This window comes from Taudactylus pleione, unplaced genomic scaffold (genome assembly GCF_031769625.1).
Source record: "Taudactylus pleione unplaced genomic scaffold, aTauple2 ptg000487l, whole genome shotgun sequence".
NCBI lineage: Eukaryota > Metazoa > Chordata > Amphibia > Anura > Myobatrachidae > Taudactylus > Taudactylus pleione.
The window spans coordinates 6,520,107-7,094,602 of NW_028284889.1; the positions used below are offsets into that span (position 1 = coordinate 6,520,107).

At 43.1% G+C, this 574,496-nt stretch overlaps 3 protein-coding genes and 1 non-coding gene across 6 annotated transcripts; 1 reads left to right on the forward strand and 3 right to left on the reverse strand.

Moving 5' to 3' along the window:
* The first annotated feature begins 76,974 nt into the window (after nt 1–76,974).
* LOC148502681 (U6 spliceosomal RNA) lies at nt 76,975–77,081 on the forward strand. Its single transcript, XR_015869989.1, has one exon. It is a non-coding gene; the product is annotated as a U6 spliceosomal RNA (small nuclear RNA).
* Nucleotides 77,082–81,924: 4,843 nt separating this feature from the next.
* Nucleotides 81,925–317,416, reverse strand: VPS53 (VPS53 subunit of GARP complex). Of its 2 annotated transcripts, XM_088449555.1 has the most exons (22): nt 317,283–317,416; nt 307,016–307,096; nt 287,876–287,925; nt 282,680–282,746; nt 252,834–252,920; nt 246,964–247,079; nt 246,159–246,278; nt 226,543–226,621; nt 225,797–225,940; nt 222,929–223,071; nt 217,829–217,970; nt 201,578–201,673; nt 200,327–200,421; nt 187,959–188,201; nt 179,488–179,635; nt 177,854–177,936; nt 168,907–168,985; nt 144,742–144,890; nt 138,356–138,425; nt 125,397–125,534; nt 103,748–103,852; nt 81,925–85,437 (listed from the first exon to the last, which is right to left on the reverse strand). In XM_088449555.1, the coding sequence occupies exons 1-22, from the start codon at nt 317,364–317,366 to the stop codon at nt 85,270–85,272; spliced, it is 2,487 nt and encodes an 828-aa protein (XP_088305681.1). In that variant the 5' UTR covers nt 317,367–317,416; the 3' UTR covers nt 81,925–85,269. The 2 variants fall into 2 exon arrangements, with proteins under 2 accessions (XP_088305681.1, XP_088305682.1); XM_088449556.1 differs by lacking the exons at nt 307,016–307,096; nt 317,283–317,416 and adding an exon at nt 295,531–295,630.
* Nucleotides 317,417–342,502: 25,086 nt separating this feature from the next.
* LOC148502683 (multidrug and toxin extrusion protein 2-like) lies at nt 342,503–475,835 on the reverse strand. The gene is made up of 17 exons (XM_088449504.1): nt 475,752–475,835; nt 467,574–467,675; nt 442,340–442,408; nt 441,537–441,685; nt 434,749–434,791; nt 431,971–432,015; nt 425,961–426,058; nt 423,995–424,092; nt 421,806–421,919; nt 415,027–415,094; nt 408,959–409,067; nt 400,986–401,061; nt 389,748–389,817; nt 363,831–363,963; nt 354,596–354,690; nt 348,694–348,739; nt 342,503–342,936 (listed from the first exon to the last, which is right to left on the reverse strand). The coding sequence occupies exons 2-17, from the start codon at nt 467,673–467,675 to the stop codon at nt 342,725–342,727; spliced, it is 1,527 nt and encodes a 508-aa protein (XP_088305630.1). The 5' UTR covers nt 475,752–475,835; the 3' UTR covers nt 342,503–342,724.
* A 5,342-nt stretch (nt 475,836–481,177) lies between these two features.
* Nucleotides 481,178–554,552, reverse strand: LOC148502684 (multidrug and toxin extrusion protein 2-like). 2 transcript variants are annotated; one of them, XM_088449505.1, is made up of 14 exons: nt 554,407–554,552; nt 552,722–552,764; nt 551,489–551,533; nt 536,677–536,774; nt 535,048–535,145; nt 534,126–534,239; nt 532,927–532,994; nt 532,269–532,377; nt 530,605–530,680; nt 501,451–501,520; nt 501,234–501,366; nt 488,263–488,357; nt 485,676–485,775; nt 481,178–482,735 (listed from the first exon to the last, which is right to left on the reverse strand). In XM_088449505.1, exons 1-14 carry the CDS (start codon nt 554,535–554,537, stop codon nt 482,473–482,475), a joined length of 1,443 nt encoding a protein of 480 aa, XP_088305631.1. In that variant the 5' UTR covers nt 554,538–554,552; the 3' UTR covers nt 481,178–482,472. The 2 variants fall into 2 exon arrangements, with proteins under 2 accessions (XP_088305631.1, XP_088305632.1); XM_088449506.1 differs by lacking the exon at nt 536,677–536,774 and having other exon boundaries at nt 535,034–535,145.
* Nucleotides 554,553–574,496: the final 19,944 nt, after the last annotated feature.

Below are 574,496 nucleotides of genomic sequence, written 5' to 3' on the forward strand. Positions count from 1 at the left end.
GCCCAGAACGTACGCACTGGTCCTGTGTAGCATAGGATATATTTGCTTTGATTAAAAAGTGCAGAGCATGATATTCTACAGCACAACTGGTGCCTTCTTTTTAATAAAATCAGTTCATTAAAAGCAATGTTGTAAATAGCAAAAAGGTTGTTAAGTGATCAATTATCTATTTATTGATTAGTGAGGAGATAAATGTGAAATGGTGAACAATGAAAGATGAAGTCTAACCTTTAGACATGTTAAGAAAATACAAAAACCAAACAAAGTGATGTATCAGGCCTTTCATTTAATGTAAGATAAACCAAAACAGGTTTTCTTTCAAAATAAAGACCTTATGTTTTTGATTTGCCCTGCCCTTTACATCTAAGCAGTGCCACATCACAACCAATCATCCATGCATATGTCACTTATACATACAGCGTATTCTTACCTTCTAGGAACAGGTCATACAGATACACCTCCCATACCTTTGTCACATAGTATTTCTGTCATGCTACATTAACATCACAACTACCAACAGCTTCAATAGCTCTAGCACTGCCTTCACTAGCCCAACTTATCAGCAGGTACTATGACGGTAGGTGGCAGCGGTGTGCGAAGGGAAGTTAGTCTACATGGCAGATGACTTAACCAGGTGAAGGTTTATTAACCAGGTACAAACAGCAGGTACAGGTTATCTGGAATCTACAGTTGCAACCAGGAGCGTTTGTAGGGTTACTGGGAGGTGCTGTACGCCAGGCAATTCACACAATGTATGGAGATGTAATCAGTGATTGCAGCAGAATCAGTTAATATAATATGCTGTGGTGGCATATAGTATATGGGGTTTCATGGGGATCCCCACTTAAGGAGTTATTCAGGGGCACATCTACTATGGAGGACAGATACAGGAGAAAGACGCGACAGGAAGCGGCGCATGCACAGAAGGAGCAAAATCAGGCCTCCCGCAAAAAGCCTCTCCAGGTCCTAGTGCCCCCTGGCTGGCACAGGCACCAAAGAGGCAGCCCAGAACACTCCTCTAACACCCCCTTCTGATTACATACATTTTATCATTAGCATCTCACATTAGGATGTCTCACCTGCCACCGAAAACATGAGGGTGTCATGCAAAACATGACTTGACAAAATGCATCAACATTCATTGGTATTCCAGTCTGCATTTCTGCAAGAAATAATTCAATACTGTACATGTGATGTCAGACCTTTTGTTAATATGTCAGCGACATTTTCTTCACTTGTCACATGAAACACTCTGACTAAGGCACTTTCTACCAGCTACCTAATGAATAGTGTCTGATAGCAATATGTTAGACTTATCTACCAGTGCTAACCACCATGGTAGATCCTATCTCATATGCACAAAGCTTTCCATAGCTTGGAGCCAGTGGGCAATGTTATCTTCATATGGTATTGCCCAATAGAAGCCTATGGGCTTCTTATCACGTTCTGAACTGAGAGGGATCCAATTGGATCTCTCCCAGTGTCTCCCGTGGCGCTCGTATCATTCTACGCATGTGGAGAAGGACGCCAGAAGGCCTTCTGGGTCATAAACCTGGAAGTCCTCTATCTCAAAGGACATCTCTTATAGGGAGAGCTGTCTTTTGCGATTTTCTTCATGCATGCTGGCATTATTAATGCATGCAATGAGTGCCAAGATGCATCGCATGCAAAATGCGATGCTTGGCGTATCCCGCCTATAGTTTCCTTTAGCCAGAATGCTTCTTTGGCTGTGTCTGTAAGAGCCATCCATGTATTCCACCTAAGTGATAGATAAGGCAGCTGTTGGCTGCTCTCTACTTGCCCAGATGATGGCTGCACCTGCCATACCAAACAGGGCATCTGGTGTACTATCGCCTGTCATTTTCATTCGCTCCCCAATCAGTGTTGCAGAATTCTTAAAGCTTCAAAGATTTCTGTTTTCTTGTACTTCAGCTTTAAATAACTTTTTCCTTTCAAGTATTATTAAAGATGCTTTTGAAGGCTGTCCAGTGCGCTTTCCATAGATTGTTTGCAAATTGACTCACATGGCTGACAATGTGGGTGATGTCTGGTTTTGTGCCAATGCTTGCATGCATCAAAGTCCCAATTGCACTTTGGTTAGGAATTTTTCTCATCTCTTCAATTTCTGCATCTGATGTTGGACACATAGCTTTAGAAGTTTTCATACTTTTGTCAATTGGCGTGCTGACTGCTCTAGCATCTGTCATGCCAAACTTGTTAACCATAGCTTCAATGTAGCCTTGTTGATCTATGGTAACAGTCCCAGCACTTAGATTCTGTAAGATCCTCAGACCTAACAATTGGTGCAAAGGCCCAAGATCTTTGAGCTTGAATCTGTCATTTACTAACAGCTTGACATTGGCTACTTGGTTCTCTTTCCTCCACTCGTAGGACATTCAGTGTCATCTTTTAAATCTATGGCAGATTTCTACTTTTGCCAATCGCTGCTTGACTTTGCATCTTGGGGGGTTTGAGGCTCACGGCAAACAAAATTTGCAAATTCCTCTCTGTACCTTTTAGGGGTTTTTCCTTTGTTGCTCCTTATAGAATGCCTGCTCTGCGGTTGATTATTTGAGTATGTGATTTCAGTCTCTGACATGCTCCCAGCTGCAGGCATATCTAGCATCACAACTTTTTCTGGTCTTTAGCTGATTTGGTCTAGTGAAACACTATTGGGTAAATTTACTAAAGGTAGGATTGCTATCGGTTTCAATACAGACAGCATGTTGCAGTCTAAAAAAAATGCAGATTTAGTATCCATCGGATTTCAGCTTCATTTGAAACCTGACGTCGATGTTTGTTGCTGTTTGCAGCTCTAAATGCTGAAAGCTCAAAACCGACATATTATATAAGTTACAATATGTTGGCAAACCTGTCCAAACAGAAGTACTGCACAGATCACTATGATCTGTGCAGGATTCTTAGCTCTAAAAAAAAATGAAATAGTTAAAAAAAAATAATTATGTGGGGCCTGTCTTAAATATATAACCAGCCCCAGACCTTTAAACCTAGTTTGGTACTGGAAAATCAGGAATATATGGCGTAGGGTTTCCCTTGATTTTCCAGTAACAAGCACTGGGCTGAATCAGCTGGGGTCCCCCTGACCTAATGTAAACCAAGCCCAAAACTGGTCAGCCCAGTGTAGGAAATACTCAGAAAGTCGGGATCAGCTATAGCCTGAAAGCCCAGAGCTATTCCCCACACCCCTGGTGACGGTCGGCGCAGGGTTAGTGGTGTAAAAAATAGATTGGAATATTGTTCTTTGCAGTGGATCTACATGTCCCAGCAATCCTGCCCTGTCATGCAGGCACTTGTGGAACAACAAGTGCCTGCATGCCTGCTGGCACTTGCAGTGCCATTATAAAGAAAATATTAAAATAATTAAAGGACGAGAACATCGTAGGTAAAATTACTTTATTATTTTTTTAAAATCCATACTAATTAACAACTTGGATCGGATCATCTTGGGTCCATATGGAAGTCCATAGGTCTTCTGAAAACAAAAACTTGGATTGGATCCTCTTGGGTCCATGTAGAAATCCATAGGTCTTATGAAAATAAAACAAATGCAAACCCGAGCCCAGCCGGACATGCACTGTAAATGGTACAGGGTCAGGGGAGCAGAGAGGGGAGGGGGGGGTACTAATTACCTGGGCCCCCCTCCCTCTTACATCACAGCACACGCTGCTGTGCGCTGGGCTGCACTGGGAGACTGCTCGCGGCTGCCAAGCAGCAGCCGCAGCAGTCTCCTGTGTCTGTGGGGGGAGCGATCACACTGATCGCGCCCCACTGGCTACGTGCCGGGCTGAGGGGGCTCACAGCAAGCCCCCTCCCAAATGTTTTCTTTATTTTATATTTTTTTTACTAAGGGGGTGTGTCCACACCTCCCACAATTAGACCACGCCCCCTTTTACCCAGGCACGGCTTTTGGCTGGACAGTGTCACCCGTGGACATTACCACTGAAGTCAATGGAAAAGCACTGATCGGCTAAGGTAGGGTTTTCTTTTTATTTTACTAAGCATTGAGTTCTAATACCCGGCACTTCTAATTGTGTTTATGCACAAAATTTAAAAGGACAATGATTTTACTAGCAAAATACAGCTAGTAAAAGCATTGCCCTTTTAAATTTTGGGCAGAAGCACAATCAGAAGCAACGGGTTTTAGAACCCGACACTTAGTAATAAACCTCCCCCCCCATGTCCAGTATATTTACTTGTTAGCACCAGGTTGCTGCCACAATTACTGTCCCTCTTTTGTTGTACACAACACATTGCTCCTCTTTGAGTTGGACTCTGTGGGGTCTATTTACTAAGCAGTGTTAGGAGACAGAGTGAAAAGTGATAAGGTGCCAGCCAATCAGCTCCTAACTGCCATCTCACAGGCTGTGTTTGAAATATGACAGTTGGGAGCTGATTGGCTGGCACCTTATCACTTTTCACTCTGTCTCCTAACACTGTTTAGTAAATAGACCTGTATCTCTTCATCTCCAGTACACTGATGGTATTTAGATTGGTTCCTAAATCTGGCACAAATAGTATATCTTCTATGTCTGTGACAACTATTTTGCCTTTAATTCTTAAGCATACAGTAATTCTCCCAACCTTCGTGGCATTTAGGACATTATCTCCTATTCGCCTGACGTTAACAGGTTCACGTGGCTTTAGTGACTTGTACTAACTCTCAGGAAAGCCAAAGTGCCTTGTGGCTCCTGAGTAAATGTACCAACAATCGATGACTGCAGACCCTCCAACATCAGGTACAAAATACTCTGCTCCTGGACTTCCCACCTGATTTATGATTACAGCCACTTGTGATGAAGTTCCCTTCTCATCAATTAACTAGCTCAACACAGGTGGCTGTAATCAGAAATCAGGTGGGAAGTCCAGGAGCAGAGCATTTTGTACCTGATGGAACAGGTCACGTTGGAGGTTCTGTGACTGTCTGCTACATTCCATACTGACTCGTTCATTCAATCACACTTACAGGGCCGGCGCTACCATTAGGCAGCTTTAGGCAGCTGCCCAGGGGCGCTGGCACCTGCGGGAGCGCTGCTGAGTTTACCTAGCACTATAATGAAAAAGACATCCTTATTCTACATAGTGTTGACGCTGGTCACAGAATTTACATCCCGCCCCCCTTCCCCTGAAATGGCTGCATATGGCAGCTGACTGGCTGTATTGAGTGTGAGTCAGGCACAGTGTACGTCACTGCCACTGCCGCTGTGTTCAGGAAGCCAGGCACTGGAGCTCTCCTCTGCTTCCCCCGCCCTCTCTCCCTCCCTCAGTCACTCCCAGCCAGCAGTGACTCAGTAAAGCTCCACCCCCCTCCAATGAAGAGCTGACAAGGAGCTGCACTGCTCCAGGAAGAAAGAATACTACTGGAGTGCTGGACACCTACAAAATGAGATACACCTCCTAACATTTAGGCTGATGGGATTGAGATGCCACGTGAGCGCCAATGGTACATGTGCAGAAAAGGGGGCGTGGCTCCCTGGAATGCAAAGCCATGCCACCATTGTGTCATTTAAGCGGTCATGCCACCAGATCAGGGCCGGCTCCAGGGGTCGGAGAACACTGTTCCGGCTCTACAGTGCGCCCCACCGAAAATGGGGGCATGGCCTAATTTCCATAGGCCATGCCCGCCCCCCCTACATGACATTATTTGGAGGCGTGCTCGCATGGCACACCTCCAAATAACGTCAGGCTGGGAGGAACCTCACTAGCTGGGCTTCCCCCAGCCCTCTTCCATCACTGAATGGATGCCGCGCGCATGCACGCAGCATCCATTCAAACTCCGGGGTCCGGCACCGCCGCACAGCTGTGGCGGTGGAGGTCCCCAACCTCCCGATTTGACCACCCGCGGGCCACGCCGGTCCACGGGTGGAACAGCGGCACAGTGCTGTCCCGCTGAATTCGGGATATTGGGGAGGGGTGCGCCCTCTATGGGTGGTGCCCCTGTTCGACCACACTGCTCGAACACCCCTAGAGCTGGCCCTGGCTCAGGTAATGCTGCACACATCCTTGTCACACTGGCTCTCTCAGCACTGTGTGCATGCAGCATCCATTCAGTGCATAGCAGAAGGTGACAGGGAGTGTGCCCCCAAACTGCCCCTCCCACACTTGTGAGATACTGGCCCACAGGTGAAACAGTGGGAAAGTGCCCAAAAAGTGGGTCTGTCCTGCGAAAATTAGGACAATTTGGGGGTATGCACTAGGGCTCTATTCAAGAATGAACCATAACATCTTTAGCACTCACTAGAGATATTCTTACCACTGTTGTTTGTGACTGTACCACTTGCACCATCTATAGATGACATTAGCGGTACAGTCCCCAATGCTGTCAGTGAGGAACCAGCAAAAGCCTTTACAGCTTCAGTGAACCTTTTCAGACTTTGCTGTGACCCCACTGGTTTAAAGCGCAGTGCACTTGCGTAGGCAGCAGTTGCGCAAGGGCTTTAGTCATCAACCCACAGCTGGAAGTGGTAAGCTGCTGGCAAATCAGCTGAAGACACCTTCGAGGAGGTGGACACTGCTGGACGTCACCGGACAGGTAAGTAATGTTAATTATAAGTGACATACTCGTATCATTGTGCAAGAAGTAATGTTAAATGGAGACCTAAGTAACATTAGCTGTAAAAGTAAAGAGTATTTTTTTATATTAAATAATCCTTATTAGGATTAAGGCATTTGGGTCTCTGTGTACCAGACAGTAGATAGCCACACAGAGAGAAAACCTTTAATATGTAGTACTAGGAGTACATGAATTATATAGCGAGCTCTTATCCTAATCATATTAACCATTCCTTAAATACTTTATGTACTCCTTCTACTAGAGATGAGCGGTCTCTTTTTTACTCGGTTATGTACTCTCAAAAATGGCATCATATTGGCTATCCAGCTCTCACGCATTTGGATAGCTAATCAGATAAATCCAAAGTTGCAATAATTTGGCGAATCGAACGGAGTCAAAACCAAACTGCTTATCTCTATCTTATACTATATACTATACATTTTCTCTCACTGCGGCTATATTTGTCTTTTACACAGTAATACATTAATGCCAGTTATATTCTGATATAGAGATGTAAGGAAAAATGCTTTGTTTATTATATATCTTCAGTGCACCTGTGTGACTTGGAAAATCCCTGATTGGCCTGCAATTTTGCCTGTATCGCAGGGGAGCTAACGCATCACTTTATTATTATTATTATCCTTTATTTATATGGCGCCACAAGTGTTCCGCAGCGCCTTACATAGTACATAGAACTAATAGGTAAACAGAAAACAAGTAACATACAGTACATTACAGTGTACAATAAGGACACGATTTATATACATTACTGCAATAGCGATTAAAGAACTCACAATAAGCAGCCGGGATTTGGTGCACATATGGGGACTAAAGTGTTAGGTGCACTTATGGGGAGTAAAGAGTAGAAGAAAATGTAAAGAGAAGCACATGAGGGAAGAGGTCCCTGCTCGTGAGAGCTTACATTCTAAAGTGGAGGGGCAGTCAGACAAGCATGACACAGAAGGGGAAGATATGTAGTAAAGAGCACGAGGTGGGTTAGGATGAGTGCTGGAAGGCCTTGATGAAGTAGTTGTTCCGAATCATAAAATTTCTACTCCCCTCCCCAACTAGAAATCCTGCATGAGAACCATGGACATCAGAAGAGCCTGAGCAGAGTTTTGCACCATACATCATTGCATCTCACCAGCCAGTCAGGAATAGGTAAGATTTATTACTTTTATTTTACAAAAGACAAGTGTACAAAGCATTGGGAAGTGTGTGGATTAGTGTATGCAGGGGTGGTAGCCTAGAGATTTGCCTAGTGTGGGGTGAAACCTTCCACTGGCCCTGCACACTTATGTGATGCTGTACCACTTGGTTCACTTGCTCTGCACTCTGAGGCCTTATGTCCCAACTTGTGACCCTTGAAACATTTGTACTACAAACTTTTATGTTCTTCTCTCTTTGACAGCAGAATAGAATTCTCAGCATTAGTCTCTACATGTATGCACTCTTGAAACTGCAGTAGCTTGGCCTGTACAGCCTCTGTTGATACCTGTAGCTTTGTAGCACAAGACTCCAAAGCAACTACTAAGAAATCATACTCTGGTGTAAGGTTTTGCAGCATCACCATTGCAACCTCCTGCATGCATTGAGCTTTGCTCCATATAAAGTATGCACTAGGTTGATTCCACTTTAACTGCATCTCCATGGCTTCAATGTGGCATTGTTTTCTCTATACTGGTCCCTCCAATGTACATTTTCACCCATATGAATAAAGGTGTTGTGGTCTTACATTGCCCTTCCCCATTCCATTTCTAAAGACACAAGGAGGCACAAGTCAGGAATTAGCAAAACATATAAGGTGGACACAGAAATGCATAATTTTCCGTGCATATTTGAGACTGACTCTAAAATAAGGCTCTTTGAGTTGAGTCACACGTAATGCCGCTTATTACGCAAATGGTCAATGATTTTCAACTATGCATGTGTCTAAGCAGCTAAAAAGTCACACAGCACATGCATCCCACGGTGTGTACAGTTGCAATTGAGACGCAAGGTATCCAAAGTATCTTGGGAATGTACTGGGCATTCTGGGTGGTGACTGGCAGGTGTCTGTTCAGACGCACAAAGATGGACTGTCTTATGGGCATGTTGTGTGAGTGTCGCAGAACTGGTTGCAAACGCTCACATTGGAGATTATACTCAGACAAGAATCTGCACCTAGCATAGGCATGACCAAAGTGGGCATCCAAGACCTTGCACATGCACGGAAATATTCACCAGGGAAGGGCTTGCAGTGGTAATAGCATAAAGTCGTACATGCTACACTGGCAAAGATGCACACACAGAGGCTGCAGCATCAGAATCAGCCCCTCTGTGTCCTGTTATGATCACTGCTGGTGAATCATTGGCGGCCACTTCTTATTTTAAATAAATATTTAGAATAGTTTTTTTCTTTGCTTTGATGGTCTTTTAGCTTTGTGTAAAATTTAGCAAGTAAAACTAAAGAAGTGTTCAATAAATAAATTACCATTTAATGGTGTCACTATTATATGCTATTTCCCCAGTATATAAACAGGTGTTTTGTATTTCAATGTAAAAGTGTGTTCTATAACAAAAGAAGAAAAGGAAAAGGTAAATCACCTTTGCAATGGGTGCAGTCCATTCAGATATTTTAGTCTGATTATGCCTCTGTATCCTTTGTAAAAACAGAATTGGAAGCCAAAACAAACATTCAGCTGATCTGTAACACACGCACAGAATGCCTTGATATGTCCAGCACAAGTGAACTGAAAATCCTGAGAAAAAAAGAAATTCTTCTGCGACCAAAATGAAAAGCAGACTAGAGCCCCGGGCGTCTGCGGTTTGCAGTTACGTTCTGACAGTAACTGCTGATACTTCCTAAAGGAATTTACATTCTTTCTAGAAATACTGACAGGCGGACGGTTATAGACTGCACATCCTGAACACTGAAAAACTAAAGTTGCTTATATAGAAGGATCGTTTTAATTCAAGGTTTGCGGAAACCTTCTCCCCAAAAACTCTACATAATGGCTGTAAAGTAGGTGGTTTGCCAAAAAATCCCAGCAGAGGCTTTAATTCCTGCAGAAGCTGAAGGCTTACGTTTCCCTTTTAGTTCTTCAGAGGCAGAACACAACAGAATACATAAGTATAGCTAATATTCTAGCCATGACACGTTATCGTACTTATTTAGTTCATACAGTATATTGTTACAAGACAGTGGCGGATTTTACAGGGTTGCTGCCCGCCCATTAATCCACTGCCCGCAGGGACTGCCTAGCAGTGGCAGTGACTTCCCATTAGAAGTGCTCCCTGCTAATCACAGCCATACAGGTAGACCCAGGAAGAGATGTTTTCTCCCCCTGGGACTGGCGGTCCAGACTGTGATAGCAAATAGTGATTGCTATGGGAAGTCACTCCACTGCTATTACGGCAGCGCTTATCAGCCTCTAGGTGCTGCAGCCGAAGTAGTCCCTAGAAGTCAACCAGTTTGCTAATTTGTGCACATGCACAGGACTGCGATCCTGAACATGCGCACAATTACAGACCCCCTGACAGGTAAGGAGCCTACGCTGCATGTAAGTAGATTGAATAAGGATTACTGTACATAGAATGCCTGTTAATCAATCACAATCCATGTGGTCATACAACAGCAGATGAATGAAGAATGTGCCGCCTACCTACAGGCACATATGCTTTACTATCTTCAAAAGAAATAATATTTTCAAGTTGCAGATGTAAAAACATTGGACTGTACACTTGTCAAGAGATCAGACCATATAACGCTGCAGGTATTTAGAGCCAGTATGCTGCAATATTTTCATTGTTTTTAAAGAAATAATATGAGACCAAAAATTAAATTGATGTTTTTGCAAAACACAGTTGTGTTGTGTAACAGGAATGATATCAGGCACCAAAACGGACTACTGGAGGCACATTTACTAAAGTACAAGTTATTAGAAGTGGAGTTGTTGGGGTCGTAGATGTATAGCCCATATTACAGGAAAGTTGAGTTCTCCAAGGCTGTGGTATAGATCACCAAATATACTTATTAAGTTATGGAACCCATATTGGTGCCAGTCAGTGCATCCCTGTGCCATTGTGAATTAGATATGGTTTAAGGTGACTGGCAATAAGTTTGGTGAAGATTTTTTTCCAAGAAGGAAAGGGGTCAGCAGCTGTAGCACAATATGGGCTTCCAAGTTTGTGAACAAAGGAAAGAAATTGAAAGTTTGGAGTATCATGGATACAAGTTGGTCCTTAAAAGTTTTGCGGTAAGACATTGCATACCCCATGTGGGCATGGACTTTTACCATTCGAGGGAATATTTGATTTTTTCCTCCAGTTCTTGTGTAGTGATAGGGATAGCTAAAGATAATTAATTGGACTATTTTTTTGTTAATAATAATAAAAAAACAAAAACACTTAATATATATCGTGAGGGTCTCACAGATGGAGAAGAGACTTGAACCATATCAGTGTTTGCTTACTTTTTACATTGATGAATAGCTACTGAGTGGCAGATCTAGATTTCACCACTCTTGCCCTAATTTTACCAGCCCTTCTTGCAGGGCTAAAAGTGGTCCTGGAGAGGTGATGGAACTCATCCTCCCCGCCGCCTACTCCCCCCATCCCCTTTCCACACTAGGTGGAGCTACTCTGAGAGGCCAGAACAACTGTGAAAACATTTTTTTTTTTAACACACACACTGTTGTGTATAGGAAAATGTAAAGAGAATGGCCTAAGCCCACGGAAACTTTGTGGGTTATGACAGTGTGAAATACATTTTAGATGCTTTTTTTTAGCACTCCAGCCATCAGCTGATACTACAATGTTAGGTCACTTAAAAAGAAAAAAAGTATAACTCTTAATTGTTTTTCTGACGTTCCTCTGATTTTTTTTTAATGGGGTCCCCACAAACAAGTCTATGTCATTTCGATGCCCCATGTTTTTTTGTAAACCCTATGTATCGCCTTCGTTTGAGTCTTTTCTTACCTACAGTATATGCAGGTTTATCTGCAATGAGGGACTAAATAAATTGAGCCTCCCTAGGCAGACAGTGTCTTGAGCCAGTATTCAGTATGCATATAGGAGATCACATGGTACGGTAGCCAACTGCTTGGGTATGAATAATATTTCATCTTCATACAAGAGATTCAACCAGATACTACATAGCGATATACGCTTAAGGGTAGGGAAAAATGTGTACTTCCCTGATCAAATATCCCTGAGACAACATCCTCTCTCATCTCTCCAGCATCAACCCCCTGCATATCTACAGTGCCACCCCTCTACTACTCATCAGCACCATCCCCCCTGCGTCTCACCAGCTTAATCCCCCTTGTGTCTAACCAGCTATATCCCCCCACCGTCTCTTCAGCACCATCTTCCTGTGTTTCACTGCATCTCACCAGTGCCATTCCTGTGTCTTCACTCCAACACCATTCACCTGTGTCTCTCCAGCTTGCCCCCTTGTATCCTTCCAGCAGCTCCCTGCCCTTGTGTCCCCCACCAGCAGCTACCTGCCTCTGTCTTCTCTCTCACCAGCAGCCTATCTCCTCCCCATGCCCCACTAGCAGCAGCTCACCTTCACGTCTTCGTCTGGCCCTGGCCCCTGCTCCTCTTCGCGGCTCCTCGGTGCACTATACAGCGGCGGTGATGGCACAACGTCACATATGCCATGCCGCAAAAAGTGCCACTGAGACGCAGGCAGGGCGGGATTAAGGTCTGTGGGGGCCCCTATTAAATGTGAGGAACTGGGGGTATGCGCAATGGGGACCTCAGTAGTGTCAGTGCCCACAGTAGTGGTGCCTTTTATGCAGGGCACCCAGTAGTTGTGCCCCCTATGCAATTCTCCCAGTAGTCATGCCCCCTGTGGTAGTGTCCCCAATAGTAATGCCCCCTGTATAAATGCCCCCAGTAGTAATACCACTGTAGTTGTGCCCCCAGTAGTCATGCCCACTAGTAATGCCCCCTTTATAAATGCCCTCAGTAGTAATACCCCTGTAGTTGTGCCCCCAGTAGTCATGCCCCTGTAGTAGTACCCTCTGTATGATGCCCCCAGTAGTAATGCCCCTGTATTAGTGTCCATAATAGTAATGCTCCCTCTGTAGTAGTGCCCCAGTAGTAATGCCCCACCTTCAAGTAGAGCCCCCAATAGTAATGCCCCCAGAAGTGGTGCCCCCAATAGTAATGCTCCCCAAGTAATGCCCACCGTAGTAATGCCACCCCCCGAGTGATGCCCCCCCAACCGAGTAATGCCCCCAGTACAAAAGCCGCTTGCACTAAAAAAACAAACTAATACTTACCTTAAGCCCCACTCCCGCTGCTGCTGCCATCCACATCCAGTCCGCTCGGCTGCTCCTCTGCACCATGAGAGAGCCGTCATGATGTCTCTCCCATAATGTACTGCTTGAGCTGGAGCCCGGAGTTCACGAGTGAGCTCCAGTCTACGGCTGCCGCTGTGGGGTGGGAGGCGGGCGCCCACTAGTTACAATCTCAGCGTGCATCTGGCAAATGGTGCCTCACTGCGGCGCTGGGTTTAGGTTGGCCGGAGGAGACAGAACTGGTTCTGTCTCCTCCGGTTCACTTTAATCCCGATGGGTGTGGGGGCCCCTTCAGGTGTGGGGGCCCAGGGACGATCGCCCCTGTCGCCCCCCCGTTAATCCATCCCTGGTCGCAGGCACACAAAGTGAGTGACAGGAGGGACAGGCTGCAGGAGGAGGAGGAACATGGAGCCGGAAACCGAGGAAGGAGAGGCAGCGGCCGCCAGACAGAGTCTATCTGTGGGACTTCTGTGCAGGGACGTGGTGGAGGCGTAACTAGTTCCATCTATCATTAGAGGTGATGGAACACATTTCTGCCCCGTTCTGGCCCACTTTAACCCCTGCCTTCTTGGAAAAAGTCCTAGTGGAGGGCTATGTTTTAAAAATTGTGTGCCTGTTAGCTTTTTTACCTTCAAAACAATGTGTGGCTTCAGGAGTGATTTACAGTTTCAGAATACTGTGTTCTCTGGCTGAAATAATGTAATGTTCAATTGCTGGTTGACTAGTTCAGCTTCAGGAGCACCTTCCCCCCTGAATCCCACAATCTTTATGCCTCACACACACACACACACATACCAATCAAACCCATGTGGTGAAGCTGTGTTTTAAAGGTATCCAGCAGGGACATCTTTATCCAGTCCTGTTCTTTATAGCAGAACAAGGCAAAGAACTCTCCTTACCACAATATATATATATTACATACCCATTTAGATATTTCCTTTCCAAGTGCAGAGACATTGTAGAAACCTTAAAAGTTAAACTAATTCATTCTCCCTATTCCATTACTTCTCCTTGTTGTGGTTTAAAGCGTTAGAAGATTGAATGAAAACAGAAATTGGCAATGCTTCTTTAGTTTTCTGTTAAATCGCATGTGTCTGATTTAAGAACATAAGCATTAATGTAGTTGTACTTTGTTTATTGAATTCAATTTCCTAAACATAAACTACAGTTTGTAGCTCAGCATATTTCCTTCATGCTGGCAAGTATGGCTTTTGTTGTCTCCCTCCAACTGACACAAAAGGGCATTCATTAGTACATCACTGCCGTGTTTATATTATAGGCCGGCTGTCTGCAAAATTATGGTTTCATAATTAAATTCAGTTACTCCTAAGGGAGGTGTCTTATGCCAACCTGGTCAGTAATGATGTTCTAGTGCCAGCTGGGCTTTTACAAAACAAACTTATGAATTCAAACTGAATAGAATTTTTTACAGCATTTAGATCACCAAAGGCATTTTACCAATGTCATAGCATTGTATACATTGTCTATTAGACATTATAGATTGCTATTTTATTTTTAAACAGAACACTTAGAGATGTGCGCGGACCCCCATATTTTGGTAAAACCACCCTGAAATATTATGGTTTTGGCAGAACCTCTCAAGTGTTTTGGTTCGGATTCAGGGCCTTATTCACTACGGATCGCAATGCTGCTTATACGCACGCACCGCAGTTGCTAATATCAGTGGTGGTATGTAAATTTTTACATTCACATGGCGAACGCAGCCCGACATAAGGACTTCCCTTTACTCACATCCATATACTAGGACAACATAGCAAAACAATCGGTAACATCGAACCCATATGCACAGTTAAGGAAGCCCAGACCTCACTCAGGAACTGCTAACTTCTGCGCAAGCTAGGAGTACTCAGGGGGCGTCTGGTATCGCAGTGGATAATTTGCACGCCCATGCAACGGCGCTGAAATGCACTGGCACGCCTGCGTTCGCACGGCCACCCCCCCATCACCACCCACATACGGCACTTCCTGTAAATCACTCTGTCATGCGTCTGCACAGCCTCTGCTTAGGCAGTTCTGACCGCAGGGTCTGGTTAGCGCACTGCAATGCATGCGCAGTGCAAATTAATCAACTGATTGCGTGCGTATTAGCAACTGCGTTCCAAGATGAATCAGGGCCTCAGTTTTGATTTTGGATTTCTTTAAAAATTTTGAAAAACAGCTAAAATCATGCAATTTGGACATGTTTACATGCAATCCAAAACCGAGATTCGGTTATTCAATCCGAGTTTTGAGTTTACAGTAGACCCGAGCCGGGACTCGGTTCTACTTTAAAGCTCAAAAGTGATCCAAGCCAGGACGAGACTCGATTCAACTTGGATCTCCTAAATTCGGGTATGTTAATTTTTCAGGAAAACCAAACCGCACATCTATATTACACATGAAACTGGAGCTATTGTGGCTATTCACAACGGAATTCAGATTTACTTAATCCGGCCCTGGATATAAAATACATTGTACAGTTTGAAGCCTTCTTATATTTCTAACAATCAAAATCCAGTCAAATTATATATAACCAGCCAATATATAATATCACCACAGGTGGGGACCGCTATAGCCAGATATGTAAGGTCAATTGGGAGTTGTTAGGTGGAGCTTTTTCATTCTGGTCTTGTGGTAATTCTGCAGTGTCAAGTGCAGGATTATCAAATAATATCTGTCTAGATTTAATTTTGCATAACTGCTTCTAATTGTCCTCCCTGCATGTTCCATTGACTCCCTTGTCTTTGCATATTCCATTTACTCCCTTGTCACTACATGTTCCATCGACTCCCTTGTCTCTGCATGTTCCATCGACTCCCTTGTCTCTGCATGTTCCATCTACTCCCTTGTCACTGCATGTTCCATCGACTCCCTTGTCTCTGCATGTTCCACCTACTCCCTTATCGCTGCATATTCCATTTACTCCCTTGTCACTGCATGTTCCATTTACTCCCTTGTCACTGCATGTTCCATTTACTCCCTTGTCACTGCATGTTCCATCTACTCCCTTGTCTCTGCATGTTCCATCGACTCCCTTGTCTCTGCATATTACATCGACTCCCTTGTCTCTGCATATTACATCGACTCCCTTGTCTCTGCATGTTCCATCGACTCCCTTGTCTCTGCATTTTCCATTTACTCCCTCCCTTGTCTCTGCATGTTCCATCAACTCCCTTGTCTCTGCATGTTCCATCTACTCCCTTATCTCTGCATGTCCATTTGTTCCCTTGTCTCTGCATATTCCATGTGGTCCCTTGTCACTGCATGTTCAATTTACTTCCTTGTCTGTGCATGTTCCATCTACTCCCTTGTCTCTGCATATTCCATTTACTCCCTTGTCTCTGCATATTCCATCGACTCCCTTGTCTCTGCATATTCCATCGACTCCCTTGTCTCTGCATGTTCCATCTACTCCCTTGTCTCTGCATATTCCATTTACTCCCTTGTCTCTGCATATTCCGTCTACTCCCTTGTCTCTGCATATTCCATCTACTCCTTTGTCTCTGTATGTTCCATCTACTGCCTTGTCTTTGGTGTTCATTCCTCATGTAATGTATGGCCTTTGTTTATGTCTGCCATTTTTATCTTCCTAATTTGTCATCTGTCCCCTAGATTTATATTTGCCTTGCTATGTCATGGGATTGCCTCCCTCTTTGTTGTTTGGCTGCACCTCTTGCCTCCCCATGTGCCATTAGATTTTTTCTGTCACCCCAAATGTTTTCTGCTATTACCTTAGAGCAGTGGTTCTCAAACTGGGTCCTCAGGACCAGGGCCATTTCCACCCATACGCATTGGCTGAAGCTCGCTCATGAGCTCCATCTTCCAGCTCCCGCAGTGGGTAATGGGAGAGATGTCATGACATCATGATGTCTCTCCCATAATGCAGAGCAGCATGGGAGGACGGACTGAGGAGCGAAAGGCCGCGGCGGGAGCAGGAGCTAGAGAAGGGATTCAGGTAAGTGTTTGTTTATTTTTTTTATTACATGTGTGTCTACTCGGTGGGGGGAGGGTCAAGGGGGGACTACTACAAGGGGCACTACAGGGGGGTGGCTACTACTGGGGGCACTGCATAGGGGGGAACCTCCACTAGGAGCACAACAAGGGAGGGACTGCTACAAGGGGGGACTATTACTATGGGCACTACAAGGAGGGGGACTACCACTGGGGGCTCTACAAGGGGGGGACTACCACTGGGGGCACTGCATCAGGGGACCACTACTGGAAGCACTATATAAAGGGCAATACTGGGGGTACTGCATAGGGGGGGAATTACAACTGGGGCCACTGTTTAAAAGGTACTGCATAAGGGGTACCACTATTGGGGGCACTGCATGAGGGGGACTACTACTGGGGGCACTATATAAGGGGCACTGCATACGGGGTAACACTACTGGGGGCACTGCATAGGTGGACTACTACTGGGGGCACTATATAAGGGGCTTACTACTGGGCGGCACAAGGGGCACTGCGCAGGGGGACACCAAAAAATATACTTGCTTACCAAAAAATTTGGGCTAGGGCCGTCCCTGCTCAGGACACCAAACAGTTCACATTTTGCAGGTCACCAAGCAGGTGCACAGTTGCATTCATTACTCACTAACACATTTTAAAAGACCCACAGGTGGAGCTAATTATTTCACTTGTGATTCTGTGAGGAGACCTGGAAAATATGCACTGTTTGGGGTCCTGAGGACCGAGTTTGAGAACCTGTGCCTTAGAGAACCACTCTTCCAGGATTTAATGACTATATATCGACACTTGCGCACTGAGGTCATGTGCAGGTGAGCTTCAAATCTCAGAGGTTTGTCCCCTCTGTAACTACAAATGCTAAGAACAGGGTATCCCTGAATTAGCTGGGTTGATTGAGCTCAACCCTTATGTACTGCCCAATTAGATGTTTATAAGAAAAATTCGAACTTATGTCTTGAATACAAGATTCACTTTAATGTAACATATCGTAATGTGTGATGCAGGAATAAAACGATACAACAATAACTAATAAGTAGTCCATTGCTTTATTGTAATTAAACCTTGTAACACAACCTTAAGCTAACTTATATAATAAAAATAACCACACAGACACTAGTGCTTTGATTTAAGGTCACGGTATTTATTAATTGAATGACCATATTTTAATTCCTAAAAAGGGTGGCAAAGAAGGCGCTACCAAACCCAGCTCCAGCCAATTGAAACCATAAAAATAGGGGGGGGGGGAGCGACTAATATGGTCCCCCCTATATATAGGTGTAACCCACGCTGCAAAGGTCTCACCACCCTTTAATATGGCACAGTCCAGACGCTCCTGCAAAGGCAGCGCCCACTGTCCTGCCCGCATGAGTGGGACACCGTCCTTCAAAAGGGCAAGTGCCCCACAACGACTACTTACACCAGATGTGGCCGCTGGTTAGCAGTGCCTTCCCGCCAATGCCAGGTTCTAAAAACCGCAGCCCGCCACCCAACAAAATGAACAAAGCAAAAACAAGCCAACCAAAGCAATCACTTTAATCAAAAAACGAAAAAAGAGCCTTAAGAAAAATCCTCATACCTAAAGAAGAAAGGTGCACACCATCTGCCCTAAAATACTGAGGACTTTGCAAAATTAAAGAAGGATGCTTCACTGTCACACCTCCAGAAGATGCCACAAAGTTGGAAATGACTGAATTAATTTTCTTTCTAGCTTTCTCCAAAGCCCCTGGATCCCTAGAACCTCTCCAAACGTATCTGGGTACGATATCTGACCAGACTATTCTCACCAGAGGCCAGAGAGAACAAATTTCCATCAAATCAGCCTTAACCCTCAATATAAGGTCAATTCCCTTTATCTGACTGACATCATTCCCACCGAGGTGTACTATCAACCAATCTGGCTTCCCCCAAAGTTACTCCTGCTTGCAAAGTAAATCCAACAAAGCCGACCACTTCAAACCCCTTATACCTAACCATCTAACCCTACGCCCCTTCAATAAAAAGCACTGACAACAGGTCCCGTAACAAATTTAAAATCGACAGGTCGATGGGCATCGGCAGGTGTTGGGTTCTCTCTGGCCCAGCCTTTGAGGGCCTTGTTAAGAACGAACGACCTAGTGGGGTCATGCACATGGTGCAATTTGGAGTGGAATGAGATACCAGCTAATGCCGTGGACATAGCTGACCTTGACCTGCCCTGCTGATAGTGACCCCATACAAAAGACAGCAAACATTGGTCCACTGACTCACCTTTTTGTTCGTACCTAAGCCGATAAGTCTCCCAATCTTCCCATGCTGCTGTATAGGCACGCAGGGTGGATGGCGCCAAGGATTTTCGCGCAAGTCCAGTTATGCCTGATCGATAATCTGCCAGACATAAGAAGGACATGTTAAACGGAGGGGGTCAGCCCCCCGGCACCAAAACGTGAAATCTATCAAAGTTGAAACACCCGGCACATGCTTTGCCCTAAAATTTAAGTTAAACCGAAAACAGGTAAAAACTAAATGCCTCAAAAGCCGCAAGGCTTGAGGTGACGAAGACCGCTGATTATTAACCACATATACTACCCCTAAATTGTCGCACCGAAAAACTATGGTTCGGTTCGACAAACTCTTAGCCCATAATTCCACCGCCACAATTATCGGAAATAGTTCCAACGAAAGTAAATTAGCTGTGAAACCGCAGGAAATCCACGAAGGAGGCCAAGGGGCAGCACACCATTTCCCTTGGAAAAAAGCCCCAAAACTGAAAGAGCCAGCCGCATCAGTAAAAAGCTGCAGCACATGATTAGATACTGGTCTAGAATGCCAAATTAATTCTAAATTAAAATTAACAACGAAATCTACACATACTTGCAAATCTTCCTTAATCTCTCTAGATAATCGTATGGTATGGTGCGGCTTGGTGACTCCTGCAGTTGCTCTCTCCAGCTTTCGGCAAAACACCCTCCCCATAGGGATGACCCTGCATGCAAAATTAATGGAGCCTAATAGCGATTGTACTTGGCGCAACCTCACTTTATCTGCGCTTACACTCTTCAATTTGCCCCAAAAGCTTATGCACCTTATCAACAGGTATGTGGCAGCACCCTGCCCCTGTATCTACCTCAATACCTAGGTATGAGAGACAAGAAGTGGGACCTTCTGTCTTATCCCTGGCAACTGGAACCCCAAGAACCTGAAATAGAGCACTGGCAGAGAACAAAAGCTCATGGCAAATGTTACTATCAGTTGGACCTATAAAGAGAAAATCATCCAAATAATGGGCCATGCCCTGATACCCGGTGCCTACTTGGATGCACCAATGCAAGAGGGAGCTGAATTTCTCAAAATAGGCAGAAGAGACAGAACAACCCATGGGAAAGCATTTATCAACATAGAATTGCCCCTCTATTTTAACCCCATAAAGCGCAGGGAATCGGGGTGTAATGTAAAAAGTCGGAAGGCTGATTCAATGTCTAACTTCGCTAATAATGCCCCAGTGCCAAAACTCCAGATCAAATCGAGTGCCTCCTCAAATAACGAATAACGAACCTTACAATATTCCCCTGGAGTAGCGTCGTTCACGGAGCCGCCATGAGGGTGGGACAAATGCTGGATTATCCGAAATTTACCCGGAACTTTCTTGGGCACCACCCTGAGGGGAGAAATGCACAAGCCGGGCAAAGGAGGTTTGGGAAAAGGGCCGCACATGCACCCTAATTAAATTTCCACATCCACCTTCTGCCTCACCACTTGTGGCCACTCCCTGGCCGAATGCAGATTCCTACACTATTGATGGGTAAACGGAAACCTGAAGTAAAATCATCTAACAAAAACTGGGCGTCATCCCTAAGGGAGTACTTACTTAACCACCTATACAACTCTGCCAGCACCACCAGCGATGAGGCCTTATTTTGCATCACCGCCGGTATGCTGTCTGTGTGCTCACTACCCGCTGAGGACTTGCAGTCCTTGGCTGGGTGGGATGCCCCGCATACTCGGCAAGAGTGTCGAAAACGACAATTGGAGCCCATGTTACACTTTCCATCATTAAATGCAAAACATTTGCCCTTTGCCACATACCCTGATCCTCCCTTAGCCCCTGCTGCTGGTTTCTTGCCCTGTACCTCATAAGCGTTCCTGGTCTGCTGAGTGACCTCTAGCCAAACCTCTACATCTTTAAAACCCTGGGGCAAGGTCAAGTTCCCGTCCTGCTTTCTGCGGAATTTCTCATCATAGTCCCGCCAAACATATCCCTTGGATTTCATGAACATCTCATGCTTCAAGAAAATGTACTTGATCACATTGGAATGCTCATTGGGCTTGGTCTCTAAGTAGCAGGCAGCAAAAACCCCCTTAACCAATGATGGTAACTCCTAAAGGAGTTATCTCCCATACCCCCTGACTTTTTTGCCTTCTCAAAACTTTGTCTCATGTCCTCCGTAAGTGTAAAAACATCAACATACTTCCCCTTTTTAATCTTTTCCCGCATCCTCTTTCTCAAACCCCTGGTTACTGCCGTGTTAGAACAATGGACCTTTTCTGAGTACAATGCTGGTTCCGCTTGCTTGGCAGAAGAATTAGAACCTTTACGCTTTGTACTCTTCTTCACTAGCTGATGCACTATCAATTTGGCCAGTTTACGCGGGCGCTTAGGTGATCCTGATGACTCACTGGTACCACTAGAAACAGATGAAGAATTGGAAGACAATTCATTCATAACCTCATGCTCACCAGATCCAGATAGACCTGGAAGCTCGGACCCTTCCTCTGCAGCTCCCGTCACCGGGCAGGATAAGTCCCCCGCTATCTCCAACTGCACAACCTCGGGCTGTCTCCTCTTCTGTGTTCTTGCCAACTGAACTGCTTGTCCAGATAAACTGCCAGTCTAAACCTCAGGAACCAAAGCAGAAACCATTAAGGGAGGGAGAGGTGGGGCTCCATGGATGGAGGGGGGTGGGGGAGGGGGTGAAGCTACGTCTGTTGGACTGGGCTGAGATACAGGTGGCTGAGCCACTGATTGGGTATAATTGCCTGTCATGTGACTCGCAGCACCAGAAAATTGTGGCATAACTGAGGCCGGGTAATCCTGTAACCAAGGGCCGTGGGGACCATATGCAGGCTGCCGTGGGGACATATACATGTTCGATGGTTGTGGCGAAGGGGAATAAAGAGGCTGCCAATAGGTAAAATGCCGACCACCGAAGTAGGTGAGGTGAATAACGGATATGAACCCGGCCATGTAGCACTACCCTGGGGAAGGGTCACTACCTGTCTAACTGGCGAGGACCATGTGTATTGAACCTGTGCGGAAGAAGAAAAACTTGGAGATGTTTGACCGCTAAAAGAGGGGTTATTCGATACAGGAAAATACGGCAGTGTTGAGGTGACAGAGGAAGAAAAAGCTGGGTAGGGATAACCCGCAGCAGCCCTGGAAGTGACAAACGGAGCTGGCTGAGCAGGTAGATTAAAAGAAGTAGCTATACAGTGATGTGATACAGTAAATTGGGAAACTCCTACAGGAGGCGCCTCCCCCAATGAAATCATGTTGTCTGACCTTGAAACAACCACAGGAGCTCCTGTGGTTGACACAATCAAACCTGAAGGAGGGACAGCAGCAGGGGGCGCTGTAAGCACCCCTGCAACTGACAGCACAGACCCATGCTGAGAGAAAGCCACAGGTGCTGCTGAAAGCGCACCCGTAGATGCCAGCATGGACCCTGCATGATTTACCACTATGGAGGCTGCTGGAAGCACCCCCATAGCTGGTATTATGAGCCCTGCCTGAGACACCAGAGCAGGGACTGTGTATGAAGTCCCTGCTAGTGGTGAGCTGCTGGCCGGCTGTGCAAAGGCAGGGGCAGGTCCCGCGACCTCCTCACGGGGGTCCGGAAAACCCGAGCCCAGCTTCATGGGGGAACTATGCTGCGACACGACCGGGGGTGCCCAATCCCCGGCCCCCTCATCATTAACTAAAATTTCCCCAGCCCCTGTTGCCTCCTCGCCGCGCTGTCAGGGGCGGGTCCCGTGACCCCCATACGGAGACCCGGGAAACCCGCGCTCAAACTCCCAGGGGTCTCCTGTTGCGACACTGCCAGGGATACTCTGTCCCTGTCACCCACATCAGCAACAGCAAGGTCTCCGGCCCAGGCTGCAGTGTCGCGACTCGCAAGGATAGCAGCGCCACGCTGCACACCGGAGACAACCGTTGGAGCTGGAGCCTGGTAAGTGGCCTCCCTCTCCAGCAAGCCAGCAAAGGGAACATGCACGCCCACGTTGGGGCGCCTGAAACCCACAGAAGCCAAACGGGCGGGCAGCTGGACTAAATTCAAACTGGCCCTTAAATACCCCTGTAAACTATACGCCCCCTTGCTAACTTCTAATTGGCTACCAAGCACCCATGCAAAACCTACTACCCTGCCTAGCAACAGTTACTTACACTACACAATTACAAAAAAATGAGGACTCTTAAATAGCCCCGTGCCTAAACAGCCCTCATCTAGTCTAAGCATAAACAACAAATGATAAATAATAAATGTTAAATTTAAAGCAATGTCAAGTGTACCCACTGATGTGGGAGATGAGTTATATTATTATTAGTATTATTATCGTTTATTTATATGGCGCCACAAGTGTTCCGCAGCACCTTACAAGGTACATAACCAAAAAAGTGACTTACAGTAAAATACAATACAATGAAGGACAAGGACATGGATAATATACATTGATACATTGGTGGCCATAACACCCATTTAAGCCATAGAGCATAAGCACCAAGTGTTAGGTGTTTTAGTGGTGAGTAAGAAGTAGATGAAAATAAAGTAAGGAGAAGCACAAGAGGGTAGAGGGCCTTGCTCGCAAGAGCTTACATTCTGAAGGGGAGGGCAGACAGACGGGCATGATACAGATGAGGAGGACAAGGAGGAGGGAGCATGTAGTAGCAAGTTAGGATGTGAGCTGGAAAGCATTGATGAAGTAGTGGGTCTTGAGAGCCCGTTTGAAGGATTGTAGAGAGATGGAGAGTCTGATAGGGAGAGGGAGAGAGTTCCAAAGGTGGGGAGCAGCACGGGTAAAGTTGGAGGCGAGAGTTGGAGGAAGTAATCAGTTGGCATGAGAGGCGGCGTGTATTTGTTGAATGAAGAGGACGGACAGGAGAGTGAAGGGAGATGATGTCAGAGATGTAATGGGAGAGGAGTGTGTGAGGGCTTTGTTATACTAATTGACTCGATTTTGAACAGTTATGCTCAAGCAGACATTAGTAAGCAGTTGCTCCTTCAATAAATAAATAAATGGTCCTGATATGGTGATTTGTATAAATTGCTTCCTGATACGTGTGCCATAACATTATGCATAGTCAATAATGAAGATAGTTGGTATAAGTCTTTATTCAGATTAGATACCCGGAGTGTCCGGTGTCTGAGTGTGCTGGTATTTATCACTAGTTCAGGAATCTTGCTTTGGTCCTCTCCCCATATACCCTGTAAAGAAGACCAAGGCAAGATTCCTGAACTAGGGATAAGTACCAGCACACTGGTGTAAAAAAAAAGTTAAATAATATTTTTTTTAAAAGTATAAAAAAAAGTAAAATAAAAAAATTAATAAAAATAAAAAAAAAGGTTTTTTGTGCTGTATCTCACTGTGTACTGTTGACAAGCACTGTGAGTTCTTGGGCCGTAGCCCTCTGTGTATTCTGTATACAAGCACTGTGACTCCTGGAGCCGTAGTCTTCTGTGTATACAAGCACTGTGACTCCTTGGGCCTTAGCCCTCTGTGTATACAAGCACCGTGACTCTTTGAGCCGTAGCCCTTTGTGTATACTGTATACAAGCACTGTGACTCCTTGGACCATAGCCCTCTATTTATATAAGCACTGTTACTCCTTGGGTCATAGCCCTCTGTGTATATAAGCACTGTGACTCCTTGAGCCGTAGCCCTCTGTGTATACAAGCACAGTGACTCCTTGGGCCATAGTCCACTGCGTATACAAGTACTGTGACTGTAATTTTAGCTTTTTAAAAAAAAAAAAAAAATTGGGAAAAAATCCAAATCCAGTCACAGTGGTTTGGCAAATCCAAATCCGGATGACGAATCAGAGCCAAATCAAAATCCAGCAAAAATGGTCTGGCGCACATCTCTAGTCTACATGCTCTTGCTAAACTTGGCCTATACACGAATGCCCACTTATCACACGGGGCCTGATTCAGAAGTGGACTCAGTGTCCATTTCAGTTGCAAGCAGTCAATGTGTCAGGGAGGCACTGCACATGTGCTCTAATGGTTTTGCGATGGCGGTCGTGGTGTGGATTAGGCCGAAGAGTGATTGACAGACAGTGATCGTTTGGGGGAGGTAATGGGAGAGTGGCATTTAAAACGCAGGCATATCAGGGGCGTGTCACAGCTAGTGACTGCGCAAACAGAAGCAGTTTCACTAGTCCCAGCGGTTTAGTTGCGATGAATAATAGGGTTGCTCTGACCGATGGTGACCGCTGTTCGTTCGATGCAGTGTCTTTGTACGCAAGCAGCCAGATTTGAGAAGCCAGCGGCTGAGACATTTACATATCTTATTAGAGCCACTGAAGTGACGCGATTAACGGGCATCTTTAAATGAGGCCCACAGTTTTGCCCATTCAGTCTCAAGAGGAGAACTTTATTTTTAAATACAGAGCATGAATCCCTGTATTTGTCTATAAATATGTTTCTGTGTATCCAAATGGTAATTATATTACTGATGTGAGTTGTCACGCTTTAAGCTTTATAGACCATTTTATTTGTGAATAGTATCAAGAGAAATGGTTTTCAATATAAGACTTCCTTCATAAATCACTTACAACCTTATAAAGTCCTCTATACTGAAAAAAGTGAAAAGCACTCCTCTCTCCTGTTGTATTTGTCCAGTTCAGTCAGAAGCAAAGTATACATATTACCATTGTGTCAGACAACCACAATGTATTTTCTCTGGGAACATGTTTTGAGATGAATCATCTACAATTCTACACTGTACTGTGAGTGCCATATTTATTAGCTCAAATACATAACTGTGTGTTCAGCCAATCAATGGCCAGTAGTACAGTTGAAAACAAACATGATCTAATTGCTATACAGCTCTCATATCAGACAGTACAAAGCCTCCAAAAAGCTGACTAAAATATCAACGTCAATTCAGAAAGAGATATTAAAGATACTACCAGCTTTTTGTAAAAAGATTCCTGGGGCAAAGATAGGAAAAGTAAAGTCACGCACAGGAAACTTACATGATGGGAACATGTCTCTGCATATTCTAGTCACATCACATAGTTGCATAGTGAGACTGAAAACATACACAAGATGATCAGTCTGTCTTTATATGGAGAAAAGGAAAACATAATACCCAATTAAGTAGTGTCGAAGCTGGATAAGTGGCTGAGACGGAATCAGCGTAAAAATTAGCGTGCGCGACGCCATCTTGCGAATGGCAGCTAGACTCCATTTTAGAAACAAGAATCTGCAAGACGCCATTTTGCGACCAGCGCCATTTTAAGTTACAACTCACGAGCTAAGTACAGATAGCAATGTTTTTGATAATCTTTTTAGAAGCCATGACAGGCCCATTCTGGGGACAACCTTGCATAGAGAAATAACAAAACAACTAGAAAAACAGCCTCCTGGGAAAAGTAAATAGTATAGACAATACACCAGAATACTGTGAGTGTTTTACATACAAATTGGGAATCCCTGTATATAGACAAGTATAGTTGTGGCAATTGTAATATAACCCAGACATTGATCTACACAATTGAATTGGTCTGAATCCTAAACAGGTTTTAGTCTCACTCCTAGACAGAATGGCCCTAGCTTCACAGCTGGGGGTCTCCACCTTGTTTGAGAAGTGAAGCTCACTGCCCATAAGACATTTGCATTGCAGTTTGAAACTGTTAGTAAGGAATGAGATATGTGTGTATATATATATATAAAATATATATATATATATATATATATATATATATATATATATTAGGGGTGTGCACCGGCCACTTTTCGTGTTTTGTGTTTTGGTTTTGGATCTGGATCTTTCTTCGTGTTTTGGATCTGGATTAGTTTTGCCAAAACCACCCTTCCGTGTTTTGGGTTCTGGGTTTTGTGTTTTGGATCTGTATTTTTTTTTAAAAAAGCATAAAAACAGCTAAAATCACAGAATTTGTTGGTTTCTCTGCTCCTATGCTATTATTAACCTCAATAACCTTAATTTCCACTCATTTCCAGTCTATTCTGAACACCTCACACCTCACAATAGTGTTTTCATGTCCAAAAGGTTGCACCGAGGTAGCTGGATGACTATGCTAAGCGACACGAGTGGGCGGCACAAACACGTGACCCATCTAGGAGTGACACTGCAGTGGCAGACAGGATGGCAGTTAGAAAAACTAGGCCCCAAACTGTACATAATGCAAAGAAAAAAAAGAAGTGCAAGATGGAATTGTCCTTGGGCCCTCCCACCCACCCTTATGTTGTATAAACAGGACATGCACACTTTAACAAATCAATCATTTCAGTGCCAGGGTCTGCCACACAACTGTGGCTGAAATGATTGGTTCATTTGGGCCCCCACAAAACAAGCTGGCAATTAATGTGTCCCTGCACAAACTGGCTCTACGGAGGCAAGATGTCATCCTCATCCTCCTCATCCACCGATTCCTCACCCTCTTCAGTGTGTACATCCTCATCCTCACAAAGTATTAACTCGTCCCCACTTGAATCCACCACCACAGGTCCCTCTGTACCTTCTGGAGGCTGGTCTCCCTGGAAGAGCTGATAATTCATTTTGATGAACATCATCTTCTCCACATTCTGTGGAAGCAACCTCCTACGCCTTTCGCTGACAAGGTTCCCGGCTGCACTAAACACTCTTTCGGAGTACACACTGGAGGGGGGGCAACTCAGGTAAAATAGAGCCAGCTTGTACAGGGGCCTCCAAATTGCCTCTTTTTCCTGCCAGTACAGGTATGGACTGTCTGACATGCCTACTTGGATGCTGTCACCGATGTAATCCTCCACCATTCTGTCAATGGTGACAGTATCATATGCAGTGACAGTAGACATGTCAGAAATTGTTGCCAGGTCCTTCAGTCCGGACCAGATGTCCAAACTTGGTCCTGCCTGCCCTGCATCACCGCCAGCGGGTTGCTTAGGATACCTAAGTTTTTTCCTGGCAGCCCCAGTTGCGGGAGAAAATGAAGAAGGAGCCGTTGACGTGTCACGTTCCGCTTCAGCTGACAGTGTGTTCACCAGCAGGTCTTTGCACCTCTGCAGGCTTGTGTCGGCCGGAAAGAGAGACACCACATAGGCTTTAAACCTAGGATCAAGCACGGTGGCCAAAATGTAGTGGTCTGATTTCAACAGATTGACCACCCTGGAATCCTGGCAAAGCGAATGAAGGGCTTCATCCACAAGTCCCACATGCCGAGCGGAATCGCTCCGTCTTAGCTCCTCCTTCACTTTCTCCAGCTGCTTCTGCAAAAGCCTGATGAGGGGAATGACCTGACTCAAGCTGGCTGTGTCTGAACTGACTTCACGTGTGGCAAGTTCGAAGGGCTGGAGAACCTTGCACAACACGGAAATCATTCTCCACTGCGCTTGAGTCAGGTGCATACCCCCTCCTTTGCCTATGTCATAGGTGGATGTATAGGCTTGTATGGCCTTTTGCTGCTCCTCCATCCTCTGAAGCATATAGAGGGTTGAGTTCCACCGCGTCACAACCTCTTGCTTCAGGTGATGGCGGGGCAGGTTCAAGAGTGTTTGCTGGCGCTCCAGTCTTCGGCACGCAGTCGCTGAATGACGAAAGTGGCCAGAAATTTTTCGGGCCACCCAAAGCGTCTCCTGCACGCCCCTGTCGCTTTTCAGAAAATTCTGCACCACCAAGTTTATTGTGTGAGCAAAACATGGGACGTGCTGGAATTTGCCCAGATGTAATGCCCGCACAATATTGGTGGCGTTGTCAGATATCACAAATCCCCAGGAGAGTCTAAGTGGGGTAAGCCACTGGGCGATGATTTCCCTCAGTTTCTCTAAGAGGTTGTCAGCGGTGTGCCTCTTACTGAAACCAGTGATACACAGCGTAGCCTGCCTTGTAACGAGCTGGCGTTTCTGAGATGCTGCTACTGGTGACGCTGCTGCTGTTCCTGCGTAAGGTGATACATCTACCCAGTGGGCTGTCACAGTCATATAGTCCTTAGTCTGCCCTGTTCCACTTGTCCACATGTCCGTGGTTAAGTGGACATTGTGTACAACGGCATTTTTCAGGACACTGAGGACACTTTTTCTGACGTTTCTGTACAGTCTCGGTATCGCCTGCCTAGTGAAGTGGAATCTAGACGGGATTTGGAACCGGGGACACACTACCTCCATCAATTGTCTAAATCCCACTGCACTAATGGCGGATACCGGACGCACGTCTAACACCAACATAGCAGTCAAGGCCTCAGTTATACGTTTTGCTTCAGGATGACTGCTGTCGTACTTCATCCTCCTCGCTAAGGACTGTTGGAGGATCAATTGTTTAGTAAAAGTAGTGGTGTTCCTACTTCCTCTCTGGGATGATGAACGACTCCCAGCAGCAGCAACAGCAGCAGCGGCAGCAGTAGGCGTAGCAATGCAGGATCCTCCAGAGGAATCCCGGATAGGAGAGTCAGTCATGCCAGTGACATGGCCTGCAGGACTACTTCCGATCCTGACTAAGGAGGAAATTGACGAGGAGGGAGTTGACGGTGTGGTTTGCAGGCGCTTGGATACAACAGGACAACGGGATTTAGGTGTCCCTGGACTGCTTACGGTCTTAGCCAAAGTTTCTGAACTTGACAGTAACTTTTTATGAACGCGCTGCAGGTGCCGTATAAGGGAGGATGTTCCTAGGTGGTTGACGTCCCTACCCCTACTTATTTCACCTTTACATATGGTACATATGGCAAGACAGTTGTTGTCCGGATTTGGATAGAAATATTGCCAGACCAAAGAGGTGGAATGTTTGGTCTTCTGCCCAGGCATGACCGTGATGGGCTTTTTCATCCCACGGACAACAACTGTCTCCCCCGGAGCCTGATTTAAACAAACCACATCACCATCAGAATCCTCCTCGCCAACTTCCTCCTCAGCGCCAGCTACACCAGTATCCTCATCCTGTTGTACTTCAACAGTGACATCTTCAATTTGCATATCAGCAAGTGGACTGTGGGTGCTCCTTTCAGCACTTGCAGGGGGCGTGCAAATGGTGGAAAGAGCCACCTCTTCCCGTCCAGTGCTGGGAAGGTCAGGCATCGCAACCACCACCACACTTGGACTCTCCTTGGGGATTTGTGATATCTTCTTAGAAAGCACAATTCTTCGCTGTGCTTTTGCCAGCTTAACTCTTTTGATTTTTTTAGTGGGAGGAGGGCTTCCATCGTCATGTGAAGCTGAACCACTAGTCATGAACATACTAGGGATCGACCTTAGCCGTTCCTTGCCACTCCGTGTCGTAAATGGCATATTGGCAAGTTTACGTTTCTCTTCAGCTGATTTAAATGTCTTTTTCAAGGTCATTTTCCTGAACTTTGCCATTTGGGATTGTATGTGCCCTCGACTATGACATTGGGCATCGGCCTTGGCAGACGACGTTGATGGCATGTTATCGTCTATGTCATGACTAGTGGCAGCAGCTTCAGCACTAGGAGGAAGTGGTTCTTGATCTTTCTCTATTTTATTTTTATCGGAGAAAGTTTGGTCCTCCATTTATGTTATATCGATTTGATATATACGTGCGGCTAAACACAGAAAATAATTTTTTTTTTGGTTTGGACTGGAGTGTACTTTGGGGGTTACAGCACCCTTTAACGGTCAAGCCAGCCGGCCCTTTACTTATGACACAGGCGCACTCTTGGCACTACTTTGTTGATGCACGTGCGGCTACTGCGCACACAATTCACAAACACAGAAAATATATTTTTTTTTGGTTTGGACTGGAGTGTACTTTCGGGGGTTACAGCACCCTTAACGGTCAAGCCAGCCGGCCCTTTACTTACGACACAGGCGCACGCTTGGCACTACTTTGTTGATGCACGTGCGGCTACTGCGCACACAATTCACAAACACAGAAAATAATTTTTTTTTGGTTTGGACTGGAGTGTACTTTCGGGGGTTACAGCACCCTTTAACGGTCAAGCCAGCCGGCCCTTTACTTATGACACAGGCGCAGGCTTGGCACTACTTTGTTGATGTACGTGCGGCTACTGCGCACACAATTCACAAACACAGAAAATAATTTTTTTTTTGGTTTGGACTGGAGTGTACTTTGGGGGTTACAGCACCCTTTAACGGTCAAGCCAGCCGGCCCTTTACTTATGACACAGGCGCACGCTTGGCACTACTTTGTTGATGCACGTGCGGCTACTGCGCACACAATTCACAAACACAGAAAATAATTTTTTTTTGTTTGGACTGGAGTGTACTTTCGGGGGTTACAGCACCCTTTAACGGTCAAGCCAGCCGGCCCTTTACTTATGACACAGGCGCACGCTTGGCACTACTTTGTTGATGCACGTGCGGCTACTGCGCACACAATTCACAAACACAGAAAATATATATTTTTTTGGTTTGGACTGGAGTGTACTTTGGGGGTTACAGCACCCTTTAACGGTCAAGCCAGCCGGCCCTTTACTTATGACACAGGCGCACGCTTGGCACTACTTTGTTGATGCACGTGCGGCTACTGCGCACACAATTCACAAACACAGAAAATAATTTTTTTTTTGGTTTGGACTGGAGTGTACTTTTGGGGGTTACAGCACCCTTAACGGTCAAGCCAGCCGGCCCTTTACTTATGACACAGGCGCACGCTTGGCACTACTTTGTTGATGCACGTGCGGCTACTGCGCACACAATTCACAAACACAGAAAATAATTTTTTTGGGGGTTTGGACTGGAGTGTACTTTCGGGGATTACAGCACCCTTAACGGTCAAGCCAGCCGGCCCTTTACTTATGACACAGGCGCACGCTTGGCACTACTTTGTTGATGCACGTGCGGCTACTGCGCACACAATTCACAAACACAGAAAATAATTTTTTTTTTTGGTTTGGACTGGAGTGTACTTTGGGGGTTACAGCACCCTTTAACGGTCAAGCCAGCCGGCCCTTTACTTATGACACAGGCGCACGCTTGGCACTACTTTGTTGATGCACGTGCGGCTACTGCGCACACAATTCACAAACACAGAAAATAATTTTTTTTTTGGTTTGGACTGGAGTGTACTTTCGGGGGTTACAGCACCCTTAACGGTCAAGCCAGCCGGCCCTTTACTTATGACACAGGCGCACGCTTGGCACTACTTTGTTGATGCACGTGCGGCTACTGCGCACACAATTCACAAACACAGAAAATAATTTTTTTTTTGGTTTGGACTGGAGTGTACTTTCGGGGGTTACAGCACCCTTAACGGTCAAGCCAGCCGGCCCTTTACTTATGACACAGGCGCACGCTTGGCACTACTTTGTTGATGCACGTGCGGCTACTGCGCACACAATTCACAAACACAGAAAATAATTTTTTTTTTGGTTTGGACTGGAGTGTACTTTCGGGGGTTACAGCACCCTTAACGGTCAAGCCAGCCGGCCCTTTACTTATGACACAGGCGCACGCTTGGCACTACTTTGTTGATGCACGTGCGGCTACTGCGCACACAATTCACAAACACAGAAAATATATATTTTTTTGGTTTGGACTGGAGTGTACTTTGGGGGTTACAGCACCCTTTAACGGTCAAGCCAGCCGGCCCTTTACTTATGACACAGGCGCACGCTTGGCACTACTTTGTTGATGCACGTGCGGCTACTGCGCACACAATTCACAAACACAGAAAATAATTTTTTTTTTGGTTTGGACTGGAGTGTACTTTCGGGGGTTACAGCACCCTTAACGGTCAAGCCAGCCGGCCCTTTACTTATGACACAGGCGCACGCTTGGCACTACTTTGTTGATGCACGTGCGGCTACTGCGCACACAATTCACAAACACAGAAAATAATTTTTTTTGGGGTTTGGACTGGAGTGTACTTTCGGGGATTACAGCACCCTTAACGGTCAAGCCAGCCGGCCCTTTACTTATGACACAGGCGCACGCTTGGCACTACTTTGTTGATGCACGTGCGGCTACTGCGCACACAATTCACAAACACAGAAAATAATTTTTTTTTTTGGTTTGGACTGGAGTGTACTTTGGGGGTTACAGCACCCTTTAACGGTCAAGCCAGCCGGCCCTTTACTTATGACACAGGCGCACGCTTGGCACTACTTTGTTGATGCACGTGCGGCTACTGCGCACACAATTCACAAACACAGAAAATAATTTTTTTTTTGGTTTGGACTGGAGTGTACTTTCGGGGGTTACAGCACCCTTAACGGTCAAGCCAGCCGGCCCTTTACTTATGACACAGGCGCACGCTTGGCACTACTTTGTTGATGCACGTGCGGCTACTGCGCACACAATTCACAAACACAGAAAATAATTTTTTTTTTGGTTTGGACTGGAGTGTACTTTCGGGGGTTACAGCACCCTTAACGGTCAAGCCAGCCGGCCCTTTACTTATGACACAGGCGCACGCTTGGCACTACTTTGTTGATGCACGTGCGGCTACTGCGCACACAATTCACAAACACAGAAAATAATTTTTTTTTTGGTTTGGACTGGAGTGTACTTTCGGGGGTTACAGCACCCTTAACGGTCAAGCCAGCCGGCCCTTTACTTATGACACAGGCGCACGCTTGGCACTACTTTGTTGATGCACGTGCGGCTACTGCGCACACAATTCACAAACACAGAAAATAATTTTTTTTTTGGTTTGGACTGGAGTGTACTTTCGGGGGTTACAGCACCCTTAACGGTCAAGCCAGCCGGCCCTTTACTTATGACACAGGCGCACGCTTGGCACTACTTTGTTGATGCACGTGCGGCTACTGCGCACACAATTCACAAACACAGAAAATAATTTTTTTTTTGGTTTGGACTGGAGTGTACTTTCGGGGGTTACAGCACCCTTAACGGTCAAGCCAGCCGGCCCTTTACTTATGACACAGGCGCACGCTTGGCACTACTTTGTTGATGCACGTGCGGCTACTGCGCACACAATTCACAAACACAGAAAATAATTTTTTTTTTGGTTTGGACTGGAGTGTACTTTCGGGGGTTACAGCACCCTTAACGGTCAAGCCAGCCGGCCCTTTACTTATGACACAGGCGCACGCTTGGCACTACTTTGTTGATGCACGTGCGGCTACTGCGCACACAATTCACAAACACAGAAAATAATTTTTTTTTGGTTTGGACTGGAGTGTACTTTCGGGGGTTACAGCACCCTTTAACGGTCAAGCCAGCCGGCCCTTTACTTATGACACAGGCGCACGCTTGGCACTACTTTGTTGATGCACGTGCGGCTACTGCGCACACAATTCACAAACACAGAAAATATATTATTTTTTTAGCACTTGGGGGGAGCACCCCTGATGGACAGAGCACCCCCTGGACAACACTACAGCACTCCTTTAGGACTGGGACACTGCACAGGACTTTGGAGTGGACACAGCCCCTATGGAGAACTGACTGCACAACACAGTCCAGCCAGCCCCTATGGACTTTGAAGTAGTGGACACAGCCCCTATTAACAACAGCAGCACAGCACAACACAGCCAGCCCCTATGGACTTTGAAGTAGTGGACAACAGCAGCACTACACTACACTACACTACACTACACAGCCCTAACTCCCACCCTCCCTCTTCACTGTCCACAGCCGAGTGAGAAAATGGCGCCGACGCGGATACCTTATATAGGATCCAAAACCCGCGAGACTCGGAAGGCGGGATGATGACGTTTTGCCTCGATTTCAGATCCGAGTCAGGCGGGAAAAGTCGAGCCTGACTCGGATCAGACTCGGATCGGGGGGGCTCGGGGGGGTTCGGATTTCAGAAATCCGAACCCGCTCACCCCTAATATATATATATGGCATAAAGCTTGGCACTCCTCCTCAGTCAATGATTTCGGGTGCCCTCCGCAAGTAACAGAAAACTGTAGTGTAGAAAGTGGTAGCAGCGGCACTCCTTAGTAATAAATCAATAAACAGATGAAGTTCTAAACTTCTTTACTTCAACGTTTCAATCTTTTGGATTTTCGTCTTCCTGACGAAAATCCAAAAGATTGAAACGTTGAAGTAAAGAAGTTTAGAACTTCATCTGTTTATTGATTTATTACTAAGGAGTGCCGCTGCTACCACTTTCTACACTATATATATATATATATATATATATGTTAAATCCATCATAAATAGAATCTCATGCATAAACACCGCACATTACGCACAGTTGCGCTGCTAACATGATGCACAGTAGCGAATGCACAATATCCTGCATGCGAACGCTGTTTATTAGCTGCATGCGTGCACATCTGCCCCAAATCAGATAAACCTAACTAGCGTCTTTTCCCATATCCCTAATACTTACATAATGCACACTTACACAAAGGTTCCATAGTTATAAAGTAAAAGATCCAAGTTTTATTCATTTATTACAAATGCTGTGAAATAAAGACTATTTGGTATCTAAGGTTTAATACATGATCTGCACTTTATCCACAGCTTTCTGGTATCATCGGTGTGAAGATCGGAACATGCGTTCGCAACTTATGAACCATAAAGACATAAAGAACCAAAATGTACTTTGTAAAACCAACAGTCTAGATTTGCATGAGGTGGGAAAACAAAGGCAACCAGCTGTTGGAGGCTGGACTGTGGCCATTTGAATCAACCTGTTAAGTGCCTTGTAACAGACGCACCGTGAAGGAGAGCCAATGGAATCGCAACAAGACCTCTCTTCTGTTCAGCTTATTTCTGGGGGGGTATAAATATGTGTGCTCTGACCCTGGGTTTCTAGTCTATTCTGCTGATTGACGGAGGTCTCTTGCTGATGCCGGAATCTGGTCCCAGAGCGCTTGTGTCTGTATAATTTCTTTGCGCTAAATTGTACTTAGATCACAGCGTGTATTATCTGTACTTTGGTTGAATAATACTTTGTGCTTTGGAAACACATGTTCAAGGTCTAAGGTCTTTATTTTACTGTATGACTGCGTACGCAAATAGCTTAAATCTTACAGGTTATAGGTAGGTTTTAGAAGGTATAGGTAGGAAGGTATATAGCCAGTATCCTTAGTTGGGGGCTCATAGTGAAGTCACGTACCTAATCACACGATATATACACGGATATCTATATCTCAGCAAAGGGTGGATAGTGGCCACAAGCAGTCTTACCTGCAACCATTCAAAGCTGAGATCGCTACCCGTTATCGTGTGACCAAGAGACGCTGACTAGAATCCAGGGACAAGAGAGGAAGAAGTTTGTTTTCCTTTGTTGATCATATTTTGCGTTTAAAAGGGGTGTCGCAGTATTGCGTATGCGGCTACGTCGCATATTTCCGCGCACAATAGGGACGCACTTTTGCATACGCAGCTAAGGGTACGTCATACGGTTGTGTGGTAGTCGCATCATTATGTATGCGACTAATGGCACAATAGCGTATACGCATTTTCCGGTTGTGCTGCCACGTGTTTAAACAAAGCCATTGAGTTTACATTATCAATTGTTGCTAATATCTGGGTTAACGTGTATTTTTCTGCGCAGGAAAAAAGTGTGTATCAGTGAGTATTTGTTTAGGGTGTAACACGGGACCTAAATGTTAAGGGTATCGTAGGACCCTTAAGTGCTAGGCGCAGGAGTTGGCCTAGTGACTCGGTAGCAGCTTACCGTTTACTTTACATAAAGCAGGATTATGGGTTGTTATTTTTGTTAGGGTTCGGCCCCCAGCGTGATTATAGCGTTCAGTAATCAATGTGTGTGAACTGTTTGGCTTATTTGAACACTATAATTGAACCGCATAATTTTGGTTAAATTGTGATTGTGAGCTGGTCGGAGGGTGGACGAAATCAACTGGAACAAAAAGGGTACTTTGGTGCCCCCTAGCAGTTGAAAGGTAGTCAAAAAGGGATTGCTGAGCGGAAGCGGCCTTTACTTCCGTAGGTGAGTGGAAGCGTCTAGAAGTCCTCCATAGGGTTTGCGGATACACCCTTTTTCAAAGGCGTCCGCAGGTAAGTGAAAGTATCTTAATTGTCTTTCACCAGTTTAAATTTTTATTGAAAAACGTAGGAGTTGTCCCAAGATGGGAGCCACGCAAACAATAGAAATGTTAGACAATGATGTGCTGCTAATGGAAGCGCTGCTTGGATTGGCCCGTCGTATTATGCATACTAAGTACGGTACTTATGCAATAAGGTATTGTGACGTATGGTTTAAAATAACAGTGAAGTGTGTTAGACCGTTTCCCAGGATAGGTAGTTTTGATAAAGATGTATTGGATAATGTCCGGGATCACATAAGTCTGATGTGTTCTCGAGAGAAAAAAGTAAAATATTATGAATGTTTAAAATTGTGGCAGCATGAAGGGGATGCGTGGCTTAAAAATGTGCAAGCGACACAAACTAACGTTGCGAGCGCATTGCCAGTAAATACACCCACGGCGATGGATTGCAATGCGTGCGAGCCGCAAAATGGCGCGCACATGCGGCAAGGTAGCGTTGCAGAAGGTATTGCCAGTAGTTCACGCACGCCACCTTATGTGGATGGAGGTGCACATAGAGGCCCTCATTCAGAGCCGGACGCTCTGAGCAGAGCGCACGCTCTGAATGAGGGCCGTCCTCCATAATTATGGAGCGTCCTCCTGGCCACTCGTATAGCTGTGGGTCACCACCCACAGCCTATACGAGCGTGCAGGTTGATGGCCGCGATGGTCTTGACCATCGCGACCATCGCCACTGCGAGCCGGAGCCTGCGGTTGAGTTTCTCAACCGCAAGGCCCGGAGTGATTTTGGCTCTATCAGAGCCAAAATCACTCCCACTGACATCACTAGTGATGTCAGTGGGCCGGCTTCTGACGGTAGGCGTTCCCTTGGGAACGCCCCTGTCTGGGAGGCACGCCCCCGGCACGCCCACCAAAGGGGGCGTGCTGTCAATCAACATCGACAGCACGCCCCCTTTGATCAGACACAACGAGCGAAGGAAAGTCCTTCGCTCGTCGCGTCTGGCGCATGCGCACGACGGAGCTCCCTCCGTCGTGCGCATGCGCAGTGCACACCATTGACCCACTTGCGAGCGGACAGCCGCTTGCGAGTGGGTCTGAATCAGGCCCAGAGTCAAGAAAAAAACTCAGAAAAATGTAACAAGCAACTTGTACCCTCTCTTAAGTAACCATAAAGAAAATGTTTATGATGTGGATGATGAGCCCATTGTTATGTCTCCCGTTTCCCATGCTGTGCACATGTTAGATGCGACACCACGACAAGCTCAAGTGGTGCCACCATCTCCATCTGTAACAGCACGGGAAGTGTTAAACTCCTCTGCGCCCGTGGAGGAAGTTGTTAATACTATATGTTGCAGCAACAGTTAAACCCCCAGCCAGGTAATAAGGTCAAAGGTAGCACTGCGGCCGGTCTGCATCCCATTCGGACAATCACTGTTCCGAATGGGAATGCGGACGCGAACGGAGTTGTACCTACAAGGGATCTGGTAATGCATTGTCCTTGGACAAGAGCAGAGCTAAATTCCATCATAAATGATTTCCCCGATCCCAAAAAGGAATTAGCCAAATGTCAAAGATTTTTGAGAAATTTGGGCAGTTCTCATGAGCCCACCAATAAAGATTGGCGAGTGGTGTTAAGGGCCTGTCTACCACGCAATATCGACGTGACAAAATTTATCACGGATTGTGTATTGAATTGTGGCGTTCCTTTAACAGACCAAGTAAACCAAGGTAATATTTCCCGCATTATAACTCAATTGGGTATATATTTTCCAGTAGTAGTTAACTGGAACAAAATTTTCACCATAAAGCAAAAGGAGAGTGAATCTGCAGAAGATTATTGTGACCGGGCTCTGCAGGCTATCACCCAGTTCACTGGGTTAGAGGATATTAAAGATAGCATTCACCACAGGGGAATGATTGTCACTATACTCATGGATGGTCTTAAAGAGAACCTAAAAACCCGGGTTCAGATCTCACAGCCTGGCTGGTGGGGAGTCACAATAGATACCCTCATAGAATCCGACATAGAACATGATAAAAACATCTCAAAGAAGAGAGAGACCCAGAGCGAGAAACTAATGGCTGTCAGTATTCAAGCTCTGGAAGGAATGACGGTAACATCACAGCCAGCAGATACACCTGCACCCACACACACACCTGCACCTGAACAGTTACACGCCCTCACTAGTCCCACACCACTGCAAACACAACCCTATCCCACTTACCCTGCACAACCACAAGTCCCATACTATCCACAAACTACATATCCCCAATCATATCCTTTCCCTCAATATCCTTACCCATACCCACCACCTCTTCCTCCTGCACAACTCGCACAACAACCTTTTCCTTCATCCAATCCACGAACGTGTTTTAATTGTAACCAGCCAGGACATGTAAGTAGAAACTGTACGGCAAAAAGGGTAGGACCTCCAAATCAGGGAAAACCTGGATATCCCCATAAGGGATATGCACAGAGACCAACAACTGTCCAACAGGTACCAGCTCCATTCGTGGCTATTAATGCTTTATTGGAGAGTGGGAGCCAACGCTAGGTGTCAGGTCATACCTGTAGTCTACAGATAGTCAGGTTAACGGGAGGTACTAGGGAAGAACCAGTCATGATGGTTGATGTAGCTGGTACTAAATATCCTTTTCTTGTAGACACAGGGGTGACCAGGTCAGTGATAAAATCTCCCGTTAATTTACAGGTAACCAACAAGACAGTACCAGCAATGGGCGTAACTGGTAAAGTGCAACATTATCCTTTAACAAAATCCACAGAGGTTACTATCGGGCCGTTGCATACCAGGCATTCTTTCCTTCTGGCTGCTGCAGCTCCTACTAACCTACTCGGAAGAGATTTGTTATGTAAGATGGGATGTGTCATATATTGCACCCCTGATGGTGTATTTCTAGATATCCCAGAGAGAGTTGTGCACGAGGTGAGGGATATGTTGGTCACGCCCCAAAGGATAATGTATCACTCTACCAGTGTAAATGGAAATCCATCTCAGGTAGATCAAATGTTATTCCAGATTCACTTTGAACCAAGGACGGACAGGACACTGGATTAATGGCAAACGTAAGCCCCGTAATGGTAAACTTAAAAAGCAGTAGGAAGGCTCCAAAAATTCCTCAGTACCCACTAAAACAGGAGGTAGAATTAGGAGTATATCCAATAATTGAACGATTATTACAACAGGGAATTTTAGTTCGTACAGCTAATGTAGCCAACAGTCCCATCTTCCCGGTGAAAAAAAGTGGTGGGAGGGGTTACAGGCTGGTACAAGACCTTAGAGGTGTTAATAAGGTGGTAGAAAGCCAATTTTTCCATAGTGCCAAATCCAGCTGTCATTCTTATGCAGATCCCACCAAATGCAACCCATTTCACTGTCATTGACCTCTGTTCTGCTTTCTTCTCTGTACCTCTTCATCCTTCATCGCTTTCACATATAGGGGTGTACAATATACATGGACACGTTTGCCCCAAGGTTTCATAGACAGCCCCAGTATCTTCTCCCAGGCCTTGCACGACTGTTTACAATCTTTTCAACCTGCCAATGGGTCTGTTCTAATCCAATATGTGGACGATTTATTGCTATGTTCTGATTTGTTTATGTCATGTTTAAATGATACTAAACTTTTGTTGCTTCACCTCTCGCACACAGGACATAAGGTTGCTAAGGACAAACTACAGCCGTGCCAATCCAGAGTAAAGTATTTGGGACACTGCCTAACTCAGGGGTTACGACATCTCACAAATGACAGAATCCAGGCCATACAGAACATGACACTGCCGCAGAACCAACAGCAAATTTGTACCTTCTTGGGAATGTGTGGATACTGTAGAATGTGGATCCCAGGTATTTGTATTCTGGCCTTGCCTTTACAGGACTTAATCTCTTCCTCAAAGCCCGACCGTGTCATACACACAGAGGAATCAGAGCAGGTTTTCCTTAATCTTAAGGATAGTCTGACAAAAGCACCTGCATTGGGAATACCTGATTATGAAAAACCCTTTGATTTATACTGTACAGTAGCCGATGGTTGTGCTGCAGGTGTCCTCACACAAAAACATGGTGATGCCAGTAGGCCCGTAGCATACTACAGTGCCCAATTCGACACTGTAGCAAGATCACTCCCAACGTGTTTAAGAAGTGTAGCAGTGACAGCTCTATTGGTGAGTAAAAGTGAGGACATAGTATTGGGCCATGATATAATTGTCTACACTCCCGACGCTGTATCTGCTCTGCTGAACTCTGCCCAAACCAGACATGTCTCTTCAGCTAGGTTTACCAAATGGGAACTAGCTCTAATTGCACCTGCAAACATCACTGTTAAACGATGCAGTACGCTGCAACAACGTATTTACCATATGTACAACATGATGTACAAAGGGTGGAAGGAGACAGGTTGCTGGCGGGAAGTGAGTTCAGCGGACATAATGATACACACGATTGTATGGAATATCTGAATCAGACCTTTACTGCTAGACCTGACATACGTGACACACCTTTAGAGAATGTGGATGTGACATTTTACACGGACGGGAGTTGTCATAGACAAACAGACACAGGTGAGTTATGTACAGGTTATGCTGTTGTAAATGACACAGACATCATAGAAGATGAACCTCTTGGTCCTCCTCACTCAGCCCAGGTGACAGAGTTTGTAGCATTAAGAAGAGCGCGTGAATTGGCAGCAGGCAAATCTGCTAACATTTACACTGACTCTAGGTATGCGTTCTGAGTCATGCACGATTTTGGAGCTCTATGGCGTCTGAGAAATTTGATGACAGCAGCAGGCACACCAGTTGCACATTCCAGACACAAAAAACATCTTTTAAAAGCAATCCAACTGCCCAAAATGGTGGCAGTAATTAAGTGCAAAGCCCATACATGTGAGAGTGACCCGGTGTCACTAGGCAACAACAGAGCCGATGAAGCTGCAAAATGGGCAGCAGGGTTAAAAATGGTTTTACCAACAGAAAAAATTATGTCTTTCCAAACAATTTATATGCTGAAACTAATTGAGATGCAAAATTTGTGTTCAATCCAGGAAAAGTCCATCTGGAAGTCCAAGGGATGTGGGCAAGAGTCCTCCGGGCTCTGGAGGAATGGACAAGGTAAGCCAGTAGCCCCCAAAGCATATTACCCCAGCCTGGCTGAGGCAGCACACGGTCTGACTCATCTGGGAAAGCAAGGTATGTGCAAATTGGTGAGAGCATACTGGTGCGCACCGGGTTTTTCTTCACAAGCAGAAAAGAGAGCACTGTCCTGTCTGACCTGCTTGAGGAAGAACATAGGGAAAGCGATCCCTACCGAACCACCCCACATTCCACCGACTGATGGACCTTTCCAGGTAATACAAATTGATTTCATCCAATTACCACCCTACAGGAATCTCAAGCATGTATTAGTGTGTACTGTCGTATTTTCTAACTGGGTCGAGGCCTACCCAGCAGACACTAATACTGCTGCATTTACTGCCAAGAAAATAGTACAGGAGTTTGTATGCAGATATGGTATCCCTAAAATTATTGAGAGTGACAGGGGTACCCATTTCACAGGTGATGTTTTTCAAAATATGTGTAAACTGATGGGTATCAATAGTCGACTTCACACCCCCTACCAACCGCAGACCAGCACCAAGGTAGAGAGGATGAATGGGACTATTAAAAATAAGTAAAATCATGGCAGAGACTGGACTAGGATGGCCCGAAGCATTACCGTTGGTCCTGTATAGTATAAGGACCACTCCTAGACCCCCTCTAAATCTGTCCCCCTTTGAAACACTGTTTGGTAGACAACCTCATTTGATTATAAGTCCACAGGAAGACTTGAAGAGTAACAACGAGGTAACTGTAAAGTATCTTATATCAATGAGTAAACAGTTAAAACAGCAACAGCAGAAACTGAAATTGTTGTCCCATGATATGCCTGAAACTAACTGTCATGATGTTGCACCAGGAGAATATGTTATGATCAGAAATTTCTTGCGTTCAGGTTGTTTGACTGATCGGTGGGAAGGTCCGTACCAGGTGCTGCTGACAAGTACTACATCTTTGAAGGTGGCTGAGAGAGATACCTGGGTCCATTCCACTCACTGCAAAAAGGTCAACCAACCGGTGGAGAAACAAGGCGGAGACAAGGCTGATAACATGGACCTGTCGATCGCAAACTTGTTCCGGGAGGATTGAAAAGGTCATAGTGAGATACCTGAACTAAAAGAAATTTGCAGGTCTTTGTTGTGACAATGGACTGGCCTGCTGTGTTCATTTTCATATTCTCTTCTAGAGTGTTCACCATCCTGGTTGGTTCGGGAATGTCCAGTTTCTGTGTTGGGGGACTGATAGAGTAGATGGGAGCTGATGGCAGCGCTGATGGAGTGGAGTCAGGAGGAGTGCTATGCCAATCAGGGGAGTGTTTGACCAATCTTAGTACTGTAATTGTTAAAAGAGCTTTTATTTCAAATACTCGGGAATGGTGTGGAGGTTTATCGTCTGAAGATTCCTGTATTTGTGAGTTTTGGGGGTCCCTAGTTGATGAGAACTGTATCCAAAGGTGCCAACCTAAATATAACCCGTACTGGGGTGGGTATCCTTTAGAGGATTATCATAGCATGATAGGCAAAGTTTTAAATCAAACTGATTGTTGGGTGTGCTCACATGTGCCACAGTAACATAACATAATGTAGGGTTGGTGCCATTTCCGCTGAATACCATGGAAATTTTAGAATTGCAAAAAGGGAAAACCTTTAATGAAAAATTCCTCTCATCCAAACCACCTCATTTCAAATTATATCAATTCCAAGCAGATAGATCACTTTTGCGTTTGAACATAACCAACCTCAATAAACCAAGGAATTGGGAAGTGACGGGGAATAATCAGACGATGACCTTCTCACTGAGAGCTAATAATGAATCTACGAATCATGATCTGTTACACTCAATTAAATCTAATGGGAGCAGCTTTGGGTATCGTTATACATTGAGTTCCACCAAAGAAATTATTGGTAAGGTACCAGATGGATATTGTGCTAAGATAATACAACCAGAAACTTGCATGTACAAGATGGAAGAGCCTGAAATAGGACTATTTGCAAGGGAAATGTGTTTAATGATGATGATGCATTCTATCCCTTATGTTCTCCCTGATAATGTATATTTTTTATGTGGAAGAAAAGCATATAAATGTCTCTCCCCGAGTTCCGAAGGTTTGTGTTACCTGGGAAGAGTAGTCCCAGAGGTTATGACCCTCACACATGTTGAAATACTCGGTATTCATAAAAACACACCTTCACCATATCTTCACACACAGTATGAACACAGAGGCAAAAGAAATATGATACCTGGTGACTTGCATAAAGCCACTCAGTTAATTAGTGAGACAACTGGCTTTCAAGTTTTAGTAGCATTGGATCCAACCAGGATCGCTCGGGGTACACTAAATTTTAGATATATTCAAGATCTTGCTAAATTGATAGATAATATCACCGAGATGTATGATGACACTTTCAGGTATACAGGTAGAGAATTGCAAGCGTACAAGAAAGAACTGGTGCAACACAGACTAGTGTTAAATTATTTAACCGCTGTCACTGGAGAATATTGCATAACCTTGTCCACCCAATTTGGAGTGAAGTGTTGCACCTATGTCACCAATGATACCAGCGATCCCAAAGAGGTGATAGATCGAAAGGTGGATGAAATTCTGCAGCTGAAATGGGAATTTCGGAAGAACCATAATGCTTCAGTGGCTGAAGTAGAGGAAAAGGTAGAGGAATGGGTGTCACGGTTGAACCCTGTAAAATGGTTCTCAGTCCTAGGGAAATGGGCCCAGGAAATGATCGCAAGCGTAGGCAACTTCCTGATCCTTATACTGGTCATCATCATAGTAATTGGCATATGTGTCTGGTGTGCTCCTATTGTGTTGAAGTGTGGAAAATGTAAGAATAAAGTAAAATGAAGGAATGAAATTATGATGGTGGTCAGTAATGACAATATGAAAACTGAGGTAAATATAGAACTGCATTACAACCCTGAACTTGGGAATACCATCATATAATGTATTATGTTTAGACGTGCATGAAATGTATTATTATTAAAATGTTATTTTCAAACATCTCAAATAATATAAGTCCCTGATCCCCCTCAAGACTTCCTTTATAGGACTGGTGCATCCCCACATCTTTCACATGATCTCTCAAGGTCCGCGGTGTGCGTATAATGGTAGTTTTATGTCCCCTCCTAGAGACACATTATTGATGGATTAAGAACCACCTTATGCCATCCCATAATGACATTAAATAATATATGTATGTATGCCTAAAATTAATTTTAACATCAGGATGTGATAGCATGTTGTTCACTATCAAAGGGTGGACTGTCGAAGCTGGATTAGTGGCTGAGACGGAATCAGCGTAAAAATTAGCGTGCGCGATGCCATCTTGCGAATGGCAGCTAGACTCCATTTTAGAAACAAGAATCTGCAAGACGCCATTTTGCGACCAGCGCCATTTTAAGTTACAACTCACGAGCTAAGTACAGATGGCAATGTTTTTGATAATCTTTTTAGAAGCCATGACAGGCCCATTCTGGGTACAACCTTGCATAGAGAAATACCAAAACAACTAGAAAAACAGCCTCCTGAGAAAAGTAAATAGAATAGACAATACACCAGAATACTGTGAGTGTTTTACATACAAATTGGGAATCCCTGTATATTGACAAGTATAGTTGTGGCAATTGTAATATAACCCAGACATTGATCTACACAATTGAATTTGTCTGAATCTTAAACAGATTTTAGTCTCACTCCCAGACAGAATGGCCCTAGCTTCACAGCTGGGGGTCTCCACCTTGTTTGAGAAGTGAAGCTCACTGCCCATAAGATATTTGCATTGCAGTTTGAAACTGTTAGTAAGGAATGAGATATGTGTGTGTATATATATATATATATATATATATATATGTTAAATCCATCATAAATAGAATCTCATGCATAAACACCGCACATTACGCACGGTTGCACTGCTAACATGATGCACAATAGCGAATGCACAATATCCTGCATGCGAACGCTGTTTATTAGCTGCATGCATGCACATCTGCCCCAAATCAGATAAACCTAACTAGCGTCTTTTCTCATATCCCTAATACTTACATAATGCACACTTACACAAAAGGTTCCATAGCTATAAAGTAAAAGATCCAAGTTTTATTCATTTATTACAAATGCTGTGAAATAAAGACTATTTGGTATCTAAGGTTTAATACATGATAAATAAACAGTGTTTGGTATTATACTGATCTGCACTTTATCCACAACTTTCTGGTATCATCGGTGTGAAGATCGGAACATGCGTTCGCAACTTATGGACCGTAAAGACATAAAGAACCAAAATGTACTTTGTAAAACCAACAGTCTAGATTTGCATGAGGTGGGAAAACAAAGGCAACCAGCTGTTGGAGGCTGGACTGTGGCCATTTGAATCAACCTGTTAAGTGCCTTGTAACACACGCACCGTGAAGGAGAGCCAATGGAATCGCAACAAGACCTCTCTTTTGTTCAGCTTATTTCTGGGGGGGGTATAAATATGTGTGCTCTGACCCTGGGTTTCTAGTCTATTCTGCTGATTGACGGAGGTCTCTTGCTGATGCCGGAATCTGGTCCCAGAGCGCTTGCGTATGTATGACTGTATCTTGGGTCTGTATAATTTCTTTGCGCTAAATTGTACTTAGATCACAGCGTGTATTATCTGTACTTTGGTTGAATAATACTTTGTGCTTTGGAAACACATGTTCAAGGTCTAAGGTTTTTATTTTACTGTATGACTGCGTACGCAAATAGTGTAAATCTTAGAGGTTATAGGCAGGTTTTAGAAGGTATAGGTAGGAAGGTATATAGCCAGTATCCTTAGTACCTACAAATTAAAATTTACCAAATCAATTAAATTCTCTCGATCATTCTAACTTTGTTTTGTTATTCACTAATTAGAGCTACAGTACTTATGCCTCTGACCTGCCCCAATGCTCAGCGGGATTCCCCAAAGCCATTCTGTTCCTATGCTGTCCTGTCTTCAGCAATAGATCATCAACAGGCGCTGGGTTTAGTTAAGCATTGTATACTGAATCAAGTGGCTCTTTGTGATGTCCTGGTTTCAGTTCTACAGTAACACTAATGATCTGCAGAGTTTATGAGCAAAATATTGAAGCTAAGAAAATCACTGGGCAAATTGCGCTGCCGCTATTTTCCAGAGATTTGCATATGCACAGTACAGATTCACTGGGAACAAGGTGTGGTTGCCATATTCCCAGAGATCCGCACATTAGGGATGGACATAGGAAGCCCACCATCATATGTAGGCAGTGCTTCCACCATCAAATCTTTCGATGCGATGGCAACTAACCATCAGTGGCGTCCTTACCTTTGGTTGAACCCGGTGCGGCGCAGGTAAAGGGAGTGGGGCCTTGGGGCAAGTGGACGAAGCCTCACGTGTGGGGGTGGGGGGTGGGGCCACACCCCCGAACCCTGATTTTAGTGTCTCCGGGAGGTCCAAGAGGTGCGGGATGCTCCCGGGGACCAGTGTGCTTGTAGTGCTGGCTCCCTCACTGTGACAGGAGCCGAGTGCTGCACGTAATTCTACAGTGCAGCACCCGGCTCCTGTCACCAGAGAGGGAGTCTGCACTTTGGTGTCACCCCTCGGCGGGTGACACCCGGGCGGCCCGCACCCCCCTTGTGACCCCACTGCTAACCATCACATCAAAAGAATTCGATGGTAAAAACTATTAATATCTCTAGTTAAGGGGTGGGATTGGGGGCGGGTTTCGGAGCTGGAGCTGGGAAAAAAAAAAAAACAGCTGAGGCCAGCCAGGCAGAGCTGAGGACTAGGAGGAGAGAGAAACACTGTCACTTCCCCTGCTGCTGCTATGTCACAGTTGATACTGGGAGTCTGGATCTGTGTGTGTTGGTGAGTGACTGCTGCTGCTGTAGGACCAGTGCTGCACACTGATTGGCTCTCACTGTCTCAGAGAGCCAATCAAAGCTAGCAGAAAGGGGATGGGGGAGGGACTGAGGGTCATGTCTGAGGCAGTGAGAGACAGCCTCCAACGATCCTAGCAGCATGAGCCAGAAAGGTTATCAGAGGCAGAGACACAGCACACAGCAGCCAGGGGAGGCATAGCTTTTAGTATTTAAAGAAAAGAAGCCACCATCGCAACATTGAATGATTACCATTTGATGGCAGCAAACATCGGAATGGTGCCATTTAATGGTGAAAACACTAATATCGAAAGAAAAACATCGACCATCGATGTCCATCCCTACCGCATATACGCAGTAGACTCTGACATATATGAAAATAGATAAGCAGAATAATAAAGCATCACTGCAATTAACATAATAAATCACATAACACACACAAAAAAATTATCATAAGACATGACAGGGATAAACATAGATGACAGAGTGTACATATATGACATGCAGGGGAGAAGGCTCTGCCTGTGAGAGCTTAAAAACTACAAGAATAGGGAAGAGAGACAATAGGAGCATTAAGCTAAGCAGACCAAGTAGAAGACACAGGAGATGGAGGACAAATATCATAATGCAGGCAGAAGTGCAGGTAACACAGATGAATACCAGAGTAGTTATATTACAGAATCAGATAGGACTGTATACAGAATACAATTCTGGATGTGGATGTGCAGAAGATTGGAGCAATGTTCTATGGCAGACTGATTTGGAAGGGGCATACCTCTGGCTATGGTCTAAATAATAGCACTGGGCTGAGTAGGAGGCTGGGTCATAAGGATTAGGTTGGTGTGCCTTCACTGACCCTTGTGAGTGAGATTCTTACGCCCTAATGCATCCACTGATGTTTTCCAAGGTCCCTGGACTAAATGGCAGTATAGACTGTGGGCCTGATTCAGAGCCGCTCGTAAGCGGCCGCTCTTTCGTTCCGACCGATGTTCGCACAACTGTATAAAATCGTTTGTTCGCTAAATAGCGAATGCCTGCTAACGAGCAAGAACATAAAATCCTATTCTATGTTCAGAACTCTACATCTTCTGTTGTCACCTCCAAATATGGACATTCAGGCCATGCAGGGCCGGCTCCAGGGGTTTGAGCAGCCTGTGCCAGCCCGGTACGTTGCGTCCTGCAATCGCGCGTGGCTTCGCAGCGCTACTGAAATTGGGGGTGTGGACTCATTACCATAGGCCACGTCCCCTAAGTGATGTTATTTGGAGGTGTGCCCGCATGGCACGCCTCCAAATAACATCAGGCTGGGGGTAAAGACCAGCCCATCACTGGCTGGGCATCCCCCAGCCCTCTCCCATCAGTGAATGGATGCCACGCGCTATTCACACTCTGGGGGTCTGGCACTGCCGAACAGTTGCGGCAGTGGGGGTCCCCAACCTCCTGATTTGACCACCCGCGGGTCACTTCGGCCCACAGGTGGAACAGCGGGACAATACAGTCCCGCTGAAATCGGGATGTTGGGGAGGGGTGCGCCCTCTATGGGTGGTGCCCCTGTGCGCCAGCACTGGTTGAACACCCCTAGAGCCGGCCCTGAGGTCATGGACAAGGTCCAATACTTATTCATATGATTTAAAATTAATAACTATAACCCATTCTTAATATGTTCCATTTATAACAACCCTAAAGGCAGTCACCTACTCGTACATCCTTGTCCCTTAGTGATAGTAAATTGGTACATAAGATGAGAATGCTATGTGCTATAGTATCTAATGTTTTTCAAAAATCCAAATGGCCTTCACTGAATTTCCTACTGTAGATCTCATGTGCAACTAACCTCATCATACAAAAATAATTACATTGGTTTTGCACACCTGATCTTTCATGAACCAATAATGACATTGTTTCATGAATATATTATCTATTACATACAGGATTTCTGAATAGGATCCTTTATAAAGTATTAAAATATTGTTCCGACAACTGATGTCAGATTGTCCTGTCTATACATTTCTGGTTTAGATTCAAGAAACCATTGACAGCTGCTGCTTTATAGAGGATGTCAGCCCCTAATAATAGGTAAACCAGAATAAGAATAAATACCAGCGCTGCTAAATGGAAACTATTAAACAAATACCAATGGACAGTTGATATCACAATTCCTAAAAATGTATTAAAAATGGCAACAATCCTAAAAACGCATTTGTGATTCATGATAGAGAGAAAATGTATAAATTCAACATTACTGAAATTGCCACATCTTAGTGTAAATGAACCATATCTGAAAGTTCCTTAATGGATAATCCTTCCATGTATAACAGAGTCATGTGCTGGCTAAAAAAAGAATTAAGACTTTACATGTCCCTTAGGCGATGAGATTACCGGTATATACAGTATGTTGGATAATTCACAGTCCTTGGCAACATGCAGTGGCCAGTGCAGAGAATTTCAGGGCTGTAGTGTTCCACCGAAAAATGGGAATGACGCCAAAGTAAACAGGGATTTGATAAAGTTCAGAAGTCAGTATAGCCAGTAAATGGATAGGAGTATCTCTGTAATTTAATAGGCTCAACGCGTTTCACTAGCTCAAATCGCATCCAGCTTCCTCAGGAGCATAAGCAATTTCCGTATTGTTGATTTTATACATTTTCTCTCTATCATTTTTAGGAATTATGATATCAACTGTCCATTGGTATTTGTTCTAATAGTTTCCAGTTAGCAGCGCTGGTATTTATTCTTATTCTGGTTTAGATTAATTCTGGAACCAAATCTCCTGGATGCCAGTTTTATGATACTGGCTCTAATATGAGGTAGTCTATAAATATAAGATATATTGGTAGTTTATTGCTCTTTATTCCATTAGAAAGTGTTTGTGGTCTGGACCAGGTGATTTATCTGTGTTTAGCTTTATTAGGTGTAATGTCACTTCTACCTGACATAAATAAGCACCACTAATGGTGTGCATTGATTAATACTACACTTTTACAAGGAATATATTTAAGAAGTCAATTTATTATTTTACTCCACCCACCAGTCTCCCCTGTCTATCATCTTGTGTACCAATACTATCCGTTGTTTTATTTATTAATTATGTTCTTTATAACATTTAAATAAAAAAAAAAAACAAAATCAAAAATAATCCTTTGAATTACCAATACAAATACAGTACTTTTTAACATTGGATCAGAAAAAATAAAACTTTCGGATTGGATTACAAATATGGAATTTTGTATATTTGGATTACAAGGAAATACTGTCTATGTTTTATTTACCTTTGATTATTTTGTGGGGGTGTTTTTGCAATGAAACAGGTTATAATGAACCACTAACCATTAAATGGCAGGGAAGAGCCCCAGTGCCTTTCAGCATGAGTCTAGTTGTCTGCCTTTCCCTCCAGTCCTATTCTTTTTTTTTTCTTTACGGAGCTTCTCACACTCATTTCAATAAGCCTCATTTTCCCTGCATGGGAAAAGATCCATGTTTCTTGCAACTGGACGCAAACATGAACAGTGCACCCCAAATTCACATAGGAAACTCACATATTCAGGTATGCTGACAACCTCCTGAAAGTTTTACATATAATTGTAAATATTAGCAGTATTTTATTAAACAAAAAATAATAATAATTTGGTCCTGCCACATATACACTGTCTGCAAAATCCAGTCAGAAATCACTTAAAGTGAAGGAAATTTAACAGAGTCAGGAGATTTGCAAAATAAATCAAAACCAAAGAAACATACTTAATTTCAGCATGTAGTATTTAAATAAAAGTTCCAATAGCTATATCTCCTTCCAGAATTATAAACACTACACTATACTGCCTTTGTGACCGTCCGATTTGTGATTACAAAGACCACATCACATAACCTCTTTCAGTTGCTTAGAATTTTTGGAGCAATTACTGACTCACTGGTTCCACCAGGTCTATCTATTATAATTAGCCTAACATCTAAAAGGTCATAAAGTAAGAATTTCTAACTGGATCCATCTGCTTCCATATTTAAATATTCCCCTAGTGAAAGATAACTAATATGATTAATATATAATGCTGATGAACATGCCATTATGGCTACTCAATAAGATCAATAAATAAGTCAGAAGACAGCAAGATGGTAAATGTACACTTAACCTATACATTTAAAATACAGCTCTAATAAAAACAGCAAATAAACATTGTAACCTAAATTTAAGAGCGACAGATGGGTTAATTAATATTAAATCTAGGTTACACTATATCTGCTATGGTTCCAGTCATTAAGATCTACACTAAAAAAGTTGACAATGTTAAGATAGACACTAAATGGTAGACAGTCAATAGGAAGACAGGGACAAAAGGTTGACAGGGACAAAAGGTCGACATTGAAATGGTCGACACAAAAATGGTCTTTTTAATGTAGATCTTTTATATCAAACCCATCTACTAATGCTGGAAATATTTAGTTATTTTTTATTTACAGTTATTTATATAGTGCAGCACTTTACAGGGAATATTTAGTCATTTACATCAGCACTTGCACCAGTGCAATTTGCTATCTATATTCACTATCACAAACACAGACACACTGGGGCAATCATTTGTTTGTCAGAGCAAGGGGTGTCAATAACCGCACCGGGCCCTAGGAAGGGTGTGGCCTAATTAAGGGAGGTGTGACCATGCCCCCTTTATGCTTAAATTAAAAGAAAATAAATAGTTTTTGCAGTGCGTGCTGGGCTGCTGTGAGATAAGAGTGAGGGGGGCTGGTCCAAGCCCCTCTAGCAACCTCGGGCCCGGGTAATTAGTATCCACTCCCCCCCTCTCTGCGATCCTGGTCAGAAGCCAATTAACCTACCAGTATGTTTTTGTACTGTGGAAGCCAGTACACCCCAGAGGAAACCTATGCATTAATTGTGAGAACAAAAACTACACACATATTGGGCCCTCCCTGGAGTACTGCCTATGATTTTGGCACTGTTAAACCTCAATGCCTATCACTATGGCACTGTGCTACTCCATATAGGTAAAAGGGAGACCGAAGATAGATTGCCTGCTTAAAAAATAAATACAATAATAAAAAAAAAAATACATAACACATAAATATTAAATTTTGAGATTAAGAAGATTAAAATTTTATTGATTCCATTTCCCCCAATATAAACGTTCACAATGACACCTAAATGAATTATTTATCTTTTAAATATACCTTCTAACTGTACTAGTAATGCTTCCTTCTTGACACCAATGAGAGACAAAACTCTCCAAATAAGGGGTCTATACATGTAGCAGTGAAAACCCCTTATCAGTGAAACACAGCTCTTTTCATTGCTTTGTCCCACAGATAGAAGGGGTTAACAGCGGTGCCCCAGCTCTGTGTCAGGATCACTTCCCCATACACTAGTATGGTGAGAGCGATTCATAGAAGTACATAAAGCTCTGCTTTTCGTTTCGCTTCTACAAAAGCATTCGCTATCTCAGAATAGCGTAAGCAGCATTGTTAGGGGAGAAGAGCAGTGAAGACTACTGTCTTCCTGCCTTTTCCCTGTTCTTTCTGCCCGCTTCTGTGACAGCAGCCAATCAGAGGAGCCCTGGGCATATGCATATGCTGGGTCACCTCCTCCTAACTGCCCAGCCAGTGCCCCCTTGCTCTGCCCTACCCCCATCACCATTAGTAAGGTGACTCGAGTCCCAACATATGCAGGGTCACCACCTATTGACTGCTGGTGGTCTCTGCTGCTGCTGCTATGTCTTAGTAAGTTGTGACCCGACATATGAATATGCCAAGTCACCACCTCTTAACTAGAGATGAGCTGAACCGAACCGCTCATGTTTGCTGCCCACTGCCCCTGCTCCCCCTCACACTGCACAATGCCCCCCGCTCCCCCTTCGCAATATTCCACACATGCTGCAGCACTGATGTCTCGTGACCCGGTGGCCGGCACATGCACAGAAGGGGAGAGCCTTACTGATTCGAGAGGACCGCAGATGAAGACTGCATTGCTGGAGCACTGAATAGTTGCGGAGTCTAATGTGCCGGCGGTATTCCCCAGGGACCCTCGCAAGAAGGTACGGACTTAGCTGCGTCCGACAGACAGGTCGCGGCCCTCAGGTTAGGTTTCCCTATACAGGTGCTGGTACTAGTAGAGTGCAGGGAACTTGTAGCGTAGTAGACTAGTCAGAACCAAACAGACGCGACAGTACCAAGGAGCAGACGTAAACGGGTCACGGAATAGCTGAGGTCAGAACCAGATATCAAACACGGAACCAGGGGTCAGGCAGAATCGGAGTCACGAACAGGCCAAGGTCAGAACCAATAGTCGGGATATACACAGGAACGTTGGAGTATGGTAATGGAGCCAATAGTCTGGCACTGGAGTGCTCCCAGGAACTTCCTTTTATACGGTTCAAACTAGCCCCAATCAGCGCTTCCTATTTTAAGTGCCTGTCACTTTAAATCTTTAGCAGAGTGGCGTGCACGCTCCTAAGGAAGCCGCGGCCGCCTGCACACAGCTGCCGGGGAAGGAGAGGAACAGCTGATAGCGGGTGCCGGGATTCTCCTGCTCGCTGTCCCACGCCAGCCAGGACTCCAGCGTCGCCGGACCAGGTGAGAGAGACCTGGATTCGGCGGCACTGTGACAGTGGGTATACATGAATTGCTACTTAGCCAAGCTATATATCACATCTAGTGATATATAGTCAAAAGTAACAATTCAATAACGCAGATCTTCATAAGAGAGAAGCAGGTTGAAGTTCATTTTAGAGCTGTGAAAAGAAATAAGGTCTATATCACAGTCTACCGCCACTAGAAAATTATAACATATCTATCATTAGCATATAATTTTTTGGGCATGTTTTAAAGATAGCAGAGTAGTTTTTTGTGGCAATGCCAGGTACTGTCTGTCACTCTTTCCTAGTCATCTGTGAAACCCAGTAACGGCAGTCAAGCGCTACAAATTTTCACCCTAGTGGGTGCATAAAAATAGACACAAACATCAATGTCACATCCCACAATACAGCACCTTCAGGTAATACTTTCCATTTTACATAGTAAAAGGAAATCTGTAGGACGCGTATAATTGAACCAATTAAGCTCACTCATCCCAGGATGACAATAGCAGCCACTGCAGGCCTATAAATCAATATTAATCCAAAAAGCATTCAACCTTAAGCGACCTGAAATCTAGTTATTGTAGCAAAGCACCATAAAATTAATGTCCAATCCAACAGGGATTTGTGGATTCCGGTAATTATTATACAAACAGGACAGGAGGACAACTTATGGCCTCCACTGCAAAACCTACCAGTGTCTCACTTCAAGAGTGCTGTGTCAGGAGTGAATGGCTATACAGTATGCATGCTCATATACATATTTCATTATAAACTCCTGAGACATCCACTTAATTAAAACATTTTGACTTGTTAATCAGAATATGAAACACATCAATTATTCAATGTTATATATCGCAGAGAAAATTAAAAAAAACAAACAAAAAAACAACAACATTCGAACAACGGTAACCATAAATAAGAGGAGACAAATTACTTATCTGTATTAAAGACAAATACAGAAATTATATGTATTCAAGAATCTGTTGCTAGCATTGGCATTAATTCTGCCAATTTGACATGTCAAATTGGTAGAATTAGTACAAATGCTTCCTTGTTTTGTATGGTACTGTATACTAGTTTAGTTAAAGTCGAATCTTCAGTTTTTGCCCACCATAAAATATTGGAAACATGGGTTATTTTGGTTGTTGATGTTGAAAAGCACGTCCTTACAGTCCAAAACACATTAACACTACTGTCATTATTTCATGACTATTTGTTTTTCTCTTTAATGGTGAATATATTTTTAGACAGAGCACACATGGAAATTTTTTATTTTCACTACTGCAATTCAAGCAGCTTCCAGTTTAGTCACTATATAATCCAATATAACATATATGTGGGCAAGACCAACTTCTTCTGCCTTTCTTATATTGACCTCCATTCTGTTCCACTACAGTTTGTGTACACAGGCCCTCTTTCAGAGCCGCTCGCAATTAGCGCTCGCTCGTTCATAAAAAGGGGGTGGCTATTCAAATGAACCGTTCGCTCTTTGCGGTCTGCTGCCGCCTCCATGTCTGAACGAGCGAGCAAAACATACGCTCGTTTATTTGATAAAAACGCCCCCTGGCCGCTCGCATCATACGTCATGTCCGCTATTTATTACATTAATCGAGTACATCGAACAGCGTATGAACTGCTCGCTATTCTTGTGGTTGGTTTTTTCAACCACAATATTGCGAGCAGTTCTGACTATAAAATAACCCAGTGATGTGGTGAATGACGCTGCTGTATTAATTATGCACACCCATAAAACGCCCGCTTTGACCTTTAAGCACGCCTGCGTTCTGATCTCCACTCCCCCTTTTCAAGCACCTTCCCCTGTTACCACCCACATACGCCTCATTTTGTCACTCAAATTAGCAGGCACTCGCTATATAGCGAACAAACGATTTTCGGCCGCACTGACTGGTTCGCGCATGCGTACTAAAAACCGTACGCATGCGCAGATGTGCAAATATCGCTCGGAACGAGCATACTGCCGCTTACGAGCGGCTCTGAATGAGGGCCACAGACATATTTTTTTTTACAAATCCAACCAATTTAACACCATATTGAGAAGTGCACTACAGTTCCAAAGTATACTATATATCTGTTATATAGTGACTTTGAAAATGTTACTACAATAGCTTAATTTTATATAATATTATAATGAGAGAGTATTCAACAGTAATTGGGAACAAACAGTAATAAAACAAGAGTAAAATGGCGAATACTGAATTATTACTTTGAAGAGAATAAATTTAATGAGCTGTTGAAATTAACTTGAAAGTAGTAGACACTTGTATTTTTATCCTTAAAGCTGCATACACACACAACGATTTTGTTACCAACGATTTTATGAACGATTATCTGTCAGATTTTTTAAAGTGTAATGAACGATTTTTTTGAACTACAAATGATTTTTGCATATTAACTTAATGAAAATCGTTGAGTTGACAAGTCTGACTGAACTACAAACTACAAATGTGAACGCGCATGAACGATAATTGTTCATCGTTTGACTCAGAAAGTGAACGATTTTTTCAAACGATTATCGTTAAACAATATCGTTTAACGATAATCGTTCAAAAAATCGTTGTGTGTGTATGCAGCTAAAGCCATACACACACTCACACAATCCCCATGTAGCGATCTATGGTAGTATACTAGTATTCAATTAGCGTTGATGGCTGTGGGGTGTTTTGCTGTACCAACTGTTTCTCAATCACCTCATGACCACCTGCACCCCTTAGAAGTGCATAGGAAAATGGGATGTTTTTTGTTAATGTAATCAGCTATGATGGACGCAGCAGCATATCGCTGCCAATTGAATACTCACTATCACTTAGTCTGATATGAATGAATAGCACATTTGCATATAGAACAGTAGCAATTGGACATGTAAACTAAACACATTGTCCACTCGGGTGATTTTATTGAGTAAATCCATGAAAAGAAACAATCGTGTTAGAGTGTATATATTATAGTATGCACTGGCACAATTTCATGTTACTTAGGTAGAGATGTACTAAGCACTGGAAAATGATAACCCACCAATCAGCTCCTAACTGTCATGTTACAGGCTGTTTTTGAAAAAATGACAGGAGCTGATTGGTTGGTACTTTATCACTTTCCAGAGCTTAGTACATCTGCCCCTTTATGGCATAAAGATAATACTTGGTAAGCTATTTTTTAAACTTACGAGTCAACATATTTTGTTTCCTGTTACATTACTAATCTGCAGTAGCTGTAACTATTTTATGTGTCTGTCTGTACTAAAAACACATTTGCAAGAGCTTAGTAATGACTCAGGCCCTGGCTATATTGCTCATTTACAACCAGACTCATTAGCCCCATTTTTGTTAGGCCAAGTCATCTTCAGCAATTAACTTAACAGATGATCATTGGTGTGTTTTATAACCACTTAAACTTCTGTTTCATTTATTGGCTGTGTGATGGAAAGCAATGAGGATGCTGGATAACCGTTTCTATGTTATAGGAGAAACCTTCATCTTTTGTAAAGCCCATTATTATGAGCATTAACAATGCCCACTCCTTCCAGCAAACAATAGTTTCATTGATATCCATCTGTAGTAAAACTCTTGAATTCAAATTTAGAAACCAATAGTTATTTGAGAACCGTGGAAAATCTTCTCCAAATGGTGAACTTTCCTGTACAGCGGTTACTGCTCTTTGCCTTAGGGAATACAGTTCCCTCTGGATCTGGATAATTGCTAGGAAGCTACAGTGAAATCAGAAAGTTAAAGTTCACCTACAACAGTCAAGCACATGTATACATTTCATTTTCATGTCTGCGTGTACATTCTTTACCTATAAAAAAGTTATGTATATAATCCTAAGAACATTGTGAAGCCACTGAACCCTTGAAATTGCTGTGTCAGCATTGTCCATGATACTGCTGCAGTGTGTTCCAGTTTACTGGGGTAAGCGCTACCAGCCACATGATTCTACAACGCTTCTAGATTAGCCGGTCTCATGACTCCTGCAATATAAAGAAATCGTTATTAAAGTAGATGGTGTAGTGATTAGCATTACTGCCTCACAGAACTGAGGTCATGATTACAATTCCTGACCAAGGCACTGTGTGGAGTTTGTATGTTCTCTCCATGTTTGAATGGGTTACCTCCGTACTACATACTGGTAGGTTGATTGGATTCTGGAAAAAAAAGATCCCCACTGTTATGTGGGTCCGTGTGATAGGGAATGTAGTTGTAAGCTCCACTGGGACAGGGACTGACTGAAATATTAATTACAAAATAATTAATAAGAACAGGTCAACAAGAGGGTTCAATAGGGTAAACCATACAACCTTTCAGCTAATTTTCTAACATAAGCTGACATGGATTGCAGCTGCAGATAAACCAGGATTCAGTGTTTATAAACAGTGACTGAATGCTGAAAAGTAATACATCACATTGACACACATATTGTCCAAATCAATACAACAAATAGAACTTGGTGGCGTTATTGGAATAATAAGTGTGTGTGTGTGGGGGGGGACATGAAATCCCAACACCTGGCATACCGAAAGTAGGTTAGCCGGGCGTCGTGACCTGTTAGCCACGGGGGGGGAGAGTTAGGTTTAGGCACCCCCAGGGGGACTTTGGGCTAGGCACCCCCGCAGGTGGGTTAGGTTTAAGCTAGGGCAAGGGGGGTTAGTGTTTGGCACCCCCTTATGAGGGTTAGGGTAAGGCTAGGGGAAGGTGGGGGGTTAGGATTAGGCACCCCCTCAGGAGGGTAAGGTTTAGGGTGCGGGGAGGGGGGTTAGGCACCACGGGGGGGGACTTAGGGTTAGGCACCACCCCCCGAGTCTTAGGATTAGGCACCTCCAAGGGAGGGTTAGGCCATTGTGGCTGACGTGATCCCGGCAAGTTGCAAGCTGCTGTATGCAATAGAGTGTGACTTACCTAAAAATTGCCAGAATGAAATGTGTCTTGCCATAAGTCGTCATCCCGATTTTTATAATGTTAGACATACTACACTATGTAGACAAACATGATTGGACAACCCCGCGCAAGCAAAATGCATACTTTTGCACACGAGTTCCACATGGTCACTAATGGGGCGGTTTCAACAAGAACAGTTTGTAGAAAGGCCCATGCACTTGCAGTTCTACAGAAACATCAAATGTTTTTACCAGGACGACAATGCCACCTGTCATGTTTCTAGGGTGACGCTGGACTGGTATACAGAAATTTTTTATAACCCGGATAGACTGGCCAGCTCAGAGTCCAGATCCTAACCCCACTGAGAACCTGTTCTAGGCCGACTCAACCTTCTTTAGAATGGCAAAACTTACCGCCTGCTGTCGTCTAGGAACTTGTGGACAGTTTGCCAAGAAGAGTGTCTGCAGTAATCACTGCACGTGCTGGACCTACAAAGTAGACATCAATAAAATTCTGTTGATCTATTTGCTGTCAGTGTCCAATTACTTTTGTCTACACAGTGTATATCTGTCAGATGCAATAGCCTGCAAGTTTTCAACTTGCTGGAAAGGCAATTTAAAAGTCGACGAAAAATTGGCAATTTATTACATTACGCCCTATATCTCATAACCAGAGCTGGGAAGTTTAAGCAATATCAGATTGAAATATATGTACAGAAATATGCAACAATATCTGGTGAAATATGTAGCTAAACATTTAGATAATGGAAAAAATGCGTAATATCAAATAATCTACTTCATGGACTTTTTTTTTAAGCTACTGAAATAGCCAGAAAAAAAAATTAATTACATAAAAATCTCAGCTCTAATCATAACTACCACTGTATCACACAGATTGATTAATAAATAATTAGGAACACCTTCAAGGAACATATGCCTCTTTGACTTGCAAAAACTATCACACAACTATCATACAACCAACAGCTTTTTCTTATTAATAAAATTTTTAAATTGTTGTCTTGTGCATTTAGACGGGTACACTCAAGGCAATTTAATTAGGGGATGTATTGTTCTAGCATGTCATTTGTATATCTGTGGGGGGGGAAGACTTATCAAAGCTTTGAGAGTGATAAAGTACCAACCAATCAGCTTCTGTCATTTTTTTCAAACATAGGGCCGGATTCAATTAGCCGTGAAAAGCAGAGATTGATGTTTTCCTAACCCTCCAGTTGGGTGCCTGGAGCCCCTAACCTAACCCTCCCCCCCGCGGCTGTCCACGCCTGGTGCCCGGCTTACCTTCGATCGGGATGCCGGGCGTCGGGCTCCCTGCATAGGTAAAATGAAAGGCGTCGGGATTTCGACACCTGTCAGACCCTTGCCAGGATTATACAGGATGCCGATGGTCGGCATTTAGACCATTGGCATCCCGACTGCATACCGTGCAAAGTGTTCTGAACCAAGTCCCAACATTTGTACCCCAAAATATGGATTTTTAACTTCTTTTCTCCTGCCTTTTGGTGGTGAAACTTTTGCCTGTTTTTGCCTATGGGGTTTTCGCCTAGGCGAAAACGTCCTGGAATTGAATAGGGCGATACTTTGTAAACAGGCGGAAACCGCGCATCGCAGAAAACTTTTCACCGATCTAATTGAATATGGGCTATAGGGGTAAATGTAATAGCCTGTACAGAGCTAAAACTAGGGATCCTGGTGCCCGATGTAGGCCACGTCTCCTCCACATGAAATCATATGGAGGGGGCAGGGTTACAATCCCTGTGAATTACATCAATGCCCGGAGTATCCTCAGGATGCTCCGATGGGCTGTAAGGGCAGCAGATGTGCAGGACTGAAGCGTCCTAAGGATGCTCCAGGTGACATTGCCACAGAGATTCTGACTGCAGTGTCTTTCCAGGCACCCTGTTAGCCAGATTTATTTTTTTTTATACATTCTTTATTTAAAGAAAGGTATATATAGGTGCAATCATACACTACATTGCAGATATAAAAATGCCAGACGAAGAGAGTATAACAAACTACAAGACAATATTTGTCCTGAGAAGCAGGCACTGGTAGCATGGCTCTAGCAGCATTGTTTATATACTCAAGGAGCAATTTCTTATATAGGGACACAGGCATTTCAGAGCAAGAGCGCAACCAAATAACCAAAAATACCCTGGTGCCTAATTTGACACCTGCTTTGAATAGATCTAAATAATGTTCCAGCAGCCAAGAAACCAGCATGAAAGGAGATTGCCACACAAAAAGACAAAACAAATCTTATACGGTGGCACTTAGAATAATACAAAATGTGATACACCAATAGTTTAATAAAAACAATGTATTAGAAAAAATACTTAACAAAATAACACTTAAGAAAATAAACTATTATCTCATGGGAGTATAAAAATTATTAGGTATTCATAAATACACAAAATCACTCATACACAGCTCCAGAGAGTTGGAGTACTATAATACTCTGAAACATGAAGATACAAAATTGCAATCACAATGTTCCAATAGAAATGTAACAAACTGGTTATAAAAAGTAGCAATATACTCCAATATAAAGTCAGCGCTTCAATATGTAGTGGCCTTAGGGCCTGGTTCAGGTTAGCGCGTAAGGCTGCGTTCGCACGCAGATGGCCGATGTTTGCATTCTGCGCATGCGGACGCTGTGATCTGGAACGCACGCTGTAAGCATGCAGTCCCATTACACAGTGATTGATAGGAAGTGACCGTTTGGGGCAAGAGAGTGGGGGGGGGCGGTGGTTGGGCGAACGCAGGTGTGCCTGTACGTTTGAACGCTGTTACAGGGGCATGCATAATTAAGCCCCTGTGTTTGTATACGTAGCCAGAGATCTAGTTGGTGACAGGAAGTTTAGCAGTTTGTGCGACAGGTCATGGTCAACCACAACTGTACGTATGGGTTCGATGTTACCAATGTTTTCGCTGATTTGCGGATGCATGTCATGGGAAGTTGGCGGCTTTCAACATTGGTGGGTGTCTTGGTATAGTGCTGCGGTTGCCGTGCGATTGCATTCATTAACATATTTTCGCAGCGAGCGGGTGCGTGTGAATGCAGCCTTGCGAACCAACCTGAATCAGGCCCTTAAGCTGATCCTCTAAATAATCCAGAGGTAGGAATAAATGCTGGCAGGTTGATGAATCAAGCGGCAGTCCAACTAAATAAATCTTTATGGGGAAGGCAGTTTATATAATAGTATTTAGTAAGGGAGAAAGTTTCCTCAGTAATACTCACTCGTATAAAGTCTACCTCCACTTACACCCACTTCAGTGTGAATTTCTATTGGCATCTATCACATTTATTTTAACACAATTATTTTTCTTTTTGACCACATGCACTACTTACAGGTCCTCGGTACAGCGATGGGGACAAGGTTTGACCGAGTTCTGCAAATATTTATATGTGCCGCGTAGAACATTAACTAATTGGGAATGCGCCCTTCGCTGTGAACCTGGTCCTATATGGACGCTATATCCATGACCCGTTTTTTTTATTTGGGAATTGGATGTTTCTTCTGTCACCAGTTTTTTTTTTTATCACAATAATTATGGGTTATCCTTCACTGTCACTCACGATCCTTCACAGAATCATTTATGGGATATCTCTCTAGAAGTGGTGGAGGGAATCATTTGTACCTCCACTTTTAAGAAGTCTGTCGATACTTTTAGTTTCATTACTTTTTCTAGTAATTATACAAAGAGCTGGCTCAATAATGTGCCAAAGAGCCAATTATACCGCTTACGTAGGAACTGTACCTCTATAAAAGTTTTTGAGAAACAAGCCTCGGACTTCTAGAGGCATTCACAGAACGTGAATACCCACAAATGGATTTAGAACAAGCTGTAGAGGATGCAAACGCTATAGATAGGCATACCCTGTTAGAAGGCAATAAAATTAAATCACGTAAGAATACAAGGGAATCAGCTGTGCATGAGTGATTTTGTATATTTACGAATACCTAATAATTTTTATACTCCCAGGAGATATTAGTTTATTTTCTTAAGTGTTATTGTATAAAATATTTTTTTCTAATAAATTGTTTTAAACTATTGGTGTATCACATTTTATATTATTCTAAGCACCACCGCATAACATTTGTTTTGCAAGAGAGCAACCAAACTGCTGGTCCTCTGGGAACTGGGGACCAGAGGATCTCTTTCCAAATCCAGTATTGCCATCCATGGAAGTGTAATAAGAGGACATTCCCACTATATATGGTAGGAGCCTTAAGCCCCTACATGCCTCCATCAAAGAGGGGACCAGAGGTGTTTCCTACCTTTTTCCATTGGGGAGGGCTGCAGTGAAGCAATCCGGACAATGGTCCAGCCGTCTCCTGTTGTCTTTGGCACCTGCCAGGTGTATTGCGCATGAGCAATGCTTCTAGCAGGGCCCGTGACTGGCACATGAGCAGAAGCACTGGCTTCTAGAGACTGCATCGGCTGCAGCCCTTAGAAGGCAAGGCAGGAGTGACTTCCTATTGAAAACGCTCTTTCTGCTAATCGAGGTCTTGATTGTTAGTCCCAGGGGGAGGAAATACCTGTCCGGCTGTGACTAGTAGATCACACTCCTAATAGGAAGCCACTGCCAGGGAACACTCACCGGGGGTGGCAAATTTTACTAGGGAAGGGGGCTACAGCCCTGCAGCCCCTAGGTAAAATCTGCCACTGGAATGGACATGCCCTAAGAGTATTTATGGATCATGTCTGGGCATCTATACCGACTTTAAATCCCCAGCACCTCGAGGCTAGAGGAACACACAGTGTGCTGGAAAACGCTATCCCAATTCACACGATCCCCAATGGAAGATGTCCCTGTCTGAAGCCGCAGTGTAAGGAGGGGGAGTAGAATAAGCATCCTGTGTAATAAGTTTGTACTCAGTATTATGTTTAGTAAAGATAGCAGTAAAAAGAAATGAAAAATTAGTGACAGTATAGGTGTTTCTCTTACGAGTCTAAATTAGGAACCAAAATGTATGTAAAATAAATGTATTTTATAGACACAAAATTTACAACTTGAGTACATGTATCATTCACATTGTCACCATGCCCCGGGTCCCGGTGTCCACGTACAGGGTCCAGCATCACTGGTGTCGGGCTGTGTCTTTGAGGCAGTGGGCAGGAGGTCCTCGGTGCCCGCTGTCCTAAGTACTAACCCGGAGTTGCCGTTATTACAGCCTTCAGGGGCATGCTGCGATCCTTCCCAGGCGGCTTCAGGATTGTAACTGTGGCTCCCCTAGGGCCGCGCGGCCGCTCAGTAAAGATTCTTAAAGGGCCATACACGCCTCCTGGTGACATCACAGAAGGCGCCTCAATTCAAGCCCTGCCCATATAAGGGAGTCCCTGGGAGCACTCCATTGCCAGAGTATAGGCTCCATTACCTTACTCCAGCTTTCCTGTGTATTCCTTGTTACTTATTCCTGAACTTGACTTGGTTCGTGACTCTGATTCTCATCTGACCCCTGGTACTGTGTTAGTAATCTGCTTCTGACCTTGGCTATCCTCCGTGACCTGCATACATCTGCTCCCTGGTACCGTCCTGTCCATTTGGTTCTGATTCGGCTTGTCGACTATGCTCTATCCAGAGTTCACCAGCACCTGTATAGGAGAACCTATTCTGAGGGCCACGACCTGTGTGTTGGATGCAGCCAAGTCCATACCTGCTTGCGAGGGTCCCTGGTGAATACCGCCGGCACATTAGACTCCGCGCCTCAGAAATAGGTCACAGCAATTCCTGAATATGGGTTGTATCCATTATCTACCAGGCAGTTGTGACACACATATAAATATAATTATAAATATAATTAAGCAATAGCAGTCAACATCAAAAGTATCGTAAACTCTAAAGGAGCGTACAAACTAGACGATATGCTCCCTGAGCGATATCGTCTAGTGTGTCCCCAGCAGGGTGTGCTCAATGTCGTTCATGACATTGAGCACACCCGCTGAATGATATCATTAATGATATCGTTCAGCGCCGGGCTCTCTCCCCCATTCCCCAACATGCAGCAACCTGACAATATCGTCAGGTTGGACTTCATGTTTACCTGATGAACGATAATGACGAACAACCTGCGGGAATGCGCATCGTCATTATCGTTCATCGTTTTGGTGTTAAAAATGGACGATAAAGTGGACAACTGAACGATAACAATATATTTTTATCGTTCAGTCGTCCAGTGTGTACGCACCTTAAATCATCAGATATGCAGATGTAGAACCCAGAAGTGATCTAAGTGGAGTCCGCTGTATCTCACTAGGAGTTAAGTGTTTAGATTCAACAATGCTGAAATATTTACACTTTTGATATAAACTGCAATATGTAGAAATAAAGTTTAATCTATAAATATATTAAATGTATTAAGCATGTCATATTACACAGTTCTTAAAATCTCAGTATTATGTTAGTAAAAATAGCTTTTGACAAGCCAGGAGCTAATCAACATAACTTACATAATGTGATAGAGTTGGGCTTCTAAAGGAAGTGATCAAACTAATGAGGTTTTTTACCAAGTAACAACATTTTTGAATAAAGTACAATACATCTCAGTTCAGGGCTTACAAATCTGCGATACTAACCATAGAATGACTCGTGTGTGGGACTGCAATTCAACAGTTTGTGGTTTAAATCTACGAGGGCTGATTGAAAAGTAATGGAGACTGCCTTTTGTTTTTCTGTCCCATAGGTAGATGTAGCAACACTGTGCTGGTTATTGTGAAGCTCATACATGGATGTGTCCGAACCTGCAGTTGGACTGCCGTAGTCTTCTTTGATTGGTCACAGCGAGTGGAAGATCTTCGTACGTTTCGTCATGGTGGATGAGGAAGACGTGTCTGTGAGATTACGTCAGATATGTGTAATTGAATACCGCAGCATACAGTGGAGAAACAATTAGCCGTGCTACAGTATTTCAGTGGTGGAAGCACTTCAAAGACTAATACGCGAGGGACTGATGAAACACGTTCTGGGAGACCATCCACCGCGGTTACAGATGTCAAACTTGACAAAGATGCGGAGATGTTGCAAAGTTACAGAAGGTTAACTTTAAGCAAACATTCGGCTTCACTTGGCATCTCATTGGAACAGGTTCAGCATATTGTGACAAAGGAACTGAAAATGCATCGCGTGTGTGCCAGGTGGGTAACCAGAAATCTCACAGAATCGTGCAAGAACACAGGGCCTTATTGAGCCTGGATCGCACGGCTGCGTTCGCATGGACCCGCTAGCTACGAAAATAGGCTAATGAATGCAATCGCATGACAACCGCAGCACTAAACCAAGACGCCCATCACTGTATAAACCCTGCCCACTTCCAATGACATGCATCCGCAAGTCAGCGATAACATCGGTAACATTGGAACCATTCGCACAGTTGTGGTTGACCTGACCCTACCGCAGAAACGGCTAAACTTCCTGTCCCCATCTAGACCTCTGCCAGTGCCTGCAATTGTAGGGGTTTAATTTTGCACGCCCCTGTAACGGCGTTCAAACGCACAGGCACGCCTATGTTCTGCTGAGCTCCCTCACTCTCCACCCCAAAATGGTCACTTCATGTCAATCACTCTGTGAAGGCTCTGCATGCTCACTGATCGAATCCCAATCGCAGCGGCCGGTTCGCGCACTGCGATGCATACACATGCGCAGTATGCAAACATCAAGCGGGCGCGTGCGAATGCAGCCTTGCAATCCAGCCTTAATAGGGTCCACAGTTCGAATGTCAGAGAGGATACCAGATTTCCTGACATCGATTGTGACGTGTGACGAATCGTGAATTCGTCATTATGATCCGGAATCCAAACAACAGTCCAGTGTTTGGAAACATTTCCGCTTTTTTCAAGTTTAACACAAAAATCAATCACACATCTCTGACGTAATCTCACAGACACGTCTTTCTCATCTGCCATGACCAAACGTACGAAGATCTTCCTCTCGCTGTGACCAACCAAAGAAGACTACGGCAGTCCAACTGCAGGTTCAGACACATCCATGTATGAGCTTCACAATAACCAGCATAGCGTTGCCACATCTACCTATGGGACAGAAATACAGAGGCAGTCTTATTACTATTCATTCAGCCCTTTATTTATTTTAATATAGTTATTGGTCTAACAAAGCTTTCATAGGACTGTTATAATTTTTATAATTCTATGCATTGTTTGACTTTTTAGAAGTCTATAAAAGTCTGTTGTCCCTTAGTGGAACACTATAGGAACACGGTCTATGCATGTGTCCAGTACAGAGTTATGAAGCAAGTGAATGTGGATATTGTACTAAAGAGGCTATTCATGGAAGCCACATAAATTTATGAAGGTGGAAAAAAGAAATATGTGGAGGAACTCCCATTACATTAACAAAGTAAAAACAGCAGAGCCAGAAATAAAAGTCAAATATAATTTATGTTTAGTCATCAGCAAGAAAACGCTGAGAAAATTGTGAACTGGACTCTCCCAGTAACAAAGTTACAAGGAAGAAAAAGTATCACAGGAGCCTGACTTTCCTACTTTATTTTCCATATTTTGTGCTTATTAATCAAATAACTGGACCTTCAGGTTAAACACACAGCTTGGTGGCTCGGCATGTAGGCTCACTAATAAAACAAAACAGATAAAAGCAGACATATTTTCAATACACTAAGAAAATTGGCCTGTCATGATGTTTTTGGAATGTCAGCATCATTTGTATCAACAAACCGTATAAAAGAAAAATAATTAGAAGCACTAAGCCGATTTCTCTCCCACCTGCAAAAAAGGTCAAACCTTTCAAAATCACTCATACTTATCCTAGCATATCTTACTGTACAAAAGTCAGCTTGCTTATGGTAATTGTTTGACATTTATTTAAGCATACTGTAACATAACTAAATTGCAAGTTCCTTTATGCATAGGGACTACTAATAACACAGCACTCCCCTGATAAAAGTTTTCAGAAACTAGATGCGTTTTGTAACAGCTCCCTGAACTGTGACTTTGCTTTAAAATGAAGGACATTACCTCACAAGTAGGCTGTGACACAGGCAAGCTGCCTGTTTCCAGTGACCGTGTGATTTGATTCAGCAGCATTGAGAGACTGACATTTAAATTCTAAATTGTGGCTTTTGAGTGAACACCACCAGAGCCAGATCAAGAGGGGATGGGAGTAACCCCGGGCCCCCTTCTCTCAGTGTAGGACTGCACTGGCAGCTGTAGAGCAGGAGGGGGTTGGAGACCGAGTTGGCGGCGGGGCTACTCAGCACTGTACATTCAGTGCCTGCTAGGGAAGGACTTCCAGCATCAAATCATGCGATGTGATGGCAACTAGCCATAGCATCGCAACAATTGTATAGTATAACCATTGCGACTAAGGGGTGGAGTCTGCGGGAAAGGGGTGGATCCTCGCAGCAACCCTCGTCCTCGTCACTGTGTGGGCGTGCCCAGCACTTTCAGAGATGCTGGGCTACCCCCAGGCTTCCCCTACACTGAGAATAGATGCCACGCGCATGCCATCTATTCTCCTGCTGCTTTGCTATGCTATGTGCATTCTCCCACCACAGCCAGCCATCGGATGGGCATTGGAAAGCTGCATCCGATGGCTAGCAACCACCACATTTCCGGTATTCAATAGAAAAAGTACTTCCATCGAATATGAATGCGACTATGTGTATATATGTGTGACTATGTATGTGTATAGTGTGTGATTTTATGTATGAGTTACTGTATGTCTGCATGCATGTGTCTTTAGGTATATATGTGTGTGTGACTGTATGTGTAGAAGTGTATGATAGTATGTATGTGTATTAGTGTGAGATTTTATGTATGTGTGACTATGTCTGCATACATGTGACTATACAGTATGTATGTACAGTATGTGTGTGACTGTATAAGTGCAAGACGATGTGTGTATGTATGCATACCATCAACTATCCCGATTTTGGTGGGACAGTCCTATATTTCAAGTACTTCCACAGCTAGAGGAAGCGAAATGCATGCACCCTGCCAGACATAAAAGGCTAGTGCACGAAAACCCAATTTCTGCATCCCAAACTTTGCTCTTTAGGGCCCCTCCAGTCTTAAGTGCCCCGGGTCCCCCAAGCCTTAATCCAGCTCTGACCACCACTATTACACTGAGAGTCCAGCTTCACAGCATTGTACATTCTGTTTATAGACCTACACAATCAGTTTTTGTGGTTGTCTGATTGATTTCAGCACTGCACCCACCAGGGGCGGATTGGGATGGAAAACCAGCCTGGGAAATTTCTGGAAGCAGCCCTTATGGGGGCGGGTCTGTTGAGGGGGTGGGTCTGTGGAGGGGCGGGGCCTGTGGAGGAGGGCAGGATACTCCCTCGTCTTAGGGCCTGGAGGGACTTTTTCAAGCCACTGAGGGGAGCAGGGTCGGCAACAGAAATTTTGGTGAACGATACACTCTTTTTAGGGACCCCCATCCCTCTGCACTAGGTACAGGCCAGTCAGTTTGGAAGTCTTTTTTCTTACTGATATGGTCTTTCCTATGCAACAGGGAACCTCTAAATTGTTTGACCCTCACTGGACAGCGTCTTCAGCCGGTATTCACTGTTCATGTAAATCACACTATCTGGAAGATGCCTGTTTACGTAGAAATATAACCAATGTCTTCATTATAACTAGATAATGTATAGTAACGGTAAAGTGTTTGTGCAGGGCAAAATGTGAATTTCCCTGAATGAACAAGTTCTGTATCTTTCCAGGCCCCTGTGTCTCTCCATCCCCAGACCCCCCTGTGTCTCTCCATCTCCAGGCCTCCATGTCTCTCTCCAGGACCCCCTGTGTCTCTCCATACCCAGGCCCAAATGTAGCTCTCAGCCTCATTCCCCCAGCCCATGTGTCTCTGCCCCATTCTCTCAGACCCAGTGTCTCTCTCAACCCCATTCTCTCAGACCCAGTGTCTCTCTCAACCCCATTCTCTCAGACCCAGTGTCTCTATCAACCCCATTCTCTCAGACCCAGTGTCTCTATCAACCCCATTCTCTCAGGCCCAGTGTCTCTATCAACCCCATTCTCTCAGGCCCAGTGTCTCTATCAACCCCATTCTCTCAGGCCCAGTGTCTCTATCAACCCCATTCTCTCAGACCCAGTGTCTCTATCAACCCCATTCTCTCAGACCCAGTGTCTCTATCAACCCTATTCTCTCAGACCCAGTGTCTCTATCAACCCTATTCTCTCAGACCCAGTGTCTCTATCAACCCCATTCTCTCAGGCCCAGTGTCTCTATCAACCCCATTCTCTCAGACCCAGTGTCTCTCTCAACCCCATTCTCTCAGACCCAGTGTCTCTATCAACCCCATTCTCTCAGACCCAGTGTCTCTATCAACCCCATTCTCTCAGACCCAGTGTCTCTATCAACCCCATTCTCTCAGACCCAGTGTCTCTATCCATCCCATTCTCTCAGACCCAGTGTCTCTATCCACCCCATTCTCTCAGACCCAGTGTCTCTCTCAACCCCATTCTCTCAGACCCAGTGTCTCTATCAACCCCATTCGCTCAGACCCAGTGTCTCTATCAACCCCATTCTCTCAGACCCAGTGTCTCTATCAACCCCATTCTCTCAGACTCAGTGTCTCTATCCACCCCATTCTCTCAGACTCAGTGTCTCTATCCACCCCATTCTCTCAGACCCAGTGTCTCTATCAACCCTATTCTCTCAGGCCCAGTGTCTCTATCAACCCCATTCTCTCAGATCCAGTGTGCATCTCTGACCCATTCCCCCAGACCCAGTGTGTGTCTCTCAGACCCATTCCCCCAGCTCCAATCTGTATCTCAACCCCAGTGTGTCAGCCTCATTCCCCCCCAGCCTGTGTGCCTCAGCCCCAATGTGTCAACCTCATTCCTCCAGCACCTATTTCAGCCCGTGTGCCTCAGCCCCAATGTGTCAGCTTCATTCCCCCAGCCCGTGTGCCTCAGCCCCAATGTGTCAGCCTCATTCCCCCAGCCCGTGTGCCTCAGCCCCAATGTGTCAGCCTCATTCCCCCAGCCCATGTGCCTCATTCCCCCAGCCCGTGTGCCTCAGCCCCAATGTGTCGGCCTCAGCCCCAATGTGTCAGCCTCATTCCCCCAGCCCGTGTGCCTCAGCCCCAATGTGTCAGCCTCATTCCCCCAGCACCTGTTTCAACCCGTGTGTGTTAGCCCCATCCCCGCCCGTGCAGATGCCCCTGTCGGGACTTTCCTGCCGCTGCTCGTTTTAGCTGCCCGCTGCTTCTCTCTTCGCCGTTGTCACTGTGCAGGCTGCTGTCCTGTCCCGGCGGGCGGGCTGCAACGAGCTGGACGGAGGCGGAGCCATCAGTGAAGATTGACAGGCTCCGCAAAGGCTTGTGGGAGGACCTGCTGCGGCTGCGCAGCGGCTCTCCCGTCAGCTGTTTATTTTTTTACTATTAGATGTTGTGCTGCCTGATCAGAGCTCTCCGATCGCGGCAATGGGGGTGAGACCGGCCAATGTAGGAACCGTCCCGGTTTCCCGGCACCCCAATCCGCCACTGGCACCCACTATGTATGTCATCTCATTTCCTTTTGATCAATACCTGATTTAGATAAATTCACATTTCATTACATCTAGTATGTGTCACAACCAAGAAATAATTAACTAATGTTCTGGCATGTGGATGGATGTTGAAGACGGCTGCATTTAATGTCACCTCTGTGTCCTACCTCCCACATACTCATCTTTTCACAAATATAGAGCAGCTAAAACTTTGTGAAGGCATTGGGAAATGATTGTGGCTGTGCCAAGGAGTGTCATCATACTAAGGAGAAGGTTGATTAGAATATCTACTGACACATCTATCCCAATCTCTAAGTACAAAAGATCCCTTCTTAAACATACTGACATTGTTGCTGTGGCAGTACTACCCACCCGCTGTCGCTCCCAAATACCCCCTACAACATGGGATTGGTGACAACGCTTGGACTTTTACATGGCCATTGATGATATATTTTATTCTGTTCCTGAGAAACACTCAGGGGTATATTTACGGGTATATTTACTAAAGTGAGAGTTTTTAGAATTGGAGATGTTGCCCACAGCAACCAATCAGATACTACTTAACATTTATCTAGCACCTTCTAGAAGAGAATAACTAGAATCTGATTGGTTGCTATGGGCAACATCTCCAATTTTAAAAACTCTCACTTTAGTACATATACGCTTCAGAGTTGGTGGCCCTGTGGTTCAATTGGATTGAATTTAAATCCACTGACTCATATAAGCCCCTTATTCCGAGTTCAGAATCTCATTCTGATGTTTAGTTAGGACGGTATTCCTTATTTCTTAACTGGAAGTTGGCTGAACCCCCCTCCCTTCTATTGATCTTGTATCTGCACCAGGGTTGTCTTAACATCAGTGTGGGCCCTGGCCAAAGCAATGCACTGGGGCCCCTACCCACCCATTCACGGGAAAAATATGTAAATGGTCAATAAAATCAAACCCTCCTGCATGCCCATCAGACCTCCCACACATGCAGAGAGAGTCTATCTGACTGGTCTGAAGCTGGCGGATGAACTGAAACTGGGACTGAGGTGAGTACTCGTCACGGGAGAGGGGATGGGGTGGGGGAGGTTAGATCAGAATACAGTGCACCGGCGGCCGGCTTATAAAAATATCACAAATTTACCAACTGGCCGCGGCTGCAGGGGGGTGGGTTGGCGGGCCCTTACAAGCTTCAGGCCCTTGGGCAACTGCCCAACAAGCCCAATGGAAGAGATGGCCCTGATCTGCACTATTTATTTCCCTTCTTTCCCCCCTTTCGTGTCTTTGTTTCCTGTTTTCTCTTTATTTTCCTCCTCTTTTCTCTCTGTAAAATTGGGCTATATGATTGTATAGATAAATATATGGTTGATGTTTCTGACTGGACTCAAAATGGCTGTTTTTATATATTTGGTAGACATTCTACTCCAGTTTTGGGATATGGTACGTGATTTATTTGTGTACAGTATACTGTATTTTCTATTACACAATCTGATGTATGTGAATTTTAAAAATGTTTTCTTTTGAAAATAAAGAATGTATAAGGAAAAGAATATCTACCGAATACCATCTTAGATAAGCTCCTGGGGGGTAACGGACCTGGCTTTTTGTCCATCAGCAATCATGACACTAAAGAAAAACACCCAAGTTATATACAGTTACTCCAAACTGACAGATTGGAGTGTCTGTGCAACACTAAAACTTCCTATAGAATTGCATGCAAAGAACACTTAGTTATGATACATAGTGAAGGACAGTTAAGATCTCTACAGTGACTGTTTCATGTTTCTACACTTTCTGCTGTTTCTCCTCCTGCCACCAGTAGCTGCCCTAGCCACATACACAATCTCCACCAATTGTTAATCTGCTACCTTCTGTACCATGTGTTCCGCACACCTCTTAAATTGCAAGCGCATTGGGCATGGTCATCTTTACCTTGTTTCTTATCTTTGTATATAATTTGTTTCTGTAGTGTCATGATCCCATCAATGTACAGCATTCAGGTTGAATTCTGTTGATGATGGATTTACAATGTATTTCACATAATTGTTCACTTGTTATTTATTACCAGTTATTTATATAGCACATACATAGTCCTCAGCGCTTTACAAAGAATATCTGCTTTTGTGGGTAGGTTTGACAGGCCTGTGAGTAGGTCTTATAAGCAAATGCGTATGTCTGATAGGCATGTGTGGAGGTCTGTGGAGCTCTTGAGCAATATTGAGTGGAATAATGGGGGGTATGTAGGGAGGGAGGATTTTTACAGTACATATAGGATCCAAGTGATTGTGGGGGCATTTTGCAGCAGGTAGATGCCTTATGGCATGCATGTCTATTTTGGAGTAAGTGGGAATCAGAGTGGCATGTTTGTGGAATATTATAGCAAGTGTGGCAATAAGAAATGAGGGTATGCCAATGCTGTTTTTGAACTTTTTTTATTTTTTAAATTTAAGGTAATGTGCAGCCCTTCTAAAGGTTGGAGGGTCACACAAATGCTTCACTTGAATGTAAAATGACCCATATAAACTTTGCTGCAGTGACCCAATTGTACAGAGTGGCCTAAATTAATTTAATAAAAGTTGAATAATAAAAAAATGCACTTTACTCTGGCTCATGACGCACAGTTTTTTTTTAAAGTTTTTTTTTTTAACTTGACTACAGAACCAAACAGAAAGGGACATAGCACCAGTCAAAGCATGTCAGCCGAGCAGAGCTGCTCAGCCAGGCATTCTGTTGATGGCCTGGCCCATCTGGCCATATGCATTTGTTCGGCCATTCTGGCATTTGTCCTGACCTGTCTTTCTATCTCTATATCTACAAGGATAATCCAGAAAGTAAAGATTGTTTGCGCATTCCCGCCATGCAGGTCATTCACCCTCCCCAATTCACGGTCATGCAGTCTTCCTAACCTGTTTTCTCCTTTATCCGCTAGGGGACACTGGAGCTAAAGACACTGGGGTATAGACGGTGGTAGAGTAGAGCCTGGCACTTTAAATAATTTAGAAGTGTGACTGGCTCCTCCCTCTCTATACCCCATCAGCCGCTGTTTAGAAATTGTGCCTGAGAGAGCCAGTGCACAGTGGGGCTGTGTGTGCAGCCATTTAGTATTTTATTTATTTGAAATTTAATTTTGAATCATTTTTCCAGTGAGGACAGGCAGACTGCGGACTGCGGCAGTCTGCCTGCTACATGGGAGCCACCAAAAAGGGACCGCCACGGCTACTGCAGCCTGTGTCCGATGCCCTGAGTGGGGAGGCCCTACTTTGAGACACCTGCCTCTGTGAGACCCGCCACAGCTGGAAATGGTTTGTGTCTGGGTTCCTCACCAGCGCCCGAGCCCAGCATCTCGGCCGCGGCAGTAGGATGCAAGTATTACCACCCACATCACCTGAGTAGCAGGAGCACTGGAGAAAGACTGGGCTCAGTGACAGCTTGCTTCATGCGGCTGTCACTGTCAGTGTGACCGCTGCTCGCTCCCTCCATCCTCCCGATACTAGTATTTGGAGGAGAGTAGGCTTATACAGTCGGTTATGACTATCTTAGCTTGTGACAACTACGGCTATCTCTATACAGGCCTCCTCCTCCCGCCTAATCCCCAACCGTTTACATGTGCCGGGGATTATTTCACATGAAGCCGTGGTTGCGGTTATAACAGGGAGGCTTAATTAAGCCACATTAGGCGGTTTTGTTTAAGCTACTGAACCAGATAGCGCAGGTATAGCACTACGCTACATGTTTCATCAAGTGGGCTGCTATAGTCAGCAGATAACAGCCAGCTAGTGCTAACGCAGTAGGACAGGCTGGACAACAGAACCTGGAGGCAGGACTTATATAGACAGCGCAGTCTCCAGAACGCTGGTCAAGGGGCATGCCTGGGACAAGGCTCCATCTCTATTCCATTAGCTGCTCCCTTGATTCCAGCTATTTTGAGAAAGGTGGCTCAATTGGCTGAGACTCTGGATTCAGTACCCTAAGTCGTAGGATCAAATCCTGAGCAGCTTACATTAACCGGAGGCTTCCCTCTGAGACCGGCCATCACGGAAGCCCTCTTCCAAGACTGGGTGTCTATCTGCTGGCGCTTCCCATTCCAGAAATGACATAAGGGGTTTATGGTAGGTCCTATGTGGAGAAAGAACGTCTGTGACATTTCAACCACGTGACCCGCTGGAGGAAGACTGGACCGCTCTTGCGTTACCATCCACGAGGGCATAGAGGGGGAATAAATATTTGTGGCAAGCGTAGCGAGCCACCATGCCCGATGCGTGGCGAGCGTAGCGAGGGGACACTTTTGGTCCCCCGTTAGCATCCCGGCCCCTCCCCCTTTCATGCCGGGTCACGTGGGTGTGACGTCACAGGTCCCCTACAGCCCTCTGTTCTAGTCATAACCCAGGGTTCAGATCCCAGTCACTCCGAACTACTACTGGATGTGGTGTGTGTATATATAATATGATGTATATACATGTATAATTAGATCAGACTCTTAGGTCTTGGCTCTCGACATTGACCTAAACTCAGGTGTAGCATTTGTTTTTATCAGTTACGATCTGATAACGCCTCCCTATCGGGGAGCCAGAATTTATACAATTGCTATACTTTAGCAATAATGTTTAGGAGCTTGAGCGGGAGTTTGGCTGTAGACCTATCCCGCTTAACACTCCTCTCCATATGAAAGAGAGTGACATCCTAAAACATTACACGCCCCTAGTTTAGGGCAGCAGAAGACTTCCTAACTAGGGCAGGGGCTCAGTATGTATGTGCATGTGTATATATATGTGTGCTGTGCATATATATGTAATAGTTATCCCCCCGAGGGGACATGATATGAATATTCCCTTACTCACTGCCACTTCTGTAGGCCTGAGGTCACTTTCCAGTGCCTATGCCACATCACTCTCTACATGTCTAATCTGATCTGAACTTGGAAGTTAAGCAGGGTCAGGCCTACTGGTTAGTGCTTGAATGAGACAGACTGTAAATTCCAGAGGCGGTAGGATTACAGTTACGCTGGGTCAGGCCAGCACTTGTCTTATATTGGTCATAATATTCACATAGTTCCTGCTGCTCATTTATACTGTTGTTTTGCAAGCCATATCTTATGACCGATGGCGTTCGTTTCGGCACCACATATACTAAAATTGGAATGATACAGAGAAGATTAGCTTGGCCCCTGTGCAAGGATGACACGCAAATTCGTGAAGAGTTCCATATTTTTTTTTTTCCACTGGTTCTAAATCCAGGGACAAATACCTTATATCTAGTGTGGCCGCTTGCATTCGAGATCCATGTCCTTTAACTGAATAGGAGTAGTCTCTAATGCAGTAACTCCATGTAGGTTCCAATCAAAACATAAAATTTTCGGGTTCTAACCCACTCTCAGAACTTCAGGTCTGGTTGGAATAATATGGCACAATTCTATTACTGGTTTTTAATCCCTTTCATTGGTAACAACTGTTTTATTGTCAGGAGTCACTGGTTTGGGTTCCAGTGTCAATTATGTGATATTCTATGTGGGCTTCTTAGCTGATAAGCACTTCACCATCCTAGGTGTTAGTGTTACACTGCTTACACTATGGTCTAGTGGGTTAAGATAGGTTAGGAAGTACTGCAGGAACAGTTCTAAATTTCTTGAGCACATAGAGTGTTTAGGCAAACCGTTTTTTGAGGTATATGTATATTCTTTATTCATCCCTAAAGTTATAGAGTGCAGTACCATTGTATGACTTAAATGTCTCCACTAACAATTCTACATTTTCTACAGCTTTTTCTAAGACAACATCTCTAGTCTGAAGTCCAAAATGAAGATCATTCGGTCTTAGACTACAGAACTTATTGCTAATCCCATGCTCCGAGATGGGAAAAGTCAGTGAGTTCCTAAAAAGCATCCAGGGGGCTTCTGGTCGCTCACAGGTAAGTGGGATTACCCCTCTAATGCCTTGGAAGATGCTCCTGATAATGCATACCTGAATTTTCACAACCGTATTACTCCCTCATGCACTCTAGCGGCTGTCCCAGAAAACTGCCTGACCAGTGGCTCAGTCGGTTCCTATTCCACCCATCAGCACGACCCGGGTTCAGGCTCCAGTCAGGTCAAATGCTCATATCATGTTTAGTCACCCACCCAGGTAGGGTCTGTTGGCTATACACCGTAGTGCTTTCCTAGTGTGTGGGTCCATAGTTCCCACGCGCTCTATTCCTCCTTCCCGGAGAGATCGGTTATCTGTCTCCATGGGTGTCGTTCGTTCTGCTCTTCCATCCTACCAGAGATGATGCCACAGATAGGTGTGAGCATTGTTGGTTGACACTTCAAAACACATTGGAGTTGTTTCTCTAGTGTCCCCTAGTTTATGAAGGAGAAAATAGGATTTTGGTATTTACCGGTAAATCCATTTCTCGGATTCCGCAAGGGACATTGGATGCCCGCCCAGTGCTGTTTCCTGCCATTTTGTTTGGTTCGTTTCTTATTGTTCTCTGCATTTTATGGTAGTGTGACTGAATGCGTTCCTTTAGTGGGTTCTCCTTCAGTCTGTCTTTTTCCGTTCTATGGATTTCTCCTTGTCTTCCTGTTACTCCTCCTCTCAGCTGTTTCTTAAACTGGGGCTGATGGGGCATAGAGGGGGAGGAGCCAGTCAAAGTGCCAGGCTCTACTCTACCACTGTCTATACCCTAGTCTTTAGCTCCAGTGTCACCTGTGGAATTGAAGAAATGGATTTACCGGTAAGTACCAAAATCCTATTTTCTAAGTGCTCTGTGAGTGGCGTGCGGTTATGATTATTTTTGGCAATGTTGTGCATTGTTATAATGAACCTTACAATACAAAATCCATCCAATAGTGAAGTGTGGGGTGGTCTTTGATTCTTCAATGTTCAGAAAGTGAGAACTGATGAAATTTGTCGTCAATTAAAGCAGGTGTATGGTGATGTGAAAAAGTGGTGTGAAATGTTCAATAATGTACAAACAGGCGTTCCCGATCAATCTAAGTCATGCATATCAATTGTCACAGTTTGGGGTGTTCGGTTTTCAATCATCCACCCTATAATCCGGACCTTGCTACACAGGATTTTCACTTTTTCACTAAGCTCAAAGAGTTCATGGTTGGAAAATGGTTTGGAAGTAATGATGAGTTGAAGCCTGCAATCAGCAACTGGTTCAATGGACTTGAGACAGTCAAGTACAACAAAGGGATTCTAAAGCTTGTGGGCGGATATGATAAATGCTTAAATAAATGGAGGCGATTATGTGGAGAAATAGGCAAACTAACTGTGTTAAAAAAACTATACAAAAAAGAATTTAACAATTATTTTTTTATTTAGGCAAACAGTCTTTACTTACTGGATTACCCTCATATCTCTCTATCTCCATTCATAACATTAAAACCACTGACATGTGAAGTGAATAACACTGATTAACTTGTTACAATTGCACCTGTGACAGGGTGGTATATATTAGGCAGCATGTGAACACTCATCTCTTAAAGTTCCTGTGTTGGAACCAGGAAAAATGTGCAAGTGTAAGGATAGGATTGAGCATCTGTAGGATGTCCTGGAAAAAAGTCTGATCCATGGAGGGCCCACCCTGCAACTTACAGGACTTATTATTATCATCCTTTATATGACGCCACACGAGTTCCGCAGCGCCTCACTAAGTAGATTAACTATTGAGAAAACGCATAAAACAGCGTCTTACAGTACAAGACAATACAGAATAAGAACATGGTTTATAAACATTGCTGCAGCGATCATAACACTCAAAAAAGCAGCAGGGCATCAGCTACCAAGTGTAAAGTGCCCTTGTGGAGAGTTTTGAGTAGATGATTGTATGAGTGAGGGAAGGAATAGCACATAAGGGAAGAGGGCCCTGCTTGTGAGAGCTTACATTCTATAGGGGGGGAGACAGACAGGGGTGACACAGATAGGGTAGACCGTGAGGAAGAAGCATGTAAACAATAGGTTAGGATGAGAGCTGGAAGGCTTTGAAGCAGTGAGTCTTGAGACCCCGTTTGAAGATTTGTAGAGAGGTGGAGAGTCTGATGGGGAGAGAGTTCCAGAGGAAGGGAGCAACATGGGCGAGATCTTGGAGGTAGGAGTGGAAGGAAGTGATCAATAGGCAAGAGAGGTGGGATGCATTTGTAGGAAAGGGAGGGAGATTAGTGTGATGTAGATGAAGGTGTGGTAAAGTGATAGGGACTTAAAGCATCTGTTGCTAACGTCTTGGTGCCAGATACCGCAAGACACCTTCAGAGGACTTGCGGAGTCCATACCTCGATGGTTCAGAGCGGTTTTGGCAGCAGGAGGCGGACCTACAGGCAGGGGTTTATCTAGGGATCCGAGCGCCCCTGGCAAGGTAATGGACTGGCGCTCCCCTCCCCATGTCCCCCTATGCAGTGCCCCCAGTAGTAGTCCTCCTTATGCATTGCCCTCAGTAGTAGTCCCACCTATACAGTGCCCCCAGTAGCGGCCATCCCCCCCCAAAACATGCCCCCAGTAGCGGCCCCCACAATACAGTGTCCCCAGTAGAGTCCATCCCCCTCCCCATAACGTGTCCCCAGTAGCAGCCCCCACAATAGTGTCCCCAGTAGCATCCATCGCCCTCCCCCATAACATGCCTCCCACAATAGTGTCCCCAGTAGCGTCCATCTCCCTCCCCCATAACGTGCCCCCAGTAGCGGCCACTCCCTATACAGTGCCCCCTAGTAGCCACACTCTCCCACTGTGCCAGGAAAAAAAGAAGCAACTTACCTGATCCCCGCTCCTGCCGACTACCGTCGCTGTCCACTCCTCCGGCCCACTCTCGCTCTGCACTACGGAATGGGAGAGACGTCATGACGTCTCTCCCATCACCCACTGCGTGGGGGAGCCGGAAGGCGAGCTCATGAGTGAGCTCCAGCCGGCTCCCTCCGTGGACGCAGCAGCCAATGAGAGTCTGACTCTCAATGGCTGGCTGCTATAAAAGACAGTCGCCGAAGGCTGCTGCGTGTTTGTAAACTGTGTAGGGCAGACTGCTCTCACTGCAGTCTGCCCTACACTTAGGGCCCGGGGGACTAGCGGGGTAGTCCACCCATTGGCTGCTGGTGGCACTGCCGGACGGCGCCCCCCCTTTGGCCGGCGCCCCTGGCGAGTGCCATCCTGACCAATGTGTAGATACGCCCCTGCCTACAGGGGCAAAGGCGGAACAGCTGAACAGGCAGTGGCCGATGGAGAGACGGAGGCAAGGCTGTCTCCGTCTCTGAAAAAAAAAACAATTGGTTGGTCAGGGGGTGGTTCTGGGTACTCAGAAACTCCCTGCATGCTCTAGTGACCTACACAATATTATGTAGGCTGATGGGTGTGTATATACAAAAAAATCAGTTTAATTACTTTTCAATCAGCCCTAGTATAATGTGGCTTTCTGAGGTACAAAGACACCAAGCAGTGAAAGAGTTTTAGAAAGTTCACAACAGATATTGCATTCCATCCTATTTCTAAGGCACTTCCTCCCAGGGCCTATTCCAAACTTCCCGCTGGGGTTATAAACTACAAACATAGTATATACTCATACAAATGTACAAAAAGGTGCTGATCACATAACTGATGTGGTAGTATGGGATGCAAACGCAGCCAGCTGTTCTTCAGCTGACAAGGGGCGACTGCACCACTCCGCTGTGTTTTTAAAGAGGAAAGTTGTTCTACACATGTGCAGAATGGATCTCCTCTGACTCCCCAAACTCTCCTGTGGACCCAGCAATTTCTGACTGGTTTTGCTGGAAAAATCGTCAATTACAGTAGGTGGTTAAACTCTAAACTCGGGCAGAGAAAGCCAGAAGGTGCCAAGCCTAAATCTAATAACGCCCTGGACACATGAACATCAAAAAAGAGATATATTGTCAAAAATGTTTTTGGTTACCAGTTCAGAAAATATTTAACATAGCTTTCGAAGTGTGTAAATAATGGACATTGCTTAGCATATATTAAATAAATATATATATATATATATTTATTTTTTTTACAAAGGTTATAAATAACCATTTTGTATCGTTATACAGTTACAGTATCACATATTTCAATACAATAAGTGTTTTTTAAAGGAATCTTTATTAGATAAACCTATGTTTTACACAATTTCTTGATGCACAAAGGCAATGCAATTCATATAAACCTTTACATACCAGATGACAATGAATAATTGATGACTAATACAGAAGTATCTACATTACTTTAACTGGAGAAAGTAATTTAATAATTTTAAAGAAATGTAATAATAAAGAAATTGAATAACTTAACATAATATGGATTATTGTTTTGTGCAGATATACAGCTGACACCACAAAGTATCAATTTCCATTATATTCTTGACATGAAACTGAAATACATACTATGCTGTTTTTTTCTCCCCACATAATTATAATTTTCTGGAACGTTTGACAGTCAAAAGAGAACTACAAACCTTTCTTTAATACACACACAGCCAAAATTCGTAATCTGACTTGTAAATGAATGGTATTTTATACTGTCTCCTACTCAAAAAATATCATATTAGGACACACCAAGATTCATTTCTGCTAATGAACTGCTTCACGCCACCTTATATAGGAAATGGATAAAAAAATTGCTTAACTGATAGAAACTGTGCAAAAAATGAACAGATAAGAGTAAATGCCCGCTGCAATGGATCATTAAGAGACTAAGGGGTAAATTTACTAAGATGGGAGTTCTATTAAGAAGTGATGTTGTCCATAGCAACCAATCAGATTCCAGGTATTATCATCTAGAAGGTGCTAGAGAAATGAGAATTAGAATCTGATTGGTTGCTATGGGCAACATCACTTCCTAAATAGAACTCCCATCTTAGTAAATTTACCCCTAAATCACATTTAGGAGAATGAGTGCTTAAAATTTCTTGTAACCTACCAACTTCTAATCAGTATATCAATCTACGTCCATATAACAATTTAGTAGTCATTCACTATTGTTAAATTTACCTTTTAAACTTTGTTGTCACAAAGCTGGAGGTCTTTGAAAATTAATTAACAGTACAGCAGAAAAGATATTTTATTTATTTGTTGTTTCAAATTGAAGGCAGCATAAAAACAATTAACAGTATTTGTAAATCGTATTCAACAATTTGGTGATAATAAAAAATGATTGAACATCTGATGTTATAGTGATTATATTAATTGTTATTCATTAATATTTTTTAAGAGCTCATAAAGGAAACATTTGTTTTAAATATTGACATTGATATGATTAAATCTGAATAAATATACTTTCGAATAGATGCCTGTATTTTAGATTTCTTGTGAAATTTAACTATTGTGTACAGCAATCCATACAAACACAATTTAATAAACCAAGAAAATATAAATAAAGAAAAATCAGCTTCAAACACCATTTTAAAAACCAAATTTGTAATGTAAGAAAATGTTAGAAAAAAATGCCCATTTAATAAATAATTAGTATATTATCTTGTGCATGTAGATATTCTCTGCTTTTAGCCAATTGTCACTTTGGAAAAATACATTAGTTGCAGAATGCATGTTATTAAACATTCTAAAATAAAACCCACTGTCGTGTATAAACAAAATTACTGAATAGTGTTTGCATTTCAATTTCAATCCCTAGCGCCCTGAAAAATAAAATCTACATCAAAAAGTATCAACTTACAGCTCTGCATCACCTGTAACACATAGTAATCCAATATAGCACTCACAGGCCAGTGACATATCTATACACAAAGTAATTCATATGGTATTTATCAGTATCAAGATATATTGAAATATTGTTGCAAGTGATCTGTACCCCATCAGCTTTCCTTGAAACAGGCAGTGATAATTCTACTAAATTCCATCAAATACACTAAAAACAAACAAACAATACTCATGAACTGATCATAGCTAAATGCAGTGAACACTTACTAGAGAAAATTAAAGGATGAAGACGATATAATATTTATATTCAGCTGATAACTAAGACAGTAAAGCACGGCTCCTTCAATCAAACAGTGAGAAAAGTTGAGAGGAAGTCCAACAAACAAAAAAGTTAAGCATATGGAGTATATGCATCAAGTATATTGTTTTACCATTAAAGTAAATTTTAAATGAGCAAAAAAATAAGTATTGTGCAGCTCGCTCATCATAATCGTTAAACTAGCAACCTGTTGGCAACAATACAGTATTATATATTGTATTGCTGTACACTCAGGTACAGTATGTGGTGTGATATGCTTACTCATTTTTGATTCATATCTGCCAATAAGATAAACAAAAAATGCTACTTTATGGTTAAAAATGCTCAGGTCCTCTGCAGCATTAGAGATTAGATATCACATCATGCAATATAAAAAAAAACAAGTGTCTTTCTATAGTTAATAGAAAAAAGTAGTTGAATGTAAGTGACCAGACTGTTAATCCATGTCAGCATAAATATTCAGTTAATAAGTAAATATTGTAGGTTAGAAATAATATTAATATAGTCTTAATTTTCTACCAAAGGGCAGCCCAAAATGCACTAACAACAATTTGCAAAGCATTTAATAGCATTTGGTGGATATGACTTGAAGAAACAAATGAAACAAATGAAGATTTCAATTTATCGTGATGTGTTTAGTTCTTTGCTTCTGTGTTCAGGATAAAAATCACACAAGACAGTGGCGTTATGTATTAAGAACACAACATCTCTTTATACCAGTATAAACATAATATTTTTCCCTGCCAAGTTGTAGAATTACTAATCTGGTGCATCTGTGTAAGGCAGATAAATCACACTTATCCGAATAAAGTGTCTAATGTTCATTTGGACTCCTCAGGAAACCAACAGGTATTTTATGGTCAGTTTGAACAGGGTTACCAAAACCCCAATTGGTCTTTAGAATGTTAGTCTAAGCAAACTCCAACTATTTGTACAGTGTACAACTTTAAGCTTTTAAAATGATCTTCTCTGACTCAAATCAAAATTGTATGTTGTGGCAATCAGTTTGATGTAACAGATAGAGAAAACAAAGCAATAGCACAAACGTTTGTTCATGCTAAAACCTGTTATGTGTTTTAGTGGTTAAACACAGCAGGAACAGAAGTGTCTGCCTAAATAGACAGAACTTGCGGCTATGTGCCTACATACAAGCCCCAGGAAAAACTAAATAGAAAAATTAGAAGGTATAATTCTGCGTGACCACAATACTCCCTCACAGTGTTTTTAACATGCTTGAGGGAATGGCTGATCAACATATGTTCTGTCTAGACAGAGACAAACTCATATCATTCAGTCAGACCCAATATGCTCTCACTGGCTCATTTCCTGCAGATCTGACACTTCAAAATATTGAATAAAAGGAACGACAACAAAACAGGATGGCTGTTAAAATGTTACACCAGACTTGCATTTAACACTACTAGCACACCACTGTGAAGTTCACAGGGCTCTGTAGCTGGTTTATAGCCGTTTCTTGATGAGTTTTTCCAGTTTCCGTATTCGTGAGGACTCCTGCTCAGGGGTTGGGGTTTGCAGAGTCGCAGAACTGTTATCAGCACCGGAAGGAGGAGTTGGAAGTCTTTGTCGAAACAGCTCAAGCATGCTGCTCTGCTCACTTCTTTTCAATCCCTGGAAAGAACATAAAATGATCAAAAAAACAGAATAGTATCAACTATGTATGTCAGCGCTTTAACTAGCTGACACTACTGTCTTATGTATCTCCTGGGAATCAAATAACATAAAAAGTGAGAACGCTCTCAAGAATATTGCAACGTAAACTACATACTGATGCTCCAGCATACATAAAAGCACCAGAAGCGTCTTACAGAAAAGGGTCTCTAGCTTGGATCAATGTCGCACTTGTGAACAGCAATTCTAAGCAGTAGCACAAGCAAAGTGCACATGGAAATGTGCTTCTCTGGTGAAGTATAACATGCAAGTGCAAAATGGGATAAGATCTAATTTATGCCAGCTCTGTGCTGATGTAAAATAGAAGTATCAAGTATGGATTTGCACAGGCAAAAATAGAAGAAGAAATTCCCTTTGAGGGGCACTTTTTTTTGTTAATATTATTGATATGGTTGTATATACTAAAACATTACTTTTATTGGATACATTCCTTATAAAATATTATATAATACTATCATTGTGATCGGAATTATTACGTATTAGGGAGTATACCATATGATAAAGGTTAATACTTCCTTATTAAAAACTTTAGCCTACAATTATAAATACATATATGTTGATATATACATTTTTACTTTCATTTGATGGCACCAACCGTGATTCACTAATTAATATTTTATAAGGAATGTATCCAATAAAAGTAATATTAGTATACACAAGCATATCAATAATATTAACAAAAAAAAAAAAAAAAGTGCCCCACAAAGGGAATTTCTTCTTCTATATCTGCCTGTGCAAAACCATACTTGATATAGCGATATATTAATTCCTAGGAGCACCACCAACACTGAGATACATTTAGAGATGTCCTCTAGTGACATTATAAACACTGTTGGTTCATTATATTTAATCAATTACGTCAGATAGATCCTGTGCATTACATATTTTCCCAGCCCCCCTTTTCCCGCTGACTTGAGTAAAATAGGAGTAACCATAAATTGTTTGCCAATGACGGTCGATGGTTTTGCCATCAATGGTAAAAGTCATATGGCTCTTCACTATCGATGGCAGAGATGTGGCAATGATTTTTCTCCCTGGTTTGTGGTGCTTAGCCCCACCCTATCGCTTAGCTGATAGCCCATTTCCTAGTTGGCACGCCAGTTTCTTGTAAATGACAGCAGGAATGCCCATAAATGGTTTAACCTATTGATGGTTTCCTGGTGATGGTTTGATGCCACTGATATAAAACACAGATGAGACCATTGATGACACACTCGTCGATGGCCATCCCTTGTGCAAAAATCAAATCCTATTGTTTAGAAGCAATGGGTGTGCTTGATAAAGAACACAACTGAAAATGCAAGCTTTCTGACCCCATTTATACTATTTAAATAATCTCACCCTACAAAATGAAACCTGGTTTCTGGTCTATTCCATGAGGCATGGCAGAAGTGTAGGTGCACAGAATGGAATGGCAATTTTTTCCACTTTGTAAATGACCACGGAAATATTTTAAATAATTTATGCATTGCTGTACATGCAATCAGTGGCGTCACAAGGGGGGTGCAGGCCGCACCCGGGTGTCACCCTCAGTGACAGGAGCCGGGTGCTGCACTGTATGTAAGGGCAGCACTCGGCTCTTGACACTGAGTGAGCCGGCCGGCACTGCACACAGGGCAGTTGGCACCTCCCTGCCCCCCAGTAATAAGCACAGTGATAGGACCACAGGGGTTCGGCTGTAAGGCAATGCCTCCTTCCCACGTGGCCACGGTCCTGCCCACGAGGCCGCGTCTCCTTTATGGCAGGGCACGGCTTCACAGCACGCACAACATCCCTCCTCGCATCGGGTGACACCGTGGAGAGGGGCGCCACTGCATGCAATGGGCCTCATTCAGAGATGTATGCAAACCTGACGGTTTCCGTACATCTCTTATGGTACGGGCGCCTGCGCATGACCCGTTCTGCCGGCCTCCATTCTGTTCATCTGCAATAAAAATGTAAAGTAAGAGTCACATGTACCATTCCCTAGTCATCTTAAACTTGTAGAACAGGGCAAGCTATTTGTCATACATTAACGTTCACTACAGTACAATAGATTGCAAAGGTAAAAGGTTATCACATAAACAGCGAGTGGAAAACTCATTAGAAACATATCATTAAAATAATTCTGAAGTGTGTGTGTAATCACGCATATTGTCCCATATGATGAACCTTCTGAAACTTTTGATCAGTAGTACGTGTGAATGTAAATTACTAGATTATATATACAAACTGCATTAAATGTTACCGCTGACTTTTCCCATACTGTTGCAAAGCTCTTAACTGTGACTGTAAGGGGAGACAATTGAAATCATCTATATATTTATGAAGTGGGGGAGCTTCATAGCTGAAGATTTTCAGAGCTTTTACCAGCGGCATTTATAACTGAAATTATACTGAAATCAAAACTATTGCATTTATTATTGTCATTTTTAATCCTGCTGAAAATCTGAGAAAATTCCACTGCTTAGTAAATATAGCTTTAAGTCTTTGAATACTACATTATTAGTAATGATTACAGTTTTTTTATACTGTTTTTTGCCAATATATCCCAGACCGAAGCCTTAACAACTCTGTGTGTGTTACTTTAAGAAAACCATTGTACAGTATAGTAAACCCTTATAAAGGTAGAAATATTGTAGCAATTACAAGCCCATTTGGTTCCCCCGAGCATATACCAATAGAAACCAATGATCTGCAATATAAGGGTATATGCTTAAATGAAAAATATATGGTTTATTAAACCAAGCTGTACTACACATTACACTACATGTATGCACTTTGGCTGGCCTCGAAATGTATTTAAATTAATTTTACATTTAACTTTGAAGTGCAATGCTGTCCACCAGAAAATGCAGATTCTAAAAAGCAATCTAACAATGGCAGAATAACGAAGATTTATCAGTGAGCAGATGTTTTCAAAAAGCAGGCAGCCATCAACAGCACATGGCCTATCAGGCAGACATCAACAGCACATGGCCTATCAGGGAGACATCAACAGCACATGGCCTATCAGGCAGACATCTGAAAGCGGTATTCAGACATCTAGTAATCACTTGCAGGACATTCTTTCTAATGCACATTTTTATGGCACGGCTATAAAACAGCTAACAAACTGCCTCTTTCACACAGTAAATTGTGTCCACTATAAGTAAAATAATGTACTGAAGCACTTCCCGTTTACATTGACAAACGGGACAAGATGGGATGTAAACTGGTGTAAACAGTGTTGCGTTAGTTTGTCACACAGATGCTGAATGCACAGAACTACAGATCTGTCCAATCAGCATCTTTGTTAGAAAGACACACAGCAGAGTTTGAATTTGAAACCAGCCAGGTTGTCAATGCACTTGGTGTAGCACTGGTGCTGGTGACATCTCACAAACTATATGATGTCTGACATGGTACCCCCAAAGATTTGTTATTGTGGGAGGAAGGATTGACTCAAATTTAACCTCCGACTGGACCATGTCCATTAACCAGAACATACCATTTTATTAACCACTTCATTAGTCACATGGGATGCAACAGCAGTCAGCTGGGATTTCCCTGATACAGTCCCATCCCATGCAAGCATGTCATCACGTGTGTCTAAAACGACAGTTTAGCGAACCCTGCTGTGTATGGGGCTCCGAAGCAAACGTATGGTCACTGCGCCTATGCTTACAAAGGTGCATCGGTGGAAAGGCTTCAATTTTCATGCCTTTATCGGAATTGGACCTCCGCTGATTGGCGAAGGGTTGCCTTTTCCGATGAGCCACATTTTCTGCCTCATCGAATGGATGGATGTTGGCACCTACTAGTATACGTACTGTATATAAGAATCCACCCAATATAAGTGAGAAGAAAAAGTAAATGATTCACAATTTATCTTGTATTTCGGCCTTCGGTCATGTGACCACCATATGGTATATCAGCATATATCGGAAAAAAATAAAGATACCGAACAGTGTGCACTACTCATAAAACACTGCAATGAAAACATACAACTCATCATGGGATATACCCATGATAAAGCCGGAATGCGTTGGATCGGATATTATACCTGGATTTTCTCCATGGACAGATAAAATTAGTGCTTATCCATCTTGTATGCGTACTACTAACAATTTTTTTATCCACTGCTAAATTTTAGAAAAATGCAATATTGTGATTGGCCATGCAGTGTGGATTATCAAACAATATCGTATTCGACTGCGGGAGCATGCAAAGTGGGCATACACACTGCACGATATGCCTGACTTGTCATTCTGATTTGGCCAAATCGGACCGATATCACTCCAGTGTGCACCTGTCTTTAGATTCGCTTTGTTTACAAACTACAGAGTACTAACCACTGCATATTGGGAACAGACAACAAGACCTGCCAGTTTGGAGATTCTCTGACCCAGTCAGGTAGCCATCACAAGTTGGCCCTTGTCAAAGTCACTCAGATCCTTACGTTTGCCCATTTCTCTTGTTCCAACACAAACATCAAGAACAAACTGTTCACTTGTTGCATATTATATTACACACCTTGCAAGGTGCCATTGTAATGAGATAATATACACTGAAGTACCCAAATTCATGGGATAGATGTCTAGTATCGTATAAGAACCCCTCTAGCCTGGCAAGGTGCAGCAACTCAATGTGGCACTGATTCCACAAGTGGACGGAAGACCTCTGGAGAGATGTTGACCCATGCTATCTGGATAGCTTGTAACAGCTCCCGGGTATATTTGCACGTGCAGGATCTTGGGTACAAATTGACCTATCCACCACGTCCCATACTCAATTGGGTTCATGTCGGGTGAAAGTGGTGGCATACCCCACCATTGATCCCAGCACCTGCATTGCTGACAGAATGGATACTCTTCGCTTGTGTAGCAGCATGTGTATCTGCTTTGATAAGGCCCCAATCCTCTTGCAGAAACACCCTTTGTGCCTGAGAATTTAGAAATGCTCTCAGATGTACCATCTGTTGTGTTGGAGAAAGTGATTATTTGTTCCAATTGATGATCCACTGTGCCTCTGTAGGCAGGCTATGGTCAGTGAAGATGGTGTTGCAAAACCACGGAGTCCGTGCCATTATCAGCTGGTTGTCCAGATATGGCAGAATTCTGACTCTCTGATGCCTAAGATAAGCCATCATGACTGATATTTTTTTGGTAAATATCCGGGGAGCCGTAGAAAGGCCAAAGGGTATAGCCTGAAATTGGTAATGTTGCTGAAGGACAGCAAATCGTAAAAATTGCTGGTGGGATGGGATAATTGGAATATGCAGATATGCATCCTGAATATCCAGGGAAACTATGTAATCTCCCGGCTCCATAGCCAAAATAATTGACCAGAGAGTTTCCATGCGGAATTTGGGAACATGGATAAATCTGTTGAGGGTTTTTAGATTCAATATAGGGCGATATGCCCCGTTCAGTTTCTGGACCACAAATAGATTTGAGTAATAACCCTTTCCTTGTTGGGACACCGGAACTGGGACTATTACCCCTGCCTGTAGCAGGGAATGAATGACTTCCTGAAAAGCCAAGGCTTTGTCCACATCTGATGGAGGCTGAGTGGCAAAAAACTTCTGGCGGGGATGTCTCTTGAAAGTGAGGGCATACCCCTGAGAGACTACTTCTCGGACCCAGGCATCTGTAGTTGTTTGATGCCAATAATCCGCAAACTGGAGAAGTCGGCCCCCCACCATAGGATTCCATAGGAGGAGGCCCGCTCCATCAGGCCGAGGGCTTGTTGTCCGGCTTAGAAGCTGAAAGTCTTGCCTTAGTTTGTAATTTTGACTTACGAAAACTAGTCAGCCTAAAAGAAGTCTGTACTTCTGAAAAGAAACCTGCCTAACTCTACTATTTATACTTAGATGGCAGACCTGCTGACTTTGAGGCCGCCAGAGTAGAAATTATGTTATCCAACTCTGCTCCAAAAAGTACCTTTCTATGAAAAGGTAAAACTTCCAACATCCTCATTGATCCTGTGTCAGCTTTCCAAGATCTTAAGCAAAGGGTGCGTGCTACTATGGATGCTGCTGATGCCTTAAGAGCTAAAATTCCAGCATCCACTGCAGCTCCTCCCAGAGAGGAGGAAGCCGCTTCCCATATGTGGGAGATATTCATCATCTGTTCTCTGGTAGCATTTGGTAGAGAATTTTCCAATGCCTCAAACCATTCTTCAACAGTCTTGGCTACCCAGGCTCCAGCTATAGCTGGACGGGTAACAACTCCGGATGATGAGAATATTGCCTTAAGACAGGTTTCAATCTTTTTATCTGTGGAATCCCTCAGAGAAGATGCTGATGGAATAGGCAATGTAACATCCACAGTAGGAGGTACCTCCCACTTAACACATACAGAAGGTGGGAACGGATACAAATGATTTTATCCTTTTATCTACATAAAATCGCTCATCAGGGTCACCCCATGCCTCCTCAATAAGCTCAGTGTGCTGTTCAGACACAGGGAACTCCGTTTTGACCACCTTTTGGTGGTCATTAAACACCGGAGTCTTCTTACTACGAGCTGGTTCATCATACTGAATATCTAGGACTGATTTAGCCACCCTCACCAAAGAAGTAACATCCACAGTAGATGGATGATGCTCCTCCCCAGAAATAGATCCTGGAGAGGAATCCTGTGCATCATCAGATTCCTCTGATGATGCGTCTGAATCCATATGTTGGACGGACTGAGATAAAGACAACTTGCGTTTAGGTGCTTTAGTCACTACTGGTTTGTTATCAACATTAGATGGTGCCATACTCTGACTAGAATGGCCATCAACCTCCCTTATTGCGGAACGCATATGAGGTGAAAACATGTGGACATCCCATCCAAGGAGGCATCGTTGGAGTAGCCAAACGATCCATCACCTGCATCATAACCTGGGACAAAGAGGTAACCCAAGATGGCTCTTGTCCAACAACAGGTAAACCAGACTGGTAATCTGGCACTTTATAACAGTCAACACACAAACCCTCCTTTATGTCCTGTGAGGACACACAAGCCTTACATGATTTACATGAAACCAGCACAGGTGGCTCCCCCTCCTGTTTCCCTTTATCTTTTGACACATTCAAAGTAAAGGCACAATTGCAAAGTTATGCGACAGCCTTCACAAAATCACAATGAATGTGAAGTACTTCAGAAAGAAATAACAGTGATCATTATAATTGACAGATAGAAATAAAAATAAAAAAACAGTATCAGTCAGCAGCTAGCAAACAGTCACATACAATGCACATGTAATATAATTACAATTGGCTCTAAATCAGCTACAGCAACACAAAGGAATGGTAGGACATAGAGCACTGTATACCTTAACCAAGGGAGAGGTATTCAGGGAGACTGACCCAGACCCTCCTGAGACAACTACCGGGTGCACTGCGTGGACTGTGAGCATCTCATATACGTGGAAGGTAGGCTGAGCAACCCAGAGGCATGAAACCCTTCGTAGGGACTGCGAATGGGTCGGGGGAGGTGCTGCCAGGGGAGCGCCTACCTCCCCTAAGCTGCAGTAACCAGCCACGTACGCTGGCCTCATGGAAGCAGATAATGCTGCCAACTCAAAAATAAATAAAAAAGCTTAGGACTGCCTGAGCAGTCCCCTGTTACAACAGTGCGTCTGAGTCCTACCGCACCAAACAAACTGAAGTCCTATGGCTAGGGGCGGGGTATATATGGAGGAGGACCTGGGGCATTCTGGGAGCCAAAGCTTTAACTGTTTGGTGCCTGGTCTTCCAACCATAATATCCCTCATGGTATCCCTGTGGATCCCTATGGACCACGAAGAAGAAAATATGCTGTTTGCAAACGCAAAACCAGCATAGAAACGCTGACTAGCGCTTTCTCACATCGGTAATACCTTGCAATCCTGTGTATACATGGGGAACATCGACCCCTCACGCACATTTACAACAGGCCTGACCTTACTCAGAAATCGCTAACCTCGTCGAACGCAGTAAGTACTCAAGCTGCGTATGTCGTCGCAGTGGCTAATTTATGCATTCCCATGTAACAACCTTCAAGCGGACAGGCACACCTGTGTTTTTCCGACCACTCCACCTTCACCACCCTCAAACGCTGATGTCCTGTCCCTTGATCTGCGATGCGTTTGTATCTGCGTAGGTGATCGCAGTGCGATCGCAATGCCAACTCACGCACGCGCACTGCAGTGCATACGCGCATGGGCAGTATGTACGATCGACCGATCTGCGTAGGCTGTTGCGGTTGCGATCCGTAGTTAATCAGGCCTGAAATACCATTGTTTCCCTGGACCATCTTGTAGAAAAAAATATCTAGAAACCCAGAAAAAAATAATTTTAAAATGCCAATAAAAACAACTTACTGAAATTGTAGAATTTCTGGCTATAAGTATGACCAAGTATAAGAGTATATACATGACCCTTCTGAAAAGATTTTGATTCGTAAATCCACTCTTTTAGATTCAGGTGTTATGGGTAATTTACCAGACCATGATAGTGTAGGACTGGTCTCACAGGTGGAAGGAGAGGTTCTCCTACCATAAAAAAAAAATACTACTTTGGTCTTATCTCGCTTGATTTAGAACAGCAGCTATGGTATTAATGCAAGTGGAGTGAATTTCACAAATGTCTCACTTGATTCCAGATATTTGAAGAGCATGCCACCCTTCTTAGGGATTGTACTGCTATTGCTGGTAGGATGATTCCACCTCTGAATCTTTTAAACTTCTGAAAAAAAAACCAACCCCAAGAAGTGCTTTGGACTCCTCTGGCTATCTTTCTGGTTACTGTTCTTACTTTGCAAATTAGACTGAACTGACTGAGTGTCCGATTCATAGACCGACGCTAATGCAATCGCAGCTGTGTTTTCATATGCAATACAGCTGCGAAAATATGTTAATGTCTGCAAAGATCACCTGAGCAAAAATACGCCCACTGCTGTCTTCTTACCTACGTGCGACGACGCATACCTGTGTAAATATCGGTACCATTGGTGGCCATCTTGCCCTTGTGGCAGGTCTGACCAGTCGCAATACACAGTAGTAAAATGGCTGCCCAATCTTTTGGAAACCAATCTATAGTATTTACTGTAAAAAAAACATTTATTGCCACAATTCCACATACAAAAAATATGTACACATGCAACAATATAAAATCACAATGGATACAATTTAGCATATAATCCTTTCACGAGATACTGTATTAAAATAGTTTAACATTGTCCCGTAATTGGATACTAATGTCTCTTCAGTTAGTGAAGAGTGGGAAATGACCACATCCATGCACTGTCTCCTCACTGGGAATTGGTGCTGCTGTATGGATCTCCGGCAATTCGGACTTGTGACCTGATGTCAGGCTCCAATGTCCAGAGTGTTAACGGACCGTTACACAATAAAGGTAAAAGACAAGTAAAGTCTGTTATATCCAGGCACCCAGCTAGTCTCCGGTACCCTCTGTACTTTGTACTCTGGCAGGGACAGGGCACCCGTGGTAATCAAAGTGCCTGATAGTGTGATTCAGAACCCAGCTTCTGAGGCTGAGACAGGCTCGAGGTATCACTGGTGCCTGGTTAGTAGATGGAAATTCACACTGCAGCGTGTGCTGTTAAGTCAGGTCAGGTAAAGCCGAGCCGGTACCCAGCTCTATCAAACAGCAAAAACCAGGTATAAGTGGCAAATGTTCAGTCCCCTGTGGGGAATAATGGATAAATATCCTGAGGTAGTTAGACCAGTTGCTGACTCGGGAGCTCTCCTCTCACTCAGAGCTGCATATGCACTCTCAGTGGCTAATTTATGCACATCCGTGTAACGGCGTTAGACGGACAGGCACACCTCTGTTTTTGTGCCACAGCCCCAAACGATGACAACCTGTGAAACACCGTGCGATGTGTTCCGAAGTGCATCCGTAATCGGAATGTGAACGAAGTGCTCGCGCTGCTTATACGCTTGCGCAATTGTAAACAATCGCTCTGTGTAAGTAATCGCCATTGCCGATAGGGCAAATAATGATTTTGAAGGGCTGTTATAAATTGTGTTGTGAACTGGTAGTGAGATGAGTTTCACTAAAGCAGTGGTTCCCAAACCGTGTGCCTAGGCACCCTGGGGTGCCTCGGGACACTTGCAGGGGTGCCTAAGGTTGGTGGTCTAGCACAAGATCAAATTATTTATGGTCAATGTAATTTAAATATGTGGACAAACAAAAGTGCAAACCCGTCCACCACCACATAACTGACCCTAAGGATGACAGGTAAGCACAATTTACTGTACTTCACTACATTTTTTTCCGAATTTCTCATCAACAACACTTGGCTTAGGGGTGCCGTGAAAACATTGCTGATACTCTAGGGTGCCGTGATTCAAAAAAGTTTGGGAACCACTGCACTAGAGTATGAACTAGGTAAGGATATAATGAGATGCCTATGACGGGCTGCAAAAAAGTTATTAAATGCAAGCTATTTGGTTGTTTAAGGGCATGTACCATCAGTGCTTAAGCATGACTGTGGGCGTATGCAGCATAGATGGTCAGTGCTTATGCATGACTGTGATTATATGAAGCACAGGTGGTCAGTGCTTAAGCATGACTGTGGGCGTATGCAGCATAGATGGTCAGTGCTTATGCATGACTGTGATTATATGAAGCACAGGTGGTCAGTGCTTAAGCATGACTGTGGGCGTATGCAGCATAGATGGTCAGTGCTTATGCATGACTGTGATTATATGAAGCACAGGTGGTCAGTGCTTAAGCATGACTGTGGGCGTATGAAGCATAGATGGTCAGTGCTTATGCATGACTGTGATTATATGAAGCACAGGTGGTCAGTGCTTAAGCATGACTGTGGGCGTATGCAGCATAGATGGTCAGTGCTTATGCATGACTGTGATTATATGAAGCACAGGTGGTCAGTGCTTAAGCATGACTGTGGGCGTATGCAGCATAGATGGTCAGTGCTTATGCATGACTGTGATTATATGAAGCACAGGTGGTCAGTGCTTAAGCATGACTGTGGGCGTATGCAGCATAGATGGTCAGTGCTTATGCATGACTGTGATTATATGAAGCACAGGTGGTCAGTGCTTAAGCATGACTGTGGGCGTATGAAGCATAGATGGTCAGTGCTTATGCATGACTGTGATTATATGAAGCACAGGTGGTCAGTGCTTAAGCATGACTGTGGGCGTATGAAGCAGATGGTTAGTGCTTATGCATGACTGTGATTATATGAAGCACAGGTGGTCAGTGCTTAAGCATGACTGTGGGCGTATGCAGCATAGATGGTCAGTGCTTATGCATGACTGTGATTATATGAAGCACAGGTGGTCAGTGCTTAAGCATGACTGTGGGCGTATGAAGCAGATGGTTAGTGCTTATGCATGACTGTGATTATATGAAGCACAGATGGTCAGTGCTTAAGCATGACTGTGGGCGTATGCAGCATAGATGGTCAGTGCTTATGCATGACTGTGATTATATGAAGCACAGGTGGTCAGTGCTTAAGCATGACTGTGGGCGTATGCAGCATAGATGGTCAGTGCTTATGCATGACTGTGATTATATGAAGCACAGGTGGTCAGTGCTTAAGCATGACTGTGGGCGTATGAAGCATAGATGGTCAGTGCTTATGCATGACTGTGATTATATGAAGCACAGGTGGTCAGTGCTTAAGCATGACTGTGGGCGTATGAAGCAGATGGTTAGTGCTTATGCATGACTGTGATTATATGAAGCACAGGTGGTCAGTGCTTAAGCATGACTGTGGGCGTATGAAGCATAGATGGTCAGTGCTTATGCATGACTGTGATTATATGAAGCACAGGTGGTCAGTGCTTAAGCATGACTGTGGGCGTATGAAGCAGATGGTTAGTGCTTATGCATGACTGTGATTATATGAAGCACAGATGGTCAGTGCTTAAGCATGACTGTGGGCGTATGCAGCATAGATGGTCAGTGCTTATGCATGACTGTGATTATATGAAGCACAGGTGGTCAGTGCTTAAGCATGACTGTGGGCGTATGAAGCAGATGGTTAGTGCTTATGCATGACTGTGATTATATGAAGCACAGATGGTCAGTGCTTAAGCATGACTGTGGGCGTATGCAGCATAGATGGTCAGTGCTTATGCATGACTGTGATTATATGAAGCACAGGTGGTCAGTGCTTAAGCATGACTGTGGGCGTATGCAGCATAGATGGTCAGTGCTTATGCATGACTGTGATTATATGAAGCACAGGTGGTCAGTGCTTAAGCATGACTGTGGGCGTATGAAGCATAGATGGTCAGTGCTTATGCATGACTGTGATTATATGAAGCACAGGTGGTCAGTGCTTAAGCATGACTGTGGGCGTATGCAGCATAGATGGTCAGTGCTTATGCATGACTGTGATTATATGAAGCACAGGTGGTCAGTGCTTAAGCATGACTGTGGGCGTATGAAGCATAGATGGTCAGTGCTTATGCATGACTGTGGGTATATGAAGCACAGATGGTCAGTGCTTAAGCATGACTGTGGGCGTATGAAGAGGTCAGTGCTTAGGCATGACTGTGCAAGTATGAAGCACAGATGTTCAGTGCATAGACATAACTGTGCGCAGTTGGAGCACAGGTTGTCAGTGCTTAGATTTGGCATTATAATCTCTACTCCACCTTGCCTGTGCCATAAGTGCTGCCTGGCGAGTATGATTTGCCTATCTTAAAATTGGTGTAAGAACTGCAGGAACTTCCACGATTGTCCTGTTTTGTAGTAGCAGCTGTGCCATCAAATCGTAGCACCTAAATTTGGCCAGATTTTTAGACTAGACATCTGTTAGTAGCATTTCTGTATTTCTGAGTCCAAGTTATTCATTCATACTTTCATAGTTCTATCCACTAAGACCATCAATACTGCAGGTCCAGAGTGGCTCTCACAGCAAAAGGAACCTTCTCAATTTTGTTTACCTACCCATAGGTAGGAGCACAATCCTCTAATGGAGTGATAGGTCTCCTGCAAAAGCTCACAATGATTGCACTCATTTCAAAGTCTGCATTTCAGTGAACCAATGAACGCAAGAATGCAGTCATCATTTTAAAATTCATAATGTCAAGCATTATGATGTTGATATTGTTGAAATGTTGATATGGAACATGTCATTATTTGAAGAATGTCGACATGTAAAATGTCGACATTAGCAGAATGCCGACAGGCTATAGGGGGAAGTTATACTTAGGCAGCAAAGGGGGGCATGATAGTTAGGCTGCTGGAAGTGAGAGTTATAGGTAGGCATTAGGAGGAGAGTTAGGATCAGGGTTAGCAGCGATACTCCCCGCTGGATTCCAGAAGTCATCATTGTGTCACCACCAGACTTGGAAGATACTGCTGGAGCCACCTGATACGCCAAATAAGGTAAGCCACTGCTGGACCACCAGGAACACTTTGATGACATTCTAATTGTGTCAACATGATGAATGTAGATGTAGTGTTCATTCTAGCACTCTGCACATGTCAAAACCCGTGCAGTTCCTCTTTCTGGCCTGGGGTGTCGCTCTCTGCTTTGGTGCTTCTAGCACACTGGTCTGTATCTCAACAGTTTGTTGCATCAGTTGAGTGTGCTAGAAGAACCTGTGCTAGAAGAACCTGTGCTAGAAGAACGCTAGTAGACGTGATCGATGCAGACATTACGACCATGTCAACATGATGCAGGTCGACAAAATATACCGAACCCAAAGATGCTTAAGATTGTGTAGCCTATTGTCTAATAGTTTACATTCTCAGAAATCACTACATGTATCATTGGGTAATCAAGAAACTTTCATCAAGGCTTAAAAACAAAAACACACTAACACCTAACTTTCAGGATATAATGTTAAAGGAAGACATCTCCCCCCTCTTACCCTCAGAATACTTACTTGGTAACTAGTCCTCTTTTTATTTACAATTACTATTCATGTGACTATTTTTTTTATCTTAAAAGCATAACAGAGAACATGTCCCAGGGTTTACACAATGGCGGTGATTAATGGATCTTTGGTAGCTGCTCTAGTGTCAAACTCCATGGCAGCAAAATGGTAATGAAAGAAGGAGGTGGGAGAGCCACCATTTTGAATCCCAGCCAAGTGCAAACCCTGCATGACCATCTGAAAAGAGTTTAGAAAAATATACTTCAGGGACACTAACCTTCCGCAATGGCTTTCCCAAAGAGCATAACAGTGTCACATTCAGCCGGGGGTTTCCTTAAGAACTGTACACCAGTGCATCAAGTTACCACTTCTGCTGCCTCACAAAAGTGTTTATCTAGAGCAGTGGTGTCAAACTCGGGCCCTTCAGCTAAAGTGGAACTACACATGCCAGCATGCACTGCCAGAGTTTACATATTAGAGCATGCTAAAACTGTGGCAGGGCATGCTGGGATATGCAGTCCCACAGCAGCTGGAGGGCCCGAGTTTGACACCACTGATCTAGAGAGTGCCTGCCCCAGCTAGACAGGAAAAAGGGCATGGGAGGAAGTGGTCTTATTCATCTGTCTATTTTCAGAAAGTATGGGAGTTAACCCAATACTTAATGTTGCCATGAAAGGATGAAGGGGAAATAACAATAGAATCCAAAACATATTTGACACAGTAAATTATTAAATATTCATTGTTTATCACAATTACTTTTTACGGTATATTTAGCTTTTATTCATATCTTTCTCATCCGTATTTGTGCAGTACTGAAGTGGGTAGAAAAAAACACTGGAATGTTCACCTCAACAGTGACCTATTCACTCATGTGATATTATGAAGTTAAGTCTGCATGTGACAGGAGGAGTGTCACGATGTGACTAGGGGAATAGTGCAAACAGACAGTTAAATAGCGCAAGGCATACAGTACTGTAGGTCTCCAATACATTGATGGAAGTCTCCAGGTCCTTATTATACAGCTTGAGTTCGACTTATATAACATTCTAGCAGTGTTTCAGATTCCATTTGTTAACAGGAAGCTAAAATATTAAAATAAAATATAAAAAGTAACAAAAACATCTACATTTTAAAAAGACAACTGGAATAATAAATCTGAAACAGTTATTTTTCCAGACATATTTTATGGGTTGTTATCTCCAAAGGACACTGAAATTCTGTATAAATACTTTACTTGAAATATGAGAGCCCTGCAGCAATCATTCTCTTGCTGGTCTAAGAGACTTGTATAACAAATTCAAACAGGAAAAGAAGGGATATCATCATATTACAAATGCAATAATAATACTGATAAGTAAAAGTTCAATTATGCATGGCTGTAATTAAAGGGGGCACAGGGGCATATTTATAATGGGTGCAAGATGTGTGGTGCACACGGGCCCCTGGGTCCAGGGGGGGCCCGCACACCACACACCCTGCACTCATACTTTTTTTTATACTTGCCTCTCTGAAGTCCCATAGAGTAGCGCTACACAAAACGCCTGGCAAATGGCGTTTTGCGCATGCGCAGTAGGAAATCACCGGGAAAATGGCTGCCGCATAATTTTCCCGATGACCTGTGCATGCGCAGTAGACTCCGCCTGGAGTCTACTGCTGTCAGTACGCTGATGGCAGCCAGGGAGAGAACCAGGGCCCCCTCCTCTCTTTATACGCCCCTAAGGGGACAGTAAACTGTTTACAAGTTATTCATAACTTGCCACATGTAGGCAGGTTATACTACTTGCTGTACTAATGCAAAAGTAAATATCTATTGGCATGAATAGATTAGTGTCAGTCAAAGGCCAAATTAAACAGTCACCATATTTGCTTAATGCTACTAATTGGTAAACTTCAAACAAAGCGTCTGCCTCCAGGACCAGAGAGAGCAATGACTGGTCTGGACGAACGGGGGAGGTGTGACCAAATCATGGGGTAGTGGCCAATTTGCCCCTTCCTTCATACCAAGAGCGTAACAACAACCAAATCAACCAAAGCCAGGGGCATTCCTCCCTCTGTGTCCCTGCTGGGCCCCTTACACAAACTCAAGCCCACAGTGTCGTAACTATAAATATTGCTCCTCCTGCCAAAAAAGTTTCAGGCGCCCCCCCCCCCCCCGCCCATAAAACATACACACCCAAAGACAACGTTTAAGGTGTGTGTTCATGATACAGTAATGTCCCTTACACATTATGACACTAAGTAATGCCCCTTATAACACATTATGCCACACCGTAATGCTCCTTATAACACATTATGCCACACCATAATGCGTCGCATCACACATGACACACAGTAATGCCCTTATAACAAATTATGCCACACCGTAATGCCCCTTACAACACATTATGCCACACATTATGCCCCTTATAACACACAATAATGCTTTAACACATTATGCCACACTAAGTAATACCCCTAATAGCACATTGTGCCACACAGTAATGTCCCTTACACATTATGCCACACAGTAAGGCCCATTACATCCCACCCTGAAAGATCTACTTCACCAACCCTCCTCTCCTGCCAGTCTGTCACCACCGCTCAAGACAAGTTGCACAGTTTCTATGTCCGTGTAGAACCAGATTATTGGGAACATAGCTTATAACCTGTAAACTGCGTGTATGAAATTAGTGCCCCTTATACAGTGCACCCTGTAGTTGTGCCCCTTATGCAATGCCCCTGGACTAGTGCCTCTTTTTGCAATTGCCCCCTGTAGTAGTGCCCCTTATGCAATACCCCCTGTAGTAGTGCCCCTTATGCAATACCCCCTGTAGTAGTGCCCCTTATGCAATGCCCCCTGTAGCAGCGCCCCTTATGCAATGCCCCACCCCCAGTACCTACCTGATCCCAGTATTTGCCTGACACCATGCAGCCGTCGTCTGGGCTGTTGTTCCCGCTGCCGTGCTGACTGGATCTAACTTGATCCAGCACTCCCGTCGCGGGTGACATCATGACGTCACCCGCGCACTGCATCACTGGGACCGCTGGCTTCTGAAGCGATCAGAAGGTTCCTTAGCCACTGATCACTCCAGAGGCCAGCGTTCACAGTTGCAGTGGTGAAGCAACAGCTCTTTTGGCGCCCACAAGCCCCCCGGGGGCTATGGGGCCCGTAGTTAAGCCACTGCAATTAGTACCTGCTTGCCCCCTCCCCATCTCAGCACCCCTGTCCGTCTCTATTATCTAATTAACTCTTAGCTTGGATTCTCAAAAATACTGCCTCACCTTACAAAGTAATTGTTCTATTTTTTGCAGGCAACAGTTGTTGTTTTCGCTAATTGAAGTAGATATGGACTCTCAGACAATCCTCCATAGTATTATAATGCCCTATTATTCTATGGGATATTTTGGGATCAAATTTAAAATAGAAGGTAAGCGATTATCTTCTCATTGCCGTATAGGCGACAATGATGATACGTACAATGATGATATGGGCTTTCTGGGTCATTTCAAGGCATTTTATATTCGAAGTGAGATGTCCTCTCAATAGGTACAGGTAATGCAAAGCTTGTACAAAAGAACAAACAAAAAATAAAGGAACCTTGCTGAGTCTTCCAGCATTTAGAGTGCAAATAGTCTGGTTGCCATGCTTATTGCTGCTCAGCTAACTCCTTGTTCCAACCAATTAATTGCTTTATACCAGCAAGAAGCCTGGGCATGGGGTTGGTGTAGGAAGGACAGAGCATTGCTTGCGGTAGGGTATGGTCTGCCACAAGTGCTGCAATCGCATCCGATGGTACTCGATAGTACCGATGGTTGCATACACTTCCTGGAGATGACGTGCGCTAGTGGGCGTCTTAAGACTGGCTGATAGGAGTCTGCATACACTGAGCGATAGCACGCCAAGACACAGTGGGCGTGCTAATGCCTTGCCGTGCGATCGCCTGCCTCCCCAAATTTGCGTTTTTTGTGGGATTCCTCTCATTCTTGTAACTTGGAGAGAAAATAAGGGACTGACTGGTGGGAGTGATTTGTTTTCACAGAAAGATTAACAGTTTTTCTTTACATTACATACATTTAGGCTGTCTTTAACCTTATTTGTAAGGATCTGAAATCTTAAAACGTAGAAAATGTATATTAAGTTTTATTTTCAGTACACCAAAATAATTGCATTTTTTCCACATATTTCTAGAATAAAAAACAGCCCTTGAAGGCAAATTCTCAGACAGTGTACTCTACGGCTACTGCATAGTTAAAATATTATATCCTCTCCAATTGCACAACTAGCTGAGGCTGAACCTCAATAACACATACAAATCATACATGTGGTTAAGGATCCATTCTATTGAATCAACAGATGGACTCTCTTGAAATGGCATGTTATTTTAAATGTGACATGAGACAGCTATGCTCAAACAGGGTATCTCAGAGTCCCTTCATGTGCTCCTCTTACCTTCATTTCCAATATCTTTTGAAAAGTCTCCGTGTTACAATCAGCGAGCAGTTTGATGTAATTATCCACAAACACAACAGAAGGTTCATGTGGCGCCATCACTACCTGGAGAGGCAGGAAACAAGCAGGTATAGAGTTACACATGTCACACATATGCATTCCAAATGGCATACTCGTGTTTTCTTCTTAGCTTGAGATTAACTAGAAAATGAAATTACAGATGATAGACACTTTTACAGTCCCATCTTGAGCTGCAGCATCATTGTTAACCCTGCACTTTCCTATTAATCTACCAATGTGAATATTGTATTTCGATATCTTAAGGCTGCACAGTTATCAGTCAAACCTTGCTCAGTTAGTAAAAACCTAATAACATGGCAAAATGCTGCACAGGAGTGAAAGAGTATAATGGATACAAAAAATATGAATTTACTCACCGTAAAATCTCTTCTTTGGAGTCCATCTGGGGGATTCCATTACTCCTGGGTTATGCGCAGTGAGGTGTGGTGTTGGACAGTAGCTTATTGAAACTGGTTCCTACTCCCTATATAATCTCTCCCCTTTCACCTTTAGCTCAGTCTATGTTTAAAAAAGACAGAGAAAGACCCATGGAAGAACTGAGAAACCAGAGACCAGCAGGTATCTAGCATGAAATCAAACAAAAAGAGGGATCCCGGCATCCCCCAGATGGACTCCAAGGAATAGATTTTACGGTGAGTAAAAATCTTATTTCCTTTTCCACCCATCTAGGGCACAGGTTCTCAAACTCGGTCTTCAGCATCCCAAACAGTGCATGTTTTCCAGGTCTCCTCACATAATCAAGTGAAATAACTCACTCCACCTGTGAAACTTTAAAAATGTGTCAGTGAGTAATGAATACACCTGTGCACCTGCTAGGTGACCTGGAAAATGTGAACTGTGTGGGGTCCAGAGGACAGAGTTTGATAACCACTAGGGGATGCCATCACTTCTGGGATATATCAAAGCAAGCCAATTAAGGGAGGGGGGGGAGGGCATAGGAACCAACTGCTCCATGAATTTTCTGCCAAACACTTGCATCCCTTCCGCCAAATATATGGAAGCGGTAACATTTTGTAAAAGGCACCATGCCGTACAGCCCAAGAAGCCCCAACAGCACGAGTTGAGTGAGCGCGAATTGAGGCCGGAACCGCACATTCGAGGACAAATATGCCTGCCAAATTGCAGAAGGGACCCATCTAGCGATGGATCCTTTTGAGGCAGGACAGCCTCTTTTTGGTGCATCAATCAACACCAACAGGGAATCCGCACGCCTCAAAGACGCACTACAGTCCAAGTAAATGCATAGTGCACGTACCACATCCAACAGTGCTAAGGAAGAAACTTCAGTAGTCACTGAATCCTGGCAAAAAGCGGAGATTTACAGGAAACAACCGCTAACCCAGATACCCTTTTGGCTGAGGGAATGGCCAAAAGGAAAACCACCTTCAAAGTAAGATATCACAATTCTACAGATTCTCAAGGCTCAAAGGCTGCCTATTGAAGTGCCTCCAAAACTAAATTCAAGTCCCAAGGAGGAACCGGTGGGACATAAAGAGGCTGAATGCAAAGAACCACCTGCAAGAAGGTCTGAACTTCAGGAATGGTGGCCAATTTCCTTTGAAACAGGATTGACAGGGCCAAAATTTGTCCTTTAAGAGAGGACAATCTAAGACCCTTAACCAATCCCTCTTGCAGAAAAGACGAGAGACGAGATACTTGGAATCTTTCAGGTTTGAACTTGTGTTGTTCACACCAAGAAATATATATCTTTCATTTTTTATGATAAATCTGGGAAGTAACTGGTTTGCGAGCCTGCATCATGGTTTTCACCGCAGATTCTGAAAACCCTTTGGCACTCAAAATATAGGATTCAAGAACCATGCAGTCAAAGCCAAGCGAGGCAAATCGGGGGACAGCATGGACCGTGAAGTAACAGATCTGGATGCAGGGGCAGACTATACGTAACGTCTGACAACATGGTGCGAAGAACTGTGTACCAATGATGGCCAGTCTGGAGCCACCAGAGTGATGGCTGTGCCACTGATAGAATCCACTGAATTACCTTTGGTAACACTACCAGAGGAGGAAAGATGTATCCCAGCTGGAACACCCAAGGTGCTGTCATGGCATCCACCAGAGATGCCTGAGGATCTCGGGACCAAGTCCCATATCTTGGAAGCTTCTTGTTGAGACGAGAAGCCATTAGATCTATGTCTGGAGATCCCCATCTGGCAACTATTTCTGCAAACACCTACTGGTGCAATTCCCATTCCCCTGGATGCACATTGTGGCATCTCAAGAAGTCCGCCTTCCAGTTGTCCACCCCTGGAATGTAAATTGCAGAAATAGCTGGAACCCAATTTTCTGCCCAATGAAGGATGTGAGAAACCTCCCTCATGCTAGCCAGCTGCGTGAGCCACCCTGTTTGTTTATGTAAGCAATTGCCATGGCATTGTCTGATTAATTTTGCACTGGTAAATTCCTTAAATGGCATTGAGCCTGAAACAATGCATATCGAATTGCCCTTAATTTCAGGATATTGATGGAAAGAGAGGCTTCCTGGATAGACCAAAGACCCTGCAAGTATCTGTCTAGAACCACCGCACCACAGCCTGTTAGGCTGGCATCTGCGGTGACAATGGTCCAATTGTTCAGATTTGCATCCTGTAGCCACTATCGGAGAGACTGTCGGGTAGGCAGAGATAATCTGAACATCTGCCTGATTAATCGAGGGTCTGGCTTCACTCATCAATGAAGCAATTGGTTTCGTAGTGGACGTGCGTAAAATCTGGCAAAAGGAACGGCTTCGAATGAAGCCACCATTTTTCACAGTATCTGCATAGCCCCGAGAACTGAGATAAGAGACATCTGTAAAATGGTCCTTATTCTGGATTACAGATCCAGAATCTTTGCCTGAGGAAGAAACACTCTGACACTGGGTGTCGAAGAGAAGACCCAATAATACCATCCTCTGAGATGGAATTAAATTTGATTTTGGAAAATTGATGATCCAGTCGAATCTTTGGAGCATGCCTAAAGTAATCTGAAGATGTTGTTGCAATAAGGCTATTGTGGAAGCCCCTAGGAAAAAATCATCCAGATAAGCCAATACATTTATTCCCCCACTACTAAGTAGGGAGATCAAGTGTAACCTTTGTAAAGACTCTGGGAGTGGTGGCCAAACCGACTTGCAGAGCCTGAAACTGAAAAGGCCGATGCCCACTGCAAAACGCAGATGTTGATGACCTCTCCATATAGGAATATGAAGGTAGGCATCCTTGATATCTATGGTGGCCAGATAATTCCTCTACCTCCATGGAATAAATGACTGACCTTATTGACTCCATCTTGAAAATGTCTAAATGGAGATAAGCATTTAACCCCCTGAGGTTGAGAAATGGACGAAATGACACGTCTGGTTTGTCTACCAAGAAAAGACTTGAGTAGAACCCCAGGCCTTGCTGTAGTAACGGAACCGGAATAATAACTCCAGAATCGGAAAGCAAGTCTAACCAATACAGATAGATACCTAAATTTCTATGGAAAAAGTGTAGCACTGATTGAATAGCAAAACCAAGGAGAGGCTAATTAAGACTCTAATTCACCCATCTGTTAAATGCAAAAAAAACCCCTGGACTCCTAAAAGTTCAATTCTTTGCAAAAACCAAAGGCAGGAATTTAGGCAGTTACCCTGTAGGTAACTGCCAAAATTCCTGATAAAAAGTGCAGTAAAAAAAAGTTGCTTATATACTATAAGCCCAGAAACCACCATGTTAACACTCATAAGTAATAATCCTAGTTAACTGCTTATCTTGTTAGTAAACAGCCATCCCCCTGTATCTGCTGTGAGCTCCCCCACACAGAACTTCAGCCGCTCTCATCAGATGTTAGGCTGCATGACATTGCAGGAGTGTGAGCTGCTTGCCAATGAAATACCTGGGAGAGTTGTGGCTGGGTGCAGCATCCTGCTCACTCAAGACACATGATGTATTCATAGCTACCGGCGTTCCCTGGAGACTATCAAGGGAATGATTACATCACCCACGGTGCTGCCACATGTGAAGCAGCGCAGTGTCCTGGAACTAATCAAGCCTCTCTAACCCCCAAAAGCCAGCATGTTGCTGCTCTGTAATTCCCTCCGGCGGCCCTCCAAGGAAACAGTCGGGGACTGAAAGCGGCATGGTGCTGTGGAAGCCCCGGGGAGGTGTGAGACATGCCGGCTCTACAGTGCATGTGAATAATAACAAACCTGGCCAATCTGCTCACAAGCAGTGTGCCAGGAAGCAGTACATAAAGGCAACAAGGTATTTTATACATATCTGTAAAAAGCTAACCTTCTCTTTGCCAGCTGCCCCCTCAGATGTGTGTCTGGTATGGAGAGAGACCCAGGGACTATGTAGTTTGGTGACTCTCTCAGGGGCAGTCTTTAGAGTGGGATACAGGATTCACACAAACCTCTATTCTACAGAACTCCCAGTGCTTGTCGCATGTTGCCAGGTACTAAGCACCCAAACCAAATATCACAATAAAGAAATAAAACCTAACTAAAAGCTAGGACCTAGCCAGTGCCTTACTCCAAGGCACTAAAATCAAGACTGAGCTTAGGGTGAAACGGGAGGGGTTATATAGGGAGTGGGAGCCAGTTTCAATTAGCTAGTGTCCAACTCCACACCTCACTACGCATAACCCAGAAGTAATTGCATCCACCAGATAGATGAAAAAGGAATAGTTTGTTTATTTCAGACTATTATTTAAATCAATTATACAAATCCTTATAAGTGTATTGAAAGCTAATTACACACAAAAATTAAAATGTAGTTTTGGGTATATGTAAGAGAAATTTAAATATAAAACCTCCAACCACTCCTGGGTGGAGGTTTCTATCAGCAAGAGAATCTTCAGTGCTGAATTGAATTCACCACATCAGGGAATTGCACATAAGTAACATTTTGGGGGAGATTTATCAAGTATTCTAAAGACAAGTGGAGGTGTTACCCATAGCACATCATATACTAGCTATCATGTATCTAGAACATTCTATAAAGAGAGATAGCATGATTAATTGCTATGGGTAACATCTCCACTTGACCTTCTTAGAGAGTTTAATAAATGTCCCCATTTGGGTTTTAACTTATGTTGTTTAATGTCACATAAAAATAACTTTCTTTTGGGGAGCAATAAGCCTTTAACATCAGATAGTGGCTTTCTTTGCTCTGTAAGTACAATGATTTTGTCCATTCTGTGCTCCTCTCCTCGTCTGTGACCCAGGGTTGGACTGGCCCACAGGAATACAGGGGAAACCCCCCGGTGGGCCCCACTTCTGAGGGCCCCACCCTCTCATCTCGGGGTCATGTTCCAGACTGTGCACTGAATTGTCTGTATACGTATAGATTCTAATCACAAAATCTAGAAGTAAAGAGGAAATCATTGCCTGCACACCTGCTGCATTATTTACAGTATTTATTCTTCCTAACTCACTTACACGTACATTGGATTACGCTCTTGTGGTAAGTAATGCTAGGTATAAACAGGCCGAAAAATGGCCGATCAATTGATTAGCCAATATATCTGTTTGCCATCGGCCAGTGTGTAGAGGCCAGATGTCTGAACGACTTCGTTCACAGACATATTGCACTGGCCGACTTACAGTACAAAATAGGACAAGGACATGGATAATATACATTGATACATAAGTGACCATAACACCTAGATATGCAACAGAGCGCAAGCAACCAAGTGTTAGGTGCCCTGGTGGGGGGTAAGAAGTAGGTGAAAGTAAAGTAAGGAGAAGCACAAGAGGGTAGAAGCCCTGCTCGTAAGAGCTTACATTCCAAAGGGGAGGGGCAGACAAACAGGTGTGACACAGATGGGGTAAACGGAGGAAGAAGCATGTTGCAGCAAGTTAGGATGGGAGCTGGAAGGCTTTGATGAAGTAGTGGTTCTTGAGAGCCCATTTGAAGGATTGTAAAGAGGAGGAGAGTCTGATAGGGAGAGGGAGAGAGTTCCAAAGGTTGGGAGCAGCACGGGCAAAATCTTGGAGGCGGGTGTGGGAGGAAGTAATCAGTTGGCGGCGTGCATTAGTTGAGCGAAGGGGGCGGCCAGGAGAGTGGAGGGAGATAAGGTCAGAGATGTAAATGGGAGAGGAATGGGTGAGGGCTTTGTAAGCAAGTGTGAGAACCTTGAATTGGGTTCTAAAAGGGAAGGGGAGCCAGTGGAGGGCTTGTAGGAGAGGGGAGGCAGATGTAGAGCGTTTGGAGAGGAAGATGAGTCTAGCAGCAGCATTGAGGACAGACTGGAGAGGAGAGAGATGGGAGTTGGGGAGGCCAGATAGGAGGAGGTTACAGTAGTCCAATCTGGATATGACCAGTGAGTGTATGAGGGTTTTGGTGGCATCCTGGGTGAGAAGGGGTCTAATCTTGGAAATATTTTTGAGATGGAAATGACAGGACTGTGAGAGGCTCTGGATATGTGGTTTGTAGGAGAGGGAGGAGTCCAGGATAACTCCAAGACAGCGCACTTTGGGGCTAGAAGAGATAGTTGTGCCATCAATTGTTAAAGAGATAGTGGGAAGTGAGGTTATGTTGGAGGGAGGGAAAATGATCAGCTCAGTCTTAGACATGTTAAGTTTAAGAAATCGCTGGGACAACCAGGAAGAAATAGCAGAGAGATAGTTGGAGATATGAGTGAGGAGAGAGGGGGAGAGGTCAGGGGAGGAAAGGTAGATTTGAGTATCATCAGCATAGAGATGATAATGGAGGTCAAAAGAGCTCATGAGTTCACCTAGAGAGGACGTAAAGAGGGAGAATAGTAAAGGTCCAAGAACGGAACCTTGGGGAACACCTACTGTAAGAGGCTGTGGTGGGGAAGAGGAGTCATGAGAAGAGACAGAGAAGGACCGGTCTGAGAGGTAGGACGACAGCCAGGAGAGAGCAGTGTCACGTAAACCAAGGAAGTGAATGATTTGCAGCATGAGAGGGTGGTCAACAGTGTTGAAGGCAGCAGAGAGGTCAAGGAGAATAAGCAGAGAGTAGTGGCCCTTGGATTTGGCAGCAAGGAGGTCATTGCTGACTTTTGTGAGGGCAGTTTCAGTGGAGTGGAGAGAACAGAACCCAGACTGAAAAGGATCAAGGAGGGAGTGGGAGGAAAGAAAGGTGGTAAGGCGTTTGTAAACAACACGCTCAAGGAGCTTGGAGGCAAAAGGAAGGAGAGAGATCGGACGGTAGTTGGAGAGTGTTGGGATCAAGGGTAGGTTTTTTAAGAATGGGGGAGACTATCGCATGTTTGAATGCTGAAGGGACAGTGCCAGATGAGAGGGAGAGATTGAGGAGGTGGGCAAGATGGGAACAGGCACAAGGAGAGAGGTAGCGGAGGAGACGTGAAGGAATAGGGTTAAGGGGGGAGGTAGAAAGGGGAGAGGACCGGATGAGAGCCATGACTTCCTCTCAAGATACAGGGGAGAAGGCTGTCAGAGACGGCGAAATGGATGGAGATGGGTGATCAGGGAAAGAAGGAGGTGTAGAGCAGGGGGACTAGTGGGATGTGATGTCCTGACATATGGAATCGATTTTGGATGTAAAGTAGGCAGCAAAGTCAATGGCAGTGAGTGAGGAGGGGAGGGGTGGACAGAGGAGGGAGTTGAAGGTGGTGAAGAGACGCTGGGGATTTGAGGACTGGGACGAAATGAGGTTCTTGAAATAGGACTGTTTAGATAGGGAAAGGGCAACACTGTAGGATGAGAGCATAAATTTGAAGTGGAGAAAATCTGCCATAGAGCGTGATCTTCTCCACTGTCGCTCGGCGGTTCTTGAACACTTTTGCAGATATCTGGTGCATTTGGAATGCCAGGGTTGTAGAGTGGATCTGCAAGGGTGAGTAGTGATTTCCGGCGCAACAGAGTCCAGAGCAGAAGTAAGGGAGGCATTGTATAGGGAAGCAGCTTGTTCAGGGCAGGAGAGAGAGGATAGGGGAGAGAAGCGAGTCAAGCAGGGAAGATAAAGAAACGGCATTGATAGCCTCAAAGTTACGCTTAGTGATGGTGGCCTTTGGAGGTAGAGGAGAGGAGGGAGAGAGATATAGGTTAAAAGAGAGAAGGTAATAAACAATGGAGTGAGCAGTATATACGGGCGCCTCACACACCCTCTTTGCTGCAATAAACTCGTCACAAACAGCACCACCCTTCGGTACTAAAACATATATGAAAAAACAAGTAGTGACTGGTCAAGTGCGCACGGTGCTTTGAAAGAGAAAACAATATATATGGTACTTCCAAATAGTTTCCTGTCAAGGTCCTGTGGCGAATCCCACCGATGTAATTGACATGCAAAACATAAGAATCATCCAAACATAGTGTAATTAAGTCAAAAATTCCAAAATTTATTCACAATATTATATAAAAAATCCAAGTGATTTTTTTTCTGTATTGCTATGTATGCACAGAAATCAACCTACAATCTTCTTAAAAACTCTATAGCATAAATATTCACATATGAGGATTGCTACTCCTCTTTCCAATAAAAATGGGAAATTACCAGAAGTCCCAAAATTAAGGGCTCGTAGTTTATTAAAGGTGGAGGTCTCCGGATGGCCTCTCCCTTTTGAGTCCTTACTGAGGGAACCTCTTTCCGTAATCCCACTCCAGGCAATGATCCTGTCACAGCTTTACCACCAACGCGTTTCAGGAGTTCCTGCTCCCTTCCTCAAGGCAATGTGACACTCATAGAAAATAGGGTATATAAGATGATCCATTTGTATCGACTTCCGGGTCATAGGTCATACTAATCATATCCTCTAAAAAATACTTTTCATTATACTCGTACTTTTTCTATATTCAAAGATGTTATAGCGCTATCTTATTTCAAGATATCGACTATATATAGTTAAAAAATTATCAATTCATTTTTCAAAGGTTGCCGCCGAACCGGAAGTGCGTCTTTCCGATTTCACTAACCCTGTGTACATCAACAGTACAGTCCTTCCGTCCCATCTCTTATGCGGCGGATGGTCACGTGTTCCTGTCCTCTGGAAGCTCTGTCTGTTCCTCCCTTCTGATTCAACTGCGTCTTTACTTCCTCCACACTTCCGACTTCGTCAGCCATCTTTTGTTTGGCACGTGTATTTCTAGTAGGGAAGATCGGCATCCATTTTAAAGGAGAAAACGTTCTTTTGTGAAGTCTTTGCATTTTATTTCCCAATAAATATATATCATAAACTGGTTTAAATGATGTTTCCTTTTGTTGTCGATGATTCTCATATCTGTATTCTCTCGAATCTCTTATAAATAAAAAAATAAATACGTATTGAAAAAAACAGATATAGAAGAAAAAAGCAGATATAGAAGAAAAAAAGGGGGGGGGGGGGGGCGGGGGGGAAGAACAGGTGTTTTGGTATCAGTGTTTGTATCTGTTCAAAATCTGAGGGGAGGGGTTTCATATGCAAGCTTAAAACACTGATACCAAAAGGGCTATATACATATTTTGAATTGAAATGGTTTTTATGAAACCCCCCCTCAGTTTTATCTCTTGCATATTTTTATATTTATATTTTAATATTTGTATATATTCTAAATATGATACCTCTTTTATTATTATTGCTATATGTGGTTTTATATCTGCACCAGTCACTTTTCTGCATGGGACACTTTATTTCCACTCTATCATATTGTAGGTGATTGATTAAATACATATTATAGGATGTGATTTCACCTGTTCTTCCCCCCCGCCCCTCCCTTTTTTCTTCTATATCTGCTTTTTTCTTCTATATCTGTTTTTTTCAATACGTATTTATTTTTTTATTTATAAGAGATTCGAGAGAATACAGATATGAGAATCATCGACAACAAAAGGAAACATCATTTAAACCAGTTTATGATATATATTTATTGGGAAATAAAATGCAAAGACTTCACAAAAGAACGTTTTCTCCTTTAAAATGGATGCCGATCTTCCCTACTAGAAATACACGTGCCAAACAAAAGATGGCTGACTAAGTCGGAAGTGTGGAGATTCAGGTGTGCGTTCCATAGGCAGGAAGTAAAGACGCAGTTGAATCAGAAGGGAGGAACAGACGGAGCTTCCAGAGGACAGGAACACGTGACCATCCGCCGCATAAGAGATGGGATGGAAGGACTGTACTGTTGATGTACACAGTGTTAGTGAAATCGGAAAGACGCACTTCCGGTTCGGCGGCAACCTTTGAAGAATGAATTGATAATTTTTTAACTATATATAGTCGATATCTTGAAATAAGATAGCGCTATAACATCTTTGAATATAGAAAAAGTACGAGTATAATGAAAAGTATTTTTTAGAGGATATGATTAGTATGACCTATGACCCGGAAGTCTATAGAAAATAGGGTATATAAGATGATCCATTTGTATGAGTGTCACATTGCCTTGAGAAAGGGAGCAGGAACTCCTGAAACGCGTTGGTGGTAAAGCTGTGACAGGATCATTGCCTGGAGTGGGATTACGGAAAGAGGTTCCCTCAGTAAGGACTCAAAAGGGAGAGGCCATCCGGAGACCTCCACCTTTAATAAACTACAAGCCCTTAATTTTGGGACTTCTGGTAATTTCCCATTTTTATTGGAAAGAGGAGTAGCAATCCTCATATGTGAATGTTATGCTATAGAGTTTTTAAGAAGATTGTAGGTTGATTTCTGTGCATACATAGCAATACAGAAAAAACATCACTTGGATTTTTTATATAATATTGTGAATAAATTTTGGAATTTTTGACTTTATTACACTATGTTTGGATGATTCTTATGTTTTGCATGTCAATTACATCGGTGGGATTCGCCACAGGACCTTGACAGGAAACTATTTGGGAAGTACCATATATATTGTTTTCTCTTTCAAAGCACCATGCGCACTTGACCAGTCACTACTTGTTATTTCATAAAAGAGAGAAGGTGATTATCAGAGAGGGGGAATGGGGAGTTGGAATAATTAGAAATATTACAGCGGTGAGTGAAGACTAGATCAAGTGAGTGCCCACTCACATGTGAGGGTGAGGTCCATTGGGAGAGACCAAATGAAGATGTGAGGATAAGGAGTTTGGAAGCAGAGGATTCTGTGGGGATATCAACTGGAATATTGAAGTCACCAAGGATAATGGAGGGGAGGTCAGAGGAGGGAAAGTGAGGGAGCCAGGAAGCTAAGATGTCAAGGAACTTAGAGGGAGGGCCAGGGGGACGGTAAATGACAGCTACTCACAGGTGTACTGGTTGAAAGAGGTGTACTGGTGTGAAGAGGTGTATAGTATGAACCTCAAATGTAGAGAATGTAAGGGATGGTGTACCCAGCATTAGAGTACTGGCTCACTTGCGCTTTTTTGTGCTCAGTGTACATCTGACATGGCAAACTGGCATTTTGTCTACGTGCTATGTCTGAACACTGCAGGCAATATATACACCAGGCTCATGTATGCAATAGGAAACCAAAGTTGACCTGGTCACAATGTGCAGGCACAAAGAGGTGATAAACAGCAAGTTGCAGATATATGCTAATTGCACAAAGCACCACTATACCAACTATCTTAAGCCTATAGTATACACGAGTACTTTAAGGTTCGGATTCGATTAGGGTCAATATCTTACCAAGAAAGGAAAAGGGCTGTGGCCTCTGACTTTTACGCCCGGAGCTAATCAATTACAACAGAGGGCCTAATTCAGAGATGTACACAATGCCGATATTTACTCTGATCAAGCGATTGTTTGCTATTGTGCATGCATGTAAGTCGTGCTGCGCACGCACAGCGATTGAATTGTGACTACGCTCCACACAGGAGTCTATCGCAAAGTGAATGACAGGTAGTCTGTGTTTGGCGGAGGTTACTGGGGTGGCTTGGAAAAAGCAGTTTCAAGGGCGTGCATAAATTAGCCATTGCGATGTCTTTTGTAGCATTATAGCTCTGAGAAGGCAGTAGTGAGCGTCCCTATGCTCGTAAGCTTTGAAAACATTCGCATAATTTCACAACTGCGTACTGTGCGAAATTGCAGCTGGAATTGCATTAGCTTACATCTCTGAATCAGGCCCAGAGTCTAGAGTTTACAGGAAATGCTTCACAATCAAAAAAAAAACATCCAGTGAGCATCAGTTCTGGGTATGGGATGCCGGCGCTCGGGATCACGGTGGTCAGAATCCCGACTCCGGCATCCCAACCAGGTTGCAATCCCAACGCCTCCAGGTAAGTAAGCCTAACCTAACCCTCCCTAACCGCAGCCTAAATCTACCCCCCCCCCCTCTGCAGGCCTAAACCTAATCCTCCCCCTAACTTCTGTACTTACCTTTGGGATCCCGGCGGTCGGGATGCCGTCGCTGGTATTCTGATAAGTGTCTGAATGCCGGAATCCCACCTGTCAGGATTCTGATCACATCCCCAAAAATGCCTTGTTAATGAGAGCGGTCAGGGAAGAATGACCAGGCTGTTCACGTTTATAGAAACTCTGATAATCATGTAACACACAGCACTGGGTTAAACTCCTGTCAACTAAGATCAGGAACCAAAATACTGGTGGGCACAGGCTCACTAAAACTGGACAGCTGAAGATTGTAAAAACATCTCCTGGTCTTATGAATCTCAATTTTTACTACAACATGCAGATTGCAAGGTCAGAATCCTCATAAACATGAATCCATGGATCCATCATGTCTAGTGTCAATGGTGGTGTGGTGGTCCAATGGCATGGAGTATCATTTAAATGCCATAGCTTACCTGTGTATTGATGCTGATTATGTGTAACCCTTCTACTGTAAAGGTTACTTTGAACAGGATAACCCAATATGTTACAAAGCACACATAATCTCAAGCTTGTTCCATGAACATGACAATGAGTTCAGTGATTTCCTATGGCCTCCACTGTCTAGAGCTTTCTTGTGATATGGTGAAACTGAACATTTTTAATATGAATGTGCAGTGAACATACCCGTAAGCAAGGGCATGATGCAATCATGTCAACATGGACCAGAATCTCTAAGGAATGTTCCCAGCACCTTGTTAAATCCATGCTCCAAGAATTGTGACTGTTGAGTTGCAAAGGGTGGGGACTTAACCCGGGTACTAAAAAGTTATACCTAACAAAGTAACCACTAAGGATCTCATTCAGCGTTGGACTAATTTGCAAATAGGCGCTGGGGGAAAAATAAATAGCATTTTGCTACCTAAAGATGTGACCAATTCTGCATAGGTAGCAAATGTGCTTCTCTCCCCTGCAAACAACATAAGTATATGCACATTAGGAATATGACAGGAAGAATACAAAAGATGGGTAAACAGTGCATATTGCATTCACATTACAGTAAGTTGCAGAAGCTGAAGATAATAAGTAACCAAGTCGCATGTAGTCTTTTAAAAACAAAATTAAACTGAACGAACGCAAACATAACATTTTTACTTGTTTTGAAGTCATCACTAATAAACATATCAGCAATCATCTCCTACCCAAGCAGAGTAGGAAACATGCTTTATTTTTTTAAGACGTTCAGTACACTGTAGTTCTACAATTAGATTGCAGCCACAGTAGTTATACTATATTTGCTGGGCAAATCTTAGATGTGTTTTGGCATGATCGGTATGTTATACCGCCGGACTTAAGCCCTGCGGATGAAATACAGACACCGGAATGCCGGCAGATGGAGATCCCAACATGGTAAGTATTCACCCTATCCCTACCCCTCTCCCCCCTTAACCCTCCCCTTAGTGGTGCCTAACCCTAACCTCCCCCCCCCCCTAGTGCCAAACCCTAACATCCCCCCAGGGTTGCCTAAACCTAACCCCCTCTCCCTGCACCCTAAACCTAACCCTCTCGGGGGGTACCTAACCCTAACCTCCCCCCAGGAGTACCTAACCCTAACCTCGCCTTCCCCCAGCCTAACCCTAACCCTCCCAGGGGGTGCCAAGTCCCCCCCGGGAGTCCCTAAACCTAACCATCTCCCCCCCGCGGCTAACAGCTCCTGATGACTGGCTTACCTACGTTCGGTATGCTGGGCGTCAGGCTAATGATAGGCGTCGGAATTTAGACGCCTATCATTAGTCCCATGCTGGGCTTTCACGGTTGGGAAGCTGGCGATCGGCATTTCGACCGCTGGCTTCCTGACTATATCCCTGTCATGCATGTGCATATAAAAAACAGAGCAAGTCGCATCTGGCGTTTATGTTCAAATCCGAATGAGGTCCTAAGTTTATATGTCATCAATATAACACTGGAAGCTGCTGAACAAACCTATGGATATTTTTTGATTGAACAGACTATGCAAAAGTAAAATAAAAAGGGGATTTTTTTTGCTTTCAGCCCCAGAAAAACATTATAAATTTACAAGCTTAGGAGAAAAAAAAATAGTTAATACTAATATCAAGGCATCACAAAGACAGCAAATAGTTAATGAGAGGCAGCACTCATTTAAATCCAATGTGCAGAGACCATACATTATACCCTGATATTTTGATCCCTTCTGTTCATTCAATAAATCTTTCTACATGGTTATGCTTACAAGTGAGTGCTGGTCTCTGCTTTGTCCGGATGGGGTAAGTGTTGTTATACCAAGTATGTTTAAGAAAGGAAATAATGATTGTAACTAGGTAGAGACAACAGGACTAGCCACGTGAATCCCAGGGCCACAATAGCACAGTTATGATGTTATACTTCATGCACAAGATGCTTAATCCAGCACTTTGGACTCTGTTGGGGTGTGTGAGACAAAGAATACCTCTGTGATTATGGGCTACTAGATGTTTGTATCCACCTAATGTACACGTACAAGGTATATATTATTCCTTGTAATTCTCAATTTCTTAAAGCCTCATTTATATTTTCTATGCTGACCAATTTAAGTGCATCCATCCATATACACCAATGCTTTTTTTCCCTACAATTATGTATCACACTCTGTCACTCTTGCTAGCCATGAATAATCACAGAGCTTTATACCCTGATGTCATAAGAAAAAGGGCTAAGGCTGAATTTATTTGGTGGAAACTTGCCCATGTCCTGAACAAACATGCTGACACCTTATAATCATATTAAAGAAGACCCATTGCTTTAGCAATTATCTTGTAGACATCCCTTTCCCAAAGCAGCTGGAAACATTTAATATAAGAAGAACCAGTTATAAAATAAATAAATAAATCTAAATCTGTAGACAGCCCCTCCCCAATGCATCCAAAATATATACACAAAGGTTCCTACTCACTTTCAACAAACAACACATTCACATCACCTATACCCAAATAAACTACTAACAAGTAATTCTCATAAGGTACTTTACATCTCTAAGTCCCTTTTATATATACAATAAATAGAAGTAGAACAGATCATAGTAACAATTTAAGCAGGGGATGCGAGTGCCTTTTGTGAGGGTTCTTGGCACTTTAAACGTGGCAGACTGGATGATCAGAATGCTTATGACCAACTTCATTTCTGGGCTGAAGGCCCAACCTACACTTGGAATGTACAGTGCAAAAGCTGCCAGCAGACTGAAAAGTTTCCAGAAACCCCCAAAGAGCATTCCACCTCCCTGGGGAGATCTTGTGGTCTCTGGATGGACACAAAACCTCTACACAGCATTTTCTCTGCCAGCACTGCCAGCTTAAATATGTAATGTAGTAATGTACACTTCATTCACAAGATTATATTATATGAACACAAAAAAATGATATATGTATTACATATTAAGTGTAGCATAGGATGCAGCTTAACATGGCATGTTACCGGTAAGGTAATGGTAATCAACACTACTCTGGTTGCACTGCTAAACAAGAAACAAAGTCAGCAGGACTGACTCTTCATTACTTATGCTGGGCATACACGGCCAGATAAAATGTCTGTCAGACCGACAGACATTTTATCTGGCAGCCTGCCAGCCGCAGATGTCGCCGGCATACACTGAGATTTCTCTCACAGTGTATCAGCCCGACATCCGCGCTCCGCCCCCGGGGGAGGAGACATTTCCCTTTTCCTTCCGTAGGAAGGAACACAGGAAATGTCTGTCTGTCGGCTGCGGCTGGGCATACACTGCCCGATGCGGCTGACAGTTTACCAGTAAATATCGCATCGGACGGGCATGCTGGACAATCCGGCATACCTGACCGAGCAATATTTCGCCCCCCACACGCTACAATTATCGGCGGATCGCCCCGATAATTGTAGCGTGTATGGCCAGCATTAGTATTTAATCACTGAAATGTTTCAATTAGCATACAGCTCTGTACAATGTTTACAGCAGAATAATGTTGTGCCTTCTTCATGTAAACCCTTTTTAGAGCCCTAGTTTTCTCATCTAACTATATGGATAATTAATGGACACAGTCAAAAGAAGCCTTGATACTCGACACGTTAGTGTCGTTTAGTAAAGTATAGTGACATGCCACAAAGCACATGGCAGTCAGTCCAAATTTTAGCTTTGATTTGGCAACATAGTTATAGTGTAGGTAACCTAAAGCTGGGCATTCACTATACAATTTTCTGTCAAATATCTGTCCAATCTGGCTGGTTGGAATGAAAACCTAATAAAGAATACGAGCAAATGACAGTCGATCATATGGTTTTACACACTGAAAAAAGGACAAAAAAAATTGTTCAATTGTTACATTTGTGTGTTTTAACCAATTTGTCTGAACAACCATTTTTGGCTATTTTCCAGTGTTTGTGAGCAAATGGACGATTGTCATTGGCTCCCATACATTACCAGATTTTCATTCCAACCAGCCAGATTGGACAGATCTCTGACAGAAAATTCTATAGTGGATGCCCAGCTTTAGTTATTTATCTAATAGCAGAATTCTCCTTATAATTTGCTTTGTATATAGCATGTTCACCTTAAATTAGCCAAATCAACATACTTTTATGATCTTTCATCTAGATGCAATACACATTTCATTTATGTAAACTTACATTGAAACAAAAACTTAACTAAATTGTATGCAATCTTAAAATGTGACTTACGCTATTAAACCTGGTAAAGGAGTAGTATCAGTGTCACTTTAATAACAATATGACACATTCATTTGGGTCCATGTCACCAGACATTGTCATGCTTACAAGGAATGAGGAATGTCACATAGCAGGAGGTAAACCCAACCCTAAAATAAACCTCACCAGAAAGATTTCATGATTCATAATGCTTTCATGGTTTCCGGTAAACGGACTCCTGACAACCACCTACATAGTTCCCAAGACATTCCTGCCACACGTCAATTCTGCACCCCTAATATTCAAATCTATTTTAGACAATATGTACATAGCTTGAAAAATAACTAATGCAGTGTAATTAAGAAAATGCCATCATTTATCTGCTTTATGTTAATTCTGATCAACGGGACTTGTCATATTTGACTGACGAATGTTAAATAAAATATCATCCACAGACTGGAATGGAATGCTACACACATTACTGGTAACAAATTCAGAAACTGAAAGAATGCTTCACTTTAAGTAGTAACTAAATAGGGATGCTCATCCTTTAAAATTCACTGCCATCATGAAACAGGTTCAAAAGTATATACAAAATTATACTCATCCTCATGCAGGAAATGTTTCCTCTATTGGCCATTATCTTATTTTAATATGTCTCCTCTCTTTTGGGCAAGTTATCTGTTACAATAACAGTCTCCTTTTAATCAATCAACAAAAGATCTACAAAAACCAAACCAAACCAAACAAACCAAACTTTACCTTTAAAATAAGTATTTTGTCAAAATACACTGCACAACAATGAAAATGTTTCCGATGTGAAAATAGTTACTTCTAATTGATTTCAGCATGCAAAGAATGAATATGACATTTAAAACTCTCAGTTAGCGCTGAGTTCCAAGATATAGCCCATTTATGATGATGTAGGGGTATAAGCTAGTGAAGTGGGCAGAATGGAGAGAATCTTACCAGCAATCTGCGTTCCGCACAGAGGGGGCGGGGCCTAATGACCCAATTAAATGAATCAGTAATTTGTCCCCTCCCCTATTCAAATATATGCGAGTTCACGGGATTACCCACACAAGATAACTGTGGTGCACTGAGTGACAAGCATAGTGAGCGATTCCACCAAGACATTCAGCAATGGAACAAAGATATCAGGGTAGGTGATCACTACTGTTGGACAATGACAAGAGATGCCCCAGAAGAGGAGTACAAGCGACAAGCAAAGAGAAAGCACCCCCATGAATAGGCCACTATATTAGATAGTACTTTCATATGCTGTATGTTTGTTTCATATGCTGTATGTTTGTTTCGTTTTGTGTTCTTATTTGTGATTGATTAAATTAAAACAACTGTTATTTATTTTCTATAAAGAAAATATCAGATTATTTTAAAAAAGCTTTTCACTATGACTATATTACTAATGTACATACAGTATAGTGCAAGTAGTGTAGCTCAAAAAATAGAGCTAGTAAAAACATTCTGAAATCATTTTAGTTTTTCTTGACCTCAAATTAGTAATGTATGACTATTTTTTAGAAAGGAAACAAATTAAAAGTATTAATTTGTTGTACAGTGATATTTAACAACTATTTATGCAGCGCATATATATTCCACAGTGCTTTACAGAGAATATTTAGTCATTCACATCTGCCCCTGCATCAATAGATTTTATAATCCATATACTGTACTGTAGGTCAGGTTTCTGACCCACTCCACTCCTTACACCAGCCTTTCTCTTCCCCACTATATGCGCTGGGTGCATATCTCTTTTCAATTGTTAGTGCAATTGCGGGTCTGGAATCCCCATGTACATTCTGGCAGCATTCTTTCCCAGCATCCCTCCCCATTATATACACTGATGAGTACCACTATTTCACACAAACACAGACTGACTCCAGTCCTCTTTGCTATATACAGTAAAACAATGATCAACACTGCATGGTTGTATTATACAACCATGCAGTGTTGATAATGATTTAGCATAATTGGAAATTCAAATATTTTTTAATTTTATAATTTTAAAATCTACTTGCATTTCATCTATTTTGCCTTTGTGCTTCTGCCTTAGCTATACAACTTGTATATATTGTTTATATCAAAGCTAAGGCAGAAGCACAAAGGCAAAATAGATGAAATGCAAGATGATTTTAAAATTATAAAATTAAAAAATATTTGAATTTCCAATTATGCTGAATCAAGCCACCTTTAGTACTTTGGCAGTTGCATCTACTCTTTAACCACACGTACAGAAGCTATTCTAGGTTCAGTGGTGCTAGCAGTGAAAATCTCTTTGCTCACTGACAATCAATCCTATTGTCAAAGGCTGTGACTGACTCATCTACCACATAGAACTCACCAAGCACTAATGTGATTGGATCAGAGAATTCTGGTTGATGTTTAAGCAGAGCAGGGATAATGTACGACATAGGGTACACATGCTGGTATACAGAGATTCCTTAATAGTTGCAGGTAAGCTTAACCCAATATAGCTACATTGTGCACAAAAACTCTTCCTTATGTATATGCTGAAACTGTTATTTATATATTGTTTGAGAGCCAGACTGTGTTTAACTTTACGGTAAATTTAGAATGATGTACCAGTCCATCTGAGTGATTGAACCGAGCCATTGGTTATCATTTACAGTAAATAACAGCAGAGGAACCCTTCAAGAACAAAAAGAGTATTTCTTTAATTACTGTTGTTTGTGGTGAAGGGTAAAGTAAAGGGGATAGCAACTATGAAGTAGAAACTGTAAATGTGTAATGTGCACCAACAGATAACTAATATATAGAGTTGCTCACTTAGTAGTACAAAATGCCCTTTGAAAGTTCTTTCTATAAACATCCGACACTTGTGCTGGTTAACGGGGGAAAAATTAATTATTTGATAAATCACTTCCATATGGTCCTTTCTTTATAATTGTAACTAAAGCTCCAGAATTCTGAATTGCTCTCACTGCAATATAGTAGTCAAAATAGTGTCCTGCAGACGGTTTATTTAAACTGGTCTGAGCCATCATTTTTAGACAATCATAGAAAAAAAACGGCCTGGTATTAGTTTACTTTTTTTGATACTTATAAATTGCTGGATAAGAAGCTTACTCTTCCAGGTTAATGTTAAAACATAAGCCCAAAAAAGAAGCTTAAAAGTTTTATTTTTTTTTAAATGAGAGTCCACTTCACAAAATAAAAAAGCAATCCCTAACTTCACCCCACCTTCCCAAACCATGTCCTTATTTCACATAAAACACCACGCTAACCAATGCTTATGAAACATGTTGCCATAATAGTGGCAGGCAGGAATAGAAAGGGTTTCCATTCAAAATATCAATACCAGAATGTCGACATGGAATGTATGTCGACAGTACATTTTATAACCAGATTTAGGGCTAATATTTAGGGTAGGGTTTATATAGTGAAAACATGCTATGTTGACAAGCAGAATGTCGACATAATGCTCATGTTGATGTTCAGAACAAATCAACATTCTGAATGTAGGCAGTTATTTATATAGCGCACACATATTCCACAAGCGCTTTACAGAGAATATTTGACCATTCCCACAAGTCCCTGCCCCAGCGGAGTTTACAGTCTATAATCCCTACCACATGCACACACATATACACTAGGTTTGATTTGAGCCAATTAACCTACCAGTACATTTTTTAATTGTAGGAGGAAAGCGGAGAACCCGAAGGAAATCCACGTAAGCATTGGGGAGAATGCTTACGTGGGTTCCCACACTTGCAATACCCATCTACCTCATAGCACAACTACTTTAATGCACTGCCTCAAAACTCCTTTACATCTGAGCAGCAAGAGAGAGTTAAGAGCCTGTGTGCAATAAGGAGCCATATAAGCTGTGTACTTACTCCTTCATTAGGGCATATGAGGCAACAGGCTGGACACAATTTATAATATGTAGCATCCTCAGGTATCAAATTCCTATTTCCCTTAATTGTGCTCTTGTGAGCAGGGCCCTCTTACCTCTTTGTCTACCTGTCATTATACCATCTTATTTTATTACTGTTTTGTTCCTGTTTGCAAAGTGCATTGTAATATGGTGGCGTTGTATAAATAAATAAATGAGCAGTACTCTATCCAGGCAATTTCAGCTCAGCCAATCTATATATATTTAGTTGCAGGCACACTTTATAGTGATAGTAGATAGCTCAAAAAAGCATCCTATCTTAAAATTTCAACTTTGATAGAAGTATCACATCCACTTCTATATGAATCGAAGATCTCACATTGAGATTATGCCCTATCTATGATATGGAATTCAATAGAACAACAACTATCAAGTATATAAGAGTTTGTATAGTTTTGAGAACCCAGTGCTTACACAGAGCAGGCAGGCAGCTTAGGAGTCAATGGAGAGATAAAAGTGTAAACACATTTACAGTACTATGCATAGACATGGGCGTAACTACCATAGGTGTATGGGGTGCAGCTGCTGTGGGGTCCAGAACTTAGGGGACCCAACTTCCTTGTCAAAGTTACATGTGTTATATACATTTTTCACCATTGGGTGGTACATAGGGGCCCTTACAAACTTTTGCTATGGGACTTTCAAATACCTAGTTATGCCCCCGTGCATAGACTTCCTATTCACACAATGTTCGCTGTTCACATGTATACTAAAGCAAAGATGGTCTCTAGTGCCATTGCATAAAGTTGTCTGTAACAGTAACAATGACTTCTGAGCGCTCACCTTCAGGATCATCTCAGCTCGGGTCATGCCTTTCACCACAATCTTTGTGTAACTTGCAGGAGCCTTCCGTACTACTTGAGAACCGATGGATGGCAGGTCAAGGAGGACAGTTTTCAGAGAGTGAGTATCAAGGAGAAGCTGTAAACAGAATAAATGATTGTTCATCACTTTACATAAATGCTTGACTAGAAAAGAATTAATCTGCAATACACCCACACATTTTTTTTCCCCATAAAAGTGAAAGCTTTTACTGTATTTATTGTTTCACAAATCACACTCACTATAGCAGCTGTTAAATTACAGGTATCTATGTAACTGAATATTGCCAATATTACAACTCAACTTCCATGGATGTGTCAGTATATAAATGCCATTAATGATAAACTCAGATTACAAGACTAACACACAATGTCATGAATGACGATCTTGCTTTTGATGGCTCAGCATATGTAGTTTACTGCATAAAAGAGAAAGTTAGAGAAGGCTATGGCCACTAATTACTGGATGGAAAGAATGCCCTACTTAGGAAATACTGCACTCCCGTTTTGCTTAAGACTTTCATAGCTGCAGAAGAATAATTTGAAAAACATGGTAAAACACCGAAGGGATTAAGAAACAACAGTGACAGTGTCTTGCGCTTGCAGTAAAATGACTAACCATCTACCACAGCCGAACTGAAGAAACACACAGTTTATAACTGCACCATGTGAGGACACCTGCAAGCAATGTCTGGGGAATGCTCATTCTCCCAGAAAAAAAGTCATAATTATCTTAAACTCTAGACCAAAATGTAATTTTGAAGCAGCTTAGATTAGTGGTGCATTCATGAATAAATGGAGGAAACAAAATGACTTTCATTTAAGATGTTTAGTCACTTTTATGTGGGGAGCCAGCTAACTGACAGTTCATGCACATTTCCCGTAACGGATTAACCAACCAGGTCTTTCAGTGTGTCAATACAGCTTGGAAGGGACACACTGGTGACTCACTGTCAAAGCAAACTTAAAAAGAAAAAAAAAAAAAAGTTGCACATATAACAATCATGGAACCTATATAATATTATTCACAAACTATGCTCACACCTATCTATACTGATATATATGGCCTGATTCAGAGCCACACTCAATTCCGAACTCCTATGGCGCATGCATTACACAGAGTGGACACACAAGAGCGCAGTTGCGAGTTAGACACACGGCATCAGAAATCTTCACTTTGGAGGCCATATAGCGTCCACCTCTGAACAGGCTCTAATTAAAATGAAGCAAAGTAGTAAACCTAAGGCGCTGGTAAGACACTAATGTAAACCAGCAGCTGCAGCAGTCTGTGCAAATACTGTGCAATCTGCAATATAAGTCAAGAAAGAGAGAAAACACACAGCACTGTAAGGTTGTTGCCAGCCACTTTCATTTGTTGTTAAGATTATGTAATAAATTTATTTTTTATATTGTTTTATAGAAATAGTGTGCATCTGATCATCTAATAAGATGGCGTGGTCACCGCTTACAGCGTTGTCTGGTTTTTTTTCTCCCCATAGGATCTTGTATGCTGCAGATTCACTATAAGACAACCCAACCAGAAAAAACTACATCAGAAAGAGCTAATAAGAGCACGGCTGACTAGCTGATTTAGGAAAGACTTGACATCAGCAACTAGTCATAAAAGGGGTTTCCACCATTGGTTGACTGAAGCTAATGGTTTAGCTTCAGTCAACCAACTTTTACTAGTTATTTTGCTTTTTATTTACAGCTTCTTTATATGTTTGTTAGCCATTTAATGATATCAGGCAAGGTTTATTTTCATTGCCAAGAATATGACAGTCTTCACTATGTATGATACAATTATATCCATACAGCAGTTTAGATTCATCCCAGGGCATTGAAAATAAACAGCATTGGTGAACATATAAGAGAGCAGTTGATGCTAATATGTATATGCACTTGTAAATTACTGCATCTTATGTTAGACTTATGGTGCTTACACACAGTCAGATAAAAAGGACGATAGAAACGATAATGATATCGTTTGATCGTTCATATCATCCTTTTTTTAACCCCTCCAACGACCAAACGATGGTCGATGCGCGGGCACGGATGGTCGATATAGATACCTATAGTAAACAGGCTATCCTGGTCGATATCGACCAGGTTGGCCTGCGTGCATGGGCGATGGTCGATATAGATATCGACCATCGCTCTTGCACGCAGGCCAACCTGGTCAATGTCAACCAGGTTAGCCTGTTTACTATAGGTACCCGCGACCGTTGATTGCGGGTCGTTACGTCGTTTGGGGGTTGGTGCATGTTGCTGGATATTCGATATCGAACATCCAGCACATGCAGGACGATCAGACAATGATATCTGATCGTTGTCTGATCGTCCCATGTGTACGGGCCAATAGACCTGACAGTGTAAAGTCTAGTGGTAACTGCTTATTAAAACGTGAACTTTATTTTGGCCAATCACTACATTCATACTAGAAGTCAATACACGTCCCTAACTGTGTGGAGTGTGTATATTCTCCCTGTGCTCGCGTGGGTTTCCGCCAGGTACTCCGGTTTCCTCCCACACTCCAAAAATATACTGGTAGGTTTTTTAGCTCCCAACAAAAATTACCCCTAGTGTGTATGTGTGTGCACATGTGGTAGGGAATATAAATTGTAAGCTCCACTGGGGCAGGGACTGATGTGAATGGCCAGATATTCTCTGTAAAGCGCTGCGGAATATGTGTGCGCTATATAAATAACTGGTAATAAATAAATAATAATAATGGTTGCTGTATTTCAATTGAATGATGTAAGATCCCTATAGGTATAAGATATGTAAAACTATTGTTTGGAACATCACTGTATACAAGTAATGTTGTGGCAGTAAACAACTACTAAATTGGTAAGATAAAAGTACACTTTGCAGCAGGGGTCAACCCATGTAGCATACCTTAAATAGACACTGCACTACGGAATGATACATATAACCGTAGGTCAACAATAATGGTCACTCAGGTATTACACAGTAATTTATGTGATACATCAGTGATTCCCAAACTGGGTGCCATAGTGGACTCGCAAGGGTGCCACAAACGTGTGGCTCAATCTCAAATCAAATGAATTGGCCAAGCATCCTTGCAGGCAGCCATTCACACAGGCTACACTATGTATTGCAGCACTACTGAAATTGGGTATTGTGACACATATCTCTAGTGTGTCAGGTAAAACTACTTTGTGCAGCAGATGTGATTGCTCCACTCGCAGTAATAGTGGAGAACTTTATAAATAAAGTCAACAAAAAAAACAAAACAGGCAGCGTGTCCTGCAGGACACTCTCAGCAGACACTCAGCAGATCTGTCTTTACTCTACAGCTGTCATTCAAAAGTGGGAAGAGGAGGAGACTCAGGAGAGTGTGCTCTCTCCCCCTCCGTCCACTCTGCTCCACAGGATCTATAGCTAGCTCCTAATCATAAAGGCTACAGCAACTAAGTTCTTGATGGTTATTATAAGGAACACATGAGGTAGTCTGTGTGTGTGTGGGGGATGGTCTGATGGGCATACATAAATAGCATATAAGGGTCTGATGGGCATTATAAGGTGCATGAATAGAGGTCCTTGAGGTGGCCTGATGAGCATATAAGGAAACATTTAGCCTTGGGATACCGTATAAGAATTGCAGAGATTTTAAGGCATCACGATCCAAGAAAGTTTGGGAACCACTATGATACATAACAATATCAATAAACAAGGGGTGTTTATTATGTTCTTATTGATGAATCCATCAGCATACCACCCAACGTTTCCTGTTGGGGAAGAGACAAATGTACCTCAGAAGGGGGTGTAACCAGCACTTCCCTTCCCCATAAAGGATCATTTGGATGCTGAACACATGCAGAAAAGCAGTGTTCAGACATACCTCTCAATCTTCGGACCACAAGAAGACAAAGCTATCCTGACCAAGTCAAAAGGGACTGTTCTGCCTAAACCAGTAAGTAAGTAAGATCAGAGTTTTACTGAAGGCCCCTTAAGGTCCTCGTACACTTTCCCTCCCCTCTGTGACTCCACTGCCTGTAGATTCTAAGCTCTCATGAGCAGGACCCTATTCCCTCATGTGCTCTTCCCTTACTCACTTTCAGTATACCATTATCACCTTGCTATTAGTGGAACCTTCTGGTTTGTCTGGCACTGCCTTAGAGTTATGATGGCTGTCATGTCTATATGGTTTGTATCCTCCAATGTCATGCATTATGTTTAATTGTAAGTCTTTATACACTTTACTTCTTGTTACACTTGCACAGAATTTGTATATGTATTCTGTAATACGCTGCGGACCCTTTGTGTGCCCTATAAATAAAGGATAATAAACAACAAATAAAAAAGGTCACCTTAGCGTCACATTAGAAAATATACATATTAAATGGATTTACAGCTTTCACCTAGGCAGAGTCACTTTATCAATATGGTGTTTCTTTAAATGCAGCTCAACATGGTAAGGTCAGATCATTTCTGACTAGGTGCCTGCCTGTGCTTTTATGTTTGCTTGGCACAAGCACCAAGTACAACAATTAAGTATAAATAGAACTGCCGGACAGGAAGCATGGATCAGTATACCTAGCCTGTTCCAAACCCCCGGAATGACATGAAATTGGATGCTTCTACTCAAAGTAAAAAAAAAAAAGTAATAGACAAATAGACCAAGGGAAGAAGAATGATTGATTGTATAAATGGTCATGTGGTTTTGCTTAAACTGCTTGATTTTTAGTATAGCATCTCTTTTCAAATAATTCCTGCTGAATATTAAGGTAAACAGTGCAGACAAAGCTTATTATTAAATTGTTATCCTTTATTTATGAAACCTCTGCTTTCCTGTAGTGGCTTTGTATGAAGAAAAAATACTGCTACATTTATTTTTTTCCAACTTAAGTTACATTGCAGATGCTGAAACAGTTCAGAAGCAGAAAGAGAAATAATTACTCAGAGACAGCTCAGTTACATGGACTAGTTACACATTTTAAAAAAGGTTTCCAGAAGCCCAGTTATCTCACTAACAGATTAGCAGTTTTAAATATTGAACAAGAGAGTGTTTACATTCTTTTGTACACATATTTTAAAACGAAGACTCAATGACAACATTTACTTTGATGTTAGGTACAAACGTACAGATTTTATTTATGGCCAAACTGGTTGATCACTAGTGCTAGTGCTAACGGAACTGACCAATCCAAGTGACCAAATTCTGGTTTAATTTCATCAAAAAGAATGAAAGAAAAAGCTTGCAAATCACCATTAATACCAAAACTGGCTCAACGAAAAGTGGGTTTAATATGGAGTAGGGACCTAATTTGTACAATTTACAAACTGGCCAACGAGAGCAGTTCCTCTCATCCACACTGATTATTTGCTCCCAATTACTGCTTACAAGAATTTTCTTGGGCTCCGCCAACCTTGTGGAGTTTCCTCCTTAATACAGTAAGACTTTCCACAGCCTCAAAATCAAAAAGTGTTCCCTTAAAAACATACCTCTTTAGGTGGGTTTATCAAATTTCCAGAGCATCTTCTTAACCTTCCTATGCTATTCTACCCTATTACCACCTGTCACACCTGAGGGCTGGAACAGGCGTGGAAGGCTGAAGATGGGATTTGAGAGGCATGGATGAACTTAGGTGGTTTGAGCCAGGGCCTCCTCATGTATAGGATGTGAGGAGGTAGAGATACGGCAGTGGATGAAGGCGCCCCGAAAGCGAGGACAGGAATAGAATGTCTTTATTGAACAGCAGGTTGGAATGGAACTGGATATAGAATACTGAATGAATGAGCAGAATCTGCTGGCATGCAGCCTGTGTTCCATCATGCTTGGAAGACATGCTGTGAGCAAGGGGCTGCGGAGAGCCATTTCCATGCAGTGTAACAGGACACTGGCGGCAGGAGCAGCACAGACAGACCTCAGCACCAGCCAGGAGCGATGTGCAGTGTGAGCGGACCTTTGTGCTATCCTGGAGTGATGCACAGCACAAGCGGACCTCAGCGTTAGCCTGGACAGGCACTGGAGTGGCAGTGCTCGCAAATACGCACGTATTTTACCTGGGATTGAGCACTTGGGATGCACTTTAAAAAAGTAGCCGGGTTCCCGGGGACGCCCTGTGTTGTGGCCAATCCCTGACAGCTGGCTGTAGCACAGCCTGTCCCCCTGCAGAGAAAGACACAACGCTGTCTGTTATAGCAGCCAATGAGAATCAGATAGACACTCATTGGCTGCTGATGCGGAAAGCCGTGCTGGGATCAAGTGTCTGATCCCAGTATTGGCACAGCTGCAGGGGCAGGCATAGGAGATGTGTCCCGCAGGGGACACATCTGTGCCTGGCACTGGGATAGTGTGTTTGTTCCCATCGCCGGGTAAGCCACCACGGCGGGTACCTGGTGGAGGTACCGCCTGGTCCCATCCACCAACGTCGGGGGTAAAGTGGTGGCGGGAGAAGCTTGACTCTGGGTGCAAGCTAAGCAGAGCTCGCGGTCCAGCAGCCAATAGGAGGCAGACGCGACGAGCCAATCGCGGCTTGTCGCATCATAACCCCGCCCACTCGTGGCATCTTGTATTAGACGCCATTAAGCGGGAATCTTCAGTACGGCGGCGGAGGGGTGGAGTGAAGACCTCCCGAAGAGAAGAACATCACGGTAACAGTTCCGGCGGCCGCGCAAGAGGCCAGAAGACGGCGTGATCAAGGAGGAGGAAAGGAAGAGGCGGCGCCACTGGCCAGGAAGGGCCAGTGGCAAAAGAATGAAGCTGAGAACCGGAGAGGACTGCGGAGGTGGAAAGAAAAAGAGCTAACGAAGTGCTCCCACGCAGCCGCTTCCACCGTATCGGTAGGCGGCCTTGGGCCACCGGTATTTAACCCCTCCATAGACCACCAAGGTTGTTGGCACTAGGCACTTGGCCCGTGGGATAAATTCATGCAATAGACCTGTGGGTATATAGGCTGGCACAAGGCCCGGGCTACATAAGGGGCATTAGGCGCAATTGAAGGTATCTGCCCCACAAATAGGTGTGAGTGACCTGGGCATTAGGCCCAGGTTACTAAAAGGCAAATAGGTGGGCCACTACTGGGGGCAAAGCATAGGGGGTCAAATACTGGGGGCACTGCATAGTGGGAGGATTAATACTGGGAGCACTGCATAGGGGGGGGATTAATACTGGGAGCAATGCATAGGAGGGATTAATACTGGGTGAAACGCATAGGTAGGGATTAATACTGAGGGAAATGCATAGGGGGGGATTAATGCATAATGTGTAAAGGCCTGGCATTGCTGTGTGGGACAATGTGTAAAGGGCATTAATGTGCGGCATAATGTGTAAAGACCGGGCATTGCTATGTGGGACAATGTGTAAAGGGCATTAATGTGCGGCATAATGTGTAAAGGCCTGGCATTGCTGTGTGGGACAATGTGTAAAGGGCATTAATGTGCGGCATAATGTGTAAAGACCGGGCATTTATCCTTTGATAAATATGCCTATTATTACCTAAAGCGTTATTCATAGGCTAACCATACTATCGCTTTAAAACGGGACGCTCATGAATTAATTACAAAGGTTCTGTGACTGGCTGACTTCATGCCTGGATTTCACCTGGTTTTAATGAGCCACAGAACCTATGTAATCCATGAGTGTCCCAGTTTAAAGGGATGATATGGTAAGCCTGCTTATTCACTATGGGTTTTGTGAACAGACAAGTCATATTACCTGAAAGATCAGGAAGGCATTAAAACATGCATTTAAGGGGCTTGTGGGGATATCTGATGCTGTTGGGGTTATCAGATGGGCATTTTAGGGGCATGTGGGGATGTGTGGTGGCATGTGGGGAGGTCTGAGAGGCATATGGGGAGCTCTAAAGCATAAATTATGATGGGACCCAGAAATGGTCAGGATGGACCCCATTTTTTTAAAGTAGTGGGTCCCTGGGACCCACATATTTTGTCACTCACCCCGATCACTGAGCGGTAAGTAGTAGCTTTCATAGTCTGGAGCGTGACAGCACCTCTCTATGCAGCTCTCTCAAAACAACACCCTGACCCCCAAACCTACAAGACTTAAAATACGCATAATTAAGGAATTTATTGATTGATAATAGTAATAGGTTTCAAACATGCAGATTTTCCTTTGTCAGCTCAGCTTCATCTGATCAGCCCAGCTACAGATCTAAAGAATTATTTTAATTACAGATTTTATATTATTTTTTGCCAGTAATTTAAAAATGCATGCAAGCATATATGACCAGCTCTAATATATGTAAGCTTCATTTTCTGTGCAAAAGATTTATTAGCCTCTTGACTAAACTGTCACGTATTGTTCCTGATTGTTTTATTTAAAATCCTTGAAAAAAGTATAATGAAATAATAATAATAATTGATAACAGTTAAAAACAAATAATCCAAAATTGAGGTCAGATATTAGGAATATGAATCTGAAATGTTAATAAAAGTATTATCAGTACCTTCAATCTCCTTTGCCAATAAAACAATGTGGAAATGAAATGGAGGAAGCATATAGAGTAATATGCAATCTGTAATTAATTATAAGAGGAGGATACAAAAATGATTTTCTGTTTGCAACACATGTAGACAAGCCCTATCCTAAAGGTGCGTACACACTAGACAATATTTTACACGATTTGCGTACCCGCTGGTTGTACATCGCATCTGCAGATCTTACCTACTGCAGGCAAGATTTGCCAATCTCATACACGATTTTGTGCAATAGATTTTGTGCACTATAGATATTTAGTCAGATTGGACACTATGTAGCACAATATCGTGTCCTGGAGTGCCGGGGAGCGTTCAAGGGAAATCGCTCACGATATCGCATCGTGAGCACATCATCTAGTGTGTACGCACCTTTATTTAATACTAGAGGAAAAAAAGTTATGCACTTTCATGTGGGTATGACAGATATACTTTATTAAATCAACAATAGAGTATATGTAGCTAATAATATAAGATGACTAGTCACAAGGGCAAGAATCTGGAAGGCTATTGAACATGTTTAATACATGTGATGCTTAGTCAGAGCCTGACGATTTTAGAAGTGTTTAATTTTATTTTTTTAAATCCATGTACTATTAAAATTATATATTTTTTGTTTAAAACAAACAAACATAAAAACCTCATCTGATAAGTTTCAAAATTTAGTTTCTAAACTGCTCAAAACAATGCCAAAGGCTGGAGTATCCTGTCTCTACCTCATCCACAACACTTTTTCCTAACCTAAAAAGTTGCATGAAATCTTGCCTCTTTAGGTGAGATCATCAAATTCCTAAAATACGCTTTTAACCTTCTTAGGCTATTCTATCTTCTATTCAGTTCATGCAAAACTGTATAGAAACAAATCTCTTTTTATATACTAAAGCAACCTCCTAAAATTATTTCACGTTTAGGCATCAAACACAAGCGCTACAAGGCTTTAGATTTAGTAATTTTAGGCACGTTCAAATGTTCAGTTTATATTTTACAAAAATGTATCAGAAAGCCACAACTATGAGTTTCAAAATAAAGTGTCCGAGCGCTCAAGTGTTTTTGGAAATTATAGTAATTAATGTCAGCATTTGTGTATCAATATGTTAGAATGCTGAATTAGTCCAATTGTGCCTTAACCTAGTGAGTGTCTGTTCTTCTTAAGAAAAGTTCAGTCCCAAAAAGTCTGTAGGATTGGTGCTCTTAAATATGTATACAGACACTGGATGCAACAACTGTGGGCTGGATATTCATCCTAATACGGATTGTCTTTATGGTATGTCCACTTATATGTACAAAAGTCTCCTTTTTCTAACAGTTCGATGATGCTCTACACATCTGCTCCTCCTCTCCACCTCAAAATTACAGATAGCACAGCATCAAGGAACTTAGGACACTATAATGCAATCTGTAATTTTGAGGTGGAGAGGAGGAGCAGACGTGTACAGCATCAACTAACTGTTGTAAAAAGGAGACTTTGTACATATAAGTGGACATTTTGTTTGGACATACCATAAAGACAATCCGTATTAGGATGAATATCCACTCACCTGGGTTAAGGCACGATTGGACTAATTCAGAATTCTAACATATTGACACACAAATGCTGACATTAATTACTATAATTTCCAAAAACACTCTGGAGCGCTCGGACATATATTTTATTTAGAAGTTTTGCAACCGGGGGGCGGGGATACCCCTAATGTGACCAGCAGCTAGGGGTGAAAATACTACCTTAGTAGCGCCAACCCACACACTTATTTACAACTATGAGTTTGTTCAAACATTGCATTCATATACCTGTGAGTTCATATCACAATGTAAAGGCCAGTTACACCACTGTTTAAGATTAGTTACTTGATAAATTGACCACCACACTGTTGAAAGTGAATATATTGTACAATCAGATACATACATACATTATCAATTATATAATATCCTATGGTGTCAGTCTAGTGCAGGCTCACTGAACACCATACATACAGGGGCCCCCTGCAGCTGTTCTCTCAAACACTGGACAGAGCATTCACAGTGATGTCATGGGTCTCAGATTTAAGGATCTCTCAGTGGTGGCCCGGTACTTGGGAAAGACTAATCCAGCGGCTGGCCGAGTGAGTTAGAGGAGGCTTTACATGTCCTGCAAACACCAGAGGAAAAACCTGTATCCCAAGTCAATCCTCCAATACCAGGAGCAGGGTGGGACCCCTGAGCAGTAGCATGGTGACAACAGTGAGTAGACAATTGACAGAACTACATTTCCCATAATGCAGCATAGAGAGGTTTCATCTTGCATCTTTGCCGATAGTGCTACAAATGTGCGCATGCATCGCGCCATGTGAATACACTGCACTGCGATTGCACCATGCAATTCTATGGACTTGCGGGTATGAACACAGCGTGCATATCCGCTTGTGGGCGCACGCTCGCGCCATGTGTGGTACGATATGCTGCGCATGCAGCAAAGATGTAAGAGGGCACATCTGTATAAAGTTTTTGTAACTTTACAGGAAGAACAGTGTGTGTGTGTAAATTAGTGGTAGGGGGGCAGGCCGTGGTGGGGATGTATTCAGGAGGGGGCTGGCTGTGGTGGGGATTGCAGTTGTTCCCCCCCCTTTCATCACCCTAAAAGACCCTTGAAAAGAATGGATTAATTTATTGTATTCCGGTTCACTTGTGCCCAAGAGACACCATATTCTTGCTACTGTGTCCTCCTACATCTAGCCGCAATATGCCACGCAGCGCAACTTTCCTGGTGCGAGTGAGTCGCTAGGTACAGTGTTACTTTGCTAGCATTGGGCGTCTTTTTTTGCCAAAAATACGTCTAAGCCGCAATGCGATGCGACTAGGACACATCAGGAGACTGTGCTGAATAATTTGATAGGTGACATTTGCATATCTGTGTGCACTTGAGTCTGTATATGAACCACAACGAAACTTGGAATGAAAAAAATCTGCGCCCGCTACACTGTCGCACTTCCTATACAGATTAAGGGACTCAGTCACACACAGATATACAAGTGTCGCATATCAAATTAATCAGCATAGTCTCCTGGTGCGTCCTACTCACATAGCGACAGACGCATTTTCTGCAAAAAAAAGATGCAAAAAGGACGTGCAGTGCTAGCAGAGTCTCACAAGACCTGGCATGTCCAGAGAGTCATTTTGGCGCAACTGCAGCAAAGATGTCTAAGGACACAACTGTATGTGTAACGGTTCAGAGTACTGGGACTAACTCTGCACATGGGAGCTTTACATAAGCCTAAATTAGAGCAGTCATCTTCATTTGTATCTCTCTAAGCGACTAAGGCCCTCATTCAGAGCCACTCGCTATTTGCGGTCGTTCGTTCTAAAACAAGGGGTGGCTATTCAAATGAACCGTTCGCTGTTTGCGGTCTGTTCACGCCTCTATGTCTGAACGAGCGAGCAAAACTTGCGTTCGTTTTTTGGAAAAATACGCCTCCTGGCTGCTCGCATCCTACGTCATGTCCGCTATTTATTAGATTAATCGAGTACATCGACAAGGGTATGAACTGCTCGCTATTCTTGGGGTTGGTGTTTGCTACCACAATTTTGCGAGCAGTTCTGACTATAAAATAACCCAGTGACGTGGTCAATGACGCTGCTGTTTTAAATATGCACACCCATAAAACGCCCGTTTTGACCTTTAAGCACGCCTGCGTTCTGATCTCCACTCCCCATTTTCAAGCACCTTCCCCTGTTACCACCCACATACGCCTCTTTCTGTCACTCAAAATAGCAGGCATTCGCTATTTTGCGAGCACATGAATTTCGGCCGCACTGACTGGTTAGCGCATGCGTATAACGATCCGTACGCATGCGCAGTTGGGCTAACATCGCTCGGAACGAACGAGCGGCCGCTTACTAGCGGCTCTGAATCAGGCCCTAAGTCCGTTTTATATGCCTTATACCACTGTTCCAGTTTCTAGAATGCAATGCTTTTAAGGGTCTGATTAAAGGGATTCAAACTCCCAGCAGCACTGTCATCATCCCCCACTCCCCATGTGCTTATCATACATGGAAATCAGGAAATTGCAGCTAAATTAAAGTTTCCTCTTGTGTCCAGCATAATTCCATCATATTTAATTTTCAACATTTTTATTTTGAGTGGCATTATCCTTAAAATACGATCAGTGTGCAATCACACTGTCTGATTGCCAAATCTCTACTAATAAGCACAATGCTGGAAACACTAGAGGACTATACTAATGTATTGCTACATCATTTCCTCTTGCTATTCAACACATGGTATCAACGGAAGCAGGCTTAGATTAAAGATAGATTAAAGAAAATTAACTATGCAACTCATTCATTATTAAATTGGTAACATTTGAACTAGAGAAATTATGTAATGTATTACATACTGTATAAGGTGCGCAAAACACTGCTAACTAAAATGTTTAATTATAATTAACAAGGAATCACTTTTGCTTAAGATGTAGATCTGCTTACCTGTTCAGCTCCCACCATACTGATCGGTTTGCATTTAAAAAGGTGGTTTATAAATTTTGGAATGAAGGAGCTAAAAAAAAAATAAAAAAATAATAATAATTAGTAACATAATATATTCCAGATTTTGATCATACAAATAAGCAGTATAATAATGTTAATATAGACAGAACAAAACACACTACTGTCTGCAGTATTTATCCAATTACATATAATATGAAAAAAACAACGAGTACTATTTGATCTGACAGTCTAATTTTCAACCATAAAAACATTGGTACAACAAAAATATTGAAAAAAACAATTTTAGCATACAAAAACTGAAACACTTGTATAACCTTACTTTTTAAGGATTTACTTTATGCAAACAAATGGTAAAGCAAAACAAACAAGTTGTAGAGTCTCTTTTTTAAATTGAAATTATATTTGTAGGGGTTTTTTTATTAGAAAGTCAGAAAAAAGAAGCTGCTTCAGCTTTCCATCTTTGGGTAATTGGTATAACCACCAAACTAAACCTAGCTCATCCAAGGAGTCTTCACAATCACTACTATACATTCAGCAAATATAGCAGGCAAGAGATTGGTACTAAACAACGGGAACTAACTAGCACATACAAAACCAGCCCAATGGTTAGATAAAAGGAATGTACAATGGAGCAACATTATGTCACATTCACTACGATACTGATTTGGGGATAACACATTTATATGGATTGGAAAATCAAACTTATTTTAAAGAGCTCTTCTATAATTCTCTTCAAGAAATCTCACTTGTCCTGAGACTATGTATGCTACAAGCCATCCAAATACGAGGGTGGTTCAATTAATAAGGTAACAAAACCAATGACACACGTGAGAGGTCCGACTTACCGACCCACCCTAGTATTTGTATTTCAGTATTTCCCATGCACATATAGCATGACAGCTATATATTTTTATTTATAACAGCAGTAAGCAAATAATCAGAAAACAGTACATTCACAGAGTACAAAACAGAATTAAATTAAGGTGAAAAGACAATTTTGGTTACAGGTCAACCGAGCAAGGTTGGACAGAATATACAAGATGGGGACCAACAAGAACTACTTTATTTTTGCTTTCTATGGTGTGGTAGGAAGGGGGAATGGGGTGGTAGGAGGGAATACTCGCAAGAATTCCCATAAAAGGAAAAAAAAAAAGGGTGGGGGGGGTGGGGAGGGATGAAGATACAGAGATGACATATAAAAAAAAAATATAATTACAAAAAAGCCAGGTGGGTGGCTGCTATTAGCATGGGTACCAAGAGTGGAATTTCTGCACTGTAGAAGACTGGTGATGTATTCCATGAAAACAGCTTGCCGGATCCTGTGGATTACAGCATGCAGGTAAGGCTGACAGGGTTTCTTCCAGGCACTAGCTATTTGAAGTTTAGTGTTGAAAATGCGACTGCATAATTTATCAGAAAACATATCTAGAGATTCAAGTGGGCGGAAAAGGAGTACAAAGAAAGGGTACTTAGGTAGCGGAGTGTGAAAGACTTGGGCTGCTTTATCTAGCACTGCGTTCCAAAAGAGTACCACAAATCTTCCAGCATTAGTTCGCAGCATGAGGAAATATAGGCATATATTTACTAAAGAGCGGGTTTATAAAAGTTGCCCATAGCAACCAGATTCTAGCTATTATCTTTTAGAAGGTGCTAGATAAATGATCAGCATAATTTGATTGGTTGCTATGGGCAACAAATCCACATCTATAAACTCACGCTTTTGTAAATATACCCCATAGAGCGCCTTGTTGGGACCAAATACCATCATGTACAAATTTTGTAGGGCTTCTCCCTAATTATAGTGTTAATAGACGATTTTAACTGAGAATGGATAAAACTCTCACTGAAGATACCCAAATTGAAGGTTGAGGAAAACTATGTTTAGCATGCAGATCTGTAAAAGAGGATGGGGAAAATGTGCCCAGACTGTGGTGGTATCGTACCAAACCCCTCGAGGCTCAAGGTTTGCATAGGAAGTCTAACAACCCAGGGGGAATAGAGGGTTATTCCAAAGGAGTGTAAGCGGGGAAGGGTAAGGAGCCAGCTGAATCTGTTCAGTTTGTCCAAGAGCTCTAAGGTAAAATGTACAGGCATAGAGTAGGAAGAGGCTGGTCTGAGACTCCTGGGATGCCAGGGTGGAAAACAATATCTTTGTTCAAATAATAACGCATCTTCTATATTTACCCACTACTTGATGCTGATTTCTCCTTCACATTCGGATTCTGTCTAATCTTGGCCACTAGATGCTCAATGCAAAGAGCATAAAGCAATTATGATAGGGGGCAGCCCTGTCTACTCCCATTGCTAAGACCAAACTAAGAGGAGTATCAACCATTTGTCAAAACTCAAGGAGGAGGTATTATGGTATAACGCCTGAATTACCCGAACTAAATAACAGAAAATACTGAAACATTTTCAGCTTTTAGAACATAAATGGCCAAGACAATCACCTTTTCGGCAACCAATATGAAAATTTCTGATTTCATTTTTGTTGATATGTGATATGAAGTCCCCTGTACACCTGGTGTTGTCAAGGGGCCTGTCATGTGGGCACAAACCCCCCTTGCTCTGGGTCAATAAGGTTAGTCAGAAGAGCTTTTAATTTGTTTGCTAATATCTTCGCAAAGTTTGACATCTGTGTTTAACAGAGTTTGGGTGATAATTGGTGCAAACCTCTATGATCCTTGTTTGGCTTGTGGATGTTAATGTTGTAACACGTGGCATACAAATGAGATTTTCCTCCCTTTAAAATATGGTTAATTAGATCAACTAAATGGGGGAAAAGGACAAGAGAGAATGTTTTATAATAAAGCACAGAAAAGCCATCAGGACCAAGGTGCTTTAGAGGATTTTAAGGACTTAACGGTCATCTCCATCTTTTCAACAGATATATCTCAATAATGCTGGGAGGCCTGTAAACTATCCAATGTTGTTAAGTGACAGCTGGAAAGATATGGTTAAACAGCAGAGGAGGAGAGGGCAGATGATGAGTGTCTGTTCTGGAGGTTATAGTGACCCTTATAGAACTGGTGTCGAAGTGTCGAAATAATAGTCACTAGATCATAACTACGGATTCCTCAAAATGACCATGATAGCATGATATGCCCTTTTAGCCTTCAATTTGTTTGCTAGGAACAAATCAGATGTATTAACATGAAAGGCTTTTTTATTCACATCACAATATTGAATCAACAGATGAAGTTGGGAATACATACATAGTGGATATCTCTCACTGCAACCAGTACTACATGGAGCCTTCTGAGAGTATAACAATGTAAAAGTGGCTAATTCCTGTATTTGAAATTTAATTCAAATACTGGTTTTAATTATTCATTTTTGGAATTCAATATATTTTTTGTAGATTGAACCTGTTATAGAAGAAGAATTTACTACTGTGATTTGTGAATATTTTTTATTTTTTTTTAAATTATACCTGAATCTATTTTTTGTGGTTTCCTCCCTTCAGAGTACCACAGGTGAGCTTGTTATATACATATGCACAACTATAGTTTTCCTCTGAACACTACTGCTAATATCTGCACTCAGAGCGCAGTAATCAGGTGGAGTCTGATGATCAGTTGATCAGTCCCCCCCTTGTGACTCACTCTGCAGGAGGGTATATTCCACCAGGGGGTTTACGGTCACTGGGGTATTTAATTACCAATGGGATTTATAGCCACTGGGGAAGTTGGGGGTTCTTTTGGTACAGGAGTTTATTGCCATAGGGGGATGGGGAGTTTCATAAGGAACATAACACTGGGGGAGGGGTTAAGATATTGCCACTCTAGGATCTATTACCAATGGGGGTGAAGGCTACAGCCATTGGGGAATCTATTACCACATGGGAATCAATTACCACTGGGGGACCAGGGCTAATGTTACATTGAGGTCATATGGACAATGGTGAATTTGATTTTAAAAATATGTTTTTGACCTAGAGAATTTTTTTTTTTTACTAAATAATTATTATTTAAGTGGTTAAGAACTAAATTGAGGTCTCATGGATCCACAAATTACTTGATAGAGGGGTGAATCCTCATAATGTCTTGGACAAAAACAAATCTCTAATAATGCTCTCTACACTGATACTTGTACACAGGATTTGGATAAGGCAAGACCTTTATGAAGTCCATCTTGTAAATGATGTATTATAATAATAATAATTGTTTTCGTTGGATTTCTTTTAGACTCACCCCAAGTACAATTAAAAAAAAAAAAAGTTATTTGTCCTCATCTGCATGAGTGTGTGGATTACAGACTCATTTAGTTCCGGTTTAGTTTCCATGCCATTAGACGTAGTTACTGTACATATAGGTAAAAGACTGAACCCTGCATGTGCAGGGTTCAGGGATGCATGTGCAGAGGTAAAACATTGGGCACTTTCATCAGATTCAGAATCACCCCTAAGTGACCTAGGTGTTTCTTCAATTTCCTCAGATTCATTACAAAAGGAGCCTCTAAATGCTCCTAAAGAATACCATTCTGAATGGGAATATATATCTTCTATATCCATGCTTGTCTGGGATCCTGCCCTTTGAACTCCTTGCAAGTCAAAGAGGTTCTCCTTAGGGACCAACTAGTTTCCTTCAAGCTATAAATTCATTAAACTGCTCTGAGGGCTGATTACTTCCTTTAGTCTGCGAACAGCACTTCATAAAAAAGACACCTTCATTTTCATTAAAAAAAAAAAAATTAATCACAGAGAAATACCTGTCTTAACCTATCTTGGAAGGGAAGTTATGAATGCTTGTAGAGCAGAATTTATTCAGTTTTGAAAGGGTAAAATAAGTCTGGGAATAAATGTGTTAAAGTATTATTGAAAAGAGAAAAAAAAACAAATTTCAAAATTTTGAGCCAACGACCAATAAAAGTTAAAGAATTTAAAAATACCCCTAAAGGTATAGTTTTGCATGCTGCCAAGCTAAAATGCACCCTATCATTTCTGGGCACTACAGTGTGTCAACTCAACGAGCAGAGCACACCAATGAGGTATCCAGATATAAGGCACAAGTAGTTGACAGCTAAAATATACACATTTATTTCAAAACCATAGAAGAATTTCTGAACTTGAGCACAGCACTAGGAATTGCATGACGTTCCAGGCATTCTGCTTGTTGCAATTTCTCAGAATTTTTGATTAAAATTAGTGACAAAATATGAGTTTGTTAAATTCAGCTTACTTCAATTCATAGGATGCCTGTGCTATCTACCTCAACAAACTTCCTATAAGCCATCTATTAATCCATGGAGATCATTTATGAAGCACAGAAACGGCACATATCTTGCTTTTGTACTTGGTGTATGTGGATGGTTTACAGTATCAGGAATTCAGCACTCAAGGTTTCCCAATGTCCCACTCCTGCGCTTCCTGTTCTCCCAGCTCCAGCATGCTCCCACAGGCAGAGTGATGCCAGTGCTGTACCGTACTGTAAGTAAACTTTTAGGATAAGAAATAATTTGTGTATGAATATTCACCTTTCAGTGGAACTTCCCTTTATATAGTTTAAAATAGCAACATTATCTCTAGTTATGAAATGCAACTGGTGATGAATAAGTTAAAGCAATTTTAATGTTAGAAATCAAAAACCTACACATTTCAGAATCTTACTAATAACCGTTTTCCACCAAAATTCCTGATCTGACCCGGAGTTGGAACAGAGTTCCTATCCGGCTCAGACCTGGAATTTTGCCGGCGCCGACTCAGGATATTCCCGAGTCGGCGCCACTCACACCGGAGTCGGGTCTGCATAGACCCGGCTTTTCCGGAGGGTAAGTGGTCGCTTGGAGATGACGTCATCTCCAAGCGCCACTGAAACCAGACCAATCGGTCGGCTTGCAGCGCACTCCAGGTCATCGTGACCCGGAGTGCGCTGTTCTCACAGCAGGGTTAAACCCTGCTATTGACCTGGGTTGGATTGCCGGGTCACTCGACCCGGCGATCCAACCCTGTCCCCTTTTACACCAGGGACCTGCCCGGGTTAACCCTTAAATAACCTGGGTTTTAGCTCCGTTGTAAAAGGGGTATAATATAGCAAGCAAAATAATAATGACATAGTAATGGAGAAAAACAAACACCTTTCATTTGTATCATATATTTTCCAAAAGAAAACCGCTTTACATATACTTAAAATACCAAACTTTTATTTTTGGAGTCTTGAGCTTCTTATTTCATTCATTAATGTTAACAAATAAACTATAGGAGCATTTAAGACCAATGTATGTCCTCATTGTTAACTTGAGAAAAAAATTCTTAAAAACCACAGAAAAAAACTAGTAATTCTACTAGAAACAGAAATACTTGGTTGTGGGATGCTTGAATTCCACTGAATTGTAAATTAATGACAAGCAAATCTTTGATTACTTACTTAGCAAACTTAATACAGAACTGAGTGAAGTACTTTCTGGTTGATGCCAAGTTATCTCGAATAATGGGGACATTCTGCTTGACCTGTAAAATAATTGATGTAACATACGGACTTTGATCCCCAACATGTTCCACATTTTGCCACTGCATCTGTTCAACAAAATACAACAGATTACTAACAACAACACACCCCTCTACAAATATAGAGAGTAAACGTTACATTATTTTACACTAATAGACAGTCAATTTGTTACAGAAAAACTGAACCGAGAACTAAATGATACTGCGATATCCATCCATCCCCTAGAAAAATTACAGGTAGCTGCTGTCCAGGACAAGATTTGTGAGATACCAAGAAGTTTGAGTTTCATGTGCTGCCAAACCTTGGTATGGTATGGAGTTGATAGGATATCTGGGCAGCTGTCCAATTTGAGCTCTTGACACAATAGGTAAAGGAGCACTGAAATCTGTAAAATGAGAGATCCCCCCCCCTCCCCCCAATCTCACTTTTCTCAAAAGTCCTTAGCCAGGGCCGAAACTAGGATTTATGTCACCAGGGGCAAGACAGTAATTTGGCACCCCCCCTGGTAATTCCCCACTGCATCAGTGCCCCTATAGTAATGCCCCCTGAGGTAATGCCCCTGTAGTAGTGCCCATATAGTAATGCCCCTGTAGTAGTGCCCATATGATAATGCCCCCATAGCAATGCCCCTGTAGTAGTGCCCATATTGTAATGCCCATATGTTAATACCCCCATAGTATTGCCCCTGTAGTGCCCACCATACAGTAATGCCCCTGTAGTGGCCTCTCTGCAGCGCCGGGCTGGAGGACACTGGCGCAGGGTGCAGCGGTGCACCCGGTGCACGTGCACCTCCAGCCCCCCCCTAGTTGCGGCCCTGCCTTAGCTGGGAGGAAGGGTTGAAACCATATAATTTTAGTTTGCGGTGAAGTTTTGTTTTAAATAACAGACATGCTGCCAAGACAATGTTTAATGTTGATTCCAGATATGCCCTAAGTATAGCTTGTGATCATTTTTTTTGTTTACACATTTTTCTTGTAACAATTGAAAAAAAAAAAAGAAATATAGATGAAAATTAAATATGCATCCAAGTACAGGTTAATAAAGAATCTCTGAAAAATCCACCAATAAGAGCATTATAAAAAAATAAATAATAATTGATTATAAAGCAATAATAATTTTGTTATAAATTCATTATTAACCAGTCTTTGTAAAGTGATTGTGCTTCATGTCCAATACTTTGTCAGGGACACTCGTACCCCTAGATACACCCCTACGGACAGATAAGAAAGCTTTATATTGCAGATACAGTATGAATACAAAAGTTCTTTAACAGAAACATTCTTGTTAACCTGATATTTTGAAGAGATCAAAGCCAGTCTACAGCTTGATACCATTTATTTTTTTGTTCTCATTAGTTGCATTATGAAAATCAGAGTTAAAATGCATAAAGAAAAACAAAGAAGAAACTAGAAGGGGTGTCAAAAGAGATAGAGTGACAGAAAACGGGGGTGTGGAAAGTGTAATGTATAAAACATTACCTAAGATATGGTAGTTCCACATAAAATAGACAACAACAAAGTATACTAATGTTTTTAAGGAGAGGATGTTCTATAAACACCAATGCGGCCCGGTCGCATAAATGCAGCCAACTCTGAATACAGGTAAATCCACATTTATTTACAACAGTGGAAAGCAGCCACAATTGCATCAGATTTACATGCAACTGTTTATCAGGCCCATTATGTGTCGATACCAAAAATATATTCTCACCCTAAAGTTCAACCATGCAAACTTGGCTAAGATGAAAAGAGAGGGTATTTTCTGAGCAGCATTGGTAATGCAGTTAAGATATTTATAGAAGTCATGATATGGAATCTGGAATAGTGATTGAATTTGTGGGAAGGAAAGATTTCATATCAAGAACAATGGACATCAACTAGAAAGAAAAGTTCTTGTCTTATTAGAGAAACTGTATAAAAACAATATTCTATCATCTAGTTCCAAAGTGATTAAATAAAATCTCTCTTTCCTAGAAATGAAGGAAACAGGTACAAAATGTTATAGAAGCCATAACAAAGTTCAAAATGCTAAACTAACTGTCGTGCTCCCAGTTACTTAACACCTTCCTGGAGTTCTTACAAAGCCTAATTGCCCACCTTCTAAATGCAACAAAATATCATGACTACAACACCTCAACACACCTTCCCTCTTGGTTTCAGTCTGTCCCCCCTCCTTCATTACTCCTTTCTGTTGCCACACCTTGCTCCACTCTCATAACACACTCCATCCAATGGCTATTAATGCCACTCTCTACAAAATAAGGAACATATTTTTAAAAGATAATTTGCTACTAATCAGCATTAAGATTTCTGATATGAGATATACTGTATAGATATAAGATGTTTGTAAAATTATACTTCCGCAAGATGTACCCTCTCCTCTTCTGTATTCCATTTCCCTGACTGAATTCAGCAAAGCTCAATAAACCAAGGCATAAAATGTAGGTCTGGGATCAACCTAGCTGAGAACTGAAGGGAGGCAGGGGCATCTCGTTAATAAATGTATTGGTGGCTTTGTCCCAAGCATGCAGATTAGCTGACATGGTGGAGAATGTGATCAATTTACCTCAGTGTTTTCCAAACCTGGTCCTCATGGTTTGTTCACTGTTCAGATATTAGCGATATCCGTGCTTCAGCACAGGTGGGTAAATCCAACTGACTGAGGTACTATCTAAGCCACATGTTCTCATGCATGGATATCCTTAGTATCTGGGCTGTGACTGGGGCATTATGACCGGGTTTGGGAAACACTAGTTTAGCTGGACTCAGCTCATTAGGAGCCATAGGAATGTACAATTGGAAAAGGAGAGCAGAGAGCTTTTTCTACCTATTATAACTTTTACGTGATCATTTAACTTAATGAAGTAGTTATAAAACACCAATTGGCCCTGTGTGAAATAGTAACTGCCCCCTTAGTTACTCGTTCAATTAGACTAGACACAAGTAGGCATGACTCCTATCAGCCCTACTGAATCTAAACATCTCCTGTATAGAATCTTTTCAGCAATGTGCAATTGGCTAATGGGTATCAACAAGTAGCAAAGTATGACACGATCAAGAGAAATTCCAAAAGAGATTAGAAAGAAAATGATTGAAATATATTAGACTGGAAAGGGTTACAATGCCATTTCTAAGGATCTGGGACGTCAGTAAACTGCATTGAGAGTTATTTTCTCTAAATAAAGAAAACTTGGAACAGTGGCGAATCTTCCCAGGAGTGGCTGGCCTACTAAACATACGTCAAAAGAGCATCAATGAATCCAGGAAGTAAAAAAAAAAAAAAACACAACTAAAAATCTAAGGAACTGCAGGCATTGCTTGCCTCAGGTAATGTCAGGATTCATGATTCCACCATAAAAAAAACTGAGCAAAAATGGTATCTATGATACAGTTGCAAGGAGAAAACCACTGTTAACCAAAGAGGAACATGAAAGCTAGGCTCACATTTGCAAAAACACATTGATGACCTCCAAGCCTTTTGGGCTAATCTTTTGTAGACTGATGAGTCGAAAATTGAATTTTTTGGAAGACATTGGGCCCAATTCATCTCCTGTAAAACTAACACAGAATTCCAAAATAAGAACATTATACCAACAGTCAACAATAGGTGGTGGTTGTGTGATGGTGTGGGTATGCTTTGCTGCTTCAGGACCTGAGCGACTTGACATAATTGATGAAATTGTGAATTTTGGGTTTTTTTAACAGAAAATTCTGATGGAGAATTTCCAGTCATCAGCCCATGTTCTGAAGCTCAAGCACAATTGGGTTATGCAGCAAGACAATGATCCAAAGCACAAGAGCAAGTTCACCTCAGAATGACTCAAAAGAAACAAAATTAAGGTTTTGGAGTGGCCAAATAAAAGTTCTGACTTGAATCCAATTGAGATGCTGTACCCTCCAACAGGATTGAATTAAAGAAATTCTGCAAACAAGAGTGCGCCAAAAGTACCTACACAACATTGTAAAAGACTGGTCTCCAGTTATCGGTTGCAGTTGTTGATGCTAAAGGTGGCATGGGGTAATTATTTTTTCAAATGGGTGATACAAGTGTGCGATAACTAGTTTCCTTCAATAAATGAAATTATCATTTTAAAAAAACTATTTTGTGTTTACTCAGGTTGTCTGTCTTATATTCAATTTGAAGATATGAAACAAGTTAAGTGTGACAAATGTGCAGCAATGGAAGAAATCAGGAAGGGGGCAAAAACTTTTTTCGCCACTGTTCAAGGTGTGGCTATTAAATAACGAGACTGTAGAGTAGTTGTAAAAAAAAAAAAATCCATACTGTGAGAGTTAAAAGGGAGTAAGGAAAACATTGACTTTGGACTATCCCAAAATGGATTAGCAAGTTTCACCCCTCTTGCACAGATAGTTTGCGGTCACCCAGCATTAGAAGTAGTTGTGTTTTTCCTGTGTGTCGTAAAAATGATTAGTTCAAAAGTAGAGCAACGTGTTAACTTAACATTTTTAGGTTAACATTGAACAAAACGACCACCAAATCTTCTCATATGCTTGGGACAGGGAAAGGGTAGGGACCCAAGCACTGGTAAAGACAATGATGTCTGCAAAGAATATAGTTTAAATAGGATATCTCCACTATAGTATTTAATAATTAGCCGGGAGGGCTCTATATTAATCTCGTTGTGGAGGTGCTCCCCAGAGCGTAAAAATTACTTAATGCTAGAGGGGAAAAGAAAGTACTCTCTATGTTGGGGGAACTAACGCCTATTTAAGAATTAGTTAAAACATAATTATTAGGCATACATTAAAAATTATATCATTAGACATGAAACCATGGAAAAAACATAAGGCAATATCATGAGAGTAACTTAACCCTATAAACGCAATGATAGCAGGCAAACAAATAATATGACATAAACATATGTAATTGGCATTAGTAAAGGGAAAATTTCCTAGGCAATCAGTGAGTTAAAAAGTCAACAGGATATCTGATATTTGTGTAATTTATTGCTCTATTGTAGGTGACACGGTTTTGAGGTTTATTTTTCTGTTTTCCGGTTATGACTGGCCGTCCAAAATAAAGAATTTTTTTTAAATAAAAAAGTCAAACAGGTACACGTTACAAAGTATATAGAACTTGACAAATCAAGTATTATTGTAGATTGAATAAGATCCCCAGTATTGGTGATATGCAAGATGTGAAAAAAGAGATAAGATGCTTTATAGTGGTGCTTCATAAAATGTAGTGTGTCAGAAGAGTGTAATTGAAACACCTTACTGCTCAGTCATAACAAAAAATACATACAAATAGCTATTCATCTGTATGCAAAGATGTCAGTAATCACAGGCGAGAAAGTAAATGAACATCAAACAATAATGTGAAGTTGTGAAATCCTCACATGATAATACCTTTGGTGTCTTAAAATAGTAGATCATCCACAGTAGATAATTAAACTTAAGTGGTAATAAAGTAATTAGGGAAATACTTAAAAAATCCAGGACAGAATTTAAAATGAAGTCATCCTCATATAGTGTGGAGAAGACAGCTGCTGCATGACATGTACCAAAGTAGTGAATGTCATGTGAGCGGGTCCTCCATTCTCACATGAGGTTTAGAAAGATAGTAAATTGACATATGCTGCTAATTTACAGAATAAGGTGGAATTGATACAGGTAGCGCAGATTCACATTGATTCAGCCAATCAATAAGTGTGTGAAGAAAAAGGTATCAACAGTAAGCAGATAGGGGAAAAGAAACAAGCATTCAGATGGGGCAGATTGTATGTCACCTGCATTTGTGTTTGAGTGGCACCAAAGATTTAGTGACATTTGTAAGAATGTTGAACGTCCCTGAAGGCCTTGCACATCAAAAACAAATGAAAATGTGGAAAAAAAATAGTTCGAATTGACCATCGAGCATCCGAATAAGAGCAGAAACGGTAACCATCGATAAAGAAATTGTTAGCCAAGTTATGCATGGAGTTCTTAACATGACAAAAGTTTAGGCTAAGATGGTTCCAAGGCTTCTCACTACCGAGCAGAAAGAAAATCGAAAGCAAATTTGTACAGCCATTTTGGAACAAATTCAAGCGGATGCGCATTTTTTTTAGATAAAGTTATTATTATTTGGGTAAATTGCTAATAAGTAAACAGATTAATTTTATATTGAATTGGTTATAATACAGGCATTTAATGTAAGGACTGACACAGCGAAGCAGAATATTACAATGTTTTGTGATGAAAATCAGCATACAGACGACACTGCACTACGAAAGAGCTTATTTGTTTTTCAAGAGAAGTAGTATAGCTAGAGATAAGCAGAGGACCTAGGACTGAGCCTTGGTACGTCAACTGTTAAAGGAAGCGGACACCAAAAGAGCGAATTTCAAAAGTAGGTTAAGTACCGGGATAGTGACAGTGGTAAATTACAATACCTAGTACAGTTATACAACTTGTACAGACAGATATCGACTGTTCTTCCACTGCTGGTTGCGTCCTTAGATCCTGTGAGACTTGATAGTTGGTTTCCGTATGTTCTCTGGGTTTTGTGAGCTCTAGTATCTATTTACTTCAACCCTGGGTTTTCTTCAACTCTCTTCAATTTATCTTTATATCCAGATGTTCAATCACAAGGATGTCAAAGATTGGGTAATGGGCTAAATTGTATAACTATGTATATCATCATTTTTAGGGCAGCACAGATGGTGTAATGGTTAGCATTACTGCCTCACAGCACTACGGCCCCAACTGTGTGGAGTTTTTATATTCTCCCTGTGCTTGCGTGGGTTTCCTCCCACAATCCAAAAATATACTGGTAGGTTAATTGGCTCCCAACAAAAATTAACACTAGTGTGTGAGCATGTGGTAGGGAATATAGATTGTAAGCTCTACTGGGGCAGGGACTGATGTGAATGAATAAATAATCTCTGTAAAAGTGCTGCGGAATATATGTGTGCTATATAAATAACTGATCATTTTTAACAGGCAAATGCATGAACTTTTGCTATTAATAGCCTATGCATCAAAATAAGAGACTTAGGGTTTTGTCGATTATTTTAGCATTGCTAAAAAAAAAAAAAAAAAAATCTCAAGAAATATGTATAACGATTTACAGACTTTGATATTCTGATTAAATATAATACTATAGTTTTGTAAACATCAAACACCCATGAAGTCCCAATCACTAACTTTTCAACACATTTAAAAAGGCCTGTCAATGAATTTAATGATATAATTATTTTCAATAGTAAATTATATAATGCCACAATGGTTGACATGAATATTTGGTAAAATTTCCAATATGGACACACAAGGATGAAGAAACGCATCAGTGACCACAATTTCAGTGGAACACACACCGGAAGCTGGAAATCCTAAACCAGAAGTGAGCGGACACCTTAGCCAGAAGCTCTTGTACACGGGCTGACAGCCAGTACCTGGTGGCAGTAGTGCAGCTTTGCAAGAGAAGAGGTCCCTCTACCTTGCGGTGCGATACCATCAGGTCAGGGAACCGATGCAGCCCATCCTTATAACGCTATATAGCCGCTTGGCTCGGGTAACAAGGAGTATAATGTTTAAGCACCAGTAGTATTCTTCCGCTTACTTCAGCTGGATGCTTTTGGCATAAGCTTGCTATTTGTGTGAACATGGTGCTAAATATCAATCTTCCCTCATGCTGCTGAAACAGAACAAACAGGACTTCTTGGGAAGTTATTATCATTTGGTATCCTGTGATTGTGCTGCAGCATATGTACTCGTTCTAAGATCTGCCTTATCCTGCTTTTTCCACTAACGCTATTACAATCTGCTACTAATATACTTACCATAGTGACTTTTGGCAAGCTTGCTGATATTTATTCAATTGGCTGGACTAGTACAATATAATCTGAGTCTATAGCTAATTAGTTCTATTTTTTTATTTTCTAACTGTGTTCATTCTTTTGTGATGAGATACCTTTAATTAGAATTAAAATATGTTTCATGTAATAAATATTACTATTTTCAAACCAGGAGCTGTTCTTGAGCGCTCACACTATTGTACTTTATATTCGGCATTTTAATGAGTACCATAAACAGTCAATGAAATGGAAATGTAGCTTCCAACTTCCAAGGACCAACAAAATGGAAGGGCTAATAGAAATCATGACAGCATATCATGGTGGTGGTCCCAACAAAAACAATTATGGGATGGATGCCTGTAAATTGGGTCTTTGATTAAAAGAGGACACTGCATAAAGGTTTTTTTTTTACTTTTTTCAATGTAAGTGTTATTTTTTCCAAGGTTCAGTATTTCCCATTGAATGATACAGTATGTGCCTTTCCAGTAACTTGCAGTTTTTATTGCGCTGCAAAAATTAAGTTTTCAATACAAAAACTGTGACACAACACCCTAAGGATCTCTAAAGCTGGGTACACATTAACAGATATATCTTCAGATCGAGTGATCTGCAGATATACTGTATCTTCAGATGATGGTTGTTCATACACACTGAACAACCATCATCGGTGTTCTGTGTGTTGGAGGTGGGCGGGTCACGGCCCCCTGGCTACGGTTGCCGCTGCAAGTGTACAGGCAGTTGGCTGACCGCCCGTACACACAGCACGATGCTCCAATATATCTGCCCATTGGCTGTGCAGCACAGCCGATACAATATATCTGTGAATGACGCCATTCACAGACATATCACTGGTACACACTGGCCGACGGGCGCCCGATATATTGGCCAATATATTTATCAGCCAATATATCTGCCAGTGTGTACCGAGCATAACAGGTGGCAATGTGTTTGGATAACCAAAGGAACAAATATGGCTAGGAAGGGCCTGTATTTATATACTCATACATGAGTGCAATATCCATATTGGACTCATGTATGTCAAATTACAGCCTGCAAGATTTGATGACGCACCATTACCATACAGAAAATTATTTCAGTTCTCTGTAGCTCAAAGGGATTACTTGTAGTATCTATGATTACAGCACAGCAATTTGTGTCACTTTCCTTTCCTATTTTCTTAATCCCAAAACATTTTTCCTTTTTTGACTAAATAAAGTGGTTGGAAAATAGCTGTGAACAGATATTTAGTTTATCATCTTTTTCTATGTCTTAGAGAAGCAGCAGCATGAAAATCCATTAGGGGAAAACTGAACTCCGCTGTGGCTGTCAGAATACATTTTCTCTTTTGGCCCTAAACGTTTTCCCCCTTGTGTTTTGCTTGGGAACATGCCAGGTAGTTTTCAACTGCTCCCATCTAACATGTATAATAATAAAAAGCCAACATTTGCAATTGCTACCTGCTGATTGCTATTTGTCTGCACACAGGTGCCTCTCTGCAGAGGTTGAGACTGGCAGGTAGAATGTTCTCAATACAGGATGCCTGGCCCATGGAATATACTAATTTGACAACGTGAAAGCAAATAGTTTGTCATAATGAGTTATATATAGGAGGTTGTCATCATTTACCTGCTTCATTTTCTTTGCTATATAATCCAATAAATATTTTCAAACAGCAAACCAGATTTTTAATGCATGATTCAGTTTAGATATAACTTTTTGAGTGGTGCACGTTTTCTTTGAAATTAATAAAAGAGGGAATACGTAAAATTTACATCATCCCAAAAGTGCAACACTTAAATATTGCGATTCACCTACCACTAGTTATGATACGATCATCTTATTTGTTTAGGAATGAGTATTTGTGAAGTAGATAAATTATTAGAGATGTGCCGCTACCCCCGTGTTTTGGTTCTGGATTGGTTTTTCCAAAACCTCACCTCTGTGTTTTGTTTTCGTGTTTTGGATCTGGATTTTTTCTTAAAAAATAAAAAAAACAGTTAAAATCAAATAAAATGGGCCTTTTTTTCGGTCGTACAATATTAATAACCTCAAATACATTTATTTCCACTCGTTTCCAGCCAATTTTGACCACCTCACAGCTCACAATATTGATTTTTTCATCTAGTTATAGGGCCAAAAGGTTGCATCCAGCTTGCTGGCTCAAAACTGATTGATATTATTATTAATAGAGTTGAGGATTGTGTAAAGATGATGGTTGGGATACCCTTGAGGATTGAAGAATTGATAGGTGATAGTTGGTGCAGCCCCTGCTGTAAAATGTATAAAATTTTTTATTAAAAAACAATTCATTGGGTGCAGCCCCTGGCTGAATAATTAATAAAAAGAAATTCACTGGTACAGCCCCTGGCTGTAAAATTGATAATAAATTAATTTAAAAACAAAGCATTGGTTCCTAAACCAACCATAACATTAATTTAAAATGTCAGGCAGCAATGCCCCAACAGCACATAATGGAATGGAAAAAGGTGCAAGATGGAATAGTCCTTGGGCCCTCCCACCCACCCTTATGGTTGTATACGAAACAGGACAGTTTAACAAAGCAATCATTTCAGTGACAAGGACTGCCAATTGTGGCTGAAATGATTGGTTTGTTTGGACCCCCATAGAACAAGCTGCCAATGTGATATGGATATGGAAATTAAAATGACCCCATACACAAACTGGCTTTACATTACTAGTTGTTGTCTGTTGGAAAAAACTCACAAGGTAGGACTTAAACCAAGGATCCAGAATGGTTGCCAAAATATTTTTTTCAGATTTCAATAGATTGCAGAGTCTTGGATCCTGGTGAAGTGAATCAAGGGCTTGATCCACCAGTCCGACATACTTTGCGCAATCGCTCCGTTTCACCTCCTCCTTCAGTTTCTCCAGCTGTTTTTGCAAAAGTCTGATGAGGGGAAGGACCTGACTCAAGCTGGCAGTGTCTGAACTAACTTCACGTGTGGCAAGTTGAAAGGGTTTGAGAACCTTGCACAACAAGGAAATTATTCTCCACTGCGTTTGAGTAAGGTGCATTCCCCCTCCATGGCCTATGTCATAGGCCATTATATAGCCCTGGACGGCCTTTTGCTGTTCCTCCATCTGCTGAAGCATATAGAGGGTAGAATTCCACCGAGTTACTACCTCGTTTGCCGAATGTCTAAAATGTCCAGGTAATATTTTGCGGGCCACGCCCCTGTCATTTTTAAAAAAAATGTTGCACCACCAAATTAATTGTGTGAGCAAAACATGGGACGTGTTGGAATTCGCCCACATGTAATGCTCTCACAATATTGGTGGCATTGTCCGAAATCACAAATCCCAAGGAGAGTCCAAGTGGGGTAAGCCACTTAGCAATTATTTCCTTGAGTTTTTCTAAGAGGTTCTCAGCGGTATGCCTCTTAGTGAAACCAGTTATACAAAAGAGTAGCCTGCCTCTGTATCAGCTGTCTTTGGTAGATGTTACTGCTGCTGTTGTAGGTAATACACCTACCCAGTAGGCTGTCACAGTCCTGTAATCCTTCGTTTCCCCTGTCCACATATCAGTGGTCAAGTGGACAGTGGGTACATACGCATTTCTGAGGACATTGATAAGGTTTTTTGAATGTCCTTGTACAGAATTGGAATTGCTGTTCTAGCGAAGTGGAATCTAGAAGGGATCTGGTAACGAGGACACATGACCTCAATTAACTGTTGAAACCCCACTGTGGTAATGGCGGATACTGGACGCACATCTAATACCAGCATAGCTGTTATGGCATCAGTAATCCGCTGTGCAACTGTGTGATTGTGGTCATACTTGTTTGCCCTTGCAAACGATTGTTTGACAGTTAATTGTTTTTTGGTGGATACACTACAAGTAGTCCTCCTCCTGGTCCCCTTCTGGGATGAAGATCCACTCACAGCAACAGCAGCAGCAACAGGCGTAGTCATCAAGGATCCTTCTGAGGAAACACGGATAGGAGTCAATCATGCTTCGAATTCCAACATTGGATGCAGCAGGACTACTCCCGATGACGAATGAGGATGCTGATGATGCAGGTGTTGGAGATCGAAGGCGCTTGGATCTCACAGAGAGGGCGCAGGTAGGTGACACTGGACTTTTTACGTTTTGAGTTTTAGAACTTGGCGAAGTACACTGATATTTGATGAATGCGCCCCAAGTGATAAAACAAGGAGGTTCCTAGGTGGTTTAGATCCCTCCCTCTACTCACTCTTGCATGGCAACGGTCACATATGGCTTGACAACTGTTGTCTGGATCGGGGTGGAAATAATTCCACACGTGAGGAGTAGATTTTTTTGTCTTTTGTCCCGGCATGTCAACAATGGGCTTTGGTTTTTTCAATCCCAGGGCAACAGCTGTTGCCTTACTTACACAAAGGACATCCTTGGCATCAACATCCTCATCACCAACATCTTCATCATCCTTAGCGCCTTCAATTACCAAAATATCCTCCTCCTCCATGTGCAATTCCACAGAAGCATCCTCAATGACTACGTCTGCAAGATGTTGACTACCCTTCCCCACATTTACAGAGGGCACACAAATGTTGGAACTTGAAGGATCCTCCAGTACACTAGTATTTAGGTCTGGCTCACACATGGCAACCACGGAAACACTTGCACTCTCCTCAGGGATTTGCGATTTCGATTTCTCAGGGCACACAGTTGGTTTTTCCGGAGCTGTCTTAACAACTTTAAAATTTTTAATTGGACCACCACCACTACTACTACAAGCAGAAGAGCTATCAGAATCAGCAGTTTTCATAAAGAAAGGCCAAGGCCTTATCCTTTCCTTGCCAATTCGTATAGTGAATGGCATATTGCCAATTTTTTGTTTTTCTAAAGGCAAATTTCCTTTAAATTTTTTTTATTAACTTCAGTAAAACTTGCTTTACCATATCGATGGCGTGACTTAAGCCCTGGTGCATGGTCCTTCATAGAAGACGTGGAAGTTGACGGCCTTGCACTGCTGGCAACAGCTACAACATGTGGTTCTTGAACTGGCTCTCCTGTCATGTGACAGCCCTCCATATTTTCTGAAGCAGTGTCACAAGCACCAATAGTATAGCCAAAGTGCGGTTACAAAATTCACACACGTGCAGTTGACAAACACAGACAAAAAAAAATTTACATTTTTTTTCAGCTCCAGAACTTGGGCCCAGAGCACGATTGATGACGACTAGAGTCGGGCAGCACTAGGTTGCAACTTGTGTTGCTGGCTAGATCTTGTGCGGTTAAGCCTAACACGCGCGCGCGCAGACACACAAAGATAAAAAAAAAAGACTATTTTTATTTTTTTTCAGCTCCAGAACTTTGGGCCCAGAGGACAGATTGATGACCACTGGAGTCGGGCAGCACTAGCTTGCGTTGCTGACTTGCTGTATTTGGTGCGGTTAAGCCTAACACGCACACAGACAAATATATATTACACAAAAAAATATACACTTTATTTGGGTCCAGAATTGGACGCAGATGGACACAGCAGACAGCACAGCACCAGCCCAGAATGGATCAGCAGCAACAGCCCAGATGGATACAGCAGACAGCACAACACAACACCAGCCCAGAATGGATCAGCAGCACAAGCCCAGGACACAGCAGACAGAACAGGACCCTGCATACAGAACAGCACAGCACCTCTCCCCAGCCCTACACTACCCACCCTCCCTGTTCGGTCTCCACAGCCGGAGTGAAATGGCGCCCGACGCGTCCCTTATATATAGACAGGAAAGCTTGCGAACTGCGAGATTTCGTCTCTATAGTTTTGCCTCGATTTGAGAGATCCGAGTCTGCAGGAACATCCGAGCTCACTTGCATCCGACTCTGATTCCCTTTGTTCGGGTGGGTTTGGATCTCTTAGATCCGAACCCGTTCATCTTTATAAATTATAGTCTACTCCCAAAGATGCAGTAATATCTGGGAAACTCCCGAAACATGAGGTGATTTCCTGGACTCCAGATAGAGTCCGACAATCTCCCTGAAGCTGGACCAGACAGACGTGGTGGGCAATATTCACCTCATCACTCTCCATTCACCACGGAGGGAACAATGGGTAAAATAAGTAATGATTACATCTGTGTGCTAGCCATTTTCTTGTGCCACACTTAAGATGCCCATCCACTAGAAAACTGTCAAAAGACTGAATGAATCTGATGTGCCTACACTGAACGAGCAGTCATTCAGTGTAGGAACAATCAATCATCTACTAACATCCAGCGGGAGGGCGCATTGCTGGTCGTTTAGACATCTTAGTGAACGATTTGCAAATGATTAATGAATGATTGAACGAGAACGATGTCGTTATCATTCAATCGCTCAATTTAATTGCTTAGCAGATTACTTCTGGTAAATAAACTACAAGCTGCAAGAAAATAGCTGCAGCTCTCCAGCATACAGATGTAGGCATTCTTCTTCCCAATGTGTCCTTAAAATAACTGGCCAGTGTGATTGCCATGCACACAGAATATAAAGCAGAATAATAAAATGTACGATTTTCATTCCAACTAAATGCCAAATTGGAATGGCAATCGTGCATAGGATTATAGCAAACAATATAGTCAACAGTTATTCAGGCCCAGTAACAGGGGGGTAACCAGGGGAAATTTGTACCGGGCCCTGACATTGCAAGGGGCCCCACAAGAATCTCCGGAGTACAGTTCATTTGCCCCCTGGACCAGTCAGGTTGCTGCCGCTTACCTGTACTGCTACAATATTCATATTCAGCAGGGAACTAACAGCAATAAAAAGCCCAGTGGCTGGCACAATAAAGTGTTTTATCCCCCTGGAGTAACGTGCGTGACGTTGTGATGTTAAGCCACTGGATAGGAAAGGAGCCGTGAAGAGGAGCAGCAGGCAGCAGTAGGTGTGGGCTGAAGATGGAAAGACACAGGGCTGGGTGAGGATGGGCTGAAGATACAGACACACAAGAGGGGGATTGTGCTGACAATACAGGGCTAGTGAGACACAGGGGGAAGGTCTTCGAGACAACGGGGAGGGAGAATGAGGTTGAGAAGACAAGGGGGTATGAGGCTGGGAGAAACCGATGAGGGTAAAGACTGGGTGGTACACAGGTGAATGTGGCAAGATACAAAGAGGGCAATGACACTGAGAAATACAGAAAAGGATAAGGCTGCAAGACATAGAGGGGGATGAGGCTGCGAGACAGAGGGGGATGTGGCAGAGACAAAGAGGGAGAAGATACTGAGAAATACAGAGGAGGATGAGGCTGTGAGACACTGAGGGAGATGAGGATGAGACACTAAGGGGAGGGATGAGGCTGTGAGACACTGAGGGAGATGAGGATGAGACACTAAGGGGAGGGATGAGGCTGAGAGACACATGGGAGGGATGAGGCTGTGCAGGATAATAGTGTAATAACAGAATAAACTACATAATAGAGTATGGCCTGGTTCCCATAAAGGACTGCTAGGGCCTGCCTGCACTTGGAGAACCACAACTGCCAGCTTAACCTGGCACTAGGCCAGCTGGGACCTGTAGTTTGCCAGGGAAAAATGTCATTAAATACAATACACCACTTTAATAATAAAAAACAAAATAAATGCACCTCTTTCAGACTTATTTTGTTAAATATCGGCCCCTTAGTTCTGCCCGATCCCAGCCAAAGTATTTGCATTATTTCAGGGACTGGAAGCAGTCTAGTCACGGTTTTTGTTCTTTTCAAATCCACTTGTACTACAGTGTACTACAGGACCATTGGACTATTTAATTCCAACATGGCTGAAAGATGTGTTTATTTATTGTTATTTATTTTTAATTAATTTATCTACATTTTTGCCTTTTAATCTACAGGTCATAGCTGGCCTCGGTGTTGTGGCAAGCTGCCATTAGTGGTCCTCCATTTGGCACCTATGCCATGCTAGGACCTGTAGTTCGCCAAGGACTAAGCATTTATTTCTATTTTTAACCCCATAACCACCACCCTAGAGTGTGGTTAATACCCCTAGTGCTATTGGTACTAGGGCTGGTTATACCTAGTAGGTTGGGAAGGGGGAAATCAGCCCTAGTGCCAACTGGCCTCTAGGGTTCCAACAATCCAGTCTGGCAGTGGTGTGTGTGTAAATTATGGTTTTTGTCACCAGGATTTCTTATATGTGTAGAGCTTGTATATTCTCCCCATGTTTATGTGGGGGTTTACACTCCTCCTGCCATCCAAAAAAACATACTAGTAGGTTAATTGGCTTCTGACAAAACAAAATATGAACTCTAGTATATTTAAATTTATATTTATATTTTATATTGTAAACTATATAAAAATTATTAATAAATAAATATTAGGGTGATCATGGTAATGCCTATTAATTTAAGATGAGATTATGGGAATATTTGTTTAATGCTAGGATGATTTGGGGTCTAATAATTAAATGTTGGGTGGAGTTTAGTAGGAGAACTTAAATTAAATGTGAATAGTAATTATTTAATGTCAGCATTGTTTGGTGGGGGTAGGTTTATTTATTCAATGTGAATGTGATTAAACATATGTCCATGCAAGAGGGGGGGCAGGTTTAGTTATTAACGCTGAATACTTTTAATTTACTGTCTGGAAAGGCAGGAAGAAAAAGGTTTAGACCTGGGTGCTATTGATTTCAGTGGCTTTAGAATATTCACTCATTGATAAGCTTTCCCTATTTTATGTACCCCATGATCCCCTTATTCAAAAAGGGCTGCAACTTTCCAGTGCCTAGACAAGCTGCAACAGACTTTAGACAGAAGCAGCTGGACATAGTGAAAGATACAAGAACAGGTAGGAAAGCTGGACAGTCTGCCAACTGCCCGGATTCCAGTGGGACAGTCTCAAATTTGGAACACTGTCCTACTCAGCCAAGACTTTGTGCCCACAGTAATGACTGTAATGTTCCACTTCACAGTACTCTGCTTATTATTAGCTGCTTGTACCTAGTAGTAGTGCAAGCATCATTATTTATTTTAAGTGTGTGGGAAGGGTTTGGACAGTGGCTAAAATGATGACGTGTCGCTTACATGATCATCGTGCCCACTCTGGTAGCATGGGAACCTACCTCTAGAAATCCTGTGGATTCCTCGCTGTGCCTCCTGAAGGTTTGTCTTGCACGTCCAGCTCCACCCAGATACACCCATGAGTGAAGCTGGATATGCCCTGAGAAGGACACACGAATCCCCTTTGGTGTTATGTGCACATTTTCTTTCCCTGACATAATTTTTCAAAAGTGGGCATGTATCATCTAAGTATAGTAAGTTATACAATTTTAGTGACGTAGAATGTGGAAGAAAGAATGACTGGACAGCAATGGGTCCTGGAGGATATAGATGTGAGTAAAGTAAAAGACAACAGCAGAAGGTGAATAGCAGATGTAAAAAGGGGTGTGGTATAAAAGATCGACAGTAACAAGGTCGAGAGGTAATAGATCGGCACCAAATGGTCGACATGTAATAGGTCGACATGTACAAAAGGTCAACAGGTACAAATAGTCAACTAATAAAAGGTTGACTGGCAAAAGGTTGACTAAGTTGAAGTGGTCGACAATTTTTTTTTGTAATTTAACCCTGATCCTAATCCTCTCCCTAGTGCCTAACTATAACCAACCACTAGTGACTAACCCTAACCAACCCCTCCGGCAGCCTAACCCTCATCCAAAAAATCTTGGAAAACCCATAAAAGTCGACCATTTGAACATGTCGACTTTTTATCCCTGTCGACCTATTGACTGTCGTCATATTCACTGTCGTTCATTCATCCACATCCTGTAAAAAGTGTCCTCTCCCTCCCACACTGTAAATTCCCTAGCAGTGAGATTGGCTGCCGTGTCTAGAGAACTTGTAGAGTAGACTATTGCCATGGATTCACTATGCAAAAATATGGGAATGGAGCCTTACTGAGGCAGCCATTATGAAAAGGACTTGCCTTTTATTAAGATATTTTAGAAAGTATGAATAACCAGAAAGAGTCACGTTGACACTGCTGTTACTTTAAATCATTAAGTCTGCAAAATATAGTCAATACTATATGATTAGTTGTAGTTGCTCACTTGGGCTAAATATAGAACAGCCACATATAATTTTGTGCTATGAAACAGCTCTTCTATGAAGAATGAATCTAACAAAGAAATATAACATTCCAGTGCTGGCCATGTCTGTATCGTGTTCACAGGCTGTTTCTGTTAAAAGACAGTTTCTATATTTATTTTGTGGTGAAATAAAAACATTGACTTTTACACATCTATACCAGACTTCAGAAACACAGCATGGTCTTATTTACCAGAGTAAAGGCGTAACAGCAGGTTTACAAGGGAGATGACAGAATACTCAAGAAAGAGAATAAGAAAATATCCACTTTCTTTAGTAACTGATTTAGCAACTTACGCTGCCTTCTTACAGAGGATTTAAAAACTATATTTTGGATGATATAGAAAAGCTTAAACTACCGTTTTCCCTTCAATTGGTTGTCTTAAAAAAGCTTTGTTAACTAAAAAAAATCAAAAGTGCATGAAAAAATATGGTATGAACTTACCCTTGTTATCTCTATTTCTACGAAGTCCATAGGGTTCCACAGGATACCTTGGGGTATAGGCGATGGTGGCAGACATCGGGCACCTCAGAGTTAATTTTTCAGCCTCCCAGGATGCACTGGGGTCCCTCTCCTATACCCCGCCCCCGAGCCAAGGCAAATCAGTTATGTAACAAGCCATAGGCCGGAGGAGGTGAAGAAAGAGAGAGAAGAAAGTCTGGAACACACAAGAATCACATTCTCACCAGAAGGAGACGGAAAAGCCGGTGACAAGAACAAAGCCCATCTGCAGTACAGGTGCGACAGGTCGGGAGTCCTGTGGAACCCTATGGACTTCGTAGAAAGAGAGATAACAAGGGTAATTTCTTACCATATCTCATATTTTCTACTTCAGGGTCCATAGGGTATCCACAGGATACCTTGGGGATGTCCTAAAGCAGTATCCTTTAAGGGTGGGGACGCTCCTGTGCTGAAAGGAGAATCCGCCGCCCGAAGGATGCATCCTGAAAGGCGAAGGTATTAAATGCATAATACCTCACAAAGGTATGGACAGAAGACCACGTGGCTGCCTTGCAGAGCTGAACAGCTGGGGCACCACAACGAGCTGCCCACGAAGGACCTACAGACCGAGTAGAATGAGCTTTAACAGAGGATGGTACAGGAAGGCCCTCATGAATGTAAGCCTCAGAAATAGCCATGCGAATCCACCCTGCCAAAGTCTGCTTAGTGGCAGGCCAACCCTTCTTACGGAAACCAAAGAGGACAAACAAAAGAGTCCGACATCCGAAACGAATTAGTACAGTCAACATAAATCCTTAGAGCACGTACCACATCCAAGGAGGCCTCACCAGCTGAGAGGTCTGGGGAATTAAAGGCTGGCACTATAATTTCCTCATTAATGTGGAAACTAGTTACTACCTTAGGTAGGAAACCAGGGCGTGTGCGAAGCACCGCACTGTCCATATGAAAAATCAGAAAGGGAGGGCGACATGAGAGAGAGCCCCTAAATCTGACACCCTTCTGGCCGAAACAATGGCCAGAAGAAACACAGTCTTAGCTGTATACCATTTGAAATCCACTGAGCCCAGTGGTTCAAATGGCGGTCCTTGGAGAAAGTCTAGAAGTGAGGAGACCTATAACCAAGGCTGCCTCATTAACATATATGGATCCAAGGCATGTTCCCCCTGTTCCATTCTCTGGCTACCCAGCTTAGTCATTGCTGGTCTGGAAGCCCCCCCTGTAAGGGAGTATATGGACTTCCAACAAAGTACCACTCTGCGATACGTAGCATTCGAGAGAACATAGACAAAGGTGAAGTACTCACTAGGCATGTAATGAACTACAGGAAATGGATAACCTGCAGCTAACATTAATGTAATATCACTGACGAAGAGAATTCCGCAGAAAAAGTTTGCGCCCATGAAACCTCGCACTTGTGAAAAAGTATCGCTTTGGCGAAAAAGTATCGCTTTGGTGAATCCCAGACCGCCTACCTAGCGTGGCATACACGCAAAACTTCATCGCAGAAGCGAAGAGTAGGCGAAAGGGCACAATATGCGGATTCCGCCTAAAGCGTGCCCCATGTTGGCTTAAGGGAAATCCCTGCAACATGGACTGGAGGTAGTAGTCAGTCTCTGTACAAAGGTAGAGAGAGAGACACTACTGCGTGGGAGCAAATGACAGTCGATCATATGGTTTTAAACACTGAAAAAAAGGACAAAAAAAATTGTTCAAATTGGTTACATTTGTGTGTTTTAACCAATTTGTCTGAACAACCATTTTTGGCTATTTTCCAATGTTTGTGAGTAAATGGACGATTGTCATTTACTCCCATACATTACCAGGTTACAATCAGCCAGATTAGACAGATATCAGACAGAAAATTGTATAGTGAATGCCCAGCTTCAACCTAGTTGAATGATAGAATCAACTTTTTTAAATTGCAGTGGGGTCAAAGGCCAGCTACTGTCAGACAATTGCGGCAAAACCTCATTCACATAATCTGTGTGGTTCAAGACCACTATGTCCCCGCCCTTATCGGCGGGGCGAATGACGATATTAGTGTTATCATGCAGTGAATTAATCGCCGCAATTTCTTGTTTAGATAGATTAGAGCAATAAATCTTAAGTAGGGAATCAGCCTTAACTAGCCTCATAAAAATGTAAATCGATGCATTAGGTGAGGGGGGGATCAAAAGTACTGCCAACCCTAAAGGGACTATGTACTAGATCCTGGTTACTCTCTCTTGCAAAAAAAAAATATCTTTAAGTCTTAGGGGCATATTCAATTAGGTGCGAAAAGTCCAGTACTTTTCGCCGACAGCGCTGGTTTTCCATGCGGAAAAGTATCGTGCTTGTCCCTACTTATCCCCGTGTTCAATTAGAAATGGGCGAAAACGTGACCCGGCGAATTTGGACCTCGCGGGGATCACTATAGATACCCCCAAATAGGCCTGCTGAAGGTATTTGGGGTAATTAAATGATCTCAATAACTGCTAATTAGCGTGTTTGCAAAAGTGGTGAAGAATAGCATTTAGACGTAGAAGTAGTCCCAGCAAATTTGGGGAACACGAAAATGGGTGCAAGCATATTTTAAAGTTGCTAAAGTGAAGTTTGGAAGAACCTAAGAAATCCAACTTCCGCAAGCACCTGCAATTTTAAAATCACCTGGGGCATACTTGGGGTCCCCCCTGGAGTCTTTTTGCTAGTTTTTAAGTTTGTCCTCAAACTTTGTACTTTTTCACCCCCTTTTTTCAAAGTCATTTTTTGGGGTGTTCGTAAGTATTTTTTAAACTTTTTTTTTGACACAGTTTACCTTTGGGGGACTGTCCCAAGGATGCAGAGTTGCTCCCGCTAGTTTGCGCCCCAAAATCCTAATTCTGCACTTTTTTCTGACAGCTTTCATAGGAAAAACTTTTTCGCCTATTCCAATGCATTGACTTTTCGCACCGGCAAAAAGTTTTTGGAATTGTTTATGGGGATAAGTTTTCGCCAGGCAAAATGACGTCACCGGCGATACTTTTCCGCAGAAACTGATTTTTCGTACCTAATTGAATATGCCCATTAGGGAGTTCCCGTTCAAAACAAAACTACGTTGTTGAGACGCCTGTACAAAAGACAGGCCCTTTGATAGTCCAGCGGTTTCATGTTAGACAAATCTAATATAGATAGATACATATATCTCTCTCTATATATACACACATGCACTGTACATACACAATAATAATAAATATAATAAAATCTTTTTTTTCTTTTGGCTTACAATCATAGTCATTGCTTTTACAGACATATTTAGATGTCGGAAATAATCACTGTTTAACCATGTGTTTACTTATATTCTATAAAAATATTTCTCACTCAGAGCAGTAAATATATTTAAAATTAAATTAATTATATAGTGTCACTCAGCATATGCTACTATCTGTGATGATCATCTAGTTTAAGACTCAATATCAGCAATAACCTACTGTAACAGGATGCATGCAGTTCACCAAACACAGATCCATGTAAAACACACCTAGTATATCAACACACCTTTATCCCGCGTACTTGTTTCTTTCGTTTATGATTTAACACCATGAGGGGTATTCAATATGAAACGTTAACCTCGCCGTCGAAAATGTCGCCACACATCGGAGCTTTTGCCGGCGAAAAAGTATCGCGCGCGCCCCCGCTTATCCCCGTATTCAATATGAAATCGACGAAAACGGGACCCGGCGATACTTGGATTGGCGAAAACAAATGGGAATTTTTTGGAAATAATTGTAGGACCCCCCTAAAGATGTCCAGACCTCGGGGTTCACTATGGGTACCCCCGTTTCTGCCTGCATAAGAAAGTCGGGGTTTTTAAATAGCCGCGGCAGGTGTTTTTTTCCCGACTTTAAAGAAATGATGCAGTAGAGCATTTAGCTTTTTTTTTTCTTTTTAAAAGTGGTCCCATCAAATTTGGGGTACATGAAAACGGGTACTAGCATATTTTTAAGTCCCTAAAGTTATTTTTTAAAAATTCTGCAAAAACGCACCTGTCGCTAGTTTGCTCAATGAAAAAAACACCTGCCACATACTTGGGGACCCCACCAGAATTAATTTCGTCAGTTTTGGCGGGAATTTTCGGGAAATATGCCTGGGACTCCCCTAAAGATGTCCAGACATGGAGGATCACTATGGGTACCCCTGTTTTTGCCTGCAAAATAAAGTCGGGTTTTTAAATAGCTTTGCCAGGTCTTTTTCCCTGCCGCGGCTATTAGAAACCCCGACTTCCTTCAGTAGTTAAAAATGGGGGTACCCATAGTGATCCCCCATGTCTACACATCTAGGGGGGTCCCTAGAATATTTACCAAAAATTCCCGTTTTTGTTGAACCTGTAAAAAAAAAGTAGCAAAAATTTACAAAAAAAAAATGACATAAGGTCCCCCCCCAAAAGCCAAACCAGGCTTGCCAGCCAGTGGTGGTTTCTAAAAATACGGGGAACAAAATGTGTAGGGTTCCACCGTATTTTAGAAACCAACACCAGGCTGCAGGGACTAGTGCTGGTTTTAATTCTAGGGGGCAAGCCTGGTTTGGCTTTTGGGGGGGGACCTTATGTCATTTTTTTTTTGTAAATTTTTGCTACTTTTTTTTTTACAGGTTCAACAAAAACGGGAATTTTTGGTAAATATTCTAGGGACCCCCCTAGATGTGTAGACATGGGGGATCACTATGGGTACCCCCATTTTTAACTACTGAAGGAAGTCGGGGTTTCTAATAGCTGCGGCAAGTGCATAAATGCGACTTTGAAGAAAATGATGCAGAAGAGCATTTAGATTTTTTTTGGGGGAAAAATAACTGTGCCCAGCAAATTTAGGGTACTTGAAAATGGGGGTCAGCATATTTTAAAGTTGCTAAAGTGACTTGAAAAAATCGTGAAAAACACACCTGCCGCAAGCAGCTGCAATGAAAAAAACACCTGGGGCATACTTGGGGACCCCCCCAGAGTCAAGTTCGCTATTTTTTAACTTTGTCCCCCATTTTTTTTTTTTGGCCCCCAAATTCAAAGTGCTTTTTTTGGGGAGTCCCGTTTTTTTTTTTTTTTTTACACAGATCGTTTCAATGGGTCATTCTGAAGGGTGTAGGCTATTTTTTTTTAAGCCTGCACCCCTAAACCCCAATTCTGCACTTTTTTTCGCCATCTATTCAGTGGTGAAGTTATCCCCGTTTTTTTTTCAAAGACTTTTCGAACCTGCGAAAACATCGCAAAAACTGAGTTTTCGCTCCATGTTGAATACCCCTACATATATCATTCTCCCTATTCAGAGTTTCGCTTATAATATTTCTTTCTCATTTACTTTTTTACTTTTTTCTCCACAATACACCTAATTTTTTTCTTACACCCACAGCCTCTCCAATTTGCATTGAATCATAGTTACTTTTTGAAAATTTCCCTCAAGGGGCAAGTGCAGAGGGCATGAAAACATGATTTGTGTTATCACTGCCCTGTTACTTCCATCACTGCGCAATTTGCAGCAAATAATGTTATCATGGCCTGACTAGTTAAATAGGGGAGTTGGCATGATTTGGGATGCTGGTCTACTCTCCGGGAAGTCTGGGAGAATACACCTAAATTCAGGAGTCTCCCAGACTTTCCGGGAGAGTAGCCAAGTGTGCCATTCATTTCTTTAATAAGCTGACTGGCTCCTGTGGTCCACCAACACACATCCTGGATAAATATATGAAGGGGTTTCAAGTGTGATTTCCCTTACTGAACATGGATTGCATGAGCCAATGAGACTGAAAAGTACATACCTTACTCATGGCAGTGAGTGCAGGATCACAGGCAGAGTCCAGATCTTGAACAAGAAGTTGAATACTGTTTGAAATCACTCTAAAAAAAAAAAAAAAAAGAGTGCAATAAAGTGTGATATTTCCTATGGAATTATTTTTATATTGTACCTGTAATACAGTAGGTGGACAGAGAAGTCTACATTTCCATAAACATAAATATCTTAATGTTTATTTTTATTTTTCCACTATTCAGGCAACACCCAGAATCTATACTGTGAAAAACTACTGCAAAAAAGTTTAGTATATATTTATTTTCTAGGTATTTATTAACAGTTTCTTATATAGCGCAGCATATTCAGCTGCACTTTACAATTTGAATCAACATTAATAGAACAAGACTAGGTTGTAAAAGACAGCCAAAGGTAAGAGGGCCCTGCTCACAAGCTTACAGTTACCTGTTTTAATGTAAAACTCCCAACAGAATGGATTGGACAGTTTTTCAGTGTGAACAATTAAAGCTGATGCAAAAGATATACTGATAATCTATCACTAATACAGAAACCGGGTTTACAATGGTCACTGAAAAATGTGTACCAGATTAGAATGGGTTATCTATGAAATGATACATGGGTAGATTGAGCAAAGCACACCATTTACATAGCTATTATTCTATAACTAATGGGGAAATTCAACAAGCCGCTGTAAATTACTGCGACTAATTGGTCCCTTGAGGGTTATTCAATTGTACTCGATAGCCAGCACTATCCGAGATTTCTTCTCATCTGCCCAGAGACAGGTGAAACAAAATTCCCGATAAATGCCGTATTTTTCATCGCCGTGATCGCGAAAACATATGGATCCGGGCACTTATAACGCATCCTATGTGTGTTCGTCTGAAAATTGGAAATTTTTTGAGCGGTAAAAACAAGGGGTAATTGAATTGCCCCAAAAAATAAAAAACGCAGAGAAGTCACTTTTTTACTGCACAAAAAATCATCATGCGGAATTGAAATATTTTAAACCCAAATATAAAGTGGAAAAGTACAAAAATAAATAATAAAAAATGTGGATGTCTTGTATCATTATTATCATATGTAAAATACATGTATGATATTGGGTTAAAGTAAACAGATTTGGTTTTATGTCATATTCCACCTCTATGTCTATTAATTACTACACTAAATATTACAAATAATTTGTTTATTGGAGGTCAATAACATTACTCAAGTTAAAAAAAAAATCACTGTCATTTCTACAGCCTAGCTACAGTAGTTATGGGTGCCAGATTATCTCAGAAAGAGATATAAACAGCCAATTCCTGAGGTATGGCCACATTCTCTGTACCTCTGGACAAATAAACACTATATACAACATTATTTGTGTTTTATAGGACTTATTTCTATCCTTTTTATTTCATTTGATTACATGCTTATTCATTTAATTTTCATAAACTTTTTATTTGTAAGTACTGTAACTTTCAATTAAAGCTAAAACCAAGATATGGACTTGATGCTCTAAAACAGGTATGGCCAGACTTTTGGACTCGGTGATCTACTTTTAAAACTTAAAACCTTTCATGATCTACCGAGCCAAAAATGGGGGCGTGGTATGCAAAAAAAGGGGGCGTGAACTCAAAGCAAGGGACGTGGGGGTCTGTCCTGGCAAAATCACACATAGTATCCCCAATTCAAATTACTCCAAACAACAGCACAATCTTATTCACATTGATGAAAATAGTAGTATCCCTTATTCACTTTATGACACACAATAGTGCCCATTATAAACAATGCCCACAGTAGTGCCCCTTATACAATGCCCTTTATGCAGTGCCCCCAGTTGTGCCCTTTTATTCAGTGCCCCCCGGTGAGCCCTTTGTGCCTTGCCCCCAGTAGTGCCCTTTATGCAGTGTCCCCCTTATGCTGTTCCCCCAGTACTGGTGCCCCCTCTGCCCTGTGCATTACTTGCCTGGCCAGGGCTCCCATGTAGTCATCCGCTGCCTGCCGCTGGCTGGATCTAATTAGATCCCGCAGGCTCTTCACATCGCGGGAGACACAGGTGACGTCACACACGCTCCCGCGCACTGCATCACTGGGAACGCTGGCTTCTGAAGTGTTCAGTGGCTTCTTTAGTCTCTGATTACTTCAGAGACCAGCATTCCCAGGAACTGCAGCAGGTTGGTCGCGATCTACCGGTAGATCGCGATCGACCTTTTGGCCAGCCCTGCTCTAAAATGAATGAATTTGGTTTTTATTTATATTTAGAAATATTTAGCCATTACATACAGTATATGCAGACTGTAGCTGGTAAACAGTCTGAAGTAACCATTTGTCTGCTTAATACCAGTAGAGGGACGTGGTCAGGATGCCGGCGGATGGGATGCCAGATGTCAATATACCGATGCTGGAATCCCGACGTCTCCTTCCCAAAAGGATCAAGATACCGATGTCGGCAACCCGATGGCAAGTATGCAGGTTAGGGTTCGGCCAGGGATGGGGGGGGGGTTAGGTTTAGGCACCAACCAGGGAGGGGTTAGGGTTAGGCACCACCCGGGGAGAGTTAGGGTTAGGCACTACCCGGGGAGAGTTAGGGTTAGGCACCACCCGGGGAGAGTTAGTAGGGGGGGATAGGGGGAGGGTTAGGCTACTTACAGGCCTCTCGGGATCCTGAACATCGGAATGCCGCTGTCAGTCTTCTGACCGCCGGCAACCCGACCGCTGGTCAATCATATGTATTTCCCAGTAGATTGTGCATGTTTCATACACTATAAATATTAAAATGAACCCTTGGTGACACAGTAACAGGTAGTCTGTGTGGGTTGCGATTTTATTCAATCCTGCAGCAAAGATCAAAAGTGTAAACTTGCACGAAAAAATTGCCTCATGCAGCAGCACAAATGTTATCTGTGCAGGGAGTATGTACTGTATGTAAGAGAAAATATGAGATATGGTAAGAACTTACCCTTGTTATCTCTATTTCTACGAAGTCCATAGGGTTCCACAGGATACCTTGGGGTATAGGTGTGACATCAGTCGCAGGGCACCAAAGAGTTAAGCTTTCAGCCTCCCAGGATGCACTAGGTCCCCCTCCTATACCCCGCCCCCGAGCCAAGGCACCTCAGTTAGTTACCAAGCCATAGGCCGGAGGAGGAGAAGGAAGAGAGAGAACAAAGATCTGGACACATACAAGAATCACATTCTCACCAGAGGGAGACGGAAAACCGGTGACCAGAGCAAAGCCCATCTGCAGCACAGGTGCGACAGGGCGGGAGTCCTGTGGAACCCTATGGACTTCGTAGAAATAGAGATAACAAGGGTAAGTTCTTACCATATCTCATATTTTCTACTTCAGGGTCCATAGGGTATCCACAGGATACCTTGGGGATGTCCCAAAGCAGTATCCTTTAAGGGTGGGGACGCTCCTGTGCAGAAAGGAGAATCCGCCGCCCGAAGGAAGCATCCTGAGAGGCGAAGGTGTCAAACCTGTAATACCTCACGAAGGTATGGACAGAAGACCACGTAGCAGCCTTGCAGATCTGAACTGCCGAGGCACCACGTCGAGCTGCCCACGAAGGACCCACAGACCTAGTGGAATGAGCCTTCAGAGAAGGAGGGACCGGTAGGCCTTCATGAAGATAAGCTTCAGAAATAGCCATACGGATCCAGGCTGCCAAAGTTTGCTTTGAAGCAGGCCAACCCTTTTTACGGAAGCCAAAGAGGACAAACAAAGCGTCCGACTTCCTAAACGAAGAAGTGCGGTCAACATAAGTCCTTAAGGCCCGCACAACATCCAAAGAGGCCTCACCCACGGAAAGACCCGGTGAGTTAAAGGCCGGAACAACTATTTCCTCGTTAATATGAAACTGGGAAACAACTTTGGGAAGAAACTCGGGCCGAGTGCGGAGCACTGCCCTGTTCCCATAAAAAACCAAGAAAGGGGGTCTACAAGAAAGAGCCCCTAACTCAGAAACACGTCTGGCCGAAGCAATGGCCAGAAGGAAAACAGTCTTAGCTGTTAGCCATTTAAGATCCACTGAGCCCAGTGGTTCAAACGGCGGTCCTTGGAGAGCCCTCAGGACCACAGCCAAATCCCAAGGCGCCACAGGTGGAACAAAGGGCGGCTGAATGCGGAGAACACCCTGCATAAAGGTGCGCACATCCGGGATTGTAGCAATCCTACGGTGAAACCAGACAGATAGGGCCGAAACCTGTACCTTCAAAGAAGCAAGGCGAAGCCCATGATCTAGTCCCGCTTGCAGGAAGGCGAGAATCCGAGACAGACGAAACTCCCGCGGTGCATAACCTCTCGGTCGACACCACTGGAAGAACGTATGCCACACGCGATGGTATATCCTCGCGGTAGACGGTTTCCGAGCTCGTAACATGGTACGCACCACAGAGCTGGAAAAACCTCGGGACCTCAGCATGGCCGTCTCAACAGCCACGCCGTCAAAGACAGCCGAGTTAGGTCCGGGTGAAGGCAAGGACCCTGAGACAGAAGGTCCGGTCGTAGCGGCAACCGCAGAGGAATGTCCACGGACAGACCCTGAAGGTCTGAGAACCAGTGCCGTCTGGGCCACGCGGGAGCTATCAACAGGAGCGTCCCTCCTTCCTGTTTGAATTTCCGGATTACCCGTGGAAGAAGGGAGACCGGAGGGAACAGGTATGCGAACCGGAACGTCCACCGGACGGACAGAGCATCCACCAGAGACGCCCCTTCGTCTCTTGTGCGAGACCCGTACACCGGCAACTTGTTGTTGTGCCGGGACGCCATGAGGTCGATTTCTGGAAGACCCCACCTGTCCACCAGTAGTTGAAAAACGTCCGGGTGCAGGGACCATTCCCCCGGATGAACGTCCTGGCGACTTAGAAAGTCCGCCTCCCAATTGAGCACTCCCGGGATGAAGACCGCTGATATGGCCGGAAGATTGCGCTCCGCCCAAACCAGGATCCGAGAGACCTCTACGAGAGCCGCCCGACTGCGAGTTCCTCCTTGCCTGTTTATGTAGGCCACGGTGGTAGCGTTGTCCGACTGGACCTGCACCGGGCGACCCTGGAGAAACCGCTGTGCCTGCTGGAGAGCATTGAAGACCGCACGGAGTTCCAAGATATTTATTGGAAGCTCCGCTTCTGTCGGCGTCCACCTGCCCTGGAACAAGTGTGGACCCGAAACTGCTCCCCAGCCCCGAAGACTGGCGTCCGTTGTCAACAGGACCCAATTTGGAACCCAGAACGGACGTCCCTTGTTGAGGTGGGTCGTCTGTAACCACCACGTAAGGGACAGGCGAACCTCCTGGGTGAGCACAATCGTCTGGGACTTCAGAGACTGAGTCAGCCCGTTCCACTTGGACAGGATCAGGTGCTGCAGAGGTCTGGAGTGAAACTGGGCGCATTCCACCATGTCGAACACCGACACCATGGAGCCCAGTAACCTCATCGCCGAGTGTAAGGACACCCGGCGGCTGTGCAGACAACTGCGCACCCTTGACTGTAAAGCAGAGATCTTGTCCTCCGTCACGAAGATCCTTTGCTGTCCCGAGTCCAATAAGGCTCCAAGATGCAGAATCCTCCGAGACGGGATTAGAGTGGACTTCTGCCAGTTGATTAGCCAGCCGTGCCGTTGCAGCAGTGCAATGGTCAGGTCCAAGTGGCGTAACAGGAGCTCTGGAGATCCTGCCACCAATAACAGGTCGTCCAAATACGGCAACATGCGGACTCCCTGCAGCCGCAGAGAAGCCGCCATGACCGCCATCACCTTGGTGAAAACACGTGGTGCTGTTGCCAGGCCAAAAGGTAACGCCCGAAACTGGAAGTGGTCGCTGCTGATTGCAAACCTGAGGAACTGTTGATGGCGCCAAAGAATAGGGACATGCAGGTAAGCGTCCTGTATGTCCAATGACACCAAGTAGTCCCCAGGTTCCAGCGCCAGAATGATGGACCGTAGGGTCTCCATCCGAAACTTCGGGACCCGCAAAGACTTGTTGAGTGCTTTGAGGTTGAGAATCGGACGATATGACCCATTGGGTTTCTGTACCAAAAATAGATTTGAATAGAAACCCTGGCCCCTCTGGGAGAATGGAACCGCCACTATAACTCCAGCCTGGAGCATAGTGTGCAATACCTTCCGCAGCTCCGTAGCCTTGTTCCGGTCTGATGGGAGACCCGTGGTGAAGAAGCGAGCCGGGGGTCTGTGCCGGAAGGAGAGGGCGTATCCGTGGGAAACCACCTCCAGAACCCAAGTGTCTGTCGTAGTAGTCGACCAACACTGGGCGAACTGTAGCAGGCGGCCTCCCACCCTGGGATCCCCCAAAGGGAGGCCCGGACCGTCAGGCCGCAGGCTTGTCATCTGGCTTGGGGGCCGGACGTCTGGTACTCCATGCCTGCTTCCGGGGCTTGACCGATTTCTTAGGGCCAGCCTGTCGAGGAAACGACTGTGGTTTGGGCCTGCCCTGGGCCCTAGATGACCGAAAGGACGATGGTCCCGAACCAGAAGGAGCAGCGGCCGACGGGAGACAGGCAGATTTGGCTGCCGCCAGCGTGGCCACAATCTTATCCAGATCCGGACCGAAGAGAACTTCTCCGGTAAACGGCAACGCTTCCAGGCCTTTCTTGGAATCTGCGTCCGCCTTCCAGGATCGCAGCCCCAAGGTGCGACGAGCAGCTACCGCTGCTGAAGAAATTCTAGACACCAGAGTACTAATGTCTAGAGCCGCCTCGTTGATGTAGGTGGCCGAATCACGGAGATTGCCAATCAACTCCGCCTGATCGTCCGGACAGTCGGATTCAAAAGAAGCCTCTAATGAATCCGCCCAGCGCTCCATCGCTCTGGCAACCCAGCAAATGGCCATAGCCGGCCGTGCTGCCCCCCCTGCAAGGGAATAAGCGGACTTCAGGCAGATTTCTACCTTGCGGTCCGTAGCATCCTTAAGGGAGGACATGGATGGCATCGGCAATGTGGCACTACGGACAAGACGGGTCACGTGAGAATCCACCTGTGGAGGGGATTCCCACTTCGCAAAATAATTATCCGCGAACGGATAAGCCACCGCCAGGCGTCTCTGCGGCTGGTATCTTTTGCCAGGTTGTTTCCACGCCTCCTCTAAATGGTCCACCAACTGACCCGAAAGAGGAAAGACTGTGGCATCGCCCTTCACATCTTTGAAAAAGGCATACTTAGATTTAGCCGCTGGGGGAACTTCGTCCTCAATCACCAAGGCTGTGCGGACCGCCCGAATAAGTCCAGGAATATATACTTTGGACTTAGCATCAGCGTCCTTAGTATGGAGAGGTTCCTGATCGTAAGGATCTAGAATCTCCCCATCATCAGACGTCCCTTCGTCATCCTCATAAGGAGCGGACAGAGACGCCACCGGCCTTTTATGAGACCGCATCACAGACTCCCCTTGCAACACATCCGACAAGTGCTGTACAGAACTCGTCAGGGAGTTAACCCACGCTGGCTCCTGAGAACCCGGGAGCGGGGAAATAGGGAGACTGTGGGGTACCACCAATTGTCGTGGGAACCCCTGCATGGGTGACGACACCACAGACTGCTGGGACAAACCCATCGGAGTAAACGCGGGCTGCGGAGCTAACTGGCCCACTAAAGCTGTTAACGCCTGAGCGAAACAAGCCCAGGGCGGCTCCTGTACCGGTGCTGTAACCGTAATAGGCCGCGCCATGGACAAACACTGCCGGCAAAGGCCCTCCGCGCTACCCTCCCCCTCCGCTAACGGTACTTTGCACGTGGTACACTGTAGCCGGAGGGGAAAATCACTTTCAGACATGATGGCACCACGTATGTGACCTCTCTCACCAATTAAGTATTAAATAGGCGAGAGACCACCCTGCAGCACCGCACCGCAAGGGCTTTAGCAGAAAGAACAGGGACAGTAATAAAGCTGACAGTTTAGAGAAGAAAAGATTACAGGCAGCAGCGCTAGCACAGTCACATACAATGCAGAAAAATAACAATTCCTGCACTAACAGCGCTGATCACTCAACTACACAGACACAGGGCCTGGTATGACACAGCGCTGCATACACAGACCTGACCACAGCGGAGGAGAGGTATGCGGGGGGACCCAGACCACGATGCTTCCTTCCAGCGCTTCCAGCAGCGTTCACCATGCGTTCTGGAGAAGATGGCCGCCGAGGAGCAGAGAGGAGGCTGGCCTGGGGGAGGAGTGCTGCCACAGGACCAGTCGGCAGCATGCAGAGAGGGCTGTGTGCAGCGGGGGAGGCGCCGGCTGTGAGACAGGGAAGGCGCGCTCCCCTGGCATGCATTTAACCCCTGGGACGCCGCAGCGCTACCGCTCTGCTGCGGTCCGCTGTCCCAGGGGGTAGTGGAAGCGCAGGTTGGTCGCCTGGCTCCACGCTGCAGCCAGTCCCCAGGGAGCCCCCTGCCTGGGGACTTAGGACCATGTGATCAGCGGGGACCCACCGCGGGACCCCGCTGCTTACCTCTGTCCCCCTTGAATCCGGCCATGGTCCGGAGCATCTGGGGTCACCGCTAGCTGTGACCCCAGACGCCCACCAGCATCCCCGGATCAGTACCGGCGTTCTGGTACCGGCGGGGTGTAGGGAAGACAGCATGGACGTCAGGACTGACTGTCCATGCTGTTCATCCAGTTGTGCAGCCACAGCTGCATGAAGAATAAGCTTCAGGGGCTCTTCTAGCCCCCACTCCAACAGGTGCACCCGACTCCGGCCGGGCACCAAACTAAACTGAGGTGCCTTGGCTCGGGGGCGGGGTATAGGAGAGGGACCTAGTGCATCCTGGGAGGCTGAAAGCTTAACTCTTTGGTGCCCTGCGACTGACGTCACACCTATACCCCAAGGTATCCTGTGGATACCCTATGGACCCTGAAGTAGAAAAACTTTATATATGAACAGTGAAGTATACTAAAACATCTCTGTAAATTACTTGGGGCACAATAAAGAGGCAAAAAAGAAACTCGAGTGAAGCTTACGTGCTAAAAGTGTCCATCTCTCCAGTAAGATTTATTCTCTCTGTCAGTGTCATGTCTACTTTTTCCTTCAGCTTCTCTTCAAGCTATGAAGAAATATATGTAATGAAGTAGTTATATTTGAAATTTAAGATAGTTACAGCTCATATATATGTATACACACACAGATACATGATGCATTAGTTATATACAGATGTGTCCTCATTCACCTGTCCACAGATTCCCATGCTGCATACTCTTTCCTTAGTTTTGCTACTTTTTTCTCAACTTTGCTACTTTCCCCTCAATCTTGTTTCTTAGACCACAAATGGTGTACTAGGTTTTTTTGTCACAAAGCTATTGATTGCAGATTAAGTATAAACATGCATGGTGAAGGTAACAGGTATCAAACCTGCTTGTGTACTTTTTCTCAACTTTGCTAAAGTGGAGAAAAGAAAGTACCAACCAATCAGCTCCTTTCAGTTTTCAAACACAATCTGTAACATGGTAGTTAGGAGGTACTTGGTTGGTACTTCAAGGCTCAGTGAATACCCCATTTGTTTCTTACCTTTCCTCAATATTTTGTCTTCGCTCACAGACAGTGTATAAAATACTTAGGGTTAGCGTTTTGGTGAGGCTAAGTAGCAAAAAACGTAGAGCAATATTTGGTGCGATTTACGTATAGGTGTATGTTGACACATCTGTACATGCATATAACCTTATTTACAAGGCATCACAAAATGGCATCAACTTCGTACAGTGGGCCTGATTCAGCAAGAAAAGCAGTCGCTAATACGCATGCAATCGGTCCATTGTTGAGCTCTGCGCATGAGTATGCATGACAGTGCACGTACTAGCAATTGCGATGGGAACTGCGATTGCAGAGGCTACGCAGACCCAGAGCACATTGATTGATAGGAAGTGCCCTCTGTGGATGGTGACAAGGGGGGAGGGGAGAGAGGGGTGGTTGGATGAATGCAGGCGTGCCAATGCGTTGCAACGGTGTTGCAGGGGTGTGCATAAATTATCCACTGCGTGGTCTTTAGTAGCCATAGCACTGATAGCGTGCGTGGATGTTAGCAATTTCTGAGTAAGATCAGGGCTTGTGCAAGTGTGCATATGGGTCCAATGTTACTGATTGTTTTGCTATGTTGCCCTAGTATAAGGATGTAAGGGGAAGTGGGCGTCCTTATGTCTGGCTGCATACACAATGTGAATGGAAACATTTAAATAGCACCGCTGATATTGGCAACTGCGGTGCGTGTGTATAAGCAGAATTGAGATCCGTAATGATGGATCACATGGGAGTACATAGCAAAATAGTAGTCAATGAGCATGTACCCTCTAAGTAAGCAGGCAGATATGATCAGAGTGACCAGTGGGGAAAAGGGAGGCAGCGGAACAAAGGTGCACTGTTGACTGGGTGGAATGGCAGGTGCTAGAAGAGAATGGGGGAAGAGGGCCATGCCTATGAGGGCTTACAGTGTGAGAGGGAGTGGTGTAATAAGGAGAGTGATCTTGGGGAGAGGACAGTTGGATGTCAGTGGAGATGAGAATTGAGTTATGAGGAGGGTAGATAGCCCGGCTTTATGAAGAGGTGGGTCTTATGGGCATGTATAAAGGAGTGGCTATATATATTGGTAAGGCACAATGCTTACTTGTTGCGTCGTTGCTAGGCAGTACTCTGCAGTACTCAGAATACTACAGATCAGGCATAGTTCCTCTGTGGTGAATTTTGCAACTTCTGAGCCTTCCTTTTCCTTTAGGAGACTGGTGATTGTCAACCCAGTGCTGCTGCTACTAGTTCTAAAGGAAAAAGTACAATGAATCCAGATTTTATGATAAAGTTCTAGTAAGAGATTTATCATTACCAATAATGAAAAAATAGCACCTTAATACCGACAGTATTGAGAATATAAAGTTCAAATGAAATAATAGAATGGGGGCCATTGCATATTAATTAGTTTAATGCTGCACATATGGTTAAGTGTTAACACTAAACCGAGCTGATTGTCATTTTCAGCATGGAGTTCCCCGGGCTCCACTGAAGTTAAAATGTTGTAAGTGCACAGGCTATGGAGGTGTGACCATGTGAACCAACAGGAAGCTGACACCAAAAACCTTGTACTTTCCTAGTGGTTGTCCGTTCATACCCAATTTAAACAGCCATTTTAGAACTGCAGCAATCCCACAGCTCACCAAGAGTGCAGAGTGATGTGGTCAGTAGAGATCTAATCTCCGTTAAAAGGTACATTTCTTAATTTGCTTATCTGCACCAAGATTTCCACCAAAGTGTATGGGAGGAGCAGACGTTGTACCAGTTAATGTGAGGTGCTGAGTGTTGAATTTCCTGCTAAGTACAGAGTAGGTACATGTGCACTTAGTTTTGCAGACCAGTACAAAAACAAGATTTTGCAGAATAAAATGATTGAAATGAAAGGGTTGTGAAGAATGGGCACATTGAGAGGCGATCCTTGGTGTGTGGTAGGGCATAATAGCATTTCTACTCCATAGAAGACTTGCATTTTAGGCCAGTTTTCATAGTAGTGAATGTAAAGTGGCATTACTCTATTTGTACCAAATATAAAAAAAAAGTTTTATTTACGAGTAAGCTTTGTAGACATACAGGACATTATGATGTTAGTAATGTACAGTAATGCAATGTTAAGAGTAATGAAAATGATAGCTTTGCTCCAAGTGTACTTTGTGAAAACATAATAAGCAAGCAGCTACAAGAAGATACATTCTGCCATACCCCATTTTAGCCTTCTACAAAACAAAGCTATTTTATTTTTATTTTTTTTTATCCAATTCTATGACTGGGCATGTGGGTTAAAATGTCAATGAACACAGCTGTTATCATTGAGCACATCTTGACTGACCAGCGGTCATTTTTCTTCTTTTTCAAGTTCTGAATAATCTGAGCTGTCTTCAAATTATACAGCGGCATATCAACATTCAACGCCAAAATAACTTTACATATTTTTACAAGCACAGCTCTACTTTATATGTACGGAAAATACAATGACTAAGAATTTTCTGAAATTTGATGACAGACTTTAATGAAGACAATTGACCATGCTCTGGCTTTATGGACAAGCGAAGAACAGATCCTGGAACAAGTCTGAAGACCAGTCACTCAATGTCGGTATAATGGCTGGAACCTGTCTGGAAGATCTTGTACATTCCATAAACCTATTCATTAATTTCTTCAGATTTCGAAACAATCACTAAGATTTATTTTAACAGACGACAGAGGAGACTCCTTCCTTTCTTCTGTCCTGAACATATTTGTTTTGGAGGCAACTGCTGTTATTAAAAAGATTGAAGGAGAGCATATTCCAGGTATGCCTCTTTCAGTCCCCCAAAAAAAGAAAATAAGTCTTAGGAGTTTCTCAGTGGAAAGGAATCTGCTGGTGTCTTGTTGCAAGTATAAAAGTAACATACACCTTTCCAACTAGCACAATAATCCACCCAACCACCAAATCCGTTCAGAGCAGTATAAAGATTTATTAGACTACAGGGCCACTACTACATTTAGCAACAGACATCATATATGTGCACGAAAACAGCTATTCATCTGTAGGAAACACAGCCGACTGAGCGGCTTCCTTACTGTGCTATACATATGTGGGGAATTTACAAGCCAGCTGAGCAATGAGACATTAATAAAGTGACGCACGACTCAGATGTTGCTTTAAAGAAACTAACACACAAGTGCAAAACTACTGCTTTGTTTCTATTCACAAACACCTAGAAGTAGCTGGTTTTCAGAGTGTCAGCGGACCCCTACTTGTGAAATATGCAGCTGCTATCCAAAGAGAATTCTCATATGTAGAAATAAAAATATTAATCACTCAGCACCACTGGCTCCTAAATCCTAACACACCTTATTAAAAGAGGAAGGTGAGAAGACACACTCATGAATAAGTAGCATGTACTTTTACTCCAGTGCATCACGCAGCTCTGAATGGCAAGGTTTGTCTAACTTCCCAAAATGGCGAATAGTTTCTCATGTTTTACTATTTAGATCTACGGAATCTGTCTCTTATAACTCATATCAGTGCACCCTGCAGGAGCTTTGTTGTGTTCAACTCCTTAGACTCTCCTTTAAATGAGAATTCCATTTTTTGGGTTAAAAGAAGGTTATTGTGCACTTTAACATTTAAGCTTCAGCATATTCCATTGCGCTCTCCAATTAAGACAGTGGTTAGTGAGATTTTTACTGCAGCACTTGATGCTTCGCTCCTGGTTAACAACTACACTATGTAGAAAAACATGATTGGACACTGACAGGAAATAGATCAACGAGATTTTATTGACGTCAGTACTTTGTAGGTCAGTACTTTGTAGTAGCAGTTGCTGCAGACATCCTACTTGCCAAACTTTCCACAAGTTCCTGGACAACAGCAGGCGGTAAGTTTTGCTATTCCGCCTGTGACACTGAAGGTCAAGTCGGCCTAGAACGCACCCGTTGTTCCAATTCGTCCCAGAGGTTCTCAATGTGGTTAAGATCTGGACTCTGAGCTGGTCAGTCCATCCGGGTTACCAAATTTTCTGTATACCAGTCCAGCGTCGCCCTGGAAACACGACAGGTGGCATTGTTGTCCTGATAAAAACATTAATTGTTTCCGTAGAACTGCAAGTGCATGGGCTTCCCTACAAAATGTTCTTGTTGAAACCACCACATTAGTGGCCATTTGGAACTTGTGTGCAATGGTATGCATGATATACATTTCGTTTGTGCGGGTGTATCTAATCACTTTTGTCTACATAGTGTAGATAAACTTAGAAAGTAAACTGTCCATTGTAAGCTGTCAACAACATTAATTGGGCAGCAGATATAGTTTGTCCAATGAGATTTATTGACAACCTCACAATAGACACTGCTAAATTCAAACATCTCTGCGTTCTGGGCTAAGGAAATATCAGTTGCCTTTTGAAATAACCCCTGTAAGAGGGGACAAACTCTTCAAGGACCAGAGTGGACTGTTTTTTTTACCACCACACGTGCTTGGATTTGGAACTTTCACACACCGGCTGCTAGCGGTCTTTGCTGCCACATCTAATAGTGCCTGTGTCTGCGAAATTTGCACTTGCCCCAAGCTGCACACGTGGAGCCCGGCATCCTCGACCTCTCCTCCCCCACCCGCAGTCCGTCTGTTAGGGTGAGGCCACCACACGTGGACAATCTGCCCATCCCCTCTACACCCTGGTCGGGAGCCACCGGAGCGGCGTGTCCCAGCCATACACCTTTGCTCCTACCCACTCATTGGGAGCCCTTGGCAGGGTAAGGATTTGGGGAGTCCGTTTGCATTATTGCCACCACCGGGACAAGGGAGCGTGTATTTGGTCAGGAGACTCTCTGGTTCCACACACCGCGATATAAGCAGTATCATTCCACCTAATACACCCGCTAAGGAACCGTTTCTGGCCCTGAGCTACGTATGGTGACTATATTCAATAGACTGCTTTGTTTACAATTTTTACATTTACACTGACTTTGGAGCGTATGATCCAATTTGGTTGCAACATTGAATCCAAGCCAACAGTGATGCATTGTGTCTGAGCTTTAACTACTGCATTTATTCAGCCACAGGTTTGCACTGTATACAATCTAAAACACATCCCATGTGTGATGACATTTGTTTTAATATTATTGAACTGCAGTTCATTCATTTATATGTTTAATAAATGTATATGTTATATTAATACTATAGTTATGTGATTTATGATTCACTCACTAGCTGTTTGAACCAAAGTACAGTGATGATACCATAGAGGAGAGACAGATAATGCCAAGTGCTTCCACAACATGCATTCTTTGCAATAATGTATGTGAATTGCAGTTCACTGCAATAAAAATTGCAAATACAGCTGTAATATAACTGAAAGCTACTTTCCCCAGCTATAACTGAGTTTTGACATAATAAACAGTCAGAAAACTGTTACTGGGATCCAAAGAAGCTCCTACAAACAATTAGGTCTTAGGGTGACAAATAATAATAAAAAAGAAATAGATCTTCAGCAAATATTTACTTTCTATTAGGGGTGAGCGGGTTCGGATTTCTGAAATCCGAACCCCCCCGAGCCCCCCCGATCCGAGTCAGGCTCGACTTTTCCCGCCTGACTCGGATCTGAAATCGAGGCAAAACGTCATCATCCCGCCTTCCGAGTCTCGCGGGTTTTGGATCCTATATAAGGTACCCGCGTCGGCGCCATTTTCTCACTCGGCTGTGGACAGTGAAGAGGGAGGGTGGGAGTTAGGGCTGTGTAGTGTAGTGTAGTGTAGTGCTGCTGTTGTCCACTACTTCAAAGTCCATAGGGGCTGGCTGTGTTGTGCTGTGCTGCTGTTGTTAATAGGGGCTGTGTCCACTACTTCAAAGTCCATAGGGGCTGGCTGGACTGTGTTGTGCAGTCAGTTCTCCATAGGGGCTGTGTCCACTCCAAAGTCCTGTGCAGTGTCCCAGTCCTAAAGGAGTGCTGTAGTGTTGTCCAGGGGGTGCTCTGTCCATCAGGGGTGCTCCCCCAAGTGCTAAAAAAATAATATATTTTCTGTGTTTGTGAATTGTGTGCGCAGTAGCCGCACGTGCATCAACAAAGTAGTGCCAAGCGTGCGCCTGTGTCATAAGTAAAGGGCCGGCTGGCTTGACCGTTAAAGGGTGCTGTAACCCCCGAAAGTACACTCCAGTCCAAACCAAAAAAAAATTATTTTCTGTGTTTGTGAATTGTGTGCGCAGTAGCCGCACGTGCATCAACAAAGTAGTGCCAAGCGTGCGCCTGTGTCATAAGTAAAGGGCCGGCTGGCTTGACCGTTAAGGGTGCTGTAACCCCCGAAAGTACACTCCAGTCCAAACCTAAAAAAAAAATATTTTCTGTGTTTGTGAATTGTGTGCGCAGTAGCCGCACGTGCATCAACAAAGTAGTGCCAAGCGTGCGCCTGTGTCATAAGTAAAGGGCCGGCTGGCTTGACCGTTAAGGGTGCTGTAACCCCCGAAAGTACACTCCAGTCCAAACCAAAAAAAAAATTATTTTCTGTGTTTGTGAATTGTGTGCACTGTGGCTGCACGTGCATCAACAAAGGAGCAGCGCCAAGCGTGCGCCTGTGTCCCATAAGTAAAGAGCCGGCTGGCTCATTTCTTAAAGGGTGGTGTAACCCACAAAGTGCACTACTCTCCAGCAAAAATAAAATAATATTTTCTGTGTTTGTGTGCGCTTTAGCCGCACGTATATATATCAATATAACATAAATGGAGGACCAAACTTTCTCCGATAAAAATAAAATAGGGAAAGATCAAGAACCTCTTCCTCCTAGTGCTGTTGCTGCTGCTGGGAGTTGTTCATCATCCCAGAGAGGAAGTAGGAACATCACTACTTTTACTAAACAATTGACCCTCCAACAGTCCCTAGCGATGAGGATGAAGTACGACAGCAGTCATCCTGAAGCAAAACGTATAACTGAGGCCTTGACTGCTATGTTGGTGTTAGACGTGCGTCCGGTATCCGCCATTAGTGCAGTGGGATTTAGACAATTGATGGAGGTAGTGTGTCCTCGGTTCCAAATCCCGTCTAGATTCCACCTGCATCCTCAAAGAAGCAGCGACAAGCGTGCGTCTGTCTGTTAAAGGGTGGTGACACCCTCAAAGTGTGCTACACAAACAATTAAAATATTGTTCTTTTTTTTTCTGTCTTTGTGAATTGTGTGGGCTGTAGCCGCACCTGCATCCTTAAAGCAGCAGCGACAAGCGTGCGTCTGTCTGTTAAAGGGTGGTGACACCCTCAAAGTGTGCTACACAAACAATTAAAATATTGTTCTTTTTTCTGTCTTTGTGAATTGTGTGGGCTGTAGCCGCACCTGCATCCTTAAAGCAGCAGCGACAAGCGTGCGTCTGTCTGTTAAAGGGTGGTGACACCCTCAAAGTGTGCTACACAAACAATTAAAATATTGTTCTTTTTTTTTCGGTCTTTGTGAAATGTGTGGGCTGTAGCCGCACCTGCATCCTTAAAGCAGCAGCGACAAGCGTGCGTCTGTCTGTTAAAGGGTGGTGTAACTCTCAAAGTGTTCCAAAAAATAAAAAACTATTTTTTTAATGTGTTTGTGACTTGTGTGCGATGTAGCCACACTTGCATCCTCAAAGCAGCAGCGACAAGCGTGCATCTGTCTGTTAAAGGGTGGTGACACCCTCAAAGTGTGCTACAGAAACAATTAAAATATTGTTCTTTTTTTTTCTGTCTATGTGAATTGTGTGGGCTGTAGCCGCACCTGCATCCTTAAAGCAGCAGCGACAAGCGTGCGTCTGTCTGTTAAAGGGTGATGACACCTCAAAGTGTTCTACACAAACAATTAAAATATTGTTCTTTTTTTTTTCGGTCTTTGTGAAATGTGTGGGCTGTAGCCGCACCTGCATCCTTAAAGCAGCAGCGACAAGCGTGCGTCTGTCTGTTAAAGGGTGGTGACACCCTCAAAGTGTGCTACAGAAACAATTAAAATATTGTTCTTTTTTTTTCTGTCTATGTGAATTGTGTGGGCTGTAGCCGCACCTGCATCCTTAAAGCAGCAGCGACAAGCGTGCGTCTGTCTGTTAAAGGGTGATGACACCTCAAAGTGTTCTACACAAACAATTAAAATATTGTTCTTTTTTTTTCTGTCTTTGTGAATTGTGTGGGCTGTAGCCGCACTTGCAACCTCAAAGCAGCAGCGACAAGCGTGCGTCTGTCTGTTAAAGGGTGGTGTAACCCTCAAAGTGTGCTCCACAAACAATAAAAATATTCTTTTTTTTTTTCTGTCTTTGTGAATTGTGTGGGCTGTAGCCGCACTTGAATCCTCAAAGCAGCAGCGACAAGCGTGCGTCTGTCTGTTAAAGAATTACATCGGTGACAGCATCCAAGTAGGCATGTCAGACAGTCCGTACCTGTACTGGCAGGAAAAAGAAGCAATTTGGAGGTCCCTGTACAAACTGGCTCTATTTTACCTGAGTTGCCCCCCCTCCAGTGTGTACTCCGAAAGAGTGTTTAGTGCAGCCGGGAACCTTGTCAGCGAAAGGCGTAGGAGGTTGCTTCCACAAAATGTGGAGAAGATGATGTTCATAAAATGAATTATCAACTCTTCCAGGGAGACCAGCCTCCAGAACGTACAGAGGGACCTGTGGTTCCAGCAGGGACGAATTAATACTCTGTGAGGATGAGGATGTACACACTGAAGAGGGTGAGGAATCGGTGGATGAGGAGGATGAGGATGACATCTTGCCTCCGTAGAGCCAGTTTGTGCAGGGACACATTAATTGCCAGCTTGTTTTGTGGGGGCCCAAACGAACCAATCATTTCAGCCACAGTTGTGTGGCAGACCCTGGCGCTGAAATGATTGATTTGTTAAAGTGTGCATGTCCTGTTTATACAACATAAGGGTGGGTGGGAGTGCCCAAGGACAATTCCATCTTGCACTTCTTTTTTTTCTTTGCATTATGTACAGTTTGGGGCCTAGTTTTTCTAACTGCCATCCTGTCTGCCACTGCAGTGTCACTCCTAGATGGGTCACGTGTTTGTGCCGCCCACTCGTGTCGCTTAGCATAGTCATCCAGCTACCTCGGTGCAACCTTTTGGACATGAAAACACTATTGTGAGGTGTGAGGTGTTCAGAATAGACTGGAAATGAGTGGAAATTAAGGTTATTGAGGTTAATAATAGCATAGGAGCAGAGAAACCAACAAATTCTGTGATTTTAGCTGTTTTTATGCATTTTTAAAAAAAAATACAGATCCAAAACACAAAACCCAGAACCCAAAACACGGAAGGGTGGTTTTGGCAAAACCAATCCAGATCCAAAACACGAAGAAAGATCCAGATCCAAAACCAAAACACGAAAAGTGGCCGGTGCACACCCCTACTTTCTATATTTAAAGATGGAATTTCCTTTAATGCCTGATTTTATGTAAACAGACACAAACTGGAATATTTTCTAATAAAGTAATTTATATTGAGGTCTACATTAAACCAACATGGAGGCCTTAAATTAATAACAGAAGAAGCTATAAATTATTTTACTAAGCCCACTTTAATATTTTGTTCAGAGTGAGAGAGAAAAAGAAAGAAAAGAAAAGAAAAGAAAAGAAAGAAAGGTAAAATAACTTACTTGGGCAGATTACCAGACAAAGTTTTCAAAGCATATTCCCGCAGGTACTTCTGGAATATAGAGGTAAGGGCAATCATTGGCTCCCCAGTGCTAAGCTGGGAACACTGCACCATGCACTTTTTGTAGTAAACAAACAGGTCAGCGCAACTTGGGAGAACAGCCCCTGCATCCTCTGAAGTAGATTTTGGGGGACCCTGGGCCTTAAAATCTCCTACAAAACGATCAATTAATTCTCCAAGGTTCCTACGGGGAAAAAAAGTGTCTGCTTTGAGTAATTGACGGAAGCAAAATTATACATTAGCAATATTGATACATTTTAAAATATTTCAGATTATTCCAAAGACTACTATTTCTGCCAAGGTGTGTAAATAATTGCTGCTGTTCAGGGTGATAATCTCACATTCACAGACAAGATCAACAAGTGTTTCTTCCTACAGTCATGGTAAGGAGCACTGCTGTACAAAGTAATAATGATGGAAATAAAGATGGTTGAATAAGGAAAAACAGATTTATTTTGTAATACGTTTTAGTACATTTAAAGCAAACTGCTCAAAGTAGTGGAAAAAAACCCTTACCCAGAAGACCTCAAGTCCTCAGCATTCTGGATAACAGATCTTATACCAATATAAATTTAATGTGCAGCAAAGTGGTTTTATATTTCTACTGTTTTTAAATGTTCCATTATTATCCAAAAATTTTAACATTGGTCTCCAAACCACGTTTATTTTCCGTATACCTGATGGAAGAAACTGCAGATCTGATTTCTTCTAAAACCTGCCAGTACCAGAAATCATATTTTACTTGCTTCCAAATCAAAGTAAACAACAAGTTCCTATGAAGTTACTTACTCCGTGTACTTTTCATTTATGTATACCATTTAAAATGCATAAAGGAAAGTCACCAAAAAAAGGTTTGGCTTAATAAATGTTTAGTCACAAAATAAGAAACCGTGCAAACAAAAATAGTATTTTATTTTGGGAGAACTGGCAGAGGGTATTTACCAGTTTCAGACCGAAAAGACGGTACACAAAAAACATTTTAATAACATTTTTGATTATGGAAATAAAATATCAATATACAGTATAACAGCAGTGTCCTCCTTTTTTAACAGAACTGTAAGTCACAGTAATTTATTACTTACTACCAATTACGCAGCCTTGTTTAAAATGTTTGAATATATTCTAAGGAAATAAAATACTAATATCAGGTGACCCCCCCGCCCATAACATTCCAGGATAACACGGTCACTGTAAACTCCGGAAGCTGAAAATGCAAAAGTGAATATATTGGGCTATTAATTTCACTAGTTTGGAAAACATTAAACACACACACAAATATATATGATAGAGATGAAGATCTGAGCACATGTAAAGTCACATGTATGTATGTATGTGTGCGTGCATGATTCCAGGATAAAACTTTGTCCATCATGCTGGAAAATGCATTGTTCATCACCAAAAACTGTTCTTAGATGGTTGGGAGAAGCTGCTCTTGGAGGATGTTTTGGTACCATTCTGAGTGATCCCACTCCCTTGGCTGAGAAACAACACCACACATTGTCTCAGGATGCTTTACTGTTGGCATGACACAGGACAAAGACTTTTGGAGGATGGCCTGGTGTCAAGAAGGGCAGCAAAGAAGCCACTTCTCTCCAGGAAAAAACATCAGGGACAGAATAATATTCTGCAAAAGGTACAGATATTGGACTGCTGAGGACTGGGTTAAAGTTATTTTCTCTGATGAATCCTCTTTCAGATTGTTTGGGGCATCTGGAAAAATGCTTGTCCGGAGAAGGAAAGCTGAGCACTACCATCAGTCCTGTGTCATGCCAACAGTAAAGCATCCCGAAACCATTCATGTGTGGGGTTGCTTCTCAGCCAAGGGAGTGGGCTCACTCACAATTTTGCCTAAGAACAAAGCTATGGATAAAGAATGGTACCAAATCATCCTCCAAGAGCAACTTCTCCCAACCATCCAAGAATAGTTTGGTGATGAACAATGCCTTTTCCAGCATGATGGAGGACCTTGCCATAAGGCAAAAGTGATAACTAAGTGGCTCACAGAACAAAACATTGTCATTTTGAGCCCAGGGCCAGGAAACTCCCCAGATCTTAATCCCATTGAGAACTTGTGGTTAATCCTCAAGAGGTGGGTGGACAAACAAAAACCCACAAATTCTGACACACTCCAAGCATTGATTAGGCAAGAATGGGTGGCCATCAGTCAGTATGTGGCCCAGAAGTTGATTGACAGCATGCCAGGGCAAATTGCAGAGGTCTTGAAAAGGAAGGGTCTACACTGCAAATATTGACTCTTTGCATAAGCGTTATGTAATGGTCAATAAAAGCCTTTGACACTTACGAAATGCTTGTAATTTTACTTCAGTATACCATAGTAACATCTGACAAAAAGGTCTAAAAACAATGAAGCAGCAAACTATGTGAAAACCAATACTTGTGTCATTCTCAAAACTTTTGGCCATGGCTGTATATAACCAACTGTAAAAGTGTGGTGAAAAGAATAATAGGCAGTGGAGGTCTCTCGTGGTTTGGCCTTGTCCCCTTAGTATTTGTGAAAGGAAATGCTAATGCTTCAACATACAATGATATTCTACAGAACTGCTGCATCTAACTTTGTAGCAGTTTTGGGAAGGCCCTTTCCTGTTTGATATCACAGTGGCCCAGGGCCATCTTAGCATATAGGCACACTGGGCAGCTGCCTAGGGGACCCACCATTCTAGGGACATCTACATGGAGTGTGTGTCCACTCGCTCTGTGCATAGGGCAGCCAGCTGCGGGGCAGGTAGAAAAAGATGTTCCGCAACTGCTCCGATTGTGAATTACACACAATCAGAACTGCCAGGCAGCATTCTTTACCTGCCTCCCAGCCTGCAGCCACAGAGCCAGATTTAGGGGGTGGGGACATAAGCCCCTTGGCCCACCTCTCTCAGGGTCCCCTATAATAAACACAGCTGCAGTGAAGAGCTGGAACTGCACTGCGAACTGGAGAAGATGGATGTGGAATCCGCAATCCTCACTTTACATAATTTTTTATATTTAAACATTGATTTTGTTGAATGTACTAATAAATCTAAAGGTTTAATTGTATTGACCTTTACATGTGTATTCATGTGAATGGATGGGTAGGGGCCCAAGTGCATTGCTTTGCCCAGGGCCTACAATGCCATGAAGACAATAAAAAAATGGAATTTGGAGTGAAATAAAATTACTGACTTGAAGAAAGCCCTAATCCAACACCATCAAACTCTTTTGTGGATGAATTAGAACATCGAATGTCAGCCAGGTCTCTTGGCAAAACATCAGTGTCTTAGCTCACTAATGCTCTTATGGTTGAATGTATGAGAATCCCTAAGCCATGTTCCAAAATGTATTGGAAAGCCGTCCCAGAAGAGTGGTGGCTGCTGCAGCAGCCAAGGGAGAGACCATTCACATATTAGTGCACTACAAGGACATATGGGTGTTGATGCTTGGGTGTCCACATGTACTGTACCTGTAGTGCATTTCTGAAGAACTAGCAAACTGCCCATTTAGTACAAATAAATAGTAACATGCTACTCTATAGTTACAGACCTTGTGGTTTTTGCTGTCAGACTGTTGGCATCAATTTCCATCTTTCAGAAAATGCGTTTCAAATGACTTCAAATAGAACACAGTAAAACAATGTATTCTAAGAGAGGTCCAGCAACATGTCCAGCTTCCTGACACAGCATAGGGAAGAGAGAGAACTGGGCAGAACACAAACCATTGCACGACCGGATGGAAATAGGCATGTTTATTAATTGTTGTGAGCCTTCCTGCTACTGTGTAATGCCTTCCTCTCTCAAAGTTAAAGGGCAGGTTAGAATAATAGAACAGTTCTGATGACATGATCATAAGTGCTGTTGTTTCAAACATAATTTTTACAACATTAACTGAATTATATGGAATCGAAGGTGAAGTAGGTAGAGGCGATGACCACCAACCAAATCACACATTTCATGTTCATTCCCAATCTGTGAAAGCCATACAATCACAAAAATTAAAAAAAACTCTAATGCAATTTTTCTGATAAAATCTACTCTATAAGCTAGTACTGTACATAGAAGGGCTTTTAGATAGGTTGAAACTAAAATCAATGTATTACTGTTCAGGAATGCAGTTTAGTTAACAACTTCAATGGCCGGTCCTTTCAGATGGATCCACAACCTTGCAATGGAGTGAAAACGAAGTTTTGTCTCCTGAACCGTGGGATCCTTACAGTTCTCCTGACTGAGGTAAGGGTGCCGTTGAGAAAAAATTATGTGTATTAAGATTCATGACACATTTTATTTTATTTGTTAAAAAGAATATATGTCTATTTACAGTTTTCAAAGAGGTTATTACGCTTTTTAGGCATTATCATTATCCTTTATTTATATGGTGCCACACAAGTGTTCTGCAGTGCCTTACAAAGTACATAAATAAAATGAACAAGAAACCAGTGACTTACAGTACAAAACAATGCAGGACATTGAAAAGCTTTCTATATTTTCCTTAAATTGTATATATTCTCAAGTGTTGTCCAAGATATATTTCATTTTGAAAATGTCTCATTTATAGCGTTGTCATATTTACACTTTTGGTAAATGATTTTTAATCTGATCTTCCCTCAACATATAGCAAATATATTTCAAATATGGATTCACCCCAAAAAGTAGCCCAGTCTACCTCCCACAATTACCTAAAGCTGGGAGCTGTCACACACTGAATACAACGCATTGAATATAGTCTATTGGTCTTTGTGTTTGAACATTTTAAACTGCACTAACAACCTGGGTGATCCTGGCCCGTGTTTGTCCAACATAGGATTAGTGGAGGAATTAAGCTAACTGACACTACATACAAATTATAAGAATATTTAAAGAGTTGCTGCAGATATAAAATTCAGATTACTTTTCAACAACGAGTTTTTTCTACATGCAATTAGCAGAGAGAATAAAAGCCACTTGAATTGGTTGTCAGTACACGCAATAGATCTAGCACATGCAAACAAGTGGACATAATGCTAGACTCAAGCAGTGCTTCAAAATAATCATTTCAGTACAGTTTGGTATCCATTCTAGTATTCAACCCAGCAAAAGCAGAAACATTTCACTAAAAAACATTTATATTCAAAGCACAACTAGGATAATGATCTGGGAAACTGTAGGCTCTCTCTTCTCAAAACCTTTAGCTAAGGTTACAAATTCCTTTCAAGTTTAGGGTGCCTGCAAAGGAAACACTAATGGAAAACATTTCTGACTTGAGTGGAAAAGACGAAAATAAAAATGAATTTCAATGTAAAGTCAGGACAGGGTGTGTCAGGATTATTAAGAACTGGGATTACATTGGCTGGCAGGCAGAATGACAGACCCCTGACAGTTTTGGACTAGTTCAGTATTCGATTAGGCACCAGACCCACTTAGCAAGGTACACTGAAAAGGAATAATAAAGAGGCACATGTGTCAGTTGTTAATAATGTATAAATGAAATATTCAATAACAAAAATCATAATATTTACAGTTAAGGATCCTTATGGGAAAATAACAAGGGATCCCCCTTCAGTCAGTTTGCTAACTGAACGTATAAATAAAAGACCATTTATATTTTTATTTCTCTGCACTATGTTAAATGACACACAAAAAACTCCACACACATAGGGGGTATATTTACTAAAGTGAGAGTTCTTAGAAATGGAGATGTTGCCCATAGCAACCAATCAGATTCTACTTAACATTTAACTAGCACCTACTAGAAGATAATAGCTAGAATCTTATTGGTTGCAATGGGCAATATCTCCAGTTCTAAAAACTCTCACCCCACAGTTTCGATTATACGTAGTACTCATATTTTTGTATGAAGCTGGATTCTTGTAACAACGGCCAAAGGTGATTGTGGTTCTGGAGAAATCTAACAGCTATCTGCGAAAAACAGATCCAACAATTCATAATCTTAAACCATTTGTTACAAAGGATCAATTTATGCTGTTGTCTGGTAAAGGTTGATAATCAAAATAGTGCCAGTATAGTAAAGTTGTAAGTCGCTGCATGCAATAATCGAGCTGGGTGTAAACTTGGTTCAGCTAATTAGTTATTTAAATCTTGAAAATTTCTGATTCTTTGAATCCAACTCACTATACAGCATGCAGTACCATGTATGTGTGAACCAAAATCAGTGTTATGTGCGATTTTAAGTAGAGAGAAAAACTGTTTAATGTTCATTTCTGTTTGTGAGATGTCTGTACAGTTTTCAAATCATAATACAATATCCGAGAAAGTGATATCAGGAATACAGACCGTTCCAGTGTGAAGTACTGTCTGATGCTTTACTTATGTTCGGTGTACTCGTGTAGCTGATAGTACTTCTTGATCTGCAGGGCCGCGTGATTCCTTGTGGTTCCTTTGATGCCAATACAGCCTGACGGGCGTTACACACTGACGGTGGTTAGATCAGGGGCTAGCTAGCAACTTTTAGCCTGGGGGGCAAATGCATGCAGGCGGCCCTGGCAGAGGAGTAGCGTGTAGCCAGGGTGCCCGAAGAACGTGCGTGCTACGGCGCCCCCCCCCCTCAAGTGTTCCAGGGAGGAGGCTGGTCCATATGGGATTAAGGTAAGGTAAAAATAAAGATTAGGGGCAGCCCCCTGTCGTAGTGCCCATATGCAGTGCCCCTGTGTGCCACAGGAGAGGACACCCTTATGCAGACCTCCAGTAGTGCCCCCCAGTAGTGATCCCCCCTATGTAGTGCCCCTTGTGCCCCCAGTAGTAAGCCCCTTATATAGTGGCCCCAGTAATGGTCCCCCCTGTGCAGTGCCCCTTGTGCCCCCAGTAGTAAGCCCCTTATATAGTGCCCCCAATAGTGGTACCCCCTATGCAGTGCCCCTTATATAGTGCCCCCAGTAGCATTCCACCCCCCATGCAGTGCCCCCAATAGTGGTAACCCTTATGCAGTGCCCCTTAAATAGTGGCCCCAGTTGTAGTCTCCCCCCTATGCAGTACCCCCAGTATTGCCCTTTATATAGAGCCCCCAGCAGTGGTCCCTCGATGCAGTGCCCCCAGTGGTAGTCCCCTCCCCCCTATGTAGTGCCCCTAGTAGTAGTCCCCTTCCCTTGTAGTGCCCTTAGTAGTAGTCGTCCCCCTTGTAGTGCCCCCAGTAGTAGTAGTACCCCCTTGTAGTGCCCCCAGTAGTAGTAGCCCCCCCCTTGTAGTGCCCCCAGTAGTAGTAGTGCCCCCCATAGTAGTAGTCCCCCCCTTGTAGTGCCCCCAGTAGTAGTAGTCCCCAGTAGTAGTAGTCCCCCACCCCCCTTGTAGTGCCCCCAGTAGTAGTAGTCCCCCCAGTAGTGGTCTCCTCATTGTAGTGCTAGACCCCCCCCCCCCCAGTAGACACACGTAATATAAAAAGAAAAAAAAAAACCCACTTACCCGATTCTCCGCTCCTGCCGGCATCCGCTCCTCCGTCTGTCCTCCCGGGCCGGGCCGCTCTGCATTATGGGAGAGACGTCATATGACATCATGACGCCTCTCCCATTACCCACTGCGGGAGCCGGAAGATGGAGCGGCTCCCGCAGTGGGCGCAGCAGCAGCTAATGAGAGTCTGATCAAAACAAACACACAGCTGCCGGTGCCGGCGGCTGTGTGCTTGTCACTTGTGTAGCGCTGACCGAACTCCGTCCGGTCAGCGCTACACACGCGGTGCAGTCTGTGTCACAGTGACACAGGCGGCCCGCATGACGCTGCGGCCCGGGGGGCGCATGGCACCCTGCCCCCCGGCCCAGCCCGCCACTGGGTTATCATCCAGTGTAGTATCACTACACCAATGCTAGCAGGCACTGCTAAAGGTAAATGTTGTGGCTTGTGAGGTCTTTAAACTCATTTCCTCGTCCTGCGACAACTTTTCGATAGAAGACCTTGTTTTGCTCCATGTGGTTTAGCAGCGAATTTGATTCAGACATAAGACTGTGGTAATACATACAGAATACCAAACCAGTCTGATACAAAGAATCAGAAAATTTCAAGACATAGAACTTTACTATACCAATACTAAAGTTTGGTCATTAACTTATACCAACCAACCGCATGCATTGATCATTTACAATAAATGTTTTAAGAATATATGTTCTTATATCTGTTCATAGCCATATGCCTCAGATTACATCAGTAACACAATCCCCAATGGCCGTGGGTTGGATACGGGATTCCAGAGGTCGGGATGAGGGTGGTCAACATACCAAGACAATTAGGTATGTGTCCTAACCCTTTCCCTAACCCACCTTTCCCGCAGCCTAACCCCCCCCCACACATCCTAACCCTTCCCCTAGTGCCTAACCTTAACCCTCCCGCTAACCCTAATACTTACCGCTGGGATGCCGGCGGGCGCGATTCTGGAGCTGGGATTCTGATCGCCAACACCCTGACCGCCGAGATGCTGACTACATTCCATGGCTGTTACCACACCAAGCCTGATAAAGACCTCAGAGAAGGTGGAAACGCGTTGTTTGTATTTGAAAGTACCCAGACCAGGAAGGTAACTCTCTATAGGGGGAGCAAATTAATACCCCTATATGTCCAACAGGGTGCCTTACTTTAAAGGTCCTACATGGTACACATCCATTTATGTGTTTTAAAATGTAATAAAACTGTAAATGATTTAGCACTATTGCGGCAACCCTCTTTTGTCTTGCATGTATGCATATTTGAGAAAGTTCGTACAGAAGAGGTTGGCAGTGGATGGAGGATTGTTATCGGAGTGACAACTTGATATTATTGGAGTTACAGTGAACTATTGGAGATTATTTTTCTTTAAGGACAGAGTGAAATTAATACAAGAAGATTTGACTGGGATTGACTTAGTGGTGTAACACCACCACACAGTGACTCAAGAGCACTACTAACAGATTAAGAAACTTTCTGCTTTGAAAAACTATTCATTATTTCCCATTTAGGTGCGCTGGAGAACACATTTTTTTCTTTTGCATATGAAATCATGCAGGCAAGTCCTAGGTATAATCAATTGTAGTGTATATGTTAAACACTTGAGGCCGACATTACTATACCAAGCAGCCCCCTACAAACAGAAGTAATACCAGGGGACCACATTAAATCTATTATAAAACATAAATATACCTAAGAAAGATATTTTTCAATGAAACCTTTGTACATTATACCCAGAAATCTATATTTCTCTATATTACAATTATCTATGGTTATTGCATGTGAGCAACAAAACAAAAGTGGAAGGATGAATAAATGGTGTTAAATGAAAAAAATGTTTTTTGTTTATTACCTTTATACAATGCAAAGCTGGTAATGTCACCCCCATCCATGGTGACCCCCGACACCAATAGCATTTGACTTAACTGTCGGATCAGTTAGCAGCACAGATGAAAAGTAATTATGCATTCTCCACTGGAACATCTGTCCCCTTCACTATGCTACAAAGAATGTCCTGGAGTAAAATCTACTTCAACTGTATTATTTTATGCAAAATCAACCAAAATGAAATAAATAAGGGCCACACATTCAAAATCATAAATACAAATAACACAAATATGACAATAGAGCATATGTATTTTTTTTTTTTTGTAATTCAATGAGCATTTCTCATAAATAGTAAGAACTGTTAGCACTGCAGGATTTAAATGGAGAAAAGAACATATCTACTACTCCCCCAGTGGCAGTAATTATATCATCAAGGCCCACCTCTAAGCACTACACACAGAAAATTCTTAAGAGCGATGGAATGTGGAGGGCAATAAAAATGCTGTAACTCCCACCTCCCAGTACAGCACCTATAGTCTCAATGGCAGCTTTATGTAAGAGGGTAGCCTCTTCTTTCTGGTGTGTTAGGAAATCCAGAGATGGGAGTTATAATGACCACATCTCCTCCATCCAAAGCTGGGTACACACCACTCGATTTGTTGTGCAATCTTGGTACCTGCAACCACTCTGCATGACCATCGCATAGTGTGTACTTCCAATATGTCGTTTGTACATATCGTTTATCCCACTGTCCCATCTGGTGTGCTGCACGTCAGATGGGACGATGCGCTGTGCATCGTAGATACATGATTGCACCTTCAGGACAGTTGGATGACCAGTGCGTCTTTCAAGTGTGTACCCAGCTTAAGGTGTGCCCTCATTTGATAGGCTGCCTTATTTGGCTACAATATTATTGCCACACATTTTGGGCCTGATTCTGGATTGCACGTTATGTAGATATGAATGCAGTTGGCCAAAGTACTGTGCTTGCATCCTTGTCGAGCAGCGCATGAGTCCCGCTTGTTACTGCATGATGCAGAACGAATTTGGACACAGGTTGTGTGGATTTTGGGGGGCGTTACTGGGAAGTATTAGGAAGGTGGCTAGGAAAACGCGGGTGTGTCGCTGACAGCTGCTGCGTCTAAAGAGGCACAACTGCTCACACGGTTTGCCATGTTGGACTACGCACATATATGCCCATTACGGTATCTGCAACATCACTAGTTTACCTGTGCATATCGATGGGGTGCAAGAAACAAATAGTGATGTTGCTGGTCGTGATGCACCATTCTGGAACAGTATATTGTGGCCATCACTTCCAATTGAATCACCCCCTTAGAATTTGGATGCTACTCACATCTACATTGTTATTTTTAAGTTCTAATTTAGGCAAAAGCTGATCAAGCACCCATCTCATTTGCCTTTTGAAAAAACCCCTGCAAGAGGGGAGAAACGCGTCAAGGAACAAAGAAATAGAGTGGACTGCTTTTAACCAGCATTTATGTGCTTGGATTGCATTATCTACTCACTGGCTGTCAGCGGTCCTTTGCTGATTCACCTAATAGTGCCTGGACTTGCATCATTTCGAGCTGTTTTACGGCTCTACATGTGGAGTCCACATCCTTTGGCATCCCTATCTCCCTCTCCCGGAGTCAGTTTGCTGCGGTGAGCCACTACAGTCGGGCAATTACCCTATCCCTCCTGCACTCAGGTCGGCAGCCGCTGGAGCGGCACGACTCAGCTTTACACATCTAATCCCACACACCAGTCGGGATCCCCTGGAGGAGAAAGAACTGCCGGGCATTCACCCTATCCCTCCTGCACTCAGGTCGGCAGCCGCTGGAGCGGCGCGACTTAGCCTTATACATCTAATCCAACATACTAGTCGTGAGCTCCTGGGAGGGGAAAGAACTGGTGAGTCCATTTATACTTGCCATCACCGGGACTAGGGAGACAAGGGAGCGTGAATTTGGTCAGGAGACCCTCCGTTTAATACACTGTGCAATAGCGCTACTAAATATACAGCTTACTTTTTTGAGGAACCGCTTTTGATTTTTGGGCTATATATGGTGACATACTGTATATCAATTAGACTGCCTCTGTTTTGCAATCTTTACATGTTTATTGTGATCACCACCCTCATGACACTGAGATTAATGACATATTTATTTGCTACTTTGATTGAGAGTCACTAAAGATACATTATGTCAGAATTTGAATATATCCATTTTAGCTACATTGTTGCATTATACACAGCCTAAAAGAACAGCAAATGTGTGATAATATATTTGTTTTAATAATTAGTTGAACTGCAGTTCATTCATTTATATGTTTAATAAATTTATATGTTATATTAATATTTACAGTCTTGTGATTTGTGTGTTGACACTGGCGCAGACACCTTGTTTCTGTTTACCCTAGCTATGAGAGCTACTATTGGACAATGTGTCCATTAATAAGCTGGGTAAGAATGAATGGTCAGCTTATGATCACTTTGGTATAATAACTTTACCAAATATATGAAACCCATTGTGGTTGAAGCTGCAAATCTGTTTGCCCTGTGTCTACGAAGCAACAGATATCGTAAATAGGGCCAGTTATATTGCAAGTTTTCATTTAAATGGAGAGTATGTTTTAAAAACAAAATCTATTTCAAAGTACATACTGTATGTCTCACTTAAAATAGCTGATTTACAAAATGTCTAACAAAACGATGATAACATTTTTATAGAATATTCATACAGTAATACTATAATAATAGGAATCTAAAAAATGCGCAGTCAGCAATAATTACAGAATCTATTTGGAAAAGGTAAAATGCGTTTATTTCTTCATTTATGGTACAAATTACCGGAAACTAGGAACACTGGGCCTGAGGATGTAACTGGTACAGGAGGTAACCAAAAGGCAATTCTCTCCTCTAGGCACACTAACCTGTATGCATAAACATAGGTATGGAATTTTGGTTCCATGTGGAATTTACTTATTTGAAGTTATGTAAAGGTGAAAAATAAATCACTTGTACAACAGATATTGGAATTCAGAATATGAAATAGTAAAATAGAAGTGCAATATGCATGCTATTAAGACAACTTACTTGTCTTGAGATTCTATGTACACGTAAAGATGAGGCTCAAAGCACTTTGAAATGATGCCATGGAATGGATTTTCCGGTGCTTTGGGTTTCTTAGGCTGTAAAAAAACCCATAGTATTATAATATTTTATTTGCATTTATAACGCTAGCAGAATCATGTGCACCAGGGTAACACTACAAATATGTTGTTTGTAATAATCACCATATCACTACCACTGGTACCAGTTTTGCGATAGAGTTAATGTTTCTATTTTTTTTTTACATTTAGGGTCCAATTCAATTAGCTGGGAGTCTGCAAGCAGCACGAGTAAGTGCAGCCCATATCCTTTACTTTCAATACTCCCAGACTCGTTTTGTTTGTAGCCCCATAGAGCTGCGTATATAAATAAGCCTGTCTGGGGTGAGACGGTGACACAATGAGGTTCCTTTGCTGGTACTTGACCGCCGTCATAGTGGCATTTCACCCTGCTGAGCCCTAGGTCTGTCTGATGCAGAGAAACACAACGCGCCAATATACTCCTGCATCGTGTGCACGAAAAAAATAAGCCTATATTCACCCATATGCCGAATTGTACATATTTTGTGGTACACCCACCCCCTATCCTTATGCTTGGTTTGATACTAGTCATCATTATCAATGAGCAAGTTGTCTAACCCTCCCCTCCCGCAGCCTAACCCTAACCTCCTCCCCGCAACCTAACTCTAATCCTCCCTCTAGTGCCCAACCCTCCCACCATCTCTAATACTTAAGGTGCATACACACGGGATGAGTCTTTCCATGAACGACATCGTACCATGTGTCCCTGGCAGGGGTGTCGTTAACTACACTGAGCACAAACACTGAACGATATCAAGAACGATTCTGTTCAGTGCCGGCCACCCTCCCTCATCCCCGAACATGTTCAACCTGACAAGATCGTCAGGTTGGAGGGGAGGTTCGGGCGATGAACGATAACTACCAACTACAAACGGGAGCACGCATTGGTCGTTATCGTTCATCGTTTTGGAGCTGAAACTGAACGATTTTTTGGACGACTGAACAACAACGATATAGTTATCGTTCCGTCGTCCTAAAAAATCGCTGCATGTTTACGCAACATGACTGTCGGAATGTCAGCAGTAGGGATGCCGGGATTCTGACTCCTGTCGGGATTCTGGCATCAGCATTCTGAGCACCAGCATCCTGACGATCATAACAATAAACCAACATTATCTATTCTTTAAGAATGTATAAGCAGCCAGTCAATACTCACTTTTTCGAAATCACTCTGCAGAGCAGACTCCTCCATCATGTTGTCATCATCCAGGAATGGATTAGTAGAAACAGGGGGTTGGGGTTCTGGCTTTTTCTGAAAAACATTTGATTTATTTAGAAAGACAAATCTTATTCATTGTGTTTACTCAAGAAGCACCATTTAAGTGAAAGGAATTGTGTTGTATGACATGAATACTTCAGAAATATGCTTCTAATCTGCATATCAGTTTCTTAACCTATTAGAAGCCAACTAGCTGAGAGCACTGCAGTGACTGACACAGAATAGGAGAGAAATAAGAACTAATATTAGTATGTCCAAATTTACTAATAACAGATACTGTGCTGATATTGCATACATAAAGAACATACCGCTAACAATTTCCCACTGGTGAGGACAAGCCTTTCCACACTATTGCCACACAGACTACTGACAATAAAAGAGACACGACTTAGCGGCTTTATGTATGTATGTATGTATGTATGTATGTATGTATGTGTTTAATCTTCTGTCATTACTGAGGGGTTGTGTACATTCACTTCACTCACATCTATTTTATTTAGCACTTAGACACCAATTTACAATGTCATGTAAAGGTATACAGAATATATGCATTGTAAATCTCCATACATGCATTCAAAATAATGACTACAATTTGGAAAAATAATGATTAGAAATGAATTATTTTTAGAGAGCACAGCTATTTCCAACCATAAATATTTTAGAATATTAATTGGAGCATATGTTTAGCTTGAACCATGTATCATCTGAAAACATAATTATAACACTACGTACAGTGATATTGCTAAAGATAAATATAATAGTCCAAACAATTTAGCTAATTTATATTAAAACTAGTGATAAGGAAACAAAATATTTTGAAAGGACATCCTACATAAATTAATTATAGCTGTTTTGGCATGGCAGAAACAAGTTTGTGACTAATTAAGGAAAGAATTTAACACAGATGCCAAGCTTGCAGTGGTCAGGTTGAATCAGAAATATTTTTCTTTATTGTTTAATATAAAGAGAGCCTCTGGATAATTCACTTGAGAGAACTTAAACTTAGTAGAATAAAACTACCATTTAGCTGTCTGATATTAAAGGACCACTAAAACAAACCAACCAGTAAACTTCTACAAACATATAAATGAATGGTCCTTGACATAACTTAATTATTTATTTAAAAAGTGTAAATATAGTGTTAAACTTGAGATGGTTGACACTTCTATTCACATGTACAGAGCAGCTGAGTGCTAGCTACTGTTCTCTCCTTCCAATGATTCATGTTCTGCAAAAGGTCACTAGAAGGGTGTGCAGTCATGTCCATATTCACTATGCTGACGTTCATTGTGTCGACATCGGAATGTCAAATATCATGACGACAACATGGTTGAAATGTCGAACCATGCAAAATGTTGACACATGCCATTTTGACATGCCATCATGAAAACATCATTTTTACTGTTAGGGCTAGTATTGGGATTACACGAAAAATACATTGTCGACATTGTGATCATGTTGACATGTCACCACTGTCAATATGGCGGCTGTCAACATTTGCACGTCTGCCTGTTAAAATTTGTACTATGTCGACTTAGTATACCGAACCCACTAGAAGTGGTTTCAAGTACCTTTAATTTGACATCTGATTTGCGGAAGAAAATAACTCCCACACATTAATATATTTAACTTAAATATATTTAATTACGATCACCTTTAAATTTCTTATATTTTAAGTGATTGCAGTTGGAAGGTGGCACCAAGAGTGATGATGGTAACTGCCCCAAGAGGTCTCAGGTGGTTTCAAGACAGATCAATGATGGTTAACTATGTCTATGTGTTGGGTAAAATAAGTACTGGATTTTCCACAAACATGCTGTTCTTTCTCCTTCCACAGCAACAAACCTAGCATAGTAATGGACTACACTTGTGCTATTTTAGTAGAGAGTCTAGCCAGCATCCATACCATGGTGGTCAGGTAAATCGGACTGCAGAGAGTGTAATCTATAGATATGAGTGCTGTTATGGTTAACATGGAACTGGTATAGAAAGCTAGCAACTGAAACTGAAAAGTGTATAAATAGGACTGCAATTTATGTGACACTTCAGATTTGCCTGATTTGGAGGGTCCTCAAAACCGTAACTATTTTTAGAAAGTCACAAAGAATTGCTTTCGATCCACACTGTGGTATGAAACCAGGACCTTTCTGGTGGGTCCCCCCATTCAGCTGTAAAGTCAAGCTCCTTTTATTAGGTTGTGGGTTTTGGTCTTATTGGGCACACATCTAATAATATGATATACTGGGTAAAATTAAAATATATATTTATTTATTTATTTAAATAGTATAAAATGTACAAGATTTGAATCGATATAAAATGTAAAGAGATTAAAAAAATAATAGGATGAATGCACAAATAGGTGGTTCGTTTACAATCAAATAAACAGGCAAAAAATATGGCACAAAAAATAAAATTAAAAATATATATATATAAAATATGCATAAATCTCTTAATAGGGACTATTGATAAAAAAATGGTAGTATGCAAAATGGTTGATTGTCCTTTTAAAGTTCCAGTATGAAAAAATACTCCGTATGGATAGAATGAGGATGATAGAAAAACTAGTGTTTGTATATGTGGCCACATGAATTGCAGGTGCGCGCACCTCCTACCTTCGTCCGTTCCTGTGTACTGGTCCTGGACTTAGCGGAGCTTCAGTATTGCATGTTTCATCGCTTGGTAAGGTGGACTGAAGGCTGTGTCCTCCGTGGGCTTCCCTCAAACACGGAGCTGTATGATCAGGTGGCTTCCGGCTTTAACCTCCGGCGATGGTCTTACAGCGCTGCGTCCTCTATATGATTGCTCCGCCTGCCGCCCTGACTTTCTACCTGCTCCTATAGGTCAGCAGGTAGAAAGTCAGGGCGGCAGGCGGAGCTTGCGGCTTCCAGACCATGTGATCTCCTGCATGAGTAGTGAAAACCGACTCAAGACACTGCCTTTCCAGAAAGGATCAATTTCTTCAGAGGTTCCCCATTGCAGAGGAGGAAGCATGGAGCAGCGGGAGAGCTGGTAGGCTTTCATGAAGTAGTGGGTCTTGAGGGAATCAGTATGAAATGCAGCCGGATGTATTGCCTGCGCACTAAATACCAACGCTGGAAGCCTGAACTGTCAGGATCCCAAATGGGGCTGGTAAGTACCATAACCATCCCCTCTCCCCCCCTAACCCTCCCTTAGTGGTGTCTAACCATAACCTCCCCCCGGCTTGACTTTCCCTAACCCCCCTTCCCGCACCCTAGACCTAACCCTCCCTGGGGGATGCCTACCCCTAGCCTCCCCACAGTGGTGCCTAACCCCCCCTTCCCCTAGCTTGACCATAACCCTCCCCAGGGGGCGCCTAACCCTAAGTACCTAAAACTAACCCCCACCCCTACCCCCCCACCCAGGGCTAACAGCTAACAGTCTTCACTTACCTTCGTTCGGGATGTCGGGCATCAGGATTTCCGCGTCTGGCTAAAGATAGGCATTTCTATTTAAATGCCTATCTTTAGTACGGAGTCAGGCTTCCAGCATCGGGATTCCAGACGCTGGTAAATAAACTGCATCCCGTCTTGAGAGCCTGTTTGAAGATTTGTAGAGAGGTGGAGTGTCTGATAGGGAGAGGGAGAGAGTTCCAGAGGTAGGGAGCAGCATGGACACAATCTTGGTGGGAGGAAGTAATCAGTTGGCATGAGAGGCGGCATGCATTTGTTGAGCGAAGTGGGCGGGCAGGAGTGTGAAATGAGATCAGAGATGTAAATGAGAAACACAGCAAGAACAACCACATCCCACCCTATATGACCACTAACTTACTGCATATATGGATCCCCAAACAACTCCCCCCACCAGAAAAAAAAAAAAAACTACAGAAAAGCATGGGAGAAACTATTCCTGCAAACACTAAGGCCATAGTGTAACCTGCCCAGGATCTAAGGACCTCATTCAGAGTCGGTCGTTGCAACCGCACGGTCGTACGCCACCGATGTTCGCTAAACTGCGCATGCGTAAAATTCGCAATGCACGTGCGCAAACTAGCTATTACAATCAGAAATTGCTCTCTCCTTCAACTTGGCCAGGTCGTTAGTTTGAGTGACAGGATGAGGCGTTTGTGGGTGGTAACAGGGGAAGGTGCTTGTGAATGGGGGAGTGGAGATCCGAACGCAGGCGTGCCTGACTATGCAAACGGCGTTTTATGGGAGTGCATAATTAACTAAGTAGAGTCATGGCACATGTGACATGGGAGGTTTTTACACTGACTTGATCGCAGTGCTTAAGAGAGGGTATGGTCAACCTTAAGGTCTACGACCAGCTCCGATGGTTCCCGATGGTCTCGATTAATCCTTATATGCCCGGAGATGACGTGTAATGGGAACGAGAAGGGGGCGTATTTTTAGTCTTACGGCCGCATCCTCCCCTCGCTCGTCCAGCTAACGATCCCATCTTAACAACGCAACTTGCGAGCGCTTCATTTGCATATCCGACCCCTTTTACCTTACGACCGTGCGGCCGCAACGACCGGCTCTGAATGAGTTCCTAAGAGTCTACAGAGAGACTTCAAAAAGTAATAAACAAAATAGCCTAACCAAATATAAAACCCAAACAATCTAGGAGAAAGCAGAAAAACTAAAAGTATAGTTGTGCAGATAAAACTCTTGAGGCAATTAAATACTAATGAGGAAAAACACAGTTACAGCATACAAATACATTGAAATAGAATTCAAAAGCATGAATAATAATTAAGCATTATGAGGACAGGCAAACACTATCAAACATGGGTTTATACTCACGAGCACAATGCCGATGCGCGTCCCCGCTCGTCGTACATTGCATCTTCTGATCTGCCATGCTGTAGGGCAGATTAGCCAATATGGGATACAATGCATTGGCTGCAAGATAGATCTTTAGTCAGATTGGACATTTTTAACTCCAAATCGTGATCACGACGGCAAGGGAGCTCCCATGAAAGTTCATGAGGAAATTGGCCATAAAATCGTATCGTGAGGACATCGGTATGTGTGTGGGCACCTTAAGGGGATCAGCAGACCAGTGACAAGTGTAGCACAGTCTTCCAGTATGAAAATACAACTTTCAATCAAAGTAATCCTAATCCGCCATTTTTACATACCTTGACATAGAAAAGACAACTCAGAATGCAGTGCCGCCACCTGAAATGCCACCCTCAACCCTGAGTCAGTAATGGCTTGAAAATGTAATTCCATTTTGCCTGCATAAGATTCAAACACAGCAGGAGGGAACTGTAGCAACAGGTAAGTACCAGCAACAAAATTAAAGTCCAGAGGGTAGCAATAAACAGGAGACCGGTATATGAAGATTCACAGGGTAGCCCTTATCGCCAGGAAAACCAGAAGAGCCCAGCAAAGCCAGGTCTATGATGGTAGACAGAAGGAGAAGAAGTCGAAAGAGAACTCAGGAGTCACACAGCAGCGGAGATCAGCTCCGAGGCGGCTCTAGCGGACAGGAGGCTTGTGTAGGGGGCTGTGTCACAGGGACCAGCAAGGAGACAGCCGCAGGACAGCAATGATCCACAGCACATAAGGTAGCTGACTAGACGGAGCCGCCAATCACTAGGAAGAACTCCAGCAACCAGCGAAAAAAGGCAGAAAATAACCAAAACGGCACCCTGGCGTTCCCAGACAGTCAAGATGGTGGTGGGTATAAGACCTCAGCAAGGAACCAATGTCACAGAATCCAGAAATGGAGGAGTAGCCAGTGATCAGGAGCAGTATACAGCACCCAGCAAAAGGCAGGAGCGGTCGGGCGGCCAGGAGAGACCCAACAGCCAGCGAGGCAGCCAGCAGAAGAAGAGAGCAGCTGCAGTCCGGCGCCTGGAAGTAGAGAAGGCCCCCAAACGCAAACTAGCGTGGACAGCAGTCAGAGCTGGAGCTCGGAGTCCACCGCAAGCTTCTCCAAAGGAGCAGGAAAATGTCTGATAAGTGTACTTGGAGCAGGGAGTCCTCAGTTAGCCTCAGGATAGTCAAACAGGATTTTTTTTGCTGGGTAGCTCCAAGCCACACTACTCGTACCATACCTGTCAAGGCCATGCCCCCATAATACAATCATTTGCAAAAATAAATAAATAAAATAATTTGTTAAAAAACAATAATTCCTTATGGGGTTGTGGTCCTGTGGAGCCTCATCTTTGTTCTGGAGTGCTGTGCTGGAGGTCATGGCCTGCTCACCCTCCTGATGCCCAGACACTTTGATGATTGCCATTACTACCCTGGGTGCCATCCAGTTAAACTGCTATCCCATCCCAGATTGCAGCATTACCGGTGTGTCATTTTTATCTAGGGATTTTTGTACTAGTACCATGTTGAAAGTATTCGGAGATCACACTCTGATACTTATCTGTTCTTTTTTTAGACCTTCACCTATGTGATATTTCCTTTCCTTGTGGGGTTGTAGCCCAGTGGGGCCTCATCTTTATTCTCGAGTGCTGTGTTGGAGGTCATGGCCTGCTTATCCTCCAGATGCCCAGACGCTTTGATGTTCACCATTACTGCCTTGGGTGCCATCCTATGGTATGCGGTCCCTTACCATCAACGCTTAACCTCTCCTCTACCTACTGCTCCTGAGGTGCAATTCTTACCAGTCTCCTGTTGTGGGATTCTCCAGCCACCATTGGAGATTTCTACTATCATGTCGGGTGCTGGTAAATTTGTTTCCGGTGCTGATTATCTGTGAGGTGTACTATCACTTTATCACAAGATATGCCTTCTCAGGCTTTTGACTCTCCATCTGGCGATATGGACATTACTCTTCAGCAACTCCTGTACACCATTGTCTCATAAGAAAAACAGGTAACCGATTTGAAGAGGGGAGGTGCACTTTGGTCTATTACTTATTATGTAGAATGTAAAATGGTTGCCAGAGTGCTTAGGGGAGGCAGACCGTTCATTTCACTTAAAGAAAGTGGTTTATCTTGTCCCCGGCCATTCATACTTTTCCCTCCCGGATTATGGCATGTCAACAACTATACAGTGATCTGTAGGGACGTACTTGCTACTATACTATACAGATGGGTTTCCTTCTTGTGACAGCTTCCAGGACAGATCTAGCACTGTCCTTGCAATTTACTGGTTATGATGTTGTTTCGTGCCTGGAGGACTCCGTGACTCAGAATATGAGGGCTGATTGAAAAGTAATGAGACCAATTTTTTTTACTTCAGAATCAGATGACTCCACAGGATTTGAACATTTTTCTTTTTCAAAGTAGCGTCCGTCACATTCAATAAATTTTTTTCACCGTTTCAACAACGATTCAAAGACGTGCAGTACACGGTTTTGTAACATCACTTTTAGTGTTGTAACTGTGGCAATTTTCACTTCATCATCTGTTGAGAACTTATTTCTGTGCAATTGTTTTTTCAGGATTGGGAATGCTCAGAAATCACCGGGAGCCAAGTCCGGCTATATGGTGGTTGTTCCAGTGCGGTCCCATTAATTTCAGTCAGTGCTGCCAATGCGACAGCAGCAACATGTGGTCAAGCATTGTCTTGGAGCAAAAACCACTGTTTCTTTAGCAAATGTGGACTTTTCGTTCTCATGGCTTCATGCAAATGGGTTTTCAGGACGTAGTCACCATTAAATATCTGTCCTCGGGGAACCCAGTGTTGTAGGATCATAACGTGCGCATCAAAAAACAGCAGAAGCGAGACTTTACACGCCAAAGGAATCACACAGAATTTTTTGGGTGGATGCAATTCGCTTGTTTTCATATACTGGACTATTTTGATTCCAGATCATAATGACGAATCCACGATTCGTCACAATCGATGTCAGGAAATTGGGTATCGAACGGTTTTCCTGCATGATTCAACTCGTCGTCGCATCTGCTCTTCTGTGAGATTTCCGCCTAACCACCTGGCACACACGCAATGCATTATCAGTTCCTTTGTCACAATATGCTGAACCCGTTTGAATGAGATGCCAAGTGAAACCGAAAATTTGCGTACAGTTAACCTTCTGTCGTTTTGCAACATCTCCACAGTTTTGGAAATGTTGACATCTGTAACCGCGGTGGACAGTCACTTGCGGATTGCCATCTTTCAAGTGCTTCCACCACCAAAATACTATGCTTGCTGTAACATTTCAAGAGGTTCATTTCCGCTTTTTCCAAGTTTGATACAAAATTCAATCACACATATCTGACGTAATCTCACAGACACGTCTTTCTCATCCACCATGACGAAACATACAAAGATCTTCCATTCGCTGTGACCAAACAAAGACGACTACGGCAGTCCAACTGTAGGTTCAGACACATTGATGCATGAACTTCACAATAACCAGCGTAGCGTTGCCACGTCTACCTATAGAACAGAAAAACAGAGGCAGTCTCATTACTTTTCAATCAGCCCTCGTATATGGGGCAGTGGGCTGTGCTGTTTCCCTATGTCTATGCTACTTCAAACACTTTGGTTTAGGTTCATCCACATTCAGCTGCACTTTCGAGACCCATGTAGTATATTATGTTGCTTCTACCTGGCTGCTTATGGTGGCTGGTGAACAGACTCTTTTTTTGAAACATCTTGGGACTAATCATGGTCCTTCTTTAGTATATTCATGGTTTTAAACCTTGTTGGTTCTCAAGTTATCTGTTAACTTCTTTGTGATCCATTTGTTTAACCATTATCTGATTATATTTATCTACATCTTGACAACTTACTTTGTGGTCTGCTGTTTGTCAACTTTATATTCTGAGCATAATGATAATGTTATTATATTAAGAGTTATGGCAGACTTACCTTTGTTAACTATTTCTTCGAAGTCCATAGGATCCACAGGGATACCATGGTATGTGTGTGGTCGGAGAGGTCTGGGCACCAAACGGTTAAGCTTTAGCTCCCAGGATGAATCGGTCCTCCTCCACATATACCCCACCCCCAGTCACAGGCAGACAGTTTTGTAAACAAGCCCAAGCAGGAAAGAAGAAAAGGAAGAACATTACTGCTCTCCCAGAAAATGAAGGAATCGGTGATCAAGAGAAAAAATACTCATTGAAGTCAGGTGTGTGTCAGGGTGGGCGCTCTGTGGATCCTGTGGACTTTGAAAAAATAAGAGTTAACAAAGGTAAGTCTACCATAACTCTTAATTTCTTCTTCAGGGTCCATAGGGGATCCACAGGGATACCATGTGGATGCCCCAAAGCAGTTTCCCTAAGGGTAGGGACACCCCTGAGCAGAAAGGAGAATTCAACGCCCAAAAGGAAGCATCCTAAGAGGCAAAGGTATCAAAGGCATAAAACCTAAGAAAGGTGTGGACAGAAGACCATGTGGCCGCCTTGCACAACTGTTCAGCAGAAGCGCCACATTGATCCACCCACAAGGGTCCAATAGACCGAGTAGAATGAGCTGGAACCCTGTTTGGAACAGGAAGATCAGCCTACGTGTATGCCTGAGAGATTGTCATGCGGAGCCAACGAGCCAGAGAGTCTGTTACCTGGCCAGCCTCGCTTGTGAAAGCCGTGCAACACAAAGAGAGAATCAGATTTCCTAATGGAATTAGTATGATCCACATAGATCCGAAGAGCACGAACCACATCCAAGGAGGCTTCCCCTACAGAAAGATCAGAGGACTGGGAAGCTGGAACCACAATCTCTTCATTCAAATTGAACCGGGATACCATTTTAGGGAGGTACCCCAGCCCAAGTACGGAGGACAGCTCTGTCCAGATGACAGCAGAAGAATGGGGAGCGACAGAAGAGCGCTGCTAAATCAGATACCCTTCAAACGGAGGAGCCTGTAGAGCCCTGAGAACCAAGGATAAATTCCACGGAGATACCAGAGGGACATAAGGAGGTTAAAGACTTAGAACCCCCTGAAAGAATGTTCTAACATCAGGCAGGGGAGTAATTCTTCGCTGGAACCTGATTGACAGAGCAGAAGCCTGAACTCTAAGGGAGGCCAGACGTAGACCAAGGTCTAAACAAGCCTGGAGAAAGGCAAGCACCCTGGAGACCCTAAAAACTGTAGGGTCATAACCTATGGGGGAGCACCATTGAAAGTAAGAGTGCCAAACTCTAATAGATGCGGGCTGAGGCAGGCTTAGGTGCCCTGAGCATTGTCTGGACCACAGAGTGAGAGAAACCCTTGGCTCTTAAGAGGGATGACTCAAGAGCCACGCCGTCAAAGACAGATGAGGTAGATCCGGGTGCCAGCAAGGACCTTGTGCTAGTAGATCCTGCCGTAGAGGATCGTGGAAACGGAGTCTATGGAGAGACTCCGTAGGTCGGTGAACCAATGTCGCCTGGGCCAGGCTGGGACTATTCGTATCACCGTGCCGCCTTCTTGCTTGAACTTTCGTAGCTCCCTCGGAAGGAGGGAGAAAGGAGGAAAGAGGTATGCGAGATTGAAGTCCCACCTCACTGCCAGAGCGTCCACGAAGGTGGCTGAGGGGTCTCTGGTCCTGGACCCGTACCTGGGGACCTTGTGGTTGTGTAGTGAGGCCATGAGGTCTACATCTGGCAGGCCCCATTTGTCCACCAGGAGTTGAAAGACATCTGGATGGAGAGCCCATTCTCCGGCATCTATGTCCTAACGGCTTAGGAAGTCCGCTTCCTGGTTGAGGACTCCTGGAATGAACATTGCATTGATTGCTGGGAGATTACCTTCAGCCCAGACCAGAATGTTTGCCACTTCCTGCATTGCCGCCCGACTTCGCTTGCTTCCCTAATGGTTGAGGTAGGCTACTGCAGTCGCGTTGTCGGACTGGATCTGGACTGGCCTGCCGTAGAGGAGATCCTGCGCCTGAGTGAGTGCTCTGTATACTGCTCGAAGCTCCAGAATGTTTATGGGTAGGTGAGTTTTCCTGAGTCGTCCACCGTCCCTGAAAGGAATGATGACCGACTACCGCGCCCCATCCTCGAAGGCTGGCATCTGTCATGAGAAGTCCCCAATCTTGAATCCAGAAGAGGCAACCCTTGTCCAGGTGGGACGTCTGTAGCCGCCATGAGAGGGAAAGCCGAACCTCCGGAGAGAGGAGTATCATCTGGGACCGTATCAGATGATACCGTCCTTTCCACCCGGAGAGAATCAGTTGTTGTAGAGGCCTGGAGTGGAACTGGGCGTATTCCACCTTATATCAAAGGTGGACACCATGGACTCCAGGACCTGCATTGCTGAGTGAATGGATACCCACCGATTGTGGAGCAAGTTGTGCACACGCAAGTATAGTGTCAAAACCTTGTCTGTTGGCAGAAAGATCCTCTGTATTCGAGAATCTAGGAGTGCCCCCAGATGTATCATCTGCTGTGACGGAGATAGGGAGGACATTTTCCGATGATCCAGCCAGGTGCTTGCAGGCAGTCCCTGGTCAGCTGGAGATGGCATTGTAACACAACCAGTAAGTCTACCAAGATTAAGAGGTTGTCTAGGTATGCAGGATGCTGACTCCCTGGCGTCTGAGGTGTACTGCCATTATTTTGTTGAAGACTCTAGGGGCTGTTGACAGACCAAAGGGTAGTGCCCAAAACTGGAAATGTCGCTGTAGAACAGCAACCCATAGGAACCGCTGGTGGGTTGGAGTAAAAGGTACATGCAGGTATGCATCCTGAATGTCCAGAGAAACCATGAAATCCCCAGGCTCCATTGCCAGGACAATTAATCGTAAAGTTTCCATGCAGAACTTGATAAATTTGTTGAGGTGTTTGAGATTCAGAATAGGCAGATGAGACCCATTCGGCTCTAGAATCAAAAAGAGAGTGGAATAAAAAGCAGTTCGGTATTATCACCCCTGAACACAGCAGGGAGTAAATGGACTCCTGGAGGGCCAGGGCCTTGACAGTGTCTGATGGGGGACCTGTACAAAAAAATAGCTGGGAGGACGCCTCAAGAAAGTGAGGGCGTACCCCTGAGAGACCACTTCTCGGACCCAGACGTCTGTTGTTGTTTGCCGCCAAGAGCCAACATATTGAAGGAGTCGGCCTCCCACCTTGGGATCCCCCAGGAGGAGGCCCGCCCCATCAGGCGGAAGGTTTGTAATCAGGCTTGGAAACTGGACGTCTGGCTGACCAAGGCTGCTTGACTCGCGGCTTGGTGGTCTTGAATGAACTAGACTGCCTGGGAAAAGACCATCCTCTTTCCTTACCCTGGCGGCGAAAGGACTGATAAGAGAACACCCTAGGCTTAAGAGCAGTTGCTGATGGCAGAAAGGCAGACTTTGAGGCTGCCACAGTAGCCACAATCTTGTCCAATTCTATGCCGAACAGCCGGTCTCCAGAGAAGGCTAAGTATTCGAGTACCTTGTTGGATCCCATGTCCGCCTTCCAGGACCGTAGACAATGGACCTGGCGTGCGACTATTAAGGTCGCAGATGCCTTAGAGGCAAGGAGTCCAGTATCCAATGCAGCTTCTCCCAAATAAGAGGCCGCATCCTGAATATGGGAGATATAGGCCAGTTGTTCCCTGGCAGCGTCCGATGGCAGGCTCTCTTCCAGTGCCCCTGCCCATCCTTTGATAGCCTTAGCCACCCATGCCACAGCCATAGCTGGCCTAGTAATAGTGACAGAAAGCGAGTAGACTGACTTGAGACAAGTTTCTAGCTTTCTATCCGTGGCCTCCTCAAGGGAGGATATAGACGGCAAAGGCAGCGTAGAGTTTCTGACTAAGCGTGCCACATGCGAATCCACAGTGGGAGGGACTTCCCATTTAGTACACTGCTTAGTAAGGAGAGGGTAAAAAGACGCTAGTCTTTTTGGGACCTGGACCAGCTTGCCAGGAGCACCCCAAGCTTCTCTCATGAGCTCAGTGAGCTGTTCTGATTGAGGGAATTTCGCCTTAACCATCTTCTGACGTTTAAACATCAGGGTTTTAGGTTTAGGGGCTGGATCATCATCCTCTATATTCAGGATAGATTAAAATGCCCTCACTAAAGAAGGAACATCCACTGTTCACTGACGGTGCTCCTCACCTGTGTGCGACTCAGAAAGCACCTTGTGCGTCATCTGCCTCCTCAGATGCATCAGCATCCGAAAGTTGGGTGGACTGAGAGGATGATACAGTTATGTACTTTGGTGGCTAATGGTCTGTCCGCCTGTAACTTTTGCTGAGAGGCGGCAGACGTTTCAGCCATATTCTGAGCTGAGTGGGCATAAACATCCATCCAAGGAAGATGCATATGGGGTACCGACATAGTAGACTACTATGTCGGTACCCCATATGCATCCTCCTTGGAAGTAAATGTAAAGTACTATTGAACCCCTACAAACCTGGTAGTTGATGGTTAAGGAGAAATAGCAGTGATAGGAATATCAGACAGTCAGAAAGTTAAAGTGTATCACCACAGCAGAGCTAGCACAAGTCACATACAATGCATATAAATAGAATTACAATGAGCTCTGAATCAACTACACAAGCACATAGGTTGGTAGGATTTGAGCACTGTAAAACCTGGCCCCTGGGAAGAGGTGTACAGGTAGACTGGACCCAAACCTCCTGAGACCAGCAGCTTCAGCAGAGCACTGAATAATGGTTACTGAGCGTCTCATATAGGGAGGAGGGTAGAAGGATGAGCAGCTCAGAAGTGGGAAAGCCCTTAGTGAGGTAACGCCACCTGGGCTGGGGGAGGGGCTGCCGGGGGAGAGCCTACCTCCCCTTTGCTGCATTAACCCCCGGGTGCGCTGGCCTCGTGAAAAATGGCCGCCACCACAGTCTCCGGCACCAGATCTAACTTGCCCCGATGGTCTAGTGGGGGAGCGGACGAACCAGTCGCCCCACTGCAGCGGCCTCCGGCAGGTCTCCACCACCGGAGGTAAGGACTGTCAACTAGCGATTCCCCGCAAGCAGAAATCGCCTTACCTGCGTCTCTGCTGACTAGCTGCAGCCCTGGGTCCCCAGTGGAGCGGCTAGCTAAGACCCGGTGGCGCCCGCCGAAATCACCAGACCAGTTACTGGTGTTGCGGCACTGGCGGAGGTAGATGGAGCAGCAGCACAGGCATTCATTAGGATGCCTAGCATTGCTTGCTCTGCAGTAAAATAAAATAACTCCTAAAAATAAAAGCTTGGGACTGCTAAAGCAGTCTCCCTATTAAAAAGGTGCAACCGTATCGTGCCGCACCAAAGGAAAAACTGTCGGCCTGTGGCTGGGGGCGGGGTATATGTGGAGGAGGATCAAGCTTAACTGTTTGGTGCCTGGGCCTCTCCGACCACACACACCCCATGGTATCTCTGTGGATCCCCTATGGACCCTGAAGAAGAAGATGTCCTATATTCAGTATTAGCCTGTTTACTTTTGTTCTTTCTGTAGCCTTCTATTGCTGGAGAGCACCTTACTCTACCTTGCTTTATGGTCATATGCAAAAATAGCCCCCACAGTCTATACATAATTTATCTTTTATATTTTATATTAAGGGGTGAGCAGGTAGCAGATAAATAGGGAGTAATGTATGGCATAGGTTGGATCTGGCATAGAGGGTGGGTTTTTTTGGGGGTATATATTGTAGTTGATTGTACCTTGTTGTTAGGAATCCAGGTGTACCATGATTGGGGTACAGTATACTGGGTGGGGGGGGGATACTAGTGTTGGGGTTCATTTTGCTTATTTTAATGCTGAGAATTTCTGTTATATGGTTACGGTAATTCTCTCTTTTTTTATTGGTCTTTGTCAACTTAATTCAACAGTGGACACGTAAGTAATCTTTGATTCCTTTGGATGCAGACCCTTGTTGGTTTAGCAACTTTTATGGTTTAGGCCACATCTATGTAGTTATTTTGTGCTATCCCTAGTAGTATACTGAAGTCCTTTATGTTACAGTCCGGTTCTAACTGACATTCCGGCTTCAAGGATTTAATGTTTGTGTGGATCCTTGCAGTTTGGGCTTGACTGGCACCTGCTTGCTCTTGCTGCATGGCCTGAGTGTCACTGATTACTATCTTTCCTGGGCATGAGACATTTGTAAATTATAACTGTATCCTTCATTACTCAGATCTTGCACTATCTGATTGGACAATGAACCTTAATCCTCATTCACTATTACCTTTTACTTACAATGCCTGTATTTATCTTATCATGGCGCTGTGCGCATAGTTTCCATTGAGTCCTCTATTTTTATTAAGTTTGTTGAGATTTTTTATAATGCTGTGTGATTTTTTATTATGCTTGCTTCAATACGTACGTGTCTTAATATTCCTGCCCATGCTGATTTTGGTTTTATGTGTTTTGTAGGTTTGGCTTATTTAAAATAATTAAAGATTAAAATATATGAAACATGGGTTCCGGACTATAGACAGAGAGTTAAAAGGTCAACAATGTCTAGATAGACACCAGATGTTAGACAGACACACTAAAGGTCGACATGGAAGAAGGTCAACATGAACAAATAGTGGACATGGTCAAAAGGTCGACACTGAAATGGTCGACACTTTTTTTATGGTTAGGCACTTGCCAAAGGGTAGAGTTAGACACTTACCCCGACAGTTAGGGTTAGGCACTTACCGGAGGGATAGCATTAGGCACTAGAAGGAACGGTTAGGGTTAGGCACCAAGGGGCGAGTTAGGGTGAAGATTTGGGATAAATAAAAAAAAAGTGTCGACCATTTGTACCGGTCGACCTTCTTCCATGTCGACATATTGTCTGTCTAACATGTGGTATCTACAGCATCTAGACATTGTCGACCTTTTAACGGTCTATCTTTTATACCACACCCATAACACATTCGGTTCACAGCAATAAGGCATATCCATTTCATCTTGTAAAAGGGGAAAGTGATTGTGTGAATAAATTTGTAATTAGTCTAACTTTCTTTCACTTGGTTCAATCGACTTTACTAGTTATTAAAAATAAAAAAAAATTCTCCGAAAATGTACCATATTGTACAGATACTGCGTTTATAACATTTACTATTACCACTGTGCAGCCACACCTCCTGGGGTATACAGGCGCATATACTTCTGTGCTCTCCAGGAGTAATGAAGGTGCATATGCTACCATTGCTGAGCTGGCTGCATCTTATGTACATGACCAGCTTTGTAAGCTAAGCAAAATAATCCTTTTCCAAGGATGCATACTGTGTCTGCGATTTAGAAGGACATTTCAACCATCTCATTTTGAGCCCATTGGATAGAAGTGACTTAAAAATATTTTAACACTTTGTATGCTCTGTTCATATATCTGGCAATATTACAACAAATTAAACTAATCTCTAAACTTCAAGTCAGAACAAACAAATGTTGATAACCAATAACTGTATTACCACAACAATGTCAGTCACGGTGCAGCCAGAGAAGCGTTTTGCTAGAAGTCCCTCAAAATTAGTGGTTCTCTGGATAGCGAAGAGCAGAAGCTTCACCTCAATCTCTTTAGCTCTTGTCCTCATGATTTTTGCAAGGTCAGTCCTGCAACAAAGTGGAGTAAAATTCAGAACAAGAAAATCTTCTTCTTCATCCTTATGCCATCAATATTGCATTATTGTCTTGGGTTTCAGAAAATGATAACAAAAAAAAAGAGGGAACACAGGATGGACATGTGTGTGTGTGTGTGTGTGTACAGTGTATATATATATATATATATATATATATATATATATATATGTGTGTGTGTGTGTGTGTGTGCGCGCATGCGTGTGTATATACACATATATACATACGCTAGACAGGTAGCAGCTTTAGCCTACAGCTACACCTTTAGATATAATAATCAATAGAATCTAATGCAAAAATGAAAACATTAGAAGATTAAATAGCAATAGTGCGCATGAAGTCTGATAAGTGGAAAGGAAGAGGTCTCTCTCTCTCTTTAGTACCCTTCCCCTTTAGGTGGCAGCTTATCCTTCAATATACTGATTAGTCAGGAAAATATAAAATGGTAGAGCTAATAAAAAGGTATGGAAGCTTTTTGTTCTATTACAAACTTGGGGGATCAATTCTAAGTTGAAGTCTAGCCCTGCATTTAGGTGTGTATACACACACACACACAACCACTAAAATACAATGCACTTGCTCCAAATTAAAGCAGTGAAGTACATTTCAATAACTCAAATGAGACAGAGTGCAACAGGAATAAAATAAGCCAATTTGGGATACATGAAGTGGAAAGGATGTCTGGACGTATATACTACAACTCAGAAGAATACAGAGATTCTTAGTGCTGACTTGGCAAGAGAGGGAGCTTCCCCACCAGTGACATGGAGATCACTGTTATGGAGAGACCTAACTCTAATCTGGGCTCTACGCCTATGCAATGAGAGACTTCAATAATAGTGGGCTCAGCTACAAAGGTTTCAATAATAGTGGGCTCAACTCCAAGCCTGTGTAATAAGGTTTCTAAAAATGGCTCAGCTGTAAACTATAAAGACAGTGTTATTGACACGATGAGATAGAACAAGAACAAAATTGCAATCATTCTATGAAGCAGAGAAGATTACTTCATATTGCATGGAAGTCGTGGTTTTAAAGCACGATGCAAATCTATTGCTAACCGAAATATGAACATTCTATAACATCAAAACAAGCAATTGTAATGTAGTAAAAATCAAGCTGTCATTTGCTGTAACAGCAACACACAGAAGACTATTTTTTCTGTTTCAGTCATCACCCACAGTGCAGTGCAAAAAATGTGCTGGGGGCTTGAGACTTAGGGCCCTTCTCCTTTTGGAGAGGATCCAGATCTCCCCATCCCCTCAGAGCCAAAAGGCTCGATTGAGGGGAAAATTAAATCTGCAGGTCCCCCTTCGCCGAAGCTAGGGGTACCATCTTTATAACCCCATCCCCTGGAGCCAAGAGGCTCCTTAGAGAGCAAGGGTCTTCAGGCTTCCCTCCGCCGCAAGGTTTTAGGGTCGGGCCTTTCTCCCCTTGGTTGGTGGAAGCTTCCACCAGGGAAAGAGATTCTTTGGCTCTCCCCAAAAGGAAATAGCCTCAGGTAACTAGGGGAGAGGGTGGCCCATAATGGTCTGACCAAGACCCCCACAAATGTGACACATACACAAAAAAAATAAAATAAATGTGTACTGAAATGTGTAAAAAAAAAAGTGTAATAAATAGTGTCATAAGGCCCTGCGTCGATCACAGACATTTTGCGTCGGCTGTGCAGCATAGCCAAATGGCAGATATATCTGCTCATCGTGCTGTGTATACAGGCGGTCAGCTGACCACCAGTACAATTGCTTCCAGGAACGGTGTTGTGACGAAACCCCCAAGCCAGATGGCAGTGATGGCTGTTCAGTGTGTATGGACTAAAATGATCTGCAGATATATTTTTATCTGCAGACCAGTCAATCTGCAGATATATCTTTCTGGTGTGCACCCAGCTTTAGGGTTGTTGCTTAAACATTGCTTTAACACTCTTACTTTCTTTATTAGGAAGAATGTTTTCACATGCTGGCCAAAAAACACTGTCCTGCAATAAGGAGCTCTACCATGGATGAAACAGGTTGCCTAGATCTATAGATACTTTGTGTCAGCAATAGCCCATGGCATGCTAAAAGTCTTAAAACCCAGTGGGCTAAGCATTGACTCTAATGGGTGCTAGTTAAATGACAAGTCAGATTTCTTTAACAGGAACCAATAACTTATATACATTGGTCACTCATCTCAAACATTGGTTCCAGCTTTGTTTAATTGTGAAAATTATAGGCTATATTCTCAAATATTGGCTTACAATCTATACCTTCACCAGAAGAAAAAATTACCCATTGTGAGAATGGAATGTGTCAGGTGCTCTAACATTTAGTGAATAAATGATTGAGCATATAATTAAATTGACTGAGCATGTCTCTCTGCAGGATTCCCTGCCATTATATTACACATATCACTGCCACTTTCTGTTTCTGTATGTAAGATGTCAAAGCATGAAAACACATTTTTTCCTTAAAATTTTAATTTTCTTCTACAAAAAGTCCCCAGTGTATGTGCCTGTAAAATAAATGGACCTTGATAATGCGGTGTCATTATTCATAATAAGCTGCAGTTAAATAATAGCATTACTATCTCAATTTCTGACATATCAGTGGTCTTACAAAACATCAGTCAATCTAAAGGAAAAGATACCAAAGACTTTTCCACTCGCATCAGATTTGACCTTTTGCTCTTAATACTGGGCAAGGAACATGTTTGTGGAAAGGTGAGGAGTTCATGGTCCAACTCATGACGGTTTTAAGCCAGTTTGTGTATTAGAAGAACAAAGCTTTGGCAGCAGATGAAGTTCTCATTAAAGAAAGAACAATGACAGGTATAGAGGATATTGTAAAAGCTCTGGTACTGTGAATGTTTTCATCTCCAGGGGATTGCTTCTTTTTCCTGGAGTAAGCTCACACAGAACATTTAATTGTAGAATAAAATAAGCTGGGCAGCACAAGTCTTGCATTCTGAAATGTTTTCACTATGGGAAGAAGCTTTCACCGAGGTGAAGAGGAACACTGCTTGTTATTTTTAACTAGTGAACAAGAATAGTGTTGCTTCAGCTACACAAATGTATTCACAGATGAATCTGATTTGAATTAACTTAAAAAGCAAAGCATTTTTCATAATAACAAGCCCATTGAGTCTATTGAACTGAATATAATACAAATATGTGTCACAAAATCATGTTGTCAATGAAATAAACCATTCAAAAAGAAGAACAAACAGAAGATACTTCTGGGTAATGTCATTTACATATTAGCCCTTTAAAAAATATACAGCCCACTTAAAGTATGTCATAGGCTTGTTCTAACCCAGAGTGTATGAAAAACAGGTAATGAATTATGAAAATGGCACAAAGACCTGGGCCTAGGTTATAAGTGGTGTTATTTTCCCTTTTTGCATCACTCGGTTATATTATTTATTTTGGAATAATAAATACTGTATTACTACACCACTGCTCGATTATGGCTTAATCATTTCCATGTATTTTCTAAAGATGGAATGAATAGGGAAATGGAATCATTGTAAGCTACGGTACTATGGACTAGGAGAAGGCAAATAATAATTGCCCCGAAGCAGTTTGAATCAAGTGACAAAAAGCCTATTCTGACCTTCTTAGTGCAGAATAGGTTGTTCTGGTCAGCATGTGAAAAAGCTATAGAGAAAGTCACTAAAACAAAGAAGACACTTTTAAATTTCCTAACAGGCCTAAGGACAGTATGAAAATAGGGCACTATAAACAGAGAATAGCCTTCTGGGCAATGTTATTCTTTAATTAATACACCACTCAGAAGGTTTTTTTATAGTTTGATATGGGTTTTTGAGGATACAGAACACAATCCTAAAAACAGCCTGTTTGAGGTTTTGAACTCCTAACAGAAGGCCAGTATTTGACTAGTTTATAATTTATACCAGGGACGGAGACCAGTAAAGCTAATCTATCGTCACCAAAGCAGTACTGGTACATTTTACAGGATTTGGCAACCATGGAAAGAGAGACCTAAGAAAACAGCACCAAAAGTTATAGATAACTTGAAAGAGAGGTTCCCAGTCACACCACACGCAATTCCTCACACACAGCTGACTTTCAAAACTAGTCACCATATGGTGCCCTTGAATGGGGTGTGTTGTGATATGTTGACATTGACCATTTCGGTATTCATCATATGGAAACTGATTAAATGTTGACAGGTTAGAATGTTGAAATATTGTCCCTGGTGGCCCAGCGGTCACTTACCTGCTTCTGGCGGTTGCATCGGCTCTTATTGAGGCTTCAGAGTCAGATCTCAGATATGCCAGTTTTCTGGTGAGTGTTTCTCCCCTATACCTACCTCTAGTACCTAACCCTAACCATTCACCCCCCTCCTCCAGTGCCTAACTCTAACCTCCTCCTAGTGCTTAAACCTAAGCCCCCACTGCCTAAACCTAGCATCAATATTTTGACAATGTAGACATCTCACACGTCGACATTCTGAAAATGTTGACATGTTGCCGGCCCACATTTTAGCAATGTTTACATCATAACAGTTGACATTGTGTGTCAACATTATGATTGTCGACCTACTGACAACATCCCCTTGCATAGGCTTCTGTGGCAAACAATTGTAGGACCCTTAGCTAAGTTTTCAGGAGAATTATACAGTACATTACGTTTAATGTTTTTGTAGGTTATATTTATTTTTGTGTGATCTCTATTATGTTGCTGATTTTTCTTTATATATAATACACATTGATTAATAAACTAACTCTTTTGATAGTAAGGACGTATAAGGACAAGGTCACAGGTGGGACAGAACTGGATACAGAAGTGGGGATACTCTACTAAAATAAAAATCGTAGTGCTGACTGATATTCAGAAAACTTATTACTCTTTTATTCTGCATTGCTTACTAACTGGCAGAACGATCTGGGTTTGCTCTGAACAATGCCAGCTACTGTGAGCTTTGTTAATTTACCTGGTTATATGGCAAAACTCTACAGCAATGCGCTCAGTCATATACCAGTCCACTGGAAACATGCAGCCATACTTTTCTTCATAATCCACAAGTTGGCGTTTAATCCATGCATAGCGCCTATCAATTTTATCAAGCCAGGCAACCTGTCACAGAAACAAAAGGTAAGAACAGCCAGGCACAGAATATGGGTAAAATCATTAAGGGGGGAATTCAATTAACTCCGATAATTTGTAAAGTTTGAAAAAGGCTGGCAGCCTTGGGCTTTAATGCCCAGGTCTATTCAATTAGAGGCCGAGACAATTCTATTAGTCTCGAAGGCAAGCCACAGGCTGCGGATATCGGGAATTTTTTTTTTTTTTTTTCAAGTATGTGCCCCTGCTCAGGCTTGAAAGAAAATCCCTGTTAACTGCAGCCTGCGGGTTGCCTTCGAGGCTAATTGAATAGTCCCGGGGGACAAATTAACCCATGGTAAATTACTGCGGCTAATTGAAGTCCCCCCCCCTAAATGACAAATTCCCAAATATCAACAAATACTAAATCAGACATTTAAATGATTGGTACTATTTATTAGTTATAGGTGATGATATATTGTTGTTACAGGCTAAAAGGAGCCGCTGTAAACCAGGATAGAGAATGGGTTGCAACAGTTTAAGTTATGTTTGATTGAATGCGGAGACTGTGGGAACAAAGAAACACTCTTCGAAGTGCTCTAAACGTGTAACCTCAGTTAAAATGTCAAGCAAACACCACAATATCGCTAAAACATAAATGAAAAACATACAGTAGAGTTGGCCTTAAAAGCGCAGATGGAATGGAAAAACCCAAGAAATCATCTCTCGGAAATGGGAAGGCGTCCCAGGGATAATTTTCTTCCTAAGGTGAGGCTCTCAGTGAGTATGTCAATGAAAGGAACAAAACCTTCTCTTCTTAATTAGGGGCTCTCAGAATAGGATATGTAGATGAGAAAGCAAATAGCCTAGTGTATTACCTTCAATACAAGATATACATATATACAATGGAAATGCACAGTAAGCCAATGTAATAGGTGGGGAACAAATCCTCACAAGTTCAATGCTTTCTTTTAAGACATTGTAAACAAGCTCATCTGAATAGTGAACGATATCACCTTACAACAAAACCGCATTATCCCAATTTCACCACCACCTTATGCAATAGATGACATAAAGAGCGGCATACTAGTATATTCTCTTTTGCAGATTTTATTGAAAAGCATATAGGACTTATAAACACAATCCCAAACTAGGGTAAAATATGGTACCCCTACCAGGGTGAGAGATGTTTTCTGCATGCAGACACAAGAAAAACGGAAATTGCTATGACCAACCTTACAAGGCATTGACAACGACCACATGTGGGTTGAAACATGTTGGCGCTGATGCCGTGTGTTCTGTTACTACAAAAGGTTGTGGCCATTATGACTGTGTAAGGAAGGTCACGGCAATTCCAGGTCTCCTGGAACTCTGCACTCCTGAAAAGGGTCTTCGAAAGAAGTACATTTTATCCACATTGTCACGGCACTAGTTGATTCGGGTCAGGACCCTTTGGGCTAGCTTAATGTGCGGGACTGTGTGAAGCTGGATGGCCTGATAATGCTACTCTTCATACAAGTCACAGGTATTAGTAGTGGAAGACCGATTCTGCAGAGACTAGATGCAAGCTAGTCCATGGCTGCAGCAGGTTCGCAGGATTTGCCAATAGCTGGAGGATAGGCAAGTGCAGGTTTACAAATGTATACTGTAGCAGTATGCTGGGATATCTGGAGAAGGCTGCATATTATACTGGTACTTGGTGCTGCACAACAAGCAGCAGTAATATACTGGAACTGGGTGCTGGAGCACAACTGGAGCAGGCTGCAAGAATATACTGAAACTGGGTGCTGGAAGCACAACTGAAGCAGGCTGCAGTAATACTGGAACATAATGCCTTGAAGCTATACTGGAGCAGGTTTCAGGAATATACTGGAACAGAATGCTGTGAGGCAATACTGGAGCAGGTTTCCGGAACACACTAAAACAGAATGCTGTGAAGCAATACAGATTAAAGGAGCCAGGGTAGTAGATCCTCAAAGAGCGAAGTTGTACTGGTAATGTACTGTCAAGTACTTCCTGTTTAAATAGGGAGTCCTAGGCGCTGATAGGCTGGGTGGAACATGTGACCGGAGTTTCTGATTGGCTGGTTGGCAGAGAGGATCATGTTACACATTCCAAAATGGTGGCACCCATAGTTCAGAATAGCGGGAACCACCAGGAGGAGGATGCCATCCACATTTCAGAGAAGTGACATTGGGGATGCTGCAGGAAGCCAGCGGGGACATAAAATGATACCGCTGGACCCAGCAATGGGGTCCCAAACTCTGCCACACATCCTCACTGATATCTGGAGCGATCCTCACCATAGGAAGAAAATGAACCCGAGGACCCCTTCCCATTTCCAATGAAACTAATTTGACTTTCATTAAACAACTTTTTGCTTCTACTATAAAATTTTAGTGAATGCTTGAACTGTCCATATCCCACTGTGGCGGATCTAATGGGTCTGAAAACAAATTAACAGTTCTGGTCTGTGGCTGAACTTGGAAACTAAGGGAAATCTTAAGAAAAGAGGCAGGCATTACCAGCAATGTATTGGCACGAGTACATAACATACAGTTATAGATAGGTAACTTATATTTCCTTGATGTAAATGAGCAATGACCAAAATCGTAATGTTAGTTAAAGTAATATAAATGAAGTATGATGTTAAAAAATGTTTTACTGTTCATTGAAAATGTTTAAGGGAATTGGTGTCACAGTTAGTTAATGATTTCAAGTAGTCAGTGACTGTGAAATTAAACTCAGTTATACTTACATCTTGATTTTCTTGGAAGAGCACAGAATATTCAGACAGATGTTGCCTGATAAATTTCTTGATGATCTCTTGTTTAATCCGGACATCCAGGACATTGGCTACCAAGCAGGCATCCCGCAGGACATTACTGGGTCCTCCTGTTCTCTGTTAGAAACATCAAAATTATGGCCATTAGTTGTGCTTGACATAAAATTAGTTTTAAAAGCACTTCCGGTAATATAGTTGTTTCGAGAGCTCAATGCCCATAAAATCTAATGTTAAATGGTGATCACTCTGCAGATCAGATAAACGCACTGATCCTCGGAGCGTTTATCCGATCAATGTAACTCACTGAGCTATTTCTAACTCAGTGTGCACACATTCTTCATTAAATTAGGAGGTCGGGCATCTTAAATATTAAACTGCACATTAAGATGTGACTTCCCTATCTGACCGCTTGCAAGAGTGATTAAAGCTGCTAACACTCCTGCATATACATCTATACAATCATCGGGACGATATTAATAAAAGTATGTGTGTGTACCCAGCTTCATTAAAAAAATTTTTGCTTGCTTTTATTTACTATTTGCAGTACATTATCCTATCCTCAGACTTCACACTAATGGTGTATCATCTTTGGTCCTAAAAAGCACAAGTTAATTAGTCTGTAGCATGACAACCACTAAATCCACAGTTGGTGAGACCTGCATAATGGTTTGGGGCCACCGTAATAGAAACACTTTACAAAATTCTCTCTAGATAATTACCTTAGTGCCCTGTGCTGGAAAAGCTTCCTCAAAATCAGCTAATATCTGTTGTCCCAATTCCGTCTGAGCAGCTTTAACCCTGCACAATAAAAAAAATCACTATATAAAGTTATGCACAAGATTTAACATGAAGATTATAATGGTAATATGGTCAATGAAATGTATGGCAACAAACTAGATCATTAGAATGTAAACACAATAGGGTACATTTTATTAAAATTCCTTAGGCTTTTTGTAACTTATACTGTACATGTCTGTTTCAGGCCTGTATTTCCATTTCAAACCTGGATATAATTGGATAAGAGCATAAAATACTGCATTAATATATAACGGACTACAAGTTATCCTGGGCTATAGGTGAATAATGAGCCTTAATTTACATCTATAATATCGACACATACAGTACTGTGCAAAAGTTTTAGGCAGGTGTATGAGGAGACCTGGAAAACATGCACTGTTTGGGGTTCTGAGGGCAGAGTTTGAGAACCTGTGGACTATTGTATCTAAAGTTGTAGCTGCAGGCGGCTACCTTGCTAGTTGTGTGTGTATATATTATACACACACACACACACACACACACACACACATATATATATATATATACATACATATACACACACATATATATATATATATATATATATATATATATACACACATACATACATATATATACACACACACACAAGTTTTAGGCAGGTGTGGACAAAATGCTGTAAAGTAAGATTGCTTTCAAAAATAGAAGTGTTAGTAGTTTATTTTTATCAATTAACAAAATGCAATGTGAATGAACAGGAGAGAAATCTAAATCAAAACAATATTTGGTGTGACCACCCTTTGACTTCAAAACCGCATCAATTCTTCTAGGTACACTTGCACACAGTTTTTGAAGGAACTTGGCAGGGAGGCTGTTCCAAACATCTTGGAGAACTAACCACAGATCTTCTGTGGATGTAGGCTTGCTCAAATCCCTCTGTCTCGTCATGTAATCCCAGACAGACTAAATGATGTTGAGATCAGGGCTATGTGGTGGCCATATCATCACTTCCAGGACTCCTTGCTCTTCTTGACGCTGAAGATAGTTCTTAATGACATTGGCTGTATGTTTGGGGTCGTTGTCCTGCTGCAGAATAAGTTTGGAGCCAATCAGACACCTCCCTGAAGGTATAGCATGTTGGATAATTACCTGCCTGTATTTCTCAGCATTGAGGACACTAATCCTTACCAAATCCCCAACTCCATTTGCTGAATTACAGCCCCAAACTTGCAAGGAAACTCCACCATGCTTCACTGTTGCCTGAAGACACTCATTATTGTTACGCTCTACAGCCCTTTGGCGAACAAACTGCCTGTTACAGCAAATGTTTAAAATTTTGACTCAACAGTCCAGAGCACCTGCTGTGATTTTTATGCATCCCTGTTCCTAAGTTTTCGTGCATAGTTGAGGCGCTTGGCCTTCTTTTCACGTCAAAAGGTATGGCTTTCTGGCCGCAATTCTTTAATGAAGACTACTTCTGGCCAGACTTCTCTGAACAGTAGATGGGTGTACATGTGCCCCACTGGTTTCTGCCAGTTCTGAGCTGATGGCACTACTGGACATCTTCCGATTTCGAAGGGAAGTAAGCATGAGGTGTCTTTCATCTGATGCACTAGGTTTTCTTGGCCGACCACTGAGTCTACGAGGTTCTCAATGTTGCCCGTTTCTTTGTGCTCCTTCAAAAGAGCTTTAAAAGCACATCTTGAAACCCCAGTCTGTTTTGATATTTTGTAGAACTACCCTGTGTCTTATTGCTGTGCTCAGTCTTGCCATGGCATATGACCTGTGACATGAAATGGTCTTCCACAACCTCACCTTTGTAGCAGAGTTTGGCTGTTCCTCACCCAGTTTTAAGCCTCCTACACACCTATTTCAGTTAATGACTATGTTTCAACCTACTGTATATAACAAAATGATGATCATTATCACCTGTTTGGTATGATTGGTCAATCATACACCTACAATCCTACAAAATTCCTGACTTTGTGCAAGTGTACCTAGAAAAATTTACGCTGTTTTGAAGGCAAAAGGTGGTCACACCAAATATTGATTTGATTTAGATTTCTCTCCTGTTCATTCACTTTGCATTTTGATAATTTATAAAATAAACTATTAACATTTCTATTTTTGAAAGTATTTTTTCCACACCGGCCTAAAACTTTTGCACAGTATTATATGTCGTCGTCCAGGACATTACCGCCAGTCAGGGAAGGCACTGGAAGGGTCGCCATACCCACCAGGTAAGTCCCAGCTACAGATGTGTCCTCCTACATCTATGCTCAATACGCCATGCTGCACGACATGCCTGGTGTGAGTGAACCAGCAGGTCCTGTGCAACTCTGCTAATGTCTGGTGTCTCTTTGTCAAAAATGCATCTTAGTCTCAAATGTGAAGCGACTAGGACACACTAGGAGACTGTGCTGATTAATTTGATATGTGACACTTGTATCACTGTGTGTGACTGAGTCAGTAAATGGAACACGGTGTGGGAAAGAGCTGCATCGTAGCATATCAAATTAATCCGCACAGTCACCTGGTGCGTCCTAATTCCATCGCATCGCAACTTAGATTTATTTTTAACAAAAAAAGACACAAAAAGATGCTTGGCGATAGCAGAGTCTCACGTGACCTGGCACGCCAAGTGGGGCTGTTTGGCGAGACTGCAATAAAGACGAGTGAGGACACATCCATAGCTCACCATGGACGTTTTGTCAATGTTTCATCAGTGTCAACATGATGAATGCTGACAAAGTCAAGGACGACATTATGACAGTGTCAATATTTTCAAGTGTGTGGGGAGGACAATAAGAAAACTTAAAACACGAACGGCAGAACATGTATTCAACATCCGTAAAGGCCTTGAAACCCACAGTCTTTCAAACCATTTTAGGAATCTACACAACAATAACCCAAGACTATTAAAAGTGACAGGGATCAAGCAAATTAAAGCCAATTGGAGAGGTGGGGATTTCAAACACCAAATCTGTAAGGAAGAACTAAAATGGATCTTCAATCTAAAAACATTTGAACCAGATGGTCTGAATATAGAAAATGAAGTGAAAACAGTAATCACCAACTAAATAAATCAAATACAACCACTACAGTCCATTCATATTTTAGTAGTTTCTTCTTTACACCGCAGCCATTTTACAACAACAATTAGGACTGCAACAACATAGGTGGTTGTACACTCAGCACACAGATGTGTAGTTGTACGCATGCATATATATATATATATGTGCATGCATATGTGTTTTCATGCACAGATATATGTATGCATGTGTAAAGGTGGTTGTGGATGTGTTTAAATGTGCTTGTGACCACATTCTGCTTCCATCTCATTTGGAACATTCGCATATCTGATGATTATACTATGTTATATATTTTTCTCTTTATTTATATTCTTATTTCCTTTTATTTTTTACTTCTTCATCCACATCTGTACTTTACTATTTTTATTTCTAATCTCCACTCCTCTCATCTCTGCATATTTTATTTAAACAACTATCGAGCTTCTATTACATGCATTGATTCCATGATATCAGCTAACTGTGCCTTGAATGTAACCAATTGCATATTGGTAGACTCCTCATACGGTCAGTTTAAGACTATGCATAAAATATACTGATTAAACCACACTCGAGGAGCATATCCACCTTTGGAAGTAAAAAAGAACTGAGTAAACATGGAATTCTATAACACCACCGCCAAGAATGCCCCACGCAATCTGTACAACGGTACGTTACATTACCATGACAACCGGGATCCCCTCCAATTAAGTAAGAAGTAGGGATAAATACGAATCCCTTTAAACACTCCATATTGCATCCCTGAAGAAGGCCAATAGCCGCTACGCGTCGGAGCTGCATAAATTTCCCCCAAGACTTATACTAAGTTGAACAGCACCTCAGCCGAGAGGTGATACAGGCGGCCGTCTGTAAGACAACAACACTGTTTCCATTGCCGCGAGACCCGCACCCGGAAGTATCGCGGACACAGCGTAACCCACGAGGCTTACTAGGGAACCACGCCGGAGTGCAGCCCGTCCACACACTCCGACATACGGAACCCAAGTGGAGCCAGGACGAGCGCCAGTCTACATCCCTCACTACCAACCCCGGGGCTCCGGTCGTAAGAAGTGAGTGTATTGGAACACAGCTCACTGGAGGAAACACTGTGGGTAAGTGGGGTACCTGGGGATACGGGACGCCGCACCCTTAGGCCCTTCATACCATTGGAATACTTATTTACATCAGGAACTACCCTAACCAGGGTTGCCATATTTAACATTATACTTCATTGAGACATCTCCTTATTATTTTCAGCTCAAAACAGCGGTGACTATCAATACGCCCATTTGCAATTTTTCACCAGAGTACTCTTGGTTCCTTCATTTACAATTTTTCATTTATTTATTCATTTTTAGTTACTTAGATTTATTTTTTATTTTTTCTTTCATCTGCAGTTTTCATTGATTTATTTTATCTATGTACTCATGTTTTGTCTTATATTTGTTATTTGTTTTTCCATTATCATTTGTTACTGTATCCAAACAGTACATATATTACACTAAGCATTTGATTGCACAACCAAGATTCTTAGTACACATGGTATAGCAGAATTAAAATTACATTGTGACATACTTCTATTGGCTGGTTACATCACTCCATCATCCTGGTAGTTGAGCGCGGGTACGCCCCTATTTTTATACCACATTAACTAAAGAGAAAAAGGTTCCTCTTCGAGTTCCCGCTGCCACCACCAATACACGGGAGAGTGAGCGCTGACCTACTACAACTGTCTGAATATTTTCAAGTCAACATGATGAATGTCAACATATATACCACACCTCCTAAATATATGGTATATGTTGAAGCTGGAAGGAATTAAATCTCTCGTTATAGTTTGTTTGCTTTTAGTGAAAGTTCTTGGGTGAAGCTTTTTGCATTCTTGTCTTTAGCAGCAAATGTGAGGCAATGCATCAGTTTTTCTGTCCGTGACTGATTTTAATATAATGTTTAATATAATGTAAACATAAAAACAGAGAAAAGACTTTAATGGAACATCGGTCCTAATTCAGCAAGCTAGTGCACTGCTGAATACAGATTCCTGGTGGTCAGGAATCTGCGCATGCGCCAGACCCGTACTGAGCATGTTAGGTACGGGTCTGCGATAACGCACAGAGTTCAGCAGCACTGTCAGTGATTGACAGTCTGCTATAGTTTCAGAGCGGGGAGGGGCGGCGACAGCTTCAGTTTCCCAAACCAGAGGCATCACCACAGCTGGAAGGTGGGGTGAGGGGAGGGGCACACAGAGTGGTGGGACCAGGATCTGCGATCGCCGGCTTGAGTGACCCTATGGTGGCCTGATGGACACGCAGATTATCTGATGGTGCGTCCAGAGGTCCTGCTGCATTACCATGTTAGCAGCGGAATCGGTATGAAATACCGCCGGTTCGATTCCCGGCAGCGCCTGGCCGATAGATGAGCAGAGCCCGGCAGCGGAAGCCCGACAGCGCTGAAAATCCCGATCGTCGCTAAGGTAAGTATAAACTAACCTAACCTAACCCACTAACCCTTCTTAGGGGTGCCTAACCCTAATCCCCCCCCCCCCCAAGTGCCTAATCCTAATCCCCCCCCCCCCCAAGTGCCTAACCCTAACCCCCCCACTTCCCTGCTGCCTAAACCTAAGTCTCCCCCGGGGGTGCCTAACCCTAACCCTCCCTCCCCCTAGCCTAACCTAACCCTCCCTGGGGGGTGCCTAACATTAAGTCCCCCCCCGGGTGCCCTAAACCAAAACCCTCCCCCCCCCCAGCGGCTGTCCGCTCGCGGCGCCCGGCATCAGGGAAATGTCAGGCGTCTACATCTAGACGCCCGGCATTTCACCCTCGCCGGGATATGACAGTCGGGAAGCCGGCTGTCGGTATTAAGGCAGCCGTTTTCCCAATTGTATACCTTAGCAGCTGCGATAGCAACTGCTTCTGAAGCCGAATCACCCCTATAATACATATGGGTGAATGGCCCATATATTTCATGGAAAATGCACAGAAAAAAAGTTGATAAACTAAAGCTAATTATAAAAAGCAATATATTCTCCATTATAAACTGAGCAATCATTTACTGTATACAAGGGTATTTATCTATGTTCCATCACTGTGGAAACTACTTTTTCAAATTGTAAAAGACTTCCAGACAAAAGAGGAGGCGGTCTGGTGATGTACAACAGCCAACATTCTCCAAAAATCTAATCTAATCTCACATGTTAAAATGGGCTCTACCCTGTGCTTTGATCTCCCATTCTCAGCAACTGCCAAACCCAGTTGTCATCCTCGTTCAATGCATGAAGAATGTCAGCTGAATGGGATTCTTCTATTGTGATATTTTTATATTTATTTACAGCTATTATGCTTTTCAACCAGAGCTCCCAATATTCGTTAATAACAGAACGTTTTACCGCATCAATGTTTTGTACAATAACATGTTTTAGAATGTTTATGAAGCAGCCTAGGTGTTTTAGTACCATTCACTATTATTTGTATAATAAATTTGTTAAATTATATATTTTCTCATGAAGCAAAAGACAAATACATTTGCATTCTGCACATCAATTGTAATCCGACTACTGGAAAATAGTTAAGAATAGTACATTTTGGAAGAATACCAAGAACAAATTAAATACTTTTATAACCTTCAATATCAGACAAAAGTATTTGGGCGATAGAGACAGTCCATGAGTTTGTCACAAGTTTTCCATTTTCTTCATTGCTAGTATATTTTGGCATGCACCTATCGCCTTGCGGTTAAAAATAAACGTAAACAAAAAAGCATTAAAAATAAATCATGTGTCTCCAGTCACCTTAATAAATATTTATGAACCAAACTAGGATTAGTTGGCCTTTTCCTATTCCCTAGATCAGATATTCTTGTAAAATAGAAAGGCAGAAGTGGCAGTAAATTAAACTGATACTGTATTTTATTTGTGGTTCAAATATGTAATAATATACTTGTCAACTCTCACAAATGCAATATTTCTACCAAAAATGCATATGTGGTTTCTTATGCTGTTAATAAACAGTTCTTTAAAAATAACAGAGACTGTTAGAAGAATTAAGGTGCATACACACGTAACTATTTTGTAACCAACAATTTTCTGTCAGATTATCTGTCAGATTTTCCCTTGAAACAGTGACCGATTTTTTGAAGTGTAATGAACGATTTTTACAACGATGAACGAAAAATGTTCCTTCCCTTAATGAAAATCGTTATGTTGGACAGTCTGAAATGGACGATGAACTACAAACTGCAAACGGGAGCGCGCTTGAACGATTTCCATTCATCGTTATAACTCAGACTGAACGTTTTTTTGAACGATTGAACGATAAAGATGTCGTTAACGACAAATCGTTCAAAAAATCGTTAAGTGTGTATGCACCTTTACATTTGCTGGAGAAATAGAATGTTGGCATGACGCAGCCATCGACACTATTCAAACTGACCCCCTATGTCTTTAAAATTAAGTAACTCAATATCCTTTAAACTTTTCTTAAAAATCTCCTCCTCTACTATTTTTCAAGAGTGTGGGACTAACTGGCCTTGGACTACAGAGCAGAATGTAAAGTCACCAATATCATCATTTTCCTAGGTCAGATAGGGACTACAACAATCATTATTTACCAATAATATGCATAGAACACACTCTAGTAGGACTAGATAGTTGTAAGAGGTGGCACTCCCTTCTATCCTCAATTCACCATGATGTCTAAAAAGAAATCACGACCACAACACACAGGTATCAGAACAAGCATCTGCCAATCCCGAGCAGATTACTTTTCTTTGAACCCATTCATGAAAATCTAAGCCACTAGTTGCCCAATCTCATACGTAATGACAAAACCATTATATTGACCCCTTAAGGCTCCGAACAGTCTCCCCAGGTCAAAGTTCTGCCCGGCGTACACCAATGAGAGGTCCGACGGGGACCTCAACCCCCTAGTATGTCTTCTGGGATCCAATATTACCACTATGCAGGGGTGTATCTTCAAGTTATGAAGTTTTATTATGTGATGTCGTCCAAATCCAGGGGAAGGCACAGGACATGCACCTTGGGTCAAATGTCTGCCCAGCGTACTCCACCGTGAGGTCCAACCGGGATCCCAACAACTCCATTAGAATCCCAGACCAATTTCCACCCCTCTGTGAAGTTTTCATCCCAACCCATCCAGTGGAAGGCCCAGAACAGGCTACCTGGGTCAAAGTTCTGCCCAGCGTACACCAATGGGAGGTCCAACCGAGACCCTAACCCCCCCCTATAACCTGGCTAGGATCCAACTGGACCACTTCACATTGGTTTCATCCCAATCGTGCAGGGCTGTCAGAATGCATAACCGGACAGAAACTCAAACAAACAGGATGACCACGGAATTTACATTGCTAAAGCCAGTGAAGCTGCATCCAAGGATGCAGTCACTGGCTTCAGCACGCACAGAAAATGGGTCCAACATGCCCCTGTTTTCTGCAACTGTGCCCATTGCCGCCCCCAAACAGCTGCATCCTGTCAATCAGGCTGTGGTGTTCAAGGCACTGCGAGCGGTCTCGCAGAACGGTATCTGCACATGTGCAGATCTGACACCATCTGAGATATACGGAAACCAATGGGTTGCGTACAGCTCTGAATTAGACGCTAAGTCACTCCTAAAACAATGTCATTAGTATTAATCTCACCACTGATTCCATGCTAGTAACTTTGCTGTCTCAAATACAGAGGGAGTAGATAAAGTGGAGGTGTTGCCGATAACAACCTATCAGATCCTCGCTATCATTTCTCTATTGCATCCTAAAAAATGATAGACAGAAGATGATTGGTTGCTATGAGTAAAACCTCCACTTGTCTGTTTTAGAAGCTTTAGTAAAGGCCCCCATACATGAGAGATTGCAAATTGCACGATTGCTGCAATCAATCGATTGTGTATAAAAATCTTTCCCTTTTTCAATCGATTGTGGCAATTCTGCAATCGATTGAAAAAGGGAAAGATTTTTATTCACAATCGATTGCAAATTGCACAATCTCTGATGTATGGGGGCCTTAAGTCTACACACAGACCAAATGAAAGTACAATTGTGTTCCAAACCACAGATGTTAAATTGAAAGCTAGTAAATTTGATTATTTTATTATTTTTGTTATATATAGGAGCCAAGCTAAGTTAAGGCCTTTATTGGTATAGGCATTTTTAATTGATGATAGGTCCACTTTAAATGCTAAATGCATGTCTCATAGTGCCCAAGACATAAAAAGAGATATACTGTACATATCATACCTAACTTGACAGGCAAGATCAACCTGCCCTCGCTCGTATGAAATGACTGCAAATTTTAACGAACACTGCTAATCTCATGTGAGCCCCATACCCAATGAAAAAGAACTAATCAAGTAAATATTATGTTATTATGAAATTAAATGTCACATTCTACCTGTAACCCCCTGCTGTTTGCCCAAAACAGCAGGATCCTATTACTTACTGCAATTAGGAACCTTGACAGTGTTTGTAACAATGGTTCTTGATTAGATGAGTGCCCATTCAGCCAAGTGCAAGCTAGTCTTTCTATCTGTGCGTTGGACCTGTCAGCACTCCTACAGGTGTACTATGGAAATCGCCAATTACAATATGTACTATGACCCAAAAGGTTAAAAAAAACAACCAAAAAAAGAAAACCTTACAGTTAAAAATACGCACATAACTTCCAGCAGAATAGTACATTCATTGTGACAATTATCGAAAACTCCAATATACTTGTCTGGCATTGACATGCAAAACCTAAATAAAGCATCACCCAGACCTAGCAGTATGCGAGTTTTACTTACATGAGGGTTTTTAGACTCAAGAGTATTAGTTAACAGATTACTCAGGGGTCTATTTACTAAGTTTTGTTAGGAGATAACGTGAACGGTGATAAGGTCCCACCCAATCAGCTGCTAACTTCCATTTTTCAAACACAGCCTGTGACATGGCAGCTAGGAGCTGATTGGCTGGTACCTCATCACCGTTCACTTTATCTCCTAACACAGCTTAGTAAATAGACCACTTAATAAGTATACCAAGCGGGCAAACAGCATCCAGTCCAAGAACCAATTCTTATATTTTTTCCTTACTTTCACATTCCCAAATTTTCAAATAACAGTAAGTCTTACAAAACCACAAGTTCTTTTTGCTTAGCCTACCAGAAATTTTAGACATGAACTGGCAGTGTGCAGCTTAAAAAGGGGCTGAGGCAGCCGGTCTTTTCTGACTTGTGGTACAGTTGTTATGTCTCAGTTAAAATACTTTCCAGGCCATTTCAATTATCTGCAGTGTCCATTTAACCTTTTCATGCTACACAGAATGAACTAAAGAAAGAAGTCATACTTATTTTGCATAAGAAATACAAATTATTTCTTAATAATGAAACATTTTACAAACATCTACAACTATCTAAAAAGAACTATTACAAATAAGATGTGCTTATTCCCCAACTTATTTAGTAATTCTTCTTACTATTCAAACGTTTTGTTATAGTTTATATGTTTTACATGTGTTCTATGAATTCCCCACTTTATAATATCAATGTTAAATACATGTACACTATGTAGCAACTAAATGAAGATAATAAAAATGCCAAGACTCTTCTCACGGGTTGGAAAGATAGCAACAGCTAAGATGAATCTCATGCCGAGGCTACTTTATATTTTAGATTGCCCTTCCATGTTCTGAGACACTTACAGCGCAGTATATTTCCATTTACTTGACCAGCATGGAGACCCTGGGTACGCTTTTATATCCTCTGCAAACACCAGTAGAAGGGGAGTCTAGACCTCCCTAATCTGCACGTCCTCAGTGATTCTCGTATGCACATGCACTTTTGGGCAGTGTTAGAGGATACGATCAGCTATTATTCTCCATAAACACTATTTTGGAATGGTCCCCTTACCTTCTCCTTTGGTATCTGGGACTATGGAAAATTAGCATTCTCCCAGTAAAAATGAGTCCTCTGGAATGTCATCAATTTTGCCAGATATTTCCTACAAAGCATTTAAAAACTGTACTTCATTTAACTTTCAATTGTTTCCTGATATAACCCGGCTGCAGCATTTAGCACACTTCAATAGATTTAAACATTTTAATCTACACTCATCTTGCTTTTATCAATATCTGCAAATCAGGCACTACTACAACTCATTGATGATTCCCGTACAATGGCCCCCATTTACTAACAAGTTTTATCACCAAAATGAGTGATACATTTCACTGTGTATGATAAATGGTGCTGTAGCCAATCAGCTCCCAACTCTCATGTTTCTAACAGTTGACAGTTGGGAGCTGATTGGCTGGAGCACCATTTACCATACACCGTGAAATGAATCACTCGTTTTGGTGATAACACTCGTTAGTAAATGGGGCCCAATATATTGTCCCACTACTGCAGAATCACTATGCCTTGGCAATAATGGCTCTAAAGGCCTAATTTCTAAACTATACCTTGTCCTACTCATTCATAGGCAAGTGCTTAAAGACTAACAAACTCAGACGGGTGGAAGTTATAGGGGAGACCCTTAACTTGGAACAATGGGAGAAATTCCATGAAAGGATTTCAAAACCCTTAACCTGTATTAGAATCAAGGAAGCATCTTATAAACTGCTCTATCAGTGGTATCTTGCCCTGTCGAGTCTGCATGTAATCTTTCTGAATGTCTCAGGCAATTGTTGGAGAGGCATAATACCCCTTGTGTAGTGGGAATGTACCACCCCCAGGGGTTACTGGCAGGCATTAAGCTGATCACACACACATCATGGGCACCTAAATGCCCTATCTCCTATTCTCTACTCCCTTCTATGTCTCCCTAAACGCCTCCTCATGACATTCAATTAATCAGCCATATCATTAATACAGCTTGAGGCTTAATAGCAACCAAATGGAATAAACTAGACACCCCCCCCCCCCCCCCCATCAACTGCAGCCCTCATAAACATAGTATGGAAGATTCACCATTTGAAATCAATTATCAGCATTATACCTAAATGTGATAACAAATTTAAGAGTATCTGGTCACCCTGGGTAACCCATTTAGCTGCTCCTCCAAGTAATGTTCATTCTAGCACCCTGCACCTGTCACAACCCGTGCAGTTCATCTTTCCTGCCTGGGTTGACGCTCTCTGCTCTGGTGCTTCTCATTTTACGTTTTACAAACAAATGCTTCTCACTCTGGTAGATTTGTGGAGGGCCAAAATCCTATCAAGTCATTCCCATGTCTATCTGCAGCACGTGGCTTGGCCTTTAGATTAGACTTAATTTTAGCGTCCTTATAGAAACATTTGCCATATCAGATCATGCATTGATATGGTTAGAAGTGAACTACCCAATCACGAAGACAGACAGTGTGGATATACTACTTATCTAAACAACTGGATTAAATGTCAAAAAATATGTAAAGGCTCCTGTATGGACTAATACGGATCATCAAAGTCATTTTTCTGGCAGACAGTGAAAGTGGTTCACAGAGGACACATTACCTCTTATATAGGCAAGCATAACAAAGAGACATCAAAATTATATGCGGACACAGAGGCAGAAAGGTCAACAGCTTTTCAAAAGATGTCTAATGACCCTGCCCCAGAAAATAAACAATTTCTAATTTAATACAGTGGTCTCTCAATTAGTGGATACAGGGGCTAATTCAACATTTGCATGCAAGAGGAACGCAGATTTACGATTATCTGGAATCTGTGCGTGTGCAGGACCCGTTCTGCCTAACTGACAGGCAGAGGAATTTAAGGGGAGGTGAGGGGGACGGCTGGTATTCCCAGAGGGGCGTGTCCGCCCCGTTTTCCAGGAGTGGCAAGGCCAGGGGCTGCCTCCACAAGCTGGCAAGATTGAGTAAGCTGAGACTTACTCACCTCGGTCAGAGTGCTGGGATCGTAAATGCAGCAGAGGGGTGTCATACACATGCTACATTTGCATATATACAAGGACGGAATTGCAAAGCTGCTTGTGTGCGGCTTTGCAATTCCATCCCAGGCTAAAATCACCCCCACACATCTTTATTCAACTAGGTATATAATTTATAAATTTGGATAGAAGTCTTCTCTGTAATCTATACTGGGGAAAACGGACATCTATTAATTCAGTACTATGAGGCATGCATGGTACCCTGGTCAGTGACAGGAAAGGTACCAAGGAAATATATTTCTGTGCAAACCTTTACAGCTAAGAGTAAATTAATCATACATGCAAAACAAATTCCACATTACATGGGAATTCTTAATACCTCAATCACAGCTGTGGAAGTAGCGACATTGGGCAGATTACTGAAACCCTGTAAGGCCCATGGACCAGATGGTTTTATTGGCAATTTCTTCAATATATTCATTGCAAATTACACCATACCCATACGCTATGACTAAGCTATAATCAAACTACTGCATAAACCAGCTTGAATCCAAAAGTAAACCGCCTCATGCAGGCCTATAACGATAATAAATATAGGTAATAAAATACTCAGGCCAGTTGAAGGTCAATTTACTTACTCTTATCATTCGCGAAAAAACTGGATTTATATGGGGGAGTCATTCAGAGCCTGAATCGGAATTGGACGCAATGCAGACGTTCATGCAAATGGTCCATGTTTTTCATCTACACATGTCTATGTAGCTAAAAAGTCAAATAGAGCATGAGTCCCACCATGTGTGCGTATAGACTCGCAGTAGTAATTGAGATTCAAAATGTATTGGACGTTCCTAGGAGGTGTCTATTCAAATGCACAGAAATGCACCATTATATGGACATACTATGGCAGTGTTGCAGTATGTTGCATAGTTGGTTGCAAACTCAGAAGCTTGACTGCTTACATTGGAGGCCATACTTTGACGGAGATACTGTCCCTAGCATGGGGCTCGTGCAAGATTTGATGGTGCGACCAATGGTTGCATGTAAAATCGCACCAAGTGGGATTGTTGCGTCTTACGTGAAAGCAAGGCCGAAACTTTGATTGTTGTCACCCGAGGCAAGGCAGTAATTGTTAGAAGGGCAAAATAAGAAAAAGAGGCCATGAGTGTGTTCAGCAGTTATATCTGCAAAAACTGTCTACTGTAATGTGTCAAAAATGTATTACATTTTGTCAAGACAATATTATTATAGATTTTTTTATCTCCAATTGTTTATTTGTGCTATGCTTTTATTTTAGCACATTGAGACATTAAACTGCGTACATTTCATTAAAAACTTGGGATGATCCAAACTCTTGACCGTGTGTGTGTGTGTGTGTGTGTGTATCGTTTATTGACGATGTGTTCATTCTTTGGCAAGGTCCAGAAACAGCCTTTCACCATATGGTTACACAATTGAACCTACTAGATGAACCAATCAAATTTACACAGAGTATCTCAGACAACAGTATAAATTTTCTGGATATTACAGTATACAAACAAGATGGAAAGCTGAAAACCACACTGTACCGTAAGCCTACAGACCACAACACTTGTCTGATGGCCTCTAGCCACCATACACCTTGCCTAAAAGATGGCCTCCCAATATCACAATATTTGCGAGTACTACAGAACAATCCAACGCCATCCAAACAGGAGGTACAGATTGCAGAAATGACAACACGATTCATACAGCGTGGGTATAGTGAGAAACTCTTGACTAAGTGTCTACAGAAAGCTAGGAATACATTTATTCAACCCCAGACCCTTAAAAAGAAAAATGAATGTCCTCTGTTTGTCACAACTTTTGACAATAAATCCCATATTATAAATCGGTCACTCAAAACACATTGGCTAATTATAAAGACTGATTCATCACTACCTTTCCGTGATAGTGATCCACCAATGATGGCCTACAAAAGAGGCCCCAATCTTAAGCAGATGTTGCTACGACTGACCATGAATCCATACAAAACCACAACTATCATTGAGCTCAGGATGCTTCAAATGCTGTGGTTGCATTACATGCAGTGCCATTATTCCAGGACCCAATTTCCCCCACCCACATAGTGGTAAAATCATTAACATGAAATGGAGACTACACTGTAAATTAGACCATGGTATTTACATATTAATCTGCCCTTGTGGCCTATATTATGTTGGCCTTACTACTAGATGTTTTCGTGAACGTATGGCAAATCATCGCACCTCTATACGCCAGGCTATACAAAATGGAGACTCTGAAAAACCAGTAGCAAGACACTTTGCTAAGGAAAGACACCAAATTGCATCGTTAAAATGTAAGATCATAGACTGGATACCTCCGCACGATAGGCGAGGTGATCGTATATTAGCGCTCAAACGCAAAGAAAGTCAATGGATTTTTCGTTTGGACACTGTGTCCCCTAGAGGACATAATGAAAATAATCCTTACAATATATTTTTATAAAAAAAATCTTAAATAATTGTTCTTTTTACTTATTGTACAGTTGCTAAGTTATAACGATTACAATAGTCATTATGTGATATATTGGTCTGGTATATACCTATATTTGTGTGTGATATCTCCTGGTTTATTTGCTACCCAGGCCCCCTGTGTTATTTCTCACAATTACCACTACAATATATTATATGTATTGGCATTAGTTACCAGTTCTGCATCGTTATATAAAAAAACATTAATTTCTGATGTAAAGTTACATATGTTAGTTTATACACATTGTTTGTGGCTTGCTCCTAACACATTGACTTGTTTGATGGATAATGCATTTTATACCCATAAAAAATATTTATCACTAAAGTGATCCTAGCCCCACTTCCTGTTGTTGGACATGATTTTGCCACACTTCCTGTCATATACTTGATGCCACACTTCCTCTTACACACATGCCCCACTTCCTGTTTTAACACTAGTGAGATACAAGCCCCACTTCCTGTTGTTGGACATGATTTTGCCACACTTCCTGTCATATACTTGATGCCACACTTCATCTTACACACATGCCCCACTTCCTGTTTTAACACTGGTGAGATTCTAGCCCCACTTCCTGTTTTAACCCTAGAGTGATCCTAACCCCACTTCCTGTTGTCAGACATGATTTTGCCACACTTCCTATCATATACTTGATGCCACACTTCCTCTTACACACGTGCCCCACTTCCTGTTCTTTAATTTTAACTTCAACTAGTCACAGCATTATAACTAAGTTACTTTAAAACACCTTTATAGTGACAGTACACAACATGGAGTAGTGTCACTTATCCACAAGCCAGTCACATTAAGCAGTCTACCACTTTTCAACATATTAAGCCACATTTCCTGTCTTTGTGACCACTTCCTGTCATGACTGGTTTAAATACAGGCAGCCTGTCATTCAAAGCCATGCCAGCATGCACACATACACTCTTTCAGCTCCACAGGTATGTGTATTATTTAAGATAATTTTCCTTTTCTCTCCCCATGTACTGTTATGCTCTTTATCTTCTTATTTATTGTTATGTCCCCCAGTATTAGTTTTTTGACTGCATTGGTGATGTATTATATTAAGTATACAGTGTTGTCATCTACTAAGCAATTTTTATAATAGATCATTGGACTGATATACACATGTTACAACATGATGCTGATTACACTAATTCTTATGTATAGCTTATTTATTATATTAGCCTTTATTTTTAGTTCTATTCACTTGTTTGTATGATGTCATTGCACTCTGGCTAACATATACTAATATGTGCTCACTGAGCATTTGTTACATAAGTGATTATACACTCTGGCTAGCATATACTCATACATGCTTTTGTTACATAAATGAGTTTGCACTCTGGTTAACATATCCCTATATATGCCATTTAAGCATTTGCTACATGAGTGAAGTTCAGCATTAATTTACTGATTCTCTAGACCAGATACAATATGTCTTTCATCTCATTTGAATTTTTTTGATATTTGGTAAATGTGATTTGATGTATTTTAGTTACAGCATAACACAATTTTTGTTGTGTATTGACTTTTAAAAGTTCTAATATATAACCAGATAAGGGCCTGGGAGGCATTACTGTGCCTTATGTGACACTTCTTTGTTATTATTTCTTTCTGTTTTAGTCTGTTGTACTTTTATGAAGCCTTGACAAAGGTTCCGGAGTGGAACAGAAATATTGGCAACTATGGATTATGTGCATGCTAATAAAGCTTAAAGTATGTTTTGACTTCAAGTCTGGAGAGTGCCTTTATGTCTACGTATAGTAGATGTGATATCCTTTATCGTTGGGTTACCCACAGTTCAGTGGAAACTCTAAAGAAGCACCCCAGCAAATTACAAGATATAAGGTGTGAGTGCTGGACCACAGATGCCTTATATTATATAAATAATAAACAATTTATTGAGAGACACAATTCATAAAAAGGGGAGGGGAGGAGCTATGGGGATAAGGAAATGGGGAATACACAAGATTATACAAGCAAGCAATAAAACAGAGTAAAAGAGGATCAGAATAAAAAATATTTCATGCCACTTAAAAAAGAAAACGTTCCTTTCTTAAAAAAAATAATAAATAAATTAGCATCTTATCTGAGTGGAATAAGTAGAGATAGATTATTTCATATGTCCAAGAGGCAAGGTGTGGTCAGTCCAAACACGTTTCGTCCAAAGGACTTCATCAAGGGGACGAAACACGTTGGGAGCTGATTGGCTGGCACCTTATGAATTTTCACTCTGTCTCCTAACACTGTTTAGTAAATAGACCCCTAAATTTCAGTAACTTATGTATTCAGGCAAATATAAGAGAACAAGTGGGAACAATTCTGGAACATTTCTGTGTTAGTTAATCAACTCTGAAAACCATATAATTCTGTAACTTGATTAATTAATTTACTATACCAAAAGTTATACGTGATGATCAGACCTGTAATATTATTGTAAGGACCTGGGTTGTCGTCTAAACAAGGCACTATCAGAGTCACATTTGTATGGTTGTGTAGGTTTCCTCCCTCAGTTTTTGGCAAATCTGAGAGCGTCTTATGACATTTATCCTATACATAAACACATACCTGTGTTAACTGGTTCAAGTTATTTTAAGTAATTTTATTACAAGCTCTCCAGTGTTGATACACTAAAGCATGGATGGCCCAAAATTGTAAATATAGCTTTATGGACAATTTTAATCCATTTTAGAAACAGAACAAATATGGAAATAACAAATGTATGATGTTGTTAGAGAGGGAAACGAGAAGAAACTGCCCCAAGTTATTTATTCTGGCTTTAACTAGATGTATTTCCTTATTGTGAACACTGGAGATGTAAGCAATGTGCAGGGTGTGCCTTTCATTTCCGCACAAATCACGATTCCTATCACAACCAGATGGAATGGTTATCAGAATGTAAACATTAGGAAAGGAGCTTGGTAAAGATACGACTAAAAATATCAAGGATAAACTATCCATCATGTTTCCCACTGACATTTCAAATAAAGAGATGGCATCTGGGCTCCCATCTATCCTCCAATGATCAATGCCTGAAAACCTTACCCTGCTAGGTCTCTCTAAATGTTTCCACTAATATGATAAGGACGAGGACACATAATGGAAATACTCTATAATTGTGTACTGCTATCAGGATAGTCTGCAAAGAGATGATACTATTACATTATAATGATATGTTTAGAGGCATTTTATAGAAACACATCAAACACTAATATGATTAAGAAGTTAGTGGAAAATCCAGAAAAAAAAAAAGCGATGGGGGTGTATAGCTCACATGCAATGACATTTTGAGCAAGACACAAAGCCGTTTACAAAAGTAAAATTACACATTTTACACAAGTGTGCGTGCGCACAAAAAATACACATCCTTATGTTCTGAAGGGAGGGAAGGGGCATTCTAACCCAAGTAAAGTAAGGGCATGTTTACAAAATTGCACTCTATGAGGCATATACAATTGGGAGCAAGGTTTTCTCCGCAAAAAAATCACGTGGACCTCACACTGAATTGTGGAATAATGCGGGTATGCGCGCTCCTAATGCACGCGGTGCGAAAAAAAGATAAACCCTACTTGCCAGTCTGTTGGTTTCCACGGCTCTCGGTCACCTCCCCTCTATCTTTGCACTGGGGAGGGGGCTGCTGGGAGATGTAGTTCTCCTTTAGTTTATCACCTAAATCGTGGGGAGAGACTACTGTCTTCCAATTTGTTGGCCTATTGGAAGAAAAAGACCTATATATGATGAAGACTTGTTCGGCACGAATGACAAAGCCTGGTGGCCTATCAGCTACTAATCAATACAAAGCCACTTCCCACTGTCCCAGTCAATGGATCTGAAATCTTGAGGGGTATACTATAAAAGTAAGTGGTGATTACCACAAAGTAATTCATTGAATGTGATACATAAAGTCAGTGAATCACATTGTAGCAAGGCCAGGCTATGAGTGCTGGGAACAAGTTCTTTTTTTGTTTGGTGGGTGATGTACAGTATTTAATAATATATGTGCAATTCAAAAGTAAAAGAGCTTTTGACGTCATCGCTTTGGCGTAAATGCTGTGAAGTCTTCATGAGCCCCTCAATTTGTACATGGAAGACAACAAAAATAAATAAATCAGCATTTCACATGAAATCATGCAGCAACCCTCACCTCTCAGAGAGCTGGCGTATCTGTGGTATACTCATGTACTTCTGAAAATGCTCCAGTACATTCACCACTCCTTGAAGAAGGTTGGCAACCTCCCCATACTGACGTTTTCTAGTCATTGCTCTGTAAAATGCAAAAACAAACCATTTGTATTTCAATAACAAACAGTGACTAAGATAAATCAATTCTTATACATTCCAATTGCAAGACTGTATTTAAAGATCAAGTAAAGTCACAATCGAAAATGAACATACATATAAGTATTAGACTTTATGAATGAGCTGAACACAATGTCCCCCCTTTAACTCCTGTTGCAGGTCGTCATGATACGAGAGAGGTCTCCCACAGCTAAACAGCGACTGTCTCTAGCTTAGCAGGAATGTATTGTTCAGATGGATTCGCATACAGGGGCAGGGCCTGTAATGTCACTGCAACTCAAATCTTATTAGCACAACAAGTGGTGAAGCTGCCCATTATTTATCTAGTACATTCTATAAAATGATATCTACAATCAGATTGGTTGATATGGGCAATTTCACTGCTTGACCTCTTTAGGCCATTTAAAAATGTATACCTACACCAAATTAAAATATATATTAATTACCTTAAACATACATTAAAATTCTCTAATTTTAGTACCAACCTGTTTATTCACTCTAAAACATAATAAAATATGTAAATCTAATTCTTTTTTTATTCCGGGTTTTATTTCATAGTTAGACATAATGCACATACATTGAGCTGCCTGTCTGTAGTACAGAGGGAGGGAACCTGTTGTTGAAATTAAATTGACCGTTAGAAGACTTACTCCAGTGAGTCCACTCCTCCAGCAAGCATGTGTAGATGGTTCAGTGTTGTAATTGAGGTGGTCAAATGGCGCTTGGCATGATCCAACTGCTTAATATCCCGTGTGATTTCTTTTACCTTGGAAAAACCATACAAGGTAGGTTAGCGATGGAACATTTGAGGTAGAGAATCTGGAAATCAAGGTCGGTAAACACCACAGCTAAGAATTCCCCAATTATGACACTTAGTATAAAATGTGAGAATACTCCTAGGTAATATAGGACTATACCCAATAGGAGTAGTATATTACATATGACACCTAAAGCTCACCTAACTAGGTCAATATCTCTGCAAGATCATTACATATTGGTGTAGTATAGTTTGGGATGCTACCTTTATTTATGTTAATCAGAACCATGGACTCTATTATTGACTGATACGACTGATTCATTTCACACAAATTAAGATTTTAGAAATTGACCATTTTCATTCTCCCATATTTTTTACGGTTTTCATTCTCCCATATTGTTTACTGTAACACCTTGCTACTCCAAACATTTTTCTTTCCATCTGTTACAAATACACATTTTACTTCTTCTAGGCACATTTTACATGTTAAAGATCTTGTTTCTCATAAAAAAAAACATGAACATGCACCAAAGTTTAAGCTCGGTATCTAGAAAAATACCTTGAGAAAAAGAATGGATGTAGCGAAGCACAGTTCTAAATATACAGACTTTTATACAACTAGTTAAACTTGTTTAAGAACAAGTGTAAAGTTATTCAGTAGCAAAAGTACTGCTTGTAATATATGATTTTGCTGCTCTGTAAATGTCGCTGTTTTTTCAATTCTTCTAGTTTATGTACCACTTTCTGTGACAGGCTGCACACTGTGAGAGTCTTTAAGCGCAGGAATGGCTTCATTTTTTTTTTGCAACCTGCTACATTGATTTGCACTGCACAACTATGACAATTTTAGGTAGGACTGTGTATTCTGAGTAAATAAATTGTTCAAGAGTTCTGGAAATCTCACTGTGTGTAGGGCATTGGAGTTAGCGGTCTGCATGGAATCTGTATGAATAACTGCTGAACCTAAGCCCGGCGGATGAAATACCAACGCCGGAAGCTGAAGATCCCGACCAAGGTAAGTAACACCTCTAACCCTCCCCTTTCCTCCCCCTATCCCTCCCTTAGGGATGCCTAACCCTAACCTCCCCCTGGGGTGCCTAAACCGCACCCCAAACCTAACTCTCCCGAAGAGGGGGGGGTGCCTAAACCTAACTTCCCCCCTGGTGGTGCCTGACCCTAACTCACCCTTCCCCCTAACCTAACCCTCCCGGGGGGGGGTGCCTAGCCCAAAGTACCCCTGGGAGTCCCTAATCCTAACCCTCCACCTCCCACGCTAAGTGCTCCCGATGCCCGGCTTACCTACAATCAGTATGCCAGGTGTAGGGATTTCAGCGTGGGGCTGATGATAGGCGTCGGTATTTAGACGCCTATCATTAGTCCCATCCCGAGAATTCACAGTTGGGAAACCGGCGGTCGGCATTTCGACCGCCGGCTTCATGACTACATCCCGTCTGCATAGCTGCATGCACACTGTGTGTACAAAAATCAGAACAGCAAACATTTTCTGTGGGCTCAAACACTGAAGGATCCACAGCCAGACTAATGATGGTAGCTCAGGCCTGGCAACCTGTGGCTCTCCAGCTGTTGTGAAACTACAAGTCCCAGAGCACCGTCCCATTAATCAGCTGGTAAAGCATGCTGAGACTTGTAGAGTCACATCTGGAGAGCCACAGGCTGGAAAGGCATGTAGTAGCTACTCGCCTGCTACAGGCTAAAGCTCTAGTGACTAAGGCCCTCATTCAGAGCCGTACGCTCTGAGCAGAGCGCACGCTCTGCATGAGGGCCGGGCTCCATTTTCATGGAGCGTCCTCCTGGACGCTCGTATAGCAGTGGGTCACCACCCACAGGCTATACGAGCGTGCATTTTGATGGCCATCGCGACCATCGAAATTGCGAGCCGGAGCCTGCGGTTGAGGTTTTCAACCGCAAGCTCCTGAGTGATTTTGGCTCTATCAGAGCCAAAATCACTCCCACTGACATCACTAGTGATGTCAGTGGGCCGGCTTCTGACGGGAGGCGTTCCCGTGGGAACGCCCCCGTCAGGGAGGCACGCCCCCGGCACGCCCACCAAAGGGGGCGTGCTGTCAATCAACATTGACAGCACGCCCCCTTTGATCGGACACAACGAGCGAAGGAAAGTCCTTCGCTCGTCGTGTCTGGCGCATGCGCACGACGGAGCTCCCTCCGTCGTGCGCATGCTCAGTGCAGACCATCGACCCACTTGCGAGCGGACAGCCGCTCGCGAGTGGGTCTGAATCAGGCCCTAAGTCTATCCAGCAAAGGCCCACAACCACAGCAGGAAGCGTATCTTACACTGGAGATGCGGTAATACAGCCAATATCCCTGTGCTAAAAGAAACCTCAGTGCACAAAAGCTAGTAAGAATACAAAGCACCGAGTTACATATCAGATCCTAAGTGAAATTGCAGAGGTCGCTCAGTTAGAAGATATTGAGAACTCATCTCAACTGCTTTAGTCCAGTTCTTCTCAAATCCAGTCCTCGGGACACACTTACAGTGCATGTTTCCCATATATCTTTGTTGGAGCACAGGTGTACTCATTACTGAGGAGTCCAGGAAAACATGCACGCTTAGGGGTATTATTTACTTGTGCGGTCTTTTAGAAGTGGAGTTGTTGCCCACTGCATACATGTTTTTACTCATTCACTGACTTAAATTAGTTTAGCAAAGAACTGTAAATAAAAGCAGCCAACCCGAGGTCCGGGAATTGGGTCTGGATCTTTATCAGGTCTATAGCCGGGTCTGTTCGCCATTTAACCTTTGCTGACAGGCGGCAGACATTTGAGCCATATTCTGAACTGAGTGGGCATAAACATCTATCCAAGGGGGTACTGACATAGTAGGTTGTACTAGCTGTGGTTACTCCATGGTGGGAGGCAGCACAGGGGCTGATAAGTGGTCCACTAACTGCATCATAACCTGGGATAAGGAGGACACCCAAGGTGGCTCCTGGACATGGGCTGGTAAGGTGGGCTGGAGAGGTAGTACATAATTTGCACACAGACCATCCTGCACAAAATCCTGTTTGTACAAGCACGTTGAACAGGATCTGCAAGTCACCAGCACAGGGGCCTGAGGGTCCTGTTTCCCCGTAGAAGACATAGTAATAACCAGCCAGCAGCACACAATCAGTGTATGGCTAGAAATGCAGAGTGACACAATTTCACAAATACAAGTAAATGTGAAGTAATAGTGAATCCCCACTCCCCTGGTAGTTGAGGGTTAAACAAGAGCAGTAGGGATAGATATAACTGACAAAGTTTTTTGACAGTATATGACCACAACAGAGCTAGTACATGTCACATACAATGCATATAAATATACATATAATGGGCACTAAATCAACTTCTCAAGCCTCCAGGGGCTGGTAGGATTTGTGCACTGTATAACCTGGCCCCAGGGAGAGGTATACAGGGAGACTGGACCCGAATCTCCTGAGACCTGTAGCTTCAAAAAAGTCCTTATTAATGGCAGCTTAGCGTCTCAATTAGGGAGAAGGGTGAGGGGAGGAGCATCTCAGAGGCGGGAAACCTCGTGAGGGATCACACTCTGAGCTGGGGGAGGGGCTGCCGGGGGAGAGCCTTCCTCCCCTGCTGCTGCATCAACCGCCGGGTGCCACTGGTCTCCCTATGGTCCCCAACGCCAGCTTTTAACCGCCCCGGTGGTCTAGTGGGGAAGCTGACGAACCAGTCGCCCCACTGCAGCGTCCTCCGACAGGTCTCCATCGCCGGAGGTAAGGACTGCACAACACTCGATTCCCCGCAAGTGAAGAATCGCCTCACCTGCTCTTGTCCGGCTGCAGCCCTGGGTCCCCAGTGGTGCGGCTAGCAGAGTCCCGCTGGCCCCCGCTGTAATCACCAGACCACTCACCAATGTTGCGGCGCCGGTGGAGGTAGCTGGAGCAGCAGCACAGGCGCCCATTAGGACGTCTTGCTGCGATAAACAAACAAACTCAAAAACAAAGCTTGGGACTGCCTAAGCAGTCCCCCTGTCTAAAGGTGTGACTGGTCCTGCCGGCACCAAACATAAAACTGTCTCCCTGTGGCAGGGGGCGGGGTATCCTGGGAGCTAAAGCTTTAATTGTTTGGAGCCCGGATCACTCCAACCACATACACCCCACTGTATCCCTGTGGATCCCCTATGGACTCTGAAGGAGAAAATATGAATAACCCTCTCACACACACACACAATAATACAACCCCAACCGTAATATTCACCCCCCCACACACAAAACCATAATAATAATACCCCATACGCACACACAATAATACACCATCCCAGCACAGACAGTATTAAAAACTGTATAGGTATACCACCCCCCAGACAACATTAAAACATTTTCACACCACCACTGACACTTGCCTGTCCAGAGGGAGGATCTGTCTGGTTTCTGCCTGCGGAGCTCCAGGGCACAGGAAAAGAATACAGAAACAGGATTGACTTGAGAAGATGGCGGAGACTTGGGTGAGGGGGTGGGGACTTTGCCAGGGACAGGAGGGAGTCGATTAGAATAGCCAGATAGGGAAGAGGAGGGGGGTGGGGACTTCAGTAAGTGGGTGGGGTCTTGGCTACCAACATGAGTGTAGTAGACTATAATAGACAGGGTAGAGGAGGGGATTTGGGATGAGGGGGCTGGTTCTTGGCCAGGAATAGGAGTAAATAGATTTAGTAGAATAATAGAATATGGGTAGTGACAGACAGGTTAGAGCAGTGGTTCTCAAACTCGGTCCTCAGGACCCCACAGAGTGCACATTTTCCAGGTCACCCAGCAGGTGCACAGGTGTATTCATTACTCACTGATACATTTTAAAAGTTCCACAGGTGGAGCTAATTATTTCACTTGTGATTTTGTGAGGAGACCTGGAAAACATGCACTGTTTGGGGTCTCAAGGACAGAGTTTGAGAACCTGTGGGGTAGAGGATAGGTGGGAGCAGAGACTTGGGGTCTCAGTCAGGGAGGGGAGGGATCACTTGGGCATCCGCAGCGCAGGTTCAGACTCAAGAAGGAACCAGTGCAGGTAGGTGGACTTGGAAGGAGTGCTCAGTGCAGCCACCAGCTGCATGGATGTGTCTGACAACCAGGCAACATGCATACAATGCTACCCGGCTGCTCTGATGGTGCTATAAACAGAGACCGCAGAGCACTTTTCAACTGTCACCTGGCCATAAGTCATGTATGTGCAGCAATGCCTGCGACCCTCACTGAAGCTAAATTTGTAACGGCCCAGGGGGCATATGGCACCCAGTCCACTCCTGCCCGGCAACAACAGCAGGGGGACTGCTTCAAAGAGGAGGCAGAGAGGAGGAGCCGGAGGGGAGGGGCGCCCTCGCTCTCTTCTCCAGCTGGACCGCCTCCTCCCTTTAAATTGCAGCCCGCAGTACTGGCTGCAACGCTTTAGTTCTACCTATGATTGGCTTCTCTCTTAAATGTATTTGATATTCTGCATGCTGCAATAAACTGTTTATTGAAAACCAAATAAAAATAGTAGTCAATTGTCTTATGTGTTGTGTACATTAATACTTATGTGTGTGGTACTTTTAGACTTTAGCCTCATGTTACCCTCTGCTATTTTTCGTGGGCTTGTTTACGAAGAAAAAAACACTTGAAATGGGGATTTGATTGTAGTTTGAAAAACTTACTGACTGCAAAACTCTTAATCATTTCTCTTAAATTCCATCTTTCCATAATGTATATATATACCCTGATGGGGAACACTATTATCCTCTTAGGCCAGTTTAATTACCATTTGTTCCGATTTCTCAGCCTTGTCTTTAATGTCTTTGATCTTGCCGAAGAGTTGCTGTATGGCTTTCTGAGCCTCTTCCAAAGCCTGAGAGAGAGAAAAAAACAGAGATTCAGCAATTCATCAATTCTATGTAAAGCTGACAGTATTTATTATTTAACATGCAAATTCGGAACAATGTATTCATGCTAACCAGAGTGCACTTATATTATGCTACTCATACATTATATAAAATGTAAATAAACATTAAGTGTATATAACTTTCCACATGAAATTGGTGTATATACAATATATTTTACTTCTAAACACTTTTTAATCTATACTTTATAAAAATAAACATTATAAAAGACAGTACAATTTGTTCTTGCCAACCGACTTCCATGATTCCGCTAAATGCTATCTATATAAATATGAGCATTTTTGGCTTCTCATGTTCAAACAAACAGAATCAACTTTTAAAGGTTGAGTACTTTGTAATTTTAATTGTGATGTTTTATCTGAACTAACAAGTCTTAAATTTATGATAAACTTAAAGACTTTAATGCATTTCATTAAAAAAAAAAAAAAAAACACCTTGGTTTCTACATATATACAAATTGTAATGGTACTAAAGGACCAATATGTCCATCTACTATATCTAATTATGTATTTGTGTTTCTAGGTCTGAATTATTAAAAGTATAGCCCCATGGGTGATTATCTGTGTGACGCACAGGACATTTACATACATTCAGGTACATGATCTGTTTCTATAACACAATTTTTATTTTTCTGGTGTCCAAGTCTTAAATACTTAGTTGGTAGAAAATATTCACCAGAACAAATGTCACTACAGTAAACCGTTCAACTGGAATTTTTTAAACACTCTGGGCCTAATTCAGACCCACTCGCGAGCGTAGGACGCTCGCAAGCGGGTCGATGGTGCCCTAATGCGCATGACGGAGGGAGCTCCGTCGTGCGCATGCGTGAGACCCGCATAGCGACAGCCAAGCTGTCGCTCCAGGTCTCACACCAAAGGGGGCATGCTGTCGATGGTGACTGACAGCACGCCCCCTTTGGTGGGCGTGCCGGGGGCGTGGCTGCCAGACGGAGACGTTCCCATGGGAATGCCTGCCGTCTGGGTCCGGCCCCACTGACATCACTAGTGATGTTAGTGGGAGTGCTTTTGGCTCTGATAGAGCCAAAAGCACTCCTGGGCTTGCGGCAGCGAGACCCTACCGCAGGGTCTCGTCGCAAGCCCGATGGTCGCGCTGGTCATGACCATCGCGACCATCTTTTTGGCCGCTCGCATAAGCTGTGGGTGGTCACTCACAGCTATGCGAGTGGCCAGGAGGCCGCTCCATTTTTAGGTAGGAGGGCCCTGATTCAGAGCGAGCGCTCTGGTCAGAGCGTCCGGCTCTGAATCAGGCCCTCGGTGTGATGCACGGGACTCTCTATTAGCAGTGTTTAGAAAACACTACAAGGAGAAAGAACATCCTTTGTACTATGCTCAGACGTATGATGTTATGGTACTGTACATCTATTATTACCAACAAACCTATTGAATATCCACACCATTTACAGAACACATAGCAAAATAAAGTAATAAACTCTATATGTTCTATTTATTTATATATTCATTAGCTTTAGCTTCCCCTCTGCAAATGTGAATCATATGATATTATCTTTATGTATCTTGCAATGGCGGGGATCAAGCTCCACAACTGTAATAGATCACTATGAGGCTAATAAATAGCATGGCAGCCTATGCTGCATGGCTACAGTCTAACCACTTTATTGTTATAAATATTCCGACATGGTGGAATTGCTGTAGATTTTCTCATTATGTCTGAGTGGTTACTTTTTACTGTGCAGCAAATAAGTACATACCCGCATTATTGCTGATAAACAGCTAGTGTTGTCTACATCTCAATCTCCAGCAAGCACCAGAGGTGTACGCTAACGCAGCCATGACTGCGCACTATTGGCCGTATCATTGAAACATCAGCCTTATGGAGGAGCAGAATGTCTCTCTGAACATGGCGCTAAAATCAGTGCAACTGCGTAAAAAGTTGTAGTCGCTGACTGCGACACACTTATGCCCCACTAGCTATTACCACCCAGAAACTCCCACTGAAATTGCCTTTCTCTGCAGCCAAATTCGTTCTGCGTACTCCGAGCAGAAGCGCAGAGCGACTCAAATTCATGTGCAGACTGAATACAATCGGCCAATTGTGTCCAACATAGAGATTGCATCCAGCTCTGAATCAGGCCCCTTGAGTGAATGACGCAAGAGAGGTCTCCAGATGGGAATTTCAAGGTTTAAAAAAAAAAAAAAAAAAAGGTGTCAGTGTGGTGGGCTGGGGGGATTTAATACACACATGCTGAGGTTGACATGACACAAGAAAAGTATATTTAACCTTTACTAAAATCTGAAATACTCTATAAGTGCCTGTTTAACTGAATACAGCTCTACTGAAATGAAATAAGACATTGAGTGATGCATCTGACCAGTCCACCCATGTGGTTAAGTGGACAGCTGCCTAAATTCTTCCTCAAATAACTGCAGATAATATCTTACAAAGAAGACATCCAGCATATATTTATATCATTTTAATCAAGTCAATAAAGAGGGGCATACATTAAAGGGGTTGTACACATACGGATCACAGATGATGGGCAGTAGGTTTGAAAACAGGCAAGCAAAAAGTGTAATATTAATTAAAAAAGAGGTTAGTGCTTTTTTTCTCCCAATAGGAGATAGAGTGCTTTACATTGGCAGATTAAAATGCATGATACAAAATAAACTTAAGGTTGCTATTAGATGGCTTCCAAATTATTATGGAGAATTTAAACCCTCTACCGTACTACAACCTTTCCTCTCACCACTGTTCATATTGTTGATATAGCCACAAACTTTTTTTTTCTCCTATTTTGTCCTTTAATACAATAATTATACAAAACTCAATATAATTTACCATTTATATCAGACAATCTAAAGTTTGCCTGAGGTCACTAAAGCAATATGCATACTGTATACTTGTACATGCCAGGCAATTGCACTTATATATGTTTGCTTGAGAAGGAAACCAAAGAAATACCAGATACAATTTTACAGCAGAAAGATTAATGATTTAAGTCAATCCAAATGCATAGGAAATCATAAGAATGTAAATAAATACACAGAAGAGAAACAGATTCAGATTCAATTGAAAAAGTATTTACATTGTTGCTAACATTACATATACTGTATCTACATTTTATTTAAATACCAAACAATGGCAAGTAACTAAAATGAGAAAATGCAATGATGCAAATCAAACATTTGGAAGTAATATTTGCTTTTAGACGTATAATTTTGAAGGCTAAATACAGGTAATGGCAAAATCCCGAAACCCGAGATTCCTAACTGTCTCAAGTTAAGGGGAAGATTTATGAAAGCTTGGAGAGAGAAAGTGGAGAGAGATAAAGTATTAACCAATCAACTGTCACTTTACAGGCTGTTTTTGAAAAATGACAGCTAGGAGCTGATTGTTTGGTACTTTATCTCCCCCAAATATCTTACATTGTTCCAAAACTTGCAAAACCAGGTCATTTCTAAAACAATTTTATAGTAAAACTCTAAAAATAAAAAATACTCCTCCAACATATACGACAAAGTCGTATGGGAGAAAAACAGAAGAAAAGGAAAACAAGGAGAAAGAAACAAGAAAAGAGAAAAGAACAAATAGAGTAATATTTCATGTCATCATATTTCATCAATTGAATATTCATTCAAGTTTATACGCAACAAGCAGTGGCATAAGGGAAACTTCCAATGCAGAGTATGTCATGTGGGCAATTCCATCTATACAGTATATTTCACTGTAAGGACAGCTAAAAACAGGCCAGGATGTAATACATCTAAAATTAGTGCTACTACCATTGAGAAAAACAGTACTTCAACTTGCATGAAAGCATGGTTTTAAATGGCGCATATATAGCAATTTTTTGTTGAGTTTAACGTGCCAAAAACCCACCATTTTAGAAAAATCAGAGGCTTTTACATCCTGACCTAGGTGTTTTTTTTTTTTTTTTAAAGTAAACCAAGGATCAAGCTCCACATTACTTTTTCTTTACCGTTTACACAAATAAGTCTTTGACAAGAGGGGCCTAAAGCCGGGTACACACTAGACGATATTGTCTACATTGGGCATTTTGTACCCGCTACGTCACTGACGATGCGCACTCCTGTCCGTCATCAGTGACATCGCCAGTTGGACCTTCATGCAGGTTCGACGGGTGATATCGTCAGTGGAGGTCATTTTGCCGAATGCAGCATGGTCCCCGCTGTCGCATTGGCAAATGTGTATGCACTTGTGGATACCGGGTCCCGCCACATCAGCTGGGTACACATCGTTAAGTGTGTTCCCAGCCGTACACATGGCTGGGTACGGCCGGGTACACAGTAGTACAATGAAAAAGGTCTGCAGGCCAAAATATTTAATAACATTTATATTCAGAATGCATCATCTTAGGAAAACCAGGGTTGTTATTAAACAGCATCAACATTTAATCATAACAAAACTGACAGGAATACTTAGGGCTCAATCCAATTAGCCGCGAAGGGTGTGACATGCCATTGTCACAGAGTTAAAACACCGGCAACGGCACCGCTTCTCGCACTCCTCGCTGCCCGCTCTGAACCCAAATTTGCACAATTTTGCTTGGAGTCCTACGGGGCTGCGAGCAATTTTGTGTAGGTTTGGGCTGCCGTAAAGTGCGGCTCGTTGCCGCGATGACTCACACCCGCGAGATCATCGTGGCTAATTGGATTGACCCCCTTCGTGTTTTCAAGACACAGAAACACTGAATATAAACATAGGGACATGAAGAAAGAGAACCATGTTTATCTATACACTTACATTGGGCCTGATTCAGGGTAGTACGCAAACCCAATGGCTTGTGTACTATTCTGATTGTGCGAGATCTGTGCATGCGCCAGATTTGTACTACACACACGTGCAGGTCACCCTCTGTGAGACCACTCCCAGTTCCCCCAAACTGCAGCATGATTGACATGCTGCAGCATTTGGAGGGCGGAGCAGCGAAGGGGACCGTTCTACAAAATGGGATGCATGCCCCAATTTTGTAGGCATGGCCAGGCCAGGGTCTGCGTCTTCCAATGCAGATTTTCTTGCCTCGGCTACGGAACTGCGAGGGGCAATCTGAGTAACCTCAAGGTTACTGAGATTGCCGATAGTCTTGAAGAAAATCCGATGCTGTGTTTTAGGATTGAGAACTTGGATCTGCAATGCAGTCAGGAGGCACCCAATTACCTCAAACGCCTCCTGCTGCATTAGCATATTAGATATACAGTATTGATCAGCTGCTTCCCTGCGTCTGTACAATACTGTACAACTCTGAATCAGGCCCATAGTTCCCTAAGAGCCATTTGCTTTGTGAGAGATTTAACTGCACAGTTTTTATTCAGGTTTATGAAGTCCCAAGTTAACTCTCTCAGGTGTGCTCTCTTTTGTGGCATTGTTTACTTTGCTAATAAGCCAAAAAGAAAAATAATAAATCCCCTTGGAAATTGTGCAAACTATATAGATTTTCTGGCCACCCAACACAATGATTAAGTCTAATTCTTGATTGAGCTTAATAATACACAGACCAGCTTTAGAAAATGTGAGTATTATTAATTGAATTGGGATAAAAACCTATTATAGATAAAACGTCCTTATTTTTTCCCCACTTGCTCACTGTATTTGCATTACCGAGCAGGTGTATGTAATAAACGTGACCATTAATGTATATTGGGCATGCTCGTTCATGTCAGTCTTTTGATAAAAGGAATTTTAGACAGCTATAATAGGGTTGGGAAAAGTCTTCTGGAGATCAGCATAGGCCATGCTCTTGTGTGACAAACAGAAGGAGCTGAGCTAGCATGCCTGTATATCTGCAAGCCTTCAAAATAACACAATAAGGAATACTTCCCAGCTGTTGCTCTTCACCAAACTGACCTCCATTGTTACAGCCTCTACTGCCATTATTCACTGCATTGGACAGCCCTGTCTCTGCATCTAATACTTAGTACATACCTCGGGTACCTGTTACCGCTTTAGTCTCTTCATCTGACTTTATCCTATCAGCACGTTTTTCTACACTGTCTCATATACCACACCTTTTTCCTTGTTGTCTTCACATTTTAAATTTAAAACTTAAAAAAAACTGAATAAAACTGAAGGCTAAAAATATGATATGCTTTCTTTTCAAAGCCTTTCAACAGATTGTACTTCCTATAACACCATGTGAATTTGTGCTGACTGCATGATCTTAACAAAGTACTGTTATGTCCAGAAATGTGAACATATCCAACTTCAGCCAACAATAATAAACATACAAAAGGAAACAGTCTTTTAACATCGTTATTCAGAGCTTTGTAGATAGCTGTCAAAATTATAACTACAATATTACAATGGAAAAAAAAAATATATAGTCTTCATGTCTTTAACCGCACTTTATTAACCAGTTTGCCTGGCTGTTGGGATTGTGCTGTAAGTAACGGGCATTTTTATAGCGGTAACTAGTAAGTCAATGTGAATGCTTACAATAGGCTGGCAAAATGTAAGTTTACTTGGTACCTTACCTTTCAGTGTAATTTACAGTTCTGTACAGGTTGAGTCTCCCATATCCAAAATGCTTGGGACCAGGGGTATTTTGGATAAAGGAATATTTCGTATTTTGGAATAATTGCATACCATAATGAAATATCTTGGGAATAGGATCCAAATATACACACATAATGCATTTATGTGTTATATACACCTTATACACACAGCCTGCAGGTCATTTTATACAATATATTCAATAATTTTGTGGCTCAAACAAAGTTTGCGTACAGAAATGAAATTCATTTATGTCTCATATACACCTTATACACACAGCCTGAAGGTAATTTTATACAATATTTGTAATAATTTTATGCCTTAGACAAAGTTTGTATACATTGAACCATCAAAAATCAAAGGTTTTATTATCTCAGTCATGCCAAAAAAATTCCGTATTTTGGAATATTCCGTATTTTGGAATATTTGGATATGGGAGACTCAACCTGTACAACAAGTTTTCCACAAAAGATCTAAGGCAAACTATCAAAATATATTTGAAAGACTGAATTCCAGTTTGAGAATACAGGAAAATAACTAACAATACAATAGATTTGTGAAAAGTAATAAAGGCAAGTTTAATGTCATGAAGTGGTAAAAAGAAGAAAAAGAACCAATTTCAACTTCATGATTGTCATGTGTCAGGGACTATTACATAAATGGACATTTGTAAATGTTGTGTAAAGATGCTGGCATGAAGGTTCAACGAAGTGCAGAGATTAGAGCACACAAAAAGGAGTCCCTTATGTATTGCAAAACAGCGGAACACCTCTTGATCTGCTTCATGCATCATTGTAGCTTGAGTCGGATAATCTGGCAGACAGGTCAAAACAAATAACATTAGCAACACGCTCTACACTGTGCAGTTATAGAAGCACACAGCACATCTGTTTCTAAGTGCAGGAGGATGCATTGCTAAGGTAGCTGGCTGTGGCCTTGCTTCGACAACATGAACCCTTATTCTCATTGGAAAAAGTAGATGCCCATCCCTATAGCTCTACCAGAGGAACACAGCAATACTGACCATGCCAAGCTTAACTGGAGGTACAGCTAAACCAGCCCACATTATCAACTCGTATGTGGGAGCCTTCCTTGTTATCCTGGCTTCCCTTCCATGACACAAATGATAAATAGGACTCACACTAAGATAAATTGTTGCCCCGGACCTGGTCTGATTGGCAGGACCCATGGAGATAGTCGCAACCAGGGTGCTGCCTCTTGAATTTGCCCCCAGGAGTTGTTGCTGCCATAAACTGGATGCTTTCTGTTGCAGGGGCATATGTTACCCTAGGCACAGCGATAGGACTTTTACATGGTAAGGTACTGCTTTGCTAAGGTTGTTTGAGAAGAAAGAAGTCGCAGAACAATGCACCTGCTAAATTTGCGAACTATGCTAATCAGAACAACAGATGAGTTAACTAAGATAACACAGTTTGAGAAAATGGTGAAGACTGGATTTTTATGCGAGATCAGGGGGGTTATAAAACGGGACAGGACCTTCTATCGATGGCTTCAGACTGGAACAAGGAGTACCATGTCCAGTTGGCTATTGTTATTCCACAGAAGCTGTGCAAGCTTAACGGTGCCCCGAGAGAAACCGAGCGTAGACCAGACATATTATTGATGAGCAAAGTATCCAAGTATCACTTTATCGAATATATCTTGTATGTTCATGTCCAATATACATATCTTGCTTATTTAAAATAAATACATGTATCCTCTTACAATTCTGGCTGTTGTAGCATCACTTTTCTAATGCTAGATACCTTTTAGAACTGTCTGCAAGTTAACAGGACTCCCCAAACAGAACTCGTAACTTGGGGATGTCCCTTTCACCTAGTGATGTCATAATAAAAAGCACTATTAAACATACCTACACAAACAAAAGGTCTTTAATAGAGATGGCAATGAATGATCATACCCCTTTTATTCACTGCCAGCAGGGGCATGATTGACATTTTCATCCGATTTTTTGCTGTGGTTGGACAGCTACTAAATGTCATTGTAAAAATATAGGAGAGTAAACTGGAAAGTTGATGCAAAGCTTCTTCGGAAATGAAGTAATAGGTAATGGCATTATATTGTATACTTGTATTTTGGACCAGTCATTTACTGGGTCACAAGAACGAACAGTGCATGAGTATCTGTAGCTGCCAGGTATTCCCCAGCTCTATTTTTCCTCTGCCACCAATCCCATATTTCTCCATCACTATCCCCATTTCTCTCAGTCCCCCTTTCTTATTCCTTTCTTTCTCAGACTCTCACCATTCTTTCTCCATCCACTTTTCTGTCTCTCCCCCTCTTTCCATAACTTTTAACCTCCCACTCTCCTTTGCTCACCGTCTCTCTTTGTTTCTCTCCCACAGTGAATCTCTTCTTCCTCACTTTTCTCTCTAGTCAGTAAATACTGATAACCATTTCATGAATGGGGTGTGTCATAGCCAAAGGCAGCACATTGTAGGATTAGAGCAAGGAGTTTTTCACCTACTAATATGTATTATGTATATTAATTTAGCGAATATGCTATTGCGGTGTATGACAGCTTTGAGTTGGCAGTTTACCCATTAATGTAAGAGTTCTCCCAAATGATAGTATATTTCCCCAAACAGCTAGTGGGAGGTGAAATTTCTACTGCCTTAAAGAGAATACCATATGTTCTCCCCAACTATGATGCGGTTTTCCTCTTAAAATTACTACTCTGGCCTTTGGTTTTGTATTTGTATTTCAGAAAATTGACCTAAATCCAAAATTGTGCTGCTTGGAGCTTCTAGTTGTCTATCTCCCTAGGAGAAGCACTGGCTACTTCCCGGAAGAGTGCTGGATCCAAAGTCCCACCTCAGGTTGCCCACCGTGCTGCTAGCCAGAACACTAAGGTGTCCATAGTCCAAATATGTAGTGGGGGAGGCAGGTGGGTAAGCCTATCCAAGCTGGGCAAAGGTGTCTCAAATGTACGACATTGGTGTAAGTGGAAGTTGGGAGTATGGTGCGCTCACTGTGTCTGTCATAGAAAGACATATTAACAGAATATATTAGTTATTTATGACCAGGAAGTAATCTGGTTTTAGCCATCTCCTTGTCAATGTTAGAGAGCACCTGTCTTCTACTACGTACACCTGGACAATATAGCCTGCATAACTATAGATATCAACCACTCATGGCACCGGCTTTCTTCAAGTATAATACACAGACGGGCAAAAGATTTTCATGCACTCAGGTAAAAGTGCAGAAATGTATTATAACTACAAGTGGTTAAAATGACAAAAAACAACCACTATTTTATTTGCCTGTTTAGGCTCTATAGCTCATTATTAGCAAATTTAGAGTACATGAAAACATTGTTTTTCCCATACGTTTTCTCATGTGAAGTTGTTTTGAAACGCTTAGTTTTATTTTTACAAACTTTATTTAGCACTTTCTTATAATAAATGCAATTAAAGTCTAAATTACATTTCATGTGTTTGTACACTCCAGTGAATAATGAATACTAGTTAATAAAACATTAAAAATAGAGAATGTCGTAGTCCAGCTACTCCACCATTACTTTTAATGTATTAATATTCAATACTGAACACATTTTATTACACAACTTCTAGAGTTGCCTAGACCTGCTTCAATAACCTGCAGAATCACATAACACACAAAAAAGGATTATGTTTAATATGACTACTCAGCTATTATTTCCAACAAGACGGATAGTGATTTGCACTAGATTATTTTGGCAGATACTGGTGCAAATGTCAGCACAGAAGCATATTAAATTACCCATTTGTTTTCTATAGATTTCTTGGAGTACTTGCCAGCCGAGTTACATAGACTGTACAGCTAAGCCATATATAAAGACCATGGGATCAGTGGACCCACTTAGAGACATCTGTTTTGTCCTTTTGTACTCAGCAACACAAAAATGTCTACATACATAGCTAAAGGTAATGCAGTAAATCATAATACAATACAAACAGGCCATACTCCTTTTATCCATCATGACAAGTGTCTTTTCCGCAGACCCATTCACAGATATAAATCACAACTTTGCTAGGCTCGTATATAGGGATAGATTCAGAGATGGACGCTAATGCATTCACAGCTGTGATTTTGCACGGAACGCAGCTGGGAATATATGCTAATAATTCCAAAGCTTACTTGAGTATAAGGACGCATACCGCTGCCTTCTCATAGGCGTACATCGTCGCTTACCTGCGTATATAACGGTAACATCGACGCACATCGAGCAGCCATCTTGGCCTTGCAGCAGCTCTTACCAGCAGCAGACAAACGCTGACTACCTGTCACTCACTTTACAAATGGGTTATCTGTGCATGTGGAATCGCAAGACAATTGCAGTGCATGCGCAGTGCAGCTTATACCCATGTACAATGGCAAACAATAGCTCAATCTGCAAAATAATCACCTATTGCGCCAGTCTCTGAATCAGGCTCATAGTGTTTGATGTTAAAGTTTAATGAAACATTGTTGGGTGTTTGTTTATATTGTAATGCAATCTAATACACATCTAACTGATATTAATAGGCAAACATAAAAAAAATAAAAAATAAAAATATTGGATTTTGGTACCTACTGGTAAATCCTTTTCTCTGATTCCACACTGTACACTGGAGGAGCTTACGCTGGGGTATAGAGGCGTGGATAACTGGAGCTGGCACTTTAAATAATTTAGACGTGTGAAGCTCCTCCCCCTCTATGCCCCATCAGCCCTCAGTTTAAAAAATGAAGACCGAGAGGAGATTTAGAACAAGCGGAGTAAAAAAGGGAGAGAACACACAATCAAAACATACAACATACTGAACAGGCAGGCGGAGAGCGCTGTGGTGGGCGTCCAGTGTACCCTGTGGAATCAGAGAAAAGGATTTACCGGTAGGTACCAAAATCCCATTTTCTCTTTCATCCACTAGGGGACACTGGAGGAGCTTACGCTGGGGACGTTCCAAAGTTTTCCCCACGGGCGGGAGTGCTCTGCGGCACCTGCAGAACAAGGCGTCCGAAACGGGATGCCGAAACAGCGAATGTATCAAATTTGTAAAACTTGACAAACATGTGAACTGAAGACCAAGTGGCTGCACGTCACAATTGTGACATGGAGGCTCCCCTACCGGCTGCCAATGACGCACCCACAGAACGTGTGGAATGAGCCGAAATGGACGAAGGAGGCCGGCGGTCGGCATTAACATAAGCCTGATGAATAGTCAGCCGGATCCAATGTGCCAAAGTCTGCTTAGACGCTGGCCAACCCCTCTGAACCGCATCATAGAGGACAAAAAGCGACTCAGATTTATGGAGGGAAGCAGTCCTGTCAACATAGATGCGAAGAGCTCTAACCACATTCAAGGTAGAAGAACCAGAGTCCTCCTGCAAAGACATACCAAAATAGGCTGATTAATATGAAAAGCCGACACTACCTTGGGAATGAAGGCGGCTACCGTCTGGAGTTCTGCCCTATCAGCATGAAACACAAGGTAAGGTGGCTTATAGGACAGAGCACCCAATTCCAAAACTCTACGAGCCGAAGCTAGCGCCAGAAGGAGGACATCTTCCAAGACAAGTACTTAATATCAACCTCTTCCAAAGGTTCAAACATGGATGACCGAAGAAACCGAAGTACTAATTTCAAGTCCCAGGGAGCTATCGGAGGAACAAAAGGAGGCTGCACTTGAGAAGTGAAGAAACGTCTGCACCTCAGGAATGAGGGCCAATTTCCGTTGAAAGAAAATGTAAAGGGCAGAAACCTGCACCTTCAAAGTTCCAAGACCAAGGCCAGAATCCAGATCCGTCTGAAGAAAAAGCAGAAACCGGGACAACCGAAAAGTCCTAGAGGGAAGATCCCGGCTGGAACACCACGATATATAAGAACGCCAAATGCGATGATAATGCGCAGCCGAAACTGGTTTCCTGGAGCGTAGCATGGTGGGAATAACACGTCTGGGATTCCTCTGCGTCTTAGGATATCGGTTTCAAGAGCCACCCCGTTAAACGGAGTTGCGCTAGGTTGGGGTGAAGGAAAGGACCCTGCTGTAGCAGATCCAGGCGCAGAGGAAGGGGCCACGGATCATCTGACAATAGGGACCGAAGGTCCGAGAACCAACTTCCCCGAGGCCAGTTCGGAGCCACGAGAATGACAGAGGCTGACGCGTGTTTTATCCTTTTAGCAGTCGAGAAAGGAGTGGAATCGGAGGACAGAGGTAAACGAAGTCGTAGATCCACGGAACTGTCAGAGCGTCTACTGCCTCTGCCTGTGGATCTTGAGTTCTTGACACATATAATGGGAGCTGACGATTCAATTGTGACACCATGAGGTCCACCTGAGGACACCCCCATCGAATTATTAGCGCGTTGAACATCTCTGGATGAAGCTTCCATTCCCCGGAATGGATATCCTGGCGGCTTAGGTAATCTGCTTCCCAGTTGTCCACACCCGGGATGAATACCGCCGACAGGATTACTGACTGGCTCTCGGCCCACCGGAGGATCTGAGGCGGTTGATATACGCGACAGCCATCGCGTTGTCGGACTGCACTCTTACCGGACGAGTCCTCAGAAACTCTGTTGCTTCTATCAGAGCATTATAAATCGCTCTGAGTTCCAACACATTTATGGGCCACCTTTGTTCTAGAGGGGACCATCAACCCTGAAAGTGATAGTCGAGGACTACTGCTCCCCATCCTCGAAGGCTGGCATCCGTTGTCACAATGATCCAGTCCCACACTCCGAATCTCCGGCCCACTAAAAGATTGTTGGATTGTGTCCACCAGAGAAGGGCCACTCTGGTAGCTGGGCTCAGACGGATCTGTCGATGTAGAAGCAGATGAGACCCTGATCCCTGTGTTAGCAGGTCCAGCTGAAACACCCTGGAGTGGAACCGGACGAACTGTAGTGCCTCGAAGGCAGCTACCATCTTCCCCAGTAGACGCAGACAAAGAAGCAGGGACACCTTCCTTGGTCTGAGGACCAGCTGAACTAACAAACGGATATCCCAAGCTTTGTTTATTGGAAGAAAGATCTTCTGTGATGCCGTATCTAAGATCATGCCCAGAAACAGCAGCTTCCGGGATGGAATGAGATTTGATTTCTTGAAGTTGATGATCCAACCGTGTTGTATTAGAGTCTGATATGTCAGTAAGGCATGACTTGTTAGAAGGGATACTGATTGCGCCTTGAGTAACAGGTCGTCCAAGTAAGGCATTATGTTCACTCCCGATGACCGAAGAAGAGCAATCATGACTGACATGAGTTTGGTGAAGATGCGGGGAGCCGAGGATAACCCGAACAGCAATGCCCGAAACTGATAATGATCCTTCAATATGGCGAAACGCAAAAAGGCTTGGTGTGGTTCCCAGATGGGAACGTGGAGAGGCATCTTTGATATCAAGGGATAATAGGAACTCTCCTGGTTCCAAGCTCGCAATAACAGACTGCAGAGACTCCATTTTGAACGGATACATCTTCAGATACAGGTTCAATGACTTGAGGTTCAAGATGGGCCGGGTCTGACCGATCCATCCGGTTTGGGTACTACAAACAGGTTTGAGTAAAACCCCATACCTCGTTGATGTTCTGGAACCGGAACTATCACAGATGATACTACTAGAGACTGGATTACCTCCTGAAGAACCCTGGCCTTGTCTGCAGGTATTGGCAAACTTGTAGTGAAGAACTGATGTGGAGGGGGCATCTCGAAATCTATTCGGTACCCCAGTGAAATTAGTTTGTGGATCCATGGTTCTGGAGAGGTCTGGTTCCAAACTTGTTGAAATCCTTGAAGGCGGGCTCCCACTGTAGGAGGTCCCAGGTGGGCCAGAAGACCGTCATGCCATCTGTTTTTCAGCTGGTTTAGGTTCCCGTCTACGTGGAACCGTGTGTGGGCGACCTCTACCTCTGCCGCCTCTTGCTTGGGAGGGAGCACCTCTGGCTCTACCACGAAAGGAATGTGGCGCACGAAAGGAATGAAAGGAAGGTCCAGTGTAAGACCTTCTGGGAGCCGGTGCAGTTGATGGGAGGAAGGAGGATTTACCCCCCGTGGCCTGGGATAAATAGATCTTAGCGTTGTCTCCAATTTACGATCCAAAGGATCTTTTAGTACTGTAGCTCCCGCTACTGGGAGTGCCATCTTCTTAGAGAGACTGGAGACGGACGCATCTACTGGAGGCAGCGTTTCCCACTTCTCCATCATGGATGATGGAAAAGGGTAGCTAGATGGAAACCGGCACGGTATTTGGAACAGTTTATCCGAATGTTTCCAGGCAAGTGAGAGCTTTTGTTGAAGATGTAGTGAGAACGGAAAAACCGCAGAGCTCTTTGTTTGTTCATTAAATAATTCACACTCCTGGAATGTAGGAATTACATCCTCAGGTAAGTTAAGGATTTTTCTGACCGCCAAAATTAGAGATTCCACCCCGGAGAGGTGGACTCTAAGTCCTGAGGAGTATCGTCCTGTAATGCTTGCTCTAATTCCCCTTCCTCAGTATCCTCCGTAGCGAGGAATTCCTCGTCAGATTTTTCTGACTGGAGAACAGTTGATAAAGGACGCTTTTGTGTCAGTCCATGTAAAGAAGTGGAGGGTGCGAACACAGCCGTACCCATTACCTGTACCAGGGTGTCAAGAGACTTGGTTAGCCCCTGCAACCCAGGGAGGCTAAGACTTACATGCCTCAGCTAACTCTGACGTTAAATCAGTCATTACTCCTACCATGTCAGCAGCCCATGTTGGCGCAAGCGAAGCAGGATTAGTCATAGGTGGATCAATTGCTATACAAGCATCACATAACGTGGACTCAGCAGCATGCGGCTTGTATAGTCTGTTGTTACACCTAAAACAGACAAGCATCTTTTGAGAAGCCTTCGTTCTGTTTGACATGGATACACACAGTCACCACACACAGAGGGACAGAGTACAAACAGAAGTAATGAATAAAATAGAAGGCTGGCTTGGGACACAAAGGAGGAGAAACATCCCACTCCCCTCCCACGGATCGGATTCCCTGCACTTACAACTCCAGTGTATTATGCACAGCCTCTGTACCAGAGTCTTGTGGGCTTATCACTTGTTCTGTAACCAGGAATGGGAAGCAAGAGAATCCAGCCTTCTGTATGTCTGCAGCAATCTTCCTGTATAAGGGAGAGATGCAGGCATTTTACAGTTAAACGGCAGCCAAGCTGTTATCTACAGCCGCTTGCCGCGTGTAGAGAGAGAGACCATGCTGATTAGGCTCCGCCCCCTTCTTCAAGCCCTAAGGGCTCCGATTATGGCTGCTATGTGGCCATTACCTCCCCCTCCGCGTGTATCAGCGGGGAGAGGGGCGAAGTAGGGAGCCGGGTGTAGCGCTGTTTCCGCTGCGCTATGTGTAATTGAACACAGCGCAGCATGTGCTAGCACTGAACAGCGGGGAGAGGAGAGAAGCAGGGAGCCGCGTGTAGTGATTACACACAGCTTCCCCAACACAGCAGAACGGGAGCCACGTGGGCAGGAGCCGGGGGATGCGCAGCATGTTACTCACTGCGTGTCCCCCTGTAGTCTCTCTCGGCAGTGCAGCACAGTCTTTTCGTCTGTGAAGACTTGCTGGGGCGGTAAGGAGCTGCAAGGAGCTCTTTGGGAATGAGCCCTGTGCACTCCTTCCTGGTGGTTGCTAAAACACCAGGGCGTCAGGTACCCGGACCTCACCTTTTAGATAGGTGGCGAAGGGTACCTATAGGAATGTAAAAGATGCTTAAAAAACAACAAAACAAAACAAAAAAAAAATTAAATAAAACAAATGTATTTGCTGGAGCACAGCATAATGTGACCAGCTCCTAGAGGCACATTTTGTAAACTGAGGGCTGATGGGGCATAGAAGGGGAGGAGCTTCACACTTCTAAATTATTTAAAGTGCCAGCTCCAGTTATCCACGCCTCTATACCCCAGCGTAAGCTCCTCCAGTGTCCCCCAGTGGATGAAAGAGAAAAAAAGCTATTAAACAGTAATTACATTGTGGGTATTCATTAGGACCACTTCTGCTTTACTGGGACAACATTTGGTCTGTGCAATGTACATTAATATGGTCATAATTCTTTATGACTTTTAATACCTTGCAATTCAGAGGTGCCTTATCCCATATAGTTCTTAATGCACATGGGGCCTGATTCACTACGGATCGCAACTGTAACAGCGTACGCAGATTAGTTGATGGTGCGTACAGCGCATGCTTCGCAGTGTGTGTGCATGAGTTAGCACTGCGATCGCTCACGCAGGAAGAAAGCCATCGCAGAGTGAGTGACGGGAGGCCAGCGATTAGGGGTGGTGACGGAGGAGTGGTCGGGGAAACGCAGGGGTGCCAGTCCCTTTGAACACCGTTACATGGGCGTGCATAAATTAGCCACTGCAACGGCATACGCAGCTTGAGTACTCACTGCGTGCGACAAGGTTAGCAATTTCTGAGTAAGGTCAGGGATGCTGTAACTCTGCGTGAGGGGCTGATGTTACCAATGTATACGCAGGGCTGTGAGGGATTATGGATGTGAGATAGCGGTAGTGGGCGTCTCTATGCTGGCTGTGCAATGGCTTTGCGATAGCATTCATTAGCATATTTTTGCAGCAGTTCAGCCGGCGTAACAGCAACTGCGTTCGCAATAACGATCCGAAGTGATTCAGGCCCATAATACAATATCAAATTAACTGAATGGCTATGTTTACACATAAAAACAATTCCATATCCTGTCAACAAATAAAATAAAATTATGTAAAATACCTGAAATTATAATTTTAATCCTTGTTATTTAGAAGTTTTCATATGTATGCAAAGCTTTATTAAAAGCATAAATACCATATAAGTTATATTCTCTTTAAAGAGCAAGTAAGTACCTTTTGAGCATCCATTTGGTATCATTTTACTAAGCTACCCTCATATAAATCATTATCTGATTGCATAATCTCTCCAGAAGTAAAAAAGTATGGCAGTCATACAGAATCAGTCTGTTCCACAGACCCTAACATACACAGCTCCTAGAATGCCATGGGATGACGAGAAGGAGAAGCAGCTTTGGGACTCTCTCTTCTGAGTTCTATCTGCTCTGTCTTCCTTCTGCTGAATCTGCAGAAAGCTAGGACCTTTGGTAGCCATTATTGTTTGCCCTCCATAGAGAGACTACAATCTATAGCTAAGAAGAAGGATTCAATTTATAGGTGGGATTAAATGCACTTTACCTATTAAGAAAATGAATGATAGAATAGATAAGATACGGGACTACATATGCAATTATATCAGTGTAGTTTTAAGAATGAACAAGGCTTATTGTTACATATATAGTCATGCTTAGTGTTAGAAAGTTGATTTCAAATAATATGGTATAATACAAGGGTGGTTCAATAAGCAAGGTAGAACAAGACCTCTTTCGTGTGTAATGTTTTCCATTGTATTCAAATTTATCAGCAAGGTCAGGGCAGGTAGACCACGGCTTCCCCTCACGGACATTAGTCTGTGCCTCACATCAGTCATACAGTCCCAACATCAGTTGTAAGATAGCGGGCGGGTGGAAACATGGTCAAACATTGAGGTGCGTAGTGTGATTGGTTTCTGCATCTAAAGGGCCCATCAGTAGCTGAAATTCATTGCCAACTTTTCGAGGTGAACGGGGATAAAGTCTTGTAATGGAAACAGCTTTTTAGTTTGGTGCACTGCCTTTGATAATGGCAGGACTTACGTTCAAGATGAGCAGCGGTCCGGACAAAAACATCCACCACAGATGACAATTTAAGCCGCTTTGAAAGTCTATTTTGGGAGGACAGGAGCATTCCAGTTAGCTATAATGAAGCACCTAGGTGGAAGGTGATTCGCAACTGTGGGTGAAGTTCAGCAACGCATCATGTCCTGGCTTCAGGCGCTGACACCTCCCGGGATAGATGCTTTGGTGTACCATTGGAACAAGTGCTTAGACAAGTTTGGAGAATAATCTGTACCAAAGTCATACTATTGATTATATATGTAAGAGTTTGATAAATTTACACAATGAGAGGTCTTCTTACCTTATTTATTGAACCACATTCGTATACAATGGGAACAGACCATTAATGTTTAGAATATATTTAGGAAGAAATGCAATTAGTTTTATTTGTCATAAATAAAAAAATATATACAGTATATCCTTTTTAAAAAGGAAGTGATGCCCCCTCACCATTATCTTTAGAATTATAAAGCATTTTATATTTTATACATAATGTCAGCTAAACATCCTCTTTTTCTTGACTTGTTATTTTTTAGTCAAAATATGATTTATTGTAATAAACCATAAATATTATCAAAGGACATTCGAAAGACATTAATAATCTTTCACTGTCTTCAATAAATAGATCTTGTCCTTCGGTATTTAAACAACCCCATGGAATGCTGACAGCTGTTGCCATCTGGCATTGGCATTAAATATCTTTACAAGGTTAAGGACCTCCTTGAAAGTGAAGCATAGACAACTCAGAACTACATCTCCTTTGAACAGTTATTGAATATGCAGCATCCGGCTGACTGTGTAAAAAGACAGACGTGCAGATGCCACATTTTCCCCATTTAAAAATGATATTTCAGTTAATATATAAATAAACTCTTACAATACACTACATAATTGTTAGACAGATAAAAATAATCTCTAATCTGCATCTCAGATAGTGCTTACCACACGTTTTTGAGATGGTACCATAAGTCAAATCCAAAGCATTATCTACAGGTCTTATTTTATAGATCTACAAGTATACAAGTAATGATCCGCATAATCACTGCATTAGGTTTCCCTTGTCTGGAGTTCTAGACCACCACAGTGGCCATAAAAGTAACGTCTCCACTTTCAGTGTTGAGAAATCAAGGTACCCACTAGAGATTTAGTGAGACAGATATCTTTCGCAAGAGCAACATCTAAATAAACAGATCAGGGGGCAATTTAAACAGGATAAAAATAAGCTTTTGTTTTCACTGCTAGCATACTACACATAACATTAACACACTGGGGTTATTCATATTCAGGATTACATTGCACAGTGTGGCCTGTGTGAGGGTAGACGGAGGTCAAGGTCAAAGAAAGCCATAAACCATTAGAGAGTCAAGGAAAGCTTCTCTGAAAGGAGTGAGTTTTTATTTAATTAAGTTGTCAATACAGGCAGAGAGTCTGTCCGATAAACTGAATTGTTTTACATGCGACAGGTCACAAATTGCTGCATGTATGGACCAAACAATTGTGCAAGACCTTTTGCATGTTTATCAGTAAGTCTGGAAAATCTGCTTAGTTGATGACTACTTGCGAGATTGAGGGGTCTATTTACTAAGCAGTGTTAGGAGACAGAGTGAAAAGTGATAAGAAAGTGATAATTTGCCAGCCAATCAGGTCCCAACTGTCATGTCACAGGCTGTGTTTGAAAAATGACAGTTAGGAGCTGATTGGATGGCACTTTATCACTTTCTTATCACTTTTCACTCTGTCTCCTAACACTGTTTAGTAAATAGACCCCTATGAGCCTAATTCAGCAGTGCTCGCTAGTGCCCTGCTGAAAGCAGACTCCCGAAGTTCGGGAATCTGCGCAGGCACCAGACCAGTTCTACGCATGTGCAGAAATGGCCTGTGAGCCCGCACGGAGACTGCCAGCAGACTGTCAGTGATTGACAGTCTGCTGGTGTTTGTGGGCGGGGAGGGGGCTGCGATGGCCTGTTTCCCGAAACGGAGGCGTGTCGCCGCTGTTATGGGGGAAGGTTAGAGGCCAGGATCGGATCTCTCGTCGGCTGACGGAGATTTCCTGGCCTCTTACACTAATCTGCTGCGGCCGGCTGCGGGACCCCATGGACAACGCAGCTCGGATACGTAATGCAGCAGGAGGCGTGATGCCTCCTACTGCATTACATAATTGCAAGGATCACAATTACAAAGCTGCCTGTGTGCATACATCATATATTTATAGCCTGCGTGCAGCTGTGCAATTGCAGTCCTTGCTCAATCAGGCCCTAAATCAGAAAAAAAGCCAACGATTGAAAATCTGTAGAAAAGTATGCATGAGTGAGACAAGAAGTTCTAGGAGGACCAATTTTGGAGAGGCCATACAAAATATACATGAGAAGAATTAATGAGGAAGGTGACAAGCAACATGCGTGGAGTGGGGTCACACATTGCAGCCTTAGACAGCAGGGGGGTTGGTTTTTGCACAGCTGTTGCCTTGCTCCTCAGTTTATATTGCTGTCTTGTGTCACATGTGGTTTCCCAGGCATATTGCTCCTCTCACGGCCTCTGGGGAGCTGTGTGTTCCAGCATCTCGGGCAGCCATCACCCCTGTGTTCTCTCACTTCGTGATTCTTGCCTGCAGCTACTCGTAGGACTCCATGGGCTCCGGCTCACCCTACATCATCAGTATTCCTGATCATGCTCATGTAACTAATCTGCAGATATAGTCCTCCATTGTTTGAGACCTGCCAATGTGTGCATACAATAATGAACTGGGCTCACTGGGGAACCTATCACCTAAATATCAAATCAAGTTTCCTTTCAATAAAATCAATTAGAATACATACATGCGAAGTATTATTTTCCTTTATTGAGTATACTTATTTATCACAATAATAAACACTAATGAGTAATATTAAGGGTTAGTGAAATTTTTGGTGAAATCTATTTCCTTTCTACAGATAACTGATAAAATAAAAGTGGCCCATTTAACGAGTTTCATCATACGCAACAAGTTTTTAAACGCGTTGCGTATGATAATGGTGCTCCAGCCAATCAGGACTGTCATCTGTGTGAAAAATGACAGTTGGGAGCTGATTGGCTGGAGCATCGTTAATGAAACGCAAAGGGTGAATAATAAAACTCGTTGATAAATGAGGGGGGAGCACTTAATTTTTAAAGTTTACTTTTTTTTTTTTCACACACAGAAACACGTGTAACTCGGACCTGCTCAGGCTAGTCTCGCTAACCTGAAGCAGGTCTGTTTTTTTTCCCTCAAGTTTTTAGGCAGTAACAGAGTGTGAGTTAGACACTCACACTCCATTACATTGCCTGACTTGTATGCTTTACCATTATAGGGGGATCCCTTGTTGTACAACGATCAGCCATAACAATGATAGACCTGGCAACTATTGTGTAGTTCCACCTCAAACCACCAAAATTGCTCGGACCCATTGAGGCATAGACTCCACAAGCCCTCTGAAGGTGTCCTGTGGTATCTGGCATCAAGATGTTTGCTGCAGATCCTTCAAAACCTATAAAATTGCAAAGTGGCGCCTCTTGGACCTATTTGTCCAGCACATCCCACAGATGCGCGATCGTATTGAGATCTGGGGAATTTGTAGTCAACACTTTGAACTTTTTGTCATGTTCCTCAAAACCATTCCTGAACACTTTGTGCAGTGTGTTTGAGTGCATTATTCTGCTGAAAGAGGCCACAGCCATCAGAAAATACCAATGCCATGAAGGGGTGTACTTAGTCAACAATAAGGTTTAGGCAGGTGGTACATGTCAAAGTAACATCCACTTGTATGGCAGAACCCATACATGTGGATGTTACTTTGACAGTATAATGCTCTGGGCAGAACATTGTCCAAAGCATCACACTGCCTCCGCCGGCTTGCCTTCGTCCCATAGTGTATCCTAGTACTATCTCTCATCCAGTAAAAGGTGGGCACGCTCCTGGCCATCCACATAATTTAATAGAAAATGTAATTCATCAGACCAGGACATCTTTTTTCTTAATTCAGTGTTCCAGTTCTGATGCTCCTGTGCCCATTGTAGACACATTCACCGGTGGACAGGGGCCATCATGGGCGCCATGACCGGTGTGCGGCTACGCAGGAAGCTGCGATGCACTGTAATTTGTGCTATGTGGGATTGGACCAGATGGGCTAGTCGTCGCTCCCACATGAGCTCCAAATAGCCTTGGGTGCCCATGACTGTGTTGTCAGGTTACTGGTTGTCCTTTCTTGGACCACTAACACGAGCCACTGCATACTGGAAACACCCTGCAAGACCTGCCAATTTGGAGATGCTCTGTCCCAGTCGCCTAAACATTCGGCCCTTTTCAAAGTTGCTCAGATTCTTACACTTGCCCATTTTTGCTACTTCCAGCAGATCAACTTAAAAAACGGAAAGCCTGATTCTGATTTGGGAGTAGTGCAAAAAAATAGCAATAACTGCATCTAGACAAACCATGTTGCAGATGCAAATACTGGCTGCTTTTGAATATAGCCCACAAATACTGGATAGTTGTATTTTTACACAGCTAATTAGATTTGAGTTTGGACACACTCCTCTCATATTCTAAATCTTTCTGTACATTTTAAATCTGCCCCACCTGCAGTGCAAAATGGTTTTGCCCAGGTGCAAAGTTACTTGCTACTTTATTGCTTTACTCCCATCTCAGAATCAGGTCCTGAGAGTTCACTTGCTGCTTAGTATATCCTACCCTTGCCATGTGCCGTTGTAAAGAGATAATCAATGTTATTCATTTGACTTGTCAGTGGTTTTAATGTTATGGCTGGTTGATGTATATTAGGACCAGACCAGCATGTCATAGCCCAGTGCTTGAAGTTGCTTTAGCAGGGGGACACCCTGCTGTTCACCCCATGCAATAATGGTAACCAAACAAGGCTATATTGCTGGTTTAATTTTTTTGTGAAGTTATATATTTTTTTGGCTTAAATGTTAACACTTCCTGTCCTTTCTGAGGCCCTAGTTCGATTATTAGTTCGTACTCTCCCTGGTCAGAGTTCTGTCTCACTGGTATATTACACTATTTTGTCATCTAGTAATGCAGAGAGCTTGTACAGCCTTAGATCTCACTAAGATTTAAATTTGGGTGTTTTATCCGATGATTAGAAAGTTCTCCTAGGCTTTCCTCGAGATGCCACAGCATATGCCAGGTTTCAGCAGATCCAATTATATATTCTGCATATGGTCTACTGGACACAGATTTGTGAGCTGGGGGGTGGGAGGGTTGTCTTCTACAGACTCCTGCCCTAAATGTGTTCCTCTGCTGATTTCTGGCATTGTCCTGTGTGCTCGAGTGGCTTTCTTTTGGTCTAGGAAGGTCACTTGTGTACGGAGTACGGTATCCCAATTTCTTTACTAACACCACTCATCTGCCTCTTTAGCCTCGACCTGGAGGAAACCCTCTCTGTGCCTTTATGATATGTGAATAATCTTTTAATGCTGGCCCAGGTGTGTATTGCCCAAACATGGTTGGCTCCTGATCCCCCCCCCCCCCCCTCCTTGGTGGCTCTAGTCAATACAACTGTTTCCCATGAACGTATTATGTACCAGAAGCAAAATGCCCATTAAAATGTGTTAAAGTCTGGTTCCAAGGGCAGGATTACCACTATGCTCATGCCATAAGTGAGGGTACTGAAATACACAATTATTTTTAACATGTAGAATACGTTGTGACAAATGAAAATAATAAACAGTGTAAATAAGCAGATTGATGTCAGATGAATAGTGTCACTGCTAGGCTGTTTTAGAGGGGCTCAGCGCCCTGCCCAATTTTAAAGTGGTCAAATGCACCCTGCCCTTATAGCGGCACCCCGCTAAAGCAGCCTGCCTTGTGCCGCCCTCACCCGCAGGCCACAGTGTCCCGCGAGTGGGAAAATTTGCCAGTTCCGATTTCCGCAGGTGAACAGATGCCGTGCAAATGTGCACAGCATCTATTCATAGTGAAGGGAGAGCTTGGGGGAAGCCCAGCACCTCCGTGATTGCTATGCACGCCCCCAAGAGTGACAAATCACGATTACATGCCCCCTCCCAATTGCCACGCCCCCTTTTCGGGAGCAGCCACACCTAAGCGCCTTGCCCCTGGGCTGGCGTGAACACTAGATGAACAGCCACTTATTATATCACATGCAGAAACATCTGAAAATGCAGCGTCCTGCTGTAGATACAGAAGTACTGCTAAGTGCTCCCAGGGTTAGAAAGTGTCGCTGCTCAATCCTCCACAGTGCTGGCCCACCTTGATTTGTTTCCCAGTTTAATGGTGTAGGCCAGTGTTTCCCATCTGCAGTTCTCAGGGACCCCTGACTGAGCATGTTTTACAGATCTCATCAGTATCATAAATGAAGTAATTAGCACCACCAGTGGATCTTTTAAAATGTGTTAGCCAGTAATGAATACACCTGTGCACCAACTAGGAGATCTGTAAAATATGCACTTTAAGGTGTCCCTGAGGACTGGAGTTGGGTAACACTGGTGTAGGGATTGCTCACTTCTCACTTCTCATCGCTCACTTCTCAGAAAGGTCTTCATGACCGGTCGGTCCAAGCATTGCAACATAGCATTATTCAATCTAGCTAGACAATTTAACAGAATGGAAAATTGTAAGTAGCAGTTTATGCTGCTCAAAGAGGACATGAACATCGCCTTGAGTCATATACTACCTCTCCATTTGCTAGCATTTTATCACCCTCAATGAACAACAGGTCAAAAGAAAAAAATGGCTCCTGCTAGGGGGGCCATGCACAGACAGTTGTTCATAAATGCCAATAGAACAAATACATATGTTGCCTCTAAGTTCTTGTGTTGCATTTATTCTGATCTCTCAGAGGACCATAAATCCTACATGTCCTGAATACCACACATCCTACGTTTCCTTCACATAACTCATTGGCTAGAATTTTAACTCCAATCTCCTTTTGTTTAAGCAGAATTGTAGTTAGACACAAGAACAAAGCAGAAGTATACTGGCACACCCTATTACAATCATGTACCAATTGCATTGCTCAAAATATGTACACTATTTATGCCATTTCATTTTATCCATAAGCTAAGGATGGGCACAGAGGCAGGGGTGCCGAGAGGGGGGGGGAGCGGGTACAGATTACCCGGGCTTCCTGAAGGGCCCGGCGGGGGCCCGGGTCCGGCGCCGCTCCCCCCCTCACAGCAGCCCAGCATACAGCGTGTGCTGAGCTGCAGTTGGAGACTGCTCGTGGCTGCTGAGCAGCAGCCACAGCAGTCTCCTATGCCTGTGCGGGGGGGCAATCACACTGATCGCGCCCCCCCTGGCTTTACGCCAGGCTGAGGGGGCTCAGAGCGCCCCTCTCCCCAGCGCACGGCGCTGCAAATAATTTTTTTTCTCGGCAAGGGGGCGTGGCCACGCCTCCCGCAATTAGGCCACACCCCCTATTACCGGGGCCCGCCACGGCTCTTGGCGAGCCTGCACAGAGGGCCCAATTCTGAGAAGGATACATCTATTAAAAACAGAAGCTGCTCCAGTTTTCGGGAAGACTGCACATGCATCTGAATCGCAAAACACGATGTGCGCATTTGTCACACAATGTATCCAACATGAAGTAGGAGTTTCTAGGCAAGGAGCATCAAGACACACGGAGCGGCCATTTATGATGAGTCATGGATGTATATGAATATCTAAGTGCAATTCTGAGTCATGCATACAGGTAAAGGACCTAAAATGGGGCTGATTGAAGTGCCGATACAAATGATGACAGCTGTGCCTGCAGATGCTAGAATAGTGGGAGGCATAGACTTGGAACTTTCAGAAGAACAGATTTGCAATTTAGGGCCGTATTCAATTAGGGGCGAAAATCCGCGAGTGACGTCATTTCACCACGTGAAAAGTTTCCGCCGTATTCAATTCCAGAACCTTTTTGCCGGTGCGGAAACTCAATGCAATGGAACCTGCAAAAAAGTTTGGGTTTTGGGGTGCAAACCTCGGAAAAAAAACCCTGCCCCCTTGGGACAGTCCCCCAAAAGGTATACTGCGTCAAAAAAGCTATTGACAGCATTTAAGTACCCCAAATACCTTCAGCAGGCCTCTTCGGGGGGTATCTATAGTGATCCCCAATGTCAGTGCATCTTTTGGGGGTGTCAGGCTGATTTCCCCAAATTGGACAGCACTTTTCGCCTGTTTGCGTTTCGCCGGGTACAGTTTGACGATTTGTAATTGAATATGGAGATAAGCGGGTGATACTTTTCCGCATGGAAACCCAGCGTTGACGGTGAAAAGTACGGCATGTGAAAAGTACAGGACTTTTCGCTCCTAATTGAATATGCCCCTACGTTTGACCAATTGCGGCATTCGCATATGAAAGAGTACAATCCCACGGCCATAGGTAAAAGCAACAGCAGAAGTATGTGACTGAGAATCAAGCCCAGAAAGTGTATCAAACACTCACTAAAATAACTGTAAATACATAAAAATATTCAGTTAAACTGGCTATATTGTTTTATAGTGTAGTGCGTTTGTCCATCTTTGTTTGCAGATAAAAATAGAAAAGCATCAAAGGCACTTATACAGTGCTGCACATTCACAACAACCAACTTTGAATTCCTCCAAAGCCTGTTATATGTTTTATTGGTAAGAAACCACATCTGCCCAAATTATTAGCTCTGGAATGTTTTCTCCAGTTTTATGAAGTAGATCACAGGATGTGCTTACAGCAAATGCCAGGCAGATGAACACTAGAGGATTTCTGTTCTATTGTATTGCACCATCATGCATTTTATAAATGGGTTCACAAATATTCAGTGTACAAATTGCTAGTTATAAATAGCTATGGAAACTAAAAAGAATGCATACTATGTATACTTTACCACAACAATTTCTGAAACAATCAGTATTAATCATTACTATGTGACATCAGGTTCAAATTAAATAAATAATTAATTGTTATAAAACAAAGGTTTTAAACATGTTATTTAAAGACCTACTACTTGACTATTCGAGGAGAAAAATACTGCACATCTGTAATTTCCTATAATGGTGCGTACAAACGGTAGGATTAAACAGGACAATAACTATATCGATCATATCGTTATCGTTCATATCGTCCTGTTTTTGGGCCCTTCCAACCCCCAAGCGACGGTCGCTGCGCAGGCACGGATGGTCGATGTCGACCATCGCCTGTGCATGCAGGCCAAGCTGGTCGATATCGACCGAGTTAGCCTGGTTACTATAGGGACCCGCGATTCATTTGGGGGTTACTGCATGTGCTGGATGTTCGATATCGAACATCCAGCACATGCAAGACGATCAGACGATATCTTTATCGTTGTCTGACCGATCCGTGTGTACAGAGCTTAAGTTTATACTCAAAGCACCAGTCATACTTTTGCTGCCTTTTAAATTAACTCCTTACCAAATATTTAAAATAACTGCAATTTATACCTCTTATTACAAATAAAAAAAAAAATAAGGTGTTATTTATAGAATGGGTAATAAATATACACTGTATGAAGAATATGGTTATTGAGGAAACACTGTTTAATGTATATAGGATTGGAGTCTCTGTACTGATTACTACTATAAATATTTAAAATGTGTGATCACAATTTTGTCACTTTCCTGCCCATGTAAAATTCAAAGCAACATTTTACAGGGCGCAAGAGAGATTTGTCGCTTCTCAACATTAGACAACTTGAGTTTATAGAAGAGAAATAAACTTGCAATTATAGCACTGGCTACAAGAATTATGTTTATGGTAACTTATTTCATATTAAGCCTACAGTTCAAGTTAGTGTGCTTGGGAATGTAGTCAATAAGTCAACAGTTAAGATGTTAACATTGAACATGTCGGCATGTTCACAATGTCGACATGTGAAACACCGGCATTCTGCATGGACCGGCAGCAGAGGGGTAGGGTTGGTCACTAGGAGGAGAGTTAGCGTTAGGCTACGGGAGGGGAGGTTAGGCTTAGGCACTAGGGGGAGGAGAAAGGATAGCAATACTCATTGCTGAAAGTCCTCATGCGCTGACTGCCGGATGACATCATTAGGGCAACCATACCTTCTGTACCAGGTAAGTCACTGCTAGGCCACCAGGGACGTTCTGTTGACTTTCTAATCATGTGGACATTTTATCAATGTCGACATGATGAATGTCGACAAAATATACCACCCCCGTGTGTGTGCAATAAGAAACACACTATGATAGAATGTAAAGGGGTGTTGGTAACATCCTATGTGCCCTGACAAAGCATGTATTTCTGCAGGTAAAACGACTGTTGGTCAAATCTCTTAATTCTGCTGTCTTTTTAAAGTTTATTGGAGGGTTTATGCTGTATTGTCATAAATATATCATTGTCCTCAGGTTTAAAGAGTACTGGGTTGCTTCTAGCTCTTTTCTTTGGAGTGCATTATACAAATGCATTAGAAAATAACCTTGACAAAGCAAAGAACAAATACAAAAAAATATAGTGGCACCACTGCTTGCGCAATAAACAGGACCAATAGCAGCCAGTCATACACCGTGGGAGCAACACAACCACTCCCTAAAGTGACATATGAATACCAAAGGAACTTCAAATAAATGTGTTATAAATTTGATGCATATGAGGTATTCATACTAAGAAACACATTGGTGTAAATACTTTTTTGCATATATACATTCGTCAGGTTCAAGCGCCTAGGTACACACACCAACTTTGGTATGCATATATAACAAAGAACAACAAAACACAATATCAAGATACTGAAGTATTTGGCTGTCTAATGCACATGAAATAAATGAAGTGCCAAAGCTTTTAGGGAAACTTGCTACACCCTGTAAAGGAATTTTCACACCCGGTCTCAGTTATTTCCATGTATAAAAAGAGGTCGTTATCAGGATCTGTATCTTAGTCTGGTCAGAATATTTTTAGCAGACTCTGCTTAAAGTTGCACTCCCATATAGTCATGGGATTTATTTCTGCTCACTACTTTTATAAGGCTGCAAGGGGGTGTTACAGCAAAATGACCAACCAAAATTTGCAATCTCCGTATTACACAGACTCAAGATTCTAATTGGCCCTACTGCTCACACCATCCATCTTATTTATTGCCCACAGTTGAAGCCAACAGCAAATCGCACTGTTTTCTCCATTGATGTATTTCTATGATGCACACAAACGCTTTCTTGAGAGACAACTCTGTCAACTATAAATGGAGAGGCAGAGAGGGAGAGGGAGCAGCCGCCGCAGGCAGAGAGCGAGGGAGCAGCCCTCGCAGGCAGAGAGTGAGGGAGCAGCGGCGAAGGCAGAGAGCGAGGGAGCAGCGGCGAAGGCAGAGAGCGAGGGAGCAGCGGCGAAGGCAGAGAGCAGCGGCGCAGGCAGAGAGCGAGGGAGAGTGAGCGATGCAGACAAGGGGGAGTATAAGGCACATTGGTTGAACATAGGTAGTTTCATTTATCAATTGTATATATCGAAATTGGTGTGTCACATAGACAGAAGACAAAATTCTCTTTGTGGCTCCCTCACCATCTTAACCTTGGCATTATAAAATTGGTACATACCTGTCTCCCATCTTGGCCTACATTTGTTTGGCCTCGAACCACAGTTCTTATGTTGTCATCCAAACGTCTGAAAATAAAAATAAATATATGTGTATCTTAATGAAAGTGTAAACAAAAGAAAAGTGTGCTCTGGTACTCACTGTTCGCTTGTAAAGATCTGCTCTACAACAACCTGTGTGTGTTTGTGGAACTAGTAATGCTGAATAGCAGCAACACTCAGGGATGAAAAGAGACAAGAAGCTGCTTGAATGTACCAATGTTTCTATGCAGAAGCTTATAAAGGCATTGTAGAAGCCACTCAGCATTTATATTGAAATTGTAGAAAATGTACAAAACACTTACATTTACTCTAACCTGATGTAATACCTTCTAATTGTAAAACTAACTTGAAATATGCTTCCAAGAAGCAAAGCTTTACAGCAATCATGAAAAAAAAAAAACACATTAGTTTGACTGCTGGGGACACATTTTAATTCACTCTGTGAACATTATTTTTATTCTACCTTAGCAATCCAATAATATGCATACAATATGTGCGCTTTTATCTACTATAGAATATTGGTGAGTGTTTTCTGTTTGAAATAATTCATACATACAATTATAAATATATAATCTTTCTATATATCCGGAACATATTATGATAGACACAAATAAAAATATACCAGAGGGCACTAGATAAACAATTTCATAGATAATCTAAATAGTGTTCTCCTATAAGTAATAAGTCCAAAACTTTATTTATACATATTTATTTATACATATACATATATATATATCTATATATATACACACACACATACATACACACATATACACATACATATATGTAGTGTTCACTCTAGCTCCGGCGGCAGGCAGGGCGCCGGAGCTAGAGAGTGCAACCTTGTGCTGGCGCGCGCCCGAAAAGGGGTTGTGGTCATGAAAAGGGGGCGTGTCTATAAGACGCGTCCCCTTTTCGTCATACTTGGGGGCGTGCCCGGCGCTTACGGACATGCCGGGCAGCCCCCAAGCACTGCCGAAAGGGCGAATAGATGCCCGGCGTCTATTCTCCGGCGGTGACCGGGTCGCCGCATGTTTGTCCACCCGCGGGACACTGCGTCCCGCGGGTGAGAACGGCACCCGCAGGCTGTGAGGGCAGGGCGCTTTTTGCCCTCCAGAAGGAGGGCAGGGCGCCGCGCCCCGCTAAAACAGCCTAGCGGGAACGCTATATGTGTGTGTGTGTGTGTGTGTAGCAGAAGATTACAGCAAATCCCTCTAAATACATTTTTTTCTTCTCTCAATGTGTGTCTTTTAACTCATAAATGTGTATTTTTTGACCAAACTAAAACGTGAACAGTTAATATGCACCCCCCAAAAATATGGCTGTCAGCTCAACCAGAAGAAAAATGTATCGGTGGTGATCTGTTACATAGACAAAAGAGTACAGGACCTGGAATAGAGCGCCTTACGTGCTTATATAACATATAATTTAAAGTGCTGGGTGAATTGCGCACCTAAAGTGCTAAGTGCGAATAATATTTAATTAATAAAAATCTCCAAATAAATGACACCATTAAATGGCAACAAGATTTCATAAACATGCGCAAAAGTGCATAAGTAATTTAAAGTGCAAATTAATGAAAGAGCAAACAACTCATTTAAAAAAGTATAAATTAATTTTAATCAGAAACAACTATTATGTCCTTCCACATAAAGGATAAAATGCATAAACACACGAACAATGTGTGTGTGTGTGTGTGTGTGTATATATATATATATATATATATATATATATATATATATATATATATATATATATTATAAATTATATATAAAATTGCTATAAAATTATCAGAATAAACAAAGGGATAAAAAAATCGTAGCTTATCGGATAAAAAATGGCAAGTACATGAGTCGGAAGAGAGTAGGACCTCCCAACGCGTTTATCCGTATCCTGGACTTCTTCAAGGGATAACCTAGCTCCTATGTGGTATCCAGTATTTATACCCCCTCAAATAAGGACAAACAAGGAATGATAAGACTTACAGTGTTCAATGCATGTATATAAAATTAATACAAAATTAAACAACATCTCAACTGTAACTCAACCTCAGTCATCTACCTCTTGGAATGCTCATGTGGAACGAAGTACGTGGGCAAGACTAAACGACCTTTGAAACTTCGCATACAAAAGCACATAAGGAACATTAAAAACAAGGTGGAGACGCATATGGTGTCAAGACACTTCATTTCACACCACAAATCGGACCCGGATGAACTAACGTTTAAAGCAACAGAACATGTGGAATTGGGAGACAGAGGAGGAGATCTTGCAAATAAATTATCCAGACGTAAGATGTACTGGATCTTTGAACTTGACACCATGATCCCTAAAGGATTCAATGATAACTACGAAATAGCTCCCTTCCTTTAAGAAGATGGAGTAAACATGTCAGGAGGGTACATGTTATGTCCTAATAATACCTACTGTCATACCTGGGTTAGAGCGCCCAATCTCGGAAGCTAAGCACCACTGGGCTTGGTTAGTACTTGGATGGGAAACCTCTAGGGAAGACCAGGTACGGTAGTTCTTCATGGGACATACAGGTATAAATCCCTCAGGACATGCGACCTACGAAGCAATCCCTGATCTACTTTTTGAAGGATTAAGCAAGAATTGCTAGAACGAAGTAATCCCTGATCTACTTTTGAAGACTACACTTGAAGGCTCATGCAAGAATTGTTTGACATTACAATTGAAATGACTGTGCACATTCGACAAGTCCATTAATGCACAGAGAAAGACCAAAGGGGAATTTAATTTTTTTCACTCAGTTTTATTCATAATTTTTAGGAATACACTGAACAAGTTCTCTGACAGATCAAAGTGTCATTTTAGGAATATATGTATGTATGTATACATACATACATACACACACACATACCGTATACAACGTAGATGTGATCTATAATAATCACACACTTATGTGTAGATGTTTGAATTATAATTTTAAACAAGTCTGGATCGGGTGCTGAGAATAATTATGAATCGTGATCTTTAATCTTATATATGCCCAATATATGGCTGGTAATCTATGTTGATACTAATATTGTTTCCATTATGTCACATAGGAAACAATAACTAAAAATTGCTACTTCCAGGATCCAAGAAATTATCAGGCAGATAGGAGTAGTAAGATGGCGGTGGAAAAAGGAATCTCTGGGAGTTGTAAGATGGCCGCCACTATGGAGATACCACTAGGAGTACCAAGATGGATGCCGCCAGCTTGGGAGAACGGACTGGAGATGCCTAGGACAGCGGTGACGTATTGATGTGCAACACACGTGACTGGGGGATCGAGTGGAAGATTTGGATCAGACAGCCTATCCTGGACAGCCAATGAGGTGGTATAGCGCTGTACGAGGACGGAGATGACATGTGATAGAGACAGTCCCACGATAGTAACAGATCACACTACACATGGATAAGCGGGCGGAAGCGCCGCGATGCCTAGACCTTAAGGGCGGAAGTGACGCAACGCTATATAGATGGTGAAAGGTGGGATTCACTACACGATTAAGACCCTTAAGTGACTTGTATTAAAGAAGCAGATACACATATCAACAATGCAGTGATAAAGAGAACAGCTTAATATAAAACTGAGCAATTATTGCTTTTTAATGGATATATGCTAATTAGGAAACCGGAAGTGATGTCACAAACGAGTCCTATCATTCCTTGTTTGTCCTTATTTGAGGGGGTATAAATACTGGATACCCCATAGGAGCTAGGTTATCCCTTGAAGAAGTCCAGGATATGGACAAAACGCGTTGGGGGGTCCTACTCTCTTCCCACTCAAGAACTTGCCATTTTTTATCAGATAAGATACGATTTTTTATTCTGAGATATATATATATATATATATATATATATATATATATATATATATATATATATATGGGATGTGCAGGCTCGGATAGGTTCGAGTTTGCACGTGGAGTTCTGTTTTTTTGGAGGGAAAAATCCGAACTCAGAAAGAGGCAAAACGTCATCTTGCATGAACAAAAGTCCAGGAATGACGATGTTCGTCCATGCAAGATGACGTTTTGCCTCTTTCTGAGTTCCGTTTTTTTTGGAGGGAAAAATCCGAACGCGTCAGGAACTGCTCCAACAGTACAATGCCAGGCACAGCCAAACAGTATCAGAATGAACACTTTGGCGCAAACTGCATGGGTTACGAATTTTCAATCGTATAGCCCGGGTGCTTCCCAGGTTAACAACCATCCAAAAGAAACCGCATCTGACATGGGCCAAACAGCATTGTCACTGGACCATTGAACAGAGGAGACGCATCATATGGTCTGATGAATCGAGATTTTGCTTATATTCCAATGACGGCTGCTCCAGAGTAATGAGGCGGGCTGGGGAAGTGTTCCAACCAGACAGTGTCCAAAAAGCTGTGCAGAAAGGAGGTGGAAGTGTCAAGTTTTGGGGATGTATTTTAAGTGCTGGAGCTGGACCCTTGGCCAAGGTGTCCAATCGCATGAAAGCGGTGGAGTATGTGACATTGTTGGATCATGCGGATTTGCCATTTGTATAGTTTCTGAAAGACGTGCCACATCTCACATGGCCCTGCAATTCGCCAGATCTCAATGTTATTGAGAAAATTTGGGATATGTTGGAACGGGCTGTGAAGAAGAAACATAAACACCCTCCAAATTTGGCTGCATTGAAGGACCACTTGGGCGCGATGTGAGTCATATTGATAGCATGCCACGGAAAATCCGAGCTGTCTTTAAATCAGGTGGAGATTTAATGACATATTAACGTCTAATGTGAACAATCCATATTATTTTGTTGTGTGTGTGTACACATATGAATATATATACATTTGCTTTTGGATGGTTTAATATACACAAACTTTGTTTGAGCCACAAAATTATTGAAAATATTGTATAAAATTACCTGCAGGCTGTGTGTATAATGTGTATATAACACAAATGTATTCTGTGTTTAAATATGGGTCCCATTCCCAAGATATATCATTATGGTATGCACATATTCCAAAATACAGAATATTCCGATATCCCTGGACCCAAGCATTTTGGATATGGGAGACTCAACCTGTATATATACACACACACACAAATATACTATAGATTATATACACACACACATACTGTATGACTGTTTCCAGTCATATATACAAATGTTACCTTATTTTCAAACGAATTTTGCTCACAACGTCATCAATGTTCGACAAGGACTGCAAAAAGGAAAGAATACTTATGGTTACAAATTAGACACCTGGTGGCTCATTTATTGGATTGTATGCCAACTTACAGGAGACACACTGACAATTAACTTCCTGCTTTCATCTGTGCTTTTTAGGCATTTCTTTATTTCATTAGAATAATTATGGGATATGTCAGAATTATTCTGTATAGGATATAGAGAGAAGCATTGGGGGCGATTCAAATGTTCTGCCGGCCGCTTTTTTTTTTTTTTTTTTAAGTCGCCTGATAGAGCAATTCAATTGTTGCTCTGTTAGGGCGCCGGCATTTCCGCACGCACTGATAACACAGGAATATGCGGATTGTAACCGTCTCGTCAGCAATTCACCAATATATACATATTTATGTTTGTTTATTTTCCCTATATTGCAATGTAGAATATATAAAAATGTTTAAGATGATATTCAGTATTAGTATAGTTGTGTGAGGTGCAGCTGGGTCGCATTTGTCGAATGGTCTCAGGTCTGGAGAGGATTGAGGCCTACCCTCCCCTCTCCAAAGGGAATAGATGGTACCCCGTTGCACTAGTCATTTTGTTTAATGTTTGATCTAAAGGCATATTATATAATGTATTAAAAAGTATATACAGATTAGTGTTTATTTCTATGCAGGTGTGATTAACTGCGGAGATATGTACAAGTTAGAACTAAGAACGCAGCCATCTTGTTTAGTGGTTAGCAATAAGAATTGTAAGCCATTTTGTTCTAGCAGTAGGAATTATGGGTTTAAAATGTCAGTATTTAGCATGTGCAGAACAGCAGACAACAAATCTCAGACTTTATAAATAAAAAGAGTTAATCAAGATATCCTTGGCCTGCAAGAAGCAGCAGCTAGAAGCTACATGGGAACAGAGAAAAAGAAGATAAATTATATTGTCAATATTTTGGTTAAGAGACACATAACCAATTAAGGTCTAGCACGTACGAATATTAAATAAATTAATATTCCCCATTGGTTTAATTGGAGGTATAGCCAGAATTAAGTATGAAAACTCCCCAGAGAGAGAGGGAGGGGGGAGCAGTCGAGGAATACTTAGAGGAAGGAGGAGAGAGCACACAACGAGGGTGCTGGTGCCGTTGCTGTACGCATGTATGAAATTGGCTGGTATGCTGCACTGGGTGTCACAAATTTATTAGTATTCCTTACTACTGCTGCTAATATAACATTTTGTTGTAAGTCTGCACTGGCAATATACATGTATAATTATGTTGTCTTTAAGTAAAAGCATTGTCATTTATTCTAGAATCTGTGTTGGTGTGAATTATTTCATTTCTTCTTATAATAAGTGAGGTTTATAAATATAGAACACATCGTGAGCACTCAGGAGTGCGCGAGCAGAAATGTGCCTGAAACACCCTAGTTAGGGCACGCTAACCGCAGATAACGCACCCTAAGCAGAAATTAAGAGGTGTTTAGCCGTTTTAGACGGCTAAACCTAGTCTTTTAGGTGGCGAAGAGGGCGATAATTAATGAGCGCCCAGAACAATTGAATATCAAACTGGGCGCTCATTAATTATCACGCCCCAAAAAACATTTGAATCGCCCCCACTGTGTCTTATTCCAGAGCAATGAGAATAAAAAAAACTGTGCTTAATTATATAATCACATGGAAAAAAGAACAGAAAAAAAAATAGAAATCAGTTTTTAGTCAAATTTGCAAGAGAACATGTAAAAGCCAATAAATTCAAGTAATAGCGGAAACTTTTTATTAAGCGTTACTGAATAACAGTAGCCGTCACTCTGTAAATTCAAACCTCCGCTGTATCGCTACATATAGAAAGTAGAAGTTCTTATTTTCTTAACCTACGAATTCAGTAAAATGCGGCAGATGGAGTAAGTATAATAAGTAACGGTGTGAACTGAGAAGTAGCGTAAAACTGGCGCAGTAACGGTGAATGCTGTGCAATGGTTATTATGTAAATATGGCCACTGATTTCTAGTTAAGGACTAGAATACCTAAAATACATGTGGGTCTTACATACATCATTCTACTAACAAAATACACAAATATATACAATATTCTCATATTTTACACTGCCTATCCATCATGATCACTTTAACATAAATATCTTCATAATAAACTCATGAAGGTTTTATAGATATACAGTACTTGTGTATGTTATCAGCTGCTCTATTACACATGTTTACACATATTTCACATTTAGCAGTCCTGTAAATTTGTATAGCCTAAAATAGTGGTTATAAAGGTGGTTTTTAAAGCAGTTGAGAAACCAATCATCAAGTAGTGTATGCTTTGGCACAGTACTCATCATTTTACATTTACAGTCTTCCATGGGTCAAATTTTTAATTTGGAAATGTAATATATAGGGCCATATTCAATTAGGAGCGAAAAGTTTGTTGCCGGACTTTTCGCCGTCATCGCCGCTTTGCAGAGTGAAAATGTATCGCGCTCGTCCCCGCGTATCCCCGTATTCAATTCTAAAAGCAGCGAAAACGGGACCCGGCGAAAATGAAATGAGCGAAAAGTGCTGTCATTTTGGGGGAAATCAGGTTGACACCCCCCAAAAGATGTCCTGACATGGGGTTTACTATGGGTACCCCCGAATAGCCCTGCTGCAGGTATTTGGGGTGTTTAAATGGTCTAATTAGCTGCTATTTTGCGTCTTTGAAAAAGTGGTGAAGAATAGGATTTAGCATGATTTTTTTTTGGAAAAACAAGTAGTCCCATCAAATTTGGGGTGCCTGAAAATGGGTGCAAGCATATTTTAAAGTGGGTAATGTAAAACTTTTAAAAACATGAAAAATCCACCTGCTGCAACCACCTGCAAACTAAAAAACACCTGGCACATACTTGGGGACCCCCCTGAGTCTATTTCGCTAGTTTAAAAGTTTGTCCCCCAACTTTTGTTTTTTCGCCCCCAAAACGAAAGTAGTTTTTTGGTACTTTTTTTTTAAAAATTGACACACAATACCTTTGGGGGACTGTCCAAGGGGTGCAGGGTGGTTTTTGAAAGTTTGTACCCCAAAACCCCAATTCTACAATTGTTCTCACCACCTATTCATAGGTGATACTTTTTCGCAGGTCCCGATGCATTGACTTTTCGCACCGGCGAAAAGTCAGAACAATTGAATACGGGTATAACTGGAAAGCGGCGAAATTGACATCATCTGCGAAAAAGTTTAGCCAATAACAGCTTTTCGCCGGCAATCAAACATTGCCCATAGTCAGATATTAGTGGCACAATTTATATTTGAGAAAGGCCACTGAGTGGATACCATCAGTCATGCACAGCTGTCAACAGATCATCATCTGTGAAGATCACGATGCTGTAACTCAGCCCCAGTTGTTGTTAACCCAAGTGGTATGAAATCCACAGTGCATACCTATGATAACAGCAATCACTTTCACCAGCACTTTGTAACAAGCCAATGATATGAGTAAATAGCGCCCAAAAGGTATTTCCTACTGGGTTATACTCAGCACTTACATATGTTGTCATGTAATCCCTGCTCTGCCAGTGCAAGGAAAGTTATGTGCAGACAATGCGAACTACCCTGAGTCAGACAGAGACTTATGGTGCGTACACACAGTACGATAAAAATGCACAATATGAACAATAATGATCATTCAGTTTTAGGTGCCTTCCAACCCTCAAACGACCAGCGATGCACGGGCACATATGGACGATAAAGATATCATCCATCGACCGTGCATGCAGGCCAACCTGGTAGATGCCGACCAGGTTACATAGGGACCCACGATCGTTGATCGCGGGAAGCTGGCCAGTCGTTGATGGATTGGGGGTGTGCTGGATGAACGATAACGATCATCCAGCACACCGGGAAGGTGCAGGATGATCAGTCAGCGATAACATTATCGCTGACTGATCATACCATCTGTACGGACCATTAGTGTGTGCAATTTACGGAGTCACTGGCACTGTTTGCGCCACAGTACAACTGCTGGGTTTGAGATCTCCTAGAGAACACCAAGAAGACTGAATGGTAAAATGAAATCCACTAATTATACACTACAATGCACACAAACCACCCTGTTCCTAGGACAATATAATTTGGGATTTATGTGGCTTATAGGGAAAACAAAGCAAAACTTTGAATTGAATACACCACATATGCACAATGCTACACCCTGTATGCAAATGGAAGAACCATCATTAAAGCCTATCCGAGGAGACAGGTGAACTATTACATGACCTAGATAGAGACGACAAATGTCAGACCACTTTGCATACACAGAAATTACACCCAAGTTAATTTTAAGTGTGGCAGTACATACATACGGACGGACTGAGCAGGGGAGGGGGGGGGACGGACTGAGCAGGGGAGGGGGGGGGACGGACTCAGCAGGGGAGGGGGGGGGGACGGACTCAGCAGGGGAGGGGGGGGGGGGACGGACTCAGCAGGGGAGGGGGGGGGGGACGGACTCAGCAGGGGAGGGGGGGGACGGGACGGACTCAGCAGGGGAGGGGGGGGGGGACGGACTCAGCAGGGGAGGGGGGGGGTACGGACTCAGCAGGGGAGGGGGGGGGGACGGACTCAGCAGGGGAGGGGGGGGGGACGGACTCAGCAGGGGAGGGGGGGGGGACGGACTCAGCAGGGGAGGGGGGGGGACGGACTCAGCAGGGGAGGGGGGGGGGACGGACTCAGCAGGGGAGGGGGGGGGGGGGGGACGGACTCAGCAGGGGAGGGGGGGGGGGGGGACTCAGCAGGGGAGGGGGGGACGGACTCAGCAGGGGAGGGGGGGGGGACTCAGCAGGGGAGGGGGGGGGGGGGGACTCAGCAGGGGAGGGGGGGGGGGACTCAGCAGGGGAGGGGGGGGGGACGGACTCAGCAGGGGAGGGGGGGGGGACGGACTCAGCAGGGGAGGGGGGGGGGACGGACTCAGCAGGGGAGGGGGGGGGGACGGACTCAGCAGGGGAGGGGGGGGGGGACGGACTCAGCAGGGGAGGGGGGGGGGGACGGACTCAGCAGGGGAGGGGGGGGGGACGGACTCAGCAGGGGAGGGGGGGGGGGACGGACTCAGCAGGGGAGGGGGGGGGGGACGGACTCAGCAGGGGAGGGGGGGGGGGGACGGACTCAGCAGGGGAGGGGGGGGGGGGACGGACTCAGCAGGGGAGGGGGGGGGGGGACGGACTCAGCAGGGGAGGGGGGGGGGGGGACGGACTCAGCAGGGGAGGGGGGGGGGGGGACGGACTCAGCAGGGGAGGGGGGGGGGGGGACGGACTCAGCAGGGGAGGGGGGGGGGGGGACGGACTCAGCAGGGGAGGGGGGGGGGGGGGACGGACTCAGCAGGGGAGGGGGGGGGGACGGACTCAGCAGGGGAGGGGGGGGGGACGGACTCAGCAGGGGAGGGGGGGGGGACGGACTCAGCAGGGGAGGGGGGGGGACGGACTCAGCAGGGGAGGGGGGGGGACACGGACTCAGCAGGGGAGGGGGGGGGGACACGGACTCAGCAGGGGAGGGGGGGGGGACACGGACTCAGCAGGGGAGGGGGGGGACACGGACTCAGCAGGGGAGGGGGGGGGGACACGGACTCAGCAGGGGAGGGGGGGGGGACACGGACTCAGCAGGGGAGGGGGGGGGGACACGGACTCAGCAGGGGAGGGGGGGGACACGGACTCAGCAGGGGAGGGGGGGGACACGGACTCAGCAGGGGAGGGGGGGGGGACACGGACTCAGCAGGGGAGGGGGGGGGACACGGACTCAGCAGGGGAGGGGGGACGACACGGACTCAGCAGGGGAGGGGGGGGGGACACGGACTCAGCAGGGGAGGGGGGGGGGACGGACTCAGCAGGGGAGGGGGGGGGGACGGACTCAGCAGGGGAGGGGGGGGGGACGGACTCAGCAGGGGAGGGGGGGGGGACGGACTCAGCAGGGGAGGGGGAGGGGGGGGGACGGACTCAGCAGGGGAGGGGGGGGGACGGACTCAGCAGGGGAGGGGGCATAGATAGCCTCACAAAGAAATGAAGGTGCTTAATTTAGGAAGCAATTACAAGTGGATTAATCGGTGGGTGTGAATAAAAGGGCTCTGAAGAGAAAAAGGAAAAAATATATATAAATATTTCCGTGCTGTGCAGCCGCTCACTAAACAAGTAAATCAGCAGTAGGTACACATAACATGAAACAAAAACCAAGTCCATACCAAGGGTCAAGTTAAGGGGAAACTAAATCAATTGGGAGTGTGTAACTAAAAAGACTCAAAAGATAAAGAGCCTGTGTTCTGTGATAGGAGAGTACCACATTAATTTGTAAATCAGCAGTAAGTACACTCAACTTTAAACAGAACCATAAACATATTTTTTAATGATTTTACTTACTGTGGTATATGCCTCCTCCCTCAGTAATGCCCCATACTCCTCCATGCTGCTCCTACCATGTGCCGCTTCTTACTCCCTTCTCCATCCTGATCTCACAATTCACTTATTCTCTTCCAACTACCTTACTCCTCCATGCTGCTCCTCTTCCTCCATCTTGCTCCCAGTCTCTTACTTCTCTATGATGCTCCCACCAAACGCTGGTACTATTCCACCTCTCTCCATACAGTTCCCAATCCCTTACTTCTTCATGCTGCTCCTACCATAACGCCGTTCCTTTTCCTCCATTCCTCATCCAGCTCCCACTACCTTACTACCCCATGCTGCTCCTTCCCATACACTGATCCTCTTCCTCTATTCTCCATCCTGCTCCCACTAACTTACTTCCCCATGCTGCTCCTTACCATACACTGGTCCTCTTCCTCTATTCCCCATCCAGCTCCCACTACCTTAATTCTCTACACTGCTCCTCTTCCTCCATTATAAATTCACCTGCCACTACCTTACTTCTCCCCGCTGATCCTCTTCCTCCATTCCCCTTCCAGGTCAAAACTCCCTTACTTCTTAATGCTGCTCTTACCATACGGTGCTCCTCCTCCATTCCCATCCAGCTCCCACTACCTTACTTCTCTATGTTGCTGCGCTTCCTTCATTCCCCATCCAGCTCAAACTCCCTTACTTCTTCATGCTGCTCTTACCATACGCTGCTCCTCCTCCTCCATTCCCCTTCCAGCTCAAAACGCCCTTACTTTTTAATGCTGCTCTTACCAAATGCTGCTCCTCTTCCTCCATTCCCCATCCAGCACCCATTCCCTTATCTACTCTGCTTCTGTTCCTCCTTTATAAAATTAGCCTCCCACTACCTTACTTCTCCACGCTGATCCTCTTCCTCCATTCCCCATCCAGCTCAAACTCCCTTACTTCTTCATGCTGCTCTTACCATACAGTGCTCCTCCTCCATTCCTATCCAGCTCCCACTACCTTACTTCTCTATGTTGCTCCTCTTCCTCCATTCCCCATCCAGCTCCCACTACCTTACTTCTCCACGCTGATCCGATCATATGCTGCTCCTCTTACTCCATTCCCCATCCAGCTCAAACTCCCTTACTTCTTCATGCTGCTCTTACCACACGCTGCTCCTCCTCCATTCCCCATCCAGCTCCCCCTCCCTTACTTCTCCACACTGATCCTCTTCCTCCATTATAAATTCACCTCCCACTACCTTACTTCTCCACGCTGATCCTCTTCCTCCATTCTCCTTTAATCTCAAACTCCCTTACTTCTTTATGCTGCTCGTACCATACGCTGCTCCACATCCTCCATTCCCATCCAGCTCCCACTACTTTTCTTCTTCATTCCCATATCAATCTTCCTGACTTCTTCCCTTCTAAAGCTGCAGGCTGGTGGTCTCCTCTATACAGGCTGCATTACAACTTCATTAGAGGACATCCGCGATTCATAGGAGCAAGGACGTTGTCTGCCTGTAAACATTGAGTTACAGTATATTACACAGTATGTGCCCTGCACTCCACACAGTTCAACACTGGCTCATAGCACTCAGAACAACTTTAATTGATCTAATACAAGTTAGGCAAGAAAACAAATGTCTAAATGTTTGCTATAGGTTAATGTACATTTTGATTTTTGTTATTTAATGACTCCTAGGTAAATCACATTACTGTTTAATAGGGTTTGGTAACACAGCATTTATTAGAAAAAGAAAGCAATGCTTTAAAATATACTTCTATGTCAGTTATAAACTGTTGAACAAAATGTTCTGCAATGCAGACAAGACTGCCGTAACCCATAACACCAGTGGCAAGACTGCGGTAACCCATAACATCACAGTCACGACTGCGGTAACCCATAACACCACAGTCACGACTGCGGTAACCCATAACACCACAGTCACGACTGCGGTAACCCATAACACCACAGTCACGACTGCGGTAACCCATAACACCACAGTCACGACTGCGGTAACCCATAACACCACAGTCACGACTGCGGTAACCCATAACACCACAGTCACGACTGCGGTAACCCTTAACACCACAGTCACGACTGCGGTAACCCATAACACCACAGTCACAACTGCGGTAACCCATAACACCACAGTCACAACTGCGGTAACCCATAACACCACAGTCACAACTGCGGTAACCCATAACACCACAGTCACAACTGCGGTAACCCTTAACACCACAGTCACAACTGCGGTAACCCATAACACCACAGTCACAACTGCGGTAACCCATAACACCACAGTCACAACTGCGGTAACCCATAACACCAGTGTCACAACTGCCGTAACCCATAACACCAGTGTCACAACTGCCGTAACCCATAACACCAGTGTCACAACTGCCGTAACCCATAACACCAGTGTCACAACTGCCGTAACCCATAACACCAGTGTCACAACTGCCGTAACCCATAACACCACAGTCACAACTGCGGTAACCCATAACACCACAGTCACAACTGCGGTAACCCATAACACCACAGTCACAACTGCGGTAACCCATAACACCACAGTCACAACTGCGGTAACCCATAACACCACAGTCACAACTGCCGTAACCCATAACACCACAGTCACAACTGCGGTAACCCATAACACCACAGTCACAACTGCGGTAACCCATAACACCAGTGTCACAACTGCCGTAACCCATAACACCAGTGTCACAACTGCCGTAACCCATAACACCAGTGTCACAACTGCCGTAACCCATAACACCAGTGTCACAACTGCCGTAACCCATAACACCAGTGTCACAACTGCCGTAACCCATAACACCAGTGTCACAACTGCCGTAACCCATAACACCAGTGTCACAACTGCCGTAACCCATAACACCAGTGTCACAACTGCCGTAACCCATAACACCACAGTCACAACTGCGGTAACCCATAACACCACAGTCACAACTGCGGTAACCCATAACACCACAGTCACAACTGCGGTAACCCATAACACCACAGTCACAACTGCGGTAACCCATAACACCACAGTCACAACTGCGGTAACCCATAACACCACAGTCACAACTGCGGTAACCCATAACACCACAGTCACAACTGCGGTAACCCATAACACCACAGTCACAACTGCGGTAACCCATAACACCAGTGTCACAACTGCCGTAACCCATAACACCAGTGTCACAACTGCCGTAACCCATAACACCAGTGTCACAACTGCCGTAACCCATAACACCAGTGTCACAACTGCCGTAACCCATAACACCAGTGTCACAACTGCCGTAACCCATAACACCAGTGTCACAACTGCCGTAACCCATAACACCACAGTCACAACTGCCGTAACCCATAACACCACAGTCACAACTGCGGTAACCCATAACACCACAGTCACAACTGCGGTAACCCATAACACCACAGTCACAACTGCCGTAACCCATAACACCACAGTCACAACTGCCGTAACCCATAACACCACAGTCACAACTGCCGTAACCCATAACACCACAGTCACAACTGCCGTAACCCATAACACCACAGTCACAACTGCCGTAACCCATAACACCACAGTCACAACTGCCGTAACCCATAACACCACAGTCACAACTGCCGTAACCCATAACACCACAGTCACAACTGCCGTAACCCATAACACCACAGTCACAACTGCCGTAACCCATAACACCACAGTCACAACTGCCGTAACCCATAAAAACAGTCACAACTGCTGTAACCCATAACACAAGCAAGACTGTTGTAACACATTTGCTTTCACTTTTGAAGTGGCACTAGAAAAAAAAAAAAAAATCACAAAAATCTTTATCTTTTTTCTGTGCACTTGCATCCACAAGAGTTCTCCCATCAGGTTCGTAACTGACATCATTTGGTAGAATGTGCTTAAATCTTGTATGCATACACTTATGCTGGCCATACACCTGCACGTTTTCGGGACGATTTTCGACGAGTCGTACAATGGATCGTGTGGAAATCGTGTATTTTTTTATTAGGATACGATCCGATGCGTGCTCCCGCAGCACCTAAAACTGATCGTTTGATCAGAAGTGCAGCCCATATTATCCATCGTATTGTGTGCAGATCGTACAGTGTATTTTGTGCATGCGATGCATCGTGTGTCCATTCATGTCATTTCAATGACGTTTTCCTGATGAGCACGTGAGGCACACGATCGATCGTACGACAGATCTTGTGCAAAGAAAATACGCAAATATGCAGCTGGGACTGCCAGGGAGCTCCGGGGAGTCATGAAATGAATCTTATCTGATGCTGGTCGCACAAGTGTATGGAAAAACAGTTGCCTTTTATAGCCTTATATTTCTGGCATTAATATTGCCATGCTGCTGGTACCATGTAGGATATGGGTAAAACTGAGCGCGGGCATATTTCTTTTCTGTTTTGTTTCAAAATTTTGCCTTGTGCTATCATGGCAGCTTTCAATTAAGGCTATAAAAGGCTAGTTGGGTGTGGCTAACAGCAAGCCCCTGTATAGATGTGTCCCTCTGTATCTAGGAGGTGATCACATTTAACTGCAATGTAATGATGTGCTGGGCATATATGCTAGTGTTGGGACCTGCAGAAAAATGGGGTCCCTTGATGCTGGGCTGCAGGCTTAAATGCTTTGATCAAATCATGACAAAATCCCCTTTGCTTTATTTGCTGCACACACATAAATTTGCAGTACATTATTGTTAGCGCCGATAGCAAATGTTTTTCTGTTTTGTATACATTTATGGCATTAATATTGCCATGCTGCTGGTAACATGTATGATATGGGTAAAAGCGAGCGCAGGCATATTTCTTTTCCGCACAGGTGTATGGCCAGCAGTAGTATATTCTGACCAATAAATTCAACTAGAAACCAGAAGAAGATTATTAGGTGAGATAGGAATCAATGGTGTAACTGTATTGTCATGATGTAGTAATATTGATGTACAAAAGGTGAACAGCGACATCTAGTGGATGCAAAATGTATAATTTTGTTAACACTACAATCCCATACAATATAGCTTTATATATAATTTTATTATTTTTAAAAACATTTCAAGTCTGAATGCTACTGAGAATTTCTACATCAGCAGCTATCCCCAGAACTTACTTTGCCTTTGTGACAATTAGTGAACTGCAGACAACCAGATATTATTATTTAGTCTTACAAAAGTAACACAAAAATTATTTGTACAAACAGCATAATTCTGGTACAGATAAGCAAGTACTCTCCCAATGCCTATGCCCTTTTTTCCTCTGGGGAACGGTTTACTAGAAGTCTACGGATGGTGTGCAAATATTAATTAAGACACAAAAAAAAAAAAAGAAGGAGTATGGACACGAAGGTGTCTACTTAGCCACCCGTTACCTTCCAGGTACTCCCACTAAAATCCACAGACCCCGTGTTCTGCGTCTCTGAGCAGTTACAAACAGGAAGCATAAAAAGTGCAACTCAGACGCATTCTCAGACTTACAACAACGGTTGTTTGCATGCGACATCGCTACTGCGTCCACCGGGGGAATTCCATTGAATGCGATGTACAATAGCACCGGGAATTAGTTCCCGGAGGTATTCAATTGGCCGTGCTGTTAGCCCGCAACTAGAGGATTAGAGAATCAGTCTTACATTATTAATTTTGATGGAGAGAACTTTGTTTGATTATGATGTTGATTACTGCCTGTAATTTGCCAAGAAGCATCTGAATGATCCACAAAGCCTTTCGGGAGAATATGCTATAGACCATTGAGACAAAGTAGAACTTTTTGAGCCCTATGTCAAGTTGATTACAGGTTTCATTATGTAAACCATTACCTAGATAGAAACTTGCAATTTTGTGCAGGCCATGCTAACATCATATTATGCTGTACCTCACCAGTCTACAATTGCTTGAATTGTACGTTGCAAAATGCCACAGAACTACCTGCTGTAGAAACATTGTCTACCTCGTTATACCAGGTGTATAGACAATATACAGTGCTGTGAATATAAATTCGCTCCTTACTCATTTAGCATATTTATCACACTAGAGACTCAGATCTTTAGGCAAAATCTAACATTAGATACAGGAAAGCAAAGTGAGCAAATAACACAATCTGTGTGTATGTACAGTGCCTTGCAAAAGTATTCATCCCCTTTTGACCATTTTGGTTACATTACAACCTGTAATTTATTTATTTTTTTTATCTGAATTTTATGTGATGGATCTGCACAAAATAGTCTAATTTGGTGAAGTGAAATATCAAAAGCATATATAAAAAAAATCTTTATAAATAAAATTCTGAAAATTGGCATGTGCATATGAAATCACCCCCTTTGCTATGAAGCCCCTCAAAAGTTCTGGTGCAACTAATTACCTTCAGAAGTCACATACTTAGTGAAATGATGTCCACCTGTGTGAAATCTAAGAGTCACATGATCTGTCAGTATAAACACACCTTTTCTGAAAGGCCCCAGAGACTGCAACACCACTAATCAAGAGGCATCACACCATGAAGACCAAGGAGCTGTCCAAACAAGTCAGGGACAAAGTTGTTGAGAAGTACAATTCTGGGTTGGGTTATAAAAAAATATCCAAATCTTTGATGATCCCCCAGAGCACCATCAAATCCATCATCAAATGGAAAGAACATGGTACCAACAACAAACCTGCCAAGAGAGGGCCGCCCACCAAAACTCAGACCGGGCAAGGAGGGCATCAGAGAGGCAGCACAGAGACCAAAGGTAACCCTGAACGAGCTGCAGAGTTCCACAGCAGAGACTGGTATATCTGTGCATGTGACCACAATAAGCCGTACACTCCATAGAGCTGGGCTTTATGGAAGAGTGGCCAGAAAAGAGCCATTACTTAGTGATAAAAATAAGACACGATTTGAATTTGCCAAAAGGTATGTGGGCGACTCCCCAAATGTATGGAGGAAGGTGCTCTGGTCAGATGAGACTAAAACTTAAATTTTCGGCCACCAAGAAAAACGCTATGTCTGATGCAAACCCAACACATCCCATCACCCTAAGAACACCATCCCCACAGTGAAACATGGTGGTGGCAACATCATGCTGTGGGGATGTTTTTCAGCAGCAGGGACTGGGAAACTGATTTGAGTCGAGGGAAAGATAGATGGTGCTAAATACAGGGATATTCTTGAGCAAAACCTGTTTCAGTCCGCCTGTGATTTGAGATTGGGACGGAGGTCCACCTTCCAGCAGGACAATGACCCGAAGCATACTGCTAAAGCAACACTCGAGTGGTTTAAGGGGAAACATTTAAATGTGTTGGAATGGCCTAGTCAAAGCCCAGATCTCAATCCAATTGAGAATCTGTGGTCAGACTTGAAGATTGCTGTTCACAAGCGGAAACCATCCAACATGAAGGAGCTGGAGCAGTTTTGCCTTGAGGAGTGGGCAAAAATCCCAGGGGCAAGATGTGGAAAGCTCATAGAGACTTATCCAAAGCAACTTGCAGCTGTAATTGCCGCAAAAGGTGACTCGACAAAGTACTGACTTTAGGGGGGTGAATAGTTATGCACGCTGAAGTTTTCTGTTATGTTGTCTTAAATTTTGTTTGATATTTGCAAAGACAAAGTTGTAAAGCGGCTTGCGTGCAGCTTTGCAATTCCTCTCCTTTATTAGCCCCCCAGTCTGTTCTGCATAGCAGATTATGGTATAGTGTGAAAGGGGAAGACCTAGAATTTCCTGGGCCCAAAGTGTGGTTTGAAGAGGTGCAATGTGTGTTGAACCCGTGTTCAATATCCAGTGTCACTGGGTTTGGGTGAGAAAGGTGTATAATTTTAAGCAGTTCTGCATGGAAGAGAGGAATAAAGTCTGAGGTGCTGGAATGGATAGCAATCAAATAGGACAATATATGTAAATCAAAGAATGAGGTCTAGGGAAATTTCCCTTGAATCAAGTAAATCAATGCACCAATAATAAGCAGCAGTTATGCTAAAGGTAGCAAACCAATAAGCATAAAAGAAAAACTGATAACCGTGTTCTTATTGGTATAAAACAGCAGCACCTTGTGATTTTAAATATAAAAATTAAATTTAATACAAATATAAACCTATAAAAAAACATAAAAATGACAATATACTAGGTACCACAAACAATGTTGTAATTAAATACCCATCCAATTAGGTGATATCAGCTGATATTGAAATTACAGAAAAAATTCTCTTAGGATAGATTCTGATATAAAAAAATGATCTGCATGAATATCCACAGTGTCTTAAATATTCCTAGCCAAATAGCCACGTCCGGCTAAGTGGTTCATATATAGGGAGTTCACCAATGGATAAGAAGTAGTAACAATGCTTAGAGAAAAATTGTAAATTGCTAGTATCCACTTTTAATCACAATATTGTGAAACGGAGTGAGCAGAAAGAAGTGTGTGTCACTTTCAATGGTGCTTGTATTAATATTGTCTATATATAGACAGCGCATTCAATTTAACTCTGTACTTTTGTACGGGGATATATTGTCACTCACCCGGTTCTTGTATATTTGAACCAGAGGGAATAAACCAAATTGAAGGTGGTGTTCAGAGTACTGACAGTGCTGTGTTAGAAAATCATCAGCCGCACAGTGTATGTAGCGGACACTGCTCTCCCGTCTCCTTGCTGTATGGACGCCGGATAGACCAAATTGAAGATAGTGTTCAGAGAACTGAAAGCGCTATGGAAAAAGCTCCTCAACCACACAATGTGGGTGGCAGACACCGCCCTCCCGTCTCCTCGTTGTGCGAGTGCCACTGCAGGTCCCGTCGTGGTCTAAGTGTAAGGCTGGAAATGCCGGACCAGGGACCACCAATAGTGCAGGGAGCTTGCGTATCCTGGAGCTCTGGCTTGTTCGTATTAGTGGCTGGCAATTAGATTATATAGTCAGCTGAAACAGAGTATTCTGTTTTTCTAACGCGTTTCTTCCCCAGCTGGGGCTTTCTTCAGAGGGGTGTGTCCAGCAAGTTCTGCTGGTTCCTGTTTTAAGGTGAGCTTTAATTATATTATAGTCAACACCTGATTTGTTTCTACTCAAAGCTAATACTCAGGATCACCTAGTTTAAACCACACATGCTGCAAAACTGCTACAATGACAGACTGTATTTAACATTCATTATAAACAGAATATTAAGATCTTAACAAATAATTAGATATTGCAATAATTCATTTCAAATAAATATACAAATAAATATAAGTATAAAGATAAATAAATTCACATGAAAATAGACAAACCATGATTTTAGAGCTACATATAATATAAAGCAATATATAGTTAATAATGAAAAATAATTGGGTTATTTATACATTAAATGTATATATATCTCTAACTAATATAGTTAGGTAAAGCTATATAAACTTAAAATGAACAAATAAATGAATACATTAAGAGATTATAGTTAAATTGTTAAAATCATAGTAAATCTATTGCAAAGGGTTTGGATGATGCTATAAAAAATTATGATAATATCGATGAGAGGTCACTAATGCAAATTAATCATTATAAAACCTTTTGACTTCTACCTATATTACATGTGCATAAAAGCACACGTATACTATATATAGGTTTTGGATCATATAAATTTATATGTGCATCCAGAGTATACAGGTTGAGCCTCCCATATCCAAAATGCTTGGGACCAGGGGTATTTTGCATAACTGAATATTCCGTAGTTTGGAATATTTGCATATCATAATGAAATATCTTGGGAATGGGACACCAATATACACACATAATGCATTTATGTGTTATATACACCTTATACACACAGCCAGCAGGTAATTTTATATAATATTTTCAATAATTTTGTGGCTCAAGCAAAGTTTCTGTACATACATGAAATTCAGTTATGTTTCATATACACCTTATACACACAGCCTGAAGGTAATTTTAAACAATATTTTTAATAATTTGTGCCTTAGACAAAGTTTGTGTACATTGAACCATCAAAAATCAAAGGTTTCATTATCTCAGTCATTGCAAAATTATTCCGTATTTCGGAATATTTGGATATGGGAGACTCAACCTGTATTTCTAATTAGTGGCTCTATAATCATACCTCTACATAAATAATTTGGTTTGCAAAAGCACCTTACTGCATGGACATGTTGCAGGAAATTCCTCCATATCCGGTGAAATGTTACTATTGAATTATATTAAGTGTTTATAGTTGCAATACTTGAAGAACTTGGCTCATTGAATAAATAAAAATACACTGCTTGTTCATTTAGGTTCGCATTATTTAATATTCGATTTTATCTAGAGATCTCAAAACAACAAATGTGACAAATATGAAATAGCTGAAGTAAAACAAAATAAACATAATTTACATTCAACACTGTGTTCTTTATTCTTCTTCAAAGTTTTTCATTCTTCAAATTAAGCTATAAAACAGTGTAATAAGTTCTAATAAATTGTGAAGCAACCAGTTTGTATCAAATAAATCCAGAATATGCATAAATATTTTTAAATCAAAATATAAAAAAAAATGTTGGCTATAAACTGCTAGTATTAAGCAAGATATGTTTGATTGTTTCCTTATGTTTAATTGTCATCTTGAATGGAAAGGTTTTGGTTTTGACCCTCGAGAGGAAGGTGTTGTTTATCAGAGAGATTCTTATCCCATCTGGGTCTAGTAAGCGTAAATATGCATAAATCTCTTGTGTGGTGTTTTTTCTGTGGAAATTGTCTACACATCTTCTGGATTTAATACAAACTGGATGTTTCACAATTTCTCTTACACTATATTGTTTTTTTTTTTTTTTTAAAGAGATAGAGGGCTTCAGAATTTTTATTTACAATCAGGGTCACCTTATGCAATTTCGGTACAGTAGTAGGGCATGGAAGTGCAGACTATTAATAAGTGTCAACTATGCTGTTACTTAATCCAAATACACCCTTAAAAGCCTTTAAATCATATTGACATTTACAAATTAGAGCAGTTATTATCACTGGCAAATTGCCCTGTTTGTTAATTTTAGCAAGACAGTAGGATTGTACAATACAGAAGGAACATTTTGTTAGAATACTTTGTTGCAACTTTGCACTCAGCACAATGCGGTCTCTCTTGTTGTGCTTTGCACTATATCAAGAAGTGTGACTAGAATTAGCAGAGGGTCTAACATGCATTGCTTTATTGCCCTCTGGAAAGAGCAATTTAGGAGCAGGTTGTAGGAGCTACAAAGATACATAGGACATAAGCGGCCTGAAAAAAAAAAAGATAAAAAGATGACGCACTCCAACTCCATGCTGGAGGAAGGGAGAGCAGGACACCGCATTATCCAGAATCCTGGACACATTTTCAGTCACCATGTTACCAGTATTTGCCCAGTTCTAATATAAACTGACGTCTCTCAACCAAAATCAGAAAAATATAGATATACTGTATAAGCTGTTTCAAAGGCAGTTGTGTGTGACATAATAACCTTCCTGTCACAGTCCCACTTTTTGTTGCCTTTGAGTCGAGATAAGAAAGTACTGCCTGCAATTGGCTTAAAAAAAAATATCCATCCAGGCCTTTCTAGAAAAAAGGTGTTTTGAGTAAAACTGCAACAAATACTACACCTGCAACCTAATGCAGAGGTAGCCACTGTGTAGAGGATTATGAAACTGCATAAGGTAAGGCGTACAAGCAGGGTAACAGTACTTTCCTTTTGGTTATGATGGAGCTATGGTTGTCCACAAAATATTTTTGTGTTTATCGCCAATGAGGTGAGAAGACATCTCCAACACATTTATGTAGTCACATATTGATATCTGAAGGCATACTGCACGGTATGTACAGGTAAATGTTTCTAATTTTCACTCTAGTACCCTGCACCTGTCACAACCCGTGCAGTTCCTCTTTCATGCCTGGGGAGTTTCTCTCTGCTCTGGTGCTTCTAGCACACTATGGTTTCAATCTCAGCAGTTTGCTGCATCAGCTGAGTGTGCTCGAAGCACCAGAGAGTGACACCCCAGGCAGGAAAGAGGAACTGTACAGGTTGTGACAGGTGTAGGGTGCTAGAATGAACACTATGTTTCTATATGTTCTCACCTTGTGTGAGTAGGAAGCTCAGAGAGAAAATAACTTGTATTTACTTCTCAATATCCACATTGTTGCAGCAGCTGCTAGTTATACCTTCCCTGGCATTCGGTATGGAATGCCGGCTGCTGCATGACCGGCAGCTCAAATCCCGGCTGCGGCAGCCCGACAAAACAGCAGAGCCTGGCGGCTGAAGACCGACAGCGCTGGAAATCCCAATCGTCTAAACGTAAGTATAAACTATTCTATTCTGACCCCCTAACCCTCCTTAGGGGTGCCTAACCCTAACCTCCTCACCAAGAGCCTAACCCTAACCTCCCCCCTCTAAGTGCCTAACCCCCCCTTCCCCGCTGCCTAAACCCAAAATCCCAGGGGGGTGCCTAACCCTAACCCTCCCGGGGGGGGTGCCTAACCCTAAGTCCCCCCAGGTGGCGTAAACCTAACCCCCCCCCCTCCCAGCGGCTGTCCGCTTGCGGCGCCCGGCATCCCCTCGATCGGGATGCCGTGTGCCGGTGTCGGGAAAATGACAGGCGTCTGGATTATAGACGCCTATCATAAAACCCTAGCCGGGATTAAGGATTCTAGATACCGGCGGTCGGGATTGCAACCGCCGGCATCTTAAACGTATCCCCTTCCCTGCTCTTTATGCAGGCAGATAGAATACAGTAAGATATAGCAAATATGATTGTATAATAAATGATTATGAAATTGACATAGAGGCAGGTTACACATTTCTTATAGTAATAAGTCAGATATGACTCACCTGTTCAGTTGGAAAGAGAGTATTAATATATTCCACAGCATTAAAGTCTGCACGGTCCAAAGGATCCTGGCTTGGAAAAACCTGTGAATCAGAATCACAATATTTTAGTAGCTATTAAAGCAAAACCTTTTGTCTGTCAGTTAATGCATATAAGCTATGGGTAATGCCAGTTCAACCTAATCAACAAATGAGCAGAGCTGAGGAATATATTTGCGCATACACACTACAGACAGACATGTTGGCCATCAGGCTATACAATGGGATCACGGCTGGCCACTACCTGCACACGTGCGTCATTCGCTGATCAGAAATTCAATCTAACCAGATAATGGTTTCATCTGATAAACAGCCATTTTTGCCTATGGTGCAATACTGGACAGATTTATTTAAAAATGCAGAAATTATCCAACCAAAAAATGTCAATGTGCAGACAACTCATAAGTCACATTTAAGCAAATTCTTATGATAAAAGATATTCAAATAATTAAAATTTACTTTCCACTATTTAAGAGGTTTTCTAAATTAGCACCCTTCAAAATTTTACAACAATGGCGAGGGCCTTAGCTAGGACTGTGGACTGTGAAGATACTCCATTCGCATATGAAGAAAGATGTGTTTGCACATTTCTATTTGCACTCATTTTCTGAGAAGCACAACCTTTAATTTAGTGCATGGATATGCCAAACATAATCACCAACTCCAAAACTTGCACTTATTTATATCACTGCAAAATATACATCTAGTAGCAACCATATTCAAAGGTCCACATAACAACAAAAAAGAAGGTGAAATCTAAAGGGGCATGCTTAACTTGCATCTGTCCGTTTTTATTGTAGTGCACTAGCACAGTGGTTCCCAAACTGGGTGCCTCAGGGAACTTGCAGGGGTGCCTTGGCTCGGTGGTCCAATACCAAAGAAAATTATTTTTAGTCATTGTGATTGGCAGTCATTAGCACTCGATTTGCCTAACAAAAAAAATGTTGACAAAAAGAAGCGCATGGAAAGGGGGAGCGGGCTTGGACTGCACACCCTAATTTTAAACATAATAAGAGGTGCTACCATGCTGAGATTTGAAGTACAATACAGGGGACATAGTACTCAGTGTGCACCTGTGTGCTAAGAACAATGATAGTCAAAAAATCCTGATAAACTCTACAAGCCATGGGCAAAAAGTTTGAGAATGACAAGTATTGGTTTTCACAAAGTTTGCTGCTTCAGTGCTTTTAGACCTTTTTGTCAGATGTTACTATGGTATACTGAAGTAAAATTACAAGCATTTCATAAGTGTCAAAGGCTTTTATTGACAATTACATAACGCTTATGCAAAGAGTCAATATTTGCAGTGTTGACCCTTCTTTTTCAAGACCTCTACAGTTCGCCTTGGCATTCTGTCAATCAACTTCTGGGCCACATACTGACTGATGGCCGCCCATTCTTGCCTAATCAATGCTCGCAGTTTGTCAGAATTTATGGGGTTTTGTTTGTCCACCCACCTCTTGAGGTTTGACCACAAGTTCTCAATGGGATTAAGGACTGGGGAGTTTCCTGGCCATGGACCAAAAATTTTGATGTTTTGATCCCCTAGCCATTTAGTTATCACTTTTGCTTTATGGCAAGTTGCTCCATCATGCTGGAAAAGGCATTGTTCGTCACCAAACTGTTCTTGGATGGTTGGGAGAAGTTGCTCTTGGAGGATGTTTAGGCACCATTCTTTATTCATGGCTGTATTCTTAGTCAAAATTAAAATGAGTGAGCCCACTCCCTTGGCTGAGAAGCAAAACCACACATAAATGGTCTCAGGAAGCTTTACTGTTGGCATGACAAAGGGCTGGTGGTAGCGTTCACCTTTCCTTCTCTGAACAAGCATTTTTCCAGATTCTAACAATCTGAAAGGGGTTTCATCAGAGAAAATAATTTTACCCAAGTCCTCAGCTGTCCAATCCCTGTACCTTTTTAAGAAAATCAGTCTGTCCCTGATGTTTTTCCTGGAGAGAAGTGGCTTCTTTGCTGCCCTTCTTGACACCAGGCCATCCTCCAAAAGTCTTCGTCCTGTGTCATGGTCACAGTAAAGCATCCTTCGACCATTCATGTATGGGGTTGCTTCTCAGCCAAGGGAGTGGGCTCACTCACAAATTTGCCTAAGAACACAGCCATGAATAAATATGGTACCAAAACACATTCTCCAAGAGCAACTTCTCTGAACCATCCAAGAACAGTTTGGTGACGAACAATGCCTTTTCCAGCATGATGGAGCACCTTGAAATAAGGCAAAAGTGATAACTAAATGGCTCGGGGATCAAAACATCAAAATCCATGGCCAGGAAGCTCCCCAGACCTTAATCCCATTGAGAACTTGTGGTCAATCCTCAAGAGGTGGGTGGACAAACAAAAACCCACAAATTCTGACAAACTCCAAGCATTGATTAGGCAAGAATGGGCAGCCTTCAGTCAGCATGTGGCCCAGAAGTTGATTGACAGCATGCCAGGGTGTATTGCAGAGATCTAGAAAAAAAAGGGTCAACACTGCAAACATTGACTCATTGCATAAACTTAATGTAATTGTTAATAAAAGTCTTTGACACTTATGAAATGCTTGTAATTTTACTTCAGTATACCATAGTAACATCTGACAAAAAGGTCTAAAAACACTGAAGCAGCAAACTTTGTGAAAACCAATACTTGTATCATTCTCAAAACTTTTGGCAATGGCTGTACAATTAAAATGGCGTATAAGTGAGATTCTTAGTACAAGTTTGGCCAAAATTGTTTGCTCATCCACCACATCAAAATGAACCCTATAAGATGGGTCCCTAACATAGTCTGCTTGGTATTAGCACTCCTGCGCTGTCTCCTCCCAGTACCGTGGCAAGGTAGGCTGACTCCGCGGTCACTAGGACCTCCCAAGGGCAGTTAGACAGGCCCAATCCCTGATATACGCTACGGTCAAGCGCGACCTCTCCATGCATCTTTACTCCCTGGCATTCCATGGGGACTCAGGATACTCAGAGTTTTCAGAGACACAAACCAAACAGCAAGCACACTGTATCATCACCACTAGTGTATAGGGCACCAGTGCTACCATCCGCTGGTGTATTTACTGCAATCACACCAGACGCACTACAACGCCCAGCAACACCCTAAGCTCCAGGCTGCCGTTTACTTATATACTCTGCATACCGCTGTTACACCTGTGATATCCCTGTGTCCTATGGTACTTGTTGTTCTACCTGATTTAATAAATCTAAGAACTGGTTAAGCTGTACTACATGTGGACTAACCGCCAGCAGCACCAACAACTACGTTACATATTCAACATCACATCTACCTTGGCCAAAGTGCATTCTACCCGGATTTAACCTTCTGTCAGAAGATCTACTGCAAGCAGCATAACCACTCGCATTTCATATTGATAGCCACATTAACTCTAATAGGTTGTGTCACCCAGGACGCTATCACTGCTTACTCTGCTGAAAACAGGAGGAGAAGACAGGATAGAATGTATTAAAAGCACTCTGACTTTAAGCCCACCTTTTGTGTCTGTCTAATGGAAACATTAGATAGATGAATACAAAATAATATGCTATACAGTTACTGAGCTCACCTCTCAGCTAAGTGCCATTCTTTTTCTACTTCTGAATTCCCTTATTTGTTCCCAGAATCTGTCAATGTTATGACTGTGTGATAATCCTTTCACAATGCAACAGTTTGGGGCATGATTACTTAGCAATAGATGTAATAATGTACGACACCATTGTAGTCAAGAAACTGAATTATTTAGTACAAAAAAACTACAAATATAACAGACAGATCAAAGAAGTGCCTTGCACAACTTGAGTTTTATGCTACCACTAACCTTCCTAATTATGTCATAAGCAAAATATATTTGAGATTAGGGTCTTAATCTGTTCTGGGATCACATGACACCTAATAGGAACTGGTAAGGGGTTTCTGAACTCTAGGGCCCCTTAGCCACTGGTATTGTAATAAAGTAAATGGAGCAAAAGCAATTTAAAAAGTAAGAGAAGAGATGTCAGATCCACCTCTGAAATCATAGAACAGTTGCGAAAAGGGTGGGTAGTGTTTATTCTAGCACCCTGCACCCGTCACAACCCGTGCAGTTCCTCTTTCCTGCCTTGGGTATCACTCTCTGCTCCGGTGCTTCTAGCACACTCCGCTGATGTAACAAACTGCTGAGACACAGACTAGAGTGTGCTAGAAGCACCAGAGCAGAGAGCAACACCCCAGGCAAGAAAGAGGAACTGCACAGGTTGTGACAGGTGCAAGGTGCTAGAATGAACACTAGGTGGGTCACTTAGGACCATGTTTTTTTGTCCCTCCAATTAAATTACCATCAAATAGTGAAGAAATGCCTAAAGAAATACAAACTTTAAGGTCAGTATAATCAGATTCTATTTGTATCTTTTAATTAGTATTAGGAATTGAATACTTTAACATATACCAAAAAGATACATTGTTTATGCACATTTGAGAACCAAGAACTTTTCATTGATTGTCGACTGGTTTACGGTTATCATCTGCAGCCTATCTAATACAGTCTTCATTTTAGCACCCTGCACATGTTACAACCCATGCAGTTCCTTTTTCCCGCCTGGGGTGTCACACACTGCTCTGGTGCTTCTAGCACACACTGGTCTGTATACCAGAAGTGTGTTGCATCAGCTGAGTGTAATAGAAGTACCAGAGAAGAGGAGAGCGACACCCCAGGCAGGAAAGAGGAACTGCAAGAGGAAGTTGTGACAGGTGAAGGGTGATAGAATGAAGACTATCTAATATTTCTATTAACTTTTGTATCTAGAGGTTACATTAAGGCACTACTATACTGTATCAAGAGCAAAAGTGTGGCTTCATTTTCTACAGAAACAGATACCAGTGACTTCCGCTTATTCACTCTCACAACTGGTAGTTTAAAAGCAGCCCCTCATTTTTTTAATTTGTGAAGTTCCCTAAGACAAGGATGGAATGCAGCTAGAACTTGGGTGAAACGAGTTGGGCTGTTGTACATGGCCCTGTGTGACTTGCTTTTTTGGGAATCCAGGGGTTGGAGCCAATGGGTCCCTGGTTTCTCTTCAGGATCGCTTTCTGCAGTCTGTGTATGCTGTTTTCATGGTGGCTTGGGTTGGCAGGTTTCAAGCATAGATGACGGAATTGAACACAGAACATTCATGATGGTCGGTGGAATTTGTTATGTATTTAGAGTAAAAAAGAATGATATTGTGGACAGTGTTGCATTCTGTAATGTAAGTAGTAGTGAGCGCTTGTAGATATTTCATGGTACTTAAGAACCCATGTGCCCAAATGCCACGCACAGAGAGAACAGAAAGCAAACCAGAGCAGCGAGCCCACTGACTTAGTAGTATAAAGGTCAAAACAAGACAGATTGAATATATACACTAAAACTATTGATGATGACCATTGAGTGACAAGTATATGACTTAGGGGACTGATTCAGAGATGGCTGGTAATGCAGCAACGGTCACAGCCGCTCTTGCAATAGCGGTTGCGGGAATATGCAAATGCCAATTTCAGTTTTTCTTTTGTGGAAGACGGTGTGATGGGGTGTATGAGTGGTGAGACGCACACTTTCAGACTGCGTGGTCTGTGCATTTGCAATTGAGATTGTAAAAACCACCAACATCAACGCAATATCGGTCACACAATCGAGATTTGTGGTAGCCTAGGGTCTACTCTAGATATCATGTCCTAATCCAACTAAGCATTTCCTCTGAAGCATTAGATTTGCAATTGGGAACGCAGCAGTGTCCCCAGACATGCCGGCGATACTCCCACAACACGACCATGAAACTGGCACTTTTTGCAAACCCCTTCTTAAGTGTTAGTAATTCCACAGACAATTGTGAAAAGCATTGCTCACTTTGGATCACAGGTGTGCAGGGTTTCCAAGACTTTTCACACATGCGCAGTAGCAAAACAGCGTGCAGAAACCTTGCTCAGGTCAAGCATTTCACAGAGTATCGAGCGGATGGATCCCGATGAGATGACTATGTCCTTCTCTAACTGGGCCATGGTCACCCTGGCGTCCACTTCAACTATGGCCCACATGGCAGCAACGCTGCCCTCTGTGATGGCGGACACAGGTCGGACGCAGCGCTCCTTGTGTTTCAGGGACTATCTTCAGCACCAAATTCTGCACACCACTCAAACACAAGTCCAGGAAAGTGGTGGTGTTTCTGCTCCATGAATGCATCCAGGAGCTTGGTCATCTGCTGTACAGTCGAGACCAGGCCCCCTGCGATTTATTTATTTGTGTTCCCACAAATCAAGCGCAAGATGTGTGGGATTTGTTTTTTGTCACCGGAAGCTGCAGTGGAGACCTTCATCTAGCATGTGGAAGACATACCTGCTTCGGACTGGTCCAGCTGCTTCACCAAGTGGTTTAAGCAAAAGCAACTCTGCACAGACTCCTCTGGCGAATATCCCCCCAAAAAAATTACAGAAGTAAGGAGCACAGCTCTGTGTGTAATACACACTATACTAGTCCACAAAATGGTCACAGTTGAATGGATACAGTAAAATGGAGGCCCCCTCACTGCTCTGCACAGCTCCCCTGCTCCACCTCCAGTAATAAAGGACCACATTTCACATAAAACAATGGTGCCAGGAAGTACAACAACCCCCCCCCCTCCCCTCATGGTCATACCACTATCCCTCTGAAACCGCTACGCAATCCCTGGCCACGCGTAGACCCTACTAACGGAGAGCTCTATGCAGCCGGAGATAGGAGACAGTAGACAGCCAGAACGTACAAAAAAGTGGAGATTAAAGTTATGTATTTCGAGGTAGCTTAAAAAATATACCTACAGAATGGCATTCCTTGCATACTTACACAAAAAAGTAAATAGTCAAATGGATACTACCAATCCTGGTAACATTTGTTTGGACAGCAGATAATGAATAAATAATTGAAGGCAACTTTTAAAAACATGAGATTTTTACATAGTGGCCTCTTGAGAGCAACCGATATTTGTGCTGCCGATTCCACCGGGGGCAGGGGGGGGGGGGGAGGGGGGACAGACAGTTCAGTTGTAAAGGGGCCAAAACATACTAGGGGACCCCATGCTGATTATTCCAGACCCAGACTGCTTCTCAATCACAATCTGTTAAAGGAATACCAATTTTCTTTATATAATGTTCCAAACAACTCCCCCTCTCAATTAACAGGCTGTTCCTCTCTGCTCAACAAGCCGCTGCTAATCAACACTTGCTGCTCCCCTGTCTCTTAACCGAATAGCTATAGGATTATGCAATACTTTGACCATGAGAGTTGCACCAGTTCATTGAAGTCTGACAGCTCCCTCCCAGAAGGAGGGAGCTGAAGGTAGGCAACCCTGATACCATTTTATAGTTGACAATATATCACATACATGGGGGTCTATTCAGCAATGATTTTTTTTACATAAAAAAATGCAGAAACTGTCATTTCCACATGTTTTATGTAAATCCCCTATTCAGCAATGGGATAATGGAGAAGATAACGTAATTATCTTCTCCATTACTTCCCATCTCGCTGAGTACCACACTGTAGGGATCAGCCATTGTTCTCTACAGTGCTTTAACGCTTTTTGCTATTCAGCAAAGCAAAAAGCGTTAAACTACTCAAAATCTTTACTTTATATAACGCCATCTCAGAGTGGCGTTATATGAAGAAAAAAAAACAAAATTTCCAAAAAACTGCAGGGACAGGGGGACATTTTCCCATAAGTCTCTGCAGGATCTTGTAACTCCTCCCAGTCTCCATCTCTAGTTTGTGGTGACTGCCGATGGGTAAGTCACCCTAGAGCCTGTTAAACCTGCCGAAATTGATTGACATGTGTATACAGGCTTTATACTACCCTGTATACGTGTATATTTATGTGCGAACAGATTTTTTAATATAATATATATATATATATATATATAACTGCAGACTTTCAGATTTAATTTGAGGGTAATTACATCCAAATCAGGTGAACGGTGTAGGAATTACAACGGTTTCTATATGTGCCTCCCACTTTTTAAGGGGCCAAAAGTAATGGGACAAACTAAACAATCCTAAATCTAGCTTTCACTTTTTAATACTTTGTTGCAAATCCTTTGCAGGCAATTACAGCCTGAAGTCTGGAACGCATAGACATCACCAGACGCTGGGTTTCATCCCTGGTGATGCTCTGCCAGGCCTCTACTGCAAATGTCTTCAGTTCCTACTTGTTCTTGGGGCATTTTCCCTTCAGTTTTGTCTTCAAGTGAAATGCATGCTCAATCGGACTCAGGTCAGGGGTTTGACTTGGCCATTGCATAACATTCCACTTTTTAGCCTTAAAAAACTCTTTGGTTGCTTTTGCAGTATGCTTCGGGTCATTGTCCATCTGCACTGTGAAGCGCCGTCCAATGAGTTCTGAAGCATTTGACTGAATATGAGCAAATAATATTGCCCGAAACACTTCAGAATTCATTCTGCTGCTTTTGTCAGCAGTCACATCATCAATAAATACAAGGGAACCAGTTCCATTGGCAGGCATACATGCCCACGCTATGACACTACCACCACCATGCTTCACTGATGAGGTGGTATGTTTGGGATCATGAGCAGTTCCTTTCCTTCTCTTCCCATCACTCTGGTACAAGTTGATCTTTGTCTCATCTGTCCATAGGATGTTGTTCCAGAACTGTAATGGCTTTTTTAGATGTTGTTCGGCAAACTCTAATCTGGTCTTTCTGTTTTTGTGGCTCACCAATGGTTTACATCTTGTGGTGAACCCTCTATATTCACTCTTGTGAAGTCTTCTCTTGATTGTTGACTTTGACACATATACATCTACCTCCTGGAGAGTGTTCTTGATTTGGCCAACTGCTGTGAAGGGGTTTTTCTTCACCAGGGAAATAATTCTTTTGTCATCCACCACAGTTGTTTTCCGTGGTCTTCCGAGTCTTTTGTTGTTGCTGAGCTCTCCGGTGCGTTCTTTCTTTTTAAGAATGTTCCAAACAGTTGATTTGACCACAACTAATATTTTTGCTATCTCTCTGATGGGTTTGTTTTGATTTTTCAGCCTAATGATGGCTTGCTTCACTGATAGTGACAGCTCTTTGGATCTCATATTGAGAGTTGACAGCAACTGATTCCAAATGCAAGTGTCACACCTAGAATCAACTCCAGACCTTTTACCTGCTTAATTGATAATGAAATAACAAGGGAATAGCCCACACCTGTCCATGAAATAGCTTTTGAGTTGATAGTCCCATTACTTTTGGCCCCTTAAAAAGTAGGAGGCACATATTGGGGGAGATGTACGAAGCCCAGAAACGGTATCAGCGCACGTTATGTGCGCTGATACCGCTTCTCCCCGATGTATGATCGGGGGTCTGGGCGATACATGACAGTGGCGCTATGCGCCCGTCATTATCGGCGCTGCTATCTACAAGATAGCAGCGCCGACGGCAGGGCCATGTACGAACGGTCATAACGCATGACCGTTCGGCCGGCTGTAGCTGTCGTTATCGACAGCTACAGCCTGGCGTTAGCCTATCCCCACAGCAGGGACAGCGCTGTCCCTGCTGCGGCGGCTGCCGGCTCCAGGGCTCCACGCGAGGATCTCGTGATACTTGCGAGATCCCGCGCATGCTCAGTGGAGCCGGCCGGGAGAGAGACACAGCGCATCAGCACTAGGCTGATGCGCTGCTGTCTCTAGCGGGTAGCGCCGGAGGGGGGAGTTAACACTCCCCCTCTCCGGCCGATGAGATGTTTATACATCTCATTGGTAGTGCTTCCTGCTTCGCCTTGGTAAAGAGGCGAAGCGGGAAGCGTTATAGCGGCACGTTATATTGCTGATTAGCAGCAAAATATTGCTGATTAGCAGCCATAAATTTTAATAATTGATAAATTTCGTGACGATGTTGCCCGATAATATTCTGGGCAACATCATCACTGTTGCTGATTAGACCCCATACATTTATTTTTTATATCTGTGATACAGCTGTTAATTTCAATCACAGATATGTAAATTGATATCATGCACGGACACTTAACTTCTTGGCGTCAATAACTAATGTTTGCGTTAATCTGTAGGGTACATATGACATTGGCAACCACGTTGTTATATTTATGAAATACACCTGGGTAGAAGTTATACTGCACGAACACTGCCATGCACAGCATATATGACACAGGGTCCCCACTTCATACATTGCTAAACGTTTCCTTGGTGACAGACAAGTGGTCTCCACCCAGCCAGTGCCATTACTCCATCCTCACCTGCTCTATAGCCTGTTGCACCTCCGGGGCCAGGTGCAGCACAGCCTCTAGCTCCTCCACCACTTCCAACTCTTCCTCCTCCATCCCAACCAGCTGCTGCTTCTGAGGTCCGGCGCTTAGACACAACACTAGCCACTTCCTGGACCGCAGTGTAACCTGGGAGCAAAAGTAGTTACCATAGAGACGTGAACTGAACCCCTGGCAGCCATGTTTAAATTGGGTATAGTAGTATTTATGTGGGCTGTTGATTTAAATACTAAAAATCCCGCAACTGGGGCATGTAGTTTGTCAATTAATCTACGATATTATTCTATAATATTATCTACGATATTTCAAGGCACCGTAAATTAAACTGAAATCAATTTGCTACTACTACCAAATATGTCAGCTCCTGCTCTACTGATTATAATATATATATTTCTGTTTATAATATAGATGAGCACACATATTATAAAGATTAAGGGCAGAATAGTTTATACTGGAACGACATGATGTTGAAGCCTTTCTTCCCTCTGCTGGATACACAGGAAACAGCTCCTCCGGCCGTACAGTACTCGCTCTAGCGTCTACACCCAGGGCACGTAATGTAACAGGAAGCGCAGGCAGCACTTACTGCCAGTATAACCAGCACTACTCAGACTGAGTGCGTCTCCTGCATGGCACCATCTATTGGTTGCAAAGGATTCGGGAAAATAGTTCTGATCAAATGAAAACAAAAAAACTACGCCCTCTATTGGTTTTACTGTACAGGAAGAAAATCGCAGAGGATAAGCCACATCGCGCCCCCAAATGCCACTTTCAGAATTGATTTATTGTATGAGAGTGCTATGCAATAAGTTTATTCTAACCATGACAGATAGATTCGTTACAAAGTAGGGAAGCTGCTATAATTTCAGTACAACTTTCAGGGACCACTTTTTATTTACTTATTTATTTACACTGAGACCAATGAGAGGAAATGCATGCACAATTAGACTTCTGACATGTTTAGGCTCCGTTTCTCTGTATAAAAAAGGTTTGGTTTATATAATGCTACATTCCATGACGAGGCTGAAGTTGGCTTCTTATTCGGCCATGTTACATTAAAACATTTAAATAAAGTTAGATCACTAAACTAACACTATGTAAACAAAGAATTGTGTCCCTCACAAAGTTTACAATTATTATTTTCCTGGCACAACAATGATTTTGGCATGAATAGGGCAGTAAAGCGGGCACAGGCTCCATATTTTGTCATTTTGAATAAGAAGCTGTAGTTGTGCAGGGGTTAACTAGCTTCGGTCATCAAATGTTACACTTGAAACCCACAGAGGGTGGTCTGGTACATATGACTCACTTGTCATTTCACTTGACCAACAAGGATTTTGGCATGAATAGGGCAGTAAAGCAGGCACAGGCTCCATAATTTGTCATTTTGAATAAGAAGCTGTAGTTGTGCAGGGGTTAACTAGCTTCGGTCATCAAATGTTACACTTGAAACTCACAGAGGGTGGTCTGGTACATATGACTCACTTGTCATTTCACTTGACCAACAAGGATTTTGGCATGAATAGGGCAGTAAAGCTGGCATAGGCACCACATTTTGAATAAGAAGCTGTAGTTGTGCAGGGGTTAACTAGCTTCGGTTATCAAAAGTTACACTTGAAACCCACAGAGGGTGGTCTGGTACATATGACCCACTTGCCATTTACCTTGACCAACAATGATTTTGGCATGAATAGGGCAGTAAAGCGGGCACAGGCACCAGATTATCTCATTTTGAATAAGAAGCTGTAGTTGTGCAGGGGTTAAGTAGCTTCGGTCATCAAATGTTACACTTGAAACCCACAGAGGGTGTTCTGGTACATGTGACCCACTTGCCATTTACCTTGACCAACAATGATTTTGTAAGTGGGCACAGGCACCAGATTATCTCATTTTGAATAAGAAGCTGTAGTTGTGCAGGGGTTAACTAGCTTCGGTCATCAGATGTTACACTTGAAACCCACAGAGGGTGTTCTGGTACATATGACCCACTTGCCATTTACCTTGACCAACAATGATTTTGGCATGAATAGGGTAGTAAAGCGGGCATAGGCACCATATTTTGTCATTTTGAATAAGAAGCTGTAGTTGTGCAGGGGTTAACTAGCTTCGGTCATCAAATGTTACACTTGAAACCCACAGAGGGTGGTCTGGTACATATGACCCACTTGCCATTTCACTTGACCAACAAGGATTTTGGCATGAGAAGGGCAGTAAAGGGTGCACAGGTACCAGATTATCTCATTTTGAATAAGAAGCTGTAGTTGTGCAGGGCTTAACTAGCTTCGGTCATCAAATGCTACACTTGAAACCCACAGAGGGTGGTCTGGTACATATGACCCACTTGCCATTTGCCTTGACAAACAAGGATTTTGGCATGAATAGGGCAGTAAAGCGGGCACAGGCTCCATAATTTGTCATTTTGAATAAGAAGATGTAGTTGTGCAGGGGTTAACTAGCTTCGGTCATCAAATGTTACACTTGAAACTCACAGAGGGTGGTCTGGTACATATGACTCACTTGTCATTTCACTTGACCAACAAGGATTTTGGCATGAATAGGGCAGTAAAGCTGGCATAGGCACCACATTTTGAATAAGAAGCTGTAGTTGTGCAGGGGTTAACTAGCTTCGGTCATCAAATGTTACACTTGAAACCCACAGAGGGTGGTCTGGTACATATGACCCACTTGTCATTTGCTTTGACCAACAAGCATTTTGGCATAATTAATTTGGGCAATAGACAAATGGTCCGGATCTCGGTACCTGCACATAAACACAAAAAAACAGCCACCTACACGGCTTCACTAGACTGACTTCTTTCTTTAGTGTGTACCCAGGGCCGGCGCTAGGCTGTGCTGCGCCCAGCGCCGTCCTGTGTTGCGCCCCTTCCCTCCTCCGCTCCCTTCCCCCTGACCTTAAATATATCCCATAGCGCTGGGAGGGAGGTGGGCGTTTCCTGCGCCCTCCAGAAACAGTAGCGCTCCGGGCGACGGACCGGCTTGCCCGTGCCTGGAGCCGCTACTGTGTGTACCACACAGATTGGCGTCACAAGGGGTGTGTGGACTGCACTGGGTGACACCATCCGAAGGGGGTGACACCAAAATAGCAGAGCTGCTTTGCTATTTTTGTGTCAACCCATCGGATGGTGTCACCATGATGCGGAAAGATGGCAGTGAGAGACTGGGCTGCCCCAGCAGCTGCTAGATCGCTGAGGAAACCCACTGTGTGCCAAGAACGGGAGGCGGTAATGCCCCCAAAATCGGCTCACATAAGGGGTGTGGCTTCATAACTATGGTGTTTGGCGCCCAGGGCAAGATGAGAAGTTGGCACCTCGCTTATTTGCTCAGGGTCAATTATAGCCTTAGGAGCATGGGCCTAATGCCCACCTATTTGTGCCACAGGTTAAGGCCTGATGACCCCTACGTGCCTACTGCCTGACAACCTGGTGGTCTAGGGAGAGGTTAATGATAGTAAGGCCTCAAAGAGGGTCTACCTGTCTGGTTGGAGAGGCTGCAATGAGGAGCTTCATTCACTCTTTTACTTCCCAACCACTGCAATACTCTCCAGTTGTCAGTTGCATTCTTCTGTCGCTGGCCCATTCTGGCCAGTAGCGGCACCGCCTGAACTCTTCTCTATTGAGCCTGGCATCTTTTGCAGACGCTGGAGCTGTTCTCTTTTGAGCCTGATGTCTTCTAGACTCTTCCACAGCCACTGGAGCTCTTCACCCATTTCCGCCAAATTCACTCTTCCTCCCAGAGACATCTGATGTTAGACGCCACGGGCGTAGCCAGCCATGACACGGCTTACAATGATTGGCTCACTGTGGCTGCTTTCTATTGGCTGTCGGTGCGTGCCGTGATTGGCTGAGATTGTCAAAATTGTCACCACTGTGATTGGCTTAAATTCAAATTGTCACCCCTCTTCAATGGCCGGCGGTCCATGAGCTGCACTCAGCTAGCAGCCGGCACCACATGTCTGCCGCTGCTGGTCCTTGACCGGCACTGAAAACAGACATACTGACCCAGCACCGGACACTTATGTGTCCTGATGGAGATACACCTCACCGGACAGTAGGACTAAGGCGCTGGGATCAAGCACTTGGTCACAGCACTGGCAGTGGCATAACTAGGGTATATGGAGCCCAAGACAAATTTAAAAATGGAGCGGCCCACCCCCCTATGTGCATGCGCCAAAAAATGGGTGTGGACACTTCAAAATGGGGTGCGTCAACATGACACACATCCCTATCTCATCACTCTGAACATTCCTTTCCATTCCATATGCACCTTAATGCAGTGCCCCTTATACAGTCCCCCTATGCAGGGCCCCCAGTAGTGCCCTTATACAGTACCCCCAGTATGCAATGTCCACAGTAGTGATCTCTCTTATGCAGGCCCTCAGTAGTGCCCCTTCTACAGTACCTCTAGTAGTGGTCCCCATTATGCAGCACCCCATTAGTTCCACTTATACAGTGCCCCAAGTAGAGGTCCCCCTCTTGCAGATCGTAGTAGTGGTCCCACTCATGCAGGCCCCCAGTAGTGATCCCCCTATCCAGTGCCCCTTATATAGTACCCTCTGTAGTGGTCCTCCCTATTCAGTGCCCACAGTAATGATCCCCCAGTAGTAGTGCCCCCTTGCAGTGCCCTCAAGTAGTGGTCCCCCGATGCAGTGCCCCAGTAGTAGTGCTCTCCCCAGTAGTGCCCCCAGTAGTGGTCCCTCCCTGATGCAGTGCCCCCAGTAGTAGTCCCCCCCAGTAGTAGTCTCCAGGAGGGCCCCCCGATGCAGTGCCCCCAATAGTAGTAGTTACCTCCCCCCATTAGTAGTATTCCCTAGTAGAGGTCACATGCTCCCCCCCTGATGCAGTGCTCCTATTAGACAAACACACGGGTAAAAAAAAAAAATACCTGAATCCCCGCTCCGGTTCCAGCTCCCGCTGCCGTGAGTGAGCTCCAGCCCAGCTCTTGCAGTGGGCACAGCAGCAGACAATGAGAGTCTGTCTGACTCTCATTGGCTGCTGTAAATGCACTGACGGCTCTATATGCTAGTCTGAGCCCGCCTCCCACCCTTCACCTAGCGCTATTAGGTAAGCGCTCAGGGGGAGAGAAGGGGCCCAGCTGTGCAGCACAGGACAGTGCTAATCTCATTAGATTAGAGTAAATGTGTAGTGCTGACTGCACTCACTGCGGTCCGGACTACGTTGGCTAACTAGGATGGGCCAGTACCGTGGCCAGCGTTGCGGGGGGCATCGCCGGCCGTGTCGGCCCTGCCCTTGTTACACCACTGAGCATTGGACATCGCCCTGGCCATCAGCTCCCCTCTCTTCCGAGCTTGTCAGATGGTGCCCAGTTCAAGGTGCCCTACACAAACCCCCTTATTATGCCACTGCCAGTGTACCAGCTTTCTGAGAGATTCCAGAAATGTGCTGAATAGTTTAGGGCTGGTTAATGTGATGGCAGGAGGACATCACGCTAACTGTGTCTCCCTGCAATAGTGTTACCCCCTCCTCCCTACAACCAAATTAGTGCTGTATAATGTGATGGCAGGAGGACATCATGCTAACTGTGTCTCCCTGCAATAGTGTTAGCCCCTCCTCCCTACAACCAAACTAGTGCTGGATAATGTGATGGCAGAAGGACATCACGCTAACTGTGTCTCCCTGCAATAGTGTTACCCCCTCCTCCCTACAACCAAACTAGTGCTGAATAATGTGATGGCAGGAGGACACCAGGCTAAGTGTGTCTCCCTGCTATAGTGTTACCCCCTTCCTCCCTATAACCAGCCTAGTGCTGGATAATGTGATGGCAGGATGACACCACGCTAAGTGTGTCTCCCTGCTATAGTGTTACCTCCTTCCTCCCTATAACCAGCCTAGTGCTGGATAATGTGATGGCAGGAGGACACCATGCTAAGTGTGTCTCCCTGCTATAGTGTTATCCCCTTCCTCCCTATAACCAGTCTAGTGCTGGATAATGTGATGGCAGGAGAACACCAGGCTAAGTGTGTCTCCCTACTATAGTGTTACCCCCTCCTTCCTATAACCAGCCTAGTGCTGGTTTTGAAATAAAAGGTGAACCCCACACCGATTTCAATTCCTGTATTCCAATACCAGACCATGGAGTAATAGTGTGTTGTGGTCTTTTGTGTTCGATGTTGTTTGTGGAGTGATGGGGTGTAGGGAGGGAAGGGGGTCTAATGGACTGGAGGTGGTGGGTGAGGAAATGAAGACAGAGGCAGAAATGAGGGCCAAAGGGTTTATTGGAAAAAAACAGTACTAATCCTGTTTGGTCCCAGGCACCCAGGTGGGGTGAGCGATCCACTTGGGGGTGTGTGTGGGTGGAGACTGGGGAGGTGAGTGGACCCTTTTAGGGGGCTCCTTTCCATGCAGTTCAATAGACCGGCACATTACCCCTGCTGGACCTTTGGTCAACAGTCTTAGGATGTCTCGGGGGGAGGGGAGTGGTGGGTTGGCAGCGGGTCTGCCGGTTGTGGATGTACACCCTGGCGGCTGTTGCGGTGTCAGCGGTTGGAGGAAGCTCTGTGTGTGGTAGTGGCTTGCTGGTGCACTGTGGGGCTTGGTGCACCGCGTTGCTGGCGTTCTGTTTCCGCTGCCTGGTGGGTGCCTGCTGGTGTGGATCGCTTAGGGATTGCTGCTGGACGAACAGCTGTGAGTGGAGCTGGTGTTGGTTGCTCCCAGGGGGCGGTGCGTGGTCGCCTGGGTCTAGCAGGTGGAGTGGTGATCAAGAGGGGTGCGAAGGGGTTTGCTAGGTGTGATGCCCAGCGCGGCCCTGCGGGTGGTGGGAAGAGAGGGTTCTGGAAGCAGCAAGGCTCGACCGAGTTCTCCGCAGGAATGAAGAGCTCTGGTGTAAGCTGGCTGTGGTGTCAGAATGTAGGGGGTCTCCAACGCGTTTCGGCAGGGGCTCTTCCTCCTTGAAGAAGGCAGAGGCCCTGCCGAAACGCGTTGGAGACCCCCTACATTCCATGCACCGCCCCCTGGGAGCAACCAACACCAGCTCCACTCACAGCTGTTCGTCCAGCAGCAATCCCTAAGTGATCCACACCAGCAGGCACCCACCAGGCAGCGGAAACAGAACGCCAGCAACGCGGTGCACCAAGCCCCACAGTGCACCAGCAAGCCACTACCACACACAGAGCTTCCTCCAACCGCTGACACCGAAACAGCCATCCAACACCGCATCTGCAAAAGGAAACTAACACCAGCTACCAGCAGCCCAAGCCTTTTTCACCAACAAATCCTACCGGTAGGTAAGTGACTCCGAGACTTATACCCCTGCGTGGGACGCTGCCAGGGTGTACATCCACAACCGGCAGACCCGCTGCCAACCCACCACTCCCCTCCCCCCGAGACATCCTAAGACTGTTGACCAAAGGTCCAGCAGGGGTAACGCGCCGGTCTATTGAACTGCACGGAAAGGAGCCCCCTAAAAGGGTCCACTCATCTCCCCAGTCTCCACCCACACACACCCCCAAGTGGATCGCTCACCCCACCTGGGTGCCTGGGACCAAACAGGATTAGTACTGTTTTTTTCCAATAAACCCTTTGGCCCCCATTTCTGCCTCTGTCTTCATTTCCTCACCCACCACCTCCAGTCCATTAGACCCCCTTCCCTCCCTACACCCCATCACTGCACAAACAACATCGAACACAAAAGACCACAACACACTATTACTCCAATATTGTACACATACAAAAAAATCCGGAGAATACCACTCTGCGCTCACTCAAAGTGTAGAATTTACTTATCTTCAATATGAAGTCCTGATCTTGGGACCTCAAATCCTTTTTGTAATGGACACTTTATATAACAGGTGTGAGATGTATGTTCCAATGTTGATGAGGAGGAATAACTATAAACCAAAAGAATTCCAACATTGAGAATAATATTGAATTGCAGGGAAAAATTAAGATTTTTAATTTAAGTCAACATATTCTGAATGAACACGAAATATCCCTGCTTGAAAAGGGCCTAAAATTTGCCCCTTCTGCAAAATTAAATAAATTTGATTTATATGTGGACCTTCAAAAATTTTTACGGAAACTATCTATAAAAAGATTTTTTGAAGCAAAGGTTCCCTTAGGTTCAGAAATTGAATATGATGTTACTTGCCCTAAACAGTTTAAACCAAAGTCGATATTTAACCCCACCCATATGAGAGGAAATTATGTGGAGACGTTCGGACATTTGGTGAACAGAGATATAGATTTAATAATACCAAAATGTAAAAACTTTTAACCTGACAAAAAAGGAGAATGAAGCATTGAAAAATCTTAGGCTAAATAAAAACATTGTAATAAAACCCACCGATAAAGGGGGAGGAGTGGTGGTGATGGACTTAGACAAGTATGAGGAGGAGGTCTACAGACAGTTAAATGATATTAAGGTATATAAAAAATTAAGAGGGGATCCGACTAAAAGGATTTTAACAAATTTGGTCTCTCTGATAACAAAATATATACATAATGGAACCATTACTGAGTCAGAGGGAAAATTCTTAATACCTGAGGATCCTAACATACCAGTGATTTATATTTTGCCAAAGGTCCACAAGGACACTCAAAATCCTCCAGGTTGTCCAATAGTTTCGGGTTGCAATTATAGAACTGCAATCCTTTCTGAATTTATAGACTACTACTTACAACCTCTTGTAATAAAGAATAAGTCCCATCTTAAGGATACCCGTGATGCCCTAAATGTTTTGAAAGAGATACAGTGGGAGGATGACTATTATGTTGTGACAGCGGATGTTAATTCCCTGTACACAATAATTAATCATGATTTAGGAGTGGAAGCTGTTACCACTTTTCTGGAGGACAGTGGCTATGAAACAGAACTCTGTGACCTTTTGATTAAAGGGATTTATTTTATCCTCCGAAACAATTATTTTCACTTTAGGGATCAATTCTACTTATAAAAAATGGGGACTGCAATGGGTACCAGGTTCGCCCCAAGCTATGCCAATATGTTCATGGGAATGTGGGAGTCTGAATACGTTTGGCAGAATCATCAGTTTGGGGCGAACCTGGTATCCTGGTCACGATAAATAGATGACATCCTTTTCATATGGAAGGGTGATGCAAAATCCTTAGCCTCTTTTTGCAGTCATCTTAATAATAATAGTTATAATATAGTGTTGACATTTGATAGTAGCAAGATTGGCGTGAATTTCCTGGATCTCAACATTTATGTTGAGGATGGTATATTAAAAACTCGTAATTTTGTTAAACCTACAGACTCAGGATCATATATCCATACTTCAAGTTGTCACCATAGTAATTGGTTAGATTCCATTCCAGAAAGCCAATTACAAAGATTGAAAAGAAACTGCACGGATGATAAAGTTTATAAAAACCAGGCGGAAGAGTTGATCAATAAATTCAGAAATAGTGGTTACACACCTGAAAATTTGGAGAAAGCAAGAAAAAAATGTGGGGATATAGATAGAAAGTTCCTATTAGTCCCAAAGGCAAGTATAGAGGGTAAGGGAGACAAAGGTGACACAATAAAGAGAGACTTGTCCATAGCATTCATCTCGGGTTATACCACCCAGTTTAAACAGATAGAAAAAATCTTTAGAACACATTGGCCCATTTTAGTAGAGGACCCTCTTTTAAAAAATGTTATCTCTGATAAACCCAAATTCATATACAGAAAGGCTAAAAATATAAAAGATAATTTAATTAAGAGTGCATTGTCTCCACAGAAAATGGGCACCACTATTTTATCAAAAGGTTTTTTAGGTGCGGCACATGTTGTATGTGTAAAAACACTATGGGGATGAATAAATGTGAAGAAATAACAATAAATGGCCACACCAAAAAAATAAGGGAATTTATAACTTGTGCCTCAAAAATTTTTATTTATTTCATAAAATGTAGTTGTGAGAAATATTATGTGGGGAGAACCTCTAGGAACCTCAAAATAAGGTTCGGGGAACACTTACGTAATATAAAGAATGGGTTGGAAACCCATGCACTCTCCTTACATTTTAAGGAATACCATCAGGGAAATCGGAAAGAAATCATAGCCTTCGGGGCATGTAAACTAGTAAAAGGGAGTTGGAGATGCAATAATGTTGCGAAAGTTTTAGCCAGAACTGAGATGGAACACATATATTCATTTAAAACTTTGATGCCATATGGGTTAAATAAGGATTTCGAAGTTAAGTGGTTTTTGGAGTAATAATGTTTCTGATTTTTGAATATGTAATTCTTATATGACATTTTTTCCTCTATCTCAAAGGGTTAACACATGGAGAACATCAAGGATAATTTTGAAAGATAACGGATCACCAGAATATTTTCATACATTTTTTTAAAAATGATGTTTTTTAAAAATGATGTTCTTTATTTGGATGACTATATATTACTAAGTATGTCAAATGTGGTTAATTCTGTGAAGAACAATTAATTATTCAACATATAGGTTGTCAAATTAAATATTTGGTGAAAAAAACAGATATGGCAGGATCCAAAATGGCCACTGAGGATTCTTTTATATAGGCCAAATGTCAACATATTGTTTTACCTAAATTTTAAGAAAGAGAGATATCTGTTTTTTTCAAAAAGCAATAATTGTTGTATTGTTCATCTAAGGTTTTAAAATGATTGGGGAGGCAATTTTGAAGTGCATGTAACGGGAATAGTACCGGAATAACATCCGGGTTAGAGTTCAATGCACAACACTATTCTTTTGTCCCCTATTAATAAATCCATGGAAGGGGAACCCTTGAGTGGGGACACCTTTCTCAGCCCGCCCGGATGCGGATGCGGGACCGGAAGATGATGTCCGTCACGTTACGGATGTGCAGCCGAAGTTCCCCATTGAGGTAGTGCCAGGGGGGAACCCTGGTGTAGAAGCATCGCGGGGACGCGTTTTGTGTCCGAACCGGATGCAGATGCGGGACCGGATGGTGATACCCTTGGGGTAACGCAGGCTATATGGAGGTATAGGATTAGATTAATGGCAGGAGGAACCTTTATGGTTGAGTTCTGTGGGGACATATTTATTGGCCGAACCGGAAGTAATAGCCGGAAATTTATGTGTATAATTTTATCTACAAATAAAGACTATGAAATTTATGTTTTTTATGTTATTAAAGAAACGATGGCATGTTCATTAGTTTAGGAAGATATTTTTTATGTTAGAGAGTTATTTATGTAATATTTGTAAACATGTGTATTTTGTAAGTGAGGATGGCTCCTCCCAGCAATTAGGTGCATTTTATCCCACTGGGTATAAATACCCATGGGAAGAGTGGCAAACATCTAAGCCTTGAGGAAGATCAGAGTACTGATCGAAACGCGTTGGCGGTATTGGTGTTGAACAGCTATCCTGACCAGACCAGAGGAGGATGGTGCCATTTCCATCGAAGATTTGGGTGCATTACTGCGGGCAGTGAGATCACTCTTACATGCACAAAAAAACACTGTATTCTGGTAGGAAGCCATCTTCACCTTTTGTGGATATCTCAGCTGTGAAGCATTGTTGTATTTTTAAAGTTATTTGGAAATCCTTCATTTGGACATATCCAATTAAAACACTTATTTTTTTGGAAATTTTGTCTCTTTTGTTTTTAAATGTGACCTTTTTTCCATTTTTTTATTATGGACACATGGAGAGTATATACCTGAATGGACTATATGTGTCTTAATTTGGGGTAGATCATACACACCCCTATATGTGAATTATTGTGTACTTAAGTGAATCCTTATACGTCTGCACTAGATTGTGTTTTATGTTTTATGTTCCCACATATTCATCAACATTGGAACATACATCTCACACCTGTTATATAAAGTGTCCATTACAAAAAGGATTTGAGGTCCCAAGATCAGGACTTCATATTGAAGATAAGTAAATTCTACACTTTGAGTGAGCGCAGAGTGGTATTCTCCGGATTTTTTTGTTTGTGATAATGTAATTTTGGTGAGGATAACACCAAGGAGATTTACTCTTTAGCAGCCTTTTTAGCGCAATTGTTGGCAGATATCACCTTCTATATTCTTCAATATTGTACGCATGTTTGTTTATTTGCTTATTTTTTTGGAGGAGAAGAAACCAATCGTCCTTTTGTTTTTTGCTAAGCATTAATTCAAACTCATTAATTGTTTTTAACCCTTGTTTTGTTTTACAAAATTAAATGTTTCTATTTCCGTTGTATTGTTTCTAAGTTTGTTTGAGGGATTACCTTTTATCCCGTTTTGGAATAAATCATCAATAGAATTTTGCAGATTTTTTTCATAATTTTATTAAATGATTGTGTCCATGTTTTTTTTTTGCCATAAACATATTATTAATAAGGATAAAAAAATTCAAAATGATTTGGCCCACACACACACAAAATAAGTGGCATTTGAACTTTAAAAAATCAAAACAATACAATTCACAAGAAAGGAGAGGGAGGTTGTTGTCATGAAGGAATATGGGGCAAACACAGAGATGGATTGTGGGGTAATTAGCCAGTGCTGTCATCGCCTTTTAGGCCTTTTGGCCGGGGGTTGGAGGGAGCCTGAACGGGCCCGGGAGCTCCTTCGGCTGGCCTGGCCAGAGGCAGATGTTATTGCCTCTGGACTAGGCATAGGGCTAGGCACATTTGGAGTGGGTGTTGTTGTGCCAGAGGTGAAGGGTCCTGATGTTCCGGCAGGAAGGGAGGCCGGCTCCAACATGTGCTGGCAAACGAGCTGCTCCAGGGCATTTTTCAATTCTTACGTTTGCCCCAGTATTTTCCGCCAAGGCATTGCAATTCTCACGTTGGCCGCAGTATTTTGCTCCAGGGCGTCCGCCACCCATAGCAGATTGGCGTCCATCCTCAGCAGAATCTCGGTGTGCTGATCCATTTTAACATTGAGATCAGTGAAGAGGGCCACTGCCTGCGAGGGGGAATGCCCTGGACTGTCTGCCACAGGGTCCCCAGACGGATCTACTGCTTCCTCCCCTGCAGAGCCAGAAGAAATTCTGCGGCCAAAGCTCTCCTCTGGAGCAGACTCATCCGCCTGTGTCTCTGTGTGAAAAAAGAGAAAAGATTCAAATTCAAAATGAGATATTTTACAAAACACATTTCTGAGTTGTTAACATTACAACATTTACCTGGGGCAACATGAGGAGCCGCAAAGTCTGGCATGTCGGTATCCATGTTCGACACGCCAAACACCTCCTCATCCTGCACACACCCCTGGGCCAGCTCCTCCAAATCCGTGAGCTCAAGTGACACAGGGGTGGGACCCCCACCTGTTCCCCCTGCATGCCTAGCCCTATCAGCCATTGTTTGTTTAAGCCGATATTTGAAGTCGCTCCATCTGTTGGTTAAAAAGTTGGCATTATTACTGCAGTATTTGGCCCTGTAACCATTTTTTAGTCAAATTTAGTTTTTATGTACCGGCGTTTGACCTCCCGGGTTGAATGTTCAAACTCACCCACCCCATTGACAGCACTTGCTATGTCGTCCCACAGTTTCCATCTCTGGGTTGCACCCGTATTCCTTGGTGCCTGTGCCAGTTGTCGTTGCACATTTGCACCAAAACCTCCATCTTCTTCCTTGTGAATTGTTGCTGTCTTTTTTTATTGGCCCTAGTTTGCCTACTAGGCCCAGCAGCCTCTTCCATCGCATCCCTCCACACCTTTTTTTTTTTAAATGGTTGAAAAATTTTAAAAGTTAAATGTTTCAAAATGTAACGTTAAACATAAGCATTTTCACATAATTCTGAAAATAATTACATGGCGCCTCTTGGCTAGTACTTTGCTGCTCTGTACTCATTGTCTTTTCTCAATGTAGCAGACCGATTTTGGCCTTCAGTGATGTTTTTATACATGCGTCAGCATTATTCGGCCGCATCATTCCTTGTGCGCTCCTATTGTCCGTCCTTAATTTGAGCGGGAAAATAAAGCCTATTTATGGCTTGGTGTGACTCCATTCGAGGTGGCATTTTTGGATTGTTGGAGGTTTTTCGGTGTAGTGGTTTGTTTGTGGTTTCTTGAAGGAGTAGTTGGTATTGTTGTTAAGTTTGTTTTTTTAGTACTTTGTTTACGTTAGCATTTTTGCATTTTTTTTTCTATTTTTATTTATATTTTTGAGTAAGTATTTCAAAAATTCTCCTAAAAAATTATTAGTAAATAGTGTTCATTTTTTAACTAATTTTTTTTTTTTAACAGTTATTTTGGTAGTGACCAAGTGACCTTTTCTAACTTTGGGATATTTGTCTGTTTTTGGTAAGTTTTTTTGGTTTTATGAATTAACAAATTCGAAGTGTTGGTCTTAGCATATGTTTCGCTAAGTAATGTGTGTTTTTTCTGTGTAAAATCATGTCTTAACTCTAAATGTAGCGTACTATTTTGCGAACTAATGTGTGTTGTTTTTTTCTGTGTAAAATCATGTCTTAACTCTAAATGTAGCGTACAATTTGGCGAACTAATAACTAAATGTTTGATGCCATGCTTCCGCTGTCCATCCCTACTCTGTGTAGGGGGAGCCGGGGGGCGGCTCAATATCTAGGAGCGTGCTGGGCACACCTTTGACCGCAAGTATAACCATTGCAATGGAGATATTTGTGATGCCAGGTAGCATAGTTGCTACATTTCAGTACAGCTTTCAGGGACCCTTATAACAACAACTGTGCATAATTACAGTCCCAAAACAAGTGCATAGCTGTTTCCTCATGTGTGATACACCAGGGACAACGTCTGTACCTGCACAGGTTTCGGGAGTGCATGAATGACATGAGGGGCAGACCCCCTTGGATGCCATCCATGACATGTCTTTGTGCCTATTTGTGAGAGTATTGGAGGCCACATTTTCCCAAACCTGCTTGGCAGTTGCTGATGGGACCCCTGGAATAGGCTCCATTATGTCCTTTGCTCTGATGAGCTTGTGAATAGTCTTTGGTTTCTACAAGTCAGGTTTAACTCCCTACAGTTGGTGCTCCCTCACAAACTTGGACACATCCAGGTAGAACCAGGGTGTGTTCCAGTTGTAAGGGATGGAGCTGTCCCACTTGTCCCAGCCTAGGACCCTCCACAGTGGTAGGAGGAAGAAGCTTCCTGCAGAGTCTTTAACAGTCTCACACAAAGTCATGCAGATACAGTTACACACAAGAAGGCTCGCAGCATGGTGGGGATATTAGGAATTCCATTTCCACCTTTGAGGGGCTTCTTGTACATAACTGACCGCTTAACTTTGTCCATCTTGAAGCCCCAGATGAAGTGAAACACTGCCCTTGTGATGGCCTATACCCCACTCACTGTCTGTCCCTGAGTTAGTGTGTTACAGTTCTGTGTTTGAGCAGCTCAGCAGCCCCAGCATCACAGGGTGTTCCTCTGGGACTGGGGGAGACTGAGAGGCTGCTGAGTATCAGGTCTCCATACACCAAACCTTTTGTGACTCAAATCTAATAGCGCTCCTCATTAGTGATTTGCAGTAAAACCTTACACCAGACCAGATTGGTTATATTTATACTCAGATACATTGTATTGTAATGCATTTAGTGTTATTGATAAGTTAAACTAGCAATAGACATTGCCAGTTAGTAATAGCAAATGTGAAACAAGTATTGTGCAAGTTATAGTGAGCATTGGAAAGTGATCATCAAGTATGAATATGAATTTGGTATTGCCATATCCTTGCATACTTTACCCTTTATTCAGAACAGTACAAGTGGGACAAAGCGTCTCAGCATAATAAAATTAACATTACTTTCCCCAGCGTTTGTTTACTGTGCTAGGTTCTAGGGGGAGGAGGGAAACTCCTGTCTCTCTGCAATGGTAGGAGGAGCCTAGAAGAGGAACGACCCTGATCCATCCAGCAATCCACTCCCAAGCAGGTTCTAGAAGAACAGCAGGTACGATCCACTCACTGACATCCCACCAAATTGGGGGTGTTACAATAACAATAACCTGTGCCCACATAAGTCTAATGATATGTAACCTCTGTGCCTCTCACACACACTGATGCATACTTAGCCTTTCACACATACTGATGCACACTCTGTGACACACACACTGATGAATACTCTATGCCTCACACACACTGACACATACTCTGTGCCACTCACACTAATACACATTTTGTGCCTCTCACACACCTTGACACACACTCTGTGCCTTTCACACACACACTGATGCACAGTGGCGGGCTGTGCCGGGGGGCAGGGTGCCATCTGCCCCCCAGGCCGGTACAATTCTCGTGTTCCACGGCTGCCAGGCTGCGGATGCGATGCTCCTGTGCTGCTGCTGCTGTCCAGAGACAGATCTGATTCAAATAACAGGGGCTAAAAGAAAATGGCTGCCCCCATATCAAGTTTCCAAAAGATGGCCGCTGTCGACCAATGGGGAGCCAGGTTTACCTACCCAAAATTCCAAGAGGCTGGAGAATGGGAGAAGGGGCGTGGCTTATTGGGAGAGTGGGAAGAGCCTAAAAGCAGCTGAATGGCACCCATGGAGGAGAGAGTGCCTCCCTCCTGTCTTCTACACCCATACCAGGTAAGTGGAGGGTGGAGTGGGGCATATATATATATATATATATATATATATACACATACACACACACTAGACATATATATATTTATTTATATTAGTGTGTCACAGTGGCATAAAGTTTGTGTTGCTTTGTTATTTAAAATGTGTGTGCTGACTAAGTGTGTCTGTATGTGTGGGTGAATGTATGTACATATATAATCCAGACCCTCCAACATGACCGGTTCCATTAGGTACAAAATGTTCTGCTCTTGGACTTCCTTCTTAATTGATGATTGCAGCCACCTGTGTTGAAACACCCTTCTCATCAATTAACTAGCTCAACACAGGTGACTGCAATCATTAATTAGGTGTGGTAAGTCCAGGAGCAGAGTATTTTGTACCTGATGGGAGGGGTCATGTTGGAGGGTAGAATATTATATGTGTCGTAGTGGAATCTTGAAGTGGGGGTAGGGTATGGAAATATTAAGGAGGCTTTACTTAGGTAGGCCCAACCCCTGAGCCCCCTGATCCTTCCATACCACCACTTCCTCCTGCCCGCAGCACACCTTCCATCACAGTCACAGCACATCACACACCATAGCTCATAGCATAGTTCACACCGCCCACCTCACCCTGCTCTGGTGACCGCACTCTCTTCCCTGGGCTCTTTACCAATCTTTGTCCTTGGTGGTACTGGCATTTTGAATTCAGTGTCAGCTGTGGGCAAATTATAGCTCGTGGACCAGCAGCCAATCTGGGGCGGCCAAGTGGCCACTCCTGATTGGCTGCTGGTCCGCTAATCATAATTGGCTCGCGGCCGGAGCCAAATTTAGACATGCAGCTGCTTGGTGACCGGCGCTGAGACAGTGATAGTCCCAGCGCCGGCCTCCCCTGATTGGCTGCCGCTCTACGAGCCATGATTGTTTCGTGGCCCGAAATCAAATTTAAACAAGCAGAGAGCAGCTGCTTGTTGACTGGCACTGGGACAGTGACAGTCCCAGTGCCCGACGGGTGTCGAAGTGAAGTGATGGCATGACATACCATTTCATACCAGCACACTTCAAGCACTGTGTGTGTGTGTGTGTATATATATATATATATGTGTGGCCCAGATTCCTGGCTTATATGTTTTGAATTCCCCAGGGGAAGTCTGTTTGAAAAAACAGACTAGAAATGTCGGCTTTGGTGAAAAGCCGGAATGGGTCCCGGGGGTGTGGATGTGAGGAGAGGGAGGGCTCCATCCACAGGCCACTCCAGGTGTTGGGCCTTTCAGCCTGGTAGCAGGCTCATTAGGGCTTGCACCTGGAAATGGCTGATATAAGCTGGGTTTAGTTGTGGCTGAGTGTCTCGCACCTGGGAGAGCAGGCCAGCTTTCTCTGAGACACTGTTTGATACAAACCTGTAAGTACTGTGGACGTGAACTTGTTTAGTATTCTGATAGTGAGGGAACCTACTGTCTAGTTAGAGCCCAGACGGGCTAGGATTTTGTTTGTGTTTTATTTTATTTATGTAAAGGATTGGAGAATACCCAGGTGGGTATATACAGGTGCTGAAATGAGTTGTTTTTACTAGCAGCTACTAAAAATAGGGATAGTCACTCCCTCAAATACATATAGGAACACACAAGAATATATAAGCAGCGCTGATATATTTCAGTTGCATAAATTACATGAACAAACTGTGGTATTGAGTATAATCAAAAGGTTTAATACATTAAAAAAGTATTGCTACTGTTTCCAATGTTGGATATACACAGTAAACATATGACATTAAAAACATGAATTCTCACCCACAACCTCAAGTCTGTGATAGCCCATTCATATGTAGCCCTTGTGGGGCAGCAAGGAATGCCAAAAGTCGGAGATTACGCATGTCACTATACTCCCTGAGGAAGGCCCGGAGGGCCGACAACGCGTCGGAGATTACGCCTTAGAGACTTAAACTCTTTCATATCAGAGACGAACTACATCCTAATCCTAATCAGGAATCCAGAGTCTCCTCGCATCCTTTGCGAGTTGAGCCGCTGTGCGTACTGTTGAGCCCGGGTGCCACGTGATCGAGCGGGATCGTGACACCCGGAAGTCTCGCAGTGCACAGTGTGGACTGCGTCTTGGAAGAAGCAGGACAGCGGAGACCAGGAGGACGATAAAGGAGATAGAGGGTACACCCGGAGGTGAACCAAGCAGACGCCGAGGGTAAGTAGGTGCACCTGGGGGTCCTGGGACGCCGCACCGCCAGACACCACTTACGCACCTCGCGTACACAAACATCCACAGTTAACTTTGCCACCCTTAAGTGACTACAGCAGACCACTGCTTGGTGCATTTATCCTGTACACCATCATCATTCTGGCAACATCCCATCCCAGACTTATCACTATTCATTATAGAGACCATTATCAGCATGTCTGGTAAGCTACGAGACTACCTATTTCCATACAGCACTACACCTAACAGCCATCAATTTGCCTGTCATTTGATATAAGAGCATTGTATTGCAATAAATACAAATATTCTCCATACACTGTGTGAGTTCCAGAAGTGGTACAAGTGCATACATTAACCATAATTTGCCTACAGATTAACATCTTTTGCACAATCATATAGATACTATCCTTCTCCAAGCACAGTACCCCCCTCTAGCATAATTACCGTATATAAAGGTTGGGTCACCCTTTAAGGGTACTGCAGCTAAAAGCACTATTCTCCATAACTTGGTATGAGCACAGGTACACACGTTAGACAGTACCTTATTTTATTTATGTGTCTAGTACAATGAAGACTTGCTCCGACCAGCTTGCATGAGAACCCGAGAACTGTGTCCTGTTTCTCCGGCTGCTGTGTGTGTAAAGAGGGAGTCCGTCTACCCCAGGAGACGGACCCCTATCCCGACTGTGTCGCAATTGCTGGAGAATGCAGGCAATCACACACTGAAATTGTAGCAAGGAAAAATTTTCCTTTAAAATTTAAAGGCGTCAGCAGATGCTCAGAGAGGCCAGGTTCTGCTTTCAGCCTATTTCTAAAGACAATATAGAGGATGTTGTAAAAGCATTGCTTCAGGCTACGTCTGCTCAGCAAGAAGCTACCAGGGCTCAGCAGGAATCCACCCAGGTGCAACTATTGGCCTTGGAGGCAGCCCAGAGGCAACAACAAATCACCGTTGAGGAAACCCGCCAGGCCATAGGTCTCAGCATGGTAGCACCTATTATCATGTTAATATTAGGATGTGCAGCCCAGCCCCTTCCTTTTCCTGTGTGTGTGTATTTAAGGTACATTCTGAAGGTGAGACCACTTCTTTGGGCTAGCACTCTTCCTACCTGCCCCAGGTGATTTTAATTGGTATGGGTCCTTGCATTGCAGTACACACATCTACTGGGCCCTATGGTAGGTAAGGCCTAGATAAATTAATTAGTGTGTCAGTATTAGAGATGTTAGGGACCCACCTATATAAGGTTCGCAGTGACGTGGCAGGTGGGCAAACATCTTTGGCCAAACGTACTAAGAAACCTTACATTTAAAACCATGTTAATTATTGCAGTCTATTATAGATTTTTTGATCATTCATATTCTTAGTGCTTATAGTGTGCACCTGCTCATCCCCCCTTTCTTTTTTGCTGTAGAACCGAGTAGAGGCTCTTTTAGATTCTGGTAGCCTGGTTACACTTATGAAAGCTGAACTGGTGAACCCCTTGAAGCGTAAGGGGAAAAGTGTTGGTGTGACCTGAATACATGGGGACACTCACTATTATGTTACTGTGGAAGTGAACATAGAAACACTATGTGGTTCCGCAGTAGGGTGGGTGGGTTTGGTACATGGCTTAATGTATTATGCAATACTTTGCTCACTTCTGGAAGTTGTGGGTAAGCTGATTTTTTACAGAGGTAAATCACCCTGACCCATTTGAGAAGGTTACTGATGTAGTAGCAGAGGAAGTTTCTTCAGGATACGAGATGCTCCATTTTTCTAGTATGATTGGCAAACTAGAGAATGCGGAGCATGATGGTGGCTTGCCAAGGGATGTGCCTCCCACTGAGGTGGGAAGTGTTATTGATCCAGTTGATCGTCTGCCTGATTTAGAGGTCTTTGCTGTGGAGCAGTTAAATGACTCTACTCTGGTAAAAGCCAGGGAGAATGTCAAAGTGATCGATGGTAAACCCATAGACCCCAATAGTCCTTTGTCATATCCTCACATGGCAGTATGTCAGGATTTTTTGTATCAGGTGACTAAGAAAGGGGAAGATATTGTGGAACAATTAATAGTTCCCAAAGCATACAGAAGAACAGTGGTAGATCTGGCTCATGGTCATATAACGGCAGGCCACCTGGGTGTAGAGAAAACCACTGAGCGAATTTTGCAGAGGTTTTTCTGGCCCGGGGTCCATAAAGGGATATCTGACTTTTGTACATCCTGCCCTAAATGTCAGTATCATGCTCCAAGACCACATTTGAAAAGTCCACTAGTCCCATTACCCATTATTGAGGTGCCATTTGAAAGAATAGCTATGGATTTGGTTGGACCCTTAATGAAGTCTGCCCGGGGCCATCAATAAATTCTGGTGATAATGGATTACGCTACCAGGTACCCGGAAGCGATACCATTGTGCAATACGTCAACCAAGTCCATTGCTCGAGAGTTAGTCCAGGTCTTTAGCAGGTTGGGAATACCTAAGGAAATACTGACTGACCAAAGCACCCCATTTATGTCAAAAGTCATGAAAGAGTTATGCCGCCTGTTCAAAATTGAACAGTTAAGAATTTTGGTCTATCACCCCCAAACCAATGGGTTGGTGGAGAGGTTTAACAAGACGTTAAAACATATGCTAAGAAAAGTAGTCAACAAAGATGGTAGAGATTGGGATTACTCGTTGCCTTATTTGTTGTTGGCCATAACAGAGGTTCCTCAATCCTCCACCAGGTTTTCACCTTTCGATTTGTTATATGGGAAACACCCAACGGGGTTACTAGACATTGCAAAAGAGACATGGGAGGGGCAGTCCAGTCCGTATAAAACAGTTATTAAGCATGTTTCCCAAATGCAAGAAAGAATTGCTGCTATGGTGCAGATAGTGAGAGAGCATTTGGAACAGGCCCAACAGACACAGCAGAGGATATACAACCGCAATGCTCAGTTACGCGTCTTTGCTCCTGGGGACAGAGTGTTGGTGTTGGTTCCCACAGTGGAAAGTAAACTTTTGGCTAAATGGCAAGGACCCTTTGAAATTTTAGAAAAAGTGGGGTAGGTTAATTATAAAGTTTACCAGCCGGGGAAAAGAAAGCCAGAACAGATATACCATGTAAATCTTATAAAACCCTGGAAGGATAGAGCAGCACTGTCAGCCATCGGAGCCCCTCCAGTAAACCCAGGGCCCTTGGTTCCTGAAGTGACAGTGGCAAAAACCCTGTCAGCAGTTCAACAGCAGGTAGTTAAGGAATTTCTGATCAGAAATAGGGTGCTGTTTTCTGCCCTGCCAGGGAAAACCATGGTCATCAAACATGACAATCACTGACCCAGGGGTTAAGGTTAACCTAAAGCCCTATAGGTTACCAGAAGCCCAAAGAAAATCAGTATCGAAAGAAATTAAAAAATGTTAGAGTTGGATGTAATTGAAGAATCGTATAGTGAGTGGTCAAGTCCCATTGTGCTTATTCCAAAGCCCAACGGGAGTGTGCGTTTCTGCAATGACTTCCGGAAATTGAACAGTGGGCCTGATTCAGAGCCGGACGCTCTTTGAGAGCGCTCGCCCTAAATCAGGGCGTCCCTGTTTTTTTTATAGATGGCCTCCTGGCTGCTCGCTAAGCTGTGGGTGACCACCCACAGCTTTAGCGAATGGCCAGGTGATGGTCGTGATGGTCACTACCATCACAACCATTGGGGCTTGTGACGAGACCCTTGTGGTAGGGTCTTGATGTCGCAAGCCCCAGTGAGCTTTCAGCTCAAACAGAGCCGGAAGCTCACCCACTGACATCACTCGTGATGTCAGTGGGGCCACCCCCAAACGGCAGGCATTCCTTCAGGAACGCCTCCGTTTGGCCAGCCACCCCCCCTGCCCACCTCCAAAACGGGGCAAGCGATCAATCACAATCAACAGATGCCCCGCTTTGGTGCGAGACCCGTAGCGACAGAGCGCCCGGCACTGGCCGGGTCTCACGCATGTGCACGACGGAGCCGGCTCAGCGTGTGCATGCGCAGTGGGGGACCATTGACCCGCTTGCGAGCGCTATGCGCTCACAAGCAGGTCTGAATCAGGCCCAGTGTGTCAAAGTTCGATGCCTACCCAATGCCTAGGGTGGATGAACTAAATGAAAGGCTAGGGACAGCCAGATATTTAACCACTCTTGACTTAACCAAAGGGTATTGGCAAGTGCCGTTAACTGAGAATGCCAAAGAAAAGACAGCTTTTTCTGCACCAGAGTGGTTGTTTCAATACAAGATGTTGCCTTTTGGGCTATATGGGGCACCTGCTACCTTTCAAAGAATGATGGATAGGAGTCTAAGGCCCCATATACAGTATGCTGCTGCTTATCCGGATGATGTGGTCATTTATAGTCCTGATTGGCTGTCTCACTTGCCCAGAGGACAAGCAGTGTTGGACTCCATCTATAAGGCAGGTTTGACAGCCAACCCAAAAAAGTGTTGTCTAGGGATGGAAGAAGTAAAGTATCCTGGATACACCATTGGCAGAGGTTTGATAAAGCCCCAGCTTAATAAAATTGAGGCAATACAAAACTGGCCACGACCCCTGAATAAGAAGCAGGTGAGAGCCTTCTTAGGGATTACTGGGGATTATAGGAGGTTTATACCCAATTTTGCCACCATTGCAGTCCCACTGACTGACCTTACCAAAGGCAAACAGAAAGTCATGGTGGAATGGAGTCCTGAAGCAGAGAAGGCTTTTCAGGAGTTGAAAATAGCATTGTGTTCCCAACCAGTTCTGATTACTCCTGATTTTGACAGGGAGTTCATTGTGCAAACTGATGCATCAGAAGTAGGTATATGAGCGGTCCTGTCCCAGAGCAAGGAAGGTGAGGAACACCCTATTTTTTACCCAAGCAGGAAATTAAATGTACATGAGAGAAACTATGCTACAGTCGAGAAGCGTTGGCCATAAAATGGGCATTGGAAACTCAGGTACTACCTGGTGGGAAGGAAATTTAGGCTGATCACTGACCATGCCCCGTTGAAGTGGATGTCAGAGAACAAAGAGAGCATTGGGAGAATAACAAGGTGGTTCTTGGCATTGCAAAACTTTAAAATTTTCAGTAGAAGCCAGCTGGCCAATGCAGATGCTTTGTCACGCGTTCATTGTTTGGGGGCTGCAGTTGTTCCACCCCACTGGTCGAAACAAAGGGCGGGGGATATGTGATAGAAGCACTGGAGAAGTTTGGAATGGCTTCTATGTGTGTCCCAGATTCCTGTCCTATGTGTTTTGAAACCCCCAGGAGAAGTCTGTTTGAAAAAACAGACTAGAAATGTCGGCTTTGGTGAAAAGCCAGAATGGGTCCTGGGGGTGTGGATGTGAGGAGAGGGAGGGCTCCATCCACAGGCCATTTCCAGGTGTTGGGCCTTTCAGCCTGGTAGCAGGCTCATTAGGGCTTGCACCTGGAAATGGCTGATATAAGCTGGGTTTAGTTGTGGCTGAGTGTCTCACACCTGGGAGAGCAGGCCGGCAGGCTACTTTCTCTGAGACACTATTTGATACAAACCTGTAAGTTCTGTGGACGTAAACTTGTTTAGTATTCTGATAGTGAGGGAACCTACTGTCTAGTTAGAGCCCAGACGGGCTAGGATTTTGTTTGTTTTATTTTATGTGTCTGGTACAATAAAGACTGGCTCCGACCAGCTTGCATGAGAACCCCAGAACTGTGTCCTGTTTCTCTGGCTGCTGTGTGTGTAAAGAGGGAGTCCATCTACCCCAGGAGAGAGACCCCTATCCTGACTGTGTCGCAATATATATACTTGACAAGAGGTGGAAAACAAGCATCAGTGAAGTAAAAAAAGTAATTATGTGTACCATATAGGATCAAAAATCAGGCATGTAGTAGTTTAATTTGTCATCAGGCCGTGGTACACACTTCCAACATTATTGTCCTGCCCATTTTTAAAATTGCATTCGCCGGTAGAATTGCTGGGCCACTTGCTCTGGTTTGCCACCAGGCTGAAAGTTGCCAGCCCCTGCTGGCGTACACTCTGTGCCTCACATACACTGACGCACACTCTATGTCTCTCACACACAGTGATGCATACTCTGTCTTACATACTGACGCACAATATGTGCCTCTCACACATACTGACGCACACTCTGACACTCACACACTGATGCACACTCTGTGCCTCTCACACACACTACAATGTATGAAAGATGCTTCGTAGAAAATATATAAAGTACAGGTGACCTTCATATTGCAGTCTAATTAGGCAATCGCATATTGTGGGCTAAAAAAGATTGCAATCCCTGATAAAAACCTTGAAATTGAGAAGATCACAATTTTATATGGCGGGAACTGTGGATGGAAGATGGCTGCTTTTGGCCTGTGCATGCAGTTCCAAAGAGAGTCTGGTGTAGTAGTAATCCTCACTGCAGTCTCCTTTATGGAGAGGCAGAGCTCTTGTCAATCAAGGTCTCTTCCTAACTTCATATTGTTCAATATAGTAAAGGACAAGGCTTCACATCTGCAAATTTAATATGGAAAAAACAGCTAACTGAAGCTTTCAATTAGTTTACCAGGCAAACAGGTGGACATCATAGAAGAGCGCAAACATTTCGGGGCAGAACAGTGGCCCCTTAATCAGTGTAATATGATGTAAATATCGCTCTGAGGAAGGGCCCTCAATACATTTGCCCCCTCAGATTGAGTAGCAGGATCTTCCCATGTGTGGTCAATTTAAAAGTTCTACAAAACATATCGAATAATGTATTTCAGTATAATGCTCCTTTAACACGGATGTTCCTCTAGTGAGCAGATTTCCATACTTTAATCAGAACTCCAGTTAGAAGCACAACAATGGCAAGAAGCAGAGTGATTCCTCGCAGGATAATTACATCCCTCATCGGTAAGAGTTTGCTAGAGACAACTGGATTCTCTTGAAGAGGCGGCTGCTTTGTTTCTGTTGGCTGAGAGGGGTCCTCTGATAATCCAATGTTGTCTGATATATTATTTACTTCTGCAAACACAAAAGGCAGCTCTCAGTTACTATGACAGTAACAGATCTTCACCCAGTGACAAATCAATTGTTTGTAATGGAGCAATTACCATTAAGTTTTGTTTTTTGTGCTCTGTAAAATACAGATTAAACAGTTGTATAAGTCCAAAATTATGTGTTACAACAGCTTAATAGCAACACTGATCAATTATATTAGGAATGCTTACTTTTACATTAATAGCCGTTACATTACTCTAATATTGTATGGAAATTAAAAGAAAAATACTTTTTAGGCAGAAATTAGAAATATATGTTTGGTCACCTATGATGTAGCTTTAGGCAGAGGAATAATAAAATAAAATCAATCTTTATATTTTGACAAACTATCACAACTGATACCTTATCGACCATGGGCACATTAATGTTTGATGGGACCCAGTGTAAAATAACATATTCAGAATAACAAAAAATAACTGAACGTTAGAGAGAACACAGTCAGATGTAAATAATATACGAGGGTGGTTCAATAAGTAAGGTAACAAGACCTCTCGTGTGTAATGTTCTCTATTTCTTTTTAATTTCCTACCAGGCCAGAGCAGGTAGACCACTGCTTCCCCTCACGGCCACTAGACTTTGTCTCATATAAGTCATACTGTCCAACATCAGTTGTAAGATGGCGGGGCTGGCGTTCATGAGCAACTGGGGTACAAGAAAAAGTGTTCCCACTGGGTACCAAAGCAACTCACAGAAGTTCACAAAACCAATAGGATGGGATTGTCTCATGTGCACTTGACGCTGTACCATGGGGAGAAAATGCTGTTCCCGCAGTGTATTGCTACAGACGATGAAACATGGGTGCATCTTGTGACACCAGAGACGAAGCAAGAATCCATGACATGGAAACATGCATCATCTCCACCTTCAAATAAATTCAAAACAACTCCATCAGCAAAGAAGGTCATGGCAACAGTGTTTTGGGACCACAAGAGCGTGTTTTTTGTTGATTTTCTCACCAAGGAAGATACTGTGAATACTGACTGCTATTTTGACACATTCAGCCAGTTGTGGTGGGCAAGTCGTCGAAAAAGACATGGGTTGCTGCAAACAGGCATCGTAATGCTGCACAATAACGCCAGCCAACCACACGTGTGAGTTGTTACGGCGCTACCATTGGGAAGTTATGGACTACACTCCCTACAGCCCTAAATTGGCAAAGAGTGATTTCCATCTCTTTGGACCATTGAAGAATCACCTGGGTGGAAGCGCAACCGACAGTGAAGTTCAGGAAGCCGTTATGTCCTGGCTTCAGGCACTTGACACTGATTTTTTTTCTATGCCGGTATAGATGCCTTGGTGTACTGTTAGTCCCCATGCTTGTCTAAGCATTTGTAACATGTGAAAAAATAATCTGTACCAAGGCCTAAAGCTGGGCATCCACTATACAATTTTCTGTCAGATATCTGTCCAATCTGGCTGGTTGGAATGAAAATCTGGTAACATATGGCAGCAAATGACAGTCAATCATATGGTTTTAAACACTGAAAAAAGGACAAAAAATTTTTTCACATTGGTTACATTTGTGTGTTAACCAATTCGTCTGAACAACCATTTTTGGCTATTTCCAGTGTTTGTGAGCAAATGGACGATTGTCATAGGCTCCCATACATTACCAGGTTTTCATTCCAACCAGCCAGATTGGACAGATATCTGACAGAAAATTGTATAGTGGATGCCCAGGTTTACTATTGATTATACATATATGAATTGATTACATTTAGGCAATGAGAGGTCTTGATACGTTATTTATTTAAGAAACCTTGTATGCAGCAAAAAGTACTCCTTGTGGAATATGCATCCATCAACTAAAGTACAGAATATATTTTAGATTGATGAAAGGTCAATTTTACAACTTTTTTTATAGTGATTAAAATCGCTCTAAATCACAAAGTAAAATAACAGATATTCTTATGTCCACAAACTATGAGATTTTACTATGAGATTTTACAGATTCTTTTAAATTAAGAATAGTAAATTTATTAGCGATATTAAAAAATCTCTCAGCATTTCCCATTTATATCAGTGAAGTCCATCATTTAAATTTTATATCAACTCTAACTGGTATATTTACTAAAGTGAGAGTTTTTAGAAGTGTACATGTTGCCAATAGCAACCTATCAAATTCTAGCTATTATCTTCTAAAAGGTGTTAGTTAAATTTTAAGTAGAATCTGGCTGCTATGGGCAACATCTCCACTTCTAAAAACTCTCACTTTAGTAAATATACCCCTAAGGCTTTCAATTAGGGCTAATAGAATGATAAGTATCTCATAGGCGCAGTTGCAGCGGTAGAATTAGCGTAAAAATCTTTCTGGATATAAATAATCCAACACTATAAAAGTTACATTCTCATTTATATCTCCGATATTGGAGTAGACGGTATTTCATAAAGTGGCTAGAGTTTTCAATAATATTGTGAGGATACCAGGTTTATATGTGTGTTATTCTCACAGATTGTAAGTCACTACCTTGAGAAAGGCAGCGATTATAGCTCCTGAACTGTACCCCAGTTCCTTTATGAGTCCCTGGATGGTACAGGAAATTACATTACAACAACAGTAAAGATACAATATTTGTATTTTACACAGCACACAATACAGTAATGTAAAAATAGTAACTACAAGTATATACAGAAATGCCAGTAGTATTAGCCACACCCTGAGAGCCCTCCACCACCTATCAATGATCCCCTTAGTACAGAACTTTTGATCAGTTACAGTGTCCCGCTTACCCACCTTGACCACTGGGACCTTCGACTTGCTGATCCCGCAGGTCAGTCTGTGCCCTCTACCTATGTGGTAGGGTCTGGCTGACTAGTCATTCCCAGTACATGGGGTACATTAGGTCCACCCAGTGGTAGATTAACAACAGGGCCCCGCACATAGCTAAATAACTATCATATGTGGCATATGTGAATCTGGGGTTTTTGTATGGCATAAAATGAATTGGGGGCACTATGTGTTTAATGCAATTGTGGTGCTGTGAGTATTTACGCATTATACTTTTTAATATAACCAAAATATATTGACAATTTTATTTTTTGGAGCCCCCACAAGTTAGTTGCCCTGGAACCCCCACAAACCTTAATCTGGTCCTAGGTTCACTTGCCTATTGGCGGCTACCTATGGGGGGCATACGCTGAGGCTGTTTATCTTTTGCTGGGCCCTTCAACAGACTGAATAGTAGCCTGATATAATCTGTAGAGTCTTAGACTAACTCCAGCCAAGGTGATACAGAACAAAAAGAACCAGTCTCTGGTGTTTTATCCCACGGTCCAGTGCACGGATTGGATGGATGTTGATTCCCAGGATGTAAGTGTTTGGGGCAATATGGGAAGGGACCTGGCCGACCTGCGGAGTCACAGTCATGTTTGATTTGTGACTTCCTGAAGGCCCTTGTGTGTTACAAGGATTGGCATTCCAATGGTGGGGATTTAGCTACCTGTGGGGGAAGGTTCTCCTTCTGCATCCTTAAAACCACATATGAACAGTGCAAGGAAGCAAGGGCACCTAGTAACAAACATTGCAACATCATTACATAGGTTATTACACTGGCCACACAGTACCCCCACAGTCTTTATTATAAGAGTCAGTCAAGATATTCATTGGTCATGCAGTTCCTTCATATGTACACTGAGAATCAGAGAAACAGGGTGTAAAAACTATACTGTCTGGGTCACTTACCTGGGACGAGCTGCAGGGCAAGTAAAAGTTTAGGAGGCCCTCAGGTCATCACAAATAGAATAAATTATGCATTTCACCTGCTTAATCAGATAGGAAACTTCTAAATGTTGTTTCAGGAGTATAAGTAGGTGACCTGGAATTAGGTAGCAATTCACATACAATCTGTCCATAAGTGACAGTCTTATTAACAGATCAGTCACAAATGGACCTTGTAGCACCACACAGCATTACAACCCAGATTGTATGTGAATTATTAATAAGGCCATTCCAGGTCATCTACTTGTACTGCTAAAACAACATTTAGATGTTTCCTATCTGATAAAGCAGGTTGCAACATGTGAAACAAGTAATTTATTTACATTTTATTGTAAACGCTAACCACTTTTATGAAACATTGACTACTCCAAAATCAAAGAAATAGATAAGAATTGAACAATTACAGTGTTGGATTATTTATATCCTGGAATAAGTTAACATTAATTCTATCTGCAGACCTGCATCATTTAGATAACTATCTTTCTACTAACTAAATTGAAGAGATTCTGGATTCCCTTTATTTCTCAAGAAGGCAGCGAACTTGAACAGTTACCGAATATAAGAGGAATGTTGTGGATTTTAAATCTCTACTTGTTCAACAAGGGGCGCTGTGTTGTAGAAAACAAAGCAGCACCAAAAGTGAACGGCAGTGGTTTTGGCTGTATGTAAATGCTGGGACCCTGCTAAATACAGGAGCTATAGCAAATGGAGGCGCACGGTAGAACTCAGTTATAGATGACGTTAAGTTATTTAGTCAAATTGATCTTTAAGGTGAAAAATGTTCAAGGTTTTTTGAGCATGCCATATTTTGACTGACCGAGCAGTAGAGCTGAGGACAGGTTGCCCTGCCTAGTGGAAGACATGCCTGAGACTTCTAGGAATTATGTGTAACACAAAGTGCTAACATATTATACAGGACTATGCTATCAGAAGGACACAGACACACAGGGCCTGATTCTGAGTTGGACACATCTGTGAAAATGGAGGCATCTCCTGTTCTCAAACCAACTATGCATGCATCTGAATGGCAAAACACTGTGTGCGCATGCACCACACAATGTGCCCAAAGTTGTAGGTGAGTGCATGTCGCATCTTGTGCAAACAGAGACCAGCTAGAAATAGGTGTTTCAGGGTGACAAGTGAGCATAAAAATGCACAGTGCGGCTTTTTTGATGGGAGTGTCGAGGTTATTGTATTGTATTGTACAGCTCTGTGAGATTCTGAGTCGTGTGTATGGGTAAGGTACGCCTGTTTCATACGGAACTCTTGCACCTATCAAAGGGCTGGTGCAAGTGCCGATACTAACGCATATGTGGTTGCTAGAACAGTGGGCGGGATAGACTTGTGCCTTCAAATGCACAGATTTGTGACTTATACTGGGTACACACTAGACGATATATTGGACTATTTGTCATTTTGAGGCGAATTGGAACGACACATTGTCCAATGTGTACGCACTATTGCGCACTCCCATGCATTGTTCGCTGTATCTTCAGATCTGCCTGCAATGCAGGCCAATCTGAAGATCCGGCGGCCGACTCCAGATTTTTCGGGTAGACCCCCACACCACAGGAAGAGTAGGCAGATCTCCTGCATCCCACCCACATCCTAGTAAAGTAGACAGGATGGGGAGATAATACAGAGAATCTCTAGTTCATAACAGGGTGGGTTAAAATTATGCGAATCCCATCAACTCCTCATGGACTCCCAAATTACGGTATTTTGCTACTAAAGCCGTCAGCTGCATCTCCTCTCCTTCTCACAGACAGGAGATAAAGTCGGCAACTATGGTTTGGTGGATTGTGGCATTAGCATATGAAAGTGAAAGCGTGCAACTCAGAATCAGGCCCATAGTATTTACAATACAAGAGCATATAAAGAAAAAGAAAATGATGGGTCACTGCTTGCTTGGGCTTACAATATGTTTGTGACGTGATGGGGTATTTGTGGTGGGAATGGCTTTTCTGAACTAAACCATTGCTATGATCAATCCAGACACATACCTGTAAGAACAGTCTCCTGACTCGTCATTCCTGCTCGCTTTTGAGCCTGGAGAAAAATAAATCACAATATGCTTCTCAGTAACTCATAATAAGTATGCATTTGTTCTCAATTGTACAGCAATGTGTACAGCATTACTGGTTCTGTTTTTAAGACTCGAGTCAGTGCACCTTTTGTTATTCAGTCTTCATCATCTGCATGAATGTCCCCATATTTGAAATGAGATGAAGTGAAAATTTAGACAGTCAAAACATCGACAATCAAAGGGTCAATATCAAAATGTTGACTGCCATAATGTCGATATAGTCAAAAAGGTTGGCAACCAAAAGGTCGACAAGAACATAACAACAACAGGGTCATATGGGTGCCGTTAAAATGTTGCTGGTCATTAATGTCGACACAGATAAAATAATAAATAATAGTGAGCAGTCATAATGGGCAAATGTATAGAATAGTGTCCCACTGACAGAAGTGCACTGCACATGTTCTCACAGTGAGCATGTCATGTCAGCTACATTGTGCACCTAATTGTCATATCAACATATGACCTGTGGCACTCCAGCTGCTGTGGAACTGCACATGCCAGCGTGCCCTGCCACAGATGTGCTGTTGGGACATGCTGAAACTGTGGCAGGATATGCTGGCATGTGTAGTTCCACAGCAGCTGGAGTGTCAGAATTTGCCAACTGAGGGATCAGCACTGTGTATGCTAAATGATCCTGTCATGTCAGCCATACAATCATATGTTCCTAAATGTCACATAATAAAAATCATTGTCACCCTCCTGCTAGACATCTGTGCACAGACTAATTGCACACCAGTTATGTGGCTGTAACATACATTAATTGCACCAACCGTTGTGCTAAACCCCAGCATGGTAACGTTAATTACCCTCATAGTTGCCCTAAATAAATGACAAGCAAAGCATGTGCACCTGCCTATATTGTAACTGCAGGTTACGCAATGTACAGTTACCTATATTTCCAATGTCAACATTTTGATTGTCGACATATTGATGTAGTTAAAATGTCGACATTCAAAATATAGACATGCTTATATTATCAATGTTGACATTTTGATCATGTCTAAATTTTGTTATAATCAAAATGTGGACAGTCAAAATACAGACATACCAATATTTTGACTGGAGGGTAAACTATATGTGCAGTTAACTATTTTATGAATGTCAACATTTTGACCATATAAAAATATAGCCATGGTCAAAATGTTGACAGATAAAATATAGACATTGTTTTTACTAATGGCTGCTGTTGATATGATAAAAGCATACAGTCTGCTAATTATATAATAGCATATAGTCTGTTGATATCATAATAGAATATAGTAACTGTTTTGAAAGGATAACTATTATTTATAGTAATCGTATATATAAATTTAATTGGTCTTTTTGTTTGTTTGTTTGTCTGTCCGGTTATGCATTCGGACACCCCTGCACCGATTGGGATGGAACTAATGCGAGGTCATCTACTTGGATCCTGGCCAAGGTTTTAGGGGGGTTAGGGTCCCAGTCAGACCTCCTGTTTGTGTACGCTGAGCAGGACTTTGACCCAGGGAGCCTGTTCTGAGCTTTCCACTGGATGGATTTGGACGAAAACTTCACAGAGCGGTAACATTGGATCCCAGGTAACATACTAGGGGGTTGAGGTTCCCGGTCAGACTTCCCGTTGGTGTATACTGGGCAGAACCTTGTCCCAGGGATGCTGGGCAGAACTTTGACCCGGATAGTCTATCCCTGGCCTTCCACTGGATGGATTTGGATGAAAACTTCACAGAGGGGTGGCATTTGTTCTGGTATGCCTAATGGAATGGTTGAGGTCCCGGTCAGATCTCACGGAAGAGTGCGCCAGACAGAAGTTTGACTCGGGGATACTGTTCTGGGCCTTCCACTATATAGATTTGGACAACATAACATAATAAAACGTAATAACTTAAAGATACACCCCTGCACCGATTGGGATTAAACCATGGTGAGGTGGTTCAGTTGAATCCTGGCCAGATTTTAGGGGGTTATGGTCCCAGTCGGAGCTCCCTTTGGTGTATGCTGGGCAGAACTTTGACCTGGGGAGCCTGTTCTGAGCCTTCAACTTGATGGATTTGGACAAAAACTTCACAGAGTGGTAACACTGGATCCCAAAAGACATACTAGAGATATGAGGTCCCGGTCGGACCTCCCGGAACTTTGACCTGGGGAGCCTGTTCTGGGCCTTCCGCTGGATGGATTTCGATGAAAACTTCACAGAGGGGTGGCAATTAGTCTGGGATGCCTAATGAAGTGGTGGGGGTACCAGTAGGATCTCAGGGCGGAGTGAGCAGGGTAGAACTTTGACCTAGGGAGCCTGTTCTGGGCCTTCCACTGGATGGATTTGGAGGAAATCACAATAAAACGTAATAATTTGAAGATTTAAGCCCAGGCAACGCCGGGTACTTCAGCTAGTAAGCAATAAGTATCACTATCAGTGCATATCATCAAGATATCAGACCCATGTAAAAGATGTCAGGATATCAAGATATCAGACTCATGTAAAGATGTATATATTACTGGCAGACACATTTTAAAAGTTGTCCAGGTGATGTATGTGTTCAATTGTAATAGTGAGGACGAAATCTGAAAAATATGCACTGGTATGCATCTTATTTGTATTAAAATAAAAAAAAGTTTGTCCTCATAGTGTTTTTGTATTTATACATAATGTATATTGACATTTTGTTGTTGACATTATGATTTGTCTATATTTTAAATGTTGACTGTCTTATTGTGTCCCTATCGACATTTTGTCTGTCTAGAATTTGATTGTTGACATATAGGACCTCATTCAGAGCCGTTCGCAAAAAGCAAGCGCTCACTCTGAATGAGGGCGGCCGCTTTTTGTTTAAGCCGGCCTCCTGGCCGCTCGCTAGCTTTTGCGAGCGGCCAGGTGACGGTCACGATTATCGCGACCATCGGGCTTGCGACGAGACCCTTATGGTAGGGTCTCATCTGCCGCAAGCCCCAGTGAGCTTCCTGCTCTAATAGAGCAGGAAGCTCACTACTGACATCATGAATGATATCAGTAGGGCCGCCCACAAACGGCAGGCGTTCCTTAAGGAACGCCTCCGTTTGTCCAGCCACCCCCCCTCCCCGCCTACAAAATGGGGCGAGCTGTCGATCAACATGGACAGCCGCCCCGTTTGTAGCGAGCCCCGGAGCGAGTGAATTTCTCACTTGCTACGGGGCTTGCGCGGTGCGTGCGCAGTGCCCCACCATTGACCCTCTTGCGAGCGCATAGCACTTGCGAGCGGGTCTGAATGAGGCCCATAGTCCATGTCGACATTTTGATTGCCAACATAATGTACCTGTTAACATTATAGTGTCTATATTCTGATTGTCTAATTTTGACTGTCTGATATACCGCACCCATTTCAAAATACTGCCTATTCGTATTATTTGTTTTTAATTTGTATTTCTGCATTTATATACATTATCAGTATATTTTAATACCATCTACTAAACAGGTTATATATTTATAACTTCAGTTAGTGAACTTAGCCACTGGTTGATCACTCTACCGTATCCATTTCCATTAACACTTTCTGAGCATTATGTATTAATTCATATATTATCTCCCTTATCAACCTATGCACCTCACACATGTTGTAATGATTGTATAATTAGCATTCTTAACTCTAAGTGATAGCTTTATAAATGATGACATACTAAACAATTATTAGTTTCAGCATTATTGTTTCTTACTTTAGTTATTGTTAACTAAATATGAATATTAAAGATTGTTGCTTTACAAGACCTGCATGCGTAACCTACCTAAGCTCTGACCACGTCAGAGGTCTCAAAATAGGTTTGCCTAGGTTAGAGGTACAGTACAACACAGGGAGTGATTCAGAGTTGTGTGCTGATCACATTGCTGCTGCGTCTTTATACTGATAGAGGCCAAATTGGGTTCAAACAAGGCTGCCTCTTCCCAGAAAGCCGGCTGGGATGCGGGATGAAGATAACAGCAGTGACTGACACTATATGGAAGGGTAATTGGGGGAAGGGGTGTTTTTGTTCTATGTCCCGGTAAGGAGTGGTCTATGTCCTGGGGGCGGGGATGTGCACCACTTCCCCATCACCTGTGCACACCTATGAATATATACCATCCTCATGGAAGCATATATTATAAGTCGGTTATTTTCTTGGTTAACATTTCATTAATTTTACCATTTACTAAATTTTTTAAAAATCTGTTTTACAACAGCTCCAAATGATTTGAGACATTTATTCCATATTTTGCAGATGTGAATTTGCATGGAAAATATTTCCATATTGTGATAATTCTTTGTGAATAGTCTGAATGCTGTATCCCAAAAAAATTCTTAGGTTATTTAGTGCTGTTTAAAGTTTTCATGGTTGGATCTCTGATATATTATTTATATGTACACCTTCAAATTTCATAAAATATAAAACTATGGGCCTGATTCAGACCCACTCGCGAGCGGCTGTCCGCTCGCAAGTGGGTCGATGTTATGGACTGAGCATGCGCACGACGGAGGGAGCTCCGTCGTGCGCATGCGCCAGATGCGACGAGCGAAGGAAAGTCCTTCGCTCGTTGTGTCTGATCAAAGGGGGCGTGCTGTCGATGTTGATTGACAGCACGTCCCCTTTGGTAGGCGTGCCGGGGGCGTGCCTCCCTGACGGAGGCGTTCCCACGGGAACGCCTCCCGTCAGAAGCCGGCCCACTGACATCACTAGTGATGTCAGTGGGAGTGATTTTGGCTCTGATAGAGCCAAAATCACTCCGGAGCTTGCGGTTGAAAACCTCAACCGCAGGCTCCGGCTCGCAATTTCGATGGTCACGATGGTCTCGACCATCGCGGCCATCAAAATGCACGCTCGTATAGCCTGTGGGTGGTGACCAGAAGGACACTCCATTTTCATGGAGGCCGGCCCTCATTCAGAGCGTGCGCTCTGCTCAGAGCGTACGGCTCTGAATGAGGGCCTATATCTGCTGCGCTCCACACAGTGGAAGGTGCAGCTCAATAACTAACAAGATAATCACCACTCACAAAAAAGACACATTAATAAACCCAAAAAATATATCAAGCACTGCTTTAATAGGGTACATATAAAACAGTCAGTAATAATAACAAGTGACAAAGACTACAAATGAAACGCGTTGATGTGATAAGGAGGAGGCTGCAACGACTAAGGACCATGTGAGGGACTACGTAACTTCAAGAGTGAGGTGATTTGTACCCAGGCTTATCAAATTCACCCCTCATGCTTATTTAAGTGTCTTTCCCAAAGGCTTTTTGTGGTACACAGCTATATTCACCTGTGGGGTGTTTCAGTGTTTTAAACAGTGTGAATTAAATGTATGGTTTTACACTATGAGAGGCCATTTTTTATAGTGAAAAGTTGGATACTGCATAGAAGTACATTTTGAAACAAGTGAATAGATAATACTGATGTAATTAAGTGAACTTCAGTTATTGTCTATATTTACTATGTATACACATGAGAGATATCTCTTTTTATTTGAGAAATTCACATCTGGATGAGGATCAATTTCAAATAAGAGCAACAAAAGAACTATTCATTATTTACTATTTATTATTACTGATACCATGCTATTTTATATGTACCCTACTGAAGGAGAGCTTGATATATTTTTTTGTTGATACATTTAAAAAAGAACAAAAATAGAAAGAACATTGACTCAATTAACTTTCTCATTTAATCTGTAGATTACAGAAAACTAATGGAAGACGTCACCAGTGATAACATTTTTGTTGAAGATCAAATTCATAGCTCCCTGGTGTACTAATCAATGACTGTTCACTGGTAACACACTGGCCATTTCATGTGTTGCTAATGATGGTGCATTTCTTGTAGCAATGGACACTTACTTCATTGGAGACATCTTTCCAGTTTACTTTTAGGAGATAGATGGTGAAGAAAGCAGACAGAAACACTCCACAGACGATCATCCCACTCCATAGACCTTTATACAAAAAATTGTGAAAACTTTATTAAAACTATTATATATATTTTACATGTAGATTATCTATCTCAGGGAAGAGTGTCTGATTGTGAGAAACCTGCACAAGCACAGAAACTGTACAGCGCATGTGCAGGTCTCCCTCTGCGAGATCTCTCACAGTTCCTCCAAGCCACAGACTGACTGACAGGCTCTTGGCCGTTTGGGGGCGGGGAGTGGGCAGGTCCGGCCTCCATTATGTAAATGGGGGGAGTGTCTTCCGATTTAGACTTCCTGGTCACAGCTAGAGAGTTGCGAGGGGCTTTTTGAGTAACCGCAGGCCTTCTGTGTTTACTAGGTCAGACTCTCAGTGCTTTGTGTTCAGCAGCAGCCAGGGAAATGTATTTTATTAGAGCAAAATGTCATTGGAAGGGGGTATGTTATTGCATAAACTATTCCTGGAATCTTAAACTTTTACTCTCCATATATGCTGTCATACTCCATCTAGATAGGCTGGTTGACATAATAACTTCTAAAACCAGTTAGTCAAAAGGTTATTTTAAGATATTAATACAGAATTGAAATAATTAAGAGCCCAGTCATATAACAAATATGAGAGAATTTTGAAGCCAGATATGAGAAGGGAAAAATGCATTACTGTACACAATTGTTTTCCTAATTTAAAAGGGTGAAGCTGGGAAAGGGGGAGGGGGGTTGGTCAACTCAATTTAAGGACTTAGTAAAATAACATTGATAAGATACACAGAAAATGGTATGTTCTTTGTTCTTCCTTGGCCAGCAACCTATTCAATTCCTTTCTGGAACCCTCTGGCACCTACTCTTAACTTGATCCTACAAAAGAAGATGAAGTATCTATTCTCTTCTCATCTATTTTCCTATCTAATATTCCTCTACCCTCACAAATCAGTAGTGCCCTGTTCCCTGTGGTCCCAACCTTAAGTAAATTCTGTAATCTCTCTCTACTGGTATCTTTCCATCACTATTCAAGCAAACAGTGATTACTCCTAGGGGTATATTTATAAAAGGTTTGATTTTGATTTTAGTGTGATTACACATTCGATTTTGCATTTGGAGATTTACTAAAGGCAAAATCAAATGTAAAATCGAACATAAAACCGAATTTCACTCAAATCCCACTCAAAATCGAACATCGGAAAAACATCAGTACTTTTACATAGACCAACACACAAATCCCTTATTTACTATTATTCAATTTGAAATCGAGCACAAAAATAAACTTCAAATCCCCAAATGAATAGACCTGCTTTATGCTTTCGATTCTAGCATGAGCAGGTCAGATTGATACAGATAGATGCATACATCACTGAGATGCATACATGTATCTTACTGTAAAAAGCTTAGAAAGAGGAAAAGTTCCAAAAAAATTACGTGGGGTCCCCCCCTACTTACACAACCAGCCCCGGACTTTTCATAGCCAGTCCTGGTTGTGAAAGTACAGGGAAAAAATTGCGTAGATTTCCACTGTACTTAGCACAACCAGCACTGGGCTCTGAGCCGGTCCTGGTTCTGGAATTACAGGGGAAACAATATGTAACATTCCCCTGTAATTTCCAAAACCAGCACCGGACCCTTTCTAATGGAGGGGTAATGTTACAGCCATGGAAAATTTATCACCCGGTTCCCCAGCCGAAACATTACTCCTGACGGCAAGTCAGCCCAGGCCAGGGATGCCTGGGGAGTTGGGGACCCCCCAAGAAAGGGGTCCCCCTCTCCAGGGCACCCCTGGTCTAGGCTAATAGCCTGGGGCTATCCCTGCCACCCCTGGGCGGTGGATGGCGGGTTGATAGTGTAAGTAGAGTAGAACTGCAGGTCACAGCAAGCCTCCCCCGTATGCTGGTACTTGGAGAACCACAAGTACCAGCATGTGGGGCATTAAGGGCCCGCTGGTATCTGTAGTTCACCTGTAAATAAATGTTTAAATAGACACACTACACACACACACTGAATTGTCATTTTAGACACACGTCTGGTGGCCCCCAGGTTCATTTTGATGGTGAGCTGCTCCATTGAAGTTTGTCGGTCGATCCGCACTCACCTTCGTAGCCTACGTTCAATTCTCACATCAATGGCAGGTGGAGCTCCGCAGTTTCAATGTCGGTTATTTGCAATGGTGCCATTTGTCCAGTTACGATACACTTTCACCACAGCAGCACGCGAACAGTTCACAAACTGCGCTGTTTCAGAAATACTGCCACCCTTGGCCCGAAAGCCAATAATCATCCCTTTTTGCAACTTGGATAAAATCGCCTATTTTACCCATGACAGCAACAAGTGATATGTGTGCAGACGGCCTATCGCACACCTTATATACCCACCATGCGCACTGCATATGATGTGCTTCATTAGCTACGTGCTACTGACGTCAAATGTAGGAGGTGGTCATAATAATGTGACTCGACTGTGTAAAATGGCGCATGCAATGTCACATACGATATGCTGCAAACCTGATGGGATGTCAACCCTGATGTTTTGTAAATTTTCCCCATGGAGGTCAATTTGCATACTATATATACTTTAATTCCACAATAAGGCCTAATTAATGCATCATGTGCAGGACCGGCCCTAGCCAATTTGGTGCCCTAGGCAAGATTTCAACTGGTGCCCCCTAGCATGTGTGTGTGTATGTATGTATATATGTGTGTGTATATATATATATATATATATATATATACATATATATATATATATGTGTGTGTGTGTGTGTGTATGTAGTTATGAGACCGCTGCGATTCCGCCGGTCTCAATACCGACATCCAAATCCCGACAAGGGACTTAAGATAGGCATCGAAATACCGATGCCTATCTTAATCCCGATGCCTAGCCGAACGAGGTAAGGCCAGGACGCCCTTAGCGTTAGTTGAGGGGGAGAGGGTTAGGTTTAGGGAGCGTAGCAGGGTTAGGGTTAGCTTTTTTGGGGGGAGGTTAAGGTTATGCACCACTGGGGACGTTAGGTTTAGGCACTAAGGGGGGAAAGTTAGGTTTAGGCACAAAGGGGGGGTTAGATTTAGGCACTAATGGGGAGGTTAGGGTGCGGGGTGGGGAGGGTTAGAGTTAGTCTGCAAGAAGGGAGGGGTAGGGTAAGTATACTTACCCGACCCCTATCAGGATACAACCATCGGGATGCCGCTGTCAGTATTCTGACAGGAGACCTCCCGACAGCTGGCATTACATACCCATTCCATATATATATATAAATACATACAATGTCCAGATGGGCGGCACTCCCGTTAAATAAAACAAGGTCACCGGTGCTCTCCATAGGTGATCCCAGCAAGGGACCCCAACAATACAATCGAAGGACGGCGGCACTCAGATAGATAGCAGGTATAGTCAACATTTCGATGATTTTATTTCATCGTCATCCTGATGACGATGAAATAAAATCATCAAAACGTTGACAATACATGCTGCTGATTGGATTTATTTATCTGAGTGCCACCGTCCTTCGAATATATATATATATATATATATATATATATACACATACATACATACACACACAGTATATGCACACTCACTTTCTCCAGCAAAGAAAAAAGCAAAACAGCACTCACGTTTAGATGATGAAGTGTTTATTCACACAGACCTCAGTGCTCAGTCATGCAGAGCTGGATTAAGGCTTTAAGGCTGGATTAAGGCTTTAAGGGGCCCAGGGCACTTAGACTGGGGGGCCCTAAAGAGCATCATTTGGGACACGGGGACCATGTTCTCGAGCGCAAGCCTTTGGTGCGATTATTTACACTACGGACAGCTACTCCAATAAATGCTGTCCTTTGTGATGTGAGGACTTCCAGGTTTATGACCCGGGAGTTCTACTTCATATTTGTGGCCGCGGTTCCCCTTTGAGGAGTTAAGCATAAAGAAGTGGTAAGTATTAAAAATATAGGTGCAAGGTGTGCGGTGAGGGCCCCCTCTGTGCCCCGCACACCCTGCACCCATTATATAAACGCCCCTGCACACACATACATAAACACACTTATACATACAGACTAGGGGTGAGCGGGTTCGGATTTCTGAAATCCGAACCCCCCCGAGCATCCCCGATCTGAGGCAGATCCGAGTCAGGCTCGACTTTTCCCGCCTGACTCGGATCTGAAATCGAGGCAAAACGTCATCATCCTGCCTTCCGGGTCTCGCGGGTTTTGGATCCTATATAAGGTACCCGCGTCGGCGCCATTTTCTCACTCGGCTGTGGACAGTGAAGAGGGAGGGTGGGAGTTAGGGCTGGCTGGGCTGTGTAGTGTAGTGTAGTGCAGTGTAGTGTTGTGCTGTGCTGCGCTGTGCTGCTGTTGTCCATAAGGGCTGTGTCCACTCCTCCAAAGTCCATAGGGGCTGGCTGTGTTGTGCTATGCTGCTGTTGTCCATAGGGGCTGTGTCCACTCCTCCAAAGTCCATAGGGGCTGGCTGTGTTGTGTAGGGGCTGTGTCCACTCCTCCAAAGTCCATAGGGGCTGGCTGGACTGTGTTGTGCAGTCAGTTGTCCATAGGGGCTGTGTCCACTCCAAAGTTCTGTGCAGAGTCCCAGTCCTAAAGGGGTGCTGTAGTGTTGTCCAGGGGGTGCTCTGTCCATCAGGGGTGCTCCCCCAAGTGCAAAAAAAATAATATATATTTTCTGTGTTTGTGAATTGTGTGCGCAGTAGCCGCACGTGCATCAACAAAGTAGTGCCAAGCGTGCGCCTGTGTCATAAGTAAAGGGCCGGCTGGCTTGACCATTAAAGGGTGCTGTAACCCCCAAAGTACACTCCAAACAAAATAAAAAAATATTTTCTGTGTTTGTGAATTGTGTTCGCAGTAGCTGCACGTGCATCAACAAAGTAGTGCCAAGCGTGCGCCTGTGTCATAAGTAAAGGGCCGGCTGGCTTGACCGTTAAAGGGTGCTGTAACCCCCAAAGTACACTCCAAAGAAAATAAAAAAATATTTTCTGTGTTTGTGAATTGTGTGCGCAGTAGCCGCACGTGCATCAACAAAGTAGTGCCAAGCGTGCGCCTGTGTCATAAGAAAAGGGCCGGCTGGCTTGACCGTTAAAGGGTGCTGTAACCCCCAAAGTACACTCCAAACAAAATAAAAAAATATTTTCTGTGTTTGTGAATTGTGTGCGCAGTAGCCGCACGTGTATCAACAAAGTAGTGCCAAGCGTGCGCCTGTGTCCCATAAATAAAGGGCCGGCTGGATTGACCGCTAAAGGGTGCTCCAAACAAAATTAAAAAAAAATTTCTGTGTTTGTGAATTGTGTGCACTGTGGCTGCACGTGCATCAACAAAGGAGCAGCGCCAAGCGTGCGCCTGTGTCCCAAAAGTAAAGGGCAGGCTGGCTCATTTCTTAAAGGGTGGTGTAACCCACAAAGTGCACTAGTCTCCAACAAAAATAAAAAATTATTTTCTGTGTTTGTGTGCGCCTTAGCCGCACGTATATATCAATATAACATAAATGGAGGACCAAACTTTCTCCAATAAAAATAAAATAGGGAAAGATCAAGAACCACTTCCTCCTAGTGCTGAAGCTGCTGCCACTAGTCATGACATAGACGATAACATGCCATCAACGTCGTCTGCCAAGGCCGATGCCCAATGTCATAGTAGAGGGCACATACAATCCCAAATGACAAAGTTCAGGAAAATGACCTTGAAAAAAACATTTAAATCATCTGAAGAGAAACGTAAACTTGCCAATATGCCATTTATGACACGGAGTGGCAAGGAATGGCTAAGGTCTTTCCCTATGTTCATGACTAGTGGTTCGGCTTCACATGACGATGGAAGCCCTCCTCCCGCTAAAAAAATCAAACGAGTTAAGCTGGCAAAAGCACAGCGAAGAACTGTGCGTTCTAAGAAGATATCACAAATCCCCAAGGAGAGTCCAAGTGTGGTGGCGGTTGCGATGCCTGACCTTCCCAGCACTGGACGGGAAGAGGTGGCTCTTTCCACCATTTGCACGCCCCCTGCAAGTGCTGAAAGGAGCACCCACAGTCCACTTGCTGATATGCAAATTGAAGATGTCACTGTTGAAGTACAACAGGATGAGGATACTGGTGTAGCTGGCGCTGAGGAGTAAGTTGGCGAGGAGGATTCTGATGGTGATGTGGTTTGTTTAAATCAGGCTCCGGGGGAGACAGTTGTTGTCCGTGGGATGAAAAAGCCCATCACGGTAATGCTTGGGCAGAAGACCAAACATTCCACCTCTTTGGTCTGGCAATATTTCTATACAAATCCAGACAACAACTGTCTTGCCATATGTACCATATGTAAAGGTGAAATAAGTAGGGGTAGGGACGTTAACCACCTAGGAACATCCTCCCTTATACGGCACCTGCAGCGCGTTCATAAAAAGTTACTGTCAAGTTCAGAAACTTTGGCTAAGACCGTAAGCAGTCCAGGGACACCTAAATCCCTTTTTCCTGTTTTATCCAAGGAATCGGTGGATGAGGAGGATGAGGACAACATCTTGCCTCCGTAGAGCCAGTTTGTGCAGGGACACATTAATTGCCAGCTTGTTTTGTGGGGGCCCAAACGAACCAATCATTTCAGCCACAGTCCTGTGGCAGACCCTGGCACTGAAATGATTGGTTTGTTAAAGTGTGCATGTCCTATTTATACAACCATAAGGGTGGGTGGGAGGGCCCAAGGACAATTCCATCTTGCACCTCTTTTTTTTCTTTGCATTATGTACTGCTTGGGGCCTAGTTTTTCAAACTGCCATCCTGTCTGCCACTGCAGTGTCACTCCTAGATGGGCCACGTGTTTGTGCCGCCCACTCGTGTTGCTTAGCATAGTCATGCAGCTACCTCGGTGCAACCTTTTGGCCATAAAAACAATATTGTGAGGTGTTCAGAATAGACTGGAAATTAGTGGAAATGAAGGTTATTGAGGTTAATAATTGAATAGGAGCATAAAAACCCACAAATTCTGTGATTTTAGCTGTTTTTATGCTTTTTAAAAAAAAAATACAGATACAAAACCCAGAACCCAGAACCCAAAACCAATCCAGATCCAAAACACGAAGAAAGATCCAGATCCAAAACACGAAAAGTGGCCAGTGCACACCCCTAATACAGACACATATATGTACACAGTCACACACACTTATACACACACATACATCCATAAATACAGTTACAGACACAACTACATACATACACACACTTACAGGCACACATACAGACAGGAAGTATAGTGCCAACCCCCCCCCCCCTCACCTTACAGGACACAGGTACACTACACTCAATGATAGAGTAGCTCTTCCATTCCCGTCCTCTCTCCCATGCTGTACTGGCCTGAGTGACACTTAGTTGCATGTAGCTCCGCCCCCTGCCCGACTCCACTTCAGTCTGCCTAGCTCGAAGTGCTGTCCTGCTGCACTGGAGCTGTAATAAATGGCGGGGGGCCCTGAGAGAGGGGAGCAGGGGTGATGTGCCCCTTATGCCCCCCTTAATCCGGCTCTGCAGCCATGCATTAATACTGCAGCAGCTGCAAAAGCCCGAAGTCCTGCCAGAAGCTCATTGGTTGTAGTGTGTCAGGGTGTGGGCGGGGCACGAAATGTAAACAAACAGCCCCAAGCCTCTGTGCTGGCTGGGCTGTCAGGGTATGTTCACTGCAGTGCGCTATGTCAGCAGCTGCTGTAATGGAGATAACACACACTAAAAAGACCACCAATGAAACAAGTGTAATAAAGCAGCCGCTCTACAGCACGCTGAGCTCTGATTGAGGCAGATGCTGGGGGAGCTGCAAAACCATGGAATGCCTCTAAGGCATTCCAGATGCCCTAGGCATTTGCTTAGAATGCCTATGCCTAGGGCCGGCTCTGATCATGTGTGTTGGCCAAGCAATGTGGTCAATATATAACCACAGAAAGCAAATTTGCTAATTACTCTTGGGCGAATCTCGCAGTACAAGAGCTCCAGTAAGTGCTCCAGTAATCACTCCTAGAAGAAACAACAGCATCCAATCTATTCACCACAGTAACATAAGAATCATTACAATCAGTGGCATCACAAGGGGGGTACGGACCGCATCCGTATGTCACCCCTTGATGGGTGACACCAAAGTGCTGACTCCTCAGTAATAGGAGCAGGGTGCTGCACTGTAAAATTATGTACAGCACTCGGCTCCTGACACAGTGAGGGAGCCGGTACTGCACACAGAGTGGTCCCCAGGGGCAGTCCGCACTAGGACCCCACCAAAGTGATTCAAAGGGAAGTTCAAGCCGCAAGATCATGCCCCCTGTCCACGAGGCCATGCCCTTTTTACTAGCGAACAGCACAGCCGCGTGCACTAAAGCCCTCCCCGCATCAGGTGTCGCCACGGGGAGGAACGCCACTGATTACAATGCCATTAATTGCACAGGATGCAGTTTTTTTCCTGGATGAAATAAATGAACACATACAGGGCCTGATTCAGTACGGATCGCAACTGAAATTGCAATAGCGATTACATACGTGATCGCAATGCCGTCACAGCACAACTTAAGAACACCCACCTTACTTTACACACATCCGCAATACTTAGCAAGACTACGAAACCATCAGTAACATCGCAGCCTCACACACACTTGCACAAGCTTTGACCTTACTCAGGAATTGCTAACTTCATCGCATGCAGTGAAAGCCCAAGCTGCGTATGGCATCGCAGTGGCTAATTTATGAACTCCCCTGAAACGGCGTTCAAACGCACTGACACGCCCGCGTTTCACCGACCACCCTCCAGTCACCTCTCCCAAACGTTACTTCCTGTCAATCACTCTGCGATGGATCTGCGTAGTCACTGTGATCGCAGTGGAGTGCTCGCGTCTTGCGATGCACATGCATGCACAGGACGCAACAATCTGCCAATTGCGTGTGTAATCGCAGTTGCGATTGTTGCTGAATCAGGACTGCAGTCACTGACCAACTAGGTTCCCCTGTGTATCCAGTAAATTTCTCATTTGATCCTAACTTTAATCACTCTACCTAGAAATTCTTGCCTCACACCCGTGCGATGTCAGGAATACCAAATACACTATCTAACATAATTTTTACCTGTCCCGCACTTTTAAAGGGCCAATCACGTGAAATGTGTTTCTAAGATCACCTTATAGAAAAATGTTGTGATGCTTTCAAATAAAATGGAATAAATAATCTTTAAATATACCCTTGATGCCCACTTTGGCTGCAAACATAAGAGAAGCAGCAACTGGGAGTCCAAGCAAGTAATAACCAATGGCAAATATAATGGCACCGATCTTCTGCCGTCCTATGCCTCTCAGAACTCCACTGGAAACACACTGCAAGGAAAGCAGATCATATTATGCTACTGCATTAATCAATATAACAGCTATCACGCTCACAGGCTGTACATAGGGCCTGATTCAGCAAGGAATGCAGTTGCAAATACGTACGCAATCAGCCAATTGTTGCGTACTGCGCATGCATCACAGTGTGCGAACCGGCCATTACAGACCCATCGCAGAGTGATTGACAGTAAGTGCCATTTGTGGGTGGTGATGGGGGGGAGGGGTGGTCGGGGAAATGCAGGCGTGCCAGTGTGTTTGAACGCCATTGCAGGGGTGTGCATAAATCATCTACTGCGATGTCCTACGCAGCCTGAGGCCTGATAGCGTGCATGGAAGTTAGCAATTTCTGAGTAAGGTCAGAGCCTGTGCAAGTGTGCGTGAGGCTGCGATGGTACTCGATTGTACTGATGGTATCGCAGTCTTGCTAAACATTACGGATGTGTGTAAGTTAAAGTGGGTGTCCTTAGTTTTGCGGTGGCATTGAAAACGCGTAATTGCTATTGCAGTTGCGTTCCGTAATAAATCAGGCCCATAGTTAACTTTTTGCACTTATTATTATTTTATTGTTCCATTAACAAATCAAAGAACATAGAAAATATACCATTATAACACATTATTAAAAGCATTTTCATACAGTAAACAGTGGAAGATCCAAATATTCCAATAGACATCCTATAGAGAACATACAGTTTACCATATGGATTGGGCTATGTAATTTATTATAGTGATTAAAAAAGTGTCTTAAAAGATGCTTGTTAAAGCATATGGTGTCAGTCTTTGGCTTAAACCAATTTTCATAGATCCTAATGGCAACACAGATTGTTCTCCACTTTTTTTTCCTGAAGCAAGTGTACAATCGAATAATTTAGGATCACGTGTTATAAATTTGGCATAAACTTCTAGATAAGTCCAGTATATAGAGAGAGCACAGCATTGCCGTGATTTGTCAGATTGAGAAGTCTCCTTGAGTGCCTCCCAACCTTTGCCTATATAACTCCAATATATATATATATTGTGATAGAAGCACTGGAGAAGTTGTGGATGACATATATGTGTGTCCCAGATTTCTGACATATGTGTTTTAAACCCCCAGGAAAAGTCTGTTCTGCCAAACAGATTAGAGTGTCGGCTTTTGGTACAAGCCAGATAATGGGTCCTGGGGGTGTGGATGTGAGAAGAGAAGGGAGGGCTCCATCCACAGGCCATTCCAGGTGTTGGGCCTTTCAGTCTGAGAGCAGGCTGGTTAGTAGTTGCACCTGGAAGTTGCTCATATAAGCTGGATCAAGGTTTGGTTCATTGTCTGATATACACCTGGGGTGAACAGACAGTGAGGTTTGTTCAGAGACACTGTGATATACTGGAAAGTGCTGTGTTTGTGTCTAAGTTTTGTGGTAAGGCAGTAGGTCCTGCCACTTTGAGAGAGGGAGTAATTATGTGTAGTTAGTGCCCAGATGGGCTAGGATTTCTTTTTATGTTTTGTTTATTTTGCGATTTATATTGTACAATAAAAACTGGTTCCGACCAGCTTGCACGAAATCCTGGACTGGTGTGCTGCTCCAGGCTGCTGAGTGTAAGGAGGTGTCCGTTTATCCCAGGAGAGGGACCCCTACCCCAATCATATCAATATATATATATATATATATATATATATATTCCATATAAAAAAACCTTACGGTTTTACATGTCCCATTAAGGCTTCTTAGAAATCATCTGAAATTTCACAAATCCTACTGAATTTGTGCCGCTCAAACTAAAAAAAGCAATGAAATTACGATCATTAAGGCTAACGCCTTAATGGATGTGTTCCTTACGCAATACAGATATGCTATGCCATCACACCCTGTGGTTAACTGCAGATTCAGCATTCTCACAGAATGAGATTGCTGTCACTCACAAAATGGTGGAGCTGCTAATTCACAGAATTGTGTGCTCATTGGAAAACATACATGCTGTCTATGCAACTGAGGTTTGAGCAGTTATGTGGCTCTCACAACCCACTCAGTGCCCACACTCTTCCCATTCAATCACAACAATCTCACTGGCTTCCAACATTCTTCTCACTCCATACATTTATCTAATTTAGAATACACGTTCAGCTCCCTTATTTTTAAAACTATCATACTCTGTCTATGCATGTACACTTTCTTCCCCTATATGCCTCCATTCTGCTATATATTCCCCAATCCCTACTGCTGTTGTCTTCCAACTGTGCTAGTCTGTGTCCCCCCAACAGCACCAATCTATTTTTCCCCAGCCGCACCACCCTGCATCCGTGCTTTCTCCACAGCCACGTTGCTGTCTTTCTCTTATTTGTGGCACACTTTCTTCCTTCATCTGCACTACTCTGGTCCCCCCCAACCGTGCAACTCTGTCTCCCCCCCATCGGCACCACTCTGTCTTCCTCCCTATCCACACCAATCTGTCTTCCCCAATCCCTACTGCTGTGTGGTCTCCGAACTGTTCTAGTCTGTGTTCTCTCATCCACACCAATCTGTCTTTCTTCATTCGCACTGCCCTGCATCCATGCCACTCTGTTTCCTTCTGCACCACTGCCATCCCTTAAGCCACGCCACTCTGTCTTCCTTTCCTCTGTGGCACTTTCTTCCTCCATCTGCACCACTCTGTACCCCCCAACTGTGGAACTCTGTCTCCTACCCCCACCCGCACTACTCTATCTTCCTACCCATCCACACTAATCTGTATTCCCCAATCCCTACTGATGTGTGTTCTCCCATTTGTGTTAATCTGTATTCCCTTATCCGCACCAATCTGTTTTTACCCACCTACACTGCTGTCTTTTCTGTCACGACCAGAGTTTCTCGGCATGGTGGTCGACGGGTATTACCTGTGAGGTCACTAGGGTGGGGGGCGTCTGGTGGTGGTGCTGGTGTTTGCAGAGGGGCGTTGGCTGTGCATGGTTCTGTGCAGGCAATTTGTCACTTTGGGCTGGGGAGGCCTGGTGGTGCTTCAGTACCGCTCCGGTATGGGCACCACCATCTTACCTCCAGTCATGTGACCTAATTGCCCAATCCTGGTTTGTCACATGCTCTCTGGCCAGTAATGGCACAGCACTTGGTATTTAGGGAGGTTCAGAGCCTCACTTCATTGCCAGTGCAACGTGTTTCTCAGCATAGCTGAGAGAGAGTTCCCTGTGCTCACCACCTGTTTCCTGTGATACGCTACCTGCCTGCCTGCTTGTCTGCTCCAACCCCACTGGACTACCCGGCATCCTCCATTACCTTCCCCTTGCCTGAGTACCTAAGTCTGCTGTTCACCCTGCACCTTGCCTCCACTGACACTCTGCTGGATATTCCTTCCTCAGCCTATATTCTTCATTTCAGCCACTACACCTGATTTCTCCAGCCTGTCATCAACGGGACATTTCCATGTTAACCAGTCACTACTTGGACAGTTCCCATTGTCTGCCACTACCTGAACATTCTCTATTAACCATTCACTTCCTGGACATTTTCATTGCTCATCACTAACTGGACTTTTTCCCATTACTTCACCACAGCTCCCAAGTGCACTTAGTGCTATATCTGGACTTTAGTTTTTGTCATATTCATGTCTAACACCACTCATTAAAAGTTCTACCTTTTCATTTAAACCTGCTTCAGTGTCTGCTCCTATCACCACCCCGGGCCCACAACAAATCCAGAACCTTACATTCTCATGTTCATACCACCCTCTACCCCCGTCCATGTTGCTGTTTCCCTCCTGTCTGCACTACTGTTTTCCTCCAATATGCATTACTTTGTTCCTCCACCCTATCCGCACCACTGTTTTTCACCCTTCTGCATCACTTTGGCTACCCACCCCCCCATCTGTACTGCTTAATCTTCCCTCCTCTACATGCCTTTTTGTCTCACCTATCCACACTGCTCTATCTCCTCCCCCCATCTACACCACTTTTATCCCATCTGCACAGCTCTATTTTCTGCTTAAACCTCAGCTGCATATACAGTATTCCAATGAGTACACAATTCTGTGAATTAGCAGCTCCACCATTTTGTGAGTGACAGCAATCTCATTCTGTGAGAGAGCTGAATCTGCAGTTAACCACAGGGTGTGATGGCATACCATACCTGTATTGCGCAAGGAACACGTCCATTAAGGCGTCAGCCTTAATATCGTAATTTCATTGATTTTTTTTAGTATGAGTGGCACAAATTCAGTAGGTTTTGTGAAATTTCAGATCACGTTTAAGAAGCCTTAATGGGACATGTAAAACTGTAGGGTTTTTTGTGTATGGAATTTCTTTGATTTTTTATAATTTATTAACCATCAGGGTTTTGACGAGCAAACCGGGCCAGGGCAGAAATACTACAAATAGGTACACTAACATGGGTGGAGGCGCATACAGCACACAGGAGGTGTTTTAAGGGTGTAGAGGGAGAGACGGTTGCGGGGGAGACTGCAGGTGTGTGGGGCAGTGGCAGCAGTGGAGGTGCGGAGCAGTGGCAGCAAAGGGCATGCACAGAAGCACCAGCGGGCAACAAAGGGACTCACTGATGCTGGGCATGCACCCGTGAAAATCAAATCAATAAGACACGAATGCATGGACGTATCAGTGAGATCCATCCATGTATTGTTTTAAAAAATTAACATGTAATATAAACAAAAAAAATATATGTGCCTCCACAGCACAATCAGCAGTGCTGGTTGTGCTAAACACAGGGGACAAACAATGTAGGGGTTCCCTGTATCAAGCACAACCAGCACCAGGCTAATCAGAGCCAGTCTTGGTTGCCAAAATACTGGGGACGAGTGACGTAGGTGACCTCTCGAAAGAAACTGAATTTTTCCATAGAGAAATCCTGATGGGGCATGGTGTTTAAGGGGATACACCTCAAAAGCTATTGGAAATATGGTGCTGAAATTTGGCATGGGCTGGTAGAACTGTTGCTCGGTGCTGCATGCCAAATTTCAGGGCAAAAACATAAACAATGAGAACTTGGGAGTAACTATTTTCTGACACTCAATTAGGACCACTCTTCTACTATTCTCTATGGGGAATTTTGGGAAGGCATAACTCAGATTAGGGGGCAAATTTACACTTTGGGTTTGTTTTATTAGGTAGCTATTGTTCCAGGGTAGGTGCTTTTGGGGTTTAGGTAATTGAGCCAGTTATAGTTTTTAAACTATTACCTCATGAATCCGCCATTATAGAGATATGAAGTTTCAACCTGATGCGCAGCCTCAGTAGGAGCCTCCATCAGGTGTACTCACTGTGGCTTCACTTGGGTGCACGAAGATGACAGGTCAGTGTGGGTGGTAGTGGAGGTGGGCTCGGGTGAAGGAAGCAGCCGTAACTGGGGGATAGCAGGCATTAGCTGCGGCTGGGACCCATGGGTGTTAGCGGTGGTGTAGGCGGCCGGACCCGGGGGAGGTAGCAGCAGACTGATGCACTCTCAGATCTGAATGATCCATAATACCTGTATTTCAATAAACACAGAAGCAGGGATGGGTCAGTGAGACCCATCTATGCTTCTGTGTAATTGAAAAAAACCTGTGTAAAAAAAATAAAAAAAAAATGGCGTGACCCCTCCCCAAAAACAACAACCAGCACTGGGCTTTGGAAAGCCAGTACTGGTTGGGCTAAATACAGGAGACAAATGACATAGGGGTGCCCCGTATGAAGCACAACCAGCACTAGGCTTTTCAGAACCAGTCCTGGTTGCCAAAATACAGGGGACATATTCAGAGCAACCAGCACTGGGCTCTGAGCCGGCCCTGGTTCTGGAAATACAGGGGGAAAAAAATGCATAGGGTCCCCCTGTATTTACCATAACCAGCACTGGACTCTTTCTAGCGGTGGAGTGATGCCACAGCCAGGGGAGCCCTTTCACTGGGCCCCCAGCCAAAGCATCACCCATGACCACTAGTCAGCCCAGGCTGGGGATCCTTGGGGAGCTGGGAACCCCCCCAATAAAGGGGTCCCCCTTTCCAGGGCACCCCAGGCCCAGGCTAATAGTTCGGGGCTATCCCCAGCACCCCTGGGTGGTGGGTGTTAGGTTGATTGTGTAGTGTGGTGCATATGAAAATATAAATATTTTCTTTTGCAGTTGTACTACAGGTCCCAGCAGGAATCCCCGCATACTGGCACTTGGAGAACCACAAGCACCAGCAGGTGGGGCATTCAGGACCTGCTGGTACCTATAGTAACCCTGCAAAATATTAAAATAAAACAAACAGACAGCGTTTTTTTTAAAGTATTTTATTTAGCCGCACCTTCACCTGGGGGGCGGCACCCTTTAAGCTATTTTTCATGGCTGCCACTCCCCCAGGACTTCTACGGCGTCTTCACCTGGAGGGCAGCAGCCTTTAAGTTCTTTTTGCCGGCTGCTGCCCATCCAGGGTTTCCGCGCCATCTTCTGTCTTCGGCAGCTCTTCTCTGCTGACTCGCGGCCGACATACTGGGAGTGCGCGGCGCCTTGCGCTGGCTGTATATAAGCCAGCTGAGGGGGCGGGGAAATGACGTCGTGAGCCGTGATTGGCTCGTGGCGGCCATCTTTGAATTTCAAAAATGGCGCTGAGGCACCATTTTTGAAAAGGGCACGCTCAGTTCTCACCATTGAAGTCAATGGTTAGAACAGCTCGTTGGCTGAGAGGCGGAAGGCTCGCCTCTCTCAGTCAATGAGCGCTCCGCACTGGGATTTCTGAACAGAAATGCCGGACAGAGCTGTCATTCAGGTAGTAGTGTCCTTAGAGGACACTACTAATGTACGAGGGTCCGCATATTTCAGTTTGTTTTTGCGAAGACCCTGGATTGCCTGAAGAGGACAGGTCCACGCATAGGAGGAGGTGAGTATGGAATTTTTATTACAGGTAATCCATTGGATTGTCTACTGGAGAAGAGGACAGATTGGCTTCAGGGATACATAGGTGAGTATGTGAGATAGTGTGTATGCATGTGTGAGTACATGTGTGTGTGCATGTATGTTTTAATAAAATTGTACTTTTCTACGGTGTGTGTTTCTGTGGTTTTTTAATATTGCTTTTGCTGTGGAACTACAGGTGCCAGCAGGCCCGTAATGCCCCACATGCTGATACTTGTGGTTATCCAAATACCAACATGCGGGGGAGGCTTGCTAGGAACTGTAGTTCCACAGCAAAAGACAATATTTGAACTTTACTTGCACAACACTACACAATTAACCCAGCACCCACCGCCCAGGGGTGCTGGGGATAGCCCCGGGCTACAAGCCTGGGCTGACTTTCGGTCAGGGGTGATGCTTTGGCTGGGGGACCCAGTGAAAGGGCTCCCCTGGCTGTAGCATCACCCCCCTCCCCCGCACTAGAAAGAGTCCAGTGCAGTTTCTGGTAAATACAGGGGGACCCTCCGCATTTTTCACCCCGTCATGCACTATATCAGCTGCTAGCATTCTTCCAGTGGGACCTTGTTGTCCATTTGGTTTGACCCGGCCTGTTCACTACGCTGAAAGTCTTCTCCGCTCCATCCAGAGTTCACCAGCTCCTGTATAGGGGAACCTATTCTGAGGGCCGCGACCTGTGTGTCGGACACAGCCAAGTCCATACCCTCTTGCGAGGATCCCTGGTGAACACCGCCGGGCACACTCCGTGCCTCAGAAATAGGTCAAGCCAATCCCCCAAATACGGGTTGCATCCATTTGCCATCCGAGAGTTGTGACAGATTGCTCTGGCCCGAATAATATGGACGCTGCTGGTCCGACCCGAGTGGCAGACCCCAGTCTGGGTCTTATGAATGTGGTGAAGAGATTTGAGATGACACAAGCAGGTAGATTACAACATTTGGCTGATTGAGAAGCCATGGCTTCTCAGTCTCAGAGAAATTTTTCAGACTCAGTTAACCCCTGCATACCTCCACTCACTTCTGAAGATTTTGCTGGTAATCTGCAACTATACAATTCGGTTAAAGGGACCACTACTCACAATTGCTCACAGATCTCCCAGTCACCAAGTATATTGAATCCTGCACGACTTGGAATATTTCAGCAAATGTTAGAGCTGCTGTAAAAACTTTTAACCAACATTATCCAGATTCTACCAGAATTAATTTCTTCTGATTCTGACAAAACCCCAACTCAGTATAATAAAGCCAAGGAGTTTGCTGATTTAGGAGCCTTAAAGACTGTGGTCTCCTCCTCTGTACTGAAAAGGGAGAAATATCAGAGTTTTCCACGGCCCAAGCTGTCAGAAGCTGAATGTCAGCGGTGCAAGGAATTTAAATTTTGTCTTTACTGTGGGGGTCCTGATCATTTTATAAAAGACTGTTCTGTGTGCAAATCAAGGAAGGGTGACAAGTCTCAGTGTCACAGCATTAATGCCAACGAACTATCTAGATTGTCACCTTCAGTTCCAGTTTCCACTACTAGGAGTACTAAGGAAGTTGACCAAAAAGGAACTCCAGTGCAAGATTGGGATCCAGTGACAAGAGCACCCTATTCCAGGTTTGGAAATCAAAAGTGTTCAGATCTCCCAAAATCAGTGAGAAATCTACTCTCAGGAGTAGTATCCAATATTCAAACTGCAGAAGGAGTATCCGATGTTCAGTCCTCAGTAGTGATATTCGATGTTTCAGCACCAGCAGGGGTATCCGATACTTCAACTCCAACAAGGATATCCAATGCTCAGACTCTGGAAGGAGTATCCGATGTTCATACACCAGCAGGGGTGTCCGATGTTCTACCTGTAAGCAAGGTGTTCGATATTCCAACCCCAATGGGGGTATCCAATGTTCCAGCTGCAAGAGAGGGAATCGATGTTCCAGCCCCAGTAGGGGTATTTGATGTTTCACCTCCAACAAGGGTATCCGATGTTCCAGGACAAGCAGGGGTATCCAATGGTTTGGTTCCAGCAGGGGAATCCTTTGTTTCAGTCTCAAGAGACATATCCGATGTTTCAGTCTCAAGAGAGGTGGTCGACTGTTCAACCCCAGGAGGGGTATCCAATATTCTAGTCTCAGTAGTGGTATTCGATGTGTTAACCCCAGCAGGGGCAGCCGATGTTTCAGCCTTAAGAACAGTGACCGATGTGCCAGCCTCAGAAGGGGTATCTGACTTCCCAACCCCAGCGGGGACATGAAACTTTCCAGCCCCAGAGGGGGCATCCAATTCTCTAGCCCCAGAGAAGGCATCTGACTTTGTAGCCCCAGAGGGGGCATCTGATTCTGTAGCTCTAGGAAGGGCATCTGATTTTGTAACCCCAGGAGAGTTGTCTGATTTTACAGCTCCAGGAAGGGCATGTGAGCCTGCAGCTCCAGGTAAAATGCCTGAGTTGCCAACCCCAGAGGAGGTGCCTGAGTTGCCAACCCCAGAGGAGGTGCCTGAGTTGCCAACCTCAGAGGAGGTGCATGAGTTGCCAACCTCAGAGGAGGTACATGAATTGCCAACCTCAGTGGAGGTGCCTGAGTTGCCAGCCCCAGGAGTGGTGTCCAGTGCCTCAGCCCCAGTAGGGGTGTCCAGTGCCTCAGCACTAGGAGGAGTGTCCAGTGCTTAAGCACTAGGAGGAGTGTCCAGTGCTTCAGCACTAGGAGGAGTGTCCAGTCCTTCAGCCCCAGGAGAGGTCTCCAGTGCCAAGATCCCAGGAGGGATTCACAGTGCCATGGATACAGACATGGATTCCTGTTTGCCACTTCCTGAGAGCATCACCATGTGGACTACTAGTACAGTCCAGACTCAGAAAGGGTCATCTAAACTTCCTGTTCCATCCAGTTCCAGTGTGTCCAGTCTTAATCCAGTTTTGACCTCTACAACTTCCTGCCAGTTTAAGTATCTCCAATCCCAATCTGGTTCTATCTATTCAGCCAAGTGAGAGCCCTCTGTCTCCTGGTTCCAAAAAGGACTTTGCAGTAGGTATTACATTGGTCTGTGAGAACTCAGTGAGCCCTTCACCTGATTCTCTGCTAAGAAGTTCAGTGGATGATTGACCATATGTTTATTTCGATGGAGAGTTAGAACAGTTTTATGCCTTGGCATGTCAATACCTTACATCGATGTGGATTCCGGATTGTTGCCTTCACTTACTCCTGCCAATGTGGTAAAATATTACCTTTTGGCCTTTAGGGGCAAAGCTTTGGACTGGGCTAATCCACAGAGACCAAGGATCCCATTTTAGAAGATCTCTCAGCTTTCACCGAAGCGGTACTGCAAAGGTTCGCTCCAAAAGCATCAATATCAGCACAAGGTCCTCAGCCTGCGGTACTGCAAAAGTTTGCTCCAAAAGCCTCGAGATCATCATAAAGGCCCACAGCCTGCAGTATTGAGACTTGGGGTCACTTCCTTGGCCCCTCTCCATGAAGGCTCCTCTGGGTATCCTGGTCCTTTTGGATCCATCATCCACTTCTGGTGCTGTTTCGAAAAGAAGTTTTCATTGAACCAGAGATTTAGGGCCTGATTCAGAGCCGCTCGTAAGCGGGCGCTCGTTCGTTCCGAGCGATGTTTGCACAACTGCATATGCGTACGGATTGTAATACGCATGCGCAAACCAGTCAGTGCGGCCGAAAATCGTTTGTTCGCTAAATAGCGAATGCCTGCTATTTTGAGTGGCAGGAGGAGGCGTATGTGGGTGGTAACAGGGGAAGGTGCTTGAAAACGGGGAGTGGAGATCCGAACGCAGGAGTGCTTAAAGGTCAAAACGGGCGTTTTATGGGTGTGCATAATTAATACAGCAGCGTCATTGACCACGTCACTGGGTTATTTTATAGTCAGAACTGCTCGCAAGATTGCGGTAGGAAAAACAAACCACAAGAATGGCGAGCAGTTCATACGCTGGTCGATGTACTCGATTAATCTAATAAATAGCGAACATAACGTAGGATGCGAGCGGCCAGGGGGCGTAGTTTTCCAAAAAACGACTGCATGTTTGGTTCGCTCGTTCAGACCTAGAGGCGTGAACAGACCGCAAAGAGCGAACGGTTCATTTGAATAGCCACCCCTTTTTTCTGAACGAGCGAGCGCAAATAGCGTCCGTCTCTGAATGAGGTCCTTAGTCTCTTCTCTGTGGATGAAAATGTTCCTGAAAGGGCAAGAAGAATCACCGAAAGCATTAATCACTTCCATGCTTTCTGCTTCTCCATTGAAAAGTTGTGTTGGTCTTCAGAGATCTATTCAAGTTTTTTTTTTCCTCTGAAGTCATAGGGGTGTCCGGAGGCCACCTGTTAGGAGGGGGGTAATGTCACACTCTGCTCAAATTCTGTGACTTACTTGCCATTTGCTGCAGGTCAGGATTTCTGCCATGCAGTGATATCAACATCATGCACTATGTCAGCTGCTAGTATTCTTCCAGTGGTAGTGCTCCTGCCTCAGCTGACCTCAGCAGCCTATCAGGGACTGGCAGCAGATTCATATCCCCTGTGAGAACTCCCACTGGGGTCAGAGCAAAGAGTTACTTCCTAGTGTTAAGTTCTATCCTGTGGCTCCTTTGTGCAGAAAACCATCACTGCTACCTGGCTCTATATCTACAGTTTCTGTGTCCTGATTTGTGTGCTGCTCAGAGCCGGATTTAGACCTCATGGGGCCCTAGGCAAGACACCGGTTTTGGGGCCCCCCTCCCCCAAGCAATCCATAGCACTATACTTTCATTCCTAATTCATGCTGCTGTACAGCACCCTGATACGCCATGGCCTTGAAACGTCGGCTATGTATGTATAAATACACTTGATTTTTGCTAAGCTTTTCAGAGTTTGGCCCCACTGATTGCCCCCTCTATAGCTCTCACTGCCAGTCCATATCACACTGACTCACTGCCCTCTCACAGCAATCACTCATTCAGCACACTGACCTTCATCCCAACTCACTTGTTTCCCCACCATAGTACATCGACCCCCCAATGCACACACTGACCCAGTTACTGCCCACTTCACAGCACCACATACTACCCCCTTCACTGCCCCCTCACAGAACCACGTATTGCCCCCTCACAGAACTACATACTACCCCATTCACTTCCTGTCTCACAGCACAGAACCCCTCTCCCCTCACAGCACAAAAGCCCTGTCACCTCAGAGCACAGAACTCACTCAGCACAGACCCTCTCCCCTCACGCACAAACCCCTCTCAGCACCCCTCTCCCTTCACAGCACCCCTCTCTACTTGGCTCCGTTTTGACAAAGGTCCGTGCTATAGGACCGAAACGTTGACATTATGCTGTTCCCATGTATTCTATGGATTAATTAAAGGACATTTTTATCAAGTCTGGTGGGGTTATATAAAAAACAATGTACAGACCGGCACGCCGAAAAACAACAGGAGTATCTGCAGGCGGTGCCCCCACAAAGAGTCCAGTATACATATGTAAGATGCGGCACTCATCCCAAAAGAATCATCCGAGTCAGGTATAAAGTAGGGGTGAGCGGGTTCGGTTCTACTCGGTTCCGTTCGGATTTAAAAACCGAATCTTATTATCGACATTTCAGTGTTTTTAATACATTATCTTCAGGATACAAAAGAAATAACAAGCCATCTTACCTTATAAACACTCCACCCCTGAATACCTGACGCGGATGATTCTTTTGGGACGAGTGCCGCACCTTACACACACATATATATATACGGGTTCGGTTTTACTCGGTTCCGTTCGGATTTAAAAACCGAATCTTATTGGCTATCAGCTGTCATGAGTTTTGGATAGCCAATAAGATTCGGTTTTTAAATCCGAACGGAACTGAGTAGAACCGAACCCGCTCACCCCTAATATATATATATATAATTATATATATATGTGTGTGTGTGTATGTTGCCTTGACAAAAGGACGAGTGTCCTGAAACGTTGGCTATATATATATATATACACACGAACATGTGTGTGTGTGTATATATATATATATATATATATATGTATGCACACGTACATGTGTGTACTGTATATGTGTGTATATATATATATATATATCCACATATATAAAATACGTACATAGAGTACGTACATATATATACACACATATACATACACACGTGTGTATATATATATATATATATATATATCCACAAATATAAAATACGTACATAGAGTACGTACATATATATACACACATATACATACACGTGTGTGTATATATATATATATATATATATATATATATACACACGCATATATATTATGTACATACATACTGTATATATATATATATATATATTATATACATACACATGTACATACCAATATATATATATTATATGTACACATGTACATATATATATACACACACGTTTATATATATATATATATATACACATACATTTTATGTACATATATATATATATATATATAATATATATACATATATATATATATATATATATATATATATACACACATATATATATTTATATATACACAAATACAATGCTATAGGACCCAGTGCCTTCAATTACAGTAATTACATTTCATTTGGTGACAAAAAAAAAAAAAAAAAGCTCTTCAATACTGTCTGTCTTACTTTTATGATGATGCTGACAGACTGTGTGACACACCGGCTCAGTCACAGCCGCCCTCAGCTGCATCTCGGCATGTTCCAGCTTCCACCTTCCCTTCTGTGGCTGTGTGCCCAGCGCCCGCCCCTCCTTTCCACGTCACACCCTCTCTTCCCTGCAGCCTGCGCGCCAACCAGTCATTGGGAGCCGCAGGCTGCTACTCGGCATTTGATTGGTCCACCGCCGGCCCGGCAATGTAGCACTGCTCTGCGGCGCCGGCGGGGACTCTGTGAATGCTACTTCAGTGGCTGCGGATCGCGGGATCGGATCCGAACCGCGGCGGGGGGGCCCGGGAGGGCTTGCCTCCAATGACCACACCCCCCCCTTTAATCCGGGATTGATCAGACTGCTTCCTCCCCGGGCCCTGGCTGGTGCGCTCAAAGCGCAGAGCAGCACTGCAGGTTCTCTCCAGGGTCGGATTTACCGGGGGGCCCGGCTACGGGCCCCTGGGGACCCGCAGGGCCCTAGGCAGCCGCCTTGGTTGCCTAGCGGTAAATCCGGCCCTGACCACACCCCCCCTTTAATCCGGGATTGATCAGACTGCTTCCTCCCCGGGCCCCGGCTGGTGCGCTCAAAGCGCAGAGCAGCACTGCAGGTTCTCTCCAGGGTCGGATTTACCGGGGGGCCCGGCTACGGGCCCCTGGGGACCCGCAGGGCCCTAGGCGGCCGCCTTGGTTGCCTAGCGGTAAATCCGGCCCTGGTGCTGCTGTATTCCAGTTTAGGAATCACAAGCTGTTCCAGTGAACTTAGGACCTGATTCAGACCTGCTCGCAAGATGCAATCACTCACTGGCAAAAAGGGGCCGGATATTTAAATTAAGCGCTCGCACTGTGTTAGCGAGCTATGGCAAAGTGCGCTCGCAAGTGTCTGAAGACACCCCCTTGCCTCTCGCAACACACGTCATCTCCAGGAAATGTATGATTAATCAGGACCATCGTGAGCCATTGGAGAAACTTGCAGCCCTTGGGGTTGGCTTTCCCCGCCACAAGCACTGCGATCAGTGCGGGCTGAAATACATACAAGTGACATGTTCAATGACGCTACTTTGCTATTTATGCACGCCCTCGAAATGGTGCTTTGGCAGACTGACACACCTCTTGTGTTCGCAACACCACTCCCCCGTTCACAAGGACCTTCCCCTGTTACCACCCACAAACGGCACTATCTGTCACTCAAAGCAGCGACCTGATAGTGGCTTACGAGCCAAAGTCAGATCGCAACGAATGGCTTGCGCACTGCGAATTATATGCATGTGCAGATGGGCGAAAAACGCTCACAGTGAGCGATCGCACCTTAGCGAGTGGGTCTGAATCAGGTCCTTACTCGGCAAACATCAGTTGCAGTCTATTATCCAGCTCAGTGCAATCACCAGCTACACTGATTAGAGGATTCCTGCAATCAGCCTCTGCAAGCCTGTTCCTGACCATGGCTTTGTTTCTGACCTGCTTCTGTCTAATCCTTAGTACTGCATTTGGTTATCTGGTTCTGACCTTGGCTATCCTCTGTGACCTGCATATGTCTGCTCCCTGGTACCTTGTTGTCTGTTTGGTTCTGACCCGGCCTGTTCATTATGCTGAAAGTCTTCTCCGCTCCATCCAGAGTTCACCAGCTCCTGTATAGGGGAACCTATTCTGAGGGCCGCGACCTGTGTGTCGGATGCAGCCAAGCCCATACCCTCTTGCGGGGGTCCCTGGTGAACACTGCCGGCACATTAGACTCCGCGCCTCAGAAATAGGCCACACCAATCCCCAAATACGGTTTGCGTTCATTTGCCATCCAAGAGTTGTGACAGGGGGACCCCTACATCATTTGTCCCCTGTATTTTGGCAACCAGGACTGGTTCTGAAAAGCCTGGTGCTGGTTGTACTTCATACGTAGGATGCCTACGTCATGTGTCCCCTGTATTTAGCACAACCGATGCTAGTTGTTGTTTTTGGGGAGGGGGCCACGCCATTTTTCTTTTTTTACACAGGTTTGTTTTTCTTTTTTAAACACAGATGCAGGTATTACGGATATTCCACATCCAAGCCTGTATCTACGTGCTGCTACCTCCCCCCGGTCCTAACGCCTGCTACACCGCCACCCGCACTGCCCCTGCACCGCCTCTGCTATTGCCTGCTACCGTCCCCAGTTCCCTACCCCCTCTCGTCTGCATCCCGGCCACAGCGAACGCCTGCTTCCTTCCCCCCCGGACCCGGCCCATGCTACCGCCTGCAAAAGGCAGCCATCTTGCTGCAACCAAGTGAAGCCACAGTGAATACACCTGCTGAAGGCTCCTACTGTGGCTGTGCAAGGAATTGAAATTTTCTATCTGTATAATGGCAGATTTGTGAGGTAATAGTTTAAAAACGGTAAGTTTCTCAATTACCTAAGCCCCAAAAGGCCCTATTCTGGAACAATAGCTACCTAATAAAACAAACCGCAAGTCTAAACTCACCCCCTACCCTGAGTTATGCCTTTCCAAATACCCCTATAGAGAACAGCAGAAAATTGTCCTAATTGAGAATGTCAGAAAAAAGTGACAGTTGGAGCTTTAGATAACTCCCAAATCCTCATTTATTATGTCTTTGCCCTGAAATTTTGCACGCAGCACCGAGCAACAGTTCTACCCGTCCATGCCAAATTTCAGCCCGGTATCTCAAATAGCTTTTGAGGTGTATCCCCTTAAACACCCTGCCCCCCCTTCAGAGAGAGAGAGAGAGAGAATCATCACCACATAGCCGAAGTAAAATCCAACAGAATTTCATTTTCTCACCACAGGCAGATACACAGATCAGTACAGTGTTCATAGGCAAGATGTTATAGCAGGTACACAGAATCTTCCAAAAGTTCTTTTAGTGGATCCAGGATCCCTAACACTAGTCACCCCTGTGCCTATACCCTGGGTGACTAATTCACTGTCAGGATCATTGTCGGTTTGCACTGACACAACTTTAAAGACCGATACCAGGTGCTGCTAATTAGCCTTGCTTGTGGCTTACAAGTGTTCCCAGGAAAACCTGGACTGGATCTCATTACCATGCTGTTTATTGCTCCATCTCTGCACAAACTTGCTGCTCCACATTAACGTCATGTGAAAGCATGCTGCCTCTGTCACACTCCTTCCTCCTTAGCTTCAACCACCCTGGTGAAGCTAAAACTTTTTCAGGCGAGCTCTCTGCCATGCCCACCTCTATTTGCATCATCTGACCGGGAACACAATCCTCTGCCACTTTCCAGAGCTCGCCTTGCACTCCTTTCCTCCACTAGCTTCACCATACGGTTGCTCATAGGTTCAGGACCCACAAACCTTCTGAAAAGGGCATCAGCATTGAGGTGCTGTTTCCTTGGTCGATGCTGTACCTCATATTTGAATGGCTGTAAAGCCAAAAACTAGTGGGTCACCTGGGCATTCACCTCTTTGTTTGTGTGCATCCACTGTAAGGGAGCATGATCTGTGACTAGCCAGAATTCTCGCCCTAACAGAAAATATTCTAGCGACTGTACTGTCCACTTAATCGCCAAGCACTCCTGTTCCACAGTTGAGTACTTGTGTTCTCTGGGCAGCAATTTCCAGCTAAGATAGAGTATAGGTTTCTCCTTACCATCTACCTCCTGGTAAAGGACTGCTCATAAGCCTGTCCCAGAGGCATCAGTCTTCAACACAAACTGCTTCTTAAAGTCAGGAGTTTGCAAAACAGGCTCTACACAGAAGGCTCATCTTAAATCCTGCCAAGCAGTCTCCCCAGACCATATTATCTGGTCTGGGGATTGTTTCTTAAGGCACTCAGTCAGTGGAGCCACCCTAGAGGCAAACTCACATATGAATCTGCGGTAGTAACCAACCAGACCAAGGAATGTTCTAAGCTGTGATCTACATTTGGGTTTAGGCTATGTGAGGACCACTTGCACTTAACTGGGCTGAGGTTTAACCTGCCCTCTGCCTATGACATATTCCAAGTATTTCGCCTCAACCATTCCAATGGCACATTTCTCAGGGTTAGTGGAAAACCCTTAAAGACTGTAATACTGCTTCTACACTTGGAAGGTGTGACTTCCAGTCAGAACTAAAGATGATGATGTCATCTAAATATGCAGTTGCATACTCCCTGTGGGGCGGAAGCAACTTATTCATAGCCCTCTGAAAAGTTGCTGGGGCTCCATGCAACCAAAAGGCAGCATTTTGTACTGGAACAAGCCCTCTGGGGTAGATAAGGCTGTTTTTGCCTTAGCAGCTTCAGTCAAAGGAATCTGCCAATACCCTTTTGTCAAATCAAGAGTGGTGAGATACTGGCTTTTTGCTAGATTCTCTACCAGCTCGTCAACCCGGGGCATAGGGTAGGAATCAAACTGAGAAACTCTATTTAACTTGCGAAAGTCATTACAGAATCTTAAAGCCCCCGAATGCTTAGGCACTAAGACAATGGGGTTATTCCATTCACTGTCTGACTCCTATATGACCCCTAAGTGCAGAATCTCCTCCACCTATTGTTTTACTGCTGCCCGTTTTGCCTCAGGTATGCAATAGGGTCTCTGCTTTATTATCACCCCGGGAGGAGTTACAATATCATGCTGTATGATTTGGGTATTTCCCAGAATAGCAGAGAATACATCTTGGTTTTGTGCTACTAAGCTCACCACTTCCTGTTTTTGGCTAAGACTGAGGGAGACCTCAATGGGTACCTGACAGTCCGGGGTTTTCTTTGCCACTGAAGAGGGTGTGGCTGTGTGCTATAACATACAGAGGTTTAGTGCTAAAGTCCTCGACTGAGATACTACAGATCGGGGTCCTTGCAACAAGACTGAGGTGATATTATATTCTATCTAGCCATTATCTTGGGTGGTTACCTGCTCGCTTATAATTTATTAGTGGATTTTCATATCAAGCAATTCATCTATGAATTACTGGTAACAGTTACAAATCAATATTAGATTTACCAGTTATCAGTAAGTCCCCAGTGATTGAATCAAACTGTTTTAATTTACTGTGTATATGTGCCATTTGGGTGCATGATAAAACTGAAGTTGGGAGGCTACATTAACACTATCTCACAGTGTCTCAATCATAAACTGGTCTTCTCGTTTTATCCATGTTTTCCTTTTTCCACTATTGAGCCTGATCAGCTCTGATTTATGGTTAGAGTTGTGTTTTATGCTATCTTGCACATTTATGTATTAATATTACCATTGTGAATTTGTCTTAGGTCATTTAGACCTTTATATACGTTTATGCTGCTAGAGTAACTGAATAAACTAATTTGCTTGCCATTGGTTTATGGTTCATATGTCCCGACTGGGGTATTTTCAGCGCAATCAATCTATTTTCCTTTACAGTATCCACTAAGGCCTAGATCTCCCAGCCTTCCACTTGCACCATCAAACGAAACAAGGTAGTCTCCACTGGGGAAATGCTTCCAGGAGCCATGCTGAGCACCGGTTGAGTTGTTTTTCCCGCACTGCAGTCCATCGGCTCGATATGCTTTGGGTAGTCCCGGCGCACATGATCGGGCTCACCGCGACCAAAACACACAGCCAAAGGTGGGTTCTTTGCTTTAACAACTGAGACCTGGGTTCTAGGCTTGAGTACTGGCTGGAACCCCTGGTTGGCTTTATTCAATTTCCCAGCAGTTAGGTACCACTCAATTACCACCGCTAACTCCTCAAATGTTTGAAGGTCAGCTTGTAGAGCCCATTGTTGTACAACTCGGTCTAATGCCCATATAGCATGGTCTAGAGCAACCATTTCCACCACACACTGTGCAGAATTTTTATCCAGCTGCAAACAGGCTATACTCAGTCTGGTTAGTTTTGCCAATTGTACTCTAGAAGGCTCAGATGGGTTCAACTGCCACTCATGAAATGCCTGGGCATTATTGGGGCCAGTCACCCCAACCCTGCTGAGTATAGCTTCTTTCAGATGAGGATAGGAGCTGGCTTCAGGCACTGTTAAATCAACATATGCTCTTTGTGTCTCCCCTGTGAGACAGGGAGCTAATCTGGCAGCCCACTCCTCCTCTTTCCATTTTAAGCGAACAGCAGTGCATTCAAAGGTGCACAAAAATGCATCAATATCATCTGTTGGTGTAAGCTTTTGTAACATCTCAGCTCCTGCCCAGCTATTATTTCCTGTAAATTCAGCATGTAGTAACTGTATTTGAGTTTGCTGCCCTGTTGCTAGTTAAGCAAAACTTTTCATAAGCTCCTCCATATTACACTGCTTTTCCACTTTGTGGATAAATATAACAGGCTTAATTAACTCTCTTGCAAGCCAGATTCCCAGCAATCTATATCAGCTGGCTTCCCTTAAAACTGCACTACATTCCCAGCCCCATACACAGGAATTAAGCAGTTTTATATTGTGCATAAATTGCATATACACATGGACAGATTATCACTGTGAACAACTGCTGTTTTATGGCTGGCTGCCACACTCACCTACCCAGCTGCTAGTAATGCGACTCAGACTTACCAAACGGGTAACATTTACAAATGCGTCTCACTGCTGCTGTGGGTTGATCCGGTCACTGTATTCGGGTTCTTGCTGCTTAGAAGTATCCAGCAAGCAGAGGTGGCCCTAGGCATGGGCATTAGGCACATGGGTTAGGCACACAAGCAAATGCCTAGGGGGACTGGTCTGTTGCTGTCTCCCTGGCGCTGCCGTGATCGGCACTCAGCTACGATCGGCAGCTCAGCGTTTGGCCAAGTCAGAATGAGCTTCAGGTGCACGTGACCGGGTTGCGCCGCTGCACCCGGCACCAGGGTCCACCCCATGGCCGCAGGGGGTTCGAAGCCGGACGCCCACTGAGATGTTATTACCAGCAGGTGCCCTGCTCCTTCCCTGCAGCGCCGCGGTAGCCGGAGGCTGGAGTTCTCTCCTGAACTCCAGCTTCTGGGTCTCCCCATGCGCACTATGGGAGAGACGTCATTACTGGAGAAGTGGAATGAGTTGGGAAGCGGTGTGCATGCAGGGACATGCAGTCAGGGTAGGCAGGGGAGACAGAGCCTCCCCTGTGTCACTCCTAAGATTTTATATAAAAATGATTAGAATAATACAAAGAAGATAATTATAACTTATCAACATCTTCTTTATTTATTGTAATCATTTTTATAGTTAACACACACCAGCTTTGTGAAGCTCCCTGGGACTGCAGGAAAACGAGAGTTGACAACAGCTCAGACTCTCTTCTGTATAGTCAGACACTGCTTGCAGATCTGGGGGCGGGGCCACACCATGGGAAGGGGTAGATTTAGAGTGCGGGATGGAGGAGTTAGGGTTAGGCACCACTAAGGGAGGGTTAGGGGTGAGCGGGTTCGGATTTCTGAAATCCGAACCCCCCCGAGTTCCCCTGATCCGAGGCCGATCCGAGTCAGGCTCGACTTTTCCCGCCTGACTCGGATCTGAAATCGAGGCAAAACGTCATCATCCCGCCTTCCGGGTCTCGCGGGTTTTGGATCCTATATAAGGTACCCGCATCGGCGCCATTTTCTCACTCGGCTGTGGACAGTGAAGAGGGAGGGTGGGAGTTAGGGCTGGCTGGGCTGTGTAGTGTAGTGTAGTGTAGTGCAGAGTAGTGTTGTGCTGAGCTGTGCTGCTGTTGTCCATAGGGGCTGTGTCCACTACTTCAAAGTCCATAGGGGCTGGCTGTGTTGTGCTGTGCTGCTGTTGTCCATAGGGGCTGTGTCCACTACTTCAAAGTCCATAGGGGCTGGCTGGACTGTGTTGTGCAGTCAGTTGTCCATAGCGGCTGTGTCCACTCCAAAGTCCTGTGCAGTGTCCCAGTCCTAAAGGGGTGCTGTAGTGTTGTCCAGGGGGTGCTCTGTCCGTCAGGGGTGCTCCCCCCAAGTGCTAAAAAAAAAATATTTTTTCTGTGTTTGTGAATTGTGTGCGCAGTAGCCGCACGTGCATCAACAAAGTAGTGCCAAGCGTGCGCCTGTGTCATAAGTAAAGGGCTGGCTGGCTTGACCGTTAAAGGGTGCTGTAACCCCCAAAGTACACTCAAAACCAAATAGAAAAATATTTTCTGTGTTTGTGAATTGTGTGCGCAGTAGCCGCACGTGCATCAACAAAGTAGTGCCAAGCGTGCGCCTGTGTCATAAGTAAAGGGCCGGCTGGCTTGACCGGTAAAGGGTGCTGTAACCCCCAAAGTACACTCCAAACCAAATAAAAAAATATTTTCTGTGTTTGTGGCTGCACGTGCATCATCAAAGGAGCAGCGCCAAGCGTGCGCCTGTGTCCCATAAGTAAAGAGCCAGCTGGCTCAGTTCTTAAAGGGTGGTGTAACCCACAAAGTGCACTACTCTCCAGCAAAAAGAAAAAAATATTTTCTGTGTTTGTGTGCGCCTTAGCCGCACGTATATATCAATATAACATAAATGGAGGACCAAACTTTCTCCGATAAAAATAAAATAGGGAAAGATCAAGAACCACTTCCTCCTAGTGCTGTTGCTGCTGCTGGGAGTTGTTCATCATCCCAAAGAGGAAGTAGGAACACCACTACTTTTACTAAACAATTGACCCTCCAACAGTCCCTAGCGATGAGGATGAAGTACGACAGCAGTCATCCTGAAGCAAAACGTATAACTGAGGCCTTGACTGCTATGTTGGTGTTAGACGTGCGTCCGGTATCCGCCATTAGTGCAGTGGGATTTAGACAATTGATGGAGGTGTGTCCCCGGTTCCAAATCCCATCTAGATTCCACCTGCATCCTCAAAGCAGCAGCGACAAGCGTGCGTCTGTCTGTTAAAGGGTGGTATAACCCTCAAAGTGCGCTCCACAAACAATAAAAATATTCTTCTTTTTTTTCTGTCTTTGTGAATTGTGTGGGCTGTAGCCGCACTTGCATCCTCAAAGCAGCAGCGACAAGCGTGCGTCTGTCTGTTATAGGGTGGTGTAACCCTCAAAGTGCTCCAAAAAATAAAAAACTATTTTTTTTATGTGTTTGTGACTTGTGTGCGATGTAGCCGCACGTGCATCAACACAGTAGCAGCGCCAAGCGTGCGCCTGTGTCATAAGTCAGGGGCCTGTTTGGACATCTGGTCCGGACTGAAGGATGTGCCAACAATTTCTGACAAGTCTACTGTCACTGTATATGATACTGTCCTCAAAGCAGCAGCGACAAGCGTGCGTCTGTCTAAGGGTGGTGAGACCCTCAAAGTGCGCTCCACAAACAATAAAAAAATTCTTCTTTTTTTTCTGTCTTTGTGAAATGGGTGGGCTGTAGCCGCACCTGCATCCTTAAAGCAGCAGCGACAAGCGTGCGTCTGTCTGTTAAAGGATTACATCGGTGACAGCATCCAAGTAGGCATGTCAGACAGTCCGTACCTGTACTGGCAGGAAAAAGAAGCAATTTGGAGGTCCCTGTACAAACTGGCTCTATTTTACCTGAGTTGCCCCCCCTCCAATGTGTACTCCGAAAGAGTGTTTAGTGCAGCCGGGAACCTTGTCAGCGAAAGGCGTAGGAGGTTGCTTCCACAAAATGTGGAGAAGATGATGACCAGGGACCTGTGGTTGTGGATTCCAGCGGGGATGAATTAATACTCTGTGAGGATGAGGATGTACACAACACTGAAGAGGGTGAAGAATCGGTGGATGAGGACGACATCTTGCCTCCGTAGAGCCAGTTTGTGCAGGGACAGATTAATTGCCAGCTTGTTTTGTGGGGGCCCAAACGAACCAATCATTTCAGCCACAGTCGTGTGGCAGACCCTGGCACTGAAATGTTTGGTTTGTTAAAGTGTGCATGTCCTGTTTATACAACATAAGGGTGGGTGGGAGGGCCCAAGGACAATTCCATCTTGCACCTCTTTTTTTTCTTTGAATTATGTACTGTTTGGGGCGTAGTGTTTCAAACTGCCATCCTGTCTGCCACTGCAGTGTCACTCCTAGGTGGACCACGTGTTTGTGCCGCCCACTCGTATCTCTTAGCATAGTCATCCAGCTACCTCGGTGTAACCTTTTGGATATAAAAACACTATTGTGAGGTGTGAGGTGTTCAGAATAGACTGGAAATGAGTGGAAATTAAGGTTATTGAGGTTAATAATAGCATTGGAGCAGAAAAAAAACACAAATTCTGTGATTTTAGCTGTTTTTATGCTTTTTTAAAAAAAAATACAGATCCAAAACACAAAACCCAGAACCCAAAACACGGAAGGGTGGTTTTGGCAAAACCAATCCAGATCCAAAACACGAAGAAAGATCCAGATCCAAAACCAAAACATGAAAAGTGGCCGGTGCACACCCCTAGTTAGGGTTAGGGGGAAAGGTGTAGGGATAACATACTTACCACTGCTGTAGAGATTTCTGCACATTCGAGCTTGCAGCATCGGGATTTGAACCGGCGGAAAGTTAGTCGCCGGTATTTTAAATCCAACCCGCTGATGGTCAGCAAAGTCTTTTACATTCTGTAATATCTTTTAAAAATGGTGATCTCCCCAAAGTGATCCAGGTCCAAACCAAGTGCTCGTAGTCTGGGTTTATGAAATTATCATGGAAATGTAAATTTCCTCCAACCCCCCTCCAATGCCATGGAGATGGCTGTGCTTAAATTTTAAAGAACTGATACACAATAATAAATGTAGGCATGGAACCAGCAATGAGGCAATTCAGTTCTCACTTGCAGTTGTGATATAAGGCTGCTCACACTACCGAGAATTATGGTACCTCAATATCACACATTTGAATAAAAATGATAGTGCTGTGAAACACCAAAACCCTGGAGTGATATAATATAAACAATTGGCTTGTTTGAGTGTAAATGTATATGTATAAAAAAGTCAGCTATGTCAGTAGCAATTGCACCTATTTATTAATAAATAAATAAATAAAACATAACAAACAGACATTGGCCAATGATGTTAAACATATGAATTACACATGAATATAAAAATTAAATTTTGCATAAAAATGACCAACTGGTGTCAATTAATTTTATATAAGAACACACCACATTGTTGAAAGATAGCTAATGTGTAATTTGCTGATCTTCAAATCCCATAGGTGAGAAAGAAAAAAACACTGTTACTATATCTGTCAATCGTAGTGAAACCACGTTCCACAGAAAAAAATTTAATTGCCAATCTTAAGTAGGCTGATGATGGTAATCCTTAAGTTAATTATTTAGTAACTGTATTCTCCCACAATAAGGGAAATAAAGGTAAAGAGTCTCGCTAATAATCCAAAAGTTAATGTGATCATGTATCACTCAGCAGCAACCTCCAAAATGTCCAAGCCTTAAAATCAGGGTCATATATTGTAGTCCAATCAATAAAAGCTTGACGTCATGCTGAACATTAAGTTGCCCAGTATTAGCTTGGAGTCTGGGCGATGTAATACTTACTGCGGCCAGCCCACTGGAACCTAAGCAGCTCAGAAGCAAAGCCGTTCAGCCACAAAGTGTCCTGCCGTGCTGATTAGTAAGGCTTCCAGTCTAGTTGTGTGAACCTGGGCGCTCTTTGTGATGACCTGTGGCAACCTGGCTCACCTGGTGAAAGGCAGCTCTCCATCCCACACCAAGGGAAGGACTGCGTATGATGGATGGATGTGCCCAGTTAGGCTGGTGGAGGCAAAGCTGGGTAGAGTAATCTCCGGTGTTGATTCCTAAAGCATAGAGTTTCTCTGACGCGTTTCTTCCCGTATGGGATTTCCTCAGAGGGGTGTGTACTTACTGATCAGCACGGCAGGACACTTTACGACTGAACGGCTTTGCTTCTGAGTGGGCGGCGCGTGGAGCCGGGTCCACGCCGCCTCCTAGCTGCTTAGGTTCCAGTGGGCTGGCCGCAGCATGACATCGCCCAGACTCCAAGCTAATACTGGGCAACTTTATGTTCAGCATGGCGTCAAGCTTTTATTGATTGGACTACAATATATGACCCTGATTTTAAGGCTTGGACATTTTGGAGGTTGCTGGTGAGTGATACATGATCACATTAACTTTTGGATTATTAGCGAAACTCTTTGCCTTTATTTCCCTTATTGTAGTGACCCATGACAGCAGCGTGAGACATCCATTGCCACATCTATCAGTGTGGTCACATTCACGTTTGATCCTTTTGTAGCGCCGTTGGTTATATTATCTTTTTTTGATCACACATTTGAAACCTCAATGTGGTAGATGGGGAATGCACAATATTGGTGGTCACAAGATGTCCGTTGCTCCAGCACTTCAGAGCCATGCCTTCTATCTGTTTGGCCCAGTGCAGTTTATAAATGCTAGCTCTGAATCTTTTATTAGTGCTTTAGCAAATAATCACTGCATTTAAAAGTGTTTTAATAGCAGGTGTGACAATACCTTAAGAAAACAAACATATATCCATTAGTTTGAAAAAATATTTTACTTACAGCAATAAATTCAAACAGGTGGAACATAAGGTATATGGGTATAACTTCGGAAGCCAGGGCAGCAATTTCTCTGAAAAAAAAAAAAAGTATATTTAATGTAAGCAATTGTTATAATGTATACAGTTCTTTTGTTAATTATATTGATTGCTTAATTAATATCCACTTCTTCCTAATTGTGCAAAAAAGCAGCTATCATAAGACCTCACTTTCTCCTGTGATGACTAGCTGCAGAGAGGGGGGAATACAAGCTGGTGCAGAGTTGGGAGCAAAGCAAAAAATAAAAAGCAACTTTGTTTGATCATCCTGCATGTGCTGGATGTTCGATATCGAACATCCAGTACATGCACCAACCCCCCATTGACTATAATGACCCGCAATTAACAATCGCGGGTCCCTATCGTAACCAGCCCAACCTGGTCAATATCAACCAGGTTGGTCTGCATGCACGGGTGATGGTCGATATTGACCATCCGTGCCCGCGCATCGACCATCGTTTGGTCGTTTCAAGGGCCCAGAAACTGGTCGATTTGAACGATAGTGATATGGTGGATATAGTTCAAGTCGACCAGGGAAATCTGACCGTGTGCATGCACCATTACACTATCCTATGGTTTTGATTCAATTAGACTTGCCCTGTGAGTCCACACGAGTAGGTGCGGCTATATGCTGCACTTATGGCCATAGGAATGTGTACACAAATCCACATCTCCAAGGCAAGATCAGGCCATGAGAGGGCTAGATGAGGTGCCATTGCCGGTGTTACCATGCCACTGCAACAACAACTTGTCCTCCTCATGGCTAATTGATTCGAGTGACCGTAACAAGTACAAGCAAGTGAATCATAACCAACATATGAGCATGACCATTATGTGAACTTATTATGCTGCTTAATCACAAACAAATATCACTACCACCACATAACTTGTGAATATGATAATAAATACACAAATATAAATCAGTGTAACACTATATTAAAGTGTCCGGTCATGACAAGATACCATTTGTCCACTCTAACCTCAATTATACCCCTTTTACACTGTAGCTAAAACCCGGGTTATTGCAGGGTTAACCCGGGCAGCTCCTTGGTGTAAAAGGGGTGAGGGTTGGATCACCAGGTCGAGTGACCCGGCAATCCAACCCAGGTAAATAGCAGGGTTTAACACGGGCGTAGCCCGTGAAACCCTGCTGTGTGTATGGCGCACTCCGGGTCTTGATGACCTGCAGTGCGCCGCAAGCCGGCTGATTGGTCCGGCTTCAGTGGCGCTTGGAGATGACATCATCTCCAAGCATCCACCTTCACGCCGGAAAAGCCGGGTCTATGCAGACCCGACTGCTGTGTGAGCGGCGCCGACTCGGGAATATCCTGAGTCGGCGCCGGCTAAATTCCGGGTCTGATCCGGATGGGAACCCTGTTTCAACTCCGGTTCAGACCCGGAATTTGGGTGGAAAAGGGGTATAAGGGAGAGGCCCTGGCTTTGAAAAATCTGGAAGCAAGGCAGGACATAGTGATAAGGGGAGCCGACAAGGGCGGCTCCATTGTGATCATGGACCTTGATTCCTATAAAGAAGAATGCACACATCTGCTCTCTGATGTTAATACCTATGGGACACTTTCCAAAGACCCTACAGATGCATTCCAGCTGGAATTGGATGGTATATTACAGGAGGCAGTGGATCAGGGGATTATTACCACCAACATTAAAGATAGTTTATCTATTAAACATCCTGTAATACCTTTGTTTTACATCACCCCCAAAAGCCACAAGCACGCACAGAGACCGCATGGCAGACCCATTATTTCTGCTAGGGGCTCTCTGTGTGAACCTATTGCAGCGTACCTTGATGCACTGTTACAACCGGTGATTCAAAACACCAGTACCTACCTTAAGGATACTAACACCTTGTTAAGAATGCTGTTGGACATTGTAGATGTACCTGATGATTTGATATTGGCTAGTATAGATGTAACCAGCTTATACACCACACCATGATGGCTTATTGGCTGTTAAACATTTAATTAACAATAACAGTAACTATGTAGGGCCTGATGTTAATTTCTTTTTGCGACTGTTAAACTTCACTTTGACCCATAACTACTTCCTATATGATGGTAGTTTCTTCATTCAGCTTGTGGGATGTGCTATGGGTAGTCGGATAGCACCTTGTTATGCAAATGCCTATATGCACATGGTAGAATCTGATTTCTTTTTTGTAGACCACAGTATCCAGGAAAAAGTCTTTCGATATTATCGATATGTTGATGATATCATGCTGATGTGAAGTGGCGAAGAGAAGGAGTTGATTGATATCATCACGCAACACAATCACTTCCTTTATCCTGCTAAACTTACTAGCACAAGTGAAATTAATTGTCTTGATGTCACTATAGCTAAGTCTGATGGGTGTATTACTACCAAGCTATTTGTAAAACCTACAGACAGGAATACGATCCTGAGATACAATAACTTTCACCCTAAAGCAACAATCAATAGTCTACCATATTCCCAAATGCTGCGTGTTAGTCGTAGTTCTAGTGATGCAGCAGAGCGACAATCACAATTGGATTTAATGGTTAATAAATTTGTTGACAGAGGTTACCCTGTTGACAATGGGCCTGATTCAGAGCCACTCGTAAGCGGCAGCTCGTTCGCTACGAGCGATGTTTGCCCAACTGCGCATGCGTACGGATAGTTATACGCATACGCGAACCAGTCAGTGCGGCCGAAATTCATGTGCTCGCAAAATAGCGAATGCCTGCTAATTTGAGTGACAGAATGAGGCGTATGTGGGTGGTAACAGGGGAAGGTGCTTGAAAACGGGGAGTGGAAATCCGATCGCAGGCGTGCTTAAAGGTCAAAACGGGCGTTTTAAGGGAGTGCATAATTAATCCAGCAGCGTCATTGACCACGTCACTTGGTTTTTTTTAACTCAGAACTGCTCGCAAAATAGTGGTTGAAAAAACCAACCACAAGAATAGTGAGCAGTTCATACGCTGGTCGATGTACTCGATTAATCTAATAAATAGCGGACATGACGTATGGTACGAGCGGCCAGGGGGCGTATTTTTCAAATTTACGTTCGCATGTTTTGCTCGCTCGTTCAGACTTAGAGGCGTGAACAGACCGCAAAGTGCGAAAGGTTCATTTGAATAGCCACCCCTTTTTAGAAAACGAACGACCGCAAATAGCGAGCGGCTCTGAGTGAGGGCCAATGTGCTTAAAGCTAGGAACAAAGCAGAAGCATTTAGTAGACAAGACTTTTTAGTATAAAAAACTCCTAACAAGATCAGTGAAGTAATTCCCTGGGTCAATTCGTATTGCACATCTAGCAAACATACAAAAAAAAACAGCTCGTGATTTATGGCCCATTGTGACCACTGATCCAGAATGGCATACTTTTAAAAAATGCAAACTCATGGCCAGCTAGAGGCGAGGCCGCAGTATCAGAGATGCAGTGGTCAAAACAGACATTACTGGTATGAATATTCACAGCCAGCCTAATTTTCTGAGTAGAAAAGGTGGCAATCACAGATGTTTGGGGTGTACCACCTGCAATTATCTTATCCCTGGTGACAAGTTTTCACATCCGTTTTCAGGTAGAGTTTATACCATCAAGACAGCGCTCACCTGTACTTCCAAATATGTGGTCTACCTTCTGTCTTCCTCATGTGGTCTTCACAATGTGGGCAATACAGAAAGGCAATTTAAAGAGCGCATGGCCTAACTTAGGGCAGCAATTAGAGCAGCCCTTTTGTCTGGTAAAAGCGACCAAGCGGTTACTAGACACTTTGCACAAGCTAAGCATAATATGGCGTCTCTCCCATAATGCAGAGCAGGCCGGCCTGAGAGGACGGACGGAGGAGCGGATGGTGGCGGCGGGAGCGGGGATTCAGGTAAGTGTTTTTTCTTTTTTATTACATGTGTCTACCGCACTAAAGGGGGGGACCACTACTTGGGGCACTACAAGGGGGGACTACAAGGGGGGACCACTACTGGGGGCACTACAAGGGGGGGGACCACTACTGGGGGCACTACAAGGGGGAGACCACTACTGGGGGCACTACAAGGGGGGGACCACTACTGGGGACTACTACTGGGGGCACTTCAGGGGGGGACTACTACTGGGGGCACTACAAGTGGGGGGACTACTACTACTGGGTACACTACAAGGGGGGACTACTACTAGAGGATCTACAAGGGGGGACTACTACTAGGGGCACTACAAGGGGAGGGGACTACTACTAGCGGCACTGCATAGGGGGACGGGGACTACCACTTCTGGGGGCTCTATATAAAGGGCAATTCTGGAGGTACTGCATAGGGGGAAGACTACAACTGGGGCCACTATTTAAGCGGCACTGCATAAGGGTAACCACTATTGGGGGCACTGCATGGGGGGTGGATTGCTTCTGGGTGCACTATATAAGGGGCACTGCAAAGGTGGTACCACTACTGGGGGCACTGCATAGGGTTACCACTACTGACGGCACTATATAAGGGGCCTACTATTGGGGGCACAAGGGGCAATGCACAGGTGGGTCCACTACTGGGGGAACTATATAAGGGGCTTACTACTGGGGGCACTGCACAGGGGTTGACCACTACTGGGGGCGCAATATAAGGGGCACTACATAGGGGGATCACTACTGGGGGCACTACTGGAGGCCTGCATAAGGGGGTCCTCTCCTGGGGCACAGGGGGGCACTGCATATGGGCACTACAGGGGGCTGCCCCTAATCTTTATTTTTACTTTACATTAATCCCATATGGACCCGCCTCCTCCCTGGAACACTTGGGGGGGGGGGAGCACCGTAGCACGCTTGTGCTCCAGGCACCCTGGCTACACGCTACTCCTCTGCCAGGGCCGCCTGCATGTATTTGCCCCCCAGGCTAAAAGTTGCCAGCCAGCCCCTGGTCATGCCTCTGCTGTTCTATGATGCACACCGTATGATCCTACAGCACTGGGTTCCCTCCGACAGACAATTAATGGTGACTATTATGCAAATGTCCTGAAAGCCTATTTACATTGAGCCATGAAGAAGAAAAGTCCACATTTGCTGAAGAAACAGTGGGTTTTGCTCCAAGACAATGCCCGACCACATGTTGCTGCTGTTGCATTGGCAGCAATGACTGAAATTAATGGGACAGCACTAGTCAATGCATATGCATGTGCAGAACCCAACAATCAGCCAACTGCGTGCATAATTGCAGATCGGTAGTGAATCAGGTAGTTAGTTCCTTGGTGTTTAAAGGTGCCCATACACATAGCGATCTGCACACGATCCCACGATGTGTGCGATTTCCCCTTCACTCTCCCCCGGCAGCTCCCCAGCAGCCCCACACACGATTTGGAAGAAAAAATGTTCAATCTGACTTAAGGTCTATAGTGCATCCAGTGCATTGTGTCCCAGTTTGGCATATCTGCCCTACAGCACGGCAGATCTGAAGATGCAATGTACGACGAGCGGGGACGCGCATTGGCATCGTGAGTGGACACTCACGATTTGGGCATATTTTACATGATTTGTCGTCAGGATTCGTCGAAATCGGCCAAATTGGGTAAAATCACTATGTGTGTGGGCAGCTTTAGGATGAGATTCACAAACGTTGGCCGGCCTATATAGGATTTTTCTGAATAAATTTTGTGATGAGACTGTTTATATCATAAGGTACTTATTTTATTTATAAATAAATCAAATTACGATTTTTATCATTATATGGTGTTTTATTACTGGCAATACATATTATAATGTGATCACTAAATCACAATCCGCAAAGGGGATATGCATATAGTTAACAGGTACAATATATAACTAATACTATCTATATGGGATAGGAACGCTAATTAAGGTAGTTTAAACTGCAGCATAATATAACAACATAGTTAGCACTGGGCAGCACCAATTGGTGCAGTGTGGTTTGTTTTTATTCAGAAAAGAGGGTAGTTACCTCAAGCAGCTCCTGATACACGTCTTTGGAGCGCATCTGTACTCATTAAGAATATCTTTGTATTGTATGACAGTCACTGGGATGCTCTATGTATTGTATAATAGTCAATAGGATGCTCTATGTATTATATAATAGTACCAGGGATGCTATGTATATGCTCAACATTATGGGTACAGGTACAGTAGGCATAAGCAATGTGATTCACTTTTTCCACAATGACCAAATAAAAAATGGATAGTTGATGAAATAAGTACAATGGAGATTTCGATAAAAGTGCCCCTTGAAGAAGTCCGCTGGAGACGAAACGCGTTGGGAGCCTTTACCCTGCTTGACTTTATCTTCCTATATACCTGAACTAAGATAAAAGTGCATATGAATGGATATCTTATCGAAATCTCCATTGTACTTATTTCATCAACTATCCATTTTTATTTGGTCATTGTCATTATTACTGTATTTTTATCTCTGTTTTTATGTTTGTTCATATTAAATATCTATTTTTTATCATATATTTTTCTGGTTATATTCTACTTTGCACTTTAAACCATAGTTTTCTGTTTCTTAACTGGTAAACATCAGTCACTTATATTTATTTGATGCACTTTTAGCACTTTAAGGCGCTCTGACCTGATCACCTTGTTTCCATATATATAAATAAAATAGTTTCTTTTTATCAATTAACAAAATGCAAAGTGAATGATCAGAAGAGAAATCTAAATCAAATCAATGTGACCACCCTTTGCCTTCAAAACAGCATCAATACTTCTAGCTACACTTGCACACAGTTTTTGAAGGAACTTGACAGGAAGGTTGTTCCAAACATCTGGGAGAACGAACCACTGATCTTCTGTGGATGTAGGCTTGCTGAAATCCTTCTGTCTCTTCATGTGATCCCACACAGAGTCGATGTTGAGAACAGGGCTCTGTGGGGGCCATATCATCACATCCAGTACTCCTTGTTCTAATTTTCGTTGAAGATAGTTCTTAATGACATTGACTGTATATTTGGGGTTATTGTCCTGCTGCAGAATAAATTTGGAGCCAATCAGACGCCTCCACAATGGTATTGCATGACGGATAAGTACCTGCCTGTATTTCTCAGCATTGAGGACACCATTAATCCTGACCAAATCCCCAACTCCATTTGCTGAAACTTGCAAGGAACTCCACCATGCTTCACTGGTGCCTGCAGACACACATTATAGTATTGCTCTCCAGCCCTTCGGCGAACAAACTGCCTTCTGTTACAGCCAAATATTAAACATTTTTACTCATCAGTCCAGAGCACCTGCTGCCATTTTTCTGCACCCCAGTTCTTATGTTTTCATGCATAGTTGAGTCGCTTGGCCTTGTTTCCACGTCAAAGGTATGGCTTTTAGCCACAATTCTTCCATGAAGACCACTTCTAGCCAAACTTCTCTGAGCAGTAGATGAGTGTACATGGGTCCCACTGGTTTCTGCAAGTTCTGAGCTGGTGGCACTGCTGGACATCTTCCGATTTAAAAGGGAAGTAAGCGTAATGCACTAAGTTTCCTTTGCCGACCATGGTCCTCAACATTTCCCGTTTCTTTGTGCTTCTTCAAAAGAGCTTGAACAGCACCTCTTGAAACTCCAGTCTGCTTTGAAATCTTTGCCTGGGAGAGACCTTACTGATGCATTATAACTACCCTGTGTCTTCTTGCTGTGCTCAGTCTTGCCATGTTATATGACCGGTGACACGAAACTGTCTTCCACAACCTCACCTTTGTAGCAAAGTTTGGCTGCTCCTCACCCAGTTTTAAGTAGGGGTGAGCGGGTTCAGATTTCTGAAATCCGAACCCCCCCGATCCGAGGCCGATCCGAGTCAAGCTCGACTTTTCCCGCCTGACTCGGATCTGAAATCGAGGCAAAACGTCATTATCCCGCCTTCCGGATCTCGCGGGTTTTGGATCCTATATAAGGTACCCGCGTCGGCGCTATTTTCTCACTCGGCTGTGGACAGTGAAGAGCGAGGGTGGGAGTTAGGGCTGGCTGGGCTGTGTAGTGTAGTGTAGTGCACAGTAGTGTTGTGCTGCGCTGTGCTGCTGTTGTCCATAGGGGCTGTGTCCACTAATTCAAAGTCCATAGGGGCTGGCTGTGTTGTGCTGTGCTGCTGTTGTCCATAGGGGCTGTGTCCACTACTTCAAAGTCCATAGGGGCTGGCTGGACTGTTGTGCAGTCAGTTGTCCATAGGGGCTGTGTCCACTCCAAAGTCCTGTGCAGTGTCCCAGTCCTAAAGGGGTGCTGTAGTGTTGTCCAGGGGGTGCTCTGTCTATCAGGGGTGCTCCCCCCAAGTGCTAAAAAAAAATATTTTTTTTCTGTTTGTGAATTGTGTGCACAGTAGCCGCACGTGCATCAACAAAGTAGTGCCAAGCGTGCGCCTGTGTCATAAGTAAAGGGCCGGCTGGCTTGACCGGTAAAGGGTGCTGTAACCCCCAAAGTACACTCCAAACCAAATAAAAAAATATTTTCTGTGTTTGTGAGTTGTGTGCACTGTGGCTGCACGTGCATCAACAAAGGAGCAGCGCCAAGCGTGCGCCTGTGTCCCATAAGTAAAGAGCCGGCTGGCTCATTTCTTAAAGGGTGGTGTAACCCACAAGGTGCACTACTCTCCAGCAAAAATAAAAAAATATTTTCTGTGTTTGTGTGCGCCTTAGCCGCACGTATATATCAATATAACATAAATGGAGGACCAAACTTTCTCCGATAAAAATAAAATAGGGAAAGATCAAGAACCACTTCCTCCTAGTGCTGTTGCTGCTGCTGGGAGTTGTTCATCATCCCAGAGAGGAAGTAGGAACACCACTACTTTTACTAAACAATTGACCCTCCAACAGTCCCTAGCGATGAGGATGAAGTACGACAGCAGTCATTCTGAAGCAAAACGTATAACTGAGGCCTTGACTGCTATGTTGGTGTTAGACGTGCGTCCGGTATCCGCCATTAGTGCAGTGGGATTTAGACAATTGATGGAGGTAGTGTGTCCCCGGTTCCAAATCCCGTCTAGATTCCACCTGCATCCTCAAAGCAGCAGCGACAAGCGTGCGTCTGTCTGTTAAAGGGTGGTGTAACCCTCAAAGTGCGCTCCACAAACAATAAAAATATTCTTCTTTTTTTTCTGTCTTTGTGAAATGTGTGGGCTGTAGCCGCACCTGCATCCTTAAAGCAGCAGCGACAAGCGTGCGTCTGTCTGTTAAAGGATTACATCGGTGACAGCATCCAAGTAGGCATGTCAGACAGTCCGTACCTGTACTGCCAGGAAAAAGAAGCAATTTGGAGGTCCCTGTACAAACTGGCTCTATTTTACCTGAGTTGCCCCCCCTCCAGTGTGTACTCCGAAAGAGTGTTTAGTGCAGCCGGGAACCTTGCCAGCGAAAGGCGTAGGAGGTTGCTTCCACAAAATGTGGAGAAGATGATGTTCATAAAATGAATTATCAACTCTTCCAGGGAGACCAGCCTCCTGAACGTACAGAGGGACCTGTGGTTGTGGATTCCAGCAGGGACGAATTAATACTCTGTGAGGATGAGGATGCACACAACACTGAAGAGGGTGAGGAATCGGTGGATGAGGAGGATGAGGATGACATCTTGCCTCCGTAGAGCCAGTTTGTGCAGGGACAGATTAATTGCTAGCTTGTTTTATGGGGGCCCAAACGAACCAATCATTTCAGCCACAGTCGTGTGGCAGACCCTGGCGCTGAAATGTTTGGTTTGTTAAAGTGTGCATGTCCTGTTTATACAACATAAGGGTGGGTGGGAGGGCCCAAGGACAATTCCATCTTGCACCTCTTTTTTTTCTTTGAATTATGTACTGTTTGGGGCGTAGTGTTTCAAACTGCCATCCTGTCTGCCACTGCAGTGTCACTCCTAGATGAACCACGTGTTTGTGCCGCCCACTCGTATCTCTTAGCATAGTCATCCAGCTACCTCGGTGCAACCTTTTGGATATAAAAACACTATTGTGAGGTGTGAGGTGTTCAGAATAGACTGGAAATGAGTGGAAATTAAGGTTATTGAGGTTAATAATTGCATAGGAGCAGAAAAACACACAAATTCTGTGATTTTAGCTGTTTATGCTTTTTTTTTTTTAAAAATACAGATCCAAAACACAAAACCCAGAACCCAAAACACGGAAGGGTGGTTTTGGCAAAACCAATCCAGATCCAAAACACGAAGAAAGATCCAGATCCAAAACCAAAACACGAAAAGTGGCCGGTGCACACCACTAGTTTTAAGTCTCCTACACAGCTGTTTCTGTTTCAGTTAATGACTGTGTTTCAAGCTATATATGAAAATGATGATCAGTTTTACCTGTTTGGTATGATTGGTTAATCATACACCCGACTATAATCCTACAAAATCCCTGACTTTGTGCAAGTGTACCTAGAAGAATTGATGTTGTTTTGAAAGCAAGGGGGCTGTTCATCAGCACTTATTTTTTTACAATAGCAGTAAAAATTAAGTGTCAGGGCTATTCATCAAATTCCACAAAAGCATTTTTTTTCAGAACTTGATGGTGTTACTGAACGCCATCCTGAGATGGCGTTCAGCCCCCGATTATCTTCACAGGCTGCTGTCTACATGGCAGCCTTTGGAGATTTACATGCCAGCCACAGCAGAGGGATCTATTAAGATTGGACACCAGCCGAGGAGGGGCGGGGGGGTGCGTTGTGGCCTGATGGGACACCGGAGGGATGTGGGAGCAGGAGGTGTGACACAGTGGGGGAATAGGGAGGGGGGTGAGACATTCCGCAGTGAGGTAATCCTTATGGATACCTCAGCTACATGGGGAAAAGTATCACTTTTCCAAAAAGCTGACTCCGCAAAAAGAGCAACTTTTCGGAAGTTATACTTTTGTTAAGGAGGCATGATGAATGCCTCCAAAACATTTTTTAAACTCGCAGCAAGTTTAAAACATAATGAACACTAGTGATAATTATGTCATGATGAATAGGCCCCAAAGGGTGGTCACACCAAATATTGATTTGATTTAATCTTCTCTTCTGTTCATTCACTTTGCATTTTGTTAATTGATAAAAATAAACTATTAACACTTCTATTTTTCAAAGCATTCTTACTTTACACATATATATATATATATTTATATATATTTATATTTAAAAAAAATTCTAATAGGGTGGAGTTACCATTTAAATCAAAACTGCAGATGCTCTGTTTTGCAGTCAAATAATTATTTCTGCTAAACCATTACAGACAGCAATAAACAATGCAACCACACAAAGTTTTCACAGTGATGAATTGTTACACATACCCATCGCTAGTAAATATGTATGAAAATACATTCTTCAAGGCAGCAAGCAGGATTGTGTCCAGAATGATGAAAATAGCTGGAGGACACACAAATGCATTGCCATATTAAGTACATGTAGATTATCATATATTAAAGTACACTTAGGGGGAGATTTACTGAGGGCCGCGGTTAGCAGATTTGCTGTTTTTCAGTGATAAAGCCCCGACTTAGCAAGTTGGAGATTTAACAAGTAACAATTTGCATAGATATTGCATGTTAAACCCTAATACGCAAACCAAATCACTGCATCTCACCATCGGACCAAACATTTTTGGAATAAAATTGACATCACTGCAAATCACAAATTAACTAAGATTCGTGTTTGCAAACTCGCACTCAGGACTCGATTCAGACCCGCTCGCACCCAGCGTATGCAAATCCGACACACACCCAGCAAGGCAGGCGATCGCACGGCAAGCCATAAGCACGCCCACTACGTCTTGGAGTGCGATCGCTTTGTGTATGTAGACATCCACCAGCCTGTCTTAAGACGCCCACTTGCGGACGTCATCTCCAGGAAATGTATGCAACTGTCGGTACATCGGTTACCATTGGAAGTGAACGCAGCGCTTGTGGTTGACTATACACTACCGCAAGCACTGCAGTCGCTTCAGTGTGAAATCCAGCCAGGTGACATGTACAATGACGCTGTCTCTTAATTATGCACGCCTCTGAAACGGCATTGAGATGCTCAGGCACTCCCCCGTTTTTAATGGCCAGCCCAGTTACCACACACAAACAGCTTCTCCTGTTACTCACTCTGCTGGGCTGTCTATGTGCAGCGAGTGAACATATCCCGATCTCTCACACTGGTTCGCGCACGTGCAGTGCGATGCATACACGTGCGACAATCGGCTAACTACGAGCGAGCGCATCCTAGTGAGCTGGTCTGAATTAGGTCCTCAAATCACTATCAATGCACAAAATGAATAGAGGCCAAAAAAAAGTTGTATTCATGTGAATCTTGCTTGAATCAGTGAGATCCGTGCAGGCTTTGTGTGAAAAGTGTATTTAAAGTGTTAATTTAGAAAAAAAACTGACGTGGGGTCACCCTAAAAGCACCACTCGCATCGAGCTTTGTGAGTCGGTCCTGGTAGAGGATATATGGGGGGAAAACGGCATGGGGTCCCCCGTATTTCAATGAACCAGCACTGGGCTCTGAGCCGATCCTGGTTGAGGAAATAAGGGGAAAAAATGTGTAGGGTTCCCTTGTATTTCCATCAACCAGCACCAGGCTCTTACTAGTGGGAGCAGGGGCGTATATATAATGGGTGCAGGTTGTGCGGTGCACACGGGCCCCCGGGTCCAAGGGGCATCCGCACTGCATACCCTGCGCCCATATTGTGTAAAATTTACCTTTCCGAGGTCCCGCGTCAGGTCTTCCAGCGCTGCTCAAACACGGGAAAATGGCTGCCGCTGCCACTTTTCTGGCTTTTTGCACATGCGCTGTGAGGAAGTCGCCGGGAAAATGGCACCACACCATTTCCCCGGCGATCTGCGCATGCGCAATAGACTTCGGGCACACTCTAGTGCCCAGAGTCTATTGATTCTGCGATGGCTGGCCAACCGCTTCACTTGGAGTGAGAGGAGGGGGTCAGTGACGGGGGATGCACATGGGCCCCCTCCTCTCTAAAGACGCCCCTGAGTGGGAGTGTAATGCCACAGCTGGGAGAAACACTTAATGGCCAAAGCATTCATCACCCCACACTAGTCAGCTCAGGCCAGAAATCCTTGGGGAGGTAGGGTCCCCCCAATAAAGAGATCCCCCTGCTCCAGAGTACCTCAGACCAGGGCTGAAGCCCAGGGCTATCTCCCACATCCCTGGCCAGTGGATGCGGGGTTGATAGTGTCAAATAATAGATAACAACTAATATTGTCTTTTACATGGGGACTACAGGACCCAGCAAGCTTGCCCTGTATGCTGGTACTTGGAGAAGTACCAACATGCGGGGAGTTAAGGGCCCGCTGGTACCTCTAATCCCTCTGTAAAAGATATATTAAAATAATCACAATAACAACATAATAATGACATATATACTATAGGTAGTTTATTTTATTACATATGCACTCACTCACTCACACTACATATTACCTCCCCAGGGATTCCCGGAGAGCCCTAGGTTTTTATTCTTGTATTTTTTGAACCAGCGCCAGTTCAAAGAGCCCGAAGCTGGTTATGCTTCGGAGGTGGGACCCCACATCAATTTTATATTTAATTTAACACTTTAATGGATTTTTTAAAAGCAGAAGCATACTCGGATCTCACTGATCTGTGTATGCTTCTGCTCGACATGCTGCAGGGATTTGGGAATTCATGTATGATTTAGGGACAATATGAATGAACTCACACATGCCACAACACAAACATTATCTCCATGGAATGACAATTGTCAGCCCAACATGATTCTTAGTAAGTTTTAGATTTGCTGCGAGAAACGTTCCAGCGAGAAGCTCCGATTTGTGATTGCAGCCCAGCACGATTGTTAGTAAATCTCCCCCCTAATGTTAAAAGCAATCAGCGGTAAGAAACCCCTCACTGTTTTACAGAACTTATAGCAATATTACTTGGAGATTGGACGGCAGCACATACCTAACTGAAGAGGTTGTCATATCAATTGTTAGTTTCTGGATCACATTTTACCCTAAAATTACTTATTTAACTAGGTATACCCTGCTGCTGTTCAATTCATTGTTGCTTTGCATTAAATGTAACAACCAAGTCTGGGTTTCCTAGTAGTGCATATACCATTTTGTGAATGAAGATCCCACAAATGGGATGTTTTTGGGATTACTCAGGGGCATGACTATAATGGATGCAAGATGTGTGGTGCAGATGGGCCCCCAGGTCAAAGGAGGCTCGCTCCGCACAACCTGCACCCTGGAACATGGTCCAATTGGGACAAGGCTGGCACAATTTTACCCGCCATTTATTCATAACTATTGCACTGATATCATATTTCTGAACAATTAAGCGGAAATACGGAGTATGCATAGAGTACACTGCTATCTTCTGCTCATAAAACCAGTGCCATTTTTACCGGGGGAAGGTGCTCAAGCAAAAACTTACAAATGGGCCCTCTCACTTTTTAAAATGCCACTAGTTTACTGTTTGCATAATGTATCTTCATTGCAAATTAAGGGGCTGGCACACAAAATCGCACACCTCAGAGTGTATTGCAGTCACTCGTCTTCGAGTTTATGCAAATGGCTTACAAACTCCTTCCTATGTGTACATCTGTGCGGTAGAATATGCAAGGATGGAGACACCCACTGTTTTGCATTAGTGCATGCTGTAATACTGATTAGTGCGTCCTTATAGGTCACCATCGGTCGCACCATCGAAAATGTCACCAGCACAATAGCAGGTGCAGTTTCTCTGTTTGACTATGGCCTCCTACGTGTGTCTTTGAGCGCAGCCACTTGCATTGATATGCCCACGACAGTCCCATAACACGCCCACTGAGTGGACCATTTTTGCATGCACTACTAGCCACCTCCCAGTCACCGCCCAGGAAAGCCAATCACCTTTCTGATACCATCTGAATCGACCACAAAACCATCTTTGCGCATACACTGTGTAACGCGTGCGTCGTAGGGGTTTTCTGACATTTTTATGCATGCACAGTTGAAAATAATCAATCAACTATGTGAACATCGGCATTGTGTGCGGATTGCATGTGACTTAGGGCCTGATTCAGACCCACTCGCGAGCGGCTGTCCGCTCGCAAGTGGGTCGATGTTATGGACTGAGCATGCGCACGACGGAGGGAGCTCCGTCGTGCGCATGCGCCAGACGCGACGAGCGAAGGAAAGTCCTTCGCTCGTTGTGTCCGATCAAAGGGGGCGTGCTGTCAATGTTGATTGACAGCACGCCCCCTTTGGTAGGCGTTCCGGGGGCGTTCCCACGGGAACGCCTCCCGTCAAAAGCCGGCCCACTGACATCACTAGTGATGTCAGTGGGAGTGATTTTGGCTCTGATAGAGCCAAAATCACTCCGGAGCTTGCGGTTGAAAACCTCAACCGCAGGCTCCGGCTCGCAATTTCGATGGTCACGACCATCGCGGCCTTCAAAATGCACGCCCGTATAGCCTGTGGGTGGTGACCCACAGCTATACGAGCGTCCAGGAGGACGCTCCATTTTCATGGAGCCCGGCCCTCATTCAGAGCGTGCGCTCTGCTCAGAGCGTACGGCTCTGAATGAGGGCCTTAGGCTCTAAATATCTAAACTTCATGTGCTATAAATATTACCCTATTTCTAGTTTGATCTTATCACACTACTGGGGAGATTTATCAAAACTTGGAGATTGATAAAGTGGAGAGAGATTAAGTACCAACCAACCAACCAGCTGCTGTTATTTTACAGGCTGTGGGGGAGATGTATCAACCAGAGATATGGGGGTTTAGTGGTATCAGTGCATGTAATGTGCGCTGATACTGCTTCTCACCCATGTATTAATGTGGGTTGGGTGATAAGTTACTATCGGCGTAGCTATCAAGATAGCGCACTGATATGCTAGGCAAACTATGGACAGTTAGTGGCACTGACCGTTCTGACAGCTGCAGCAGTCGTTGCCTTATCACCACAACAGGGACAGCACTGTCTCTGTCTGCGGTGCTGCACGTGAGCTAATGCTTGCGAGATCTTGCGTTTGCCCAGGGGAGGCGGCCGGGAGTTAAGGGTGATGCGCCATGGGCTCTGGCAGGGATCGCCGGAGGGGGGAGTTTTCACTTCCCCACTCTGGCACACAAGATATTCTTACATCTCATCGGTACTGCTTCCTGCTTTGCCTTGGTAAAGAGATGAAGCAGGAAGAGTTACAGTATAGCGGCATGATGTGTTTGAAAATGACAGTTAGAAGCAGAGCCAGATTACAAACAAGCTAGTACAGGCTCAGTGATCCTAGGGGGTCTGGCGCCTGCCTGCTACTGACTGTAGGACACAGACTGGGAGCCGGAGTCCAGCAACTGCAACATACCTTGAGACTAGGGGCAGCGGTGTCACTTGGTCTTATGACACCAAATGTGGCAGCCTGAATACTTCCCACAAAGCCATACCCCCATGTTTTTAATGTTTTGAGGCATGGCCACGAGTCACGCCCCTGTTTACATCATGCTGGGGGCAATCGCAGCGCTCCGGGAGCTGCTGGGCAACCCCACACCCTCTCCCGGCACAATGGATGTTGCAAGCTTGCTATAGTCCTTGAATAAAGAATGTTTTAATATATATATATATATATATATATATAGGTTTTTAAATACTTTTTATATATTTTTAATTTTATATTATTTATTTTTTTAAGATAGATAATAGAGACTATCATATGGAGATGGAATGCCAAAGATTGCCTTTGCAAAGAGTTTAGTTAGCCCTCACCACTTCCAGCAAATATCACTAGTGCTAACTAGATACTTTTTGTTAAAAGAAAGAAATCTAGTAGCTCATTCAGACCCTCTCGCTAGGATGCTAATGTTCGTAGCTGACCGATAGTTGCGATCTGCGCATGCATCACAATGCGCGTGTGCAAACCACTGCGAAAGATCAGAATGCGTTCGCTCGTTGCGCATAGACAGCCCAGAAGAGTGAGTGACAGGAGAGGCCATTTGAGGGTGGTGACAGGGGCAGACCACTAGATACGTGGGAGTGGAGGTGCGAACGCAGGCGTGCCTGTCTGTCGCAGCATCGTTTCAGAGGCGTGCATAATTAAAAGGTAGCGTCATAGAACACGTCACTTGGTGGGATTTCACACTGAAGTGATCGCAGTGCTTGCGGCAGGGTATAGTCAACCTCAAGCGCTGCGATCGCATCCGATGGTGGTCGATGTACCAATGTTTTCATGCACTTCAAGGAGATGACGTGCACAAGTGGGCATCTTATGAATGGTGTATGGGCGTCTGCATACACTAGGTTATCGCACGCCAAGACATAGTGGGCATACTAATGCCTTGCGATCGCCTGCCTTGCTGGGCGTGCGCTGGATTTGCATATGCAGGGTGCGAGCGAACACATCTAGCGGGAGGGTCTGAATGAGCTCCCCAGTTCAAAGATATATGAGGGAAATGTAATAGCCTGCGCCTTGCAGGCATTGGTGAGTTCCTGTGGAGTATGAACATAGAATACTAACTCTTTGAACTGGATCACTTGCTTATACCAGAAATACATTGTCGAAGCTGGATTATTGGCTGAGACAAGATCAGTTTAAAATTGAATCGCAGCGATGCCATCTTGCGACTTCCCACAAGACACCATCTTGGAAATGAGATCGCAAGACGCCATTTTGCGAATGGCCGCCCAAGCGCCATTTTAGATAAACTCACAATTAAGTACATATGGCGATATTACTAATAGCACCATGCGATTGCATCTTTCACCATTTCTCATATACAAATGAATACACACAATTGCGCTGTTAACTAGTCGCATATTAGCGAATGCATAAGATCCTATATGAAAACGCTGTTTATTAGCTAAATGCGCATGCATCTGTCCCAAGTTAACTAGCGTCCTTATATCAAACCCCGTATACTCACACATTACATATACACATGCAAGGTTCCATAAGCTTTAAAGGTATAAGATTTAAGTTTGTTCATTTAGTATAAATGCTGTGAAATAAAGATTATTTGGTAACTAAGGTTTTATACATGATAAGTAAGCCGTGTTTGGTTTTGTACTGATGCGTACTCTTTCCACAGTATTCCGATATCATCGGTGGGGAGATCGCATCATGCATTCTCAACTTATGGACCGCAGAGGCTTCAAGCAACAAAATGTATATAATATGAACAACTGTTAGGATGTTGCATGAGGCGGGAACCCAGAGACCCCCAGTTGTTAGAGGCTGAGTTGGGTCTATTTGAATCAAAATGTTAAACGCTCTGTAACAGATGTATCCCCCTTGGGAACCAATGGCATCAGCAACAAACGTCTCTATTGTTTTGTCTATTCCTGGGGGGTATAAATATGTGTGCTCCAACACTGGGCTTTTAGTCTTCCTGCTGAATGCTGATTGACAAAGGGGTTTCTTGTTGCCTAACATCTGGTCTGGAAGCGCTGCGTATGTATACTGTACTTGGGTCTGTATAATTCCTTTGCGCCAAATTTTGTCTGGATCAATAGCGTGTAACTGACTGTACTTTTACCTGAATAATACTTGTGCTTTGGAACCACAGATTCCAGGTCTGAAGTCTTTATTTACTGTATGACTGCGTACGCATATTAGCGTCATCCTTAGAAGGTATAGGCAGGATATTAGAAGGTATAGGAAGGAGTGTATAGAGGTTCTAAGACAGTATCATTAACATGCATCAAACTCCTTGGTCATCTTGATAGCATTAGTTTAGGCAGCATCAAAATGATGTTGCCATAACAATTAACTGCACATTAGTTCTTGTGGCAGGGGTATTTTTTAGTATACTGAGAGAGCTTAAGATATCTTGCAATCACATAACATAGTTACTTCTATACAGCTATGCAAGCTTTCCACATGGATGGACTTTGCTCCCCTGCGCTTTTACGGAGAAGTTATAGGAGAAGCAGGCCTGCCAGAATACAAACTGCAAGGTAGGTGGTCATAAGTCTGATTATTTACTATTGCTGAACTAAAGAGCACAGCATGTCCTGCCAGAGGGCAAGCTGGAACTTGTAATTCCAAAATTGGCGAAGAGCCATAGGTTACAGTAGAATACAGCAATCTTAACAATACACTCAGGGGTCCACCCGCAAAGGGCGCTTGTTGCTGCTGCCATGGAGGGGCTTTGTTTTCATTTAAACGCCACATTCTCCTGCATTTTAAGCTTTGACTTCCATTCCAGTTTATCTAGAATGTTTTTTAGAATTTTCATCATGGGTGTCATACTCACCTTCTACAGCACTGCTTGGGCTACCCGCCAGTACTTTAGGCCTAGTTTAACTATATAGATAACACACATCACACCTGTGATAAGGAAAGCAGTAGTCATGGACCTCTTCGCTTGTTCAAGGTTTCCTGCACCAAGTGCATTTCCCACTCTGACACTGGTAGCCATACTTATTCCATAAGGGATCTATAAAAAAAATAAATGTGCACTATAATACAAAGTAATTTTTGACATTTTATAATATGAAATACTTTCAAAGTGGAAATGAATGGTCCTTGGGAATTGAGCATAAAAGGGCAACCAAAAGTATACATTACAGTATTTCACTTTGTGGGATTTCGCATAGAAATCCTCAAGCTATGTGTATTTTTTTAAATTGAACCCACATGACTACAATTATGTACATTTATTAATTCCTAAATTAGTACTTTGAATAAATATTGCGTTATATAATTCGGAGAATAAAAACAATCCAATGGTTCTCAAACATCAATGGCACAGAGCAATGCAATGTTTTTATTATTTTTTTTCTCATATGCCGGAGCATAATTCTGCCCCCCGACATGACATGAGAAGCCCCGCCCCCGCTCCCTGATTGACCCGCAGGGATGACAATTGGTGGATGAAACCATCAATGGCTGCTAGCAGATGGTTTCATACTATTAAGGTCAACTACCCATAGTACATCAATGGTGATCATCGATGATTAACCCACCGATGGCCATCCCTAATTTAGGGGACTGATTCTGAGCAAAGTAAAAAAAACAAGTAACCTTGTATCTGGAACAAATCAAGTTACAATGCAAGGGGTGCAGGGTAAACAGATGCGGTCACAATTAGAGATGAGCGAGTCCGGATTTCAGAGATCCGAACCCACCCCAATTTAGAAGATCCGAGTCGGATCGAAGCAGGCTTGAGGCTTGGGGTTTCCCGCCTGACTCGGATCTCAAAACAGAGTTAAAACCATAGAGCGGGAATCTTGCGGTTCGCGAGCTTACGTCTATATGACCAATGTAGTATATAGGGACCACGCGGCTGACGCCATTTCACTCCGGCTGTGGAGACTGAACAGGGAGGGTGGGTAGTGTAGGGCTGGGAGAGTTGCTGGTGTTGTTTGGTGTTGTGCTGTCTGCTGTGCCCTGGGCTTGTGCGCTGCTGATCCATTCTGGGCTAGTGCTGTCTGCTGTGTCCTGGGCTTCTGCGGTGCTGATCCATTCTGGGCTACTGCTGTCTGCTGTGTCATGGGCTGGTGGTGCTTTGCTGTCTGCTGTGTCCTGGGCTGGTGCTGCTGATCCATTCTGGGCTGTGCTGTCTGCTGTGTCCATCTGTGCTGGTGCAGAATACATCTGAACTCTGCTGCATCCATCTGGGCCCAAGTTCTGGACTCAAAAAAAAAAAAAGTAAAAAAAACAATAAAAGTGTGTTTGTGTGTAATACTTTTCTGTGTGTGCGTGCGTTTTAGGCTTAAACGCACAAGATCCAGCCAGCAACGCAAGTTGCAACCTAGTGCTGCCCGAGTCCAGTCTTGATCAATCGGTGCTCTGGGCTCAAGTTCTGGAGCTTAAAAAAAATAAAAATCAATTGTCTTTTTTTTGATCTTTTACTATCTGTGTGTGCGCATGCGTGTTAAGGTGCATATACACACAACAATTTTTTTAATGATTATCGTTAAACGATATCATTTAACGATAATCATTTGAAAAAATCGTTCACTTTCTGAGTCAAACGATGAACGATTTTTGTTCACGCGCGTTCACGTTTGTAGTTCAGTCAGACTTGTCAATGCAACGATTTTCATTAAGTTAATATGCAAAAATCGTTTGTAGTTCATAAAAATCGTTCATTACATTTAAATGAACATAGTAAATGAACAACTTTAGTAAACGATTTTAGTTCACTTTTTCAAGGTAGAAAATCGTTTACTAAAATCGTTCATTAACTAAATCGTTGTGTGTGTATGCAGCTTTAGGCTTAACCACACAAGATCCAGCCAGCAACACAAGTTGCAACCTAGTGCTGCCCGACTCCAGTCATGATCAATCGGTGCTCTGGGCTCAAGTTCTGGCGCTTAAAAAAAATAAAAATCAATTGTCTTTTTTTTGTAAAATTTTTTTGTGTGCTTGTCAGCCACACCTGGCTGTCACTGTCATCGGCGTAGGTGCCCAGGGGTGCTGTGCTCCTCTCTGTCGTGGGGCTGTTGCCCAAAATAATAAATTAACAATTTTTATTGTGTGTATGTTAGCCACACCTGTCATCAGCGTAGCTGCGCACGGGTGCTGTGCTGCTGTCTGTCAAGAGGCTGCATGAATATTGCAATGAAAACTTTTTTATTTAAGTTATTGAATTACACAAAGTTTTTTTTTTTTATCTTAAACATAGCAGAAATGTTATCCTAACAGCTTATAAAGTTATATGCTCTAAAAAACTAAAGCCTATATTTATTTACAAACCTATATAAACTAGACGTCCTAAATTCTAAAACTGTTCTATTCAAAAACGTAAACAAAAGCAAAGATTATAAGTTTAGTGTGTTATAGTGTGTTATTAGAACAAGCGGAACAGAGCATTAAATGCAACATTTCATATTAAGGTTTAAGTTTTACGTTGTGTCTGGAGATCATTTAGAAAGCAGAAAAAGAGCTCTATCACACAGATGACTAAACTCACACAGAAAGGTTTAATAGAAATAGATACAACACCAGATCAGATGTTTACCCTGGAGGATCTGTCTGATTCATCATGGTGCCCCCAAGACCAACATTGTGCAAAATCTGCCAAAAGGGAGACCGACGCCATTGCTAAACATAAGGGTCACCTTCTGGATGTGAATTGTCTCATTTGCATGGGGAAAACCCAACCCTCAGAAGAGATGGACCTCAGCCAGTGGACAACATTAAAATCAACATTAAAAAGTCACAATGGAAGACTACAGTGTGGAGAATCTTTCTTCACAGTCAGGAGAGGCCTCAGAGAACATGAAAAAAGATGCTGTAGGTGCTGAACTTCAAGGGAGTTCTCCATCATGTTCTGCAGTGTGGAAAGGTTTCATTCACATGTTTTCTATAAAAGCAGTTCAAAGTTACAGCCTTCAAAGTGTCTGGCTTTAACACCCACCTTTGCCAGGAATTACCAAACATTATTAGAAGCAAAGGATTCATCTGTCTGGAATCTGTCTGAGAATTCATGGATCGCATTTGGCCTGAATGCACGAAGACATTCAGTGATTCTGTCACTGTGTTCTGTAGCCGACTTTATTCCTACCTGAATCGCAAACTGAAATACGGAATAGTAAGCACAGACAACATGGAGGCATTTGTTATTCCGCTGCCTGCATGCCAACCAATACCCCCGAGACTACACCCACTGGGGGGACCAGGTCTTGATAATGACCATCCCCATCTGTTGCTAGGCCTTCTTCTTCCTAGCCATCCATCCTGGACTACCTGTCCAAAAAGGGTGAGCAGGGTACAGAAAGAGGAGCTAGATGTCTCCGATGACATTTTTTATTCATCTATAATAGATGATGTGGAGAGATAAAAGCTTCAGATGTTGGAACAGGGACTCCCACCTATTTGGCTTCCCTCCAGAGAACAGAGCTCTGTTCCTCAGGAAGTGTCTATGCCTCAGCTGATAGGTAGTCTCTGTCTGTTGGTAAACACCCTTCAGGAGATGGCAACCCAAAACAACAACAATAATAATAATAATAATAATAATAATAATAATAATGTGTCCACTGATAATGATAACCAGCCTGACCCCTTAACCGCAACATACCCCATATGGCCAACTCATAACATGACACCCAGTTTGCAGCCTCCTCTTCCTTATAACACTAGTCCAGTCGCCATGGTTGATCAATCAACCATATGTGGTCCACCCAATTTTTGGCCTTCTACATTCTAACATCATATTCACATATCTAAGAAGTGGACAGTGGGAACAATGGCAATTTGAAGGCCACTAACTAACTCTGTATTTTTAAATGTCCTTGTACAGGTTGAGAAATTCCTTTACAGAACAGAAGGTTTGCAAAGGATTATTTAAGTCAACTGTTTATTTATTTTTGGAAAGCACTCTTCCTGGTCCCCTTCTGGGATGAGAAAATCAACTCCCAGCAGCAGCAGCCATGCTCAAGGATTCTTCTGTGGCAAAGACTGATGTAAATGTACTGTATCACTTTATTTTGTAAATGCCTCCTCCCCTCCCCTTCTCCCTCATAAATTTTCTTTTGAATCAAAAAACGAAATTAAATTTACTACTAATCAACCCTTCCTGTCCCTGCCCTACCTTCAACTACATAGATACTCAAACTCCCTCAGACCTCTCTTGAATAATAAAAGTGTTTCCTGATGTGCCATGTTTGAAGTTGGCTTAGTCAGCCAGCTATCTTGGTGCAAATTTTGGGCCTAAACAAGATGAACAAATCAATATTGTGAGCTGTGAGGTGGTCAAAATTGACTAGAAACGAGTGGAAATAAATGTTATTGAGGTTATTAATACTGTAGGAACAAAAAAGGCCCATTTTATGTGATTGTAGCTGTTTTTTTAAGAAAAAATTCAGATCCAAAACACGAAAACAAAACACGGAGGTGAGGTTTTGGCAAAACCATTCCAGATCCAAAAACAGGGGAGATCCACATCCAAAACCAAAACACGGGGGTCGGCGCAAATCTTTAGTCACAATACTGTCAGTCGAGATGCCGATGCTTAGAATGACGGCGCTGGTATCCCGACACCTGTCAGAATCCCGGTGCCAATATCCCGACGGTAAGTACTGGGGTTAGGGGGAGGGTTAGGGTTAGGCACTAAAGGGGGATGGTTATGTTGAGGGTGCGAGATGGAGTTAGGTTTAAGCACTAGGGGGAGGTTAGATTTAGGAGAGGGAGAGTTAGGTCGAGGGTTAGGATACTGACCCACAGGTGTCGGTATCCTAACCCTGTCAGCATTCTGACCGCCGGGATCCTGAGCGTCGGCATCCCATCCCCAACACTGGCTTCTTTTGCATGTAGCCCACAAATACTGGACAGCCTTATTATTACACTGCAATTTAGATTTAAGCTTGGACACACACCACCAAATATTTTCTAAAGTGCAGGTTTTTAAAAGTGGAGATGTTGCCCATAGCAAGTAGCAACCAATCATATTCTACTTATTTATCTAACACCTTCTAGAAGACAATAGTTAGAATCTGATTGGTTGCTATGGGCAACAAATCCACTTCTAAAAACCCGCCCTTTAGTAAATATACCCCTAAATCTCTCTGCACACTATAAATCTGGCCCAGCTGCAGTGCAGTATGGGTTTGCCATGGTGTAAAGTTTTTTTGCTTTGCTCCCAACTCAGAATCATGTTTTTAGGGACTGTATGTTCTGCTGATTGAAAAGTTCCTTCATTATTCCACTTATCTTCACACTGCTCAAAGCAATATTTAATATTCAACTACACTATATATTTTTATAAAAATATTACACATTTTCTGAGGTATTATGTTCGACATAAATATTTATTTTGTTTTTAAAGTGGAAGCGGTATGAAATCCCGCCGGCCGCATGGCCGGGAGTTTGAATCCCGGCAGCGGCAGGCAGACAAATGAAGAGATCCCGGCAGTGGCAGCCCGACAGCGCTGGAAATCCCGATCATCCGTAGGTGAGTACTTACTAACCTAACCCCCCTAACCCTCCTTAGGTGGTGCCTAACCCTAACCTCCCCCCTGTGCCTAACCTTAACCCCCCCCTTCCCCGCTGCCTAAACCGAAGTCCCCCGGGGTGGTGTCTAACCCTAACCTCCCCCTGGGGGTGCCTAACCCTAACCCTCCCGGGGGTGCCTAACCCTAAGTCCCCCCAGGGGTGCCTAACCCTCCCTCCCCCTAGCCTAACCCTAACCCTCCCGGGGGGTGCCTAACCCTAAGTCCCCCCCGGGAGCCCTAAACCTAACCCACCCCCCAGCGGCAGTCCGCTCGCAGTGCCCGCCATCCCTTCGATCGGGATGCCGGGCGGTGGTCTCTCGGTGTCGGAAAAATGACAGGCGTCTAGATTTAGACGCCTGTCATTTAACGCTCGCCAGGATAAAGCAGTCGGGAAGCCGGCTGTCGGGCTGTCGGGCCTTTTTAATATTACTAGTTGTCAATACACTGCAATTTCCTTACCATGTATGCTATAGTCGCCAATTGATATATGACAGACTGGGCGCCAAGCTCAACCACGCTTATAAGTCCTGTGAATGAGACAGTAATCATTAGGAAAGTAACATGAACACAAAAAAATATAGCAGTTGTTTGTAAACTGCAAGTGTGGGGTAACCTGCTAATTAGTACATGCCCTCTACACATACAGATATGTCCAGCTACATCCTTGCCTCTGGAGCGGCAAATCGTGCCACATATGGTGCGAGACGTGTGCCCACAAGCGGACACGCGCACTGCGTTTGCACCCGCGCCTCCATAGGAGTGCATGGTGTGATTACAGTGTGTGCCATAGCGTACCGTAGTGTATGCAGGTGCGGGGAATCTCATGGCACGATGTGTGCGCACGTTTGTGGCACGATCAGCAACAATGTAACTGGGTACATCTGTAGCACAATATTTTGCATTACAAATTATTACCCAGTATGACATAGTATCGATTCCAATCAGTGACGTCATATCGGGTGGTGACACCTGGTGCTGCACCTACTGACACCAGTGCGCATGCATGGGGCATGGCCTCGTGTCAGTGAGGCCAAGTCCCCTGAGTCAGACCACTTTGGGCTCGTGACTGCATGTCTCTCCCCCGTTGTCTTCACACTGGGGGCTTACCCAGCGCCCAGGGAGCTGATGGGAAGACCCCAGCTCCTCCGGCCACAGGGGGGCATGCACTCGTCATCCATCACCACTGTTCGGTGACACCATCCGAGGGGATGACACCCCCTTGGTGACACGCAAACAGCAGAGCAGCTTTGCTATTTGGGTGTCACCTCCTCAGATGGTGTCACCCGATGTGGCCCACAACCCCCTAGTGACGCCAATGATTCCAATATAGTACAAGGCTGTCACTGTACTGTAATACTATTTCACTGTGGAAGAGTATTTTCTGGTGAATTTGTTGTCACAATCACACCAATCTTAACCAATCATACGGAAGTCAGAATGTAATAGACTTTGAATTTTTGGCAACTTATGAGACCATTTTCAGTTGATTTTGGCCTTCAAATCGCAAGTAATAGCCGTGAAGTTTCTAGCGATGTGCATCATTTTTAAAACACACAAACCGTTGATGGTTTGGTCTATTCTATTGTTTTTGCAGTGGGTTTAAAAAATCATGCTAATAAAAAAAGCTTGTATACCCCTCAAAGTGCACCCAGCACTAGAGTGACAGCCTAGGGTGGTAGTGGTAAAATTGGTTGGCCAAAGAGCATGAGGTCCTCCAGAAATTGCATCTACCAACACTAGGCTGTACCAGTCAAGGCTGATAAGCACTAGTTCAGGGAAAATGGTGTGGTGACCATTTTCTTGGAGATTTGCGCATATGCAATAGAACAGTCTCCGTGAACATTGTGCGGGCGCCATGTTCCCGGAGATCTGCGGAAGCGCAGTAGACTCTAGCACCAAGCCAGAGTCTACTGTGTTACTGGAGAGGAGGGGGCCGGCACAGCCTGCACACATGCCCCCTCCTCTCTGGATGTAGAATATATGCAGGGCTTTTTCTGTTGGCAAACTAGAGGTCTCAGCAAACCCTTTTTAAAATGGCTGGTTTCTGGCGAATTTGCACTCTATTATATACGACAATTTGCAAATGGACAGAAAATCTTTTTACAAAATCGAAGGCTATATCAGCCACAAAGTTCTCGTTATAATGTAACAGCGATTCCTCATCATCCAACCAACAGTGTGGAACAATCATTTAAATATCTGTTTACAATTGATTATTTATAAATTCCATGTGCTTATATATTTGAACTTATGAATTACAATGTAATATGTGTTTGTAGTTACAGTGGTGTTTATGCATTACAATTATTATGAAATGGACTCCAAGACTCAGTGAAGTTAGATAGCCCAGCATGTATTATATGTGTGTGTATATATGTATTAGGGGTGAGCGGGTTCGGATTTCTGAAATCCGAACCCCCCCGAGCCCCCCCGATCCGAGGCAGATCCGAGTCAGGCTCGACTTTTCCCGCCTGACTCGGATCTGAAATTGAGGCAAAACGTCATCATCCCGCTTTCCGGGTCTCGCGGGTTTTGGGTCCTATATAAGGTACCCGCGTCGGCGCCATTTTCTCACTCGGCTGTGGACAGTGAAGAGGGAGGGTGGGAGTTAGGGCTGGCTGGGCTGTGTAGTATAGTGTAGTGCAGTGTAGTGTTGTGCTGTGCTGTGCTGCTGTTGTCCATAAGGGCTGTGTCCACTCCTCCAAAGTCCATAGGGGCTGGCTGTGTTGTGCTGTGCTGCTGTTGCCCATAGGGGCTGTGTCCACTCCTCCAAAGTCCATAGGGGCTGGCTGTGTTGTGCTGTGCTGCTGTTGTCCATAGGGGCTGTGTCCACTCCTCCAAAGTCCATAGGGGCTGGCTGGACGGTGTTGTGCAGTCAGTTGTCCATAGGAGCTGTGTCCACTCCAAAGTCCTGTGCAGAGTCCCAGTCCTAAAGGGGTGCTGTAGTGTTGTCCAGGGGGTGCTCTGTCCATCAGGAGTGCTCCCCCCAAGAGCAAAAAAAAATAAAATATTTTCTGTGTTTGTGAATTGTGTGCGCAGTAGCCGCACGTGCATCAACAAAAGTAGTGCCAAGCGTGCGCCTGTGTCATAAATAAAGGGCCGGCTGGCTTGACCGTTAAAGGGTGCTGTAACCCCCAAAGTACACTCCAAACAAAATAAAAAAAATGTTTCTGTGTTTGTGAATTGTGTGCACTGTGGCTGTACGTGCATCAACAAAGGAGCAGCGCCAAGCGTGCGCCTGTGTCCCATAAGTAAAGGGCCAGCTGGCTCATTTCTTAAAGGGTGGTGTAACCCACAAAGTGCACTAGTCTCCAACAAAAATAAAAAATTTTTTTCTGTGTTTGTGTGCGCCTTAGCCGCACGTATATATCAATATAACATAAATGGAGGGCCAAACTTTCTCCGATAAAAATAAAATAGGGAAAGATCAAGAACCACTTCCTCCTAGTGCTGAAGCTGCTGCCACTAGTCATGACATAGACGATAACATGCCATCAACGTCGTCTGCCAAGGCCGATGCCCAATGTCATAGTAGAGGGCACATACAATCCCAAATGGCAAAGTTCAGGAAAATGACCTTGAAAAAAACATTTAAATCATCTGAAGAGAAATGTAAACTTGCCAATATGCCATTTACGACACGGAGTGGCAAGGAATGGCTAAGGTCTTTCGCTATGTTCATGACTAGTGGTTCAGCTTCACATGAAGATGGAAGCCCTCCTCCCACTAAAAAAATCAAACGAGTTAAGATGGCAAAAGCACAGCGAAGAACTGTGCGTTCTAAGAAGATATCACAAATCCCCAGGGAGAGTCCAAGTGTGGTGGCGGTTGCGATGCCTGACCTTCCCAGCACTGGACGGGAAGAGGTGGCTCTTTCCACCATTTGCACGCCCCCTGCAAGTGCTGAAAGGAGCACCCACAGTCCACTTGCTGATATGCAAATTGAAGATGTCACTGTTGAAGTACAACAGGATGAGGATACTGGTGTAGCTGGCGCTGAGGAGGAAGTTGGCGAGGAGGATTCTGATGGTGATGTGGTTTGTTTAAATCAGGCTCCGGGGGAGACAGTTGTCCGTGGGATGAAAAAGCCCATCACGGTCATGCCTGGGCAGAAGACCAAACATTCCACCTCTTTGGTCTGGCAATATTTCTATCCAAATCCGGACAACAACTGTCTTGCCATATGTACCATATGTAAAGGTGAAATAAGTAGGGGTAGGGACGTTAACCACCTAGGAACATCCTCCCTTATACGGCACCTGCAGCGCGTTCATAAAAAGTTACTGTCAAGTTCAGAAACTTTGGCTAAGACCGTAAGCAGTCCAGGGACACCTAAATCCCGTTGTCCTGTTGTATCCAAGCGCCTGCAAACCACACCGTCAACTCCCTCCTCGTCAATTTCCTCCTTAGTCAGGATCGGAAGTAGTCCTGCAGGCCATGTCACTGGCATGACTGACTCTCCTATCCGGGATTCCTCCAGAGGATCCTGCATTGCTACGCCTCCTGCTGCCGCTGCTGCTGCTGGGAGTCGTTCATCAACCCAGAGAGGAAGTAGGAACACCACTACTTTTACTAAACAATTGACCCTCCAACAGTCCTTAGCGAGGAGGATGAAGTACGACAGCAGTCATCCTGAATCAAAACGTATAACTGAGGCCTTGACTGCTATGTTGGTGATAGACGTGCGTCCGGTATCCGCCATTAGTGCAGTGGGATTTAGACAATTGAGGAGGTATTGTGTCCCCGGTTCCAAATCCCATCTAGATTCCACTTCACTAGGCAGGCGATACCGAGACTGTACAGAAACATCAGAAAAAGTATCCTCGGTGTCCTGAAAAATGCCGTTGTACCCAATGTCCACTTAACCACGGACATGTGGACAAGTGGAACAGGGCAGACTAAGGACTATATGACTGTGACAGCCCACTGGGTAGATGTATCACCTTACGCAGCAACAGCAGCAGCCTCACCAGTAGCAGCATCTCAGAAACGCCAGCTCGTTCCAAGGCAGGCTACGCTGTGTATCACCGGTTTCAGTAAGAGGCACACCGCCGACAACCTCTGAGAGAAACTGAGGGAAATCATCGCCCAGTGGCTTACCCCACTTAGACTCTCCTGGGGATTTGTGATATCTGACAACGCCACCAATATTATGCGGGCATTACATCTGGGCAAAATCCAGCACGTCCCATGTTTTGCTCACACAATAAACTTGGTGGTGCAGAATTTTCTGAAAAGCGACAGGGGCATGCAGGAGATGCTTTGGGTGGCCCGAAAAATTTCTGGCCCCTTTCGCCATTCAGCGACTGCGTGCCGAAGACTGGAGCGCCAACAAACACTCTTGAACCTGCCCCGCCATCACCTGAAGCAAGAGGTTGTGACGCCGGGGAACTCAACCCTCTATATGCTTCAGAGGATGGAGGAGCAGCAAAAGGCCATTCAAGCCTATACATCCACCTATGCAATAGGCAAAGGAGGGGGTATGCACCTGACTCAAGCGCAGTGGAGAATGATTTCCGTGTTGTGCAAGGTTCTCCAGCCCTTCGAACTTGCCACATGTGAAGTCAGTTCAGACACTGCCAGCTTGAGTCAGGTCATTCCCCTCATCAGGCTTTTGCAGAAGCAGCTGGAGAAAGTGAAGGAGGAGCTAAGACGGAGCGATTCCACTCGGCATGTGGGACTTGTGGATGAAGCCCTTCATTCGTTTTGCCAGGATTCCAGGGTGGTCAATCTGTTGAAAGCAGACCACTACATTTTGGCCACCGTGCTCGATCCTAGGTTTAAAGCCTATGTGGTGTCTCTCTTTCTGGCCGACACAAGCCTGCAGAGGTGCAAAGACCTGCTGGTGAAAACACTGTCAGCTGAAGCAGAACATGACACGTCAACAGCTCCTTCTTCATTTTCTCCCGCAACTGGGGCTGCCAGGAAAAAACTTAGGTATCCTAAGCAACCCGCTGGCGGTGATGCAGGGCAGGCAGGACCAAGTTTGGACATCTGGTCCAGACTGAAGGACCTGGCAACAATTTCTGACATGTCTACTGTCACTACATATGATACTGTCACCATTGACAGAATGGTGGAGGATTACATCGGTGACAGCATCCAAGTAGGCATGTCAGACAGTCCATACCTGTACTGGCAGGAAACGTACAGAGGGACTTGTGGTGGTGGATTCCAGTGGGGACGAGTTAATACTCTGTGAGGATGAGGATGTACACAACACTGAAGAGGGTGAGGAATCGGTGGATGAGGAGGATGAGGACGACATCTTGCCTCCGTAGAGCCAGTTTGTGCAGGGACAGATTAATTGCCAGCTTGTTTTGTGGGGGCCCAAACGAACCAATCATTTCAGCCACAGTTGTGTGGCAGACCCTGGCGCTGAAATGATTGGTTTGTTAAAGTGTGCATGTCCTGTTTATGCAACATAAGGGTGGGTGGGAGGGCCCAAGGACAATTCCATCTTGCACCTCTTTTTTTTCTATGTATTATGTACAGTTTGGGGCCTAGTTTTTCAAACTGCCATCCTGTCTGCCACTGCAGTATCACTCTTAGATGGGTCACGTGTTTGTGCCGCCCACTCGTGTCGCTTAGCATAGTCATCCAGCTACATCGGTGCAACCTTTTGGACATAAAAACACTATTGTGAGGTGTGAGGTGTTCAGAATAGACTGGAAATTAGTGGAAATTAAGGTTATTGAGGTTAATAATAGCATAGGAGCAGAAAAACCAACACATTCTGTGATTTTAGCTGTTTTTATGCTTTTTTTTTTTAAAAATACGGATCCAAAACACAAAACCCAGAACCCAAAACACAGAAGGGTGGTTTTGGCAAAACCAATCCAGATCCAAAACACGAAGAAAGATCCAGATCCAAAACACGAAAAGTGGCCGGTGCACACCCCTAATATGTATATTACACACACACACACACATATATATATATTCACTATTGCAGCTAGCATTAATCTAAAGGCAGTGTAAACACAATGGTATATGTTTTTATGTATTTTCTATGTGTAAAAATACAGATCTTGAAATATATTTAAAAACCTTTTCATATTTTCATTAAATAAATGACATTATACATACACAATCACACTGATTTCTAATGCAAGGTGCAGAACTAGCTTCCTTTATTCCAAATATATGATGCTTACTATATTTTGAGAACTGCATTTGGTTCTTTGTTTGGCTTTAATTATCAATTTATACTTTAGGTATTATTTACTTTCACTCACCTACGAGTAAGCTGCCAATTTCATATGTCCACCACTCTATGCACACCATCAGCATGCTCGGTACAGCTAACTCCACAAAGGAGTTCCAATCTCGTAAGCATTCCACAGACCAACCTTAAGATTTCAAAAAGTAGATATATAGTATATACTGTATATATTCATGCTACAGTCTCAGCTTCTAATAACTTTCAGTAACTTTTTACTATACCTATTATTCAGCTCTCCTATTCTTAGTCCAATAAAAATAAATATACCCACTACTGGATTCTGCATTGGAGAGCTTTGGAAAAGCCATTCATTAAAATCATTTATCATATCATAACCCCACCGCCTCAGGTCTCCTTATCAATGTCCCCTCTAAGTTGAGAAATAGGAAAAATTAAGGGGATTGAAACCCCAGTCGCTTGTTTATTGCAGTAATCTGAGGAATACGGCAGCAATGGGGCATACCTAGCTGGAAAGGGCATCTCAGGATAGGATGTGAGCCAATCACATGATGCTAACATGTATATTGGTACATCTTCTTTGGTCATGTACTCCTTGCTGCTTCAAAGTCCCCAGGCATATCACGCTAAGTATTGTGGTTTCCCAATGAAGAGTTCTTCTCTAAACACTGAGGGCCTGATTCAGTACCGAACCCAATTGCGATAGCAACTGCAATTGCCTATGGATCGCAGCTGCGAAAATATGCTAATACTTGTCAAAGCACAGCCGACATAAATACGCCCACTGCTGCTTTCTTATATTCATCCAACCTTGCTCTTCTGCATATTCATCAGTACCATTGACCCACATCAGCCCGTCACGCAGCATTTACAGCAGGTCTGACTAGCGGCAGAAACTCGTCTCACAAAGCTGCATATGCAATCTCAGTGGCTAATTTATGCACGACCATGAAACGATATTCAAACGGACAAGCAGGTCTGCGTTTTTTTCTGACCACTCCCCCATCACCAGCCCCAAATGCTGACAGCCTGTCACTCACTTTGCAATGGATTCCTCTGTGCGCCTGTAATTGAAATGCGATCACAGCGCTTGTGCAGCTTATACACATGCGCAATGGCAAACAATCGCTCAACTGCGTCTGTATTTGCACTAGTGATTGGTACTGAATGCGCCCTGAGTGTGTGCTATTTTGGAGACCATGTAAAATGATTTTTAGTTCATTTTGGGTCACTTCCAAATCACCCATGTTATAAGGAAATGTGGTACAGACTGCACTCATGTTTAGACCTGCTTGTACCCTAAGGGGGATTTCTATGGAGGAACAGTCCACCGTCTTCATTCATAACTCTCAGAATTATATTTATTCATAGACTATGTACATATCAAGGGGCGTTGTAATCTATAAATGTTACTATTAACAGATTTTGTCCTGAAGCAGTATGAGTCAATGTATTCCTATTTTGTTCTCCTAAAGAATAGACTATTTTACAGTGTAGCATTTATGAGCTTGTGATGTGAATATGGTTATATTATACCACATATTTAAAGGGTTTGTTCAGAAATAAATATCATGTGAGAGTTGGAGAATATAAGCCCTCAGGTGCCATGTTTTAAAGAAAGATTGGTTTATTCCATAAGAACCTTGGGAGTTTCTGCAAATGACTGTCAGACACCCATACAAAACATTTTTGCAATTGAGGCATAGAAGCAGAGCCGTAACTAGACTTTTTGGTGCCCTGTGCCAAAAAGAGCATTGGCGTCCCCCTCATTTTTCAAAGGGACATTATGCACCCAGAAAAGGGCCATGTCTTCATGGGGAAGGGTCAGGGAAGAGATAGGAGAGGCCAGGAGATGCTGTGGATGAAATAAGAGGAAGCTACAAGCAAGAATGACAATAAACAGAAATTTGACAGGCCCAAACAGCGCCCCCTGACCTGTGGTGCCCTGTGCGATGGCACCGGCCACACTACCCTAGCTACGGCCCTGCATAGAAGCATTTATTAATTACACTTTACGTGTACTGATTGCCAATGAACCTACCAGAATGCCTATGGAGTATGGGAGGAAACCCATGAAAACACAGGGAGAACATACAAAACGCCATACAGATAGGTCCCTGGCTAAAATTGAGCTGTGAAGCAGCAATACTAACCAATGTGCCACTATGTTGTTCTACTCATATTTATTGAAAAATTTTTTTATTGGATAAATATATTTTAAAATGTAAAAAAAATCCACAGTACCTTCCCAGGTATTAACATGGAGTTTCTTGACACGGATATAAAGAAATAAAAGTAGAGCCTGAGAGTACTGAGCAATAGTGTTGGCCCAGGCTGATCCTCTGTAGGAACACAAAAACAAGAAGACAAAAAACAAGAAAACACACCAACGTATTTTATTAAGTTATAGCATGTTTTATCCATATTGCTGTTCAATTTGTAAATAAATTATCAGTGGATTTATGGTATTCTGTACATATTATACACTCAACAGGCACAGTATAATAGATATAGACAGATTGGCACATACACTTGTTGTCTACTTTGTGAGGTCTGTGAGATGCTCTCTTTCCACTATAACCCTACTTCTCATGCTGATGTTATAATTATTTTCATGAAGTCTCTTGCTAGGTGAGATGGGTAATATGTAACAATGGGGTCCATATATGGAGAAAGATAAGTCCCAGCCTATCAGTTCCTGTCAGTTTACAGGCTGTGTTTGCAAAATGACAGTTAGGAGCCGATTGGCTGGAACTAATCTTTCTCCATTTTATCTCTCTCCAAGGCTTAGCGTATAGACCCCACAGTGTGTAGGGGAGGCGCCAACATGTGCCCAATCTCTGCAATTTAAGGAGAACTAGTGGGTTTCCCAACTTAACTCAAAGGAATCTCCGACCCTGAGAAGGGTACTTTATAGGTCAAGACTTCATTGTGACACTTCTGCTATAAAAAAAAATAGTCCCTTACTGTCCATAAATGGCAGCCAAGCAATATAGGACTATTAAGGATAGTATCAGCACTTAAGATATAAGTGGTCAAACATCCTCTTACCCAAATATGTGATAATGGCTGCAATTCGCAAATAAGGGATGACTCAACAAAAAATTATAATAATCAAATGATTTATTAGTTAGATTAATGGCGTCATGGATAAATGAAATAAAAAAAAAAACTAAAAATAATTTTCACTATTGTAGACAATAATAGTTCGAGGAATAATTAAAAATACATATCATGAAAAAAATATTTAAAAACACAGTATCAAAAATCAGGCATAAAAATAAAGCATAAAAGAAAAAATGAAATATTCACACTTAAAAATGCAATGCATTTCACAGCACCCGGCCGCTTCCTCAGACAGTGTTATACAATGTTACACAAACTGTCCGGCTGCATGGGAGGGCCATATTGGATTCCTGTCAGGTAAACTCTCCAGTCCAATTAGATCCAAAGTTGCACTCACACGACTCGCTCTACCTATAGATGCTAAGATCGTCCTATAAACCTGCTCCAGGGATCTATTCATTGCCAGAACTACTCACTTCACTCAGCAACTGATCTAAATCATACTTACCGACTTTTCTATAATCCTTTCCGGGAGCAGCCGTAAAGGACCTGTTGCTCTCAGCTTCGGGGGACGTGGTCAGACTATAATTCTCATTAGGCCCCACCCCTTTACAGATAAACTCCGTGATTTGCGGGTCTGTGCAGAGAGGGTGGGGCTAAATGACTAGGATTTGCCTAATTTAGCCCCGCCCCCACCCTACGGACTCACAAATTTTTCGGAGAATCTCTACATCCTGCCTACTTCACTAGGAAGTGGGCGGAATGCGGAAGATCTGCCTACACTTCTGGGGGGTTACCCGAAAAATCGTGAGCCTCCTGCAACTCCCGGGAGAGTAGGCAAGTATGATCTCAATACACTTCCAACCGGCTACAGCATTACCATATTTTCACGCAGCTGCTGCGTGTGGGATCGCAGAAAGCAAATGCATTAGCGTACATCTCTGAATCAGGCCCAAAGTCTGCAGATGTGTGACTATACAGTATTCATTGTTGTCCATGAATACACTGTGGGAGCACATGCGTTGTATTTCCATCCAGCTCAGCATCAGACCCGATAGGTTTATAAAGAGAAAATCATGTTGAAGCACTCTATATACAGTAGCTGGGTGACTTCCTAATTTACAGTATTATGTTTTCTACTTACATGACTCCAAAGTCCAGTACAAAGAGAAAGATGTAATTCACAAGGACATTTATGATATTGGATATGAGACTGACAATGATCTGCGTTATGACAATTCCCTGTGAAATAACACCATTGTAAGGTTATTCTGATTATTCTATCAATCTATTTACATATGTTACAGGAGCTACAAATCATTTTACATTTTCTGTAAACAGGATTATTTTATTATAATAAAATGTGATCAGGACAGAGCTGCCTTTGTGCAGTAATAGTTATTATTGATGTATTACTGCTGCACACGTGTGTCTATGCCATCACATACAGTGCCCCATAAGATTTGGACCAATATAAACATGGCACGAATTTATGTGCTTTAACTGCTCACCTTAAAAAATATCAACTACAGTAATATTGTAGAAAGAATAAGTACACATACTGATATATCAATATACAGTATTACACAGAAAGAGGAGTAGCGCATAGATGACATACAACTGTGTCCTCACTTACCTAGTCTCAATACGCCATGAAATGCCCGTCACGGCTGAGCCACTCAAAGAGGTGTAGTGTATAGTCTTTTTCATTAAATTGTGCATCTTATTTACATCGCTAACGCAGAGAAGCACCACTCAGTGTACTACAGATGCTGGGCTGCTCCTTTAACCACACAGGAATTTGTTTTAAACGCTTACAAAGTCGCAGATAAAGTAGGAGTTTGCATGAGAAAATGTCGCGGCCGCTGTATCACAGCACTTCTTACACAGACTCTGACTCATTCACACACATATGTACAAATGTCACACATCAAAATGATCTGTGCAATCTAGCAGTTTTCTCACTTCCAGTTGTTTATTTGTGTGAATAAAATGTACATTTTACGTGTAAAAGATGCTCTCTGCGGCCAAGTCTCCCATGACCTGGCATGCAAAGAGAGGCTGTTTAGCACTGATAAAGCAGAATACTCCTTGCTTAGTTATACAAGTGAAACGAATATTAAATGAATTTTAGGTATTAATAGAACTCTCTCTCTCTCTCTCTCTCTATATATATATATATATATATATATATATATATATATATATATATATATATATAATCAGTATGTTATACCGCCAGCAAGTAACCCTAATCCTACCCCCCCTAACCCTAACCGTCCCTTAGGGGTGCCTAACCCTAACCTCCCCCCTAGTGCCTAACCCTAACCTCCCCTAAGTGCCTAAACCTAACCCCCCCCATCCCCGCAGTCTAAACCTAAGTCTCCCAGAGGGGTGTCTAACCCTAACCTCCCCCCGGGGGTGTCTAACCCTAACCCCCCCTATCCCTAGTTTAAACCTAACTCTCCCTGGGAGTTGCCTAACCCTAAGTCCGCGCCCGGCTTACCTTCGTTCGGTATGCCGGGCATCGAGCTCCCGGCGTAGGACTAATGACAGGCATCGGGATTTTGACGTCTGTCATAAGTACCCTGCCATGATTTGACAGTCGGGAAGCCGGCGGCCGGCTTTTCGACCGTCGGCTTCCTGAATGCATCCCTAATTTACCAGTAGTATTTCTTTACTACTAAAAAAATGTTAGTGCCAGATAACAGTATCTTTTTAGTTGTTTTATTAGCTTAATTAATACTTAATAAAGCATAAAATATTGTTGTTAAACCTAAAATATGTTTTACTAAGATATGTTTTATGTGCTTAATGATATTAAGCAGTAACGTCCCTCCCTCTTGTGACGCCCAGTGCTGGTAGGAGCGGCCATGCTTATAATGAGCACGGTAAAGCTGCGCATCGCCAAAAGGGGGCGTGGTCTCGTAGGTTGGGGGTGTGGCCTCGTGGGTAGGGGGAATTGCCTCTCGATCCGAACCCCCCATTTTAGTCACTCAGGGGGTCTGTTAGATGCGGACTGTCTCCAGGGACCAGTCGGTTTGCAGTGCCAGCTCCCTCACTGTGTCATGAGCCAAGTGCTGCACATAATGCTAGAACACTTTGGTGTCACCTCTAAGCGGGTCACACCTGGGTGCGGCCCGCACTCCCCTTGTGGCGCCACTGATATTAAATATGATTAACAGTAAAGTAATTATGGATAAGAATGTGATAATAAAATAATAGGTATTGGAAAAATATAGTAATAAAGGAATCAAGCGATTTTAGAAAGAGATTTACAATTGCTGCTACAGACATTTTAAAGATGCATTTGCAGCTAATTTTTATTAAACATACAAGAATAAATTACAACCTTCAAATAACAGCACATAATTATGTTTATTATTTAGAATGTGACAAAATAATGAGAAATAAGAATACAGCACTTTTCATTAGAACAAGAAACATTAACGTTAACTATTTATCTTGGATTAGAATAAATATTATGATGGCGATAAGTCTGTTCTAAAGAAGTAACATTTCTAGTTATAAAATGTTTATAAATTCAATGCAGAATGTTGTTGCAGAAAGTTCTATTTGTAATAGCTAATATTGATGAAAAAAAGTTTTATTTGCAATAACTAACAAAGAAAAATAACATAAGTGAATCCTTAAATGTCCCCCATGCACTCGCTAGTTTGTTCTGACATATGTTTCCGATAAGAAATACACATGCGGAGATGACAATGACTTATACTGGCCATACACTACCAGATAGGCTGCCAGCTAAAAAGTCTGTCAGGCATTTTGTCACCCTGCAGATATCACAGGCATACACTGTGAGCTATCTCAAACTGTACTAGCCCCAATATCTGCGCTCCTCATCTGAGATCTGACGGTTGGCCGTGGCTGGACATACACTGCCCGATGCAGCCGACATTAACTTAAATATTGCATCGGACGGGCATGCTGGACATTGAATAATTTAAACATCTCTTTTTACTGTTTATCACTTCAGTTAACGCTTGAAGGAGGAAAAGATAGTTCCAATTCCCAAGTGAATTCACAAAATAACACTACAATGCCATAGACAGCAGTCTGTGAAACGTGAGAGAATAAGGTGGTTAACAGGTAGTACATGTTTTAATTTTGACAAAGAAAAAGTTCTTATGAAATAGGGACCTTATCAGAGCCACTGAAGCTATAGAGTATGAGGACACATCTGACCTAGGCTCACCATAGGGTTCAATGAGCCCATGGGAACCTTCAGGAACCCAGTTATTTTTGGTCAACAGGGCCTTTTCAGGAGTGAGAGGGCCACCGTTACCTCTCAAAGCTATATTTTAGCCTTTGGGCTAACCATCTCCAGCAGTTTCACTGCCTCCTTTCTACCATCATCACACGAGAAAGAGCTGGCTCAAACCACCCAGTTTCATACACGCCTCCTCAGTCTCCATTTCAGCCTCCCATGCCTGTGCCAGCCAACTTCAACCCTCAGGCATGATACCAAGGAAGGGTTAACCATGGCGATCCTGTGGATTACTGTTACACAAACCAGGACAGCAACCAATTGCATAATACTGGACTGCTTTTCAAGAGCTGATTATACATAATGTTGCCCTTCTGTTGCCTACATGCTACGACTTGTAGTTTCACAACAATTGGAGTCTGATGGGGTTGGTGGTGGAGGTTATTATATTTGGGAATATGAAGCAAATAATAGTGATCTGGATAAAAAACGGAAGGGAATGTAAAAAAAAAAGGCTTTTTTTCCAGCTCAATTGAAAGAGTATGAGAAGACCCCAAAATCAGTAAATCTCCTGTGGCCCCAAGGGGTCTTAACCTGGCTCTGGTAACACTGTACGAATTCGGTATGAATCACAGCCAGACCTAAGCCTGGCAGATGAAATAGCGACGCTGGAAAGCCAGCAGCTGAAGATCCCGACGGGGAAGGTAAGTGTCAGGTTGCGGCCTAGAATCGGCCGTTACTCACCGCACTGCTGGCTTCCCTTGATCCCTCAGGTGGTCAGACGCCAGGTACTGCGGCGAGTGGCATGCTGAGCATTATTCTTAGTGCCATGTGGACAGCCGTGTGCCACGCCGTGCCTTAGTTACTGCAGGCGCCGTCATGGACGCGGCCATGACAGTTCACATCACCTGACTGCCCTTTACCCAATGGTAGCATGGTGGTGGTCAGCTGACGCTGTTCACCTATGATCTGCTACCTTAGGGTATAAAGCCTGTCTCCAGATGGAAGGAAGTTGCCTGTGCAATGTTGTCGCTATCCAGTGTTTACTGCTGCTACCTCGTTCCAGGTTCCCTCTTCGTGATCTCCTTGTGTCTACAAGTATCAACTCCTTGTGCAACAGAGCGACATAACATCTAGCATGTGTGCTGACAAGTGCCAATCCTTTGTGCTACAGTGCATTCTATAAACATCTCGCCTGTGTGCGGAACCACTGCAACTTCTTTGTGCAAAAGTGCGTCCTATAACATCTCACCTGTGTGCCGAACAACTGCTAACTCCTTGTGCAACAGTGCATCCTAAACACCTCGCCTGTGTGCTCAGCAAGTGTCTAGCCATTGTGCAACAGAGCGTATTTCCATCATTACCTGAGTACCTATGAAGTGCCATCTTGGTGCCCAATTGTGCGTCTGGACACCACACGAGAGTGTATTACCAGTGGCATCCCTTGGTGCAAATTTGCATCAAACACACCTTCCTTGGGTACTATTACAAGTGCCAACTCTCAATTGTGCGTCAAAAGACTTCTCCTGTGTACAAATTACAGTCTCCTCATTGGTACAGTCTACTTCCACAGAAGTAGTTCTCCTGGGCCACAGTAGAAAGATCTCTATTCCCGTGGGTACCAGACACCTGACTAAAGGACCGCGACCTGCCTGCTGGAGGGGTCACTGGTGAACAGCTCCTGGCTGATTAGACTCCGTACCATTGGTCAGGTCTCGCCAACGTCTGGTATTCGTGGATGAGAAGATCTTACATACAGGCCCCACACCTCTAGTTCCTTCCTCAGCCCAGGACCTCAGCTTTCATCCCCTTAGTATGGGAGTCCACACAGCCGGTCGTGACAGTAAGTAGGTTATTGCTATTCCTCTAATTAGGGGGGCCTAACCCTAACCTCCCCCTCCTAGTGCCTAACTCTAAGACCTCCCCCCAAGCAGCTAAACACTCCCGACTCCCAGCTTACCTACAATTGATATGCTGGGCGTCAGGATTTCGGTGTGGGGCTGATGATAGGCATCGAGATTTAGATGCCTTTCATTAGTCCCATGCCGGGATTTCACAGTCGGGAAGCCGGCGGACGGCATTTTGACCGCCGCCTTCCTACCAATATCCCCACTGTATAGTAGGATAACATCAAAATTATTGTCAGATATGGAAGAAGACTTCTAGTCTTAGGGCCGTACTGAATTAGTTTCGCACCAGCAATACTTTTCCGCCTGCCGGACTTTTCCCCTACATCGCATGTTTTAGGTGCGGAAACTTATCACATGCATCCCCGCAATTCACTGTACTCAATTCCAAAGGACGCGAAAACAACACCCGGCGATACTGAAACAGGCGAAAAGTCCTGTAAAAAATGCGGAACTCAGCCTGACAGCCCCCCAAATGATGCACCAACATTGGGGATCACTATACATGCCCCCGATTAGCCATAATGAAGGTATTTGGGGTACTTTGGTTGTTTGAAGTTTGTCCCCCAACTTTGATCTTTTTCATCCCCAAAATGAAAATACTTTTTGGGGGTGTTCTACAGTTTTTTTTTTTTTTTTAAATTTGACACAGTTTCTCTTTGGGGGACTGTCCCACAGGTGCAGGGGGTTTTCCCGAAGTTTGCACCCCAAAACTGCACTTTTTTCCACCTGCTATTCATAGGCGAAGCTTTTTCGCCTATTACATTGCATTGACTTTCCACCTACGCGAAAAGTCTTTGCAATTGAATAAGGCGATATTTTTCCACCTAACGAAATGACGTCATCCACGATACTTTTTCGTGGATACTGACTTTTCGCCGGCAATTGAATACGGGCCTCAGTGTGATACTAAATATGGCATACAAAATAAAGAAGCTTCAATTTATCTTTTACTGTACATACATTTATTTTTGGTTAATAATTTGCTTATATGTTTTTTATTTAATTTAAATACATACTTGATTTTGTAAATATCGTGCCTCTAGTTGGTACAGAAATGCAGCCTGTAAAACAAAGCATATTGATAAATATATATATATATTTAAAATAATTTTAAGCTAAAGAATCAGCTTTTCATTTGGGACACATTCTAAATGGATGGTTGATGAGTTTTAGATCTAATGCCCACATTTTCTAGAATGTTTATAGCTGTACACAAATAAAGTACACAAAGAAGAGAAATGGATAAGGTGTAATATTGTAGCTAGCACATTCTAACTCTTAACTATTAAACAGGAAGTTTTGCACCTCAGCTATTTTTTCTTTTAAGAATAACTGTATCTCTCTAGTTTACGATAATGCATATTTAAACATTAAATTGTTATTTTAAAGATTTTTTTTTTTAGCTTCATGTTAAAACATGAGTTCCTCATGTGGTTCAGAGTTACCTACATATTTTATTTTTGGTACAGCGTCATTGCACCTTTTTATGTTATATCCCAGGTGGTGTTCTTAATTTATTGCACTCGGAGGCACCCTTTTCATTTTTTATTTTTTACAAATGAATTTTATTTGAACATATTATTCCCATATTATGCCACAACAGCACACCAATCCAACACACCTAGTAGTACAAGTCATTGGGTAGGAGTAAGGGGGATTAAATACAGAAAAATGTTAGATAGAATTTAATAGCACAAACAAATTTGTGCACTAGCCTTTTTAAACTACTGACATCATCAGTAATGGCACAGCAATGGGGGATATACATACAAAGAAGATAATGGGCCTGATTCAGAGGAGGATGGTAAGGCAGCTGCGACTGTCTTTTTTAGCAGTGCAATTGTGCCTTTATGGTAATGCTGCAGCCAATAAGATTCGCACAGAGATTAATAGAGATGCCCACCGACTGCGAATCAACTCCGCAGGTTTGAACAATAAGTCATACCATCGGACACACATGGATCACACCATAGGACATCAGAGCAGCCCTGTGCTTGCTCAGAGTATCTGTTGGAACATGGGCACGGTTCCAGTGAAATTGCGAAAAAAGACTCAGGGGTCAGGACTCAGTGGGTGTTCCTGGGTGGTAACAGTGGAGTGGCTAACTAGACACGGAAGTGTTACAGCTAGTGACTGTGGGGTCTATTTGCTAAGCAGTGTTAGAAGACAGAGTGAAAAGTGATAAGGTGCCAGCCAATCAACTCCTAACTGCCATCTCACAGGCTGTGTTTGAAACATTACAATTGGGAGCTGATTAGCTGGCACCTTATCACTTTTCACTCTGTCTTCTAACACTGCTTAGCAAATAGACCCCACAGTCACTAGCTGTAACACTTCCGTGTCTAGTTAGCCACTCCACTGTTACCACCCAGGAACACCCACTGAGATTGTTTCTTTCTGAGTCTAATTCTTCCTGCATTCTGACTCATGCGCAGGCTGACAGCGTCCGCTTGTGACTGAAATCGACACGATTTCACCTCTGTATCAGGCCCAATATGCCTATTGAAAATCGAAAAGCTGAAAGTAGAAGATACACTCTCTAGTAAAGGCTACCTAGCATACAAGAATATATAGGATAGGGGGGTGTTCTTTGTGAAATAGACCTTTTGCATCTACATTTATATAGAAAACCCCTGTCGCACACACAATTACTTTTTTCTAGTTCAGTTAGCTAGTTGCTATCAGCAGTAGCTTGTAAGCCAATTTGTAATTTATACTAAAAGGGCAATTTACTTACTATCAGGGGTGTATTTATAATGGGTGAAGGGTGTGCGTGGCACACGTACACCCTGCACCCATAAAACTTACCTCTCCGGAGTCCCACGTCGGCTCCGGTGTCTCCGCCTGTAAAAACGGCTGGAAAATGGCAGCCGCTGCCATTTTTCCGGTGACCTGTGCATGTGCTATAGACTCTGGGCACACTCTAGTGCCAAGAGTATTTAAGTGCGGCGCTGGCCGCGCACCACTCACTGCACAGCCGGCCACCGGACGGAGAGGAGGGGGCCCGTGTCGGAGACTGCACACGGGCTCCCTCCTCTCTAGAAACGCCCCTGCTTACTATGTTAATTTATCAAAAACATACTTCACATGCTTTTCTTATATTTTCTCAGTTGAGTGATTATTGGCTATCTGTACATGAGGCCGAGTCGGAATAGGGGCGATAATGGGGAGTGACAGCAAAGAAGGCAGGGTTGTTGCGACTGTTTTGGGGTCACATCCTGTGACTGTGATCCCGTATGCAAGGAGTATAGCTCCAGTGTGTCACTTCTCACAGCTATTCTGCTGTACCATAGAATTACTCAGAACTGTGACAATAAAATAATATGCGGTCGATGCTGCATCTGTGTATGCAGATACTGTGATTTTTTTAACGCAGAGGCTTACATTTGCAAAGACACATGTGGGTGTCTCAATACATCTCCCAGCGGCTGTGACATTTGCATATTTTTGAATAGAAGCTGCGTACACAGACACAGCTGTAATGCCATTAACGTACTTCTTCTTCGAGTTTTAAGGGACGCACATAGAGTCAGACGCAGTGTCCATGCCACATGCAGTTGGCCAACGTTTTAATTGTATGCATGCGTCCCAATTGTCAGGGCTCAGAGACGCAGTACAGAATTGGATGCACGGTCTATGAATTATAGTGAGCGATTTTGCAGGTATGTCACAGGAGTACCACTGAAAGGTGGCTGTCTCTAAAGATGCACAGTCCGACTCAGGTACATAACTTTTATTTTTGCATTAATGTTAAATTTATTACAATGTTAATCACTAAAGTGGTAAGAACTTACTGGAAGAGCAGGGATAAAAACCAGAACATAATCTTCTGCCATGCTGTAAGGGTGACAAAGTTATCAGTAATTAATTTGAAGAACTTTTGCCGTATGCTATACCATTCCGATGAAAACTCTTTGTAAGGGTTTGTAGGACCAGCACCACTAGGAAAATGCTAGGAAACATTCCACCTGTCTAGGTGATCCAGACCAAGCACTATGTAGTGGGTGTAAGCAATCTGCCACTGTATTCTGTGCCATAATTTTTATCTGAATTGCTAGTGTTGGTTGTTAATAGGTTTTAAAGTGTGACCAAGCCATAATAATTAAAACAACATCAAGGCAGGCCCACAAATGCCCTACTGTACCTCTTTCCATCTCTGTTATATTATATCAGCCTATAGGTCTGAGTGCTGAGAGCCTGTCTCACCCCCTACTCACTGCAACTCTCCCCTCACTACACTAAGCTTCAGTGTCCATTGATTCTCCTACCTGCATCACTGTGTCTTCTCTTGCTTCTGCTGACTGAGCTCTGATCTGTAAACACCGCAGTGCACTTCCTGGTGACATGACACTTCCAAGGTATCCATCACTGCTCAAGGCACACCACCATACTCAGAGGCATGTCCCTATTAGCTCTCTTTCTGTGCAGCTTACTGCCTGTGGTATGGCCCCACCCCCAACTCTGCAAGAAGTGTCTGACTATACAGAAGTGAGGCTGATTTGTTGCCTCATCTCTCATCTCCCTGCAGTCCCAGAAAGCTCCACAAAGCTGGTGAGTATTCACTATAAAAATTATTACAATAAACAAAGAAGATGTTTATAAGTTATAAATATCTTCCATGTATTATTCGAATCATTTTTATTTCAAATCTCAGGAGTATGACAGGGGAGTATGTGCTGTTATCATGTAGCACAACAGTATGCAATTATATGACCCAGAGTGGGTGCTATTATCATGTAGCGTTAGGGACGCCAGTGAGCCTTGACGCTGGCCTGGCGCTTAACCATATATTTGCAAATGTATGCAATGTCACGACTCTTTTTAAACTGACCTCCTGTTATGGAACAGGCTTTGCTGGCTGGGGTAGCGGCAGCACAAACAGAGGAGGTCTGAGATAAGTCTTCCTCATAGGATGACACAAGGTTACGGCTGCAGCGAGAGCGTGTGTCGGGCATGCTGCACCAGGACCTAATCAGGTCGAGCACGGCTGTCCGGACCCTCCACTGAGATCCGGCAGCCCGAATCCTGACAGTACCCCCTACTTTTTGGCCTCTGGACACCCACAGGCTTTCTGAAGAGATTTAAAATGGAGGTTTCACACCAATCTAGGAGCATGAACATCCGATGCTCTTAACCAAAACCTTTCTTCTGGACCATATTACTTCCAGTAAAGATACTGAAGATGTCTTTGATGCCACCGTGAATCCAGAATTTTATCAATTTTGAACTCCACTGCACGAGAAGTCTGAACTGGTGAAGTCTTGGGTAATTTGACATGGAAGCAATTGAGTATTAAAGGTCTGAGTAAATAAACGTGAAAGGAGTTTGGAATTCGTAGGTTGGAAGGGAGATGTAACTTACAGGTCACGGGATTAATTACCCGTTCAACTCGAAAAGGTCCGATGTACCAGGTAGCAAACTTCAAAGAGGGTACTTAGTCTTAGATTCTTTGTAGACAGCCAGACACGATCTCCGGGAGAGAACTGGGGCGCAGCAGAGCGTTTTCTGTCAGCGTAAACTTTGTAATTGTGTGAAGCCTTCTTTAGAGACTGATGGACATGCCTCCAAATTTGTGAGAAGTGTTGGAGAGCAGCTTTAGCAGCTGGTAATTCTATCACCGGTGAAGACTGAAGTTCTGGAATGCGTGGATGTAATCCATAATTGGCAAAAAAAGGATTCTGCTATGTAGCTGAAATGAAAATTATGGGAAACTCAGCCCATGGCAACAAGTCTGCCCAGTTGTCCTAAGAAGACGACAAATAAATCCTGAGGAATCTCTCTAAGTTTTGATTGACTCTCTCAGTCTGGCCATTTGATTGAGTATGATAGGCTGATGAAAACTGCAATTTAATCTGCATAGCCGAACATAGGGCTCTCCAAAAACGGGCTACAAATTGGACCCCACAATCGGATAAAATTTCTTGAGAGTCCATGCAGATGAAAGATCACTCGTATGAAAATCTGTGCCAACTTGGTAGCCGAAGTTATTCATGGCAGTGGAACAAAATGGAACTATATCTCCTGCCGATGCAGGTTTCTTTTTTGTTGCTAAGAAAGATGGAGGTCTCCGACCATGTATTGATAACAGGGGTCTGAATGACATCACAGTTAAAAATAGATACCCTCCTCCATTGATTACTGAACTATTTGACAGAGTCAAAGAATCCACCATATTTTCTAAGTTGGACCTTAGAGGTGCCTATAATCTCATCCGAATTTGTGCAGGTGATGAGTGGAAAACTGCATTCAATACACGTGATGGTCACTGCCATTCAGGGCTTTGCAACGCACCTGCAGTTTTCCAGGGATTCGTCAACAAGATCTTTAGAGATCTCCTATATTTCTCGTTGTGGTTTATTTAGACGACATTTAGATTTTTTCTTCTTCTCCTGTTGAACACAGGCATCATGTTAAAGAGGTCTTGTGTCTTCAGTGTCCCAAGTATCCCCTTCTTCTCCGGATCTGGGTTAGAAATTGACCCCAAGAAGGTCCAGGCTATACTATACTGGTCCCGGCCGACATCTCCAAAAGCCATCCAGAGACTCCTTGGCTTCTCCAATTATTACAGACGCTTCATTAATAGCTCCCATCACGGCCTTAACTCAGAAAGGTTCCAATCCATTTTGGCCCCCCTGAGGTGGAGACAGCTTTCCAGCTACTTCAACAAGCTTTCATTTCAGCACCAGTGTTGCGACAACCATATACCAACAGGCCTTTTTTAATGGAGGTAGATGCCTCATCTGAGGCAGTGGGGGCGGTTCTATCTCAAAGGTTAGAAGACAATAGGATCCATCCCTGTGGATTTTATTCGAGGAAGTTCTCCCCTGCAGGAAAAAACTATGCCATTGGCTAACAGGAGCTACTGGCTGTGAAACTGGCCTTGGAGGAATGGCGGTACCTCTTAGAGGGCGCCAAGTTTCCCTTTACCGTCTTCACCGATACTTTTTCTGAAAAACATAAAATGTATTAGTTCTCTCCTGGCTCGCTGGGCCATCTTCTTTGCTCATTTCTCCTTTACCGTGACGTACCGCCCAGGAGTCATGAATCAAATAGCCGATGCGCTGTCACGCTCATTTTCCGCTGATAATCACTTAGACATGCTACAAGATACACCTTAACTAGAATCTAAAGTCTTCGCCACTGTCCAATTACAACCTCCCACTGGAAAGACCTTTGTGGCCCCAGAATTGTAGAAACAACTGTTGACCTGGGCTCACACTTCCCACTTTGCTAGTCACTCCAGCATCCATAAAACCATGGAGTTCCTGCAAAGGTCATACTGGTGGCCAGCAATAAAGTCTGAGGTAACTGAGTTCGTGTCATCTTGTACCCAGTGTGCTTAATACAAATCCCCTTGACTTGCTCCGGCTGGTGAATTGACGCCTCTTCCTGTACCATCTCAATCATGGACACACGTCCATGGATTTTGCAACGGATCTGCCTCGTTCCAATGGGTATACCACCATCTGGGTGGTAGTAGATCGTTTCTCAAAAATGGTCCACTATATTCCACTCAAGAAATTACCATCTGCTCCTGACTTGGCTCATCTATTTGTGAATCACATATTTAGGTTGCATGTACTTCCAACAGAAATTGTATCAGGCCGAAGGGTTCAGATTGTGGCAAAATTTTAGAGGGCCCTCTTCTCCGTGTTACAGGTTAAACTTAACTTTTCCACAGCTTATCATCCTCAAAGCAACGATTCCACCGAGAGGGTGAACCAGGACCTCAAAACTTTCCTAAGGATCTTCATGTCCTCATCCCAGGACAATTGGTCCGAGTCTCTCCCCTGGGCCGAATTTGCGCACAACGCATCCTACCATTCTTCCTCTAGACAATCTCCCTTCTGTGTGGTCTACGGTCTTCACCTGAGGGTTCCCGAATTTAGAAGCTTGCCTGCTTTTGATGTGCCTGGAATGGATACTACTGTGCGGAACTTCTCTTTGATTTGGTCTCAAGTTCGGACAGCCCTTACTAAGACTTCACTACAATACAAAAAACAAGCCGACAGAAAACAGAGTGGTTCCTAAGATGCAGGTAGGGGATCAAGTGTGGCTCTCCACCCGTAATCTACGTCTTCGGGTACAATCTATGAAATTCACCCCTCAGTTCATTGGACCATTCTCAATCTTAGAAGTTATTAATCCAGTCTCCAATCGTTGACAACTCCCTCCATACTTAAAAACACCCAACTCCTTCCATATATCTTTGCTCAAACCTTTGATCCTCAACAAATTCCTTCACGTCCTTCCTACTCCTCCTAAAGTCCAAACTGAAGAGGGGGTGGAGTTTGAAGTGGCACAGGTACTGGATTCCCGCATTCGTCATGGTCACTTGCAGTTTCTGCTGGATTGGAGAGGCTATGGTCAGGAGGAACCCTGTTGGACCTGGGCCAAGGACATCCACACTCCTAGACTTATCCATAAGTTTCACCTGACCCATCCTGGGAAGCCAAAGGCGTGTCCTGAGGCCACCCGAAAGGAGGGGGTGTTGTCATTACCAGGGTATCTCTTCCCAGGAGCAGGCGGTGCTTACCAGTGTGGACGTTTTGGCGTGGCCCTTCCGGCGGAGGAGCTGGTATTTAGAGACTGGTACTGGGTGTGCGTGGAGGTCTGATGTCTGTGGGTCCAGCTGGCAGGGGAAAAGCTATCGGCATCACCATGCTGCGGGTGTCTGGGCGTGGCCATCTTTCCTCAGGGCATGTGACATAGTGAGCCTATCCTGATGCATCAGGTGATCTCTCCCAGGCACTCACGCTCTGCTGCTGGGTATTTAAGGGGGTTTGGAGCTCCCTATAGTTGCCAGTGCAATGTGTTTCACAGCTTGCTGTGAGAGAGTTCCCTGTGCTCCTAAGCCTTGTTCCTGCTCTGGTGCTACCTTTTCCTACTAAGTCGACTACCACAGACCTCCCAACACCACTCTGACCAGTCCCACAGCCTCCAGTCCGGTGGTGACTGCCCTGTCACAGGTTACCCACTCCTGTGTTCTGAACCTGTCAACCCATCATTCAAGTCATTCTACAGGATATCAGGATATCTCATTCAAGGCATTCTACAGGATATCAGGATATCTCATTCAGCCAGATTTACATAATTTCTGGATTTCCCTTCAAACATCTCTGCCACTTTTCTGGACACTGATTTCATCTCTCCCACTACAGTTACCTATCAGCCACATACCCCAGTTCTAAGTTTATTTACATTGGGACTCTAGTTACTATCTGTATATTTTCATGTCTACTAATATCCATATAAAACAACCACCTTTTCAATTTAAATCTGTTCCTGCTTTCACTTCTGTTTCCACCCCGGGTCCGTAACATTGAGCAGGATTCGCAGATGTGGAGGCAGGTGACCAGAGCAAGATGGCCATGCCCATGGTCCAGGTAAGTCAGCGGAGAATGCAGAAGATGCTGTGACAACAACCTCAGGTGAGTGATGCGGGAGCCAGCAGCAGGCAGTGGGGTTGAGCGCGGAGACTGTTTACTGCTGCAGCGAGAGCGTGTGCCAGGCATGCTGCACCAGGACCTAGTCAGGTAGAGCGTGGCTGTTGGACTCTCCGCTAAGATCCGGCAGCCCGACTCCTGCCATGCAACAAATACTTCGGAATTTCTATTAATGTAGTATTCAAGCTACAAAGCAGCCCCCATAGTTAGCAACATCCAACACCTGCAAAGCGCTATAGACAGCACTGGATAGAATGGAGCTAAAGGCATTACCCAGACAAGCATATTGTTTGCTGGAGACCAAGTGACACAACATGCAGGAAGAACTAGCCATATGTTGGTAGACAATGCTCGATATTGCAGTTGCTTATCCTGAAAGTAACAAGTACTACAGTTTATTCCAAGGTCCCTGTGACCATAGCAAATACTATGGTGCGTACTTGAGGCCACATTCTTTAACAATCAGTACAAGGACATGTCATGGTTGACCCTCTTACAACGTTCAAATGTAACAAAAATCTGATACAAATACATCAAATAGGAAACACATTTGCACCTCTTCTGGCCAATTCCCTATACCGAGGCCATGTTGAATGCATCTGGAACATATATTTAGGAGGACTGGTACATTAAACTTAATGTAGTATTAGGGATGCTTTATGTTTTGCCAGTAATTGTCTGGTCCTAACGGAGGAGATATACTGTATATACAGGCTTGTTGCAGGCTTATATAAAGCTATGTGACTAGTCTATTGTTGTAGGCAGCCCATTCTATCATTGTATTTGTCATCCAATAAAATTTCAGCCTAAGTTTTTCATTCCGTCTCCATCGTCACTATCCCTGTTACACATATTAAAAATGATGTAGTGTTAAAATGTGGACAACGCAATGCATGATGTTGTGTATGATATTGTATCATATATTGTATTTATGTTGTGTTACAAAGTACACATGACTTAAAAATAAAACCAAACATAAAAATATGCCAATTTTGTAATAAGGGGGAGGAACAAACAAGGGGTTCAAGGGGGAGGGAAAGAGGAGATATTTTTATATATTTAATACAATTATGTACTTTAATCTATATTCTAAATTAAAAATAAATCCAAATATTGACTTTAAATATTGTACTTACCGGGCCACCTTTGGGTTTTGACTGAAGAGCAGTAGAATTTTCTCAGTGTTTATGAACAGTGCCCAGCAAGGAAAGCAAGCCAGTAATAGTATGAGGATCCCACGTTGCAGGACAATGCCAATTAACTTTACATTTTTACCTCCAAATATCTGAAGGGAAAATATAAATCAGCATGTAAACAGCAGGGATATAACTAGAGATACAAACCTATAAATCTAAGCTTTACAATTTTGACATAATTACAGCTTGCCTATGTACAACTGAGAAGTTATTTGCATGTCTCTATGAATAATTTCTAGGATGAGGATTGGAGATGAAAAATTTAAACGGCACTCACATTTAGTGTAAAGTCTTAACACTTGCTGTGAGAGCCGCTTTAAATTTTCTACTCAATCCAGCCGAGAAGTAAGGCACCACTTAGCTAACTTTTAATTAACACAATGGGCTATATTTACTATCAGTGTGTGAATCCATGGCTTCACACTCACATAAACGGGCATCATATAAAAAATTGGATGGTGCCTAGATGATCTGAGATGCGTGGGGCCGGTGCATTTGTAGTGAAGTTCCAGTTAAGCTTTTAATTACGGAACTGAATGCCCCAATAAGGCATGGCAGCATATATAGAGGAAAGATTACAAGTGGGCTACTCTTTCCTGTATATTAATTATTTGCCTGATACATACACACTATAGACTTTATTCTGATACTACCTTAGGGCTATAAAGATGGTGTGTTGGTTGTATTTCATAACACATCTTTTCAAAATGACTTTAAACTCTCATTGTAGAAACATACAGTACCTGTGATATGAGGGTATCACATGCTGATGACAAGCCAACCCCTACCGAAATACCAGTAACTGAAATAACCTATAATCAGAGAATAGACACAATAATGTGTGTATAATACATCTTGTAAGTATACATTTAAGAAATATTGGCCCTCATTCAGACCCACTCGCAAGCGGGCGCACGTACGTTAGGCGTACGTACAAAATTATTTAAATTCAATGGCTCGCTCGTGTTTTCGTTCGCATCTAAAATTCCTCCCTAAACTCAGGCGACCCCTCCTCTAACTAACGAGCGTGCGAAATAGCGAGCGTACATCCCCGAAATGGCTTGAAGGGAACGCACGCACAAGTGAAACCGGAAGTGGCCTTGTCAGATGTCGATTACCTGCTCCTTTATTCTGCCTACCTCCCTCAATCGTATCATGCCAATCAATGTATCAATTAGCTTAATTTTTTTTTTTTTTTCAACACAATGCAAGAAACTTTACTCTTGTCCGTGTTTGTGTTTACCCGCAGAATACGTACGGATGGAACATTCGCTTTTATTGTTCAAAAAACATGTGAACCACAATTAAACAATTGTTCTATTGCTGTGGATCCCCGCATATTTTCCGGGGTTCATTTCTTTATTTAAATTTGCAAACGCATGTCACTGCATCAAGCCTATCATAACTCTCCAGAGATTTCTGGCCCTGTTGAACACATGACTCATACACTAACCAATAAAATTGCTCCTGTTAATTTCCAAAATACATTAGCCAATCAGAAATTTTTGGCACACTTTATCAAAAATGTTTTGTATGAAAAACTCCATTGCCATCATGAGAGCCTCCGCATTCACCAGGCGCGAGCTGCTGGTGCTTACGGAGGTGATGGATAGGCGGATCACCAGCCAGCCTCCACCCATCACCAACCGGCAGAAGCGCTCCGCGTATGCGGAGGCACGGTCCCGCCTGCGGTCGTTGGGTTCACGCCGCAACATCGGGCAGCTGGAGCGCAGGTGGTCAGACCTGCAACGGCGAACGCCCGCTTGCTGGCATGCTTTCGCATGCAGATCCTTGAAAGTAAGTGTTATGTATTGTGGTTTTCATGTTTGTGTTTGTGGGGCAAACTGCGTGTGCATGTTTTCCTGTCTGTCCTATTAATTATTTGTCCTCATATCTGCATGTGCATGTTTTCCTGTCTGTCCTATTAATTATTTGTCCTCATATCTGCGTGTGCATGTTTTCCTGTCTGTCCTATTAATTATTTGTCCTCATATCTGCGTGTGCATGTTTTCCTGTCTGTCCTATTAATTATTTGTCCTCATATCTGCGTGTGCATGTTTTCCTGTCTGTCCTATTAATTATTTGTCCTCATATCTGCGTGTGCATGTTTTCCTGTCTGTCCTATTAATTATTTGTCCTCATATCTGCGTGTGCATGTTTTCCTGTCTGTCCTATTAATTATTTGTCCTCATATCTGCGTGTGCATGTTTTCCTGTCTGTCCTATTAATTATTTGTCCTCATATCTGCGTGTGCATGTTTTCCTGTCTGTCCTATTAATTATTTGTCCTCATATCAGCGTGTGCTTGTTTTCCCTCTATTTCTGTTTTTTTCATTCTACTCCTTTTTGCATGTTTTTTGTTGCTGGTTTTTTTTTTTTTATTTGGGCCCCGGATTTGCCCAGAAACTAACCTCAATTTGTTTGACATATTTTAGGAGGACAGCCAAGACTACGCCGTCACCGTAAGGCCAGACGGCGTTCCCGGCCACTATCCCCAACCCCCAGCCAACACTCCACCCCAAATATTTCCCCTATACCCCACTCCTCCCCAGCCTTCCCAGACCCTCTCCCGGAACTGTCGGGCCTCCTTCCCCTCCGTCCCACTTCCCCCTCTCAACCACCCACCCCTCTTCCAATTACCCCCTCCCCGGAGTCCATCATTACCCCTCCCCGTTCTTTGGGGAATGAAGGCTCCTCCGAGGAGGAACATGGAGGGACTTCCGGAGCTCCCGTTTTGGCTCCCGGTATGTTTTTCTTTCTCATTTTTTTGAACCACAAACTGTTTGTATGTAATCATGTGTCGTGCCTTTATTCGTGCTTGTTTGGTTTACTTTTGGTGATTTAGCAGTTTGCCTTTACCTCTTCCTGCTGATTTCAACATACACATATCACACCTGTGGGAATTTGTACATAGGCCTTGTATTTTTGGCAGCACCCCCTTTTTGTTTTGGTTTTTCTTTTTTCGGTTTAGGAGTGATTTCGTTGTGTTTTTGTTTTTTTAATGTGGATTCCCTATTGTTTTATTAATCCACACACTTTTCTCACCCACAGAGGAACAGAGGCGTCGACAAGAGGTGGACGATTGTGTTGGCCAGGTGCGCCAACATGTCATTGGCATTCTTGTGGCCCTTGACCGGCTGTCTGGCATCCTTCGCCAGTAGTTTTTTTTGTTTATTTTCGTTTTGTAAATAAATTTTGTAGTTCTAATATACGTTCTGGCTCATTCTTTTTTTCAAAAACAAAAATAGTTTTCCCTGACATAAGTAGACTGTTCCTGCAAGGATTTCCCTTTTTTAAAAGTTAGATTGTATTTTGTATTTGTATGTTAAACAGCCACAAGAAACACATAACAGTAACAATGTCATTTCCCTTTTTGGGTGTAGTGTCAATTAGATATTTCGCCATTTTACAGGTTCCTAGTTGGTGTGCAAGCTGCTTAGGCCAATCTTCAAAATCCAAAGGTTTGGACAGGCTTCCTTTTGGTGTGGGTTGGGAACCTGCAAACATATTTCAGTTTACATCAACTGGTGTCAGTACTGGATTACCCCTTAGTAAAATGTAAGGTGTGTTAACCTGGTTACACTTGCTGTTAACGTCCAAAAAAAGGAAGACCATTTCACTCTCCAAACATTTATTCACAACATAAATGAGAAATCAAAGTGGTCAGTCCCAAAAAAAAAAAACAGTGATAATCTCAAATACAACACATACAAATAAAATATTTAATTAAAAAAAACAATCAAGAACTGGTTGACGAAGGACCATGCCAACATGATTCCACAAACATGGCGTTGCGATATGGGTTCCAGAATATATGGACAAAATCACCAGATCCAGGTTTGGTAAGGGTAGCAGGAAGTAGTGAGCGTTGGAGTGGCAAAGATTATGTGAACAAACAGAAGATGGTGAAAAAAAAAAAAAAAAATTAGATGTTCGCAAACAAACACAAACACATTAGGTATAAACACTGTAGTTTGGGTCAAACTTACCTAAAAAATCTGGCCACCACATCATCGCGTATGGCCCCCCCACATACTGACCTCCGACCAACCTCGGGGGGGCCATCCTCAGGTAAGGCATCCTCTGGCTGCATTGGGACACCACTCCTTATGGCGATGTTGTGAAATATCCCACACAGGACCACAATTTTCGACACCATATCCGGCAAATACATGAGCTCGCCACCAGAGCGGTGGAGGCATCTGAATCGGCCTTTTAAAAGGCCGATACAGCGCTCCACCACTTGCCTGGTGGCTGTAAGTGCGGAATTATACTCACTTTGTGGGCCTGGTGTGGGAGCCAAATAAGGAGTGAGCAGCCAGGACATGCAAGGGTATCCACTGTCTCCTGTGAAAAATAAGAGACAACATCAGGAACACTGTGTATCAAGCTTAACATTGTTATGTACTAAAGGTCTCCACTTACCCAGAAGCCACGCATCACCAGCTTGTAGGTTGGTTAATTTCTGCCATATCCCTGATTGCCGGATGACGAAGGAGTCATGTGCACTTCCTGGTAACTTAGCATTCAGGGACAGGATCTGGAGGGAGGCATCACATACCACCATTACATTCAGGGAGTGATAGTGTTTCCTGTTTCTAAATATTGCCTCCAGCCGTGCTGAAGGCTGAAGTGGTATGCGAGTACCATCCACAACCCCTATGATGTGTGGGAAGCCAGCTATTTGGTAAAAATTGGCCTTGGCCACACTAAGGGCACCCATATCCAAAGGCATTTGAATAAAATGATGGAGGTGCTTGAAAAGTGCCTCCATCACTGCCCTCAGGATCCGGGAAAAGGAGGATTGGGAGATGCCCGCCACTATTCCCACCGTTGTTTGAAACAATCCTGAGGCACAGAAATGTAACACCGCCATAAATTGCGTCAGTGGTGGTATTGCTGTTGGACTGTCAATTTGCCGCTCAAGATCACTTTCTATTAATGAGAGAGTGTCTATGATGATTTTGGGAGGTAGACGGTAGCGTCTTAAAACCTCATCATCGGGCATTCCAAAAAGGGTGACACGTGTTCGAAATATCTGGGGCCTTGCATGCCTACGATGCCTACGCCTGGGATGAGATTGAGGTTGGTCGGCTTCCGGGAGCATGGCCAGAACAATCCGCCCCAGAACAACCTGAAATTCAAAAATTTCAAAGTAAGGCTTTTGACCCACCCCAAAACTATATTAAAACAACTTAGCTTGATGATACCATCCATTGCTGCTTACATGCCGGGGTATTGTCATGATACGTCCAAACTGAAAATAAACAACAAAATTACTTGACACATTTCACTCTGTGCATTTTTGTTGATACATTTTGTGCTAGACCAAAGTTCAAATATGCCAAACACCCATTTAGCAAAACCACAAAGCGACATTTAACACAGTACATCAAAACGGGTCGAAATGTTGGCTCAAAAAGCGAAAGCTAAACCATCCAAAAGTTAGAATGATTATTAAGCTGTTTAAAATGCGCTAATTAGTTCGCTAATACAAGTCACAAGAGTAACTACTAAAAATGTGCTAATTAGTTCGCTAATACAAGTCACAAGAGTAACTACTAAAAATGCGCTAATTAGTTCGCTAATACAAGATAAAAAATGGACTTACCAAGAGCAAATATCTAAGATGCAAAATCAAAAGGTCTTTGGGGTCGAAAATAAACAAAATCTAAAATAGAATAAATTAGGTATCCAAAAATTACAAAATATACGAAACACAATGAAACAACAATTGAACAAAAGTTAGACTTCACAAAACTTACCAAATCAACAAACGAGGTCCCAAAAATATAAACCAACAAAGATAACGGACAAAAAAACGCAAATCTAACCAACAAACTAATCTCCAACCTCCAACTCCTTTCTACGCAATCAATAAACTCCAGCCAAGATAACCTCCAACAATCCAAAAACGCCACCTCGACTTGAGACACACCAAGCCATAAATAGTGTTTCGTTTCCCGCACAAATTAAGGAGGGATCATAGGGCCGCACAATCAATGATGCGGCCGCAAAATAAGGACGCATGTATAAATACGTCACGAAAACACATTCAAATTCTGGTGTATTTCTTGTTTGGACCTCAGACATGGCGACAGACCAGGGAAAAAATGCACAAGAGTCAGGCGGTAAGTCTTTCATGCATTTTCTATCAACGATTAATTTGAAACATAAGATTAGGCAAGTTGTGATTTTGTGAATTCTGTAAATTTACACAAATAGGTGAGGAGGATGACATGGAAGAGGCTGCTGGGCCCAGTATTCCGGCCAAAGCGGGCAAAAAAAAAAGGCAGCCACATTTCACAAGAAAGGAGATGGAGGTTTTGATCCAGAAGTGTGTGGACATCCTGCCACAGGCAGACAGGAATATGAGTCTAAGCCAGAAGTGGAGAATGTGGGAAGAGGTAGCCGTTGCTGTCAATAGAGTGGGTGATTATGTCCGTCTAGCCCGGGATGTCAAACGGCGGTAAGTAAACCCTTGCCCCCCCTAAAAACAAACCCCATTTTAAACCAAAGGATAATGGCTTCCATTTTTCCCCACAGATGGGGCGACTTCAAATATCGCCTAAAGCAAAAACTCGCGGACAGGGCTAGGCATGCAAGGGGGACAGGTGGGGGTCCCACCCCTGTGTCATTGGAGTTGACGGATTTAGAAGAGCTGGCACAGGGGTGTGTGCAGCCTGTGGAGGTGTTTGGCGTGTTCAACATGGATACGGACATGCCAGACTTTGCGGCTCCTCATGTTGGCCCAGGTAAGTATTGTGATGTCACCAACTCTGAAATGCTATTGTGCCAATATGTAGATTCTAATGTGACTCTTTTCTCATTTTTCCAACAGAGACACAGGCGGATGAGTCTGCTCCAGAGGGAAGCCTTGGCCGCAGAATTTCTGCTGGCTCTGCAGGGGAGGAACCAGTACATCCGGCTGAGGACCCTGCAGAAGCCAGTCCAGGGCGTGCCCCCTCGCAGGCAGTGGGCCTCCTCACAGAACTCAATTTCAAATCGGATTTCCATACGGAGATTCTGCAGAGGATGGACGCCAGTCTGATACGGGTGGCTGAGGCCCTGGAGCAAAATGCTGCGGCCAACGTGACCATTGGTCAGGCCCTGGCGGAAAATACCAGGGCCAACATCCGCATCGCCGATGCCCTGGAGCAGCTCGTTCGCCAGCACATGGTGGAGCAGACCTCCCTTCCTGCCGGAACATCAGGATCCTCCACCTCTGGCACAACATCAGCCAATCCTCCAAATGTGCCTAGCCCTGTGCCTAGTCCAGAGGCCACAACATCTGCCTCTGGACAGGCCAGCCCGATGGCATCCCGGACCCGGTCTGGCGCCCACCCTCCCCCATCCAAACGGGCGAAAAAACTGTGACAGCAATGGCGACTTTTCCCACACTCCTTCTGTGCTTGGCTCATATTCCTTTCTGGTCAAAACTTCCCTCTCCTTTCTTGTGAAATGTTTTTAAGTTATTTTTGTACGTTTATGTTATCAGTTATTGATTATTTATTTTTGATAAAAAGTATCTTTGGCAGAAAAAAAAAAAAAAAATATTATGCCAATTGGTTTGTGTTTAAACAATAAATTTATGAAAAAAATCTGACATTGTATTGTGACATTATTGTACAAATGGGTTACATTTAATCCTGGCCCTAAAGGCAAAAAAGGACGCAAAAAACCATTTCATTTGTATACAAAAAAGGCCTCTTGAAGGAACGTTTAAAAAAACACATAACGATGCAAATTCCACATTAAAAAAAAAAAGGGGAGCTAATTAAAACATGATGACATTATTGTCACAATAGGCCATAAACAACAAATTGAGGCCAAAAAAACCCCCCAAAAATGTACGCCAATTGATTGTGTAATCCTGACATTAGCAGGTATGATTTCCACCTGCGTACGGTTTTGTGCTATCCCAATAAACTGCTTTCCAAACACATACCAAGCCGGTTTTCAATACAACACTAATTGCTTTTGTGACCACCCGCGATTAATCGCTGCAACATCATGGAGTCCCGGGACGGAGGAGAAGGCCATCGCCAATGTGGTCGAGTAATCCAGACCCTAAACTGTGCGAGCATTTTGAAGGGAAAGAGGATGTTCCAGTGACGTATGTGACGGTCCGAACACATTTGACGTTCGCATCTGCTAATGTATGTACGCCCCAAAAACGCCTCGCCACGCCTGCGTTTTTCCATCTCCACCCCCGTCAACACCCAAAAACGCCCTGTTCTGTCAATCACATTTGACATGTCACTTCCTGTACGCTATTTTAGGAACGAGAGAAAAAAAGCTCGCAATCTGCCGTACGCACATGCGCAGTGTAACACCGACGCATGCGCGGTTAGTCAACATCGGAACGCAACGAGCGTACTGCTGTTTGCGAGTGGCTCTGAATGAGGGCCATTGTTTACTGAGTTATTTTATGTTTTCACATAAATAATATACAACATACCTATATAATAGTTTAATATAATACATACCCTTGTCCGGCTCCTTCCACTGGACGCTGGAGATTTTGTGCACATGCGTGACCTGTAGGTGAAAAGTTCCGGGGAGGCAGACGATTTTCGGATCACGCTGATGTTTTCATGAACGCTGGCCATCTCCTCCGCTTCCCCACCCCCAAATGGCTACGCATTGTCAATCATGCTTCGGCTAAAGAGGCAATGTGACCGCCGGAACAGTCAGTGAGTAATTGGCACATGTGCAATACAGATCCTGTGCCAATCGTTAAACATCGGAGTTGTGCATAAACCATCGGGTTTACGTATCACTTTGAATAAACCCCTAAGTCATACCATCTGCACTATCGGACGCACATCGGTTGCACCATTAGGTATTACAGCAGCCCTATGAGTGCTCAGAACTTATGTAAGAAAATGGCCACCCGTACCAGTGCAACTGCGATATGCCCGCAACATACCAGCTTCTAGCTTGCCATCCCGTTACCACTGGAATTGTCTCTCTCTACACCCGAATTTGTTCTGCAACCCCAGGCTGTACCATCGAGACCCTTGCACAGTGCGACTCGGACGCATGCGCAGTACAACAAATTCAGATGACTGTGCAAACATCGGCGCTGCGGCCTCCTCTGAATCAGGCCCATAATCTGGAAAAGAGGTGGCAGACACACCTCTAAATTTGCTCAGTACCTGTACAGAGGGGTAACAAACTATATAATCACGGAGTCTGTATTCAAAAATAAAGGTTTATCCAAATACAAAATATTTGGTGGAAAAAAAATGATCAGTTTTGTGTTTAGAACCCAAAAAATAACAACATTTCTTTACTCACTCCAATATCAGTGAGCTACATATACAGTACAATGTCCATACAGTTCCTAAAGTTCAAAAAAATCATTTATTTGGGCATAGCCTGGCAGCCCAAATAATCATAGCTCCACTGTCTTGGTTCCCAATTCCCTGGTGTTCAGGGTCACACCCTCCACAAAATCAAATTTTCCTCTCTGAAACATTTACCCTTCCAGACAAGTATATGGGAAAGATTTCTGGACTGCACACCCTGTAATATATATATAATGGGAGGTGCTACCTGATGAGACTAATTGCAGGCACAAAAACAGACAAATCTCAGGTGCACAACTCCAAATTATTAATAATATATAAATGCAATAAAATTTTGCAATCAATAGAGGTTTTTAGCATAATCTTGGCCAAGGTTATGGGCCTACCCACCACATCCAGGTAACCTATTTAGGGTAGGTCCCTAATGTACTAGGATTCAAATCCAGAGCGCAGGACACCCCCAGCTAAGCCGCCCCAGGGCACCGCCATAGTAAGAAAAGTGCAGTGTAAAAGAGATAGTTTTTTAGATGGCCAAGATTATGCTAAAAACCTCTATTGATTGCAAAATTTTATTGCATTTATATATTATCAATAATTTGGAGTTGTGCACCTGAGATTTGTCTGTTTTTGTCCCTTCCAGACAAGGACTGCTGAACCCCTATTTCTTAGCAGATTGGCAGCCGAGACCCATTGCCCCTGTCAGACTGGCAACCTCACTGCTGTTGTCTCGATCGATGGGGAAGCCAATTCTGACTGTAGATATATGCTGCATGCGGTTGGCAGAATTACATCATGCCATCCACTAGATATTCAGGAAGTGTCCTAGTAGCCATGTTGGTTATCAAGTTTAACAAGAATGCAGTTTTTATATGGTGTCAGATGTTAGCAGTGATGGACCAGGGTCTCGGATGCATTGAACCGCTGGTCTTCAACAATACCAGGATGACTCAAGTTCAGGAAGGAACGGCGCATCTACTGCTGTGCTGGGCTGTCAGATACATCAAGAAAGGACCATGTTTACCCTCTTTTAATCCTCACTAAAGTTGAGGTAGTCAATAAAGCTGATACATTTATATACTCAGAGATGATAATGATGATGCAGACATATGAATTAATAAAATTGATAATATATGCTTACCTGTCACAAACGTGATCATGGACAGGCATACATGTACAAAGCCTCTTTGAAAGCTTTCAATCTGCTGCAGGATTTAAAATGTGATTATGGTCAGGGCTGGCACTAGGCTTTCCTGTGCCCATCGCCGTCCTGTGTTGCCGCCCCTTCCCTCCTCCGCTCCCTCCCCCTGAGCTTACATATTCTCTCTACCGCAGGGAGGGAGGGTGGACGTTTCCTGCGCCCGCCGGATACAATGGCGCTCCGGGCGATGGACCGGCTTGCCAGTGCCTGGAGCCGCTACTGATTATGGTACATTCACAAGTGAGCTCATCAGAGACAGGGTTTGTGAGACTTACAATGATGCAACATGTGAGAATCTGCTTTGTGAAAGTAGTTAACATATCTGCATGCTGCACGAACAATCTAATAAAAGTGTCCAATAAAAGGGAGTCTGATGTATCCTCCTGCATCTCAACCAACAATTGGTGTGCTATGTGAAATGTCGTAGTCGCCAATTCTATGAGCGTAATATATAATAAATGTTGCAAGGCTTGTGGCAAAATTAACTACTTTGCAAAATGGTGTAGGTCCTTGTCCAGAAATGAAGACAGACAGCTCCCTATCATGCGCTGTAGCAGTCCACCACACAGGGTTAATACCATTGAGTCAGTTCCAGAAACCACGCCAGACTCCAGTTTCCACTGTGAAAGCAATGACCTTAGGACTGAAAAAGGTAAAATATTTACTACCATAACAGACAGATACAGCCAATGAATAGAAAATAGAGATGAACACCGCGCTATGGTACTTAGTAAACCTTTCTATGTGTATGCTGCTTGGAGGTAGGAGGGTACACTTCACATTACCCTCATAAAGATACAAATGAATGGACAAAAAGGGGGTTGCTTCCAGCGCAATACAGCATAAAAATTTATATATTCAAAATCGTAATAGACTTAAAATGTAATTTTATTTATTACATAAATGAATTTGTATGCATTCACAAGTGTAACCTCATGTACAGATAAATTACAATACAAGTGATCCGAATACCGGTATACGACAAATATGACAATCAAGACAACAACATTAAACATATAATATGGCAAACCGCTTATATAAGCATATTACATGCCACCTTAAAAGGTGATCAGGGAAATAGATTCCTTATTCCCTGTATTAAATGTCCATTCCAAAATTTTGGACTCTTACCAATATCAAATGGTTTGGCAAATGATTATTCATATAGGAGTATGAGGGAGATATTGATTATAGATCTCTACCTCAATTTCCAAGATCCAGTCTCTTGATGCCAAATAAACAGTATAAGTGTACCTTTCTGTTTAGAGTATGCTTCCTTGAAAAGGAATACAATCGATGTGGAGTCTGTCGGCAGACCTGGTGTTTCCTTGTCCAACGTTTCACCCTATGATAGGGCTTCCTCAGGAACAAACACAGAAGTGCTCACCATCATCTACGCATCCATTTATACCCTTAAATAAGCTATAACAAATGTTGGCATGTTCACTATCTTTCTATGCTGCCATCCGCTTCCTGATGTGGTTGGCATGCTACACATGGCTGGCAAATTGGGTTGCTGCTTCATCGTGAAGCCGCCTAAATGGTTTACTTCCGGTTAGCTTTGCTATATCGTAGCTGACATCTGATTAGCTTTACTATTTCATCCATTAAAGTTCCCTATCTGGGATCCGCTCATCGGGCAGTCCCGATCGTCACCTTCCCATCCTGGTTGGCGGCACCACATGTGTGCTTCCTTCTGGCTGATGTCATCACGTGCTCCGTCACGATTGGTGTCCATCTGGGATTCATACTGAGGTCTGGTATATATCCATCAGTAAAACCTCTCCCCGCACTCACTTAACGTAATTTCCGGTTCTGGATGGCATTAGAATTCCAGTCCACGCTCTGATTGGTAAGCGGGGGTTTATACAGTGATTGTTATACATTCCTATTGACAGAACTTATACAATACAGACACAAAACGCACATTTAACAGTGAATAAATCTATATTATGTATTATAGGTTGTATGGATCTATCCAAATAAATAAATAGAAAAAAAAATCCCATATATTCCATATTATATAACCCTTATATAAAGTCTCTACTATTTATAACTTTCCTAAACTTGTAAATAACAAAATTAAATAAGATCAAAAATAAAGATATATATATATCCAGTCAGGAGATTATTAAGATCCTTAATAAATATTGGCATATTATTCAAATAGATCCTGTTTTAACATCAATTACGCTTGATAAGCCTGAAATTGTGTTTAGAAGAGCCCGCACTATTATTATTATAGTCATCATCATCATCCTTTATTTATATGGCGCCACAAAGGTTCCGCAGCGCCTTACACATAAATGAGCACACAAGAAAAACAGTTATTAGCCGTACAATACAAGGCAGGACAAGGACATGGTTTATAGACATAGCTGCATAACACAAGCAGAAGGACATAAGCAACCAAGTGTTAGGTGCTGTTGTGGGGAGTTAGGAGTAAATGATACTATACTTAGGGGGAGGAGAAACACATAAGGGATGAGGGCCCTGCTCGTGAGAGCTTACATTCTGAAGGGGAGGGGCAGACAGACAGGGGTGACACAGATGGGGTAGATACTGAGGAAGGAGCATGGAGCAGTGGGTTAGGATATGTGCTGCAGAATGTGTGTGTATAAGATGACCTGATGTTATGTCAAAATTAAGTCCTTAATTCATCTATCTCTATGTCAACAAATAGATTTTGATTATGTGTTATTTACATGAGAGATGTACAAAATAAAGTTGTAGCACCTTAATTATTGTGTGTGACATTGTAGCATCTAAATACAGTACATCCGGATAAAAATGCAGCTATTATGGGACTGTCCTGCCATCCTAAAACAGTAGTGACTACTTTAATCCCAGCTGCTGGGTGCTATGCCAAGCTCCTATCAGTGGGTGCATCTCACATGCTAGACCCACCCACAAATGGGTGCAGCCATGCCCAACATGTTGTGGTCCCACAGGTGGTTGTTGTGCCTGGGCCCAGAATATCAAGTGGAGGAGACAGGGGGGAAGATAGAGATGGATAAAGCAGGGGATTATGTGGGCACTGAATATTGGGAGTGTTTGAAGTAAGCGTGTTCATGCTGTGGACGAGGTAATAAGTGAGATGAAAACTGGAGTTAAATGTTCAGAAATACAGGTAAAAGAACAGTGCTGCTAATGTATTAGTGCAGCTACAAAAGTGATATATAAAGAGAGGTGTGTGAGTAGTGGGTGCAGGAAATAGTTATTAAAAGAATGATTAATGATTAAAAACAGCCGGTCACCCAGCCCATTACCATTGTTAGATGAAGGAAAATTAGAGTAATCCTGTCAGTTTATGAAGCCCACATGGACATTGTAATAGGTAAATCACTCCTTTTGTGTGGCAGGTAATTTTATCTTTTATCTTAAAACTTTTCCCATTTACTTTTGATATTATTGTTTTAGTAGCTTTGTGAGTTAACACTGTGAACTTGGAATTTACAAGTGAAATAAGTCAAACATCGGTAAACTTCCTGGATTTGACCATTTATGTAGAAGAGGGAAAACTAGAAACGAAAACTTATCTAAAACCAGTGGACTTTAACAGTTACCTAAATGCTGCGAGTAACCACCATAAAGGATGGCTTAGGAATATACCAGGTGGACAGTTCAGGCGACTGAAGAGAAATTGCTCAAAAAATGTGTTCAAAGAACAATCAGAGAAACTATTTGTGGAAAAAGACATAACAGAAATTTGGAGAGTATTCTAAGAAAACATTGGCATATATTGACAAGGGACGATGAAATTAAAGAATTTTTAACAGCAAAACCAAAAATAGTATATAGGAGAGCTCCAACAGTAAGGACAATGATTGTAAAAAGTCATTTAAAAGAAGAAATCAAGAATAAACGAACATATAGACTCCTGGTTACATTCTAACGCTTCAGGATTCTACAACTGTGGAGCGTGTATGGCATGTAAAAAACGAAGTAAAACTCACAAAGCTACTAAAACAATAATATCAAAAGTAAATGGGAAAAGTTTTAAGATAAAAGACAAAATTACCTGCCACACAAAAGGAGTGATTTACCTATTACAATGTCCATGTGGGCTTCAATATATAGGAAAGACTACCAGAAACCGTTTTATAGGAGTCCAAGAGCACCTATGTAATATTAAGAATGAAAAAGATACACATAGCATTCCAGTACATTTTAATGAAGTTCATAATAGTAATCCCGAAAACCTGCATTTTATTGGCCTCAAAAAAGTAAATACACACTGGAGAGGAGGGGACTACAACAGAAAATTGTGTAAGGGAAAAATTAGATTAATATATGATTTTGGTACCCTCACCCCAGGAGGTCTTAATATAGACATGGAGATTGCACCATTTTTACATTAACTATTTGTTTATTCATTTCTACCTCATGATTTTAGATATCGGCTTTTATAGAATAAGAGGGTTATTAAACTGAGGTTTATATATAGAATTATTGGTTTTTATATAAAATATTTTTTTACGTGCATGAAATAAACTATTTTAGTGTTCATATATAATATATCTTTGTTTTTGATCTTATTTAATTTTGTTATTTACCATTTTAGGAAAGTTATAAATAGTAGAGACTTCATTTATATAAGGGTTATATTAGGAAGCAGACATGTGGTGCCGCCAACCAGGATGGGGAAGTGACGATCGGGACTGCCCGATGAGCGAATCCCAGATAGGGAACTTTAATGGATGAAATAGTAAAGCTGATCAGATGTCAGCTACGATATAGCAAAGCTAACCGGAACCAGAAGTAAACCATATAGGCGGCTTCACGATGAAACAGCAACCCAATTTGCCAACCATGTGTAGCATGCCAACCACACAAGGAAGCGGATGGCCGCATAGAAAGATAGTGAACATGCCAACCATACGTAATTCTGCCAACCGGAACAGTAAATCATGACACACACCTGACACTTGTTATAGCTTATTTAAGGGTATAAATGGATGCATAGATGATGGTGAGCACTTCTGTGTTTGTTCCTGAGGAAGCCCTATCATAGGGTGAAACATTGGACAAGGAAACACCAGGTCTGCCAGCAGACTCCACATCGATTGTATTCCCTTTCAAGGAAGTATGAATTAAACAGAAAGGTACACTTATACTGTTTATTTGGCATCAAGAGACTGGATCTTGGAAATTGAGGTAGAGATCTATAATCAATATCTCCCTCATACTCCTATATGAATAATCATTTGCCAAACCATTTGATGTTGGTAAGAGTCCAAAATTTTGGAATGGACATTTAATACAGGGAATAAGGAATCTATTTCCCTGATCACCTTTTAAGGTGGCAAGTAATATGCTTATATAAGCGGTTTGCCATATTATATGTTTAATGTTGTTGTCTTGATTGTCATATTTGTCGTATACCGGTATTCGGATCAATTGTATTGTAATTTATCTGTACATGAGGTTACACTTGTGAATGCATACAAATTAATTTATGTAATAAATAAAGATACAGCCAATGCCATAAGAATAAAAAGTGTAAAGTCATGAGAACCTCTCCACCCCACCAAACCCAACATACTGTACCTATAGATCACTCTCACATAGTGAATTTAATTGCCTATAGTGTTTAGATAATCAAGACTGTGGGGACTCCTCAAGCTTAATGTTGCAATTCATATAGTGGATAGTGACTTTCATATAGTGACAGTATTGGGCTAACTGCTTCGGCTAATAGTATAAAGCTGAGCATAATTACTTTAATTTCTGAGGTGCATGTTGTCCAACAGGATGTTCTAGAAATGGGAGACTTTGCTGATTTGTTTGACTGTAATACCATTGAGAAATTATCATTGTCTTATCACATGCATTTAGACAAATCTGTTTCACTCACAGTGCGTGACCTCATATGCATGCTTCTTGCCATGAACATAAGGAGATAACAGAACTCAACCGCATGACAGCACTAAAGGTCATCGCACCACTGGTGGTGCGATGCCTTGAAAAAGGGACAACCTAGTCCCGAAACGCGTTGGAAAGGAGGAAAGAGGGGCTATCCATACCAGGTCGCTAGAAGAAAGGGTGCGCAGACTTTAGGAGATCCAGACTAACTTTCTGCATTTATTACCAACGCCCATTTACTTCTACCATCTGGTAAAATAGCCACCCAGCAGACATTTATTTTATCATTTATGAAATTTTGATTGTCTATATGTTATTCTGTGTTGTAATAACTTAGCATGTTTTTTCAATATTGATTTGGAGGTTATATTGATTAATTCATGCACAAAATGAATACATAACATAGATCACATGTTGCAATATTTCCACACACTTTCATAAGGAGACACGTCACCACCTTATATGTTCGACATTTTCCTGCACTAGATCTCAGATAGTGCCTGAAAAATCCTTTTATCCATGAGTTTTCTTTATACCCTGCAAAAATTGTTCAGGAATGGTTTGAGGAACATGACGAAGAGTTCAAGGTGGCCTCCAAATCCCCCAGATCTCAATCCAATCAAACATCTGTAGGATGTGCTGGAAAAACAATTCCAAGCCATGGAGGCCCCACCTTGCAATTTACAGGACTCAAAGGATCTGCTGCAAACATCTTGGTGACAGATATCACAGGACACCTTCAGAGGTGTCCATGCCTCGACTGTTTTGGCGGCAAGAGGGGAACCTACACAATATTGGACAGGTGGTTTTAATGTTATGGCTGATGGGTGTATACATCAGAGGGGCATATTCAATTAGCATCGAAAACGAACAATTTTTGCCAAAAAACAGGCGAAAACGGCAACAAACGAAAAAAAAACTGGAGAAAAGTTTACTCCATCCCAGACCAGGATGTCACTTTTTATTCTTATGGCATTGCGCGGTCGTTAGTGTTAGGTGCTGTTGTGGGGAGTTAGGAGTAAATTATACTATACTTAGGGGGAGGAGAAACACATAAGGGACGAGGGCCCTGCTCGTGAGAGCTTACATTCTGAAGGGGAGGGGCAGACAGACAGGGGTGACACAGATGGGGTAGATACTGAGGAAGGAGCATGGAGCAGTGGGTTAGGATATGTGCTGCAGAATGTGTGTGTATAAGATGACCTGATGTTATGTCAAAATTAAGTCCTTAATTCATCTATCTCTATGTCAACAAATAGATTTTGATTATGTGTTATTTACATGAGAGATGTACAAAATAAAGTTGTAGCACCTTAATTATTGTGTGTGACATTGTAGCATCTAAATACAGTACATCCGGATAAAAATGCAGCTATTATGGGACTGTCCTGCCATCCTAAAACAGTAGTGACTACTTTAATCCCAGCTGCTGGGTGCTATGCCAAGCTCCTATCAGTGGGTGCATCTCACATGCTAGACCCACCCACAAATGGGTGCAGCCATGCCCAACATGTTGTGGTCCCACAGGTGGTTGTTGTGCCTGGGCCCAGAATATCTCTTGGCAGCCCTGGAGGTGACAGGCAGAACAAGGAGGGCATAGGGCTTAGTGGTGGGGTAACAAGGCCATGGAGGGAGGGAGGTGGTTGAGAGTGGAGGAACAGGAAAGGCGGGGGAAAGGAGCAGAGGGTTGGAAGGCAGAGTGATGAGAGAAAAAAGGGGGAACAACAAGTGGAGGAGACAGGGGGGAAGATAGAGATGGATAAAGCAGGGGATTATGTGGGCACTGAATATTGGGAGTGTTTGAAGTAAGCGTGTTCATGCTGTGGACGAGGTAATAAGTGAGATGAAAACTGGAGTTAAATGTTCAGAAATACAGGTAAAAGAACAGTGCTGCTAATGTATTAGTGCAGCTACAAAAGTGATATATAAAGAGAGGTGTGTGAGTAGTGGGTGCAGGAAATAGTTATTAAAAGAATGATTAATGATTAAAAACAGCCGGTCACCCAGCCCATTACCATTGTTAGATGAAGGAAAATTAGAGTAATCCTGTCAGTTTATGAGACTGGCAGGCTTCTACACATGTGGCAGGTGTAAAGTCTGCCCTCATGGTTTGAACAAGGCAAAACATTTTACCAGCAGTACAGGGAAAGAATTCAAGGTCAAACATAGTATAAATTGTTTGACCATTTATGTTATATATTTATTGGTCTGTGGCTGCGGTAAAATGTATATAGGAAAAACAAAAAGGGTGCTGAAAATCAGAATTTTAGAACACCTGTGGAATATAAAAAATGGTGTGGATAATCATAGTGTCCTCAGACATTCTAAAAAGTGTCATGGTAGTAACCCCACTACTTTAAGATTTATGGGATTAGAACATGTGTTGATTGATATAAAAGGAGGCAATAGAGATCATTATCATTATGGATTATAACTTGAATACTTTCCAACCTAATGGGTCAAATGAGGGATATGATATCACACCTTTTTTAAGAGATTAATTGGGCTGCTGTTGTAGATCTATTGCTTATCTTTTGCTGTTTATCTCTTGTTTTTTATTCCATATTCCTTTATATCCCGGTATTCCTTATTTTAATTTTAACTCATGAATTTTAACTCATGCATTTTGCACATATTTATTGTACTATTAGATTTGTATTTTTAAGGAAAAGTATTTCATCAGAGGGGCATATTCAATTAGCATCGAAAACGAACAATTTTTGCCAAAAAACAGGCGAAAACGGCAACAAACGAAAAAAAAACTGGAGAAAAGTTTACTCCATCCCAGACCAGGATGTCACTTTTTATTCTTATGGCATTGCGCGGTCGTTTTTTGCCAAAGTACGCAACTTACAATTTTTTTTGTTCCGGTAATTTATCATTAGGGGGGGTGGGGGGGTGTCCAAAGGGTTCTGAAAGAAATCCCCACATTTTTAGCCAAAAATAGGGCTTTTGCTTATTTTTCTCCAGTTTTTTTTTACACCTGTTGCCGTTTTCGCCTGTTTTTTGGTAAAAATGTCGCTGGGTTTTTTTGTTGAAAAACTTCCATTTTCGCTTCTGATTGAATACAGCCCATAAACTCCTTACTGACAATGCCATGCAATTTATGAGTAGCAAGTTCCAGACCTCACAGTTCAATGGGACATAGCAAATACTGTCAGCAGCCCTCACTATCCACAATATAATGGGTTCGCTGAGAGGGCAGTCCATTCTGCAAAGCATCGCCTGGAAAAATGTTCCAAAGATGGATCTGACATTCATGGTGCACTTCAATTTAAGAAATACTCAAAGAGATGGACTTCCTTCACCTGCACAATGCCTTCTCTCTTGGTGCACCTATACCATAATTTCAACCACCAAACCCAAACTCAAGCCACAGGCTGAGAACAATGTACATAGTCAATTACTGAATTCCAGGTTGCGACCCCCGTTTTGGATTAGTATACCAAGCGCATGTAATGTGATTTCTGCTTTTTTTATATTTTACACGTGTTGGTGAAGGTTGGGATACCTTTTTATAGAGATCACGTTTGTCCTGCTGCATGAGGGTTTGCGCACTGACTGAGCCATCTACACACATCTATATGCGGCTTAAAACCAGCTATGAGGAATCCCATTGTTTGAGTCAGCTGTATCCTGGGCAGGCATTTTGCATTCTGATCCCAGTCAAGTTCAATAAAGTTGGAACTGTTCAGAGATCTTCTAACAGGCCCAACAGCAATGTTGTAGAAATAGGTGGTGCTTTGCATGCTGCCACCTATTAAGGATATCTGAACCTTCAGATCCACCTGTCTCAACACCTACTGCAAGTGTAAGAGCACCAATTGTCATGGACAGAGATTCCCCTGAGGACACTCCCAAGTCCCTGCTAAATAGTGAGCCCTCTTAGAAAGAGCCTACTCCAGATGCCCCTTTATCACAAGGTCTGGTAGGATTTCCAGGCCTAATCCCAAGACTTTGCCATATAACACTTTGGTCCATTTGCAAGTCTACTGCTCGCTGTTATTTTGTACACTGTCTTACACATTCAACACCTTTTACACTGTCCTGCAACCAAGCACCCTGTTCTGTGTTTCAAAGTTTGAAAAGTTGGATGTAGATGTATGCTGTATGTTGCTGGTGGAAGTTACATCATGCCATCCACTAGTAGTTTAGCAAAACACGTTTAAATGTCGCTCTTCAGGGTCCTGTTGTTCTTTCACACAGTCTTTACACTAACCACAGAGAACCGCATGTCTGCCTGCAGAGAGGACTCTCCATGAAGAAACAAAGTCATATTAAAGGGCATACCGGAGATTGCTGAGAAGGTACATCATGACACTATTTAAGAAAACTTCTCTCAGTTATCCCGATATATTTCTAAATAACAGCTTCTTCTTGTCTGTGGTCATGGAGCTCTTTGACTCAAGTCACAAGATCAAGCCCAGCATGTCATTCTCCATCTCCACTTCTACCCAGCTAAATAATCCTACAAGCTGTAAGAAAGCTCCAAAGCTTAACATATAAAGGCTAAACCCGTGAAATCTTTCAGGACCTCTTTACCATGAGGACTAGAATTTTGACTAGTAAACGCTATACTCAGAGAAAACAACATCCGATTCCCATGGGGATTCCCTTTTCACCTTCTCATAAAAGCAGCAACTTTCAGCCACTTCCCTTCCTGAGGCCCAAATATTTTTTCACAGAATTGGCTTACCACCTACCACCTCTAATGTTGGCCAATATTGTGCTGATGATCTGGGAACATCCACACCAAAATCCCAGAGACACCCCATATGCAGGGTTGGTTAAATGTCCCAAAAACCTCAAGTCACTTTGACTCTGGATTTATGATGGCACCATTGGGCTGCCTAATTTTGCTCTCTTTGGAATCCCTGTACTCTGAATAATTTATCCAATACCTTATGCATAATCTACATGTACTCGTGGACTACATCTCCCCCCATTTATTATTTCTCCCATGTCGTCTCTTCCTTATTTAGGATAGCCACATGACACATCTTTCTACCACTATTGTCTGTGGACAACCTGATTAAGACGGCCTGTCATCTCCAGTGGTCCCATATTTAGTAGTATTATTAAATGTATTCTATGTCTCTTTAACAGAAATGGGGAATAGTTATCCACTTTTACAGACCTCTAACTTTCGACTTTCTCAGTCTTTTTAGGGATAGAGGCGGCATATTCTTAATCCTAGTTGGTAAACTAAATCATTTACTATGTGCTCTTGTAAATATTTATGCCTCAAACAATGGCCATCCCAATTTAGTGTGTTGAGCTCTGGGGGTGGGATCCCTATCAGTGAGCACACAGAGACATGTTTGTAACTTTAGTTATTAGTGCTCACTAAGGCTGCATAGACTTAGGCTGTATTAGATTCAAAGTGTTAGATTATAAGTGTAATTACAATTTGATAACTAAGTCGGAGTTACGCCGGAGTTAAACTGGAGGAAAACTGAGGGCAAACAACCTCAAAACAAGAACACTTTCTGAATGACAACAAGCAACATATTTAGGTGAATTACCAAAATCACCATCTTCTGCTTTAAGAATATCCAGGAAACTCCTTACTGCACTCATTGCGTGGACATTGCAAGTACTCCCCTATCTGTGTGCTGCTATGGTTGATTGATCTTTGTTGATCATAACACTTCAGACTGGATTGGCTTGGTACATTGTAATTTTGCCCTCATACTACATAAATTCTTGTTTTCCCATTGCGTCACATCTGTCCACTTTAATCGTTTGTTTAATAACTAAATCCTGCACCCACTACTCACATACCTTTCTTTATATATCACATCTGGAGCTGCGCTCATACATTAGCAGCACTGTTCTTTTATCTCTATTTTTAAACATTAAACAACTTTTATCCATACTGTCTCAACATCACACAGCCTCCAGTCTTCATTTCACTTATTACCTTGTCCCCAGCATAAACACCCTTACTTCAAACACCCCCCATATTCAGTGCCCACATAATCCTCTACTTTATCCACCCCCATCCTCCCCCTCGTCTCCTCCACTTGCTGTTTCCCCTTTTTTCTCTCATCAGTCTCCCTTCCAACCCTTTGCTTCTTTCCCCCGCCTTTACTGTTCCTCCACTCTCAGCCACCTCCCTCCCTCCATGGCCTTGTTTCCCCACCACTATGCCCACGTAGTTCTGCCTGTCACCTCCAGGGCTGCCAAGAGAAATTCTGGACCTGGGTACTGCAACATCCTGTGGGACCACATCATGATGGGCATGGCTGCACCCATTTGTGGGTGGGTCTAGTATGTGAGATGCACCCACTCACAGGAGCATGGCATAGCACCCAGCAGCTGGGACTAAAGTAGTCACTACTGTAATAGCTGCATTTTTATCAGGATACATTTAGATGCTAAAATGTAACAATAATTAAAGCGCTACTACTTTATTTTGTACATCTCTTATGTAAATAGCACATAATTAAAATCTATTTTCTGTCATAGAGATAGATGAATGAAGGACTTAATTTTGACATAACATCAGGTCATCTTATACACATAGATTCCGCAGCACATATCCTAACCCACTGCTCCATGCTCCTTCCTCACTATCTGCCCCATCCGTGTCGCCCCTGTTGTCTGCCCCTCCCCTTTAGAATGTAAGCTCTCACGAGCAGGGCCCTCGTCCCACATGTGCATCTCCTCCCCCTACTTATAGTATCATTTACTCCTAACTCCCCACAACGGCACCTAACACATGGTTGCTCATGTCCTGCTGCTTGTGTTATGCAGCTATGTTTATAAACCATGTCCTTGTCCTGTATTGTTTTGTATTACTTTTAACTGTTTTTCTTGTGTGCTCATTTATGTACTGTGTAAGGCGCTGCGGAACCTTTGTGGCGCCATATAAATAAAGGATAATAATAATTTTATAGACTGTACCTACAAACACTTTAGTAATCGTATTACTGGTGTAATTAATGTAAGAATAAAGGAGAGTGAATAATATGTACTCTCTTATATATACCATATATATGCTTGTAGAATAATCACCAGTCCTCATACCCACACGCATCTACCCTCGGGATTGCAGTATGCCAGTAACCAGAGGACCAGCAGAAGCTGTTTTGGCAAGTAACATCAAACTTACTTAATATCTGCAATATAGTGTCCGCACCACCCTGATTCTGCACTCATTCCTGAGGTATTGATGAGCTGATACAGTGGAGGACTAATAGGAAGAACACACCAAGAAGGAATATATTTAAAGGATTGTCATTAACTATAATATGGATTGAAAATACTGCCAACAGTTTTTGCCCACCTGGTTGTAAAATACATTATTGTTGGAACTGTATTGATACACGTCATTCCGCGTGAATATCCTGCCCCGTTATTGCCCACCAGTTATTCATAGACTTTCCGAAAGTTGGGCCAGACTACATCCACCATAACAACATGGAATACACTGAACGTCACGCTACAGAAAATCAAACACTGTCAGACAGTTTATTAAACATTAATTACACATAAAATAGAAACTATTAGTGAACACCCCTATACCATAGAGCGGTTACTCCCCCCAATCTGTGACTTTATTTAAACTTATGTGGGAGGTTGGGACACCTCCACGAGCTAGCAGCTAATGGTATATATAGTAGGTTCTCCCCTAAATATAGCCCTGTGAGCGCCCACCACCTTGTCTAAGCAATGGAAAGTTGGGCCTGTCTTTATCTCATGACATGGGTAATTTTTTTATGCTGTTTATTACATTGGTTAAAGTGATGGAACGGGACCTAATTTCTGGGACTTCAGAGGTTCCTGGAGAATTAAATCCATTTTGTATGTAGCAACAATTTGTGTCTACTAGCGAAGCAGAAAATGTTTCTGTAAATGTGCATCCTTCATCTCATTTACATAAACATATTCCTCAAGATTACATTTTGTTGTTCCACTGAAAAAGTATGCACATTTATGTATTAATGTACAATTAGAATGAATCTCCTTGATTTGCTTACTTCTTCCCATCAACTGCAAAAAAATGGTGCAACTGAGGGTGTCACAAAAGAGCACTTACACTTTTATGGTTTGTAAACTACTATTAAAGAAACAAAATTCAACGACTATTCTTAGTGTTTCCTCAAACATGATTTCAATATTTTTTTCATTGTTAATTTGTATTTAACTAAATGGTACAACTAGCAGCAATAGGGATATCTTTGTTTTTTATTTAATTTGAATAGTTACTTTTAATGGAGTCGTTATCTGTAAATAATCCCTGGAAATGTAATATATTTCATGGCAAAATTTATTGAGCAAGAAAATATACAAATTTCATAAGACTCACAATTCTGACAACTCTTGTATAGTTAAAACTTTCAAACTCTTGTGTTGTGGAGAGTAAAATGCCTAAATCCTTAGCGATGATCCTACATTTACATTTTCATCATTTGGGGAGAATTAAATAGCTTCCAGTTTTAAAAACTTGAAAGTTTCAAGTCACCATATGTAATAGAGTTAGACTAGAGGCAAAGTCGCAAGAAATCCATCAACATCACTCTCCACTGGAGACAATAAGATTTTTGTAATGTCAAACATACAAGTTGTCAGATGTAATAGTCTGAGACTTATAAACTTGCAGGAAAATCGCCTGAAAAACTCACAGAATAAAAGAGGTGCCTCTGGCTGGCGAGATTGTTCATTTTGCATTCATATTATGCTCTCTGTCTGGGCAGAACATAACAAAGAGCCATATTAAATATATGTATTACTTTGCCACTACTTAATACTAAATGAAGGGGCCCCAACCAAAAAAAAATATCATGATGGGCCCTAATTATTTAATTAATTTATTAATGGGGCAATAATGTTAAAAAATAAGAACATTTTAAATTATTAATAAAATAATATTTTTATGTTGAGGCAATATTTATTGATAGAAGTACATCCATGAACTTGTAGTGCCACACGTTTCTAATATATTTAGTACTTCTGTCATTATTTAATATTGCCCCAATTAACATAAAAAATTCACTGGCCGTATAATTTTAATGGTTTTTATTTTTAAACATTATTGCCCCCAATTCTAAAATATTTAAAGAATTATGGCAGATCAATATTTTTGTTATTATTTGGGACTCTTAATTAAGTATTAATTAGTAACAAAATAATACATTCGCTTAATGTGACTATTATGTTTTATTTATTTATTACCAGTTATTTATATAGCACACACATATTCAGCAGCGCTTTACAGAGAATATCTTACCATTCACATCTGTCTCTGCCCCAGTGGAGCTTACAATCTATATTCCCTACCACATGCTCACACACATACACACTATGGTCTATTTTTTTGTGGGGAGCCAATAAACCTACCAGTATATTTTTGGATAGCTCAAAATGCATGTAGCTTGAGCAACCTCTCTGGCAGGAGCCATTTACTGGCAAGTTTTCAGTGAGTATCTGGCAGGTTTGTCCTTTCCTAACTGCCCCAAATTGTTGAAATTCACAGTAGACTTTCCTGCTATCCCTCAAACTTGCCTTCCTTTCACCAGAATCTCTCAGCAATTTCTTATCCTACTTTTAAACACATTTTAATTATATATAACTTATATATAAAAAATAAGCTTACTGCATTAGCGAGTGTGACAGCATCCAGCTCCTCTTTCCCCAGGTGACCACAGAATATGGAGCTGACAATATTGATGAGAAAACAGAGCATCTGTGAAAGCATCTGGTCCAATAGAAACAGAATACAGTTAAGAGGGTTATTTCATGAGTGTCAAATATGCTCCCACATTGTTTTAAAGTTCACTTCCCAAAGACATTAATAATTCAGGAAATTAGTTTAAGATACATGTATGGGATCTACCAATATAGTTGGGTCTTGGGTTTTCTGGATGAGGGTTTCCTCAAATATTTCAACACCATGCCTAAATTTACTAGGTTATATTTAAAAATAAATCATGTTTTTACCCACACACAAACCTTGTGTTTCCCTACTAATTAAAGTGTTTAGCAGGACTCACTCACCACAGTGGCTACAAAAGTAAACTCCATGGGGCTGAAGCAGGATTGAACACAAGTTGGCCATAAGTTCTTCTGCATTGTATGCATGGAACCAAAAGGAGCAAATGTTCCTCCTCTATCCGCATACTTGGTTTGATACCTGCCATCATCATCAGTGCGCACAGGCACCTCTATTCTTGATGCACAAGAAAAAGCTGAAAACTTGTAATTATACCTAAGACTTCTCTGCTTAGTATGCAATTCACTCAACACAGCATCTCTGAACATTGCCTATGTGTAAAAGCCCAGTTACATCCCTTCATGCCACTGAAATTCATATATAGCTCTGCATCGCCCATACTTGTGTATGCTCGGATGCAATGTGGAAATTATGTAAAATATGCTCTGCAGACAGGCGTATGTTTAGCTCCGCCTATATGAGCATTTCTGAGTATGAGACACTATTACTAAATATAAGCAGTTGTTTTCTTTTTTTTTCTTTGGGTCTGAAATATTTTTGATAACAGGATCCCATGCCTTCGTTATCACTATCTTGGAGAGTAATACTGATTTGGGTCTCCTTCTGTGAATTCTGTGCAGTTCAAAGTCTTTTTGCTGAAAATTGTTTGAGATAAGGCAATGCTATTACGACGATTTTCGTTGATACTCTTCCATCTGATATTGTGTTAGTCACTTGTGATGTGACTAGTTTATACACATGCATTCCCCATGTGTCAGGGATTCTAGCGGTGGAAAGGCTTTTGATTAATAATCCCAAGTATGAAGGCCCAGACCTAAAGTTTTTTCTCAGTCTCCTTGAGTTCACGTTGAACTTTAATTATGTTCTCTTTGATGGGGCATTTTACAGGCAAAGGTCTGGATGCGCTATGGGGTTGGCGGCAGCTCCGTCCTTTGCCAATGCCTACATGGGTGAGGAAGCATGATCTGTTTTTTGCTGATGCTAGCGTGTCTGGGTGTATATACCTGTATTATCATTACATCGACGATTTGCTGTTGTTTTGGCGGGGAGACATCGGCAGATTGTTAAATATTATCGAGACGCATAATGCTTCAACAAGTCCAAATAAGTTAACAGTTCAACTTGGTGATAAGGAAATCCATTTCCTGGATATTTCTATTAAAATTGTGAATTCACGGATCTCTACCTCCTTATATGTCAAACCAACTGACAGGAATAATCTTTTGAGATATGATAGTTTCCACCCCCGCAATATTGTATATGGACTTCCATATTCCCAATATCTAAGAGTCTGTAGGATCACCAGTGACCGAGCTGAGACTGATAAGCAATTGGACATTATGACCAATAAATTTTTGGATCGAGGCTATCCATAGAAAATTCTTAAAAAAGCTAAAGCCAAAGCGCTTGCACTCGAAATCAGTTATTACAGCAGACTGTTAAGAAAGGTCTTAACCGCAGAATACCTTGGGTTAATGAATTCAATGTCAAAAGCCATAGGTTAAAACCAAAGGTTAAAAAATTGTGGCCTATTGTAGCCAATGATCCTGAAATTAAATTGTTGCAAAATTCTGCTATAATGCCCAGCTATACACGTAGTGCTAATATTAAAGACATTGTCATGAAATCTGACATTATATCGTTCAAGTCAAGCACTTCTAATTTCCTTAGTCGAAAAAAAGGATGTTTTAGATGCCTAGGGTGTACCACGTGCAGTTATATGCAGTTGGGTACCTTTGTGTCACATCCACACTCTGGTAGGAAATTCAGCATCAACTGGCCATTAACTTGTAGCTCCCGTTTTGTGGTGTACATTCTGTCTTGCCCATGTGGTTTATATTACATGGGCAAGACAGAACGCCAGTTTAAAGAGCGGATGGCGCAACACCGGGCAGCTATTCGAGCGGCGATTGTTTCCGGACAGAGTGAACAACCAGTGGCGAGGCATTTTGCCCTTTTCAGACATAGCCTTGCCACGGTTCGTTACAAGGTCATCGACCATGTGCCTGAGTTACTGCGGGGGGGGGGGGGGGCAATCGAGCAAAAAAACTGCTCCAGTTAGAATCAGCATGGATCTACAGATTAGATACTCTTTCACCGCGAGAACTTAATGAGTCCCTGGGTTTAAATTGCTTTTTGTAATTTACAATTTGCCAATGGGTAATTTCTTTGCTGCAAATAGGTTTTCATATATTTCATGACATATATACACAAAATTTTAAATTTGATATATTTTCTAAGATAGTTTCAGTTTCATTTTATACAGTATATATTTGCAGATGTTTTTGATATTTTGGGTGATGAGGTATGCGTTGTGATTTTCTTTATTTGTCACAGGCACATATTTTGTGGTTTATATATGGTTTTATTCATTTTGTGTAAAGTTTTATTTATTTTTGTTTAGATTTGATCTATGATCACTAAGTTTTATTTTTGTGTTGGTACGCATTAGTCATGACTAGATTTACGTTATGTTTTTATCACTCACATTTGGTGCGTTTTTTTTATAAAAAATTTTTTTTCACGTCTCACGGTATTTCTGTCACACTGACAGTCCTCATTTTTTAATGTAGATTATTGTCACATAAATATTGTTGCACTATTGTTCAGTCATACTGGCAGTTTTCTACTTTAGGGGCAAGTAATGCTCTGAGGACAATTGGTTATTGTCATGACACTTCATCACAGATTTATATTTATTTATATTTGTTGGTGAATCATTATCTCACGCCCACATGGGGCCATCGTGCATACATAATTTTTTAGTCATGGATTCTTTGTATATTTTTTGTTTTTGTATATTGGGCACAGTGTATCCTCATTTGGATTAACATATTGACCTCGTAATATGTGTTTTTTGTAATGTGTATATGCATGTTCGTTTATATGTATGTTGGTATGGCAACCATTGGGCTGCATGCTGCTTCCGGATGACGTGATGCCTGAGGGGATCACATGGGCTGCTGGAACGCTGTGAGTTTCCGGTGCTTGACACGCACTGCACTTCCGGCGGATCTGGCTGCCCAGATTGCGGTCTGGCCCCGGGCGCGTCGCACGCTGGGAGCAGCTGATGTCCTGTATGGTAAGCTATTTAAAGATGTTTATACTACTGTATATGTTATATCCTGATGAAGGGACGAGAGGTCCCGAAACATCGATAATGGAATAAATCTGACAAAAGATATTGTGCGTTTCAAAGATCTCTGAGTGCCGCATCTGTGGACCATATATATATATATATATATATATATATATATATATATATATATATATATATATATATATATATCAAAGGTGCTGCATTCGGTGGAAAATAAATCACAATTCCATAGAGGTAGAGATTAATGTTTCAGTGTATTACCACTTTGTCAGGACAGTGTATTAATGAAACACTGGCAAAATTTTTGACAGTAGATGACCTAATTTGTCCTATTATTTATATATTGTCAAAGTGCATATGACACTAGTGTACAACCAGGTAGTCCAATAATATCATCCGAATGCTCTATTTTACAGCCTGTGTCTCACCGGTATGCAGTCGGGAAGCCAGCGGACCTAATGCCGACAGCCAGCTTCCCGACTGTCATATCCCGGCAAGGGTCTAAAGACAGGCGTCGATACGCCGACGCATGTTATTAGACATACGCCGGCAGCCTGACATCTGGCATTCGGATAGATAGCTGCTGGGGGGGGGGGAGGGTTAGGTTTAGGGTTCCCAGGGGGGGGACTTAGGGTTAGGCACCCCTCCGGGAGGTTAGGTTTAGGCTAGGGGAAGGGGGGGTTAGGCACCCCCGGGGGGAGGTTAGGCACCCCCCCCCCAGGGGACTTAGGTTTAGGTGGCGGGGATTGGGGGATTAGGTTTAGGCACTTAGAGGGGGGATTAGGGCTAGGCACTGGGGGGGGGGGAAGGTTAGGGATAGGTACCCCTAAGGGAGGGTTAGGGGGTAGAAATAGGTTAGTATAAACTTACCTTTGACGATCGGGATTTTCTCCTCTGCCGGGATGACACTGTTGGGATTCCAACCGCCAGGCATGGGTCCGGCGGTAAATCATACCGATTCCATCTCAAACTTTTGGATTTTTATCTGCAGCCATGTGTTAGGTGGTACCGACAGTTACATCAGGGATACTGGTGTTATTCTAGAAGGTCTAATGTCACTGAACAACTTACTTGAAGATTGCTATTTAGCAACCATGGATGTATGCTCCCTATACATGATTATACTACACAAGAAAAGGATAGAAGCAGTTTGTCAGTCTTTAATTAACTGTCCCTATTATGGTTTGTTTTATTGTTATTACAAGTTCTTTAGCTGAACCATTTTCTCTACCCAGATGACTTTTTGGTACAACTAAAGGGGAAGGCCTTGGGTTCCAATTTGGCACCGGCATACGCCAACATATACATGTACTGTACAATTATGAAAGGTGTCACATTATGCCAATGTTTGCGCAGTTCATTCTTTACTATAAGTGTTTTAACGATGATGTTTTTATTGTCTGGAATAGTGATGAAGAGACTACCCATGAGATGATTACATCCTTAATGGATTAGACAGCCCTGTATACTTCACTGCAGCTATTAGTGATTCATGCATTCATTTTCTTGATATAACGAGTCTCGAGAAAGATGGGAGGCTACCATCTTATATATGCTGTTCTGCAAGCCTACAGATCAAAATACACTAGCTAACACCCGGACGTTTTGAAAAGTAATTTACCAATCTCTTAATTCCTGAGAGTGTTGTAACTCTATGAGTGATCTTGTTGAGTTGCAAATTGTGGAGACAATACATTTTTTCTGGGATCATGGTTACAGTAGAAAAACTATAGATAATTGTCTCACCAGGGCAAGAGGAATTCACACAAAAGAAAATCCATCTCCTGATCAATCTACAGTTGAAGGGATAATCTTACTGGGTTTCAAATGTGATACGAATTTGTAAGCCGTGCAGAAGTCTATCAGAAAACATTGGTTGCTATTAAGGACTAATACAGACTTTGGAGGTCTAGGCAGTAAATCACCACTATTAAGTGTATGCAGGGGTTTGAATTTAAAGGACTTACTTTACAGGTGTAATGTCTCTGGGAAAGTCAAGGAACTGGGCAACTGGCTGACGGTTAAGAAAGGTTGACTCTAATCTGGAACACACAGCTGTTTCATAAATTTGCACTTCTATATATGTTACATGTTTACATGTGATACTCAATGTGGCATTTTGATGTTTTTGTGATGTTGTCATGTGTCAACGTCCTGTATACCAGTATTAGGTATACCGGTATTAGGTGCTAAATATATATTTTAATTCGTTTTGTAGAATATCATACTTATTCCTTCTTTTATTAATTTTCATTTTTATCTACTATATTCCATTTTTTTTATCTAATATATTCCAAGTTTTATGTATTAAATTTATCTTGTTGAAAATGAATAAATTCTATTTAATTTACAATATATAGTCTTATTACAATAACTACTTTTACGTACTGTATGTCTTTTGGGCTTGCTTAGTGGTCCCACTCCCCCTTATTCCCACAGCAGCAACCTAGTATATAGCTTTTATATGTGCAATAGAACAAGCGCAGCTTTTCTTAATCCTCTTTCCTAAAGTTAAATATATTTTAGGTTGATACTAACAATATGTAAATCTTTTTTGTAATTAAATATACAGTTGCTTTTAAATTTTGGCTTTCAATCCTGACTGATTTTTTTTTCTGCCATCTCGCAATCTTATTGATTAGTATATTAGTGCAGAATCTGTTTGCTTCTTTAATATTGAATAGGGTCCATTTCTTTTGCAGCTGATGTGCACTGTTTTAATACTGTGATGTGCACTTATTTGCTTGTTTTTGTTATCTACTTAATTTTTTTGGTTGTTCTTGTACCATAAATATTTTCCCTCAGGTTCTGATATGCTTATGTCTGATCCTGCAAAGGCCGATTATTTCTAGCTTTTGTGACTATGTTTTTTCTATGATTCAAACATATTTTGGAGTAAATTTAGTTAGATTTGGGATTCATTTTTACGAATCTCTTAAATCAACTGAAATCAAACTGCAAAATCCCTTAGCAAATCTCAAATTTACTAATATTCTATTTTGCATTCGATTTTCAAATTGAATTTGATTTTGTTTCATTTTAAGAAGGGATTTGATGTTCGATTTTGCATGTTCATGTACAAATTGAACACCAAATCCCACTCCAAATCGAACTGCAAATCCCCAAATTAATAGAAGTGCTTCATGCTTTCATTTTTATCATGAGTTCTATTGACAGAAGCATGCATACATCAGTGAGATGCATGCGTGTATATAGTGAAAATTGCTTGTTAAGTGTTAATTTAAATAAAAATAAAATATATGATATGGGATCCCCCCCTAAAAGCACAACCAGCCCAGGACTTTTCATAGCCAGTCCTTGTTGTGTAAATACAGGAGAAAATGCATAGGGTTCCCCTGCACTTAGTGCAACCAGCACCATCCTCTGAGCCGGTCCTGGAAATACAGGGAAAAAAATGCGTAGGGTTTCCCTGTAATTTCCATAACCAGCACCTGGCTATGCAGGGCAGGGGGGGGGGGGGGGTAATGCCACAGCCAGGGAAACCCTGACTGCTAGTCAGCCCAGGCCCGGGATCCCAATATAGGGGACCCCCTCTCAAGGGCACCTCAGGCCTAGGCTGATAGAAAGTAAGCACCAGACTATGATGGCGGCTAACACTAGAACTTCGCCTATTGAGATATTTTCCATCAATGCTAGGGGCCTGAATATTGCAGGAAACGCTCTAGAGCTTTACCGGACCTATATGCTGCGAGAGCAGATATTACTTTCCTCCAAGAGATCCTCTTCTTTTCCCTGTGGCTCTCTTCAGTAATAATAGTAGGGGTAAAACATTAGAAGTCACTATATTATTTTCCTGATGAGTACCTTATCAGGATTTAGAAAGATTTAGTTTCATGGGAGCAAGGACCTGAACTTGGCTATCCAGTTGGTGAAAGATGTCTCTCATAATTCTACCACACTCCCTGAAGTTGACTTGCCAGGTAAGGTGCACCCTACATGAGCACCAGTTAGTCGACACAGAGTCTCCAGAATCCTAGGGTAAAAGACTAAACATTTTGCTCACACGCACACTGAGTCTACACTAGACTAGATTACTTCTTCAAATCACATAGGTTTTACATTGGATCAGACATACTTCTATTGGTCTCACAATGTGGTCTGGCCACACTCCGATCAACCTGATGCTCTAAACCTCCAATCCTCTAACCAAACAGTGCTCCTAGAGACTTTATCAGCAGCTCATTCTTGACTTGTGTGGGATTCTAGGCTAGATAAGGCAATTGATAAATATTCTGATCTTTAAAAGATTCCCAAGCTGTATAATGTCAGTTTGGGAAGCCCATAATGTGTGATACGCAGAAAGCTCATCCAATTGAGCTTTTCTCTTATAAAAGAAAAGGAGGGTCAGAAGCTCCTTCTTTTACAAAACCTAGAGAACTATTTCATAAGACAACTATGCTAGTACATACCTCTAAGTTTAGGATGGGTGTCCCACACAAGCCTCGATCCGTTCCAATACTAGGCACTGTTGACTCATTATTGTTGGTTATTTAGTGTCTTGCTACAAGTGGGGTCTACTACCTTTCCTTTATAACACTTCCCTTGTGTCTTGTACCGTCTCCACTGATAACTTGTCTGTTTAGATATATGTATGTTAATAATTCAATTAAAATATAATGCAAAAAAACATATGCACATATGCATAAACAAAAGTACTGCATGAGCAAGCCTTGTGATGCAAAATACTGACAATTACTTACCAGAGGTGCTGCTAATCCACATAGTTGCTTTACTTCTGCTGTATGATTATACAGGAAACTCTGGCGTATTCTTTGCAGGTAACTGCTACAATTGTTCCACAGCCTTGAGAGAGATCTCTGGTTTATTTCATTGCTTAGATCACTTGTAAAAAAATTATCACGCTCCATCTGGATACAATAACTAGACTAAGTTAACTAAACCTTTTAATGCTGTATAACCTTTATATGTATTCATTAATACAGATACATTATCTATTAAAAGCATTTTCTTAGCATCCTGTTTACCACTTGACCTGCTTGTCTACACACACTCTTAAGAGAACAAATCACTATGACTAGTGCAGCGAGTGTGTTCTTGTGGCTTAAATACAATTTATTGATGAGCAACTACCCATTCCTTAGAGCCATCTAGCACTGAATGAATGTTTCCAAAATAAACCTTTTGCATTGATGTAGTGGCCAACCAAAAAGGGGCTTTTAAAAACTATTTCCATTAATTGGCTTGCCATAATATAACAAAGTTAACTTTCAATAACAAATTTCTATGGGGCTGCTAGCTTTCGGTATTTGCATAAATAGTAGTAAATAAGCCTTGTGCACACGCTGAGATGTCTACATTCTATAGAAAGAGAAAACGGTAACTCCTTTATTTGAGGCACACTGTGTCAAATATATATTAAAAATTAACTTTTAATTGAATAAATTAAAAAAATCATTGGACAAAAATACATCATATGGTCATCATGTTTGAATCTGTAATCACACCTAATATGAAAAATAGGAAGGTGTACACACATATATCATTCATGTATTTGAGAGATACCATTACTATTTGAATTAGCAGCAAACAAATCAAAGTGCTAGTGCAGTTTGGAATATCCTAGAAATAGCAGCAAAAATTAGTTCACATATGTCTAAGAAATACCGCTGACATTTAAATTAACAACGAATAAATTGCCAAAGTGCTAGTGCAATCAAAAAGTCCTAGAATTAGAAGCAAAAAATACCAAAGTGTTGATACGCATGAGAATAACATTGGGAAGATGTAAAAATGATCTCAGACAATTTATCAAATCAATGTCTTCATTTGTGTATATGATCTCTGGTTATTCCCATGCCATAACATAGTGGTACCACTGTGGTTGATATAAAGTGCAATCCTACACAAATCACACAAATGTTGTAAAAGACATACAAAACAATATCATTCAAATTAGTATAAATATGAAAAAATGTCAAACAAATATTAAATCAAAATATTCATTGAATGCATGAACAATAACCATTTATCATGTCATGCACTGATAGTTCCACTAGTGCATCAATGCAAAGTGCAAAAGTGCATACATATGTGAATCACAAGGATATTGCGAGACAAACCCTCTATATTAATTGAAGAGAGTATGGAAGGCGAAAATAAATATAAATATGGACAAAAATGTCAACAATTAATACACAGGATAGTACAGAAGATACCTGGTAGCGCAATCAGCGGGGAGAGGGAGGGAGATATGGTGCCTAGACTGCCGTCCGTGTGATCTGGAGTTCCTGTGCATGCTGCTAATTCTAGGACTTTTTGATTGCACTAGCACTTTATTTGTTGTTAATTTAAATGTCAATGGTAACTCTTAGACATATGTGAACTAATTTTTGCTGCTATTTCTAGGATATTCCCAATTGCACTAGCACTTTGATTTGTTTGCTGCCAATTCAAATAGTAACGGTATTTCTCAAATACATGAATGATATATGTGTATACACCTTCCTATTTTTCATATCAGGTGTGATTACACTCGTTTGTTTGATTCAAACATGATGACCATATGATGTATATCTGTCCAATGATTTTTTAATTTATTCAAATTTAAAAGTTAATTTTTAATATATATTTGACAGTGTGCCTCAAATAAAGGAGTTACCTTTTTCTCTTTTCCTCTGTACTCAGTTTTTAACTCCCTGGGAGCACCTTTGTTAGATATAATAATCGCATCATGTGACTACATATTCCACAATTTGGAGAAGACATTCTCCGTATTTACTTGTGCTGCGTTCCCCTTTACCCATCATTCCCTTTCCCCATTTATTCTATGTCTACATTCTATTGCAGAAAAAAGGGGGGAAGCTGATCCACACTCTAAGTACTAAGAATAATAAATATAAAAAATATATAATAAACTATCAATCAACATGGGGTTATATAGCGGTTCTTAGTACATGTTTGGCCTAAGATATTTGCCCACCTACCACTTCATGGTGAACCTCATCAGGTGGGTCTCTAACATCCCTAATACTGACACATTGTATAAATAATTTATACAATGTGATAGTTTATTATATATTTTTTATATTTATTATTCTTAGTACTTAAGAGTGTGCATCAGCTTCCCGCCTTTTTTCTGCAATAGAACTACAGGTCTCAGCATGGTAGCACCTCTGATAATGTTGTAATTAGGTTGTGCAGCCCACCCCCCCCTTTTTTCCCATGTCTACATTCTAGTAAGATAAAAATTATAATTTTCTCCCTTTAAAAAAAATAAAATAAAAATAAATTAAGGTTAACAAAAATATCCCTTCAAATGTTATGAACATCCAAGTGCTGTAAATGCTTCCTAACATCCACAAATAAAATTTTGTGATTTTTTTTTTTTGTCATAAAGCTTAGGTTAAAAAGGGAATGGTTAATTTTTGATTTAATAAATGTTTTTTTTTTTTAAATGTGCATTTATTTTTACAGTTTTTATATAATGGATATATATATAATTCTCACAAGCTAAGAGGGTGCACACACTATAAACATGGTGAAAAAATGGTGAAATGAAAAAGTTCATTGGGTACCGGACACCATCATGATGTTCCAAAGAGAAGTCACTTGCCCAAGTTGTAATGATGGGATGAGTCCAGTATGGAAAACATTAAGGACTGATATTATTCAGTTTTTAGTCTTATTCTGGAATTGGAAGCCCCTGGTATAGCGTGTCTGTTTTCTTTGAATCCTGCAAGCAGACCCTCACACCAAAAAACACCTAAGTCGGCCCAATGGACGAAAGTTAAATATATGAAAAAAAAAAACTTTATTACAGTAGAAGTTAATTTTCTTATATAAATGAAGATACGGGGTTTGCTTACAATGAATTGTTTCAGAAATATATGGACAACAGCACAATGAGACGATCTTCACCAACCACCTGTCTCACTCCAAACCAGAGTTCCAGCTCACGACAGAGGTATCACTGAATGCTGGAATTCACTTTTCCCAATGTGTTTTGTCTTTAAAAAAGATTTCCTCAGGGGTATATCAAAAGGTGATTGCATATATCAACCTTCAATTATTTACAATTGCATAACGTGTCTTCAAATAAATAGAACCTCTCCATCACTGTCAGTTCCAATGCTGTTAAGGATCTTCTAAGGGGAGCTGCTTATCTTATCTTGAATAATCTAATAGAAATTCAACATAAGTAAATTTTATAAATTTTTCATTAGCGCAAGATAACAGTATTTTGTATAAATAAATATATATATATATATATATATATATATATATATATATATATATATATATATAATGATAACCACGAATGGGGAGACCAGCACACCAGGTGAAGTATCAAAAAATCAGTTTATGTAGAATGCATGTCAAAACATGAACATTGGTGTCCAGAGGAAAATTTTCAGTCACATATAATCGTGCATAACAGAATATACTTATCAGAATTTGTATGAATACACTGGCACCAAATGCAGTAAAAGCCGCCTTAGTAGATGGACTATATATATATATATATATACATACACACACACACACACACACTGTGGCAGTATCAGCCTAGAGGACAATAGAGGATGCGTATGGAACCTTATTCATGCACCTAGACACTGTACTGCTGACCCCTCTACAGAGCTAAATTACCCCAGAACGTCACTGTGACAGAGTGGGTCTCTCCCACATTCTGAGGAAAGGATTAACCTCTATGTAGCCAGGGAGAAACCACACCCTTACCTCAATTAATACCAGCTAAGGTATAAAACCCTGGTGAGTTTAGTCAGTGGAAATGTGAATCAGCAGCTCTCTCCATGCTGGACAATCTGAACTATGACTGCTGTGAATACTCTGCTCGTTTGAACTGCTGCCTCATGTAAGCTGATTTATTGTTCTTGCACTGCGTTTGCCTAATGTAAGAAGCCATTACACTGGCTATGCCTTTTCAACTCTGGAATACAAAGCTTACTTGTTTGCAACATCTCAGTCTCACATTGGGCGTCTGAACTTACCCTACAGTCACTATATATTATATATATATATATATATATATATATATATACACACACACACACGCACACACACACAGAAACAGGTAGCAAAGGATGTCTCATGGGTAGGACAGTTATACTTTGCAAGGCAGCAGCACAAATGTACAGTGACCTGATGCAATTAGCCACAACTAGATTTATTAGCCTAGAAAGAATATAACAAAAAAAATCCTGTCCATCTCTTACTAACAAATAGTCCTATGTTTGGGGGAAACCTAGGGACACATGTATGAATAATTGTGGCAGTGCTACGATTATTATCAGTCTGTATCATCACAGACACTCATTTTTAAGTAAAGTATCCCGGCTATGAACTAAATGTTACTTGCAGGAATAGCGTTTGCGAGAAGCGCTGTCCCTGCGAGTTACATCCCGTGCATATCGGAGGAGTCTTTCACAATTTTGAAGACTCCTTCTGAGAATCTGACACTGCAGCATATAGCCACACTTACTGTTGCCGCAAGGAAACTCACGGATAATTGAATTGACCCCTATATGTGCACACAGGAATTAAGATTACCAAAGGATTTAATTTGGTTCCAACTATTCATTTAGACCACCTGAGTGGTGTATCTAGAAAACCTCCTGGGCACACAATTTTTTGTACCCTTTCCCCCCTTACAGTACAAGTGTACAAATATACATTCCATGTCCATCAACTATTCAAGTCAAAATAAGCTTATTGAAGTTCCCCAGAAGGAAAAGAGTGCAAAATTGCCTGCCCACTGTTCCTTAGGTCAACCCTGTCACATGGCTGTTCTCTCATGGTTGTCAGATGAGCCTCAAAATCAACAGCCATTTTTTGCAGCAAATAAATTGCCAATATAGAGGTTGAGCAAGCTATGGTACAAATGGAGACATTACAGGCCACAGCTGTCAGCTGCTGCATCAGCTCCATCTTAGCATTGCTCCCTCAATTTCTGCCCGATGGGCAAATGTTGCAACATGGTGGTCCCCTGCTGTGCAGCTGTTGCCTCCATCATGTCCTCTAATTTTAATTGTATTAATTCCCTGGATTATAGTTAGGTAATAGAATATTTTTCTTTTTATCATATAGCCCTCCCCCCCTCCCCCAATCTGTAGTATAATTGGTTTTAAATAAAAACAGTAAGAAATGTTTTAGACATTTTAATGAACAACATTAACATCACAATTTATTAGAGACCACTCTTATTCTGCTAAGGCATACTACGCAACAGGAAGAGTAGAAATATGAATAGATGAACTGCAAAATTATGTCAAGATGCAAGAGAATAAAGCCCCTGGTAACTGCAGATGAGCCTGTTAATTCTAGCACCATATTCCACATTACATGACATCTTACTATATTATGACTGAACATTTAAAAAAAAACACCATAATTTTGTATTCATATCTAAATATTTGTTTTAAAGGACTCGTCACCTTTAATTACATTTAAACATTAAAAAATGTAATTAACTAACAGGATCTATATTGTCAAATAAAATAACCTACTTATACTATAACAGATACCTGAAAAAGATTAATTTGGGATAGTCCTGTTTAAAATGCCTGTAACATGAAGACAGACAACAAATAGATTTTTTTTCAGGAATTTTAGGTTTCTGTTACACCTCTTTTGCACCGGCGCTAAAACCTGGGTTATTGCAGGGTTAAACCGGGTAGCTCCTTGGTGTAAAAGGGGAAAGGGTTTGATCGCCGGGTCGAGTGACCCGGCAATCCAACCCAGGTAACTTGCAGGGTTTAACACGGGAGTAACCCGTGAAACCCTGCAGTGTGAACGGCGTGCTCTGGGACGCGAAGACCTTGAGCGCCGCATGCCGGCTTATTGGTCCGGCTTCAGTGGCGCTAGGATATGACGTCCTCTCCAAGCGTCCACTTCAACACCGGGTCTGTGCAGACCCGGCTCCGGTGTGAACAGCGCCAACTCGGGAATATCCTGGGTCGACGCCGGCTAAATTCCGGGTCTGATCCGGATTGAAACCCTGTTCCAACTCCGGGTCAGACCCGGAATTTAGGTGTAAAATTGGTATTAGATACACCTAATATAAAGCATATGTAACCTATGGTTTAAGATAGGTATTATTATTTATAGAGCGCCTGTATTAACCATAATCCTGTGCTGGTTCATTCATTAGTTAAATTTATTTTGGGTCTATTACATTTGAGTACGGTATATAAAAAAATATCCACAAATGTGAACACATTTGTCAAAGTTGCATTGCTAGTTTCATAAGCTTTTCGAAAGAACCAATTTTTACTGAAAGCATTTTCCAACTATTCATATCCTGTAACGGAAGTTTAAGAATTATGACAACTGTCCTCTCAGTCACAATGGTCTGATGACACATTTAGCCAATCTGGTGTAAGGTCTTCACTGTAGAGCCTGCACGTGGGTCTAATTAGGTTTCTGATGTGCTGATCACTTTTATCCATTGCCAATCAAAATTTTAATTATGACCCCAGTCACAAGCACTAACACAAATAAGCACAGTACCAGCCCACGCCGCAAAATGAGCTGCTTTACGGAGAGGACTTTGCCCACTATGTTGGAAAGTTCTGATGATGAATCTTCTTGTAACACCAGATGCTCTGTATGATTCTCATTATAGACAGCATCTTGTAAGATAACTGCACCTGTAATGCCTTGGTCCACAACTGGATACCCACTGTCAAAGGACTGTATATCCCCTGGAAAACATAAAAAGAGACACCTGCATTACTAATATTTTATTACTGTTAACAGCAATTTGATGGAATAGTTTCCATATAAAATACACAAAAAAGAGATTAAATATTATTTTGTAAAGTGGCCTCCTAGTTCAATGAGTGTAAGGGAGTCCCTATAAATAAATATGTATTATATAATATATATGTATATACAATATATAGCTCGACCAAGGATGGCACTCAGGGTACATTATCTAACGGAAATAGAATCCATTTATTCAGTCAATGTTTCAAAGCTATATTAGCCTTTTTGTCAGGATAACAAATATACAACACTTACCTAACTTATGTAGGACACCATCACTGTGCAAACACCCAGCTAAAAAACACTCCACCCTCTGGATTGTGGATTGAGCATAGTCTGTGTATTGAATCTGTGTGATACCTGGTGGCAAAGCAATTCTCAGTTTTGTGAGTCAGTGTAGGGACTGTCCAGAAGGGAAGACTTTGATGCAGTTGGCCGGTTTAACAAATTATTGCAATACATTGATGATGGAGGCAGAAGGCCTGGCTGACATTGTTGGCAGTATACTCCAAGTGGTAAAGGGGATCCAGAGTGGGTGTTAATTTGTCAATTTTAGATGGAAAGTGCTTAATGATATCTATCTGTATGTCTGTCTATATAGCTTTCTTAACAATATCTGTGCACTTTCAGCTTAGTATATTTATTTCTTCCAAAAATAATACAAAACAACAAGCTTCCAACCTAAAGAGTGAAGTCTACCTTTGAGGACTTCATCTAAATCATAGTTACTGAGCCCAAAGGGGTTTATTTTGTACATGCATCCCTTACTTGCTCCATTATTTAGATATGTACAGTATTTTACATAGTCCTCTTCATACATCTACCTTAACACTAGGTTATATGCTATAATCAGTATTTTATTAATCACTAGCACCTTCCACAGCACAATAAAGTTGATGAACGGCTTTTAGTAAATTGCACCATCTATAAAATACTGTACTATGGGCCTGATTCAGAGATGGGTGCTGTGCTAAAATATGCTAATACCTGCAGCAGGCATCTGGAGGAAAAATACACCTCCTGTCATTATCTCAGATCCAATGTTTGCATCCGAAGATGCAGGAACTAATCACCATTGCGACCGATCAATCTAGATGTTTGCAGCATCGGCCATATGAGCAAGACTAAGCTTTCTCAGAATGGTCACCTCCTGCCCTTTTGCGTGGCCAGTAAATCTGATTTGGAAGATGCAAAAGGATTTCTCCTCACATCCCCAGGGGGGTGCGATTAGAAATCCATTAGCCGCCCATACAGGACAGTGTATTGAATAGCTTCGGGAGCTCCCCCTCCTGCGACTATTCAACATCGCACTGAATTGAATTTGGCCCAATGACAGAGACTGATGGTGAAACAAAAAAACGTTTGTACATACGCGGGCACCAACTGCCCATGTGCAACACACAAACCATTGATGGCTCACCATCAATGGCTTCTGTCTGACGATGTGCACTGTTCGCATGAGGAAGGCTCTGTTTGAGAGCTTACATTCTAAAAGGAAGGGGTGAACAGTTAAAGAGCTAACTGGGAAGGAGACATGGGGCCTGATTAAGAGGTAACCACAGCATCGATGTTGGACTCAAGTCGATGATGGCTACCACTCTCAGAAATGTGGAATTTCAGTAGCATTTCTGGGTGGCAACGTAGGTGACTGGATATATGTGGGAGTGTCGCGGTCAGCAACTGCAACTTTTTCCACAGTTTCACTAATGCCAGCTGCCATGTTCAGAAAGACATTCTGCGTCTCCACAGGGCTGATACAATGTTTGATGGTGCAACTTTCTGCGCAAAATGGATTCTTGTTTTACTTATTTTTTTTTACTACTTTTCTAGATTTTGCATTATGGGTTTTTAGTATATCATCTTCATATTGCTGTTGCACTTTACCCCAGATGGCACATATAACACTGCACACCTTTATTTCGTCTTTCCATGGTCTGTTCAAGAAGACATTTTACATGTCAGTATTTTTTCTGCTTCTTGGTTTACCACTTGTGTTCCCATTGTGCCTATATCGTCTCTCAGCACATGGCTTTGATTTGTACAGAAGTTTTGAAGCATTCAAGTAAACAAGTTACACCGTACCAATTTGTGAGATTTTCAGATTTTTGAAAACTTTACATGCCATATTTTGGAAACGGCATGATATATTTAAATAATATTTTGTATTTTTTTGAGACTACATATATACTCTCCAAATTCTAACAAAATCTGAGCTGGTGAGGTAAAATCAGTGTGTTTATTTGACACGGAATGACCCGTTGATTACTTAGCTAAAATTGAATAGTGCACATACTTCAACAAGATCAAAAGGGTTAAACTATGCTATGTATATATCAATAAAAATGTACTTTGTAAGAAGAAAAGTTGACTTTCTATTCCCATAAACAAGTAGTCACTTTGATTAAAAGTGTCTGCTAACAAGCTCATTGCAGCAGCACACAGATGAAATAACTGTGGTTTTTTTATACAGTATTTGTATGGTTCTCTTCTCACTTATTTTTATTTGTTGAAGTCATAAATAGAACTGCAAAATATATTTATTGTATACTGCTAACATCAGGCTTCCTTACTTACTTTATCATCATCAAAACAGACAACTCACCAGTCACACGGCTTTGTCTGGTGGGGAGCTCTGTGACAAGGATCACCAGTGCCTTATCTGGTGAGGTCCATGGGCCACAATAACAGACAATTATCACCACTGCTTTATCTGGTGAGGTTCATGGGCCACAATGACAGGTAGGCTGCCTGTCTATCAAAGGTGTGTTGCTGCTGTGGCAGAGACCAGTCCCCGGTAAGTACGGATGGACCCAAGCTCGCACTGTACCCCCTTCCTACCACCAATCACCTCCTCCTGCAGCACCACCCATACTTGCCATTTGCAACCATGCCAAATCCAGTGCTGGAAGTCTCCAACTGTGAAACGCTGGGTTCAGGGTGATTTTTGTTTGATTTCACTCCTGCTCGAACGTGTGCCTAAACAATAAATGTTTTTATTTTTATATAAGTTACAACTGTCTGATGTAAAAAGTATACAGTATGCATTTTATAGTAAACACAACAAGTCCATCTAAAGCAGTGGTTCCACTCACAACTGTGTAAGTTGACCAAATACAAAACACAAACAAAGACAGGACATAAAGGATATCAGACAAAACTGAGACAACAATAACAGAAAGATGGGGCAGGAAAAGGTTCTTACACCCACAGAACTACTGGAGAAACCACTTCCTGGTTTCAGCATGCTTTAAGGTCCATAGGGGCCTCTTTACCAGTCAGAAATTCTGATGCCTCAAGGACTTAGCAAAAGAAACTTCAGAACTACAGCAGAACAAGTTTATGATGACAGGAACAGGAAAGAGGGATAATGGAAGACTATAATAATAACAATAACTAAACATAGTAGAAAACAGGGAAATAATGTGACATGACAACAGGATACACAAGATAGACAGGTTTTTATGTATTTTCAGGTTTTAACAGCAATAATTTTGCAATCTTCATGATAACCAACGAAATACCAAATGCAATGGCCTGTGTATTGCCCACTTCAGATTTTAAGTTGGCTTCTAAATATGACCTATCATCTGTTGGGTTTAAATATTAATGCATAAGAGAATGATTATATAAATATTTGTCTTTAATTGGTTTTCATTTGTTTAAAGCTGTAGTAAAGCAGTGCTCACCTAAATGAGGCAACTATCTAGCATTCAGGGCAGGAAAGTCATTTTAGGGAGATTTTCACTTTCCTACTGTCACGCACTTACCAAGTACGGCAGCGCTGGGGGGTGGGAGTCCCTGGTGCCCGCTGCTCTGTGCTCCGGCTTCCTCCCCCAGCGTCCGACTCAGTGTGCAGGCGGACACATCTCTCCTGTAGGCGCGCGCGCCGATCTGTGAGCAATTTAAAGGGTCAAGCATACCCCTAGGTGATGTGCCAAATTCCAGCCTCTTGCTATATAAGGAAGTCCCCGAGTGCACTCCTGTGCCAGAGGCTGCCAAACCATACTCCAGCATTCCTAGTGATCCCTACTGCTCGTTCCTGATCTTGACTCTGCTTGTGACCTGATTCTGTCTCCTCCCTGATACTGCATTTGGTATTCTGGTTTTGACTTTGGCTATTCTCAGTGACCTGTTTATGTCTGATCCCTGGTACAGTCTTGTCCATTTTATTCTGACGCGGCTTGTTGATGTTGTACGCCTTCATCGTACTCCGCACCAATCCAGAGTACACAACACCTGTACTAGGGAACCAAGTTTGAGGACCACGACCTGCATGTCGGACGCAGCCAAGTCCAAACCTCCTTGCGGGGGTCCCTGGTGAATACTACTGGCACGTTAGACTCAGTACTGGGTCTCGCCAATCTCAAAGTACGGGCTACCATCCACTATCCATCTGTGAGTTGCAGGGGCAAAAGAGGCATTTATCTCGCCTTAAAAGGGACGTGGTCACATCTCACGGGGGCGTGCTATGAGTCATGGGGGTCTGGCCTCGATGCACGCCCTAATCTTTCAGTATCCCGGCAGAGCGCAGGGAGACGGAGCTGCTCAGCCAGGGTTTAACACCGGACTGGCCCATCTGGCAATCGGCCAGTCTGGCATTTGCCAGAAGTGCCAGATGGGCAGTCCGGCCCTGGTGAGTTGCAACACCTAATCTGCTGAGATGCCACAATCTCTGAGCCAAAGGGGAAGTCACGCTGCTCCTTAGTAAATATACAGTCACTGTTATAACAAGGTTTAGTCAGTGCTTGTTGAAGAAACGATATTAATGTATGTGGAGCAATCCTAGGGAACCGATTTAGAGTAGTGCAATTTCACTGTAGGATAGGTTATAGAGATTACATACATTTATTCACATTAATGTCAGATGTATCTGCATCATGAGTTATGCATAAGCAACTGTTTTCCTTCTTTTCAATTAGGCATGGTAGGTACTCTGGCTCAAAGTTAGGAGCAAGCTACAGACCTGGAGCAGAGTTTAAAACAAAATGAAGCAGGACCCGAAGGCTGGAGATGGATCTCAGCTTCTTTAGCTTAAAGTTTTGAAATATAATGTAAATTTAGACTTAAATTAACATCCAGTTAACACTAGCTATGTAATTCCATTAAAAATAGTATAGCAAGTGTACTTAAAATGAACATTAAAGTGGACACTAATCTAAAAAGGAAAATCAATATATTACTATTCCGTGAGTAGTGCAGAGTTTCTCTTGAACAACTTCAGAGTTCCTGGGCCAGAAGAGTTTGTCGTGGCTCTGGAGCAAGTCTGGTAAGCCTGAAGCACTACTAACAAAATTTACATTATTCATATTCACATTTTACAGAAACTTTAAAAGGTAAAAAACTGTACAACTTTAAAAAAAAACTGTGAGACAACTATCATGGATATCTAGTGTATGACATTTCTAATAAAACCAAACAAGTTCAGGTGACAAATACAACATATTTCCAGAAAATTGTAACTACCTCTTGACATGCTTTGTTCCAATCCATACGCACAATGTAGACTATGAAGACTAGAGCTTGCAAAACGACAGGGAACATCATACCACACCAAAGGCCTTCAAAGAGAAAATATGATTTACACATTCTGATTATTTAAGATTACTGCAATGCATAAGTGACATGAATATTCTGGCTATATCTGATACATTACATATCAATAGTAGGAATTTAAAAAAGTTGCAATCTGTTAAAATGGGCATCTTGATTTCTGTTATTGTAGATATCACATGAACATATACTTTTGATTTTAAGGCTTTACATAAAATGTCAAAGCATTCATCTAATTCAAAACAATGGTTACTAAATTTTAAAGTTTGTCCCAGAGTCATACTTACGTACTATCGTAGTTCTACAACAAAGCATTTTTTTGGGTTTCCTATGTCAGGCAGGTTACTTCATCCACAGATTGGTAATGCGCAGTGCAGTGATGAAATCACTGGCATGCTCTGCTGGCAGCAGCATGATATTCTAATAGGGACTTCCCTTCCTCTCCCCACTGCTTTTATATGTGGTAAGGATTTGAATAAGTCATAGGGGGAGGAGTATTGTGATTTATGCAGCAAAGGAGGGGGGATTGTTTTTTTGTCTGGACATTCTGGGAACATTAAAAACATTTGTCATGCAAATCAAAGTAATTGGTGTGCCATTTACAGGCTGTTATTTCATGTCCAGCTATAGTACAGGTACACTGTGCCCAGAGATCTCAGAACTTCATTAGATTCTAGTTATTTTGAACAGTATTTGAACAAATACAGTACAGTTACCCTGTAGACATATTAATGTTCATGCTAATGAATTATCCATAACTACTCTGGCCTTGAAATGCAATACTAAAGCTGCCCGCACACAGTGGTTTTTTACCCGATTTGTTCGATTTCGACGAATCGTGTAATATATGGCCAAATTGTGAGTTTCTACTCACGATCACGATGCCAATGCGCGTCCCCGTTCGTTGTACCTCGCATCTTCTGATCTGCTGTGCTGTAGGGCAGATTTGACAATCTGGGACACAATGTACTGGATGCACAATAGATCTTAAGTCAGATTGGACATTTTTTAACTCCAAATCGTGACCACGATGGCCGGGGAGCTCCCGGGGAGATTTCAGGGGAAATAGTGTACATCGGCTGATCGGGAACACATCGCTTTGTGTGTGGACAGCTTTACATATTAAGCACATGTACTTTGATAAACATCCAGCGCAGTTTGGGATCAGTAGAAACCACAAGGATCTGGAGAAAAGAACTTGGAAGATAGCTTAGTATGTGTTTTGTTTTGAATTTTCACAGATTTAATGCAATACTCTAAGATTTGTGTGGTTATATTTTGGATAGGATGCAGCTTTTATCTTCATACAATGTGTTGTCAGATGTGTCTGACTGTTTTTTTAAATATCTTTATTTAAGGTTTTACAAAACTGATTTGAATGAAACACAAATGGTTACAGGTCTATCAGTAGGATTACACAGCTGTACATAAACTTGGAATTATAATTGTTTCATACTTGGTGTATGTTGAGTTTGTAGCATTTGTGTTCAGGTTTCACAAGGGCAATAATTATTTATCAGGATTGATATCTGTAAGTTGAGACCGATGAAGCGGGGTCATTGTGGGACTTTGGTAGGCATTGGAGGGGTAGAGGAGATTGGAGGTTGAAGGGGAGAGGTCGCAAAGGAGAGGGGTGGGGGAGGGTTGTTTGCCAGATCCAGATGAGAAGTCATGTGCAATATGGTGCTTTGCTGTACAACATGCATTGTAGGTTCTTCTGTGTATTTGTCGACTTGAGGGGGGCATTCAATATGTGAGCGAAAAGTCCGTGCTGGACTTTTCGCTCCACATCAGAGGTTTGACGGGGATAAAGTATCGGGCGCGCGCGCGCTTTATCCCCGTATTCAATTTGAAAGCTGCAAAAACGGGAACCGGCGGCAAGGTAAGTATCGGAAAAAATTAGGGAATTTTCGGGAAGGCATCCATGGACCCCCCAAATTATGTCATGACATGGGGGATCATTATGGGTACCCCTGTTTGGCCTGCGGAAGGTAAGTATGGTTTTTAAATAGCCGCGGCAGGTGTTTTTGTCCGCCTAGGAAGAAGGAGTGAAGAGCACTTAGCTTTTTTTATTTTTTTTAAAACTAGGTGCATCAAATTTGGGGTACATAAAAATATGCTTGCACCCATTTTCAAGTCCCTAAGGTGCATTTTTAAAATTCTTTAAAAATGCACCTGCCGCTACCACCCGCATTCTTTGAAACACCTGCCCCATACTTGGGAACCGCTCCAGAATTTATTTTGTTTTAAACTTGCTCCCCATATTTTTATTTTTTTTTACTCCAAAATCCAACTAATTTTTTGGGGTGTCCCGAATGTTTTTTTTTTTTTTTTTCTACACAGATCATTTTTAGGGGCCATTCCCAGGGATGCAGGCTCTTTTTTTTTTTAAGCCTGCACCCCTAAATCTTAATTCTGCACTTTTTTTTCGCCATGTAAAACATGGTGAAAAGTTATCCCCGTTTTTTTACAAAGACTTTTTCCACCGGTGAAAAGTCTTTGTAATTGAATACGGGGATAATTGAAACATGCAAAATTTATGTCATCTGACTTTTCGCAGCCAAATTGAATACTGCCCATGGTCTCCAGAAGTGTTTAAAAACATTTGGAAGGGTAGGTAACCCTGAGATCCTGGAAACTACTGACAGTATACCACTCCAGAAAGATGGGATTTGTAGGCACTATCAAAAATATGTTGGAGGCTGCCTCTTTGGCCACTTTGTCTCCAGAACTTGTTGGTTGTGTGGCAGCATATATGGTGGAGTGAGTCTCAGCCCGGTACTGATCAATGAAGCGCTTAGATGTGTGGGATGTATGTTAAACTTATATAATATGGAAAATAAAATAATATAAGAAAAAATATATATAAATAAATAAATTAAATTTAAAATAAAAGTAATCAAAGCAATAATTCAATTAACAATATTACTAGTATGCACAATTAGCAGTAGGTACTATATAACACATATAGAGACACAATCACCATGTAAGTACATGTATATAGCTCGTTTTGGAAATAATTAGCTCCTTAGATGAAAGCAGAGAGAGCCTCGCCATCATATAAAACCGGGAGTTGCAACTTTCCCTACCTATCCCTAGAAGCGGTGCCGGGACCCGAATAATGCAAGATGTGAATCAGCTGGGAATTTCAAAAGACAGCGCTGGTATGCTGTGCAGCCGAAGCAACTCCCCCATTGGCCGATCTCCGATTGATACTGGAGCTTGTTGCAAGTCAGCGTGCAGCTCGTTTCTCTCCCACCATCCACGTCCCAGGTACCACCAGCTGTAAATCAGAGGTGGCGGCTGTGTCCACAAACTGCAGGCTGTAGAAGGCTGTATATAGTGTAAACTGTACACACTGGTCCTCCAATGCGTTTCATCCCCGTGGGACATTTTCAAGGCAAACAGATTTACGCTGCGGGATGACCTTTAAAGGAGCGTCCTCCTTGCAAAGGAGCATCCAAAGCATATTAAAAACAAATCTTATTTTATTAAAACATTCAATAAAAACCTAAAAAAATAAAGTTGAGAGTTTTTTTTTCAGTTGTCTTGCTAATTAGACACATAGAATCTTGATCATGTAGATACATTTTATAAATTGTATCCTATATTGTTTCAATAGTACCACACTGCTGTTAGGTTATACTCAATATTAAATTAAACAAATACTATAAAATTACTGAAAACAAGGATTAAATTATATAATATAAATAATGTTAATAAAAAGAATAAAAAATAATAGGAAAAAAAAAAATAAAACATAAAAATATGTAAAACTATGAGAAATCTATGTGAATTTGTATAACTATTTAATATATAAGGTAATGTGCAGAATAACAAGAGATATGGTAAGAACTTACCTTTGTTATCTCTGTTTCTACGAAGTCCATAGGGTCCACAGGGTTGACCTTGGGGTATAGGTTGGGAACCAAATCCGGGCACCACGCAGTTAAAGCTTTTAGCTCCCAGGATGCACTTGGGTCCACTCTCCCTATAACCCCACCCCCAAGCCAGAGGCACCTCAGTTTGTAAGTAGCCAAAGGACGGAGGAGGAGAGAAAAAGAGAGAGAAAACTGGAACACTCGATAACCATACTCACAGAAATGGGAGACGGAAAACCGGTGACCAGTCACACAGCCCATTTGAAGCCAGGTGCGTCTGTTCGTAGAAACAGAGATAACAAAGGTAAGTTCTTACCATATCTCTTGTTTTCTACTTCAGGGTCCATAGGGGGTCCACAGGGTTGACCTTGGGGATGTCCCAAAGCAGTTCAACCAAGGGAGGGGACGCTCCTGTGCTGAGAGGAGAATCCGCCGCCAAAAAGGAAGTATCCAGAGAGGCAAAGGAAAACAATGCCTAGAACCTTAAAAAGGTGTGGACAGAAGACCACATGGCCACCTAGCAAGGCAAAACAGCCAAGGCGCCACAGCGAGCCACCCACGAGGGTTACATGGCCCGAGAAAAAACAAGCAGCAACAACAGAAAGGCCTACCCATGGGTAGGCCCTGAAGAAGACATACGAGGCCGTCCAGCCAACATTTGGCCATAGGTCGGCCATCCTTTCCTGTTAAAACCAAAAATCTCAGACCACCAATAAGGAGTCCGATTTCCGTCAGGAACTTGAACGGATCACATAAATCCACAGAGGCCGGACCACAGTCAATGAGGCCACACCAGCCGAGAGGACTGGGGGCTGAATGGCCGCACCATAAGTTCCAGAATAATATGGAACCTAAAAATCACTAAGAAGAAACACAGGGTGAGAGCAACTCACACCCTGACAAGATGCCCTCCAGAAGAGGGAGCCACATGAGAACGCTCCCAATTCCGACACTCACCTGGTTGATATAAACTCCCTGAGTGAAAGAGAGAAAGCCAAAGCAATAGACCATGTAATGGCTATCACAACCAGCAGTTCCATTAACTTTCCCCGGAGTTAACGAAGAACCACTACCAACTCCCAAGGAGTCCCTAGGGAGGACAAATGGAGGCATAATCCAGAAAACACTCCAAAGGATGAACTGGATATCAGAGCGGAGCAATTCCATATCTTAATCATACTGACAGTGTAGAGATCTGCACTGTCAGGAAGGCCAGGCCGAGGGTGAAACCCAAGCCAGCCGGAAGGAATGGCAGAATATCTGGAAATCCTGGACACCAGAGGATCGTATCGACAGGTATAATACCATAAGAATTATGGCTGCCACAGTTTGTGGTAGGTCCCAGTAAAAGCTAATCCATGTGCTCTAATCATTCCAACGATGACAAAGCCAGGGAAGCCGTAAGACCACTGTAGGGACGCAGTCAAAGACAAACGACCCAGGTCCAAGGCAAACCCCAGGACCCTGAGACAACAGGTCTGGGCAGTGAAGCATCAGGAATGGAGTATTGATGGAGAGACTCCGAAAAACCAAGTACCCCTGACATCTGGGGCAATCAGGAGCCACCAGCAGGAAAGCATCTCTGTCTCGATTGAAACACTTCCCTCGAGGAAGAATGGAGACTGGAGAACACAGGTACGCAAATTGGAAGAACCACTTCACCGACAAAGAGTCACTGAAGGTTGCTTCAGAATCCCCAGAGTTGGACTGTAACACCATAGTGTGATAGAGTCAGAAGGCCATGAGTGTCACCTCAGGAGGGCCCCCCCCCTGCTCACCAGGAGATGAAACCTCTCTTGGGGAAGAGACTAGTCCCCGGGATGCACGTCGTGACGGTTGAGGACTCCCGCTTCCCAATGGAGAGCACCTGAAATGAACACTGTCGAGATGGTCGGGAGGAGACCCTCAGAAAATGTCCGAATGTATGACATACCTGACATTGCCACCCAACGAACAGTATTGCTAAAAAGGAAGCCACTGTTCTGACCCTGTCGGACTGAACTTTTTCAGGTTCACCGGGAAAGAAGGGCTATGCCAGAGTGAAGGCCCAAGACAGGCTAAAGTTCCAACAAGTTAATTGACAGGGTGGAATCGACAGACATCCAACTGCACTGAAATGGATGCGAACCAGACACTGTCCTTAGCAAAGAATACCCTGGACGAGATGGTCATAGTCACCCGAAAAGGGACCGACTTGCCTCCGGGGAGAGCATCATCGTTTGAACAGTGATCAGACAGAAAAAACTTGTTCCATCTGGAGATAAGCAAATTATGGAAAGGCCTGGAATGGAACTAAGCCCATTCCACCCTTCCAAAGGCAGACACTGAATAGTGGACCATGCATCCCAGAGTGTAAAGACATATGTCGACTGCGCAGACATCCATGTACTCCTAATGGAAGAGTGGAGATGCCGTTTTACGCCAGAAGAATTCTCAGATTCTGAGAATCCAGCAGGGCTCCTAGGTGAAGAATACCCAGAGAGGGATGCAGGGAGGACTTTTTCCCCATTGATTAAACGTCTGCACCCTGAAGAAGCCACAGTCAACCTGACCCGGCTGTAAAGTACCCCGGTGATCCTGCTAAGAGCAGGAGGCCATCCAGGTACAGGAGCATTGGGATATACTGAACAGAAGAACTGTCAGAAAATCCAAAACGCTGGTAAACCCCCGTGGGGCTGAGAACAGTCCCAACAGGCAGAGCCCGAAAAACCATAAGTGCTGTGATACAGCAAACCTCAGTCCATGCTGAGGCAAGGTCTCTGTAAGTACCCGTAGGCATGCGTCCTGTATATCCAGTGATACCATAAAGTCCCCAGGTTCCAAACATAGTATGATGGAGCATAGGGATTGCCTCCTGAGCCCAGGTAGCTTTAGGAACTGGTTCAGGGAATTGAGACAGAGAATAGGCCAAAGAGGACCATTCAGCCACCGCACCAGAAAGAAAGCAGAACAACCAGTCCCTCGCTGAGAAAGTGGGGATGGCCCAATTAGCTCCGCTTACCGCAACAACTGTATAGCTTTCTGGATTCGTAAGGCCCTGTTCGGGTCCGAATAAGGGCCTGCGTACCATCACATGGAAATAGGCCGCCTGAGCAAAGAGAGGGCGTACCCTCCTACCCACGTAGCCGCGGCAACTAGACACTAGTACCGGGAAAACTGAGAAAATCGCCATCTCTCAGTGGTAGGCCTGTCTCGTCATGCTGACGATATATCCGTAGGTTCAGAAGCAGGATCGGCTGGCAGTCCAGGCCTGCTCGGTTGAAGAAACAGACCTTTAGGCTGACCCAGAGGACAAAAAGACTTAATAGACTTAGTCTGAGGCCCTGTAGTGGGCATAGCTGAAGGCGGGAAATTTGTACTGCCACTGTCAAGGTCAGGACCCAACAAGATCTACCCTATAGATGGTATCTGCACCTCTGCATTCCCAGAGCGCAGCCATAGGGTATTACGGAGGATACCGTTGCAGCCGGAACTCTGAAAGTTAGGAGACTGGTATCCAATATAGGCATGTCCACCTATGACAACTGCATATATTACGTGAGCGACCAAATACATTTGAACCTCAGACGTGTTGGTGGGGAAAAAACATTACAAATGCATCAGCTCAGTATGCAATAGTATTAACCAACCATGCTATAGCCATGGTAGGATGGGTAACAACCCCTGAAAGCGAGTATACTGACCTCAGGCAGAGTTACCACCTACGGATCAGAAGAAAAACGACATCCACCCAGGGTGGCTGTTGTGGTAATTCCTGCAAGGGGCATGACAGACTATTGTGACACCAGGGAGAATTCATATACTCGAAAAACCCCTGCAGGGAGCGATAGTCTGTGTCACAGGGGAAGAGTGCAAGAAACTGCGAGATACCCTGAGATGAAAAAGGGCAGTATGGTGAAGTAACCCAAGTGAGGTACAACAATGGGGCCCGCCCGGCGATCCGCAATTAAGAGGATCCCGAGAAAACCAACCGCCCAAGGGGGTCGTGAAAGGGGCCGGCACCCGATGACGCCACATACCGAACCCTTTAAGAGTTAAATCCTCCGCACTAACACCTGCAGCACATGGCTTGCAGGATAGTAAAAATGGGTGCAGTATAACGCTCTATCTCCTGGTCAGACATATCTGACCAAGCCTTGTGATCAAGCAGCGCTATACTGGTCCTGACTGATACTAAAAATTAGCTGCAGGGACCCATTTTCAGCGTATGCAACACACAGTTCCACTCAAAATATGGCAACGTGCAGCACGCAACCGTATATGACAAACCTCACAAATATTAACAAGTATATAAATGTGAGGTCTCAGAACCACCCCAAGTACAGCTGTATTAGGGCAGATAAGGAAAAGGGATAGATATACACTGACAGGTGAGATAATAAAGTACAGACAGTCAGCACTAGCATAAGTCACATACAATGCAGATATACACATATATACATAAACATGTCATATAATATACTGCACTATTACACTGCATGCAACTTACCCATATACAGTGTCTGGGAAGGCTACAGCGCTGTGTACACGGACCTGATGGTGAGGTACGCAGGGGGACTGGACTCACTGCCATCTCCAGAGATTTCTGCTGCACCACAAGAAAATGGCCGCTGGAGACCTCAGAAGAAGCGTGGCCCGCAGAGAAAGCAGCTCAGCGACGCCAGACTATAGATACTGAAAGGCGCGCTGAGCTGAGGGGAGGAGCCGCTGTAACAGGGAAGGCGGCCTCCCCTGGCCGGCTATTAACCCCCGGGACGCCGGCTCCCTGCACCGAACACTAAGTCCCTGGTGGTCCAGTGGACACACGGGGTATGGGGAGCCCGCCGCAACTGCCGGCGCCTCCGGTCTGTCCCCAGAGACCGGAGGCACAGGACTGCATTTCAAATGCGCGGATCACTGCAAGCGGTGACCCGCGCCTTACCTGCTCCCCGTGGATCCGGCAGCAGTCCTGGGCGCCCGCAGAGTCCGGCTAGTACAGACTCTGGGGTCCCGCTGAGATCCCCAGATCTGTACTGGCGTCTCAGCGCCAGCGGGGTGACGGAGCGGCAGCTTAGACGTCCTATGGACAGTCTGACGCTGCCATTCTGAAGAATCCAAAGTAAAAAAAAAAAAAAAAAAACTTTGGCCTTTAGAAAAAATAAAGCTTAGGGGCTGCTAATCAGCTCCCCACTGCACTAAACGGTGACCCGACTCCGGCCGGGCACCAACTTCAACTGAGGTGCCTCTGGCTTGGGGGTGGGGTTATAGGGAGAGTGGACCCAAGTGCATCCTGGGAGCTAAAAGCTTTAACTGCGTGGTGCCCGGATTTCCCAAGCTATACCCCAAGGTCAACCCTGTGGACCACCTATGGACCCTGAAGTAGAAAAAGGATTTTTCAAGCTACTTTAAAAACGGTAATAAGTCGAAATCAATATTCAGTCCATGAGGGTGAAGTGTCTCTATGTTATAAATATATTCGGTTTCGGAATTTTTTTCCATGAAACATCCTCCCATCCAGTACTTCCTTAATAGCCATAAATTTCAAACCCATCTTTGTTGTGCTTCACTGAAAATTTATTAGAAACACTGTGGGTTTTAAGGCCCTTTTTAGATTATTCACATGTTCTCCAATTCTAATTTTTTGTTTCCAAATGGTATGGCCTATATATTGCAAGCCGCATGGGCATTCTAAAAGATATTACGCCCTCCGTATTGCAACCCAAATGTTGATGTATTTTGTAATTTTAGTATTCGATTGATAAGTTTCAATGGCTTTAGTGGAGGCAATGCCCATATTTTTGCATCCAATACACTTGTTACAGTGATGGAAACCCTTACTCGCTGTTACACATTTCTTCACAGAGTATGAAACTTTTCTGTAAGCATATTCTTCAAGGTTTCTGCTTTTTTGTAAGGTCTCTTAGAAGTTATATAATTTAGTTCATGATCAGACTGGAGAAGATGCCAATGTCTTTTTAGACTTGACTCCACTCCCTTCACATAGCTGTTAAATTGAGTGATGAACAGCATCTCCGGTGGACTAGGTTCCCTCTTCTCTCTATATCGAATGAGTTCATCTCATCTCAGTGCTTCAATTTTCTTCAAACTTTGCACCAAGATGTTTTTCAGAATATTTATTTTCTATGAATCTCTGTTTTAACATATTACTTTGATCCTTGAAGGTTTCTTCACTGGTGCAATTTCTTCTCACTCTATGATACTGACCACCTGGAATGTTGCCAATCCATTGGTGGTTACTTGAGGCCAACAGATAATTATTACAATCAACTTCTTTAAAATGAGTTCTGGTTCCAATTCTTCCATTTTCAACAAAGATCTCCAAATCCAAAAAGTTCATGACTAATTTACTGTAAGCTAAATTCTAATGCTGCATACACACGTAACGATTTTCTGTCCAACCATCCAACTAGTTGATTTATTTGGAATGAAAATCTGGTAAGGTATGGGAGTAAGTGATGATCAGCAATTTGCTCCTAATGGCCAGAAAACAGATGAAAATGGTCGTCAGACAAGTTTGTTAAATGTTTGATCTAAACTATTTGTTCAAACAACAGTTTTTGTCTTGGGAGCAAATTGCTGATTGTCATTTGCTTTCATACCTTACCAGATTTTCATTCCAACCAATCAACTAGTTGGATGGTTGGACAGAAAATCTTTGTGTGTACCCAGCTTAAGTATTGGAACCTATGATTTTATAATTACATTGGAGCTGCTCAAATTTTTTTTGGAATGAGGCGCTGGTTTTCTATTTAAATGTCAGCCCAAGTACCTTCTGATGCATATTTTGTGGCTATACCAATTCAGCTTTTTGCTATTCCTGTTTGAATTTGGTGGAAAGTATCCTCATCAAGATGATGATGTTCCTATATCAGTTTCTCATGCTAAACCATGGGTTTCTAATAGTGTTGTTTTTGGGGCGTGTATGTACAGATATGCTCTCTCTTTTTGAGATTTTTCTTAAAGGAGCTTTTTGTGGGGTAGAATTTGGTGTAAAGAAAGAAGCATTTTTCTTTTAGCTACACATATACTAGTGGTGCAAGATCCCCTACTGCATGGTAGAAGCTTGTTAGCCAACTACTTTTCATATGAATGTAATCTCATTGGTTTGCCCTGTAGGGAATAAGTGATGATCCCATAAGGGTATTAGTGTTGAGGGTTGGTATGAAAGGTGTGGGTCTCTGCTGATGCTGGGCCTGATCCTGAGTTGGGAGCAAAGCAAAGAAATGAAAGAAAATTTGCACATGGAACAAACCATGTTGCAATGAACTAACCCACAACTGCTAGGCAGCTTTATTTCTAAACTGCAATTTAGTTTTGAGCTAGTATATGCCTCTCTTTAAATATAAATCTCTCAGCACATTTTACATCTATGCCACGTGCAGTAAAACATGGTTTTAGCAAAGTGCAAAGTAATTTATTTTGCTTGCAAATCAGAATCAGACCCTCTGTCTTTAAGGTCAGTGCTACTGTACAATGCGACTTTTTTTTTTTAAAACTTTTATTAAATTTTTATTATACCACCCAACATTCATTGTTTTGGAATTGGGACTGACTAGCTTCATCTGAAAAGGCCACGTGGCAGTGTCAGCTTTCATAAGATTATGGCCCTCATTCAGAGCCGGACGCTCTGAGCAGAGCGCTCGCTCTGAATGAGGGCCGTCCACCATAAAAATGGAGTGTCCTCCTGGACGCTCGTATAGCTGTGGGTCACCACCCACAGCACATACGAGCGTGCAGGATGATGGTCGCGATGGTCTTGACCATCGCGACCATTGCCAGTGCGACCAGAAGCCTGTGGTCGGGGTTTTCGACCACAAGTCCTGGAGTGATTTTGGCTCTATCAGAGCCAAAATCACTCCCACTGACATCACTAGTGATGTCAGTGGGGCCGGCTTCTGACGGTAGGCGTTCCCATGGGAACGCCTCCGTCTGGCAGGCATGCCCCCGGCACGCCCACCAAAGGGGGCTTGCTGTCAATCAACATCGACAGCACGCCCCCTTTGATCAGACACAACGAGCGAAGGAAAGTCCTTCACTCGTCGCGTCTGGCGCATGCGCACGACGGAGCTCCCTCCGTCGTGCGCATGCGCAGTGCACACCATCGACCCACTTGCGAGCGGACAGCCGCTTGCGAGTGGGTCTGAATGAGGCCCTATGATCTCTGTTGTAAGACCTCTTTTCTTCCTCAAAGCTTTCCAGGGCTCATCCTAACCCACTACTCCATGTTCCTTCCTCACAATCCAGCCCATCTGTGTCACCCCTGTTGTCTGCCCCTCCCCTTTAGAATTTAAGCTCTCACAAGCAGGGCCCTCTTCCCTCATGTGCTTCTCCTTCCCTTACTTATATTTTAATTTACAAAAGCACCTAACATTTGGTTGCTGACACCCTGCTGCTTATTTAAGTGTTATGCAGCAATGTTTAAAAATCATGTATTTGTCCTGCATTGTTTGTACTGTTAATAACTGCTTTTATTGTGTGCTCATTTGTTTATGTACTTTGTAAGGCGCTGTGGAACCCTTGTGGTGCCATATAAGTAAAGGATAATAAAAATAATAATACGCTATCAGTACTGTGTGAACATATATGAATATGACCTAATTACATGCATAATATAGTAGTGAATATTCTATTTTATTCACTGAATTGTGAACAAACTTGCATAAACGTGGACTTTGCTTTTTGAGTTTTTTTACTCTGCTATATTAAAAGGTAACTATAAAAGGTTTTTTGCTTCAGTGCAACAAAGTGGTGAGATTACACTGAAAACAAAGTTGAGTCTATTGGCGTGACTGTAGCACGATATTTATAAAAACATAAGTATCAATTGCAATCCAGGTCATATATGGAGCAGAACAAGCACATAGTGCTGGGAAAATGCTGTGTTTATGAATATTTAAGTATTTTGCCTAGTCATTCCCAGCAGCTCTTATTTTGCACAGTTCTTCCATGTACACACATTTATAAATGCACCCTATCGTATGCTAAAGCAACTACTGTTCATACCTACTATTCCAAGTTTCACTGCAAACATCAGAGATATTCCGATTGGTAAACCCACAAGGTAAAACCCAACAGCATTTGTAATTGCACCAATCTTTTGCTTTCCAGTTCCCCGTAATATTCCACTACAAGTGCCCTAGAAGAAAATATCAATTGTTAACTTTTAGAATAGTCAACTACAGGTAAATAAAATGACTTAGATGTATATATACATACTTACAGATACAGCATCAAATAGGTGAAATGGAACAAAGATGACCAATAGACGGGAAACTAATGCAGCAATTTCTCTACAGAAGAAATAACATTTAATTACTGCTTAATTTAAAGTAAAAAACTAGAAGGATTTTTTCCATTAATCTATACTTATAACAAAGATGTAATGGTGGTGTCTGCACATAAGACATGTTTTTTGGAGAAATGTACTCCTTGGGACTGTGTATGAACTATGGAGACATAAAACATTTTTGGGGAATTTTTGTTTGCCTGTTCGTACCAGCATCATGCAAAAACTACGGGATGAATTTGGTATGCGTTTTCAATATTGTATAGCTTAGTCACCTAGAAAGAAACTGAGGTATGTATTATCTCAAAGTGACATCAGGGAGAGGAGCAATAAAATAAAAAACAGACACTTGACACTCAACACGGTTTGGGACAAATATACTCTTAGTGACTGTTTCTGAACTATGGACACAAACTTTTTTTTATCAGAATTTGCACAGGTTCCTCAGGTCCACAATGAGACACACACACATACTCTCTCTCTATACATACATAAATAAATATAAGATAATATATACACATACATACACATATATATATATATATATACACACATACATACATACTGTAGAAGCCATTTTGGAATAAGAATCCATTTTGTATGCCATGTATGCATGGAGGGTGGGTGCACAGGACAGGATGGAGTTAATTCATTGTACAGACCCTGTTATAAGTGCACAGAAAAGCATATGTACATATATGGTAAGGTATGCGATTCCAATGTTTAAACAGAGCTATAGTCTCACTGCAGATAATGAATACCATGTGTTAGACGGAACTTATAAATGTGGGCTGCTCTGTTAAAAATAAAAGCAGAGAGATGGAGATGCTTGTGGTGCATACAGTTGTGTCCTGTGTCTCCTTCCTTACACACATGATATGTAGCCTTTAGCAAACAAGACTCTGAGGGTGACCAATAAAGGACTAATTCACTGGCCATAGCTAGTGAGGAGATTTGACAACATGGAGATTCCCACTGAGATGCCCAGCAGTATTGACCACAGGACAGAGCATGTGAGATCGGGCTCTGGGGACAGAGTTGCCAGGACAATTTCACGGGTGAGTAAACAGAAATGTTGTGCCCTCCTGGTAGCTGTGTCCCCTTTGTAGTTGATGATCTGTCCTGCTGGAATCAATCCTTGGGTAATTATTGGTCACCCTAAAGGTGTTGTTATTTAAACATGTTAAATCTGTTGTTATATGTTCAGTGAATGATAGGTAAATGTTTAAAAAGTCTTGTTTGTCTGTTTGTTATGTAACAAACCTGTCCTAATTGTGTTTTTAGAGTAACTTTGATTTAGCCACTGATTTAACTTTAGAAGAGGGCCCCACACAGTGATTTGTTTATGAAATAGAATAATGCCATGAAATTGCATTACATTTAGAAATGTACGCCAAATGGGTATTAGAATTGGATACATTTACAGAAATGTGTTTTCATGTATTAGTGTATGAAAGAACAGAAAGGGAGAGAGACCCTGTCAGGCAGTGTGTTCAGAAATAGGAGGAACGTTATATCCAGTCAATAGTGTTAATAACTGAAGCAAGAGAAAAGTCAGTGCGTGGATGTGCCTATAGATAAACATTCTATATTATTCTTGTGCATGAGAATAATAATCACAGGGCCATTTGGTCTGATACTTGAGTCATAAGGGACTTTGACTCAGCTATACAAGGGACTGTTATAGCATTGGAAAATGGCGATAGTAAGCCGGTGCCTGAGAGTTATGACACTCAGGCGATAATGAAGCTTTATGGGAATCATAAAGCAGGATATTTGATGAATGTTTCAAAAGGCTGACACCCCAGATACTGACTTGTTTAAACCTCACAAAATGAGATGTGAGTTATGTAATAAATATAACGTAGATGACACACTGAAAGGTCTGATTGAGAAATGTAATAAACGTGAATAAGAATATAGAAATGACCCCCAGATGCCCACTTACATAATTATCACTGCAGAGGAATGTTGCGTTTTATATAACTAGTGTTTTGTTTGTTTTGTTTTTCTTTTCTTCTCAAAATGTATATTTCATTTGTATTGTGAAGGCATGCTGTGATAGAGGTGCTTTGCTGATGACAATGGAATGCAGGATGTCACAGGAAATGGCTGCCGTGCTGTAACTGAATGTTTGCTTGTGAATGAAATGGGCCCATGTGTATGTGATAAAAGAGAGTCGAGTGAACTTCAGAAAGTAGAGTTGTGTGGAACAATTGTGTTGATCAGATGTGACGTGTGTAAATGATTGTGCGTAGTGAAGGTGTACTAGGGAATTGTGGAGAAGTTGTGCGGGAATTGAAAGGGTTAATCTAAGTGAATTGCCATTTTTTCATGGGGACGCCGATAAATAAAAAATGTGCATTGCAAGTTTGGAAAAAGGATTGATGTTGAATGCATTAGTAACAAAATGCATTGTTTGATATTTTCTATATTTTTTCTGTAACTTGTGAGATCAAAAGATTGCAGAGCCATATTGTATTTCTAAAAGAAACAGTAATTATATTTGATTGCTGCAGAAGGGATTAATAGTAAAAGTGATGTAAAATTTCCCTAACAAAATGTTTTATCAGTTCATGATTTCTTTAAACTGTTGAATGATGCATATTTACAAATTAAAATGTTAATGGTTTTAGACGACCAACAAGAACATAATTTTACAAATCTAAGAATATAGGTAGAATAGGGGTTGTTGTTTAGATATGACTGGAATGAATTAATTAGAAGGAGCCATAGGAATGCATATTGCCAATACAGTTGCGCAGGTCAAGTAAGCTTTAAATGAAAAGAAGAAAAAAAATCAAATAATCCACTCCAGTTGTTCCAAGTTCTGGAGTGTAAGTGTATGTGGTAATATACCAGTTATAGAAGAGAAATTATCCTCAGTTGTATAATATCATGAGAAACTGTTAAAATAGACACAGATCAAGGGATTGATGGATTGATAGGTTCTTTCACCCTTGGACATGTCAGGATGTTGAAACTTTATTTTGTTTACAGGAATGCAACTAGAATTACACTGACACTACTTAAAACATGCCGGACGTATTTTGTATGCTTCTAACTGATTTGGGTAAGATACTTAGATCAATATTAAAGTTTAGGATTAAGTAAGATAAACAGAAACAATTTTTTTGGTTCAAAGCTCCAACCCAACCTAATCAATAGGGTGTGTCTGGACCCCAAGGGGGGGGTACGGGGGGGTATTCAGAACGTCGTACAAAAAGCGCCTGTACTAAAGATATTTACACAATTGAGAGGATTTTTAGGTCTTAATGTATTGTACTTAAAAGGTTATGGACAGCAGTTAGGTAGAATTTAATCCAGATGTCACTTTGTTTCTCATGTATTCAAGAGGAGGGAGGAAATGTACTGTGGGGGATGATGCTGGCATATGAGAGAAGATCCAGCAGCACAGCGTATGCAAATTGGAAGGGTCTGAGCCTGCAAATCCCTAATGCAAATACTATATGTAGTTCAGCTAGCAACCACAGGGACTAGTGAGACACAGGAAGATGAAAATTATGATTACTTTTTTTATTTTTCATCTTTCTTTAATGATATTGATTGTTTTGAATTAATTAAATCTTTTTCGATAAGTTATGTTATTGTAAATTATAGATAGATTATACATAGTTTGTATTAGATTTTTTGTTTGCTGCTTTTCAAATGCTGACAAATTTAGTTTTAAGTAAGGTCAAAAGCACATATCAGAGAACATACCCCAGAAGAGGAACTGCTCCAGCAAACCAGGTTGGCCAAACAGGCTACAGTAATATACCTACCTGATATTTTGATATTGGCGACCAGAAACAGCAGAAACATTGAACCTGATTTTGTTAAAAGTTGCAGTTACAGGTTCCTCAGAAGTATAACTTGGAAATGACTATGTGCATGACTTCGGGTGATGGATGGATGGTTGAGCACCACCTCTGTCTGCCACGTGCACTATTCTCAGTCTGAGCCCAAATACTTCATGGAAGCACTCATGAGTTTAGAGATGCGATGGTAAAAATAGCCAAGAAGCACTGGATAGCCCCAGACTTCAGTAGGGCTGCATAAGCCTATCCCTAATCGTTGCACAGCCCAGGAAAAGTGATCACGGTACTAGAAGAAGAAAGAAAGGAGTACCTTACAGATGTTATTCCTTCCAGAAACTAAAGATTGATTTTATGTAGTTGGTTAAGTGTTGGGTATGTTCTGTGCTCAGATCTGTTGTCAAATTGACTATGGTCTTGCAAGGTAGCAAACACAATAGAAACAATAGGAACAATAGGAAAAAAAAGGAAAATAAATGACAGAAGTAATTAGTACATGTGAGGTAATAGAGAGTGACAAAGGTACACATTTTATTGAAGACATTTTTAGAATGTATCTTGGAGAATCTGAGAATAAATAGGACCCACAGCAATGATAGAGTGTAAAGACTGAATTATACAGTCAAATTGAACTATGAATAGGTTGTTAGAATGTTTATTTTTTAATATGGTTGTTAGTCAAGAACTTTCCCAGTGTGAAACGTAGGATGAGAGCTTATGGAATACTATTTGGTAAAACTGCTAGAACAAGATGTGATTTCCTACAAGTGTTACAATATGAGCATAGTAACTTGATTCAATATGTGATGCATATATAATAGAAACTAACCAAAGTCCACCACCAGGTCACCATGTTCTAGATCCCAATTCGATTGCAGCACCTACAAACTGCAACCAGGTGATTGGGTCATGATAAAGAAGCATCTAAGGAAAAGTCCTAGGACCCAGTTACAAGGTCCTTATCAAGTTCTCCTAACTACTCCGATGGCAGTAAAGGCAGCAGAAAAGAAAATTTGGATTCGCCTCACACTGCAAGATCATTATATATAAGGGGAGTTGGAGTAATTTGAAGTTATGAATTGATATATGTTGCTAGGCTTTAAGCCAAACAAAGGCTTGTGAGGATATACTGTATACTATGCTTCATTCTTGTTATAGTTTTTGTTTCTAGTTTTATCAATATCCAGACCTAGTGTAAAGAATGGTCACATTATAGAAGTTTTAGCCAGACTATTTAATACTGTTATAGATGAAATATTTGGTGTGTTTGAAATAATAACTAATGAATTGAAATTTCAGGTGAAGGTTTTGGGACAATTTAGGCTGCATCTTTCAGCTACACAGGGAAGTATTTGTAAAATAGTGAGAGCTGTTTGCTGTAATTATATAGCTGATAATTTATCTGACCCAATATATGTACACTTAGAGAAAGTTAAGAAATTGAATGACCAGTTTAGGAAGATACATAATGATCCAGAGTATAATATTGATAGTAATGGATAGTTTACATGGTTGAATATGTCAAGTTGGTTCAAGGGAACAGAAGAATAGTTTTCAGGTATTTTCATGTTAATAGCTAAAGGATTGAAATTAATAGTCATTTACCTGATTGTCAGGATAGATATACCGTGTTTCCCCGATAATAAGACCTACCCCGAAAATAAGCCCTACCCTTACTTTTGTAGCCCGGTCTAAAATAAGCCCTACCCCGAAAATAAGACCTACCTTTTTTTCTTTTTGAGTTGGGAACGCTGCAGAGACAAGCGTTCCCAGTCATGCAGTGCTCGGGTGACGTCATGATGTCACCCGCGCGCTGAGGATCCTGTGCGGCCGCGCCTGCTGGATCATATTAGATCCAGTCAGCGCGCAAGTGAAAGGGACATCCCAGACGGCGGTGACTCAGGTAAGTACCGTACTTGCACTGCAATAAGGGGGCCTGCATAAAGGACACTGCTACAGGGGGGAGGGCCTGCAACACAAGGGAGGCTGCATAAGGGGCACTGCTACAGGAGGGGGCCTGAATAAGGGGCACTGCTACAGGGGGGCCTGCATAAGGGGCGGTCAATGTTAGTTAAAATAAGACCTACCCCGAAAATAAGCCCTATGGTGTTTTTTGGAACCAAAAAAAAAATAAGACAGTGTCTTATTATCGGGGAAACACGGTATGACTAATAAGGAAAATACTTACACTTGATTACTGTTCTAGGTTTAAAGCGTCTAAAGAAATATTAAAGACAACTATGATCCTGCTACATGGACATACCCAGAACTTTTGTGCAATTTGAAAGACAAGAGAACCATTGCTTTGCAGAGACTTATGTGAACAATATATGGAAATATATATATATATATATATATATATATATATAATATATATGAAGGCTTTTACAATACGGATGAAAAGAAGATACAGGACTATAGGAACTGAGGGACTCATCGCTTTTGTGGTTTTGCATGGACACTGCCCCATGCAGCTACCTCATTAGGAGGGATAACTTGTTGTGTGAAGTAGGGACCAGCTACATAGGGGGTGGGCCATGGCTAGGTAAGCTAGAAAGACAATAGTATGTAAAATTTGAATCGAAAGGAGGGAATATGTAGAAGCCATTTTGGAATAAGAATCCATTTTGTATGCCATGTATGCATGGAGGGTGGGTGCACAGGACAGGATGGAGTTAATTCATTTTACAGACCCTGTTATAAGTGCACAGAAAAGAATATGTACATATATGGTAAGGTATGTGATTCCAATGTTTAAACAGAGCTATAGTCTCACTGCAGATAATGAATACCAGATGTGTTAGACGGAACTTATAAATGTGGGCTGCTCTGTTAAAAATAAAGCAGAGAGATGGAGATGCTTGTGGTGCATACAGTTGTGTCCTGTGTCTCCTTCCTTACACACATGATTATATGTAGCCTTTAGCAAACAAGACTCTGAGGGTGACCAATAAAGGACTAATTCACTGGCCATAGCTATTGAGATTTGACAATACATACATACACATCCATAATGGCGGCACTCGTCAGAAAATGCACTACCCAATACAGCATTGAAATGTTGGTCACTCACCTTGCGCGTCTGTCTTTTTTTCTGAATGCCGCCATTATGAATATATTATAACTTCTCTGCACCTTGTGTACAGCTGATTGGAAGGTACCGGATTTCAGGTATTTATTGCACATGCTGAGGAGTACCACTTCTTTGAAGGTTTTATATACAATATATACATATATTGCACACCCCAAATGCAAACAGTATATATATATATATATATATATATATATATATCTCAGACTAAAAACCTTACAATTTCACATGTCCCATTAAGGCGTCTTAGACATGATCTGAAATTTCACAAAACCTACTGAATTTGTGTCACTCAAACTAAAAAAATAACACCTTAATGGACGTGTTCCTTGCGCAATACAGATATGGTATGCCATCAAACCCTGTGGTTAACTGCAGATTCAGCACTCTCACAGAGAGAGATTGCGGTCACTCACAAAATGGTGGAGCTGCTAATTCACAGAATTGTGTGCTCATTGGAATACATCTATGCAACTGAGGTCTGAGCAGTTATGTGGCACACACATCCCACTGAGTGCCCACAATCTTCCCAATCGCTCACCACAACAATCCCACTGGGCTCCAACTTACTGTACTTCCTTACTCCATACACCCATCTCATTCAGAATACGCATTCAGCTCCCTAATTGCTAAAACTATCATACTTAGGGCCATATTCAAATTCCCGGCGAAAAGTCCTGTACTTTTCGCATGCAGTACTTCGCTGGTTTTCAAAGTATCGCGCGCTTGCCTGCTTTTCACCTTCCGCAAGCACCTGCAAACTGAAAAACACCTGCCCAATACTTGGGGACCCCCCTGGAGTAAATTTTGCTAGATTTTAAGTTTGTCCCCCAACTTTGGAGCCCCCAAAATGAAAATACTTTTTGGGGGTTTTCTAAAGTATTTTTTTATCTTTTTTTGACACAGTTTACACTACCGTTCAAAAGTTTGGGGGCACCCAGACAATTTCGTGTTTTACATGAAAACTGACTTATTTATCAAATGAGTTGCAAAATGAATAGAACATACAGTCAAGACATTGGCAAGGTTAGAAATAATGATTTTTATTTGTCCTTCAAACTTTGCTTTCGTCAAAGAATGCTCCTTTTGCGGCAATTACAGCATTGCAGACTTTTGGCATTCTAGCTGTTAATTTGTTGAGGTAATCTGAAGAAATTTCACCCCACACTTCCTGAAGCACCTCCCACAAGTTGGATTGGCTTGATGGGCACTTCTGGCGTACCATACGGTCAAGCTGCTCCCACAACAGCTCAATAGGGTTGAGATCTGGTGACTGCACTGGCCACTCCATTACAGACAGAATACCAGCTGCCTGCTTCTTCCCTAAATAGTTCTTGCATAATTTGGAGGTGTGCTTTGGGTCATTGTCCTGTTGGAGGTGGAAATTGGCTCCAATCAAGCGTTGTCCACAGGGTATGGCATGGTGTTGCAAAATTGACCTTCCTTATTCAAAATTCCTTTTACCTTGTACAAATCTCCCACTTTACCAGCACCAAAGCAACCCCAGACCATCACATTACCTCCACCATGCTTCACAGATGGCATCAGGCACTCTTCCAGCATCTTTTCATTTGTTCTGCATCTCACAAATGTTCTTCTGTGTGATCCAAACACCTCAAAACTTTGATTCGTCTGTCCATAACACTTTTTTCCAATCTTCCTCTGTCCAATGTCTGTGTTCTTTTGCCCATATTAATCTTTTCCTTTTATTGGCCAGTCTCAGATATGGCTTTTTCTTTGCCACTCTGCCTAGAAGACCAGTATCCCGGAGTCGCTCTTCACTGTAGACGTTAATACTGGCGTTTTGCGGGTACCATTTAATGCAGCTGCCAGTTAAGGACATGTGAAGCATCTATTTCTCAAACTAGAGACCCTATTGTACTTGTCTTCTTGCACAGTTGTGCACCGGGGCCTCCCACTTCTCTTTCTACTCTGGTTAGAGCCTGTTTGTACTGTTCTCTGAATGGAGTAGTACACACCGTTGTAGGAAATGTTGCGTTTCTTGGCAATTTCTCGCATGGAATAGCCTTCATTTCTAAGAACAAGAATAGACTGTCGAGTTTCACATGACAGTTCTCTTTTTCTGGCCATTTGGAGAGTATAATCGAACCCACAAATGTAATGCTCCAGATACTCAACTAGCTCAAAAGGAAGGCCAGTTTTATATCTTCTCTAACGAGCAAACCAGTTTTCAGCTGTGCTTGCACAAGGGCTTTCAAATCATCCATTAGTCTCCTAACGCGCTTAGCAAACACAATGTACCATTAGAACACTGGAGTGACGGTTGCTGGAAATGGGCCTCTATACACCTATGTAGATATTCCTTTAAAAAACAGACTTTTGCAGCTAGTATAGTCATTTACCACATTAACAATGTATAGAGTGTATTTCTGATTAATTAAGGTTATCTTCATTGAAAAAAAAACAGTGCTTTTCTTTCAAAAATAATGAAATTTTTAAGTGACCCCAAACTTTTGAAAGGTAGTGTACCTTTGGAGGATTGTGCAAGGGGATTTTCCAAATTTTGCACTCCAAAACCCCAATTATGCATTTTTTTCGCCGATTCCAATGCATTGAGTTTCCGCACCGGTGAAAACAGTTTGTAATTGAATATGGAGAATACTTTTCACATGTCGAAATGACGTCACTCGCGATACTTTTCCGCAGAAACTGACTTATCGCGGCTAATTGAATACGGGCCTAAGTCTATGCCTGTACCTCTGTGCCTCCATGCTGCTATAACTTCCCCAATCCCTACAGCTGTGTGGTTTCCTAACTGTGCTAGTTCTTTATTCCCTCATCCGCACCAATCTGTCTTTCCCCATCCACGCTGCCCTGTCTTACTGCATTCGTGCCACTCTGTTTCCTTCCACTTGCACCACCACCTTCCCCCTAGTCACACCACTGTCTTCCCCTCATCTGTGCCACTCTTTATTCCTGTATCTGCATCACTCTGCCCCCCCCCCCTATCTGCACCAATCTGTCTTCCCCAATCTCTACTGATGTGGGTTCTACCATTGTGCTAGTCTGTATTCCCTCATCCGTACTACTGTGTTTTCACCCATCTGCGCTGCTCTGTCTTCCTGCATCCATGCCACTCTGTACCCCCATCCACGACGCCGTGTTTTCCCAAACCGTGCCACTGTGTCCCCTGCATCCAACCCCACTGTTTTTCACCCATCTGCATCACTTTGGCTTTTTCCCCATCAGTGCTGCTTAATCTTCACCCCCTCTCCACGCCTATATGTCCCCATCCACACCGCTCTGTCTCTTCCCCCATCCACTCCACTCTTATCCCATCTGTGCAGTTCTATCTTCTGCTCAGACCTCAGTTGCATAGACTGCATGTGTGTATTCCAATGAGCACACAATTCTGTGAATTAGCAGCTCCACCATTTTGTGAGTGACAGCAGTCTGACTCTGTGAGTGCTGAATCTGCAGTTAACCACAGGGTTAGATGGCATACAATATCTGTATTGCGCAAGGAACACGTCCATTAAAGCATCAGCCTTAATGATTGTAACTTAATTGCTTTTTTTTTTTAGTTTGAGTGGCACAATTCAGTAGGTTTTGTGAAATTTCAGATCATGTCTAAGCAGCCGTAATGGGACATGTGAAACCGTAAGGTTTTTTGTCTATGCAATTTCATTGTTTTTTTATAATTTATTACCCATCAGGGTTTTGATGAGCAAACCGGGCCACCTGCAGGGCAGAAGGACAAGAAATAGATACAGTAACACCGGTGGAGGAGCAGACAGCACACAGGAGGTGTTTAAAGGGTGCAGAGGGAGAGACAGCTGTGGGGGCAGGCTGCAGGTGTGTGGGCAGTCGTAGCAGCGGGGGTGTGGAGCAGTGGCAGCAACAGGGCCGTGCACAGAAGCATCAGCGGGCGACAGAGGGACTGCACTTGAGAAAATCAAATCAATAAGACACAGATGCATGGATGTAACAGTGAGATCCATCTATGCATTGTTTAAAAAAATTAATGTGTAATATAAAAAAAAAAAAAGTGACGTGCCCCCACAGCACAACCAGCATCGAGCTTTGGAGCCCCAGTGCTGGTTGTGGAAAACACAGGGGACAAATGACGTAGGGGTTCCCTGTATAAAGCACAACTGGCACCAGGCTAATCAGAGCCGGTCCTGGTTAACAGAATAAAGTGGACAAACGACGTAGGGGCCCCCTAAAAAATGTTTTCATTTTCCCATAGAGAAATCCCGAGGGGGTCATGGTGTTTAAGGGGCTACACTTCAAAAGCTATTGGAGGTATGGAGCTGAAATTTGGCATGGGCTGGTAGAACTGTTGCTCTATGCTGCATGCCAAATTTCAGGGCAAAAACATAAAAAATTAGTACTTGGGAGTAATCTAAATTTAATATTTTTCTGACACTCAATTAGGACCACTTTTCTGCTGTTCTCTATGGGGGATTTTTAGGAAGGCATAACTCAGAGTAGGGGGTGAATTTAGACTTGGGGTTTGTTTTATTAGGTAGCTATTGTTAAACGGTAGGTGCTTTTGGGGTTTAGGTAATTGAGAAAGTTACAGTTTTTAAACTATTACCTCACGAATCCGCCATTATAGAGATAGGAAGTTTCAACTTAATGCGCAGCCTCAGTAGGAGCGTCCATCAGGTGTACTTACTGTGGCTTCACTTGGGTGCACCAAGGTGGCAGGTCAGTGCGGGTGGTAGTAGTAGTGGGCTCGGGGGAAGCAAGCAGCCGTAAGCTACAGCCGGGACCCGAGGGGGCCAGCAGGCGTTAGCTGCGGCCGGGACCCGGGGGCGTTAGCGACGGTGGTGGTGAAGGCGGAAGGACCCGGGGGAGGTAGCAGCAGACAGATGCAAGCTCGGATCTGAAAGATCCGTGATACCTGCATCTGTGTATAAACACAGAAACACGGCCAGGATCAGTGAGACCATCTATGCTTTTTTGTTTAAAAAAATCCGTGTAAAAAAAAAAAAAACACGTGGCCCCCAACCCCCAAGGAATAACCAGCATCGGGCTTTGAAGACCCAGTACTGGTTGTGCTAAATACAGGGGACAAACGACGTAGAGGTCCCCCGTATTAAGCACAATCAGCACCAGGCTTTTCGGAACCAGACCTGGTTGCCAAAATACGGGGGACAAATGACTTAAAGGTCCTCCGTATTCAGCGAAACCAGCACTGGGATCTGAGTCGGTCCTGGTTCTGGCAATAAAGGGGAAAAAAAATGCGTAAGGTCCCTTGTATTTACCAGAACCAGCACTGGACCCTTTCTAGCAGGGTGGTGATGCCACAGCCAGGGGAGCCCTTTCACCGGGCCCCCCAGCCGAAGCATCATCCTTGACTGCTAGTCAGCCCAGGCCGGGGATCCCTGGGGAGTTGGGGTCCCCCCTGTCCAGGGCACCCCAGACCCAGGCTGATAGCCCGGGGCTATCCACAGCACCCCTGGGTGGTGGGTGCCGGGTTGTGTAGTGTGGTGCATATGAAAATATATTGTCTTTTGTAGTAGTACTACAGGTCCCAGGAGGCTTCCCTGCAACTTGGAGAACCACAGGTACTAGCAGGCGGGGCAGTCAGCGCCCGCTGGTACCTATAGTACCCCTGCAAAAGAAATTAAATGTTAAAACAAACTGTGTTTTATTTTAATATTTTATTTTTCCGCACCTTCACCTGGGGGACCGCAGCATTTAAGCTCTTTTACATGGCTACCGCTTCCCCCAGGACTTCCACGGCGTCCTCACCTGGAGGGCGGCGGCCTTTAAGGTCTTTTGCATGGCCGCTGCCCAACCAGGGCTTCCGCAGCGTATTCATGCTTCAGCTGGTCTTCTCTCCAGCTACCCGGTCGACGGACTGAGTGGACGGCGCCTCGCGCTGGTTTTATATAAGCCAGCCGTGGGGGCGATGACGCCGCAAGCCGTGACTGGCTTGCCGCGGCCATCTTTGAATTTCAAAAATGGCACGAGGCGCCATTTTTTTTAAAAAGGGCACGCTCGGTTATCACCTTTGAAGTCAATGGTGAGAACTGCTCATTGGCTGAGAGGCTTTCTGTACTGAAATCCCATGGCAGAGCTGTCATTCGGGTAGTAGTGTTCTTAGAGAACACTACTAATGTTCGAGGGCTCGCAAAATTGCGTTTTTTTTTGCCAAGACCCTGGATTGCCTACTTTGGAACAAAGAGGACAGATCCATGCATAGGAGTAGGTGAGTATGGAATTTTTTATTATAGGTACTCCATTGGATTAACTACTGGAGAAGAGGACAGATTGGCTTCAGGGATACTAGGTGAGTATGTGAGATAGTGTGAGTACATGTGTGTGTGTGCATGTATGTTTTAATAAAATTTTACTTTGCTATGGTGTGTATGTTGTGTGTTTTTTTAATAATACGAGGTATGTCAAGAACTTACCTTTTGGTATCTCTATTTCTACGAAGTCCATAGGGTTCCACAGGATACTTTGGGTATAGGCACCACAGAGTAAAATTTTCAGCCTCCCAGGATGCCCTCTCCTATACCCCGCCCCCGAGCCCAGGCACATTAGTTACGTAGCAAGCCATAGGCCAGAGGCGGAGAACAAAGAGAAAGAAGAAAGTCTGGAACACACAAGAAATCACATTCTCACCAGAAGTAGACGGAAAAACCGGTGACCAGAGCAAAGCCCATCTGCAGTACAGGTGTGACAGGGCGGGAGTCCTGTGGAACCCTATGGACTTCGTATAAAGAGAGATAAAAAGGGTAAGTTCTTACCATATCTCATATTTTCTACTTCAGTGTCCATAGGGTATCCACAGTATACCTTGGGGATGTCCCAAAGCAGTATCCTTTAAGGGTGGGGACGCTCATGTGCTGGAAGGAGAATCCGCCACCAGAAGGAAGCATCTTGAGAGGCGAAGGTATCGAATGCGTAATACCTCACAAAAGGTATGGACAGAAGACCACGTGGCTGCCTTGCAAAGTTGAACTGTAGAAGCGCCACGGCGAGCTGCCCATGAAGGACCCACAGGCCGAGTGGAATGAGCTTTGAGAGAGAATGGAACAGGAAGGACTCATGAATATAGGCCTCAGAAATCGCCATGCGAATCCAACCTGCCAAAGTTTGCTTAGTGGCAGGCCAACCCTTTTTATGGAAACCATAGAGGACAAAAAATCCGATTTCTGAAATGAACTGGTACGGTCAACATAAATTCTTAAAGCCCATACCACATCCAAAGAGGCCTCACCAGCAGATAGGTCTGGGGTATTAAAGGCCGGCACTATGATTTCCTCATTGATGTGGAAACTAGATACCACCTTAGGTAAAAACCCAGGGCGAGTGCGAAGCACCGCCCTATCTAAATGAAAAATCAGAAAAGGGAGGACGACATGACAAAGCTCCCAAATCTGACACCCTTCTGGTCGAAGCAATGGCCAGAAGAAACACAGTCTTAGCTGTAAGCCATTTTAAATCCACTGAGCCCAGTATTTCAAATGGCGGTCCCTGGAGAGCCCTCAAGACCACAGCGAAATCCCAAGGAGCCACTGGTGGAACAATGGGAGGCTGAATGCGAAGTACACCTTGCATAAAAGTGCGGACATCAGGAAGTGAAGCAATCCTACGCTGAAACCATACAGACAGACAGGGCAGAAACCTGCACCTTCAAGGAAGCAAAGCGAAGACCATGATCTAAGCCTGCCTGTAGGAAAGCCAACACCCTGGATATCCTAAAGACCTGAGGATCATAGCCTCTAGGACGACACTACTTTGCGAATCACTCGAGGAAGAAGGGAGAACGGAGGGAAGAGGTACGCAAACTGGAAGGTCCACCTGACCGACAGTGCGTCCACCAGAAGTGCCTCTGCATTTCTTGTCCTTGACCCGTACACAGGCAGTTTGTTGTTTTGTCAGGAGGCCATGAGGTCTATCTCTGGAAGGCCCCACTTGTTCACCAGTAGCTGAAACACCTCCTGGTGAAGAGTCCACTCTCCTGGATGCACGTCTTGATGGTTGAGAAAGTCTGCTTCCCAGTAGGGGACTCCTGGTATGAACACTGCCGAGATGGCAGGGAGATTGCCTTCCACCCACGCTAGAATGTGGGACACCTCTGTCAGGGCCGCCTGACTGCGGGTCCCTCCTTGGCGGTTTATGTAAGCCACCGTGGTGGTGTTGTCTGACTGCACCTGCATGGGTTTTCCGTGCAGGACATGTCTTGCTTGCTGGAGAGCTTTGAATACTGCCCGAAGTTCCAAGATGTTTATTGGAAGAGCAGATTCTGCTGGCATCCACCTTCCCTGGAAGAAGTGTAGACCTGTTACTGCTACCCAGCCTCGCAGACTGGCATCCGTCGTCAGAAGGACCCAGTCTGCAATCCAAAACGGGCGCCCCCTGTTCAGGTGAGCAGTCTGCAGCCACCAGGCCAGAGACAGATGTACCTCTGGTGACAGCACCATTGTCTGTGTCTTTGTCCAATGGGGCAACCAATTCCATCTGGAGAGGATCACTTCTGCAGAGGTCTGGAGTGAAACTGGGCATATTCCACCATGTCAAACATCGACACCATGGATCCCAGTAAGCTCATCGCCAAGTGAATAGACACCCGGCGACTCTGCAGTCAACAGTGCACTTTTTGCCTGTAATGCTGAGATCTTTGCCTCCATCACAAAGATCCTCAGATGTTGGGAGTCCAACAGTGCTCCGAGATGGATCATCCTCTGTGAGGGAACCAGGGAGGACTTCTTCCAGTTTTTTCAGCCAGCCGTGAGCCTGCAACACAGAGACTGTCAGTTGCAGATGGTACTGAAGTATCTCAGGAGACCCTGCCAACAACAGGAGGTCATCCAGATAAGGTAACAAGTGGACCCCCTGCATCCATAGGTGGGCTACCATAACTGCCATGACTTTGGTAAACACTCGAGGCGCCGTGGCCAGACCAAAGGGCAGTGTCTGAAATTGGAAGTGTTGGTTGACTACCGCAAACTTGAGGAAACGCTGGTGTGCTGAGATAATGGGTTATGCAGGAAGGCATCCTGAATATCTAGTGACACCATAAAATCCCCAGGCTCCATCGCCAAAATGATGGAACGCAAGGTCTCCATCCTGAACCAAGGAACCCTCAAGAATTTTTTGAGGGATTTGAGGCTGAGGATGGGCTGTGAGACCCATTGGGTTTCTGTACCAGAAAGAGATTAGAGTAATGCCCCAATCCCCTCTGGGACAACGGAACCGGCACTATAATTCCAGCCTGGAGCATAGAGTCGATCACCTTCCAGAGCCTTGTCCAGATCTGACTGAAGGCCTGTGGTGAAAAACTGGCTGGGAGGCCTCCGCCGGAAGGAGAGGGCGTACCCCTGAGAGACCACTTCTCGTACCCAAGTGTCCGTGGTGGTGAGACACCAGCACTGGGCAAACTGAAGAAGCCGGTCTCCCACTTTGGGGTCCCCCAAGGAGAGGCCCGTCCCATCAGGCTGAAGGCTTATCGTCCGACTTGGGAGTAGGAAGTCTTGTACTCCAAGCATGCTTCTTTGGCTTGGCAGATTTCTTGGCCCCTGACTGTCTAGGAAAGGACTGCACTTTGGACTTACCCTGAGCCCTATAGGGCCGAAAGGACGAAGAACCCGACCCTGATGGGACTGTAGCCGATGGCAGACTCACAGATTTAGCTGCTGCCAGAGTGGCCACAATTTTGTCCAGATCAGGGCCATACAGAACCTATGCAAAGCATTCCAATCCCTTTTTGGAATCTGCATCCGCTGCCCAAGAGCGCAACCATAAGGTGCGACAAGCCGCCACTGCTGCGGAGGAGATTCTGGAAGAGAGGAGACTTGTATCCAAGGCTGCCTCATTAATGTACGTGGTAGAGTCTCTGAGATTGCCCACTAACTCCGCCTGCTCAGGCAACGAGTCAGTGTCCAGAGACGCCTCCAAGCTATCAGCCCAGCGCTCCATGGCTCTGGCCAACCAGCACACGGCCATAGCCGGTCTGGACGCCTCTCCAGCAAGGGAATAAATGGATTTAATGCATATTTCTACCTTGCGATCCGTAACATCCTTTAGGGAGGACATGGGCAATGTTGCACTCCTCACTAGACATGTGACATGACAATCTACCTGTGGAGGCGTTTCCCATTTTGAGAAATAATTATCCGCAAAGGGGTATGCAAATGCCAAACATTTTTGAGGCTGGTACCGCTTACCCGGATTTTTCCACGCCTCCTCTAAATGATCCGCTAACTGACCAGATAGAGGAGAAACAGTGGCATCACCATTAATATCCTTAAAGGCGGCATATTTGGATTTGGCCACGGGGGGATCCTCATCCTCAATAACCAAGGCTGTACGGACTGCCCGTATAAGGCCAGGTATATGTACTTTAGACGAGGACTCTGCCTCCTTAGTACGAAGGGGCTCTTGGTCCGAATCATCAGACTGAGGCGTCTGAGAGACTTAAGACCGCTTAGGTGGCCGTAAAGAGGGCTCCCCCTGCAATAGGTCCGTTAGGTGTTGCAACGTATTGGACAAATAAGCTCATCCACACAGGCTCCTGCGAGACCTGGGGGGCGAAAGCGGGAGACACTGGGGTGCCTTGCGAACCCCTGCATGGGTGATGAGACCACCGACTGCTGCGTTAACCCCATTTGGAGGAAAGCAGGGGGCGGCACCAACTGGCCCACAAGGGTTGTAAGTGCTTTAGCAAAACAAGCCCAGGGCGGTTCCTGCACAGGCACTGAGATGGGGCGTGATATTACATAACATGCCCTACACAATCCCTCAGTATTCCCATCTCCCTCCGCAAATGGTACATCACATTTGGTACACTTTAGCTGAAGGGGAAAATCACTCTCAGACATGATGAGTTAGTTAAAGGAGTGTATGTGACTCCCCACACAGAAAATACATTTTACTGTGAGGCAATAAACGCCCTGCAGCACCACAAGGGCTTTTTAGCAGAGAAAGAGCAGGGACAGTAAAATGGCTGACAGTCAGAAATGAAAGTACAGGCAGACAGCGCTAGCATTAAGTCACATACAATGCAGAAAAATTAATCCCTGCACTACCAGCACTATGATCAACTACACAGACACAGAGCCTGGTAGGAAACAGTGCTGCATACTCTGACCTTATGATCGGAGGAGAGGTATGCGGGGGACCCGGACCGCGTTGCCACCAGTATCAGCGTCCAGCAGCGTTTGTCACCTCCTGAAAGAAAAATGCAGCCGAGAAGCAAAGAGGAGGCGGGCCCGGGGAGGAGCGCTGACACAGCCCGCCAAACCGCTGTGGAGAGGCACTTTGCAGCAGGGGAGGCGCCGGCTGTGAGACAGGGATTGCGCGCTCCCCTGGCATGCATTTAACCCCTGGGATGCTGGAGCATTTCCGCTCTGCCGCAGCCCGCTGTCCCAGGGGCTTGTGAAAGCGCAGGTTAATACCTGGTTTCACTCGCAGCCAGTCCCCAGGGAGCCCCCTGCCTGGGAACTCAGGACCGTGTTATCTCTGGCGGGTACCCTCCGTGGGACCCACCGCTTACCTTGTCCTCTTCGATCCGGCCACAGTCCGGGTGGTCCGGGGTCACCGCTAGCCTTGACCCCAAACCCCCACCAGCATCCCTGGATCGGTGCCGGCATTCTGGTCCGGCGGGGTGAAGGAGCAACAGCATGGATGTCTGTACAAACTGTCCATGCTGTACTGCTCGATGTGCAGCCAAAGCTGCCTTGAAGAAAATCTTCAGGGGCTGTAACACCCCCCCCCCTCTGCAGAGGTGAACCGACTCCTGGCCGGGCACCTACGAAACTGATGTGCCTGGGCTCGGGGCCGGGGTATAGGGGAGGGGGCCCTGGTGCATACTGGGAGGCTGAAAATTTTACTCTGTGGTGCCCGATGACTACCGCCATTGCCTATACCCAATGAAAATCCTGTGGATACCCTATGGACCCTGAAGTAGAAATTGCTGCTGCTGTGGAACTACAGGTACCAGCAGGCCCTAATGCCCCGCATGCTGATACTTGTGGTTCTCTAAGTACCAGCATGCGGGAGAGGCGTGCTGGGAACTGTAGTTCCACATCAAAAGACAATATTTTAATTCTTTCTTTGCAACACACCTTACATAATCAACCCGGCAGGCCAGTGGTGCCGGGGAGAGCCCTGGGCTATCAGCCTGGGCCTGGGGTGCCCTTGAGAGGGGGCACCCCTTTATTGGGGGGTCCCCAACTCCCCAGGGATCCCCGGCCTGGGCAGACTAGCAGTCAGGGGTGATGCTGCTGCTGGTGGGCCCGGTGAAAGGGCTCCCCTGGCTGTGGCATAACCCCACCGCTAGAAAGGGTCCGGTGCTGGTTCTGGTAAATACAGGAGGTACCCTATGCATTTTGTCCCCCTGTATTTCCAGAACCAGGACTGGCTCAGAGCCCGGTGCTGGTTGTGCTTAATACTGGGGACCCTGCGTAGTTTGTCCCCTGTATTTAGCACAACCAGTGCTGGGTCTCTAAAGCCCGATGCTGGTTGTTTTTTGGGGGCGGGGCCAAGCCATTTTTTATAAAAAAAAAATTTTCAAATTGGAATTTTTAACACAGAAGCAGGTATCACGGATCTTTCATATCCGAGCCTGCATCTGTGTGCTACTACCTCCCCCGTGTCCTATCGCCTGCACCACCGCCGCCCGCACTACCGCCGGTAAGGCCCGCTGCCGTCCCGGGACCCGGCCGCAGCTAACGCCCGCTAACCCCCCGCACTTTTCCCCCGGGTCCCGCTGCAGCCAACACCCGCTTCCTTTCCCCGAGCCCACCACCGCTAATGCCCGCAAACGATGGCCATCTTGGTGAAGCCACAGTGAGTACACCTGCTGGAGGCTCCTACTGAGGCTGCGCAACAAGTTTCCTATCTATTCAATGGCACATTCTTGAGGTAATAGTTTAAAAAGTGTAACTTTCTGAAGCATGTACCCAAGGACAATAGCTACCTAATAAAACAAACCCCAAGTCTAAATTCGCCCCCTACACTGAGTTATGCCTTCCCAAAAATCCCCCATATAGAACAGCAGAAAAGTGGTCCTAATTGAGAATGTCAGAAAAAACTGACAGTTTGAACTTTAGATTACTCCCAAATCCTAATTTATGTTTATGCCCTGAAATTTGGCATGCAGCACCGAAGCTACAGTTCTACCCGTGAGTGAAAAATTTTGACTCTGTACCTCCAATAGCTTTTGAGGTGTAGCCCATTAAACCCCATGCCCACCCCCCCCCCCCCTCCAAAATTCTCTATGGGAGAATTGCAGTTTTTTAGATGCAGCCTTAATATAAGGGCACGACTGTGCCCTTATTACAATTAATATATATATATATATATATATATATATATATATACACACACACATACACACATACACACACACACACACACACACACTCTCAAGGTCTATTTCACAGGAAAATCCAACTGTATTTTAAGCACTAATCAGGCATCTTATCTTGACTCATGAAGTTGCAGTATACATGACAATTCAGTAGATGGCGCACCTAGACAAATACTACATATCAGAGAGTCGTTGCTCATGTTACTTGCAACATTTCTATGTTACTACTGGTTAAGTGGTTTGCTCACAAGTTAGTAGCCCCAATGTCACAAACTCTCAGTCGGATTGTGGATGCGGCCCGTATTTAGGGAATTTGCTGGAACTATGCCTGAGGCATGGAGTCTAATGTGCCAGCAGTATTCACCAGGGACCCTTGCAAGAAGGTATGGACTTGGCTGCATCCGACACACAGGTGCTGGCGAGTGCTGGATGTAGTGCAGCAGAATATGTAGTCAACAGGCCGGGTCAATACCAAACAGATGAGACAGTACCAGGGACCTGTGAGGTTCCCCTACACAGGTGCTGGCGAGTGCTGGATGTAGTGCAGCAGAATACGTAGTCAACAGGCCGGGTCAATACCAAACAGATGAGACAATACCAGGGAGCAGACGTAGACTGATCACAGGGAGCAGCCGAGGTCAGAACCAGATATCACGAGCAGTACAAGGGGTCTGGCGAAATCGGAGTCACAAACAGGCCAAGGTCAAGATCACGATTAGGATAACAGGTGAGTACTGGAACGCTGGAGTATGGTATGGAGCCTATACTCTGGTACCAGAGACTCCCTCTTATAGGGTGAAGTCCAAATCTCGCACCAAACGTGACTTCACGTTTGGCATGCCTGTCCCTTTATATCGCCTGCAGGTCGGCGCACGCACTTCTAGGAGAGCCGCGGCCGCCTGTACTTGTGAGGGGGACACGGTGCTGACGTCACGGCAGCAGGCACCAGGGACTCTCTGCCCGCCGCTGACAGAGGTTCCAGTGCTGCCGGCCCAGTTAAGTAATCGCCGGTGTCCGATGCACTGTGACATTACCCCCTCCTTTAGGGGTGGGCGCCGAATACCCACAAATGGTTTGCCAGGAAACTTCCGATGGAACTTCTGAAGAAGTTGAGGAGCATGTACATCTGAGGCCTTGACCCAGCAGCGTTCCTCGGGGCCATACCCCTTCCCATCCACCGAAAACTGAACAGCTCCTCTAGAAACCCTAGAGTTCAGAATTTGTCTCACTTCATATTCCTCCTGATGGTCTACCGGAATCGCAGGAGGAGAACTGCAATGAGTTGAGAAACGATTAAGCACCAAAGGTTTCAGAAGAGACGCATGAAACACATTCAGGTACTCTTAGAGTATTTGGAAGTTTCAAACGATATGCTAGTGGGTTGATTACTTGTGAAATCTGAAAAGGACCAATGAATCTGGGAGTGAGTTTCATTATTGGCACTCTTAATCTCAGATGTTTGGTTGACAACCAAACTTTATCACCAGGACCGAGCACCGGACCTCTTCTTCAAGGCACAAGCTGTTTGAAGATAGGAAAAGGAGAAGTTTTGCGTAAATTCCATTTAACCATTTTCCAGATCCTAAAGAATCGATTCACTGTACCCTGTATGGTTGGAAGTGATACATATTGAAGGCCTGGTAACTCCGGTAACACTGGATGCAGACCGTACTACTGAACGAAGAATGGAGAGTGCTCCGATGCCTCATGGTATAGATTATTGTGGGCAAATTCAGCCCAAGGTAGCAGAGAGACCCAGTCGTCTTGACTGGCAGAAACATACATAAGGATGAATTTTTCCAATTCCTGGTTTACTTGCTCGGTTTGCCCATCACTCTGGGGATGACAGGCTAAAGAAAAGCTCAAGTTGATGCCAAAGCACATGCATAATGTTCTCCAGAACTTAGAGGTAAACTGCACCCCTCGGTCGAAAACCATGTCCTTAGGAACTTAAAGATTTTTCTTATAAACACTTCTGACAATTTTTGTGCTGAATGTAGACCTCTTAAAGGAATAATGTGAGCAGCTTTGGAGAATCTATCCACCACCACCAGAATTGTGTTGAACCCCTGACATGGAGGCAGATCAGTCAAAGTTCATAGAAATGTGAGTCCAAGGACCATCAGGCACTGGTAGTGGCAATAGGGAACCTGATGGAGAGTGCTGTGGAACCTTGTGCTTAGCACAAATATGGCAAGCTGCCACGAAGTCCTTTACATCCTGATGTATCGACGGCCACCAGTACCTCCTGAGGATCAGCTCCAAGGTTTTTTTTGACTCCTGCATGCCCACTGAAGCGTGATGAATGTGCCCACAGAAGCAATTTAGACCAGAGTTCTGGTGTCATGAATGTTTTCCCCAGAGGAATCCTGACCCTATTGGTGACTGCTACAAAACAAGCAGGGTTTAGAATGGCCTTGTCTTCCCTTAAGTTCTTCCATTTCAGCAGAACTAAATGCTCGAGACAGGGCGTCGGCTTTGATTTTCTTATTACCTGGCCGGTAAGTAATCACTAGATTAAATCGATCGAAGAATAAAGACCATGTGGACTGACAATTTAGACAGTGAGCTGTCCTGAGGTACGTCAAATTCTTATGATTGGTATATACTGTTAACGGAAATTTAGCTCCTTCCAACAAGTATCGCCATTCTTGTATAGCCAATTTAATGGCAAGTAGTGCTTTATCACCAACAGCATAGTTCCTCTCTGAAGTGACCTTTCGGGAAAAGAACCCACAGGCGCACCACTTATTTTGTTTATCTTTCTGCTACAGATCTGCCCCAACACAGACTGTGGAAGCGTCCACCTCCAAAAAAATAAAGGTTGGTCACAATTAGGTTGTCTCAGGATGGAAGCTGAAAGAAGTGCTGTTTCAAATGAACGAAAGCTTCCTCTGCCTCAGTTGACCACACACGAGTGTCCTGACCCTTTCTTATAAGAGCAGTGATGGGAGCAGCACTGGAAGAGTAATTCCTGATGAACTGGCGGTAGAAGTTGCAAAAACCCAGGAAACGTTGTATTGCTTTCAACCCAACTGGACGGGACCAATTGACAACAGCGGCAAGCTTCTCTGGGTCCCATTCGAAGGCAGGACCCCGAAATGATGTACCCCAGGAACGTTAGTTCGTTTTGCTCAAAAGAGCATTTCTCCAGTTTGCAGAAAAGCTGATTAACCTGGAGCCGTGACAGTACCTCACAAACATGTTGGCGATTACTTGCTATATCCTCAGAAAATATTAGGATATCGTCCAGGTATACCACTACATATTTATACAACAAGTTCCGGAAGATATGATTCATGTACTTCTGGAAAACAGCTGGGGCATTGCTTAATCCAAAGGGCATGACTAAGTACTTGTAGTGGCTGTCACAAGTATTAAAGGCCATCCTTCCACTCGTCCCCAGACCGGATTCTGATTAGGTTGTAGGCCCCATGGAGATCCAGCTTAGTGAAAATCTTTGCCCCTTTTATTTGGTCAAAAAGTTCAGAAATCAGCAGTAGGGGGTACCGGTCCTTAATGGTGATTGCATTCAGACCCAGGTAGTCGATACTTGGTCTCAAGCCTCCATCTTTTTCTTAAAGAACAGACCAGCTCCGGCAGGTGATGTAGACCCTGATAAAGCCGCACTCCAGATTTTCCATAACGTATTCAGTTACAGCCTGGGACTCTGGAATCGAAAGGGGAAAAATTCTTCCATGGGGCGGTACTTTCCCAGGTAGTAAGTCTATAGCACAATCCCATTCCCGATGAGCAGGAAGAATCTCTGCGGCCTTTTTACTGAACACGTCTCTAAAGGATTGATATGGGACTGGGAGTTGGTCTTCTGGAGAGACGACTGAACTTTGAATGATACGGTGTGGAGGTTTAACGGATGATAAATAGGACCCACGGCATTGAGACCCCCACGACAGAATTTGAGGTTCTTTACAATCTAGAATAGGAGCATGCTTGCGGAGCCAGGGAAGACCTAGCATGATCGGACTCTCGGCTGACGGGAGAATATAGAACGTTATCAATTCTCAATGAAGAGCACCTATTTGCATGGTAACTTCTGTCGTCTGTGAGTGAATGGTAGCCGTAGGAAGTTTATTCCCATCCACTCCAATAATGTAAAGGGGTTTTTGCAGCGGCATACTCGCAATCCCTAACTCTTGAACTTTCTTAGCCGTAATGAAATTGCCATCGACACCTGAATCTAAGAAGGCCTTGATGACTTCAGAAGAATTTCCCACGACCAGAGTTATGTCGATGGAAAACTGGGAAGTAACACTGTTTTTTGGGGTGTATTGGAACGCACCTAAACTAACCACCCCTTGATCAGTTAGGAGACTCTCCGCCCGCCGCCGACGGAGGTTCCAGTGCTGCCGGACCCGGTAAGTAATCGCTGGTGTCCGGTGCACTGTGACACCAAAAGCATCTTTTTGTGTTAATCCCCGAAGGAAAAACTACAAATATTGTTAACAAAAACATTTTGTGATCAATGTCTATAATATAAAATATACATCACAATATTAAATGCCACTACTGTCTTTGTAAAATTAGTTCCACTGAGCAAATAACGGACATCCACATTAGTGAAGCTGCGGACAAAGGCTAGTACTCAATACATTTGATAAGTCGAAGTTTTAAATTAAGCATTATTAGGGAAAATTTAAATATGTTTGCTGCAAATTCAATTTGAATATCTGCATACTTATACTTTTTATATCCACTTTCACTACAATAGTCATCATAAATGGCCTAAACCTCTCCTGTCTATTATGAACTCCCTCTTATCCAATCTTAACTTTTGGCCTCCTAAAGAATGGCTTGCTAGACCTTTCTTTATTTATTCTATTACAGTACATTTATGTATTATGTTAGTAAGACTTAGGCACATTAGGGGACTTCAGAACTGCATTTACTTCAGTAATCCTAATTTAGCAGTTTTTAAATATGGTTTTATTAGACATAATAATGCTCTGAGATTGACTGATATGTACTTAAAAGACTGACTTAAACCACCCCCAATGGTGCTGAAATGTTTAGTAATTTGGAGCATCTGCAAAGTATAGCATAGTGACCCGGTGGCTAGCACTGGGTCATAGGTTCAATTCAGACCAGCGTCCTATGTGGAGTTTGTATGAGGTTACGTGTTGCGCGAGTTTGTTCTTGGTGCTCAGGTTTCCTCACACACTGCAAAAATGCATTGTACATGGTAGGTTAATTGGCTTCTAATAAAGTTAACCCTATAATGTGGTAGTGAATACAGATTCTACACTCCAGTGGGGCAAGACTGATGTGATTGATTAAATATTCCCTAAAAGTGCTGGGTAATATGTAGGCACTACAGATGTGTCCTTGCTTATCTAGCCTCAATACGCCATGCAGCGCGATATGTCTGGTGTGATTGAGCCGCCAGGTCCTATTCAACTCTGCCAGCGTTGAGCATATTTTTTTGGAGTGGGGCGAAAATGCGTTTGAGTCGCAATGCAATGAGACTAGTACGCACCCGTAGACACTGCTGATTAATTTAATATGTGACACTTGTATATCTGTTTGCACCAGAGTGTGTGAATGGAACTGTGGAAAAAACCTGTGGCCGCTGTATCATAGCATTTTGCATGCTGATTGTGAGACGCAGTCGCACACAGATATACAAGTATCACAGATCAAATTATTCAGCGCAGTCCCCTAGTGCGTCCTAGTCATATTGTATTGCAACTTAGACATATTTTCAGCAAAAAAATACACAAACAATATACAAGGCGCTAGCAGAGTCCCACGGGACCAGGTGCGCTGAGAGGGGCTGTTTGGCTCCACTGCAGCAAAGACTAGTGAGGACATATCTGTATTAAAAAAAAAAAAAAAAAAAAACCTGTTAATACTAAATATGAGGGTCCTGCTTCATCAGGAACACCTTAAAAATATGCAAAGTTGTTTTTTTATTTTATTTTACACTTGACATGCATTCTTTAATATACAGATGTATGCACAGATCTCACTGATCTGTGCATGCATCCGTGTCTCATAGTACAGCCCATTATTTAATTTTGGGCTGAAATCTTCAAGATGATGATCGTGAGGTGTTTGGTTAGCAAATTATATATCGTGCATTTGCAAATCGTTAACGCATGATACATCGTTAGATCGTTGGTCAGATTGTACAGTTTTATGCACCATATCGTGTCCTGGAGTGCCGGGGAAAGTTCAAGGGAAATCACTGACGACATTGCATCATTTGTGAGTGTGTCTAGTGTGTAGGCACCTTTACTTTAAAAACCATGTTAATTGTTGGAGTTTATTATAAATATTTTGATCATTAGAATTCTTAGGGCTTATAGTGTGCATCTATTTATATGGCGCCACAGGTGTTCCGCAGCGCCTTACAAAGTACATAAACAAATAGATTGATTTACAGTGACTTACAGTACAGTACAATACATTACAGGACATGGATAATATACATTGCTACATTCACGACCATAACACCCAAATAAGCAACAATGCAAAGCAATCAAGTGTTAGGTGCCCTGGTAGAGAGTAAGAAGTAGATGATGGTATAGTAAGGAGATGCACAAGAGGGTAGAGGGCCCTGCTCATAGGAGCTTACATTCTAAGTGGGAGGGACAGACAGACAGGGGTGAAACAGATGGGGTAGGCAGGGAGAGAGGAGTATGTAGCAGCAAGTTAAGATGAGAGCTGGAAGGCTTTGATGAAATAGTGGGTCTTGAGAGCACGTTTGAAGGATTGTAGAGAGGTGGAGAGTCTGATGGGAAGCGGGAGAGAGTTCCAAAGGTGGGGAGCAGCGTGGGCAAAATCTTGTAGGCGGGAGTGGGAGGAAGTAATCAATTGGCATGAGAGGCGGCGTGCATTTGTTGAACAAAGAGGGCGGACAGGAGAGTGAAGGGAGATGAGATCAGAGATGTAAATAGGAGAGGAATGGCTGAGGGCTTTGTAAGTGAGTGTGAGAACCTTAAATTGCATTCTAAAGGGGAAGGGGAGCCAGTGGAGGGCTTGTAGGAGAGGGGAGGCAGATGCAGAGCGTTTTGAGAGGAAGATGAGCCGAGCAGCAGCATTGAGGACAGACTGGAGAGAAGGGATTTGGGGAGGCCAGATAGGAGAAACTTACAGTAGTCCAATCTGGAGATGACCAGTGAGTGTATGAGGGTTTTAGTGGCATCCTGGGTGAGAAAGGGTCTAATCTTGGAAATATTTTTAAGATGAAAGCGACAGGACTGTGAGAGATTCTGGATATGTGGTTTGAAGGAGAGGGAGGAGTCCAGAATAACTCCAAGACAGCGCACTTTGGGGCTAGAGGAGATAGTTGTGCCATCAATTGATAAAGAAATGGTGGGAAGTGTGGCTATGTAGGGGGGAGGGAAGATGATAAGCTCAGTCTTAGACATATTAAGTTTAAGAAATCGCTGGGACATCCAGGAAGAAATGGCAGAGAGACAGTTGGAGACACGAGTGAGGAGAGAGGGAGAGAGGTCAGGGGAGGAAAGGTAGATCTGAGTATCATCAGCATAGAGATGATATTGGAGGTCAAAAGAGCTGATTAGTTCACCTAGTGAGGATGTATAGAGTGAGAAAAGGAGAGGTCCAAGAACAGAACCTTGGGGAACACCCACTGCAAGAGGCTGTGGGGGAGAAGAGGAATCATGAGAGGAGACAGAGAAGGATCTTTTCTGCTGTATTACAGGTCTCAGCATGGTAGTACCTATTATTATGCCGCCAGACCAGCTAAGTCACCATTAGACCTCCAGGAACGTTTTGTTGACATGTAGGCATTTCATCAGTGTCGACGTGATGAATGTCGACAAAATATACCACACCCTTCACAATTTTGTTTAATTTCAATTAACACTTTGTAAATTTAAATTACATTTTCCACTGTTCCAAAAAAATCTAGGTGCACTGGTGCATATATTTTGAACTTTGCAAGAGATACCCTCATTCTACTCATCTTCTCTACCCAGTCTGTGCAAAGTTCTGCTCCTATTCACTGCCATCTTGCTCACCGAACACAAGCAGAAATTTAGGCCAAAGATGATCTTACACTGTGCGTCAATATTTTCACTTCATAATCAGGGCTGTTGGGTGGGGTGTGCAATTGGTACAGACTCCCTGAGTGGGCACGGCACTTGGGGCGGCACTGCTGCTGCATCTGGCTAGCAGGATAGCTGGAATAGCACCCTGCGGCCAGTAGCACAGCTCTCCACACAACTTATAGTGTGTGGTCCGGGCAGTCCTCCACGCATTTTCTGGAGCCGGCCCCATCCCCCTTGCATGACATCTCAGGTTGGTGGCTGGCCTGGCACAGGACACTGGGGAGCGCATTGCTCTGGTCCTGTTCATAAGTGATGGCCATGTGGAGAGAGACAAGGCTAATATTTATATAAAATATATATTTTAGGTATTTCGCCTCTAAAGCGAAGTTTTGTTTTTTTTCTTTCATAATTTAGTCACCATAATGTACCAGATCAACAATTTACAGTATTTGTGTTTGCATTTCTTGTTACAGTTTTATTATTTTGTTATGGAACTGATAATTGAAAAAAATAAGTCACACTAAGGGGCTGATTCTGAGTCGGTATTCACGCAAACAATGTTTTTTCCCTGTGTTTTGTATGCGCCCCAATTTGGTACGTGCAGTACAGATTTGAATGCACAGCAGCAGGAATGTAAGGGGCATTCTAGGACGGTGACTGGGGGTGGCTAAAAAGACACATGGAAATGTTCAGTTTTATGGGAGTGTTGCAGGCGTGTCGCTAAGAGCAGTTACGTGCAGAGACGCACTGCTGCTAATATAGGAGGCCATGCTCAGATGGGGAAACTAAACCTACCATTAGGCCATAAAAGTCACAATTTCTCTTTAGCAATACAAATGTACAAACCTGTCGTCGGTAAAAATATAGGCAATCACGTTTTTTAGCGCAGCCAGTAAAGTACCAGTCAACAAAGCACAAAACCCTATGAAACAGAAAACCTGGATGAGAAAAGAATATTAAAGATACTTTAAACCCTCTAAACATTTTCTATGGTACCTACAAAAGGGTTAGGTACGGGATGCCGGCACTCGGGATCCCAGCAGTCAGAATCCAGACGCCGGCATCCCGTCAGGGTTAGGATACAGACACCTGTCGGTAGGTATCTTAAGCCTACCCCTCCCTCCCCTCACCCTAAACCTATCCCTCCCCCCTAGTGCCTAAACCTAATCTGCCCCCATCCTCGCAGCCTACACCCTAACCCTCCCCCCTATTGCCTAACTCTCCCTCTAGAACCTAAATCCCTAGCCCTCCCTCTAACTCCACTACTTGCCGTTGAGATGCCAGCGCCGTGATTCTGACCGGTGTCTGCACTCCAGCGCCAGCATTCTGAGCGCCGGCATTCCGCACGCCGGGATTTAAACTACATCCCCTACATAGACCTCATGAAATTACATTCTTGCACTGAGCAGTTCCATAGCTATACAATATTATCAGCCTGCAAATATAACAAAAACCTGTCACTTTTGGTGGCAACTCATTATGTATGTTTAAAACAGAAATGTAAAGAAAATATATTTCTCTGCTGCCTCTGCCTGGGGACAGGGTGAAGAAGGAGCATGTGGTTTGTGCAAATGCCAGAGTTTTGCTTCAGTTGGGCCACAGGCTGATCAGTTCTTCCCCCAGGGTCATTTCCTTTTAGATTCACAGCTACCTCTTCCATAGCAAGCACTGACAATTATAATAATAATAATGTTTATCTATATAGTGCTTCTCTCCAGTAGGAAGACATTTTGGGCGCAGGGAAGTTTCAAAAACTGAATCCACCCAGGAATGAGCTTAGGGCCCGATTCAGAGATTTACGCTAACGCAATCGCAACTGCATCTCTCACGGATCGCAGTTGCTAAAATATGTTAGCATAGCCGAGCATATGGACGCTCACTGCTGCCTTCTCATATCTATCAGACAACGTGCAACAGAATAAACATTGGTAACATGAACGCACATCGGGCAATCTCAGAGCATGTAAGTCAAGTCTGACCAGCAGTAAATACTGCAGCTCTCCTGACACGCAGAGAGATCTCATGCTGCAAAGGAGATTGCAATGGCTAATTTTTGCATGCCCATGAAACAGCGTTTAAACGGTCCGACGCGTCTGTGTTTGCCTAACCACCCCCCGTCACCTCTCCCAAATGCTGACTACCTGTCACTCACTTTGCGAGTTTTTCCTCTGTACAAAAGTATTCGCAATGCAAATGCTGACCATGCGCAATGGCAAACAATAAGCCTTTTGCATAGTTTTTATTCTTTACAAAAATTACATGTACAAAGTAATTTTACTCAATATCGAAATGCTCAGTACAGCTCCAAATGTGATCAGCAGATGTGAGTGCCACGACAATACTGAATACAATTGGAGGGATTGCCAGGGAAGAGGCCCCTAGCAATGTCCCATTGTAAGGGATAACAAATAATAAAAAAAAATGCAACAAAACACAATAAATCCTGCACCAACATTTACTTATGAATACAAGGCAATCTTGCAGTTCAACATAATATATTTCACTGATACCTATGCACAGAACAGCAACTTTACAGGATGTTTTGGCTTGTTCCACATCTCCAGCTCCTAAAGCATTTCCTATCCTCACACTTGCAGATACACTGAATCCAACAGATACCTGTGGGCAAAAAAGTTCACAAGCTTTCAATAACAGCACATTCATTCATTTCAATAACCACTTCAAGAACAGAGGTCGTCCATAATGATTTTCATATTTATGCTAGATGTCCAAAAAACCCTGATAACTTTTTAGATCACATACTGTAAAGGGAATTTGGCGCAAACGCGAGATATGTTGGTGCAAACATGAGATATATATGGGCCTCATTTTACAGAAGTCAACTAAAAGGTTTTACAGATAATTACTTGTAAAGGAAACAAGTTCCCAAATACACCAGAAATCCCCCCCCCCCCCCCACTTAGAACCCATCCATAATGGTAATCCCAAGTAATGTCACTGCAATGTAATGCTCTCCATGAATGTTTTGTTGAAAGGTGTGTGCAAATGGTTGTGTGTCTGGTTAGTAAATTATATGGATCCCAGACACATTGCTAAAAAGTTGGCATGCACAATACTGAAAACCAAGAGAGCAATGTTGCATTGATAAAAATCAATAGATTTCTCCTACTAACACCTTCTGCTTTGAGGACAATATAAAGGACTTACCATGTAAGCAGCTGTGGCCAGCTCCAGCATTATCGCCTGTGCACCAAGCTCCACAACGCTAATGATACCTACAGAGAAATTAAGACGAGATGCAGTCAATATCCCGACGGTCAGGATGCCGGCGCTTAGAATACAAACACTGGAATCCCGACACCTGTCAGAATCCTGGTGCCGCCATTCCGAAGGTAAGGTTAGGGTTAGGCACTAGGGGGGGAGGGTTAGGTTTAGGGTGCGGGGAGGGGGAGGTTAGTTTTAGGCACCGAGGAGGGAGGGTTAGGGGTAGGGAGAGGGGGTGTGGTTATAATACTGACCGAGAAGTGTCGGTATCCTAACCCTGGTGTGACTCGGTAGTGCCGAGCATCTTTTCCTTTAAAATGCGTCTTATTCGCAAAGCAATGAGAATAGGAAGGACATGCAGCAACTTCATTAATTAGGTGTGTGGTCACAGACGCATCTGGGTGTTTGCAGCTCTTCATGATTCATTTTGGTTTTCACCCATCTTTATATATTTTTTGCATTAGTGAATGAATAGATAGGTAAATTAATTTTTCGCAAGCAGATACACCCACAGTTGCGAACAGAATAGAAGTATAATTTAAATCAGTAGAAGCTGCTTGTGATTCCTATTCGCATCGCTTTACATTTAAGACACATTTGAAGGTATAGTCGTACGAAAAGAAGCTCAGTACTACAGAGTCACACGGCACTCACGCGTTATGTTTAATGTGACTTGTAGCACTCGGAAGTAAGATGTATGTGGACAAATCTGTTCATCAGTCGCTGCCCCAGTGGAGCTTACAATCTACATTCTCTACCACATGGATACACACATGCACACTAGGGGTAATTTTGTCAGGAGCCAATTAACATACCAGTAGTTTATGGAATGCGAGAGAAAAATGGAGTACTGTGAGGAAAGCCACACAAGCATGGGAAGAACATACAAACCCCACACATATAGGGAATTAGTTGGAAATTATCTCAGCGTTGTGAGGCAGCAAAACTAACCATTATATACTGTGTATATGTTACAACCTCTGAAACCATAAACCTCATTGTGTATGGTATAAAAGAAGCACATTTGTACTATGAAGAACTGCATGCTCACCTGCCTAGTTAAAATGCCCTGAGCTCTTCCGGTTATAAACCAGAAGGGGTGAGGCAAAGCCTGTTGGTAGAAATAGTACATGGGGACCAACCTGCTAAGAATCCTCCAATTTCAAAGCTCCACCATTCAATGCACGTCATAAGCATGCTGGGTATGGCCAGACGTACAAAGATGCCCCATTCCTGCAAACAATCTCTGGACCAACCTAAAAACAGAAATATATTCCGAAAAAAGAAAAACATATGCCTGAATACAACTTGGAAGAGAGCTGAATATAAAACACATAATGCAGTAACAGCATACAAATGCTTTCTGGCAAATAAACTGCTTTCCATATGATATCAACACAAATCTACAAGAGATTTCCCTTGCCATTCACTTCCAATTGTCAACATTAAAAATGTGGTGAATGATAGAAAGAGATGACTGAACAAAAGAGTAGTTCAAAAGCAGATTTCAAGAAACCAAATAATAATAAAATGATTATAATGTATTTATATATCGCCACCATTTTGGCAGCACTGTACAGAAATAATGCATTATTCACATTAGTATTAGCAGTCTATGGGGGAGATGTATCAAACCATCTAAAGAGGACAAGTGAAGTAGCCCATAGCAACCAATCACTAAGTACATTAAATAAAATGACAACTAGAAGCTGATTAGCAGTTATGGAGAAATTCTCCACCTGCCCCCTTAAGTGATACATCTCCCCCTAATTTCCTTAACATACGTACTAGGATTAGTTTTGTCAGAATACAATTAATCTACCAGTATGTTTTGGGGTCTGGGAGGAAACCCATGGAAGCATGGGGAGAACATACATAGGGCCTCGTCGGGAATTGAAGTAATGAACACAGTGCTTTTACACAGTAATGCTAACCACAGTGCCATGCACCTGGGACTACTACATGCCCTGTATGCCATCGGGCTGATGTCAATTATTCTACTTTGAGTTTATTATCTACTGATTTTCGGTTTTATTTTATCCAAACTCACATACTGTACTGTACCTCCCCAAGTTGTAAGATGTAGTTTTCTCCAAATTATATAGACTAAAAGTAGACCAGGCATTGCAAACTGAGATATTGTATTTGCCCAAGCTGATCCCCTAAAGGAAGCAACCGAAAAAACACAAGATGTAAGTAAAACAATCATCCTCCCAGTACATAGGAAAATAAAACAAGTGAGAATCTTTCCCATTTAGTTATATGATGAATGCCTGCATGTGTTTTTACAAGGATTTTACTTCCTCGTGAGTGTCTTAATAGAAATGTAGATTGCCTTTAGGCCAGTAATCATATCTTAGCCAGGAAATCAGTGTTCCAGTCAAGTAATGATATATTAGGACAATCTCTGTTCCTTGCCTTGCCACAAAGGATGATATTCCCCACACAAAACATATACTTCGGTGTGTTACAATGTTTCTTTCTATCAGTCTTCTGTTCAAAGGCGGCACATGTACATGTCTAGGTACAATGCTTTACATGATGATTGACAGGATTTATGACTACTGTAAAGATCCTCTGTTGGCCAATGTAAGCCAGCGATATGACTGCGAACATCGTCGTTCACAGACATATCTCGTCGGCTGTGCTGCACAGCCAATGGCAGATATATCTGCAGATATATCTATCAATCATGCTGTGTGTACGGGCAGTTAGCCGACCACCCGTATACTTGCAGCAGAGACTGCGGGGAGCAGAGGTGGCCAGATGACAGTTGTTCAGTGTGTATAAACAACCATTATCTGCAGATCACACTTATGCTGGTTACACCAACTGGCCGATATATTGGCCGATCTATTGATCGGCCAATATATCGTGCCCCCATCGGCCAGTGTGTACAGACGATATGTCTGTGAACAACGTTGTTCACAGACATATTGCATTGGCTGTGCTGCACAGCCAATGAACAGATAAGTCTGCAGACATATCTGTCCATAGGCAAGTGTGTACGGGCGATCGCCCGTACACAAGGGTGCAGAGAGAGGGGGGGGGGGGGACTCGCGAGTGGGTACTACTTACCCGGCACAGCTCCCCAACCACAGCAGCCCACAACGCTGCTGTGTGCTGGGCTGCACTGGGACACTGTCCCAGGCTGCTAAAGCAGCAGCCCGGGCAGTCTCCTATGCCAAGGGGGGGGAGTGATCACGCTGATCGCGCTCCCCATTGGCTGTGCCCGGGCTGAGGGGCATACAGCGCTCCCCTCCCCAGCGCCACAAAATGTTATTTTCCCCTGAAGGGGCGTGGCCACGCCTGTCGCGATTAGGTCACGCCCCATACCCGCCCCCGGCCACCGCTGCAGCATGCAGGTGATGGTCGTTCAGTGTGTATGAACGACCATCATCTGCAGATAGATCTGTATAGTGTGTACCCACCTTAAGGGAGGCATCAGATGTAAAACGAGATATTGTGGTGGATGCAGTTAGGTAGAGGCCACACATAACTGTGTAGGCTATCATTAGCCAAACTCACTAATGTAGCTCCATCAGATCATACATGTTAATTATGTGCATGCCCAAATATGACATAGATCTCGCGCCCTATGGTCAGGTCAACCAATGTGTGACAAAATATGTGGATGGACCATGCAAGGACAAATATCACAGTAGTAATACGTTTAAATGCAGGTTTACTCACACTACTCCCAGATTCAGACCATACATAAATATGGCATTCACAGCAATATTAGCAAGATTTACTACAATGCCAGTAATGACCTGCGGCCATATTATACCCTGGAATACAAGGGAAAAAAATGATCTTAGTTAACGCTAATATTAGCTTGTTAAATTATGGAAATGTGAAGAAATAAAAAGGTATTATTATAAATTACTTATAGTTAAGTATTTAAGTCAGAATGGCAAATTCACCTAACTGTGAAGAATATACTAAAACTTGGACACGTTATCATACAGTTTTACGTCTATTTACAAGCATTGGATTAAGTCAATATTTGTTTTGCTAGAGTGGCCTCAATCCATCCTCACAAAGGGAACTGTGCTCTCACCCAACAAGCAGCATGACGACAATTATACCCCTTTTACACCGACCTGAAAATTCAGGTTTGATGCACGTGAACGCGTATCAACCCAGGATTTTTGTCAGTGTAAATGGATGCACCCGAGTCCAGGGACCCAGGGGATCCAACTTGCAGGCTTAACCAGAGTAGCCTGCAGGGTTGGCCACGGGTCGTTCCCATGATGACCCGATCGTGCCACATGCTGCCTGATCGGCCAGCTTCAGTGGCGCTTGGAGATGACATCATCTCCAAGCGTCCACTGCAGTGCAATGCCAGAAGAGCCGGGTCACTGCAGACCCGCCTCCAGTGTGGCCGGCTTCAGCGGCGCTTGGAGATTACATCATCTTCAAATGTCCACTGCAGACCCGGCTACGGTGTGAACGGTGCCGACCCAGGCCGTGGTGTAAAAGGGGTCTGTCCAGGGTTGCAAACGTGTTCCAAATCTCGGGTCAGACCGGGACTTTGGTGTAAAAGGGGTATTACAGGGAGACCCTTACTAAAGTTTCCTCATCAAATAATTGTATTCCAACTATTGTAATTGGTGCATATGCTTACTATTTATTGCTTTACCCGGGGCCCACTGTGTTTGCAACATAGTTTATTATAAATGAAGGTAAAACATATTAAACATTTATTCAGATACAATATGTCAAAAGATATATATACAAAATTGTCATATAGCACAGGGAAAAAAAAGCAATATAAAAGGTGCACCCAATAAGAGAGGAGGGGGCCCGTGTGCAGCCTCCGTCTGGGCCCCTTCCTCTCTATCAGTGCACTGAGCGTGGTAGATTCTGGCTTCATGCCAGAATCTACTGCGCATGCACAGATCTCCGGGAAAATGGTGCCCATGCCTTTTTCCCGGGGACATCTGTCCTGCACATGTGCAGGACACAAGGAAAATGGGCGCTGTGCGAGCAGCACATCAGAATCAGCGGAGAGGTTAGTAATATTAACTATGGGTGCAAGGTGTGCTGGACCCAGGGGCCCATGTGCACCGCACACCTTGCACCCATTATAAAGACGCCTATGAATATGAGCATGCTCTAGAGTTAGCGGTGAACAACCTCTTATTTGGAGCACATGTGGATATCCAACATCAGTGCTAGATTCCACTCACTCCTATGGGTCATCCACCACCAACAGAGGACTGGAAATATCTGAATGGGAACATTTATCTTATTCAAGTATCCTAAACCAATTTGGAACTGATGGTCTAATTCTGACCCGCTCGCGAGCACTGAGCGCTCGCAAGCGGGTCGATGTTGGTCCAGTGCGCATGCGCACGACGGACCCGGCTCCGTCTTGCGCATGCGCGAGACCTGGATAGCGGCGGGCAAGCCGTCGCTATGGGTCTCGCTACAGAGGGGGCATGCTGTCGATGGTGAGTGACAGCACGCCCCCTTTGGTGGGCGTGCCAGGCCAGAAGGAGGTGTTCCCATGGGAACGCCTACCGTCTGGGGCCGGCCCCACTGACATCACAAGTGATGTCAGTAGGAGTGCTTTTGGCTCTGATAGAGCATAATGACAAACAAACAGGCTATAAATAGACAAATGGCAAGGTTACCTAATCATACACCATGGCATCACATGTGCACCTCCGTCCGCCCGCACTGCCGGCACATCCCCCGACAGAGCAGTACAGACATGTGTGTCGCCAAACCGGAAGTGACACCGGAAGACGGAACTAATCTGCACCATCCACAGAAGGGGGAAGACCAAAGCAAGCGCGCACCCGGAAGTAACTACACGGTATCCATGGTGATCACTGGTAAAGTGAAACACACATACAAAACATACATACAAATACAATGCTATCAATGAAAAAAACATATCAAAAGGCCATGGAGTGTCAAGAGAGTATATAGCGTGGAAAAACACACACATAAACATTGCGAATGACCATCACATAAATTCATAAACAAATATGTTCCAGCATGTGTAGTCTCATGTGTACCAAATAAAGAGCTACATTATCACAAAAATGCTGACACACAAAACTCTTCATTTAAACCCATAGGCACCATACTATTAAGTTTATGTATCCACTGGCATTTGTGTTGCAATAACAGTTTGTGCCTGTCACCTCCCCTACGAAGGTGTGGAACATGGTCCAGAGGCATAAAGCTGAAGTCTTTGAGACTATGGCCCTGATTCAGAGCCGCTCGTAAGCGGCCGCTCGTTCGTTCTGACCGATGTTCGCACATCTGCGCATGCGTACGGATTTTAATACGCATGCGTGAACCAGTCAGTGCGGCCAAAAATCGTTTGTTCGCTATATAGCGAATGCCTGCTATTTTGAGTGACAGAAGGAGGCGTATGTGGGTGGTAACAGGGGAAAGTGCTTGAAAACGGGGGTGTGGAATTCGAACGCAGGCGTGCTTAAAGGTCAAAACGGGCATTTTAAGGGAGTGCATAATTAATACAGCAGCGTCATTGACCACGTCACTTGTTTTTTTTTTACTCAGAACTGCTCGCAAAATAGCGGTTGAAAAAACCAGCCACAAGAATAGCGAGCAGTTCATACGCTGTTCGATGTACTTGATTAATCTATTAAATAGCGGACATGACGTATGTTGCGAGCGGCAAGGGGGCGTATTTTACAAAATTACAACCGCAAGTTTTGCTCGCTCGTTCAGACTTAGAGGCGTGAACAGACCGCAATGAGCGAACGGTTCATTTGAATAGCCACCCCTTGCTTTAGAACGAACGACCGCAAATAGCGAGCGGCTCTGAATGAGGGCCTATGTCCCATAGCAACAAAATGTTTAGCCACAGCCACAATTTGAAGCAATTGATTAGTCCCTCTGATATTGGATCCAACATTCCATCGAACAACAGTTGGCTGAAGTTGCATAAACTGAGACAAAATATGCAGTTTATGTGATCTTGTGCCTGTGCAACAAGATATATGTCGGCAAGACCATACAAATGATCAAGGAAAGGATTGCCATGCACAGGTCTTCAATTAAAAAGGCATTTCTAAAGTTGGATTCCAATACTCCACGTGTGGCTAAACATTTTGTTGCTATGGGACATAGTCTTAAAGACTTCAGCTTTATGCCTCTGGACCATGTTCCACCCCTTCGTAGGGGAGGTGACAGGCACAAACTGTTATTGCAACACAAATGCCACAATTTTAGAAGGTATAGACAGGATTGCATAGAGTTTTAAAAAAGGTATCAATAGTTGGGTGCTCGTCCAGGAAATTACGCTACCGGTCACTAGGTAACACTCGGTAGTGATCTCTCAGCAAAACGGTGGAGGCGCCATAGCAGGAGAACGCATCGTGCCTTCGAAATCTGCTACCACTTTGTGGCTGAGAGTCCGCTACCTGTTATTGTGGCTTTAGAAGCGCTGATTAAGAATCCAAGGATGAGGGAGGAAAAAGGTTTGTTTTCCTTCATCGATAGGTTTTTTGTGTGTTAAAAAGGGGAAGTCGCATTATTGTGTATGCGACCATTCGCACTATAGCGTAAAAGTCATAATACGTTTTGTGTAGTGGTCGCATTATTGTGTATGCGACTAGTCGCACAAAAACGTATACGTACTTCCGGTAGTGCCGCCACGTGTTTTGAACAAAGCCGTTGAGAGTGCATTGATAAGATAGCATTGTTGTAAGCATCTTGATCAGTGTTGCCACAGTCTAGGAAAATGTGTATTTTTCTGCGCAGGTAAAGGGTGTGTATCAGTGAGTATTTGTTGGTAGGGACAACTGTTCCCTAGTTAAGGGTATCGTAGGACCTATAAGGACTAGGCGCAAGGATCGACCTAGTAGCTCGGTAGTAGATACCGTTCTAACACATAAGCAGGTGTAGTTGTTGTCTTTGTTGTAGGTTTGGCTCCCAGTGTGATTACAGTATTCAGTGATCAGTTAGGGTTATTTGAGCATTGTAATTGAAGCACAGTTTTGGCTAAATTGTGATTGTGAACTGGGTAGAGGGTGGACGAAATCACTGAAATAGGGTAGGTGTTATTGGAATACCTACATGCTAGCAGTTGAAGGTAGTCAAAAAGGGCTATTACAAATTGACACATTACTGATAGCAACATACTGTCAGTATTTTGTTACTACCATGAGTAATATAGCATCCTAATTCCTTAAGATATTTCTGTAGGTGGATACATTTCTTAATTTGATATAATCCAAGTGTTATTAGAATGTAAAGACGATATATTTATCATATTCACATTACCACATAATCAGCAGTTACATACATCTTAAGCCACAAATAGGTTGATAGTATTTGATTAGCATTGGTGAGTTCCTTATATATCAGAGTTTATATTGCCATATGTGATTTTTTGTGATTTCTCTGTGATATTACTTCAATAAATCCTTGTTATTAGCAAAATATGGGACCTCTACTGCTGTACTAATTAATAGTTTACACCGATGTATTGTTATAGGGGAAGGAAACACAGAAAATGAGAATTGTTTTAACCACATTTAGTTTATTATCATGTCTTCACAATTTATGTTCATTTATATATAGGAAGTTTTAATATTTCGCTGTTTCCCTTACATTTTTATTTGCAAATAATAAAAGTTATTTTTTAACATTTATACTACTTATGTATTGTGCGCCCCAAACAAGACAACTCCTTTTTTTCTTCTCCATTTTTTGAATCCCAGGTTTTTCTATTTTGGCCTTGCCATTACAGGACTTAGGGCCTAATTCAGACCCGCTCGCGAGCGCTGAGCGCTCACAAGCGGGTCGATGTTGGCCCAGTGCGCATGCGCACGACGGAGGCGGCTCCGGGCAAGCAGTCGCTCCGGGTCTCGCTACAAAGGGGGCGGGCTGTCGATGGTGATGGACAGCACGCCCCCTTTGGTGGGCGTGCCAGGGGCATGGCTGCCCAGACAGAGGCATTCCCATGGGAATGCCTACCGTCTGAGGCCGGCCCCACTGACATCACAAGTGATGTCAGTAGGAGTGCTTTTGGCTCTGATAGAGCCAAAAGCACTCCAGGGCTTGCGGCAACGAGACCCTACCACAAGGGTCTCGTCGCAAGCCCGATTGTCGCGATGGTCTTGACCATCGCGACCATCTTTTTGGCCGCTCGCTAAAGCTGTGGGTGGTCACCCACAGCTATGTAAGCGGCCAGGAGGCCGCTCTAAAAAAAGAGAAGGACGGCCCTGATTCAGAGCGAGCGCTCTGTCAGAGCGTCAGAGGAATCAGAGCAGGCTTTCCTTAATCTTAAGGATATAGTCTGACAAGAGCACCTATATTGGGAATACCTGATTATGAAAAACCTTTTGATTTGTATTGTACGGAAGCCGATTGTTATGCAGCAGGTGTCCTCACACTAAAACATGGTGATGCCAGTAGGCCCGTAGCATACTACAGTGCACAATTGGACACTGTGGCAAGATCACTCCCAACGTGTTTAAGAAGTGTAGCAGCAACTGCTCTATTGGTCAGTAAGAGTGAGGATGTGGTACTAGGCCATGATATGATTGTCTATACTCCCCATGCTGTATCTGCTTTGCTAAACTCTGCCCAAACCAGACATGTGTCCTCAGCTAGGTTCACAAAATGGGAACTAGCCTTAATAGCACCTGCAAACATCACCATCAAAAAGGTGCACTACGTTAAACCCAGCTACGTATTTACCATATGTGCAACAGGATGCACAAAGGGTGGACAGAAGTGAGTCGCTGGTGAAAGGTGAGTTCTGCAGGTATATTGATGCACATGATTGTTTGAAATATCTGAATCAAACATTTACTGCAAGACCTGACATACGGGATACACCTTTAGAAAATGTAGATGTGACATTTTACATGGATGGGAGTTGTCATAGACAAACTGACACTGGAGAGTTATGTACAGGTTATGCTGTGGTAAATGACGAAGACATCATAGAAGCCGAACCTTTAGGCCCACCACACTCGGCCCAAGTGGCGGAACTGGTGGCACTAAAGACAGCGTGTGAATTAGCGGAAGGTAAATCTGGTAATATCTACAGTGACTCTAGGTATGCCTTTGGGGTAGTACACGATTTCGGTGCCCTATGGCGTCTGAGAAAGTTTAGGACAGCAGCAGGCACACCAATTGCACATTCCAAACATATAAAAGGACTACTAACAGCAATCCAATTGCCAAAGGCAGTGGCAGTAATTAAGTGTAAAGCTCATACATGTGAGGATGATCCGGTGTCACTGGGCTACAACAAGGCAAATAAAGCTGCAAAATGAACAAATCATGACTTTTCAAACAATTGATATGCTGAAATTGAGATGCAAAATTTGTGGTCTATCCAGGAAAAGTCAGTCTGGAGGTCCAAGGGATGTGGGCAAGAGTCCTCTGGACTCTGGAGAGACAGACAAGGTAAGCCAGTGACTCCCAAGGCATATTACCCAATCTTGGCTGAGGCAGTGCACGGTCTGACTTATTTGGGAAAGCAAGGTATGTGTAAATTGGTGAGAGCATACTGGTGTGCACCGGGTTTTTCTTCTCAAGTGGAAAAGAGAGCAATATCCTATCTGACCTGCTTGAGGAAAAACATTGGGAAAACGATCCCTACCGAACCATCCCACATTTCTCCGACTGACAGACCTTTCCAGGTAATACAAATTGATTTCATCCAATTACCACCCTGCAGGAATCTCAAGTATGTATTAGTGTGCACTGATGTGTTTTCCAATTGGGTTGAGGCATACCCAGCTGCCACTAATGCTGCTGCGTTTACTGCCAAGAAGATTGTTCAGGAGTTTGTGTGCAGATACGGTATCCATAAAATTATCGAGAGTGATAGGGGTACTCATTTCACAGGTGATGCTTCCAAAATATGTGTAAGGTGATCGGTATTAATAGTCGACTATATAACCCCTACCGACTGTAAGCCAGTGCCAAGGTGGAGAGGATGAACGGTACTATTAAAAATAAATTAAGTAAGATCATGGCAGAAACTGGACTAGGATGGCCAGAAGCATTACCGTTGGTCCTACATAGCATAAGGACCACTCCTACACCCCCTCTAGATCTGTCCCCCTTTGAAATACTGTTTGGTAGACAACCTCATTTGATTATAAGTCCACAGGAAGACTTGAAAGGTAACAACGAGGTAACTGTAAGGTATCTTACAACAATGAGTAAACAGTTAAAACAGCAGCAGCAGAAATTTTAATTGTTGTCCCATGATATGCCTGAAACAAACAGTCATGATGTTGAATCTGGAGAATATGTTATGATCAGAAATTTCTTGCATTCAGGTTGTTTGACTGACCTTTGGGAAGGTCCATATCAGGTGTTGCTGACGAGTACCACATCTTTTAAAGGTGGCAGAGAGAGATACCTGGGTCCATTCCACTCACTGCAAGAAGGTCAACCAACCGTTGGTGAAACAAGGCGGAGACTAGGCAGATAACGTGGACCTGTCGATCGCGAGCTTGTTCCGGGAGGGTTAAAAGGTTGCAGTGAGATATCTGAGCTAAAGAAATTTGTAGGTCCTTGCTACGGCAATGGATTGGTCTGCTGTGTTAATATTTGTATTCTCTTCCAGAGTTTCCATCATCCTGGTTTGTTTGGGGATTTTTGGTTTCTGTGACGGGAGACCGATAGAGGAGATGGGAGCTAATGGCAGTATTGATGGAGTGGAGTCGAGAGGAGGAGTGCTATGCCAATCAGAGGAGTGTCTGACCAATCTTAGTACAGTAATTGTTGAGATATGCTATTTTGGATACTCTGAGACAGTGTGAAGGTTTATCGTCTGAGGATTATTGTATGTGTGAGTTTGGTGGGTCCGTAGTCAACGAGAGATGCATCCAACAGTGTCAACCAACATATAATCAGTTTTGGGGTGGGTATCCGTTAGAGGATCACACCATGGTGGGCAAAATTTTGAACCCCAACCGACTGTTGGGTGTGCTCTCACGTGCCCCAAGGACAGCATAATGTAGGATTAGTGCCATTCCCATTAAATATCGCTGAGATTTTAGAATTGCAAAAAGGGAAGACACTGGATGGAAAATTTCTAAATACCAAACCACCCCATTTTAAACTCCACCAGCACCAGGCAAATAAAACACTTATGTTTAAACATCACCAACTCCAATGAACCAGGAAGTTGGGAGTTGACTGGGAATAACCAGAGGATGACCTTCTCACAAAGAGCTGACCGTGAGCCTATGAATTATGAACTGTTACGCAAAATTAGGTCAGGTGGAAGACACTTCCGGTATAAATATACACTGAGTAACACCAAATAAATGGTTGGCAGAGTATCAGAAGGGTACTGTGCCAGAGTTATACAACCAGAAACATGTATTAGCCAGATGGGAGAACTTAAGATAGGATCATTTGTTAGGGAAAGGTGTTGGATGATTATGATGCATTCTATTCCTTATGTTCTCCCCGATGATGTATATTTTATATGTGGAAGGAAAGCGGATAAGTGGCTCTCTCCAAGTTCCGAAGGTTTGTGTTACTTGGGAAGAGTAGTTCCAGAAGTTATGACCCTTACACATGGTGAAATGCTTGGTATTCATAAAGACACACCATCACCATATCTTCACACACAGTATGAACACAGAGACAAAAGAAATATGATATCTGGTGACGTGCATAAAAGCCGCACAGTTAATTAGTGAGACAACTGGCTTTCAAGTTTTGGTAGCATTGGATCCCACCAGGATCGCTCGGGGTACACTAAATTTTAGATATATCCAAGATCTTGCTAAATTAATAGAAAATATCACCGCGATGTATGATGACACATTCAGGTATACAGGTCAGGGCCGAAACTAAGATATCTGTCACCCGATGCAAGGCATCAATTTTGCGCCCCCTCCCTTCCTGTACCTGGATTTTGTCTTTGCTCCTCCATAAGGCCGTGCACTAGTCAGATGTCCCTGGTATAGTGACTTACATTATTCCACACACCAGAATGCCCATTACACATTATGCCACACACGGTAATGCCTATTACCAAAGTGCCACTTACATATTTGCCCAACACCATTTTATGCCCCACAGTAAGGCTTCTAATTACTTTAAAATTACCTGCTCGTTGTCAGGGGTTCCATGCTCGTTGCCATGGGGTTTCACGCTCGTTGCCATGGGGTTTATGCTCATTGCCAGGGGTTTTCACGGGAGAAGATGCAGCTTTCAGCAGACACTGACACTGACCTAACAGACACTAGGGGTCCAGTACGACCTCTAGTGTCTGTCTCCTCCTTGGCGGCGGCCATTTTTGGATAGCCGTTTTCAGCAGAGTCCATGCGGATGCCTAGTACGCATGGAATCTGCTGCAAATGGCCGCCGCCAAGGAAGAGACAGACACTAGAGGTCCAGTAAGGACCTCTAGAACCTGTCTCCTAGGCAGCGGCCATTTTTGGATGGTCGTTATCTGAATCTGCAGCGAAGCCACCGTGAGTCAGCCTTTTTTTCACCCCCTGCATTCCGGCACCCGGTGCACGTGCACCTCTAGCCCCCCCTAGTTGCGGCCCTGTACAGGTAGGGGGAGTTGCAAGCATACAAGAAAGAACTGGTGCAAGACAGACTAGTGTTAAATTATTTAACTACTGTCACTGGAGGGTACTGCGTAACTTTGGCCACACAATTTGGAGTAAAGTGTTGCGCTTACATTACAAATGATACCAGCGACCCCAAGGAGGTGACAGACCGGAAGACGGATGAAATTCTGCAGTTATAATGGGAATTTCGAACGAACTATAATGCTTCAGGGGCTGAAGTAAGGGAGAAGGTAGAGGAATGGGTTTCTTGGTTGAATCCAGTGAAATGGTTCTCAAGTCTAGGAGAGTGGGTCCAGGAAATGATCGCAAGCATAGGTAAACTCCTGATCCTCATACTGGTTGTCATCATAGTAATTGGCCTGTGTGTCAGGTGTGTTCCTACTGTGTTGAAATGTGGAAAATGTAAAGATAAGGTGAATCAAAGGAATTAAATCATGATGGTGGTCAGTAGTAACCATGTGAATACTGAGGTATATGTAGGACTGCATTACAACCCTGAACTAGGAAATACCATCATATAATGTATAATATTTAGACATGCATAAAAAGTGTTATTAAAATGTTATTTTGAATAATGTAAGTCCCTATCCCCCCCTCAAGACTTCCTTTATAGGATTGGTGCATCCCCACATCTTACCCATGATCTCACAAGATCTGCGGTGTGCGTATAGGGGTAGTTTTATGTTCTCTCCTAGAGACATATTATGGGATGGCACAATTGGTTCTTAATCCATCAATAATGTAACATTGAATAATATGTCATAATGTAAGTCTAAATTAATTTTAAAGTCAGAGTATGATAGCATGTTGTTTGCTATCAAAGGGTGGACTGTCGAAGCCTGATAATTGGCTGAGACAGGATCGATTTAAAATTAGATCGGGGCGACGCCATTTTGCGAATGGCAATGAGATGCCATTTTGCGACTGGCCGCCCAGCGCTATTTTAGTGAAACTCTCCATTATAAGTACATATGGCGATGCTATTTAGCGTCGTGCGATTCCCACGCAATAGAAAGAAGTTAAAAGTCCTCACTATATAAATACAGTCACCAAAACATATAAAATGATTATCCCTGCAAAACACGTACCATAGAGTACTCCACAAACACATAGTCGCACAGCGCTAACTAGCATCTTTTCTTAATTCCCTGATACTTACACACTGCACACTTACATAAAAGGTTCCCTAGCATTAAAGTGTAATATTCAAGGTTTATTTGGTAATTATTAATGTTGTGTAATAAAGGTTATTTGATATCTAAGGTTTAGTACATGGTAAGCAGACTGTGTTTGGTATTGTACTGATCCACTGTGTCTCAACAGATTTCCAGTATCATCAGTGAGAAGATCGCAACATGCGTCTGCAAACTATGAACTATAGAGAGTTAAAATATTAAAATGTACTCTGTAATGTTATCATCTTAGATTAGCATGCAGTGGGAAAAAGGACACAAAGGGTTGTTGGAGGCTGTTTGTGTCCATTCGAATTGACCTATGAACTTTCCTGTAACAGAAGCACCTTTAAGAAGAACCAATGGAATCATGCCAATCTGTTCTATTGTATTGCCTATTCCTGTAAGAGTATATATGTGCGCTCTCTGACCCCAGTCGAGAGTCTTCTTGCTGTGCTGTAGACGGAGGTTTCTATTGCTGATGCCGGTATCTGGGCCCAGAGCGCGTGCGTATGTAACAACTGTACCTTGGGTATGTATGATTTATTTGCGCCAATTGTCTTTAGATCACAGCGTGCAACCATCTGTTTTTATATTGAATAATAACTTTTTGTGCTTTGAAACCACGCTCAAAGTCTGAAAGCATTTATTTACTGGTGCGACTCATTACGCTAAATAGCAACAATTTTAGAAGGTATAGGCAAGATTTTAGAAGGTATAGACAGGATTGCATAGAGGTTTTAAATAACTATCAATCACATATACACACACACATACACACAGGTTGAGTCTCCCATCTCCCATATTCAAAATGCTTGGGATCAAGGGTATTTTGTATAAAGGAATATTCCGTATTTTGGCATACCATAATGAAATATCTTGGGAAAGGGACCCAGATATAAACACAGAATGCATTTATGTTTTATATACACCTTATACACAGTGCATCAAAAAAAGTTGGTATACATATATGAAATTAATTTGTGTTTCATATATACCTTATACACACACATACAACCTGAAGGTAATTTTATACTACATTTTTAACAATTTTGTGCCTTAAACAAAGTTTGTGTACATTGCACCATCAGAAAGCAAAGGTTTCACTATCTCATCCATGCTAAAAATATACAGTATTTCAGAATATTTGGATATGGGAGACTCAACCTGTATATAATTAAACCTTGATAGCATACCCTGAATTTAACACTAATGTGATGGATGTGTCCATGTTATAATTCTGAGTAATAGAGTAGGGACTTGCAGTAAAGTGGGGTCCCGTGACGATGGGCTTCAAGCTTAAATGCATTGATCAATTCATGAACCAAAACCCCACTATTTATTATGTTTATTATTATTGTTAGTTATTATGGTGAGTGCAGAGCCCCTGTGATAGATAGATAGATATATATATATCTATCTATCTATCTATCTATCTCCGACTATTATAAAGCGTGATGGAGTGACTGTCATAGATTAAATAAGCAGGTTGCAGCTGATGTTAGTGGTAATGCAGGATATAAATTAGTAATGCAGCAAAAATATTAGCGCATAGTCCATATCTATTTCCTGTAATAGGGAGACTGTGCTCATTCACCAATGGTGTGGTGTAGATTGCTCCACTGAATGGAAGGCTTCAGCTGCAAATTATAATGTATATATTTCTGGCTTGGTACTTGCCAAGGTGTGTGTAAAATACCCCTTTTACACCGGAGCTTAAACCCTGGTTATTGCAGGGTTAACCTGAGTAGCTCTTGGTGTAAAAGGGGAGAGGGTTGGATCGTCGGGTCGAGTGACCCGGCAATTCAACCCCGGTAACTTGCAGGGTTTAACACGGAAGTCCACTTCAACGCCGGAAAAGCTGGGTCTATGCAGACCCGACACCGGTGTGAACAGCGCCGACTTGGGAATGTCCTGGGTCGGCGCCGGCTAAATTCCGAGTCTGATCCGGATTGGAACCCTGTTCCAACTCCGGGTCAGACCCGCAAATTCAGGTGTAAAGGAGTATTAGTAATTTAGCCACATTTAAAGAAGGTGTAGCAGCCAACACTGAAGTGGTCCTTTGGAGTCTCCTACAGACATGTACAATGTGCAGTTTTCATAAAAATGCCAGGTTAAAACACAGGTCATAAATGGTGTTAGAGTGACTGGTGTTCTAAATAAAGTGATATACATATATGTAATGTGTATTAATGATGCACATTACACACCTAGTGGTGGGACAGGTGCCATAAAAATAAATCATTGCAGTTCAAACTGTAAAGCTGAAAGCAGGTAGAGGAAATAATGACAATTACATCCAAATCTTGTTAGGAAACAAACACAAAATGTGACATTCCTATTTAATTAAATAATATTTGTCAGTAATATTGTTGCACAATCAATGACATGTAAGCATGATTTACATAAACATTTGGATCTCCCAATTAATTAAACTGACTTATTCCAGGTTTCTCAGAAGGCACTAATTCAGATTTAATTATTATTTGCCACATTTGTGTTATTCAAATTCTGTAATATAGTGGGTACAGTCCTACAGCTAGATATATCTGGTACACCTTGGATGAGGAATCAGCACGCAATTGAATGAAAAAAACAATCCTACACCACCATGGTAGCATTCAAATCTAAACGTTTTGCATGGTGAATCATCTCTAAGGCATGTCACTAAACCAGGGGTGGGGAACCTTTTTTCTGCCGAGGGCCATTTTAATATATACAACATTATTCAGGGGCCTGGTGCAGACCACGCCCCCTTCCGTTTTATGTCACAAGAGGCGGGGCCACAATCACCAGTGATTACAGCAATGCCCGGAGCACCCTGATGATGCTCCAGGGAGCTGTAAGGGTGACCATCTGAAGCATTCTAAGGACGCTACAGGCGGCACTGCTGCATAGATTATGGCTGCAGGGTGGCATTCTGGGCACCCTGCTAGCCAGATGAGGCTAGCAGAAAAAAGCTCAGAGGGCCAGAAAATGATTCCAAGGGCCATCCCTGCAGTAAACAGAGAACCTCTACTGGCTAATATAAATATCTTGAATGGATAACCAAATCTCTTTATTTTGACTAGCACAGCTCTGCAAAAGTGTGATTTTATTGTCACTGTAAAAACACTTCAATACTGGGCCTGATTCATTGCAGATCTCTATTGCGATTGCAGCTGCGATTACGCACGCAGACCTGCTGCAAAAATATGCTGTTTGCAATACCATCACAAGCCAGCATAAGGAAGCCCACTTCCCCTTAGTCACATCCGTAACACCTTGCAAGTTTGCAAAAACATTGGTACCATTAAAGTAACATCGGAGCCCCACTCACAATTGCACAAGGTCATACCTTACTCATAAATTGCTAAACTTCCTGAACGCAGTGAGAACTCAGGCTGCGTATGCCATCGCAGTGGTTAATTTATGTATGCCCCTGAAACTGTGTTCAAAATCACTGGCATGCCTGCGTTTCGCCGACCACCCCCTCGTCAACGCCGCCAAATACTCACTTCCTGTCAATCACTCTGCGATGGGTCTGAGTGGTCTCTGCAATCGCAGTGGTGCCTTCGTGCACGCGCACTACAATGCATACGCATGCTTACTACGCAACAATCGTCCGTCTGCGTGCGTAATCGCAATTGTGATCGGTAATGAATCAGGCCCAGTGTACATTAATCATCCAGGAATAATGTTCGCCCCGGTTACATCTAAAAAATTAACTAGAAACAAGTTATGACTCACAAAAATATATCAACTAAATAGTGTAACATGTACTGTATGGAGAAATACCTGGTTCTGTAAATATCGTGTCTGCAGCTGGTAAAGGAATGCTGCCTGCAATAACAATGGGAAAATGATCACCAAATATAATGGAATGGAAATTTTACAAAAATGGTCAAGGTAAAGGGATCCTATGATCAAAAAAATAACCTGTCTTTTAATAAGGTAATGTACAATATCACAGTCAGGAAAACATTTATTGTAATTATAATTACAGTTGTTTATTAATTAATCCATTATGCTATGTATTTCCATTTTTTATTTTGTTTGTTATTTTGTTTACTTTTTTTATGGTGTCGAAGTTTAGGGAGCATAATTTTTATTCCAGACATGTTTGCTGCATACTATTTGGGTTGATTCTGTCATGGCAGCAACACCCAGGGGCTAATGTATAGCCACATGACACAGACATGAAAGTAAACACCAGAACATATAATAATGTGCTGTTTTGCACTTGCCCCAAAATACTACTGCAAAGTGCCAAGGCCTGGGCAATGATAGTCTGAAAGCAGTACAAGACAAAATTCAAGGATATCCCTACAAATAGACAAGGGTTATCCCAGAATTCCATTTCCAGCCTGCATTGTACTGTTAGGTACACTCTAGCATAATATTCTCAGTATATGCCCGGCAAGGCATCAGTATTTGACTGCCAAGAGAGTAGAAAGGTACCATGGCTGTGATACGTGCAGTCGACCAATAATCGCTCAACTGCGTAAATATCGGAATAGCGTACATCTCTGAACCAGGCCCACAGATTCAGTCGCACATAAACATGCAAGTAAAAAAAAGGCGCGAAAAAGACACTCGGCACAAGCTGAGTTACAAAGGGACAAAAGGGCTGTTTGGTGCAACTGCAGCAATAGTGCAATACATAAATACATTGATTTATATGTATTTATAAATCAAAGTTCAAGCTGAACAGAATTTCACAGAAAATGGCCAACTTCTTCAAAAAATTTTTCCTAGGTAGCCATAATGACAAGGAAAAGTAAAACTATAAAGTTCGCCCCCGTCTACTGGATTGGTCTTGGAAATAGTTCCATTTTTAAGAATTTGTAATGTGGGATTGAAATAAATGTAAACTAAAATAATTAAAGTGAGTTCATAATTGAGAGGCCAGAAATGTATAAATAAACTACTCTTTAATCACCTTGACAGATGATAATTGTAAAAATAACTATATTTATGCTCAGAAAGTTTTGAAGACTGTCTAGTAAACAGTAAGCTCACTGTACTTACAGGAAGAGCAGGGATAAAAATCATCACATAGGTCTGAGTTAGCCTAAAAAAAAAATAAAATGCTTGTTACACATTTTATTCGTAGACTCTGCATTTCATTTACTAGGAAGTTAGCAATATGTGCAGGTCAAACACACACAAAAAAACAAAAAGTTAAAAGTCATTGAGGTTATTTATATAATATTGTGAAAGTTGATAGATGAGTAATCTACGCGTCATTATCTTGTAAAAATTAACCTTTATTTACAATGTAGAGCTAAAATGTCTTCACTGCCAACAAAATCAAAGGTTATCATGGGTTATTTTCTAGTGGATAGGTTAACTACTTGATGTATGGACAGTTTAAGCCCCTTCATTACCTGACTAAATTTAAGTTTTCGGTTCCTCCCTTTGGACCACCTTTTACTGTGCAAGAGGAACCCAGAAAACAATGATGCTTCCACCACCACAACATGACATAATTTCATACCATTGATGTAGAGATGCGCCCAGTTACATTGTGGCTGATCGCGCCACAAACGTGAGCACGTATCACGCCATGTGATTCCCCGCGGCTGCACACACTACGCTATAGCGAAAACTTTCTTGAAATTTAAAATCCCATAAAAATCAGTGTATTATTAATGCAAGTTTCAGAGTTCTAATGCAAATCCCCCAACATGGCCCCTTCCACTTGTTATAAAGTTATTTCCTCCTACAGTTTACCTGTGCTGAAGAAATTATTGAAAATAATGATTTAAACCATCAATTAACTAATTAATTCAGCACATAATTTCAAAAGAATGGGAAGTTTAAATGCAGAACACTTTGTTCTGGGGTTATAAGGGATCAGGTGAGAGGATCTGATATGGGAAATACAGTATATGCAAAGGCACCTATGTGATTGTTCATGTTGTGAATAGTCCACACTTTCCAACATTACTAAAGTAGGAATCAGGACACAGGGGCATGGTCATGGTATGTTGGGAGTGTGGCTGCATTATAGTGGGTGTGATCAAACCCTCACGTTAGCAGTCCTAAAATACCTTTGACTTGCCGCATGTACCAAAGGTACTTGTCTCTACTACAAGCGGCATATACAAGTCACTGTAGAAATGCCTCAAAAGTTCCTGGTAGTTGGCATGAACATGACTACCGCAGGAAAGTTCCCTCAGATTGGGACTGGCCTGTCAAAATAGGTATGGGTGGAAAGTATATTAGTCACACTGACTAGTATTTATTTTATTTTTCAAAATTTTTTCACTCAGGCCAACTAAAAACTGGATAGTGAAAATAAATGCATAGCTTTCAAAGTTACCATATTTACACAGGACAACAATTTGAACAGTGGTTTTAAAAATGATGTCAAAGAGAAATCATCAGCACACAGAGGAAGCAGCCATTTTGTTTACTGAACCAATATTTAGAACACTACTGACAATGGTAGCCATGATTATTAGCAGTGCCTCAGTGATGTCACTGGCTCATAGCAAATGAATAGTCTGCACATGTGTTCAGAATCCAAATATGATGCCTCCAATGTCTATAGGAAGCAAGTAAACTTTGATTTGGACTTGTGGGCCGCAGCAATATCTATGAGTATTAAAGTAATCAATTTATAAGGCATAGTGACAACTCTGAGACACAGTGTCATAATCATATTTTGTGTAATCTGATATATTACAATGCAGTAAAGCAATCCTCACCTGGCAACATCTGGATTCTGTGCACAGAGCAGCAGCACCTGTTCTGTGTTAATGAAGACAGCCCAGCATGGCAAACAACACAGCATTAGGATGATAATCCCTCTCTGTAATATTGTCCCCACACGTTTCATATTCTTTCCCCCATATGTCTGCAAGGTGAAAGGAAAATAACTTAATACTGTTAATGTATGGGAGAAATTAGATTACTTAGGAAGCAATTGATGAATAAAATAATAATTAATGCATTTTTTTTGTGTCAAACACAACCATGCCATTGCTTAGAATAATATTTTAAGGAATTACTTCTTACTAGCAAAGGTGGAAATCTCTGATTTGGCAGTGTATTATACTTGCTATAAAGAAGCAGGTCTTGACATTGAAGTAATAAATAGCACCCAGTAGGAAAACCAGAATGATCACAGGTGTGAATTTATTAATGTTACAATAATTCCTATCCTCACTAAGGGGCTAATGCAGAAGGAGTACTATACCAAACAGCATATTTTGCGTAATATCACTCTAAACATGTTCAGAACGCAATTGTGCAAATATAGCTTTCTGATATTCAGCCACTTCTGCCTACCTCCAGCGGCTCGTGCCTGGATGGGCACAATGGGGAGGTACCGATCCTTTCTGAGGGAGGCAAATTACAGTAAGTGTGAAAACTTGTGGACAGAACCGCGTGGGAAAGCCTTATCACGTGTGAGTGGTCTGGGGTAAGTACAAATACCGGGTAATGATGATGGTTGCCCAAACTAGTGACGGCTGTTTGAGAACGCTTTGCTGACAATGACTGGAGCTTTTTTGTTGCTCTGACATAGAATATGCTTTTATTGGTGTGTTTAAGCATTTATATTTTTTTGCGGTAACTACCGTAAAGCAGTTGCATATGCCGCTGTTGCATATCAAAATTCAATAACACCATATGCATGAAGATTTAAGCAAAGGACAGCTCTTCTGATTAGAGTTGTCCTTTTGCGGTGTGAGGACTTCAGCTGGATTCCTTCCGCACATGCACAAGACGCGAGGGACCCTGGAAGGGATACTATTTTATCCTCTTAGGGAAGTCTCCGATAAGTAGCCCATAGGGCTTCTATTAGGCAACCCCATATATAGATGGCATTGCCTATCGGGATCAAGCTGCAGAAAGTGATGCATATGGGAAATGCAGTCAAACCTCTGAAAACTGCTTTTATTTCTGAAGTTTGACTGCATTTTTGAGGACAGTGCATCCCGCCCCCAATGAGGGACTCTGGGTTGGGTTCAGAGAGCTGATAGGGAAGTCCAGCAAGGGAGTGAGAGTAAGGTGTGGTGAAGGCCTGTATAGAAGGGCTGAGAGGAAGGTCCATCAGTTATCTCAATAGAGGGGACAACTATTAGGCTGTTAGGTGTCCTGTTGGAGGCAGGAGATAGGAAGCAGAGGACCAGGTGAAGTCAGGGCATCCTGTTTTACCTTCGGTGATTAATTTTATTGTACTTAGCTTTATTGTATCATTTAGTATGCAGACTATACGTCTTGTATTTTTATGTTTAATCTCATGTAGTTGTAAGGATTTGTAAATGTAAAAAATCCACAAACCTTGGCATATGTGAGCATACAAAAAAATTATTTGATCACACCAGCATTGAGATATTTTAAAAACACAAACATTTTGTTCAGAACCACATCACTGAAATGTTGACTTATACCCAAAGTCACAGGTTCAAATATTTATAACAGATTAAATAAAAAACAAAACGAAAAAAACAAAACTTGTTTTTCATCAGTTTAGACTTCTCAGAAACTATTCTTTTGTCGTTCAGGATGAAGCTTGGTCCTTCTATTGCAGCCTATTATAGTGATCCAGATGAAAATCAAATATAAAAGTTTTGCATCCAATTGTGGCTGCTTGACACATAATACAGAAGCTATACACTTGTTTCAAATAGCGGATTTAGGGCCTGATTCAGACTAACTCGCGAGCGGCTGTCCGCTCGCAAGTGGGTCGATGGTGTGCACTGCGCATGCATACGACGGCAGGAGCTCCGTCGTTCGCATGCGCCAGACACGACGAGCGAAGGACTTTCCTTCGCTCGTTGTGTCTGATCAAAGGGGGCGTGCTGTCGATGTTGATTGACAGCACGCCCCCTTTGGTGGGCGTGCCGGGGGCGTGCCTCCCAGACAGGGGCGTTCCCAAGGGAACGCCTACCGTCAGAAGCTGGCCCACTGACATCACTAGTGATGTCAGTGGGAGTGATTTTGGCTCTGATAGAGCCAAAATCACTCCGGGCCTTGCGGTTGAGAAACTCAACTGCAGGCTCCGGCTCGCAGTGGCGATGGTCGCGATGGTCAAGACCATCACGGCCATCAACCTGCACGCTCGTATAGGCTGTGGGTGGTGACCCACAGCTATACGAGCGTCCAGGAGGACGCTACATAATTATGGAGGACGGCCCTCATTCAGAGCGTGCGCTCTGCTCAGAGCGTCCGGCTCTGAATGAGGGCCTTAATTCAGAGCAAATTTATGCCAAAATTGCAAAAAAAGGTTTTCTTCTTTTCTGATCGGTCAGTTGCACAGAACAGGGACAGGAAAAACCTCTCAAATAAGCCCACTGTAACCCATCAAGTGATTTATTTTAAATTTTATAGATTATACTAGATAAATTATATCTACAATCGAGTTGATCCTGGTGGTGGGGATGCCGGTGGTCAAAATATCGACAGCGGCATCCCGACAGTCTGAATCCTGACACCTGAAGGCAAGTAGCCTAACCCTGCCCCTAACACTCTCCCCCAGATGTCTATCCCTGACCCTCCCCTAAGTGTTTAACCTTAACTCTCCCCCTAACCCTAATACAGAATACGTGGCGCCGATATTCTGGAGCACTGGCATCCCGACATCCCCTACAATCTGATAGGATGCTATGGCCATCACCTCCAATGTTGGAAATCACTGGATTGCCAGTGCATGCAAGTTCCTAGCAAAAGTAGAGCCCTTGATCTTCCTGCTTTTAAATTTGTTAAACATTTCACTCTGAGGATTTAGAATAATATCCAAATAATTTATCACATTTTCACTTTTTTAATTTCAAAGAATAAAAAAAATATCAACTTATAAGATAATGCATACTTACATATTAATGTCTCCAAGGTATAAGACAGTTAGTGAAATCAATTTATGAAAAATAAAAAACACTGCCAAGATTAACTGTCAATGTTTTTATTTTTTTATTTTTAATATTTAACTGCAAAATAAGAAATTCTTACATTACTACAAACATAAATTAATAAAAATACAAGATCCCATTGAGATCCTATCTTGACATTTGGTATGTACAATCTTAAAACAACAAGGAATAAACACAAAGTTTTGGAAAAGTTTAAACTATATTTTTTTTGGAAATCCTTATTTTTCAAGTTTTTTAACCTTGAACCATAAACTGTTTTTTTTTTTTTTTTTTAAATTTAATATTTCAATCCTAGCTTGCTCACAGATGCCAAGATTTGTGGATTTTTACAATTTTCAAACCCTAATAACTAAAAACTACATGAAACAAAAATAAATCAATAAAATGTTTATCAGACTTCTGATGTGGACGCTAATGCAGAAGCAGCTGCAACTTTTGTCGCAACCACTACTGCTAATTTATGCTAATGTCACAGTCTGAGAAGCCCACTGTCTGCAGCTCGAATCGGCTGCAGTGAGCAAATAGTCGCGCCATCGAGCAGACATTGGCCGTACCACCGGACATTAGAGCAACCCTATGATTGCTCAGCATGTACGATGGTTCATGGTAACAGTGCCAATGGAACTGCCTCTACCGACACAGTCCCTAATACCAGCATGCTCCCAACTGCCCGCTAACAAAGCCACCCGCCACTCACTGCCCAGGAATGCCCATCAGATCTGCTAGGATCTTCATTAAATTCCAATTGGATTCCCACTGCAGTAACAATCGGTACGCATGTGCAGTGTGTCTCAGAGGCATGCGCAAATTTAAACATCAGGTGCTCGCGTACACCTCTGAATCAGGCCCCGAGTTGCATGCATAGTGGCTGTAGTTGCCGGCAGCCATGGAAGCTAGGTTTACTACCTTATGCAACTGCAGGGGTCCATGCATATGCAAGCGGAAATTCATGCCGCCCTTTGATTTTATGCCAGCTGCCGCAACCGTCATCATTAGTATTGGCACTTGCACCAGCCACACATGCACACGAGATCATGCATGATCGCATTATGCATGACTCAAAATCTCAGAGCTTTACATAGATGCCCATGACGCTCCCACAAGACAGGGCGGTGCTGTGTGATCGCACTGTTCCCATCCACTTTCTGCCCCAAAATGGACTAATTTAAAAGAAAGACAGATCCGACCAAGTTCTGTCCCACTCAGAAAAGATTAGGCATAGACAAAAATGCATAAATTTGCATCTGCTAATACGGTGTATGCAAAGGCTCATTGTTTGCGCCCGTGATCCGCCCAACTCCGAATCAGGCCCACTATCTTATTGTATTACATTTGTGCAGAGTATAAAAAGGTAAATTATAAGGAAATTTGCATTGGATCACTTGACATTAAATGACAATTCCTGGAAGGAGAGTGTGACCAAAGTAATTTACTATAAACTAAGACTGTGTATTTGAAAGGGAGCTGGTGTATATTGTTTTCTTCAAGCCAGTGATATTTTGCTGTGAATTTAATGACAATTGGGGGCATAGCATGAAACAGCATGGAGTAGGTCACATATCACCTGTCCTGAATATCAATCATGTTCCAATGGTAAAACAGATTTTATTGTGTTATATATATCTCAAAACTAAGTGTTTGGCACTCACTGTGCAATATAATGGAGACTTCTACTTTTGTCATCAAAATTCTACACCCAATACCCCATAAGGATAACGTGTAAAAAGTTTTTTTGAGAGTATTGCAAATTTAATAAAAAAAAAAAAAAAAAACCCTACTCAAAAATCACATGTACATAAGTATTCACGGCCTTTGCCATGAAGCTCAAAATTGAGCTCAGGTGCATCCTGTTTCCACTGATCATCCTTGAGATGTTCCTAGAGCTTAATTGGAGTCCACCTGTGGTAAATTCAGTTGATTGGACATGATTTTGAAAGGCATACACCTGTCTATATAAGGTCCCACACTTGACAGTGCATGTCAGAGCACAAACCAAGCATGAAGTCTAAGGAATTGTCTGTAGACCTCTGAGACAGGATTGTCTCGAGGCACAAATCTGGGGAAGGGTACAGAAAAATATCTGCTGCTTTGAAGGTCCCAATGAGCACAGTGGCCACCAGGACTCTTCCTAGAGTTGACCGGCCATCTAAACTGAGCGATCGGGGGAGAAGGGCCCTAGTCAGGGAAGTGACCAAGAACCCGATGGTCACTCTGTCAGAGCAACAGCATTCCTCTGTGTAGAGAGGAGAACGTTCCAGAAGGACAACCATGTCTGCAGCAATCCACCAATCAGGCCTGTATATTAGAGTGGCCAGACGGAAGCCACTCCTTAGTAAAAAGCACATGGCAGCCCACGTGGAGTTTGCCAAAATGCACCTGAAGGACTCTCTGGTCTGATGAGACAAAGATTGAACTCTTTGGCGTGAATGCCAGGCGTTATGTTTGGAGCAAACCAGGCACCACTCATCACCAGACCTATACCATCCCTACAGTGAAGCATGGTGGTGGCAGCAGCATCATGCTGTGGGGATGTTTTTCAGCGGCAGGAACTGGGAGACTAGTCAGGATATAGGGAAAGATGAATGCAGCAATGTACAGTGACATCCTGGATGAAAACCTGCTCCAGAGCGCTCTTGACCTCAGACTGGGGCAACTGTTCATCTTTAAGCACACAGCTAAGATATCAAAGGAGTGGCTTCAGGACAACTCTGAATGTCCTTGAGTGGCCCAGCCAGAGCCCAGGCTTGAATCCAATTGAACATCTCTGGAGAGATCTGAAAATGGCTGTGTACCGATGCTTCCCATCCAACCTGATGGAGCTTGACAGGTACTGCAAAGAGGAATGGGCGAAACTGCCCAAAGATAGGTGTGCCAACCTTGTGGCATCATATTCAAAAAGACTTGAGGCTGTAATTGCTGCCAAAGGTGCATCAACAAAGTATTGAGCAAAGGTTGTGAATACTTATGTACGTGTGATTTCTTCGTTTTTTTTTCTTTATTAAATTTGCAAAAATCTCAAAAAATCTTTTTACACGTTGTCATTATGGGGTATTGTGTGTAGAATTATGGAGGACAAAAATGAATTAGAATAAGGCTGTAACATAAAATGTGGAAAAAGTGAAGCGTTGTGAATACTTTCCAGATGCACTGTACATACAGATCTGTCCACACACATCTTACCTCTGTGCGGTACAAGTCACGTTAAACATAACAGGTGAGCGCCGTGCAACTCAGTAGCACAGAGCATCTTTTCATGCGACTCTATAACTTCAAATGCGTTTTATTCACAAAGCGATGAAAATAGGACGCACAAGGAAGCATGCCTATATTCTGTGTGCGACTGCGTGTGTATCTACACGTGAATTGCTACTGTGACACTGTAACATAGTATTTTGCATGCAGATAGACCCACAGTTGCACACAGAATATGGGCATGCCCCATGTCATTTTTATCAGAAGCTGCTTGTGCGTCCTATTCGTATCTCTTTGCGAATAAGATTCAATTAAAAGGTAAAAAGTCACATGAAAAGACGCTCGCGCTACAGAGTCATGCCACAGCATGGTGTGACTAGAAGGTCATTTTAACACGCAAGGAGGCTAGATGTATGTGGACACATCGGTATCCCCTCTACGCATTATCATGTGTGCCATCTCCTAATGCTGAATTCAGCTGTGGCGTAAAGAGGAGACATCACCGCAAAGCACGACACAATGTCATAGACCACATTGCAAATAACATTTAATCATTCAATCCACGTGGTGAAACTGTGTTTAAATGAAAGACCCATTTGGATTCGGTTTGTAATAATGTTTGGACTTGGGCCCTCCATATTTTAAAGGTGGAATATGAACAATTATTTTGTATGGCAACCAGGGGGTGATTTTTTTATGTAAATTGAGATCATTGGGTATGATTCCAACAGGAAGTTTGTTAGCTATGTTGGATGTGAACCCTCTCCACACTATCATCCCAAAGGATGTTGGTGTAGAAGCAGTTAAACAGGCTTTGATTTGTGGTCCATATAAGGGAACTCCCGTATAATTTGGTCTTCAATTAATCTCTATGATTTTGAAGATGAATCACTTTAAATACATGAGTACCAATGCAACAGTCCTGGACAGCGATAGGGTCAAATAATGCCTCTTCTTTCACAAACAGTTATAAGGGCGATTTTGTGCGACAGTACATATTGAGTGTTCCTTTCCTGGGTAAAGTGTGCCGTACTAAACCACTGTTAAGTATCAGAAGTGGACAAAATCTTGAAGAACTACTGATGAGATCAAAATGTCCTATTAAATCTATCTCAATAAACCTTGTTTGATTGACAAACACACTGGTTTGTAAATCCTCTTCGGTTTCTTTACGGTCAATTTGGCTCTTCCAGACTGTTGAATATAGGAGACAAAGGGCCTGATTCAGACCCACTCGCGAGCGGCTGTCCGCTCGCAAGTGGGTCGATGGTCTGCACTGAGCATGCGCACGACGGAGGGAGCTCCATCGTGCGCATGCGCCAGACACGACGAGCGAAGGACTTTCCTTCGCTCGTTGTGTCCGATCAAAGGGGGCGTGCTGTCAATGTTGATTGACAGCACGCTCCCTTTGGTGGGAGTGCCGGGGGCGTGCCTCCCTGACGGGGGCGTTCCCACGGGAACGCCTCCCGTCAGAAGCCGGCCCACTGACATCACTAGTGATGTCAGTGGGAGTGATTTTGGCTCTGATAGAGCCAAAATCACTCCGGAGCTTGCGGTTGAAAACCTCAACCGCAGGCTCCGGCTCGCAATTTCGATGGTCGCGATGGTCACGACCATCGCGCCCATCAAAATGCACGCTCGTATAGCCTGTGGGTGGTGACCCACAGCTATACGAGCGTCCAGGAGGACGCTCCATGAAAATGGAGCCCGGCCCTCATGCAGAGCGTGCGCTCTGCTCAGAGCGTACGGCTCTGAATGAGGGCCAAAGAGCGATTTAACCATTTATCAATTTACTTTTTTATTTCGAATGAGTTAATTTTTATATATTTCTCTTTGGGCTCTATTTATTATCATTATTTTTACTAAAATGAAGTGAAAAAGGGTGTTTTCACACCCTTTTCACATTATTTTAGTACCATCTACAGTTACTAAAGGGCAATTGGAGTAGAATTCGTAAAATTCTACTCCAACCCCTAAGTATCACTTATTTTTAGTAATCAGATCGCATTTCCCATAATTGTAATGGGAAATGTGATCTGCCTGGTAGTTACTAAAATAAATAGTGAAAAAAATACCTAGGGAGGCCCTGTGATAATAAAGCCACCTGGGAGGTGGCGTTATCCATGGTCTCCCCCGATTACCGGACTCCTGCTCTGCTGTAACGGTCAGAGCCCCGAGCCGCTCCCAGTGATCAGCTGTGTGGTCTAAACAGACCGCTACTCAGAAATTTAGTTACCTGAGTCCATGGACCGGTGGTAGGGGCTCCGGTGATGTTCTCCCTCCGGTCAGCTGGTGTCCCATGCTGCACTGCGGCCCGGTCATCAGGTGACAGTGTCCCAGTGCAGTATGGTATGTCAGCTGACTGGAGGCATGGAAGACATCACCGGAGCACCGATGACTGCAGGTAAGTGCTATTGAGGGAGGGGGGGGGGGGTAGCAGCGCTGGCCGTTCAGCGCATACGCGGGTACCTTGTCATGGTATTTATTCAGAAAATACCGTGACTAGTGTGCGGAGGGGATTCGGAGGGACAGAGCTTTCTCGCAAGCTCTGTTCCTGCAAGGGATTTGTAGTAAATCCCTGTGATATTGCAAAAGCTCGCGATGCGAATTCAGTCGGTAATATCACACTACAATCTGCATTACAGATGCGGATTGTAGTAAATAGAGCCCTTTGTATTTGTTAATTTTGTGTTGTGTGTACACTATTACTGCAGTTGTGCCAAACAGCCCTTCTCAGCAGGCCATGTCCCGTGAGACTCGGCTTTTGCAGAGCTTCTTTTTTGCCTGAAAATGTGTCCTAGTCGTAATTTGATGTGGCAAACTACTTCACAAGATTGCACTGATTAATTTGATATGCGAACTTATATATCTGTGTGCGAATTAATTTGAATCTGTAAAAGAAGTGATATGATGCCACAGCTTTTTTTCAGACCAAGTTCCATCGTACTTTGTATACAGACTCAGACGCACACAGATACACAAGTGTTGAATAACAAATTATTCATTGCAGTCTTGTGAAGCGGTTTGTTACATCCAATTGTGACTAAGGGCTCTAATTACTACAATCCGCATTAAAATGCAGATTGTAGAGTGATATTACCGCTATCACAGGGATTTATTAAAAATCCCTTGCAGGGACAGAAACCCCTCTGCAGCCTTATCACCGTGCCACCCCCCCCCCCCCCCCTTGCTTTTACTTACCTCCGGTCAGGTCAATGCTGCTCCTGTGATACCCTCCCCACCTGGGCTCCCATCAACTGGGCTCCCATCCTGCACTGTGACCCGGTCAGCTGTTTAATGCAGCAGCTGACCAGGGTCATGGTGCAGAAGCCGGGAGACCAGCTGACCACAGGGAGGACATCACCAGCCCTGGACTCAGGTAAGTTTATTTTTAAAAATTTTTTTTAGCAGTTATCAGCTTGTGGTCTATTTAGACCAAACAGCTGATCACTGGGGCTGGCTCCCGGCTCTGCTCTGCCTGTTAGAGCAGAGCAGGAGTCCAGTACTCGGGGAAAAGCCTGGATAACGCTACCTCCAGGTGGCGTTCTTATCACAGGGCTTCTCCCGTTATTTTTTTCACATTTTATTTTTAGTAAATGTCAGGCAGATCACATTCCCCATTACAATTATGGAAAATGCGATCACTAAAAATATGTGATAATTAGGGCTTGGAATAGAATTTTACGAATTCTTCTCCAATTGTCCTTTAGTAAATTTAGGAGAAACTAAACTAATGTGAAAAGGGTGTGAAAATAATAATGTTAATAAATAGAGCCCAGTGACACATTTTCGGGTGCAAACAACACATGGGACCTGGTGGCTCACTCGACCCAGGTGTCTTGCGCCACATGGCATATTGAGGCTAGGTGTATGACGACACATCTTTAGTTTATGTTGATTTTGTGGAAGTATAAAACCCTTGGGTTTTATACTACTACACTACTGTAAAATTTTCTTGTATATTGATATATGCGTTCCACTGCGGAGCACTTAATAATAAACAACTGATGGTTACATTACTTGGCAACCATAAACAATGAAGAATGGCGCGGTGAACCTGTGTCCTGACGGCTGCGTATTTGGTGACTAATACTCTTAAATTTACGTGCACAATCTGGTGAGCTACTGCAAGTAGTAAACTTTATGCTATTGCGTTGCTTGGCAACCATGAACATTTTAGTGTGGCGCAGTGCAGCCTAACGGCTGCACTGGGGGCAGCTCGTGCTTGATTGGACAATGGATGGGAAGTGATGTGTTCATTCCAGTGTGACATGCACACCAAAAGTAGACTAGGCAGTGATTCGCGCTGCTTATATATAAATAAGATACTTTTATTCATTCATTTTTGTTTGTCTTATCTGTTGTAATATGTTTGAGACTGTATTGGAATGCTAATGGGCGTAAGGTGGTTATATATTGTGGTAAATTATAGTTAAGTATTGTAGTGGTTGTGACATTTAACCCCTCCAGGTGTTGGTATTTAATTCATTATATGGGAATATTAAACAAACTTTTGGGCTTGGAGAGTCATTTCACTTGCTACTACAGATCGGAGAGGTCGACCGATTTTCTGAAGTGGTAAATGAGCATTGCCTATTGCCTTTTTTAATATAGACTACTGATTGCCCTCTGAGTTCTACCTCTGTGTTTGGATTGGGACTGAGGCTCCTTTTCTGAGGATATTTGCATCCCAGATTAGTGTGCGTGTAAAATATATATAATTATTATCGTTTATTTATATGGCGCCACAAGTGTTCCGCAGCGCCTTACAAGGTACATAACCAAAAAGTGACTTACAGTAAAATACAATACAATGAAGGACAAGGACATGGATAATATACATTGATACATAGGTGGCCATAACACCCAATTAAGCAACAAAGCATAGGCACCAAGTGTTAGGTGTCCTAGTGGTGAGTAAGAAGTAGATGAACAAAGTAGGGAGAAGCACAAGAGGGTAGAGGGCACTGCTCGCAAGAGCTTACATTCTCAAGGGGAGGGGCAGACAGATGGGCATGATACAGATGGGGAAGACAGGGAGGAGGGAGCATGTACTAGCAAGTTAGGATGAGAGCTGGAAAGCATTGATGAAGTAGTGGGTCTTGAGAGCCCGTTTGAAGGATTGTAGAGAGGTGGAGAGTCTGATGGAGAGAGTTCCAGAGGTGGGGAGCAGCACGGGCAATGTCTTGGAGGCGGGAGTGGGAGGAAGTAATCAGTTGGCATGAGAGGCAGTGTGCATTTGTTGACCAAAGAGGGCGGACAGGAGAGTGAAGGGAAATGAGGTCAGAGATGTAAATGGGAGAGGAGTGTGTGAGGGCTTTGTAAGAGTGTGAGAACCTTGAATTGGGTTCTGAAGGGGATGTAGAGCCAGTGGAGTGCTTGTAGGAGAGGGGAGGCAGATGTAGAGCGTTTGGAGAGGAAGATAAGCTGTGCAGCAGCATTAAGGATAGACTGGAGAGGAGAGAGGTGGGATTTGGGGAGGCCAGATAGGAGGAGGTTACAGTAATCCAATCTTGAAATGACCAGTGAATGTATTAAGGTCTTAGTAGCATCCTGGGTGAGAAAGGGTCTGACCCTGGAAATATTTTTAAGATGAAATGACAGGACTGTGAGAGGTTCTGGATATGTGGTTTAAAGGAGAGGGAGGAGTCCAGGATAACTCCAAGACAGTGCACTTTGGGGCTAGAGGAGATAGTTTTGCCATCAATTGATAAAGAAATAGTGGGAGGTGAGGTTATGTGGGAGGGTGGGAAGATAATATGTCCAAGACTGAGATGATCAAGTTTAAGAAATCGCTGGGACATCCAAGAAGATGTAGCAGAAAGACAGTTGGAGATACGAGTGAGGAGAGAGGGAGAGATGTCAGGGGAGGAAAGGTAGATCTGAGTGTCGTCAGCATAGAGATGATAATGGAGGTCAAAAGAGCTGATGAGTTCACCTAGAGAGGATGTATAGAGGGAGAAAAGGAGTGGTCCAAGAACAGAACCTTGGGGAACACCTACTGTGAGAGGATGGGGGGGGGGGGGGGGGGAGAAGATAAGCCATGAGAGGAGACAGAAGGATCGATCAGAGAGGTAGAAGGATAGCCAGGAGAGGGCAGTGTCACGTAGACCAAGGGAGTGAAGGATTTGCAGCAGGAGAGGGTGGTCCACAGTGTCAAAAGCAGCAGAAAGGTCAAGGAGAATGAGCAGAGAGTAGTGGCCTTTGGATTTTGTAGCAAGGAGGTTGTTGCTGACTTTAGTGAGGGCAGTTTCTGTGAAGTGGAGAGAACGGAAGCCATACTGAAAAGGGTCGAGGGAGTGGGAGGAAAGAAAGCTGGTGAAGGCGATTGTAAACAATACGCTCAAGGAGTTTGGATGCAAACGGGAGGAGAGAGATGGGTCGGTAGTTGGCGAGAGTATTAGGATCAAGAGTAGGTTTTTTAAGAATGGGGGAGACAAGGGCATGTTTGAATGCAGAAAGGACAGTGCCAGATGAGAGGGAGAGATTGAGGAGGTGGGCAAGATGGGAACAGGCACAGGGAGAGAGGTAGCGGAGGAGACGTGAAGGGATAGGGTCAACGGGGGAGGTGGGAAGGGCGGGGAGGACTGGATAAGGGCCATGACTTCCTCTCCAGATACAGGGGAGAAGGATGTTAGTGTGGGTAAAATTGAAGGGCAGGGATGACCCGGGAGAGGAGGTGTAGTGCTGGAGGACTGGTGGGATATGATATCCTGACTTATGGAGTCAATTTTAGATGTGAAGTAGGAAGCCAAAGTCAAGGGCAGAGAGCATGGAGGGAAGGCGAGGAGTGGGTGGGCAGAGGAGGGAGTTCAGGGTGGTGAAGAGACGCTGCGGATTTGAGGACTGGGAGGAGATGAGGTGCTTGAAGTATGACTGTTTAGAGAGGGAAAGGGCAGCACTGTAGGATGAGAGCATAAATTTGAAATGGAGAAAATCTGCCTTAGAGTATGACCTTCCCCACTGTCGCTCGGCGGTTCGGGAACACTTTTGCAGATATCTGGTGCATTTGGAATGCCAGGGTTGAAGTGTGGATCTGCGAGGGTGAGTAGTGATAGCCGGAGCAACAGAGTCAAGAGCAGAAGTAAGGGAGGTGTTGTATAGGGAAGCAGCTTGTTCAGGGCAGGAGAGAGAGAGCAAAAGGAGAGAGAGAAGTGAGTCAAGTAGGGAAGAAAAGGATACGGTGTCGATAGCCTCAATGTTACGCCTAGTGATAGTGGCCTTGGGAGGTACACACACACACACACAGTCAAACGTTTGGACAGCGGTTTCTGAGGCTGGTGACTAATGAATTTATCCTCTGCAGCAGAGATAACTCTTGGTCTTCCTTTCCTGGGGCGGTCCTCATGAGAGCCAGTTTCATCATAGCGTTTGATGGTTTTTGCAACTGCACTTGAGGATACATTCAAAGTTCTTGAAGTTTTCCGTATCGACTGACCGTCATGTCTTAAAGTAATGATGAACTGTTGTTTCTCTTTACTGAGCTGAGTGGTTGGTGCCATAATATGGATTACAGCGGTAGTCAAATAGTGGTGTCCACTGTGTACTAACCCTGCCTCTGCACAACACAACTGATGGTGTCAAACATTCCAGGAGACTATCTCATGAAGCTGATTGAGAGAATGCCAAGAGTGTGCAAACCTGTAATCAAAGCAAAAGGGGGCTACTTTGAGGAATCTAAAATATAAAAAACATATTTTGATTTGTTTAACACTTTTGTGTTCACAACATAATTCCAAATGTGTTCTTTCATAGTTTTGATGGCTTCAGTATTAATCTACTACTGTATGTTGAAAATTATTTAAATAAACAAAAACCATTGAATGAGAAGGTGTGTCCAAACTTTTGACTGTTACTGTACACACATATATATATATATATATATATATATATATATATATATATATATATATATTTATTTTCCCACTTTGTTCGGCACTCACAATGCAGATCTCAACATACCTTGATGCCCATCAGATATGTATATAACAATATGCAAGTTTGATGGCACTCAGACTAACAATGCTCCAAAAACAGGCAGACACAGTCTTAAGTAGGTGGCCTACACAAGAATGTGTCTGTCTGTTATTGTAACTTGCATATTGGTTTATAGGTAAGGGATGCCGGCGGTCAGAATCCCAACAGGGTTAGGATACCGACACCAGTTGGTTAGTATCATAACCTTCCCCTAACTCTCCCTACCCGCTGCCTAAATATAAGCCCCCACCCCACCCATAACCCTCCCCCTAGTGCCTAACCCTAGCCCCAGTATTTACTGTCAGGATGCCGGGGGTCAGGATGGCGCCGGGATTCTGACAGGTGTTGGGATTCCGGCGCCAGCATTCCAAACACTGGCATCCCATCCATTCCCCCACCCCACATTGACATTAATAGATCTCCCCCACACAAACCTATTCACACTGATCTCCTCCACACACACACATTAATAGATCTCCTCCACACACACACACATTAATAGATCTCCTCCACACACACACACACACACATTAATAGATCTCCTCCACACACACACACACATTAATAGATCTCCTCCACACACACACACATTAATAGATCTCCTCCACACACACACACATTAATAGATCTCCTCCACACACACACACATTAATAGATCTTCTCCACACACACACACATTAATAGATCTCCTACACACACACACACACACACACACACACACATTAATAGATCTCCTCCACACACACACACACATTAATAGATCTCCTCCACACACACACACTTTAATAGATCTCCTCCACACACACACATTAATAGATCTCCTCCACACACACACATTAATAGATCTCCTCCACACACACATTAATAGATCTCCTCCACACACACACACATTAATAGATCTCCTCCACACACACACATTAATAGATCTCCTCCACACACACACATTAATAGATCTCCTCCACACACACACACACACACACACATTAATAGATCTCCTCCACACACACACACATTAATAGATCTCCTCCACACACACACACATTAATAGATCTCCTCCACACACACACACACATTAATAGATCTCCTCCACACACACACACATTAATAGATCTCCTCCACACACACATTAATAGATCTCCTCCACACACACACACATTAATAGATCTCCTCCACACACACACACATTAATAGATCTCCTCCACACACACATTAATAGATCTCCTCCACACACACACACACACATTAATAGATCTCCTACACACACACACACACACACATTAATAGATCTCCTCCACACACACACACACATTAATAGATCTCCTCCACACACACACACTTTAATAGATCTCCTCCACACACACATTAATAGATCTCCTCCACACACACACACACACATTAATAGATCTCCTACACACACACACACACACACATTAATAGATCTCCTCCACACACACACACACATTAATAGATCTCCTCCACACACACACACTTTAATAGATCTCCTCCACACACACACATTAATAGATCTCCTCCACACACACATTAATAGATCTCCTCCACACACACACACACATTAATAGATCTCCTCCACACACACACACACACACATTAATAGATCTCCTACACACACACACACACACACACATTAATAGATCTCCTCCACACACACACACATTAATAGATCTCCTCCACACACACATTAATAGATCTCCTCCACACACACATTAATAGATCTCCTCCACACACACACACATTAATAGATCTCCTCCACACACACACACTTTAATAGATCTCCTCCACACACACACACACATTAATAGATCTCCTCCACACACACATTAATAGATCTCCTCCACACACACACACATTAATAGATCTCCTCCACACACACACATTAATAGATCTCCTCCACACACACACACATTAATAGATCTCCTCCACACACACACACATTAATAGATCTCCTACACACACACACACATTAATAGATCTCCTCCACACACACACACATTAATAGATCTCCTCCACACACACACACATTAATAGATCTCCTCCACACACACATTAATAGATCTCCTCCACACACACATTAATAGATCTCCTCCACACACACACACATTAATAGATCTCCTACACACACACACACACACACACACATTAATAGATCTCCTCCACACACACACACATTAATAGATCTCCTCCACACACACACACATTAATAGATCTCCTCCACACACACACACACATTAATAGATCTCCTCCACACACACACACATTAATAGATCTCCTCCACACACACACACATTAATAGATCTCCTCCACACACACACACATTAATAGATCTCCTCCACACACACACACATTAATAGATCTTCTCCACACACACACACATTAATAGATCTCCTCCACACACACATTAATAGATCTCCTCCACACACACACACACACATTAATAGATCTCCTCCACACACACACATTAATAGATCTCCTCCACACACACACACACACACACACACATTAATAGATCTCCTCCACACACACACACATTAATAGATCTCCTCCACACACACACACATTAATAGATCTCCTCCACACACACATTAATAGATCTCCTCCACACACACACACACATTAATAGATCTCCTACACACACACACACACACACACACACACACATTAATAGATCTCCTCCACACACACACACACATTAATAGATCTCCTCCACACACACACACTTTAATAGATCTCCTCCACACACACACATTAATAGATCTCCTCCACACACACACATTAATAGATCTCCTCCACACACACATTAATAGATCTCCTCCACACACACACACACACATTAATAGATCTCCTCCACACACACACATTAATAGATCTCCTCCACACACACACATTAATAGATCTCCTCCACACACACACACATTAATAGATCTCCTCCACACACACACACATTAATAGATCTCCTCCACACACACACACATTAATAGATCTCCTCCACACACACACACACATTAATAGATCTCCTCCACACACACACACATTAATAGATCTCCTCCACACACACATTAATAGATCTCCTCCACACACACACACACATTAATAGATCTCCTCCACACACACACACATTAATAGATCTCCTCCACACACACATTAATAGATCTCCTCCACACACACACACACACACATTAATAGATCTCCTCCACACACACACACATTAATAGATCTCCTCCACACACACACACACATTAATAGATCTCCTCCACACACACACACTTTAATAGATCTCCTCCACACACACACATTAATAGATCTCCTCCACACACACATTAATAGATCTCCTCCACACACACACACACATTAATAGATCTCCTCCACACACACACACACACATTAATAGATCTCCTCCACACACACACACATTAATAGATCTCCTCCACACACACACACATTAATAGATCTCCTCCACACACACACACACACATTAATAGATCTCCTCCACACACACATTAATAGATCTCCTCCACACACATTAATAGATCTCCTCCACACACACACACTTTAATAGATCTCCTCCACACACACACATTAATAGATCTCCTCCACACACACACACACATTAATAGATCTCCTCCACACACACACACACACATTAATAGATCTCCTCCACACACACACACATTAATAGATCTCCTCCACACACACACACATTAATAGATCTCCTCCACACACACACACATTAATAGATCTCCTCCACACACACATTAATAGATCTCCTCCACACACACATTAATAGATCTCCTCCACACACACATTAATAGATCTCCTCCACACACACACACATTAATAGATCTCCTACACACACACACACACACACACATTAATAGATCTCCTCCACACACACACACACATTAACAGATCTCCTCCACACACACATTAATAGATCTCCTACACACACACACACACACACACATTAATAGATCTCCACACACACACAATATATCTCCTCCACACACACATTAATAGATCTCCTCCACACACACACACATTAATAGATCTCCTACACACACACACATTAATAGATCTCCTACACACACACACATTAATATATCTCCTACACACACACACACACACACACACATTAATAGATCTCCTCCACACACACACACACAATAGATCTCCTCCACACACACACACACATTAATAGATCTCCTCCACACACACACACACACATTAATAGATCCCCCCACCCTCCCCTCTCCTGCGGCACTGACATCAATAGATTTTGCAGAAGCTACAGTGAGCTCTGAAATACTCACAGTCTCACTACCACAAAGCTCTACGGTCCTCCGGCGTTGACTCCTCCTCCGTCCGTCCTCTGAGTCCGTTATCACTGGCTGGCCAGGAAATGCAGGTAGCATCAGTATTTCCCATCTGAGTTTGGCCAGTACGTGAACTGAGTGCAGGGGGAGGCGGGCCCTGGAGGCATCTCTGGGCCCTGTAGCAACCTCACTCCTGACTCCCTGCACCAGTGACCCATGGTAATTACGCCTCTGCGTCAGGGCCCAGTCAAGCACAGGGCCTGCCCCCTTCACATTCGAACTCGCACATGTGCAGTCCAGATTTTATACAGGGCAGTTGGGAAACCAGGGGATTCAGGATATTTTGCGAGGTAGAGGGAGCTCCCACCCAAATTCGAGAAGCTTCTGCGGAATGCGGGAGGATAGGCAAGAATGCTTTAAATGTTCTCCTTCATTGTCACTCAAAAAAGATGAGCCAGATTATAAATGGACATCTGAATTTGATACATCTGAATTTGATACATCTGAAATCAGACCACAGTGTGCTGATGGAGCTTCCAGCTCCCTGCTTGAGACTCAGTCTATAGGCTTCCACAGCACAAGATCCCAGTTTCAGTAGCATGGCAGAGAAACTACAGTACTGTAATATATAATAACTGGCAGGTAATATATAATCTCTGACCGGTGTCACTCCAATATGTGGGCTTTATCAAAGAGGACTCGGGGAAGGTGTGAGGATTGACTGCAAAAAGGAAGATTTAACTATTCGGACTTTATTAAGGTTTATTTTGTGTGAGCGCACGTGAAGACTGTTTCCTTTTATTGTATTACTGGTCAAACTGGATCTAAAATAAGTACATAGGTCATGAATTTAAAATTATGATTTTTATTGTTCTAAAGCTTGACTGTACAACAGTATACCTATACAAACAGATCAAATATAGCAAGTGCTTGTTAAATCTTCTTGAAAATATATTGGGGTTGTAATTGAAAGCCCAAACAGGGCTTCACTGCACATGTAACAGCCCACGCCAGTGCTGCATAGAGACACCACCCAATTACAGTTTTGTAATTGTATTTATGGTAAATTCAATGTTGTTCTCTTTTAGCTGTCCTTCCTTTTCTGGTCTCCCCCTACCTTTTTTGTTAGCAATCAGTGATAAATACTTGTATATGCTGCATGTGACCTATGAAAAAATTCAATTAAAACACTTAATTCATAGTTAAACCCTGTATTGCTATATTTAAATTTTATTTTTATTGTGTTATAAACTCAGCTGAAAGGTATATTTCGAACAGTAATTCCAGCTACACTTGTGGTAAATGGGTAATACTATAAATAAATCTCATTTGAAGAAGAAAGTGAATTGGCTGGAAAATAATTTTAGGGATTTCTTTGAAATTGCACTTACTTCTTGTATGCAGTAATCACACATGTCCCCCCTC

Coding starts and splice junctions, on each gene's coding strand:
- VPS53 (XM_088449555.1), bottom strand. CDS start 317,366: ATGGAGGAGGAAGAGTTGGAAGTGGTGGAGGAGCTAGAGGCTGTGCTG. Junction 307,097..317,282: donor TGCAACAGGCTATAGAGCAG/GTGAGGATGGAG, acceptor TCTGATTCACAG/GTTTTTCCAAGCCAGGATCC. Junction 225,941..226,542: donor TTCCAGCACAGGGCACTAAG/GTAATTATCTAG, acceptor TGTTTCTAACAG/AGAACAGGAGGACCCAGTAA.
- LOC148502683 (XM_088449504.1), bottom strand. CDS start 467,675: ATGCTTTCACAGATGCTCTGTTTTCTCATCAATATTGTCAGCTCCATA. Junction 432,016..434,748: donor TTTTTATCCCTGCTCTTCCA/GTAAGTTCTTAC, acceptor TTTGTTTTACAG/GCTGCATTTCTGTACCAACT. Junction 342,937..348,693: donor TCAGGAGACTGTTCTTACAG/GTATGTGTCTGG, acceptor TTGTGTTTGCAG/AAGTAAATAATATATCAGAC.
- LOC148502684 (XM_088449505.1), bottom strand. CDS start 554,537: ATGAAACGTGTGGGGACAATATTACAGAGAGGGATTATCATCCTAATG. Junction 501,521..530,604: donor TATATTTTTACCGACGACAG/GTTTGTACATTT, acceptor TTTCTTCTGTAG/AGAAATTGCTGCATTAGTTT. Junction 485,776..488,262: donor GGAACAAAGCATGTCAAGAG/GTAGTTACAATT, acceptor TTTATTGTTTAG/GCACACGTTCGAGCAGGAGT.